Source organism: Crocodylus siamensis, chromosome 1 (genome assembly GCF_052110815.1).
Source record: "Crocodylus siamensis isolate JL-2025a chromosome 1, ASM5211081v1, whole genome shotgun sequence".
Lineage (NCBI taxonomy): Eukaryota > Metazoa > Chordata > Crocodylia > Crocodylidae > Crocodylus > Crocodylus siamensis.
The window spans coordinates 155242954-155672613 of record NC_143395.1 but is presented as its reverse complement, the minus strand read 5'-3'; the positions used below and the strand labels follow the sequence as shown (position 1 = coordinate 155672613).

The 429660-nt window shown below is 43.3% G+C and overlaps 1 protein-coding gene and 1 long non-coding RNA gene across 3 annotated transcripts; one reads left to right on the top strand and one right to left on the bottom strand.

Moving 5' to 3' along the window:
• Positions 1 to 54956: 54956 nt before the first annotated feature.
• On the top strand, positions 54957 to 106450 carry LOC149873530 (uncharacterized). Of its 2 annotated transcripts, none has more exons than XR_016442242.1 (2): positions 54957 to 55122; positions 101436 to 106450. It is a non-coding gene; the product is annotated as an uncharacterized LOC149873530 (long non-coding RNA). The 2 variants fall into 2 exon arrangements; XR_016442241.1 differs by lacking the exon at positions 54957 to 55122 and adding an exon at positions 90654 to 100810.
• Positions 106420 to 377895, bottom strand: ZFAND3 (zinc finger AN1-type containing 3). The gene is made up of 7 exons (XM_090046593.1): positions 377689 to 377895; positions 303234 to 303274; positions 300347 to 300373; positions 182612 to 182791; positions 166164 to 166229; positions 137023 to 137193; positions 106420 to 108429 (listed from the first exon to the last, which is right to left on the bottom strand). Exons 1-7 carry the CDS (start codon positions 377757 to 377759, stop codon positions 108275 to 108277), a joined length of 711 nt encoding a protein of 236 aa, XP_089902719.1. The 5' UTR covers positions 377760 to 377895; the 3' UTR covers positions 106420 to 108274.
• Positions 377896 to 429660: the final 51765 nt, after the last annotated feature.

Here is a 429660-nt window from a genome sequence, read left to right as displayed (position 1 = left end):
AACTCTGTCAAACCAACCCAAATGGAGTCCAGGCACCTGGGTGTTAGAATAGTTGTTTTCTGGCTTGGTGTTTGCTATAGGGAGTTGGCTAAATGGAGCTATGGAATTCCATGTTAAATGGATAAAAATCACTGCTTATTAGGGTCATTGATCTGCCCTCGCCAAACCTCCATAGTTAAAGGAAAACTGCATTTTGTTCCATCTTGGCAAATCAAGGAAAATCCCAGTGCATCCCTGAGGCAATGTTTTAGTTTCACCTGGCATAATGCAACCCATAACAAGTGTCAAATGTGTGATTATTAGTAGGCAGAATAGGAAGAATACCCTTCAAAAGAAAAGAGGGAAGACTCCTAGAGAAAGGTAATGCTGAGGAGAACCATAAAATCAGAGAAAGTTAGGTTGGAAGGGACCTCAGGAGGACATCTAGTCCAACCCCCTGCTCAAAGTAGGACCATCCCCAACTAAATCATCCCAGCCAAAGCTTTGTCTAGCTAGGTTTTGAAAACATCCAAGGATGGAGCTTCTACCACCTCTCTGGGTAACTTGTTCCAGTGGTTGACTACCCTTCTACTAAGAAAGTTCTTCCTAATATCTAATCCAAACTTCCCTTGCAGCAACTTGAGACCATTGCTCCTTGCTCTGTCATCTGTCACCACTGAGAACAATCTAGCTCCATCCTCTTTTGAACCCCCTTCAGGTAGGTGAAGGCTGCTATTAAATCCCCTCTCAGTCTTCTCTTCTGTAGACTAAAGTCCAGTTCCCTCAGTCTTTCCTCATAAGTCATGACTCCCACCCCTCTCACCATTTTTGTTGCCCTCTGCTGGACTCTCCAATTTGTCCAATCCTTTCTGTAATAGGAGGCCCAAAACTGAACACAGTACTCCAGATGTGGCCTCACCAGCACTGAATAGAGGAGAATAATGACTTCCCTTGACCAGCTGGCAGCACTCCTACCGATGCAGCCCAGTATGCCATTAGCCTTCTTGGCAAAAAGGACACACTGCTGGCTCATATTCAGCTTGTTGTCCACTGTAACCCCCAGGTCCTTTTCTGCAGAGCTGCTGCCCAGCCAGTCAGTCCTTAGCCTGTACTGGTGCATGGGATTGTTCCATCCCAAGTGCAGCACTTTACACTTGTCCTTGTTAAACCTCATGACACTCCTTTTGGCCCAAGCCTCCAATTTTTCTAAGTCTCTTTGAATCCTAGCCTTACCCTTCAGCATATCTACTACTCCCCCCAGCTTGATATCATCTGCAGACTTGCTGAAGGTGTACTCTATGCCATATTCCAAGTCATGGATGAAGACTTTGAACAAAACTGACCCCAGGGCTGAACCCTGGGGCACTCCACTTGATACTGGCTGCCAACTAGACATGGAGCCATTGATTACTACTCTCTGAGCCTGATGCTCCTGCCAGTTTTCTATCCACCTCACAGTCCATTCATCCACACCATACTTCCTTAGCTTGCCTGGGAGAATGCTGTGGGAGACTGTATCAAAAGGCTTGTTAAAATCAAGGTACACTACACCCACCAGTCCCCCGGCATCCTCAGAGCCAGTCACCTCATCATAGAAGGCAATCAGCTTGGTCAGGCATAACTTGCTCCTGGTGAATCCATGCTGACTGCTCCTAATCACACTCTTCTCCAAGTGCTTAGAACTGGATTCCTTGAGGGTTCCATGATTTTTCCAGGGACTGAGGTGAGGCTGACTAGTCTGTAGTTCCCTAGATCCTCCTCCTTCCCTTTGGGTACTATGTTGGCCCTTTTCCAATCATCCGGGACCTCTCCTGACTACCATAAGTTTTCAAAGACGATGGCCAATGGCTCTGCAATCACATCAGCCAACTTCCTCAGCACCCTTGGATGCATCTCATCCAGCCCCATGGACTTGTACATGTCCAGCTTTTCTAAGTAGTCCCTAACCTGTTCTTTCACCACTGTTGGCTGCTCACCTCACCAAACTGTGCTACCCAATGCGGTAGTCTGGAAGCTGACCTTGCCTGTGAAGACTGGGGCAAAAAAGGCATTGAGTACTTCAGCCTTTTGTGCATCCACTGTCACAAGGTTGCCTTCCCCATTCAGTAAGGGATCCACACCTTCTCTGATCCTCCTCTTGCTACCAACATACTTATAGAAACCCTTCTTGTTACCCTTCACATCCCACGCTAGCTGCAATTCCAGTTGTGCTTTGGCCTTCCTGACTTCATCCCTGCGTGTCCAGGCAATGCTCTTATACTCCTCCGTAGTTGTTTGTCCAAGTTTCCACTTCTTGTAAGCTTCCTTTTCTCTTGTAGCTTACGGAAAAGTTTGCTGCTAAGCCAAGCTAGTCTTCTGCCATACTTGCTAGTCTTCCTGCACATCAGGTTGGTTTGTTGCTGTGTCCTCAGTAAGATTTCTTTAAAGTACAGCCAGCTGTCCTGGACTGCTCTCCCCTTCATAGTTTCATAGTTATTAGGGTCAGAAGGGACCTGAGCAGATCATCAAGTCCAACCCCCTGCCATGGCAGGAAAGAGTACTGAGGTCAAACGACCCTGGCTAGGTGGTTGTCTAGCCTCCTTTTAAAGACCCCCAGGGTAGGAGCAAGGACCCTTAGAAGTTAGTTCCAGATCCTAGCTGCCCTGACAGTGAAGTAGCGCCTCCTGATATCCAGCCTGAATCTACTCTCAGTTGACTTGTGGCCATTATTCCTTGTTACTCCCAGTAATGCTCAGGGGAACAGAGACCCTCCGAGTGCCTGCTGGTCCCCTCTGACTAGTTTGTAACAGGCCACTAGATCCCCCCTCAGCCTTCTCTTGTGGAGGCTGAACAGGTCCAGGTCCCATAGCCTCTCCTCGTAGGGCCTGCCCTGCTGCCCCCGATCATGCGAGTGGCCCTCCTCTGGACCCTCTGCATGTTGTCCACATCCCTCCTGAAGTGCGGCGCCCAGAACTGGATGCAGTATTCCAGCTGCAGCCTGACCAATGTCACATAGAGGGGGAGGATCACCTCCTTGGACCTGCTCATGATGCAGACTGACCTCCCAGGGGATCCTGCCCATGAGTTCCCTGAGTGAGTCGAAGTCTGCTTTTCTGAAGTCCAGTGACCTTACTGTGCTGCTCTCCATCCTTCTTTTCCTCAGGATCTTGAACTCAATCATCTTGTGGTCACTGCTGCCCAAGTTGCCATCCACTACTACATTCTCAACCAATTCTTCCCTGTTTGTGAGCAACGGGTTAAGAAGAGCATGGCACTTAGTTGGCCACCCCAGCACTTGCACCAGGAAGTTGTCCCCAGTAATCTCCAAAACATATGGTTGTCTCCAGTACTCTCCAGAACATACTCATAAACTTGCCCGCTTATTCCAGTAATCTTACAAATACTTTTTTGCTTGGAAAATCATTTACTGAACAGAAAATTCAGGATGAGGTACAAATATGGACACACAGTGAAACAACAACAGACTGGAGAGGTCAGCTTTGACATTTTAGCCTATAGCAGCATTTCCCAACCTGTGGGTCGCAAGAATATATGAAAGGATCATGAACAAATTTTAAAAATGGATCAACAAACTTTAAAAATTGATTATCCTTTAAAGGAGAAACACGTGGGAAACTGTGAATTTTCCCTTGCAGGCTGGCAGATTTTCAGCCTGCAGGGAGCTGCTTGGGACCTCCCATGCTCCACACAAACAACCTCCCCACCCCACACACCCAGCCCTTGCCCCACACACTGGGGGTCAGGACAACAGGTCAGGAGTGAGGGGCACTGGGTCGGAACCGGCCATCAATATCTGCAAATGGGTCCTGATACAAAAAGGATTGAGAACTACTGGCCTAAAGCATTGTTCCCAAGTTTCCTTTTAATTCTAAAGGACAGACGCACCTATTTTAAACAGTGGCAGTTTAAGCTTGTAACAACATCAGGATAGGTCCCTTAAATCCCATTTGGAAAGGCTAAAGGGTACAGATCATGTCGGAAATATCATTTTATCTTCACAATATAAAGCAAAATTCATATAAACAGGAGGCATTTTTTGTTTCAAATTCATTTTGTAGCTCACCTAATAGCTGCCGACTAAGTACCCCTGTGGGCTATGCTAAAGAAATTAATATCTTCTGGAGAGCAATTACACAGGCTATGGCTGCATTAAAGCTCACAGCAAGAAAAAGAAACCATCCATATAAAGATCTTCGCCTGTCTCTTGTTTCTCTGTGCTTCCCCTCCCCTGCCAACACACAAGGCTCCTGGAGCAGGCAACATGTCCCTTTTCCATCCATAATTTTTTTAAAACGCAGCAATGAAGAGTCATAGAGATGGAAAGAGGCACAGTCCAAAAGGGCCACTAAATAAAAGAGAAGACAGGACTGTCCCAGGGTGCAGAGCAGTCTTTGGGAAGTTGCATGTCTAACAGATGTAGGATTGTCTCATGGCAGAGATTTTTCTTCATCTCTGCTGCTTTCTGGTTGTTTTAAGGACCAAATGCTTCAGGGAGAAACATTAAAAAAAATCATGGTCCTGGCTCCAACAACAGCAAGATGTCTGACTGCTACATAGTTTTCTTCCTAGTCTGCAGAGGCATCATCAGCTGCATATTGCAGACAGATCAATTGTTATCAAACCTTTGATGGAAATATTAACAGTACTTTTCACTTCTGTAGTGCCTTTCAATCAAGCATCTCAAAGTGTCTTCCATATGCTAGGCTTCACAACACCTGTGTGAGGTAGATAAATAATATAGTACTGCTTTACCTAACACTGAAATGCAGCCATCTCCAGCATGAAATATGGTTGTCAGGGTAAAGCAACATCAGAGAAGGTGAGTAGTGTGCATTGTGCACTGTTAAACAGCTACTGTTTCAGAGTGGGCAGTGACTCCTTTCTATGTACAGAGACAAGTCTTCAAGGTCTGGCACATGTAATTGCATGGATGTAAATCTGAGAAGCATGAACAAATCAGGTATGCACAAACACCTGGTCAATTTGCAAGTGTGGGTTGTGTATTTGTATTTGTCAATTAGGTAGGTGACTAATAGAGTGTGCATTTGAAAAATCTACCGCAAATTGTTTTGTTTTGTTAATTAATCAGTTGGTAAACTTTATTGAGGACTGCACAGTCACTAACCTGTTGCCACTCTCCAGAAATAAAGGTAATTTAATCAACAGTTAATTCCAGTCTTCCAGCTTTGGAGACTCCACATAAGACAAGGCCTAGGCTCCATCCTGAGGAAGCCTGCATCCAGTCCATCTTTGGAATGGATAAATGTCATTCTAGCTTTCTTCATTCAGTTTAATGAAGTAATGAACTGTCCATGCATCTTTGAGATGTATTATCATATTTGATGTTGGTAGCAAGATCTGGAAAATGCCTTGCTTTCTAATCATATAATAGTCTAAATATATTAGATATGCCTAGCTCAGAAATTTGAAAGTTGCACAAATAGATGTACTTTTGGCACAAAACCCCTCCCAGTTCAAGTCACGTATCACATTTGGCTATTGACTGCTGGGAGAAAAAGGGTTTTACTAATTAGAGTCCTATCAGGTCTTCTAGTCCAGTGCCGTAAGGAGCTGATATAACACTGTTTCTTATATTAAATGTCCTATGGAGTTAAGTATTTTCCTTGTGAGACAATATCACAGTCTAATATATGTCAGTATTACTAAACATTTCTTAATAGCCATCTATTAATGTGAAAGGGTTTTTCTAGATTGGATCCATGTATGGAAATAAGAGGAATCTACTGCTAATGTCAAACTATGGTCCTACTTGGATTTCCCAGCTTACTGGTATCAGTAAAGTGAATGGTTTAAAAGGAGAATGGTTTATGCTTTTGCTGCTGCTATATAGTTTTTTCCAGGTGAAATCTACTAGGAAGAAAATGGCATTGATTCATTTGGCTGTATGTAGGGAAACACTGTCTGTGCTACTGAGCCAGTTAGAAAAAATGTACTTTTCTGGAAGAACCATGAAGGATATGGCAGTATATGTAGAGGAACCCCCTATTAAATAACAGTGTCTGAAGTCTCCTTATACCACAGTTCTCCAGGGGCTGAGTCATACTTCAAATCTTTCTTGTAAGTTTAGTGGTATTGCTGAAAACTGGACAGGAAAACAAGTTTCCTTCTCTGGGTGTCATAGTAACCCTCAGCCTAAGGGCTTCCCATTACTAGAAGTTCTGCTTCCTGCTGCACAAATACAGTATGTGAAGAGGAAGAAGACATTTCTTTCCAGTAGAGAAAGGAGACATCACCACTGGGAGTTGCTTTCATCTATATTCCCATATGGGACTGGAGAAAAGGCTTCTCTGAATGCAGCAGAAGGTGCATGGTTCCCTCACACAACAAACTGCCTTCTGGAGGCCTCCAGAAGCAACAGGATGGAAAAAAGTAAGTACAGGGTTGGAAATCCCCATTTTTAATAACTAGCTAGAGAAAATCATTGTGGCTATCTATGACAATGTAGTGGTGCAGGTGCCTCAGTATCAAGCTAGTCAGTGAGCACCTCATTCCATGAACAATATGAGCTTGGGAGCAAGGGCCCAAGCTCAAATGAATGAGCCTAGACCAGGGGTGGGCAATCCCTGGCATGGGTGACAGAGCATGGCAAGCAACAGCATTTTGCTTGGCATGTGCACCTCAAGATGGATGGCAAGGAAGGGGCCAGGGCTGTGCTGCCACAACACGGATTGGGCCCTTCATGGCTCCCCCACCGTCCGCCCCTGGTATGCCAACATCTTACAAGTCAAGGTTGTGCACTCTGCGCAGAAACATTATCGAGCCCTGGCCTAGACGCTGATGTCCGAATACCATATTACATAATGGGCACGTCTACCTGAGATGCTAACTGCACAGTAGTCTGGTACTACTGAGCAATAGCATCATGCATATTAGGCTACTGTGCAGTAGCATCACTTAAAAGGCATTTGCTGCTGCTGCTGCACAGTAACTCTGGTTACTGAGCATTTACTTAGTACTTGCTTATACAAGTACTAGAGAAATGTGCAGTAACCACTGTGCAGTAGTGTCTTGTGGATATGCACCCAGTGTTACTTATCTGTTCATACCAGCATTGGCCACTGTGACCACAAGAAATCCAGGGCTTTTCAGGCAGTTGTGGGAGTCGGGCTTAACTGACTGCTCGTTTCAGAAACTTTCTCTTTCCCCTGTATCTGCAAGTAACCTGCTTTATTAATGGTGATGGGTTCCCTTTCCAGGGCTGGAGTGATTAAGCCTTCCTCTTGGAGAAAGATGTTATTGTTTCTTTCATGCCCTCATTAATGCTGGCAACCTCTGTGACATAATCACTCACTTCATGTGTACTTGTATCCTAAGGCTTCTCTTCGCTTCTCACTTATATTGGAAACAACTCCTGTCTGGCAGCTGTTTGGGATAATAAGTATATGAATAAAACACAGTCCAAGATTTACCTCTGAACTTTACCACTGGAAATCTTAGATTTTTGTCTCAGCTGTTGGAAGGTCACTTAAAAGGCCTTTGATAAAGTGGCACTGGTTTTCTCACTCTGCTACTCTAAATTAAGTGTTTGTGAAGGAGATGATGAGGGGGCTTAGTTGGACACTAGCTTATGCTGGTATGATATGTAATTAAACAATGCTCTTGTTCTAATAGCTTTGTATTAGGTCAAGGAGTCAGGGCTGAAAGGAGATATTGAGACATGATCACTCAGTTCCCTGCACTGAACTTATTTGATGGGTCAGCTAGGCTCTGTTCAGTTCAGTTCAGTATACTTTTCTTGAGTGTCTGGCTTAAACTGATGAGGGCGATCAGAGTAGACAGCCTGCAGCAGAAATGTGGCACGTGGCCCCCTTCATCTTGAATATAGATTGTAGAGACTGGATCCCAGCATTTGTTGCTCAGTTAACTGAGCTAGTGACCAGATCCTATGCTGGGCTCCGTATTCTCCACAGACCACATGCTCGCTGTGTTGAAGGTGAGGTAGCTGCTGTCCAATCTGTGTTTTACCAGCTTTCTCCAGACTTCTAATGCACAGTAAGGTCCTGTTGGGTAAAGCTGGATAAAGTTTATAGAAACCTATCATCTAAGTCAGAAGCGACCAACTTTTTCACAAGTGTGCCACAAGTTAACTTCAAAGTTTGAGATAGTGCTACTCTAATAATCAGCCACCTCCAATGCCCAGAGCCCCTGAATCCTGTGGCCAGTAGGATGCGGCAGCGCTGAATTTGGTGGCATTTACCCCTGCAGGCTCAGACTCTTAAGTCAGCACTGACCTCTGACTCCCACCCAGCCCTTGAATGCTGGCCAGACTCCTGTCCCCAGCTCCCCTTTTAACTTAGCATCTGGGGCTTGCATGCTGAACACATGGTCTGCACCACTTCTGGCTTGTGTGCCATGGGTTCATCACCACTGAAGCATTTTGTCCATCTTTTGGTGAAGGAGCTACTAATCACTGCTGACTCTTTGAAATCACTGTAGATACATTAGGCAACTCCCCCTATATGAATTCTATGTCTCAGAACACAGAACAGCAGACTTCATTATTTTCTTTCTTTGTATGCAAGACCATGTAAAACTAAGGTTTTTGAATGCTTCTCACTTCACTGTTGTCAGGTCACACAATGTTAGCTAGTTTTTCCAAGAAGAATGCTTTTCTTCACTCATTGTCCTCCCCCACCATAGTCCCCTCTCTATTTCCCTTTCTCTTTCACAGGCACGTTATCGAAGTGCACAAACACTGACAAATGAAAAGAGAGCCTTTGTGCAATGGATTTTTTTTTCATCATGAAAGCTCTAAAATTTTAGCTTTTTAGCTCACTTAATCATTTTGACAGATGACAATACTAAGTACTATCACCAGACAGATGACACTAGACAGATGACAATACTAATCCTACAGCAGCTTCTCAAGGGAGAGTCTTATTGTAAAAATTGACATATATTGTACCAAGGTGCACATAATACATTTAGGAACACTGCAATTTGTTGCTTCACACACTCCCATACATTTCTAGGTCTTCATCACTTATGTCAGGATTTCAGCTAATCCCTGCTATCTCTGACTTAGTGCTCTGGTAAACCTGGCAGGTCCTTTATGTTAGCCCCCACTCTTGGGGCAGTTGAGATGGTAATGGGTATAGAAAAGCACAGATGTTAGCTTAATGGTTATTACCCTTAAGGATTATGCCAGAGCTATTGGCAGGGGAGGAGGGGAGTTGTCTTGGAAGTTGCCAAGTCATTTTTGTGGAATGAAAGGCTGGTGCATTACAGAACAAATGGGGGCAGTTTGTAAATTTACAGAACTACCTTCAGAAAGAATAGAAGGGAGTCGCCAGCTCATAGTAGCATAGGATTTGGTCAGCCACATCAGGCCATGGGGCTGTCAAGTCTGCTCTTTTGTCTCTAGCAAGGACCAAAACCTGGTGCTTCAGAAGAAAGCGAAAGATCCCTATAATATACCTGACCGGTTGTGTTGCACTGTACATGACAGGATGGAGAGACAATGAGCAACCCCCTATAGAACAGGGGAGGCAAGCCTGAGGGGTCTGTATGTGCATTTTAAATACAATTTATACCACATTGGTCATCACTATGGTATAAAATCTTAGATGAGCAGAAGAGTCTCCTAGCTGTGTTGGGTTGATGCCTGAAATCTGAGATGAGATTAGTCTTTTCTTAGCAGTACAAGTATTAATGGGCATAAAACCAGGCTGCAGTTTGCAGAATCTGAATTGACTGTCTCCTTAGTTTTACTCAGAAGATAAGGGCATTAGCTTAGAAAGTAGTGAGCTGTTCATTTTGTTTTGTGGATTAACTGTTGTGGCCACATACTGAGTTGATTTTAACTCGTGTGCAAATGTTGATCTTCCATATATTTGGTTTTTCCTGGTATTAACATGTATTTTCTGACCTGTGTAAGAAAAGCATAGCCCTAACTGTGAGTCATCTGAGCCTTGCTGATGCCTTCCATATGTTGACTTATTTGGAGATATATTTTTTTCTTGATTTCTGTGATATATTCAACATCACAATCCCCATATGGTATTTTGTAACTGCTTCTTTGTATATTCCAGCAGGAGTTTATCTTTTGCTTTTCAAAGGTTTGTCATAGAAACTGTCCTTTGCAGAACAGTGTTGTGTGCCTGGTTCATCTAATTATCCTCCCTAGTTACAGATGCATCAGGGGTTCCGTGTTAAATTGCTGAAGGTTTTTAAAGTTGAATATCTGAGCAGTGAAAAGCTGTAGAAACACCAAAGAGTGAACAGAAGGCATCACATACTGAACAGGAGCATTCCGCACTGGAATGATCACAAAAAGGTGGCTTGGCCTCCCACTAACTGCAGCTGCTGATGCCTAGCTTTTCTCAGGAAATTTGGGGCATCCTGGGAGAGACATACCCCAGTGAGGCCAGGAAATCTTTTGTTTTTCCTCACAGAATACTTATAGTATGATGTGAGCTTAACGGTCTGTTCTCAGATATTCTAGTGATGGGTATCAGCTATCACATACCCAAGGTGGCACTTTCCTCCCACGTAAGATAAAATATGGGGATATGTGAAGTACACTGTCAAGTCTAGGTACTTAGGAGATTTTTTAATAAAGGGAACCATCATTTAAGATATATGCGCTCACGTTGTAGTAATCAAAAGCTGCCTTACAGACCTGGGTGTTTTCCCTGCAATCCCTCTGACTCAGTCCTGAAGAACACAAGGTTCTTCACCGAGTCATACTGTGAGAGCATGACCCAATGCTATTAATACTAATGGAGAAAAAAGCATGCGCAGGCCTGATTAGAGCTGACCCAGCAGTGTGCAACAGCAGCCTGTAACACCAGCAAGTCACATGGAGACTGAAAATCTTGGCAAAGCAGTCCAAGGAAATACAGACCAGTTAAATACAGCAGGGTAGCAGTGATGCATTGAGCTAGTGCAATGATTGCTTATGGGCAGAGAGCAGGGATCAAGTAAATTTAGTCCACAATACAAATGAGCTTGTTTGTTTATTCTACTCCTTATTAGACATGTCATGGCTCCATATGGTTTTGTTGTATATGCTCAGGATGGGAATTACAGGGACATGTGATTACCATTATGGAGACTAGAAGATTCTCCTATTTTTTGCCATGATATGAAAGATTATCTACATGATGCCTTATTATACTAGCATCAACAAGCAAGACTTTGAGGGGAGTCAGCATGCTGTTGTCATGTGCATCAGCAACACAAATAGAACATTGTAAAAAACACAACAGCATGAGAAACAGCTTCTTCCTCCTCCTTTTCACATTGTTTTCCAGGCACACTCAAAATAAGATGTCATTCAAGCAAACCTGAAGTCTGCTGCACAAACAAGAAAAGTTGGCGGGTACACAGATGATCAGAAAGGTGGTGCGTTTTGCATACTGTGGGGATCATCAGCTTTTGGGCCTAGACTCTATTGGCATCTTTACATGTGCTCCAGGGCAAGGGGGAGGTGTGTTTTAATTTGAGTGGCTCTGGGAGCCGCTCTAATTGAAGTGCCTGCAGTGTCACATGTATTCAGTGTCCCACACTTCAACATGGCAGCAGGGGCACCTTAGCTAAAGCTGGTTTGATGAGCTCTATTTAAAGTGCCCCCACCGACATTTTGAAGTATGGGAATGCTAAATACACGTGACACAGAGAGCATGCTGATTACCAGGCTCCAGCAGACTTGATTAATTGTCAGAGCAGATGTCTGGTGCATGTATAGATGCCTTATCAGTCCTACCTTCATCTGGAGCACCAAATATACAAATATTTTAAAAGAAGAAAATAGGAAGAGGGGGCTTGTAAAAAAAAGCCTTATTGGCAGGTTCGTTCTGGAACAGATGGTTATAGATCTTGCACTTGTAACCACTACACTACAAGTCTATGCACGTAGAACATTTCACAACCTTTTCTTGAGCGGTAATAGACTGTTGTGTGAATAAATTAATTCTTGTGAGTGTTGTATGATCCAGCTCCCCAAGTTTCATTTTCATGGACAACTGTCAAAATCTGCACCAAAGATCTAACAAAGCAGTCAAACCAGCAGAGATCAGATTTTGTCTTTACCCACAATTCCTCCCACCATATAAATCACAGAGTTTGGCAGTGCGCTTGCATGGTATGATCTACTGTAAATCCTGGAGTTTCATATTAAAGTTACACAGTAAGCTTTGCTATATTGCACACTAAATCATGGAGTTTTACCAAAGAAGTTGCCATATCAGCTGCTTGCCTTCACTGTTTGTATTTATGGGGAGCATCCATCAGTGATAGATAAGGTCAGCTTGCTGCTGCTACTGCTGCTGCTGCCCAGAAATAGAGAGCAGCAGTTGTTCAGAATTCCTCCCACATGTCGTCTTCAGTCCTAAGTCACGCAGGAAACACACCCTGGCAAAAGTGATGAGACGTGCAGAACAGCTGGAAAGAAGTCCTGGGGCATGAAAGATAAATGTTTGGTTTCACTGTGACTCTGCCGATGTTTAGTTACTCTTCCTTTTGATCCTCATGTAAATTGTTATGCAATTTTCCATCAAGGCACTCAGGTACCCTAGAGATGAGCCAAGCACAGATGCCTGGCTCAAGTAGACAGGTAAGGTAAGGGTGCAATTTAAATGCATTAACATCAGTTTCTATAGGATTGAAATAAAAGAACTAATTGAAAATAAAATCCACTATGAAAGAGGAGGAAATGCTGGCAACCCAGCCAAAGGCCTGTCTCAGGGCCATCTGAAAAGTTTAGATATAGCAGAGTATTATGAGTGGATCCAGGGTTAAGAAAAGCGGGGTGTGGCGCACTGCCCTTCACATCATGGATGGATGGGAGTGAGATGTGACTGGAGCCCTTGGCCAGGAGGGGCACCAGGTGACTTGGCAGGGAGCCAAGCACATGAAAGACAGGAAGACACACTCCTGACCCCCCACTAATATTGCTGTTGCTGTCTATGGCTGGTGGGCGATGGGGAGAGGAGGGTGCTCAGAGTCACTCCTGCCCCACTCCAACTGTGTGCTGCTATGCAGGGAGCTAGGATCAGCCTGGGACATCAGCATGCAAATTCCTCCTTCCAGTGCCTGTTCCTGGCCAGTGCAGGGACAACAGGGAGTGAGGGGGGGTGGGCAGAGAGTAAGCGCTGGAATGAAGAACTTGTGTGGCATTGTTGCTGTGCCTTGCTGAGCCAGGCACCCTGCACAGCCGCAGCCTGCCGGGTTCTCTCTGTGCCTGGACCAGCTGTGGACAGCAGTGGCAGTGGTGGAAGGGTTTGTGACCACACCACTGCATCCCCCTGGATCATAAGATCATAGCAAAGTAGTGCTGGAAGGGACCTGATCCCCATTGTAGAGCATATATGGTTTATAGAAGGTCTTATCTCCAAAAAGAATTGAATAGACTAGAGACGGTCACTTGCAAACCATAACCACCTATGTGGGGCTTTCTGTAGTAAATAAAGACCAAATAAATGCAGGAAAGAGCCCACTGGGAAAATTACTCTGTTGTTCAAATATCTATGGCAAAAACAAGCTGTTTTGCTCAATCAGCCTAGATGGGGAGAGTTGTTAGTCTTTACAGCTTGTGCGGGCAAAGTCTGGCTCACGGGCTGGATTGTGCCAGTGGCGGACTCCATTTCTCAGCATCCTCTGCCCGCATCACTGCAGCTAGTTTCCACGGAGACCCTAGTAGCAACGGGGCCCTGACAGTGCAGGGCCAGGGTTTCCATGAAGACCATCGCCAGCAGGGCTTCCAGGGTGCATGGCTGGATGGGGATCTACTCCAGAGCTGGGATCTTGCGGCAGTGATGGCGTGGTCTAGATCCAGGGCAGAACTGAGTTCTGCTGCCCGCATGCCCCAGGCAGGAGTGTGTAGGCAGCGGATCGTGGCTCTGCCCCAGCTCTAAACCACACTGTCGCCATTGCAAGATCCCAGCCCTGGTCCTGGAGCAACTCCCCATGCAGCCATGCACCCTGCCAGGGCTGGGCTCTGTGGAAATCCTGGCCCCACGTTGTTATGCACAACAGCTGCTGGGGTCTACATGGAAGCTAGCCACAGTAATGCAGGCAGGGGCCAATGGGAAATGGAGTCTGGCCATCGACCGGATCTGCCATTTTGCCCACCCCTGCTTTACAGGGTGGCTGACAGAGGTGGTGCCTGGTAGATACTGTCAGAGGTGAGGCGCTAACACAAATTCCTATTGTTCCCTGTCCCTTAAGTAAATAATACTGAAAAAATACATAGGGCCTTCTTGACTCAAACTGATTATTTGACTGAGCAGAAACCTCTAGACCCATCTTCAAAGGCTTCAGTCAGATAGCTGGAAGGGGGCAGGGTATGACTGCATATAAGCCCAGCTCCTGGCCTTGGGCAGGTATGCCTGCAGGCTGCAGGGTGAGGAGCTGTGGAGAAAGCTGGCTGTCAGAGGATGAAGGAGGTATCCTGGAGTCTGTGGGAACAAGCCATCTCCTTAGAGTAGGAGTGCAGCATAGATTTTGTAGATGTCAGGGCCGAAAGGGACCTTGAAGATCATAAAGTCCAGCCCCCTGCCCCAAGGCCAGGAAGTCAGCTAGGGTCAAAGGATCCCAGCAAGATAAACATCCAAATGTTTCTTGAATGAGTCCAGAGTAGGTGCCTGCACCACTTCTGGAGGGAGTCTATTCCAGGTCTTGGAGGCTCGAACAGTAAAGAAATTTTTTCTTATGCCCAGCCTAAAACAGTCTTGGAGGAGTTTATGACCATTGGTCCTTGTTTTTCCTTGGGGCGCTCTGGTAAACAGTTGTCCTCCCAGATCCTGATGTACACCCCTTATATACTTATAAGCAGCCACCAGGCCCCCCCTGAGCCTACACTTTTCCAAGCTGAAGAGTCCCATGGCTCTCCTCTGGACTCTCTCAAGCTTCTCCACATCCGTCTTGAATTGTGAAGCCCAGAATTGGATGCAGTACTCCAGCTGTGGCCTCACCAAGGCTGAGTACAGCAGGAGGATGGCATCCTGAGATTTACTTCAGAAGCATGTATGGATGCAAGCCAGAGTTTTGTTTGCTTTGCCAGCTGCAACATCACATTGGTGGCTCATGTTCGTCTTGTGGTCAGTCATGACTCCCCAAGTCTCTTCCAGCAGTGGTGCTAGCAAGTGTAGCACTGTCAAGCCAAAAGTATGCTGTGGAGTTTTTTCTCCCCAAGGTGGAGTACCTTACATTTATCGGTGCTGAACGTCATCAGGTTTGTATCCACCCACTTACTAAGTTTATCCAAGTCAGCCTGGATCACTAGCAGGGTCCTCAGGTGTGCACGCTATGCCCCCAAATTTAGTGTCATTGGAGAACTTAGCCAGTGGGCTTCTGACACCAATGTCCACATTGTTGATAAAGATGTTAAAGAGAACCGGTCCAAGGACAGAGCCTTGGGGGACACCACTGGTCACAGAGCGCCATAATGATTCGCTACCATCAACCACTACTCTCTGGGTCTGACCTCAGAGCCAATTTCCCAGCCCTCGGACTGTGGTGTAGCCGAGGCTACAGTTGGCCAATTTTTCCATGAAGAGATCATGGGACACCAGATCAAAGGCTTTTTTAAAGTCTAGATATATGACGTCTATCTCTTCTCCCTTGTCCAGGTGATATGTCACCTGGTCATAGAAGGAGATGAGATTGGTTAGGGAAGACCTACCCATGACAGACCTGTGCTGGCTGTCCCTCAGGATGTTGTCCTCAGCCAGCTTATCCAGATGGGTCTCCTTGATAATTTTCTCCAGAATCTTACCAGGGATTGAGGTCAAGCTGATTGGCTTGTAATTCCCGGGATCTATTTTCTGCCCTTTCCTGAAGATGCATACCACATTGGCCTTCTTCCAGTCTTCAGGTACTTCACCTGAGTGCCATGAGTTCTTGAATATTTTTGCCAGTGGTAGGGCTATGACACCTGCCAGCTCCTTAAGTGCTCTAGGGTGTAATCTGTCAGGGCCAGCTGACTTGAAGGTGTCCAGCCTCTCAAGGTGATCCTTTACTAGATCAACACCAAAGCTGGGTATAAATTTGCCCTCAGCCTGGCCGACCCATGTCTTGCTAGGCAGGGCGGTCCCATTGGACTGATGAAAGACCAATGCAAAGTACCCATTAAGCAGATTGGCCTTTTCCTGGGTGCCAGCTGTCCCATTTGGTTCAGCAGGGGTCCAATGTTACCCTTGCTTTTTTCTGACTCCCTACATATCTGAAAAAGGACTTTTTGTTATCCTTGATATGTGAAACCAGATGGAGCTTGGTTGCAGACTTGGCTTTCCTGATCCGCTCCCTGCAGGTACACACCAGTGCTGAGTACTCCTCCTTGGTGGTGATTCCAGCCTTCCATCCTTTATAAGTCTCTCTTTTGAGGTGTGAGAGGTCCTTGAGTTCCCTGCTGAGCCAATGGGGTTGCTGTGCCCTTTTGCTACCCTTCCTCCAAGATGGGATGGCCATCCCTTGTGCTGTCAGGATCTCTCCCTTGAGGAGCAACCACTCCTCTTGGACTCCTCTTCCTATCAAGCCCTGGTCCCTTAGGGCCACAACAATGAGCCTCCTGAGCTTGTCAAAGTCAGCTTTCCTGAAGTTGAGGACTTCTAGTGCTGACTGACTTGCCAGCTTCGCAATGGATAGTGAAGGTGATCAGCTCGTGGTCACTATCACCCAGCTTTTCATTGATTCTTAGGTCACTGACTAAGTCATCCCCTTTGGCCAGTACGAGGTCCATTAATGCTTTACCTCTTGTTGGTCCATAGACTTCTTGAGTCAGGCAGAGCTCATCCATGCACATAAGGAAGCTTTGCAACCAATAGGATTTGGCTGTGTGCTCTTCCCGTGAGATGTCCAGGTAGTTAAAGTCTCCCATGACAACCATGCACAGAGAGTGTGCAACCTCAGCCAGTTCCCTGGCGAATTCCTGGTCCAGCTCTTGTTTCTGGTCAGGAGGTCTGTAGTAGACTCCTACCATGGTGTCCCCTGTGCCACGTTCCCCATGTATTTTAACCCAGAGAGACTCCAGTCATCCTTCCTGGGTGCCAATGTCAATTTGCAGGGATGTGTAGCTGTCCTTAACATACAGCACCACACCCCCACCCTTTTTAGCGTCATGATCTCTCCTGTACAGGGTATAGACATCTATACCTGTGGCCCAGTCATAGGTGGAGTCCCACCAGGTCTCGGTTATCCCTATAAGGTTGTAGTCATTCTTGTTTAGCAGGAGGACCATTTCCTCCTGTTTATTTCCAAAGCTCCTGGCACTGGTATACAGGCAGGTAAGTGTCCCAGTGGGGGCCCCTGCCTTCCCTTTGGATCATTCTGGGGCTGGGGTAGGGTTGGGTTCCCTTAAGTGCCTTAGCCTGCTGGATTTACAAAGGTTGCCCAGTGGACTTGCAGTGGCAGTAATCCTCCCCCAAACCCTGGCAGGCTTAGTTTAAAACCCAGTCGAGCAGGTCAGCCAGTCTGGCTGAGAAGAGCCTCCTCCCTAATGGAGTGAGGTGGAGACCATCTCTTCACAGCAGACCACTGCCTCTCTCACCAACGAGTGGACTGTGATCATGGAAGCCGAAGTCTTCACGATGACACCAGCGCTGCAATCTTTGGTTGACTGCCTCGACCCGTCTCTCCCTTCTCAGCCCATGACCTACAACCAGGAGGAGTGAGAAAAAGATCACCTGCACTCCCAACCTCCTAAGCCCCGCTTCCAGAGCCCTGTAGTCTCTCGTGACCCATCTGGGATTTCTCTGAGCCATGTCATTTGTGACCACGTGGATAAGGAGCATAAGGTAGTGGTCGGAGGGCCAGGTAATCTTTGGGATCCTCTCTGCCATGTTCCGGATGTGGGCCCCTAGGAAGTAGCAGACCTCCTGGGCTAGGGGGTCGGGGCATCAGATTGCCCCCTCAGGAGGGAGTCTCCCACAATGACCACTCTTCATTTCATCTTAGGGAGAGTATGGGTGGGTGATCCTCCCTTGCCTGCAGGAACTGGCATCTCTGCAGGCTCAACTGGGGCTACAAGAGGTTCATACCTGTTGCAAAGCCCCGGAGGGGAGGGGACCTTGGTGCGGCGGGCCTTGGGGCCCTTGACCACCTTGGTCCAACCCTCTGGCTGGACAGTATGGGAGATCCCCAGCAGCTGTTAGAGACCAAAGATGAAGTTTCTGAGTTGCAACTGGGTGGTTTATGCTTTGTGTTATAGTTTGCTTTCCTCTGGAACTTATGCTCTGACCAGAGGACTGGGAGGTGGTTTGGAGGCCTCACAGCAGGGTGCCAGTAGTGTCTCTACATTTTGAGACCTGCTCTGAGCAGAAAGTGAGAGGCTGAGACCCAGGGGCTGAGATTTGAGACAGTGAGAGTCACAGCCAGAGGAAAAGAGCCAAAGTTGGGAAAGCTGAAGCCCAAACAAGAGTTTGAGGCCTGAGGGGCCAACTTTGTTGGTTTGAGGCCAAGGAGCCACACAGAATTGGGACCGAGTAATACCTGAGAGGCATGGGTGTAGCTATGGGGATGGCTAGAGCCTACAATTATAGCCTCTGAGGCATACTTAGGCAGGCACATTCATTATCTGTAATAGTAATAGTAAAGCCTAGAGAAGCCTAGAGGCAGGACTGAATTTGAGGCTAAGAAGCCCTGAGGACTAAGTCCAGGGGCTGAGAAACCCCAAGGATGGAGCAGGAGGGAGAGCACCAAAGAAGATACTCTAGCCAATAGAGACAGCCTCCACAGTGTATCCAGTGTATCATTGTTAATACCACAGGTGTGGCTGGTAAGAGGAGAGCAACCCCAGGGGGCACAGCAGGTGACTGACCATCAGAGTGTTGCAAAAATGTTGCGGTTCGTTTCTCAGGAGGCGAAGAACTCTCAGACACACACTATTAGCAACACAAAAGGTATATTTGCAAATAGGGTTGGAGTGGAAACAAAGGACCACTCCGCCCACCGAGGAAAACTCTCAGCTGGCTTTTATCCCTCTTCTTCTGGGCACGTGTGCAGAAACAGGAACTCTTACAACTTATTTCTGGTTCATACAAACATATATGTAAACATGTCGCTTCATACGTCCCATGTGCATTATAATTAACTACTTAAGTATGCGGGGTGGATAGGCATATATGCATTAGCTAATTACGCATGCTCAGAAAAGCCCCTAGGTCATCAAAAGTTGAAACCCTCCCCCTCTTCCAAGGAGACTGTTGAATTATAGCTCCTGTAATCTGCATGACAAAAAGCAGATGGAAACTGAAGGAATGTGAGGGTTGAGAGTGATTTAGTATAACAAAGAGATAGTAAGTTGAAGGAGAAGGAGGGAAATGTCCTTGGTGGTGTTTCTCCTTATCAGGTACGAGATACAAACTGTGTAGTTCTAACAACACTCTATTCATTATGCGTTTCTAATAATATTTCTAACAAGAGGGGCATCAGATGCCAGGTTTGGGCCCCCGAGCTGGCTACACAAGATCACACTGGGGCTGCTGAGTGCAGTCCTGATTGTGCAGACGATCAGCTAATTGTTGGCTGGCAGGGATCCCACTGGCTACACATTCAGTTTAAGGCATGAGGGAAACCAGCCCCAAAGTTATTACATGTATTTTGTGTGATAATTTTGTGGTTGGTTTCCTGTTTTGTTCTGCCATTAATCACCTGAAGGTGTGACCAGGTTACAGTTTAAGATGTGATTAAATGGTTAATGTCTACCATGGGCCTAAGTGGTATCTTTGGCCTTTACACAGATTTTAGTCTCTACTCCCCACAGTGCCAATTATCTTGCCCTTCTGAACATATTCACAAGGAATCTGTTCTGGCTATTTACACTTGGTAGCAATCCCACACTACTCAGGGTGGTGCATAACCTTGTGTCAGTCCCTGTAAGGCTGGTCTTGGATAAACTATGACTGGAAGCTGTTTCAGGAGAATTAGGGCTAATAGCCTAGCAATTAAGTTACTTTTAGCCTGAAGCCTAGTGGTGAGATCCTAGCCCAGGGGCAGGTAAAATATGGCCCATGGGACATATTCTGCTTGCCAGGGCATTCTATCTGGCCCACAAGGCACCTAAGAAGTTTTGAAAATTAATATTTATCTGTTCCCAGCTGCCTGTCAAAGATCACAGGAGGGGCAGTAGGACCCAGGGAAAGCTGGCAGGAGTCAGGAAAAAGGACAGCCCCACCCTCCACCCCCATGCAGAAGCCTCTGTCTGCAGCTGCTTTCCCTGCAGGTGGCCCCCTCCAGCACCATGTGGCCTCCAGCTGCATTGCTGGACTGCAGGAGCACAGGGCCGCGCCGGTACCCCAGGACCAGGAACATGAAGGGCACGTCCCTACAATGAGGGAGGAGAGACAGAGACAGCAATGAGGAAAGGAGAGACAGAGAGAGTGTGTGTGTAGTGAGCAAGCAAGGTTCTTTGAGTAGACGTAGTATCTTTTATTAGACCAACCGAGTAGCTGGAAAAAGGTTCTTGGCAAGCTTTCAGGCTCAATCAGCTTTCTTCAGGCTTGGGGAGTCTGAGCAAAGCACACGGGGGGGGGGGGGGGGTGTGTGTGTGTGTGTGTGTGTGTGTGTGTGTGTGTGTGTGTGTGTGTGTGTGTGTGTGTGTGTGCAATGAGGAAAGGGAGAGTGCGTGTGTGTTCATAGGGTGAGTCCCACAATGCCCCCCACCATACACATGCAGCCACACACCCCTTCCACTGCCATACATGCAGACCCCCACACCCCCTCACACACCCTATGTGTGTCTTCCTAGGAGAAGGCTCTAAAATAAGTGGCCCAAAATGTCACACACATGGCTACCAATTCAAGTAAAATACCATGTAATTTACTTGGATTGCTGAAGCTGGATTTGGAACATGGTCTACTACACCATTCCCATTGTATCAGCTTGCAGCCAAGAACACCCCAGGCTCCTTTGCATCAGAAGCAAAGAACCATAGAAGCATTCATTAATGAAGACTTTTGATGTTATGATTTATTTTAGGTTGATATAGTCTTCCCCATTTTCTCCTCCTCTCTTCTTCTTTCCTCTTCTCCCTTCTTCCCCCTCCCCTCTTTCCCTTCTTTCCTTCTTCCCCCCTCTCCCACTCTTTCTTCTTTTTTTTTCTTCCTTCTTATTTATTATTTAAATCACCCACTAAGTATCTGAAAAGTGCAAATCAAGTTAAAGGTTCCCTTTTTCAAAGAGCTTACGATCTAATTTCAGACATCCTGCAATAGAGAAGTTAAAAGATTTGGCAAGGTACAAGGAAGGAAAGATTGGGGTAAACTTACATAGGTGCCTGGCAAATTTTAATAAAAAGAAGTTAAAAAAATATATTTGATATACTATGGGCTGGGACAACAAGATGTACAAATGCAAAATGACTTGTTCAAAGATCTGTTATGTGTCAGTGGGAATCACAAGACAAAACTCTACTCTTACAGCAGACTCTGCAATATCCTATTATGGTCTCAGTTTTAAATTTAAGGAAAGTGGCTCATATACACAGTGCTGAGCTGGCCCTGCATACAGATTTGCTACACTTTGCTAACAATTTAGCTTATTTAACCCGGGCTGTTGATTTTTTTTAATTCATACCTGGAGGCAAAAGAGATCGTGACAGCTGCCTTTCAAATAATATGTCTGTGCTTCAAATTCTATTTCTTCTGAATGTTCCTTATAACAGGATTTGGAATCACTACAAGGCTATGGCTTCACTAAGGAAACAATGAAGACATTTAAGGCAAGGCAGCTGCGTGTCAAGAGTAATATTTGTCCCTCCGTTTTGGGATTGTGTGTTTCAGAAAACAGCCCTGGTCTCTCCATCTTAGGAGGTGAGAATTTAAAATCAGAAAAGCTGGGAAGGGAAAGGTATGACCCTGCTGAGCCATGGGGGGGGCGTGTTGTGTGTGTGTGTGCGTGCTGGGGGGGTGTTTCAGCTTAACTCTGGACATAGTGTATCAATATATGCCAAGTTCTACATGTTCTTGGCACCTCCCGTCCTGCTGCTACTCCCCACCCTTTCTATTGTTCTTTTGGCTGATCTTTTTATTGTATACAACCAGTACAGCTGTTCTTTTGGCAGTTCTGATACCAAAAGTTGGCTTTCCCAGGAAATGCCTGACAGACCATGTATATGAGAGAGAAGTATAGAGAAGTAGGGCTGGAAGGAACCTCCAGAAGTCATCCCTATCCAAACCAACCTTTATAAATACATTGTCTAACCTCTTACTAAAATTACAGTCAACCCTGATACAACCATAAGACATAACACTCTAACCTGCCACAGGTAAAGAAGGGGGACTATGGTGGAAAATGTCCTGCTGCTTTATGGGTTGTAAAAAATATGCTTGAGAGATCCAAGGAAGAGGACCACACCTCCTGCTACAGAGAGGAGGCAAAACTCCCCACAATCTGTACCAATTTGACCATGGGGTAAAATTCCTTCCTGATCCCAGCTATTGTGATCAGTCTGACCCTGAGTAGAGGAACAAGACCCTTCAGCCAGGAACCTCTGGGCTTAAGTCCCAGCAGAACCACTGGCACACCCCAGCCAAAATCCCCAGATCAAGTTATGCCCAACCCCTAATGCTTCGAGCAAGGCAAAAAAGTACGCCCCACCCCTTCCTCCAGCTCATGCAGCAGCAAAAAAGGGGAAAAAAGATGACAGTTGTGTCCCAAGACAGTGACAGACTGTTTTCCACCAGTGGTGTTTCTTAAAGATGTGCAATGAATGAAAGGTCTTTAGGGATAAGCTTAGCCTGCGACTTTGTAAGGATTTCCTACTTGATAAATGTGCTATTTCATGTACTGAGAGACTGGAATGGGTTCAACTTTGTAACAAATGAGATGGGAACTGCTGGTATTATTAACAGCTGGTAAAAATATGGACTTGGAACAATTGCATTGGAGCAAGCATTTATTAATGTTTCAAGGTGGAAAAGGAACATATGAGACACCCTTTTGTATTTCTTTTGTTCTGTTTTTTCTGTGAGAGAGAGGAAGAGAAGGAGAGGTCACCTAACCTACCAAGGTAATAGTCTCTGGACTTGGACAAAGCTGTAGTATGTGTAATGGTATGAACAGAGTAATGGGAACTAAGAAGCCCTGAATCCAAATCTCAATTTTGTCAGGATCTAACACTGCACAGTCACACACTTTATTTAACTTTTCTGTGCAGTACATTTTGAAAAGGGATGAGTGCAGGCCCAGGCCAATAGTGGGAAGACACATTCATTAAGAGACTGCATCATTAGGGTATTCTTTAGTATCTCTTGTTTTTGTGACATTGAAGATTGTCATGAAGGGGGTGAGGAGAACCTACTCCCACCAAAATAATTGGGACTCAGGACACAGGGAAGCCTTCAGCCCAAATACAGTGGGGTGGAGAATTCTTCATTCTGAACATGCTGTAGGGTGAGGCGGACTTACAGCTGACTGGGCTTGGCTGGGTAATTAGCAGGTAACAGGGGAAAGGATAGGAGAAATGAGGAAGGAGAAGAGGAGGAAGACAGGAAAAGGAGAATGGTAAAAAAAGAGGAGTCTTAAGGCAGAGATGAAAGACAAAATCAGGAAAGATATTTGAAAAGGAAAATGGCAGCTCAAATTTGATTGGAAAACCAGACTTAGCATCCAAAGGTGGATCCATACAAAAAGGGACCATTTAATGAGCAGGAGGAGTCAGGACCCCGGGCTTGTCAATCTGAAACCAAAACAAAAAAATAGAAGCTACTCCAAAAAAATGAATTCAGGAAAGCCAAAAAGCAAATGATCCCAATTTGGGAGAGTGAAAAGAAATAGGAGGGGGGAAAACCTTGTCCATGTAAAGATGAATTAAACAGCAAAATAAGTGTGACGAAAACTGCACCCAGTAAAAAAGCAAGGAGAGAGCAAGGACTGTGGAATGAAGATAGAAGTGGAGAAATGGAGGATTCAAAGCAAGCTGCCCCTAAAGAAAATGTTTTACAGACATTTCCCTCCAAAGGAGAATGCTTCTACTATGGGTGTGTGACCGGCAGTCCTTTCTCAGTCCTGTCCTTGGAGCAAGAGCCCAAAGTGTGCTAAACACGTTTTATAGTTAATGATGTTAGCCTCCCTCAAATGGGACTGGCCCCTTTCCTCTGTGTTGGGGAGGCCTCCTCAGTAGCTTCCTCAGACCTGGCACTTTGCTTATTAATTTCCAAGCTTCTCAGAAATGCAAAGCTGGCTCCAGTCTGGAGTGGATCGGTCTCTCTCATCTGTGTGTAAATAAGTGAAACATCAGAGATGACAAATGAGTGGAGAACAAAGCTATGTGTAATGAAGCGGTGTCTTTAAGGTTCATGCTTCTTCCTGAATGGAGGTTACAAATAATTTTTTTCATCTTTGAAGTCCCCTACTGAGAAACACATCCAATTAAGTGTGACTAACGTGTACACTGAGTCTCTGTAGTTGTACTATATGGGCAAATTCTCAGATCCAGACAGCAGATCTCTCCTCCTCCCCTATTCTGGACCTTCTTCCATGCACAGAAATTCTGTTGGGCAGAAGATGCAGAAGAGGCAGTCTATACAGCGCCATGTCCCCAACAGACCTCGGTAGAGTCATCCTTGATGCTGAGGCCTGTTGATTCCAGTTCTTCAGGGGCAGGCTCAAATATATCTGAAAGGAACTGTGGGTTGTGAAAGTTTCCTGTGAGATACCATGGAAGTGACAGACTTTGAGAGATCTCCCATAGTGAATCTTGGGATAATAAAACAGTTACCCCCATGTGGTCCCACCAAACTGTTCCCAGTCTATCAGGATTTTCAGCAGAGAGGTATGATAAGCTCCTTAAACAGTAGACTAGAATGTGTCTCCTGAAATAAAGGTTGCTACATGAAAAAAGTGAGAGGAAAACCAGGGTATTCAAATATTTAGAGAGAACCAAGGCAGGTTTCATTTGCCTCCAGGATACATTTCTCTCCTTAAGAGAGCGCAGCTAAGTACAGGGACAGCAATGCTCTAAATTGTTCCCCTCCTCCGCAAACACAAACACTAACAGGGGAACTTGATCTGCAAAAGGAAAGAAAAACCATTAAAATTAATAAGTAAGCAGCTACTACAGGCAGCTGCTTTGTCATTCTAAATATTGCCAGAGAGAGCAGTATTTTTACTCCAGCAATGCTAATAGATTATCCTTGTTCTCTAAGAGATCAGGGAGAGTTGTATAGTGTTCAGGTGGGAACTGGGAACACTGGACCCTTTGGATTCAGTTCCACCAACTCTCTCCCACCCCTAGCAGATTTGTTACACCTCTCTGTGCCTCAGTTTCCTTTTTCATGTAAACAGAGGTAACACTAAAGCTATAAAATATGTTTTAAGTAACTGAAGACCCTTGTGGAAGATTTTAGTAAAGGGCAAAAGAGTGATTAAGTATGCTTATCACCTTGAGAAATTAGCTCTTAGACAAAGCAAATCTATCCAGAATTAAATGGGTCTAGACATTAGTTAGTATCTCCAAGGGGAAACATATATAGGGAGAGGGTGGAGACCTAGCTTTTCATTGTGTGTAAGACTCATGGGGCATGCCTGCATGTCATAGTGACAGGTGTCTACACATGACCAGCAACTACTTCACCATAGTGGTGCAGTCCCGTTAAAGCGTGCCGCTACAGTGAAGTAGCTGCTAAAAATAATGGAGCATCACGTGTACAGCGTAGTATGGGCAGTACTGCACCATGCTTTAGTACTTCCAAAGGGAAGTACTAGATCACAGAGCAGTAACAACATCGCTATAGGGCAATGTGTAGATGTGCCCAATGGGGATTATTTATTTGTTTCTTCTCTTCATGGACAGAATCAAATGCTAACATTTTTTACCTTCTCTAAGATGTTCAGAATGCGATGAGTTTCTTATACCACTAGGCTTAGACTATTGAATATGTTAAACTGGAGGACCTGAGAGAGGCTCCAAAATCAGGAGTAGAATAAACAGTATTTCACCATCAATATATGGTGAAAACATTCGCAATAACAGATCTATCTTGCATGACTCTAAGTCATTTGAGCTGATAGATGGTGTAATGACTTATGGCAAATGACTTGGTAAAGCTCAGTCCTACTTTGACTGGGGCAGGTATCTGCAGCACCATCAGCACCACCTCCTTTGACACTGGGAGCATCTGCACAAGGCACTTTACTGCTACAGTAAAACATTGGAGTCTACATGTGCAGGGCAATTAGTATCCAGTAAATTAGGCTATTGAGCAGTTAGCTAGTAGCTGTAAATACAGGCACTAGATTAACTATGCAGTACCACACTTCTAGATGCTGCCTGGGAGCAGATTTGCTCGCAGTCAGCCTAAACAGTAAGGCACCACAGGGGATGAGGAACTGATCAGTGCTGGGACTGGAGAGCTCTCTGGCCCCTGTCCCAGCTCCCAGTTCCCAGAATGGGTCTGGGAGCTCTGGAGAGTGAGTGGGAGCTGGGAACTCAGCCCCTGCTTGCTCTCTGGAGTGGTGTGGGGCTGAGAACTCCAGCCCCCGCTCGCTCTTCAGAGTTCCCAGTTCTGTGCCACATACATCTGCTCTGGGAGACAGGCAGGGCCTGGGAAACCAAGCAGGGCAGTTCCCTTGGCTGCCTGCTCCCCCATCTCTGTGCTTGCCCCAACACACAGCACTTGGGTGTGATTTATGACACTTTTATTTTTCAGGGAGATTCCTACCAGGAAATCCTGGTAGCAAATTTTGCCTGCTAATTAGCAGCACCATGCATGGTTTAATGTGCAACACACATGGTTTATGGCATTGCAAGGAAGTTTATGGTGCCACAAACCACATGTGCCTGCATGTCTGGCTCTGTCAAATCTGCTCCCAGCAGGGTGCATGTGTAGATGTACTCCCAGGGAAGGCTTACTGTACAGTATTTTATGCATTAATAGCACATGTAGATGTGCCTACTGATTGGTTGTTTTCAGTGAAACCAATGCTTGAAGAAACCATGGCAGAACTGTGTAATTCATAGAGGAGGTTGACACGTGGAGGTAATGATTCATAGATGCTGGGGTCAGAAGGGACCTCAAAGGGTCATCAAGTCTGACCCCCTGCCAATGGTAGGAAAAAGCGCTGGGGTCATGTGACCCCCAGCCAGGTGCTTGTCCTCTTGAAGACCCCCAAGGTAAGGGAGAGCACCACCTCTCTTGGAAGCCTATTCCAGATTCTGGCAACCCTGACCATGAAAAAGTTCTTTCTGATGTCCAACCTAAACCTACTCTCCATCAGCTTGTGGCTCCTGTTTCTGGTTATTCCAACAGATGTTCTGGTAAACAGAGCATCTCCTATTCCCTGCTACCCTCTTCTCCCCCCCACTGAATTTATATACTGCCACAAGATCCCCCCTCAGCCTTCTCTGATGGAGACTGAAAAGGTCCACCCTCAGCCTTTCCTCATAAGGCCTTCCCTGCAGGCCTTTAACCGTACGAGTGGCCCTCTTCTGGACCCTCTCAAGGTTGTCCACATCCTTCTTGAATTGCAGCACCCTGAACTGGACACAGTACTCTAACTGCAGCCTGACCAGTGCCGCGTAGAGGGGGAGCATCACCTCCCTGGACCTGTTCATGATGCACCTACTAATGCATAACAAAGTGCAGTTAGCTCTGCTAATTACTTCATCACATTGACGACTCATATTCATCTTGGAGTCAACAATGACTCCAAGATCTCTTTCTGCCGCTGTGCTGCTGAGAAGGTCATCCCCCAGTCTATAGGTGTGCTGGTGATTCCCTCGTCCTAGGTGCAGCACCTTGCACTTGTCTTTGTTAAACTGCATCATATTGTTCTCTGCCCACTTCTCTAACCTGTCCAGGCCAGCCTGGATTCGGTTTCTTCCCATCAGTGTGTTTGCTTCGCCCTATAGTTTGGTGTCATCTGTGAACTTGAACAGAGGCTTTCCACGCCCTCATCCAGGTTGCTAATGAAGATACTGAACAGCATCGGCCCAAGGACCTAGTCTTGGGGGACCACACTGCTGACATTTTTCCAGGTCAATACCAGCCCATCCACCACCACTCTCTGGGTGCGACTCTTAAGCCAATTTGCCACCCACATGATTGTGTAATCATCTATGGCACAGCCTTTCAATTTGTTTATAAGAATAGGATGGGATACTGTGTTGAAGGCCTTCTTAAAGTCCAAGTAGATGACATCTACCTTGACACCTGCACCTAAGTTTTTAGTGGCCTGGTCATAAAAAGAAACAAGGTTAGTCAGGCAGAATCTACCTGCTATGAACACATGCTGGTTGCACCTTCAGCATTATATTACCCACTGGACTTCTAAAAATGTGATACTTGATAACTTTTTCAAGGGTTTTCCCAAGGATAGAGGTGAGACTAACCAGTCTATACTTACTTGGATTGTCCTTGCTCCCTTTCTTGAAAATAGGAACCACATTGTCCTTTTCCAGTGCTCAGGGACCTCACCTGAGCACCACGAGTGCTCAAACAGCCATGCCAGTGGCTCTGCTATGACACTGGCTAATTCCTTCAGCACCTGTGTATGGAGTTCATCCAGTCCCACTGATTTAAACACATCCAGCCCCGCCAAGTGTCTATTTACTAGGTCAGTGCTGACAGTCAGTGGGCTGGTGTTTCTCTTGCTTCTGTCAGTAATGCATTTTGGAGATTTGTCAAGCAAGATCCGAGTTCAAGAACACAGAGGCAAACAACTCATTGAAGAGATCTGCTTTGTCCCTCCTATCTGTCACCAGCTGCCCTTGTTTATCCTGTAGGGGTCCTAAGCTGCCCTGTGCCTTCTTTTTGCTCCCTATGTACCTGAAGGACTTTTTGTTGTCCTTAATTTTTTTGCCAGCCTGAGTTCATTGCTGCTTTGGCCTTTCTGACTGATTCCCTGCAAGTGCAAGTCAAGGAGGTATACTCGTCCTTGGTAGCTATCCCCTGCCTCCACAGCCTATATGCCCCTTTTTTGCCTTTAGGCTTTCCTGGATTTCCCTGCTTAGCCAGGAGGGTTTTTTTAGACCCTTTCCCCCCTTTTCTATGCAGTGGGATTGCCTTCTTGTATACCCAAAGGATTGCTTTCTTGAGGAACAACCACCCTTCCTGGACCCCCATTTTGCTAATGCTCCTGAGCATTAATGCCCCACTAACTAATCTCCTAAACCCCGTGAAGTCAGCCTTTCTGAAGTCTAGCACTTCTGTCCTGCTAGTTACTTTTCCCACCCTTTGCCGAATAGTGAATTAAATCAATTGACGGTCGCTATCCCCTAGGTTGCCTTGCACCTGCAGATCCCCCACCAGGTCGTCCCCCATAACCATCACCAAGTCCAGCAAGGTGTTCCCCCTAGTGGGATCGTATACCTCCTGTGTCAGGTGGAGGTCCTCTAGGCAGGTTAAGAACCTGCATGAGCGAGTAGTTCTGGCTGACTGCTCCTCCCAGCAGATGTCAGGGTAGTTTAGGTCACCCATGACAACCATATCTTTTGACTATATGGCTTCAGAGAACTTCCCAGAGAATTCCAGGTGTAGCTCATCCTTCTGGTGTGACGGTCTATAGTAGACCCCCACTACCAAGTCCCATTCCCCTCACCCCCCTTGTATCCTAACCCATGGTACCTCAGTTTGGCCCTTCTCTGATCTCATCTTGATTTTAGAAGATGTATATTGCTCCTTAACATAGGGAGCAACTCCCACCCTGCCTCCATTTCCCCCCCACTCTATCCTGTCTGTGCAACCTATAACCTTCAATGCCTCCCACTCAGTCATGAGGAGAGTCCCACCAGGTTTTAGTTAACCCAACCAGATCAAAGTCGTTGTTTGCAAGCAGGAGTGCAAGTTCCTTCTGCTTGTTCCCCATGCTCCTAGCATTAGTGTAGAGACATTTAAGAGATATGATGGTAGTGGTGGTATGTGGATAAGCCTTGTACTGTACTGCTTTAAAGGACTTCAGTTTCCTGAATTCTGTAGCCATCATTTTCACCAAAACAACACTAACTTAAAATAATAATAATAATAAAATCATGTTTATAATAATAATAATACCAATTTTTTATTCTCAACATCACTGGAAAGTCCTTTAGAGTGTTTTTCCCTAGGCTAGTAAAACTTTGTTACTCTTATCACTTGTCATCTTCATTGTGTCTCTAGTCCAACATTTCTATATGGTCTGTTTCCAATATTCTGCGCAGGCTACTGCTTCTGGTGTTGGTGTTGCCAGATCTTGTGGGATACATTGTGGTGTTACAGGGCATCTCAGGAGATGATCTATGATTTGCTTCTCCTGACAAACACATTGGTCCATTGCATAGAAGCCCCATGATTTCATGAGAAAGTTGCATCCTCCAAGACCTCCTCAATCTGTTCAGGCTCTGCCATGTAAGTTATTTGTAGTAGGAGCCAGGTGCTAACTGCACACTGGGGGTAATTCCTTGCCGGCTCCATTCGACAGCTTTGTTGCCTTGCTTCTCCCCTTCTTTTTGCCAGAAGGTAGTTGTGGCTGATTCTGGTGATATGATCAATGGTGCAGTAGAAGACAAAAAGCTATTTCTTGATGAGAGATGACAGTGTACTGGTTGATGTCCATATAGTGGGGGCGGTTGTCTGATTCTTGTACCTGCTGGTCAATGTCACCTGCTACTTTCCTCCTGATGTAAGGGGTGCCATGCCAGATAGTGCATATAGGCAGGGAGCAGGGGTGGGTTTTAGGCAGCCTATTATAATCCTGCGTGTATCATTTAGGGTGGTGTCAATATGTTTACTGTGACTTGAGCATCCCCAGGTGGTGCAGGCATATTCAGTCACAGAAAAACAGTGCTAAGGCAGTAGTGCATGGGGTGGATGGATGTGCTCCCCGCTTGGAATCTGTGAGCTTATGCAGAATGTTGTTTCATGTGTTGACCTTGGCTTTGGTATTTAATATGTGCTTTTTGTAACAAAGTGTACAGTCTAGTGTTACCCATAAGTAGACTGGGTGTTTCTGATGTTCAAGACTCTGGTCAACCCAAGTGACATTCAGGTGTTGTCCCACATCCTGAGTCCTCAGATGGAAAGTGCAGATTTGGGTTTTTTTAGGGTTGGGTTTGAGATAATTTTTTAGGTAATAATCTGACATCTTGTTTAGTGCCCTCTCCAGGATTTTCTCTGTGTCCTCAAAATTCTTCTGCTGTGTGGTAATGTAGAGATCATCAGTATAGATGAAATGCTGACATTTGGCAGAAAGTGGCTGATTGTTAACATAGATGTTGAATAAAAGTGGAGTGAGCACACTGCTTGTGGTAAGCCATCCTTTTGGAAGCATCATCTACCTTTCTGGCCATTTAGTTCCACTTAGAAACTCCTGTTCTTTAAGAGGCTATGAATGGTCTAGCTTAGATGCAAATCATCAGTCATAAGGTACATTTTGCAGATCATGATGCGATGTTGGACAGTATTGTATGCAACAGATAGGTCAACAAGCACTGTGCTGGTGATTAATTTCTATTGGAAACCATCTTTGATATGCTGTGTGAGGTTTAGTAGTTGGCTTGCAGAGGATTGGCCTGGTCTAAAATCTGCTTCGTCTCATGTAAGTTTGGAATGTACCAACCTTGAAATTCTTTGCAGGATAAGGTATTTGTAGAGTTTGTAGGTGATGCTGAGGAGGGAGATCGGTCTATAACTTTTTGATGGTGAAGAATCTTTCCCTGGTTTGGGCAGAGATATGATGACTCTTGCCTTCCTCCATACCGATGGTATTTGTTTACTCATCATACATGCATTGAACAGATCAAGGAGCCATTGCCTTGCAAGCGGTCTTAGGTGTTGCACCATCTTATCACTGGTGACCTAAGTGTATTAAAGAAGGTCTGCTTTGCTGATCCATGTTTGTGAATTTTTGAAACCTGGATCCTGCACAAAGCAAAACTAATCCATGGGAAGTAGAATGACCTTGTAGTGAAGACATAAAACAGGAAATCGGGGTGCGTGGGAATTTACTGTGTGATATGAGATAACAGGATAAGCTAGGGACAGATCATCTTGGCTTTTCAATAAGAAAGTGGTCTTTCCCATGGGTGTGTGAGTATGTGAGACTGGCCTCAGTCAGTTTTAAGATGTTTTAAGAATGCTTTGGAGCTATATAAATCACTGCTCATAGACTCTCAAAGTGAATAATTGCGAGGGTCCCAAGCCAGTTTGTCCAGTGAGATAAGCAATAGGCATAGGTAGGGTGCTCTACCCCAGTGCCATTCTAAGGATGGACAAATTGTGAAATCCTGCATTAATGTATGTAAAAGGCCCAACACTTCGGGGGTGGACAAAAGCCCAGCTAGCTCTGTAGCTGAGAAAGATATGATCTCTCATAATTGGGAGGACATAAACCAATCACTAACTGAAAAATAAGCATCCCACAAAGCCAGATTGTTCCATAATAGCCTATTACTGGCTTTCTTACATCATTTTCCTGATGCATCTGGTGGTGACCACAATTAGACCCAGCATATTGCATTAGAGTGCTGATCTTACACCATTAAAGTTAATAGGAACTTTGTCATTGATTTCAGGAAGAGTAGGGTCATGCCCTTTATATTCCTATAGTCTGTTCTGCTTCTGCCACTGAATGACTATGTCAGTCAGTCCCCTCCTCTGTACCTTAGTTACCTCATCTGAAAAATGGGGAGATGGCTCTGCCGTACCTCACAAGGGGTTGTGAGGCTGAGCTAATTCATGCCACATGAAACATTTATCAATCCTCCACTTAGCTGTTAGCCACAGAGCTCCTAGCTCAGGTGCCTTTGGCTGCCCTGCTTTGGAGAGATGTAAGGGAGAAAAAGCAAGTCAGATATGATGTCAGAAATGCTTCTTTACTTATTACAGATTTGGGAAAGGCACTTTTTTCTGGTGTCTTTGGCAGCTGTCTCTCAGCAGTGCCAGCTGGGGCTGAGAGGACAGGAACTTGATTGATACCTCTGTGTCAGTGGGACATACCGAACTGCCTATTGCTTTAGGTGTGTGAAACAATAAATAAAAAAGCCTTCCCTCCCCCTGACATTCACTCTAGTGAGTAAGGATTTAGCATGCATGGTAAGAAGGAGGCTGTCGTTAAATCTCACACCCCCTCCCCTGCCTTACCCCCACTTTGGCGAGTATCTATCTACTCCATTCTGTTTATGAGAAAAAGCAAAACCAAGATACAGTAGGTGAGTGTGGGTTTTCCCCACAGCTTTTATATGAATGGGATACTTGGACAGTGCAGATCACAACTTTGAGCAGGGGGATCCCTGCGGATCAGCATCTTTCTCCTTTTACGTGGAGCACGGTTGGATGGTTTCTTTCAGCTTTTGCCTGCAAATGTCATAGAGCAAGGCAGGGGGGTGGGAGTTGTTTTGTTTCATTTTTCTTATTTAATGCCAATAATCATCTCTGCTGGGTGGCTGGCAGCCTTTTCAGCAAGGATCTGAGAGCAGGGCTTGGAGTCAGGCATGCCAAGCAGGAGAAAAGCAGGCATGGGGTCTTTGAATCTGACAGGATCAGAAAATGTAGTCAGGCAAGAGGCTAATTGTGCCTCTTTCATTTGGGGGCTGTGAGATGCCCAGCCCTGTTCTGCTGTTCTTTCTTCAGCCTCCTTCAGGAGAAAGTAGGATGAAGAAAGAATTGCACCTGAGAGCTACCAATCCTGACAAACAACCCCTCAGAGAGTCAGCCTTGTCCTGGCTCCTAGAGGATATTGGAAATGTTTTAATGGTGTCCTTCATCTCCACCTGCTAGCATTTGTATACAGGTCTCCACCTCCTCTTGTTTTCTCTCTCTTTGCCCCTCCTCAGGACTAAGCAAATCAGACACAACTGACAGTGTCGTCTGAACCAGCCAGCATATCAGGCAGGCATTTTTACTTTCCAGTCTCTGATACTCACATTAATGTGCTTTTCAGTAAACATCTCCCATTCCCAAGTCACCTTGGCTTTTAATGAGTTGCATTTAAAACTACTTGCCAGCCCCCAAATCCCCTGTTATTATTTCAGCTGTGACTCTGAGATAAGGCAGGTGGTAAACAGAGGTGAATGGAAAGCGGATTTGCTTGGAAGTGTGTATGCTTGTTCTTTAGGAAATTTTAAAGAGTGCTTGGCTTGCCCTTTTGGAGGCCTTTGTTCTATCTGCGCTCCCTGTTTCCTGCCCACAGTTCCATGTCCTGGGTCTGAATCAGTTGACAAAGCACCTCATTAACATTTCCCACACAAAGGATGCTGAATGGTCTGCTCTGCTTCACGCAGGTGTCCTTACAGGTGTCTTCTGTGGGTACGCAGGAGGGTGATGACACCTGTTCCAGCCTGTCACACTAGAGCTGACCAAACTATTTACAGCAAAGGATTTATCTGCTGAGTTTGGCCCAGCTGTCTGTTTTTAAGTGCTCTGAGAACAGACCGTGCAGTCGCTCTGACCATGTCTGGTGTTTGAAATCACTTGCTGAATGCTTTCTGGAAATTGCTCCTCAACTTTTGCTCCTGGCCTTATAATATCTGCAATCTGGAATTCAAGTGACTTAGATTTGACACAGGAGTTACATAATATGTCACAATAGGTTGTGTGATTGTTGGGAGACAGCTGATATCTGATCTAATCTGTACTTGTAAACTGCATCCGCACACAACCTGGGCATAGAGATAACTATCCTCCTTTGACAGGGAGGCTCTTTGCTAGGAAGAGAAAAGACCCTTTGCAACTCAGCATCCTGTTGTGTGCCACCTGTCATGTGGTATAGTGACCTGGGTTCTCGAAGACAACTTTCCTAGCCTATTCTTTTAAACCAGCCACTTTATAACAAACAGTAAGAGACACGGACACAGCCCCTCTCCCGTAAGAGATAGCGGGCAGCACACTGAGAGTGGCTATGCTGCTTTATAGCACTTAGCAGTGTGCTGCTAAAGAAACTCGCTCTCTGCCACACGATTGCTATTGTCATGATGCTGGGAGTCACCAGGTGGCACTGTTACACATTGTTTTACAAATTCTTTTCCTTGGTCTTAAAGACAATGCTGCACGGTTAATTTTGTGATGTTGGTTCTTGTTGGGGGAGCTGTTGGAAGCAGAAGGAGAGCTTCATTTTCTGCCTTGATCGCACCAATTAGAATTAATTCTTGTTGCCGAGCTGCCTCCTGGGAACAGGACCCTTTTGGTTGAGTCTGAGGTTCCTGGTACAGTGTCCTCTGCTTGTCTGAAGCTCACTTAAGAGAACGGGCTGTTTCTTAGCATCCAGGTCTGAAACCCAAACTGTATTTGCACAAGCTTTCTTTTCCACCGGTCATTGAAATCAAGTCTGTGCACGTGCAAGTTCACTGCACAGCTTGGTTGCTATGCAACGGCTGCTGAGCATGTGTGCTCATGGTGTCCACATGGGCTTTTTACTTTGGTCTCTTTACTTTGCTGCCTCTCATTAGAATGGCTGGCATTAAATCAGAAGTACTCTGCCCCATGTGATTCTGTGAACTGGCAGGTAGTCTAAAGGGCTTGCCTGCTTGCTGCTTAGTGACTGGTGTACCTAGGGTACCTCAAAGGAATCACTCCTCTTGTTCATTTTATGTACTTTTTTTTTAACTGTTTGGGTCCCATTTCCAAGCTTTCCTGTTCGAGTTCTACTTTTAACACCATCTTATGTAAACCTTTTCCATGATATAAGGCACAGCCATGATAGTTACATAGCTGGTAGGGTTGGAAGGGACCTGAGCAGATCATCAAGTCCAACCCCCTGCCATGGCAGGAAAGAGTACTGGGGTCAAACAACCCCAGCAAGGTGGTTGTCAAGCCTTGCCTTAAAGACCCCCAGGGTAGGAGCCAGCACCACTTCGAGTGGAAGTTGGTTCCAGACCCTAGCCGCCCTGACAGTGAAGTAGCGCCTCCTGATATCTAGCCTAAATCTACCTCTGCCAGCTTGTGACCGTTATTTCTGGTCACTCCTGGTGGTGCTCGGGGGAACAGGGACTCCCCCAGTGCCTGCTGATCCCCCCTGACTAGTTTGTAACAGGCCACTAGATCCCCCCTCGGCCTTCTCTTGTGGAGGCTGAACAGGTCCAGGTCCCATAGCCTCTCCTCGCAGGGCCTGCCCTGTTGTCCCCGAATCATCCGAGTGGCCTCCTCTGGACCCTCTCCATGTTGTCCACATCCCTCTTGAAGAGCGGCACCCAGAACTGGACACAGTACTCCAACTGCGGCCTGACCAGTGCCGCATAGAGGGGGAGGATCACCTCCTTGGACCTGCTTAAGATGCATCTGTGGATGCATGACAAGGTGCGGTTGGCCTTCCTAACTGCATCCCCACACTGCCGGCCCATGTTCCACTTGGCATTGATGATGACTCCAAGATCCTTTTCTGCCTCTGCTCTGCCGAGAAGGGAGTTCCTCAGCCTGTAGGTATGGTGCCAGTTGTTCCCCCCCAGGTGCATCACCTTGCACTTGTCAATGTTGAATCCCATCCTATTCTCGTCCGCCCACCCCTGTAACCTGTCTAGGTCCGATTGCAGCCTATTCCTCTCTTCTAGCGTGCCCACTTCCCCCCACATCTTAGTGTCATCAGCAAATTTGAACAGGGTGCTTTTTACCCCCTCGTCCAAGTCACTGATGAAGATGTTGAACAGTGCGGGCCTGAGGACCGAGCCCTGTGGGACCCCACTGCCCACGTCCCTCGAGGTCGAAAATGACCTGTCCACCACTACTGTCTGGGTGCGGCTCTCCAGCCAGTTGGTGACCCATTTGACTGTGTAGGTGTCGACACCACAGTCCCCCAGTTTCTTAATGAGAACAGGGTGAGAGACTGTCCAGAAAGACTATGTGCACTGCTACCCCTGTATCTAAGGATTTGGTGACCTGGTCGTAGGAGGCCACCAGGTTGGTCTGACAGGACCTGCCTCTCATGAACCCGTGTTGGTTGCCCCAAAGCATAATCTCCCCTCCTGGCCCCTCGTGGACATGTGCCAGAATAATTTTCTCAAAAAGCTTACCCAGGATTGAGGTAAGACTAACTTGTTTATAGTTCCCCAGGTCCTCCTTCCTTCTGTTTTGAAGATGGGAACCACATTGGCCTTCTTCCAGTCCGCTGGCACCACACCAGAGCACCACGAGTGCTCATACAGCCATGCCAGGGGTCCCACAATGACCTCAGCTAATTCTCTCAGCACTCTGGGGTGGAGATCATCTGAACCAGCTGATTTAAATATGTCCAGTCCATCCAGAAGTTCCCTAACTAGATCCTCACTGACCTTGGCCTAGGTGTGCCTCCCCTGGGGCCTGAGGGGCCCAACCAAGTGCCATTGCTTAGCCAGTCAAGGCTCAGGAATCTTTTCTTGCATCACCATACAGGTTCTCTCCATGAGACCGTGATTAATGCAGAATAACCTTGAGGTTTCTTTCAACTCCATTGTTTTTATATATAAAAAAATAACTCTGCTTCTTGATCACCAGGAGGTGGCAGTGATGATGATGATGATAACTAGGTCATATATTATGTGTCTATTGCCATAACTGCAGTAGACATATGCACACGTGAAAAATCCAGCATCAATCAGTGTGGTCAATTGCTTGGGTCAGTAATATTAGGTGACCAAACAGTGTCCTATCAGTCACTGTATGGTTAAAAATACTCTGTAGTTTGAGCCCAAGATAAAGCAATGAGAACAGTACATTCATGGCCAAACTGCAGTGACAAGTGGCGAAAGCGGGTTTCACAGCAGAGGTCTTGACCCTACTTCTCAAAAAGACACATTTAGGGATAGAAACGCTTCAGCTGACTTTTGCTTTGGTGGCATTATGCAGTAGATAGGGAGAGCTGGTGTCTCGTGCACAGCCAAGTCTCAGACTTCATAGAGCTTTGGAGGCTAAAACAATTCCATGAGTTGCATTGGGAACCAATATTCAGTGTTGTTCAAGGGCAGTGCCAGGTAGACAAGGTTCTTTAGGTAAATCTGATATCTTTTCTTAGACCAACTCAAACAGTTGGAAAAATTCTTCCTAGCAAGCTTTTGGGTATAAATACCCTTTGTCAGGCTGAGGAAGCATCTGTAGGTGGTGTGTGCTCTTCCTGGATGGAATGAATAGCAAAGAAGCCAAAGGCTGTTCTGCATGCAAGAAAGACAGTCAATGAAAATGTAAATTGAGGAGTCAGTGGGTGAGAGATGGGTGGGTGGGGGAGGGAAGAGGAATGAATGTAGCTGGTAAACAGTGGAGAGGTATCTAGGGAATCAGGTTATAATGTGTCATAAATCCAATGTCTATATTTTGTCCATGATTTTAGTCCATGCTCCGGGTAGAGCACTCTACGGTCATTCAGCCTGGAGGTGACAGAACATGAATAATCATGAAGTCGACACACAAGTTTGCATGCCCTTTTCGGTTTGCAGCTGAGAGGCATTAGCCAGTACTGGCAGCTGGGAATTCAGAAATAGGCAGATTTACAAAAGAATAAGGAACGGCCTCTATAAAAGGAGTCTCATTTTGGGTGTCCTACTACTAACATGAGGACTTAAGTTAGAATCATAGCAAATTGGAGTTGGAAGGGACCTCCAGAGGTCATCTAGTCCAACCCCGTGCTCAGAGCAGGACCATCCCCAAGTAGATCATTTCAGCCAGCGTTTTCTTGAGCCAGGCCTTAAAACCCCCCAGGGATGGGGATTCCACCATCTCTCTAGGTAACCCTTTCTAGTGTTTCCACCACCCTCCTAGTGACAAAGTTCTTCCTAATATCCAACTTAAATGTCCCCTGCTGCAACTTGAGACCATTGCTCCTTATTTTGTCATCTGCCACCACTGAGAACAGTCCAGCTCCATCCTCTTTGGAACCGTCCTTCAGGTAGTTGAAGGCTGCTATCAAATCTGCTCCCCCTCAAATCTTCTCTTCTCCAGACTAAATAAGCCCAGTTCCCTCAGCCTCTCTTCAGAAGCTGTGTGTCCCAGTCCCCTCACCATTTTTGCTGCCCTCCATTGGACTCTCTCCAGCTTGTCCACATACTTTCTGGATGTGGCTTCATCTGTGCATTTTCAAGTGGTTCTCAGTCTAATCTCAGCCCTCACCATTGTGTTCTGACTGTTAGGCTTGGGCCTAAACCGTGTCCTGGGACTGAGGAAGGCTGATGTATAAGGTCTACTGGGCAGGGCTTTCACTGAATCTGTATAACCTCTGCCCTCTGTAAAAATGCAATTCCCAAGTCTGCACTTGTCTTCCCTCCCCCCGCCTAACAAAAAAATGAGTTAGTTAAAAACAAAAAAGGATGTTACCTCTTCTAGGACTCTAAGTAAATTATTTAAATATGCAACCTGTTTATATCCTCCCCATATGAAAAATTAATGCGCCACAGTCTCTTTTGTGTTTTCAGGGTAAAATTAATCTATTTATAGGCTTTTCCCTCTTGCGGAGCAGAGAAAAGGGCTTTCCACTGCCACTGTCAGAAATTTCAACTATCAATCGTCCCCCTGCACAGAAAGGGGACAGCTCTATTAATGAGCAGCCAGGTATTAACATAACAGAGCAGCCCCATTAATCTCCAGAGCACCATGTGGTGCTGACAGAGACGAGGTGAGACAAAGCACTGTTGCTTTTAGCATTAGAAAATGAATTAGGATTTTCTCCTTATACTACTTGGAACTTGTGTTGTGCCTCTGACACATTTCAAAGCACAAGCCACAACTGTCAATCTTGGCTGTCTAAATTTAAGTGTGTGTCCCTGTAATTGGGTGCGTAAGTAAAAGGACTACCATTTTCAGAAGTTCACAGAAGCAGCTGCAGCCCCTATTCACTCCAGTGGAAACTGAAACGTCTCAGCATCTCCACCAGTCCAGTCCTTTTTAGTTTAGTGCCTGACTTTAAGGCACTCCATTCAAAAACATTGCCTCAGTGCCTCTTTGAAAGCACTAGCCCATATGATGGGCTTAAGGGTGGCCAAGCTGCAGTACATATGGCACAAATGGCACAGGCGGACCAGGATGGGGGCAGGCAGAACAGTAGCAGATAGGGCAGGGAGCAGAAAGCACAGCAACAGCCTGGGCAGGGAATATGTAGCAGAAAGCAGAAATCAAAAACAGGAAATCAGGCAGGCATCACAGGGCAGGGAGGAAAAAGCAAAAGTGGCAGGGGAAGAGGATCAGAGTGGCACTTGGCAAGGGTGTGAGGTTAACGTGTGGCATGTCTGCCAAAAAGTTGTGCCTCTGCTGATCTAGGCCAGGTCGTTACTTGAAAAATATTTACTGACAAATATGCATATGACAGTGATCCCAAACACTAAGCTTGTCGTGGGGGATAGCTCTCATAATGCTGCTAAACCAACAATTGTATGGATGACCCAATGCAGAGGCAAGTTGAGATACTGTGATATTTGTTGTTTGTGCTCTGTTACTAGTTGGTATTATGATGAGCTCTTTCATTCTGCCCAGGAACTCTGGGATGACTCTTGCTCTGGCGTGGGTTAAAACTCATGGAGACTGGTGGGCATAACAGCCACCATCCCATTCAGACTACATGAGAGAGGAGTTAAATGCCCCTTTGTTTAGGAATACCAAAAAAATATAGGCCACCCCCTCCAAAACACACCTGGATGTTGAGGCTGGACAGAAATGATACCATGTAGATTGAAGGCTTTTCTGAGACCTGACAAATCAAGTGCAAGATGAGGGCAATGACTGATGATGCCATGACTGTCTCCATTATAGAGAGGCAATAAAAAATACAAGAAACTGAAGCAGAAAGCCAAAGACTTAGAAAAAGGTTCTCTGGGTAGATGTGATATCTTTTATTAGACCAACTAAATAATTGGAAAAATTGTTCTTTGCAAGATTTGGGGCACAAACACCCCTCTTGCAGGCATGAGGAGAGTCTGCTAGTGTTTTGTGGGTTCTTGGTGTTTGTGCCTGAAAGCCTGCAAAGAACTATTTAGTTGGTCTAATAACAGATATCACAGCTACTCAAAGAACCTTGTCTGCCTCTGTCCTTAGACCAACATGGCTACAACCAACAACCCTTAAGACTTAGAACTGGTAATGTGGATATGGGGGAAAATAAGGGGGAGAGCTTTTAGCTAAGCGATGCCCGGAAAGAGGGCATTTCTTACTAAAATAAAAGATGGCCAAAAATATTAATATCAATGAACACTGTAGACTACCAAAGGAGTTGATGATGGACTGGTGATCTGGATCGGAGATAAAATCTTTGTTTGGGCAGCAACTACAATGTATCTGAGCAAATTGGAAGCCAAACTATGGATCTCCTAGTCTCACCTGGCAAGATGGATCCAGGAAGTGACCTGCCGTCAGACTGGTCTGGACCAGAAGATTCTCAGAAAAGGGGGAGACCTCCAAAGCTAAGAAAGGAGCTCTGGAAGGAATTCAAATGGTGACTAGGGTGGGATAAGCAGGGCACTAGCTCCAGGTGCCAATTTAGAGGGGGTGCCAAAATGACCTTTGAGAGCACGCACGCTAGTAGCAGCAGCCAGGGAGCAGGATTCCCTCAGCATCTCCCCTGCTCTTCGGTGTTCACCCCCTCCTACACACCCTGTTCCAGTTATGGGTACCAGTCAGCACCCAGGTTGAGGAATAGGTCAGCTGGAGAACTTGTGTAAGACATGATGTGTAGAAGTTTTTCCATCCTCTTTGTAACCCAGAAGGTCCAAAGGGAGAGATGAAATTGCTCCCCTCAATTAATGCAAGGCCACTCTCTCTGAGGCGGCAACTTTCTGGGAGGCTTATTTGTCTCATTTCAGCATTATAGACCATATGATTGTCTGGGAAGGTAGACAGAAGAGTGGGTCCCTAGGGTGTAATTCAAATGAACCAGGTCTGATGTCTCTTTAGAGGTTACTCCCCCCAAAAGTGACTGAATTATCTGGACCTGGCATGTGTCCTTGTGTGGCTGTGTGCTGGGAGCTAACAGAGAGCTAGGAGGAAGAACAAAGAAACGTCACCTGGGCTGACAGATCTGCATTCCTGGCTTATCCAGATACTAGTAAGGACTTCCAGGACAAATTGTCATCAGGCCAATTTATAGATGCTCGAGTGAATTTGGAATTGCAGATCAATATCCAGCAAAGGAAGCCAGAGTCACTTGCCATAAAACTTGAATCTTCTCTTGCAGCAGTGCCCTGAAAGAAGCAGCAGACGCTGATAAGGAAGATGGGAGCCAACTGCCAGGGTGCCTTATAAGCACAGCTGTGTCGCTAATACATATGGCAGAAAAAAAGGCCTCTGGTTTGGTTCGTGACATTTTGAACAATTAGAAGTGATAAATTTGGTTCATAAAACCAGGGAGATTGGCAATAATGCAAAAATTAAGGGAAGCAGTTCAGTTAAATGTTGTACTGTAAAAAAATGGCCATAAAAATGAAGGGCTGGTATAAATTTGAGGTTGACTGAGATGGGGTGTCACAAGTGCCTATTGAAATATCCTTCACTTACTTTAGGTACTAGAGGAACACCAAGGCAAAGGGACAAAGAATAGAAGTGCAATGATTAGTCCCACATTTTTTGTTTGGTCTGGGCTGCTGAACAATAATGGGGGTCCTGGCTATTGGATGCGTAAGAAAGTCAGTGCAATGCATGATATGAGTGGACATTGGCTCAGCTGTCATGCCTAATAAATTAAATGCTGGTCCTGTGAAAATAATTCACCATTTATTAACAAGGAGGCTTGCTCGATCAAGCTAGCCTGCATCATGCTGCTACCTTTCCTCAATTTCCTGGACAGCTTCTTCTCTCTGTTCCTGCTAAATGGTGAGATGTCTTTTGGCCAGACTTGCTAAAAAGACTCAGGAGCAAAGGATACAAAATTAAATCATATGATTGGTCCTAAATGAAGGGGGAGGTATGCCCATCTGCACTTTGGGTTTGAAAACTGACTGAAATTCAAAGAGAAAATCTGCACAGCTGAGATAGTGGATGCGCTGATAATCACTTTGGATTTTATTACGGCTCACAGCCATGTAAGAAATGCCAGGAGAGGTGTCTTGCAAAATCAATCTGTGGAAATTCACCTTAAAGGTGTGATCCAGCTGAAACAAATGATCTGTATCAACTGCTTTGCAGTAAACAGGTTGTCCTGCCTCTAGGGGCAAAACTCATAGGAAGGGCTATCTGCTGTGATGGTTTTCCAGCCAAGGCATTAGAGGAAGCACTTGAAACCTCTTCTGAGGCCTAGGCTCTCAGAGTAACCTTAGCTGCTGAAGTGCTTGTGGATTTGAAGCAAGAGCAGATTCCTGTTTGTCTCCTCATAGAAAGGAGCAAACAACAACAAAGAGAGCCTCTGGGCCTTGTAATTGCTGGCATAGAGGATCACTAGAAGGAAGAAGGAAATGAATGAATGCAAGCTCCCAGTGTTGCTACAGGACTTGTTCTAGCAGACTGCTGTACACTTCAATGAGGAGCAGAAGGACGACTGAAGAAACTTTCTGGCTAGGACAGGGGTGGGCAATTATTTGGGTCTGCGGGTCATACGGGGAGTTTTGGTGAGCTGTTGCAGTCCAGGTCAGCACCCCCTTCCCCATGCAACAGCTCACCAAAGCTCCCTAACTGGCTCTGCTCTGTGCCTAGCTGGGCAGCTGGGAAGGGGCCACAGGCAGGCAGGGAGCAGCGTCTGGGAGTAGGATGGGCAGGTGGGGCTGGGATCATAGGGTGGTGACAGCGTGGGGCAGAGCCATGATCTGCTGCCCCCACACCCTTGCGATGGGCGCTGGTTCTGTGGGCAGGGGCATGCAGCGAGTGGATCGCAGCTCTGCCTTGGCCCCATGCTGACACTGGGAGCAGTAGATTGTGGCTCTGCACAGCCCCAGCTCCAGGCTGTCACCACCCCACTGTCCTGCTACATGATCCTGGCCTTGCCTACCCATCCTGCTCCCAAACACTGCTCCCCACAGACCCATCCCATCTGCCCAGCCATGTGCCCTGCCCACACTGGTACTGTCCCTCATGGTGAGTGGGGTGGATGGGCCAAGGTGCCGAGGGAGTGGGGCAGGTCTGGTGGTGGTTGCAGCCAGAAGCAGCTGCCACTGCTGAAGCTGTTAGAAAGCAAGTCTGGCCACTGCACACCCCCTGGCTCTGCTGCATGCTTAGGGAGTGGGAACATCAGCATGTGCCATGGCCTGGCCCTTGCATCTGGATGGGATGATGACACCTGCCGCTGGTGGACAAAATCCCTCGGCAGGCCGGATCCAGCCTACGGGCAATATTTTGCCCACCCTGGGCTAGGAGAACAGATCCAGCCAAAGATTCAAGTTACACCGGTGCTAGTGGAAAAGGACAGGAGAGACAATGCGTTAAACAGACATCTCACCACTTTGCAGGAGCAGAGAGAAGCTGTCCAGGCTATTGAGGACAGGTAGCAGGCACCAGGATAATGTAGGCTAGTTTCATAGTTAAAGCAAACCTTTTTGTTAATAAATGATAAATTATTTTTACAGGACCAGCATTTAATTGACCTTTCAAGCAGTCCTTGGGCCTCACCCAGAGTTCTGCTTACAGAAGATGGAAACATTAGATGCTATGTGGACTATCAAAAACTAAATAAACTGAGGACTCATATCCATTACCATAAAGAGACGATACCCTAAATGTGTATCAGGTAGAATCTGGTTTTCCACAGTAAAACTTTAAAGTGGATTTCTACAAATTAAATTGGATCCAAAGCATAGGAAGAAGACTGCTTAATGGCAGAACTAGGCCTGAGACAATTTAAATAGATGGCCTTTGGCTTGTGTCATGGCCTAGCCACATTTGAGAAGCTAATGGAGAGGGTTATGGCAAAATGTTCCCCTTTGGTCTGCATCTGTGTCCAGTATGAAAGCGCTTTTGCAGTAGCAGAAGTCGTGCTTGACTGTCCAAATGTTAAATCACACACTGCTGCTCACTAAAATGTTTTCCTTTCCTATCCAGCCTAATCAGTAGTTTTGTAATAATGCAAACCCCCAAATAAACATCCCATAAGTGGAGCCGAGTCTTACAAAATGCTGCACATCTGTGTGTATCTGGGGAATTGGCCAGTTCTGCACAGCATCAGTATTCTATTGTCTGTGGAAATGACCCCCTCACCAACCTAAATTGTCTCCTTTTGTAACAACTCACATTTCTGTGGGGGGTTTTTCAGACTGGCAGCTTTAAGCTTATTAAAGACCATTTAAGAAGACAATTCCTGTTCAGAGGTTTTAGCATGCACTGGGATACCAGCTAGGTATAGTTAATGGGTCAGATAGAGGCAGCCTTTTCCTCTTGCTTCTAAAATGTGGCTTGCGCAATACACAAATTTCTCCACCTTAGAATTTTTTATTGTGTTGGCCACCTGCTACAACTGCCTTTTGCCTCCTTTTGTGGATAAGCTTCAGGCTGTTTTGTGAAATTGTCTGTAGATATCAGCAAGTACTGCCTGCCAGGCTCAGTTTCAGCCAAAAGTCAAGTACATGAACAGGAATGTGCTCCACTGATGCCCCCTGGAGAGAGATACCTCTGCATAAGAGAGTCTCTTGGTCTCCTTTGCAGTATGAGCACCCACTTTTGCTGCAAGATTTCAGCAAGGAAACACTTGAGATTACAATTAATCTTTCATCCCAATGGAAACAGCATGCAACACCTTGAATTTGGCTAACCAGTCTGCTCAAAAGAGGTGAAAGTAACAGTTGAGACAATCGGGGTATTGGGTTTATGCTCTATATCACTCTTCTGATTGCAGTATATTATAGAGTCCCCCTACCTCCTGTGCCATTCTTCCCACAAATGCATACACCATTCTGGGCACATTATTGCCCACCCTATTATAAGTCTGCCCCCCACTCCAGCAGGCCACAGGAATGGCAGCGGGGGGAGTGCGAAATAGGGATCAACAAATGTGTCACTATGAATCTTGACTCTAATGACCAGTCTCCTAATTTTTGTAATCTACCAGTTTTCTTTGAATTGACACCAGTAATCACTGCATAACGATGCATCTTCTTTGTAAGGCTGTAATCAAAGTGTATCTAATTTATCTCTCCAGGGGAGTCTATGGTGTTCATCACTGTCAGCAAACTGATTCTCTTTCCCCTTGTGTCCTCCATTACCATCTGGTTAGCTTCATCAGCATAGGACATTAAGGTGTGTTGTCTTGCAAATAGCTGTGGTTAGACTTTGCTATTGCAACTTATTGCTTTAGTCCTGAGAAAGGGCTGATTTCTATTCCACCTGCTGGATGTTAGCCCAGGATCAAAGCTGCAGACTTTCCCTTCCTTCTTACAAGACAGCTCTCTTGGGCATAGTCCACATCTTTGGAAGCACATCTTCCAGGTCCTCTGCCTCCTCTTGTTGCTTTTAACAGTTGATTCTGCTGACTCCGCACTTTTAGCCCTCCTATACCTTGTCCCTTTCAGCATGCTTCATACATTTTAAAGACAATTTTATTAAAAAACAAAGTAGGTGAGTTAAATAATATTTTGTCCAGCCGAGAACTCAAAGGGAGATTTAAGCGAGCTACAGACTTTGCCCTGCTCCAGAAGTCGAGCTGGAAAATATTTGTTTTTCTTTCCTTAGCATAATTTATTGCAGAACATCACAAGCAAACACAGCCTCAGTGCCAAGCAAACAGTGAGGGGGGAAAAAACTGCCCATGATTTAACTACCTAGGTCTTCTGCTCTCTATACATCCAGCCAGATGAATGACAGGGTGATATATTGAGGTTGGCATTGTTAGCTTAATCCGATGACGTGCTTAAGGGTTATTATTTTGTTATATGATCCTCAGTGAAATAAGGGAAAAGAACCTGATCAGGACTCCTCGTGGCCTGGAATGAGTTTCCTATAAAATGTGCTTTGAGCAAGTCCTCTCTCTCCCCAGAGGTGCATGATGCACCAAGGCTATTTAATTTCTTTCCTCGGCACTAATAATGTCAGGCTTATATTGAGTACTGGTGTGTGAGAAATCCGTTGATATTTGTGTTAAATCTTATCCTTGGTAATCGTTTTCCCTAGTCATCAGTATGATGTGGTCTGCCCAGGCAAAATTCAAAACTAAAAACAAATCCTTGTATTAGAAGGGACAGATGTACAAATACAAAATAAGATTCTTTTAAAAAGATGGGTGATTTATCTGTCCTGGGAAAAAAGTGCCATTCTCATTAGATACCCTGGTTACTGGCACATCAGAAATATCCAAGCAGATTAGAGTTGCCTCACAAAAGTAATTGCTGGGCAAAGAAAAATAACAGCTGCCTGACAGGAGGGTGAGAGAAGAGAGGGATGGGTGCAGGCAGCCAGATCATCAGCATATTTCCTTCACCAAGTATTTTTCTTCTCAGAGCTAATAACCAGAGTTTGATCTGTGTCCTGGTTGATGGAACATCTGGAGAACACCCCATGCATGTGGGGCCCTTTCAGAAACAAACCTATAATAACAACAAAATGGTGATGATGGTACTAGTAATAATAATATTAATGCAATTAAGAGGTTTTTTTGACTTACAAGGCAAGCAAACTCTGGCCCCTTGGTAATTGCTCCACCAGGACAAGACTTTATTTTAACTCTCTCTCGGTCTGCTTGTCATGTATGTTCATACTTTATCCCATTTGGCTTTCACCCTCTGGAAGAGTTTTATAGGCTCTCAGCCAGATGAGAGCCTCAAACTCCAACCCTAGTTCACTTTCTAAGACTTTCTCCTAGCTCATGACTACTGACCTTTTTCTAATTAAGTGGTGAACCCCATCCCGCCCAGCTCTCTGCACATTCCCTGCTCTGCACTTCCATGGTTTGTCATTCCCTAACTAATCCCTCAAAGGAAGAGCCAGCCCAACCACTGACTGGACTTTGGTATCAGCATTGCTTCAGCCCTTTGGGGAAAATGACACCCTGCCCTTTGTGCACATAACATCATTGTTTGCAGGGGCAGATATAAGAGAAATCCAGTAACCTTCTCTACCCACCTCCCCTCCATCCTTGTACCTTCAGGGCTGTCCTGGTGGGTCTTGAGCTTGATCTGCGGCGGCACAGCGGTCCATGATAAACAGGTAATTGTGACTTGTTCTAGTGCCTTTTTGCCAAGGCTCTGGCCAAGGGGTTTAATAACACTGTCCCATGGCAGCTTCTGCTAGTGCCCTGCTGTGGTCCAAGTATACTGCAAGCAGTGTGAAAATGTGAAGGAAGGGGAATCAGGAAGAGAGGGGTAGCTTACTCTTCTCAGGTCATTTGTGCAAGCAAGCCAACCACTGGGATTTTCACAGAAAACGGACACAAAAGGTGCATCAGTTTGGCTGACATAAAATCATTTTTTGAGTATGAGAGGGCAGCTTTAGGAGTTGTGTTGTGTGCTTTGGTTCCTTCTGCTTGGTGAAATGGCATGTATCTACTGTATTTACCACAATCCAAGATGACTTTAAATTTAAGATGCCCCCTCAATAATTTGATTCTACATAGGAAAAATGTAGAAATTTTTTATCATTTTCCACGTATAGAATCTAATTATTAGAGTTTCATTTTAAATGTGTCCTCCCATCATTACAACAAGGATAGCAGTGGCAGGGGGGCAGGCCATGGGGGATAGCAGTGGCAGGGGGGCAGGCCATGGGGGAAATAGTGGGGACGCATGCAGTAGGGCAGGCAGTGGGGTGGCAGGCACGTGGTGGGAGGAGTAGTGGGGGACAGGCAGAAGAGACCAAATGGTGTGGAGGTGGTGGTAGGGCAGGTAGTGGGAGGGCAGGCAACTTACCCCTTGCTGCCTGTTCCCTTCCACTTCCCTCCCTTTGCCTGCTTCCCATAGCTTCTTTCCCCTGCAGCCTTGCCCCCCCCCCGCCTTTTCCCCACTTCACCCCTTTCCTCCATGCTCCTTCTGCCCTCCTGCACCCTCAGGACCACGCCTTCTTCCCACCAGCTCCCCACCACTTACTTTTGCTCTGACACAGAGCTGGCACCATTGCTATGGGGCGAGGCTCCATGCCCCAGGCTGAAGACAGAGGCTGCCAGCTTAGAGCAAAGGCAGCTTGGGGGAAAGAAGGAATAGAGGCTGCAGTGGTGGGAGACAAGGGTGATGGGGGTGTAATAGAGAAGCTGGAGGGGGGGTGAAGCAGTGTGTGTGGCGGGGGCGGGGAGACAGGGAAAGGGAGGGCGGGAAAATAGTTTCATAGTTTCTAGTGTCAGAAGGGACCTGAGCAGATCAAGTCCGACCCCCTGCCATGGCAGGAAAGAGTACTGGGGTCAAACGACTCCAGCAAGGTGATTGTCAAGCCTGGTCTTAAAGACCCCCAGGGTAGGAGCTAGCACCACTTTGCTTGGAAGCTGGTTCCAGATCCTAACCGCCCTGACCGTGAAGTAGCGCCTCCTGATATCTAGCCTAAATCTACCCTCTGCCAGCTTGTGACCGTTATTTCTAGTCACTCCTGGTAGTGCTTGGGGGAACAGGGACTTTCCCAGTGCCTGCTGATCCCCTCTGACTAGTTTGTGACAGGCCACTAGATCCCCCCTCAGCCTTCTCTTGTGGAGGCTGAACAGGTTCAGGTCCCATAGCCTCTCCTCGTAGGGCCTGCCCTGCTGCCCCCTGATCATGCGAGTGGCCCTCCTTTGGACCCTCTCCATGTTGTTCACATCCCTCTTGAAGTGTGGTGCCCAGAACTGGACACAGTACTCCAGCTGCGGCCTGACCAGTGCCGCATAGAGGGGGAGGATCACCTCCCTGGACCTGCTCATGATGCATCTGTGGATGCATGACAAGGTGCGGTTGGCCTTCCTGACTGCATCCCCACACTGCCAGCCCATGTTCATCTTGGCATCAGTGACGACTCCAAGATCTTTTTCTGCCTCTGCACTGCCAACAATGGAGTTCCCCAGCCTGTAGGTATGCTGCTGGTTCTTCCTCCCCTTGTGCATCACTTTGCATTTGTCAGTGTTGAATCCTATTCTGTTCTGATCCGCCCACCCCTGTAACCCGTCTAGGTCCAATTGTAGCCTATTCCTCCCTTCTAGCGTGCCCACATCTTAGTGTCATCAGCAAATTTGAACAGGGTGCTTTTTAGCTCCTCGTCCAAGTCACTGATGAAGAACAGTGCGGGCCCAAGGACCGAGCCCTGGAGAACCCCACTGCTCACGTCCTTCCAGGTTGAGAAGGACCCATCCACTACCACCCTCTGGGTGCGGCCCTCCAGCCAATTGGCGACCCATTTGACTGTGTGGGTGTCGAAACCACAGTCCCCCAGTTTCTTAATGAGAACGGGGTGAGAGACAGTGTCAAAGGCCTTCCGAAAGTCCAGAAAGACTACGTCCACTGCTACTCCTGCATCTCAGGATTTGGTGACCTGGTCGTAGAAAGCCACCAGGTTGGTATGACAGGACCTGCCTCTAATGAACCCGTGTTGGTTGCCCCTAAGCATAATCTCCTCTGCTGGTCCCTCGTGGACAGGTGCCAGAGTAACTCTCTCAAAAAGCTTACCCAGGATCGAGGTAAAACTAACTGGTCTATAGTTTCCTGGGTCCTCCTTCCTCCCCTTTTTGAAGATGGGAACCACATTGGCCCTCTTCCAGTCCTCTGGCATCACACCAGAGCACCATGAGTGCTTGTACAGCTGTGCCAGGGGTCCCGCAATGACCTCAGCTAATTCCCTAAACTCCAGAGTGCTAAGGTCGTCTGGACCAGCTGATTTAAAATGTTAAATTCCATGTTAAATGTGGAACAAAAACCTCATCTTGGAATCAGTAAGTATGGTATTTGTACCTGTTATGTAACAAAATGGTCAAATGTGGTGTAGAGACACAAGAAGATGTACCTATTCCTTTTAAGGATGTATTGAACTCAGTGGGACCTTGCACATGAGTACACCCAGGGCTGAGCATCAGGGACACTAGCTCAGGACCATGTCCCTGTGCCCAAAGCTATTTGGACACCATGCAGGAGACCTCTCACCTCTCAGCGGGGTGTTAAAGCAGCATGCTGGTGATGCCTACTGGGTGCTGCTCCCTGCAGTTGGCTCCTCCATTGGTGCTGAGAAAATAGTGTAACCCTGGGTGCAACACTACCTATGGACTCACCTGAATAGTGGGATCCTGGGGTACCTGGTAGGCAGTGGCCCCACCCAGCTGTTCCAGGGTACCCGGGCAGAGAACCACCTCTTACAATCAAACAACCTTGCAGACAGTTGTAAATAATGAAATCCTGTAAATAGTTTTATAAGGTAACATAGAACTAATGCACTACAACAAATGTTATACCGCATGACCTCATCATGGTAGCTTAAGGGTTAATGCTTCTTGGCTACACTTTACACTAGGTGGAGGTATGCAAATTACCCATGATAAATAAGGAACCAATACACTGATACTCCCACTAATAAACCATCAAGAACTTACTCACACAATCTATTATACAATCTATAACGGGTACAGGGTGTACTGAGCCCTGTGTGCACTTCCTCTGCGTGGCTGGGTGTCTCAGGGAGCAGGGCTGTGTTCCTGCACAGGATCTGGGTCCCTGGTGCTGGCGTCCCTCCCACGAGCTCCAGGGGTCTCGGTGCAGCATACGGTGGCTCCTCCCCTGCAAGAAAGCTTATTCCTGCCCAGCCCCCTGCCCTGGCTCAGCAGGGACCAGTGTCTGGGCAGAAGGTTGTAATGGTTTCCCCTGCCCAGCACAGTCTCACAGCACGGGACAAATGCAGCCCTTCCCCGGTGCCTTCTTACTTACAGGGGGAAAAAACAGGGAAGTCTCCAGCCTCTTTCCCTAGCTCTGTGTCCCCTGCCCCTCCTGTGCTCACCCAGCCACACAGGGGCTTGCAGGAGGGTCTTCCCAGGCTGGGAGTCTCCTCACAGGCAGCTCTTCTTTTGTCCTGCCGGTAGGCCTCGCCGGGGAAGGAAGGGAGAAGGACACACTGCAGCACGCTTCCCTGCCCTGCTCTGCTCCTTCTGCAGGGCTCTGCCAGGGGCTCTTGGAGGGGCAGCCGTGGGAACATCCTTTCCTTGGTCTCCAGCCTTTATCTCACCCCCTCGCTCTCTCTGTTGTCCCCCCCAGGAAAACTGCTCCCCTCTTCTAACCAAGCCTCTCAGCCAATCCCCGGCCAGGATTCTTCCCGGGCTTTTGCCAATGTCGCTCATTCAAACCCTGCTGGGGTTACATCACCCTTCCCACTTCCAAGAGGGCTGCCTCCGAAAGAGCTTCACTCGCCCTCGGGACAAATGGTGGCCCTGCTGGGACAAACTCTGTCTCTTCTCACTCTTCCTCCGCAGGGCACCCCTTCCTATTTCTTCAGGTGGGTCAAGTTTTAACGCTGTTACAATAGTATCAGCGTGCCGAGGTGGTGGAGGCAGAGAAAGTTAACACGCTTTTTCCCCTCATAGCCTGGCCTAGCCCAAGCCTGGGTGGGTGAGAGCAGGGAAAACCTGTTTAAAGCCCGCCATGCTCGCTCCCCTCCTTCCCTGTTGCATAGGGGAAGTGGGGAAGGAGTGGAAAGGGGAGCAAACAGGGCTCCAGAGGGAAGGGACTTATTTTGGAGAAGGTACAAGGAAAGACAAGTGGACCAGTCAGGGCAGCAGCTGGTGCTGTAGTAGACGGGCAAGGACTGGTGAGTTCTGAGGCAGAGGATCCAGGGCAAGGTGGCGGGGAGGCTTCATGGCACACGTAGCTGCAGGGATACTGTGGCAGCAACTTGACTTTGGGGAGTTTTATACCAGGTCAGTGGCTGCAGGGGGTGTTGAGCAGCCCTACGGGAATGGGGGGAATCCTTCCAGCAGGGAGATTTCCCTCATGCTGTACCCTGGTGCTGACTCTCAGGCAGCAGCGTGGGAAACCATTGCCATCCCACACCCCGTGTGGCATGTCTGGGCCTCCCTGCAGCTGTAGAAAAGGCAGGGCAGCAATTCTTCAACTAGGGGGGCCATGAGATCCTTTTAAGAGTGCTGGCCTGCCCACTGCACCACTCTTGTGAGAGATGCTGTGCAAGGCCAGACTGGGAAGCAGCTGTGATGGGAGGGGATGCCCCACTGCAGCCGGACCTGATGGGAGGGGCTGCCAAGAGGCTGCTACTGGTGGCCTGTATGAGAGCCCACACTGGCAATGTGAACCCAGTGGACAGGACAGTGTGCCACTCCTGCCCCTGCGTTTTCCTGTAGGTGAGGGGTACCTTCTGCATTGAGGCATAGGCAGGAGAAGGCATGTCCCTTTTGCACATGAAAAAGAAGGGACCTCCTCTGCCCACATTTGCAGAAAGTGCTGCTAAATTCAGAAAAGTTACAGAGGGGGATATTGGGTCTAAAAAGGTTGAGAACCACTGAGGTGGGGTGTCAGGTGGCACGGCTTGGGAGGCAGGCCAGTGTGAAGGGTGGGGCAGACATAGGGGCTGCAGGGTGGTCTCTGCCTTGGTCGGATTATGATGCATCTTTCAGATCATATCCAGTGGCAGTGTGTCTGTCCTGTCCCCTGGGAATGGCTCCATGGCTAGGAGCTAATAGCATTTTACTTTTGTGTCTGTTCTTCAACAATAGCTCTGTGTGGACATGAGGGATGTGGGCTCAGGGGGGGCTTATGGGTCCCTTGTTATGTGCACCTTAAAAGACAGCACTTAACTTTTCACACCTTAAAGGGGTTCATTCTAAAGGCGGGAGGGCGGGAGGAGCTGAAACTGCCTTAAACTTCAGACAGTTTCCTTCTTAACCTGAAATGCTTTTATAGAGACTGACATTCTGGACTTGATTGAAGTCCTGACACCCCCTCTTAGGCCCAGATAAACACAAGTTTTGTACTGGTGTAATTATGTTTTTAGGGGATTTTTTCCCCCTACCAAAACTGTTATGCAATATAGGTGATAGCGAGGTATAAAGATGCACTATATTGGTTGGTTATTCCCTTCCCGTGTGGTGAGAAGTCATAGGAGTGAGAATTTTTTAATTGCTATAACTGTTTTCATACAAGTAGGTTCTGCAGCTTTTATGTGTGGACATGAACTTAAAGTAACACCTTTTACTGCCAGCTCATGATGAGCTGTCTTTATGGCTTTCTCAGTACTCCTCTTGGCTTCTTGCTCTGGCTCTTCTTGACCGGCTGGCGACTCCCATGTGAGAGTACAGCCCATAACTATGGCTTGAGCTGGCTGCAGGAGGTTGATGAGGTGCATTTGTTTGGCGAGGAAATGCTTAGTATGCGGCAGATCGCCCTGTCTTGTTTCTCATTCTGTTTTGAGTAATCAGTCAGGCTGCTTTGGAGCTGCTGTTTACGATCTGTAATTTGTATAATTTGATTTGACAGTAATTCCATTGTCGTTACATTTATTTACTAGACATGCCCTGTGATTTGTTCATTTCTTATCTGTTGTTATCTTTGCTTTTCCAATCATGGTTTTCATAATGGTTGATCTCTCATCCCTCCTTCCTTAATTTTGAGGGATTGCACTGCTTTCTAGGCTGCTAAAATGGTGTTTAGTTGTTCTCACTAAACTCTGGGGAAGAATAGGACTCCATATGGTACTAGCTTGCCTCTGCTTATAAAATATATTACTATTCTGATCCAAGTCCCCATTTATATTCCAGTGTTGCAAATGCTTTTGGACTTTATTGCTTCTGTTTTTTTGTTGGTCTTTCCACTAGGGTTCAAAAACAAGCAAACATTGGCTTAACTGAAAGGTGCTTGTTGATTTCTTGGGGTAAGTATGTAAAATAGAATCAAAGAGTCATAGAAAATGGGGGTTGGAAGGGACCTCAGGAGGTCATCTAGTTCAACCCCCTGCTCAAAGCAGGACCGTCCCCACCTGTCTCATCCCAGCCAAGGCTTTGTCTAGCTGAGTCTTAAAAACCTCCAAGGATGGAGATTCCACCATCTCCCTGGGTGCTTTACCACCCTCCCCATAAGAAAGTTTTTCCTTTCCAACAATACTGGGCTTGCTTCCAGTATCTAGGGGCTGTATCTAGTTAAGGGCCAAGGAACCTATAAGTCATACCCTGCAATGCATGCCTATGGGTACCTAGCCCTGGGGTGGAATCTGGAACCCAGCATTAGGTACCAAGGCCTTCTCTGTGATGCATGGGAAAGGCTGGGGGGGGACAGGGAGATCTGAAACAGGCAGCTGCTGGATGGGGAGCTGCCTACAGCCAGCTAGCCAATAGGAAATGCCGAAACCAGAGCTTCATCTGAAATGTGGCCCCTTCTGCTCACTCAGGTACCTGAATCAGAGCGGCAAAAAGGCACTTCTTTCCACACAGGATCCACAGCTCAGACATGTGATAGCAGCACCTATCAACAATTCTCTGAAGGAATGGAAAGGATCACTTCATTTCTTCTTGAAAAGTGGCTGTTGGAGAAGGAAGAGCAGGTTGGTGACACCTGCTTTTTGTGACAGCCTAATTGGTTGGGGCACTTGGCCGGAAAGAGGGGTTTACTTCCCTCTGCTACTTATGAAGAGGGTTTAAACCTGCATCTCCCACCTCCCATCGCCACCAGGAAGGCAATGGATTTTCCTGTACCTCTAAAGCCGTGGGTGTTGTGTATAAAAGAATGCAAGATTCATTGGGTAAGAGAGAGGGAGTATAACCAGGCAGCCTAGAGATCTGGGCACGAATGCAGGAGAAAGCTCTGGGCTCTGGTCCCTGTGCCAGGAACTGCTTGTGTTCTATATTAATAGAATATGATGCAGGAAGAGGGACTGGAGCCTAGGATGCTTCTGTCTGGCAGGAGTACCCTATTACCATCCTACTGTATAAGAACCTGTGTGAACCACCACTCAGAGGTGACCGCTCACCCAGGGCCTCCTGGATTGCAATTTTGGATTTAGGCAAAACTTGAGTAGTCTGAGTCCTTTATTGGATCAAGTCCCCAGACTTATTCCTCCTTGTGAATTTGTTTTTTTGCTGCATGACAAACGAAGCAAGAGGAAATGTGGTGCCCTTTTCTCGCACACAATTTCCACAAGCATAAATATTTCTGTCCCACCACTTAAATGGCATGATGACTTCTCCACAATACAAGCAGCTGCCTTCTCAGTGAGTGAAGTTATGTAACTTTATGTTGGACATGTAGTGTGCACTAACACTCAAAAAACATACTGCAAGAATTTCATTTTCAAAGGAATGTATATGCGCATGTACATAGACCACCTTTCAACACCTTGCATCTTTATTTGTAAATGCCATTTACATAGATCAACTGGGTAATTGTGTGCACCAGAGGCAGTTAGGCAAACAATTAATAAAATAATAGTAATAGTGATAATGATTTACACTAGGTAATTTAAATTTATGAGTAATTCTGATGTCTTTAATAAAACTCTGAGGCTATCAAATAAATTTGATGGGTACCAAAGAAATGACTATAATAAGTAAGTTAAATTAATGTAGCATTTGTCATAAAAGGAGACCAAAATATCTTTAAAAAAGCATCTGAACATGCTTTTGTGTTCTGTGGATGGGGAGACCAAAGGCCATGTTATGCATTACTTTTAGGCGCCTTGTGGAGCTCTTACCCCTGAATTGACCACACATTAGCACTTGAAACTAGTTTTAAACACATTTTAGGTGGCTTAAAGTTACACCACTCCATGGCAGGTTAATCTCTGATCTGCGTTACCTAGCTCATGTTTCATTAATGTGTGGCAACTCCCTATAGCTGCCCAAATTGCAGTCCTCCAGCATCTCAGGATGTAGTGTCTCCTTCCCCATACTTCCTGTTCTCTGTGGACAAATTTTTTACCCCTCTGAAGGGGCAGTGCTGACACCAAGCCAACTTCCCCCTCCCGCTGCCAGGGGTGTGACTTTCCCATCTCCAGGGGTGCAACCCTGTGCTAACAGGCTGCAGAGCACATACCAGCAAGCCTGGTTGCAGGGCATGGACAGGGACAGGGTGGAGAGAACAAGGTAGGGGGGAAGATCAGGTCCCCATGAGCTGGGGCTTCCTTCTGGGGCAGCGGCAGTAGCTCCCCCAAAACTGCTTTCTCTTACAATGCCCACCTGCAAGCCACCCTTGGAAGCATGACCAGCACCCCACACACCCAATCCCAAATCCCCGTTTATTAAACCATGGGACATTCTTTAATTTACTTCCTCATTATTTCTTTTAAATCTATTTTTAAGTTCTTTTTATTTTATCCTTCAATGGCTGACTTCCTTCATTTCACCACACTCCCATTTCTTTCCATTTCACCACACTCCCATTTCATTACCTGTTCCCATCCCATTAACTCTCTGATTCCCAGCTTCATGTTCCTGCACACCCCCCGCCCCTTCCCGCTCCCACACATTTCTCTCCCCCTAGAGCAGGGATAGACACCTGTCCTGGCTCAACAGCCTTGTAGCGCCAACTCACAACTGTACCTCCTAGTCAGGCCTCTGCTTAATGGCCCTCTAGTGGCAAATCAAACTGTGCAGGTGGGGGACAATCAGAGAAGAGAACAGTCTTAATGTGCAGCTACTCAAGACTCAATCTAGCACTAACATCAATCAACATCTGAGCAGCTCAAAGTACAACATATAACAAGACTCTAAGGTAGAGAGTTAAGTTGCATGCTGCATACCTCCAAGTTAGTCAGTACAAGTTAGGTAAGGAAACCAGGAGTCCTGCATGAAAATACCATGTACCAATCAATACGTGGCTAGTATATGGCTATTTTAGGCATCCTTTTCCCCCCGTTCCATAAAAGCTTGATCTTTATTATTTACAGTTACAGTTGTAATGTAAAATGAAATAATCCTGTTTACTGCTCATTACCCTGAATTTTCCACCCTGAGCCCTTGGCAGAAACCCAAAATAGTTTCAGCATGCCATGCCAAACCACTACCACAGCAGCTCTCCACCACACCCCGGACATCCCACCCCAGCAAAGAAAAAAAAGCCCTGCTTTTTTGTCCCCCTGGACTTTTGGCAGTGTTCAGGTGAGCTCTGTAGCCCATTTTCACTTGGCATGTGTTGGCCAGCAAAAAGAAAAAAGTGATGTGCCCCTCAAAGGCTGCTCACGGGTCAGCAGCCTCCATCTCATCATTTCCTCTAAGCTGCATGGCCGTGCAGGCACACTCATGCCACGCTGCCAGGCATGCCTGCGCGGCCACGTGCGCCGCACAGCTTAGAGGGAATGATGCTCCACCTAGTCTTGAATTTACAACCTTTGGACTGTTACCTTATCATGGAGCCCTCTGAGCCTTGGAACAGAAGCTAAAAAGCTGCTATGTAATGCCTGGGTAGCCAAACTGCTGCCACACCTTTCCTGTCTGCAATTCCCTTGGGGCACCAAAAAAAAAAGAAGAACAAAAAAAAGCACCCTGTGAGTGGCTTGGTGCTCAGGAAGAAGAGACCACAGGCAGCCAAAAACTACCTTCTTTTACTGGCCACCCTCATGCTCAGCCCCAAACATACTACACAAGCCTGCAGGAGAGCTGGCTTTTGTGCTGGGGCTGCAATGGTTTTGGCTGCCCCAAAAATGCAAAAAGAAAAAAAACAGTTTTTGGTCACACCAACTCATCCATCTTCAGAGACACTGCTAGGGCTGTTTGGTGGTAATGTCGACCTCCATTCTTCATACCAGAGGGTCTCCACCTTGCGGTCCTGGTATGGCAGTTTGAACCACGGTGGATGTCATGATGGTAGACATGCAGCAGGCTGACTTAAGAGATCATTCTCCAGCAGCAGGCTTGGATTGGCATAGATCTTTTCCAGTAGGTTTCTAGTTGCAACTTCCCATTTGGTATGAGGGGGAACAATGTTGCTCAGGACTGGGAGCCGTGGTAGAGGGGTTGATTGAAGAGTTCCCAAGATAATGCACATAATTGAATGTAGCTGCACATCAACAAGTTTGGTGTTTCATAGTTTCTAGGGTCGGAAGGGACCTGAGCAGATCATCTAGTCCGACCCCCTGCCATGGCAGGAAAGAATACTGGGGTCAAATGACCCCAGCAAGATGTTCATCTAACCTCCTCTCAGACACCCCCAGGGTAGGAGCCAGCACCACTTCTCTTGGAAGCTGGTTCCAGACCCTAGTCACCCTGACTGTGAAGTAGCGCCTCCTGATATCTAACCAAACCTACCCTCTGCCAGCTTGTGACCGTTATTCCTGGTCACTCCTGGCGGTGCTCGGTGGAACAGGGACTCCCTCAATGCCTGCTGATCCCCCCTGACTAGTTTATAACAGGCCACAAGATCCCCCCTCAGCCTTCTCTTTTGGAGGCTGAACAGGTTCAGGTCCCGCAGCCTGTCCTCATAGGGCCTGCCCTGTTGTCCCCTGATCATACGAGTGGCCCGCCTCTGGACCCTCTCCATGCTATCGACATCCTTCTTGAAGTGCAGTGCCCAGAATTGGATGCAATACTCCAGCTGCAGCCTGACCAGTGCTGCATAGAGGGGGAGGATCACCTCCTTGGACCTGCTCGAGATGCATCTCTGGATGCATGCCAAGGTGCAGTTGGCCTTCCTTACTGCCTTTCCGCACTGCCAGCCCATGTTCATCTTGGAGTCAATGATGACCCCCGGATCCCTTTCCGCCTCCGTGCTGATAAGAGGGGAGTTCCACAACCTGTAGGTATGGTGCCGGTTGTTCCTCCCGAGGTGCATCACCTTGCACTTGTCTGTGTTGAAACCCATCCTATTCTCGTCCGCCCACCCTTGTAACCTGTCTAGGTCTGATTGTAGCCTGTTGCATCCTTCCAATGTACCCACGTCCCCCCACATCTTAGTATCATCAGCAAATTTGAACAGGGTGCTTTTTACCCCCTCATCCAAATTACTGATGAAGATGTTGAACAGTGCGGGCCCGAGGACCGAGGCCTGCGGAACCCCACTCCCACATCCTTCCAGGTTGAGAAGGACCCATCCACTACCACCCTCTGTGTGCGGCCCTCCAGCCAGTTGGCGACCCATTTGACTGTGTGGGTGTCTACACCACCCCCCCAGTTTCTTAATGAGAACAGGGTGAGAGACAGTGTCAAAAGCCTTCTGGAAGTCCAGGAAGACTATATCCACTGCTACCCCTGCATCTAATGATCTGGTGATGTGATCGTAAAAGGCCACCAGGTTGGTCTGACAGGACCTGCCACTGATGAACTCATGTTGGTTGCCCCTAAGCATGCAGTCCCCTGCTGGCCCCTCCTGGATGTGTGCCAGAATAATTTTCTTGAACAGCTTGCCTAGGATCGAGGTGAGACTAACTGGCCTATAGTTTCCCCGGTCTTCCTTCCTGCCTTTTTTGAAGATGGGGACCACGTTGGTCCTCTTCCAGTCCTCCGGCACCTCACCAGAGCACCACGAGTGCTCATAAATTTGTGCCAGGGGACTTGCAATGACCTTGGCCAGTTCCTTTAGAACTCTAGGGTCGAGATCATCCGGGCCGGCTGACTCGAATACATCCAACCCCTCCAGAAGCTCCCTAACTAAATCCTTGCTAACCCGTGGCCCAGGTGTGCCTCCTCCGGGGCCTGAGGGGGGCCCAGCAGGGGGGTGGCTGTTCTGGTCCCTACTTAGGAAGATGGAGGCAAAGAAATCGTTAAACATGTTAGCTTTGCCGTCTGGTGTGACGACCAAGTTACCCATGTCGTCCTGCAAGGGCCCCACGTTACCCGGGACCTTTTTACCCCTATGTATTTAAAAAAAGACTTCTTATTGTCCTTAATCTGGGAAGCTAGTCCCAGTTCCATCTCTGCCTTGGCCTTCCTAACTGCCCCCCTACATCCCCGAGCAACTACAGAATAGCCCTCCCTGGTGATGACCCCTTCTTTCCACTGGGTATAAGCCTCCTTTTTAGCAAGGAGACATTCCTGGATTCTTTTGGTGAGCCACAGAGGCTTGCGTGCTCTCCTGCTCCCTTTGATCCTCGTTGGGATTATCTTCCTTTGGGCTTGGAGGATCGTCTCCTTAAGGAGCGACCACTGTCCTTGAACACCTGGCTCCCCTCCCCCCTGGGACCTCAGCGTTTCTCCAACTATCCTCCTTAGCTCGTTGAAGTCTGCCCTCCTAAAATCTAGGGCCGCTGCCTTACTGCATGCCTTTGCCACCTTGTGCTGGATGGTGAATTCCAGCAGGCAATGATCGCTGTCGCCCAGGTGGTCAAGCACTCGCAGCCCCCTCACCAGGTCATCACCCGTCGCCAGCACTAGGTCCAACAAGGCGTCCCCCCTGGTGGGGCTGTGCACCTCCTGGGTTAGATGGAGGTCCTGTGTGATGATCAGATCCAGACTGTTGTGCAGTACTCTACCACAGAATACGAGATGGAAAGGGCTGACATCCTAAGGGCTGAGGCTCTTGCACCCCACAATCACCCAGCCAGCTTGTTAAGGAGATTGTTGCATGTCTTAACTTTCACTGCTGTCTTTTTCAAGTGTTCTTGGTACAAGTGCTCAGTGTCCAGGCTCGCATTATTCCCACGTAGACAGGTTGTGCTTCATGTCTCAGACTCTGACCATCCAGGTAGGTGTTCAGCTCCCAGGCAGCACTGGCATTATGTAGGTGGAAAATGCTTGATATTGTCTTACTGACAGTTGGCTGGAGGTGCCAAGTCTTGCAATAGTCAGTCAGCTTTATGACATCACTGTTCAGAGTATGTGCAGAGAAAGTCTGGGCTTGGAATCTGCAACAGGTGTCATCAGTGTAGATGAATTTCTGTGACTAAGTTGGTGGAAGGTCATTGGTGTAAAGGTTGTATAAGGTCGGAGCAAGCACAGATCCCCGAGGTAGTCCACTAGTCTGCCTTCTCCAAATACTTGTCTTCTTATCCATATGCACCTTGAACCATCTATTGCTTCAGGAACTCAGGGGAGATGGCTGGGGCAGTGTCAGACTTGATGCTGTCCAAAAACTTGTTAAGTTCAAGAACTGTGAAGAGTTCTGGACAGGTCCTGGTCCAGTGCATCTGGTGGAAAGTTTTCCATTCTTTTTGAAGGCGGCTTTTCACTCCCTTTTTCAGCAGTGCTCTTGCTATGTGAAGTAGGTGGCTGGCTAATTGGTTGGGTGCCATGGAAAGGTGACTCAGTGTTGGTAGCTGATGAGTTGCTCCAAGACAATGAAGTAGACTCCAACACTTCTAGGTGTAAGGGGTGAAGTCCAGCTTCTGAGTCATTTCCTCCCATTTAGCTCAGCGAGTTGCTTCCAATGTTTTGATCAAGTGATCAGTCACATCTGGGTCACCAGACGACTTGTACCATTTTAGCAGTGAGGCATATTCTGGATTGAGGCAGGGAGTATATGGGTCTTGATGATCATGGGCCAGGAGACAGCTGCTGCTGTTGAGCTTTTCCACCCTGTGCCCATGGGGACAAGCCCTGTGCCCAGCAAGTCTTCCCTGTGCAGCCTGGGGCTGTCTGAAAACTGTCCCAGTCCAGAGCAGGTCTGAGCCAGCTCTCAGCTACATAAAGAGTACTCCATGCAGCCTGGGGCTGGCTGGGAACTGTTCTGCTTCTAGGGCAGGTCCCAGCCAGTTCCAGGCTGCATAGAGAGTGCTCTGCCCATCCTGGGGCTGGCTGGAAACTGTCCCAGTCTAGTAGTAGCTCTGGTAGTCGTGGTACACAGCTCAAAGCTGGCTGGGACCTGCCCCTCCCTTGCAGCTCTTTCCCAGCCCCATGCCCCACTCAGCCAATTAGGGAAGGAGTCTGGGAAAGAGTCCTCTCCCCCACAGATGTTCAGCAGCTCTGTACCACAATTTCATTACAGGGGCAACGTGTAGGGGGTGCATGCGGCTGCATGTGCACCCCCTGAGCGTGGCGGTGCACCCCCTACAGAAAGGTGCTGCTGGCACCGCTGGCAGCGTTTGCAGCAGTCCGCAACCCCCGCTGGCCACTGCCAGTGTTTCATAGTTTCTAGGGTCAGAAGGGACCTGAGCAGATCAAGTCCGACCCCCTGCCACGGCAGGAAAGAGTACTGGGGTCAAACGACTCCAGCAAGGTGATTGTCAAGCCTTGTCTTAAAAACCCCCAGGGTAGGAGCCAGCACCACTTCGCTTGGAAGTTGGTTCCAGATCCTAGCCGCCCTGACTGTGAAGTAGCGCCTCCTGATATCTAGTTTGAATTTACTCTCTGCCAGCTTGGGTCCTGGTCACTCCTGGCAGTGCTCGGGGGAACAGGGATTCCCCCAGTGCCTGCTGGTCCCCTCTGACTAGTTTGTAACAGGCCACTAGATCCCCCCTCGGCCTTCTCTTGTGGAGGCTGAACAGGTCCAGGTCCCATAGCCTCTCCTCGTAGGGCCTGCCCTGCTGCCCCCTGATCATGCGAGTGGCCCTCCTCTGGACCTTCTCCATGTTGTCCACATCCCTCCTGAAGTGCAGCACCCAGAATTGGACACAGTACTCCAACTGCGGCCTGACCAGTGCCGCATAGAGGGGGAGGATCACCTCCTTGGACCTGCTTGAGATGCATCTGTGGATGCATGACAAGGTGCGGTTGGCCTTCCTGACTGCATCCCCACACTGCCGGCCCATGTTCATCTTGGCATCAGTGATGACTCCAAGATCTTTTTCTTCCTCTGCACTGCCAACAAGGGAGTTCCCTAACCTGTAGGTATGGTGCTGGTTGTTCCTCCCCAGGTGCATCACTTTGCACTTGTCGGTGTTGAATCCCATTCTGTTCTGATCCGCCCACCCCTGTAACCTGTCTAGGTCCAATTGTAGCCTATTTCTCCCTTCTAGCGTGCCCACATCCCCCCACATCTTAGTGTCATCGGCAGATTTGAACAGGGTGCTTTTTACCCCTTCATCCAAGTCGCTGATGAAGATGTTGAACAGTGCGGGCCCGAGGACTGAGCCCTGCAGAACCCCACTGCCTACATCCCTCCAGGTCGAAAATGACCCGTCCACCACCACTCTGGGTGCGGCCCTCCAGCCAGTTGGCGACCCATTTGACTGTGTGGATGTCTACACCACCCCCCATTTTCTTAATGAGAACAGGGTGAGAGATAGTGTCGAAAGCCTTCCGAAAGTCCAGGAAGACTACGTCCACTGCTACCCCTGCATCTAATGAGTTGGTGATCTGATCATAGAAGGCCACCAAGTTGGTCTGACAGGACCTGCCACTAATGAACCCATGTTGGTTGCCCCGAAGCATGACCTCCCCTCCTGGCCCCTCGTGGATATGTGCCAGAATAATTTTCTCAAAGAGCTTGCCCAGGATCAAGGTAAGACTAATTGGCCTATAGTTTCCCGGGTCCTCCTTCCTCCCCTTTTTGAAGATGGGAACCACATTGGCCCTCTTCCAGTCCTCTGGCACCACACCGGAGCACCATAAGTAGTCGTACAGCCGTGCCAGGGGTCCTGCAATGACCTCAACCAATTCCTTTAGTACTCTGGGGTGGAGATCGTCTGGACCGGCTGACTTGAATACATCCAGTCCCTCCAGAAGTTCCCCAACTAGTTCGTCACTAACCCTTGGCCTAGGTGCGCTTCCCCTGGGACCTGAGAGGGGGGTGGCTGTTCCGGTCCCTGCTTAGGAAAATGGAGGGAAAGAATTGTTAAATATGTTGGCTTTGTCGTCTGGTGTGACGACCAAATTTCCTAATGTGTCCTGCAGGGGCCCCGCGTTACTCGGAACCTTCTTTTTACCCCCTATGTATTTAAAGAAGGACTTCTTATTGTCCTTAGTTTGGGAAGCAGTAATGTTGCCAGTGGTGGCTGCGGGTGGTTGCCAACCCTTGGTCAGCACTCGCCACACCCCCTCCCCTGCCACCGACAGTGCCAGTGGTGTCTGCAGGAGTTTGCCACTTACCACTGCCATGCTCCTGTCACTTCTGCTGCTGTTGCCGCCCTCCCGCCGCCATGGCTGCCCCAGCTGTCAGGGGCATGAGTTGTTCATGATTGGATTGACTGGGGCATGCGGCTGGGAAAGAGCAGAGCGGGAGGGGACTCTTTCCCAGCCCCCAGTCCTGATCCACTGGTGGGGTAGCTAGCAGTGAGCCCCCAGCTGGGTGGTGAATCCCTGCCAGGCCTGGGGCTCACTGCTAGCTGCCTCACTGGTGGGACAGCTCCCAGCGAGCCCCTGGCTGAGCAGGGAGGAAAGAGCTCCCCAGGCCAATGCTGCTCAGCTCCTTACTCCTATGGGCAGCTGGGAGCTCTATAGCGCCAGGAGAGGGTGGGGAAGAGAGGGACCTGGTCCCCATGCTGATCAATTCCCAGTTCCTGGGGGGAATCCAGAGCTGAGCAGCACCAGGACCAGGCCCCCTGCTAGTGTGGCTGACTAGGAGCAAATTTGCTGCCCGTCAGTATCTACACAAGCCCTAATGTGCAGTTAGTTTAGTACCTGTATTTACAGGTACTAGCTAACTGCACAGTAGACTGATTTACTTCTCAGTAGCTTATTAGTACAGTTACTTGGTGATGCTTTACTGCACAGTAGACTTGTCTACTGTGCAGTAAAGCCTCTCATGTAGATATACCCAGTTAGCCACTATCTGTAAATACTGTAGTTACTACCTATAGATACTGTACAGTAGTGCATTTGTAGATGTTCACTTAACACTAGGGGACCATAGAAGATGGGGAACTCCCACTTCTGGGACAGCTCCTGTCTAGCCCCCAGCCCAGCTAGGCACAGGGCAGTAACAGTGCCCAGAGACCTGGTGTTGGCCTGGGGGCTGGCAGGGAGCATGGGGCCAGTCTGCAGTGACAGCTGTCTCCCAGCCCCATGCACATCAGGACCCCTCCAAATGTGTGCTGGGCAAGGAGACAGCTGCCACTGCAGCTGGCAGAGCTCTTCTGGCCCCATGTGCATCAGGACCAGCTACATGCTCACTGCCATCCCTGAGGCTGGCAATCCGTGGGAGCCTGGAGCCCCCTCTCGCTGCTGCAGGGGGCCAGAGCAGGGTAGAATCATAGAAAATTAGGGTTGCAAAGGACCTCAGGAGGTCATCTAGTCCAGTGGTTCTCAACATTTTTTGTACCAGCACCCATTTGTAAGCAATGATGCCCACTCCTGACCCTCTCTCTGCCCCCTGCCCCCAAGCCCCCAGTGTGTGGGGCAGGGAGTAGGTGTGTGGGGCAGAAAGGAGTTTTGCCAGCTTGCAAGGGAAAAACAATGGTTTCCCACATTTCTCACCTTTAAAGGAGAATCTATTTTTAAAGTTTTTTGTAAGCCTTTCATATATTCTTGTGACCCACTTTTGGGTTGTGACCCACAGGTTGAAAAATGCTGATCTAGTCCAACCTCCTGCTCAAAGCAGGACCAGCCCCAACTATATCATCCTAGTCAAGGCTTTGTCTAGCCAGGTCTTAAATACCTCCATGGATGGCGAGTCCACCACCTCTCTGGGTAACCTGTTCCAGTGTTTTACTACCCTTCTCATGAGAAAGTTCTTCCTAATATGTAACCTAAACTTCCCTTGCTGCAACTTGAAACTGTTTCTCCTTGTTCTGTCATCTGCCACCACTGAGAACAGTCCAGCTCCATCCTCTTTCAAACCCCCCTTCAGGGAGTTGAAGGCTGCTATTAAATCCTCTCTGTCTCCTCTTCTCTAGACTAAATAAGCCCAGTTCCCTCAGCCTCTCCATATAAGTCATGTCCCCCAGCCCCCTCACCATTTTTGTTGCCCTCCGCTGGACTCTCTCCAATTTGTCCACATCCTTTCTGTAGTGGGGGGGCCCAGAACTAAACACCCAGATGTGCTGAATAGAGGGGAATAATCACTTCCCTTGATTTGCTGGCAACACTCCTACCAATGCAGCCCAGTATGCCTTTAGCTTTCTTGGCAACAAGGGCACATTGTTGGCTCACACTTAGCTTATTGTCCACCATAACCCCCAGGTCCTTTTCTGCCTAGCTGCTGCTCAGCCAGTCGGCCCCCAGCCTGTACTCATGCATGGGATTGTTCTGTCCTAAGTGCAGCACTTGGCACTTGGCCTTATTAAACCTCATGAGATTTTTTTTAGTCCAGTCCTTCAATTTGTCCAGGTCTCTCTGAATCCTAGCCCTGGCAGGCAGTCCCTGCATTGAAGCACCCTCATGCCCCAGCCAGCTGGCTCAGCACCTACACGTGTGCTGCTGTGTACAAAAAAGCTACAGAGTTTATTAGTCTTGTGTGCCCTAATAGGGGTGTACACATAGATGGGGAGACATTTACTGCAGACCTAATTATGCAGCTCTGCACTAACCAACTTGTTGAGATGTGCCCAATGCCCTGCATCACTGTATAGGTTTTAAGCCTGTTGTTTCGGGGCAGGAGATTACAGGTTCCCTGTTTCCCCTTCTGTTTTTCTCAAAAGAATATTCACACTTGATCTGCTTCCAAGAAAGCCCTGCCAAGGGGAGGAATCTCACTGTAGAGTGACTTCCATTGCAGGGAGGCTTGGGGAGTGGGGAAGCAGCACAGGGAGCAGAGCTGTGAGGGAGTGTGGCTTGTGTGGGATCACCACAATGGCTGGGGGCTCCTTTTGGGCCCAAAGGCTGCTATTTGACTCCGCAAAGGGGAAGTGGGCTCAGTCCCTGTGACCGGTGCCCTTTGGATGGCAAAATGAGGCTGGACACCCACTGAGTGCAGCTGAGAGCCAAGGTTGGGGAGGTCTTACAGTGAAGGAGGGAGATCTTCCCAGAAGAAGCTGGTGTCTTTGCTTGCCTCTTTTCCCATCAGTGGCAGCCCTGCAAGGTCACTTAATGAACTGGTGCTTTGATGCTCAAGCTCCATCTGCATGGATGTTCTGGAAGAAGAAGACTGTTCTTCTCTCCTCAGAGGCAAGTCATTCCTGTGATTCCCATCCTGCTCACCTCTCCAGGGGCTGCTGTTAAGTTGTTTCCTAGTGGGTTTTTTTCTAGGCTAGTTTTGAAAGCCCTGTGTATAAAAGCCTTTTAAAAAAGGAACTGGCATGCCTCCCTGCCTCAACCATTCATCTCCCTCCAAACAGGCCCGTCCTAGAAGGAGAAACTGCACCCTAAGAAAGACAGCAAGTTCCACATACCCTTATTGTCAAACTCATTGCCTGGAATGGATCTATTGTTACAACAGGTCATTGTATAGAGACAACCCTACACTGAGAGGCTGGCATCTGGAGGTGACCGGATAAGTCCAGTGCTAGTATTGATCACAGGGGGTTCATCTAAACATGTGCTTTACTGCAAAGCTGACTAATTAGCTCCATAGTAAAGCGTCACAGTCTACATGTGCACCCATATTAGGGTGCAGTAAATTAATTACCTCCACTGTAGGACAGTACTGTCCGGGACAAGTACTATCCTAGAGCAGAGTAATCATGGGTGTCTGGTGCCTCTTGAGTTGGGGGGCATCTGCCCCCTCTGACAGTGGTCAGTGGGGGGTCCACCAGCTGCTGATCCCACTGATTGGGGGGATCCCACCACAGCCAATCTCACCATAAAAGCGTCCACACCGCGTCCGGAACTCCCATGATCACTTCTAGAAGCAGTGCAGCCGCTTTTGCTGGCGGCCCCACTCCCCGGCCAGTACTTGCAGGGGGATGCTCCAGGTTGCCCCCCTACTTGCCCGCTAAACAAGGAGCGTGGCCTGATAGGGAGTGTATCGGTGCTCTCAGGGTGTGCACGTGCATCCCCCATGCATTCCCTACACGTCGCCCCTGAGTGTAGTTGTGTATAGCAAAACACACATGTAGATGGTGGGCGGGGCTGGCTGGGGCATGAGGCTGTTACAGTGCAAGAGGTGCCTGCCAGCTAGCCCTGTACTGCAGCACCCTTCTGCCTCAGCTAGCTCCTCCACAGCACGCTGAGCTGGGGCAGAGCAGCCCCAGACTGACAGGCTGACCCCTCCAGACCTCCTGCCAGCTGGGGCTGCTCCAACCCAGGTCAACATGCTGCTATCCTGGGTGCACATGTAAACACTGCACCCAGGAGCAATAAACTCTGCCACAAACTGCATTGGAGTTTATTTCTACATGCTAATTGCATGTGTACATGCACCCAGAGGCCAGATATGGGCAAAGGCAGACTGGGGAAATTATATAAGGACTGTGGATTTGAGTTCAACGCTGTTCCAGCCATTGGCATCCAGAAACAAATCATACAAGCCTGTGGCACGGACAAAGAAAGTTGCATTGTGGAGTATCTATCCATATGAACAAACCTAAGTGCAACCTCCTCTCCATTTTAGGAAGTGTTTGGTAGTGCACTTGGCACCACTGGAAATCATTAACAATAACAAGTAAACAGTGGCTCAGCCTTCTGTCAAACTGAAGGAAGCATCGAGGCCAATGCTTGCTTTGGAGAGCAGGATTATTGCTTCTAGCTTGAAATGTAAGTAGACAGGGTACAGTGACTGTAGTGTAGCCAGGTGCAGGTTCAGGTAGCCGAATGGCGGGCTGGGGACTATAGCACACCCACTCTGTATGCGGGCAAGTGACTTCCCCCTTTCCCCATCCTCTGGGGCCCTGTCTTGTCCTGTGAATTAGCTCTCCCATTTCCAGTCTGGACTCGTCAGCCTAGCCCCACTATCCTCCTTATTCAGATGCATAGTGATTAACATAAGGTGTGAAATGGATAACAACATTGGCTCATCATTTTTCTCAGTAGCCAACACCAGAGTGAGAAGATTTCTGTTTCTAGGCACCATGAAATACAAGAGGTCTCTCCCCTATGTTTCTCCCTTCAGATCTTCCCCTTTCCCTCAAAGATCAGCCCAGCAAGCAAGAGCATTGCATTGTAAACTATCTCAGCCAGGAAATTAGGGCATGTTTATGTGGGGAACCTCATTTTCAGCTCATTTCTATGCCCCTCTCCTAAGCCTCCTCATCTCTGCCCAGTGAGGATCACTCAAACAATAAGGCAGAGAAAAGAGACACAGTGGGTGGGTAGCAAAGGTGAAGGGGAGAAGAAAGTCTTGAAGTAACAAAGAAACCTTTGCTTTGGCACAAGCAATTATGATCTCCTCCTGCCTGTTTAATTTCTTCATAAACATGCTGATCCTTGAACTGTATAGTCTCTGGACAGCATGTCACTTAATTATTTTTCACTGGATGAAAAAGCTGTAATTCCACTAAATTAAAAATAGAGCTGTGAATGGGCCTGGTTTGATCTCTGTGGTGTCTATAGCACAAGAACCAGAGTAATTCTAGCAATTAGATGTTAATTGATGTCTGAGCGCATCTATTCCTAGAAACAGCAAGACCACGTACAGCATAACTAGCATCATTAAACAGCATCATCACCCCTCTGTGCTCAGTGAGCATGGAGCTGGAGCATGTAGAAACTCACAGGGGACATGCGCCTAGGGAGGAGAACAAGGCAGGCAATGGAGTAGGAGAACAAACCTCTTCTCTATTTAGGTGAGGAGGTTACAGAGGGTTTAATGCACAAGAGGGCACAGGCTTCCTAGTGCATGTTGTGATTTTGTTGTTTTTTTAAGTATCTTTTGATGCATATATTCAGTGCTGGTCAGTGCTATGCAGAACTCACTCATAAGGGCGGAGAGAGTTTTGATGCAATGTACTATAAAGCAAGCTGAATCAAAAGGAATAGCCAGATATTTTTCTTTACCCTTTGAAGGCTAGATCCAAACAACCTTAATTAAACACAATAAGAGGTCATTGAATTTGGTATTTTACTTACTATTGGGCATGTTTACACATGCCATTAGTGTGCAGCAATAAACTGCAGAACTTATTGCTTATTGCTGCACAGTTTATTGCTATTGGGAAGTTCCTGGGTGTGTGGTTTACACATGCACCCAGACTGCAGCACACTGAGCCAGGCTGCAGCAGCGCTGGCTAGCAGGGCACCCAGGGGGGCAGCCTGCCAGCCCGGGACTGCTTCAGCCAGGCTCAAAGTGCTGTGAAGGGCCTGGATGGGACACGAGGGTGCTTCAACGTGAGGCTAGTCAGCCGCAGTTAGTCAATTGCTCAGAAAATGTCTTGTGGAGATGCGCCCTCTATAGCAATTTCAGCTTCATCTATTTCAATAATGGGATCATGTTTCCATGCTGCCTGTGTTTGAACTATAACGCCCTTTTTGCTGTATATACCTTGTTTAGTTTCTGTTTTACACTACAATTAAATCTTTTTTCAAGCAGTAAAGATTCAGGCCTTGAATTGTAAACTTAAGTACTGAACGGCATAATAAATCCTGTGCATCCCCAGCGTGGCTTTCATCTGAGGCTCTCAAAGAGCTTTATAAACATCAAGTAATTCTCCCAACATGCCTGCCACATTAGGGGAGAGTTGTTAGCTCTGTTTTGCAGTTATGGTGATTAATTTGTATCATAGCACCAAAAAACTCTAATAAGGATCAAGACCCCTTTGTATCAGGCACTGTGCACACATAATGAAAAGCTAATCCCTGCCCCAAAGAGTTTGCACTGGTATGAGAAGAAAGCTATAAAAAGCTTTGAAGTGGAAGAAACAACAGGTATGGTAAAAAATTGTGATCCATACAATAACCAGCAGGTATGACACACCCACAGATCAGTCACTGACTGTGCTGTCCTATAGATAGCATAGTAGAAAGTTTGAGCACAGTGACAATCTTGTGCCTTTTCCAGGGGATGCTCCTGTGTGGAAGAGACAGCACAGGAAAAGTACAAAAGTATGTTTTGAGAAATAGTTGGGCTGAAGAAAGTTGGTGTCACTGACACTTAGGGGTTCAGTGCCATGAGGAATTAGGAGATGTAAAGCAAATCTATGAAGTGTCTGACCTGTGCAGACAGTATTTTGTGTTCTGTGATGCGGAAAGTGCAGCTAGCATTTGGTGATAAAGAGATGGGTTTCGGGGCAGCACTTATTGTTAAGGGCAACGGGATTACTAACAAAGTGAAGAGGCCACCCAGTAAGCAGACTTGAATGGTAGGTATCGAGACAACTGAGTACGTTTATATCACCTATGAACTCCGCTATCTTTCTCTTCTGAAGTCATCGCTGCACCTGCCTGAGGGCAGCCTATGGTGATGTATTCAAGGCAGAGTCCTGTGTACAAGTGGCACGTGACAGCTTGTTGGAGAAGGGCGTCACTGGGAAACCATCAAAACAGGGATCTGGGGCCACCAACTGGCTCAGCTACCAACCACAGACTGTGTCTACATAGGGGCCTGTGCATGGGGATTGGTCAAGGAGACCAAGTTGAGCATGTAGCAGGAAAGCAAGGGTCCATTTAGCAGCCTGCTGTGTTCTGCCCAGGGGCCACCCCCTGCCGTGTGCAAGGAGGATTGGTGGGAGAAGAGAGTGCGCCTGGTGAAGCCTAAAGCCTTTATGCTTAAGTTTCCACCAGTAAAAGTTTCTCAGGTGCCTAGGGCTAGGGACAGAAATTACACATACTCTGGTAGAAGTGATCAGAAACTGGTTAAAATCTGTGACTTAACAGAAGTTCAGTGTATATAAACTGCTTTCAAAATGACTGAAACTGGTTTAAGTTTTATGAATGTAGTATCAGACTTAACTGGTTTAGGTTAAACCAATTTATAGAATTTCTGTCCCAGATCCCCTTCAGATTGAAGTTAACTCACAGTCCCCCCAGCATCCCAGGATGCTTTGCACCTCCCCCACAACAACCACCCCTACCCCCTCTCCAGGATGGACAGGCTACCCTTGGTCTAAGCTGTTCGCTCCAGCTGAGCAGGAAGGTATACTCTAGCACCCTGGGTTTCTGGCCTGGGCGACTGCAGGCATGTGGCTGCACTTCCAGAATCAAAAGTGGATGTCTGTTCACTTGCTTATTGACTCAATCTGTATGGCTTAGATTAACTTGCAAAGACTGAATCAATTAAGCCTTAGGCTTTTTGACTGACTTAGTCTAGGTGTCTGCTTCAAGGCAAGTCCAGAACTAGCCTGAACAGCCACTTAGGTCACAGCTCAGATCAGTAAGGATCAACAGATTAGGTGTTCTGCCTGCCTGGCCAACCCAATCAGTATTTTCAGAGCTTTTTTATGGAGGTGGTTGTGGTGCTCTGTCTCTGATCTAACTGTCCAGTGGTTAAAGCATTCGACCTGGATTTTGAGAGCTGGTTCAATGCTTTTGTCTCTTTGGGGGAATTTGGACCCATTTCTCATACCTCCTGGGAAAGTGCCTTAACCACCGGGCTATTAGGGGATTCTGGGTTCTGGCTGGTGCCATTTATCCTTTGTCTGAAGAGACAGGGGAGCTGGATAGTGCCGTGTTCACTTTCTTCCCCAGGCAGAGTGTGAGACTAGGGGCCAAAGCCTGGGAATGTGCCCAATAGACTCAGAGCTAGAAAAACTGACTAGACTCTACCTGGCCCTAGCTGGCCTTGGACCATGTTGGACCCAGAACTTGGTGCAGTCAGAGCCAACTTGGGCAAGCAGAGGCATAACAAGCAGTTTCTGCTCCCTGGTGGTGGCAACTGGGCAGCCACCATCCCTATACCCCGTCAAAATCAGTGCCCTGGATATCTGCTCCTAGTTACAGTGTGAGAGTGGGTTACTGGACTAGGCTTTAGCAACATCTCTGATTGGACTTTCTTTTGCAGACAGGATGGCTCAGCAGATCCTGTGGCATGTTCTGGAGTCCCATCTTGATGATAAGAAAGATGCCTCATTGTGACACAGTAAAGCTTTCAAAAGTATGACAGTCTCTCTCTCACACATCCCCCTTGCTGAGGCAGTACTTTTTCCAAGACGTTGCAGCAGCTTGTCTTGTTGGTAGATGTCATTTGAGCTCAGGATCAGGCTCAAAAGGCAGTGGAGTGTTACTAGAGAAGAGACACTCTGACTGTATGAATTAGAGTAGAAGCTTATTTGGCCTGCAGCAGATCACCATGGGCCGGGAGCTTGTCAGCTCTCATAATGCAGGCAGGATCATGCCTGGTCAGTACACAGATGGAGCTCTCCTTGTACTGCAGGACATGTTGAGACCAGACATGTTGATGGCATGTTTCTTTCAGAGTGCTGAGCCAGTGCCAGAGCATGATGCTGGGGAATGGGTGTGGGCTGTGTTTCTGGAGGTGCTTTCTTATGTACAAACTGTGAAATACACATCTTGTTGATAGACTGTCATCAATTCCCAGGTGAATGCTTCCTCTTCCCCCCCCAAATGTCTAGTTTCATCTTGAGTCACTCCCACTAGAGTAATTAGTAGAGTCTGTCTCCTCAATGCTGTCTGCCTTTCATACAGACCTGGGCTGACTCTTCGTATTTCAAACTGTTGTACAGCGTTGATTTGTGCTGTGAAACCTAATGCTTTCCACCCCAGAAATGAACACTGGGATTTCTATACCCGTCAGTGTACCCAAGGGATGAGGCTATTCCTATGTGAAAAAGATAGAAAACATCAAGCTTAGAGATGTGCTGAATAAAAAGGAAGGCAGTCCTGCTCAAAGGAGCTCATAATTGTTGCCACAGACTCTGTTGATAGTGCTGCAATCTGGAAATGATGCCATGTTTTGGCATTTGGAGAAGCAGCTCATGGTCAGAAGACTATCCTTAAAGAAACTATCCTCAGAAAAAGAGCAGGATGTCTGAGTGAAAGTAAGTCTTGAGATAACATCCTAGCAGTGGGTTCTCATTCGGGATGTACACTGTGTAGGAAAGTGAGGTATACTGATGCTAATGCTTGTTGTCAGCTTTGGCCATTTTCAAGGGGCCTAGGTCAGGCTGCAGAAGTGTGGCTAAGCAGAAGACCCCAAAGCCTATTTCAAAGTGACCATAGCATGAACCTTTGGAGATGTGACAACTAGCTTGGGCAGAGTAAAGGAAGCTATCCTCATGTCTAACTAAACCAATGATGAGATCCAATTAAACAAAACACAAGGCCTGAAAGGAGACATTATAAAATGGAAGACCATACATTTAATAATCCAAGTATACTATATCATAGTTTTATCTTAAAATATTAATAGTAGTGATTGATGTAACCAAATGTATTAGATGCTGTTTTGCTATACTACATCTGGTTTTGTTAAGATGCTTAGATTATTTGTAAAAACAAAACAGCCTTGTCATAAACTAAGGTAAAAACAGGACTGTTGAACAGCATTCTACAATGGGAAGGAAAGGAGATGAGAAACCATCCCTTTTATTTTCACAAGGATATGAATCGCAAATAATTGACACCTTCCAAGTCCACAAGAGATCTGGTTCAGTTTAGCCCCTAAAGTTTCAGTGAAACAAATTTAAATAAAACCAATCACAAAAGATTTATTAGAATATTTAGAATAAATGATTTATCAAGACAGGGTATAGGCTGGAGGGAAATTTGGAGAACTCAACAAATTCGAGAAGACTTGCTGCCAATCTGTGTGCTACCCTCTCCGTAGCCAGTAGATGTGAGAATCTATGTTGTGCCATCAAGGGGAGCAAGACAGACTTCAGGATAAATTTTTTTTGTGTATTTTGAAGTGCAGGCAAATAAAAGGTTAGTAGACCTGTATCTGCCTCTTCTGAGTAGCCAACATGCAAGGTTACCTGTAATTCTGCCACCTCAAATAATCCCACACTACACTACTCACCCGCTTCTGGGATGAGGGTAGGGATCCTGCCTTACCCCCCTCCTCACCAGGCAGAGGCACAACAACAGGAGGAGCTGAGCCACCTGCCCCAAAAACCTCCTCTGAAGTGCCTTCCAGAGGAGACTTGCCTCTAGGGGAACTTTGAGAGGCATGGAGCAAAAACTCCCCCTCCTTCCCCAGAATTTCCTTTGCTATGGCCCTCAGCTCCTCTGCTTCCAGATCCAGCTCCTCCTCTGGCACTGGAAGGCTCATGCTAGGAAGTGAAACTGGGGTGGAGGATGTCATGCTGATGCTGGTTAGTGGTGGTGGTGCAGGTGCAGGCACACCTTGCTCCTACTAGCAGCAGAAGATTCATCGCTGACAGGAAAGAGGCCCATCTATGTTTGGGGCAGGTGGGGTGGGGGTGGGACTTGCAGCTCTCCCTCTGGCCCCTCTCCTGTCAGAAGACCTGTCATCTGCCTTTCCAGCACATTTCATAATGTTTGGTATGCTGCAAAGTGTGTGTGTGTGTAATATGTTGTCCTTTCCTGCACACTGATGACACTGTCAGGGAAAACACAGATTTCTTTTTGTGGGGAGGGGAAAGAATCAAGGCAGACTAACAAGAACAAATAAGAGGATTTTGGGGAAAGAATAAGTTGAAAGGAATGGATAGGGATAACTATAGGGATTGTAGACAAGGGTAAGTAGGAAAGAATTGGATACAACTTATAAGAAGAGAAACTAGCTACCAAGAGACTAGATTGCAAACCAGAGCTTTTCAGATGCTGCTGGTCCAAGAGAAAGACAGCTCACAAAAGGCAGAAAAAACTTTACACAGCTGGATATGTTGTTTCGACATCCCTCCCCCAGAGCACTGTGATTGGAAGGGAACTCGGAGAAACTAGGCTCGTTGGGGGAAGGGGAAGTTGAGGGCGGAGGAAACATTGGACTGCCAGACCAAGCAACACCCACAACTACAGCCCAGCCTAGACCAACGAACGAAACAAAAAAACAGGTAAGCTAAGGGGCCAGGGCAACACTGGGATTAGGAGTACACACATCCACAGGAGGCCTCAAATGCCTCTACACAAATGCTCGTAGTATAGGAAACAAGCTGACACCAACCCAGACATAGTGGGGATCACTGAAACGTGGTGGGACTCAACGCATGACTGGGCGGTGAATGTCAAGGGCTATAGGCTGTACAGGAGGGACAGGGTAGGAAAGAGAGGTGGGGGTGTGGCACTCTATATTAAGGAGGAATACACATCCTCGTTAATTAGCAAGGAGTCAAGGGAGGGACACTCTGAAGTGCTTTGGGTTAAAGTACAAGGCAGTCGAGGGGAAAGGGACTTAACGGTGGGAGTCTACTACAGACCTCCCAACCAGGGGGAAGAGCTTGACCAGGAATTCTTAGGTCAGCTCACAGAGGTGGTGAAGTCTAAGGATGTGTTAGTCATGGGGGACCTGAACTTCCCGGACATCTCCTGGGAAGAGCAGTCAGCCAAGTCTGAACGCTCACGTAGGTTCTTGGCCAGAGTGCAGGACCTCCATCTAACCCAGGAGGTGCACAGCCCCACCAGGGGAGACGACCTGTTGAACCTACTGCTGGCCATGGGTGATGACCTGGTGAGGGGGCTGCAAGTGCTCGACCACCTGGGCGACAGCGATCATCGCCTGCTGGAATTCACCATCCAGCACAAGGTGGCAAAGGCCTGCAGCAAGGCAGCAGCCCTAGATTTCAGGAGGGCAAACTTCAACGAGCTGAGGATAGTTGGAGAAGCGCTGAGGTCCCGGAGGAGAGGGGAGCCAGGTGTCCAAGGAGAGTGGTCGCTTCGTAAGGAGACGATCCTCCAAGCCCAAAGGAAGGTAATCCCAACGAGGATCAAAGGGAGCAGAAGAGCACACAAGCCTCCGTGGCTCACCAAAAGAATCCAGGAATGTCTCTTTGCTAAAAGGGAGGTGTACACCAAATGGAAAGAAGGGGACATCACCAGGGATGACTACTGCAGTCGCTCGGGTATGTAGGGGGCAGTCAGGAAGGCCAAGACAGAGATGGAACTGGGATTAGCTTCCCAGATTAAGGACAATAAGAAGTCCTTTTTTAAATACATAGGAGGTAAAAAGAAGGTTCTGGGTAATGTGGGGCCCCTGCAGGACGCGTCGGGAAATTTGGTCGTCACACCAGATGACAAAGCTAACGTGTTTAACGATTTCTTTGCCTCCGTCTTCCTAAGTAGGGACCAGAACAGCCACCTCCCTGCTGGGCCCCCCTCGGGCCCCGGGGGAGGCACACCTGGGCCAAGGGTTAGTGAGGAACTAGTTAAGGAACTTCTGGAGGGACTGGACGTATTCAAGTCAGCCGGTCCAGACGATCTCTGCCCTAGAGTTCTAAAGGAATTGGCCGAGGTAATTGCAGGACCCCTGGCACAGCTTTATGAGCACTCGTGGTGCTCTGGTGTGGTGCTGGAGGACTGGAAGAGGGCCAACATGGTTCCCATCTTCAAAAAGGGGAAGAAGGAGGACCCGGGAAACTATAGGCCAGTTAGTCTTACCTCAATCCTAGGCAAGCTGTTCGAGAAAATTATGCTGGCACACATCCAGGAGGGGCCAGCAGGGGACTTCATGCTTAGGGGCAACCAGCACAGGTTCATCAGTTGCAGGTCCTGTCAGACCAACCTGGTGCCCTTTTACGATCAGATCACCAAATTCCTAGATGCAGGGGTAGCAGTGGATATAGTCTTCCTGGACTTCCGGAAGGCTTTTGACACTGTCTCTCACCCTGTTCTCATTAAGAAACTGGGGGGGGGGTGTAGACGCCCACACAGTCAAATGGGTCGCCAACTGGCTGGAGGGCCGCACCCAGAGGGTGGTAGTGGATGGGTCCTTCTCAACCTGGAAGAACGTGGGAGTGGGGTTCCGCAGGGCTCAGTCCTCGGGCCCGCACTGTTCTTCATCAGTGACTTGGACGAGGAGCTAAAAAGCACCCTGTTCAAATTTGCTGATGACACTAAAATGTGGGGGGGATGTGAGCATACTAGAAGGAAGCAACAGGCTACAATCGGACCTAGACAGGTTACAAGGGTGGGCGGATGAGAATAGGATGGGTTTCAGCACAGACAAGTGCGAAGTGATGTACCTGGGGAGGAACAACCAGCACCATACCTACAGGTTGGGGAACTCCCCTTTTGTCAGCACGGAGGTGGAAAAGGATCTTGGAGTCATAGTTTCATAGTTTCTAGGGTCGGAAGGGACCTGAGCAGATCATCTAGTCTGACCCCCCGGCATGGCAGGAAAGAATACTGGGGTCAAATGACCCCAGCAAGATGTTCATCTAACCTCCTCTTAAAGACCCCCAGGATAGGAGCCAGCACCACTTCTCTTGGAAGTTGGTTCCAGACCCTAGCTGCCCTGACTGTGAAGTAGCGCCTCCTGATATCTAGCCTAAATCTACCCTCTGCCAGCTTGTGACCGTTATTCCTGGTCACTCCTGGCGGTGCTCGGGGGAACAGTGACTCCCCCACTGTCTGCTGATCCCCCCTGACTAGTTTATAACAGGCCGCAAGATCCCCCCTCAGCCTTCTCTTGTGGAGGCTGAACAGGTTCAGGTCCCATAGCCTATCCTCATAGGGCCTGCCCTGTTGTCCCCTGATCATGCGAGTGGCCCTCCTCTGGACCCTCTCCATGCTGTCAACATCCCTCTTGAAGTGTGGCGCCGAGAACTGGATGCAATACTCCAGCTGCGGCCTGACCAGTGCCGCATAGAGGGGGAGGATCACCTCCTTGGACCTGCTCGAGATGCATCTGTGGATGCATGACAAGGTGCAGTTGGCCTTCCTGACTGCCTTTCCGCACTGCCAGCCCATGTTCATCTTGGAGTCAATGATGACCCCCGGATCCCTTTCCGTCTCCGTGCTGACAAGAGGGGAGTTCCCTAACCTGTAGGTATGGTGCCGGTTGTTCCTCCCCAGGTGCATCACCTTGCACTTGTCTGTGTTGAAACCCATCCTATTCTCGTCTGCCCACCCTTGTAACCTGTCTAGGTCTGATTGTAGCCTGTTGCATCCTTCCAGTGTGCCCACATCTTAGTGTCATCAGCAAATTTGAACAGGGTGCTTTTTACCCCCTCATCCAAATCACTGATGAAGATGTTGAACAGTGCGGGCTCGAGGACCGAGCCCTGGGGGACCCCACTCCCACGTCCTTCCAGGTTGAGAAGGACCCATCCACTACCACCCTCAGCGTGCGGCCCTCAGCGGGCTGGAGACCCATTTGACTGTGTGGGTGTCTACACCACAGCCCTGCAGTTTCTTAATGGGAAAGGGGTGAGAGACAGTGTCAAAAGCCTTCTGGAAGTCCAGGAAGACTTTATCCACTGCTACCACTGCATCTAATGATCTGGTGATGTGATCGTAAAAGGGCACCAGGTTGGTCTGACAGGACCTGCCACTGATGAACCCATGTTTGTTGCCCCTAAGCATGCAGTCCCCTGCTGGCCCCTCCTGGATGTGTGCCAGCATAATTTTCTCGAACAGCTTGCCTAGGATTGAGGTAAGACTAACTGGCCTATAGTTTCCTGGGTCTTCCTTCCTGCCTTTTTTGAAGATGGGGACCACATTGGCCCTCTTCCAGTCCTCCGGTACCTCACCAGAGCACCATGAGTGCTCGTAAAGCCGTGCCAGGGGACTTGCAATGACCTCGGCCAGTTTAGTTAGAACTCTAGGGTGGAGATCATCCGGGCCGGCTGACTTGAATACGTCCAACCACTCCAGAACCCGTGGCCCAGGTGTGCCTCCCCCGGGGCCCGAGGTGGGGGCCCAGCAGGGGGGTGGCTGTTCTGGTCCCTACTTAGGAAGACGGAGGCAAAGAAATCGTTAAACATGTTAGCTTTGCCGTCTGGTGTGACAACCAAGTTTCCCATCGCATCTTGAAAGGGACCCACATTACCCGGGACCTTCTTTTTACCCCCTATGTATTTAAAAAAGGACTTCTTATTGTCCTTAATCTGGGAAGCTAGTCCCAGTTCCATCTCTGCCTTGGCCTTCCTAACTGACCCCCTACATCCCCGAGCAACTACAGAATAGTCCTCCCTGGTGATGACCCCTTTCCATTGGGTGTAAGCCTCCTTTTTAGCAAGGAGACATTCCCGGATGCTTTTGGTGAGCCACGGAGGCTTGTGTGCTGTCCTGCTCCCTTTGATCCTCGTTGGGATTACCTTCCTTTGGGCTTGGAGGATCGTCTCTTTAAGGAGCGACCACTCTCCTTGGACACGTGGCTCCCCTCCCCTCCGGGACCTCAGCGTTTCTCCAACTATCCTCCTTAGCTTGTTGAAGTCTGCCCTCCTAAAATCTAGGGCTGCTGCCTTGCTGCAGGCCTTTGCCACCTTGCGCTGGATGGTGAATTCCAGCAGGCAATGATCGCTGTCGCCCAGGTGGTCGAGCACCCGCAACCCCCTCACCAGGTCATCACCCGTGGCCAGCAGTAGATTCAACAAGGCGTCTCCCCTGGTGGGGCTGTGCACCTCCTGGGTTAGATGGAGGTCCTGCACTCTGGCCAAGAACCTACGTGAGCGTTCAGACTTGGCTGACTGCTCTTCCCAGGAGATGTCCGGGAAGTTCAGGTCCCCCATGACTAACACATCCTTAGACTTCACTACCTCTGTGAGCTGACCCAAGAATTCCTGGTCAAGCTCTTCTCCCTGGTTGGGAGGTCTGTAGTAGACTCCCACCGTTAAGTCCCTTTCCCCTTGACTGCCTTGTACTTTAACCCAAAGCACTTCAGAGTGTCCCTCCCCTGACTCCTTGCTAATTAACGAGGATGTGTATTCCTCCTTAATATAGAGTGCCACATCCCCACCTCTCTTTCCTATCCTGTCCCTCCTGTACAGCCTATAGCCCTTGACATTCACCGCCCAGTCATGCGTTGCGTCCCACCACGTTTCCATAATCCCCACTATGTCCGGGCTGGTGTCAGCCAGCAGGTGGGTGAGTTCCTCCTGCTTGTTGCCCATACTACGAGCCTTTGTGTAGAGGCATTTGAGGCCTCCTATGGCTGGAGTTCATCATTGACTCCAAGATGAACATGGGCTGGCAGTCTGGGGATGCAGTCAGGAAGGCGCACCGCACCTTCTCATGCATCCAGAGATGCATCTCAAGCAGGTCCAAGGAGGTGATCCTCCCCCTCTATGCAGCACTGGTCAGGCCACAGCAGGAGTACTGCATCCAGTTCTGGGCACCGCACTGCAAGAGGGATGTGGAGAGGGTCCAGAGGAGGGCCATTTGCATGATCAGGGGACAGCAGGGCAGGCCCTACAAGGAGAGGCTACGGGACCTGAACCTGTTCAGCCTCCACAAGAGAAGGCTGAGGGGGGATCTAGTGGCCTGTTATAAACTAGTCGGGGGGGATCAGCAGGCATTGCGGGGAGTCCCTGTTCCCCTGAGCACTGCCAGGAGTGACCAGGAATAACGGTCACAAGCTGGCAGAGGGTAGATTTAGGCTAGACATCAGGAGGCACTACTTCACGGTCAGGGCAGCTAGGATCTGGAACCAACTTCCAAGAGAAGTGGTGCTGGCTCTCACCCTGGGGGTCTTTAAGAGGGGGCTAGATGAACACCTTGCTGGGGTCATTTGACCCCAGTACTCTTTCCTGCCATGGCAGGAGGTCGGAATTGATCTGCTCAGGTCCCTTCCGACCCTAGAAACTATGAAACTATGAAAGATCACAGTCACTGGCCAGCTACAGATGTCAATATTAGAGCAGTCTTTCCCCCACTCTCAGCTTTTTCCATATATGGAAGATCAACCCCTCCCACTCACTCGTCTCAGTTTCCGTTTCCTGCAAGCCTTCCAAATCTCTCCGAATCGATCAGAGAGATGGGTCTTTTAATGGTTCTCCTGATTCAATTCAGATTCAGAGATTTGGCTGCCAAATCAGGCCAAGTCTCCAAATTGAATCATCTACTGAGGCTTCACACAGCCCTAATAGGTACCTACAGATCTTAGGTGGCAGCAGAGAATCTCAGCAGCAGCTGCATGATGGACTTTGGCACCAACTCCCCTTGTGAATCTAGTCCCTTAGCCATTTCTATTTCCCCTTCTTACTCCTCCTTGTGTAGTCAGCACACTAGGCCTGAGAGCGTCTTGGAGCTAACCAGCTGGCTCCAGCTCAAGCATCACCCACACTATCACACCTGTTATAGTACAGTCTGTTACTCAATCACATCCACATCCTCATTATCTATAAGCAAAACTAGAGGGAAGTTTGAATTTCATGTTTCATAGAGATTCTGTTTTCCAGCTACTGATTGTCATGATGCATGATTCACAGAGGCAGTAATGTGTGAAAATCATAGTCTTATTACATGTTGTGCTGCTAGAGGCCATTCTCCCTGTGCTCAGATACACTGGGGCTTTGCTGCTGGAGCAGAACATCTTGATTTTAGTCTGCCCTGCACTTTTGAGCTGCCCTGCTACTTAGTAAAGCAGTTGTCGAAGTTCTATGTATTGCCTGGCTTAGTGTCAAATTTGAGGGTGCTTCTCATTTTCCATGAACATTTTTACGCAGGCCTAGCAGGCATGATACCTTTTTCCTAGCACTTGTAAATATGTACGGATATTTCTATAAAGTGGAATTGGTGCCACCCACATAAGTTAGTTTGATTACAAATGTCTGGACTTGGTTTGACTTGCAATATTGAGCCATGTGGGGTGACAGGGCTCAGACTGGATGCCTGTGTTGAAGTTCAGTGAGACTAGGGAGAGAAGGCTGATATTAGGTGTCTTGTCTCTGAACTCTTGAGGGGGAGACAAGCATAGATGTCAGTAGATGAGGGTTAGAAAGAGAGTCACTGAAATGTTTCCAGTTGTGAGAAAAGCAGCCTGCCAAAAAATACACAAGCACTCAACTATCCAATTAAGAAAGAAAGGGTGGAGGGGAAGAGTTTAATTGAAATTAACAAAAATCTATTCCTTCAATTGTAAATGCACTCCTTTTACTTCTGCATGCTGGGTTCAGCATCTAATATTGATCAAACAGTGCTGTTTGACTTACTCTATAGCATATTGAATCTTACCGGAAATGCATTGGAGGAGACAAAGTGGAATGAATTAGTCAAACAATCCTTAAACTCATTTGGTTTTCAAAACAAAAAAACACAAACCCGCAAGTACCATTAAAGCTGCTACACCAAACATCCTTGTCGATTCTCACAGCCTGTGGAAACTGCAGCTAGTAAAGAAAGCTGCTAAAAGACTGAGCTTTTAAAAAACATATTTATTACAAGTTCTTACAAATTGCAGTAAAAGAAGAAAGAGCAGAAGTATTGTAGACCTGGGGCTCTCCCATTCCTGCACTATTCAGTAAATGGCCACAGAGAGCCATCCGAGTGAGCAGAACCACTGCACACATTTTAAGACCATCTGGCACATGTTGTTCAGCTGTCCATCACTTGAGGCCTGAAGTTACCACCGTGTTCATGGACACCTGCTGTTATTTCAATTTCTCTATGACTGTCATTTATTGACATCAAGAAATGGAGGTTATGGAAAATGCTGTTTATGCGACTAAAACCAGTGCTACCTAACTGGTAGGTGCCTTGTCTGTAGTTTACTCTTTAGGGAGAGGAAAGTGTAATTGGGCCTTTACTGTTGCCCATGGCCTGGCTTTAAGTGAAGTCAGATCTCATCACAAAAGTCAAGCTTTTAGTCATTTTGGCGTAAGTGCTGGGATAGGCTTTTTGAGTCTTGTTAATGCTAACAGCTCCTTTTTAGTTTACCCATGATCTGTTGGAAACTTGGCATGGGTTCACTATGATAAAGGGGGCACCAGCAATGCTGGCTTAGCTGCATTAGAGATTTGCAGCAGCCATGAAGTGGCTAAATGCAACCAGAAACTCATCAAGATGAAAGGCACATTTCTCTCTCTTCCTGCACAATATGTTAATCAGATGTGCTAAAAATAAGGTAAAAGGCACGTACGGTGGTCTAGTTAGATCAAGAAAAACATCAGTTTGTCTGTTCAGCTGCAATAGGCAGGGTTAGCATAACTTGGTTGCATACTTAAGTATTTTTATAACACCACAGGTGTCCTGGGTGCTTTACAGGCTTTGCCTGTATCAAGGCTCTGGGCTACAGGCAACATGAAAGAGTTGGAGTATGCCAGTGCATCAGCTGCATTGAAACCAAAGGAGGGACCCAGGGTAGCTGGCAGGCAGGAACAGCTCAGCTGCTGCAATGGCAACAGTGCCAAACATAACAGCTCCAAGAAACTAGTGACAATCCAAAACATGCATCTGAGATTTAAATCCCAGCATAAAACCCATTCCTAGTGCCAGGCCCCTGTCCTCTAGCTGTAGCAGTACCAAGTACTCCTGAGAGGATCAGGAACTTGTCCTGGGGCAGGGGACAATCAGTGTATCATTCAGAAGTTCAGCGACTGAGTCTGCTGCAAAAACATCTTCCATTCCAACAGTGATGCATGGAAGTTATTAAATAGTAATGACTGAGTTTCAAAAATATATATTAAGCTCTTAAGAAAGTATTTTCTACATGCATATTATTCCTCATTATAAAATATATGTAAAAAAAAAAAAGCCATTGATAATTGCTTCATTATCTCTTTGTAGAAAATGCCAATCCTCTGGTCATAGACTCCTCCAGTTTAGCACTCAAAGTGTTACAAGTGCGATTATTATTAATACCATTAATTCTGTTACCCCATTGGTAAAGAATATATGACTTGGAATCTGACAGTATGAGTGCTGAGAGGACAACACCCCACAGGTTCATAGCTATCCAGAACGAGCGCGCCTGCCACTGCTCTCTAGTGGGGCTCACCATCGTCAATGATATGTACACCCTGCCTTGCAATTCCTGACTGGCAATTCTTAAATCTGCTGTATGAACAAGCTTGACTCTGAATGCACCATGTTGGGCTGGCTATGAGAACCCAGTGTAAGTCAGTTTTGGTCACTGTACACAGCTCTCACCCCTTTCTTTGTGAGTTGGAATAGAGAGCTCTGGAGAATGGCACACAACATGTTAACTTTCTATTGCCAGCTATTTCTCAATTTTTCCAGAAAGCCATCTTCCTGTGCTAGGTTTTCTTTTTGTTTTGCTTTGTTTTTTTAAATCTGAACCTCTGGTCTTCCATTTCCCAGCTTTTTTTATTGAAACCCTGGAACATTAGTGGTGCTCATCTGATCATGGTTAGAACAACGTAAATGGTTGCCTGTACAGGCCTTGCCTCTGAGCTCTTTGGAAATCATTGGCTTTGTTATATTATTTAGAATTTGGGGGGGGGGGTGCTGTTCTTGGCTGAGGTGGATATGTGGGAGCTGGAGTCTTCTTCCATGCCCTCTTTGGAGCAAATTCCTAAAGAATCTGGTCCTGCCACATCTCTTCATCTCCCTTCCTGATCCTGACCCACATGTAAATAGCCCTGGAGGGGATTATCAGAGAGCAACAGGTGCTGAGCTGGAGATCAGCCCATGCATCTGTCACCACTTTTATTTATTCCTACTAGAAACTAAGCCTCATAAAAACAGGTTTGATATGATCTGAGTTTTTAAGCTTCAACATTGGAGAGGTCCTCTGTTTTGTGGCAAGTAGTAGCACTATAGATCTGAAGGTCAGGTACATGGCTGGATTCAGGATTTTGAAAAGCAGGGTGTATATGGTGAGGTGCATCATCACATAACACCACACACATTTTTCTCCAGGTAAAAATAAACTAGAAACGTTATTAATATGCTAGGGACCCAGGGCTGCATTATTCAGTTTAAGATTGATGCAAAAACAGATATAACCTTATTGATATGAGTTAAAAACAGTCTTCAGGGGTGTGAAACAGGAGCTTTGTTACCAGAAGCAGCTAGCAGAGCAGAATTCCAGAAGAAAGGCTAGCTTGATTGGTGGAACATCAACACCATTAAAAAGGAAAAAGTCATTAACTTCTGTGGAGTGAAGAATTTAGACGGAATCAGGTATGAGCCATGAAGTCAATTGACTCCCTCAGGACTACTCGACTAGAAATGCTGGTTGGTTTTAAACTCTGGGTAGAGCAGGAATCCAAGGAATCTGCCCCCTTCTCTCCCCTCACCCTGGATCCACCCCTGGTTAGGTAGTACTCTCCAGAACAGCCATGGTTCAGTCAGTGCAACCAGGAATATGGGGCTGAGCTAGATTCAGGCTCAGTGATTCACCTTTAACTGTACAATATATTTTGTTCAAGTACTTAGCCTTAGGACTGGAAAAAAGGCTACGCACCAGGGGTGTGAGAAGCAGGCTCTATTAGATTCAGATTCAGCTCGAATAAAGGCAGTGATTCGATTAGTTCATTCAGCCGAATCTGAATTTGAAGATTTGATGCTAATTCGTAGAATCAGTGATTTGGACATAGACATAGCTTTAAAAGTTTTTTTGTGTGTGTTTGTTTGTTTTCTTTTTTTTACATACTTGAGGTAGCAGGCAGCATGATCTCTGCGATGCTGGGGTGCATGGAGCATCCCACAGGAGTGGGGTGGGGGGGCCTCCACATGCTCAGCGGTGAACCGGAAGTACTTTTGGTCCACTTCCGGGTCTGCCAGGGAGTGTGCTGGTGCACCGTCCCCCAGCACCCTCCTAGCTCGGCAGTCAGCCACAGGGGCACCCTGGGTCCCCCCCAGACCCAGGAGGCACCAGTCAACAAGTGCTCCTGGACCACTTACAATTGTGCTGGGGAGTCCTCCTGTGTTTCTGTGGGATGCTCCATGCACCCCAGCATCACAGCACTCACAAGCCACCTGCTACATAGATGTATGTAGAAAAAACATTTAAAGCTGTGTCTATGATTGAATCGCTGACTCTTTCCGAATCGATTTGGAGGGTTCCAATTTGATTCAGAGAGATTAAAGGGTCCTCTGATTCAATTCAGATTCGGAGAGTTGGCCACCAAATTGGGCCAAATCTCTGCCGAATCGAATCAGGGACCGAAGCTTTGCACAGCTCTACTATACACTTACCCAGAGTGGGCTCTTATTTACACTGAGTGTAATAATTAGCCATTAATTACACTAAGCTTTCTGCACCTCACTGGCTGCATCTACATAAGATGCTGACTGCACAGTAGCTTGTTACTACTGTGCAGTAGCGTCATGTGGCAGTCAGCATCACCTAAAAGCTGTTTGGTGACATTACTGCACAGTAACTGGTTACTGCTCAGTCATTTAGTACTTGGGTATGCTAACTTTAGTAACAGCTGCTCAGTCAGAGCCTCATGTAGACATGGCTACTGACAAATGGAAATAGTAAGCCTGGGAGTGCTTTATGCCTTTACTAGCAGCTTTCAAACTGACAGGACCTAGTCAGTTCTGGACTACTTCAGAAGCCTTGACATTGAGGGTTCTCATCTGTTTTTAATAAGTTATGCAGCTGAACGCCATACAACTACATTAAGAAGTAGACAATAGGGACAAAGGGCTCCTATACAGCTAAGTGGTTAATGCACTAAACTGACCTGCAAATGACTGGAGTCAGTTTCAATTTGTTGCCTACTGCTTACATTATGCAGGTAAGCAAATTATGCATTTATCCAATACACATGTAAGTGAAGTGCACTATGTAGTATATTTTAGGCTGGTACAGTACATTGTTTATCTTTCATTGGGTGATACTGCATGTCTTCCTTGCTATGAGATTTTTTTTCCCTTTCGCTGGGTGCATCTATACGTGCATTAATGTGTTTTTCCTAATGCGCATTTGAATGTAGTATGTCCAATGTGAGGTACTAAATTAATGTGCATTCAGCTACCCTAATGTGCAGTAGCACAAGCACACACTTCTTAGGTGATGTTCAGTAGCCTATCTTACGGTGCATTAGCATAATAGCATGTTTTTTTACATGCTGCTTTAATGAGCTATAAAATAGGCTACTGCAAAGTAAAATGTACATGTAGACATGCCCACCGAGTATTTTTCCCCCAGGTATTTAAATAGCAAGCAGGGGTGCTACTGAAGGATGGTAGCTGTGTTACACAGTGGGTGCATCGACATGACATGCCTACTGCAAGCTGCTTAATTAGTTCCGCAGTAAAGTCTCTACATCTACACATATGGCCTTATTAAGCTGCAGTAAACTCATAAACTCCACTGTAGGATAGTACTTGTATTTACAAGTACAGCTTGTATTTACAAGTACTGTCCTACAGTGGAGTTATTTACTGCATAGCACCATACATGTAGACGCTGACAGGCCTGGCTGGAGCATGAGGGTGCTTCAGTGTAGGGCTGCCTGTCAGCTAGCCCAGCGCTGGAGCACCTTCATGTCCCAAGCCAGTCCCTCTGCAGCATGCTGAGCCATGTTGGAGCAGTCCCATGCTTATGGACTGAATCCCTGGGTCCCCTGCCAGCTGGAGTGGCTCCAACCCAGCTCAACATACTGTGTTCCCAGGCACAGGTTCAAATGTGGCACCCAGGAGCAATAAAGGCTGGTGTGTGACGTACCAGAGTTTATTGCTGTGTGTTAATTGCACATGTGGATGCACCTACTTAGACATAGCTAAAAGGGAGGCGTACACCCAATGGAAAGGAGGGGACATCACCAGGGATGACTACTGCAGTCGCTCGGGGATGTAGAGGGGCAGTCAGGAAGGCCAAGGCAGAGATGGAACTGGGACTAGCTTCCCGGATTAAGGACAATAAGAAGTCCTTCTTTAAATACATAGGGGGTAAAAAGAAGGTTCTGGGTAATGTGGGGCCCCTGCAAGACACGTTAGGAAATTTGGTTGTCACACCAGACAACAAAGCCAACATATTTAATGATTTCTTTGCCTCCATCTTCCTAAGCAGGGATCGGAACAGCCACCCCCCTGCTGGGCCCCCCTCAAGCCCCAAGGGAGTCACACCTGAGCCAAGGGTCAGTGAGGAACTAGTTAGGGAACTTCTGGAGGGATTGGACGTATTCAAGTCAGCCGGTCCGGACGATGTCCACCGCAGAGTACTAAAGGAATTGGCTGAGGTCATTGCGGGACCCCTGGCACGGCTTTACGAGCACTTGTAGTGCTCCGGTGTGGTGCCAGAGGACTGGAAGAGGGCCAACGTGGTTCCCATCTTCAAAAAGGGTAAGAAGGAGGACCCAGGAAACTACAGGCCAGTTAGTCTTACTTAGATCCTAGGCAAGCTGTTCGAGAAAATTATGCTGGCACACATCCATGAGAGGCCAGCAGGGGATTTCATGCTTAGGGGCAACCAACACGGGTTCATCAGTGGCAGGTCCTGTCAGACCAACCTGGTGGCCTTCTACGACCAGGTCACCAAATCCCTAGATGCAGGGGTAGCAGTGGACATAGTCTTTCTGGACTTTTGGAAGGTCTTTGATACTGTCTCTCACCCTGTTTTCATTAAGAAACTGGGGGACCATGGTGTCGACACCCACACAGTCAAATGGGTCGCTGACTGGCTGGAGGGCTGCATCCAGAGAGGGGTGGTTGACGGGTCATTTTTGACCTGGAGGGATGTGGGCAGTGGGATCCCCCAGGGCTTGGTCCCCGGGCCCGCACTGTTCAGCATTTTCATCAGCGACTTGGTTGAGGGGGTAAAAAGCACCCTGTTCAAATTTGCTGATGACACGAAGATGTGGGGGGATGTGGGCACACTGGAAGGATGCAACAGGCTACAATCAGACCTAGACAGGTTACAGGGGTGGGCGGACGAGAACAGGATGGGATTCAACACCGACAAGTGCAAGGTGATGCACCTGGGGGGGAAGAACCAGCACCATACCTACAGGCTGGGGAACTCCCTTCTCGGCAGTGCAGAGACAGAAAAGGATCTTGAAGTCATCATTGATGCCAAGATGAACATGGGCCGGCAGTGTGGGGAGGCAGTCAGGAAGGCCAACTGCACCTTGTCATGCATCCACAGATGCATCTCGAGCAGGTCCAGGGAGGTGATCCTCCCCGTCTATGCAGCACTGGTCAGGCCACAGCAGGAGTACTGTGTCCAGTTCTGGGCACCGCACTGCAAGAGGGATGTGGACAACATGGAGAGGGTCCAGAGGAGGGCCACTCGCATGATCAGGGGGCAGCAGGGCAGCCCCTAGAAGGAGAGGCTACGGGACCTGAACCTGTTCAGCCTCCACAAGAGAAGGCTGAGGGGGGATCTAGTGGCCTGTTACAAACTAGTCGGGGGGGCTCAGCAGGCACTGGGGAAGTCCCTGTTCCCCCGAGCACCGCCAGGAGTGACTAGAAATAACGGTCACAAGCTGGCAGAGGGTAGATTTAGGCTAGATATCAGGAGGCGCTACTTCACGGTCAGGGCGGCTAGGATCTGGAACCAACTTCCAAGAGAAGTGGTGTTGGCTCTTACCCTGGGGGTCTTTAAGAGGAGGTTAGATTAACATCTTGCTGTGGTCGTTTGACCCCAGTACTCTTTCCTGCCCATGGCAGGGGGTCGGACTCGATGATCTGCTCAGGTCCCTTCCGACCCTAGAAACTATGAAACATGTGCCACTGCTGCTTTGCAGTCCTTGGTGTCATAGGAAATGAATGTTAGCAAACTGGTTTCTTTTGAAATTTTTATTTTAAAGGGACAGATATTCACAAAAGTTGTCATGCAATTTCAGCACTTATTCCCAGTCCTAAATTCACAACCTCAGTGCATTTTTTTCATTGAACACTTGGTATATATAGGAGTGAAACTGGAACACTCCCTGAATTTTGGTTCTGTAGAAGATGTACGTATACCATGGAGGAAAGGAGAAATATTTCCTTTTGTTTCAGGACCATTAGAACTTGAAGATGAAAGTCCTTTAAACCCTCATCTTCAGCTCCTGGGTTTATTTTGATTACATCCTTGTCTGAGGATGACAAATTAGTTCTTCCTATTTGTATTTGGGAGGGAAGAGAGTTAGGAGGGAAGGAGGGCAGGACTCTGCCTCCCCTCAACCAATACCTCATTTTCACAGGATGAGTTTTTTAATGCTACCCTGAGATTAACAGGGACAGAGTACCTGTTGCTTAATAGGCTGCATATAGCACTTTTTATAAACATGATTTAATGAGAGGCAGTGAGAAAGTAATGCATCCTATTTTTTTCTCAGCTAACTATTATTGAAAAAATACTAAACAGGTACAGAATATTTGTACATCATTGCTGTGTACACTATTTTTCAAACTAGTCTTCTTCATAAATGGCCTTTTCTTACTGGTGAACAGGCTCATATATCTCAACATTGTACAAGAATTGGCTAGAATGTAATGCTTCCTAAGGAAACCGTGGGAGGGAGGGTGTTCTTGACTTCTTGCCTACGGGAGGCCACAAGAAACTCATTCAAAAGGCCCAGAAGAAACAGAAATATCTTATGTATGTCAGGAATGCATTCTTTGCAGAGACAAGTTTGTGGTGCTGCTTCTACATGGCAACACGTGTCACACATCAGCTTGCACATCACAGAGGCAAGCCTTTTCTTTGGAAGGACAGTGCTGCCCTATCCTCTGTACAGCCTAGAGAATGAAGGACAGACTACAAAGGTGACAATTCTGGGATGACAGCAAAGTGATGGAGGCTGCGCAACTGTGGCTGCACAACAAAGATAAGGACTGTTGCCATGTCAGGATACACAAACTTGTTAACCACTAGAAAAAGGCCATTGACAGAGATGGAGACTGTTGAAAAACAGTTGTGTGTTCAGCAAGGATTTATAGGTCTTCCATGCAAGTTTGATATCCTTTCAATATTTAATGGAGAGAAAAAATAGGAGGCATTACTTTCTGACTGGTCCTTTTATGCTCTCTGAACTGATAACCCATCCCCAGAGCCAGCAGCCACCTGTTGTAGAATATGGCTCCCCTCTCAATATGGCCCAAGCAAAGCCACTGAGCAGTTCAGGGACAGAACCAGAATAACAATAGTCCAGTTAACAGAGGGACACTTACACACATGGAATATAATAAACCCCACTGGACCCTCATCTAGGAGATTTGGCTAATAACTTTTTTCTTTAATAAATGTTTCCTCATCTCTTGGGAAACTTAGGACCAAGTCAACCCACCAGTTTTGAGCAGAGGCAACCACAGTGCCTGTCAAATCACCACTTCCTACAGTACTGGAGCTTTTCCTCAGCATTTCTCATCCAAAGGACTAACACGGCCTGACAGCGCCTAGCTTGAGAAGAGCAGAGTTAGACAGGGACTTTCTCTTTCTATGGAGACATTACGGAAGAGATCTTGAGTCTGTGACAGGCTAAAGCACTTTTTTCCACAGTCTTGTAAGCTTCTACTTGAGAGTTTAGCGAGATAAAAAAATTTACTCAGCCATCCAACTTCTAAGACTGAGGTGGCTTTGGAAGGTGCTGCAGCCCTTTCTATGGCATTTCAGGCTGTAATTCTGCCAGTATTTTGTTTCTGAGGAACAAAATGTTTTGGCAGCTCCAGCCAGCAACCTACCTGAAACTAATATGCCTGTCAATCCATATTACAAATCTGACTTTGAAACATCCTTGTCCCTAATACGTTCTGTCGCTAAAGTTGGTTTCCTCAGTATTATTCTTCATTAACATACCCAAAATAGTACCAAAGGCAGCTGTAATTTGGTATATGAAATAAATCCCTGAGAAACAGGAGACCTAGGTTCTGTTCCCAACTCTGGCAGTAGCTTCATTTCTCTCTGAACCTCCATTATTCCACATGTACTTTTCTTTTCCAAGAGGGATAATGCTGCTTTATCCCAGTTTTGCAGAGACCTTTGCAGTTAGTGCTTGTGAAAATGCCATTATAGGTACAGACCACCAGCTCAAACCTTTGCTGGAGTTACATAGTGATGGCCAGTGGGATTTCAAATGCTTCAGAAGCAGTACATTCACACCAGTCCTGCTCGGACTCTAGTCTGGCCTGTTGATCCTGCTCTCAGGCCAAACAGTATTTGTTATGTCAGCATAATCATGACTTGAGCATTAGCAACCTCTTCCCAACCAAGGAGAAAGAGCAGGGTCAAGACTTAGAGTAACCTTGCAGCTGCCCAGAGTAACATCTCTGCAGAACAGCTCCCTGGCATTTTCTTGAGGGACAGGCTACATTTCACCTTGTCTTGGAAAATCTTATTATTCACATTGGTCTTGATTTCTGAGCTTGCTTAGTTTCAGTGGCTTTGAAGCTATTTTTGGAAGCCAGCTCTTCCCTACCCCCCCCCACCCATCACCACCCTTGCCAGTGTGTTTGAGCTAATCTTGAAATGTTAATAACCTGAGAAGAGAAGTCTCCCTCGAGACCTAACAAAGCAGCCAAGCACTCAGGGCAGCAGGACATATAGGGACAGCAGCAATTTCTGGCTGCTGCTATGCTGGTGGCATGATGGTGTGGCTGCAATGGCAGCTGATACTCTGCTCTCCCACCTCCCCCAAATTTGTGTGCAGGGAAGCTGCCCTGGTTGCCTCACCCTACTTAGACTCTTGCTCTTTTTTAATTACAGTGGTTTGAACAGGACTTATTATGCCAGCTTCTCTGCACCCCAGAGGGGGACAGGGACATTTCCTGGAAAAGCCTATGCACAAGATATAGCTAAGTACAAATGAGCAGGATGGCAGAAATAACAGCTCCTGGATCACATGGGTAAGCAGGCTGTTACATGCACAGTCATGTGTAATTGTTCATTCACAACCTCCACGCAATATTATCTAGCTGCATGGTCGTGACAGTCAGTGCACTGTACTTCAATTTAGCCTGTTATATTGGCATAAAGTAGATCCCATTTACTAGGGAGGGCTCTTCCCTAAGGAGCCTTTCTAAACTTCAAGATGTTTATATGCAGTTATAACTTGGCATGAAGAATATGCTTCTGTCTGAATTGAAATGAAGAAGCGCTCAGGCTGAGAGCTCAATGCATTTGTTTTACGCTTATGAAAAGTCCATTTGCTACTTAACTTTACAAGATTACTCCTCTCAATAAACAAATGAATTTCTAGGCTTAAAATAAATATTTTAAGGAGTTACCAATATTTCAAAGGGTAAAGGCTCCAAAAGAGCCTGTCTCAACTCCTCCTGCATGGGTTACTGCACGAAATTCACTATCATTCCACTTCAGTTACCACTTAACAAGGTCACCACATAACTTCATACTTTATTTTCACACATTTGGGACTAGAGTTGCCCACTGCTGACATTAGATTGTGTCCACAACTGCAGTTCACAACCAATTCATCTAAAACATAAAATTCACACCATAAAACCCACATTAAAGGTGTGAAGGAAAGCTGTCACAGCATTAAGGAAAGAGCCTTATGTTCAGAAGTCTCCATCGTATCACCTAGGATTGCTCTTTACAGTGATCCTGGCTGCTTTGTTTCGTCTGATCATGTGACATATCCCAAACACAACTGGGCATTAAGGTGTATTTTGCATTATGCAGGAAAATGTTTAATTTTTATTGTTTAAATAGTATTGGCTTCCATTCGACCCAGAAGAGCACACAAAACACCACCAGACTCTCCCTATGCCTGAAGAAGATCGTTTGTGCCCAAAAGCTTGCAAAGAACAAATCATCCAGCTATTTAGTTGGCCTAATAAAAGATATCACATTTACCCAAAGAACCTTGTCTGCTTAGCGTTAGTTTGGATTTTTTTTGGTCTTCAGAGCACCGTAAAAATAATCAGCTAATCTTTGCTCTTCCCCAAGTAAGGTGACTGACACTTGCTTATTTTGTGGATGGGGAAAGGGAGGCCCAAGGAAGTTATAGGATGGACTCAGGACCTTGGCCATAGCCAGCTCCATGAAAGACTGCAGTATTTTAATTCTACACTCCTTCATATGTGTACTTTGCAGAGATCCTAGTTATATTCAGATTTCATTTCATCCACTAAAATAAGCTTGTACACAATATACATGAACAGACACAATCCATTCTGATTTACTCGATTGCTATAGAATACCTGAAAGAAGGCAGCAGGCAGAGGAGAAAATTAAATAGGGATAAATTAAATTGCCATGGGAAATACTTCCCAGCATGTGGGAATCTGCTGGGCTCAGCCCCAAATTGGGGGTGTACTATCTGGCAGAGCTAATGCATTTTCTTAACCTACTTGCTACATTTAAAAAGAAAAAAAAGGGTCTGGGCATACCTACCATAGGGACTTCTTAATTGTGCATAGGGAAAAACTGCAGATGTAACATGCAACGGCTACGTTTGATTGCCTTTAGCCCCTGAAACAAACTCGCACATATGTAGAGTTGCTAGGAGCTCTGAGTATGAAGAGGTGGCATCAGACTCAGAGCTACCACCAGGCACACCAAAAAGACTTGAGACCTTTCAAAACACGCCAACATTGATCTGAAGGCTTGGATACACATCACATTCACATTGGTGTAATCCAGGCGTGGCCTGATTTGGTCTGTAGAGCCGGGTCATCCAGCTTGCGGGCTCTGCCCCACCCCTAGCTGCCATGGTGGGCATTCCCACCACCACCCCCAGCCCCCAGACAGCAGCCAGGAGCCCCAGTGCATCCTAGCAGCACCAGGAACACACTCAGCATTACAGCTTGGCTCTGGGCTTCCTCCCACAATGCTGCTGAGGCTCCAGTGCTGCTTTTCTGGTCTGCCTGGCTGCTAAGCAAATGAAAAAAAATGAAAGCAGTGGCACTGCAGCCCCAGTAGCAATGGAGGAAGCAGCCTGGTGCCATGGCTTATTGCCATGGCACCGGTGATAGCCGTGTGTCCAGGATTCTGGGTTTCTTCCTGCCGGGTCCCTGACTGGCTGGAGTGGGTACCACATCTGACACCCATCCTGGCACGCCCCACATGCACTACATGCTCCACAGTCCTGGCTGCACTGGAGCGGTTAGGGCATGCATTGGATCTGACATCCAGAGGGGATATAGGGGCAGGGGGGAAGGTCTGTGGGCCTCATCTGGCCCATGGGGCTCTACACCATTCATCTGACACATGGACTGGTTCCATGCCACTCACCCGGCCCATGCACATGAGGAGCAGACATGGTGTACAGATCTACACCACTCCAGCTATCTAGGTTGGCATCAACATGTGACAATGCCATTACTCACAATTCGCTGACCAATTAGAAGCTCCACCACCATTATTGAAATATAGGTACATAACCCTTGGGAAAGCGCTGCATAACCCCGGGATACACGTACCCCGGTTTGTAAAGCACGGCTCTAGGTAAGGTGCTCTGTTACATGCTACTCTGCAACTAAGTCGTAAGGCATTGCAGCTGCCCCTACTGCTTCAGCAACTCCTCTGCAGCTGTTGTTTTGGATCCTGGGGCAATTTACCTGGGTGTACAAAGCCAGTGTATATTAGCCCAAATCTAATGTGTGGTGCTCTCCAGGTCTTCTTCTTGGATTACTGAAGTGACTCCAATGAAACTCATAGAATTACACATCGTTTCCACTAAGGTTTGTGAAATTCATTTGACCTATGGTTTCTAAATGTATATACATCAGCCTTTATAGATCAGTAAACATACAGTGATATATCAAGATTCTCACGCAGGGATAACAGAGTAAAATGCATTATCCACATTGTGGCATTTCAGTGCCTGATAGTTTGATATTTCATTCTTAATGCTGTATTAATGATAGACGTAAATTTATTTCCAGTTTTTAAGAGGAAAATGCTAGCCTCCAGATGCCTTTGTCTAGGTGACTAGTCAGTGTTTAATGGCGTCTTCTAGCTCTATTAAATATTTAAAGGCTGACCCACTTCTAATATGAATTGCATGTCTTTTCCCCTAGTACTTCCATATGTCAAGTGTGTACTGGCAACTTGATCAAGTTCAAGTATGGACCAGACCATGCAGAGAACATTAGAAAAGAGCTGAGAAAGGTTCTTTACGGGGTGCTTTCAAGTACATGCTGAGTGGCACGTCTAACGCCTATGGTAGACATAGCTCTGGGAAGCAGCATCATTTCTTAAATGTCAGCAACCCAATAGTAACTGAGAACTTCATTTACGGATGGGCAGCTCTACTGGCAGTGAAAATCTTGCTGATGACATAAGCGAAAGTGATGGTCTCTAATCACCATGCCCTCTTGTTTATAGTATACGCAGAAAGTAATGATGCATAATAAAAGATGGACTTGGGGGCACTCAGAAGGGTTGCTAAACTTTTAAGATGACAGGTGAGGCCTTATAATGGGCAGAGGGAATAGAAAAGTTCAGCGAAATCATCTTAGCCCAGAAAAACCAGGGCTGCTTGGAACCACCAGGGTGAGCAACATGCAGAACTCCTGGGCTGCCTATGTTTCAGAAGACTTTGCTTCTTATTTCCTGCAATCTGCAGGTGAATTGGTGCCAGGGACAATGTGTGCTAGTACTGGTCTGCTGCTGACCTAGATTAGCTCTTACCTCATTGCTTATATTGGTCCAATCTGCCCTGTTATTTCAAAACAAGGCATGGCACTTTCTGGGGGGAGATGTAGTCCTGAATGACCGAGTGACTGGATACAGAGGAGGTTATATAGTGACAGCCCCAAGTAAACAGGAAATACAGGGAGCCACAGCCAAGGGTGGCTTCACATCTCCTTACATAATCTCCATCTCAGGGGAACAGTTTGTTCCCTAGCAGGTGTTGATCTTACAGGCCCTTTGAAAAACATTTTACACTATGCTGCACAGGAATTGAGACTCAATATTTAAAAACATAAAGCATTAAGGAAGTCAGGAAGGCCAGGAGAGACTGAATAATACAGGATGAAGACGGAATGTAGTACAAAGCAAGTGTTCTTTCTAGAGACTCCGAAAATAGAACCCTTCCTTTCTTAACTTTCATTATGAAGCAAGGAATTCTTAGGATTGTATCTTTTATTGGACCAACTATGTAGTTGGGATAAGGTTAAACAAGCTTTTGAATGCAAGACCAACTATATAAGTTGGTTTGATAAAAGATATCACCCTAAGAAATCCTTGCTTCTTGCGCAAATTCTGGATCATCACGGCAACACCACTCTTACACTGCCTTAACAATACAGTGGATTGCTTCTCTTCAGCACCCTTTGCGACAAGTCTGTGAGTTTAAAAAATAAAAGACGGTCAAGGACTTTGAACAGATCCCAGGCAGCTTTGGTCACCAATCCATTGTCTCAAATATGGCGCAGCCAGAGTCACTGGAATTGGAAAAGCACCGTCAGATCTGACCAGTCTACCCCGATCTCTAGCTAGGGCGGGTCATTACTGTTCCTAGATCCACTTGGGCTTCCCACACTTTTTTTGAGAGAGACTACCCACCAGAATTTCATAGGCCACAGTTTTAAGAAACTCTTCCTGGGACAGATACCTTTTCCTTCATTTAATTTAATCTCATTTCTGCATGCTGCACACTTGAACACTGTTGGCTTCATTTTACTTTGCACAAACATAGCAGAAAGAAACCCTGTGTTTGCGATTAAATCAATACCTTCAAACTCTGCTACTGTAGAAAAAAGGTCTTTCCTTCTACAGAATGCAATTACTGGTTATTTTATTTATTTTACAACACTTTCAGCAACCTTTCCCCATTGTTTGTTATGCCTGTTCTCTTTCAAATTAGGTGTGCAATTTGTATCCTTTGACAAGAAAAACTACGCATTGCTTTGTAAGACAAACTACTGCAAGCATCATGGCAAAAGAGAAAGCTCTTCAAGCAAAATTTAATACCCATTAAATAGTAAAAAAAAAAAAACAAAACAAAACCCAAAAACCAAAACCCCCCTGCATCTGTTTTAGACCAACTATGACCAAGATCCCATTTTATTTCCTTTGCATATAAATAGTGTTCCAGATGCTGAATCAGCCAGTAAGTGCACTATTCAAATGCTTTTTGGTGCCAAACAGAAAATAGGCTGCTGTATCCGATTACAACAGCAACACAGCAGAGTTACAGCATGATTTGGCATTTGGTTGAAGGCCTCTCTACCTTCATGATCTGGGCTAACTTCTGACAATAAGTGGATATGATTAAAATGCACTTGGAGAGATACATGCCCTCTGCACTTGCTTTTGTGATGCTTTTCTTGTTGTCGACTGACATATACAGTTTGGAGGAAAGAGCGTAGGTAAGGTACAGCTTGGTGCCTGGTCTATCTCTAGGGGTTTGAAAGCATGCTGTGAAAAAGCCAGAGTGCACATTCACTTTGGACATGCCTCCATGGTGGCTCTGATCTCCTTGGATGCAGAGCCCCTCAGTAAAGGCCAGCATGCCTGGGACTTCCAAGAACAAAGCCCTGATTTCACCCTGCTTTATCTTACATACCGGGGGTTGGCAAAAAGAAGAGATAAAAGCAACATTGGAACAGGACCAAAACAGAGTCAGAAAAAAAGCAATCACTATACAATGGTTTTATGCAGATCCTCAAGGATGTATGCATGGGAAAGAATCAAGAACTCATTCAGCTGCTTTAACATGAGAGCTTGTCTACCCAAGGGAATTTACTGGGAAACAAGGCAGGGTGCAAATTTAAAGCCCACATTGATGGGAGTGCTGGCTCTCCAGTTGGGTCCTTATGCTGCACTACAAGTGGCTGTGGCAGTTTAGTAGTGCAAGCCAGGAAGTTGTTTATTTGGATCCCGTCAGGTATTGTCAAGTATTCCAGCAGGTACAGAATGGCCCGATACAAGAATTTGCCCTATTTTGAATGCATCCTGATGCACCCACAGAAGTCAGTGCACTAGATTCCTCACTCCACATGCATGATCATAGTACCATGCCCCCATACACTGAAGGGCAGGAAGCCCCTCCCCTGATGCTCTCTCCTGATCATATTGCCTCCTGTCACACCCCCCACCCACCACCACCACAGTAGCGTACAGTACCTGCTGCAGGAACTGCTCTATGCTACTAGTTTTGGAGGGGTATAGGTTGTAGCCATGTTGGTCTAAGGACACAGGCAGACAAGGTTCTCTGGGTAAATCTGATACCTTTTATTTTTATCGAGTTGGTCTGATAAAAGATACCAGATTTACCCAATGAACCGTGTCCGCCATTAGTTTTGGAACGTTCTCCTGGCTAACTTCATGGATTTCTGGCAGTACCATTCAGCAGTCTAGAAAGCAAATATTCCCAAGGTGGCATAGGCTGCGTATGTCCAGGACAGCAAAGTCCCATGATGCTTGCTGCAGCAAGAAGAGGCCACATGTCCCTGTCTTCTGTGGGACTTAGGATCTGGTAAAGGTACCCAAGGGAGGTAGAAGCATGCCTGAAATCATTTTGATTGGGCAGAATCTTCTGTAACAGTACCAGTTAGAAACAGAATAGCTAGTGGCTCATAATAGCAGATATGCTTCATAATCTAGACACACCCTTCCAAGAACCACCATTTCAGCAAGACAGACATTAATACATTGTGGAGAGCCAGAGAAAGCCAAAATCATTTACACATGGTCATTTCCCCTAGAAATACAGTAAAAATGTGAAAGTTAAATTCTGATATTTTAAGTATGTGGCATAGGGTCACAGGATTGGAAGGGACCTCCAAAGCTCATCTAGTCCAGCCCCCTGACAAAAGCAGGATTATCCCCCAACCAAACCATGCCAAACAAGCATCTGTCCAACCTGCTCTTGCACATTTCCAGAGATGGAGATTTCACAGCTTCTCTGGGTAGACTGTTCCAATGCTTGACCACTCTCATAGTTGGAAAGTTCCTTCTAAACTCTAACCTAAATTTCTTCTGCTGCAGCTTGAAGCCATTGCTCGCTCCTCGTCCTGTCCCCTATGGCTACAGAAAAGTCCATCTCTATCTTCTCTAAAATTGTCCTACAGGTATTTGAAGACTTATCATATACACTCCCTCTCCCCCCACCTTCTCTTCTCCAAACTAAATAATGCTCTTTCAGCCTTTCCCCATAGGCCATGTTTTCCTGGCCTCTAATTCTTGTTTTGGTCCTCCACTGGACTCTTTCCAGTCACATCCAGTTGAAGTATGGTACCCAAAACTGGACACACAGTAATCCAGGTAAGGCCTCACACCAGTGCTGAACAGAGCAAAAGAATCACTTCTCTCGATTTGCAAGGGACGTTCCCGTCAATACACCCAGCACATGTAGGGAAGAACAGAGAAAATTGTTGAATTCTTGCACTGGGTGCCCAGCTGCTATTAAGGATAGACTTTAGCAATCAAACAGCAAGAAAGGGCAAGCTGGTTTGCACCATCACAAAGCAATCTGTTAAGGAAGATACAAGTGACAGTGAAAGTGAAGCTAAGTCCATTTATTCACCTTCTAACAAGAACGTTGTTATTCCATGTGCTTCAAGCATTTAAACACTCCTATTGCAAGGATGCCTTGGTATTAAGAGGTTTTTACTGATGAGAGAAAATGAACTTAACCATACATATGCCAGCAATACATAATTTCACAGAGCTGCAAATTCTTATGATGTTTTCTAGAACTTGAATCCGCTTTACAGAGTTCCAAGCTGGAATCATCTTGCCAGAAGTATTCTGCCTGCTGACATGAAAGACGTGAAAGGATGTGGTGCTCTCATTCAGCCTCCTGAGGTGGGTCACGTGCGATACATGGAGCAATACTCATGATGATGGTATTCATCACCAAATTCATAGTAACAATTCCAAAACTAGTGTTTACTCATTTCAATATACAGTTAACCATAGCACAGACAGTGTCAACAAGTTTAAATGTCAGCAGTAGGGACCTACCTAAATCGCAGTTTCTGAGAAACAGAAATCCAGGCTTGCTTGCAAAATAAAAAAAAACCTTAGTCATTTTTTTTTTTTTTAAATTAAGTCTTCCCCTCCCAGGCAGACCTCGCATCCTGTCTAGGAGAGGAAGGTGTTAGCTGGTGGGGCAGCATGAAGGGGGCAGCCCCCATCTTGTCTTCACTCTTTCCTCCCAGGGCCAATCCACCAATCGGTGCTGAGAGACAGAGCTGGATGAAGAGCAGCCAGCAGTCAAGACAGCAGCCACCCATCATCCCTCCTTCCCCCTGGGACAACACCCTGAGTTAAGCAGGTCCTAGTCATCAATAAATTGGGTCCACAAAAGATTTTAATTGCAACTGAAAGCACAGCTCATTTGAAAACTGTGCTTGGCTTTGTTGATTAATATTCACACTTTCTGTGCTAAGGATGGCCTACCCAGAGAGTGTAGCTCTTCCTAGGCAGTGCTGAAAATTTGACAGCTTTCTTATCGCATGTCAAAAGTGACGAGAACTGCATGTATCAGCAACTGTATTTCAGCATTATTTAGTACAGCATTCAGTTGTTGTACTCAATGGGCATCTTCTATTAAATCTCACCAGAAGGATCTTCACATCTGCAAAAAGGCATTTCAATCAGCAACCATACAAATATTTGTGAGCATTTATCTTGTGGATGCAAAATGCAACATTGATTTCACTGGTTATACCTGTAGTTTAGTCCACTCAAAATACAGAGAATGAGAGTTCTACATTGCCTGATCCCAAGAGCAAATACTGTAACATTAAAAAAAGAAATGAAAACCCTCCCGCCTAAGAACCAAGTCTACTTACAAATGCTCAAGAGAAAAAAATAAATAGACAAAAATCATGCAAGAAAAATGAAGTGATCATTATGCTGCCTACCTGCTTGATCCACAGTTAGAGCCAATACTTTTTTGTTGCTGACTTTGATTCAGCTTGTGACCCTATAGCAGTTGTACCAAATTTCAAAGGATGTAAAAAACAAACCCATTATGGCAGAAGTAATACATCTAAAAGCAAGAAGTTTCCCATCCAGTCATAACCAGGGATCCTAATTTTTTCCTGAAAATAAAAAAGACACCCCAATTTTTTGGTTAAAAAAAGTAACCCAAAATCCTCATTTTTCTGTAATTAAAATGAAACGCCGCATATATATTAGTGGTGTAATATTCTAATATTATAAAAGCCTTAGTCTGTCTGTCCATAACGCTTTATTTGCACTCTGATTGGCTGTCTTGGCAGCCAATCAGAGTGCTCTAGATGGATAGAACAGACAGTGGACAGCCACCATGACAGTGGGGACTGGAGGGCCGGGGGCAGGCATGCAGAGCCTGCCCCCCACCTTGCCCCTTGGAGGCAGAGGGGGACAGCAGGGACCAGAGCCCTGTCATAACAGAGGGGACAGAGCCAGGGGGTGAGGCTGCTTCTTGGAGCCAGCGACCAAAGCAACCCCTCTCACCCCCAACAAGAGCCGGCAGGGCAGGGAGGCAGAAAGGGGAGGAAGGGCTGGTTACTGATAGCTATGGCCACCACCCTGCAGCTGCCACCCCATGCTTGCAGCTGCCCTGCTGGGCCTGCACCTGCTGCCGTCGTGCTCCCATGCCTGGGGTGGTGGTGGCGGCACAGGCACGGCAACAGCTGCAGGGGACAGCAGGCCTGGACCCAAAGCTGTGATGGGGGTTGGAGGGAGGAGAAAAGGTCTTGACCTAGTGGCGGGCAGGGGGTGCGGACACGGGCCTGGCTCCAGAGTGGGGGAGGGTATGTGGGAGAGAAGAAGAGCTGAAACAGTGCGAGGAGGAGGAGCGGCCCTGGCCACATAGCGGCAGGGGCAAGGGAGGGGGGGAGCGGACTCAGCCACAAAGCAGAGGCAAGACTGCTGCAGTTGTGGGGGGGAGGGGCAACAGGGTCAGTCTTGTGATGGGAGGGGAACAAGAGGGAGCAGCCCTGAACAAAGACTGCTGCGGGGGGGGGGGGGGGGACAGGGTTGGGTTTGAAGTGGGCCGGGCTGGACTAGCACAGGGAGGGGGGACAGCGGGGGCACAGGGCCCAATGCTGGGCTCTTTCCCTACCACCCCCACCCCCCAATTTTTGACGGGCAATTTGCTAGTGTATATACAGTGGTGTTTCATTTTGATCATAGAAAAATGTGGATTTTGGGTTACTTTTTTTTAACCTAAAAATTGGGGATTTTTTTTTAATCAAGAGAAAACCAGGATCCCTGGTCATAACAATGGGCTGCAGTCCCAATTAGATGAATCAAGAAGAGTTAGGTACTCATCATGGTAGAAGAGGTTGTGTTTGTGCATACTAAGTATGGAGGAAAAATTTCTTTTAACACTGTCATATATTGCCTCTTTTGTCGTATCATATTGGCTGTTTTGGTTCAAATATGGTTTAAAACCCCCAGATCAAACCATTCTACTGCTAGGAAGCTGGTGCCCCATATATCACAATTTAAAGGTTAGAAAAGAAACTAAAAACTGGTAGGTGATGAGTTGGCTCAATATTCATATCAAAAGGATGGAGGAGATGCTGATGAATTTGACGGCAATGATGTAAACAGAGCGCATTGGCTTAAACCTCTCCTCTATTGTCCTACAAATAACCAACAATTTTAGCTAACAAACTGAGTGACAAAAGAAAGTTACTTGGTTGTTCTGTCTAGATATATAAATAGCATGCAGATGGGTACACACTTTGAGTGCTTTTAGAAATTTTCCTAAGGCTTCCAGAGTTCACATTTTATAAACATGGATCCAATTTTCTTCCCTTAGGGCTTCAACACTGAAGTACAGTATTGGGATAATGCATGTATCTTTGCACCTTTGAGAGCTAAGCACAAATACAGCATGCATCACAGGAGGAGCAAGATGATTATTTGTATTCTATATTAATTGGGTTCAGGTCATAAAATTAACTGAATGCAGGAAAAGAGGCCTGGAGATTACAACTGATCCAGACACATTCTTCATAAAATAATCTGCCACATTTTTCATTAAAAAAATATTTTTTTTTCTGTTGCTATATCCCTAGAACAGCTAACATTTACACAATCAGACTAAAGGTATGTTGGCATAAATGCAGAGGGATACTTGTGCAATGCCAGCCTACACAGCGCCCAGATATAACCACTGCTGGGAGTCCCTCATTTTCCTCAGCATAAAATTCATTCCCTTGGTAAAAACAACAACTATTTAAAGGCAGGAAGTGGATACTACAAGTGAGGATTTGGAGAGGTGGGTCTTGATGCTCCTTTTTGCCAGGGGAGTTAATTTCCTTGGAAATATTGACTGACTAGAGCAAAAATAAGCCTGACAGCTCTTATTCCCACACTACTGGAGTGGTGCACAAGAACCACAGAACACAATTTTGTTTGAAAGTACTGTGTTCATTCGAGGGGGGGGAAATAGGGGTACACATCCCATGGTTTTCAGGCATCATTACAATTCCAAAATGAATTTAAAGAAATTAGCCAAATTCCATCCTGACATTCCATCTATGTGCTTAAAACACACTACTGGTATTCAAATAGCCGTGTGTTTTTAGACATCTAAATGAGGGGTAAAATGCAAACTATGTAGTCTATCAGCTAATTACCAATTACGAACACATTCCATAAACAATGGAACTTCGCATTCAGAAGACAGCTACTATAGGTGAGTGGGGGGGAGGGACAGGGAGGGAGTGGAAACCTGTCCAAATTAATCAAAAATGTACTTTAGAGGACATTTTTTATCTACCTTCCTGCTGCTGTAATAGTGTAGCACTCTGTGTAGAGGACTTACGAGCAAAGAAATTCCTTTGACTGGTATAAGTAACTACCCTCAAAATGTTATTTTCCAATATTGAAGTTACAAGATTTGTTTATAAAAGAATGGCTAACCTTGAGCCCTGCATTAGTGCCAACCCCAGAGACTAGCAAAAAAACATACTGTCCATTCCCCATCAACTATAATCACTAGCCCAGTGCCTAATTTTTCCCTTATTCACATTTCATACACAAACCTTAGCAGAAACAGTGCAGATCACAATCCTTGTTGGAATAGTCAGAAAGGAATTCAAACTTTAATCTGATTGGTTTAATTTTTTTTTTTTTTTTAGCAGGAGGAAAAAGAATAAAGTTACAAGATTTTTTTTTTTAATATTTTCACAATGTTAAACTAAAACTGAGCTCTAGGCTACATGTGTAAGTAAATCTAGAACACAAAAGGGTTAAATAAGATTTTCTTTAAAGATACAAGAACTTAAGCTTTCTTTACGTTTAACAAACTTCACAGAACAGATACTGCAAAGGAACAACCCTTCCCCCCACTTTTTTTTTTTTTTTTTTAAAGTGAACATTGTCCATAACCCACATGAACTATGAGTAGTGTTCTCTCAAGAGCCACCTTGAAACCAACTATGCACCTGTAACAGGGTTAAAGAAAAGATTAAGGAAGAACAAACAGCATCTTCAGTATTAATGCGGAAAAGTCGAGTATAAATCAGAATGCCCATCAAATGCTGTGCTAGGATTTGAGAGGAAAAGAAAGTGCCTATCCCAGCAGCAGCTGAAATTCATGGTTTTTAAACTCATGGTAAATGTAAAGAATATCTTCGCATTATCCCTCTCACCAGCATGAGGTGGGACCATTTTCTGAAAATACAGCATGTCGCTGGAATTTCTACTGCCAATTTAATAGCTTGGGATAATAATAATAATAATAATAATAATAATAATAATAATAATAAAATAAAACCCAAAACAAACTCAGTTAACCTTTTCCATAGCTTGCATTTTATAATGATGGGACATTTCTGATTGCTTCAGGGTTAATTTACACTAATACAGTCAGATGCTGAGTATATATCTATTTTTAAATTGTCTCCTTGTTAAATGCTTCTAGCCGGCTACCAAAATAACAGTATAATTTGGCCTGGAAGGAATCATTTACCTTTAAAACAAAGAGAATACAGGATGATTTAGGCTCTCCCCTCCCCCCACCCTACACACACCAGTTTTCAGAGTGACAATTCATTGTCACCTCTTGAATGGATTATACCTGCCCAATATTTCAAGACAATACAAAGTCTTTCCCTATCCCAGATGTCCTACTGAATTACCTGATTGTTAATGCCTTACTAATTTGTGTTGGGAAACAAAATCCACACAGGACTAGACCAGGCTGCATCAACACAAATCCTCTGTACCTGCATAAACTTTGTCTGCAGCAGGAGACATACTGAAATATTTTTTGCTACCAACTAACGAGATCTGTGCAGTTCAGCTCAATATGACAGACCGCAATACAGAACCATAGGTCTGAACAACAGATCCAGTGCTGTCTATTCCACGTAATGCTTTTCACATTCACTTGCTACACTTGCTTTGCAATAGATGCAGGCAGATATTTTCATGAGAGCATTCAGCTGCATAGGAACAAGGCTGACATAGCCCATTTGATTATCTTGTTAACACTCTGGAAGCGAGGAGTACAAACTCAAGTTGATAATGGGTGCTTTCCTGGTTGTTCCCCAATACTGTTACTGAATTCCGTTTGCTACAAAATGTCCTTTTTTCCCCAATATATATGTCTAGCTACAGAAAGTCAGTCTGTAGAATCCAGCCATGGCTACTGTGCTGTGAATTAGCCTTATTTGATCAATTATCAGATACCTGCACTTAGCAAAAGGCAAACAAGAGCCAATCAGGTTTCACTGGTGTGAACGGCTGCACTGGTCAGTGTTTACCACCACCATGGAATCTGTTCACACAACCCTTAGAAATTCTGAAGATGCCGTGTAGAAAATGCATACAGGTTACTGCTCTGGGATGGTGTTCGCTTTAAGTGAGATTATTTAAACGGAAAAAAAAATCCAGGTTCTCCATAGCAAGTTAGATATAAAAGTTTTTCATAAGAATCTCTGTCCCCCTCTCTTTTTGGCTTCCTGGAAGAACCAGAAAGACATGCCCGCCCCATCAGAATCCCTGATGCTGGTGACACGGCCTACCCTCACAAGCCACACGCGATGAAGGCACGAGTGACCAATCAGGTCTTCTGGGCGTAGCAGCTATAGTGGCTGCTCTTAGTGGAGTTTCAACCTTGTCAGGATTAATTAGAAGGGAAGAGGTGAAACGCTGCACATTAAACACAGTTTGTCTGAAAGCTATGTGCATAGCAAACTTTTACATCAGCTTCTATTCAGCTCCTTGTTTGAACTCTGTAGCTGGAAGATTTCCAGCATAAGGCTTTGAAAGTGACTCCAGCAATAATAGAAGCCTTTGGATTGTTTGTTTTGTTTAAATCCACTAGCCATGCTCGAAAAAGTATTTCTTCATGTTTTAATTTTATTCAGTGGCTAGCAGGCACCTTAATAACCAGCCAGAAATCAATTTCAACCACCATCAACCCCTAAACTACAGTACCAGGACGGTTGGCTAAAGAAAGGAAACTGATTGGCTGTAGTCTGAAACTTGCCCAGTACAAGGTGTCTGGCTGATTTTGTCCTAAATAAGGCTAACATTAGTGAACTAAGAGAACAGCATTTGGTTGCAGAGTCTTGCACTCAGGAACACCCTTCGCCAATGCGCTGGCACGATCTCCCTACTTTCCGGTCCAGTTTCACCATTTTCATAATGGCTTCCTCACGGCCACGTCCCATATGGTCAAATGTGCAGTCATGTTGTTCGGGTAGGCGATGTAACATACAGAACACGTAACCTGCCAAGGAGAAAGAATGAACAGCGTTAAGGATGTCTGCTAATGCTGTCCTCATCCTAAAGGGCTGAAAGGCAGCTTTATATTCGGAGTTCCTGGACCTTCAAGACCCAGCACAGCTTTGCATTCCCTTTTCCTTTCACTGCATGGTCTCAAAGCCTATGAACAATGTTAATTTTGACACTGGTCTGTAGCTTTATTGTACAAACGTATTACGAGAGGTTAAGGAGGAGTTAAGGGTTTGTAGGATTATTATTTATACACAGCATTTTCTATGGAAAATATGAATACAGATATTGAAACCAAACAATACAGTAGTAATTCATTCTTGTGACTCTCCTTGGAAGGAGGGAATTTCCTGTTTTAAAAAGGTGATGCAGAGATTAAGGCCCACATTTTCAAAGAGAGATCTGGGTGTCCAACTTGCCATACTGAGGGTCTGATTGCCAAGACACTAAGAACTCTCCGCTTCCTATGGCTTCTGAAATACACGGCCAACAAGGTTTCAGTTTGGGCACCCAAATACAAGAGGCACTCAAAATCAGAAATTACTTTTGAAAAAAAGCGAGTGCTTTGTCTCCCCCTTACCATGCACCTCAGGCTACATAAAGTCTATGACTGAGCTGGGTAAAGGACTCAGCTTTCCAGGGTCAGAGCCCGGTTTTCCTCCAGGGCACCCCCTGGCTTCTTATCAAAGCTGAGAGACTTCGCCATCCTCCAGGTGCCAGGTCACATCATCATCCTTTCAGTGGATGAGGTAGATCATCTTCTCCCCCTCCTCTTTCCAACTGAGCTAGTGAGTGCCATTCAGTCCTCCAGAGCAGTGGTTCTCAACGTTTTTTTGTATCAGGATCCATTTGCAAACATTGATGGCCAGTCCCGACCCAGTGCCTCCTGCCCACAGACTCCAGCTCCCCAGTGTGTGAGGCAGAGGATGGGTGTGTGGGATTGCGGGGGAGGACCATGGAGGGCCCCAGGCAGCCCCAAGCTCTGCCAGCCTCCAAGGGAAAAGTCACGGTTTCCCCACGTTTTTCTCCTTTAAAGGAGAATCCATCCTGAAAGTCTGTCAATCCTTTTTAAGTTTATTTGCGACCCTTTCATATATTTTTGCAACCCACTTTTGGGTCATGACCCATGGATTGAGAAACACTGCTCCGGAGGATATGCCATTCCATTGCTCAAGGCACACCCTTTTGCAAAGGTGGGGAGTGCTGCTCCTTCAGCACACAGCCCTTCCTATTGTAGAAAGGGATGAACAGTCGGGGTCCTAATTTCAGATACTGGCTCAGACACTCTTATAAGGAAAAGCAGATGGCCTCACCCCTCTCCTTTAACTTCCCTGTGTGTAAAATGAGGATGACAACTACAAACACTGACACTGTGAGCAGCCTGAAACTGCTGTATAATGCTAAACAGAAATAGGACAATATGATGTGACAGAGAAGCAGCACACTACTACTGGGATGACATAATCCATTACACTGAGTGAAAAGTTGCAGTGTAGTTTCACAATCCTTCCTGCAAGATAGCCCAAAGGACACCGTTCCACATCCCAAAGAACACTTTGCTATGAGTCTCCTCAAGTTCTCAGAGCATATTAAAACCAAAAACTTGTGATACTTACTAATTTAAATAAGATAAAAGTATTTGCATTTCAGACTTCTAAAACTGTTTTACAGACCACTGCAGAGAGGAACAAGAACAAATAGATTACCTTTACATTAAGGTAAGAAAAAAACTATACAGAAAATTTTATGGATATTACTGAAAAAAATTGCTTGAAGATAAAATTGGTTTATCTTGGTTCCCAGTTTAAATGGCATCTGGTACAAAAACAAGACTTCACTATATTTTATGTTCTTATCTTATGTAGGACACCAATTCTGGTTGTACTAATAACAAAGAAGGTCTTTACTGGTACAGGTTACTTAACAGGCTGGACTAAATGATTCACAGCAAACTGAGATATAAAACCTCTCTCTTTAAAGTCATCATCCTGATCTCACTTTATTCCTAATTGCTGGTGTACAGCAGAAACAAGTGGGAGGAAAACCTTCATCCCCAAGAACTTCCAAGGTTAAATGGCTAAAATAAGAATGTCCTTAAATATCTGCTCTGATGCCTAATGGGCCTCTTGCTAGATTTTCTCAAAGACTGTGCAACAGAGAATTTTCCAGAGATGACTGGAGATTGCTTCCCTTTCTCCAGTTGCTGATACAAGAGACTTCAGGTTGCTGCATCAGAGCAGAGATCTAGTTAGCTGTTTTATGCCAACTGGGGGCATAAGAATAGGAATTGATAGACTGGTCCACCCAAAGTTCCAGTCGAGTTTCCAACAGTGACAACCATTAGAGAAAGAGGAAGAATATCCTGCTGTAGGAATCTGTGCATTGCCTGTCTACCGGAAGCCTCTCTGAAGGTTTTACAGCCTTTGCCATGGTTTGGGGGAAGGAAGGGGGGGTTTGTTAGCACTAATAAAAAATTCTGGATATTCTTATTATCTGTATAAATGCCCAATCCCTCTTGGCATCTTGCTAAGTTCTTGGCTTCATCCTCCTTGTGTGATAATAGTCTAATCATGCATTTTGCATCAAGCATTTTCCTTGACCAGTTTCAACTTGGTCAAATCTCAGCTTCATGAATATCCTTATGTTCTTGTGTTCCAAGACAGGAGAAACAGAAGCTCTCAGCCTGCTCTAGACTGGTCCTTTTATATAATTTTATTATGCTCCCTGTTATTTTCTCTTCTTTTTAAGTTAAATGAGCCCTGTCTTTCATTCTCTACATGCAAACATTCTTTCTTGCCCTGATCATTCTTAGTGCCTATTTCACATAATGCATAGTTAACTTGTGGAACTAGTTTCCACAAAATGTTGTAAATGCAGCTAATAAAGCTAGAAAGCAGAGCAGCACATTAGGCAGACAGCAAAGGGCAGGAAGTAGAAAACAGAGCAATAAATCAGGCAGAGAGTACAGGGGAAAAAGTCAAAAGCAGAGCAGCAGCTCAGGCAGAGGAAGGGGATTGGAGTGGTACTTGGGGAAGGTGCAGGGCTAATTTGTGACACGCCTGCCAAAAAGGTTCCCACTGCCCTAAAGCATCTACTACTGCCACTGGGCTTGATGAACCATTGCTATGGCCCAGAATGACATTTTTATTGTGTACTTCTAAACCCCTCTAATTGTGCAACCTCCTTTTTGAGATGCTGTGGTCAGCACTGCACACAGGATTGTAAATAAAGGGATACAATTCATATTTTCTGCACTGGTGTCCAATTTGTGTGTCCTTAAGCAGAAATGCATTAAACTGCCTGCACCACTGCTTTTTCTGAGTTAATGCTGTTTAGAATTGAGAGGCAAGTTACTCCTGTGGATCTAGGAATGATCTAACCTTTTCCTCTTCCACCACCAATTCCTTCTAGCTAAAGCTTTTGCTTGTTTAGAACTGTGAGAAATATTTAAAACCTGTATGGAAATTTTAAAAGCTGTTTCCATAGAACTGTGATTGACAGTGCCAGCAACTGAAAAATATCCCAGAATTAAGTGACATCCAACACAGGATGATTTTTTGTTAACACTCATATAAGACTAGATTGTAGATGCATTAGTTTTTTCTTTTATACATGCCTATTTCAAAATTCAATGCAAAGAATACAATTCTCAAAAAGTACTCAAGTCATTTCTCAAACTGGAAGTAGGATTTCCCCCTCTATGCAACATTGGTCAGGCTGCAGTTGGAGTACTGCATCCAGTTCTGAGTGCTGCACTTCAGGTGAGATGTGGACAGCACTGAGAGGGTCCAGAGGAGGGCCACTCGCATGGTCAGGGGGCAGCAGGGCAGGCCCTGCGAGGAGAAGCTACGGGACCTGAACCTGTTCAGCCTCCACAAGAGAAGGCTGAGGGGGGATCTGGTGGCCGTCTATAAACTGGCCAAGGGGGACCAGCAGGGTACGGGAGAGTCCCTGTTCCCTCGAGCACTACCAGGAGTAACTAGGGATAACGATCACAAGTTTAATGAGAGTAGGTTCAGGCTGGACATCAGAAGGCACTACTTCACTGTTAGGGTGGCTGGGATCTGGAACCAACTTCCAAGGGAAGTGGTGCTCGCTCCTACCCTGGGGGTCTTCAAAAGGAAGCTAGATAATCACTTAACCGAAGTTGTTTGACGCCAGCATCCTTTCCTGCCCATGGCAGGGGGTTGGACTTGATGATCTGCTCAGGTTCCTTCTGACCCTACCAACTATGAAACTATCCCACTACTCCAAAGTCACTTCTGACAGTGGAATGGATGCTTTTGGAAGTTCTGCCTGAAGATTTTGAATGACCTATGCATCACCCTACTAGAGCAAATTTTGTAGGAACACAGTTTTGAAGAATTTTTCATTAGTTCCCAATCATATTATTGCTGCTGTTTTCTCCTCGGTTCAGGGGCCTGGGAGATCAGAATGGGCGCTATGTAGCATGCATGTTCCAGTTGTAGGACCAGCTTTGACAGCAATTACATTATTAACTTGCACACACTGGGACAGAAGGCCAATATGTTTACCTCTATTCTGATCCTTAAAACCAGTCCAGATTTAGAGATGAAACTCTGTCTCTTGAGAAGCAGTGCTCCCTCTTGGTTGGAAAGCAGAGTTAGATTAATGAGCTCTTGCGGTATATTTACTGCTAAGTTCATTACTAGGAGATATTGGATACAGGTTGTCTCTCCTAAAGGATTTTGCTTCAGAAATGCCTCTCTTAGCACACTGTAACTAACCAGCAAAATAAATAACTTTTTGTTGGAGGGAAAAATTCTATCAGCTAAGGTTAATTTAGCTAAACAGAGTTATACCCAAAACAAGGCCAAATAAAAGACTCCAGCTCTAAGTGTGGCAGATTTCAGTCTACTACAAATTCATAATTAATTATAACAACTGCACTGCAAATTCCTGTCTGCTTGTGCCAGGATTAAGCTATGTACTATTCTCTATGCCTCAGTCCTCTAATGCAGCATCAGAGATGGAACTAAAGTGGAAGAAATTAAGAAGTATGCACTAAATGCAGTTACTTTCTGCAACCATCATCATCAAAACAAAGGTTTTCTGACATTAACCAAAGTGCTAGGCTAAGACCACACTCAACATAATATCCATCTCTACAGTTACTTAAACCTTTCCTGGGGAAACTGAACAAGCATGGAAGCATCACTGAGAAAACGTCTAAAGCCACCTGGAAGCAGCTGTGAAATCTGTGCCTCCCTTTATCTTTGCTGGGGAACTAGCCTCACAAAAGGATATTTCAGATGGAAAGTCACTGAAGCAACTTTCTATAGTCAAAATGGGAGAGTACAACAGGCTTTTCTTCTTATGATGGGATGATGAAATGCTGCTGAACGGTTCTTTAGCTCAGCTGCATGGAACACAGAAAAAACTCTAGTACAAATTTCCATCAAGACAGAAAAAAAACATGTTTGACTCCTGATGTTTAGTTTTACTTGTAAAAACAATAAGTTGGTGAACCAGCTGATGATCCTGATACGCTAGAAGCAAAATAAACTGCATGCTAACTTATGAGGGGAAAAGTCATAATCAAATGTTGGAGGGCTCCTAATTTCCCTAAATGGCATCAATTATCATAGAATTAGAGAATCATAGGAATTAAGGGCTGGGAGAAACCTTGAAATGTTCAAAAGAAGGAGATCACATCCAATGATATGGTCTAAAAGCTAAAGTAGTGTGGGTGTATACTGCAAGAGCTGAAGCACAAGAATCTGCCTATGCTGTTAGAAATAACAAGCAAACCCTAACCCTCTACTACTAAAGTCTACTGGAGAATTTCAGGAAGTCCTAAGATATATAAATATCTATATGAGAATTCCTTTGATCAACTAGCATATCATAAATGATTGAAAACATTTCTGGATGCCAGTTGTTAAGTTTAGGAATCCAAAACCTGCCATGACAAGGTTCGTTCTTTATGAGCACAGTTTGAAAAGATAGCAAAGAAAATTATGTTGCAGTGCAAGAGGCAAACCAAATGGTTAAACATGTATGTAGCTCATAACTTGTGGGATGTCTTAGTGGTATTTAAGCCACAATGTCCCTGCCACAAAGATTCTGGTATACATTATCAAAAAAACAACTGCTAGCTGCTCCAAATGCCCTTTAATAACTGCATGACTTCCAGCACTTCTATACTTTTGTTTTTATGGGAACGGGAAACATTTGGACTTAGACCAGACTTTTTATAGCAAATGTGACAAATGGTTAAGTCTGTAGACCTATCACACTTATGTGCAGTTTTATTTTAGTATTTCCAAAACCTTCAATTGACACAATTGCTAAAATATCATCATTAGTGTAAAAGGACATAAAGTACCTGAATGTAAAGTGCTATAAAAATTGTAACTCAGTATTTTCTGGTTCATAAATTTGAAAACATTGGTCATGTTCAGATTTGGTTCAGCAGTCAAAGCAAGTTCCTCTTGAAATATTAGCTGAAGACAGAATCCTGGGCATTTTCTAAAGTTAAGCAAAGGGATTCTGACTATATTCAACACTGTACTCAAAGTCGACCCCATAAGTATATATACCACATTGATTCACTCTGCAGCTTTTGACAAGGAAACTTCCTTAGGTAGGTGAATGGAAATAAAGCCAAAGATTCACATCTGGAGTCAGAGTGCTTGTCATTTTAAATTCAGTTCTCACTTCACACTACTGCTGTTGTTTGTTAGCTTTATTTTTGAGTGAAAAGCTACAAGTTTAAAGCTGCCAGAATTTTCAGCTCGTGCCACTTCCAAATTTTAATTAAAACATTTGTTTCCTTACAGACACTCCTTTTGGAGCCTCTGGAAAACTGGCCCTAACAAAGCCGCAGAACTTGTTCTTGCGCAGCGTTCTGCGCCAAATGCTCCGGCTTCTTCACTTCTCTTGCAAGAAATTTTACACTTTCCTACTGATTTGAAATTCTAATCGACAAAGGTTGAAGCAGAACCTAAAAATACCTAGAAGCCTTGGAGATGAAGGTACTGAAAAAAATGACTTACTGAAGTGCAGTATTATCTAAGGGTGAATGTGCCAGTGTTTATGCAGATTTCTATATAAAGTCTATGTGCGCACATAAAATAGGGGCTAAAATAACTGCAAAATGTCAATATGCTTTAGGAAGTGAAATTACATTTATATATGCAGACAGTAAATGTATGTCCAGCTCTTATGTGCATAGGAAAAATTCCCATTGATTTCTTCCAAGAAGAAATTGAAAAAAACCTTTCCCCATATTCTTCCTTTCTCTTCTCCAGAGAAGGTTTACATCTGTTTTCCTCCTCTATTTCTTCCACTTGTTCTGGAAATGATTAGCTCACGCCATCTCCTGATCTCACTCAAACCTTCTCATTCCATCCCCTTTCCCCACATCTGGTTCTTTCACCTCACCCTTTCCTCCAGGGGTAGGCAATTATTTGGGCTGGAGAGTCACTTGAGGGATTTCGGTGAGCTGGGTCAGCACCTGCCTTCCCTAACAGCTCACAAAACACCCTTAAGTGGCTCTGCTCAGCTGGGAGGACGGGCTGGGGCTGCAGGTGGGTAGAGAGCAGGATGGCCAGGTGGGGCTGGGGCGGCGAGGCTGTGACAGCACAGGGCTGGCGGCAGAGCCACGATCCACTCTCCTCATGCCCCTGCCCATGGAACTGGTGCCAGCCACAGGAACGTGCAGGCAGCAGATTGTGGCTTTGGCCCGAGTGGTGGGTACAGGGTGCCTGGGCCGGGTTGCCCAGGCAGATGGGCCGAGCCCAACAGCATCCACAGACTAGCAGTGACAGCAGGAAGGAGCTGCTGCTGGGGCTGCCAGGAAGTGAGTCTGGCTGCTGCACTGCCCCAGTGCTGGTGTGTGCCTGGCCAGCAGGACTGGCTGCATGTGCCACAGGCTGAGCTGCCCCCTGCATTTGGGCTGGATAGGATCAAGAGACCAGCTGCAGGTCAGACAAAATCCCTTGGCAGATCGGATCCAGTCTGCTGGCCGTATTTTGCCCATCCCTGCTTTAGTCTTTCCATTCTTAAACCACCCCCCAAATGAACAAACAAAAAATCCAAACATATCCTTGGCCTCTTCCACTACTGCATCTCCCTTTTCTGCCTTAATGCCTCAAGCATGCTGTGATAACTGAAGATCTTTCCGATTCCAGCTAAGACCCTTTGCAAGCCAGCTTCAGCTCCTTGTATGCCACTGAAACCACTCTCACAAAGGTCACAGCATCCTGGAGTATCAGAAGAGCCTTTAAAGGGTGTGTGGGGTGCTGCACAATATTAGTACTGTTAGGCGTGCTAGCACCTATACGTGATTCACAAGATAAACCCAGAGATTTTAAATAGGAATCCCGAGCATCAAAAACATTCTGTACTGTTGTGATCTTTCTGAGTTCTTTGCAACAGAAAACTTGCTCAATTATTTTTTTTCCATAGTCAAAAGCTAAGAGCTGACATGTTCCAAGGGGCACCTTGAGTCTAAAAAGGTTGAGAACCACTGCTCTACAGATTTCTTCCTACTCAAGAACCAGAAAACTAACTTGTTTGAGGAAAGAGAGAAGAGGAAGCCAGTGGAAGGGTTCAAAGAGAAGGGGTGATATGATTGAAACAAAGATTTGGGGAAAAAAATCACTTATGCAACAGCATTCTGAAAAGATGCGAGTAGGAAAGGGCATTTGTTAAGCCACGGAAAAGAATACTGCTGTAACTGCAGCATGAGATAAGAACCTGGACAGAAGTTTTAGCTGCAGAGATATACAGGACAAGCTACATCTTAAAGACCTGATCCAGAACAAATGAGCTGGACAAACATAGCTTAGAAGTAAGGACCTTAAGGAAGATCAAAGGTTACGTCTCGGTTTCAGAGCTGCATGACAAGCAGGATAGCAGTATTGCACACATCTGTTTTCTACATAGACTGTAAATTCTCAGGGACAGCGACTCTTTGTCCTGGTCTGTGCAGTACATACACTGTCAAGTCACTGCCCACTATTAAGGTTGCTCAGGGCAAAAGTAGTAAATTCACAAATCAACAATTTGCATTTAAAATTATTTCCATTGCAATGGAAACGCCTTTCTTAAGGCATTTAGAAAAATATTTTTGAAACTGGTCAGCACCCACAACTCATCAGAACTGAATAAAAGCAAACAAAGTTCTGTGAACTCAATTGATAAAACAATCAAATACAAATTGGGGAATTCCTAGCTAAGCTGCAGTACTGCAGAGAAAGACCTTGACGTTACAGTGGATCATAAGCTGAACTTGAGGCAACAGTAAGCTCTTGTTGCAAAAAAAGTTAACAGCATGTGTTAACAAGAATGTGGCCTGCAAGTTAAGGGAAAGATTCTTTCGTTCTGTTCAGCACTGGTGAGGCCTCACCTGAAGTACTGTGCTCCAGCTTTGGGCATCACACTGCAAGAAAGATGTGGATAAATTGGAAAGAGCACAGCGGAAAGCAGTATTAGGGGTCATGTATTTTAGACTTACAAAGAAAGGTTGGAAGAAAGTGAGTTATTTAGTCTGAAGAAAAGAAGATTGAGGAGGATTCGATAACAATCTTCAAGTATAAGAGTTGCTAGAAAGGGGACGGTGATAGACTCTTCTTGGACAAGGTAATGGTCTTGAACTGCAACAGAGGAAACTGGGTATTGGGAAGAACTTCCCTAAGTATGGGGTATTTTAGCACTGGACCAGATCACTAAGAGAGCCTATGGAATCACTGGAAGTGTTTAAGTGCAGGCTGAACAAATATTTCATTGGGATGATTGGGGAAGAGATGATCCCGCCCTGATTACAGAGTTGGACTAGATGACTAAGTGACTCTGGTTTCTTCCAGCCCTATTTTTTTATCATTCTATAGGTATCTAGAAAAGAACAGGAACATGTGGGTGCTGTGCTCTTTTGCAAGTTTGGCCATGTGTTTAGCTGCCTCCAAAGAAACTGTTCAGTTCTGAATTCTTGAAAATCTAGCACTTCAATTTTAGTCAAGCTCCTTATTTTTTCCCCCTTTAGATTTATAAATTGCAACTTTTCAGTCCTTTTACACGTCCTCAAAATAATGTAAATACGCGCTGGAAACACGCTTCATTGTTACCTAATGGTAGTAGTATTCCTTGTCAATAAAAAACCCCACCAAACCGTTACCTTCTCTTCTCCAAACTGACCACTGATTCACAATGAGGGAGTGGAGCAGAGGAGAAAGGTTTTAGAGCAACCAGATGCAGTGCAATAAGGTTAGACTGCCTGAAACATGCCAATTCAGACTCTGAAGAAGGAATCCCTGCCTACTTCTCACTGGTCTGGGAAACATGAAATAGTCTGGACAGCAGAATGAAGAAACACATATTTACTGCTAGTATATTTGCAAATTACTGCCCAGTTGCTGAGGACAGAAATATTGGAAAACTGACAGAGAAGACAGTCAAACTGTCTGTAATGCTACTCTCAAGTGCCAATAACCTAGACCCTTCCCAAACAGGAGTACGATATGAACAGCAGTTGTTACCATCAGAGATCATCTGTGAATCAAAGTTTGGCCTCATCCTACTGGAACTGTGGTATCTGATACTGTAATGCCACTATATATTCCTGTACAGTCTCCAAGAGACTGCACACATTAACAGGAATATTGTGAGACAGCTCAGCTTTCTTTTATCATAGGTTTACACTGCCATCTACCAATGCAGCCTTTGAGCATCTTCCTAATAGTGAAGAGTGTATCAGTTAATTTCCAGCTGACTGATTTCTCTGGCTGCTCTCCTTTTTGGGATACAGACATCTGCTTGGAAAAGAATCTTGTTTTATGGGAGTTTGTTTACCTTTTTGGAGGACAAGGGTGAAAGAATGATTAATAGCAGTATTATTGTGGTTATAATGAAGAGGCTTTAACTGAAGGTTCTGCAATACTTTCTAAGGGAGTGCAAATCATGGATTTATCAGAATTGTTGCACAGACGCTCTCAGCTGAGAACCTCTAACCTAACAGTCACATGCTGTGTTGTATTTTGAGAATTCTGTTATTTCAAAGGAGTGCAATTGTCATGACAGTTCCTTTGTGGAAAAGGTCTCTCTAATGTAGATGGGATCTGATCCAGTGATGCCTCTGAAGATTAGGACCCAGATATTAAATTGCCATCAGAGGTGGATAGGGGCTAGGGAAAAGACCAAGGCATGGGCTTTAAAGTGTTTGCATCAGTCAGAACTGGGCAGGAGACAGGAAACTGAATGTTGTATTGGTTAGAGCCTTTTCCCCAATATTCATGTTAAGCCTGCCTAGGTTGACCAGCTTCTACTTCATACCCAGAAGCTGATCAATCATAAGCATTGTCACTAGGGCTGCGCGAAGCTTTGGTCCGATTTGATTTGGTGGAGATTCGTCCCGATTCAGCAGCCAAATCTCCGAACAGGAATCTATCAGGAGACCCTTTAATCTCTCCAAATCAAATTGAAGCCCTCTGAATTGATTCAGAAAGATTTGACAATTTGGACAGGAGGTTTTAAATGTTTTTTCTACATACCTCAAGGTAACAAGTGGCTTGTGAATACTACAATGCTGGGGTGGATGGAGCATCCCACAGGAGTAGGGGGGAGTCCCCAGTGTGCTTGGCAGCAGACCCAGAAGTGGACCAGAAGCACTTCCAGTTCACTTCCGGGTTTGCCGGGGAGCCCACTCCCCACCCCCGAGCTCTGCAACTGGTGCCTTCTGGGTCTGGGGGGAACACCTGAGGTCCCCCCGTGACCAATCACTGGGCCATGGAAGCACGGGAGGGAATCCCCCCCACGCTCAGTGGCAGATTCCGAATTGGGCCAGAAGTATTTCTGGTTCACTTCTGGGTTTGCCGCTGAGAATGTGGGCACCCCCCTGTCCCCCATGCTCGTGGGATACTCCATCTGCCCCAGCATCGCAGTGTTCACAAGCCATGCCTGATACCTTGAGGTATGTAGAAAAAACATTTAAAGCAGTGTCTATGGCTGAATTGCTGATTGTCTGAATCAACATCGAATCACTGTCCCCGATTCTGGCCGAATCTGAATCAAATACGGCCCATTTCATACACCCCTAATTGTTTCATCTTAATAGTGGCAACAGTTGCATCAGTGAAGAAGGAAACATACAGACTATGAATTAGATATCTTATCTGAAGTGGGCTTGGCCATCTTAGACTTTGGCTTGGATCCGCATAGGTGCAGCACAGTCATTTACGCATGTCACCTTTCCAAGCTGCATTGCTGCTCCTCCAGAGAGAAGCACACAGCCTGGCTGGCTTGTCCTGGGTAAAACCACAATAATCTTCCAGATGTGCACAGCCATCACCAGGGGCTTCTAGTAAAACAGTGGACTTGATGTTGTGAGATCTTGGGACAAAAGACTTGTTCCCAGGACAATACAATGGTTATTTATAGCCACAGTTAGGTGTCCCCCTACTGTAATCAGTGAACCCATGAATTCTCACTCTCCCAAATTGGTTTTGGGTAAAGACTGAAGAGAAGGAGGGATAATAAGGAACTGTGCAGTAGCTCACATGGGGAAGAGACTTCAAAGAGCAGCTACACATGATCATTCTCTTGCTTCTGAGAGAAAAAACGTTTGGAGCCACAAGGATAAGCTAATATCTGTACCCAAAGAGTCACCACAGGCAACTCATTATTCTTTTAGTGTGAAGGTCCATGCCTGTGGTTTCCTGCAAGTTTCGGTTCTCCCCCTTATTCCATGTCTATACAGAACCCTTGCAAGGTGAAGAACTGAAATGGTAGCAACAAGCAGAAAACACCCAGCTCAGCACCACCATCTTGATCAGATGCTAGCATCAGCTGCAAGATTTCCTGAATTCTTGTCTGAAATGAGTGGCCTGGATGAAGAATAGCTGGCTGAAACTGAGCTCTAACTTGACTAAGAGGATGCTGAAAGAAAGAGGAAATTACTTTTAAGAACTCACTTTTGTCTCAGCCACCACACCTGAAAACATCTGTTAGATGGAGGCTCACTAGATACTGATTTGGCCATTGCATTCCAGCCATATGTCTGTGTCTATTCAATCTTGATTACCGTAATTCCTTTTACCTAGGAATTCAGCCCAATGCCCTGAGGAAACTATAGGTGGTCCAAAATGAAGCAGCTTGTCTGCTAAACTAATAGGTTACTAGGAATACATCACTCAGCTGCCACTCCCTAAACTGGTTCCCTGTCAAAATCTCTCTACTGATTTTTAAAACTGCAAAGAACTGGCCACAGCTGCTTATGAGTTTACCTCTTCCTCTGTAGTGACACTCTCATACAACAGGATTTCTCTGCTGGAGAAAAAGATTTCGACAGAGTGAAAATGTGTATCATAGACATCTTGTCATTCAACTGTGAAAATGTAATGGTATATAAAGATACACAGACCTCTATACCTATAATTACATCTTTTCAGCTAGTACAAAAACTCACAAAATATCAGGACTGTGAACAGGCCACAGATCTCAGCTGTAAGCACGTTTGCAACAGGAGGAGGTTTCAGTTTGCATTTTGTTTTGGGCAGAATTAGCAGTTTACACTCAACCAGCAAAATTCCCTGGATTATGTTTCGTCTGCTGTCCTAGTATCAAGGCAGAATTTGTTGCACAGATGTATATTAAAGGGCCCTAATATATGCTATTTCACAAGGCCTGTGGCTGGACAGGAAAGCTGCAGGTGAGGACTAAAACAGGTCAGATTTGCATTCTTCTGTGTCACTGGGATTTACATGGTTTAGAAATAATTAAACTTCTTTTGCAGAGCTGGAACAGCTGGACTACTGTCCTACATAGTGAAGATGGGAACAGATAACTAGTGGAGAAGATTAACTCCAGCAGAGGGTACCTGCTGCTGCCCTGTTCAGAACAGAAAGGTAACATGGGAATCCCTAAGGCAGTGTGACTCCACTTCTAAAATGAAGAGAAGACTTAAATTGTTTAAAGAATGACATTGCCTTTAAAAACTACGAATGTCAGTAGAGTCCTGAAGCAGGGACAACCAGGCCAAGGAAAATAGATACATCAGGAGTGTGAAATAGAGCAAATAGTTAGAAGATACAAAGCAAAGATCGCAGAAACATGTGAAGAGTACTTGAGACACTCTTGCTGTATGGATTCCACTGTGATCCTGCTTGTTCCCTTGGCACTTCCCCATCAGGTTGCTTGAAAAAGTGCAGCCGGCAATGGAAGGATATAAAACTGCTACAGTCCAACCTAATGAAGCTCCCAATGCAGTTTGTACACACTGCCACTTTAAAGTATAAAAATATTCTCCTCTGCTGACATCTTTTATTGTTCTCCTTCCAGACAGCTCCATCCTTGCACAAACTATAATTACCTCTTTCCTCTCTTCTGCAGGGAACGCTCTGTGCTGGCAGCTTCTCTTTTCATTGCACAACTCAAGTAACATTCTCGTTAATGACACTTTACAAAAAACAAAAACAAACCCCAACAACCCACCAAGCAATCGGCTTTTGGAAATAAATGAGCCAAACTAATCTCCCTGGTTCCCTTTGTTTTCAAAAAGGCAGGGATTCTAAACAAGTGCCAGGAACTTCAAAATACCTGTGCTGGGAATCTCACCTCCCCCTCCTGACAAGGAGCCGAGTCACATTACAGCAAAGCTTTTTATCTAAATTAATATATTTTTAAATACCAAGGGAGATGGCCCAAGGCAGTTTTTGCCACGCACAGGGATGTGTTCATGCTGTCATATCTAGAGAGAGGAGTGGAAATCCCTGAAGTGCATGACCTTAGGTTTTCCATATATTAATGCAACGTGCCTTTGGACTCGTAAGGAATTCCCAAGGCAATTCAGTTCCACTTTCCCTGACAACAAGTGCAGCCGAATAAGTTTGGGAAACACAGGACCAGATGTGCACAACTGTTCTGGTGACCTTGTTTACCCAAGTCTCCAGTGATCGCAGTAACTTGCCTTTCAGCATTTTTATCATTTTGCAGATGTTTTGTTCTACTGAATGTTTACTAGTATCTACCAAAAACCAGTCATTTCTGAACTGAAATCTGCAGGAATAAAGAGGGCATAAGATGCATCAGAACATTTCTCTGAGTCTACTCACTCATGCTTTAGGAGTGGAGCAATACTAGGCTGCAGGCAAGCAGATTTAATCCTGGATTCATATGGCAAGCACATTGCCCCATGACATCTGAGATGCAAAATAAAAGTTTAAGCCTCAGAGCTTCACGATGGTTAGGAGCTGCTGTTGATTTACATTGCAGTTCAACTACTGAATAGAAAATATGTATTTTCTGATCCCATGCAGTGTATGTATGGTAGAAGGATGAACAGCGTGGCAAAAAAGAGGGAGAGAGAGATGCAAATATTTCCTTTTGAACTTGCCCCATTTTACTTTCTCTCAAATGAGTCCTAAGCCAACATGCATAAGAGCATGTAAGAGGGGAAAAAAAGGGCCATTAGTTGTGCAAGGCTTCCATGGGGATGGCCGGGAGAATTTCCAGATAAAGGAGGGAGAATGTAATCTTAATCCTGTAGCAGCCCCTGGCAGGTAGGGTTAAAGATTCTGCAGGAATCCTTTTGACTTGGAGGCAGAGCCTTTGTATTTCCAAGTTTAGTCACGTATAGCCTGTGTTTCAAAGTGTCTTCTGTCTATTTTCTTGAAGACTGTAAGTCCGGGAAGCAGCTTTAGAGAGCACACAAGAGACACAGATTTGCACTGTGGAGATTCTGCAAACAAACTACCTTTTATCCCAATTTGTGCTAATTGCAGATTCACTTTACTATTTCTCTTACCTCTTCGCTGCCATAGAGAGCAGGCAAACTACTTTTTTGACATTGAATGTGATGCAAGTTGTGAACAGAGTTTATCATGTGAGGAGAAAACACATCCTGAATGGTGCACTTTCTATATTAACAAATGCTCAAGTGATTTCATACAAGTTTCCTAACTTCCTTCCTTCCCTGAGGCAGCCCCTGAAGAAGGCATTCCCTACTTCTTTGCACATGACTTATCTGGAGAGGAAAAAAACATTTCAGACAGTATAGGGGCACAAAATATAATGTATTTACTCACATATCAGATGACCCTGACTATAAGACAAACTTCCAAATAATTAGTTTTCATATATGAAAAATTTATAAATTTGTAATAATCTTCCAGGTATAGAATCTAATTACTAGAAGTTCACCTTGAATTTGTCCCCCTCCCCCTTGCTACAGCAAGGAAAATAAATCTGAGGGGGTCAGATGGCCCCCTTGTCCTCTGACCTCCACCCCACCCAATTTCTTCCCCCTGCAGTCCCCTTCCTCCCTCTCCCCTTACTGTTAGACCTTGCTCTCACTAAGTGCATGAAAGTGAGGAACAAATTTAAAAACACTGAATTGGTGTACTTACAGACTTAGTTCATCCAGATTGATGGATTTTATCTTTTGAAGTTGCCAAGTTTCATAGATTTCATAGACATTAGGGCTGGAAGGGACCTTGGAAGATCATCGAGTCCAGCCCCCTGCCCAAAGGGCAGGAAGTCAGCTGGGGTCATAGGATCCCAGCAAGATAAGCGTCCAATTTGCTCTTGAAGACTGTCAATGTAAGTGCTTGAAACACCCCTGATGGCAGGCTGTTCCAGACCTTGGGGGCTCGGACAGTAAAGAAATTCTTCCTTATGTCCAGCCTGAAATGGTCTTGCAGTAGTTTATGACCGTTCGACCTCGTCATCCCTTGGGGCGCTCTGGTGAACAAACGTTCCCCCAGATCCTGGTGGTCACCCCTGATAAACTCATAGGTGGCCATCAGATCGCCCCTGAGCCTGCGCTTTTCCAGGCTAAAGAGCCCCGTGGCTCTCGGCCTGTCCTCGTAAGGTCTGCTTTCCTGACCTCTGATCATGCGCATGGCTCTTCTCTGGACTCTCTCAAGCTTCTCCACATCCTTTTTGAATTGTGGAGCCCAAAACTGGACGCAGTTCTCCAGCTGCAGCCTCATCAAGGCCGAGTACAAGGGGAGAACGACATCCCACGATTTGCTTGAGAAGCGTCTATGGATGCAAGCCAGCGTTTTGGTTGCTTTACTAGCCACAGCATCACATTGCAGGCTCATGTTCAGGTACTTCATAAACAAACATAGGCATCACTTCTGTATGTACTTATACATAGTATAACCTTTATTTTTTAAAGGAAATGTTTTTATGTCTCAGGTCAAATTACCCAGATCAAGTCCAAAGCCATTTGAATCATTCAAGAACCATATGTGGTCCTCCTATGGGCAAGTATCCTCCACCCTAGCCCAGGGCTTCAGATACTTCCAAATCCTTTGGCAGGCATCCTACACACAAGCCCAAGTCTGGAGACTTAGAGTTCAAATCCCCCTGAGTTACACTTGCCCTCAGCTGCATGGCCGCAGGAGCAAGCTAGGGAGGAGTCTCCGATTTCTATAAAGTCAGCGTGTAGCCAAAATCCTCCCACTGGAAGCTAGCCAGTGGGAAGCTAACTATGAGGATCTTGTAGGGAGCCCTGTCCACAAGCAGACGAGGGTGCAACCCTCCACTACACAGTGCCATTTTAATTGCATTACTTTGGTAAGGGTATTTCTCCTGCTACCATCAAGGTCATGGTATTTCGCCTGCCAGGTATAACCTATGTATGATATTAGTCCAAAGCCAGAATATTCATGATTTACCATATAGTTCACTGAGCTGGACCTCAACAGAGCCAAAAGTATTTCGAGCCATCATGACCTCACGGCTCAGAACTGCTCAGTATGTGCATGTACTCCAGATAACCCCCACAAAGGATCCACATGCTAATTAGCCCTCCACTCATGACTGGAACTTGGTGTTCTTATCACGACTCCTGAGATCCTCCAAAAACGTATATGCAGAAGTGCAGGGGACCCTGGTCCAGCTCTACCTCATGGAGAGTGGGGCCACACTAATCACATGCACCAAGCTGAGAGAGGGAGTGAGATTTCGGGTAAACTGTTTGGGGCCTAGTTTGGTGAAGTTTGCCACACATTTAAAGCTGGTGAAGAAACAGAAATCATTGGAAATGGGAAAGAAAGGCACAGCTCACTTGTGGGAGTGAAGAAGTCAAAGTGTATTCAATGTGTATTCATTGTGACATGAAAGAGACAGTACTGAGGGAGACTGTGCTTAATGGGCACTACCATGTATCTTATTCAAATGAACTGTACTAACCTATTCTTGTGGTATGTTCTCATCAGTATGTTTGCCTAACGTGGGCCATGTGTTTTATAGGCATGCTCAGTGTTGGCTGCATTTTAAATCAACTTTATAGTTGGCTTCCATTACTGAGCACATGCTGCTTTTAGCAACAGTTTAATGATAGACAGTTATTTAATGAGGTATCCTTGTATGCAAACTGTAAGGCAAAGAGCTTTTTTCCTCATGCTGACTGGGTGGGGAAAAAGCCTGTCTTCTATTTGAATAAATATGATACCTATTATATGTAGGGGTTATGTACACTCAATTGTCATGAAGAAGTTCTGAGGCATGAGAGTTGCTGTTCTCAAAACATTTCTGATTTTAAAAGACTGCTCAACTATGGAATTAAGGTGGTAAACACAAAGCCTCAGATTTACACTACTACCACCACCTTGGAGACCTAGATGCCAAAAGATGCTTGGATGGTAATGGGTACAATTTGCTTTAAGGAAAATTTTAACAGTAAGAGTCTTTAATATTGAAATACTGCAGCGTACAAAGGCCTTGTTTGGGACCAAAGGCCCCCCCATCTTCTAGATGCAGTATAAAACATACATGGAGACAGGGACCGTCTCAAAGCCCTGAGTCTAATTTGAAAAAGGATGTATGAAGGGTGGGGGCAGGGATACAATCATACAGGCACAAATTGACACACATGCATTTAATTTTGCTAAAACATTCATTTTCACTATAATGAAGAGGTAAAATGAAAATGTTTAAACTACCTCCAGGAGACTCACCTATGGAATTGTTAAAGTAAAGAAGCTAAAACTAGTTAAAGTAAAGTTTCCTTGTTAAACATAGATGGGCACTTTGGTGCCAGCAGCTCCTGCTATCAGCAAAGAATGAGAGACAGCAGCAACAGTGGACAGTTCATCAACCTCGATGCATGACTAACTCAATGGAGAACTGTGTTTAAAATTAAAGAGCCAGAGTTCAAACATGTATGCGAGAGGGTTTTGCCTTTAAGTTAACTTGTAACAAAGCATGGCTGAGTTCAGGAGGACCCTGTCATCTTTATGTCAAAGGGATGGCTCTGCTCTTTTGTTTGCCACACTTCTCCTATACAACAGATATCTCCAATTTTATCTTTTGACTTGTCAGATCCCACAAAACTGCAGAACACAGGAAAAGTGATCCAAGTAGCTGTGCTGAGAAGGTTCACAAAAACAGTAACAGTCAACACTCTTCAACTGCAGTGAGTTACATTCTTTAATCTTTCACAGAAGCACAAGTGTAGTATGACCAACTAACAATTCTTAACACACTGAACCTCACACCAGCCCAAAATCCAACTAAAATGCGACTGTCCCAGTTAGCACCTGCCCCAGTCCTCCAAGGCATCCACCACTACACCCGAGCTGCTCCAAAACCAGTCTTGCAACTATGAACAGTTCATGGAGCAATACAGGTTACAGTGCTTACAAGAGAAGGGGAGGCATGCAGTAGCAGCCCATGGAATCCATCAAAAGGCAGGGAATTGCAATTTAGACTACCAGGCATCATGACCTGAAAGATCGGTGATGAGGAATCATGAAAATGAGATACACATATTATGGCAGATATTGCTCTTGGAATGTTTTACCTTTATTTCAGGGGTCTGTAACCCTGTATAGAGGAGCAGTCACAATATGCCCCAGCTATTCGGGGTTTGAGACTATCCTAAGTTCCTTAAACTTTCTTAGTGAAGGGTCAGGTGATGAGACAGAGCTACACTAGCAACTGTATGCAAGAATCCTTGGGTATACAATACCTGACACTTTGAGATGAGCCAGGTTAAGTGTTAATACTCCTGGAAGTCTCTATGTACTGGAGTTTACCTATGTTAATACACTCCTCCCCAAAGTTGAGAATTTAATTAAAAGCCAAAGTGTATCCAATAATTTAATTAAAACAAGTAAGCAACACTAGGCAATCTGATAATGTATGTGTATCATCTGTTCTTCTTCAGCCCAATAAAAATGCAAGTCAGATAATGCTATTAATAAAGAGCTAGAATAAATAATGACAAGATTCCAGTCTGAGGCACTCGGCAAATTCCATTAATTTTAAGGTATTCACCTGGATCCTTCATGTATTCTGACCTCAAGCCTTCATTTGCCTAGCATGACTCCAGTGCTTTAACTTTCAATATGCTTTCAAAATTAAGTGCATTTATGCCCTGGATTTAATAGCTGTCTACACATGCTGTTGCAAATTGATTCATTATCCAACAATAACCAGGGCAAGCCCTATGAAGTTTTCCTTGGTTTTAAACCTAAATAGATCAAAGCTTTACTTCCCTATACCCCACCCTATGACTTGGAAGCAGGAGGGATATTCTGAGCACTTTTTACAAGCCTTCTACCTCTGAGGAGACCAATGTTTCTCTCTCTCTCTCCTGGCTGAAGAAGGTAGTATGGAGCTTCACTCCGAGACTCCACTGGTGACTCTAAGGCTATACACTTTTGTAAGCTCACTTTCACTTCCTAGGAAAGGAGTTGCAGGGTGGGGAGGGTAAGATGCAGTTGCACTTCTTCCTTTGATCCCTGGTGCACCTAACATTTAAAACCAACTGCCTAGCAGTGGCAGCATCATTTCTATTCAGGCAGCAGTGACGGAGTCCATATTATGTTTCATTATGCTCTACCTGAATCTTTCTAAACTTTTATTCCAATACGTAGCTATGGAGTACTTTTTGTTTTTATTTTTAAATAAAATTAAAATGTGGCACTGTCATTCAGGTTTCAGGGAGAATTCTCCATGATTTGCTTCAGGTTCTATTTTTTTTTTTTAACGTAACCTGCTCTTTAACAACTTGCTCTAGCTATCTATGCAGATAACAGCATTTTCCCCACACCCCAGATTGGTGGAGGCATGGCATATGTATTAGCATACTAGGGGCTGGGCAGTTGCATGCTCCGTACAAATGGAATTTTGTTTACGAAAAGAGTTGGCACTTAAAGCACTTTTAATGCTCATGCTCAGACTGCTTCACAAAGAATTCTTCCAGTACCTTGGTAAGGTAGGTGGCTGTAAGTCTCATTTTTCTGATTAAAAAAGGGTCAGATTGAGAAAATGACTTGCCTAAAGGCACAAAAGGAGTTGAAATGAGAAGTCAGGAGGTCTCAGGTTACCTTATTTGCATTCAAGCTCACTCTATTATGCATCTATTTACCCTGTATGCATACTCTTTATTTCCTCCTTTAATCACACTGCTGGTACTTATGCAAGAGTCTTAAATTGGTTATCAGCAAGATGGTTGCTTTTCTACTACTGTAACACTCCCACAGAAGGTTTGCCCAAGGGCTTCAGGCAGGACTAACTCCAATCAACAGTGCCAGAAGTAAGCCACTGAACATTTAAGCGGCAGTATGCCTGCAATATTCTACTTTCCTGACTTTTACAACTCTATCAGTGTAAACCTCCAAGTAAGGACCAGAGAGGTTTTACAATCCACCAATGCCACATAAAAATCTGGTGGCACTTGAGTAACAAAAGCCAAGGGCCAGATCTTATCCCACTAATAAGGTGCCTAGGTTGAATTAGATGCTAATTGTGATCCTATACTGGTAACACAAAAGGTGGATGGGTCCTCCTCCTCTTCCTGGCTGCTTTTTGTAACTTAGTCTTAAAGCTAAGATAATGGCTTGTTACAGAAGTAAGTGCTTGCAGATTTTCTCAGGGTCTTGAACAAGATGGAATACAATCATAATTAGGCACCTAAGTTCTATTAAGATAGCCAGTTGGTAGCATAGGATCTGGCCCTTTGCCTTTGTCACTAGAGACAGAAGCTGGGAATCCCAGTTACATCTCCACCATGGGAGTGCAGAAAACTCACTTATTCAGATTACTTTGCACCTTGATTTTAGATATTAGAATATAATATGTGCTTTTATGTACCATGTTGAAACCAAAACATATTGTAGAAAGGTATTCCTATAGGCAGGAAACAATGGTTGTTCTGCAACATTATTTCAGAATTATTTTTAACTAGGAGGCCTTATATAGGAGGTTACGAGTATTTTCTTCTTCTCTTTGTCCCATTTTTAAGACTAGGTTCTTGCTTGGGAATCTGGTAGACTACAGGCTTTTACCCACAAAAAATATACTGTTTATTCTAGCATTTTTTGTTTTGTTATTACTGACCAGGGCTGGATTTTAAATGGCGACTGAGAGGAAATCACATTACCAACCTCCTAAGCCATCCTTGAATATCTTTTAAAAGAGACTTTTAGTACAGAAAAAAGATGCTTGGCTTACCATTTTCTGTAATTTCACACCACTCAGGAAAGCCATCATAAATCCACCACTTAACTGAGACCTCTACAGCCTTCAAGGCTTAAGTTTTAAAAAAATCAGTGATACTAGGGATTAGTTTATAGTGTCCAAGAGTGTAGCGTTGCAAACATTCATTATCTGTGGAGAAATACTAAGTCTCTATTATAAAATTCAGCAGTGTTTTTTGTGCCAAAAAAAGTATTTTATAGCTAAGAAAATACCTTTTTAAAATGTGCAAGCTTCATTTAACAGGTGTACTTGTCTTATCAAATCATTAATAGAGAATCCATAAATCCATATTCTGGCTGAAAAGTAATCAACCTGGAAGCTACACAGGAAAAAGAAAAGTCTCTATATCATTTTGCCATTTTTATAGACAAGTTCACACTCTAATTTTGAGTACATTCACTTGTGTTTGGCAAATCTGGCTCTCTATTCCCCTGAAATGACAGACTGATTTTCAAAACAAGCATGACCTAGTGCTTGATTTCTTGTTGCCTTACATGAAAGCTGGTATTAGAACATAATTTAGGAGATACACTACGATTGGTAATAACTGATCTACTTGCCCAATGAACCCAATATTAAATAAATGGTCTTTTTATGCAGTCATTATCCGGCCGAAGCAGCTAAGCCACTGACGGGTCCATATAATTCTAAAGATCATCTCTGTCCGGTACACATGCCTGGTGTAATTGGCATCAAGAAATGTTACACAGGAAACCAATGTTACTCCAGTATTGTTGATTTAAAGGTTATCCAGTCAAGAGTAGTACAGAATGAGAATTCATTTTCAAATTTCTCTTCCTCACTGAAGCTTATAAAGCGTGTTGGCAATTAACAATTCCTATCACCTCTCCCAGTTCGCTGTGTGAGAAGGCTCAGAACTCGTCTTACAAATTGCTCTTTTGAAGATCAAAGGGAAGCTGAATTTGTCTGTGTGCGCTCTAGATGAGATTGTAATTTAATGGAATTTTCAGAGGAGGCTTGGCAGCGTGTTCATTTGACAGCCTCAGGGTAGAGGATTCAGGGGAGCTCTGTGACTCTTCCCTTCTGAGCTCCTTCCTTGCCTTTAATTGGCACCTCATTAGAAATTAATGAAAATGACATCCTCTGTTCTTCCTGCTCTAGGCACAGAACGCTACAAAAAGGCCCATCACAATTCATAACACATTCAATTTATATAGCAATGGCTCTTAAGCATTATTTATGAGATGTGAATTTCTTGTCAGCAGTTAATAACCTGTACAAAATGGAAGGAGAATGAAAAAAGATTGTGAATATATATATATAAAAATATCTCTCTACAGCTGAGAAATGTTGTGTTTGAGTTTAAAGAATCTTTATTGGGACTCCCTTCTCAGTAGTAAATTGTTTTGTTCTTCCCCTCCGAAAGCCCCACAGCACTGTTAAATTTGTCTGAAATTCCATGTAGTGTCAATGAAACTGGATCCACAGAGATACCCTTTTCTGGATATATGTTACAAGAGGCAGTGGAAGCAACAGAGCAATTTGTTGATAATCTAAGATTTCTATCCTAAAGTGTAAGGACCATGCCTGGCCAAGTGCAGTGTCCTGCATGACACCCATATATCTGCTGAGGTACTTCCTTGAAGCATCATACTATTAGGGCTAGAAACGGAAACAATAGTATGAGCAATGAATATCAATTTTAGATGACCGAGATAGGGAAGGCCATATAAACAACTTTCAGTTAATGCAACTTTACATTGCATTTGTATTGTATTTTACGTGGCTTTTACAAGGATGTGTAAACTACAAGTAACTCCTGAAGGTAAAACGGCATTGTTCAATAAACACGTCTCAATGATGCTATTCTGACACTGCAGAGAGGGTGAAGGACAAGTGAAATCTGCACTGTGTAATGGGCTGCATAGGTGTTAGCAAAAAAGACAATGTATCTATATGTGCTTCTAGACAGTTTCATTTAGTAGGAGAAATATTCAGAAGTCAGACACTGCCCATTTCAGAGAAGATGGGGAAAGATCACTGAATGCACAGGTCATCTGAACACTTACTACATGTCTGATAATAACTAGAGGAAAAGCGTTAGGCCAGCCTCTGGTGGAGGCAGAATGCTCAAACTTGAGGAACTAAAGGATTGATCAAATATGACAAATACTGCCTTTGGAAATGTAGTCCCCCCCTTCCCAAAGCAACAACAAAACAGTTGCAAAAGGAAAGACACAGGTGGCTTATTTTGGAACAGCTGCCTCTTCCAGGCTCCGCTTTTGTGGCACCCTCCTACAGAAATGGCAAACATGTGAAGAATTTTCTTTAAAAAAGAATAGACAAGAAAATAAAACAAGTGCACGCAAGTTCAAAGGAGGCATACACATTTCATTACCCATTTCACTCATTCAGGGCAGTTTCTAGCATGGTAAAAGTGACTTCATGGGACAAAGAGACAACACAACTGTTGAAGAGATATTAAGCTGCCTTCAGAGCAGGCTTTCTGCTTTTTTGGCTTAATTGTTTTGACAGCTGGCACAGTATCACAAGCCAAAGCAATGAACATACATGAAGAGGCCTAAATCTGAAAATTACATCTCTGGAGCAGGGCAGATGTTTCCCAAGCCAGTCCATTTTCATCAAGTCCTCTATTTTTCTTGCAATGTCAGAGGTCTGTGCAGAGTTGCATTTTAAAACCTGCTGATATGACAGCCCAACAGTATAGAATTAAATTCAACAGAAAATCAGCAAGTAAACCAGCTCTTCATTAGATGAGACCTAGAGGGCTCCCTTGACTACTCACAGCTAATGTGACTGTGAAAGGGACTCCCTCAAAGAGAAGAAAAATATTTTATTTGAAATTGGAGTATGCTTTCCAAGCTGAAACAACGAAACTATTCTCATGGACTGGTCTGAGTTCATTAGAGAGTTATTACAAGTTATAGCTCGACTTAACACCTTATTGATAATTCCTCATCTACCTTCTAATAAAGGCAACAGCAACACAACAGCAGTCTATTTTGAAACATAATAGAAAATTCAAAACAAGGAGCTGCCTGGCATGGGTGGAGGTAAGTTTCCCAGGTATTCTACATTAGGAACAATAAGCCTCCAATTAATCCAAGATTGTCCAACATTTTATTTTCCCTGTGTGAGACATACCACAAAGTTGCATGGTATTGTAATATGGTTAACGCACAGAATTTTACATTGAAAAAAACCCCCACTTTATATACAATGCTCATTTCCAATAGCCACAATGCCCTAAATTATCCAATGATAAACTTGTTAGTACTAGCATTAGGGCTACAAAAATTACTGTCTCCTACCTAAAAGTTGAGATGGTTTCCAGTGGCTTTTAACTTGGCCAACATACAATCCCAAACAATGCATTTGCTGTTGTGTAGGAGGCACCAGTGGCCGAAAAAGCCTCTTCAGATTTTAGTCTTGCTGTATGCACACAAGTATCCAACAGATCTATGTGCAGCTGTGATAGCCTTGCAATAATTCCTTTTCTCCTGTCCCCACACTGCATTCATTTGTGCCTTTAACCCCCTTACCTGCTTTCTATGCAATACCATTATGGGAACTACTTCTAAAGGATAAACTGAGCGGCTTCCACATCCTTTTTCCTTTGCTGCAATTAAGAACGGAATCAGAAATTTAAGACCAGAGTGGTGCAATGTCCAGAACCTGCAGCATCAGCCCTGGACCAGTGTTAAGCATGAGGTTCTGCATTATGAAAAATCCTTCCTGGGTACAGACACTTGTTTCACTGGACAGTTTGACAGCACAATCTCTAGTGTGAGGTAAAACATGAAGTACCTATTGCTAATTGTAATGGCTTGCAAAGTAGCAATTGTATCACTAGAACACTCTGATTCATAGGTCTTAAGTGAATAAAACATGTTTAAATACACTTAAGTTTTCCCCTACCAATATGGCCACATAATCATGACTCAAGCAACCTGACTTCACATGCAGAAGAATAAAACAAATTAGCTTGCTTTAGAAAATGATCTAGTTAACTTGTCAACATACAGTTTTTGTCACAAGAGACATAATTTTGTCGTTAGAGAAGTAATGGTATAGATCAGTTGTGCTCAAGCTTCTTGCCCTCTGGGCTGGATTGGCAGTGCCTGGTCTCTTAGTGGGCTGGATCTGGTATGTAGGGCAGGAGTGGCAGGACCTGATTTAGTCGCATGGAAGGGGGCAAAGGGCAATTCAGCCCCATCCCAGTGTTGAACACTGAGACACTAAAATTACACAATTAATTTTTTCTCCATACTTGCAGCAGTTTTCTTACTTTAATATTAAGGATTTTTTTTTTTTCTGTGGGGCACTTGCAAGCTCCTTCATTCAGAGACAAGCAGTTTGAGAACAGCAGTTTCTGCACCCATCATCCTGGGCGAAGAGAATCTTCTAAGTTGTCACTGATAAGGCAGGGCTTCCATAGGTTGCTAAATATCTTACCACATACTTCACTGTGAAAGTCCAGATTGAATTCTTTACCATTTTAACTTTATGGCCTATCTACATTACCGCTTTTGATTTTATACCGTTTGATGGCCCGTTTGATTTTTAACAAGGGTCTCTGTATACCCCTATAATTACTAGTCAATCAGGATAACAGACCATGTTTCATAGTTTCTAGGGTTGGAAGGGACCTGAGCAGATCATCTAGTCCGACCCCCTGCCATGGCAGGAAAGAGTACTGGGGTCAAACGACCCCAGCAAGGTGTTCATCTAACCTCCTCTTAAAGACCCCCAGGGTAGGAGCCAGCACCACTTCTCCTGGACGTTGGTTCCAGACCTTAGCCGCCCTGATCGTGAAGTAGTGCCTCCTGATATCTAACCTAAACCTACCCTCTGCCAGCTTTGACCGTTATTCCTGGTCACTCCTGGCGGTGCTTGGGGGAACAGTGACTCCCCCAGTGCCTGCTGATCCCCCCTGACTAGTTTGTAACAGGCCACAAGATCCCCCCTCTTTTGGAGGCTGAACAGGTTCAGGTCCCGTAGCCTCTCCTCGTAGGGGCTGCCCTGCTGCCCCCGATCATACAAGTGGCCCTCCTCTGGACCCTCTCCAGGATTAAGCTTTAAGTAAGTTGGAGTATGGTCAGAGCAAATTTTAGTAAAGGGAAAAGTGACTTTGAGACAAAAACAGCTTCCTGTGTAGTTCTTGTTTTCATCACACATTTCATATTGAAGACAGAACCCCCAAGCTGTCTCTGTATAACTGGTCCAACCAATACTTTTTCCTCCCAGTGTGCAATACTCCACATATTGCAGGTGCCAGTTTGGGTGCAAGTCATTTGGGCATTTCATTCCCTTGTTGAGACAGGCTTTGTATGATAAACACAAACCTAGCTGATACCATTTTTGTGCATCGTTTGTGCTATATGACAAGAGTTACTACATAGATAAAACTTGTTTTCTTTTCTTTTTTTTAATCTAGCCTTATGCTGCTATTACAAACTGATTTCAAATACAGTTGTACTTGTGTGGATGAGAATTTCTCCCATGGTGTCTAGCCACATTCACTGTTCTTCCTTAAAAATCAGTTATATGCAATATTACAAGTTCCAGCTGAGTTCTCTGAATGAGAAAAGCCAGTAGTCAGTATATGCAATAGTATCTCTCCCACTCTCAACTCATATAGCTGAATGATTTAATCAATTTATGGAAGTCACCTATGGGATAAATCATGTAGAGTGATGTCTGGTGCATTATTAGGAAGTTTTTGGAAAGTTAGACGCATCTAAAGATAAGATTTTTACACAGAGGAAAAGAAGTGCCATATAGTTTAGATGCACAACAGGGATGCATTTCTGCTCTAGGCTTTGCAGCAGACTTGTGTGATTTGCAGACTCTTTCACCTGTAAAATAGGTAAAACATTCACCTACCTCACAGGGACTTCTGGGGATAAATTCATTAATTCTTGTAATATTCTTCAAAAGCCTTTGATAAAAGGCTCAAATCAGGAGAGAGTATTATAATGAAAATGAGCCTGACAACTCACGTTTGCAACCAGCAACAACTATATCCTCTCTCAAAGATTATCTTTATATGCTTTGAATGCAACTGTTCCCTTTTCCCAGCCATGCAATGGATCTTCATGTCACTGGGTATGAAAACTTCATGTTAACAATACTGATACAGAACACTTACCACAGCGACATGATCCCAGTTCCTGCTGTACTAGCTCCAGTTTTGTTTGGCACTGGAAGCACCTGCGTCTGCTCTTCTGTTTAGATCGACTGGTTTCCTCAGGCCTGTCATTACTGTCCTCCAGTAGTCGTGGCCGTTTCACAGGAGAAGCCTCACTCTCCGACTGTGAATCTGTCGTGTTCAGAACAAGCATTTGGGGAAAAATGTTAGCGTACCCTTGTTGAGGCTCCACTCTGGATAGACTGAAGGCATAGATACTGCTTTCAGCTGGGGTCACTTGCAAAACTATACTCTTCCCACTCTATGGCATAGCTACATGTTTTAATAGTCAAAACAGGCACCAAATGAGAACAATTATGTTTGTTTCTTACATGGGAACTCTCCTGGCTCACAATACTGAATATGAAATGAACTGAATAACTCCTCCCGGCAATGGTTGGGTTGCACACAGATTCACGGGAAGCACACACCATTCTAAACAATTGCAAGCTTCATTTTTCATCTCATTTAGTTTCTCCTACATGACTATTCCCTCTACACAAACTAACTGAACAAGGCTTCTGTTGAAAAACAAATGAAAGCAGGTTCAGCCTATTTTCTAGCAGGGTTGAACAGAGTTGGGTTTTTTTTTTTTTTTATTTTTATTTTTTTTAAGGCACAGCATGCTAGCTGCAGTTCAGATAACTGAAGGCAGTGCATGAAAGCGCCATACTGTGCCTCTCTCTCTCTACAAGGATAACAATCTAAATGTAAATGATTATACACCAACAATATAAACTAAACCCAACATGTACGTGCATGCTACAAATGCAAAACACTCTTGGAAACACTTTTTTAACCAGCCACAACACCACTTGCATTAATAACCTTATTTTATATAAAATTTCCTTTTTATTACTGTGAAAGGGAAAGACAGGAAAAACATACTCCTCAGAGGACACAATCAGCAGATGTTGCATTTAGCAACATACTTACCCTAAGAATGAGAAACAAATTAAGGTGCTGGACTGGGCTTGTTATTACACTTTGTTACAACTGTAATGGTGTAATAGAAAAGTGGAAGATAAATGACACCACTCTCAAAGTTGCTACCTTGAACACTCTTCATAAAACCACCTTTCAGAGTTTTATGTCAGTGAAGGCATGCATTGCAGGTGAGATGGTATTTTCCAATGGAGAAAATGCCTGTTTGGGTCTGCATTACAGAGAGAGAAAAGTGTGCTCCCAGATGATGTGTAGAAAGTAGTCCTACCCCTTTGTTAGACTCAAGGCACCCCTCCATAACTTTTGTGAACCGAATAGAATGCCATTTCAAAAGCTGATTTTTTATTACAGTGCTTACCTCCTTGCAGAGGGGCCAGGCAGTGGGCTTTGGGGTGTGTAGCTAGGCAGGGAGAGCCAAAGCCTGCTCTTACCTGTTAACTCCTCATGCCTGGAATCATTATCATCTTATCCCCTCACATTTGCTATCTCTTGCCACGCCTTTACATAATCTTACAGCACTTTGGGGTATCCTGGCATCCTGGTTGCAAATGACTGTCCTGGCACATTAACCCTATCAGAAACCTAGATGCCCACCTTCATGCTTTTGGTAGGGTTGCCCACAGGCTGCAGTTGGACACATGCAGGCTGGGAAGGGTTAACATGCAGCTCTAGGCTCTCACCCACCCACTGCTGCCCCCATTGCTCCAGCTGCAGCAGCAACCAAGTCTTGGGGCTCCCCACCCACTCCTGGCTTCTGCGTCCTGCCCCCACCACAGGGGACAGGTGGGGCAGTGTGGCACAACCGTAGTGCAGGAGCAGCCCTCAGGTTAGAGGATCCATGCCGTGTATAGTGCAGCAGGTGAGCCTAGGGCCAAGGAGCTGAAGGTGAGGTAGAGGGGAGGGAGGAGGAGGAATGGAAGGGGCCCGACCCATGCATACCCACTGGTGTAGGTACTGCTGGTGCGTCTCCTGGGTGTACAGTCCACAGCCTCTTAGAAGCTGAAGTTGGATAACACTGCTTTAGGTATTTTGGAGGCAGGGGGCTTTCAGACCAGTTTTTGCTCTGCTATCTGGCTCACCTAGGCCAGAAAAGACATGTTCTCTTTCCAGTGCTGTCAGATGCGGGAGACTGTTACTCCCAAACCCACAACAGAACCAAAATCATCTTTAGAACAGTAGCTCCTCTTCTCCTCCTTTCATTTCTGCAGCCACAGTACCCCTTTCTACTCAACCTCCATCTCCAAGGATTCCAGCACAAGAAACAAAGCACCCTTTTTCCTCAACAAGAAATATGTTATTTGAGCAATATTTTGAGGAGCAAGCAGCTCTGGCTTAACAGGCATGGACATGTTGAATGGATACATGTGCGCACACACATTTATTTGTCAGTGCTGTAAACAATGGAAGACAATTCTGATCACTTCCTGGTAGGTATTGAAAATGGTTCTCTCCTGGGTACGCTAGAAAGAACAGAAGTACCATACTAGGTCAGACCAATGGTCTAGCTAGCCCAGTATCCTATTTAAGACAGTGGTAGTAGCAAGTGCTTTAGAGGAAAAGCATATGAACAGGGTACATCTAGTGATCTATCCCGAATTATACCCCTTCCTGGTATCCACCATCATTGGTTCAGAGATGCCAGAGGATACATTCCTGACTGTTCTGTTTAATAGCTATTAATGAATCTATCATCCATGCATTTGTCTAGGAAGCTGTTTGCACTCCTATTTCAAAGAAAACCAACTGTAATATTGTTGCAATAGGCTGAAAGATGAGATGCACAAAAAGTTTGCCTTGTCTTAGTGAAACCAATTGAAACAAAAAATGCATTCAGCAAACACTCCCTGATAGGACTCTGGCCTATCAAACAGCTTTAAAGTCTATTTTAAAGATCTGCTGTGTGTTTTACTATGATCACTTTCACTCTGTGTTAACTGAATGAGTTGGAAAAGGAAGTTTCCACCCATATGAATTATACATGTGGAGGGCCAAATTCAATGCCCTCCACATAGCCCCAATATGTTTGGTTCTGTGCAAAAGCTGAGGAAGAAAATCATCTCCCAGGCAACAGAGCTACACTGTAGGCTGAGCAAATCAGCTAAAAACACCCTCATTATTTTCCTATTGATTACTATCGACTCCTCTCTATAGTCTCCTGTCTATCCAGGTCAGTCCTTTTCCTTGCCAACTTTAGATTGTTCTATTAAACCCTATCAACCTCACCTCGAAAAAGCTCCATTGACTTCTCCTTGCCCACCATATATAGTTTAAACTGACCTGCTCTTCTTGCTGTTAAACGTATATGAAACTATTTTCCCCACATGGCAGACGTGGTCTCATACTGTTCTCCTCAAAAAAAGCCATTGATGAGAAACTCATTTCTTTTTCTCACTAGTCTTTATACTTTCTCCCAAGCTGACCCCAATATAGAGGCCAAATATATCTGCCTTCTAGAAAAGGTTCTCACATCACGTTAATATCCTACATAAAGTTTTGCTATTTCTGAGAAGCTCACAACTGAAAGCATCACATCGTATCTAAAGTGGCTACTCCTGAGCATCTAAATGCACCCATTGCCAGTCTTCTGGATTGGACTTGTAGGGCACTGCACATGATGCTGGGGATGAACACATGACAAAAAAGGGATTAGGGCTTGGATAACCCTGAGCCTAGGACTTGTTCTCTCTCTGTATGCTCAGTTATGACAATGAAGCAAGCTATCTATTAATGTAGATACGGAAGAGGAAGACACAGTTGATGAATATTTGCAGTTATGGAACCACAAGTCCCAGATCATCTCAAATCAACTCCATTCAGCAGCGCAGGAGTAGTTCCATGTGACAGTCCTTTTCAGCAGGCTACTAGAAGCTCAGGCTCAAGAGCAGCAAACCTGTACCAGCTACAATGACCTTAAGTTCTCCTAAAAAAAAACAAAAAAAAACCACGCTTGGCTAATTTCTAAAAGGCAACACACTTCATATGCTAGCAGTTCACTGCACATGTGAACACAGAAGCCCAGTTAATGTTATGCTCACCAAAGTCTACTGCAGTACACTTCATTGCTAGAGATGGGGATAACAGGAACCGCACCACCTGCCATGTATTCATCACTTTGAGTGATAGCTACACTGCTGTTTTAACATGGTTGCCTCATACACTTCTGTAGAGCTCACCAGCTATTCTGGTTCTCCTCAGCAGGCAATTTGGCATTTTAGATTAAATTGATGGAATGAATACTGGTCTCTTGGTTTATTATGAAGTCTGCATGAGGAATTCAAATGTGTGCATCAACCACTGTCTAATTAGTTAATGAAGCTATGTGCCATGGAGTTAGAGAAGTTAGAGAAGCAGCCACCCAAGGTCAGGCTTGTAATCGTATAATTAACTAAATTCAAATATTTAAACATTTCCTGTCTATTAGTAAATGACTAATCAAATATTCAGATAAGGTGATTAATATGGCAGAAAAGAAAGAAAATTTAGAAATAAAGACTCTTAGATGCGCACATCTCCCTGGCATGGATTAAACAACATTTGTTTGCTTGTTGTTTGCTTAATTTTAGAGGACAGTAGTGAGTTTTTTAATTCTTTGTTTAGCATACTGAGCTAGGATTATAAAAAAACTGTACAAACACAAGCTAAGTATGACCACAAGCAATACAGCTAAACATTGATAACCTCATTTTATGAATGGGAAAACAAAGCAGGGAGCTGATACACTTACAGTCCATGCAGGAATCAAGATCAGAATGCAAACTTTCTGATTCAACTCTGTGCTCATTTCCTCCTGATCACCTTGCCTTCTAAAAGACTGAACTAAAACATACACTTAAGCGTCACAGAGGGATGGAGTGCTAACAGGGAATGGAAGCAGCTTATATATGTTTTTACTGAGGGGACAGCAAAACTTTGGAACTGAGTATGTTTGTTATCATAATGAAGAGCTTGCAGGATAAATCTGATTCAGCCACAAAAGCCAAGAGTAAATTTTCCTTGCTAGCAATTAAACAATCAGGAAGGGCTACCGAAAATGTGATGCCTTCCAGCGTGCTGAAATGCTCTCACAAAAGGAAGATGGTGTTTGACCTGCAGATAAAGGGCACGTCTTTCATGTATTTTCACATGCATTTTGGATGTCAGTGGTGCTCTTACCTCTGACTATACTCAACAGAAAAAGGCAGAAGAAAGGTTTATTTAATTGCAGGCATAAAGAACACAAAAACTGTTTTCTCATAAAGGAAGTGAGGAAAACAAACAGTATCGAAGTGAACTGTCCACAAGACCTACTAGGCACATCTCGCAGCCAGAAGAATGCATCACTCTGTCCCCCCACCTCTCCCGCTAAATACAATTCTAACGTTCACAGGTGGGAAATATGGATTTGTTAAATCTACATCCAAGGACACAGACTCTTCTAATTGTACCTTCTCTGTCAAACTCATATTTGAAAGTTGGAGAAGGCTGGTAATTTAGGAGAGCAAGCTTTAAATTGGAAGCTTGAGTGGAACCAACAAATAGAGCAATGTTCTTAGAAATTCTGTTTGGTCTCTAACAGAATCTCACATTTGTTCCTTACTGCCACTGTTCTTGTCTTCATTACTCATGTTCTCCCCCCATAATTTCCAAATAAATCGTGTCAGGACTGTCAGATCTGAATCCCAATCTCTCTTAATCTCCTGCCACGGCAGTTTGCAGGCTGCACACACATGGCTTCACTAACAATCACTATGGCTTTTGCCTGACACTTCAGGAGGACTATTAGCCCAGCAGACATGTATTGTTAGAAAACATATAGGGGACGGGAGAAAGGAAGGGAAAGGAGCGGGAGAAGGAAGCCATTTTCCCTTACTTGTTTCTTAGAATCAGATGAATCTGTTTAATTTCTGGCCTGATGACAGCTTTTGAGGCACTCAAATCAGGTTTTGGGGGTTTTTTTTAGAACCCATCACACTCTGACAGATTGACATTTATGATCGCAACTGCCTGTGCAAACATCTGTAAGAACAATAATTAATGAACTCTCACACATCACTGCCATCTCTCCTCTAACCATTTTAAAAGGAGTTTAAGCTGTTAAAACCTCTGTCCATGAAGATCCCAAAAACACAACCCATAAGACAAAGAAGTCTGAGAGATCTCATGGGTATTTTTTTTAAACTGGTCTGTTTTTTGATGAGGGGTTATACAGTGTTCTGGTGTGCTGAACAACATATTGGGAACTTCTAAAAGGGAAACAGCCTCATTACCTAATTTTTACTGTTGCATTCACTGAATTTCCCCCACCCAAAAATGTTTTTTGTTGTTGTGTTTTTTCTAAACAAAGCTAAAACAACTGAATGTTCAAAACTTATTGTCCTTGTTTGTTGCTGCTGAAGAAGCAACATTTGGAGTTGAATTAAGGGGACTGGGGCTGGCAACAACTGTGGCTATTTTCTCCCTGTCTTCTACCCACATGGTACTGTGGCAATGAGAGCTTGTTTTAAAATTCTGGCATTACATTATGGTAAGCATTCCTTTAATCTACCTAGAAAATACATATTTTAGTGTGCCAGAGTTTTCTACAATCTAAATAGTTACTTAATATTATTCAAATATATTTTTTCCTATGACTACATAAACGCGCATTCGGCTCTTGCAGAACTTCACACTCCTCTTCACATGACATATTTCAAAGAGTGTTTATTAAAACCATTTTATATATGAACTCCACCATAAATCATTCTTAATCTATGATTTGTTGTGTAACAGTAAATGCTGGAAAACATGTTAGCAAAAAAAGCCATTTTAATTTGTGAGTGAGCTTTTTATTTTCCCTTTCTTCTGACTTGCAACACAAGGTAGGTTGTGCAGAAGAAACTGCATAGTGTGTGGTTGCTCATGAAGTTAAGATACCCTAGATGCTCTTATACAAGTCTAAATCAATAAGCCAGTTGTTCTGACAACAAAAGCAGTGCAAGTAGACATTTACATAATACAATTTAAAACAGCACAGACATATTTAGTACAAGATATTGGCTTTGAGAACTAGTTTTGATTATAAAACTAAAAAGCTGCTGTGACTCATGCACAAGGGACAGAGTTAAGGTTATGTGCAAGAACCTAATTACTTGTAAGTGTTGAATTTTGAAATTAAAACATTCTCTGTTTCAAACAATGTTAACAACGAACAGAATAAATGGTAGAAAACAACAGCACAATGAAAAATAAATCATGAGGAAATATTTGGTTTAAGTAAAATACTATTTTTTTAAAGTATGAAATTTGTAAATGTTGATAATCCTTGTTACAATTATTCAACTAAAATAGGAAGGGATCTGGTTTAACATCCTGTGTCTGGCTCATCCTTAGCCTTCGTTTCCCATAACCATTTTCACTGAGGTCATGGCTGTCTTTAATTAATTTCCTAGACATCTTTACTTACAGACACAACTGATTTGATCAACGTACATGTTTAAATGCAGCCAATCACCTGTATTACATAATGCCTTTGATGGATTAATAGAGTGGATTTCAATTAGTTCAAGTATTTTACAAGGCAATAACCACTTAAACTGTTGCCAGGTGAAGAGAAACTGACCTTGCTTTTTTTATTTTAAAAAGACGGTCAGAATCACTCTGGTTCACTTTCCCCAAGACCTGAGAGTGAGGAAATTTGTAAATCTCCAGAAGCCAGAGTAACAGAGCCATTCTGAAGGTGACAGAACATGGAAAGACTTCTCAAGTATTCAGTTTAGTACCTGTTGTCTGTTACATTTCTGGGTGTGTACAGTCAAGATTACAAGGAACAGCTGCCAGCTGCAAATACTTGCATCTATCATAACCATCAGTGATTGACAGGCTCCGTGCTGAGCTTGTGATGAACCTTGATCAGCTTGGGCAATTTATCCAATGTGAAATTCCATGGTAATCCAGAGAGGAAGTTAGTGCACTTGGGAAAATGCAAGTTACAACATTTGGGAAATCTAACGCTAAGGGACTTTGCACTTAAGATTATCAACAAGCAGATGCATTTGAAGCAGCTATGCCAGTCTGTGACTTATCATCAGGCTTTGGAAAAGCAGGAGATATGTTTTTTCATACTGATCTATTTACTTTTTAACAACACATTAAATATGCTCATGAAAAATGACAAAAATAACCTTTAGACTGAAGATTAGATGTTTACATTTTTCATTAACAAAAACAAATATTACAGCTGTTTTAAAAATAAAGTTTTAAATATACCAGATCACAAAATAGTTTATAAAACATACTAAACACTCCCTTTAAGTGGAAGTTTTAGAGAAGGGGAACCACCAGAATCACAGGTGGTTCCAAATAGCTGAGACAGGACAGGCAAAATAGCAATCCATAAATACAAAAAGGGAACTATATAGTTAAAAAAAAAAAAAAAAAAAGAGATAGATAGATACAAGATCAGTCAGATAGAATGGCAGAGAGTTTTGAAAAGCTTTTGAGTGCCATCAGATGCATCATTCACATCCCAGCCATCCACTTTATTTAACAAGTACCAGGCACTGTAAGATCCAAAGGCCCTCCTCATTGGGCTATAGAATCCAGTTCCCTCTTGCTTGCTTTCTCTCTAGCCCCAATATTCTTGCATTTCTACCTGCAAAGGGGAAGATCTGCCTCTACCCTGGTGATTGGAGCACTTTCCTGTGAGGTGGATGTGGGTTTGAATCCTCTCAGGCTGAAGAGGGCCTCAAATTCAGGTCTCCTGGTCTCCCAAATATTGGGAAAAGTACTCTAATGACATTGCTCATCTTATAAGGTAGGTAGAATAAAGTAATAATGACCACTGAACTCAGTACAGTCTCTAGGTGTGCTCAAACCACCTCCATCAAATTGGATCCCTGCATAGTGTAGGTGCAGGGACACAACTTTAACTGGGTAATTGTGCAGTTACCTTAAGACCAGTTACACATGCAAAGTAGCTATCACACAATGAAAAGCTCCAACCAGCTATAAAGTCAGACCTCAAAAATGTGGACTAACTTTGTAGCGTGTTGCTATTGGGCTTTAATTTGCATATGTAGCAGGGTTTCCCCTGTGACTGGGAGCCCCGCCAGCTGGCAGGGCTCCCAGCCACAGGGGTGCACCATGCCCAGTGTGAAACCTCTGAACCTTGGTGGGGTCACAGCTGCCATGATCCCCAAGGCAGGGTGTGGGAAACCCTGGGGCTCTTTGTCCCTGCTATGCCGCACATGCAGTCGGGACTGAGAATTGTCACAAGTGATGGGGGTCCCAGTCCCGACTGCACTTCATGTGCAACTGACAACTGAAGTGAGGCACAACTGGGACCAGGAGCCCCATCAGTTGCAGGTTCTCATGGTCCTGGCTGCATGTGGCCCTGCAGCTAGAAGCCCCCTCAAAAAGAGCTCCCAACCATGGGAGCCTGCTTCTTGCCAGTACAGAGGAAGCCCAGGATCAGGCTCCCCTTACTTGGCAATAAGGTGCAACTGGATGTAACGTGCAGTCCCACAATCATGCCTCCTGCCATGCTCATGTGACATAAGGCAAGATTGAGTGGCTCATGAACTAGATCCAATTGCGCTTCTACTTGTACATGTACAGGGGATCTAAGAGGGTCTTTGGCAGGAAGCTGAGCTGAGCACATCTCAGTACCTGTCAGCATGATAGCACTTCACTAACTGCACAGTAGCTGACCTACTGGTGCCCAAGTAGATTTTCTGACAAAAAAAAATTGCTGCTTAGATGGCCTTGCAGACAGTTTTGGTGAACTGCTGTCCTGGACTTAGGGCCCTAAATTTCTCTTTGTCAATCTCACCTCGGATACATTTACTTATATGAACAAGATGGTATGTTATCATTCACTATTCACAGACGCACAAAGAACAGTCAGCATACATCTATTTCTGCTGCTATTGAAGTTAATGGGAAAACTCCAATATGTTGTGTAGTTCTCATACTGTACACGTGAGAATGGAAAAATTGGCTGCTGTATCATAATCTGTATATAAACTTGAGAACAATGTAAAGAGGCAACTCCTTTCAATCCAATATACTGAATTGTGTGTGTAACCTATCCATGTCCTCACTAATCAGCAGGTGGCCAGTATGCAGGGAGCTAATTTTTCAGACTAATAATCAAAAAGAGGTTCTATGTATATACTACATGCTCTGGTATTTTAAGGGATTTTTTATTTAATAAGTTGAGGCTAAAAACAGATGCTTTTTTTGTTGCAGCGTCAGCTGTGCTAGAACGTGTTCCAGCAAAACTGATCTACCTGATAAGCAAAAATAGATGATGTTGTTGTCCCGCACAGTCAGACCCCTGCTGCTCTTGGGGCTTCAGGGCCCTGACCCTGTGGCACAACAGCCCCAGGTGCTCTGCCTTGACCTAGGGCACAGCAGCTTGAAAACATGTCCTGGGACTCCTCCATAAGGGGATTGCCGCATTACCACTTCCTGACCCAGAGTGCAGCCCCTGCAGAGAAATGCCTGGGGGGGGGTGTTGGCAAGTGCATAAGGATGGAACTCCCATGAGGCATTCTTTGCTTCACGCCTGCAGATCATGCCCCAAGTCAGGACACAGCAGTCTGAGACATTCAGTACACACAGGATCAGGCCCTTGAAGCCCTGGGAGGGCCTGCCTAGGGTGGCTGGAGACAGCAGGTAGCTCTGGGCTGCCCATACTTTCCTGCCATAAAACAAACACATTTGCCACAAAAAAGCAAAACAAATTTATAATGCCTATCATCACAGCCACAATTTGGGGTATTCCAGTGTGACAAGGGGCATGAATGTCTGCTTGCTTGGGGTTTGTGCCACCATAAAAATGTTTATGGCAAAACAAAGGTCTGTTTCCAGACTGATTCTTCCTTCCCCACCACATTAAGATAACAAAGGATTTCCAAGTCCAAGCCACAAATGCAACAAAGCAAGAGCTGTGAAAAGCTCTTTTGATTGCTACCAAGGAAATTATGAAACACTTCAGTGGAGCCTCTTCAAAATACAGTTGTTGAAAATGTACAAAATGAGATTCTCTCTTCACGGGCTGCTGTGCCTGCTTAATGTAAAGAAAAAAATGTATGAGCTCTTAATTTTGAAAAAAATTCTATTTAATGCATTTGAGAACAGAATCTGAAATTAAATGGATGGTTTGCTTTCAAAGTGTTTGTTTCCTATTCAGTATCATCTTTCAATCAGTTTGTGTTGGGCTCATGTTCATTTTGATATTTTCCTTAGTAAGAAGTGGCCTCCTTGCTCTGATGTGCAGAGATGTTACTGTATAGCTTCTACTTACTGATGTCTTCAATAAAGCAGAAATAAAATTTCTTTTCTGAAAACCTGATACTGTTTTGGAAAGGAGAAATGTATTCTGTGGTACAGGAGAAGATGATCAGGTCAGTGAAACTACAGTTCAGATTTTATTGTCTTTCATTCCTAGCTCTTTATTAAAAAAGTGTTCCATGGTCTTGGTTGCTCCCTTTGGACTAAACTTGATATACTAGCTTGTGGATGAGGGGTAGGTGAGGGGAAACTTACACATTGTAGATGCTTTTTTGTATAGCTTGCTTATTTGAAAATGGGACAATTTTTTAAGTCAGGCTGCATAGCACAGAGAAGGAAGCATACGGAGTCAAGCTTGAGGAATTGTGCATTTTATAATCGCATTAAAGAAACTTGAAAAACATAAGGCTCATATAACAACAGCTACCTTCCAATTCTTTCCATTTGAGGGGCTAATAAGCTTAGAACTTTCATTAAACAGATCTGCAAGACTCAGATTGTACCTGAACATTTTGAAGGGTCTCAATGAAAATTAATTTTCAAGTGGAAAACGGTAAAAAGTTTACTTGAATCTCTCTGCCCCTTTTTGGAATCATTGAGGCTAGAAGCCAAGGCCTGAGCCAACAGTCAGATAAAACCTTTGGGAAGCTGTCCCTATATTGAAAATTACAGCAATAACAGATTCCTAGGATTCATTCCTATACTGTATACACTTTTAATTTAACCCGGTGCTAGAAGAAGCTAGAGATAAGTGGCAGCTTTTCTATGGTTTTAGGGTAGTTATTTAATATTGAGCTGTTAAAAATAAGCTTAGTCACACTAAAATATCTCATTAAAAATAAAAAGAGCTATATTTTGATATATTTTCTTAAGTCAATAGGCAAGAGTGTTATCTTTCAGATCTGGACAGATAATCAAGCTGCTACTTAATAACTGTGGCAGTGTGAGGTAAAAATCAACACAGTCCCTTCAGGCCGACAGAAGCAGAGTCCCTGACAGATTTTTTCAATCGGATATCGCCCGTATTCACGTTAACAATCTCACAAATTCCTTGCTGCATTCTTTATTTGCCCTGCTAAGGCAGGCAAGACAAATTAGCCCAATCCGAGGTAAAGCAACCCCTAAGCTACCCCAATCTTGTTCTAATATATATTTTTAATACGTTTTGGAAAGGGGGTATAGGTGGGAAATGCATGACATGTAACTCTAATTCCCTTGTCCCTTGAATTAATGGAGATGTGGTTTATTTAAAATTCTGAGCTGTGGGCCTGCAATTTGGGAATGGCTTTCTGCAAGTCTGTGGGTGGATACTGGTAATGAAACACAGAATTCAGAACTGTGGGGAGCATAAGGCCAAATAAAGCTTTTACAGCAGTATATTGCGTATTCTCTAAAAATAATTATATAGCTATAGTGGAAGGCTAGTTAGCTGAATCCAGAGAGATACTGATGTTCAGACATCTAATGACAAAACAATATTGCAAGGTTAAATGATTTGATTTTAACCATAAAGGTAAATTTACAGGGTAAAGCGTCCACTTCTCCTTTTAAATGGATCTAATGACCACTTTTTTTTGTCGTGGCATAGCTTTAGTATTAAGATGATGTCATATATGGAGTTTAAACTGAAAAAGAGGTTTGCAAAATATTATAAATGTAATTATTATATTAACTTGGATAGGAGTATTTTTATGTGGAGTGAAGAAGGCCTGAGGGGAATATATATAAAAATAATGGGAAAATTGTAACAGAAAATTGAGCAAGCTGTTTTGTGAGGTATTTTATATATTTATCGTCTCTTTATTAAATGACCCAGAAGGAGGAACACCTTGAAGACTGAAATATCTTTTGTTTTGGCTTTAATATATGCATATTTACTTTGCTCATACCCCTCCAGAATTCAGTTGCAAAAATCATTCTTTCAGGTTCCTACTCTGATCATGGCATCCCGCTATTTGAATCCCTCCATTGGTTTCCCCTTCCCAATTGCACACACTTGCTGTTCGCCATCTCATTCAAGGCCTCTCAGGTTATAATCCCACCCTACTTCTCTCACATTCAGTATCAAAAGGTCAACAACTCCCTCTGGTCAGCTCATGCTATCTGCAACGAACCCCTTACTGTATTTCATCATATTCCCTTTTAAAACTTAATATTGAAATGAGGCTGCTGGTACACCAACACCACTACCTATCATGCTGACCAGTACTGACACTGTTCCTTTGTCTTACACTAAGACTGTAAATACTTTGGAGGCAGGTGCCATCTTTTTATTCTGTACACCTCCTAGCCCAATGGGGTCTTGATCCCTTAGCTGTCACAGTAATACAAATAATGAATATGACATGAAAAGGAGTCTGAGCACAAAACTAGACAGAGGTACTGCAGACAAAGAAAGGGCACAGAAGAGGTAAACGTGCATAAAATCAATGAAGGATTGCTGCAGTACAGAAGGAAAACCCCATGAATCGCATGCCCACTGGTTATGACATATCACCCCTCCCTCGAACCTATACAGAAAATCCTCAAACAATTGCAACCCATACTAGAAGACAACTCAGTTCTTAAAGAGATCTTCCCAGAACCACCCATCCTAGCCTTCAAACAAGCACTGAACCTCACTAGCCTCATCACCAGAAGTAAACTTCCTATAGCCCAAAACACACTGAATGGATCCAAGACCATGCCATGACAAGAAATGCAAAACCTGCCAACACATCTCCTCCACCCTCCCCCCCACAATTACTACACCCCACCACAGAACCATCATCATTCCTTGATCCAACATCCGCACCTCCAGAAATGTAATATCACATCCAACACACAAAATGCCCTAATGGTACATATGTGGAAGAGACCAAACAACAACTGTGAGCCAGAATGAACGCACACTGAAAATCCATCAAAGACAAGAATACCCAATTACCTGTGGGGGCACATTTCTCATAAGACAACCACTCTCTCTCCAATCTTTCAGTTCTAATCCTCAAAGGGAATTTACAAACCACATTTCACAAACAAGCCTATAAACTTCACTTTACCAACCTCCTGGATACAAAAAATCATGGACTAAATATAAACATCTGACATCTGACTCCCCAGGGACTTCTTCACTATTTACCACCTATACTCATTTCAATATTTCATATTCAACCAGCATTAACAAGCATAGGAAAACAGAACTGGAAGGGATCCCTGAGGTCTTTTGAGCCTAGTCCCCCTGCTACTGCAGGCAACTTATGTTAATACCTTCTAGTACTTTGCTCCTAGGCTTTTCTAGAATCTCGCTGCTTTGATGGATAAAATCCTAATCGCCAACTAATATTTATTCATAGCCAGTGTGTACTCATTTGTGTTTGTGCCAATGCTATCTTGTAGTTTAAACAGTTATTTAGCCTCCCTGGGGTTTACTCCCTACTGATACAGTTATGGACAACAATCATATGCCATTGCAGCTTTCAGTTTGCTAGATAGACTACACAAGACAAGTTCTTTTAGTCTCTTCTTATGAGAAAGAGTCTCCATTCCCCGGATTATCCTAGGTTTTGTCTTTACAATAAAACTTACCAATTCCAGTGGGTATGGGTTTCCATAGGTAGGCTCTTTCCATGTGTGGTGCTTAGGACAGGCTAACTGGCACCGTCATTAGCAGTGATAATCAGTTCACCACAAGCACCACGTGGATGTGGTTATGTTGCTTCCAGTTTAGGAGGCAGCCCACCCACAACAAAGAAATGAACTTGAACGTACCATTACCAAGGATGGTAGGTTTATTGCACAGATATAATCCAAGCAGCTTCTCTGCACCTGCTCCAGCTTGAATTCACTTTTCATGAACATGGGTGCCCAGATGCACAGTATTCCAGATACAGTTTCATATGGGCCTTACACAAGGACATTAATACCTTCCCTTCTGATCTGAAAATACTTTACAAGATGCACTGAAGAATCACATTTGCCTTCTTAACAGCTATATCAGATGGGTGGCTCAGTTGTCCTGTGGTCCACTTTTGCACTCAGATCTTTCTCCACCACTGTAATCTACAACTGAGGAGTCTTCAGCTATAGCAGAAAAATCTTATTAATCCCTAGGTGTATGCCCTTGCATTTTGTGCTATTCAGCTGCATCTGACTTCTATGACTCCAATGCACAAGATTATTCACTTCTTCCTATACTGTATTCTGATCTTCCTCCGTACTGATGCCGCCTCAGGACTTATATCATTAGAAGAGTCTGTCAGCATATCACTTACTCTTTATGCCACTGTTATTTCTAAAAATATTTAATAAAATTGGTCCCAACACCATTCCCTGACAAACTCTATTAGTAGTCAGTTTCCTACCTAATGTATTGTCATTTCCCCTTTGGACAGTCTGCTACCCACCAAACAATTCTTTTACTAAAGCCCCACCTTCAGTAATAATTGCCTGTATGACACCAAAAGAAGTGCTTTACTGAAGTCCAACTAGGTTGAATTTAATGCACTTCCTCTGCATAAAAAAATAGTTTTTAATATGAAGAGGATAAGGATTACTCTGCCTTCAGTGAAGGCATTTTCCATTTCCCCCCTATTTGCCTCTCTTTAACTATCCTTTCCTTCATAAAATCATAAAAAAATTAAGGTTGGAGGGGACCTCAGGAAGTCATCTAGTTCAACCCCCTGGCTCAAAGCAGGACCATCCCCAACTACATCACCCCAGCCAAGGCTTTGTCTACCTGGGTCTTAAAGCCACCAAGGATGGAGATTCTACAACTTCTCTGGGTAACCTGTTCCAGTGCTTTACTACCTTTCTAGTGAGAAAGTTTCTCCTAATATCTAACCTAAACTTCCCTTGCTGTAACTTGAGACCAATGCTCCTTGTTCTGTCATCTGCCACCACTGAGAACAGGTAGTTGAAGGCTGTTATTGAATCCCCATCAGTCTTCTCTTCTCCAAACTAGAATAAGCTCAGTTCCCTCAGCCTATCCTTATAAATCATGTGCCCCAGCCCCCTCACCATTTTCACTGCCTTCTGCTGGACTCTCGCCAGTTTGTTCACATCCTTTCTGTAGTGGGGGGCCTAAAACTGGACATAGCACTTCATCAGTGCTGAATAGAGGGGAAGAATCACTTCCCTCAATCTGCTGGCAAAGCTCCTACTAATGCAGCATTAGCCTTCTTGGCAACAAGGGCACACTGTTGGCTCATATTGAGCTTATCGTCCACTGTAACTTCCAGGTGCTTTAAAAACTGCTCTAAAGCCTTGCATACTACTGAGGTCAAACTTATGAGCCTACAACAAACTTGACAGATTTAAAGATTCTTATTACTGGATGTGCAAGTTCATGTGCAGTATCTTTAACCATTCTGCAACGCTCGACTTGAGCGCCCTGAGGTTTTTGAGTTTTGCTTCCACTTCAGATGTGATGGAAAATATGTAATTTCCATTTTTATTTCCTCATTTACATTAGCCATCCTGCCTTTGTTTCTATATTCAACGTCATTACAAAGAAGTGGAGCAAAGCATTCATTTAATTTTGGGGCCATCACTACTATACATTTCATCTCAAGCCTCAAATCCTCCTACACTTCATAGTGAACTTACTTCTTTCCTTATTCTCGTCATGTTTATATAGTTAAAGAACTTTTGACTATTTGTTTTAAGATGTTTTGCAAGGTCTAACTCAACCTGACCTATGGCAATTTCTCACTTTACCCCAGCACTTCCTAACCTTTAAGACATAGCTTTCTTTACCAATCAATTCCTTCCACTCCATGTAAGTTTTGTGTTCACTCTAAAATCATTTTGAAGTACTCAAAACTAACTACAGCCAAGTCTAAAATAGCATCCCATTTTGTTGATTCAATGACTATTTGTTGAAGAAATATGTCAACTATCACATCCAGAAATATCTGGGCCATGCTGATATTAATATTTGTTCTTGAACGTTTACCTGAGAAGTCATTCAATTAAGTCTGAAAGCTCTTCCCTTAAAGACTCTTCACCTCTACCTTTCTTTAGATACATGACCCGGACAAACCTGGACAAAGAAACTGCAAGTCACCTCTAGATTCAGGTACCTACGTTACTCAGTCAAGTTGGCTTCTCCAAATAATTACATTGGTTTATTAAAGTTTGCCCTTTTGAAACTGAGAACCTTAGTTACAAACCTACTTTTGTTTACCCTTCTGCTGTCTAATTTGAACAGAATCATCTCACTATCATGCTATTCAACATTATTGTCTATGACCAGTTCTGCTATAATATCCTCACTAACCGCAGCTAAGTCTAAAATAGTATCATATCTTGTTGATTCAATGATTATTTGTTGAAGAAATATGTGAACTACCACATCCAGAAATAGATGGGCCATACCATTATTAATAGCATTTGTTCTTCTGTATCTAAGATGTTACAAGTCTCTCATAATGACATATCCTACTAGCACGTCTCTCTGAAACTTTAGAGATTTTATTTATATCCATATTCAAATCTAAACCTAGGGGGTCAATACACTCCCAGCATTCTTTTGCCATTCCTTCTCAAAGCAACTGACCCATATAGATTTGGCTTCATTCATGTTATCTTTTTGTTTCTTTATATAGGCTGTTATATAATTAATGTCCACTGCCACATTTATCTTTATTTCTATTGTTCCCCAGCACCATGTATTGTCAATATTTACATTCCAATCATGATCATGATGGTTTCACCACATTTCTGTTACCCCTATAAAACGAATTTTATGTTCAAGTTCTTCAGGTATTCATTATTTCTCATTACCACACCCAGGCTCCTAGATGAGTAAAGCACAGTCCTTCCATACATTAATATTATGAAAAAATTAATTTGAAACAGATTTTTAGTGAGAATGAACCTATAACGCAACAGAGAAAACTACCTAGGAACGAGAGCAAACAACAAAATTAGATGCGAGTCTGGTTCACAGATTTGTGCAATCATGGGATGGTGACTTGGTAGAAGGGTGGAGACAGATTTCTCCATACATCATATAAGCATTTACAATACTGTGGTCAATTCTGGGGACTGCAAAAAAAAATGGGGATCTGCAAAAATAGATTACCATATTTAACTGAATCCAAGACAAGAGTTTCTCTCCCATTCCATATAGGGGAAAAATCCCATTGTCTTAAATTTGAGTACAAGCAGGGGTGTGTGGGGGCAGGGTTGGCAACTACAGGGTCAGGATCAGAACCCCAGCCACCATCCCCTCCCACCCCTCAGCCACATTGATGGTGGCAGCAGCTCTGGAGCTAGGCCTGGGGCCCAGAGCTACCATTACAACAACTGTGGCATGGTTGGGTGGGGGCTGCAGGCAATATGTGCCTGAGGCTGGAGTAGGGCCCCAGCTGGAGCTGGATTTGGAGCTGCAATGGGAAGGTAAGAGTTAGCAGGTGGGTGGGAAGGGATAAGGTGGTGTGGTGGGACAGGCAGAAGTGGAGGCAATGAGTGGCGAGGACAGGTGCCAGATGATGCAGGCATCATGGGAAGGGCCAGCATCAGGGGGCACAGGTGCAGTGGGGTGAGGGGGCAAGTGACAGGGGTACCAAGTGGGAGATGCAGACATCAGGGAGGCAGGTGGAGGGGGCGGGAGGCAGGTACAAGGCCTGCAGGCACTGGAGCAGGCATGGGACTTGTAGGCACTGGGGTGGGGGGCATGGTAGGGGTCAGGCCACTTAACTCCTCCACTGCCTGCCCCCATTGCAGTGGTGGTGGGGGAAGAGTTAATATAAAGACAACCTTCCAAAATTTAGATTAATGGAAAATTGTAACATTTATAAATATCTTCCATGTCTAGAATCTAATTAGTGGGAGGGAGGGTCATCTTGGATTTGGGTAAATACAGTAATTGGAGGAAGCCTGATGAAGAACATCAAAAATATTACGGATGAAGGAGTGCAGAATATATTTAGTTCTTTTAATCTTCACTCATAAAATGTGTCAGTTGGCTAAGTGATAATTATGGGGGGGAGGGGGAGGGAGATAACCACCTACAATTATTTGAAGGATGCAAAGAGTAATTAGAGGTAATTGGTCATAAGGGAAAATGTAAATATCAGGAAAAAAACTGCTCTATTAGAATTTGACATCATCTCCCAAGAGAACTTTTGGAAGCAACTACTGCATCACAGGGAAAGGTGCCCCCCGAAGTGTACTGCAGGGGGCTGCAGAGGGTCAAACTACAGAATTCAAAAAGCTCCTTCTCCTCCCCATGAGCTTTAAAATTTTCTAACTTGCTGAACGCCCAACTTGATTTACAGGGTCTAAGGCTTTATCTGTATCAACAGAACCTACCAGCATACTCTAATTCAAACAATACAAATTCCTAACTAACAAATATAAACTGCTTTAAATTGCATTTATTTATTTATTTAAACAAAACAATGCATCACATTGGGGTAAAAATTGTTGTTCAATGCCCTTGCATGTCTATTGTTCGGAAAAAATATGCATTTACACTGGTGTTATTTGCAATGGTTCTATACAGCAGTGTAGATTACAACAATATCCACCAAGCAGACAGGTAGTGTGCAGTAGGCATTACCATTATTTACTCAAATCTAATGCAAGGTTTTTTCTCCCCATTCAGCATGTGGGGGGTGGGGAGGGAGGAGGGGATTTTTGTCTCAGATTCACGCAGGGGTCAGGCAAGCAGCTGATGCAATTCTGGACAGGGCCAGGTTGGCTCATATGGCAGGTAGGGGGTGCATGGAGCAGAGGGGAGAATGGGGGAAACACAGAGGTAGGGGCATGTGGTGTGGGTGGGAGCATGGGGTAAAGGGCATCAGAGGGAGAATGTGTTCAGTGAGGGGAGTGCAGGGAAGCAGTGCAGGAAAGGGGACATGCAGTGCAGAGGGGAGAGTGGGGAAAAAGGGTGCACAGTGCTGTGGGAAGCATGGGGAAGAACAGAGTGTTTGGGAAGAGTAGGAAGCAGGGGAAGTGTGGAGTGAGAAAAGCACAGGGAAAAGGCACAACAAAGGGATGTATAGAGCAGGGGGGAGTACAGGGAGGGAGTAGGTAGAGCCAAAGGAGTGTGGAGAAGGGGAGCACAGACCAGTGGGGGGAGGGGGAGGGGCTACAATGGCTTTGGTCCCAATCCTGGCATGGGCTGGAGGCTAAAGCCAGAGCTGCTGCTACTGCCTGGCCCAGCTGCATGTTTCGTACTTCCAGCAAAGACAGAGATGGAACAGTTGCAAAGATAAGCAGGGAGGAAAGTAGGGGAGGACATAACAGGCCCCAGAATGGGACAACTGCTAGAGGGAGGAAGCAGTTGAAAGGGGCCAGGCAGCAAGGGGCGTAAGTGGCGGGGAGGACGAGGAATATGGGGCAGGCTGCCTGCCCCACTCCTCCCCCCACTGCTGCTTTCCCTGTGGCTGTGGTGGGGGGAGATGAATTTAAAGGCACCCTCCAATACTTAGATTCTAGACATGGAAAATGAAAACAAACGTATACTTTTCTATGTCTAGAATCTATTAATTGGTGGGGGGGGGAGGCGGGGAGAGTTTGTCCAAAATTCAAAGTAATCTTGGATCCAGGTAAATACAGTATTATAGCACATCATGACGAGAGAAATGGTCGGGTGGGATGGGCTTCACCTATCCCCCAAAAGGTAAGCATATCTTCTCTTCAAGGCTGGCAGATCTCCTCCGGCAGCTTTAAACTAGGCTCATCGGGGAAGGGGAAGGGGAAGATGAGGGCGGAGGAAGCCTTGGACCACTAAACCAAGCGACACCCACAAGTACAGCCCAGCCTAGACTAATGACAAACAGAACAAATACCCAGGTAAGCAACAGGGGCCAGGGCAATACTGAGATTAGGGGGCCAGTGCACACACCTTCAGGAGGCCACAAATGCCCCTACACTAATGCTCGTAGTATGGGGAACAAGCAGGAGGAACTTACCCTCCTGCTAGCTGACACTAACCCAGACATAGTGTGGCTCACTGAAACGTAGTAGGACCCAACGCACGATTGGGCAGTGAATATCAAGGGCTATAGGCTGTACAGGAGGGACAGGACAGGGAGGGAAGAGGGGGGCGTGGCGCTCTACATCAAGGAGGAATACATATCCTCATCAAGTAGCACAGGGTCAGAGGAGGGGTACACGGAAGTGCTCTGGGTTAGAATACAAGGAAGTCAAGGGGAAAGGGACTTAACGGTGGGGGTCTACTACAGACTACCCAACCAAGGGGAAGAGCTACACTGGGAATTCTTAAGTCAGCTCACAGAGCTAGTCAGGTCAAAGGACATGGTCATCATGGGCAACCTGAACTTTCCAGACATCTGCTGGGAAGAACAGTCAGCCAGGTCAGACTGCTCATGTAGGTTCCTAGCTCAAATGCAGGACCTCCACCTAATCCAGGAGGTACACAGCCCCACCAGGGGAAACGCCCTGTTGGACCTGGTGCTGGCCATGTGTGACGACCTGGTGAGGGGGCTGCAGGTGCACGATCACCTGGGCGACAGCGATCATCACCTGATGGGATTCACTATCCAGGGCAAGGTGGCAAAGGCCTGCAGCAAGGCAGCAGCCCTAGACTTCAGAAGGGTGGACTTCAATGAGGTAACGAGAACAGACGGGGACACACTGAGGTCCCGAAGGGGAGGGGAGTCAGGTGATCCCAGGCCAAGGATCAGTGAGGATCTAGTTAAGGAATTTCTGGAGGGACTGGATGTATTTAAATCAGCCGGTCCGGATGATCTCCACCCCAGAGTGCTGAGGGAATTAGCTGCGGTCATTGCGGGACCCCTGGCATGTCTTTACAAGCACTCGTGGTGCTCTGGTGTGGTGCCAGAGGACTGGAAGAGAGCCAATGTGGTTCCCATCTTCAAAAAAGGGAGGAAGGAGGACCCAGGAAACTATAGGCCAGTTAGTCTTACCTTGGTCCTGCGACACAGGTTCATTAAAGGCAGGTCCTGTTAGACCAACCTGGTGGCCTTCTATGACTGAGTCACCAAATCCTTAGATGCAGGGGTAGCAGTGGACATAGTCTTTCTAGACTTTAGGAAGCCCTTCGACACTGTCTCTCACCCCATTCTCATTAAAAACTAGGGGACGGTGGCGTCGACTCCTAAACAGTCAGATGGGTCACTAACTGGCTAGAGGGCCGCACCCAGAGAGTGGCGGTGGACGAGTCATTTTCGACCTGGAGGGAAGTGGGCAGTGGGGTCCCCCAGGGCTTGGGCCTGCATTGTTCAATATCTTCATCAGTGACTTGGACAATGGGGTAAAAAGCACCATGTTCAAATTTGCTGACGACACTAAGATATGGGGGGAAGTAGGCATGCTAGAAGGGAGGAACAGGCTACAATAGGACCTAGGCAGGTTACAGGGGTGGGCGGATGAGAATAGGATGGGATTCAACACCGACAAGTGCAAGGTGATGCACCTCGGGAGGAAGAACCAGCAGCATACCTACAGGCTGGGGAACTCCCTTGTCGGCAGTGTAGAGGCAGAAAAGGATCTTGGAGTCACTATTGATGCCAAGATGAACATGGCCCCGCAGTGTGGGGATGCAGTCAGGAAAGCCAACCATACCTTGTCATGCATCCACAGATGCATCTCAAGCAGGTCCAAGGAGGTGATCCTCCCCCTCTATGCGGCACTGGTCAGGCCGCAGATGGAGTACTGCGTCCAGTTCTGGGCGCCACACTTCAAGAGGGATGTGGACAACATGGAGAGGGGTCCAGAGGAGGGCCACTCGCATGATCAGGGGGCAGCAGGGCAGGCCCTACGAGGACAGGCTACGGGACCTGAACCTGTTCAGCCTCCACAAGAGAAGGCTGAGGGGGGATCTAGTGGCCTGTTACAAACTAGTCAGGGGGGACCAGCAGGCACTGGGGGAGTCACTGTTCCCCCAGGCACTACCAGGAGTGACCAGGAATAACAGTCACAAGCTGGCAGAGGGTAGATTTAGGCTAGATATCAGGAGGCGCTACTTCACAGTCAGGGTAGCTAGGATCTGGAACCAACTTCCAAGCGAAGTGGTGCTGGCTCCTACCCTGGGGGTCTTTAAGAGGAGGCTAGACAAACACCTTGCTGGAGTCGTTTGACCCCAGTACTTTTTCCTGCCATGGCAGGGGGTCGGACTTGATCTGCTCAGGTCCCTTTCGACCCTACCAACTATGAAACTATGAATGAATAGGTGGCAGAAAAACAGGTAATGACAGCCTGTCTTTCCTGAGCTTATAGCTGCTCTGGGCAAATTATACTACATTAGCATATTTTACACTGGTGTCTGAACTGTAGATTTTTGGGGGTGGTAACTTTACACCCTCAGATTTTAGGCACTTAGACGTGTGTAAACGTGCCTGATGTCCATGCTCTGAGTTTTGTACTGGTGTCTATACTGATTTTAGTTGCACCTGTGCAAGTTTAACAAGGCTTTGGCTTCCAAGACAAATCTAAAATGCTTTATGCCCTATTACTTCCAAATCTAAGACGGCAGAATTACTAATGTTTTATTTAACACAGAATGAAAGGTAGGGAATCCTAGTTTCTGAACTTCAGTATTGGGTGTGTTATGCAAATTTAACACGAGGATAATACTTAACTGACTTAAAAGGGTGTTGTGAAAATTGATTCATATAGTCAACATGTAAAATGTTGTATAAACGTGCCAAATAACAAGGTGACATCTTTTCACAATGAACTCCTGTGTTTTGTACCTGTAACTTTTTTCCCTTACTGAGTAGCTTTGCTGATAAGTAGAAAAGTTCGGAATATCAACCCATGATCTACAAACATTATGTGTGAATATGCACATTGTAGGCACAGCTGTATGGTACAGAAAGGAAGGACAGCACCAAGAGGAAAACTGATGATCTGCAGTGACTAATGTCTGTTACACTTTTTTAATATATACCCTCTTCATGAGCGAAAACACATAAGCAGACAATCGTTTGAAACCAAGCAATGACAATTAAAAAGAAAAGAAAAGAAATAACTCATACAAATACTGATTTTGAAAAGGCAGAGTTTACATTAATATTTCAGGTAAGGCAGATAAGAGATTTAAGTCCTCATATCGTAATAGCTCTTGAGGGAACAGGATAATCTGTATGCATTTTTTTGATTTTATTGAGTAAGGGACAGAGGAAGACAGGCTGTTCCGACTTCATGCCACTGAATGCCTTTTCATTTCTAAATGTTGTATTTTTCACTGAATAAAAGAAAATGTCTGCTCAGAAGCAAACAGCATGAGTGATTAATATTTGAACTATCAGGGATCTTGCAAACGTCTTTAGAATCAAGCTGGGAAAGGTTAATTTCAAAGCCATTGTGTCCTCTCTGACTTTTCTAAAGAACCATCACAAAAGTTTATGAGATTTCAGTGGAAGTGAATAATCAAAGATCAGCAATGCCTTTTTTCCCCCTGAATATTGCCACATATGCGATATTTACAAGATTTTAAAGTGTCATCCAGGCATACCTGAAGTTTTGTTTCTATTACACAGCAGTAACTGCTTGTGATCACCATAGCTGAGAATTTTTATTTTTTTTGCTTTCAATATACAATGCTCCTCTTTGGGACTTAAAAAAACCCCAAACTACTGGATGTCAGAGTCATCATTTAGTTTAGGAAAGAATTCTGATGAACTATCAGACATGCTCAGTCACCATTCTTATTGAGGGCAGTGGTTCTGTAACGAGTTTACATGCAGGTTAAAAATAAACAGGTGTATGCTTAAGGATGCTGAAGCTAAATCCTGTAACTGTGGCATTAGGCCTTTAAAGCTGTTTACAGACAAGCCTATTACAGTACTTATAATTAGGATATTAATCTACAATCATAAAACTTTTCAAAATGCTCTTAGACATCAACCTTGCAAAACTAATGCAAAGTATGTGTGCAGCAAATACCAGACACCTTCTGGCAGGAGAGGAAACTGATCTGTCTATCCAGATAGATTTGAGAGCATAGAACGGATAATACAACTCGTCTCAGAAATAGGCAGCAAGATGAGGCAGTAAAAACCCATCAACATACATCATTTGATCATGGTACAGTGTCATCTCCCAGCCTCTATTAGCCCTTGCTGCATCAGTGCAAGTCCCAGACACTTTATCCTGTTTATAATTGCTGATGAGCGGTAATAAGGCCTCCATGCCTCAGCTCCTGTCCGTTCCACTTCAGTGCCCACCTATTAGGTAATAACTTTTATTTACAGCCTTGCTTGATGTGCTGTTCTATTAGTACAGCTGAGAACTGAGTGGGGTAAAAAAGTGTCTCTAATGGGCACTATCATTGCCAGGCCTGGGTGATTTATAATGCAACTCTGCGGCCGTTCTATCATCACATGCCTTTGTGTGAGAAGGCTCTAGGAAGGTTGGATTTCTAACACAATGTCCTCCAGCAGTCAGACACTGAAGTTCACTTAAAAATACACATTAAAAGGTCAACTGGAACAACAAAGCCCCCTCAGAGTTGTTTTTATACTAAAGAAAATCCTTCACTAACTTTTGTTACATTGTTAGCAGAAACATTTTACCACTGCAGAGCAATAGAATATCTAATTAATGGTAGACCTGAGCTTTTTGCCCTTACTAGACATATAAGGGGGGTTAAAACCTGATCATAAAAAGGACGTTTCAGTCACAGCTCAAACCAAAGAGCCATTCATTTGATTGGCACTCCACACTGTCCTTCTAGATCTCCCAAGCAGGTTGTCAGCTGAGACGATACAGGCCCAAATCCTGCAACGTGCTTGTATCAGACCAGAGCACTTAAGCACATGCCTAAATGTCAGCATCTAAGTAGTCCTATTACTTTAATGGGAACCTTCTTGTGCTTTAAGCTAAGCATGTGCTCAAATGCTTTTGTGGATCAGTGCCAGCGTGCTCTGCATCTTGGAGACTCATGCTCAAGCTTATGCCTAACACTACAGCACCCACAACTCCATGAAACATCAGTAATCTCGATTCCAATGAGCCACCTATAAGAAATGAGGTAACGTATCTCTATAAATCCATCAAACTTATAGATGAATAATGTAGACTGGCTGTATTATTACCGCACCTGATCTTTCTGTTTCTATTATAGCTTTTTTAAAAAAGCACAATTTGGAACTGGCAGCAGTGCGCTCAGAGTTCCATTAACCTTTCCAGAAATGTCCAAATTGTACAAAAATGTTTTGAAATCTAACTGTTATGATTTAAAATCATAGAAAATTAGGGTTAGAGGGGATCTCAGGAGGTCATGTAGTCCAAGCCCCAGCTCAAAAGCAGGACTACCCCCAACTAGATTTATATATTACTCCTCTGCTATACAACTCTAAGATGGTGTAATACAGTACATGATACTGTATTATCAGGGCAAGGGTGCAAGTAAAGAGAAAAGATGCCACAATTAATTGCACAGGCCTTACTGGAGTGATGCCTGACATTAATGATAGCATTAATTCTTATTCCAGAGGGGACAACCCAAGCCACACAAAAACCCATGCAGCAGGCCAGAGCCCAAAGTTCTTTGCTTTTACAAAATCCTTATCCTTTGGGCACACTTTAGAATATAAATACCTTGACAGCCAAACCATCAACTTTGGCAAAGAGGAAAAAACAATATATGGTATTATATATCTTTGTCACAAATGATTCTCTGGGACCCAAAGGGACAGACGTTCATAAGGTAAAAACTAAAAGAAACTCAGCTTCCTCTACCACCTTTTCCTTGTCTTGACAGATTTATTGTTCTGATCATCTTCAGTTACATTAAATACTAATAATATATGAAAGGTTTAGGTATTCCTTAAAATTCTCCTGATAGGAACCTGCATCTAACATATGCAGGGCAGATTTCTGTTTTTCTGGTCTCAAACACTGATACTGCAAACCTAAGGGAAAATCTATACTGGAAGTGAAAAAAAATATTCAGCTGAACTCACACCAAAACATTCTTCCTTTAAAGCTCAACAGAGCAGAAATGTAGGATTCTCACAAAAGGGAGAGTTATATATAGTGGGTAACATTGAGCAATACATTTTTTAATAATCAAATTAACCAACTTCTTAGACATAAAAAGAAGCTGAACTGCTACTATGGCAAATGTTGAATGAACATGAAATACCTATAGTAGCCCTCACAGTATTCTTCTTTATAAGGTTTACTAGTTCACTATAACCCAAACTTTAATTTTATATGTATACAGTAAAAATCCTTGCAATTCATGCCTCTTTTAAATACCGTACTTAATTGGATTCCTTACAACTGGCCAGAAAAGCACACCCCTCTCTTCATCAAGCAGCAATGAAAATATTTGAAGTTTTGAAAAAGCCCATTTTAACACAATTTTTTAAAAATGACAATTGGTACATTAAACATTATCTGTGATCTATACTCACAAAGTGTTTTTTTTCAGGTGAGACTTTCCTCACATCATGCAAAAGCATCAGAGCCTATACATTAAATTGTCTTGGAACTGTCTAAAAGTAAAACTGCCTGCTTTATTTCCATTGTCAAAACTAGGTGAAATGCTAACAGCAAGCAAAGCATTTATCCTGACAATGTATTTTATACTTAAAACACTTTCACTTTTACACAACTTATGTACTATGTTTAATAGAATGTGCGTATTTTTGTGAGTTGCATATGATTTTTACATGGAAAAACAATGTTAACTGCTGGCAGGGGGCTCAGCATGAGAGGCTGCAACCAAATCATGCAAGCCTTGATCACTGAAAAGATGACAAGGTGAAAGCAGTTTGGTAAAAACTAAGAAAACCAAAAGCAATAGAAAACCATTTTGGTTTGTTTAGTTGTACTCCAGAAGAGAAGATGGCAAGCTTTCTTTGCAGTTCTGTTAGTTTACAAGAACACTGTAAGTCTAACACACACATGAGCCTACAAGACCAAAAAAAAAAAAAATCTCTCTGGATTACTACCACAAACAGGAAGTATAAAAACTACCGGGGAAAGACACCATACCTGTTTAATGAACTATTTCCCAACATATCTAGTCATTCCCTCCTATTTAGTCTAAGGAGATACTGTTGCTCCCATATCGCACTGCAAACTGTAACCTTAGTAACCATTTTGCTAATTATGATCAGATTTTTAATATTCAGGTAATTCTTTCTCCCAGCATTTTTCAAGACTACCTATCCAGAAAGATATTTAACCATCCTTTAGTCATAATTGTAGTTAGATATTACAGCAGTTACTATTTGAAGGGAAAACAGGAATTAGGAATACAGAGGCAAACTTACTTTTTTGTTAAAGCAGAACCCCCAAGCCTACACCAGAAAGAAAAATTCTCATATTTGATGATTGTAGGAAAGAGACCCAGTGGACAAAGTGCTAAGCTGCGAAACATCTACTGAAGGACTCAATGAAGGACACCAATCCCCAAAAGAGAGATAATCCTTAATTAATAGGAAATACCTTTTTTCAGCCCTAATGTTGCTTACAGCTACATGCAGAAATCAGGACATGGAGGGTTCTGTCAGAACTGAGAAAAACTAGGCTTATCCTAGTCACAGAAGTTGTGAATATCAGTCCTTCAGACTAGGGAATCAATCAGGAAAGGTGTAGCCAACTCTGCTCAGAAATGGTTTGCTTTTTGAATTCTGTACATTACTTTTAAAGTGGGCCTCTTTTGAAGACCCTCCAGCTAACTAAATTTTAATTTTGTCCAATTGGATTACTTTTATATTTTTGCATGATTATGTCACATTAATGATAAAAGCAGTAAATTTAAGTGTTTAGACATTAGAGGAAACTTTGAGAGAATTCTCATTCTCTGCCCATTTTTTATTATAAGCAACTGCCCTGCTTCAGTTTTCACACTTAGCAGCAAATCATTACGGTTTATTTGTCATTGCTATTTTAAGGAATATTTACCACACTCAAGTTCTACCGTACAGCAACATTTTATGCTAAATCCGACACAAAGGAAAAGGTACCTGAGTCACAGGATCTTTTGGTTGGTGTGGTTAAGGAGACATGAGCTGTACCTGTGCATGGCCCACCTGGAAACAAAGAATACCAACAGTTTTAACACACAAGCTAACATTAAATATTTGCAACTTTCATGCAGATAAATAAAGTCAGGATTGCATCTGGGGTAGCGCAGCCGCTGAAATCTGAATGCATCTTGGAGTAGCTGCAGTAATAGTTGTATTTATGCAGCTCTTCATTCTCCACCCTGGCCTCTCCATTAATATCTGACCACACCTTGTGATTAGATATGAAGACAAGTTTTGTTTTGTTATATATTAGCAATATCTTTAGAGGAACACACACTGGAAACATTCCCTCTATGCTAGGAAAAGCACTGTGTTCATTCTAACCAAGCTAGGATCTCATGGAGGTAACCCACAAGTAAAATCATGGGTTAAAATGTTGGCTTCATTTGAAGTCAGTGAGAGATTGCTCAACTGGCTCCACAGGGATTTCACCTGTTGTTTCTAGTGCTTTCTATCCCAAAGGGACTTTACAGGCAGTTTAAGTTAGGCCTGGAGAGGTCAGACAATACCAATGAATCCACCTTATCCTAGGCCTGAATTTTGCCTCATTTCTAAGAATCACTTTTTGTCCTGTGGCGGAGCACAGTAGGTTTGGAACAACAGATAGCAACACTATGTAGTAGTGAAGGCAAGGGAATAAGAATGGCAAGTGCAGCTGGAACTGCTGGAAGAATTGTATAGACAGAATACTGCTGACTAAACTGTTGTGGGGTCACTGGAAGTGATCAAATCTATGGTTTTGCAAATAATCTAAGCACAAGCAAATACCTTACATTTTTTTGTAGACAAATTATTTCATGTTCTGGACTCCTGCCTACTGATTTGGCATTTGTTTGTGGTACATTGCTTTTAAGCTTCCTAGCATCTTAACATGCATCATCATGGAAGAGCTCTCTAGAGATCTTGTTAAACTAACAACCCAATTCAGGGTACTCACTATATTGCAGTAAAGGACAAATAAAACCATATACTGGAGCCAAAACAAATTGACAGCAATGTAAATGGCAGTAATAATACATCATAGTTTTGTTAATTAGATGACAACAAAGCTAAAGCCTGAAATCAGATCTGGTCTAGCAGAATTTGGCTATCAGAATATGAATAATTCAATGTAAGAATGGGTTCACCATAAGCCTAACTCCAGATGTATGATGTACTACTAACTGGGCTATTAACTAGGCATCTAGTTGTTATGTATCCTGAAAACAGCTCTACTGCTAGAGCAAATGTAGCCTTCTCTTTTCAAACAATTTCATGTCTAGATTCTTGTTTTAAAAAAAACCAAAACAAACATTTTTTCCCTTTTTACTGAATTTTCCTGTTAAGATTTTCTTTTGTTTATTTTTAAGATAAAAATGATGGGCCATGGCAATTCTGTTTATGATGGAAATCTCATGGGATTATAAGAACACTGCAAAAGAAAGACTTGAAAATATTATTTTTAATTAGCCTGTCTACAACTCTGCTCTTTTAAACATCATCTATTGAACTCAGTCCCCTGAAATGCACTTGGGAACAAAGATCTCATGAGCTTTTAAAATTTCAGACTGCCAGCTTTTCAAATGAGCGCTGATAAAGCTCCCACTACAGTTCTCTGGCCCTCCAAGGAGTCTTCAAGCAAAAGATACAATTTTATACCCTCTTTCAAGTAATCTTTTAAGTGATTGTACGATAAATCAAAATGCACGCTAAATGGAAAGTTGTCAAGCTACAATCATTAAAAAAATTAAACTTCTTTACATGGGTTAGAAAAATGTCAGAATTTAAAAAGTAAAAATTTTAGATGTCAGATTAATTCATGCTAGTAATACTATTGTCCAAGGTGTGAAAAATGCATTAGTCTACAAGGTGGTATGTGTTTGGGAAGAGAAAAAGATGAAAGGATCCTGAGACAGATTTGACACCTGTTTGAAGAACTACTGACAAGCTGACTCAAGCTCTAACACAATGCTGCAATGTTTGTGATATTAATATTGCAAAAGATTTTTAGAACAAATACAAAAAGGTTTTGTTGGAAATGCACACAAAACTAAAATATAGAACTGTTAGGTTCGTCAGTGTCCATTTTAAAGAGCAGATGCACGTTAACTGTTTACATGTAAACACTGCTCAACACCAACTAGGCCATTCCAATAAATTTATTTTATACAATAACTGTATTATGGCCACTTAAAGAGAGATTTTAATTAGATTATTTCAAGTTTAATAGAAATAAAAGCTGACAGGCCTTACCACACACGAAAATGAATGTGACCAACCAACATGATTACTGCAAATATTTACAGTATTGTAAAGATTTATCTTAATTGGGTTCCTCAGAAGACAGTCAAATATAGGGTGCTAATTTGTCATTTTCTAAAACTGAATAAGCTACCTGCATCCCTCATTGTACTGGATTCTCATAAACATAACGGAAGATTCTTTATATTGTCTTACTATGTGTTTTCAGATAGTTTTGTTTTGAACTGCACCAAACTAGGATTTCAACAACTAACAACTTGGGATTTGCATGCAAATACATTAATGCCTAATAACAAACAAAGCTGGCATGCCCTTTGCAACACTTCTACAGTTGTTTTTTGTTTCAGCATTAAAAATAATCATGCATAATGCAGTACTATGTAGCATGGGCTTGAATCGGCTATTCTGTATGGAAATCATGGTGCCAAATCCTTTGTATTGTTAACTAATGCAGAAATCTTTATACTTTTTGAAATAGGACAGAATATTTTTCACTGGGCTGAAATTAGTATTGCATAGAAAAATTAACTCAGGTAAGTGAGGATGGTGGTCCAACCTACTTGGTAAAGATAACACATCTCGCCCAAGTATCAAAACGTAAGTACCTGAAATCAGGGCTCAGGGGAATTGACCAGGATTCACAAAATGCTCATGTGCACAATACATCTGCAAATGAAAGAATCCAGGGGCCAGCTCATGGTGTAATCCAAAAGGCTGGAGACTGCTAATTGCTCTCACTGCAAAATGTTATAAGACTAAAGCTGAAGAATAATATAGCTTTTACATGTACTTCATTATCCTATCTGCAGATCCAAAATTCATGCAGTTAGCTTAGTCATGAGATTTTAAGGAGTTTGAGTTTCTTTAATAAGAGACGCAGAAGCAGACATAATGAAGGCTGATACTCTCCAACACTAGCATATGAATTCAGGAACTGGAGCTTTACAGCAGCCAAAATATGACAAATTTTATGGTGAAAATAAGTTGGGTTTGTATATTCAGCCCTGAAAGAGAAGGCCACCAAAGTGAAATACTTTGTAAATTGGAAATGTAGAAAAATATAGGTAATCTTGTTAATACGCCTGCAGCGCTTAGTTATTTTTGGCTCCTGGTATCACTAACTTGTAGCTACTGTTAACATAGTACAATAGAAGGGCATCAGTTAGGACAAACAGACTGTCAAATAGTTAGTTAAAAATGGTCTGTGGCCCAATAATCAAACTAACATTTCACTATCATATTCTCATGTAACAGTAAAATATTAATAAAACATAAAAATAGTTAACTTACCCATTTCTTTTGCAGATTTATTACTCTTCCAATATGCTCTCTTAATTAACATGACATTTACATAACAATATAATTAATTTCCATCTACAGGCACTGTAGACTAATTAGAAATGCATCATCCCTTTTTAAATACCTTGTCAATTTCATTCCACCTAATATGACGCCGATTCACCTTTTGCAGCACTAAACATACCGATACATCAAAATCCTACTCAGACAAATAATTTTGGGTCTCCAAATTTAACTAATGGAACAAAATTAGTGGAACACAAATGCAACAGTTTGAACTATCTAGCAAGAACCTTAGTCACTAGAATGCACTTTACAAGTTTTCTATGCAATACAAAAAGCAGTCAATTTTCTTATATCCAACACAAATTGAATACACATAAAACTAGCAGCATGTATAACTGCCTTCTCTCTAGAATATTTTCCTTTACAGATCCAAAAGATTCTGACAAATGTGAAACAAGTTTTAAAAAACCAGTGGGATTATTATGCATTATTTGTTAACTGCTGACAATGGAGAAAGAGACTCCTCATAGCACTTTAGCAATTGGACTGGATTGACAGGACCTATTCTTGGGAACAAGCACCTTCTTGACACTTTACACAGAATCTTGTGAAGTGGTGTCTGTCAGAGCAATGCCTGGGCTTCCTTGTGCAAATACCCAAAACAAAAGTTACTGCAAGGCAGAGACCCTGATCTATACTAGTTCTTTTCTTTTGTTAAATAAGAACTGACTAGATAGCCTAGATTTTATTACTTTAGTCTGTCAGTAAACTCAAAATAACCCAAATACTTGTAACCTTTGTTTGCCATTGAAGGGGGTAGCATTTGAAATTTGAATGCCTCACATCTGATGGCATAGTTCAGTTATCGGAGACTCCTTAGCAAACAGAAGGGGAGGTTGGGGATATGAACTGGAAAATGCCTGGAAAATGTGGTGAGGAGTCAAAGTTGCCTTGAAAGAGAACTCTCCAGCTGGGTGATGGGGAACCACTGTTTTGCCACCCCTATGCAGACATGCTGTCTGGTTGATGCATCAGCTGGAGGTGGCTGCAGGGGAAAGGTGGCTCCAGGCCTTGGGCAGGTGAAGTGGGTGGGGTGGTAGGGAGGAGAGAGGTGGAAGTTTGCAGATTTATGCTCTCTGCCCTTACCCACTCACAGGTGAGCCAGGACAGACTGTGCTATACCCCTGAAACACAACTGATCCCAAAGCAGTTTGACCCATTCCAAAGAGGAAGGGAGGGTGGAAGACTGGGATACTGGGGGTATTCCACTACTGAAAGAAGCATATAGCTTTCCAGCTGATGCAAGAGCCAGCTCTTTTCTGCAAAAATAAAACTTTGAACAGCTGCATGCTCATTTTTTGTCAGAAGAAAGGCACTTCCCCCAGCACAAATGTTACATCTATCCATACAGCCCTAGTATGGACTGAAGGCAGCTGGACTACACAATGGCACACAGATTAATATATTATTATATACACATACATACAATGTTTTTTTCCCCAAATAAAATCATGAATACTATAAAAACTAAGTACATAGTGAACAAACATGACCATGAAGCCAACAATGTAAAAGAAACTTAGATCTACAGTGGTCAAAACAAATCAGTGTACATCTGAACCTTGTTCTAACTTCAGGGGGTCTTAAAGGGAGCTAGGAGGTTCCTATACAAGGAATAAAAAGCAGTCTCTTTTGAAAGAGGAGCTAAAATGGCAGTTAAGGGAGAGGTGGTTTCTCAAGATACCTGCATAGCAATAGGGGCTCTGTGAGGTTTTAGGAGAAATACTGAGGGCATTAGCAAAACAGGAAAGACCAACACTTTGGACATTTGGCCACACCAGGAATTTAGTTTGTGCATTTGCTTAATCAGTAGAGACATACCTAATTTTTCTACATAATCAAGTTTGAAGAGTCATCGATTAGATGTACAAGTACATGAAGACCTAAAACAAGAATGTTAAACCTATGTAAGCTCAGTCTGCACAAATAGCACACTCTTCCTGTAAGAAAAAGCAAATCCCTGGAAGAAGTAATTTGCTGCAGAATGAATAAGCTGCACAACAATTTTGGTTGCTTCCACCATTAAACATAGCTCAGAAGAAAGGACATTTAAATAATTATGCATTTTTCTCAATCTAATGAGGCTGTCTTCAATCATCTTTGAGGATTTTATTTATATGCCATTTTGCAACGCAAAAATCACCATTACATTGTTGGTCTTAATTGGTGCCATTCTGTGGTGGGAATATTGGCTAAGTACAGACATTCAAAAAGCCTGAGGCAGAATCAATCTAAGTTGCATAGTTTTCTGTTAGTGGCTTAGGTTAAATCTACAGTGAACAGTATATGTCTGCCTGTTAGTGGGGACAGGTGTGAGGGGGCATGCAGGCTGCTTGCACTGATTGAGACTTGCAGGTTGGGGGTGCTGCAGGCTCCCTGGGTTGCTGGAGGCTGCTGAGCATAACCAAACACCGGGGCCATCCCTCACTGACAGCCACGCAAGCCCACACACCCCTCCCACCCTAGTACTCTGGCACCCTGTAGCTGTGGGCCAAAAAAGCCTTGCAGCATCCCAGATGCCCACGGCCTGGGTACCTCCTGGCTATGGCTGAGCCATGGGGGTCACAGGGTTGCCTCCTTGTAGGCTCAGTTTTGATGTTCTACCTTCTGCCACACCAGAGAGAAACCACCTGGCACCAGATCCCTCCTCGAAGGAGGGGTAGGGGTCCATGCTGGGGTTTGGGTGGCAGGGCACCTGTCTCTGGCCTCTGAGATGCGGTGTGTGGGAGTCAGAGTTGGGTACTGGGCATGGGGGTCCCTGGCTGGGTATGCAGGAAGCCAGCGTCAGCTCCGTGGAGCTGTGCCCAAGCACGGGGGTTCACTTAGGCTTAAGTGTCAGGTATGTGTATACATCATGGGGTACTTTGTGATGGAGTGGGGGGGGGGCACAGAGCATGGGTGTGGGTGCCCAGGCTGCAGGGCTCATGCAGGCAACATGGATGCCCCCTTTCTCTGCCTGCAGTTCACAGATGGCTACAGGCAGAAGGCAGGACTGGGGAGAGGGTGTGCTGCCTCTGCTCAGTGACAGCTCAGGGGTGGGGCCCACTAAGCACTCAGCTGGAGCAGACTAGCATGGGCTGAGTTCTAGTGTGCTTCTCCACAAGGGGAGAGTTGAAGGGGTCTGCAGAGGAGGCTGGGATGCCACAGGACAGTAATCTCAGTTTACTCAATAGGGGATCTAGTATAGAAGTTCGATTCACTGTACAAGTGAATCGATTAGATTTGAATGCATGTTGAATAAAGTCCATCTTAGACAGGGTTCTGCCATTTTTAGACTGGTCTCTGTGTGCTGAACTTCTGTAATGGTTATGGGTTTAGATTTATTTCTGATCACTTAACCAGTTTGTGTGTATTGTCTATATCTACTCTGTAACTACAGACATTCAAAAATCCCAAGGCAGAATCAATTTAAGTTATGTGGTTTTATGTAAGTGGCATAGTTCAGTGGTTCCCAACTTTTTTAGACTAAGAACCAGCAAATCATGGACTGGAATCATACAATCATAGGGCTGGAAGGGACCCCAAAGAATCACTGGGCCCAGCCAAGACATCTGGGGTCAGGTGATCCCAGCCAGGTGACTGTCCAGTCTTCTCTTGAAGACCTCTAGGGTAGGTAATTGTACCACCTCTGGGGAGAGCTTGTTCTATAGTACGGACACCCCAGTTGTGAAGAAGTTTTTCTAATGTTTAGCCTGAAACTATCTTCCAGGAGTCTGTGTCCATTGTTTCTAGTTTTCCCCCAGGGCGCCCTGGTGAACAGTTGTTCACTGAGCCCCTGATGTACACTTGTGATATAGCAGTAAGCCGCACTCAGGTCGTCTCTCAGCCTTCTTTTCTTTAGGCTGAAGAGTCCAAAATCCCTCGGCCTCTCCTCGGATGGCTTGCCATGCAAGTCTCTGATCATATGGGTGGCCCTTTTCTGGAGCCTCTTGAGCTTTAGCACGTCCTTATTGAAGTGCGGTGCTCAGAACTGGACACAGTACTCTAGCTGTGGCTGCACCGGTGTTGAGTGAAGTGGGAGAATCACTTTCTTGGGTTTTACTGAAGATGCATCGATTGATCCATGCCAGAGTTTTATTGGCCCTACTGCAGTGCGCTGTTGACTCATATTCATAGTGGGGTCTATTGTTACCCCCAGATCCCTTTCATTTGCAGTGCTGGTCAGGTTAGCAACGCCCAGCCCGTAGGTGTGCTGGGGGTTCTTCCTTCTCAGATGCAGCACTTCGCATGTCTCTATGTTGAACCTCATCTGGTTCTGTTCTGCCCAACATGCCAGCCTGTCTAGGTCTGCTTGTATCTGCAGCTTATCTGCGGGTGTGTCTGCACAACCCCATATCTTGGTGTCGTCCGCAAACTTGGCCAATGGGCTTTTTACCCCCTCATCCAGGTCGCTGATGAACAGCACTGGGCCAAGTACTGACCCTTGGGGTACGCCGCTGCCCACATCTCGCCAGAAGTGACCGTGGACCAGCATACTTCAAGACCAGAAGTGACTGGCATACTGCAGACTGGCAGCCATCCCTTTTTTTTTTTTTTTTTTTTTTTTTTATATACTCGGTACTTCTGGTCTGGCAGCCAACTCTCTTGTGGACCAGCAGTCAATCAGTATTGAGCCGTGGCCCAGACATTGGGAACCTCTGGCATAGTTTATATCAGTAGTGAACAGAACACATTCACCTTCTGTGGGGTAGGCAAGTCTTAGACCAGGTTCTGCCATTTTTAAATCAGTCCATGTGTGCCAAACTTCTGTTCTATTATGTGTATAGACCAGTTTCTGATCACTTATATCAGTAAAAGTGTAATGTCTGTACCTGGCTGTAGCAAGATACCTCAAGCCAGGATTCCAAAGTTCTGCTCCCTTTTCTGGCACTGCTCTACTCTTATTTCTGGCAAATTGCTTAGTCTCAGTTTGCTCATTGGTAAAATGGATATGGTACTTCCCTAGCTCCGAGACATACTTTAAGGCCTAAAGTACTCCTGAAATTTTCAGTTATGATACAATAGTAAATTCACTGTTATAGTAACCTAAGCTGTTGTAGAGCTTCTGTTCCTTTACCAACATTTTTGCACATGAACACATTTGTTTCTGCTTCTTAGGGCCTCCTCCTCTTTATTAAATGAGTCTACAGAATATGCTGCCAAATACATCCTGCAAGACTAGTATAAACTGGAACTGGAGAAAATAATTAACAGTGATACTATTTTGTTGGCCTTAATTAGGCTTCAGAATTACCCTTGCCATTGACATGAAAAAGGAACTCTTTTCAATCTCTCTACATGCTTAATAGAACACAGCACAGGATATGTTAGAAAGGCAGAGCAACAAACTGTCTCAAACTTCGCTTGTGAAGATGAAAGCAAAAGCCACCAAAAGGTCATAATGTCATAATGCAGCTGTTCCCCAACTGACAGATTGCACACCACCAATTTAAAACAATACAACCTTAAGTACCACCACCATATTTGTGTCATATGAAGTAATTATAATAAATCTGTTAATGCATACCACTGATAGGTTTTCTGCATACCACTGGTGCTATGTGCATCACAGACTAGGAACCAGTGCATAATGCCATCATTTACACAGACATCATCCTTGCCCAGAGATGAGCATGAAGTATATACATTATGCTTGCTTTAAATTTCTACGTCTTTACTTAAGGTGTACTGGAACTTCTTTTCTTCAGATTTATACATTAATATCCCCCCATTAAATCAGATTTAAAGTTAGGGAATTCATATGTGATTTTGTACTAAATGTAAAGAGGGAAGTATATGGGTTTGTGCTAAGAGTGTAGAAAAAAAAATCTGAGATGGCTGCTATCCAGAGGTATAAAAAATAAAGTACATTTAACTTTACATTTTCAAGGTGCATCAAAGCCTGACCACGTTTATATTATGTTTAACCAGTCAAGCCAAAGAACCATCTCCAGACTAAGAAATTCTACCTCTCTTGCAAACATCTAATTAAAAAGCCTCAAACAGATAGTTCTTACTACAATCCCTAAAGGGCAAACCACAGTAATGCTAAACATAAACCAGAGAAGCATATCATAGGATCAAAGACCTACTGATGAGAATACCCAATTCCTGTTATCAGATGTACAAACTTGGGTACCAGAAGCAAGAACATGATGAGTGCTGCTGTCAGTCAATCTTGTGTGTTCACAAGAAACTTGATATCATTTCTTAAGGTCACTGTTTGATTTGCAGCTTTTGTCAATTGTATGTGGACATGAAGTTTAATTGTAATATTAAATCCTTTGGTCATGGAACAAGCCAGTTTTGTAGCTCAACTCATTTTTAATAGTTACTGTGTTATTTTAGAGAAAAGCCAAAACATCTACTTTACAGAAAGACAAATATATGAATCTATGATTTTATATGACAAAAAACAGTAAAATTATTTCCATGACCACCTCTAAGAAATTAATCAATGCTTGATAGTTAGGTTGGGATAAGTCAATATTTCTTTACACAATTAATTCAATTACAGAAGCATATTTGAATGTAACATTTCTCTTTTCTCCCTTGTCTTATTTCATTCATCAGCTTAGAAACAGAATTCTTCAGGGTAAAGACCATAGACCAGACTAGATTTGCAAAACTGCCAACTGCATGCATACATCCAGGCTCCCTGGATGTCTCCAAGTTTTCAGACAATGATGAGTACCCGCCCTCTGAAAATCAGAATCCTTTAAAGCGTCTTCAACTGAGCATCCAAAAATGTTTGTCACTCTCACAAAGAACAGCCTTGTTTTCTCTTTTGTTTACAAAGCACCACTGTAATATAAATATTAAATATTTTCATGGTATAAAGCAGAAAACTGTCATGTCTGACTCAGTTTATTAACTTTGACTTATTCAAGCAAAAGGCAAAAACCTGGAGTAGTTACAAATTGTTGGAAACCTTGTTTTTGTCTAAGGCTGTCAGAGAAGAGACACTTGGAAAAGGATGAATATCTCTGTGTGCATTCTTCATAAGGGAATCCTGATGGAAGTGAAATGACTGGCATGCGATTTCTCATTCAGAGCATGGAACTAATGAAAATATTCATTACTTTTCTAACACTGTAGGCATGCATGGCATTTTACAAACAGTGTTTCGACAAGTCCCCACACCATGAAGCTCACAGTTTAAACATCTAACAATTGCACTGGTTGAAAACAATACCTCATGGTTCTGACAGAGCTGATTTTGACAGCCTTGTGCATCTTGGCTCTCAGCTACAGTACTTTATACCCAGACACCATTAGATGCACTGAAATACTTTCACAACCATAAAGAGGATTTCTGGTACTTCTACCACACTCAGAAATGCTTAGCATCAGAGTAACAACACTAACACTAGTTTCACATAGCATTTCAGTAAAAGCTTGCCTTAACAAGCAAGCACTCAAATGGTCAAGAATGGCTACTTAAGTGTCTGTTTTGACTCAGTGATGGCCAGATTTTAGAAGGTGTTGTGGACTTGAGCACCTACTAGAAGCTATGCATGCTTACCACATCTACAAGTCAGAAGCAGGCATGTGAGACTATTTCTTATTTTTGTCTGCCCAGTCACAGACCACTAATGACTAGGGGTCTACCTAACTCAAGGAAATTGTGGGGCCAGGCACTATTTTCACAGGAAGATCATGGTGTCCCTGCCTCTCTGCATTGGCAGAGACACCCTGGTGGGCCCACCCTAGCCACTGATAGACTGCAAGGGCTGTCCATCATATGGCCCACCTCTTGCTGTTAATTGGTTGTGAAGGCTGTCCATTATGAAGCCATGCCCCTCGCTGCTACCGGGTGGAAAGGAGCCGGGCAACGTAAGTGGAAGCTCTCAGCACCTTGGCTTCGCCTTTGTGTGGGCTGTCTCCTCCCTCTTTCTGTTAGTGGGCTGAGCAGCTAGGCCACAGAGCCATGAAGTCTGCTGGTTCCCTCTGGGGAGCCAGCATTTCATTTTTAGTAGGTTTTCTACTTTTTTTTCTGTAGATTTTGTGGACATTGCCCACTTTTGCAGGCAATGCTGGATTTTGCAATTTTTGTAAAATCGCAATTTCGGTAGCTCCCTAACCAATGACTCTTCTGGCCCATCCTTTGACACAATGCCTGTATGTACAATACCATGGAATCTTGCACATGTATGAAAAGCATTTTTGCAGACTTCCTAATTAAACAGTTTTCAGCACTGGAGAGGTGTGCTTATGACTGTTCTAGGAACACGAGCAATTATTCTCCCTATTATAGCACTTGCAAATTCAAGGAGGCCAGCAAGAAGTTAAGCACATAATTACAACAAAACCATGTAATCTAAAACCAAGAACTACTGAAATATCAAATCTGATCCAGCTGCCAGAGATGGAATTTTTCACACTGACATTTTTCCTGTCACATTACAATGCAGAGTTAGCTTTAAAGCTGCATAGTGTCAGCTTTAAGTCCACCTGTGTAGAGAAAGAAAAATGTGACAGCCCATAGAAAGAAATGAAGGGCTGACACGAGACTAAAATTATTCTGTGCTGTGACCTTTTCTTTACCAAGAGAGAGAGGACCTTATTAAATAAGTAGGTTTTTGAAGAAGCTTGGAGGGGGCTCCCTCTTCCACTTGCAAATCAATTTAACAGATAGCCACCAGCTAATAAACCCAGCAAAACATTACTGGAGCAACCATCTAATCCTAAGTTAGTGTTGGCAAAGAAACTGGTGTTTGCACATCCTGAGCAAAAAACAAACACAAACAAATGAACACACAACAAGGGACCAGCAAGGAGGAAAGAGATGGTTTACTAGTTATATGTACTTAGAAATAGATATAAATTTTGTGCAATCCTAATGTGGGCACAATCATACCACTATAATATTTACTGAAGTAGCTTTATTTCAGTAAATTTACTAATTTTTTAAACTCATATAGTTAAACTGAGGGTGTGGGACACCTGTGTATAGTCCAGACTGAAGTGCCAGTACTTCAAGGATCCTAGCCATAAATTAGTCACAAATCTGCTCTGGATATATGTCCACATGAACCACTTCAGATGTCTGTAGGAGAGGGAGGCAGCCATTTAAAATCTTTCAGTGGCACTAGCCATTTGCCAAATCCTTAAGAAGCAGCAAGTCTTTTGGGCCATATCTTTTACTGGCCCACAGATATAGTTGGGCAAGATGTTAGACAAGCTGCCCTTCTTCAGGGCTGGTGAAGAAACAACAGACTTCAACCAAAATACCTGACAAAAGCCAGCCAAGCCAATGCAAGAAGGGTTCTTTCCCAGACCTAAAGGAGGACATTTTGTACACAAAAGTCTGTTAACCTTTCTCCCAACTGTACAGTTGGGCCAATAAAATTTGTCACACAAAAAAACCCAACCTTACTTCCCATATTTCCTGGACCATCACAGCTACAACAGCACTAAAACCCTACTATAATTCATACAAAAACAAATTGTGATCAGCTTTTCTCACTTTATTAATGCTTTATTACACTGTGCCTCGGAGCCTATCAGTCTTCTGCTCAATAGTTTGCATCTCAGTTCAGGCTTCAATTGTTACTCAGAGGCAAGGCTTTCTTGTGGCGGTATCTTTTACTGAACCAACTATGTAGTTGCCTGATGAAGAAAGTCTTGCATTTGAAGGGTTGTCTAACTTTATCCCAGGTACACAGTTAATCCAATAAATGATAGCACCCTAAGAAATCCTTGCCTCATGCATAATGCTTATCTTGCTAGGATCCTATGACCCCAGCTGACTTCCTGCCCTTTGGGCGGGGTGCTGGACTCGATGATGTTCCAAGGTCCCTTCCAGCCCTGATGTCTATGAAATCTATAATTTTGGGACCATCGCAGCTACAACATCACTCTTAAACTATTATTACCCAGATCCCTTTGCCTCTAAAACAACCAATTGAAAGGACCCAGTCAGTTTCACAGCTGCTAACAGTACAGCACCAAGAGGCTGAGAAAGGCTAAACTGATCAACTGCTCACCCTATATGTGGGCAATTGGCTGACTACCAAACAAACCTCCCATATGCGGTTTAGATTGCTGCATGTTATTTGTAACACTGACACTACCTTGCAAAACAACAAGTACTGATCAGCCAAGTGGCCAAACTCCAAACAATTAGCACCCTTAGTCCCAAGTACTAAACGTGGAAGAAGATGGAAACCTATACTAATTTGACCCTAACATACAAGATGACCTGAAAAGTAAATGTGCTGTTCAGAGGAAAAGTGATCAGTTATAAAAACCACTACACCTTGCAAGACATAATCTTTAAAATTGCCAAATTGATATCCTGCAAAATCCAATCTTAGGTACTACCCTCCAATATTTTATATTTAAAGAGAAATGGTAGCCTGAGAGAGAGGGAGGGGGAAGTGGGGAGAGCATGAGTGTGAGCGAGTGCATGTGCAAGAGCACGAGCGGACTTTTGCTTCAGAGTATGAATCTTGCCACAGCAGAATTTTATGGTTATCTTTAGTTGTCATAACATGATGAAATGATTTTGTTAATTACCTAAATGGCTTGCTGCAATTTTGTTCAATCTGTTTATCCTGTGGACTCAACTACCATGGCAAATGCCTTGATGTAGGATTCATTTAGAAGGCATGAAAAAGGAGAGAGAGAGAGAGAGAGAGAGAGAGAGAGGATGCAGCTTGAGAAGTTCCTGTAAAAGAACACTTCTGAGTACTCCAATCTTTCCACACTTTGATAGGGATTAACTTAATGATCCCATACATTGATTCTTGGTGAATTACTGCAATTCTATTCAGTATAGTGTGAAGCTGTATATCATCATATTGTACTGTGAAATATCAATCTTCTAAGAACGTTGCTGTAATGAGAGCAGCATATGCTTTATAGAACTAGCTACAAAAATAAATAAATAATGTACAGAAAAGCCACTTTTAAATTAAAATTTAAAAAAAGACATTTAAAGTTTGGGCATTCTTCATTATGGAAAAGAACCTCCTACTTTGAGACCATTATCCATCAGAAAAGCTCCATCTGTTGTATAATTATCTCTGATAAATGACACTAAGCTTCATTAGAGGGGGGGGGGAGGGAAGAGAGAGATAGCTAGAACTGTAAATAAATCTCACAACTGTATTTCACTTAAAGCCATTCCAGCAGGAAGTCGTAAAGAATATTTTTATAGGTTATATTTTCAAATGCTCTGCTAGCCGTGCTGCTTAATATCCATCACCTTGGAGTGCAAATTCATGAGTGTATAGCAATCTCAATTGGAGTACATTTTATTTAATTCTCCCTTCCATGCCTCCTTGTAGCCCCTTTTTCTTCTTTTGCACCCCTTCACCCCCCACAAATTCCTTATACATGGCTTAACTCAAGACTCATTGAAACATTTTCCCCAAAAATGGCCAAGTTGCATGGAAGAAATACTCCATTATCTGCACCAAATGGTGGATCTTGGCTTATGAGTGAATAGGTGATTGACAGATCAGACCGGTGAATGCCCAGTGTATTGCTGTGTTCTCTGGAAAAGGTGTTTTAAGACCTGCTTTTACAGCACCCTATGGATTCTTCGGTGGAGAAGCAGCAGACAGGGAAGTAATGGATGGTAGCCATCAGCAACTATTTGAACGAAGGAGAGACAAGAATTATGCTGCGAGTTAACTCCGATTAGAGAAACTAATCTCAAAATGCCTTGGAGTTTGATTAATCAAAGTTCATATTACAGTTGGTACAAATAAAAAAACTGCCACTGTTCACATTCATCTGGAAAAAATTGACACAGTGTAAAAGAAAATTACTTACCTGCGTACAAATAGGTATTTCACAACACCTGAAGACCTCAGCATGCTAGTAAGTTAAACAAAACCAAAGCTAAATGTGGCAATGTATCAAAGTTCCTTCTGTCCCAGCACTTTGTTAGACTTCTTATTTATAGTAGTTACCTCAAAGTGTTTAAGAACCTTGGCATCTCCAGCAGCTTGCCTACTAAAAGGGTGCATATGTTTATCTGCCATTCATTAGTTACAAGTGTACTGAGATCAAGAGAGATTCCTTCAACAGTCCACCTTCCAGAAAAGTAAGACTTTAGTCTGAAGAAAATGAAACTAAAAATTATACATTGAACTTAAACTTCAGTATTCAAGTTTTTAAACTCAAAATATTACACACAGCATCAACGTGCATAGAAGTTTAGAACAGTTTTCAGGAAAACAGGGAAGACATTAGATCATAGTTTGCATTAGCCAAGTTTGTTCAACTTATCCCTCTCTTTAAGCAGGATGTCAGTCTGTCACAATTTCTATGCATAGAAAACCATGGAAGAGCTGGGTCACAAAGCTTAGCCAATAAATCAGGTTTGCCACAGAGACTTACTATCAGTCAAAAACAACCTTACATTACAGTCTGTACTGCCTGTAATCATTTTAAGAAGAGCCTTTAAAATGATACAGGGACAGAATTTATAAGATTCTGGCTTTCAGACTACTGCATACAATAATTTACTCACAGTAATGTAGTAAATAAATACAACTTTCTCAAAACAGTCAATTAAGAGCAGCCTGACTCAAGTTCAAATAGCTGTAAGTAAGCACACACAGATGGAGCTTAAGAAATTCTGTGACTTCTCATGTTTTCAGTTTTTGGTTAAAACCACCTGTTTCAGCTCTGAATATTTTCTATTCTCCTTCCTCCTTTCCCCACCATCCCCCAACAGACAGGTCATATCTTCTTATTATGAGTGGATGACAAATGTACTTGAGAAAAGAGCAGGTGTTTAGGCCTCCTCTACTCTCCCCTCTCCTCTGGGCTCATGTACTTACATTCCTCTTTACTCGGTGAAGTTACATTCAGTTCTGTCGAAAGTTGCTGGTTGGAGTTAACAGTCTGCGTAGTTAGAGAGGTATTGCTGTTGTCACTGTTTGTTTCTCCAGAGAACAAATCTGATTGGCTGTTGCTTGTGCTGGGAGTGGAGTCGTCATCTGGCTGCTTCTTTTGGAAATCTATCAACAACAGAATTGAAAGCGTGAGAGGTATGAAGTCTACCGTTCCAAGCATAACATGAGGTGAGAAGAACCAAGACAAACAAAACATTTTGCTCAAAATGCAATGAATACGCTAAATGGATTAAAACCATTCTGATTCTTTGGACATGCTGGAGACCATATTTTCTTGCCTACAACATGCCCCCATATATACTATGTACTTTATTTTGGAGTCAGGATGAAATAAAAAAATATTCCTGTAGAAACAGAGTAGCAGCAGCTAATGAGATGAGCCTGCTGCTAGCCCTGTGCGCTGGATGGGGCCTGAGGACTGATCTGGTGAAGTCCAACCCCCCGTGCTTGGTCTGGGTCTGACCTCACAAACCAACCCCACACATTGGATCAATTTGATGAGCCAGACCACGTCATATGGCCGAGAGGCTCCCCACAGGTCCAGAAATTTTGTATCAGGGCAGTGGTGGCAGCTTTGATTGCCCTGGTTCCCAGAGTTATGAAAATTAATGCTGCCACCACTCCCCCAGATGCATGTGGATTAATTTTTCTCACCTATAGTGTACACCCTAATTATCTCCAGTTCGTTTTGGTGAAAAAGGTGTGGGCTGTATGCAAGGAAAAAGTGGCAGTAAAAAAAAAAAAAAAATGGCTCTGGACCATATCATGTGGTGGTGGCATCTATGGACTGGAGCATACAGCAGTGGCAACAGATCCCACTGCACATCCCATGCTGGAGCTGCCACCACTACATGCCTTGTGCCACTGCAGCAGCTCCAGTTCCAGCACAGGGCAGGGCAGGGGCAGGCTACTAGGGAAGTAGGTCCATTGGCAGAGGTGACTGGCAAAGTTTCTGGAGGGCAACCAGAACTGTCAGCCCTTGTTTGTCCTCCTGCCACTGACTGCCATTCCACAGCAGACCACAATGCTCGGCCATGCCACTAGTCCCCCAGGTATCTGGCCCATGGCCTTTATATTTGGTAATCCTGTCTTAGTATATTAAGAGTATCTAAAGCTTACTTGCATGTTTGACAGTCAAACCTTTAACATATGTGAGATTTGAACAATTAAAACATAATATGGAGAAGGGCTACATGCAAGGCACAAAACTGGAAGAGATTTGCTATGTTACCCAATCCAATCACTGCACATTTCTGCAAAATATTTCCCACTAGTAAAGTTCCATCAGTAGCAATGAATGGAGAGGGAGCCTGTTGACAGGTCTCCTGGCTGCCCGTTATCTGTGTAATTGTTCTAACCCTTTCTGAGCACACCTGAGATAAGAGGAATAAAAGGAATGTATGGGAGCTGCATTTACCCTACTGCTTCAACCAGTGCTCCCCCTAATGGAACTGAACTGGTGGTCATCACTGTGGAAAGCTTCAGGGATGTTATTTTAGGATAAAGACCTATCTGAAAGAAAAAGGACTGACCTCTAACATTGCTGTCTACAAACATTTTATCCAGTCTACTGTTTATGACTCTCCTCTTGGTATCACCCAATAGTATGATTGCTCCTGTACCAAAATATTTAACGGCTCTCACTTAAAACTACAATTTTTCTTTCAAGCTGCTGTTTCTCATTGTAAGATTTGTATGTCATCCTCCCTCTGCTGTGCTACTTCAATCCTTGCAGACTGTTGTAACCAACCAAATATAACATTTGCGCCAAGTTCCCTTAAAAGAAAGAGGAAAGAAAAACCTCCTGAATTTGAATTTTCCCCAGTTAGAAATGAAGTGGAAGTAGAATTCTTTTTCCCCACATAACCTTTCCTTTATTCTCAATACATAGCAAAATGACAAAGCTGTTGACAGAAATGACTTGTTCCCACATTCCCCTCATCCTGTAGTATAGCCTGGAGTGAAGTCATAATGCTCCACATTTCAATTATGGCAACGGTACATGTTATCACAAGATTATGACTTCATTATTACAGGATCCAGCAGAAGATGAGCTCTGTGAACACAAAAGCATCCTAAAAAATGTAAAGGCAAATTCAAACACATACTGACAACCTACATGGTTTGTAGATTAACTTTTTCCCTTTGTGCTTCTGGTAAAAATTACAGTTTAACTTCTGCATGGAGATCATTTATTTAAACTCCTGTTCTACTTCACCTGTCTGTGCCTTGCCTTAACTACGCCATGCATTGCAACCTACTCTGAGAGAAATTTAGGATAGGAATATGCCTTTCTATTATAGCCCCTCAAAAGTAAACAGGGAAATATTATCATTAACAAAATTACACTGCAGGGGGTGGGGGTGCCCTGACTGGCTTCCCTAGGCAGAGAACGGAGAAGGATGTTGCTTCCCTGCAGCGACTGGGGTAGCGCCCTCTCTCTGTCCTCTTCCGCAGCCCAGGGAGTCTAAGGAGCATGCTGTGAGGTGTACAACAGTAACCCTTGCCTTCTGGCCTTGGCTAGTGCATAGAGGCTCTGAGCTCCCACCATCAAATACTGACCAGCTGTTACGGCCAATCATGCTGTAATTTTAAGCACTTTGTATAGAGTGCAAAAGTTACCGCATGATCAGAAGTGCCTTCCGATCACTTGCGCAAGCACCCCCTATGTATAGTCCCCATGAAGGCCTCCACTCTGGCAGCTCATCAGTCCTTCTTTTCCTCAAAAACTACCTTCTCCCTTTTCTGTGAACATACAAGGGCTTATCTAAAATGGGAAAATATCAGGTGTTTTTAAATGTGAGCGCCAACACATTAACACTTTTCAAATATGACTTAATACTTAATTGTAGACAAAAGGCTTTCCTGGACTAGGAAAATAAGTAGTTTTTAAAACATTAGTTAAACATGTTTTAAGTATTTTCAAACACCAGTTTAAAGTGCCATTTTCTTTCTTTAAAAACTCACTAGCTGATTGCAGTCATGACCTAGACTCTCCCTGATGGTAAGTCCCAGCTAGCTAATGTATTTAAATGAGTTAAATTGGCAGGTGCAAAATATGTAAGCAAAAAAAAAAAATCCTCACACAAACTCTCCCCCTTATCTAGACGTGGCCAAAGTGTGTGACCTAACAGAGTCATGAAGTTGAGGCTGATGAGAGTCAGCTAGGGAGTGACACTGCTTCAGTGAAACAAGGAGCATCTCAGAGGGAAAAGAAAAGGAAAGAAAGTGCAGCTACAACATGGTCCGGAGCAGTGTTTCTCAATCCGTGGGTCACAATCCAAAAGTGGGTCACAAGAAAATATGAAAGTGTTGTGAACAAACCTTAAAAATGGATTCTCCTTTAAGGAGAAAAATGTGGGAAAACAAGGCTTCTCCCTTGAAGGCTGGCAGAGCTCCACACATACCCAATCCCCTGCCCTGCCACTTGGGGGTTAGGGCCTGGAGCTGGGAGGCACTGGGTAGGGACTAGCCATTGATGTTTAAAAATGGGTCCTGGTACAAAAAAGGTTGAGAAACACTGGTCTGGAATATTGGCAGAGATACCAGGTGCTTTGAAACCCTGTGGGACTGTCCTATATCAAATTACAACCCTGGCAGCTATATTTCATGTGCATTTAAACCCCCCCCCTTCAGTTCCTGGCTTGTTACCAACACGATATTTTGTTCAGATATGTTTGGACACTTATATTACCTGTAAAAACACTTTCTACCTGTAAATGCAAGGAAGATGAAGAGGTCAGATGAAAAATGGTTTACGACAGATTTGTATGCAAGGCACTGAATGAAAGTTAAGCCGAATTGCATACATTTATCAGAAATGGAAGCATGTCCAACCTCAAGCAGTGGAGGAAAATTATGGTTACATTCTATATTAAACACCACTGGTGATCTGCAAAACCTATTTAAAAAAAGCAGTTTGCAGTCACACTACTGCAACAGATAGCAAGAAATTTAATAACAACTAGTAAATTAAAAATTTTCAGCCAATGTATTTATTTCCACGTAGATATGAACATTGTGCTTTCAGGCTGTATCATCTGCCAAGTTTTAGCCACAAAGACTATTTACATGGGAATTTTAAACCTCAAAAAAATGGACTGTATAATGGAGGCCCTGGTAGACCCTTAAGAGCAGCATAGTGAACAGTGGTGCTACACTACTGCTCCCAAAGCTCCTTGTTTAGTGTACACATTCAGCAAAGCTCTTTTGAAGGCCATTCATTTTTGTGACCTTCTGATAAACTTTCCTGCTTAAAATGGGGCACAAAAGACTGTCAAGAGCCATTATTGAGTAAAGGCATTCCCCGAAAAGCTTACTAATGAAACTGCTGGCAAGAATGGGCAGTTGCACTGCAACACAACCCTGCATAGCAGTTTTACACTATTAGCCTCTGCGTCCATGAGACCTCAAACCATCAGAGCTGTACTCTGTATTCATTAGAATCTCCTACTAGATTTGGCAAACTAACTAGCTCTCAAGAAATCTCATTCGCTCTGCTTTCTGTGGTAACTGAACTTGTCTATTTTTTAATGCTTTTCTCAAAGCAGATAAAAGAATACAAAGAGAAAGGACCTACCATTTTGAAGCACTACCATGCTGGAGGACTGGAAAGTGATTCAGGGTGCCCTTCCCCACTCCCCAAATGTACTTCTTTGAGAAGAGATGCAACAAAAATTGCTGGCAGAAGTTTTATAGGACCTACTGGTGACAGGTTGGAGCTATTACAAAAATCGCCACCAAAATCCACAAAATTCAAACTCTCCATTTGGTCATTAAAAACAAATATATGCGCAAAGCCTAGTTTTCTAAGTAGCATGATGTGTGTAATTTTAGGAGTTGATCCATCTGGATCAAGCATATTTTGTAGTTAGCTTTTTAACTGGCATTTAGTTTAGCACAGAAACAGAGACTCCGTAGGGAACTTGTTAATGTTTTACTCAAGCTGCTAGTCTGCTGCTTTTATTTAAGTGAATTTCAGGCTATAACACAGACTTATTTTTCTGAGGCACTCCTAGCTTGCCCATACTACATGAATGTTGTTACCTTAAAAGTATATCATTAAATATGTAGCAGCTGAACTCCCTAAGGACACCGGTGGTTCTAATTTGTTAGTAATTGGAGGAGTTTGACAAGAGACAATTGTAGGATACCAGACCTGAAGTCAGAAGCCAAGGAAGCTCAGTTTATAAAATCAAGTTTTCTAGTGACTTACTGTGGATGCAAAACTGCAATGTGTCAACCTGACTAGAAGGGTAGAATTTGAGGGCAACCATTTTGAAAGATTCTACTTTCTCTCCTATGCCAGGGATCAGCAACCTACAGCCTTCAGAGCCAATGGATTTGGTTGGGAGAGCAAGTGGGGGGAAAAGGATGGCTTTGGTAGCAGGGGGCTGCGCCCCCACCATGGCCAGGCAACAGCTAGGTCCCATTGTTGGCCCATTTGATCTCAGACCCAAGCTGGGTCATTCTGGTTCTCTGGCCAAAAATGTTGCTAACTGCTGTTCTAGAGAACTCTGTAAGAAAGATGAGGAATAGCACTGAAATCATCTTTGAGCACACACACTTTCAAAAAAGTGTAACATGTTATGGGACTTGTACAATTCACGTATATATAGTATGAAATGCTAAACTTTAGGGCTAGGGACAGAAGTTACACGTAAACCGCTTTAAGTGATCAGAAACTGATTTAAACCTGTAACAGAACAGAGGTTCAGTGCATATAAACCAGTTTCAAAATGGCTCAAACCAGTTTGAGATAAACCTGGTTGAATGTAGTATCAGACTTAACCAATTGAGGTCAAATGGGTTTATGGAACTTGTGTCCCAGACCCCTTCCTAGTTTAAGATAAATCAGAGCCCTCCAGTATCCCAGCATGCTCTGCAGCCCTGGGCTGGGCTAGGCTGTCTGTTCCAGCCAAGCAGGGCTGGTCCTATCCCTCTCCTCCCTAGCCAGAGCACTATCACTGCTCCAGCTGGCTGTGGCGGTGGGAAACCCTGCTCTGGAGTGTTGTGGAGTCTGCCTGGCAAGGGGGCAGCAGCCCTTTCCAGGTGTCCCCAGCCCCTCACCCCCCTCACTGCTCCAGCAGCAGGAGCAGGGGCGGGGCAGACCCCAGTAGCTTGAAGGGAAGCAGTGGTTTAATCCTCCCATTTCAGGGGAAGGGGAAGAAAATGTGGGCACTGACAGGCTCCGCACTGCACTTGCGGCTATGGCGGCCAGACAACAGTAGCCTGAGGGGAAGGGGGAGGGCGGTTTAATCCCCTCATTGCAGGCAGCAGCAGAAGGGACACTGATACCATGTCCTGGGTCAAGTCCCTCCAAGGAATGGCCAACCAGCCGTGGGGAGGCGGGGGGGGGGGGGGAATCTGACCTGGCTGCAGGGGAGGAGGCAAGCCAAGGCTAGTTTTGGAGCCCAACTCACTGCTGCTTCCTGCTGTGGCTGTGTGGCTCAGACTGGGGCCGATGCCCACCGCCTCTTGCCTCTTGGTGGCAGTGGAGCAAACTAAGCATGGTGGATAGAGGTGAAGCATCTATCACCTGCTCATGGCGGCGCCAGGCTGCTGTGGGCCAGGGGCATGGGCAGCGGCGAGGGGAGGCAATGGACCACTGCAGCCCAGTTTGTCCCGGTCCCGCAGCATAGGCAGCACCTGGTCTACAGCAGCCCACCCTCAGCACCCAGTGCTGCCAGGAGCAGGCAGCCAGTGGCAGGTGCATCGTCTTCACCAGCCGCAATAGTTTGGCAGCTGCTGCTGCTGGGAGGAGGAGAGGCAGGCTGCCATGAGTCAGTTGCTGCCACAGGACTGGGCTGCAGCAGTCCACTGCCTACCCCTGCTGCTGCCCACACCACTGGCCCACCGCACTCCACCCCAAGCACCTGGCCCCATGGCCCAGGAGTGCAACCTGGTCTGGCTCAGCCCTACAGCCCAAGGGCATAGGCAGCAACCTGTCCCTCCTTCTCCCAGGGGCAGAGCGAACTATCGCAGCAGGCAGAGGTGAGGCACCTGTTGCCATAGCCCTGGGTGCAGAGTGGAGCCTGTCAAGTGCCTTCACTGACCCCCTGAGATGGGGGGATTAAACTACTAGTCCCCTCAGGCTACTGGGTTCTGGCCCCACCCCCGCTCTTGCCACCAGCCAGCAAGTGAGCAGGGGTGGGGGCTGGGGACCACTGACAGGGTCTGCTTCTCCCTTCCCTTCCAGGCAGACCTGCAAGGTGGGGGTTTAAAACTCCCCAACTATACTCAGGCTTGCCCAGGTCTGGCCCCACCCCTTCCCTCATCTATTTCTTTCCAGCCAAGGACTCACTCCAGCACCCCCACCTCCCCCCAGCTTTTGGCCTTGGCCAGTGCAGGCACGTGCCTACATTTCCAGAGTCAAAAGTGAATAGTTATTCACTTGCAAATTGGTCCAATCTATAGAGGTTAGACTAACCTGCAAAGATTGAATCAATTCAGGCTCTGGCCTTCTGAATGTCTGTCCCTAGCCTAGTAGTTTACTATGTTAGATCCATCTTTCAAATGCAAAACAAAACAAGCTCAGCCCATTTGTTAACATTACATCCCAAAGAATCAGAGTAGGGGTAGCATCTTGGAAAAAGTTACAGATATTAGCATGGAACCAGTGCCACGAAGACATTAAGTGGCTGAGCAACTGTACTCAGAGAGGAATCAAACAATACATACAATGAATAATGGAAAACAGCTTCAGTACATGTTCTAAAGCAATTGCTGAAAATTCCACCAGTAACCTAACATTAAACTACAATGTAAGACTCATTCTCTGATACACTAGGTATTTTAACATTGATGTATATCTGTAACTCTAGATTGCTTCATACTGAGGGTGATAGGCCAGTTTGTAATTGCACAAACATGATATTAATGACATTTTAAATTAGTTTATTTTCCATCTGCATATGTATTGTATTGTGTTCCACTGCTTTTAATACAGGCTTCCATTTATACAACAAATTACAGATAACCTTGATCTCACTCAACACCCTAAAAACTGGCAGTCATTTCAGAAATGCTGCATTTAACTGGAGCCAGTTAAGCCCGAGGTGCTAGCAAAACATTTGGCAGGACTGTGCCAATTCTGAAGGAGAACTTTTGTTTTTTGGATTACCATCTCAATAAAATTCTATTGATAAGGCATTAACCTTGATTAATAGCCTCAACAAGGGACAGCTGGAACACGAATGGAAGAACCAAGACGTCTGATAGCATTTTAAACATGTCATTTAAAAGAAGATTCCAGGCACAAAAATGAGCTTTTTATTTTCCGCTCAGAGGTTTTTATGGCTGTCCTCCTGCTAAAAAGTAAAAGCTGTAAGGAATGGCCAGGAATCTAGGTAATTACCAGTACATTCATGTGTCTCCACCCTCCTCTGCCCACTGCTGAAATTTTAATTTAATAACTTCACAGAAATGCTTGATAAGCTTAAACTTGTACCTTACAAATACATCAGAAAGATTAGGTCCTTTTTTCTTAGAAGTAAGACGCTTTTTTCTTTCTAGCCCTCTCCATGTTACGTTTTTAGACCTATCTTGAAAATTGTAGATCTTTTGGCATCAGTTTCAATGTGCAGTCTTCTGCTCATCCTCCCACCCCATCCTGCCCTATCCTCAACACACTCTCTCTTTTTCTCAAGGCTGAAAGATATCTCCTGCCTGAAGCAGTAACAGATAAAATTATCTTAGCAGTACAGTGTATGATCACAGCCAGTTAAATTCTACAATACAGCATGTAGTAACCTTCTTCTAACACAAATGCTGTCAGTGGAAGCTTCCTGTTGGTATTGAAGCCACCAGCTGCTAACTCCAAAACAGACAGAACTGAAAGGCTTTGGAGAACTAAGTGTATTTGTAAAGGTTGTCTCCCTGCATGATCTTACAGTAGCACAAATAGTTAATTAAAAGGATACAGAAATTGAATGCAGCCTTATCTTGTAGATGGTATCTAATAATTGAGAATAATTAAAAGGCAGGGAAAATGTTGATAACCCACTGACATGCAACAGTATCATTACACACATATACACAATAAAACATACAGTAAATCACTATATACATCTGCATAGATGCAACCTCTAATCTCCATGTATGATTCAATCATTGAGACCAAACAAGAATCATTGAGAACAAACCCTCTTCAGCTCCCTTTGAGACGCTATTAAGCAATTTAAAATTCTGCGATATCCCACCATAGGATCCAAGTTGCTTCAATCCCAGTATTTAATTTAGTCAGGCATCATAGATACGATGTATAATTAAATCTTAGGAGCTACGGTATCTCAAGGCTTCACCTCTTTGCTAATTTGGAAGGTGACTGCAATTTGCTGCACCTTTTGTAAACTAGATAGGACTCGTGGGATCCTGATATGTTGCCCATGTAGTATTATTCAATGGACCTTTGTACACTTAAGACCAAAATTACAGTCAATACAAATATATCTGTCTTACAACAGAGGAATAATTCTGAAAACAGAACTTGTGAGAGAGTGCTTATGCTAAGCAAGGCCTAGCATTAGAAACAATGCACTAAAACTCCCAGAATGCTTCAAAGAGGTTGAGGAGTCAGCAATTGACATTCTGGTAATCACTTTCCGACCCTTAGATGAAAATACTGAACTTCTGACCTTTGAACAATGATAAAAATAGCAGACACGCCGCTTACATTGTTAAGAATAGGAAACTGCATGGCTAAACTGCAATGACGAAAAAACAACTGCATATTATGTCAGTTTTGACATTTTAACCCTGCAAAAACCAGCAAAACATATAGATGAATAATGTATTTAGGTTATAGAAAATTAGCATAAGAAATATAAAGGTCATCAAGAATTAACATAAGAAGCGTAATGATTATAATACAAAGCGTATCACCTGATGTTATAATATAGATAAGTTAACTAAATAACCAATAGAAGTAAGAATTAGAAAATGCATATGTATAAGTGTTATCATATATAACTAATAGTAAAGTTATGTTAGATGCCTCACTTCCACCATGAGGACAGTTTTGTATCTTTTGCCTAAAAAAAGATAAGGGACTCCTTTTAAATGAGCTGTTGACCAGTTCTGAGACTACTGAATCAGGCAGCCGCACCTAGCCTCCGGGTTAGAGAGCAAGGGCTTGATTTGGGAACCTCATGAACCAACAGACCTCCTTTAGTTTATGACTTTGTGAAACAATAAAAGTTTTAAATTGAACAGGTCTGAGCCTGTGCTTAATTCAGTCCTATATAATTCAGCATCGAGCTCCCACAGAACTCTTCAAAAATACTACTAGTCTATAATTTAAAGAACTTACACTATCCAGTGCTTTTTCCTACTACCATGTCATGGCAAGTTAAACAGCAGAGTTGAGACCAAAAGGCCAAAAGCAAAAGGGAGAGGTTTAATATATTCTGAGAGTCATATCTACCATTTTCCACACCTGGGCTATCACGTAAACTGATATTGTAACCAAACTGTGCATTAAAAACAGGTTAAATTGCACAATCCAAAATACTAGTGCAACCCAAAAAATCACATATAAAGTAGAAATGTTAAGAGACTAACAACAAAAAACAACCCCTTCCACACCCAACTGAAAAGTAGTTAATTTGTTTTATTGATGAAACTACACCATTCCTTGTTTTTTTATTCCTCCAGCACCTACAGATTAGTGGTGTGAATGAACAAAGAAAAAGTTATTTGGAGAATGTTTCTTATGCAGCATTTACTGTGCACAGCACAAGAGCAAGAGCATCTTGTTCTTTTACAAGGACTAAATTAATGGATTGGCATTACAAAATTATCCACTAGTATTGTAGCACAACCACCTGCAGAGAGACTTTTACCTTAGTCTATTCTAATCAGAAAATGGCTTACTGTCTAAAAAAAAGCATATTTTGAAAAGTACTGTATGGTAAATAGTGTATTGAGATATTTAAACTGCTATAGTAAAACATTTAATTTTAGTTAGACATTTAAATGACTATTTTTCAAGGGTCTGGGTACACAGTTTATGTATTCCTACCTCAAAACATATGGAGTAAGTTGTAAAAACTTCAAAATAAATTATTCCATGAACTTTTCAGGTTCATGGCATATGAAGACTCTCAAGTACAACTATCATTTGATTGTATATTGTAGAAGAAGTAAGGCTCACTCAAGGACACTGCCTGGATGGGCTTAAAAAGCAAAATTTAGATAATTACTTGTACTGTGGTTATACTCAAAAGACCCCAAATGTCATTAGGGCTAGTTATACTAATACCCAATTAAAAAGAAAACAAAAAACCTCCCAGATCCTCAATGATCCCACAAGGTGCAACAGGTAAAAAAACAAAAACAAAAACAAAGCAGAAAGGGGTTGATGAACTAACAGGAACATAAGCCTGTCTACGTGAACAAATGGCATGTACAGTACTGCTTTCCAACTTCCCAACTGAGTGAAAGCAAATCATAAAAATGAAAGATATTAAGTTAGAAAGAATTAATTGAAGAACCTTTAATAGTGCAACATACAAGTGCAAGGCTAACAAAACTTTTGGCTCTTTCTTGGATGTCCAGAAATTAGATGAACAGTGTAAAATGTTGTTCACACACTATTTATTTTTTGTGGAATTACTGGAGACACTCAACAATGAACATATTTATAACTTTCAGTGTTAAATTAGATTATACTTGTGCTTTTAGGTAACTTTGATCTTCCTACTCTAATGAGAAACCTTTGTACGAATAAAAAACAAGCGACATTTTAAAACAAATCAAGTCTTCACCCTGATGGCTATTTTACTCCCTGCATAGCCTTGGGGGATTAATATTTTCACACTGGAAATCCCTGCTTCATATCGGATGCCTTGATTTTACCATCTTCTACTCCTTAGGGAAGCAGCAACAATCCGGAAGAGTAAGAAAAACAAGAAGATAGCTAAACAGATTACAAAAGATCTTTATATCCAAGGTCTGAATCACTAATATTCTAAAGGTTAAACACAAGAGAATAAATGAATATATGTACACATGAAGTGAGCAAAAGCATATTTAGGAACTATATTAACTAGGCTTAAAAAGTAGCAACTGAAAACATGTCATTTGCACAGCACTTCATGCTCCTATTATCTCCACAGTAGTTGTGCAATGCTAAAAGTATCAAAAACTAAGTGATGGAAAAATTCAGTAGCACCTGTGCCTGAGAGCAGCTCTCTCATAAAACAGGTATTGTCAAATGATGACGTGTAACACACAGTATCATTTTGCAACTCACTAGCAACAGGTACAGTACAAATTCCTATAAATAAACTTGTTACATTCCCTGCTCTTTTATAAGGCAGTACACTTATTCCAATATGACAGCTGTTATACCAATAAAACTGCAAGCATATTAACACTCCATCATAATATTTAACATAGTGAAGGTATGAAGGGTAAATGATGACTACTATGACAACTGACATTTTTCAGGTCTCCTGTTGTGGGACACCTGGTCTTTCGTAGCAAGCATTCACATTACTGATTCCATTACACAGTACGTATGGAGAAAAAGTGCTGTACAAACACACGCCTGCACTGCAAAAATTAACAAGTCATTGCAAAACTAAACATTCAGAAGGGTCAGCTATTTAACACCTGGTTCTAATGGCAGAACTAGAAAAAAATAACTTTACTCAATAAAATTGTGGCTGTACAGATTCCTGAACCTGTGGCATAACCAAGCTGGGTCACACAACCCAAGGTGAAAGAAAGGAATTTATTTTAACCAAGTTGTGCAAAATATACAGTTAGTGCTTTCTTAATTTGGCAAGCAGCAGCATTTTGCATAAACTAACATTTTCAACTGGGGAATATTTACATACATCAAAAAGGGCCTTTCATCTACTGAACTATCCAGAATGCAATTATGCTCATAGAATAGGGTTTTGTTTTGTATTCAGAGCCATTTTAAAATACTGCTAAAAGTACAAGTTGAACAATAATAGACTGGCAAACTGAAGAAAGCAGCAAAAAAGTTATTCTAAGGCTGAGGTTATAAATAATATTAAAGAGTAAAGGAATTTGATGTTTTATTTGATTAAGCAATAATTAAAGGGACAAAACAACTACTTCCAGGTACTGGAAGTATGCATACACTACAGAGGAGTGATGTAGTGTGAACTCAAGAGAAGCAAGTATATGGCTAGGATGAAACATATGAAAGGAACCTGAGTCTGGAAGAAACAAGGAAAGTGTAAAAAAATGAAGTCTATTCCCAGTGCAAGGGATGGAAGCTGTTACATGAGCATTTTCAAGTGGACAAGACAAAACTCAAGAGAATATACTGGTAAATATATTGATAAATTGGAGCTATCAATTTTGCATTAGCCAAGGGAGGCCCAAAACCAGAAAATAAGTACAGTCGTCTTTCCTAAGTTTTTATGATTTCACCTCTAAGGTACTTAAAATAACTCATGCTGAAGAACTGCACATTGCCTATGAATTAGAATTGCAGAGTTCCAAATTAGTTTTTACAACATGAAGAGGCATACAAAACCCTGTGCATTACAGAGATATAAAGTCAGCCATTGTGATTAAACAAAGTTGATCAGCAACATACACAGGCCAAGGATTTTGAATCCTGGGAGCATGCTAGGAAATGGACTAAATGAAGTGAACTTCTAGAGGTACTTTGGTAATAACTGGGAAACCTCAAAAGTAGGATTGCTAACTGATGAATATAGAATTTAATTACCCTTCACATTTACTCTGGGCACTTCAGTCACAAGGCACATAGGAACTAATATTGTTTTAATAAAAAAAATAAACCTTTCAATTAGTTCCTCTCATACTGGTACTATCTTCATAGCCAGCACTAGCATGCCCTTTCTGATGTCTAGAGAGAATCCCAGAATTTCAAAACATATGTCTATTATTTTTTAATTAATTTCTCTAGCCTAATCTATGTAGTTTCAATTAAAGTCAGCGTTTGCCTAATTTTCTGTCAATGAAATTCACATTTAGAGTTCAAGCATTCTCAACCATTTGCCTCTAATGTAAACAACAAGAATTTTCACAAGGGATAAAAAAGGCTGTTATATTAAAAATTGAACATTTTGAAACTACCAAACAAACAAAAAACAACAAAGGCCTCTCAGTTCCCAAGCTAAGGCGCTTTAACTATAAAATGAGGTCAGTAAGCAGTACTACACATCCATCAAAACTACCCCCTTGTATCCTTATGCACCAAAGCACAAACCTTTCTGCAACAGATCGGGGAAGCAGGAAGAGACCCAGGAGCTTGACAGACAGAGACACTGTGAAGGAAGGAAGGGGCATAGGGAGCATGGCGTAGGGAAAACAAAATGACTGGTTTTCTTGGCCCTTTCCATCCGAGACAGGAAATTTTGCTCTGCCTCAGGAAAAGGTTTATGATAAAATATGGTAGTCAGCAAGGATGACTCTCAAATTTACACACAGCCCTTCACACAGTATCCCTTTCCCCACATCATTGTCTTGTTCAGACTCAGCCATCTCAACTTCTCTGGGCATGGGACAGTGTCACCCTTTATTTTTCCTCAGTCACTAAGAGGGTTAAGTCTTCTTCAAGATCATCTTCCAGGTTACCCTAAATCTTCTCAGATTTACAGATCCTGGAAGTGAAAACCTTAAGCATACTTGACCAACAGCCTTTAACCATATTATTTTGGGGTTAGCAAGGAAGGGCACATAGTAGGGCTGTGTGAAACTTGGGCAGCCGTTTAGTTTCGGAGGTGTTTCAGCCCATTTCGGCGCCTGAAATACCGAATCCAAAACAAAACGGAAGGCTCTGAAACATCTCCAGAACTAAACAAAACCATCCAAAACAGTACAGAAATGTTTTGGCGACGGGCTTGCAGGGAAACCAACCCAGAAGAGGGAGGGGAAAGGACTGCTCTGATATTGACATCTGTAGCTGGCCAATGTCTGCAATCTGTCCCTGAGGTCCCTTCCAATCCCGGTGCTGTGGGGGAGGGACGGCAGCCTGCTGTCACCCCGTGCACAGATCAGGCACCCCATGCTCCCCAGGAAGAGTTCAGCACAGCCCAGCAACCCTCCTGGGGGGGTGCTGGCCCCCAGATCTGTGCTGAGGCTGTAGCAGCAGCAATGGGGGCCTCTGAAGGCTTGTAGAAGAGCCCCCCCACACACAGCACAGGACAGCGAGGATTGCTGCCTCCCCCCCTACTTGGCACCCGCATGGCAGCTGTTGTATTGTGGGGGTGTAGTGCTGCTTGGCAGGGTGCTATGCGCTGTGTGGGAGCTGGTGCAGCTCTACCCGTCAGCTGGAGGCCAGCACCGCTCAGCCCCAGCTCCCAGACAGCATGCAGTGCCCTGTCGAGATGTGCTGCACTTGCAGCATGGGACAGCTGCCGCAAGAGTGCCAGATGGAGGTGGGGTGGGGGGAGAAATCCTCACTGCCCCCCACTGCATGGGAGGGCTCTGCCACAGAGGCCCTGATTGCCGCTGCTACAGCCAGTGAGCATGGGGGCTTCTTTTTTTCCTCAAGTGCCAGGAGGCTGGGGCTGGGTGGAGGCTGGGGCTGGGAAGGGCAGCCATGGGGGGTTCTCCCACAGCTTCCCCCACCCATGAGAGGCAGGCACAGCCAGAGGAGCTGTGGGAGAACCTGCAGCTGCCTGGCTGTGCCTGCCTCTCACTGGCCAATCCAAATCAGTGCTGAAACAAAACACAATGGTGATCTGAAACGCTGAAACGAATCACTGTTCCTCCAAAGCTGCCGAATCTAAAACAGAAACAAAGCATAACCATTTCACACTGGCCTCTCCTCCCTCCCTTGACTGTTTTAGGGTAATTCTGGCTCCCACCATTGGAAAAGTGAGTGCTTTGATACAAAATTGGTGGCAGGAGTGAAACCTGACACTCCTCCATTCTGGGGGTTCAAAATTCCACTTGGATTGGCACTTAAATATCTCACTGAATAGTGAAGCAACTACAGCCCCTTCAGGTAACCACAACTGCCTTTGCTGGTCTCCATGTACTTAGAAGAAGATTAAGAAGGCAACAGGATTAAGAAATGGAAGCTTCACACATGTAATTAAAAAGAAAATCTGTAATTTCATACTAAAACTATCAAAAGTGGCAAGTTACTGAATTTACCCTGACTAAAAAAGGAAGGTCAATAGGGGTAGGAGGGAAGGTGAAGGAACAAACTCCAAAAAAGATCCATTGATCACTCACTGAGCAAGTATTTCCTTTACCAAAATTATTAGTACTGTAGTACATACATTAAGAGTGATTCAGCTTAAAAGATTCAATTTCCTTTTCACTATTTATGCTCCATTTTCTTTTTGCATATCTCAGCTTTAATAATGTAAATCAACTAAGCAGGTTCACCTTCAAGCTTCAGTTTCATGCTGAGTTTCAGATACTGCCCATGAACATTTATTTTCATAGGATTTTTTTTATTTTTGATTTAGGGATCACTGCTGCTTGTTTCCACTTTGAACTTGAAAGAAGCTTCTATGAAAAGTTTAAGTGTAATCTACTGTATTTAACCAAATCCACGATTACTCTAAATTTAGGATAACCCCTCCAATAATTAGACTGTATACATGGAATATATATAGATATAGATATCTATATCCCATGTATACAATCTAATTATGGGGGAGTTATCCCAAATTCTAAATATCATAAATACATATACACATATACACGTTTTTCCATGTACAGAATCTAATTATTGAAGGATTGTCTTAAATTAATTTCTCCCACTGCCATAGTGGGGAGGAAGCAGCGGTAGGGAGGGCAGATAGCCAGAAACTCATCACTTGCACCCTGTGCCTGCTGCCTGTGCCCCCTGCCACTTTTCCCCTCCCGGTGCCAGATCCCTCTGCTACTTGCCACCCACTCTACCCTGATGCTTACCCTCTGACACCTGCCTCTCCATATGCCTCTGCTGTACCTGTCCCTGCCCCTATACCTCTCCTTTCCCAGCATATGCATGACCCCTTCTGCCTGTCCCCCCCCCACATGCCCATCCCCCACAAACTTGTGCCTTTCCTTTTGCCACCTCCCCCCCACCAGGCTTGCTCCATTGGTCACACAGCTTACCTTCAATGGCAGCTCTGACTCAAAGGAAGTCAGGAGTGGGAGCCCTGGCTCCAGCTCAGCCTGGTCAGGCAGAAGCAGAGGTGGCAGCTTTGGGCCCAGTCAGGTTGGGGTTGAGGGTAAGTGACAAGGGAGAGTGGAAGGTAGGGGGCAAGTTGCTGGGGGTGGAAGCAGGCAACATGGTTGCCTCTGTACTTCCACCAGGCTGCACACCTCAAGTCTTCCCTATGTGCCCCCACCTTCCACCACCACTTCAAGATCTCCCCCATGGTGCCTCTGCTGCTGGTGGGGCTCTGGCCCCTGCAGAAGCCACCTAGGCCCAGGGCAGGTGGTAGCTCAGCTCCAGCTTTGTCCCTGAGCCTAGAGCTGGGGTTGCAACAGCCACTTGCCCTGGGCACTCAAAATATAAAATGATCCCTCCCCATGTTGATTTTAGAGGGGAAAACCTCATTTTGTATTTGAATAAATACAGTAATTCAACAGTAATGCTTTAACAAGTTTCCACTGGAACCCCAAACAACAATTTGACTAAGGTGTCTTCACCATATTTTAAAATAAATGCATTTATTAAAATGGTACAGCAGTTCATATGGGACAAGAAGCAAGCACAATTTTTGAGAACATATTTATTATACACTTGAAGTGACAGAAGGATGGAAGATAAAAGTAACACTTTAACTGCATGTTTTAACCTTTAAAGTCATGCAGAAAGTTTCAAAAATCTTATCCACAGAAAAATTTTTAAAAATGTTTAAAAAATTGAAAAAAAAATGTGCCAACTGTTAAATGCTGAAGGTATATATGCAGCAACTTACTACTGAATGGCTATCAACCAACCAACATTACATCATAAAAGAAAAAGATTACAAGTAGGCCGAGTCCAATAACAATTATTTAAGCGATTTAAATCAGCCAAGTTCTTTTTTTAAAAGCCCAAACAACTAAAAAACATAAAACAGACATAAAACATAGTCTTATATATCCAAGGCTATGAGTGGTTTTCAGAAGAGAACATTTAAATTCCTGTTACTATTAAGTAGTATCCTTCAAATTCTACTGCTTATCCCGCAAGAAAAAGACCAACCTAATGCATGTACAAAATTTTCAAGCTCCATGCATCAGTGTCAAAAAAGCACCAAGAAAAGAAAAACTGACCTATATTTATGTACCCAAAAAGGTCAAGCAAAGCAAACTTTTCACTAGACTCGGTAGGTGTAAAATAACTGCGTTCCCATTAAAGTCTCACTATGGAACACTGCGAATCAGAAACACAGCATCAAACGCAGGCAGCTTTTGCTTACACTTAAATTACTTTCTGTATATTTTAAAGGCAACTTTCAAACACTTCCTTAGAAAAAGGCTTGAACAGAATTATACACACAGTAATAGATTGCACAAAAATGCTCATAGAGGAGAAAAAATCCTTAGATTTTTATGTGAGCAACGAAATATGACTTTGGTATTAGGCTATATTTGATACCTTTTTCACTTCTCATCAGCTTTGTCTATTTTATAAACTTGTTTTCTTGAAAAATGGGAATTATGGTAATCCTGGTATTGATTACAGGTGTTTTTATTATTAGCCATGCAGTCCCAGAGAACATAAATATAGCTTGCCTTAAGTGTTCAAACTACTATGAAATGAAATATAATGCCATAAAAATAAACCGTGCTGATTGGTTGACAGGGGTAAGTTAGAGGTTTATTTGGTTTCTAAACATGAAAATAACTACTCCCACCCCTCATTAAAAAAGTACAAAAAATCCTAAGGATTATGCACTGTCCCTCTGGTGGAGAAGGTAGATAACGCAATTCTTTTGGACCAACCAATTATTACAAAGTGACTTGAAGGAACCTGTTGCCCCAAAACTTAGTGAATCATGAATTACATTGGGAGAAAGAATGCATGTGTAGCTCAGGTAACTTGGGTTTATACTCCTCTTCTCCAATTGAAGGGGATTGTTAGCTGGCAGGTGTGCTTTGGCTTGGGAACTGCAGACCGCTTGGTTTCCCTCCACCCCTATAGAACCAGGCCAGGACAGTCAGGGGACTTAACTATATACAAATTTATTTACATTAACGTATGAGAAGGAAAAGAAACATATATATGTTATATTGTGTGTGTATACACACACACACACACACACACACACACACACACACACACACACACACACACACACACACACACACACACACACACACACACACACACACACACACACACACACACCATAAAACCTTTTATGGTAAATGCCATAAAACCTTATACCAGTGTTCCAGATGCAGGTAAATCACAGGTAAGTATCTGATCTGAAGCAGATAAACCCCAAAATAAACATAGATAGCTAACAGATGAACTATAGATAAGTATGGGTGAACAATAAACAAGCCACAAATAAATAAAAATAAACAACAGCTGAAATAATAGCAACAGGGGGTTCCAGCAGAACCTTAGGACTCTACTCATCTACTAATTTACAAACATGAAAGTTCACAAAATATAAGGCATGACATCACACCACTTATGAAGAACCTCAAAGATAAACTTAATCCCAAGGGGAAATCCCAATGACCCTTGGGCTTTTCCCAAGCCCTACAAGGAAGCTGGTAACTTTAGTGTGGCCCTCCCAGTGGGACCTCCACTTTCAGGAGCCCTTACCTAACCAGGGGGAAATCCCTCTCCCCTGTGGGAATCCTCTTTTTCCTGCAGCTCATAGCCTGCAGTGGGCTTTGGGGGCCTCTGGCTTGGCCCTGTCTGCTGGCTCAGTAGCCCAAGCACCATCTGGCTCCCTGGACTCAACCTTTTGCTCTGGGTTGGAGGCCTGGGCTGCTTCATGCAGCACCAGGTTCGGTCTGCTCCTGGACCCTCCATGCATCTCCTCCTGCACTGAGCTCCCAGCCTCATTCCGGGGGTTGAGGACCTGAGCCACCCAAGCACTCCAAAGGTCCTACTCTGTGCACCAGCCTGTGCACCGTGTCTCTGGGCGCACGCCAGAGGTTGCAGACCTGAACAACCTCATGCGGCTCCCAGTCTGGACACCGTGCTGCACACTGAGAGCCTAGCCGCTGGAGTGGTCCACCATTCCCAGGTGATGGAAGTCTTCAGGGGTGCTTTTGGGCTACTGCTTGGCCCTGCTGAGCAGCTCTCCTCAGCTCTTCTAAGCCCTGTTCTTCTCTGTCCCGGATGTGTTCCCCTCTTGCTGCACATGCAGCTCCTTTTATGCACTCCAGGGCTCCGCCCCTGAAGTCTTCTGGACCTGAGTGTTGCAGTCGTTAATCAGGTCAGGTGGGGGGGGGGGGAGGGACAGGGCAGGGCACAACTCCTCTCCCCCTCCCCTCAGGAAAAGGGTGAAACTTAATTCTTCTCGCTGCCTCCTGATTGGTGGATGGGCTCCACGAATCAAAACAGCAAGATTGAGAAGGGACTCAACCGAAGCTCCAAAAGGCAAGCCTGCTACACGTGTCACTGTCCATCCTGACAGTATTTTCTCCAGTATTTGTGGACTACAGGGGAAGAGTGGTCAACAGCAATTTAAAGTAAAGTAAAGTAAAGTAATCTCATACCTGGTGCTCCTACCTCTGAGTTTTGAAGCTGCACACCTGGCTTTTTGGGCAATTTCCACATACTAGTTTTGGACCATAAGTCTTAGCTGCTAAGCATGTGGGATCTGACACCCCTCAAACTAAGCCTTCCATAGCAACAAGTGATACTTTGTCGCTGTGTTAAAATCAAAACTACATCTCTCAACCCCCAAAAAACTTTCAATTAATTAAATTATAGCAATATGAACAACCACAGATTAAACAAGATGTCAATCAGTTCTTTGCACTCCCATTATTTAGGCTGTATATTTTTTTTTAGAGCCTAGCAGTCTCCTGACTGTGGCACTGAGGCCCCTAATATTTTGCAGTCCCATGGTTATTTTTGTGCTCCCTTTGCTAGTCATGCAGGAGCAATTTAACAATTGTAAAAATACATTCCCATTGTCCTATCAGTGACAGTGAAAAACAAATAAAACTGTTTGGGCCTGATAAATACATATTAAAAGGTGGGTCAAAGTAAGGAAACATTGATTTTAGCTCTATTCATAAAAAGGAGAAGAAAAAAAAAGCCAAGAATGTTTGCCAAAAAGCAAGGAACTCTGGCAGGAAAAGCTGCTATTGTTAAACTTCTCAGGTTTTTATAAATAGGAAACAAAACAAGTTAAAACTTCCATTAAAATGTACTTGACAGTATACTTCCAAACATTATTTGTTTAACTCTGCTTATTCCCTAACATCTGAGTCATTAATTGTATAGCAGCTTTAGACACAAGCTAAACATGTGATAGGAATGTCACGTGACAACCATATTCAGGAAGCTACTAGGGAAAATATTAGAAACTTACCTACTACTTAGCACTTAGCAAAATAGAATATAAATAGCTAATGGCATTTTACTTAAAGCATGGCTAAGTTTGTACTGAATACAAATAATTATAGGCACTACTGTGGGAAAGTGACTGTGGATTGGCATGTAAAATTCAGTACAAATAATGAAATGTGAGTAAATTGAACGGTGAATAATCCTCACAAATAGAGCTGAATTATTGCTTTAATCTACTGGCTGTTGCATACATGCTGTTATAATTAGCTAGTTAAAGCAACAAACATGCATGTAAATCCATCCTGCAAGCCCAACAGAAATGGCAAACTGTCAGAAAATTCCAATGGGGAACGGGACTATGAGTGAAAAAATATTGTATATAATTAATTAGGCATTGCAAATAAGCTGCTTTAAGGCACAAAAATGCAAGTCAGCCAAATCTCTTTAAAGCAGTTAGAACTGATCTGTAGGAACAAAGAATAAAAAGCTTCTCGGCATTTTCTGATTAAGGAACGACAGTAAAAAAAAGATTAAACTACTTAATCTATTCCACCAGGGGGAGCCCTTCCATTAGGATGAATTCTTAAAACACTTATCCCCCCCAAAGTGATTTCATGCACTATCTTTAGTTACTGCTTAAAATAAGGAAGATCCTTAGTTCCAATACACTTTTTGAAGATCAGTTAATCAAATCAATTTATTTCCCAGTAAATATTTTTGTACGGTTTATTATTAAACACTTCTCTAAAAATATTGTGTTCATATACACATATATTTCACAGTTTAAGAAACAATAGTAGATCAACAGAAAAATATGGAAGGGCAGTGTCATTTATACGAAAAACACTCAGCTATTAACCTGCTAATTTACATGCCCTTCCCAAAATTAGATGCCATGCTAATGGTTGAACCATCTTGCTAACTGCATAAGCAAACTGAACTTAAGAAGTTCAATATTAGTTATGTATTGTCTGTCAAAAATCTCAACAAACATAGTAAAACTGAATCTCTGATCTCACCTCTCCATGGCATTCAGTTTGAAGAGGTTTTCTGCCAGTGCTATAATTGTCTAAGGCTCTTTTTCCTGTCAAATTCAACAATGGCTAAGAACAGGCTAGCAGAAGGAACTCTACAGAAATATGCCCCATACATTTCATTTCCATCCCCTTCCTCCTGGGGTAATTAATTCATGACCTTTCCAATGCACTCAGGGATGGTTATCTATAGTTTCTTCCTGAATTTAGGAATCCCAGTTCAGAATATAAAATGTAATCTTGGCTGCATAACTGGTATGGCTTTCTACTTTCTCCTTCGACTCCAATTCCCGAAGGCTACATCAGACCCTGCCAGCTGAAGCTCGAATAAACAATGTGATTACAGAAACCCAACTTTCAATTACAAGATTTCATTCCCATAAATTTAATATTAGGATGAACACACATTTTATTTTGCTATTGGATTTATACTGACAGCTATACTGGAGCTGTTGTGGCCAGTCTGTTCTGTGTAGAACTGCGTGTTATTAATAAATCACCACTATTTCTGTAGCAAAGAGGGAAATTCAACTCCCTATGGTGATTCCTAATCATGTCTGTGTTGCTACTTGTTGAGATGCTAGGTGATTTAAACTTCGCAAGTTTAAAAGTAGTGCTGGAGAACCAGGGAGGAGGACCAGCTTTTTCCTTATCTTTGAAAGGAAAGTGTTACTTATACTTAAGTCCCACAAAATGGTTTACCAAGAATTAAGGCTCCAGTGCCCCCCCCTTAAGCGAGTAACTAATAAAGCCATATCTTTACAATTATTTTACATGCCTGACAGCAACATTTTTAAAAAATCTACATCAATTGAATTCTCTATTAATCCCTGGTGCCTAGTTATGTTTGCATAACAGTTTGTAAAACCCTATTGTGTAAACTTAGGTATAAAGAGGGACTTGCCCAAATTTGCACAGGAAATTTGTCACAAAAGCAGATCTAAAGTCATATATCCATTTCTATCATTTTTTTTTAATGTAATAAATCATCCATTAACACAAATGGAAAGGTGGAAGAAAGGAGTGTAAGAACAGCAGAGCTGAAAGTCAGGGTGTATGGCAACTAATGCAAAGGTGAAAGGTAAGAGTTCTGTGGAGAGAAGAATTTAAGAAAAAATACCACCCAACAAATGCAGTAATATACAGGCATCATCTTTCCTCCTGCTACTCATATGTTGTAAGCCCTCTTCTGTCTCTTTCAGATTGTACATTTCTCTGGGCAGAAATGGTGTTTTCTGCATTTGAAGTGTGTGCACCTTATTTTGGGTGCTACCGAAGACCTATGTAAATTATGAGCAGTCTACAGCAGGGGTGAAAGCAAGCTGAGGTGTGTGCCAGATCTGTTCTGCAGAGCTGTGCTGTCCAACCCGTGCATCTTGAAATTTGGCAACATGGGAAGCAGTGGCAGCAGAGCCCACATCAACTGATGCTGCTGCTGCTCATCCTGTGGGCCAGATACAAAGCAAAGCCACGCTGTCTGGCCCAGAAGTTTGGTGGCAGGAGGAATGGCAGCTGCTGCAGCTCCAGGGACCAGATGATGCAGCTCTGCACTCCAGATAGGGCTCTTGCTATTCATCCAGCTTGTAGATGAGTTGGGCACTGCTAGTCTAGAAAACAAGAGTGCATTTTTTTTTTATTGGATTTGAAGTGTGGTATATCTACTTCTCCTAATAAAGAATTACACATCTATATAGTACTTTACAAACAGCAAGCGAACCTGCAGGATGGTTATGCAACAGTTACATATTTCAATTCACAACTCAGATCTGGAGGGATGAAAAGACTTGTGTAATGTCACATGGAAAATTAGTGCCACGGTTCAGACAAAGCACGGTAGTTTTAGGCTTTTAGTCTTTTGCTCTTATCTAGAAAAAAAGTTAGCGCTCTGCACTTCAAGAGTTGAGTTCAAAAGAAGAGCGCACAAGAGATCTGTATTCGAGAGATGGCCATCAAGTAGCCAAGAGTACATGCAGAGAATTTTTTCTTTTTACAAAAATACAGGACAAATTTGTTGCTTCTTAGTTCTGAAATGTCATTATTTATTCCTGCCTACAAGGTCTAAAATGTACCTAAAAACAAAAATAATAATTGTACGGCAGATTTTGAACTGTGCAGTTCAGTTTCCTATGGTGGATCTCCTCCAGTGGGGCTTTAAACTAGGCTCATCAGGGGAAGGGGAAGACGAGGGCAGAGGAAGCCTTGGACCGCTAAACCAAGCAGCACTCACAACCACAGCCCAGCCTAGACCGACTAGTGGAACATACACCCAGGTAAGCAACAGGGGCCAGGGCAGTGCTGAGATTAGGGGGCCAGTGCACACATCCACAGGAGACCTCAAATACCTCTACACAAAAGCTTGTAGTATGGGAAACAAGCAGGAGGAACTCACCCTCCTGCTAGCTGACACCAACCCAGACATAGCGGGGCTCACTGAAACGTGGTGGGACCCAACGCATGACTGGGCGGTGAATATCAAGGGCTATAGGCTGTACAGGACAGGGAGGAAAGGCAGGGGTGTGGCGCTCTACATTAAGGAGGAACACACATCCTCATCAGGTAGCACAGAGTCAGAGGAGGGGCACACGGAAGTGCTCTAGGTTAGAATACAAGGCAGTCAAGGGGAAAGAGGCTTAACGGTGGCGGTCTACTACAGACTACCCAACCAAGGGGAAGAGCTACACTGAGAATTCTCATGTCAGCTCACGGAGGCAGTTAGGTCAAAGGACATGGTCATCACGGGTGACCTGAACCTTCCAGACATCTGCTGGGAAGAGGAGTCAGCCAGGTCTGACCGCTCACGTAGGTTCCTAGTGAAAATGCAGGACCTCCATCTAACCCAGGAGATGCACAGCCCCACCAGGGGAGACGCCCTGTTGGACCTGGTGCTGGCCACGGGCAACGACCTGGTGAGGGGGCTGCGGGTGCTCGACCACCTGGGCGACAGCGATCATTGCCTGCTGGAATTCACCATTCAGCACAAGGTGGCAAAGGCCTGCAGCAAGGCAGCAGCCCTAGATTTCAGGAGGGCGGACTTCAATGAGCTAAAGAGAATAGTTGGGGAAGCACTGAGGCCCCAGAGGGGAGGGGAGCTGGGTGTTCAAGAAGAGTGGTCACTCCTTAAGGAGACGATCCTCCAAGCCCAAAGGGAGATAATCCCAACAAGGATCAAAGGGAGCAGGAGGACGCAAAAGCCCCCACACCTCACCAAAAGCATCCAGGAATGTCTTCTAGCTAAAAGGGAGGCACGCACCCAACGGCAGGGAGGGGCCATCACCAGGGAGGACAATACTGCGGTTGCTCGGGGCTTCAGGGGGGCAGTCAGGAAGCCCAAGGCAGAAATGGAACTGGGAGTAGCTACCCAGATCAAGGACAACAAGAAGTCCTTTTTTAAATACATAGGGGGCAAAAAGAAGGTTCTGGGTAATGTGGGGCCCCTGCAAGACATGCTAGAAAATTTGGTCGTCACACCAGATGACAAAGCTAACCTATTTAACGACTTCTTTGCCTCCATTTTCCTGAGCAGGGACTGGATCAGCCCCTACCACTGGGCTCCTCTCAGGCCCTAGGGGAGGCGCACTTAGGGCAAGGTCAGGGAGAATCTAGTCAGGGAACTTCTGGAGGGACTGGATGTATTTAAATCAGCTGGACCAGATGATTTCCACCCCAGAGTGCTGAGGGGATTAGTTGAGGTCATTGCGGGATCCCTGGCATAGCTTTACAAGCACTCATGGTGCTCTCGCAAGATGCCAGAGGACTGGAAAAGGGCCAATGTGGTTCCCATCTTCAAAAAAAAAAAAAAAAAAAAAAGGAGGAAGGAGGACCCGGGAAACTATAGGCCAGTTAGTCTTACCCCGACCCTGGGTAAGCTTTTTGAGAGAATTATCCTGGTGCATGTCCATGAGGGGCCAGCAGGGGAGGTTATGCTTAGGGGCAACCAACACAGGTTCATTAGAGGCAGGTCCTGTCAGACCAACCTGGTAACCTTCTATGACCAGCTTACCAAATCCTTAGACGCAGGGGTAGCAGTGGACGTAGTCTTTCTGGACTTTCGGAAGGCCTTTGACACTGTCTCTCACCCCGTTCTCATTAAGAAACTGGGGGACTGTGGCGTCGACACCCACACAGTCAAATGGGTCACCAACTGGCTGGAGGGCCGCATCCAGAGAGTGGTAGTGGATGGGTCATTTTCGACCTGGAGGGATGTGGGCATTGGGTTCCCCCAGGGCTCAGTCCTCAGACCCTCACTGTTCAACATCTTCATCAGTGACTTGGATGAGGGGGTAAAAAGCACCCTGTCCAAATTTGCTGATGACACCAAGATGTGGGGGGATGTGGGCACGCTAGAAGGAAGGAATAGGCTACAATTGGACCTAGACAGATTACAGGGGTAGGTGGACAAGAATAGGATGGGATTCAACACTGACAAGTGCAAGGTGATGCACTTGGAAGGAAGAACCAGCAGCATACCTACAGGCTGGGGAACTTCCTTGTCGGCAGTGCAGAGGCAGAAAAGGATCTTGGAGTCATCATTGATGCCAAGATGAACATGGGCAGGCAGTGTGGGGATGCATCTCAAGCAGGTCCAAGGAGGTGATCCTCCCCATCTATGCGGCACTGGTCAGGCTGCAGTTGGAGTACTGCATCCAGTTCTGGGCGCTGCACTTCAGGAGGGATGTGGACAACGTGGAGAGGGTCCAGAGGAGGGCCACTCGCATGATAAGGGGGAAGCAGGGCAGGCCCTACAAGGAGAGGCTACGGGACCCGAACCTGTTCAGCCTCCACAAGAGAAGGCTGAGCGGAGATCTAGTAGCCTGTTAAAAACTAGTCAGAGGGGACCAGCAGGCACTCCTGTTCCCCCGAGCACTACCAGGAGTGACTAGAAATAACGGTCACAAGCTGGCAGAAGGTAGATTCAGATTAGACATCAGGAGGCGCTACTTCACTGTCAAGGCGGCTAGGATCTGGAACCAACTTCTAAGAGACGTGGTGCTGGCTCCCATCCTGGGGGTCTTTAAGACAAGGCTAGACAATCACCTTGCTGGGGTCATTTGATCCAAGTACTTTTTCCTGCCATGGCAGGGGGTCGGACTTGATGATCTGCTCAGGTCCCTTCCAACCCTACTAACTATGAAACTACGTCAAGCGAGAGATCACCAAATCTGTATCCCAGATTTTCCATTAAATCCACTCTGGGCCAGGAGAAAGCTTTGGTTGGGCAGTTCCTGCCCCAGCACACAGGGCAGCTCCTGGCTGCCTTCCACCCATTCTCCCTGCTGTGAAGGCTGGGAGCCAGAGCATGACACACTGGGGAAGAAGCCACCTGATGAAGCTTCCTCCTGGCCTGGAGTGGTTCAGCAGGAACAGGAGCAAGAGAAAGCGCTTCTGCTAGAGTCAAAGGGAAATAAGCAGCATCTGCAACAGAAGCAGCCCTGCTGGTAAGCTATGCATGCTGCCCAGGGCCCGGCCAGTGGGTGCGGTCTAAAATGTGGCATGGGTTGCCTGGTGTGGGGCTTGGCCCATTGAGGAGCACTTTGGGGACAGCCATGGACCACATAGCCCAGGCAAGCTATACTGTACATGCCCCCCTGCTCCCTCCATCCTTCCGTCACCCCTGGCTGGGCTCGTGGGACCTAGTGCCCAGGCAGCTGCCCACCCACCAGATATGTACACCCCCCCACCCCACTCTCACACGCATTCTACCCACCTTGTGACCCCACTCTTTGATCCTGGCCTCACCCGCCTGTCTTGCTCCTAAACACCACTCCCTGCCTGCCTGTGGTTGCATCCTACATAGGGAGTTTGGGTGAATTTTTGCATGTGGGCAAGGAGGGAGTGGGGGAAGAGATGCTTACTTAGCCCACAATAGCTTATCAAAACTCCCCGGGGTCCAAATAATTGCCCAAACCTGATCTAAACTTTGAACAATACCTTCTGGTTATTTTTCTAGGATGATATTTAGTAAGATCATTGTTGGTCTCATGCTTCTATTTTCTTTTGGGTCTTAAAAAAAAGAAGTAGTGGCTGACATGTTTATCATTTTTAATTTATCCTTTTAATTCTGCTGCATAGTACCCCAGATAGCTTGGCTAGACCAACAAGAGGTTAAGAATACAATTATTCTGCTACAAGGAACATGGCACAGCACTGCAAATAAGCATGAATCTTCACATGCAGCCTGTTCTAGTCCTAAGCAAAGAATGTCATCATAGGAAATTATACAAGACTTTATGGTAGGCAAGTTAGATGGAGAGCTATTCTTGGGACAAGCTTACCAGTCATTTTAATAATTTTTATGAAGTACAAACTAATGTGGTGCTTTTGTTGTGCAGAAATGTCTTGAATTTCTATTGTCTTCATTACATGGTCAGTAAAGGCGACTGAAAGTATTTAATAGTACCTCATCTGATACTGTGGAGAACCAACTGAATGCCACAACGTTAACCCAAGTGCTTCATGTATACTGAAATATAAAAATAATCATTTGAACTCTGTTTCAAAATCAGAGGTTGAAAACATCTGCTATTTAAATCCATCTATACCTACAAGTGTTGATCTGAACTTCAGCAAGAGAAAAGTGATTTAAACAATGTCAGGACACAGCAATGAGACAGATGTCTGTTCAGTTGATTTATAGGTTACTTCTTATTAGTGGTACAAAAGCATTATCTGTCAGGAAGAGGGGGAAAGATATGTAGTTGCAGATTAGACTGTGGACCCAGCACCAATACTTGGAGATAGCCTTTGAAGATTCCTTACAAGCTCATATCCAGCTCCTATTCATGATATCCACCATCAAGGAATGTCTTCAAATGCACTCAGCCAAGCAGAAATGAAGAAAAAGTAGAACAAAAATCCACAACTGGGAACTTTGGAAACATTTTTAATAGAAGTCATATACCCTTGTTGAGGTTCATCTTAAACCCACAAGATAATGTCTATTTGGTATGCAGCTGCAAAAATCCAATGCAAATAAGAACATTTGTACAAGAGAGACTTTTGAAAACAATGCTACTCAAACTGCAGAAATGCCTTACAATGAAAAAACACTGGAACATACACAACCCTTTGAGACATGTATCTGCATCTTGATAGTGTCCAGGGCAGATGCCAACTCTCAATGTATAAGATATGTTACTTTAATTTAGCAAGAATAAATCATAGAAGTATGGTTTCCTATTTTCTTTTCTTTCTTTTAAAAGCAAAATAGAAATAAAATTAGCAACAGATATCAAGTGTTCATTGACATCATCCTATAAATGAAAAAGAGCTGTTCAACTTTTAGCAAGATCACTCCAGTCACATGGGCCAACAAATTTATTTCTGTATCACTGGAGTTTGTGTCCAATTCATCACTTTCATGAAGCTCAAATTGATGAAATGAACACAAGAATTCTGTAAGCTTCACCTCTCACACTATTTTAAGTGTGGCCTACTTTAGTATGGCCTCTTTACTTCTTAAAATTAAGACTGCAAATGGATAGCAGTGAACAGTTAGACGGCTAAATAGAAAAGATTTATGCTTGGGCAAGGCAACTGGAGATTATTCTGAACATTAAGAATTTGCAGGAGGAGGTATAGCTGCAGCATAATCCTCCACAGGATTTGAAGGCTAGGAGCAGACATCACACATAAAGCGGTTTAAGTGAACAGAAACTGGTTTAAACCTATAACAGAACAGATGTTCATTGCACATAAATCAGTTTGAAAATGGCTGAAACTGCTTTAATATAAACCTGGTTGAATGTAGCATCAGACTTAACTGATTTGGGTCAAACCAGTTTATGCAATGTCTGTCCCAGACCCCTTGCTGGTTTAAGTTAAATCAGACTCCCCCAGTATCCTGTCATGCTCTCTGGGATGGGTGAGGCTCTCTGTTCCACAGCAGAGCTGGCCCCTCCTCTCTGCTCCCTGGCTGCAGCTCAACAGAGACTGCAGGCATCTGCTTGGTTTCCTCCTGCTCCCCACCCCCTCCCCTTTGTCTCCTCTATCATATACAGATGCCTCTCAGCATTAGCTAGCAGACCACATGCTGGCTACGGTCTGTGCTATGGCAGACAGGACAAAGGCAGAATCAACAGGTAGCTGGTAATGTCCCTCTGTTGTTTTGTTAATGGGGTGATAAACACTGCTTTCAATTCCCTGCTGGGCTGGGAGGGGGGGAAGGGGAAACCTCTCCCTAATCAGAGCATCCTGCAGGGGCCTGGCTATGCTCCCCTCATATCAGCACTAAAAAAAAGGGAAGGGAGGGCTACTCTAGTGCCCCATGGCTTTTAGCCTGAGCCACTGCAGGCATGTGCTTGCATTTTTTCAGTGCAGAGGGGATGTCTGTATGGTTATTGGTTTAGTTTAGCCAGGTTAGGATTAACCCGCAAAGATTAAATCAATTCAGTCTCAGGCATTTTGAACGTCTGTTCCTAGCCAAAAGGTTACCTTTGGTCTTCAGGACTGCTACCAACTCCCATTTTTAAAGCCGTACAAGTGAGTATGACAATGTCTTCATGCATAAATGCTCACACACTCATTCAGAACTAGACTGAAAGGATCAACAAGCTTTTAAGGTGCTGCACTTGAACAGATATTTCCCTGGTTGGTCTCAAAAACATGTATGTCCAAGGGCACAGTTTGAAAATGCAAAAATAACAATGACAGCTTCTTTATAGAGATGGTAGAGGAGCATGAGAAAACCTTTGAGCCTTGCCAAAAAAAACCCATTCTCTGAGCACTGTAGAAAATGCTACACTAATATTAATGATTCTGGGGCGGGGGGGAGGAAGAACTTTACTAGTTCCTTCATTTCTGACACATTTTACAAAAAAAAAGTCCTTTCATTTTTGAGGTTGTAGATGATCCTCTTGAGATCATTCTACATACGGATGGGCAAAATACAGTCTGTGGGCTGGTTCCAGCCAGTGGAGAGACCTTGTCCGACTTCTGGCAGGATCCCTTGGTCCCGCCTGGCCCAGTTGCAGTCTGGTCCGTGGCACATTCCACTGTCCCCAGGCATCCAGCAGGGTTGCACTGGCTCTACAGCTGAACTGCATTTCCAGGCACCCCAGGTGGCAGCAGCTCCTTCCAGCTGCCCCTGCCACTGGTCCCAGCCCTATGGTACTGGTGGGGACCCGCACCCACAGACTGGGCCTGGCCTGCCCCATGCCTTCTCTGGACCTGCCCAGCCAGAATGGACTAGCTCTGGACCAGCCAGGACCTACGTGCACAGCCCTGGCCCCAGGCAGCCCTGCACTCCTCTGGATCTGCTCACCTATGACTAGCAGCAGCAGCTGGGCAGATGCTGCTGCTGGGTGCAGGGGAAAAGCAGCTGCCTCCCTCTCACTGCTGCTAGGTCCTTCTTGCTGCAGCCACCCAAAGCCTGCACCCAGGCTACCCTGTGGCTCCTCTTTACCACCATCACCACCGCTTCCAGGCCACCAAGTGGGGTAGTGGAAATCAACTTCCTGATCATGGGTGGGTGATCCAGAGCAGGCGTGGGGTGGTCTGGGGCTGGTTCACTCCAGCTGGGGCGAGTCCTGAGTGAGTGCAGGGAACATGAACATCTCATACCTCCTAAGGCTTGAGGGGGGGCACGGCAACTGCCCATGGGTGGCAGCAGCGGTGTCAGAGGTGGCGTGTGGGGACTACCCACAGGCAGCTGCAGCAGTATCAGCGGGAGGGAGAGGGGGGAGACTGGTGAGCAGCGACTGCCCGCAGACACTGCCAGCAGTGTCCAATCTCAGGGGATGCACTGCCAATCTCAGGGGATGAACATGCACCCATGTGCATCCTCTACATGTCGTCAATGGTGAGGAGGGATGGAGCCAGGGCTGTGCGCTCAGCTGCTGCTGGGTGCTGGTGGCAGTAGTGGGGAGGAGCTGGAGGGCATGCAGGCTCTGGGCTGTTGGAAAGGGGGCAGGGGAGAAGCAGGTTGCCGACTGGCTAGTATCAGGTCCCAGAACTGCCTACGTGGCCCACGGACGCAAATAATTGCCCATCCCTGTTCTAGATAGTACAGACAAGCTTCTTTCCTGACCTGTTCCTCTTTTCAAACCTTCTTCTCAAACAAACTTAATAGCTTAGGCCAGTTTGGTCTAAGTACTGTTCCCCTACCACCTCAGCTAAGAGAAGAGCAAAACCAGAAGGTTGTAAGTTGGTAAAATTGGTTTCCGTTGAAACATATTCGACTCAGAAACTAAGCTGAAACGTGGTATGCAATAATTAATCCTTCCAATTCCTTCCAGGCTCACATTTCTTTGGCCTTTCATACCTCACCCTGTAGCACAGCTAAATCCATATCTGTGGGAATTCTCAAACAATAGCCAAAAGGTTGCCTGGACTTGGGAGGTCCTTTCAGTACTACTTCCTCTTTTTAGGTTTTTGGGCTTCCCTTGAAGACTATGGTTAAATTTTCGGTGTCTGTACTTCCAAGACCACAGGTTTGCAGGGCTTTTCATCCAATTCAGAAATGTCTTTGTTTCAGCCACAGGCTTTGCAAGCAAAATTTCTGCAAGAAAACCTACAACATCCTTCTCTTTACTGCCCTGGAGAGATTTCACAACTCACAAGACACATCTCTACATCTTAACAGTGGGCATATACTCTTTTTTTTAAAAGAAACTAAAATTGGGGGAAAGGGGGAAGATGAAACAGTTATTTCAGCCTTGCTAGTCTCCAATTTATTCATTGCAATACCTTAATTATTTGCCAGAAGCTGGTCAGAAAGCGTGTCAAACAGCATACTAAAGCAATGGACAGCATATTACTAGATATGTCCGCCATGTCCTAACATGTTATTTTATTCTTTTACCCTCTGCATCACAAGCTTACCTTCTTGCTTATTCAACTTCCAATTAAAGAAGTGATTTTTCTGTACTCACCTTGGATCCCCAAGTTTTATGCTGCCTAGCCTTCCCAGTAGATAGAATGTGGTTTGTTTGGACGAACTCTTTTTTTTACACTGTAACACTGTGGATAAAAGAAATATCAGAAAGCAGCTTCCTTAATGGTAAGGCCATTAATGGGTGATGGCTGCAGAAGCAGGTAGAAAAGAGAATTTACACTTAAGATGTGACAAAGTAGTGACCACCTATCCCATTCTCTTAGACCAGATGAAGACAGAACTTCAATCTATTCTAGGCTCTACTTAACACTTTTAGATCAATATTAAGTGAACACACACATGTGCACACATGCACACAGAACAAAACAAAAGCCACCTGAAACAATGCAAACCCTACATGCTTCCACAGGAAATGGGAGGGCTGAGCACTAAGCATCAAGGGAACTTTTACACGCACTCTGGGAGGCACAGGAGGAAGGGGAGGCTCTGTAATTAGTGAGCTGCACTAATTAAGAGTGCCCAATCAGCATGTGTATCAGTGTCCCCCTCTGCAGAAAAATGGCAGTAGGGTGCTTTGAACTAAAGCTCATCAAACAAACTTCAGTTCAAAGTGCCCCACCGCTATTTTTCAGCATGGGAACGCTGATACATGTGATGCTGGAGTCTGCTGGAGTGGTAATTTCTGTGCCTCAGCAGACTCAATTAATCTGGATTTCCAGTGCATTGGAGCCAGCTCCCTGCCCATCTATACGACCCTCTAGAACATGGAAAGGAAAAAGGGGAAAAAACCCAGAAGAGTGGTAACTGATATATTTGGCTTCAGAGGGCTAAGCTACCTTGAATTACTATTGCTGCTTCAGTGAGATCTTACTTTTGCTGATTCTGAACCTTTTTCTCAGATATCCAGATTGGTTGCCTAGCCTCCACTGAGAACAGCAGCCTTTTGTAGAAATATTAATATTTTATATTTACCAAGGCAGCCAACTGTGAAGAACAGTTTTTCTTCAAAATTTTACTTTGATTCTCTGTGACTTCTCCCCTAACCCCTCCCCTAACAGTGAAAGTTGGGTAAGTTGCATAGACACCACTGGGTTTTTCAATCCTTTGTACATCATTAATATTTTATAGATTTAATTCTAAGGAAACCAAACAATATATTTGTATTGAAAAGTGTTTTCTGTATATAAAATGTGCTTTTAGAAGAAGAGACTGATGTTTGGCACAGAACTCTACAAGGTTTTGGGATAAACCATATTTCCAAGGTTATTTTTTCATTTTTCCCCCCTCCCTCAAGGTAAGTAGCTAAAACAGTTTCTCAAAAAATGACTCTTTGTTTCTTTTGTTATTTGAGGAAGATTCCACACACGTCTATGCTACATGACTATATACTTTTGAGTGCAGAAATACATGAATGGTAAACTTCAATGCCTAACTATTCAGGCATATCTGCTGATGCATCTCCAATTAACAGCTGACAAAAAAGCAAGCACTTGGTTCCAATTTGGTAAAAATTTAAAAAAGGGAAGACAAATAGCCAAGCTGTGGGAAAACACAGAAATGTTGTGTTTACATACATAAACTCCTAGAAGCTGACAAGATATGGAATTCCTGCCTTTAACACACGAGCATATTTGGAGTTATTGCCTTGTCTTAAAATCTCACCAACCTGCTACAGAATTAAGGCACAGTAAAGAGGAGTTATGGGCATCTGAAACAGCCATATCTGTTACTTTCTAACAAGGGAAACAATGATAAATTCTTCAAACATTCATAAAGCTTCAGTTAGCATTTGCTGGGTTAAGGAAATTTCTAATTCAGAATATGGTTGAGTTTGACTTGTTACTTGAAACTCGCTATGCTACTAGTGAACTGCATTCCTTTATTAACTGTTAAGCGATATCTTAGAAGAAAAGACTATGCAACAAAAATATAAATATTATACATACAAAGTATCAAAAAGACAGCTCCTTTCTTGCTAGAGGCATGTAAGACCCAAATTCAGGGTTCTGAGATCCCACCTACAAAAATGAAGCATCTGCAACAGAACAAGGTGCTCCATTCTCTAACCTCGCAGAAGATGGCCTCCTCCAGAGACGACAACACTAGAGCAACAGATCTCCAAGTGCTGGTTGTGGCAGGTAAGAAAAAAGGAAATTACTTTTGTCTTGTTGACATGCAATGTTAAGCTCATCAGGCAGACTCATTTCTGCTCGTACAGTGTTCAGTACAATGGAGCTCAGACCCAAGTCCTGCCCTCCTCCATCAATCTCTTACCAGAGCACTTCATATATATTTGGTTATTTATTTAGTGGCTATTTAGTCTAGAAAAGAAAAGAGTAAAGGGGGATTTAATATCAATACTCAAATACAAAAAGGGCTATTATATGGAGGACGGTGATCAACTATTTCAAACTTGCCTGAGGTTGGGAAAAGAAGTCTATGGAGAAACAAAGCTGAAAAAGGATCACCCAAGCCTTGCATTAGTGCTCTAACTGGGGGACTCTTTCCTCTCCAGCTGGGGACCTTTTTATTCTATCATTATACTTCTATAGGCTCAAACTGTATCAATTTTTCTATTGATCTGTATTCTTAATTTTTAAAAAGTGTTTTGCAAATCACTGCTTAAAATGTATTCAAACTTATCTTTACATACTAAGAACACCCAAGTGACTTAAGATTCTACATCCTATTTACTTCAACATATTCTCCTTTTCTGATAATGGGTTTATTTATACTGAAACAGTTTTTTTGCATTTTATCTTTAAGAGATTCCATCAATGGGACAGCAGTAAAGTAGTAACGCCTTCTATCTTCTGTAACTGTCTAAAAGACCTCATTTCATCCTGATAGATGACGACTTGGGCTTTGATTATTCATCTCTTTCTAGTTAGACCACAGCTAGGAACAGGTGGATTCAAGGCTTTGGGAGGGGTGAATGTTGACTGCTGCACACTGGCTTTCCACAGAAATTTGAGTAAAAAAAAAAGTCAGTGTCATAGTCCTAAGGCCACCGCCGCCTTTGTGCTGCCCAGCATGCAAGCTCTGGGCGGGCAGCAGCAGCAACCACTGCCCAGCGTGGCAAGTGGGGGGCTGCTTTCCTCCACACCCAGCAGCTGCTGCCGCTGTGGTGCAGCCCAGACAGGTGAGCCTGGAGTCAGCACGGAGCAGCGCAGGCAGGTTACAAGCTGGTGCTGAGCATGGGGAAAAGTGGTCCCTCCCCTGTCCCATGGCTGGCACCCTGCTCAGGACAGCCCCATGCTGGCTGCGAGCAGCTGCAGAGCAGGGCACCAGCCACAGGGCAGGGGAGGGGCTGCTTTCCCCCTGCACTCAGCACCAGCTTGTTCCCTGCCGGTGAGCACCAGGTAGGGGCTGTGAGGTGCCCCCTGCCTGTACTGCAGGGCTGAGGGGGGCACTGGGAGTGAGCAGGCGTGGGAGCCAGCGGGAATGTGGGGCCCACACTGGTATCCTGGGGCCAGCGCCAGGGGGGCCCAGAGCAGGGTAGCAGGGATACAGGGTCACAGGTGGCAGGGGCTTTATGAAGCAAGGCCAGCTCTCCCCTCTCCCTGCTGGTGCAGCCCAGCCTGGCTCCACAGACCCCTGCCAGCCTGTGCCCCACTCTGGGCCCTGCCAGCGCTGGCCCTGGGACATTGGTCCCAAGGTGGTGACCAGGGGGTGGGGCACCTGTTAAGGGGAGGAGCTACCAATGCAGCCCTTGACAGCTTGCCAAAACTGGGTAAGTGGCCCTCTGCCCAAAATAATTGCCCACCCCTGCCCTAGTGAAACCACCAAGTGAAAGACATTAGTCACATTTGATGCAGTTCTGGAAGATGTTCTGACGCTACAGTGACGACTGAATATAACCAGATAATAGACTTGATGTCATGCAAGTACTTTGGGGTATCCAACTCCTATCAAGTGACAGAAGAAATGCATGCCCTCTCCAAAGGACATGAACACACTTGTCAGATTGGATCACAATTTAGGATGGAGGCCTAACTGCAACAACATTTATGCACCATTATAGAGAATCACAAGAAACCTGCAAAAGACGGAAAACTTTTGTAACATGGATATGAAGGTAGGAAAAGCGATTAACTTGGAACTTTTATATTTAAAAATGGAATAGTATTTTTAAATGTTGGTCCAAGAGCTCTGAGGAACAACAGTGGATGGATCTCTTGGCTTTTGAAGTCTAGGCACATAATGCACATAAAGAGGCATTTCTCACATTGGTGTGCACAGAAAATCATTTTTCTTCATTATGGCTGATGTCTCACCCATTAAACTATGGGTTTCCCAGAGGACAGCAACAAATCTCCAATCTTTTTTTAATGGGTGAAAACATCAAGAATAATTATGAAAAATTACAGGGTATCCAAGAAACAATATTAAACTTTTACAGGAAAACAAATTGCATTAGAAACCAACTGAGGTTCTTTATACTTAACATTTTAAATAAGGCAATATAATAATTCGCCTTTTAGCAAGAAGTTCATAATGAACTAAAAGAAATTAAAATACTCTTCAACTACATAAAGGTAATTGTTTCAAATTGTGAATGTCACCATAGCTTTGTAAAGAGACAACGAAGCAACAATAACTAAACACGTCAGGAAAAAAAACTCCCAAAACATGCAAAAATGTAATAAAAAATATATATATTTTATTAATCTTCACAATACCGGCAATGAATGTGTGTGTTCAGGAACTCACAGATACAACATCTTTTCAAAGTGAGCAGGAGAAGTGCTAGTCTGAACTGGAATGCTTATCAGATTGTCTAACCAGCAGTTCATTTTTTTAGTTTGTGATAAAATTTCATCCAACTTTCAAAAAAACAGGACAGAATAGTGCACACCACCACCACCACCTCTGGTCTGCTCAGATTGTTCAAATAAGCTTACTTGGTTAATGGGAGCCCCTTTTCATTGCCAAAGGCAGAATTTGGCCCATTGTATGCTCCAAGTCTTCAGGTTCAAAATGCTTTTGCATTTTGACATCATATCATCATCCTCAGAGAAAATCTTTGGTTCAGTTAAGTTCCAAATAGCGATCTCTCACCAAATTAATAAGACAAAGAAATAGACATTATATAACATACACTGTTAGTCACTTAGATTGGATACTGAACAACCAAAGAAAAGAGGTTAATAATGTATTATTCATAAATTGCTATGTTCAAAACAGTCTTCCTTCCACAGCTTGTCTGAATGCAATTCATCTTTGTTTTTGCCAAAAGTCACAATATAAGCATTGCATCCATAAAGCAAGAGAAACCTGGCCCAAAAAAAGACTCATATAAGGCAGCAATTTCAAGTTCCTTATCACTTGCGCTCCAAATCAAAAGCCAGTGACAAAGTGGATCCTATTCTTAACTCTGGGATTAGGTTTAAATATCTGTAGTTATGCAGAATGTCTCTGTAAAATGCAGAAACACACTAATAAATACATGAGTAGGCACTAAAGATCTTAAGATATTTTCTTTCTAGTTCTTTCATTGACTGCTCAGCAAATGTTGAAAGCAACTAGCTTAGACCTTGAGAGAAAAGGAAGGAAAAACAATGTCCCTGTCATTCAACCACTCTCCCCCCGGTTTTCTAAAAGCAACACTGATTATCTCCGGAAAGTCCAGCCTTATTAAATGAGGTTATTTGGATGGATGGATAGATAATGTGAGTTATGAAGATAAGACTGTACTGGGTACAAAATTCAGGGCTTTGTAGAAATATAAAAGGAACGAAAGAAAGAACTATGAAGGCAAGAAAAACAAAGAGTTAAACATTCCAAGTATAAAAATCTTTGGGACGTGGTACTGCTCAGATTAAGACATTATTAGATGGGCTCTGTTCTCAGCTCTGTAAGGCTAGGGGCAGGCATTACACATATAGCAGTTTAAGTGTCAGAAACTGGTTTAAACCTGCAATAGAACAGATGTGCAGTGCACATAAACCAGTTTGAAAATGGATGGAACTGGTTTGAGATAAACCTGGTTGAATGTAGTATCAGAATTAACTGATTTGGGTCAAACTGGCTTCTGCAATGTCTGTCCCAAACTCCTTGCTGGTTTAAGTTAAACCAGACACCCTCAGCATCCTGACATACTCTCTGGGCTGGGCAGGGCTCTCTGCTCCACAGCTGGTTGCTGGATAAACAGGGAATCCCTCCCTCCCTCCTATCTCCCACAGCACAGACCCCAACCCCATGGACCTTAATGTTGAGAGGAGAGGTGTCTGTGTGTGCTTGTTTCCAATTTCACTGGGGCAGGCAGACAGAACAGTGACTGCTTAGGGCTTTATGGAGCTAATCAACAGGTCAGCTTTAAGCTGTTTATAAGAAGAGTTTGAACTAATGGAAAGAAGCTATTGTTTTGCTGATGATGTGATAAGCACAGTTATCAGCCTCCTGCTGGCTTGCTTGCTTGTCAGTTTGCTGCAGACAGTATACGGAAGCAAGGAGAGGAACACTGAAAAGCTCCATATCACCAACAGATGTATGCACTGCACCCCTCACCCCCTTGCCTCAGAGTGCTAGCAGGGGGTTGAGGGCTGGCAACACTCTTGTCCCTTGAGCAGCCAGCGGGGAAAGGCCTGGGATGGTGCAGGCAGACCTCCCTAATGAGAGTCCTTCCAGGGCCTGGCCATGCCCCCCTCAGCTCAGCTCCCTGCAAAAGGGAAGGGAGGGCTGTTTTAGCACCCCTCAAGCTTCTAGCCTGAGCCATTGCAGGCATGTGCCTGAATTTTCTCAGTCCAGAGAGAATATTTGTCCAATTACAAACCGATTCAGCCTAGCCAGGTTAAACTAACCTGCAAAGATTAAATCAATTCAGGCTCATGCTTTTTGAATGTCTGTCCCTAGCCTAAGTGGCCAGTGACCTGACCTTGGGCACGTCAGCCTGAATCTGTTCCACCTTCATTTGCCTGTCTTGCCTCGCTATGTTGTAAGCTATTCAGTACAATGATCATTAACTCTCCAGTTTTCTTTTTTTCTTTCTTTCCTCTTTTATTTTTTTTAAACAGAAGGCCACTCAAAAAAAAAAATTAACGCACATCAAATAGGGTCTAGGAAGTCAAGAAGCACAAGATAAGATGTTAATAAATCACCCCAACACAGTGAGATGCTCTCATTCAGGAGGGAAGTAGCCTTGTATCTAAGCGCAGACCTTTAGTGGATACCTTTTAACTTTTTTGAATGACTGTGTAGTAATGACTGTGTACATTTGTACAGTGCCAAGCACAATGAACCCAACATATTTTGGCCTTCTAAGCAGCATGTTCAATTATTTTTTTATATCCCTGGATATACTTAATTACCTATCACAAAGTCAAAATGCTAATTTACTTATCACAAAGTCAAAATGCTACCATAAGTATTGAAAGAATCTTTATTAGACAAAGCTCCTTAACCTAAAACTTCCAGTTCTGCAAAACAAATCAAATGTTATTATAGCCTAATTTGAGAACCACCAAACAAGCTGCAACACCCCAAATCCACAACAATGATCTGCACCATTTCCTCTGAAAAGTTCTGTACTAGTAGCAAACCTCCTATTCAATGACTTTTCATGGACAAATTAATCTTCCCCATATTATTTATCTCAGCCAGGATAATGTTTGATCTAATTCTAACAGATTTTCATTTCAGAACCAATTGTAGAACACAGCAGGGTGCTATATACAACTTTAATGAGAGTGCCTTTTCCAAGACTGCCAATATGCACTAGCTTAGATTTTCACCATTTTTGTTTGGGTGTGGGAATTGAAGAAGAGAGGTTAGTTGAGCAAAAGAAGAATTTAAAAAGAAATGACACCTCTTCCCTGCTAATCACACTGATATGACTATATATGAAATCTGACTTAACCACTCATGGCATTTCTATTTACCTTTAGAAATGTCTAGGCAAACTTTATGTTCTTCTTTTATAGATACTTTTAACTGTATCCAGCGTCTTGCAGCAATTAATGCAGAGCAAGAGAGCAGCTCCGTAAACCTTCTGACAGCCTTTTAATGGGAGAGGTGGAAAGTGGTGGACATGTCCTGGCAGCGAGCTTAATGGATACACAAACACCCACTGTCATCAGCCTGAAGTGATACTGGCAGAAAATTAACTTAGAGCTACAAAGCTCATTTGCTGAGGAGACCCACAGCAATCTGGACAATATGAGACTCTGTAATGGGTGGAAGAGGGAAAATGGGAAGATGCATCGCTTGCATTCTCTTTCACGGAGATGGCAGCCTTTAATTTCACAAGTCACTTTATTTAGCCTTGTTGCTTCAGTGCACAAGCTAGCAGTTGCCTCTGCTTTGCAAAGCAAATGTTACTGTATGGATCTGTAAACTCCCTGGACAGACCATGTCAAAGACCTGTTTGAGTTAAAAGGAGATTTTCATGTTAATAACACTGCCACCATGCAGCATTTTCTTCAGATACTCTTGGACGTGGCTGTACTATAAATGATGTTTCCTTGTAACTTATGACCAAATTCCAAATTTAAATTTCAATCACTGACATCTAGATTGCACAATTACTGACAGAAAAGCAAACCAGTGCATTGACTTTCGACTAGCTATTTATAGAGAAAAATAGTCCAATCAATTAAAAAAAATTCTTAATGGAAACCATCAGACTTGAAGAAAAAACCCCTTACCATATGAATCCCTCTTAGATTGTTAAACAAAATATAATTTGTAATTTTAATATCAATTAATGTTTGTACTTGATTGGGATCCTACTGTATGTATATGGGCTGTCTTGTAAAAAAGGCTCTGTATTCCAAACAGGGAAAGGTAGTTAGCTACATTTATGTGAAGTTGTGCATAATAAAGATGCATTGTATAGACTAACTAAATCAGAGATGAATAAGCTTATGCATCTCTGATTTAGTCAGTCTGTAAATTGCATCTCTACCCTGTCTTCTGTCTGTATTCTGAAGACATTGTAAAAAAGGGGGAGTCAAGTACAAAAGAATCTGGAAATGTTACAGTGTGCCTCAGAAAGTGTACTTAATTCACAAAATCAAAGTTCATTGTAGCATTTTAGTGGGGATTAACCATGTGTATCGGGTTTAAATTAAAACTGTTACAGGTATACTGTTGCTGTGTAATCTGTGTGTAAAGGACAGATCTACTATCCAGGGCACTATAGATTAGGGTCACTCTTATTGCAGAGTAATAAAATCCCAAATAAATAAATTCTTAAATAAAGGAAATGAAATGAGTTATAGCTATCTCTTTTGTGGGATGAGACACTTCTTTACACACAAAACCTGTTTTCCTGAAACAATCTGGAAAGGCACTACTCTCCCCTCTCCTTTGCATCTTACTTTAAAATTCATTTGTGCCCAAAGATCTGCAAGACAGACTAGATAATGGGTTCCCAGACTGTATACTTTCTTGCTTTAAATTAAGTATAAATAAATAGTTTACATATCTGGTTACACCCTTTCCCTCTTATTTTCTGCATGTCACTTTTTAGACAAGGCCCTATATGCTATAATAATAGAACCATTAAGTAATTATAATCATGGTGATAAATCATATTGTGTGATAACACTTGAGAGACCTGGAGTGGGAAACCATGGGCAGTAACAAAGCACATACTGACACTAGACCAGTAACATGCTCCACCTGGGACGCCCTCCTTGCCGCTCCCCCTTCTCCCCTAAATCTGTGCCTGCTGACACACTAGACCCAGACAAATGGCAGGGAGGCTGTTCAGGGGCATCTCTTTGGCTGCTCTTTCATCTCAAGTGGACTTACAAACAGCCACATAGAGACTTCACCAAGTGGTTTTACTGGTTTACTTCTGAGTTGGGGATAAATATTGAGGTGGAGCACACTGCTGCTGCCTTGATGCAGACACACCAAAGCAGATTTTAAATTTGATCACGATTGAACAAGTAATTATATAAGTGAGAAAAAGGTTTTGCATGCTGTAATGATAGTAGTCACCAACAGTGATTACTTTAATGACTTACATTTTTCACCTTTTATAGAAGCACATGAAACTGGGTTTATAACTTAAAAAAAAAAAAAAAAAAAAATCACATTTGGAGTAAGGACTTACTTGTCTTTTTCTTACCATCCTTGGTCTCTCAAAGTGATTTTATGTTTTAAGTTAAAGTAATCCCATTGACTCATTACAATATGCATGAATCAAAAAAGAAATGCCTCCAAAATTTCAGCCAGTGTGAAAACATGCATGACTTTTGGAAACTATATACAGAAAGAAATTTGATACAATTTACAAACTGACATATATCCCCCCTGCCCTCCCCCTCTTCAAAAGTCTAATAAATGAAATGCGTCAGACTAGATTTTTGTTTTCTGGCTCCAACCCTACAGTCACTTCTACATGCACTGTAAGCACATAAAAATTAAGTTAAACTTGTATTACTCTTCTCATTTACTTTGTCAAATTCTTGCCTTAATGCCACTGTGCATTATCAAATAAATAACACAGAATACAGGATGTGCTGTGCAGTTGCACTTCTAAAAACAATCATTTTAACTGTTATTTTTGGGCTTGAGTTTCAGTCTTAAGTTGTTTTAATATAATGCTCATTCAAAAGGAATATTACATTTTAAATATTAACAAATGTCATCATATTTATTACTAATAAGCATAACAAACATTTAAAAATAAAAAATCCTACTCTCTCAACTAAGCCCCCCCATTTTAATTTTATCAGAACAAAGGTAAACCAAATACTTTTTTGTATACAGAATGCAAAACTAACCTGCTGAACTCTGCCACAGGATAGCACTGAGGCCAAAAGCTTACGAAGATTAAAAAGGATAAGAACACCCATAGTTTTACTATGATAAAAATATAAAATTGTAAAACAAGAAAGAACTATCCTTATATACAGGTTATTCTGTATTTTCCATTTTTCTTTTCTTCCCTGCATAGCCCCACACATTCCACCCAGGAGTACACAGCAGACTTTCCCTATGCCTGAAGAAGAGGGCTTGTGCCTGAAAGCTCATAAAGAACAATTTTTCCAACTATTTAGCTGGTCTAATAAAATATATCACATTTACCCAAAGAACCTTGGCCACCTCCATGAAGGCATTTGATACTTGCCACCACTGAAGATAAGGTACTGGATATGATGGACCACCAGTCTGATTTGGTATTGCAAACCATCTATTTCATTGTTTGCTTCACCTATTGTTCGGAATTCCCTAGGTTACAACAAACAACATTTACTGAAACCAGTTTTCCTTGTTAGTTTATAAAATCATTATCAGTTTTACCTCCGAGTTTCCAAAATACACTGCTTAGAATAAAAACGTATCACGGGCATTTCTAAACCTTATTATCTTCAGAGATTCATATATGTTAGGGTTGGAAGGGAATTCAACAGATCATCAAGACCCCCTGCCTAGCCAGGAAAGAGTGCTGGGGTCAGATGACCCAGCCAGACGCCTATCCAGCCTTCTCTTAAAGACCTCCAAGGTGGGGGAGAGCACTGCCTCCCTTGGAAGCCCATTCCAGATTTTGGCCACCTTTACCGTGAAGAAGTTTTTCCTGATATCTAGCCTAAATCTGCTCTCTGTCAGCTTGTGACCATTGTTCCTTGTTGCCCCAAAAGGCACTCTGGTAAACAAGAGCATCTCCAATCCCTTGCTATGTCCCCCTAATGAATTTGTAGGCAGTCACAAGATCATGTTTGTGTTGTAAATGCTTTAGGGCAACATTACTAGTGTTAAAACAATGCTTTTCTGGTGTGTAAAGAGTTCATAGAAACTTTTTGACTATCTCCATTTGCTTTTGGAAAGTCTAAATTTTAGGACAAATTTAGGTCAGCACTGTGTCTTTAAAATGTAATGAAGTTATTAAATTTCTTCTCACCCACAGCCACTGTCTAGGCAGGTCAAACTTAATTCAGAAAGCTGGCTTTGCATTGTACAGCATACTCCCCTTTAACGTATAAATGTTTTCCTCTATATACTCAGTTTCTTTCTTTAAAGAAAATAAGTTTCCCCATAATGTGACAGAAAAGTAGCTTAGTGTATTAATGACTGGAACAGTGAGTTGGCCGTCCAGCACTACAGCAATTAGGTCAATGCTTGTAATTGTAAGAGATGCAGGGGGGCTCCCCAGATAGAGGAGACTACAGTAAGCACTGAAGAGAGACCTCCTTGCCAACACCTCTCAATGCAGTCTCTCTCAAACTGTAGTCTGTAGAGGTGGCTAGTGACAGGGTACTAGCTCCTCCCTGGTTCCAGCTCTACTCTAGATGCTCAAGCACTGTACCAACAAAAAGCATTTGTATGTTTTTAGGAGGAGTGAGAAATAAGCCGAGAAACCTAACTACCTCCCATAAAGGTGTTCCTGTGTACGAGGAGATGGAGAGGAAACAGATCACAGCCTAGAAGAATGGAATTGCCAGATACCAGGAAAATGGGAGCTGTCAGTGGGACCATAGGAAGCTCTCTGGAGCAAGGATGCTGGATAATACTTTCAGTGGAAAGCAAGATCAGGTGCAAGAGCTGGATAGATAAGTAGGGAGACGAAATGAACAACAATTAGGAATCGAATAGCTTAACTTTTTTAAAAAGGACACTACACAACACATTTAAAACAGTTCCAATGCTCACTTTCTTAATATTGACAACCACTGCCATTGAAACATGGGATGTTGCAAGATCAAATGGGACAGACCTCCACATGACATTTTCCAATAAGAAGTGGCGAAGCATAGTGAGTGCCTGAGGGCCCTGATCTTAGAAAAAGTGCAGACTTAACTTTTTCATACATTTCCATGAATTCAAAAGCAAGCCATTAGAGCAGTGGCTCTCAACATTTTTTGACACAAGGCACCCCTCGTCAGACTTGAGGCACCCTCTTCATAACTTCTGTGAAGTGAGAGGTACCCCATTTCAAAAGCTAATTTATTTATTACAGTCTTTACCTCCTTGCAGAGGGGCTAGGCAGTGGGGAAATGGCACGCAGGGAGAGCTTGAGCATTTCCCCATATGCTTATCCTTACACCTGGAGCCTGAGCCTTCCCTTATCTGCTCATCTCCTCATACTTCATGTGGCATCCCTCAAAGGATCTCATGTAACCCCAGGGTGCTCCAACAAGTTGGAGTTGAGAATCACTGCATTAGAGGCATGTGCCTTTAGTTTAAAAGTTACACTGGAGTAAGTAGAGTCTAAGGAAGCTGAATGCACTTTGTCAAAATGTATATTTGATTTCTGTGTTTACTTTTTCATACAGACAAATCCTAAAGTGAAGAAGAATGAGAGAAACATATCCCTTTTAGTATCACCTGACCCAGCCAATTCAAAACACATTAAAGGGAAAGGCAGAATTGGCTTACCATTTTCATCAATTCAATCCTGGTGTGCTAGAATGCACTGGTAAAAAATTAAGGCTCTGTTCTTTTTCTGCATCCCTGACCACTCCTTTTTCTAGCAAAAAAAAAAACAACGTTTGCTTTCTGGGGTCAGAGAAGACCGATTTTGAAGCATCTCAAAAAGATGTTCATAGAATGAATATGCTTAAACCAGATTTAGATAAGGGGGCGGGGAGAGAGAGCAGGATAGCAATTGCTGGAAATCAGCAGGCTGATCAAATTGAACAAGAAAACTGGTCTGCTTGGTAATAGTGCGCTTCTTGGGGCTAAGCAGACGTACCAGGGTAGAATGCCAGATACAATAAATAGGATTTTTTTTGAAAAGTCATCAATTCATCCCCACTCCTGTTATCTGTACTATTAACATTACTATCTGTACCATTAACATTAATGCATTACATATGCAGCAGACACACAACATTCACAGTTGGTAAAAAGAAAATGAAAACAAAAAAATAAAAGTATGCCCTTGGCCCCAAAATTTCCTGTAAAAAGGCACAAGTAAGCAAGTATAAGTAAGAGGCATGGTTATTTGTCTGGAAGATGGTAAGAAGCAAGAGGGCTTCTGAAATGCTGTGTAGGACAAGATAATTTGGGGAACATATTATATGGTCTCTCAAAGAAATGGTTATGTTTTTAAAATAAAATCATTAACATATACAATACCGCCACTAAACTGTCAGCTGGCATCCATCCAACTCAGAGGGGATAACACTAAGGGAAATCCCTTTCTATGAACTCAGCTTCCAAGAAGGTCACGTAAATTTTCAGATCTTTCTTGCTGGTTACAAAATGAGAACTGCAAAGGCATAGGATTTTATTTTGTTCCTCTGGTTTCTATTTCTTCAAGAGGGGACACAAAAAGTCCAAAATGTTTATTTTGAATGCTTTAGCTAGAAGCCCTGTATCCACAAAGTGAAGAGACAGTCTGCTCAAGTGCTTTCAGAAAAAGGAGCACTAGTTTAGTGGAACTAAGCAGATCAAGCTTTCTGACTTTATTTTAAAAACACTAGGAATGCATGGCTCACTGGGCACACTAATGACCAGTTTCAAATACCAGCTGAAGTAGCTCTGTAATGGAAAGGCAGCCTGACTGACTGACTGAATGCCAAACAGGACACGGAGCTTATTTGTTATTTCTCATATTTGCTTGTTCACAGGACCCACAACCTAGGTGTCTACTTTTGGTCCTCTGAATAACTAATCATTCACTTCTTTGCATGGAGGTTGTAAGAGTTATGTAATGTAGAGTGCTAATCATTTAACTTATTTAGGTGCTTTTGAAAATGTTACCCCTGGGTCTTTGAAGATGAGCTCCTACCTAGTAAACTATAAATATGAAAGGAAGGCATTTCCTCTGACCTAAAAGTTAAAAATTTGCTACATTTCCCTATACTTTCTGCACCAGGTGACAGTTAACCTCCATGTCTCTGCAATTTTCATGACCTTATCTTTGAATCACGGCAACAGTTCTTTCTTCAGAGCCCATGCCAGCCGGAGTTCACTAAACGAACACTGCCAGTGACAAGGTGCTTTCTTAAATTTTGGTCTGAACATGGAATTCCCAGACAGGCATGGAACCAAACTCCTTGCAACACACCACGGTGAAGGCTAACCAAGGAGCACGGAAAAACTAGTGTAAACAGGGTATAGGATTGGGAATCAAGAAACAGAAGGTCCTTGACAGATTCCCTGCACTCAGACCTTTCAAGGCACATTGGGCAACCCAGCATCAGGGAGTAATTCCCCGATCTCAGGTTTCACCTGTACCAACATGTTCAAAAGGCATACATACAGCTGGTTTGTACTTAGGCCCAGGGAACTCAAAACTGGAGAGAACCACCCCAATCTCAGGTTCCCACACTAGTGTATTTGCATCACATGTGCAAAATTAAAGCATGATACAAACCAGCTACAAAGATAGTCCCCATATAATGTGGAACATCTTTGTAGCTGGTTTGCATTTTATTGTGTCCTGAATTGCTGGCACATGACTTATTTGACCAATGTAAAGTCTGTGAGGGGCCTTATATTATTTAAATTGCAGCACAGATCAAAATGTGTTAGTTGCTTCCCCCACAAAGGTGGCATATTCTTAGCTTGGAAGAGCATACCTTCTAAAAACCAGGGACATATAGGTTAGAGGACAGGATAAAGCATACAGAGCACCTATATGCATGCAGAGAGGCTACTCTGATGAATTATAATTACAGTGTGTCAGAACAGACTCAATTAATTGAGTCTGCTGAAGCATGGTAGTTACTGTACTCCTGCCAACTCCAGCATCATGTGTAGCAGCATCCCCAGGCTCCTTGACAGTACTATATCTTATGGCACAGTTAAGTAATTTACTATTCCTTAATATAAGCACATGTGTAGATAGCAATGCTTTACTGAGGAGCCAATTAGTTTATTCTGCACTAAAGCGCATGTGTAGATGCAACCCCTGTTTGGCATTTGTTGTTCATAATAAACTTATAATTTTAAGCGAGTAAAATACTTTGAGCTACCAAAACTATGTGGAATTTCTTGACCAGACTCCACATGGGCTTTTTACTTTCCTGCTGCCTATTAGAATCTCCTGTTACTGGACTCCAAAGTGTGCTGCCCAATGCAACTCTAATAAGCAGCAGATGCTGTACAGAGATGATAAAAGGCTCAGTTCTTACAAGTTTTTTTTTTCTTTTTTTACAGACAGCTTCAAAAACAGAATCATATTCTGTTAATTAAAATAGTAACTTGGGGAAAAACTTAAACATACTTCTAGCCTATTCTTAAGTGGTCCAATCATTCTTTTTTCTTCAAACCTATGTTTAGATCTTTCACTTGTTCTTGTCAATATTTTTGCACTGAAAGAATCTGGTAATGCAGAGACCATATTCACTAAAACATTACAGGGGCTGACCCACTTAGAAGCTCACCTTAAAAACAAACAAACAAACAAAAGTTACCCATAAGAGAATTACAACAACGTTAACCTCAATGATCTTTCATAATTAAATTTTGCTGGTAGAACTCAGCACAGAACTAAAATCCTTTAACATTTCCCTCAGGTCCTGCACCATTTTTTTGGTTATAAAACTTTTAATTGTGCAACATGTACAGAAATCGCAACCATTCTGCATTATGCCACAATGACACGGTGCCACCGTTGAATGTTGGGTTCTCTTCTGCATAGGCCCACATTGACAGTTTTTTAACTTTTGCTCCTAGAAATTTCTGTACCTTTTAGATTGGGAGAAGTCATTCCCAATGGCCTGTAGCATCTTATAAATCAGGACAAAACAATCCATATAGCCCAAGGCAATTTTGAGACTATATATACTCAAAATAATCCCTTAATCCTTTCTGTGGCCACTATCCTTGCTGTCCAGACTAATTTAGGCTCTTGGGCAGATGAATACATTCAGGAAAAAGATAGGAAATTCAAACGTGCTTCTATCTCTTCTTTTTCATGGAAGATGTATTAAATCTCAGCTAAACCAATAATTTAGTAAACTAAAACCCCAAGGGTTATTCTTGAGTGCAGGTTTTTCTGCAGCAAGGCAATGCTGACCAGTGAGCAACCAACCTGGCTGACTAATGCACTAATTCCAAGGAATGTACAATTGTTCTTATTTGGTAGCATACTGGATCTGCTCCTACAGATAGGAGATATTTGTATTACAAAGCATGGACCTGTCTGCGTATTGTGATCCAAATTTTGGGCTTTATGATTTGTGGGACAATAATACAGATTGAATTCCAAAATACTGTGCTTCGTTGGAAACCTCCATGCAAGTAGATCATACTGTTATCTTTCCAAAAAGAGATCAACTTACAAATTGCTGGGCTCTCTCTTCATGAGTTTTATTCCATTTGTATAACTTAAATTCTATTCTCAATGCAATTAAATTCCTTTAATGGAAAAAAGCAAACTTGCTAAAATTCTGCAAGGTTTTTTGGTTTTGGACTTGAGTGATCCAAGCACCATTTACCACCAGATCAGCTGTGTCAGTAAGGATAACCATAACTCTGAAATTCATAAGGACTTTCCTAGATCGTGATGCACATTAGGCTGGTTTGGTAAGTGGAAAGAGGATATTACAACCATATGGATGAGGGAGAATTCCCCCTCCCAACATCTAATAATGTTTGTTTCCACAATAGGAAACCGTTTCTGTGACTCCTCTAGTCTAGGAACCATAAAACTTAACACAGAAAAGTCCTTACAATAAATTAAACATACTAATAAACATTTCCTCACAGTTTCTTTTATTTGTCTATTTCTGATTTAGAAATCTTCTGTCACTAGGTAATTGTTACTGTTTTGTATTCCTACAGATATGCAGACTAGATATTTTTATTAGTTCTAGTTAATTTACTACAAAATCACAGACCTGTTCAACTGCCATTATCTAACTAATGAGAGCTCTCTACAGGACCCTTCTATAAACACAGCAAGCATCTGTATCATGATTTTCATATGGTTTGCTAGACCCTTCAGTAAACAACACTCCTCAAAGCCTTTTCCTTATATTCCTTCTATGCTTATCATTGTAACCGTATCTAACTTTGGCAACCAGTGATTTCATCAAGGTAGGTTACATTTTCCCCAAGATCAGCTTATTTTTCGCCACAGTGCTTTCTTGTCCTCGAAACATTCCTTCTTATTTTTCTGACCTGTTCTGCAAGCATGAAAAAAGATCTGCATTCTCAACTATTTTGATACTGAACATACATGCATTTGGTGTTGGGATCAGTGCAACTTACCTGATCTTATATATGTTGTTCTGGTCACGTCCCCTGCCCCAGGGGAACTTGTTGCAAGTTACCATGCTCCGGCACAAAAATCAAACAGCTATATTTCTTTCTTTCGTTTTTTTTTTTAAAAGGTTAAAATCAAACTGCAACAAAAATATGCTCTAAAATTACAATGCAGCCCAAGATAGGCAATATTTTTACCACTGTGCAGGAGTGTGAACATTATCTTGTAACCTTGCATACGTAATACTGAAAATTCAGTAAGACTGGAAATGAAAGATAATTTTGAGATACATAACTTATAGATCTGATGATTTCTGGAGCGTCACAGCTACAACAAAAACTCTAACCCCACTTAAATATATACACAAGACCAGTTTTTGGCTCCCCAACACTTCCTTCTCCTCTCTCTCTCCTCCCCCCCGTGCTTATTGTATTAGTTATAATTTTATTTTTTGCTTGAGCCCTTTAAAGTTGGCCTCATGATACTAAGCAAGTCTCATAGCAAGGGGAGGTATACAAGAAAACTGTTAACAAATTTATTATGTATTTAACAATCTGTTTTAGAAGTGGAAGACAGGATATGACAGAAACATGTTATCAGCACTCATTTGATATGACCTATATAAACTCCCTTGTGGCTTGCCCACTCATAAGTAACACAGTCAACCCCTTTGAGTGTAAAATATTATTAATACCAGAAACATATATGTTACTCTTGCTCTACATAGAAATATGCATTTTTATTTAAAAATTAAGGTTAAAGGACAAGTGAATAAGTACACTTCCTAAAAAGATTATATATTGTCAAAATGTACATGCCTGTGCATTACACTCTACTCTCTGTTGGCATGTGAGAAGACCTAAATTTCAAACCTAATTCAGAACAGAGGGTGTTTATACATGTGCTTGGGGATGGGGGAGGGTTGGGGGAAGGAGAAGCCGAGTGTCTTTAATCAGAGTGGCTCCAAGAGTCACTCTAATTAAAGCACCAGGAGTATCTCATGTATCGGCATCCCCATGCTGAAAAACGGCAGCAGTAGTGCTTTAACTAAAGCTTGTCGAACGAGCTTTAGTTAAAGCACTCCCGCTGCCATTTTTCAGCATAGGGATGCTAATACATGTGACATTGGAGTCTGCTGGAATGTGGTAATTAGGTTGGGACTCTCCACTGAGCACGCTCCTACTTGCTGTTATTACAGTACATCGGAGCAGCCCCTCTGCACATGTATACATGGCCCAGAGATTTTTATTCAAGATCACGCTGAATCAAGCAGAGCAGACACTTGAGCCAGGGGTTCACATGCCCGGCTACTATCCTCACCAACAAAATACAGTGGTCGTGTATTGTGTGGGGTTTTGATTTTTTCTTTTTTGAGTCACACTTTCTCATGACCTCTTGACAAAGCTTTATTGAAACCAGTACATCTCTCCATGAAACATTCTGCATTCCTCAGAACGCACAAATTCTGCTATTATTTGCCACCCTTGACTGTAGCCAGATTCAGCTTCACAAGTAGTAAGAAAAGGGAGAAACACATGTGCCAACAGAGCAATAGGGACTCTTGACACTTGAAAGCAGTGATTTCCAACCAGAGTGCTGCAGCAACCCAGAGGGCCACAAGAGCCTTTTAAGGGTTCTGCAGGATGTTGCACAATATTAGCACTGCTAGGTGTGCAAACAACATGATTCACAGGATAAGCCCAGAATGCAGACAGACATAACACTTAGGCTGTTGTGCAGTTTTAACTGCAAGCATCCAAACAGACAAGTGTTTCCTATGTTGTGCTTGGCTTGTACTGGTCAGACCTGATGAAGAATGTCTTGCATTCAAAAGTTTATCCAACTCTATCCCAGCTATGCAGTTGGTTCAATAAAAAAATCCTTGCCTCAGACATACAAGCTAACTTAGAATGGTTTAAACATCCTAGAACACTGCAAAAGCATACCTGAATAGTCAGGGACTATTTTGAACAAGTCTCCTTAAATCAGTTCAGTCTTATGTATGGATACCAAGCTTTCTGTGACTAGCATCCGCTCTGTCCTCCAGGCATTCCACGCAATATCGCTCCACCCCCACAGCCCCAACCCCTGCATGGCAACTGGCTTCTGGCTGCACCCCTGCGTACTCTACTGCTCCAACCTATACTGCCTGTACTTGACTCTGTCCACAAAATCCCAGGCTGATCTGAGCTGGAGTGTGGGGAGAATGGTCAGGTGTACAGAGGGGGCACCTCTGCTCCTGAGTTCCCAGAGTGCTGCATACTCTGGGAGCTGCCCAGTGTCTCTGCAGCTTTTAAACAAGATGTGACCCCAAACTGCTTGTTATTCCATTGGTATCAACTGATTTGGGACATCCGAGGCCAATTTGGGTTGGGGAATCATTGGAGGGGAGCAGGGGTAGAGGAAATAGCTCTGCTTTTGCATTCCTGAGAGGCAAGGTGCTCAAGGTCTCCACAGCTTTGAAACAGCACTTTTCCCCAAACCACTACTCAATTTAATTACATTCCTGGCAACTGACGTGGAGATCTTGGGTAGCTCCCCAGAGCATCCAGCACTCTGGGACCCCAGAAACAGGGGCACCCCCTCTATCCATCCAGCCACCCCTCCCCATCCCAAACCAGCTTGGGATGGCCCAAAGCCCATTCAGTTACCACCAATGGAATGCAAATCGACAAGCAGCTCAGGGGAAGAGGCTATTTAAAAATGGTGGAGACCTCAGGCAACTCCAGAACACCCAGCTCTCCAAGAACTCAGAAGCAGGGGGTCAGGCAGTCCCCACAACAGCTATGGCATCCCCAGATCACCCAGTTCTCAGGTACACAGAGGCAGGGGTCAAAGCAATGCTCTTCTCATTGAACCCTTCCCACCCACACAGACATTATACACACACCTGGGAGCCCCCATTCAGGGTACCACCACACAGATTTTGGTAAAGTGAAAGAATGATCTTTGAACTCATTTGGTCTTGGCTGAACTCAAATGTTAGTAAGAAGGAGCATCAGAAAGCTGTAACTGTGAGCAATTCTCATATTTCTCTTCCTTGGCATCCATCAATTGGGCTCTTCCCTCCCCTGCTTTGGAAATATTGGGGAAACTGGGGTATGACCACTGGAAGGCATGCTGGGTTTGGCGTCCACTACCACCCCAAGCAGCAGTCTTATAGCACTGCAATGCCTAAACAGTGACTTTTCTACTTACACCTTTTAGCAGTGTACATGAGACCATCTCTAAAGCAGGACAACTGGCAACCAGCTCACAATCAGTGAACTCCTGGAATGGTTCAGGTTTTATGGGCTGAGACATCAAATAGGAATACATAGTGTCAAAAGTATTTAGACCTGCTATGGTCTTTGAGTTCTTTGCAACAGACACGTTTCTCTTATTTTTCTGCAGTCAAGGAATTGAAAGCTGAGAGCTGGCATTTTCCAAGGGGCACTTCTTGTCGAAAACTGTCAAGAACCACTGCCTCTATGCTTTCCATGAAGAGTTAAAAAAAAACAAAACAACAACAACAAAAAAACCACCTCCAGTGGGTAACCTGAACACTGTCTACACTAGTTCTTCCACTGCTGCTGCTACAGACAAGACTAACTGAAAAAGCAGCAAGGGTGGAAATAATGTAGCACAAAATTACAAGGTAGATACAACATCTAACATTTAACTGACATTACAACAAAGGATTAATGGCTGGTAGGAAAAAGTAAGAGAATATTCAACAGAACAAATATATTTTAGATATTTTAGACTGCTAGATGCAAGGAAAACTGTACATGCATTTCCTACTACATAGTTGCTTGAAATTCGGAAATGTATTATAAATATCCTCTCTCATGTTAGCACTCGCTGTCATGGAAATGTATTTGCACTGTGCATAATATGAAATTAAAATTCAAGTGAAGGCGGCAGACACTGAACTACGGGCTATTGTTAGCCCCTCAAATATTCATTAACAGTGCAAAACATGATAATAAACTGAATGAGAGAGCAGAGAATTCCTGAAAGGTAGTAGGACAATTAAGATTAACCTGTATCATACTGCATAAGAAGTCAGATGCAAGAGTGCCTGCTCTGGTATCAGATTTCTATGTACATAAAAAAAAGAAAGAAAGAACTTAAATGAAGTCTGAAAGGTCACTGCATATTATGGGAGCATGACAAGGGCCTTCAAGCATGGAAACTTGTTTCAGCAGGTTGCTACAAAACCAAAATATGTGCAGTGGAGGTTTAAGTATGCTATATAGTCTCACCTGTTTCTACAATTTGCAGGCTATTTAAACTGCAGATGGTGGGTTGGGAGATAAACACCATTTTCATTAGATACATGACTGTTTTGGGAAGGTTACTGCACCACAGAGAGATTGTGAAAGACCACTTATAACAAATACTATTGCATACAAGATAAAGCAGTATCCCTTAAATGAGTCTCAACCATTTTGACTCAAAGCCAATCTCCAAATCCCCCTGCATAGCCACCTCCTTCCACCCCATGCATGGTCCTCTTACCAGACATGTAGCAGACATGAAACTAGCTCTGTGCGCTCTAGCTCCATGACAGAAGATGCATAACTATGTCTGTACAGCACTGAACCTGTACCAGTTAGTTCTGCAATTAGCTCACTTGCAACACCGCACAAAAGAAGCTCTGCTGCTTTCTGTTCAACAGGTAGCACATACAGAGCAGCCTGGTATTACTGCATGACACTGCCAGAAACTTAGGACCATTTGGGGGTCAGGCGCTGGTCAAGCCCTCCACCCCAGTATTCATCTGTACAGCACACTTCTGTTTCACTGACTGAAACCCACTGTCCTATACAATCTCTGCCATTTTAAATGGTTTGTACTTCAGCAAATATTTGCCTCGTGGCACTGTATTACCAAGTCAAATCATTCGGCCCAGCAGAGCAGTAAGAATGATCAGAGGAGAAGGATATTTGCTGGATACTCTGCTTTGGAGAGTACAGATAGAGCTATACCCTAATACCAAACACATAACTGCAGCACATCATTACTGTCATAATGACATAATGAACAAGTAATAGAAACACTGAATTGTAATAGTTGTCTGAAGCAATCAATAGTGGTCTACTTCAAACAGCTGATCACCTTTCTGCTAACAACAAATGGAGCAGTTAAGATAAATGGCATTAATAGTGTAGTCTTCTATAAAACTTCAACGGTATGCTTTGCAGCATTTAAAAGGCAAGTATTCCCATTTTACAGAACTCTGGGCAACCAGCGCTTCATTATCTTGCCCAAGGCCAGAGTACTGCAAGGGCACATGTGGAACACAACCCAGATCTCCTGATTGCCTACCTGGTGTCCCACCCACTGGGCCAGAGTTCCTCCAGTGAGACACACCAGAAGAATCAAACTAGTTAGCCTGTGGAATCTAAATGGCCCACAAAGCCTTGAATATAGAAAGACAAGAGAATGTGTGCTTGTCCACCCACCTAGTTGTAAAAGCATTCAAAACACTACACTGATTGGCATGGCACATATTTCTGAAAAAATTATAGATATGCATACTTGAACTGCATTCAATCTAATCACTCAGTGTTGTTCTGCATTTAAAATATGCTGCCCAATCCAAAACATTACAAAGCAAATGGTATGGGCAGTCCCACAGGTGAGGACAAAATGGGAATAGCAGTGTGAATTGCTTTCAACTTGCTGTGCAGACCAGCAGGCCTTCTCTCAATTACAAAGATACCTGCTCTCCTTGTAAAGGGGGGAGGGGGAAAGGGAAGGCTATTTCTTCCAGTCAATTTAATCATTAACTTTTCCAAAGATATGGCAAAGCAGCAGCACAGCAGGCAAACATAGTGGGCACAGCTCTTAACTGACAGTTACTTGGTGACCCTGCCATTCATGGCTGCAAAACGAGCCTTCTGATCATATCAGACAAACACCAGAAGATCCACAAGGATATGTGCATACTAACTGAAGGCAGGCAGACAAGCCCAGTAGTAAAAGGAGGTACCCTGGGACTCTAGAAACTCTTGAGTTCTGCTACTACCATCCTCTGCAACCTTGAGCAAATCGCTTAGTCTATCTTTTAGGAACTCAGGTAGGAAGAAGGCTTTATCACCAGTTTCACCAAATTGTTTGTAATCTGCAATTCCTTGAACACCCTCCACACCAAAAGTTATCTTATGCTGGTCTGATGGACAGGAAACAAATTAAATGAACATGGCTTCTGCCAAAAATAATTTTTAGATGCTCTGACGTGGATGAACAGAGTTCAAACCGCAGTCTTATCGTAGCTGCACTCTTTAGAAGAGAATCCGACTATTCGGTCAGCCAAAACACTGAACATGGCAAGAAACGTGGATGCATGCATGCTCACGCACATGTTTAGGACAGGGGTGGGCAAAATATGGCCCTGCAGGGCCCCTAAAAAATTTAGAAAATGCATATTTATCTGCTCCTGGCTGCCTGTTAAAGATGACAGGAGCCAGAGGCAATAGGACCCAGGGGAAGCAGACAGGACTCACCAGCAAGGCCAGCCCTGCCCCCAGCCTCTTCCCACCCCACCCCTCCCCCCAAAACCAGAAATCTCTGCCTGCTGCAGCTTTCACTGCTTCCCTGCACACTGCTGGCTGCTCCAGTACTACATGGCCCCTGGCTGCATCACTAGACAACAGGACCATGGGGCTGCTGCCAGTGACAAAAATGTTTGGCTAGTTTCACAATACATTAAACAGTTTTACAAAATTGCATTTAATAATTTAATTGAGGGTATTTTTTCATATGGTTGATCAAATGTTCAAGAGCTAATGAAAATATAGGTATTGTTGGTGGTACCTGTGCAGCATGTATTAAGAGAAGAATATCTTACTAGCAAGCTAGCTAAAATCCCACAGCTGGTTCAAACAATGTAGCTATTTTATTGAAAATAAAAGTTCACTTTTATGCTGAGACTTGCATCTGGGCACTTAAATGCCAAACACAAAAAATATAACTTGTATACTTTAGAAAAAATGAATGGCTCATGTTCAACACAACATAGTTGTGCCCAAAGCAATTCAAGAATCAAGATTTTATATGGCAAGCTTCCATTTAATTTCAGGTGTGTCATGGAAGTGGTCAATGCTTTGGCAATTCAGCTTTTTTTTTTTTTTTTTTTTGAGTTTTGCAACCAAACCACTGACTTCTTTTCTAATATCCTGTGACTTAAAGGCACATTTCAAGCTCATGACTTGATCCTTGAAGTTACTTAGAATGGGTGTAATGCTCTTCTACTACAGTTAGCTACTACATTCTTAAAAATGATTTGACTCATGGTGTATGACTGAAGTCTGGAAACTTATTAAATTCTGTGACATTTAGACACGCTTTGATTTTTCCTCCTGAAAGGATGCTATTTACTTTGTAGACATACTAGTACAATATGTTCAACTTCTCACCCGTTTTAAACAAAATTACTAGAATTGCCAGGGAAGGGTAGCCTCTTGTGATTCTGTACCTCTCTCCCCTCAGAAATTAACAAAAACAATTCCTCAACTGCTACATTCTGCTATTATAAATACATTTATTCAGAACCCATCTCCAAAGTCAGCTCTCTGACCTCACAAACTGTAGCAGACATTTCAAGGTCAAAAGATTAGCCCTTGGGAGAAATGAAATGCCCCAGTTGTACTGCTTCATGCAACTGTCCTAAGCAGCCCACACAGAGAAAGAGAAACAAAAACCATACTATGAACTGAAGAATCTTGAAATTCAATGTTTTTTTAAATCTTTTCCATGTGATATCACCCAATAGATAACATGGATGCACCTTGTTTGGGTGAAGAAAAGCAAAGCATTGGTTGAGATCATCGAAGTATGCTATTTGCCATAAAGATCTATGTCAAAGAGCTGTATGTAGTAATTTCAAAACACATAACTGGAGACGGAACATACTGATCAGTGAAAATGAATAAACCCCTGGATTTACATTTAATTTAGAGAGGACGTTCTCTTAATTATAAAAGCTTTTTTCATGCTTTGCATGAAAAAGAAACAATTAGAATAATCTGAAACAAAATGAGTGTGAAATTTCTCACAATCTCACATGCCATTACAGCAAGTGCAGAGACATGTAACAGCTGGTCAATTTAACTTACATTCTCAGTTATTAAACATTACCTGCAGGTCCATTAAACTGCTTTTCTACTGGAAACACTATATAAATTACTACTCACAATACAGAGGATTAAGTTGACCTTTCTCTAGGGCATGATATATTCCCACTCAAAGGCACTGAAGTATGAAGCTAAAATGGTATTAGCTGTTCTTTTCATGTCAGCTTTCATAGCACCACCTTTAGTGGGGAAGTTGGGAAGTATAAGCCTACCCTCATATCACTTCCTTGCTGTAACTATAATGGTGTTAATGGCCATTTATAAAAAGAGGCAGAGATTAAAGAGATGTAAAACCAAACGTATAAATCCAGGAGCTGAACTCCTGGTCAGATCAGTTTAAACTAAACTGCCTTGCTTAATTTTCATATTGTTCCTGTAATTAACTGCCAAGTATAACTTGCATATCTCTTACGTACATTTCCTAACTGTACAGCATAACAAGTCAATTTATGACAAATGATGGGCATATACCACTGGGCCAATGTTTTTAATCTTTCATCTGGAAGAATTAAAAACATTGAGAACTTGATCAAATAGAGATTTTGCCAGTAGTAAACACTTGCCTTTGGCAAGTTAACTATGCAAATCACAACAATTGTATGTTAATTAAAATGACTTCTCAAATACATCATTACAGCCAGACTAATAATTTGATGCAATATGCTCAGATCCTTGTGAAATGCAGAGGATGAAAAAACTGTTTATTGTGATTAAAACTATACCTGTCTTAGATGCATTTGGAAGGGACAGACAAAGCCAGTCCTCCCATCCTTAATCTCACATAGTTTTTAATACCTGAAGACTCAGGAAAAGGCATTAACCTTTTTTTTAAAATTGAAACCAGAACTTTTGGATATGCTGACTCCACCCCTGCCAGACCAACCATGGCTATTCTGATAGAAAATATAACAAGTGTGCAACTCCATCTGAATCTTGCCCCTCCCTCACACGAGTTGCAAAAGTTATGATAGCACTAGGGAAATACTAAAGCAGCTTAGAGCAGCATAATGATTTCACAGAGACCACAGGGGAAAGATACTTCCATGCAATATTGAGGATAAAGACAAAACCTAAAAATTGTTTCAAAGCAAGCAGCCAGAAGATTCATTCAGGCTGCTTGAACACCCTCCACTCCTGTCAAACGGCTGAGGACAGCACCCACACTGTCTTGCACACACAGGGATGAAGGAAAATCATTCCTGTCTGCCAAAACCTGGGATGCAATTTCATACCTTTGATGTAAGTCACTACGAAGTGCAGAATATTTACTACAGAAGCCCACAGAAAAACCTCTAATTGTAGGGACTAGTCAACCTCCACATAGCTGCACTATCAAGTCTTTTGAGTTATCAGGACCAGGATCCAGAGCTTACTCACTATAAAAATTGAGTCAATTAAAATATTTCATTTTCTGTTGTCCAATTTTTAAATGTCAAGACATATGGCAAACAGAATCCTTTGCTACTGGTAGCAACATACAAACATTATCCAATCACACATATACCACTGGTAGCCATCAAACATTTTTTAAAGCTTTTTGCTCTGTACATTAACAAAGGTATATATATTCTAATGGAATTTATGACAAAGGGAGAAGTGAAATTACTGATATTTTTGGAGTATATTCAATCCTTCCAAGCACAAGGAACCCATGGCCACCCTACTGGATAGAATAAAGATTATACTAGGAAGTCAACCATGAATTTGGTGCAAGTGAACAAAAGCAATATGATATAGGAAACGCACACACACTTTACTCAAATTCCATTGAGTTTTGTGGCAAAATTCAGTGCATATTCTTCCAGGAATTTAGATACTGAAAAATGTAATAATTAAAATATTTCAAACACCTTTGAGATATCTAAAAGGGTCAGTTGTACACACACACACACACACACACACACACACACACACAGAGCCACAGCCACAGCCACAGCAGAGAAGCTAAATAAGTTCTTCACACTGTTTTTCACTCTGGAAGACTTTAAGGAGTTCCCCATGCTGAAGCCACTCTTTTCAGGGGAGAAATTGGAAGAACTGACTTAAACTGAGGTGTCAGTAGAGAGGAAACAGGAAACTAAAATATAGTGGCAAATCACCAGGACCAGAAAGTACTCACCAGATAGAACTCCAACTTTGAACTGCAGATGTACTGATGTTGGTCTGAAAATGATTTTTTTTTCTTTTTTTTTTAACAACTACTGTACTTGAGGACTGGAGTATAGCTAACATAATGCCAATTTTTAGAAAGGACTCCAGAGGGGTCCAGGAAACTACAGATCTGAGAAGCCTAACTCTTATTCCTGAAAAACTGGTAGAAACCATAACATAGATAGGAGTGTCTATCAGATGGATGAACAGAACTTGCTGATACTTTGTGGGGGGGGGGGGGGGAGGAGGAGGGGCACATGCCTCAATCTGCTCAAGTTACAAGGACATGGATTCAACAAGCACACGGATCCAGAGGCATAATAGGGCAACTCTGTACCCTGAGCAGTGATGGTACATTGGTCACACTGGCAGCATTACAGCCAGTATTGCCCCATGTCTCTCTCCCCCGTATTGTGCAGATCAGGGTAAATCTGATTGATATATTGTATCTGGATTTAAAAAAATAAAAACCAAAAAACCTTGCATCAAAGTCCTGCACCAAAGTCTCTTTCTGAAATTAGGTTGGCATGGTATTAGATGCAAGGTCCGCTCATGGATCAGCAACTGGCTAAAACAAAGGTATAAATTATTATTTCTCACAGTAGAAGGAGCTAGCAGTGGGGTTTGTGCCATTTAACTTAGTCATAGATAATCTGGAAACAGGAATAGCTTGTCAGGTTGCCAAGCTCACAGATAACGCCAAATTATTCTGGGTGGTAAAAAAGAAAGCTGATTTTGAAGAACTACAAAAGAATTTCATAAAACTGAGTGAATAGGCAACAAGAGCTCAATGTTCATAAGCACACATGCATATGGGAAAGAACAATCCAAAATGCACACATACTATGACAGGTTCTACATTAGTTGTTACAACTCAAGAAACAGACCTTGGAATTACTGTGGGTTGTTCTCTGAAAACATTAGCCTAGTGTTCAGCAACAGTCAAAAAGGTGAGCAGGATGTTAGGAATTAAGAAGTTTGAAAACAAAATAGAAAACATCATTATGCCATAGTATAAATCTGTGGTACAGCCAAGCACTTTGAACACTGTGTACAATTCTGGTCCCCACCGTCAAAAGGAGGTAGCAGAACTAGAGAATGGCAACAAGAATAATCAGGGAAATACAAGATAAGTTCATCAATGGATTCATCAAACATTATACTATGGCTGTGACTTTCAGATTAGGAGGTCCCAAGGCCTCTAAATGAGGGAAGCCATAAAGGAAGAGGGGTGGGAGACAAACCAATTTCAACAGAGTCTGTATAAGTATTTCAATAAGTACTTTAATAAATGCCCAAAGTATAACACTGAAATTGTACTCCATGCTGTAAAAAATTATGAACTGAATCCGAAGACTAAGATCTCACTTCCAAATTATAATTAGAAAAGATGTTTTACTTCAAAGGTCAAGATTATATGAAAATTATACACTGATTTATATAAAATGCAACCAATGAGAATAATTTCCTGTTTAATTTAGCAGCCAATGCCCAAGTAAGGGGCAGCTCCCAGGCTGATCAATATAGGACAACAATTGGTCACCTTGCTTCATTGTACTAGATCAAGGGTGGTAACTTGCAGCATAGGTGCCTCAACTGTGACAGGCAGCCTCTGTGTGTAGAGCACATGGCAGATTATGAAGGAGAGGGGCAGCACAACAGTAAGATAGGGCAGGAAGCAGAAAACTGAGCAGGAGATCTGGCAGAGGAAAGGGAACAAGAGTGGCATGTGGTGAGCGCATGGGCTAATTTGTGGTACACAAAAAGTTTGGCCCCCACTGGACTAGACAAATGGATTCATAAAAAGGGCACACAGAAGTATGCACTGTGGTCCTACAACAGTACTGCTGGGAAAAAAACCTTCATCACTGTTTAGCTATTCAATAAGAATAAGCACAAAACAAATTTGAAATCTTTCACTTTGTTTAGCTATTTGTTTGATATACTTTGAATACTGTGAAAGCTTTCAAGTCACAAAATCAAATTCTTATCAATATAAGGCAAGGAGTTTCCAAATACTAACATTGTTCAGACCTTTAAAAAATAGTGACTTAAAAAAAAGGCATGCTTCCTTAAGAAAGCAATGGCTAGTCCCCATTAGCTCAAACTCAATGTTTTCACCATCCTTCTCGTTCTCAGACTGCATCTCAGGCCACACAACAGTCCATCTCCTTAGTGCATACATGACCCATACACCATGTTTTATACTAACTCAAACATGGGGATATAACATGGTCTTAGGCCTCATATTGATGGAACTCAATTATTTGAGTCTATGGCACCTAGAATCCCATTTAGAACTTGGTGAGAAGCAACACAGTCAATAACTCAATAGGGAGACTCCCTGTGCCTGAAGAAGGGTGACTGCATGTAAAACCTTGCTGAGAACTTTTCCAACTACTCGGTTGGTCTAATAACCAATTTCACATCTACCCAAAGAACCTTGCTTGCCTATGTCCTTAGACCAAAACTACTACAACCAAAAACCCAGTCAATAACTCAGGCATTCTACAACTACCTCCAGAAGTTCATTTGCACTTCAGAGCTTTCTTAGAGGCCAGTCTACAAATGTTGAATAAATTCCCATGGGAACCAAGAACTACCACAGCCTTATACAATTTTCCCTTGGAGAAAGGAAGAATGAGCCACCCAGGAGAGATGCTAATCACACTGCGTCATTCATTTCTGCTCAGTTATAAGGATGATTTGTGTTTTAAAATAGTTTGGAGGTAACAGAATGGGAATCACTGGAAACAATGCTCCAAGATGCTTCAATTTGTAATTCTAGGGTGGTCTTTCTGGACCCAGCACTTCAGGCTTATGGGCAGTTGTGGGTAGCTAGTACTACTGATGATCAGGCAATACTTGAAATGATGCTATGAGCAGTAGGGGGCCTTAGCAGTTAGAGTAAACATTTCTAAAAGTTATATATAAGTAAGCCTTAGGGATATTATTTTGCATATACTTAAGTGCCTTTACTACTTCCAGCAAAACTATATTTCTAATTTTAAAAGCCTGAATAAAGATGAACCCATGTGCTCTACTGCTGAGGAACACAGTTCATTTATATGGCTCTTTCCATAAGGCTGCAATAACATTATTTTTAACCTTTCTTATGACAAAATTTAAACCACTTCTGTCTTGGACTGTAGCTGCTGTCTTGTGCAAACAGAAAATTGTATGCACCATTTTTTAGTTAATTGTTTTATTTTTGAACTACAATGATTAGAATGAGGTCTTAAAATTGAATATACAAATTAAGAAGCTTTTACCACAACAGGGATATGGCAATTGATAGCAGCTGAATTTAAAAGTTCCTATACTTACAGCCAGATGAGTCTTTATGGGGGAAAAAACACATACTGATTTTCTTGGGCTTTTCCTTCCCCTTACTTTATTGTACATTTTATATATGAATAATCATCATATACAGACTCATCAAGAACTTTGACAGAACTTTTAGATTTTTTTTTTAAATGAAAAGATACAGCATTCTTGCTCTTTATATGTTACTGATCTATCTATGCCCTTTCTGGGGATTTGGGCACAAGGGAAGATTTATACAACAGAATTTCTTAACCTGAAGGTATCAGTAGATTGAGTTGATTGGTATAATATGTAACTGGTATAAAGGAGCTCCTTCTCAATCCCTGGAGAGAGGATTGCATGTTACTAGGTCTTTGGAAGGGTGAGATTTAAAAATCTGAATAACTCAAATGAAAAATCCACAGCCAGTCATCTCTCAGCTCAAACTCTGCTATCCTCAGGAAGCAGTGACAGAGGGAGACAGACAATTATATCAATTCTCAAAATGCTGCGCTCTGAATTTTCATAGCTTGACTGAAGCCCCCTAGAAACCGGAGGAAAGGAATTTAAATTAAGTTCTTTAGGACTTTGGATGGAGAGGGCCAAGTTTCCACCCCCCAACAATATTTTTAAAAGATCTATATTTAAAGACAGTGTAAAGGGGCCCCAGGCCCATTACTGAGAAGGGGGAGGGAGCCCAGGGCCTGCTGGCCAGCTCGACTCCTTTGAACAGACTTAAGGGTAAAAAGGGACCTAAATAAGATGGCCACCTACCACAGGAATAGGCAGTGATTGGCAGGCCTGGGGCAAAAGCAGAGGGCGATCCAGGGAAAGGCTCAAAAGCCCAGGGGCTTAGCCCAGAAGAGGCAGTCTGGCTATAGAAGCCACTGGAAGCAGAGCCTCTGGACGGCCTGGAAGAAGTGTGCCCTGCCCGTATGGGTCCCAGGCTGGTCTTTATGGAGACCGGGATTGCTGGACACTGACAGCACAAGGACAGGGCCTGTGATCCACTCCCTGCATGCCCCTGTTCACAGAACTGGCACCCATTGCAGGGATTTTTGGGCAGCAGATTGTGGCCCTGCCCCAGACCTCAGCCCCATGCTGTCACTGCCCTAAGATCCCAGCCGTGGTCACCCATCCCACTCCTGGATGCCTCTCCCCACCAGCCCGTGGCCCCAGCCCAGCCCAGCCGTTGCCAGGGCTGCTGCAAAGTGAGTCTGGCTCCTGTGCCACCCCAGCCTTGCTGTATGCCTGTGGGCAGCAGGACCAGCTGCATGCACCATGATCCAAGCTGCTCCCTGTGCCTGGGTTGGGCAGAGCTGAGCAATCCGTTGCTGAGCAGAGCAGCAAAACTCTCTAGCCAGGAACCTCTGGCTTTGGTCCCAGCAGGAACACATCCCAGTCAAAGTCTCCACTTTTGGCTACAACACCCAATGCCTCAAGAAGGCTTTAAAACACCCTGATGCACATAACAGAAAGACGGGGCAGGGGTAAGCAGCAAAGCCCAGAAACATGGGGAAATACCCATAGTAGAACATAGTAGAAATAGCTGCCAACCTTTTATGGCCCACCTAGAAGACGACTTCCTCAGGAACTGTGCCATCAAACCCTAACTATAACTGAGATATACAGATGACATCATCATCATTTGGACAGAAACCCTGCAGGCTCTGATGGACATCCACCAAAAATTGAACAAGCACCACCCCTCCATTAGACTATCACTTGAATACTCTAACACCAACATTTCCTTTTGGACACCATGATCAACATCCAAAATGGTAAAATTCAAACCACCATATACAAGAAACCCATGGACTAGCATACATATCTACACAGAACTAGCAATCACTCTAGACACACCAAGAAAGCTGTAATTTACAACTAAGCTTTCCGAAAGCACCAAATTTGCAGTGAGGATGATACCCATGATCACCACCTCACAAATCTCAAAAGGGCCTTCAGCCAACAAAGACACTCCTCTAGAGAGATAGATCACTCTTCTGAAAGAGCCACCCAGACACCACGTGAAGATTTGCTGCAGTACAAAAAGAAAATCCTCACAAATTGCATACCATTAGTTATGACATATTACCCTTCCCTGGGAACCTACACAGAAAATCCTCAAACAGTTGCAACGCATACTAGACGAAGACCCCATTCTTAAAGGGATCTTCCCAGAGCCACCCATCCTAGCCTTTAAACAAGCATTGAACCTTGCTAACTTCATCACTAGAAGAGAACGCCCTATGACCCAAACCACACCCAATGGATTCAGACCATACCAGGACAAAAAATGCAAAACCTGGCAACATATCTCCACCACCCCCACTATAACTACACCTTACAACAGAACCATCACCATTTCTGGATCCTACACCTGCACCGCCAGCAATGTAATACATCTCATCCAGTGCACCAAATGCCCTCATAGAAAATATGTAGGAGAAACCAAACAACAGCTGCGCACCAGAATGAGTGCACACTGGAAATCTATCAAAGACAAGAATACCCAACTACCTGTGGGGGCACATTTCTCACAGGACAATCGCTCCCTCTCGGATTTCTGAGCTCTAATCCTCAAAGGGAACTTACAACACACTTTTCGTAGACGAGTCTACAAACTCCACTTCATCAGTCTATGGGATACTGAAAAAAACTCATAGACTCAATATAGACTTATGATTTATGACACATTACAACCTGCCTGACCTGACCTCTTACACTCCTTCCCCGTCCCCACCTCCCACACCTTTTTTCTCCTCCCCTCCCACACTTCTCTGCCCTTTTTCTTCCCGGTTCCCTACCATTTCTTTTTTATTGCTAGCCTCTTTTTTACTTTGCATTATTACCTCTGTAGCGTTTTCTCTTTGGCCTTTTTTGTCTCATTTTCTCCCCCCCCACTTTACCTTTTGTTTTCCTACTTCTACCCTTTTATATTTTCCCTGACATCCTGTCACACTTTTAGCTTCTCCCATTCCTGCTTTCCTGACCTCCAACTATTTCCTTTTTCATAGACTGCTTCTTTCTCACCCTGCATTTTACCTGTTGTTTCCCTCTGACTTTTTCTTCCCCCTGCTCTCTTCCCACACCCTTCCCTGCTTTTCCTTTTATCTTGCTTATTTCTACCTATTTACATTTTCACTGACACCCCTCCACACCATTAGCTTCTCTCATTCCTTAGAGTCTCAGAACAGCAGAGACTCCCTATGCCCGATGAAGGGTGACTGCACCCAAAAGCTTGCTAAGAACTTTTCTGCAAGTTGAACATGCCTACCTCCTTCCACCTGTCCTCATACGACTTGCCTTCCAAGTTCCTGATCACTGTAGCCTACTGTTGAACCCCCTAACTTCTGCATGTCCTTTTTAAAATGTGGAGCCCAGAACTGCAACCAGCACTGAGTTGAAATGCACTATCACTTCCCATGTCTTGCACTTAATGCTTCTACTGATGCAGGTCCAAACCACATTGGCCTCTTGTCTACCAAGACTTCTGAGTCCTTTTCTACAGAGCTGCCATCCAGCCAGGTGTTACTCATATATGCTTATTCCTCCCGTGGTGTAGCACCTTGCATTGGTCTGCGCTGAACTTCATCCTATTAGCTCTAGCCCAACTTTCCAATTTGTTGAGATGCTTCCGAATTGTATTTGTATCCTCCTACATGTTTGCAGTCCTTCCCAGTTTTGTGTTATTGATCACTGGTTTCCAAAATACTTCTGGACAAAATTCAGAATGCTGATAAACAGCAATCTGCCCTTTCTGGTACAGGGCTTGCTTGTTTAGACTTGCCTCTGTTTAACTGCGCCTATTAGGAATAGGCAGAATGCTTGAGTTATCAGTTTGTACCTTTGTACATCTTGGGCTGCGGGTGGGGCATTCTCAACGGAAGATCCTCTTCTATATTTTTCCTTTGCTTGTCCCAAATCTCAAATTTATTGATGTTCTGTGTACATTAAAAGACCATTCTACCTTCCCATACTTTTTCTGAGGTGGCTCAGGGAGCTGTTTTATATCATTAAATTTTGTTATTTTGTTATTAAATTTTATACAGTACTACTTGAGAGAGATACAGGTGTCATATTTTACTCTCTCCCACCCCTCCATACATACACTTACAATTATACATAAAGTATCACAGCTGCTTCAAATGAGAAATTCACAACAGAAGGGGAAAAGAAAATAATCAGATAAATAGCATCAGTTTAAGATAACATTGAAAGAATTAATTACATTTGAAATGTGTGTGTCTGTCTGGTTTCAGCAATAACAGTTCTGAACTAATATAATTTTTACATTAAAAAAGATAACTTCTGTTACTGTATCATTGTCAAAGTAGCTTTGAAGTACATATATTTCAAAATCTATGCCAGGAATATGTTGGGTAAAGGAGTTTAACTTTAGAGTCCTTAAGTTTAAGGAATTTAAGACTGTGTTTGCCAACCTTTTCCTTTTTCTTTTTGCCTTTACACTAAGGAAGTCTGACTGATACCTATGCAGTGTTCCTCCCTCCAAGAGCTTCTCAAGAGAGGATGTCTGTCAAAATCTAGGAGTGATATTAATATTGGAGGAGGACAAAGTTGTGGAGAGCAAGTGCTAAACAGAATTCACTGCACTAATATAGAGTTTGGGCTGCCCAAGGCAACTCTACTTAAGATTGATTTCTAAGGCCTAAATTAAAAACCCTGAATAAGACATCCAATACAAATTTATTTCCTTGCACCAACTCAACAGACAGGAAAAGGCCTGTGTCAGGTTAACAAATTAAATTTCTCCTGAGAAGTTTCCCAAATTGAGCAAAAGCACTGGTTAATGGGATCTGTGCAAGAGTCAATAGCTTCCTCTGTGCCCACAATACAGCATAGTGCGTCAATAGACCTAATATTCTCTCACAAATGTCTCCAGCATTATGATGTTGTCACCTTCCCTTTCCTACTCTCACCTTTCACTCTCCCATTCATTCACTGTCACATTCAATACAGCTGATCAACTGTTACTCCACTGGCGGCAGCAAAGGGAGACTTCCACTTAGAGCTGTCAAATCAGTTGGGGACATACATTTCAGGCCATGCTGAACAAGCTTTTCCCCTCCCTTTTTAAATGACTGCATGACCTGCGGGTAAACAGCCTTTGGAATGGTCGGAAAAGGGCTATAAAGGAAAAAGTACAGAACATACAAAAATTCATCTATGTTTCTGGAAAGTCTTCGTTGCCTACTATTAATGCACAGAGCAACAAGACAGAGCTAACTGAACTGCTTAATGTATGCTGACTTAAGTGTCTGTTTTGATGGAAGTGATAGTACTGCAAATTACTGGTAAATTTAAAATTTCAGGAAAAGTTCTACATCTGTAGATGATACAATTTTGGTTTCATGTATAGTTATGTATTTGCAAAATAATCTGGCTGGAACCTGCAACCCGTTCTAGCACAATGTCAGAACAAATCTTTTGCTGGAAAGCTGGAGAAAAGGCTTATTTTGTTTATGCCTCAATTTAGACCCCGTCACTGCCTAGGACAATGACAGCAGTTAAGAAAGAAAGAAAAAAGGAAAGTTAATGCCTGAATTTATAAAGGATAACTTTAATTAATAAATTACTGTGCTGTTGATACTGAGTGGCCATTCCTGCTCCTACCAAAAACGAAAATTGTCATCCATTCCAATGAGAACAGAATTATGAGCAAAAGGAAGGGAGCTTGCAACACCCCAAGCTTGTACTTACAAAGTTTAAATGCAAATAGTTCACCCTCTATTCTGTCTTTACACACAATATAACATGTTCTTGTCTCAGCCCACCTTACTTTCATCTAAATTAAAAACCCAAAACACAGAGGACATGCATCACATGTCATATCTAATTAAGCGCCTTGTTACATGTTACACTGAGCCACACATGCTGATTGGTGTCAGTGCTAGCTTGTGTTTGGAGCAGTCACATGTTCGGGCCAGCAGGGGCCTGGAAGCCTGAAAGGTAAGAATCCCTCTCCTCCCAATCCAGGCTCTTCCTCACCACCTACTTTCAGCTGCCTGAGGGTTAACCTGCCAGCCCAGTCTCCATTGCTGCTGCTGCTGGTGTCTGGCTGACCCCACCCCAGAGAACAGCAGCAGGGCCAGGTAGGCATGTCAACCCTTCTTTGCCTGCTCCCCCAGGACAGACAATGCAGGCAGCCACAAGTGTGGGGAGGGCGGGGGTGGAGAGGAAGAAGGGAAACAGTGAACAGGGATCTGGGGTGCTGGGGAGGGCAGGTGGAGGTATTCACACTTAAGACATAGTCTAGAGTGGCTACACTTGGGTGTAATATGAGCTGAGTAACATGGATCAGAGATAAACCTGCCCTAGAGTGGTAAAAAACTTTGAACTACCTAATGAGGGCTTAAACTAGTTTCAGGTATTAATATGCAGACAATCCAGGGGTCAAAAGCTCTAGAAGCCATCCAAAATTACCATGTAACAAGGCCCTAAGACTAAGTCTCATGGAAAAAGTTTGCTTGTACAGAGATAAGGTCGGCAAATGTTATCGATATAGAGTTAGGAGGAACAGCTTCAATGTTTTACTCGCATAATTCTGTTCTTCATCTCAATCCAACTATAGCTAGTTGGGCTTGTTCCCAATGGAACATTTTTCCCATCAAAAATATCAATTCATCAAAGCAAACTGTTTTGTTGAAATGTGTACTTGATAAAATATAAAGGGGTAAAATTAAAAAGGGCATTCTGATAAGGTTGAAATATTCTAGTTTGATATTTTCAGATTGTAATATTTAAAAATCAAAATATTCCAGTATTGTAATACGTTAGAATTGGAACAAGTTTCCGTCAATCCAAAACTACATTCCTAAAATCTCTTTTACAGTAAAGGTTTTATTTCTCATTTCAAAAAGCCATGGCATGTCCCACTAAAAGAGAAATAGAGTTGGGTAGGAACACTACTTTTAGCCTTCTCTGTCATGTTGCAGCCACCAGCTGTCTCTTCCTACACTTAGGCTTTGAGTACTTCAGGGCAGGGAATACCATTTTTGTTGCGTTTGTACAGTGAGTATTGCAATAGGGCCGTGATCCCCGATTGAGCCTTGTAGGAGCCACTACAATACAAATGATTAAACAAAAGGCCACTATTTAGCTCATTTCAAAAGTTAGAATTGGTATTCACTAGCTATCAATTATACAACTATCCAGATGACAGTTTATTAAAAGGAAGTTTATTACAAGAAAACCTGAAAAAGTATACTGCAAACTGATTTGCAATTTTCATCACAGCTGATGACACTCAAAGCCAATAAGCTGATCCAAAACCAACTGTTTTGTTTCATTAGTTACTGAATGGTTTCAGGGTGCATGAAAAAAGTACACTAACTTTGCCAGCATGGCCTAAAACTGTACAGACGTGAAAGCTGTGTTATTGTTTAGTATTCTTGTGAAAGTGTGGCAGTATTCCCATGGTACATTGATGGTTTATTAACAAACAATTTACATTTTTTTGTTAAAAGATGCAACATGTTAAGATTGTGAGTGCATTCAGGAGACCATTTTTTCTTTGAGTTTCCATAACTTATCTTCAATTTACACATCTCTCATCATTTCTGTTCTGGTAAGGAAGCTCTCAGCTGTCCATCTTACTCAAACTTTCACATATAAAGAAATGAGAGAGAAATGAGGGCTGCAGTAACATAACCTCCCTACAAACGAAACAACTAAACAAGAAAAAAAATTCACATGCTATTTTCCCTGAACACTCCCTTTAGAGATAGTTGCCACACCTCCTTTCTATCAACACCTAATAATCCAGCCTCCTGCCCTCCTCAAGTCTTTTAAATTAGAAATAAAATCAAATATAAAAAGTTTGGAATTGTCAACTCAGTTAAGACTTATTTTCTTTTTCTCTGAGCAAGTAATAAGCATAGCAAGAGAGAAATATTTATTCTAGACATAGCCCAAAACACTTCAAAGGTGAACAAATTTAAAAAGCTACACCAGGACACAAAACAGTTCTGAAACTCCATTACAAGAGTTAAAAGAAAAGACCCAATCAATTTAAATACAGACAGTCTGGATAGACTAAGTGTTGCTTGAAAATGCAGATCACGTTTACTATTTATAAATATGTGGGGGACTTGGGCAGAGAAAAGGGAGAAGTATTATCAAAAATGATTTAACAGTTTAGCCAAGAATAAAATAACATTTTACTTATTTGTTCTCAAACGGTGAAAAGACTAAGAGAATGCTGTTCAATATTTTAACATCCCTCTGCTTCTCAGTGAAGTTTCATTATATGGTTTTACAATACCTAAACAATGAAGGTTTGAGTTAGAATTTATAGAAATGAGTCTGCCACAGTACTTTCGATTTGAAAAAAACTCCTAGCACTGATAAGACAAGCAACAGATCACACCTTAAGAATCAAACTGCTATTTAAGAAGCTATTACAGATACCGAGATTTCACCCTAATGCATATTGTAATGTTCAGACAGATTTCTATGCATCACTCACTTTCTGAATGGTGATCTAAAAGAAGGGATATAATAATTGCTGGAGTAGAAATAGTTATTTCAGAAGGGAACCGTGGACTAGCTAGGTGGCAGTACAATTCACTGCCAGGTGGAGACCAAACATCACATCCTGAACTCTGTCCTTCATTGTATGAAATAGCACGATTCAGGTTATTTAGGCTGTTGAAGGGAGAGAATGGATCAAATTGCACAACAATCCCTGCTGGTTCACTGAAAGCAAGATTTATTTATACTGTATGAATAAAACATACCAAAAGTCCCACTGGCTTTTGGTCAGATGATCCACAGAAACGCACATAAAGGCTAGGGACAGACGTTACACATAAACCAGTTTAAGTGATCAGAAACTTGTTTAAACCTGTAACAGAACAGATATTCAGTGCATATAAATAAGTTTCAAAATAGCTAAAACCGGTTTAAAATAATCCTGGTTGAAGTAGTATCAGACTCAACTGATTTTGCTCAAACCGGTTTATGCATCGTCTATCTCAGACCCCTTTCTGTTTTAAGTTAAACCAGACACCCCCAGCATCCTGGGATGCTCTCTGGGCTGGGCTCTCTGCTCCCACCCAGCCAGGATGGCCCCAGCCCTCCACTCCCCACCACAGAGCAACCCCAGTCCCACTGTGTGCCCAGGGAGGGCACCTCAGTCCCACAGGACTGAGGGACCCACCAGGGGGCAGACAAAGCCCCTCCACAGGGCAGATCTGCCCAGCCCACGCCTGGCCACTGCAGTGACAAGGGGGAAGCAACCATGATGGGGCAGCAGCCCCTTCCCAGTGCGGGGGAGGGTGCTGCGGGGCAAGGAAAGTGGCCATGGTGGCAGCACTGGGGGGGGTGGCGGGGGGACACGGGACTCTGGCCCCCTCTGGGCCTGCCACAGCTCTGCCCACCCTGCAGCAGGCCCCCCTCAACAGGAAGGGGTTCACACTGCTGGACATAATGACGGGTTACTGCCCCCCACCTGCTGCAGTAGCCCAGCGGGGGCATAGCTAGCTGGCAGGGCCCCTTGGGGGGGGCAGAGATGGGGTTACTCCCCCTCCTTCCATTGTCCCATGGAAGGGACAGCAGGGGCCTATATTCTGCAGCAGAGAGCAAGCGCAGCAGTGACTGGAGGAGGGCGGACTCAGCTGCCAGTAGGGGTAGAGGAGAAAACCAACCCTCCCCCACCCCCTCTGCCTCAGGGGCCATGATGCCCACTACAGGAGGAAGGGGGGCAACTGACAGATCTGGCTTGGGTCCCTGATAGTGGGATAGAAAGGGGGGGGCCCCTCTCTGCCCAGTTCAGCCTAGACTGGCCACATCCCCCCTAGCAAAGCTTCCCTGCAGCCGAGGCATGCTCTAGCACCCCTGGCTCCTAGCCTGAGCAACTGCAAGCACGTGCCTACATGTCTGTTCCATTACAAACCAGCTCACTCTCTGCAGGCTAGACTAGCCTGCAAAGGCTGAATCAATTTGGGCTCCAGCTTTTTGAATGTCTGTCCCAAACCTTGGACATCACAAACAAGAGCAGCACAGCAAAGATCGTCACACTTAGTTCATGTTTGCGCCACATATAAAAGGGTTGCTTTTTCTAAAGCCTTATTTAAATAAAACTTGTACCAATTAACAAATAATGTTTCACACAAATTAAAGACAGAAGGGATCCCTAGGTTATTTAGTCTGACCAACTGTATATTTAAGGCCTTTGGACATCACTCAAATATCCTAAACAAGCCCAAGACTTCTGTGACACTAGGTAGTTCAATACTCAAAATCATAAAAGCTATCATATTCCCCAGCGTGAGTATGACACAGCAGCCAGTCAGGCATCTCTTCATACCTTCTCAAAAGCTGACCCAACCCCTTTCAGCTCCAGTCCAGGCTCATCTCTTGTATTTCAGTGGAAAGCAAAATAATATAATAAAAATCCAAAACCTAAATTGTACATTAGAGGGAAAAAAATCATCCTTGATCCCTACAGGTGACCAACTGAGGCTCTGAAAAATGAGATTAATTCACAGCAGTCATTTTAATAGAGAACTGAAAATTTCACAGTATTTTCAGAGCCCACAAAAAAGGAGATGGAGATGGGACTCAGACAATGGGCTGTAAGGCTGAAAGACCACTACAATCATATGGCCTCAATCACAACTTCCACTGGTATCTTTAAGAAATTGCATCTCATTTGAAGGTTGAAATAAATCTAGTTATGTTAGCTTAAAAATTGATTTAGTTAGATTGGTACTGTTTGTGCACTGAAATCAGATCAACTTGTCTGCACACAAGGTCTCAATTTAAAGTAAGCATAACTGGCTTGTATGCACTGTACTTTGAGACTTAATTCAGAGAAAAACGTCAAACAGCAAAGCATGCTAACTTCATTTAAAGCTACATGTGTACTGAATGGGATATTAAAACTTTATAAATAAGCAAAGAGCAAGAAAAACAAGCTTAAAAGAAACTTCCTTGAGAAATGCTTCCAATTTCCTTCTATGTATTGATATAGTATCAAATTATATCCTGAAACAAAAAATATCCATTTCAGGATAAGACCACACAGAACTGAACCTATGAGGTTGAGTTAGAGAAAACTAAGGTTTTGATTGACAGTGGTATATGGAAGCATTATAACAGTCATTTCTGAAGCAAGATGGGATCTGATGAGCTTCTGTCTGTCCAGCAAAAGGTAAGCTAAATGGCATCTGAGACATTGGGAAGGTCTCAGGATTCAAAAAGTAGGAAAAAAAGAACAAGCAAACCAGGAATAATCAGCAGACTTATCCCCCTTAGCTATCCTATTCCTAGGAAGCTTCCTAGGATGTTAAGTGCTGCAAACCACATACGGTGCATATTCACCTATTTGCTGTGCTGCAGATTTGTAGCATAGTGCCAAGATTTGACACCAGGAGATTAACCCCCTCCCCTCCCCCAAACATCCAAAAAAATTGCCACAGAAAGCAGCATGGCACGTATGGTTAGCAGCATGTGGCACCAGAAATGCAGCACAGCTGGCCAGAGCTACATTCTGGCTGCTGACCAGGCTCCGAGCAGCCAGATCAGCACCACTGCTGCCCTGGGAGGCCTCCAGGATCCCATGCAAGGCTGCTGGAGTCCGTGCAGGTGCTGGCCCCAGCCTTCCCCACCCTACCTGGGACAAATCTGTGCTGCTGGTATTTTTGCCAGAGGAACAGCACACCCCTGCCTGTGCCTTGCATCTGGAACACACTTAGCATTTAAACCCACATGCGCCTGTTAGAAATATTATTAAAAATGCATTATCAATAAGTCTTGTTAAAACAGCGCAGCTGTCAGCCCTCCCTGGTGAGAGAACTGGGAGAGCTACTGAGAGCTCTTTGTATTAAGGTATCACTCTCTCTTTGTTTTGCAAAGTTACTATCTCTTTGTTACAGTAAAGCATATACTCCTCAGCTTTTCTCATGCAGATAAGAGTAAATTGCAATTCTAGCCTTGAAGCAAGGAAAATTCAAACTCTTGTAACCTCAGATACTTTCTACCCATGCGCAATGAATTAATACATATAAGCCTATCCGCCCCGCATACTTAAGTAGTTAATTATAATACACATGCGACGTATGATTTGACGTATTCACATACATGTTTGTATGAATCGGAAATGAGTTGTAAAAGTTCCTCCTTCTGCACACGTGGTCAGGAGAGAGGGGATAAAGCCAGCTGGGCAGTTTCCCTCGGGGGCAGCAGAGTGTTTGATCTTTTGTCTCTCTCTCTGACCCTATTTGCAAATATATACCTTTTGTGTTGCTAATAGAGTGTGTCTGTGACTGAGAGTTTTTTTCGCCTCCCGAGAAACGAACCGCGATTTTTACATCAATAATTGGCGCCCAACGTGGGGCTTCTCGAGGACTACCCCGGAATTCAGCGACAGAGCGCCTCCGGTACCAGGGGAAGTACGCACCGAGCCGACTTTGGACTCGCCCCTGGAATTTGAGGTGTAAGTCAGAATATCCGGGAAGTTAAAGGAAGTATCCCATGTAAATTCTGAGTTTCTGGAGAGGCAGACACACTTTGGGATTTGGATCGAGATCTCTGGGGTATCTGAGTGAGTATACGAATTCCCTTTGCCCAATCTGGTGTATGGATCTAAACAAAGGATGTGTAAGTTTGCTGAGAAATTCTAGGCTCGGCTCTCGTTGTAAATCATCTGTTGTTGAGATCTTTTTGGTATTTGGTGTGCCTTGGGTGCATTTTTGTGGGCAAATGGGTACGAGTCGCTCTCGTGTAGAAAACAATATTGATACCCCTCTAAAAGTCTTATTACGTCATTTTAATAAATTTGCAAAGCCGGCCGATTATGGAATAAAAATGAAAAAAGGTGATTTAACTAAGTTTTGTCAACTCGAGTGGCCAACATTTGGGGTCCACTGGACCCCGAAAGGATCCTTTGTGCTAAAAGAAGTGATAGCTATCCATGAAATTGTTATGCAGAATGGGTATTGGAATCAGTTTCCTTATATTGATTGTTGGTTGTGGGTGGTTCAAAATCAGCCACCTTGGATTAAGAATTACTTAGTAAAGTCTCATGTGATGCTTGTTAAGAAAAAAAGACTCGGGGGGGGGGGGGCGCCTGTACTTCCTGAGTCTAATGAGGGGGGGGATTCTGAATTGGCTGAGTACCGGACCCGCGCTCCGGTTGCCCTGTCGGGTAGCGAAGATGAGTCAGATGCCTCCTCGGGGTCCAGTCCTTCTGCACCACCGCCCCCTCCCTTAGAGAGACCACCACCGACGTACCAAGGCATACCTAATGAGTTAGAGCGTGAGCCTCAGCCAAGTGCCTCATCTGAATCAGGAAATAAGGGTTATTATTTGCGCAAGCCTGTAGAGTCACAGCCGGTGTTGAACTGTCCGATGCGAGAGGTTATTGGGGAAGGAGGCACTGCAACTTTTGTCTACACCCCATTCAGCACTTCAGATTTATTTAACTGGAAGAATCAGAGCCCCTCTTTTCGTGAAGACCCTGAAAAGATGAGGGACCTGTTCCGATCTATTGGGCAGACTCATCGACCCACTTGGGCTGATGTCCAGATGATGCTCCAGACCCTCCTAACCCCGGAGGAGAGGAGATTAGTGTTGGGGACAGCGGAACGTATTGCGGTGGCTAGAGTTGAGTCAGAAGGTGCTGCTAGTCGTACTCTGCATGATACCTGCCCTGTAGAGGAGCCAAGATGGGATAATCATACTGCAGAGGGCAGAGAGCCGAGTGCACGGTATCTGGGAATTACAGTGGAAGCAATGGGAAAGGCAGTGCCTCGGGTTACCAATCTGTCTAAATTGTATGAGGTGAGACAGGGAAGAGAGGAGGATCCCTCAGCTTTCCTTGGGAGGCTGTATGAGGTGTTTCGCAGGTTTTCGGATCTGGATCCAGAAGCCCCAGATAACCAGCGTATGGTAAATCTTATGTTTATTGGTCAATCTGCTGCTGATATCCGTAAGAAGTTACAGAAAACTGAGGGAGGTGCTGGGAAACCGATTTCAGAGCTGGTGGAAATTGCACATAAGGTGTATGGGAATCGTGAGCAAGTGCAGGAGCGCAAGGAGGATAAAAAGGCTCAGCGACAGATGGCAGCACTAGCAGCTGCTATAACTGGAGGGAACCCTGGAAAGGCTGGGATACAGAAGAGGAAGGGAGAAAGAGTGGGAGCAGATGTTTGTGCTTATTGCAAAGAGAAAGGACACTGGAAGAGGGAATGCCCGAAGTTGAAGGAGAAGAGAGAGGGGGAACCGAGAGGTCACCTCATGCGGGCAGAAGACAAGGGTGAGGATTCAGAATGAAGGGGACAGGGATCTAAGACCACTACCCTTCGGGTTGGAGCCCGAGAAGATCCCATGGTAACCATTAGGGTTGGTGGCAAAAACTTTGAAGCCTTGGTGGATACTGGGGCTACATTTTCAATGATTCCAGAAAAACCCCCCTGTGCAGGAACTAGTGAACAGCATGTACTTGTGGAAGGGATTGAGGGAATGCAAACCCGACTCCCTGTTTGTAAACCACTCCTCACCAAGGTGGGGGACCATTTGCTCGAGCACTCCTTTGTGTATTCTCCAAGTTGCCTGGTTGCACTCCTTGGGCGGGACTTACTCACAAAATTGCAAGCTGAGATCTTTTTCAGAGACGATCAGATGGTGGTCCAGCTACCTGTCAAGCAGAGCTCGAACTATCAGATGGCTCTCCTGGAGGACCGATGCCCTGCAGTAAGTCCAGAAGATCACATGATTGGAGTAGACCCCTCGGTATGGGCTGATGGAACCCCTGCGCGAGCTAAGTTCGTCTCCCCGGTAAGGATTGTACTCAAGGATGGGGAGGGGCCCGTTCGGGTAAAGCAGTACCCACTCAGCCGAGCGGCCAGAGCTGGACTCAAGCCGTTAATAGAGAAATACAAGAGGTACGGATGGCTAGTGGAAGGGTCCTCACCCTATAACACCCCCATCCTTGGAGTGCCAAAGGCAAATGGGGTCTCATACAGACTGGTCCAAGACCTACGAGCTGTAAATAAGAAGGTCCTTTCAGATCATCCTGTAGTCCCGAACCCTCACACGATCTTGACACAAGTACCGGGGGAAGCTAAAATATTTTCAGTGCTAGATTTGAAAGATGCTTTCTTCTCTATTCCCCTTCACCGAGAGAGTCAAAAATTGTTTGCTTTTGAATGGGAGGATCCAGATACTTTCCATAAAGCCCAACTCATGTGGACAGTTCTTCCACAAGGATTTATAGCAGCCCCCCATATTTTCGGACTTGCCCTTCAGAAGGACTTGGGGGAATGGAAGGGATCACACCCCGCAGTGACTCTCCTCCAGTATGTGGATGACCTGCTAGTTGCAAGCCCAAACTTGCAGCTCTGCGAGGAAGCCACCAGGTCACTCCTAAACACTCTGGGGAAAAAAGGATATAAAGTCTCTAGAGAGAAAGCCCAAATATGTCAACCTGAAGTCACATTTTTGGGATATAAGCTCTCAAAAGGAGTCAGAGCCCTGAGTGCAGATCGCATACAGGCGATTCAAGGTCTAACCCCACCTAAGTCACCCAAGGAGCTGCGGGCATTCCTAGGGCTAACTGGGTTCTGTCGACTATGGATACCAGATTACGGTGGGAAGGCTAGACCACTGTACGAATCCCTGACTAAGGAGAGTCTCACTAAATGGAAATGGAATAAAGAAATGCAGCATGCTTTTGATCTGCTGAAGGCAGCATTAACCCAGCCCCCTGCCTTAGCCATCCCAAACAGTAAAAAGCCATATCGACTGTATGTTCATGAGAATCGAGGGGTTGCATCAGGGGTGCTGACACAGCCATCGGGCCCGACCTGGAGACCCGTGGGATATTATTCAAAGGTTCTAGATCCAGTTGCACTCGGGTGGCCAGCCTGTCTTCGGGCTGTGGCAGCCACAGCAGTGGTTGTTGAAGAAGCCCAGAAGATAGTCATGGGTGCGGATATGGAAATACTCACTCCTCATGGAGTTCCCCAGATCCTAGGGACTGAGGGAGGGAAATTTCTTAACCCCTCCAGACAATCACGGTATGAGATATTTTTGCTCTCTAATCCAGGACTTACTTTCAAACATACTACAGCCTTAAACCCTGCAACCTTGCTGCCAGAGCCAGGGCAACCGACGCATGACTGCCTTGAGGTCCTGAATCAAACCACACAGGTGCGGCCTGATCTTGCTAAGGACCCAATTGAAGACCCAGATGCTGAATACTTTGTGGACGGCTCCAGCTCTGTCATCGATGGGAAAAGACGAACAGGATGTGCAGTGGTAACCTTGGATAAGGTAGTATGGAGGGAGTCATTGCCGAGCTCATGGTCGACACAGGCCGCGGAACTCACTGCGCTCACCCGAGCATTACAGCTGGGGACAGACCAGCGGGTTAATATATACACTGACTCTCGCTATGCTTTTTCTACAGTCCATGCGCACGGACTATTGTGGAAAGAAAGGGGTTTCATTACTGCCTCTGGGAATAAGATTGCTAATGGCCCCCAGATTATCAAACTACTAGAGGCACTCCACCAGCCTAAAGAGGTAGCAGTCATTCATGTGTGGGCCCATGGGAAGGCTGCTGAGAAAAAGCATAAGCTTGGAAATGCAAAGGCTGATGCAGCAGCAAAGGAAGCTGCATTTATTGGGGGAGAAGCGGAAGAGGTATCCAAGCAGGCCATGTCTCATGCCATATGGCCATACGTTCAGGATTTAGTCCCACAGTATTCCCCTGAAGAAGATAAATTTGCACAGAAAGCCTGTGCAGAAAAGAACTCCTAGGGGTGGTGGATAGTACCAGGAGGGAAAGTCATGATACCCAGGCCATTGCTTCGGGAGGTGCTGCAACAGCTCCATGCAAGAACCCATATGGGAGGTTTGGCCATGGGTGATCTAGTGATCCGCCAAGCAGTAGCCCCAGGGCTATATGTAGAAGCTCAGCGCATTGCTACCAAGTGCATCACATGCCAGAAAGTAAACCCTCGAAGGAAACCCCCTGTGCCAATGGGAGGTAGACCCTGGGCAGCGTACCCTGGACAGGCATGGCAGATTGATTTTGCCGAGCTCCCACGGTCCGGACATCACGGGTTTTTACTTGTCATGGTAGACCAGCTCTCTGGTTGGGTCGAGGCTTGGCCCACCAGGACTGCCACTGCAGCTACAGTAGTGAAGTATTTGTTACAGGAGATCATTCCCCGGTATTCCCTGCCTGAGCCCATCGAGTCGGATCAAGGACAACACTTTGTGGGAAAAGTGGTTCAAGAAGTCGCACAAGCTCTCAAGGTTACTTGGAAACTACACACACCATGGAGACCACAGAGTTCAGGACAAGTGGAACGCATGAATAGGACTTTAAAGACTTTGCTCACCAAAATCTGTATTGAAACACGCCTTAAGTGGCCTCAAGCATTGCCGCTAGCTCTTACTTGCATTCGAAACACTCCCCGACGGGGCCTCAAATTGACCCCATATGAAATTATGTTTGGCAAGCCGCCTCGAGTCTTACCTCCTGGGATGCGAGAGAATGTAACTTTTGAATTAGGTAATAGTGAGCTTCATATGTATGTTATTGCCTTGCAGTCTGTCTTGTTTTCTCTTCACAGGTATGCAGCCTCCTTTCAGCATCTGCCTTTAGATGTACCGGTACATGACTTCTCCCCGGGAGACTGGGTCTTGGTGCAGCGGTGGAAAAAGGAGCCTTTGACTGAGAGGTGGAGTGGCCCTTTCCAGGTACTTCTAACAACCCACACCGCTGTAAAGATTACTGGCCATGATCGTTGGATACACCATACCCGTGTGAAGCGACATCCATGAGCATTAGAGGACATCAACTCCCGAGACGAACTCACTCCGGAAGCTGAGTCGTCTTCGGAACAAGAAGCCAGCAAGTGGAGTTGTGAACCTACTGGTGATCTCCAAGTGCGCCTGAGACGGCTTAATCAAAGCTCAGAAAATTAGACAAGAAAGTAAAAGGAAAAATATGGTGGAAATCTTAATGTGCCTTGTTGTTATCTGCATAATGAAAGGAGCAGAATTGAGCAGCCTTAACCGCTGGCTCACACCCTTGCTTTCCCAAATTGCTCCCCCAGGGACAAATTTGTATGTTGATATGATGGAAAGAATTGCAGGTACTTTCAATCTTACCAACTGCTGGGCCTGTGGGGGGCTCCAAGAGGCCAGAGAACAGTGGCCTTGGAGGGCTTTTCCTTTGGCCCCAAAATGGTTGGTCAGTGACAAGGCAGATGTTAAGAGTACTGGTCAAGAATGGGATGAAAACCGCAGCTGGGATCTTTCCCAAGTGGCATTAGGAGAGTACTGTATTAGCAGTAATGGTACGGGGAGAAGTTTGGGACATAGTCAGTGTACATGGACATTGAAATGGGCCCAAATATGCACCAAGTATGCTGATCAATGGAATTCTGCTGTTAGCATCCCAATCTCCCTGCAGATGCAACAGACCAAAAAGACAAGAATAGTACCTTTCGATCCTAACCCTACCAGATGTCAGGCATATGAAAAGGCCCGAGGTAAACGATTTACCTATGTCTGTAGTTGGAAATGGGTACACCCGAATGGCACGGTGGCAAAGTTTAATACATATTGGAGTGCCTTAAATGACACAAATGAAATAACCAAGTGCAAGTATAGGGATAAAGATGGAGTATGGAAATGTCAGTTTAAACGGAGTAACTATTACACTGACCCTTTAGGGCAGACGGGCAACAAATACTATCCCCTTCTTTTCCACAGCCGTGACCCCCTAGCCTTGGGAGGGGAAAACAGGGCCCTGAAAGGACATTATTGGATTTGTGGAAGGAAAGCCTATACGGTACTACCACGAGGGTGGACAGGAACCTGCTATGTTGGAGTAATTGTACCATCTTTCTTTTTGTTACCATCTGAGGTCGGAAATAAGCTGGGAGTCTCTTTGTATGATGATTGGAAAAGAGCCAAGAGAAGTATTGATGTAAGTTTGACACAGGGTGGCTCCCAAAAGTGGAAGGAGGATGAGTGGCCTCCTCAGAGGATTATTGAGTATTATGGACCAGCTACATGGGCTAATGATGGAAGTTGGGGTTACCGGACACCAATTTATATGCTAAATAGAATCATCCGGTTGCAGGCCGTCTTGGAAGTAATTACTAACCAGACTGCCACTGCTCTCGAGTTGCTGGCTCGACAAAGTTCCCAGATGAGGGAAGCCATATACCAAAATCGAATGGCTCTAGACTATTTACTCGCAGAGGATGGCGGAGTCTGTGGAAAGTTCAACCTTTCTAATTGTTGCCTCCAAATAGACGACAACGGAAAAGCGGTCTTAGAGATTGCCAAAGAAATTAGGAAAATAGCCCATGTACCGATACAAACGTGGGAACCCACATGGAGTAAAGACTGGTGGTTTCAATTATTTGGAGGACCCTGGTGGAAAAAAGTAGGATTTGTGCTTTTGTGTGCTCTGACTGGTTTGATTTTTATCCCTTGCCTTATTCCTTGTCTCACTAGATTGATAACCACTACAGTAGAAGGAATGCAGGTCGCAGCAGTTCCTTTGAAAGCACAGACTGTAGCAAAAGTCATGGTCCTCAGAAAAATTCCTCGTAATTATCTTGATATGCCCAAATGAAGTAAAGATCAGAAAGCATCTTGAGGGGGGATATTGTTAGAAATATTATTAAAAATGCATTATCAATACGTCTTGTTAAAACAGCGCAGCTGTCAGCCCTCCCTGGTGAGAGAACTGGGAGAGCTACTGAGAGCTCTTTGTATTAAGGTATCACTCTCTCTTTGTTTTGCAAAGTTACTATCTCTTTGTTACAGTAAAGCATATACTCCTCAGCTTTTCTCATGCAGATAAGAGTAAATTGCAATTCTAGCCTTGAAGCAAGGAAAATTCAAACTCTTGTAACCTCAGATACTTTCTACCCATGCGCAATGAATTAATACATATAAGCCTATCCGCCCCGCATACTTAAGTAGTTAATTATAATACACATGCGACGTATGATTTGACGTATTCACATACATGTTTGTATGAATCGGAAATGAGTTGTAAAAGTTCCTCCTTCTGCACACGTGGTCAGGAGAGAGGGGATAAAGCCAGCTGGGCAGTTTCCCTCGGGGGCAGCAGAGTGTTTGATCTTTTGTCTCTCTCTCTGACCCTATTTGCAAATATACACCTTTTGTGTTGCTAATAGAGTGTGTCTGTGACTGAGAGTTTTTTTCGCCTCCCAAGAAACGAACCGCGATTTTTACATCACGCCCAAGGATTTTCACTTAGTTTTAACTGAATCCTTTTTTAATTAAACTTTTTAAAGGGCCAGCAAAATGGGGTAAGCCATTTGGCTCAAACAGAAAAGTACTGCAACACAGTAAAACCAGTTAAGAAGCAGGATTAAATCATCTCTTTGCTAAACAAATGATATTTAGGCTCTAAATGTACCAAGTTCCAAGTCTCTGGCATCCCTCCCAGTGGCCATATGGAAAGCAGCATCTTTTTGTTGGTCATCCTTGGTAGGCCAGCCTTGTGAGACTTCTCAACCTACTCAGGAACTGCCCGCTCAGGCACCTGCCCTCTGGGCACAGCAGAATTCTTATATACTTGGGCATGTGCAACAAGTAGATTAGTATTTCTGCACAGTATGCCAGCTATACCAGGTGACTAAAATAGGACTTTTTCCTTTTTTTTTTTTCTTTTTTTGTTTCCTTTTACCATTTTTATAGTTTCAGAATGTTGGAACTTTCAGGGAAGGAAACCCCTTTTTAGCAAGGATCATACCTGCCTGGGGAGGTGGAAAGTCCACCATTTCACAAGAAGCATTTCCAAACATCCCACTCTCAACTTCTAATTGCCTTCACCAAAAAAAGCAGCTCTCTTTGTCAGACCACATCTTTCTTTGCAAGTCAGCAGAAGCCACCATGAAAGAGAAGCAAACCAATCACTATTCTTTAGCTACCATTCCAGTAAGTTTTTGGCTTTTTTTTTTTAAACCTCCCATGAGACAGAAATCCAATTGTACATTTCTATAGAAGAATGAGGTTTTTGGATACTGTCATTTAAAATAGATAGTTTCAGCCTATCTAGGTCATCGCCAAACTGAACACCTGCACTCCAGATTCTGTTATCTGGTAAAGCACAACAGGTTGCAATAAAAAGACTTTTGTCTATAAAGAAATAACCCGTCACTCAAAGGTAGCTGCAACTGCTTCACTTTATCAATAATTTTACAATAGGCATTTGAAAATTATCATAACATTTCAGTAACTGTTCAAAAGTAAAGACAGCACAGTGCAGCTCATTAACTATTCAAGGAAGAGAAATCTGGCCTGCAGAGGACAGAAACCTTGAACTTTAGTGTCCTGATAGAACATACAACAGTCACACAATTCACAGCTAAATTGAACACCATATCATGCTGACTTTGTCTCAAGGTCTCCGGTATCATATCTGCTAGTTTTTCCCCCTTTACAGGAGGCAATAGGGCTAAAAGTTACACTCAGTCTCTCTGATCCCATTCAGCATGGTTTTTCCCCACACTTATTCTTATATTAAATGTACTCAAGTCTGAAGAGGACACAAACATTACTCAGAAGAGAGAGGCTTTTTCTGCACACAAGTTATTCAGGTTTAATAGGTGGGTGTATCTGTATCTGTTGCAAGCTCACCTGAATTGGTTTAGTTTACAGATGTATATAAGATTTCTGGTATCTACTGACCCAAGTTAAACAGAAATACCAACCTGAAGCAAAGGGGGACTATGTTACCACCTCCAAACCCTGCACATTGTTTTTAACTTATCCATTTTACCCACATTACAACATTCAATAAAACACAAATCTGGATCAAAATAAAATGCTGGCACTAACACAGGTGTGGGCAGAGTCTGGCCTGCAGGCTGTATCAGACCCATGGCCAACTCCATTTCCCAGAAGTCCCTGTGGCAGCAGCTCCTTCTGGCTACTGCTGCTGGACCCAGCTCCGCTGCCCTGGCACCCCAGCCCATCTACCCCATGGGTCCCACTGGGGGTGGGACCCATGCAAGGCATGCAGCTGGGTGACTGGGATGGAGCCATGGCCAGAAGTGAGATGGGTGGGCAGGGCCAGGGAAAACCTGGGATCTTGGGGGGCCTAGGACAGGGTCAGAGCCACGATCCACTGCCCACATGCCCTTGTGACGAGCATGGGCTTCATAGGCAGGGATGTGCAGGGAGTGGATCATGGCTCTGCCTTCATGCTGGTCACCACCACAAGATCTCAGCCCTGTCCTTGGCCCTGGAGCAGCTCAGCTGCATATCCTGCCCATGCCACTCCCTGAAGCCCCAGGAGTACAGGGCTATGACAGTGCAGGACCAGGCCTGGGAGACTGCCTGGGAGCTATACAGGCAGGGACTGCTGAGAAACGGAGTCCAGCTACCGGCCAGATCCGCCACTGTGCCGGCCCCTGCTCTAATGGCTCTCAAGAGTTGTAAAACTGAAGAGGAAAGACCACAAGCAGATTGCTGCTAACTCCTGTCCTTTCTCCTGAGTAGTTTTCACTTGCCCTCTGCCTCTTGTTCTTGTTGCCCTTGATGGTGTGCTCTGGCAGCACTTTTTCATATATGGAGGCAAGCAGGAAAAGAAACAAATTCACATTATAATCCTTCTAGGAGGGTTCTACTTCAAGTAAGGTGCTGCTTACCCTACAATTAATTTTAATATTCTAGCAGGGAAGATTTTTTTCCTTTATGTTTTAATCTGGGGACAAGAACAAATCCAGTAATGGAACGTCAACATTAATTTGAGGGGAGATGAAAAATGACTTAATAACACTGCAGCAGGATTAATATTGTACGATAGATCATGGAGCCATAAAATTCTTGACAAATTCATTTCTGTGTCACTGTATATTCTTGCTAATAGGGCAGGGCACATCTGAAAGGCTGTTAATACTTTACTGAACAAACCTATACTAACTTACACAGCAAAAAAATCCTGTTCACCAAGTCTGTTTCCGCTCAGCACTAAAATTGGGAAGGGACACCAGGCTGAGAGTGGTTTCAAGCAGAAAACTTTCCTTTTGTTTCACATTGAGAGTTACAATTGAGAAAATGAGATCTGAATTATGAGGAAATTCACCTCCACTTTCAGCCTCTGAAGTCAAGAAATCCAAATGAATTACAAGTGGTACTCTGTAGATATATATATATATATATATATATTTTTTTTTTTTACCAAAGCTATCTCTGAAGACAGAGCCACAATAGCACATTCCAGGAGCCTAACCAGAGAAAGCCTAGGTCACATTACCAAGGGAAGCGAGGACTGTAGATCTCCAGCCACTGAACAACTTCACAGCTAAACGCTGCAACGGACAAATCTAGGGGATTCTTCCCTGTGCTGTCTAAACCAGCTGTGGGCATTGAGGTAAAGAGCCTGTCTACAATACAGCCGCCTGCTGCAGAAGCTACTAGCAAGGGAGATGCACATTGGGAAGGCACCTTTGATGAATATAGCCCTTAATCCAGAAACTACAGCAGCAGCCCCATCATTTTGTACTTAAACCCAAAAAGACAAGACAAGACAGTCTTACCAAACAAAAAGTAACATGGGGTCTCATATTCTACTGTGTTTCTCTCTTTTTATATACTGTCCCCCACAAGGATTGATTTAAAATCACAGTTTTTGTTCACCAGAACAAACTGGATTGATTCATATTTATTTAAGGAAGTATATAGTTTAAGGTACATTCAGATTTTTAATTTTTACATATTAAGCTAGAAAATGGTGAATGATACTTCTTATTTATTAATTTTTAGTGGAAGTGTCAAGCTGCATTTGAATATAAATTGGGATTCAATTAAAATGCATACAACTGGATTTTAAATGTTTAAATATTTAACCTACATGGATACCTAACAGAAAACGATTAGTGAAACATGCATTGCTTTTAATGCTGGTTTTAAACAAAAGCAAGTATTATGTATGGTTATGTGATATGAACTTTAGCTGTTTCTGGTAACCATGTCCTCCAAGATTTTAAAACTGGTAGAGGTCATCCCCCCTCACATATCTCTTCATCTGATAGCTTAGAGAAGGAAAACAAACTCCCCTGCTTCATCAACTGCCATTCAGTTTCTCAACATTAAAATGAACTAGACAGTGAACTGAATTAGCTGAATAACCTGAAATATTTTCTGCACCAAAGAAGAGGCGATTCCTCCCAAAAGCTGCTGTAGTATTTCAGTTAATCATTTGGAGCCAGAATTTATTAATCGCTTCCACCAAATTCAACAGCATGACCTTCTTCAACCTTCAGCAGCAAACATATACTACTTAAATTGTTTTTATTTAAATTACTTTAAATCGATTATAAGAAACTTAGGACTTAATACAGGTTATTGATTTCAAAATTTAATTTCAAACAGATATAGAAAATATTAAAGTCTTGTTTTTAATTGAATTTGTATCCACCTTTTTTAGCCCAGAGAGACCTTGTGAGCATTACTTGTAAAAGTCTTTAAAAGGTTAGATCACTATTTTTAATCCCTCTTCCGCATGTGCTAAAAACAAGCTCTCCTTTTCATGCCACTGATTTTTACCACATCCTGCACAATGAAGGCCTACTTCAGACAGACCTGGGATATTCCACTCTATGCAATATTAATAAAGCAAAAGCTTGACAACAGAAGTGGTCCTTTCTTCAAGCCAGGCCTGCACATTAGTGAATTCTGACAGAACTTTACTGATGTGGTCCATGGGACAAGATCTCTGACTTGTCAAAACCCAGAGGAGGTTAACAGATTCACAGATTGCAAGGGCAGAAGGGACCTCTGGGAAGATCATCGGGTCCAGCCCTGTGCACCAAGCAGAAAAGACAACCGGGGGTCTGGTGACCCCAGCAAGATAACCGTTCAGTCTCCGCTTGGCTATTTCCAGGGCAGGTAAGTCTTATTTCAGTCTGGACACCCTGACTGTGAAGTTTTTCCTAATGTTGAGCCTGAATCGATCTTCCAGGAGTTTGTGGCCATTACTCCTGGTTTTCCCCTCGGATGCCCTGGTGAACAGCTGCTCACCGAGCCCGTGATGTACTCCCCTAGTGTAGCAGTAAGCTGCTACCAGGTCCCCTCTCAGCCTTCTTTTCCTCAGGCTGAAGAGTCCCAGATCCCTCCGCCTTTCCTTGTATGGCTTGCCGTGTAAGACTCTGATCATATGGGTGGCTCTTCTTTGGACTCTCTCAAGCTTGTCCACGTCCTTGTTAAAGTGTGGTGCCCAGAACTGGATGCAGTGCTCCAGCTGCGGTTTCACCAGTGCTGAGTAGAGCAGAAGAATCACCTCCTTGGCTTTGCTGGAGATTCATCGATTGATGCATGCCAGAGTATTATTTGCCCTACTGGCTACAGCATCACACTGCCGGCTCATATTCATACTGCGGTCTGTTATTACCCCCAGGTCTCTTTCATTCGTGGTGCTAGTTAGTTTGGTACTGCCAAGCCTGTAGGTGTGTTTGGGGGTTGCTCGTCTCAAAATGGAGCACTTTACTTTTCTCAGTGTTGAACTTCATCAGGTTCCAATCCACCCAACTTGCTAGCCTGTCTAGGTCCGCCTGTAACTGTAGCCTATCTTCAAGTATGACTACGCTTCCCCATATCTTGGTGTCGTCCACAAACTTGGCCGATAAGCTTTTCACCCCCACATCCAAATCATTATAAAAGATATTAAAAAGCACTGGACCAAGCACCAAATCCTGTGGGACATTGCTACCCACTTCGCCAGGATGACACAAATCCATTCACTACGATTCTCTGGATCCTGTCCTACAGCCAGTTATTCATCCACCTGACTGTCTCAGAGGTCAGCCCACAATCCTCCAATTTTCTCGCAAGGACGTTGTGGGATACTAGATCAAAGTCCTTTTGGAAGTCTAGGTATACAATGTCAACCTGTTTTCTCCTGTCCAGGTGGCGAGTTACCTGGTCACAGAAGGAGATGAAGTCGGTATGGCAAGACCTGCCCACAATGAAGCCATGCTGGCTGTCATTCAGAATATTACCTTCTGCAAGCTTATTGCAGATAGACTCCTTGATGAACTTTTCTAGGAGCCTGGCATAGCTGTTTGCAGCCTGCCCGCTGCTTGCTGCAGCTGCCCAGAGCCCAGGCTGGCTACAAACAGGTGCATGGGGCTCCAGAGCCCTGCCATCACCTCTGTGCCAGGAGTGGGGGAGAGACCAGGGTTGCACTGCCTCAGACCGCTCCCACTGCCTGCTCCAAGGCACATGCACTGGTACAGAGCTGATGCCAGAACCCAGCACAGCTGGTTGCAGCCTGCCTGCTGCAGTGGCCCAGAGCCCAGGCTGGCTAGAAGCAGCTGCTCCAGGCTCCGGAGTCCAGTCATCAGCTCTGTGCCAACAACAGGGAAGAGGTCAGGGTTGTGCTGCCTCAGGTCCCTGTCAGCTCTGAGGTCTCACTGTCTGCTCTGAGGCATGCATGCAGCTGTTTGCAGACTCCCAGCTGCAGCCAGCTCCAGCTACAGAGCCTGGGTTGCTTGCAGCAGGGCTTGCAACTGAGCTAGCCCGATTCCCACCCGCCCCAAGCCCAGCACCCCTACTGGGATGAGGCTGGCGTTGCCTCTTGCCAGGAGCACTGCACCTTTGCAGGCTTAGCTGTGTGGAGTGGGTAGGTGGTTGGGCTGATGGGCAGGCTCTGGGCCAGGGCCTCAGCTGGCTCTGCCGCAGCCCGGGCGCCATCTCCCCAGGGAAGCACAGGGCCTCCGGCAGGCCCAGGACACTGTTGGGTCAGGCTTTATCCAGTAGCCAAGCAGCCCGGCTCTGTGTACACATGCATCTGGTTCTGTACGTTTGCCTCTGGTTCTGTGCGTCTGTGCACACGTGTCTGGTTCTGGGTGTGTGTGTGCATGAGTCTGTTCTGGTTCTTTGTGTTTGTACACATGTGGTTCTGTGCTTGTGTGCATGCACATGGTTCTCTGTGTGCATGTGCCTAGTTCTCTCTGCTCTCCTTTCTCTCTCTCTGTTTCCTTTCTCTTTCTCTCTCTCTCCTCTTTCTCTTAGAAAAAAAGAGAAATATCTCTCTCACTGCAACATGCTTAACAAAAAAAGTACACAACAAAGGCAACATTTATGATTATTGAATACACCAATATGCAGTGTGTTCCGCCATGTACTGCCCCCCCCCTTTTGTTTTTCTGGCAGGCTAGCACTCCAACACCTTCCAAGGTAGACATTGTGGGGGTTTTGGCACTCTGGCCAAAAACGGTTGCCTGCTCCTGATGTGTAAGAACAGATCAATACAAATACAACCCAGTTTGTTATACATAATGGATCACAATGTGTTTTTTTAAATCATGTATGAGGTAGACCAGAGGTGAACAGTTAAAGTCAGGTACAGTGACTCACACTGGCAGAAAGGAAAAAGAGCATGCTGAAATGGAAGACAAATAGAAAGTTGATTAGGAGTAAAAATCCCATCACTGAAGACCAAATAGAGTGCTTAATGGAAACAGACTGCTGTGGATGGTAAAGATTTGAGAGGCGCAGTCAATCAGAGTAAAAGGTAGCAATGTGTTTTAAAACAAGATTTATAGACAGGAAGTGATTCAGTAGTTTGGAATCAGCACCTTCCAGACACGCAGTTAGGCTAGGATTTTTTTCCTTTTTCTTTTTTTCAGCCCTTTCAAATTTGATGATTGCCTTTTCCATAGCATTTAAATAGCCAAACATTTAGAAGAAGCCATGATTAGGGTTTGGACAGAAGGTGGAGTAGATGAACAAAGGCAAACACTTGGTTGATACCATGGAAAGCTTTCAAGGTCAGAAAGAATACTGAAATGGATTGATCAAGGCTGAAAGACAATAATAAGAGAAGAAAGAATATATGTCCTCCTATTCCTGCAATTAGAGACAGTTTTTATAGAGTTTTACTCCAAGCTTTTAGGGAAAACACCACAAAGAAGATCATATTACCTCCTCAGTTTATTTAAGCTATAATGTTGCCGTATCTCCGAAGTGTATCATTATTAGTCTTACAATATTTGCTATTTTTCCTAAAGCATCAACCCCTAGAACCATTAGAATCTCAGCTTTCATTTTTTAAAGGATTTTTCAAACCCTCAGTGCTTGTGAACTGTGACCCAAATACACCCTGGAGGCTGACAAAAGATCTAATATTTATTTTAAAAATTAAGTTGGTCAGTTTTAATTTCTGATGGCTAGGGTTGGCTGTACTGCATATAGAAAAGGAACAGCAAGTGGGGACAAAGTCTTGCAGCCTCAGAGAAGATGCAACAATATATAATGATACCCAAAGGCTCCCTAGGACACTGAGCCAGATGGTCTGTAAGCCATAACACCTTAAAAGGCAGAAGGGCAGTTCAATGTCATCTTCTATTCAATTTTTAGGCTCTGCCAACAGCAGCATCACATCTGTGATTGTGTCTTTGTTGGTACGGACATTGGTACAGCAAAAACTATTGTTTCCAGCAATGTATTTCTCACTGGCCACTCAAAAGAAATTATTCATTATAAACCTGGATAAGATTAAAAGTAACAGTGGAACAAAGAAAAGGCTTCACATTTCTTGAATCGCTCCAAGAGTTAACATCTGTTTATTCTAGAAAGGAGGAACAGGGAAAACGGAAGCAATGTCAAAGCAGGGGTGTCAAACATACTGCTCATGAGCTGCCTGCAACCTGCAAAGCCATTATATCTGGCCTGACAAGCTATCAGAAGTTGGAAGTATGGCTAGGGGGAAGAATCTCCTGCAGAATTTGGGGCCCTCTGAGCCTGCTAGACATGGCTGCTGTTAACACCACTGCCAGACCCCTACAGCTACAGATCCAGGGCAAATTTGACACCCCTATCATAGCACATAAAAAATAAGGCTGGAAGGGCCATCAGAAGGTCATATAGTCCATTCCCTGGCTAAAGGCAGATAATTTATATCAACCATCCCAGCCAAGTAGTCTAACCTGCTCATAAAAAACTCACAATAATGGAGTTTCCACAAACTCTTTAGGTAATCTGTTCCAGTTCTTAAAGCACCCTTACACTTAAAAGGCTTTTCCAATATTCATACTGCTGACTCATTCAGCTTGTAGCGCACTACAACCTCCAGGTCATTTTTGGCAGTACTGTAGCCTAGCCAGGCATTCCCCAATTTCTGTTGATCATTTGCTTGTTCTGCTTTAAGTGCAGTACTTTGTACTTGTCTTTACTGAATTTAGCCAATTAATTTTAGATCATTACCTTCATTTATCAAGGTCATTTTGAATCCTAAATCCATGTTCCAATGTGTATGTTACTCTACCCAGCTTGGTGTCATATACAGAAAGTGTGCACTCAATCCCATTCTCCAAGTTACTAACAAAGATATTAAATGGGACCTGATGCAGGACAGAATGCTTGGGAACCCCACTGGATAGCTCCTCTTGGTTAAACATTGACCCATTGATAACTGCTCTTTTAGCATGATGATCCAACCAGTTTAGTAGAATGTACTGTTAGGCACATGCATAACTGCATTTGCGTAGCTTACTAATGATAATTTTATGGGAGACAGTGTTGAAAGTTTTGCTAAGTTCAAGGTATAGCACCATATACTGCTGACCTCCCCCACTTACAAAGCCTGCCACCATATCTGGGCTCTCTGCCTGTGGGTTGCTGTGTTACCTTCTTAACATTTATCACAGTAACTAAAGTCTCCATGAGCACCAGGACCTACTGTTTGGATGTTCTGGTTAGCTGAGTTTTTTGTTTATTTGTATATTTGTTTGTTTTTTAAAATGCTTGTTTACTTTTCCTCCTGGTTTGATAGTCTATGGTATACAACCATCATAATTTCCCCTACTAATGTCCTCTTTTATTTTCAGCCAGAGACCTTCAACAGGTCTATAGCTACAGCCAACTTCATACTGCACCTCATAACAAGTATATTTTTAATATATCAAGGAACATTGATATATTTTAACATTGTCAATCTGCATTAGGATGGAAGTTGTAATGAAATAAAAATCCATGAACAGCATTTTATAAATTATTAATAACTGGTTACAAATATTTAAATGGGACTGGATATAACACAAAAATAAGCTCATCAAAACAGTTTTAATGTTCAAAATTGATTTATTAAATATATTTTTGTCAGCAAGTAAAGCTGATTGTTCCTGATAACTAGGCCCTTAAAAGTTTTAAAACTAAAAGATCTTATTCTCTCATACCTCATATTTGTTCATGCAAGAGAGGAAGACAGGCCTTCTTGATTTTTCCATTTCTGATTGGTTTCTCAAGTTTAATAAAACTAGACGGTACTGAATTAATTGAATAAACTGAGATCAAGAACGTTCTCTGCACCTGCAGAAAAGGTTACCAATGTCGAAAAAATGGTTTAATACTCCAGCAAATCTGGCGCCAAGTGCTTAGGCAGTGATTTCTACCAGTTAAGTACTTTAACTTTCTTTACATCTATAGCAAAAACATACCCTGTTATAACTTTTTAAATTTAAGCAGATGTTAGACTTTTACTAAATTTAGGCCCTTATATAAAGGCTATAATTTTCAAATTTAAAAAATGAAAAGGACTAATACTGGAAAATGCATCTAATTTAAACCAAGAGACATTTTAGAGAAGATATGACTTGCATAATAACTTGATTTTTAAGCCATTGATTTTTGTCCCCTCTCTCCTGTTTATACTTAACAGCCATAGAGCCATCACTTATTTATTTGCCACTTTGATTGGCAGGAGAACACAATTCTTAGAGGCGGACAATATTGAAGCTTTTTCTTTAGTGGTACCTTCATTACCAATAACTGAAAACAAAACTATTAGCTTTCAGTTAAACTATAGAATGCTGCTGTTAGGACTGTAGCAGCTACAGAAATATTCGAGATGTCAAAATAGTACATAATTAGGAAAGGATACATTTAAGAGCTAAATCAAAACCTTCTATTAGAACAGTTTTCTGTTTAAATGCATTGGATTAAACTGAAATAGTCTATATATATTCAGTCAGCTTTGACACGTTAATGTGGAAAATCAAAATTAATTGTTCCAATTTATTTATGTAGCCCTTCACATTCAATAGATAGTTACAGCATAATAAAAAAAACAGCTATTTAAATGATCCCATAATATTTCTATTTGGCATTTAAATTCCACATGAATTTTAAAGTTCTGGTGGGCTGGGTTTTTTTTGTTTTGTTTTGTTTTGTTTTCTTTAGGAGGTACACCATACATTGATCCCATATCATACCGCCAGCAATAAAAGGAAAATTAAGATTATTGGCAATTGCGACCGATAATGTTGCCGGTAAGTGCCATGTGCATGTGCGCAGCTGCAGCATGCACACGGCCAGGAATGTAGCCTTGCAGTGTGGAGAGCAGTGTCCACTGGTAAATCTGTTGCGGGCAAAGGAGTGTGAGGCGGGGAAAGGGTCACTGGGGGGCAGGGTGCAGACTGAGGCCAGTGGTGAGAGGGAGTGTGGCTGGTGCTGAGACAGGGCAGGGCACAGGATGAAGCTGAGTGGGAGGGGAGAGGGGTGGCTTCTGCTGCTGCATGCACCCTGGGAAGGCATGAGGGAGGGTGTGCTCCCTGGGATCTGTGAGCAAGGCAAAAGTGGGCTGCCGCTGCAGGCTGGGGCCAGCACCAGGCTTCTCCTGGAGGGAGGGCTGGGCAGGCGGTGGTGGTGCTGGGAGGGGGGGGGAGGCTACATAAGACCCCCTCCCCACAGTCTTCCCCCTCCCAGTGCCACCACCAGATGCCCTGAGTGCAGTCCGGCCCAGCCCCACCCGCTGGGAAGAGCTCAGCACCAGCCCCAGCTCCAGCCCAGTGGCAGCCTACCCTCACCCCATGCCCTCCTGGGGTGTGGGCAGCAACAGGAGCCACCCCCCCCAGATGATCCACAGCTCCATCCCACACCTTGCCCCAACACCAGCCCCACTCCCTCCCTCACAGCAGGGGACTCATTCTGGCCCCCCACACCCCTTCCCCCACAACAGAATTACTAGCTGGATGCTGCTCTCCATGCTGCCAGGCCACATATCAGCAATCAGATTGGTATTGGCCAATATGACTTGTTAAAAATTAGCCACTGGTATTGCCTGAAAAAATTTATATCAGTGCACCCCCCATTTTTTCTTCCAGTGTGAGACAAAAATATTTAAGTGTGATAAAAATCTATGGAATTGAAATTCCAGTTTCTGACCAGCACCTAAAGTTGAATTCTTCTAGTTGTACATTATAAAAACAAAAGAATTACTTAGTCTCATGTTAAAAAAAAAAAAAAAAAAAAAAAAAAAAATCAGGCTGCATCAACAATTAAAAATCCTTTTGCAGAAAGCAATTCTAGATAGGCAAGTGAATAATCCAACATTTTTTCCCCAAAATCTCACATATTTATAGATGTTACTAGCAGCACCAACCAAGTGACAGAATTGAGATCACGCTTCTTGCATTGCAAAATTGAAATGAAAAATTAGTTTGGAGTCTATATCAATTAGCAATGTCCACTGGAAAGAAATCATAACAATAAAGAGAATAGTATCACACAAATTTAAGCAGGAATCAGCTCTTATCTCTCAGTACTTGTACATCTCTATTTACTTCAGACTGAATGACTAAACCATTACGAGTAAAAAAAACTTCAGCCTTTATTCAACAAATATGCCTCTGTAGTCTATACCATATTTATATAACCACCCATGTTTGCTTTTGAAGATATTAATACATTCTTGTCAGAAGAAATAAAAGTAAGTGTGTGCGCATGTGTGCACATACATATTAGGGGTCTACCAATAAAGATTTTTTGAGTTGATACCAATGGCCAGTTATTGACGAGGCAATTTGGCTGATACCGATCCAACTGCCAATATGCAGCCCGACAGCTTGGAAAGCAGTGTCTGGCTGGTAAATCTGTTTGGGCGAAGGGGCATGGGGGATGGGCAAATCAACGCCCCCATGGTGAGGGAGGGAGTGGGGCTGGGGCAGGCACTGCCCAACTGGGATGAGGTGCAAACCAGAGCTGACAACTTATTTGGGAGGCACAGGGGCAGCTCCTGCCGCTGCGTGCACACCCAGGCAAGGAATGGGGAGGCATTGGGTCCCTGTTCACAGAAGAAAAACAAGACAGATACCGTGAGGAGAATTCTTAGAGGACCTACCAACACTACTTTGGATGGCAAGATTTTGGTGGACACTATATGAAACAATGCCAGACTTTGTTTTACTAGTATTATAAATAAGGACCTACCTAATTTGCAGGGGCTACCTCCTGGATTTCATGGTCTGAGTGAGGCACCGGTCACCATTTCTGCAGCAGAGTGCGGTGCCCCCTGCCCCCCATGCCTCTGGCTGAGAAGCTCCTCCCTGGAGACTGACAGATAGCCATCTGTCAATCTCCAGGGTGGTGTGGGCATTCCAGGGCACCTTGGCCAGAGGCATGGGGGCCTGCTACACTCCACTGTGAAAATTTCCCTCTCCCTGTGCTTCAGGATACCAGGGCTTCCCACCTCTGTTTTCAGTTCCCTTCCCCCTCTCCCCCATTGCTCGATGGCTGAATTCCAGCTTTTTTGTGGTCCCCACACTTTTCCACAGGGACTGGGCTTTGTCATGGGGGACCTATCAAATTTGCAGTTTTTGTGAAAATCATGAAATCAATAGGTCCCCAACTATATACTTAACATTTTCTGTTGAAGTATACTCACATAAAAGTAACAGCCATTTAAAAGTACTGTATTATATCATATTACACTGCATCATGTTGACTATAACTGAAGTGCTGAAATAAAAAGTTTTGTATGAGAACTTTGCAAGTATAAAGAATGCCATTTAATAGTCACACAACTGTGCTGCAACTATACAAAAACTTGATAGCATAAAAAGTCAAATTAACATTGTGCAATTTAAACAAGCATTGATAACTGGTGTTGCTTACGATTAGGGGTCTACTTAACTTGCAGCAAGACAATGCAATTTGCATGGTTTGGTGAAGGCATGAAGAGCCAAATTCGTAGGCTGGCAGTCCTGCCCCTCATCACTGATAGGTGGAGAAGCATATACCATATAGTGTAATAGAAAATTCCACAGAAAGTAGAGTATATCATATAAATCCAAATATTAAATATAAATCTAATTTAAACATATTATATAAATGTATATACAATATGAATTGTAACTTGTATCGTAATTTATTATTGTATGTAGTGTTCTAAAAAAGTTTAGAAATACTAATTAATGCTAATCTTAGAAACATTTTGACTTCACTGACTGATGCCTTCACTTAGTCTACATCACTAGCAAACTAACTCAATCACATGATGTATGGTTGCAGTGACTGTCACATCATTTTTGTATTGCAGTAAGCATTCAGATATTTAAAGCAGCATACTATATGAATAATACATGGCGGGGGAGTTAGGTTGTTTTTGCAGGAAACTGTGGCCAATGGAATATTTCCTGATGACTGCCGATAACACTTTTTTGTGGTTTCCACAAAAACTGTAAAACTACAAATTAATTAGACCCCTACTTATGATTGTATCGAAGTATCTACTTGAGAATCTGACAAAATTACCTCCATTACAAAGTGGGCTGTAATATGGTACAAGGATGGGGAGGGAAGATTGGTCAGCAAAGCAAGTTAGAAAAATGCATCTTGCTGTTTGCACATGCTCCCTATTTAATTGACTTAGTAGTGATCACTGGCGGACAGAATGTGAACAACTTGCATTATGCTGATGACACAGTCTTAATAGCCGATTCAGAACAGAAGCTGAAAGGAATTGTAGAAAAAATTATTACTTAAAGTGAGAAGAGGGGTCTAAGTATTAACTGTAGAAAAACAGAATGCATGGAAATTACAAAGAAGATCATTCTGGTACGCAATGAAGTGGAAAAGGAAAATAGGGATGACCGAAGACACATTTCTGAAAATGAAAAAGTTGTTGACAAATAGTAGAATTTCTATGGGGACAAAGTTAAGAGTTTTGGATTCCTATGTTATACCAGTCCTCATGCGTGCATCAGATTGCTGGACAATATCACCAAGCATGGGAAAGAGAATTGAAGCAACTGAGATGTGGCTCTTCAGGCACATCTTGAAGATAGGTTGGTCTAGTCACACTTCAAATGAAGATATTTTGTTAAGAGCAGGCTGCAGGAGGAAGCTGCTAATTAAACATCAGAAAGAGACAGTTGGAATTTCTTCGACACATTATGAGGAAAGAGGAAATTAAAAACTCGCTCGTAACTCAAAAGACTGTAGGAAGGAGAGATTGTGGAAGACAAAGGTTGACTTATATCAAGAGTCTATCTTAATCAACGGTTCCCAACCTAGGGTCACAACCCAAATTCTGCATGCCTCAAAGAGAAAAGATCTTTGGAAGACCATGGTCACCAACGTCCTGTTTGTGTATGGTACCTAGAGAGAGAGTAATAAAGCAAAACAGCTATAATTGCAGAGATAACAAGCTGAAGCAAAACAGGCTGTGTTCTATTCTGCATCATGCATGAACTAAATTTCCAGCAAAATTCTAGTTTGAGAATCTTTATCATTGGTGATATGGCATGAGCCAGAAAGAACATTGCTTGATTTTTAAAAGACAGAGAATCAGGCTGAACCTTTAGTTAGAAAATCCTGTTTTGGACTGGCCAAACTGAACGTATATAGACAACCAAAACATAAATCTTCCACAGTTTTATTTTTGTCCATAGACGCACATGAAATGAAGTCTGAGAAGCTCACTTATTTTTGCATAATCTTCTTGATCTAGTCTGGTCTATCTGTGCTAGGATTTATATACAAGGTTTTTTGCATTAAAATCAGTTAAAAAACCACAGATGACTTAATGTTGCATATATTATGTATACAGCATACTGTGTTACCCATGCAAAGACATATGTATGAATTGCTCTTTTGGAAACATTTATTTAGAATGAGGCTTTGCTCTTTATTTAGCAGAGGCTGCATCCTTGTGATATGTACATATCACAATGATAGATAGGAAGACTCTACAACTGGCTGATGAAAGCATGGACAAATTCCCTTTGATAAATGTTATTTTATACTACTGTATTTGATAAGAAAATGCAGAAATTAATCATTTGATAGTACTTACTACATTTTAATTATTTCTGTTCTGTGAATAGGTATTTCAACTGGGAATGCAAAACATTCATTCTTTAGAATTGTACATCAAATTAAAAGTTTATGATATAGCAAGAATAAGGTGTAGAGTCAGTTCACAATTGCATACAAAATGATATTATTTTTATATATATATATATATTTATTTATATATATATATAAAAATACAGGAGTCAAACTACATTTTTTTCATCATTACATAACAACAGAGGTGAAGGCACAGGACAATCAAGAAATCATCATATGTTTTTAGAAATCCTGGCAGGGAAAAAACAGGCACAATTTTAAGATCCACATTAGAGGACAGTTAATCTAGTTTTAATCAGGCAAGCTTTTAAACTATGGCAAACACTATTACAGATGCACCTGATGCTGTAAATCCCAAAGTGAAACACATGCAGTAACTTTAATAAATCAGTCTGTTATGAACATGGGCAGACCCAGGATTTTTAAAAGAGGGAAGCAGGAGCAGTAAGCATCACTGCCATGGTGGCTGCAACTCCCCTCCCAGCCTCCCACGCCACTGGGGCAGGCAGACTGTGTTGCAAGAGCTCTCAACTTTAAGTCCCTGAAGCAGGATCGAATCTCCCCAACAGATACTTTCAGACACCTCCTCCCTTCCCCTTGCCTTCTCTGCATACACCTATGGGCCCAGGGAAACTTGCCTGGAGCTGCCACTGACCTGGCTACTCCTGCCCTGCTCCACCTGGGGCTGTGAGGAATCAGACTCGGCTGGGGACAGTGGCAGTGGCGGCAGCAGCAGGTGGGTTCTCCTGTACCTGTGCCCAATCCCGGACTGGCAGGGAACACCTGGGGGGACTGGACAGAGGAGTAACCCACCTGCTGCTGCTGCAGCTGCCGTCCCTGGCTGAGCTCAGCTCCCTGCACAGCCCAGACAGAGCAGGGCAGGAGTGGCTCAGACGCTCCTCTGCTTCTGGGACAGCCAAAGAGAGCAGGGACAGAGGCAGCAACAGTTGGAGGAGGTGGGGAATGGGAGGGGAGGGAAAGGGATGCTGAGAAGAATGGAATTCCTACTTTAAACAATCCCCAGCTGCTGCTCCTTCAGCATGATCCAAAATGGTACAACCACATCATTACACCCTCTCTAGATGTGCTTATGAAGCTAAACATATTGGATGCTTCTATTTGGGTTAACACATACATATTATATATGAATGACTATTGGGTTGATCTAATAACATCCATTAGCAAATAAACTTGCTTGGTTATGTTGGGTGCAAAGGTAAACATGCAGTACACTGTCTTGGAGTTTGGAAGGGTTGACAGTTCTAGCTGTAAGGTTGGATTGGTAGCTTTTAAATTCAAAGAAAAGTTTTGTCTGCCTATTTCCACTAAAAAAAGGACATCTTAAGAGTAATTTGTGTGACCATAGTGATGTTTCTCTTAATAGTAATTTGTGTGACCATAGTGATGTTTTGTAAGGGGTCCATAAAAGAAACTTCTGAACTTTCTTAGCTTTTTAATCCTACCATGTAAGGAATTAAACATGTTTTAGATAGCTCCATTTCTTCACGATGCCCATACTCCATTTGCCTTCCACATAGCATGTGTCTACATCTTGTGGTTAATTTCTCACCAGGCACACACAGTAGCATTACAGACAAAGAACTAGTAAATGCTGATATTATTCCTTGATTGACAGAGTCTCTGTCAAGTCACTGTCAAGACACCAGAACTTGATTAGGTCTACATATAAATGGGCTTTCCTAATCTTCTGCAGGAAAGCTTGCTTCCTTATTTTCTTCAGGGCTGAAGTACTCTGCTGCCACCTTTCTTGTGGAAAAATACTCTTTGGGTGGAGACAGGTCCAGTGAACGGCCAGTTACCAGTACTGCACAAAAAAAATATCATACATAGGATACAGATTCAAAACACAAAGTGGGAAAAAGGGTTGTACAACTCCCTTATAATCCCATCTCCATCATAACAGGAATAAGATGTCATAATTCTATATACAAGTTTAACATTGTAAGCATCTTTTCCTGAAATTCCTTAAAAGGGGATAAGGTATCAAGTGCTGGTAACATCATTTTCACAAATCATAACTGAGTGAGCCATGAGCTTTCCATCCCTGTAGAACAAAGGTATAATTTAATTTCTACCTCAGGCTCAGGTGCGTATAGGGAGGGGGTTACAACTTACTACTCATTCTCTCTCTGCAGGGAGTTACTTATTGGTGCTCACTGCGTAAAAGAAAAAGTAGTTCCATGTTAAAAACAAAACAATTACTTCTGTTCACTTGTAAATGGACCATTCGTGCTTTGCTGTAGGATCTAAAGAAAAACCCAGATAAATAAAATGTCTATTCCATCCTCCCACTATTTAAAGGATGCGGCCAGTGGAAGACAGAAGTGCTCACAATGTCAGGTGTTTATGCAGTACTAACTCACAGTAAATATCTTATAAATCAAGAGCAAAATGGCTTTCATTTTGTCAGAGAGAGCTCAAGTAGGAACAAATACATGAAATTTGACCTTTACATCAAAAAAAAGCTCCCTTGCTCACCACCAAGAAAAACAGGTTCTGTGACAAAAAGCTTCCAACAATTCTGCATTTCTAAATCTATTCAGTGAAAAAAAATTGTGTCCATCTGTCTGTCTCTGTTCAGTGCAATATATTTTTTCCAGTCTGAAACACAGAGACCCTTTTCAGCACAAGGGTTTAATGGACTGAAATGCACTAGAAACCTACTGCTATCCAGAAGTAACAAGTATACTGATTTTGAGATGCTGATAGCTATTCTGACTTTGGATTTAGAAACATGCCGTTTGCTTCGGTTCAGTGGTTCACTGATTCAGGTTTCCAATTAAAAAAAAAAGTAAATGGCACCGTTATGGGTGCCCAGCCAGTTATATCTGACTAGCAGTCATGCATCAGGTGTGCAATTCATGTGCTCAGAATATCAAAACTTCTGACTACTACTTATAACTAGAACTAAACCTTTCTAGTTTAATGAATTCTCCATGTAAGTACAGTTTTGCAAACATGAAATATGCAAAAACATTGCACATGCAAAAATAATTACGTATGTGGGCTACAAGAAAAATAAATAAGTATGTATTTAAGGAATTTCTAAACATTAGCCTGCCTTTGGCAACTAGATGGATGTAAGCTTCCATTAAGGGTGTCCAGGTTTCCAGGATTATTATCTATCACGGTCTTCTCTGGATGCTAGCAAGTCAATAAACAAGGAGCTAACCCTGTCAAAATGTAGTTTTTAAATTGCTGCTGAAGGCTCTTCAGCACAAGTCTTAAGTGGAACTGCCTTCAAGTGATACACAGGCTTTGCTGATGCATACAGAGAGTGTCAAAGTGAAAGAGTGCTCTCATCTATATTGGGATCAACCTTCTACTTCTTCATACACTACCAGGCAGCACATGTCAACATAGGTGAATGAGAGGTTGTTTATTAAGGGTAGAAAAACTATACTAAGCATAGCTGGAATACAATGGTAGGTAGACAGCAACAGGTAAAAATGAGTACCATTTTTCAGCCTGGAAATAACTAAGAATGTGGCTGGAGATAACCAAGAGTGTAGCCTTCAAGTATACCATCTGTACCTTCTAAAGCAAAAAAAAGAAGAAAAAGATAAAATATCACCTTTAGGGAAAAGGTCTATGACCTCTATCCTCACTGATGAAGAAGAGAAATGGATCTCAAACTGTTGGCTTATTTTACGGAAAACAACTTTGGCTTGGGGTAAGCAGAGTTTAGAGAGAAATAAGTGCCATCTATTCCACTCTTTATAACCGTATGTATTTTTTTTTTTTTTTTTAAAGATATGCACTCTAAAGGTAAATTCACTTTGGGTGAATTATAGCACTGAGGCACTCGTTGCTGTTTCCAAGATTACACTTCACATGGACCGATGCTGTTCTTCTCCATCACCAGCTGTCAATCACGCATGGTATTCGAGGACTGTGTATAACAACTACCATTGGGTGTAGACACAGAAATGTCAATTTTCACCTGATCTGGCCACCAAAAGCAGTTTATATTTGTGACTATACACAAGCATGTGGCTGCTAATAGCTTCAAAAATGGTGAATTGGGTTAAAATCTGACCCCTCATTGTATAAGGTATCAGATAAAAGATGTTATAAAATGTAGCGTCTTTTGTAACTTGTGTCTGCAGAGTTTCCACCCTGTCACTATTTTCAGAATGGGAGGGCAGGAGGGAAAGGATCAGAGGAAGTTCAGTTTTGGGGGTTTTCAGCCCTTCCTGGAGGGTGGAGTGGCTGTATTGCAGCTCCCCTCCCCACAAAGGTGGGGAGCTCCAATTCTCTCACCCCACCCTTCAGCACCAGCTAGGAAGCCCCAAGAACAAGCTCCCTTGGCTGCCTTTTCCCCCTCCCATTCTGAAAACAGCAAGCACTGGCAGAGTGCTACGGACACCTCGCTGCAGGCACCCAGCCAGCTAGATTCCCCTCCCCCTGGAACCAACAGTAAGGTCTGGAGTAACACTGCAACTCTGAACACTTTGCAAAAAGGGTTCTGAGCTACAGCTGGGAGCTGCACTTCTGTTTGCACCCATTCTTGCTGTATTGTTCATGTAATACTTTGCATTTCTATGCCACTTCATTTATAAAAATCTAAGAGCTTAAGAAGAAAGTAAGTTTCGTTAACTCAATTCAGCATGGAATTTATGCATTTACTTTGATTTAATTCCCACCACAAGAGCACCCTTTATGTTCTCGGTGCCAATAAGGGTTAAAATACTTACAAAAGCACACTCTCCCAATTTCTCCCATGGCTTGTACTCCCTTATGGCAAGGAAGAAATGAAATTAAACTTTAACATGTCTCACAAGTCAGCACACTGGCTATTTTACATTTGGAAGATGCAAGTTTCAATAGGTGAGGAACCACCAGAAGACTTATCACCAGTTCCCCCATTTATGAAAACAGATTTCAGCTCAAACACCTCTGGTCACACAGTTCAGTGAAGCAAGTAAAGAAAAAAGTTTTTTTTCCCTAGGTATCAGTACATTAGAGGCTTAATTACAACATCAACATCTTAAAAAAGAATCCATTCCAAAAATCAGCAGGCAACTAGTACAGACCTCAGAGCTGCTTTAACATGTTCAGAGAAAGCTCTACAGTTTAACAAGCTGAATTCTATGGCAGGACCAGTTTTTGAATAGTTTTAAAGATGAAATCCCTGGTGCACGCTAGTCATTCAGTCATCAGATGACAAAGGCATAATTCATGGTAATTGTATTTAACACAATGAGGAACTAAGGCACCAATGTTAAATAACTTGCATAACATACATATTTAAAAACAAGTAAAGATGCCACTCATTTTTATATATAAGAAAATCAGAACAGCACCTGAATTGGGAGCACAGAAATCCAGAAGTTTATTCAGTACTCCAAGCCAGGGATGTCCAGAAATTTGGAGAGACAGGAGCAGTGGCAGCATTGTGTCATTTTCCTACTGCCAAATTTCCAGTCCCGTGCTCACCAAGGGCCTGGATGCAGACAAAAGGCACTATGGAGCTGGATTGGGACAGTGCAGGGAATTGGGCCTACAGACCAACCCTGCACTGCTCATCCAGCCTGCAGGTCAAATATGGGCAAAACAATGTACTGATAATATCAGCCTACTGTGGACATGGTTAGCTCCAACTTAAAGCATCCCTTTGAAAATGATTTTAGTGGCATTTTAGTTCCTGCGAAACGCAGTTCTCTAAACCATATATATTTGATAGAATTGAGCTTAAGACAGATCAGCTAAATAAGACGTACACAAACATATCAAATGCTACCAGAGTGACTAATCTTCACAAGTCACAAGTATAATTTTGCAAATGAAAATGTACCAGAAACATTATTGTTGCTTTACAAATATCAAGTGTCAGTTCCTTTTCCTGATAACATTCAAGTGAAAGACCTTATTTTGCAGTTTGCAGTACTTAATTATTTATAAAGTGGAGCTACCAGTGAAGTCTATAGTAAGTTGCCTGATATTTTCCATTTTAGGACAATTGTCAGAAGCAGAGATATTGCTAAACTTTAAAAATTCAAGTCGAAGTTTTCCACGATGAATATTTCTGCAAGAATGCTCTCAAAAATGACTGAAACAAAATGAATGCAAGATATAAGTTTCTAGTATTAAATTATTGCAGCCCTTTGGTTAAGCTGTAACTTTTTAAGTGCCCACTGCTGGAACCAGTGATGCAGAGGAGTGAGAAGTCAAGAGGTGTAAAGATGGAAAGGGGGAGGAGGGATTAGGAGGTGGGGTGTTCAGCAACTTCAAAGGAACAGACAGAAAAGTTTTTATAACATTAGAAATATTCTACTCCAGGACACTGAGCCCAGAATTACCATGTCTCAGTATCCCATTGCTTTTAGCACTTTGCTATGAGGCCCACTAGCAAAATGTCTGCCTCATTCCTCTCTAGTGGCTCATTCACATAGATCCATGGTTGGCAAGGTGCTCTAGCAGGGGGCCAGAACAGCACAGCTTAGGTCCAAGACAAGCTGGCACTAAGGTCCAGCCACCACCCTTGCTTCCTCCCACTGCCTGTCTGTAACGTGGCACAGGCAAAGCTCCCTGCTGCCCAGCTATGTTGCAGGCAAGTACCTGCCACCAAGTGCCACAAAAGCCCCAGCTCCACAGGCCAGATCCAGTCTGCAGGCCTCAGGTTAACAACCCAACACATATGATGACCAGTGACCAGTTATTCTGTTAGCTCACATAGCCAAGATTTATGGTTTAGATTAAAGGATCTAACCCTTTCTGATAACCCATGTGGAAGTGAACATAGTTCAATGTTAGATGACTTCATCATGTCTTGTGATATTTGATGTTTTTTCTTAAAGTCCCAAACTCTGGCAATCAAGTGATCAGAAGAGAATCTCAAACTTTATTGAACAAGTTATAAAAAAAGGTTAAAAGCTGACTCAAGTTCATCCTAATGCCACAGGAACCAGAATACCACTAACTTCCTATAGCATTTCCTCAGGTAGTTACTGTTTGCATGTTCCTCATTTTCTAGGTGCTCAGCTTGAGATACCAGAGTTCTGATTTGTAGAAGTGCTCAGCACAATAGCTAAAAGGGAGTTGTGCTTTGAACATTTAAAAGGTGCTATAAAACATAAAGTACACTAAAAAATTAGGCTGTAGGCATCCAAGATTGGTGGAGACCTAATAATTTCTTTCTTTCTATGCTTCTAGGTCTTCATCTCTGTACAGAGGAGATAAAACTACCATTCTAGCTCACTGCAAGAGCGTTGAGATGGTGAAGTCATTTATTTTTGTGAAGCAGTCAGATGCTGTGGTAATGAGCACCATAAAAAAAGCCCATAATTCTTTATTCAGAGCAAGTTTTTGCCTGGTGCAGTAAATAAGGCATGGAACTACAAACTGAATGGAGGATAATTAAACTGATTATTGAATAGCTACCTATTCAGTGAGCACCATCCATCCAGTGCACTGAATGGGGTACGGGTCTTATGGGGAACAGATATAGAACCACAGCAATTTATCATTTACATTAGAAATAAGACACAAGAGCAGGTGATTAACCAATGGTGGGGGAGAGGGGGGAAGCATCCCAAAACAATTCTCACTCCCTTGATGTTTTCAAATCTAAATGGAGTGCCTTTCCAACAGTTAAACTTTAGGCACATAGAAGTCACCTGAGCTTAATGCAAGGGTAACTGGGTAATATTTAATGGCTTGTGATCAATAGGAGGTCAAAGTAGTTGTTCTTCTACTGTTATAACCTATGAATTTATTCATTTAATTAAAGACAGTAGCAATGCACATGCACAGAGGGGGTGAATTACAGTTGCAAAGGTAGACTTCACTCTAACATTTCCTAAATTTTAACTTTGGAACTTTCATTTCCTTTTAATGCAACTTCATACTGATCAGTATTATCTCACTGTTTCTATCCACCCCATCTGCTTGCCTCAAATTTGACTGCAAGCTCTTTGATGCAGGGAGAGTCATTTTGTTCTATGTTCACACAGAACCTATTTTTTACTATTAGTATTACTGCAGAGTCCTGGTCCATGACTAGGGCAACCGGGCACAATGGCAATACAAATTATAATCTCTCAAAGCCTACTCAGAGCAGAGCATTTGCTTGTTGAAATAATGCAGCATAAAAATAATCTGCCTGGCTATCTCATGTTACAGAGTCATTCAATATAAAGGAAGCTTTTGGTATATTCAAGAATTAATGTAGAAGCTCATTTATCCAGCTGTTTTAAGCTCACCACAGAGAAAAAAAGATACCCAATATTTTATCTGCAATAGCTTGAACTCCAGCTTCATTCCCTTTATATTGCTTCAAACAAAGCCTTCTCACAATCCTGGAGGCTGGGAACTGTAACATCACGTAGCCCAAGCTTTCCATTACAGAGACTACAGAGAAAACTGTTGCTGGATTGTATTATGAAATTATTTTAGGCCCAGTGTTGTTCTGCCTCCTTAGTAAACTTTGCTTGTAATACTGTCAAGTTTACTCTAAATTTTAAGAGGATTTTTTTTCCTGCAAAATGTGAGAACTGGTCAAACAGCGTGAAGTACAGATGATTTAAAAATTAACCCATTTAAGTGCTGACTCGTGCCCCTGTAAGATCAGACACAGCTAGTTAATATTCTTTCCACTTTCCACTTAATTAATTCTCCTTGTAAACACATCCATAGACCATATTTGAAGAAACAGGTTGCAATTAAGCAAAATTATAGCTATAGCTCATTATGATGGCTCATGTGTATGAGCAGTTTGCCCTCTGGTGACTAGTTCTGTGAGAATATAAGGGTTTCCTATATTTCATTACTAACTGTATCCTATAGCGGAATGGTAAAGCTGTTTGTTTGTAGCACTAAACAATCTAGATCTATTTTTAGGTTTGTGTAGTTTATATTTTGAAGAGTCATCCCTCCAGACCTGACTAATTTTTAAAGGTGGTGCATATTAGACTGAATTGTGAATTTGACCAACAGCATAGCATACCGGCTTCACTGGCTCTTTTCCTACCTAAAATGGCTTCTTTTATCTCAGGATTTATTACATGGATGTACTATAGATTTTTTTTTACAAGGATATTATCTCTGTGATATTCACTGTATTTAAACACCTTGCAATCTTAGATGCCAGATTCCCTTGCAAGGTAAGGAAATGCTATTAACTATATTACAGTCAAGGAACTAAGCTACAGAAAGATTTAGAGGTTGTTTAGGACTTAGTTCTTAAGGTACGTTTACTCAGGTGTCACAACAACTAAAATTTAGGAACCTTCCCTAATAGTTAGGCTGGGCATCTAGACTTCCTATACAGCGAGTGAGGGGACATAAATGCCTTCCAAGCTTGTCAGACCAGATCCAGCCTTTGTATGTTTCCAATTCCTTGCCAAAAAACCCACCTGATGAGGGTTTTAGAAGTTTAGACTGCCAGAATAAATCTGGATGAACAGAGAGAGCCTGAACAAGAGAAAAGTGCTTAGGTGGTTGATCCAGGCCTCTTCTGAGGATGTACGCTAGACTACGTTTATGCCCCTAGTAAGCTTTTCAAGCTAAAATGCTGGTCCTAATAAATCAAAGTGCCCAGGTGGTTTTGTGCCTGCTGAGTAGAGTCATGTACGATCACTCTGACTTTGGTGCCTAAACTCCACTCATGTCCTGTTTAGGTACCTTAGAAGTCAATTTTGATTAGCCCCACATGGACATGCTTAAGGACACACAGGAAGTTGTGGTGGAACAAGAACTTGAACCTGGATCATCCAAGCTGCAGGTTAGCGCTTTAGCCAGCAGACCATACTTTTTTCTGATAAACACAGGCAGTTATGGGATAACTTCAAACCAATTATCTAAGGTTCTTCAATTCAGATCACATTTCCCTAGTTATCCTATCCTTTTGGCTGCCTTGCCATGATTCAGTCCCCTTAACCAACATCTTTCAACACATTCTTTACTGCTAAGCTAAAAGGTTTCCCTGAGGAAAGTTTTGCTCTTTGCTCCTGGTTTTTCTATGTAATGATTCCTGAAACGTCCAATTTGATCACGATGACTATTCACCCAATTTCTTACTGCCTGTAGTTAGAGGCTGTTGGCAGACAATAATTTTCTTCTTTAATGAAGGTGCAAATGTGGATGTGGCTGGTGGATGCTGGCAAAGCTAACCCTGAAATTCTGGAATTTTGATTCAATTCAGCAGGAGTGCAGTCACAAAAGTAAGTTCAAGTAAAATGGCTTTTTTTCTTCCAGCAGCAGCAGGTATAAATAACAATGAAGGTAGCAAAACTGGTCTTTCTGGTGTACCCATAAATGATGCAATGGCAATGAATTTCCCTGTTGTCTGGACAATGCAGACCTTCTGTCCTAAGAAAGAGAGAAACCTGCACTTTATTAGAACATAAGCCCAACTTCCAAAAGAGAAGTGACTCCCTATGGATGAACTAAATGATAGTTCAAGAACTTTAATAAGTTTCCAGAACAAGGACAATAGGCTCATCTAGCATGTAAAATTAGGAAAAAATACCCTTATCTAGCACTGTGTGCTTAACTTTCTGAACAGACTTGCACAATATTCTTCAGCTAGCCCTTTAACCACTTGGCACTGATCTTGCCTTAAACTAGCCTCTGGGGTAGAGTGTTTGGGGAAAGAGTGTTTAGCTGCTTGCCCTGTATAATTTTCAGATGGCACTGGTGACTAGAATCCCAGAAAACGTGCAGTAAGCTGGATATATCCTGGTGTATTTCTAAATACTCAGTACACTGCTCTGAATAACAGATGTCTCCAATGACAAACTAAATTTTATTGTTGAAACAAAGCATGAATTTGGATCATCTCTCGCAAAGGAATGAACTGAATGTTTAAAAAAATGTGCTCACAGATGCTGACCTTCTCAGAGAAAAAGGAGTTAAACAGTTTCTTTTATCCCCTGAAGGCTGCTGGTCCCCACTAAGAGGTGCCATGTTTTATTTAAAACACACTCTCTCTCAGTAACCACTTGTTCTAATTGGCAAGGCAAGGCTGGGTCCCCAAAGCACACAGCTCGTTACATTCAGTTTGGATTACAAAAACACGATGAAACAAACTGCATTGAAATGTACAAATTAACAGCTCAGGAGTGCACGACACAGACGTGGAATTAGATTGTAATATGGAACAAACTCCATAGGGAGACTGGGGAACAAATCACTAGTGTCTCCATAAACTATACAAGGTTTCCAAATGAGCAAATACACAAAACAGAGTACAGGCTTTTCCATAACTCAACCAAATTGCTACACATGGATAGAAGAGAAGACTCCTTCCCTCACCACATGCACACATGTAAGAAAATGGAGTTACAAACAAGACGGTTTAATGAATTAAACCTGCGGGTTGCACAGTCTAAATATGCAACTCATCCTTGCTTTCATGCTGACAATGCACAAACACCACTGCAATTAAGTCATACTTCTAAACATTTTTTAAATCATCTGAGAACCTAAACACAAGGGACTAAATTAGAGCTGGGATATCAGCAGGCAGCATGGAGAGGTTAATAAGCCAGAAGTTAGCTGAACAAGATATTCACAGAATAGGAAGAAATGGAGCCTTTACAACAAAGAGATGACAAAATAGAAGAGGAGCTTTCTTAAAAAACAAAACCTAACAAAAACACAAGAAAAAAAAGCATAAGGTTGCAGAGCTGTTTCACTGTTCAGCATCTCAGCAGTCAAGTTTAGCGAAATAAGCTAACCTTTGAGATAGACACGGAAAATACCAGACAATGGAATGCCTCTGAGATACAGAAACTTATTAAAATTAAAAACATTTTGCAGTCTTTTCAGGTAGCCAACATGTAGCAGAGGTCATACCTCTTATATAATCAAAAGTATAGTTTGCTAATGGTTTGAAGAATGAGCCCTAAACTACAAGGCTGTGAGATCCACAACAGCCAGAAATCTTGTCACTATTTTCTACAAATTAAAACAAATCTTATCTTCTTAAACAGGAATTATAAAAATACTAAAACAATACTAGTTCTTAGGTGTAACAGGACTCTCCACAACCCCTTAAACTGTTATCTTTGTCACTTCACATGAAAAGGTTCATACACCTTGCATAAAAACAACTCTCCCTCCCCACACACACACTTCAGTATCTAGATTCCTGCTATTTAGGTTTTAGTACCTTCTTGGGAGGACAACATACATTCTATTAAAGTTTTCTCAAATCTATTGATATGCTCACCTGTGGGCAGTAGGAAACTCTGCTAAGTCTCATGACCCACTTACTATAAAATTTAAGCTTATATTTTTTTCAAGCCTTTATGAGAGGTGCAGCAATATATTGGGCGCATATTGGATGGGCAACAATAACAGAAAAAAATAACATCAGCAACTGGCTTTCTTTTTTTGGCCCGTGTAGCCAATAATGTCACCAATAAATGCTGCATGCATGCACACAGCCGCAGCCTACACACAGCCACAGCCTGCACATGGCCAGAAACACAGCTGAGCAGCTTGAAAAGAAACCTCCTGTTGGTAAGTCGGTGGGGGGTCAGATCAAGGCCCCCACAGTGAAGGAGGGAGTGGGGCAGGAGCAGCTCCCTGCTACTGCACACATTCACGGGGAGGCATAAGCACCCCTCCCGGATTTGCATGCGAGGTGAGGGCAGGCTGCCCTCTGTGGGATTGGGGCAGGGGCTGCACTAGCCTCTTCCTGGTGGTGGGACTGGGCTTGGGGCAGGTGGTGGCCAAGCTGGGAGGGGGACTATGTGGTGGACTTTAACCTCCCCAAAATTCACCGTAGCCACCTCTCTCAGCACCACTACCACCCCTACCCACCCTGAGCACAGCCCTGGCCCAGCACTCCGTTCCGGGAAGAGGCCAACACAGCCCCTAGCCCCAAGCCCACAGCCCACCTCACCCTGTGCACAAATCTGGGGCAGGGAGACACATGCCATGCATGCCTCCCCCAGGGGTGCACACAGCTGTGAGAAGCCACCCCCTTCCCACTCACCATCCCCCTCACACCCCTGGACAAGTCGCACACCGTTCCATCCCACTCCCAGCTGGACAGCGCCTGCCTCACCTGGATTTGCACCCCCTACCAACGCCCCTTCTTTCCCACTGCCTTACTGGCCGGACACTGCTCTCCAAGCTGCCAGGCTGTATTCCTGTAAATAGGCTATTGGATTGGTATCGGCCAATGTGTCTGCTTAATAATCAGCCACGAAAATCTTTATCGGTGCACCCCTAGCCTTTACATTTGTGAAGAAATATTTTACATGCAACTAGGTGCAATGCTGTCTTCCTGAGCCAGGGAGAGTCAGAAACAGAAATTGATTGTTCCCGATATGCTGTTTGGGACCCAAGCTGCATAAGGAAAATCTCTTCCCTCTATCAGTTACAACTGAGCAATGCAATGGAACCATTCTGCTCTCATAAGAAGATAGCTGGTGGATTAGCCTTGTGGCTGAAGCAAAACCTTTAAACCCAAACCTTTTTAGCCCATCCATATGCAAAGAACCTTCATACAGCTGGGTTCTTAGCATGAAGGAGGTATGCAGCTTCTATGTGGCTTTCCATTCCCACCCTACACTATATATACCAGAACCACACCAGTTTTGCAACAAGGCCGTAGATCCTTGCATTTCACTTCTACTCTATGGTTGAAGATAAGAGTCTACAATCCATCTTTGTGAGGTAGGAACTACAGTTACTCAAGTAACTCAAAAGGTTGTTCATGCCCTAAACCAGCAGTATGTCTGGGGAATATTCAGAAAATTTCAGGCATATCTTGCACTTGAATTAACAGAATGTCATCGACTTTAAAAGGAAAATCTTGCGGTCAGTTCATCAAGGTTTTCATAGTCAAGCAGAGATAACTTAATTAGTAATATAATTAGATTTAGACAAACCAATATCCTTATCTTTCTTTTGTATCTATTTCAAATTTTTTGTTTTTTTTCAATTTACCTCTCTTGCTTACAATTTACTACTGTAGTTTGAAATACATTTAGAAAAGAGCAAATGCTGCCCAGGCAATTAAAAAAATATATTACCCTGCTTTAACAAATCAGACAAACCAGCACATGCTCACTCTCACTGGCTATTAATATGGCCCAGCTAAGTGTCAAAGGAAAAGCTGGTAAAAAAATACAGATTAAGTGTACAAAGTCTTACCAAATTCTACAGTTAGTTTCCACATAATTCTGTTTCATAATCATAATTTTTCTGCTTAATAAAGTTTGATGCATGGTTGGCTTCTGAGATGACTAGTTCTGTGGCATTCTTTTCCCTTCTCCCAATTAGAAATATAGTAGTTTTAACTTGTGGTTGCAAATGGCTGAATAAGAGATCAAGTAATAACATGAATGCTATGCAACTATTATGATGCTACAGTTCCCTGCTGATAGGCACTCTAGAAACACCCAACCAATTTAGGGTTACCATTACAAAAATATTTCAAAATTGTGTTTATCAGTTTGAAATAATAATAAAAAAATGAGCTGGAAGACCAAATGCATCCCCCGTCTCAAATGTTAGCTAGTGAATACTGCTTGTTTCAGCAAACATATTCCACATGCTACAAATACAAAGCCAGATGTGAATACAGTAGGGACACACCAAAAACATATCTGGCCTAACAGAGGAACCCAGACTGAGGTGCCAACTTCTATGAAATGCTTAAAAAAAAGGTAACACTATATACCCTTCTGAAAACAGGATTCTGTGTATGGGAAAGCTTGTCATTTACTTTTAAACCACAGGAATTTCTCACTGCTGTTCAGACAAAGCAAATAAAACATGAGGTTTCACATCAGTAGAGGGGATCATACAACAACACAGAGAATGCACGTACACAGGTTTGTGAGAGAATTCTTGTTTTTAAGAAACTATGGGTCACAATTTATTGTGCCACACTTCAAACCACAGATTAAAAGGATACAAAATAATTAGTTTACAAAATGTACATTTTGCTGGAACTGTTTTCTGGTGTTATAAGCTATATGCCTGACAAAGCCAAATCTGCATTTTACTGATCCCAAAATCCACTTAGAATTGCAAATGTTTGTTTTGGGAAATTCATGTTTGCTGGGCCATACAGGAATTCTACTTTGATTCCAGTGTCTTGTACCAAAATCACAGGGTAAAGCTAGTACTGTAAAACCTGGAAGTAATTTAGAGAGATGGAAGAAATGGAAAATTATTTGCATCACCCGCAAAGTGACTCTTCAAGCAATTTAGTGAGCCAATTTCATGATCTCCCAAAGAAAAAAAAAAAGTCCAGTCCTTATATACGATGCAAAAGAGGAACTCTTCACTGGAAGTGGATTGACCTCAGATGCAGATGAATTCCAGCAGTATCAATATTAACCACTGAAGTGAAATACATTTAATTTTAAATGCTTAATCCTTTCTTGCTATGCATTCCCACTCAAACTCAAGGAAAAAATAACCCCAGGATTAAGGAGACAAAAAAATGTATGGTCTAGCATATAGCCATTATACATGTGTTGAAATTGCCAGTTTGGTAATCAAAAATACTGTTTTTTCTTTACTATGAGCTGTAGACACTGGAACAGAGATATCTTACTATAAAACCTGGAGTCTAGTATACTGTAAAACATTCTACTAACTCAGTATTAAAATAAAATACTTTCCCAAAGGTTCTTGAACATTTCAGTGTTTATGCTATTCTTCCTGATGCTTAAACAGGTTCAATTTTCTTTTCTTTTTTTTAAATTTTCTTTGAAAACATCCTTCTAGTGTTTCCCAATTACTGGTAAGGTGTACGAAATAAGCACCAAACAAGAAACAAGAAACCTGTGGTAATACAGAACAATCTTGTGAACTTTCACATCTTACGAGCTCTTAAGACTTAAGGTTCTTCCAAGCATAGCATATTTTCTCTTGCCTTTAAAGTGCCTAGCGTACTACCACTAACTAAAAAAGAGCTACACAAATTGACCCTTAGAAAACTTATGAAAGTTAGGGAAATATTAGCCCCATGTTGAATATGAGATTTAAAAGAATCACAAATTCCTGGTCTTAAAATGTTTCCTAATGGATGACAGGTTAAATCAACAGGTTGCCAGAACAGCAATTGCCATTTAGCAATCATCAGCATTTAGTCAGGCCAGATTTCCAAAACAAGTTTCTGGGCATTGCCCTTTGCTCTGACTATCTGCACTAGTTTAATCTTATCCCACCAAAAGACATGATCTTAGAGCAGCCATGAACATTCATAGGAAAAACAGGTCGTATCATAATCATGATAATTATTCAAGAACTTGCATGTTATTCAGAAAAGTAGAGAGAAAGGCTCAGGTTCATTAATTTATACTGCAATACAAACCTAGCAAATATGTTTTAGTCCCTCAAAGTTTTGTTGCCTTCCTTACCTAGCAGATTTAAGAACCTAATGTCTACTACCCATGCATAAGGGTTTCCCACCACAGTGAACAGTAAAGAGATTGCCTTCTATGCTTCTTAAAAAAAAAAAAAAAAAAAAAGCTTGTGCGTTCAAAGCAATTTAATATAGTACTAACCTTTTTCGTTGTGTGGATTTCTTTTTTCTAAAATGAGAGAAAGGAAATGAGGATCAAAAGAGGTAATAAAACTTCCAGTTCTTCCCCTATTAGAAATCAATTCCAATATGCTTGTATAAAAAGCTTGCTACTTTAACAAAAAGGAGACTCTTCACCTTTTTAACTATATCTTAGATGCCCAAAATTGTGAAAAAATGTATGACTTTGATCTTTATCTGAACCGTTACCACCTATTGTATTCCAATCTACAGAGTAAAAGGGTAAAACACATTTACTCTAGAAAAAGTCAACTTTACTCTTTAGGAAAAGCACAACAGATGCAATGTTCTACCTTTCTATATAGTACCATATACAGCACACCATTATAGATAATATGCACCTGTTTTCAAGTTTTTCAAAGGCAGCTTACCAAAAAAAAATCTTCCTTGTATTAACAGTAGCAGCAGCACAGGAGCCAGGCCTACAACTAGTCCCAGCTGCCAGACTGGGTCAGTACACAGGCCCTGTGTGCTGGGTCAAGGGCCACGCACTGGATAGATCTCATGTGCCAGCCTGGTACATGGGGCCTTGTCATCCAGCCAGGGAGACTCCCACCAATCCAAAAATCTGGTGGCAGAGGAGCAGCGGCAATTAATGCCACCACTGCTTCTGTTGCCAAATAACTGGATCACACCAGGTATAGAATTGTTGCATACAATATGCAGCCCAATTTTCACCAGTTGGTTTGGTGGTAGTAGTACAGGTTATGCATGAGAAAATATGGTAATTCACTAGATTTTGAGGTAAAGTTACCCAGGGTCAAGTTATGCTGGTGTATGTGCAACCTGCCCACAGCTCCATCATACCAGGGTGACTATCTACCCAATATAAACAGACTACTACCAACTCTCCCTACTTCAGAAGAGTTGCTCATAATGCCCACTTGGTATACTGGTGGAATTTTTACTCTGTAGTAAAATCTGAGATGAATTATCCAGGGCTAATGTGGTGTACACTGGCATCCTAGGTCTTGAAATCCAAATATACATATTATATTTAAAAAAAAAAAAACACACACCAAGTTATGAAGGAAGGATGTAAGGGAAAGGGGGATGGGAATAGGAAGGAGAGATTACAGAGACATAGTGCCAATCCTTGAATACTAGAAAGTTGCCTCCACCAAGACTGCTGACAAGAGGCCATAAGAAATCAGGACTGCAAAACCAATTTGCCACTCTAGAAATATCAGTTCTTGTCCTGATTGGCAATAATGACTGTGGCAATCTGATCACTGACCCGCAGACTGTTATGGTCTACTGGACATGGAGACTTCTGAAGCTCATAGAATACTTGCTGTTTTAGAGAGACCAAAATGGTTCAAATGAGATTCTTGATACTTTATACTTCTTGCATATAAGTATGGACAACATCACCCATAAATGTCTAAATGAACCTTTGCACAACAGATTTTTTCTGGAATGGAGGGAAACTAAAAGGGAAAAGATTTTCAAACAAAATGGCAGAATGAGAAAACTAAGAAAGTGACTTTAAAAATGTTTTCTTTGGAGGGGGAGGAAGGGGGGGAAATCAATACAAGCCAACATTTGAAGAGGCTCTACTCCATGCTTGCATGCTGGTTGTACAGCCTTGAGGATTCTATTAACTGCAGCACATGCAAGACTGATACTTAACTAGAAATTGAAAAATACACAAGTGTTTGGTACTTGGAAACAAATCTACATACTTGTGGGGTAACTGAGTGCATCCAATGTTTGTAGCATTTTATTTCTTTACAGTATTAATATGGTGATTCTGTAAGCAAGACTGATGAACCACAAAGCCATTCTCCCTAAATACATTTAAACAAATTCAACATAACCTACTTGCGTTCTATTCATTTTTGTACTACATTCTCAAGAGCAAGTGGATTTTTCTATTTGAAACCAACAATCTAAAAAAAATCTTCATGGTCACAGTATTTGAGTTCTAGAATTCAATACTTCAATAGATGAAGCAATAAACTAAGCCAGTGGTGTTCAAACTGCAGGTCACGGGGCTCCCCAAGTGGCACAGAAATTTGGCAGCATAGCCCCATGTCAGTCACCTGGCCCACAGGACAAGAAATTTCAGCACCACTGTATGCTTTGAGATTTTCTACATGAGCTTTTACTATTTATTTCTGTTCTCCTAAAAGAGATTTTAGCATCATGGGGAAACTGAGACGTTTTAATGATGACAAAAATGGCACCAAAATAATTAGTGGCAAATCGTAAGTTTCAAGATGTGAATAAACTGTTCTAAGAGGGCCAAGTTAGGAAAAACTGGCACAAAAAGGTCAACACAGGTTCTTCTCAAGCAAAAGAAAACTTTGCAAAAATTAAAACAGGATGCAGTTTAAGCATTGCCTGTTGGTCAGCTACTGATCATTTAATTTTTCACCACTTAAGTCTTAAAAATGAGACAAGACAGACTTCCATACCCACTCTTTCCCTTTCAGTTTTCACCCACACCAAATTCCAGTGTTTATTTTTAGAGTAAAAATGTGCCTTGCTAAATTCAAAATTCCAAACCAGACAGAGCTGGCTAAAAACTAGGAAGGCTTCAAAAGCTATGTCATCTTTACAGAAGTTGTGCCAAGAATGGAATTCGGTAGTTCAAGGGCATTCCAGACTACAGTAAACTTCACTGAGCAAAGGCTCCATCAGTACATTTACACAAGAGGCTGTTGCTTTACACACACACTAGAGATTGTTTCAACAAATCTGAGCTAATAATGAAGCACCAAAGTGAAGAGAATCTGATTTCACACACAGACACTGAATAAACAGAACTCCATGCATAAACCCTGAAGGAGATACCAACAATGATTTAGACAGTCTAACAAAAATAAAACCTTTACTGCACTTACCAGCAAAGCATTTGGAACAAAGATTCATAGTCTTGCTGGACCTGGGGCAAGAAAAAAAAAAAAGGTAGAGCTAAAAATTCATTATAATTGTAATCAATACAGTAGAAGTTTTCAGGAGTAAAACACAGGTGAGCTCTTAACTGGCAGGGTATCTATACAAATCACCAGTAGCAAGGAGCTAGCTGAACTAAGAGATGGGAGAAGCAGCATTTGGCACACACACTCTGATTTGGTACAGAGCTTTTGAACCCCAAGTTCTACACATGTACCTCTGCATTCTTAAATAAGTATCAAGATAACAACTATGATAGACAGGAGCAGCAAATTTAACCCTCTTTAATATACAGCAGCCCTCAGCAACATCTGGCAGAACACTAAGACAGCCTGAAGGACTATATCTGTAAGTTTTGTTCACCTTGGTTTAGAAAGCCACTAAATTTATATAAGACAAAATTGGGCTGCAGTTCCATATAATCACAGTACCCCACCCACAAATTTTGGGAGTCCTCACTGCTGTCCTGGGCATGAGCTTCTTCTAGTTTACAAATTAAATAACTGTTCTTAACTGAGTCTATACTCAAACTTGGCAAAGATTGTCTGGGCATTAACGCTCCTGAAACAGGACCGAAGCGTAGATCAACAACAAGGCTGTTTAAGTTGCATGAGGTAAATCTTTTCTGGAAACAGAAATGCATTTTTCAGTACAGTTCATCTGAAACCTCTTATTAACATTAATATTAACCGTGTCTAAAAGATAAAGATGTAGATAGCAACAAAAACAACTAAGCCTACCAAAAACACTTACATTCTCAAAGTGGTTTAAAACCAAATGAGGCTGGAATTTAAAAACCAAGAAAACCCTATAACACTTTTTAAATATTTTTCTGACACATTACATTTTTGTGGTATATGCAGACAGGGCCCTTTAACCAATTTCTGGTGACAGAAAAAAAAATTAAAATATTAGCAAGAAGATTGGGTGTTGATTTCAGCACATTGCAATTGCAATTGCTTCTGAATTGATTTCCAGTGGATTCAAAGTTTCCTGAAAAACATGGGTCACTGCAGACACATGAGGTATAGAAACATTTGTCAGCTACAGCAGGAACCACATACAAAAGCTAGCTTAAATACAAGCAGTATGTGCAAAGGAGAAATGTTAATGTGAGGAAAAGAAAAGCAGAGCAGCCCTTTGTAGCCATACAAATAAATAATTTTATTGGTTTAGGCCCACAGACTCCCTAACACTGCTTACAATCTGCAGAGATTATCTATGTTCTGAAGAACTGCAATTAAAAACAGCATGGTGAGTCAAAACCCACAGCATTACTAGGCTGCAGTTCAGTACTCACTGCTTATGAGTTAGACTTTCTGGAGCAGCTCAATATGCCAGACAGGAACTTTTCTGCAAAGCCATTAAACCCCAGGGGCAGCAAAGGAAGAGAAAGGCAGAGTTCAGATGGTTCATACTGATAACACCAGAACTGGCAATGACAAATATTTCCATTGGTATAGCCAACTTGCTCTTGCTCTTATTTATCAATCCAAAGTCTTTATATGAACTTGTTTCCTTTTTTAAATCCACCAAGAGAAGACATACAGAACACACAGCTATGTTAAAAAAAAAAGTAGGAAAAGACAGGCATGCACTCATAGCACGTTCAAGTAGATGTTACAAGTGGGCCATGCTATCAGACAAGAGTCCTTAACAAGCTCATCTTACTGCCTGAACAACTTCAGTCCCTGTCCAGTTTCCAGATGAATGTCACCTTTAATCCCTGGGGATTTCTTTCACGGTATTCCACTTGGGCTCAGACCCCTTGACAAGATCATTCTTGGGGCAGAAGCCTGTATTTTCTCCCCGTACGCTGAATTTTTCAGACAGCAATCCCTTTATAGTTCACCCAAATTATCCCAGCAGGTCTTGAGTTTGGGTCAGAACCTTCTTATCTGCAATCCCTCCGGAAGTGACAGTTAACCAGTGACCTTCGTAACACAATACTACTTGTTAGGGCAAAAGCATTATTATTTTTTAGTCCATTTTCTCAGTGAACAGCTTCTACATGTCAGACTTACCAGGTATTATCCATCATCTGCCTGGCAGGGACCACAAGTAAGTTTGCCAATTCTTTGTTCCAGTGCTAGCCTGTTCCCACCCCAGGTCAAGGCCTTTTCTTTATGTAATTTGAGCCAGAACAAACTAGCATATTATTTTCCTTGGGAGTGAGACATGTTACCTGAATTAACAATTTGCAGTTAATCCCCAGCAATGATAGTTCCCACAAGACTGTTACTAGGAACACACAAATATGCAACACTTATTTCCTTGACATAACTGTCTTTCCAAATATGCGCTGGATGTATAGCATCTGTTACACCAATAAAATGGTCTTTCAGAATTTCCATACCTCTAAAACAGAGCTGTCAGTTACTATACAAAATGTGTTCAGCTTGTTTCACATAAGAAGGGAGAGATCACCGGGGTCAGACTAACCAAAAGAGGAGATGTTCCAAATAAGAAGTAGCACATTACTTTTTTACCCCACACTTAACCAAAAAGATGTTGAAAAGGCTGTACATTCCAGATCCAGTCTCTATCACTTAGGAATTTCAGTGCCATGTTTTTCAGCAACTGAAAAAGGAGAACTAAAAATCAGCCAGATAGACATGAGACTTTGAATCAAAGAAAATGAGAAGTAGTGAAATTTGTATTCAAGCAAACAGCCGGAGCTACAAAACAGGCACCAAGGGGAAATTAAAAGACAAATCAAAATCCTGAAGCTACTCATTTGTTTGGGACCAATCCCAAGAACTGATAGAATCGTAGGTTTCTCTTCCCACCATTCTGCATCTTGAATAGCACTGCTACAGGACAGATCAGTCTGCCAAAATGGATTCCAATATTTCAACCAATCCATTCCATTTCCCTTAAAGAAAGAGAGGGCAATCTTAAAAGTCAACTTCCCAATATGGAGGGTTACAGCAATTTAGGACCCAATTCAACAAAGGACACACAATTTCCGCTGAACTTGCATGCCTACGCTTTGGAACTCAGGGATTTAAGCAAGTGCTTAATTATATCAGGATCTTATCTAGCACTATGTTCTCCTACATCAACTTGGAGACAGATGCAAAGTAGTGGAGAAATGCAGAATGTAGGGTCAGATCCTCCTGTCCCTAAAGTCGATTAAAATGTTGCCATAGATTCCCCTGGATGAAGTACTGAATACATATAGAAAGTAGTATGGTCTCCTGGTAAGAGCACTGGAATGGAAGACAGAAGAACAAACTAGTAAAACTTCGCTGTGACAACAATCTATTTAAAGCTATTTGGTTAAGAGCCAAAGAATCGATATTTTGAAAATAAGGTGAAAAACTTCCGTTTTAGCAGTGTCTATTAAATTCTATTAGATGCTGGACATCAATGTCTGGATACTCCAGTACTGCACATGCATAAACATGGCACCCACACATAGTTGAACCTACTCACAACTAAAAATAAAGTGCCACAAAACCCTCATACTGTTTCTGCAGTGCAGTAAGAAGCTGTAATTCTTAACTTTCTCTGTAAGTCCTACTAAAAGGTTTCCATTACATACTAAACTGTAAATGATTAACAGCTAATCTCTCCCCCAAAAGACATCAGAAGATAAAGCTGAAACTGAAAATTTCTCAATATATTTGGAGTAAGCCAGCCATTCAGATATTCATAGTTTAGTTGAGTCATTTTTGCAAAAGGCAGAGAAGGTCTCATGATTCTAGAACTCCAAAGTCAATATGTAAATAGGGAATCTCCTGTGGTTTAAGGGTACCTTAATACTTACCTTTTCAGTCTCAAAGCACCTATCAGAAAAGTGTGAGCTTTTAGTTTTTGCTTTTTTGACTACAGAAAAATAAATTAGAGCAATTCTGCTGCCAACTCGAGGACTGTAACAGGTCACAATGTTTTGGAAGTATGGATTTGTTTGAAATCTCTGGGTTTGTCTTGTGAATCACATACAGATGTCTGCATGCCGAACAGTGCTAATATTGTGCAACACCCTTAAAAGGAGCTCATGGCAACCCAGAAAGTTGCCACACCCTGATGTAGACAAATGGACAAATTATACCAAGTTAAAGAGGGTGGGGGGCACGATTTGTGCATTAGACACAAAACTATCACTCTCAAACAACTACTCTATTTTGCAATATATATAAACTAGCCCACAGTAATTTAACAGTTGTTTAATTCAGGGGCAAACTACTAAATTATTGCCGTTTAACTTCTACTTACTAGCCTGTGGGATAGTGCAGACATGCAAAAACAGCTATGGTGGAGCTGTTGATGTGGTAATCACATCTCAAGTGTTAATAGGTTTCCATTGAGAAAGTCAATTTCATGCATAGAGACAGGTAATGGAGAATTGCATATTGTATCTATTTTACAAACATTTCCCATGTCTTTGTTAAACTCTGGATTACTTACAATCTTCCCCCTGCACATAGTTTTAGTCAGTATTCAGAAAGACAGCCCATATTTATGGATAAATCAAATCATTGATATTAGCTCAATGAGAAAACCTAAAGCTAGATGGCATTTGAAGATGCTTCTCCCTGTTAAAAAGAAGTCATATAACCAAAGGCTGATACAAAATTACAGTGTGGATCTGGGAACTACAAGGTGAAACAAGCTACCAAGGTCAAATGGCATGACTGAGAAAATTCAAGACAGGATACTTCAAGGCAGCTGAAAACTCCCATGAGAGAGAGAGAATAATTGAATGTAACATTTCTATAGACCTCACTGACTAAAGCACAGTGCAGGTAGTAAAGGAGGTTCCACAGTCAAAGAGAACACAATAATTCCATTAAACAGACAGGAGAAAATATTAGCAACAACACTGAGATTTTAAAAAGAAGGAAGCTTAAAAGCTGATGCTCAAACAAAACTAGATCCCAATAGCTAATGCACTATTTTCACATGAGCACAATTTTTTGAAACTTTATTATAACAAAAGAAAATCCTAGTTATTTAAACACACTCATTTGTCATGTTATGCCTAAAAATGTCCATAGTATATAAAGTTATTTTGAAACTTTGGAAGAATGTGCATGTACACAGAGTGAGGGAGAGTGAGAGCACCTTCAAGATCTTAAGTCACAGGCCAACATTTATAATGTCAGGTTAAAAGAACATAATGGAAATCGACAGAGGTACAGAAAGATGCTAATAGTATAAGTTAACAGATTCAAAATCTCAAATATATACTGATATTATAGATTTTTTAGCAATGTGAGTGACTGCATAATTCACAGAACTTTGACTTCTGTTAGCATTAATTCTAATTACACTCAGTAAACTTGTAATAAGTGTGACCTCCTCTGCACTAATAAGACCACTGTAAAAATATTTACCTAATTCTGTTCTCTATTCAACCAAGGATTCCATTTTTACTTGCAGCTTAGCTATATGTTACTCTAAGGTCCAGTATAACCCAAGGCATAACCTCCTATCCTTCAATCCCATTTTGTTGTTTTGCAATGAGTTATATAGATTTCATCTATAAAATTCCACCTGCTTAAAATCAGACAGCCTGGCTAAAATGCTGGTTACAGAATTTCAGAGCTTGTTACAAAGACAGAATTTTAGATGCATTATTCTGCTTGAACACAATAATTAGAATCTAAAACATAGAAGTTTTATGCTAGAGCTTCTAGAATAAGCAAATGGGCAATTTGAGCATGACTGGAGAACTGAAGCTGTATTCAGAAATCTACTTGATACCCAGCATCCTCAGCTTTCCCAATGAAATCCATTTTTTGGAAAGTAGAATAGATAAATGCAGCAGAGAAACAGAATTTTTTTAAATTAATTTCCAGCCTTGCTTAGCCTTCTTTCCCTACTCCTTCCCCTCCTACACTTTTTTTTTACTCTTTTGAACACACATACTTCAAATTAATACCAGATTACTCCTCCCCAGTGCTAACAAACAATGTAGACAGCTCAGCTCCCCAAGGAAATTAAGAAATTTCTTTCCATTTTCTAGTAACAGCTGAACTGCTGTTACTAAGATGGCTGCTTACACCAGCCAGAGATGTAACTGGGGCAGGTGCATCACTGTCAAAGAAGAAAAGACTATTTCTAACATTGTTACACCACCTCAGTCTTCTCCATGCCCAAACACAGTCAAATTTCCTAAAGCATTTGCTCAACCGAAAATCTGAGGAAGGAGAGCTGGAGGGGAGGAAGAAAAAGGAAGAGAAAGGACACAAAAAAGGGGATGAAGCCAGGGTATATATGGGTGTTATAGTTAACTTGATGCGCATTTGAACACTAAATACTATTTCAGGGCAACTGGAAGATCCCAGAATCTGCATTTTTATTGGGACTGAGACCTTCCAATATTCCTAGTAATGATTCTTTTATGACTTAGAAGTTCCAATGAATTGGTAGTAAGAAAAACACTGATCTGCTTCAGTGGCACTGTAATTGGAATAGTGATTAAATGTATCGTGTTAAATGTTTCCTGGGCCTTTTCCAGTACAGCAATTATACATCAGGATCTCAGCATCACTGCAGCCTAAATATCTCACAGCCCACTGAACGATACTCATTAACCATGTCAGAGGTTGTACGTCTGAGCTATACTATTATGAACTATGACATTTCTTAGTTAAGACTATGCACATGTCTCCTCTACTCCACATATGTTGAGAGTATTGTTCCATGTATTCAGCAACATGGGACAACTATACATATGTTAAAGCAATGCATCTGCACCACTTTAGTTAATGGTCTATCAAAGTTTTCATTATAAAGCAATTTTCAAAGGTTTAAAATTCTGCTGAAGAATCTGATCCGAATTGAATCTTGGCACACAGTAAAGTAAACCGGTAGCCCATATGTGTTTACTTTCATCCAAGTAAGCCAAGAAATTAGTTAGCATTAAAAGAGAATTGATCTCACCCTGTATTTTCAATGTTTTCCCTTACATTGTTTTTCATCCATGTCATCCACAGTGCATAACATTTCACCTTCTTTAAAGAGGAGATTAATCAGATTGTATTAATTAGACTCTTAATCATGGTTATTTGTTTTTAACTTATAAACTCCCAACATGACTGTTTTTTCTTAGTTCCTCTATAGACTTATCTACATTAGAGACCTTGTTGAAAAAAATATGATGGTATTAACTTTAGATCAACAAGATATCTAGAACACTGCTTATGCTACTTTGGCCAACAAGTGCCCCGATGTCAATTTTCTTTTCAGAAGCTTTTCAGTTTGTATCAACTAGCTGTGAGGACTACCTGTTCTCACACACCCAATACTGCAGACCATAGGGGTCAAATATTTTTTCCCTGTTGGGGGGGGTCGGGTGTGGGGGGAGTGCACCCCTATCTTACTGGACCAGTCCATGAGGGGGGAAGAGAGCACTGGGGCAAAGTCCCTAACCTGCTCGTCAGACCAGGCCTCACTGTTCCCTCCATCCACAGGCAGCATTTAAAGCTTGCAGGGCTAAGAACCATGGTGGAGAGAGACTTTCTAACTCCAGTTCCCAGCCCCTTGGGCTTTGAAAGCACTGCCCATACCTGCCAGCTGTCACAGCCAGTTCTGCCCTATGAGCTGGAGCTGCCCTATTACTCTGTTGGTCAGTGGTGATACAAGCACAGAACCATTTGGAAGCTTTAACCCTTTCTCATTCAGAGACAAAAGGTACAGGGGTTTAACAAACTCCTGTTGCTACTGTAGCATGCAAGTATAACAGCTCACATACTCCCCAAAAGCAACTCTCCTTTCCCTTATAAAGAGGTTAAAAAAGTCACGTGTCTATAGCCTGTATGCATGCTCCTACAGTCATTAAAGCCACCTAAACCACTGTACCTTTGGCACATGGAGCTACTGTCACAAGAGCTTTGGTACATTTATATCACTAGGGGAGCAGGAGACAGTTACAAAGTAACAGGTTATATGGATATCACCAGATAGGGATACACGGGTACATCTATAGATGTACATCTATCTATACTCCAAAGCCATCCTCCTCTAGGCAACTTAAAGTGCTCCATATTGTAATTCTGTATATCTTTTATATCTTTTTATTTTTATTTTTTAACAGTTTCTCTACAGATAAGCTAAGTATAGACAGTCAAAAAGCCCCAGGCTTGCATCAATTCAATCTAAGTTTCTCTAAACTGCGTAGACTGAACCGATAAGCAAGTGAACTCACATTCACTTCTGAAACTGGAAAGGCAGTCAGGCCCATACCAGACCCATAACCATGCAGTGGCCCAAACCAGAAGCTGGGGAGCAAAAGACCATGCCTCCCAGGCTGCTGTTGAAGACACACAAAGGCAGCCAAGTAGGGTTCATCCTTGATTACCTACCCAGCACACCCCACAAAGCCCTGGTGGTCCCCTGCTTGCCCCCTCCCCCAGAAGGCGAACAGTCCCTCCAGCTAGGGGCTGGCTGGATTCCCCAGCCTCACAGGAGGTTTCCCACCCCCATCCTGGCAGGGCTCCCTGACACCTGCCCCGGTACACAGAAGGGATTTCCTCCTCCCCATTACCAGACTTAATATTACAGTTTGGGTAGGAGACAGGGGGGACTGCCAGCCCAGTGCTATCCAACACGAGGGGGAAAGCCTGCAGGCATAACTCCCTCCCCTCATCTGGAGCCAAGTGATTCCTTTAGCCACACCCCCTTCTCAGCCACAGGGGTGGCCAAGGAGAGGGTGTGGGGGGAAAAACACCCCCCCAGCCCTGTGTCAGACCCCTAGCTGGGATCTCCCTGGTGGAGAGCCACGGGGGTGGCTTTCCTCCCTTCCCCCACCCAGAGTCCAAATCACCCAGTAGCAACCCTCCTCAGCATTAGGACCATCTGGGGAGGGGATGTGGGGACCCCCCCCCGCAATCAAATCAAACACCACACTGCCAGCTGGGGTCTGCCTGGCACAGAGAAGGGGATGAGACTGGGGGAAATCATCTAGCTCCTGGCTCTGGGTCAGGGGGGGAAGAGGGAGAAAAGCCCCACATCATGCTTCCCTCCCCTCCCCTCCCCCTGTGCTGGGCAGCATCCAGCTGGGGGGGGCCTGGTGCCAAGCCAGGTGGGGTGAATTTACCGCCCACCCACCTCCCTCAGCCAGACAGAGTGATACTGCTCCAACTGGGGAGTAGAGAGGTGGGGCAAACTGGGGGACTGCGAGTTAACTAGAACCAGGAAGGGATCTGGAACAGAAGTTCCATAAACTAGTCTGACCTAAATCAGTTAAGTTTGATACTACATCCAACCATGTTTATCTTAAACCAGTTTTGGCCATTTTGAAAGTGGCTTAAAGTGCACTAAACTTCTGCCCTCTTACACGTTTAAACCAGTTTCTCATCACTTAAACCAGTTTGTGTGCATAGCCATAATACTGAAGCCAAATATGCCTCCTCCAAGCCCATGTAATCATATCTGCACCCTTCTCTGTAGGACAGTGAGGAAGTGTATAAATCAAAATCAAACTATGAAGAACCAGCTTCTGCCTATTTCACTAGAGCATTATGCGAATTGCTGTTGTCCCTTAACAAGGCCTCCATCAAGAAAGAATCCCCTAGCTCATCTTTATAGTATCCAATTACCTTCAAAACTTGCCTCTCCCCTAAATCAGGTGCTTAAATAATAGTGTGATAAGTGCAACACAAGCATCTACCCCATCCGAAGTACTCTTCCCAAATAGTCTAATTTGTATTTAGACAGTAAACTAGGTGTGAAGTTAACTAGTTAGGTTACCAGTGAATTGCACAGGCAAGACTTCTAACAACATAATATTAAACTCATTATAAATTAAGAAGTAATATTAATAAAGTAATTAACATAAAGTAATATTAATCAATAATATTATAGAATTATAAAATATGGGGAAATCTCTTATCTAAGCAAAAGTCAGTTACTGAACACATCTCAAAAAGTTTGGGGGGAAAATTAATTCCTAGGCCAATGTCAAGCACAGGATTTTTTAAAAAGGGAACAAGAAAGCCATAAGCAACTGAAACAAGGAGGACAAAAAGAATGACACCAAGCTTGAATTCTTCAACTACTGCAATTTGTTACTATTTCTAGTCCAGAAAAGATGCGGAATTCCCAGAGCACCAAGGCAGGACCAAGATTCTTCTAGTGTAGACTGCAACTTGCAACATAACTGTACAACTAATAGAAGTGAAGACATGAGGTCACGAAAATTAGGGAAGAACATGAGAAAAGCAGCAATTCTATACAAAATTCTTAATTTCCAGAAAGGTCACAGCTGTTGAATGAGAAATATATGCATGGAAAGTTGTATTTTAATAATTTACTCTGTTTAATATACAAAGTTAACCCACTTAAAAAGGAGCTTGTTGGTCTTTAAGTACATGTCTCATACACTTTCTAAAAAGAGACCCCCACAAACAAATGCATTCTGTTATAATACAGAAGAACATTTTAAAGACCAGTGAAAGGGTGGTCTCAAACAAAGGGCTAGTCAAGGATGATGCCCGAGTTCACTCCTGTGTTAGCACAACACATACACACCAAACATTGGTCCCCGATCAACATCCCTGTCCAGGCATATCCAGCCCCAGTTTTTAGATTTTTTTCTTCTTGCTTAGTGAAATACTGTTTTTTTTTTATTTAAATGATTCCATCTTCGCATACTATGCTTGAAACTAAAGTTGTTGGAAAAGCAATTGCAACATCTTGATCAGGTGTTTCTATTCTTTACATATTCATTTGAGAGAGATGAAACTAAGGTATATACAATACCTTTCAGCCTAAAATTAACATGCACCTTTTGCTCCTTTCTTTAAGTTAAACCATAAGGACAAACAGCATATGGTATAAATTAAATGTTATAGCTAATGTAAACATTTGGAGAAGTCAACTTTTCATTTTCTGCATCCAGTCTTGGAATACTTCCCCTATTAGAAGAGAAACGGACCACTCCAACTTTTCAGAAGTTTAAAATGAATACAAAAGGTTTTGTCTACACTAGAAGCAGGATAGCACATAATAGCAAAACCCTCCTAAATGAGAAGTTAGTACGCTACTAAAGCAGTGGAGTACTAAAACAAGCTCTACTGACAAACAAGTGCAGTGTGCTCATTCTAGCTGGTGTCTTCAAAGGTCTTCTGCTGGCTTAGTTACTTTGGCTAGGAAGTTCTGCCTGACAGCTATGCTGGCAGAAGTCTTCAGCATAAACACAGTTTAAATGGTAAATCTGTTATCCAGAATTTCTGGTAACACTCTAGAAGCTATTGTCCATTAAGCTCTTAGAACAGTTTTGCAGTAGAATATTAAGAAGTGTAGCAATTTTCCCTGCTTGTTGAAACAAACTTTAAAAGTGCCACAATCTGGCAAAAGACAGTTTACAAAAAAAATGTGCAAGAGTGTAAAAAGACCGAAAGTGAACAGAACGCTGGTGAGATGCAGACCCGTTCCACACAACAGAAGAAATGGCTTCTTAAAGGTTTTTGTCTGTTTTGTTTTTTGCTAGGGAGAGGACTTGAGACAATCCATAGAATACCAGGCATAGACCATGAAGGGATGGAGTGCTGTTATAGCCATGACTGCCTGGAACATGTAGAAAAGGCAAGGTGTTTTGTGATATCTTTTATTAGACCACTCTCTCATAACTATACAGTTGGTCCAATAAAAGGTATCACAAAAAACCCACGGAAACAACGCCCCCCAACCCTTGCCTGGATATACAGTTAGAAGTAAACTTTAGAAGACACCACCAACAAATTAATGCTATATACACCAACAGCTGTGGGGCGGGGGGATGTCTACATGTGTTAAATGCTGCTGCATGTGTTAAAATGCTCTGCTACATTTTTTACTTTGTCTCAGCTACAGATAAACTAAATTTGTTCTCAGCACACTATTCACTTTAATAGGCATGCAATTAAGATTAAAATTTGTTCTTCTGTATCAAAGTTAGTAAAAATATTTCCAACTGCAGGAACCACTCAAAAAAGTTCTACTTGTGCAGTATATTACAGTAGCATAAAAAGTCATCTTTAGACTTAGCGCTGTGCATGAGATCTCACTCCCAAAGGAGGACTATGTAAGATTTTTACATCTGATGAACAGGGAACCCAGCGAACGCCTCCTTCAACCATAACTGCAGAGTCACTACTGTGAAACTGTAATTAAGCATCAACTATTTTACTTGACAACTCTTAAGAACACAGTATCTTCTGAAACAGAATAAGACTTTTGGTCCCCAAGGTTGTTAAATAAACATTCAAATCTGCAAGTTTTGACAGGGATAAAATAATCCAAGTGAAATTTAGGACACACTTCATGAAGAATTCAAGTAACAAACAACACAGACCCAAATCTTTCACAATCCCACTAAGAAAAAGGAACAGGAGTTTAAAAAATAAGTCCAGAGATGCATCAATGAGTATGAAATGTTTCTATAAAACAAGAAATTAGATCTGAGCAGCAAGTCGGACAGATTTTTCCATTAAAGAAATTCAGAAAATGCATACGTCTACAACTGTGAACTAAAAACACTAAGACTCATTAGTTCAGTCAAATGAAAGATGACAAGATACAGATAATTTCTAGCTTAGTCTTTTACAGACTTGCACAAAGCAGCACTTACAATTGCTCTTAAGAGAAGTAGTCTGTGCAAATCATGTTCTCCAGTAATTTATTTTCGAAGTCAGCTCCCTGTGGGTTTCTCCAATAAGAAGAAAAAAGTCAATTTATAATACATAAAAAGAGCTCAAATGTATCCCATTGGTTAAGAGTAAAAAATAAAAACCTCCTAATAGAGTGAAGGAGGCCACAAAAAAAAAGTTGTATTGTTATTGCAAATTATTCTTCAAACAGGATACTATAATGAGAGCTAGTCAAGCACACTTATTATAGACATCTCAGATGTTAATTTATTATGAACAATATAAACAGAAATTCTTTGGTTTTCCAAAAAATGCCAAAGAACAATAAATTCTACATATTTAACTCCATTTTGCTAATTTGGAGTCCAGAATGAAATGGGGAAAGAGAAGAGGGAAATTGGGGGAGAATATCATAGAACCATCAGTTCTTTGTAGTCTGTGATAGATGTATTTACTCACAATTACTAGAAGTCACTGAATACAAAATTCACCATCAACTAAGCAGCTCTAACTTCCAGCCACTTTCACAAGGCCAAAAAAGAAAAAGTTCTAAGGGCTCATAGGTTCATAGATGTAGGGTCGGAAGGGACCTAAGCAGATCATCAAGTCCGACCCCCTACCCTAGGCGGGAATTAATACTGGGGTCATATGACTCCTGGTAAATTTAAGCTCATATGACCCTAGCTAAGTACTTATCACCTGTACTACAGGCTCACCCGTACTACAAAACGGAGCCACACTAAACACGCAGTCCCTGGTTAAAGCTCATACCATTGTTTTCTTCTGGACAAAGTTAAAGAACGGGGGGGTTTTAGATCCCAAATTATATATTTATAACCAAGATTAAAAGATTGTTACAGTCATCACTCTAGTAATCATAACACCATGGTTTTCTCTGTACAGAGACCAGCTGGGAAGAAGTCACGGCTGGAAGGTTGGAACACAAGATCTGAGTTCTAGTTTTGACCGTTTGAAGACCAAAATCGCCATGGCTGCTGACAAATATGGAAAAAAGCAAACATACCCCCTAGTGTTTTACTGGAAGAGGCATCATGTCAGTTTGGCCTGGCTCCCCAGCATCTGGATAGCTCATGCACTTCAGCAGGGCTTTCTGGCACTCTTATCTAATCAGCTATTAGATAAAAGCACCAAAAAGCCCCGTTGAAGTGTATGATCTATACAGAGGCTGGGCAAGACAGGTCAAACTGATGCGATGCCTCTTGCAGGCATGCACTGTGCTTGGCGTGGGGACATGCCAAGCTGAAAGCAAAGTGCTGTTTGGGGTTTTTTTCACATCTGTAAGTAGCTCACGTGCTCAGAACCTCGGATCCTGACCTGAAAAACGGTTTCCTAGCTCATAGTATCAATACACCAGTCTGTTTGAAGCTCCAGTCCAACAGTGATTTAGTGCTATAGGAAAAGCTACAAGTACGAACTCCACAGTCAATGCCTTTTTCAGACAAGACAACCACAAAGCACTTCCACTGGACCCCAGTAAGTGCCATTCCTTAAATCACCCAGATACATCATTCCCCAGTTAGAGAGGCAATGGCTTGCAGCATTCCCATATCTTAATACCCCAGGAAACACCAGCCCAGGAAAAGGAACTGTCTTCAGAATCTCAGAACAGATGGTTCTGGCTGGCTGACTGAACTGGTGATGAGTCCTTAAAAAGTATTATAGGTATGCAAGTACAGGGAGCAAAACTTGGCCTATTATCTCCATTTATGGGACGGATTCAAATAGATAGATGCACATTACAATACAGACATAGAAAAAAAAAAGTTGTCCCAGTCTTCTCAGTACATATCACCTCCTTAACTTATCGTTCACCTCAGTGAAATCACTTCTTCTTTCCCTTACTCCTTTCTAAGGATCCTCTGTGGCTGCAGCAGCCATCCATTTAGGAAGCCCTCCATCTTCCAGCTCCTCCAGACCCTCTGCTCTATAAAAGGGAATTAAGCATGTCCTGTCCAATGCACTTGCTTTTCTCCCTACCCTTTTCAAGGGGAGAAACACTGGCTGGGCTATCCCATTCAACCCCCTTTACACAGATAATTAATAATTTAATTCAACCTGGCTGAAAAGGTATTGTGAGCAATGATTACAGTTAAGTTTGGAACAGATATTTTAGTAGCTGAAGAGCCCAGTGCACCTTCAGTCTGAGGGCTCATATCTGAGCTTCACACTAAATTATCCTGGTTGATTCCATTTCATTTCAGACCACAGTACGCTGCAGAGTTAATGACTCAAATGTGGTGGAGTTCAGTAACCAAACTGCAAGCAAATCACTATGTTCCCATTTGTTGCCTCCCTCTAACTCCACGTCATCAGCAGCCACATGTCCATGAGGAACAGCTGCCTCAGCTTCTCATTTCATCTAGCTGGCTGTCTGTTTCAGAACAGTTTCAGTTTGGCTTCCAATGGAAAAATGTTTAGTCTCGTTAAATAGATCTAGAACAATTAAATGCTATAGCATAGAAACCTTCTGTAAGAACTGGGTCCTGTACATCTCAGCCTATGTGTCACCCTTCATTTCCAGAGTTTACATAGGAGAGGATACAGTTATCTCCAACAGGAAACACCACTTAATGATTTAACACCCCATACTGTCCACATTTTGTTGTTTTTCAGCTACTTCGATCAGGAAAACTTAATGTGTGAGAAAGTGCTTGAAAGGAAAGCAAGTATCCAGGCAGGCAAATTCAGTCCTTTCTCACTGCTTTATGCCTCAGGAACCCTCCCCACTCCTACCCTCCTCTAAAAAAACAAAACAACTCCCCAAAAAGTGGCATTGGCAAGAATAGACATATGGAATGTGCACATCTCTCAAGTAAAAAATAATTCATTAAGCCAGGAGTTTTCAACCTTTTTGGATCAGCATACCCCTGACGGCTGGACACGGAGCAAGGGGGGCAGGCAATACATAGCTGAACGCAGAGCTGTGGCAGCCACTGCATGCAACCTTCCCCCGCTTCCCATGTCCAGCCAGGTGGGCAGCATCGGCACAGCACTATGGGATGGTGCATGGCAGTGCTCCATCCCTGCCTGCCCATGCGTAACCCCTAGGGCCTTCTCAAGTACTCCCTGGGGTATGAGTACCCCTGATTGACAACCCCTGCATTAAGCCATTACTAAGTTTTCTAACTGGCTGTTGTGAATGCATTCACTTCCTCTCCCTCAAAAAGATTTAAGAGCTGATAGATCTTAACAAGAAAAGCAAAAAAAATTCAATATTTATTTGTATTTCATTAACTTCAGCACAGGATTGCATGTTTTCCCTTTAGCCCAACAACATTCCTTGGAAGTTCAGTATAAAATAGCTAATTAGTACAGTGAACCCACTTCAAAGAGCAAGAATGAACACAATAAAGAGCACCCTGTACAAACTCCTGATAGACTCGATCCTGACAGAAAAGGAACTGGTGAAGACTAACATCCTATGCACTAGTCAAAAATAATGATTAGCTAATACAGTACAAGTCTGGTATTTTATTTATTTAGCAATTTATTTATTTGTTGTAATCTTTGCCACTAAAAACTAAAACTCACCCCCCACTCCCAAAAAGACCCCACTCAATAAAAGGAATCCCCTTCACTTGACGGATAAATCTAGTGTACGTATGACTGCGTACTTAAGCTTCCAAAGAAAACAGAACAATTAAAGATTTAAACTTAAACAAAAAGCATAGTTTTCCAAGCCAGATCATGTCAACTACACTGTTAATAGCAACCCTCACCCCCGCTCAAAAAAACAAAAACCTATTCTCTCCTAATTTCTGTACAACAAAATATTTCCTTGTCTACATTTATGCAAAAAAATATTTTTCTATAGTTATTTTGGAGGAAAACAAATCCTAAAGAGCTATAAAAGTATCCAGTAAAGAAAAATAAGTCAAGGATTTTGGTCAGCCACTGTTCCCATTAGTTTAAACTCTTCTTCCTAGTCTAGGAAGAAATCTCAAAGCTATAAACTCAAGGAATGAAATTTCCAAATGATCAATTAATGGTTCATACTGCTAACTGGACAGCTATTAATTATCTCCATGCCTGTGACACACGCCCCTCCAGTACTTCATCAAAACCTCAACAATCAGCTTCTTCACCATACCAAAACCTATCTGCACTACAGTGCCCCAGAAATTAGTTACTACTACTACCCGCAAATGAAGATGCATTCAATTGGAAAAACTCTAAACAAACACATCTCAGACACCTATTTAGTGGCCCAGATTGCTGTGAAAAACTTCACCCCAGGGCTCAGGCTAGCTCTCCCTCACAGAGAATTCAAAATCAATGACTCACAGTCCTCATATTTGAAGGCTTCTTTAGGCTTGACACTAGCAATGCAAGACACTGGATCTCCATTTGCAATGCCAGCCATGTTACACTGATGATGAATCTCTTGACCATAAGAGCAAGACTCTGGAGTGCAAGACTTTTCTAGAGGATCAGACCTTGATGATGGAACTCTCACTAGAGACTTCTTCCACAGCTCACACCAACAATACTCATTTCCTCATTTCTTCAATTTAGCTAGTTCTATATTCCCTCTCATATACCCAGTTTAAATTAATCAAGCTGGGAAAAGAAGAGCGTTTCTGTTATTTCCGTTTTTTAGATATTGGGGAAGTATGGGATATCATCATGATGGACTTCATATGTACCTGACCAAGCAGGAGAATCTCAGCTAATATGCACATGGTGCAGTGATTTGTTAGGTATCAGGTGTTTTCTTTCCACCTGAGAGCAAGAGGTCTTCTGGCTCACTGTTCAAATGTGGCAGGATTTAAATTAGTCCTTTGCAGTTCTAATAAGGAGCTGAGGAAAGGAAGAAAAGGGCCCAAACTTCTTTCCCCCCCATTTCCTAATTTTTGCACAACAGGAGTCAAGAGAATTTTCCTCCTGTGGCTATTTATTTATTTATTCCTCCCTTATTATGTGTAAAATGAGGAAGAAAGGGAAAAGAGCAAAATGGACAGAAAAACTTAAATGAACAGCATCTACCCTGGTAGTCTGAATGGTAAATCAACCATGTTTGAGCAATTTCTAAATTAAATAAAATGGAGGAGGAGAAAACATATTTTAGAAATCAAATCAACACACAAAGCATCATGAAGGAGCATTGAGATTCTGCTTTTAACACCCCATCAGGAACTACTGGATAGATTTTACCTTGAGGCAACACTTGACCCACTTACAAGCCTTGCAAAATAACTGGTCTGACACAGGAAACCATCTGAAAAATTACTCTTACCTATACAACTTTCTCCTTGCATAACAGGAAAGTGCAGATACAGAAAGAGCAAATTGCTGTACTGACTGAATACAGAGGCAGGAATAACTGAACTCAAGAATGCCCTGGGACCCTAAGCATGCCAGCTCATACAGTTATCCCAAGTAACTGGCTAATAAATAAGGATTACAGAGACTAAAACATGTGCTAGCTCAGGGGTGGCCAACCTGTGGCAAGCATGCCACAAGTGGCACAGGCAGTCTCTTTGTGGCACAGCAGAGCAGGGAGGGAACAGGCAACAGTGGCAGACAGAGCAGCAGAATGGGGAGAGAGCACGGGGAGGGAGCAGAAAGTAGAACAGCCATTTGGGCAGGGGAAAGGGACTGGAGTGGCACTTGGGGAAGGTGTGGGGGGTTATACATGGCACATCTGCCAAAAAGGGTGGCCCCAACAGTGTTAACTCATGACCTCCAAGCCACAACCACCCAGTCATGTGGGTAGATTTAATTTTCCCATGGTAAACTGTATGTAGCATTTTCCATACACAAGTAACTGAAATTGAAATTACAAAAGAACACAAATTTTTGAGAGACCTAAAATCTTGTGCGTTAGCCTTTTATGTATAGATGCAGAGGCAGCGAGGTATTCCACAAGATATGACAGAACTTTTTTCCAACTACTCATTAGGTCTAATAAAAGATATCACATCTACCCAAAGAACCTTGCCTGACGAGATATTATAAGTATCCCATTTAAGCCTACCAGACTCCATTTTTTTTTAAATGAACTGACTGACTACCTTCACGCAGACTCCATATGTGACTGCTGTTATATCCTTGTACAGCTTTCTTATTGCAACTCCCTACATTTCCCCCCTAGTGCTGCTCCAACTTTACTATAAAAAACATACAGATCACTCCAAGTCCTCACCCAGCCAAAACTAGCTTCATGAGCGACAGACAGTACAGGCTTGCATACCCACCCTTATCACTCACTCAGGTTAGTCACCAAGGCTAAAATGCTACCCCAGGGTCAGCAACATTTTTAGGCCAAGTGCCAAAAAACCCAGCAACCTGGACTTCAAAGATGTTGGTGCATCAGGGGTAGACAGCATGGGAGCCACAAGGAGCCTGATCCATATCATGGCAGTGCTACCCCAGCACCTTCCTTGGGCTGCTCCCCAAGATGCGCACAGCAATGAACCAGGCTGGGACTCCAGACCTCAGTGCAGTTGTTTGCAGGCTCTCAGCTACCTGCTGCATCTGGCCTGGGCTCTGAGCAACTGCTGCCTGCCATAGAGCCTGGGCTGCTCACAGCAGGGCTTGCAGTCTCCCCGCCACCTCCTGTGAGAGGCTTAGGCTTCATTGCCAGCAGCAGCTGTTCAGAGCCTGGACTGGAGCCAGTATGCCAAGCAAAATGGCTTGGGCTACCCAGATATCTGTTGATATTCTCAAACTGTAATCCAGCCTTTACTAGATTATTAGTTTTATAAGGGACTCCAAGCAAGAGGGAGAAAACCAGTGCATAAACATGCATTACCTACATGTGACAACAAGTCATTTTAATTTCCCCTTTTAATAAACAATACAAATATAAAAGTCGTCAATACACAAGAGATTTGAAGTAGTGTGAAGTCAGAGTTGTGTTTCCCATCAAAGGAAGAGGGGGCTAGAAAAGCCCTCATGGATCTTAAAGCCTACTCCCTGCATAGTGGAGATTTGTCCTTTACATTAGAAGTTTTGCTTTGTCTCCCTTTGAACATGTCCAGTAAAGAAACCTCAGTAACCTTCCTTGACAAACTTCCACCATCTAATTGGCCTTACCCAGAGAAGATGTTCTACTCCCTATGTTTCCAGTGTTTCTGTTTCTAGTTTCAGGACAAAATTCATAAAACAAAGAGAATTATAGACAATGTAATACAGATTTACAGCTAAAATACTGCTAACATAGAATAAAGAAAATTAATTACTCAATCCATAGGCAAACAAATTTAAACATGGGTGGGGGGAGGAACCACCACCACCAGAGACATCTTTAAAAAAAAAAAAAATCAAGTTTCCTAATGACAGTTTTGTCCATACCATTTCCTCTTCAGTTGATACTAGTAATAAGGAAGTTTGGATGAATAGACAGAAAAGCTCTAAAAAGTATATTGGCTATTCCATTCTCAGGGCAATAACAGCGAATCCACAAGCCTATGCTTGCTTACAGAAGAAAGACATTTTTTGCTTTTAACCCTAATGCACTATTATTTATTTAGCTTTTTATGTGTATTATTTATTTTCAACAAATTGTCTTAAAATTGATCTGGCCCAGTTTACACAACCTTAATGGAAGCACAGACACTGGAACTTATCAAGATAATATCTGCAGTTTATTGCTAACAGTTACTAAAATTAGGGCAATGATATATGAGGGGGTATATGTGGAAATGTATCAGCAAACTTCAGGGCACTAGCCAACTGCACGCAGGAGGAATGGGGAAAAGATTGCTTTTCCACTCTTACAGCATTACACAACTGGTTATGCATTTCTGGCAGTACTTGCCTTACACTGGGCTCTTACAAACTGGATAGCCCTGAAGATACCAAATCAAATAGATTAGCTGATCAATTCAATAAGTCCTATGGTCCTATGCAGGGCTATCCAAATGGTGGCCTATGGACTGCATGCAGTCTGGGCACTGCTCCCCATATTTTTCTCCTGCTATTGCCACTGGAACCTCCAGCCTTCCCCTCCTTCCCTCCAGCTTCTGCTGCATGTTTCTGCCCCTGGAGACAGGTTGGCACAGCCCAGAGGGCTGACCCCTACAGTTGGGGGTCTTGGAGGGACCCAGAGACTGAGTTAGTGCAGAGAAGGGGCCCCCCATACATTGCAAACATGCTATGTTGCATTGCATTGCAGTGCAACTGGGGGTGGGGGAGGGGGAGTACACAGCTGTTGTAGGGGCATTGGGCCAGTGCAGCATAGAACAGGGTCCACAACAGTGCATCCATGCAGCATACCATGTGGCCCAAGGACACTCAAAAGTTAAACAGCCATGGCCCTGTGCATTCAAAACAAACCACTGAAGAATTTCCAAGACAGATCATTAAGATGCTCAGATACTACAGCAATAGGAATAGTAAAATAAAAAATAATAATTTTAAGCTGCAGGTCTTTGATCATTCATAATTCAAAACAACATAACATCTGTGAAGCACTGTATAACTGAAGCTATGGCTGCATAAGTTCCTGTTGGCAATAACGCTGGATCAGCAGAAGCAGCAGTAATATTGGTGGGAATTTATGGTGTGAAAGAAACAGATTACAGAGTCAGGTTACCATACTTCAGTGTCATACAGATGAGTTAGTTAGCCTTATACCTGGATTTCTGTGTTAAAAAAAATAGTCACCCTGTAGTACTACAAAATCTACAGTTAAATCATGTTTGGGTGGCATCTACACTGCAAACTTGAACTTATTTTTACTTGTATTGGATACTACAATACTGTTACAGGGCTGGGTGTCATCTACATAAGGAGTCTATGGAGAACAAATTATTCATTCTGAATTCCACTGTCGTAAACATCTTATCAGGAGGCATACCCAACCAAACATATGTGCTGAAATATTTGTTTTGTGTAATAACACTAGAGAAATGGTCAATACCCTCTTTCATAACTAAAGATTTGTGTTACCATAGGACTATACCAGGGGTTACCAATTATTTTGGCTGAAGGGCTGCCTAATGAGTTTTGGTGAACTGTAGAGGGCCCCAAGGCTAGCTCCACCCACTGGTTGCCATCTTGGGACTGGAAGTCCCACCTCCTAACCCCTGACCTTTGCCACCAGAAGTCTCTCCCCATGCCCTCTGGAAGTACTCCTTATGGGAAGGGGGTTTGCCATCTTAGAACTGGAGAAGCAACTAATTGTATACTAAAAATCAAAAATCAACAGTAAGATATTTTAAATTGTATTTCAAAAAATATTTTTGACCTAATTTGAGTGTGTTTACATCTTGTATATACAGGTGATTAGATAATGGCTCAAAATGAAGTCTTGCTTTTGTATATTGAGCATGGGAGAATGGAGGGGTTTGTGGGGGTAAGGGGGGGTGGATATGGGTTTGTGGAGGATGTATAGGCATGTGTGTGGGTGGGTATGGAGTTTGTGTGTGTGCATGCACATGCATGTGCCCTTCCCCCAAGAAACATGCCCCCCCATTCAGCCCAGCCCCTGTTGCCAGTGGCAGCAGCAGGCAGTTCCCCCCCTTTGCCCCCCAAGTGGCACATAGTCCCAGCAAGCCCCAGGACTGTACATGGCTGAGTAGCCAGCTCCATGGCACAGCACTAGGGTAAGCCCCAAACTGATGAATGAAGATGTGATGAAGCCGGTGATACAGGTCATGGGGTTTGGCCAGGGCAGCAGGAAGATAGGTGGAACTGGCCCAGCTCCATAGCATGGAGTTCCCTGCCATTCCCCATGACTTGTGTGTAGCAGTGAGTGGGGCTGGGCCACTAGCTTCATCACATGAGGCTCAGGAAAACTGCATGTAAACCTCGCGCAATGGCGCCAGGCAGACCCTGCACCCACAATGGCCCAAGGTCTGAGTTACGCTCCCTCGCCCTGGGTTCATACAGCCCTGGCTCAGGCCCCAGGCTCAGGGCACTGGCATGGGCCCTGTGGTCCTGCCCAACTGCTGCTTTGCTCCTGCCCACTTTTGCTGGCATTCCCCGTGCCCGCACCACCGCTCCACTCACCCACCTACCACACCACCACTGCCACCCCCCACCACAACTTTCTCTGCTGTTTCTCTACCTTCCACTCCCCTCCTTTCCCTCCCCCCCACTCCCATCACTTCCCCCAGCCTCCACCCTTCCCCCACCTGTGGGGCTGGGTCAGGGCTGTCCTCCAGGCAAAAGGTGGGAGCACAGCGTGTGCTGCCCCTGCAGGAGTGAGTGAGGCTCAGTCCCATGTGAGCACAGTGAATTGGTAGGCACCTGCCTATGGGGCTGGATGAAAAATATAGCCTAGCAGGTCAAATTCAGCCCACGAGTCATATTTTGCTTGCCCCTGGACTACACAGTAGGTATACCAAACAAAAAATCTCAAAATCAGTACATTTCCCCCAGCAGGCACTGAAAAGGGACCAGTAATTCATTAAAGAAAAATAACTAAATGTTTTCTCCCTGTTCCTTTCTTTTTTAAAACCTCAAAGTAATAAAGAAAACTTGGTGTTTTTTTCATGCTCTTTTTAGACTAAAAACTACCACATATCAAAAAGCCATTTTTTGCTAACCTTCTTTATACCTTGGAATTTATTTTAATAAAAAATCTGAGCTGAAATAAACATACTAAAAACGTAAACATTAAAGCAAAACAAATCTTGTGTGGGGCTTTATTCTTTTACAAAAGACGGACAGAAGAGTAGTACTGGCAGCACTAAAGGTTTATAGATCTATGGTAGAGTCCATAGTATTGTATGGAGCAAAACTATTAGGCACTGACCCTGTGGTTCATTAAAAGAAAAAAAAGAGAGAGAGAGAAAAAAAATTGTAATTACTTTTTCAGGCAGCTTGTATCTCTAACAAATTTTATGACAGAGGGGGCTTTTGCTTAAAAAGTAAGCATTTTAGCTCAATTAAGAACTCTAAATTAGTTAAAAATTAGAGCTTGTACCCCTATCAGATACCTTAAGTGTGCATTTTAGAAGCCTTTACTCTTTCAAATAAGCCCTTATTTATATATACACATATATATTCTCCTCTAGACAACTGGCCTGGAAAATGCACTGACAGTTACTGACCCAATATTTCTCCAATTTTTAAAACAAGATATAAATTTAAGAATTAAAGATGCTAGCATGCAGACAAATATACAAGCAGTAAGGTTCTCTTGAACTTTGTCTTTTCTGAGATTAATAAAGCACTCTTTTGGCCTAGAAACCTATGCAGCTGAAATATAACACTATAAACAATGAGATACCATTACTAGACTGTGATTCATTTTAATGAGATTTCCAGTCACCATGGGCAGGTGGTATCAAATCCCATATACTGACAGGGTGTGTTCTTATGGGGAAAAATGAAAAGTAACTGAAATCACTATTTGTGGTCTCTTGAATAAGAAAAAAATGGATAAAGTTTCCATTAGCGGAAAAATTTAAATACTGGGCTAACAAAAAGAAACCAGTCTGGCTCTTCTCTAACAACTTGCAGACTGTCCCATACTCCCTAGGTGTATTCACATTACTTGGATAAAGAATAAGGGCCAAAATCAAAACTTTTTACTCTATGGTCATATATTGCTTCATTTAATCTGTTTTTATATGATCATACACTAATGATCATATAACAACATGATCACTAATACTTTAAGGTGGCAGAATGTGTAATCTTACGTTATGCTTTTACCAATAATGATCAATTATAATATTTTATTATAGAATTTTATTGTCAATTTTATTGGATTGTTTTAACAAAAGACATAAATAAACTACCACTACTAAGACTACTACTGCTAACCTTCCTGAAGGAATAAAGGACCAAGAAATAATAGCACAAACAAAAGTGAAACCCAAGAAACATGGTTTAAAGAATATCTGGTCAGCTTGTTAAATTTTAAGTTAAACAGGGGTTAACAAAAATGCTTGACCAGCACCTTAAGAGAACTATTTATTTTTCAAAACACCGCTACCCTGCAATAAAAGATCTGAAAAGTTCTCAATTCAGTTCTCTAGACCCCTTTTGAACCCAGTAAGAATAGGCAAGACCAGGCTTGATATTCCTGGTATTTCTAAAGATAAAAACTATTTTCAAAAGGCTTCAGGCCACCTTTAGATGGCTTTCAACAGCAAAAAAGACTTTCCTTTACAAGTCACCTTTTAAAATACTGTCAAGACTTTACACTTTCTAGTCAGTTGAAATAAGCCTTGAAACAATTAACCTTTCCTATAATTAGTTCCCAACATGTAACATGATCTGTGATTCAGGTAACCTGAAGTGTCAAAACAGCTAAATTCAGATTAAAGTTTCTAATTTTCTATGCAAACCACTTGAAATTACTGACTCCTGCCTCTTTCTATTCTAGAACTTTAGTGATGAAGCCGAGTTCCCTAAATTCAGGGAAGGAGAAAAAATCCACAACACTTGCAGATCAAAGCAAATCTATGGCTGAAATCACAAAGTGCTCAAATGCTCTTGAGCTTCTCTGTAGCTGTGAGAATAGAAGCTACTGTTATTACCACCAATTCATGAATTTTGAATTATGTTGTTTGGAAATCTGAAGTGCACCAGGAACTGTGCAAGAGATAACATCTTCCCAACTGACAAGCTCACATAGTCAGGTCTTGGATTTAAATATACCACAAAAGAATATTAAAAAACAAGGGAAGGACAGGGACTACTTAACAGTTACTTTCTTCTCCCCTGACTAGTCACTAGGCACACTTAAGAATCAGAAGGTTCTAACTCTTTTGGGTTTTTTTGTAAAGAAAAGAGCATAATTTCATTAAATATTTTTAAAGAGCTTCTCTATCCCAGCACTCAGGACTGCACTCAGGACTCTTTTTCTGTTGCCTTTTTGGTGTAGAAAGGGAAGAGCACATACTACTGTCACTATGAAAACTAAGTAATCCAAAAGATTCAATTATTTAGGCTCAGTCTCTTTCCATCTCACTAATAGAGGTCTGAAAGCTAAATGACAGGCAGGTAATTCTAGGTCTTATTTGGACTTGTATCTTTCTAATTCACTGTCTGCCAAAGATTTAATTGTTCACCTGCCTGCTGGAGCACTGGAACCACTGCAATGCCAGCACCTTCATCAGGGAAATCAAAAGGGCTATATCCCCCCTTTGCATTTTCTGTTGCGATTCAAGTGAATTGTGCACAACGAGCATGTTAGGGCAGCATTCATCTTTCTGTCTGTATAACACCCACAGTAAACCAATCACACAATGAGGGAAAGGATTTGTTTCTGTAACACACCATGAGTATTTCATCCTAAAGTACACAGGCAAGCCCAGCACCTTTTTCAAACAATGGTATCAACAGAATGATCTGCAGGGAATAGAAGAGTTTTCAAACCACCTTTCTCCTTTCAGCGGCCTGCACCACATGGTTATATCTATCCTTCCCCCCTTTGCTGTATTTTGTCCCCTGAAGGTGAACATTTTGTTTTGAGTCATCTGTCACTTTTTAGTTTGTACAAAGGCATTACAGTTTAAAAAAAAAAAAAGAAGAAATTCTGTGAATGGGACTGACTACCTGCGTGAACATTCTGGTCTTCAGTGAAGAGTCCCTGATGTACAATGCAATGCCCTTTATATACCTGACCCAATGTTTTGGAAAAATTCATATCTGACCCCTCGACTGGAGAAGGTCAGTGCCTTGAACAATTGAAAGGTCAGGAAAAAGTGGAACACCTGTATCAAAAGAATGGCATTCCCCAGGCAAATTATGTTATATAAGAGAAATGGTGACATTAAGCCAGCCTACACTACAAGTATGCCAGCACAGAGTACTGCAGAAGGAACATTCATATGTGTTAGGGTCAGAAGGGACCTCAGCAGGTCATTGAGTCTGACCCCCTGCTCTAGGCAGGAAAGAATGCTGGGGTCAGACAACTCCAGTTAGGTGCTTGTCCAGTCTCCTCTTGAAGACCCTCAGGGTAGGGGACAGCACCACCTCCCTTGGAAGCCTGTTCCAGAGTCTGACAACCCTTACCATAAAGAAGTTTCTTCTAATGTCCAACCTAAATCTGATCTCCATCAGTTTGTGGCCATTGTTCCTAATTACTCCAGGGGATGCCCTAATAAATAGAGCACCTCGTATTCCCTGCTCTCCTCCCTTGGTGAATTTATAGGCAGCCACAAGACCACCTCTCAGCCTTTTCTTGCAAAAGCTAAAGATCTAGGTCCCTCAGTTTCTCCTTGTAGGGCCTTGCCTGCATGCCTCTGACCATACAAGTGGCCCTCCTCTGAACCCGCTCAAGATTCTCCACATCCATCTTGAATTGCAGTGCCTAAAACTGGACGTACTCCAGCTGCAGCCTGACCAGTGCCACATAGAGGGGAAGCATCACCTTCTTGGACCTGTTTGTCCAAGATGCATGATAAAGCGCAGTTAGCCTTGTTGATGACTCATATTCATCTTGGAGTCTACTATGACTCTGAGATACCTTTCCACTACAGTGCTGCTGAGAAGGCCCTCCCCCAGCCTGTAAGTGTGTTGGTGGTTCTTTTTGCCCAGGTGCTGCACTTTCCACTTGTCTTCGTTGACCTGCATCCTATTTTGTTCTGCCCATTTCTTCAACCCGTCCAGCTCTGCCTGGATCCGTTCCCTACCCTCTGGTGTGTTAACTTTGCTCCATAATTTGGTATCATCTGCAAACTTGGACAGGGTGCTCTCCACACCCTCATCCAAGTAACTGATAAAGACACTTAAATAGCACTGGTCCAAGGACCGAGCCTTGCAGGACTCCACTGCCCACATTTTTCCAGGTCAAATCACCAACCAGTCTACCACCACTCTCTGGGTGTGACCCCGCAAGCCAATTTGCCACCCACCTGACCATGTAATCATCTACATCACAGCATGTCAGTTTATTTATGAGAACAGAATGAGATACCGTATTGAAGGCCTTCTTAAAGTTGAGGTAGATGACATCTACCTCAACTCCTGTGTCTAAGCATTTTGTGACCTGGTCATAAAAAGAAACAGGTTAGTCAGGCAGGATATACCTGCAGTGGATCCGTGCTGATTTCCTTTCAGCATTATTTCCCCTGCTGGGCTCCCACAAATGTGATCCTTAATGATTTTTTCCAGAGTTTTCCCAAGAACCGAGGTGAAACCAACTGGCTTATAGTTTCCCAATTCCTTCCTCCTCCCCTTCTTGAAAATAGGGACCACATTGGCCCTTTTCCAGTCCTCTAGTGCTCATATTGTTTACTTAGTAGTTTTAAATACAACTCCAGAACACTGAGGGCTCCTGAAACCTCAGTGAACCAAACAGCATGTCCCGGAGCTTTGACAAGATCTTATTCAGTTTGCATAAGTGGACTCAGAGCCCTAAAGATGATGCTATTCCACCTGATCAAGTCCCTTAACAGCCATTAACACAAAAAATAGCACTTTTGATAGCAAACAAATGCACTAATGAATTTTCAGAAACAAATTTAGACTCCTAGTAGGTGGAACAAGATCTGGCCCTTAAATTGTAGGCCTGGTAGGGCCTTAAAGGCATGTTCTGTGCTTAAAATATGCAGTCTAAACCTCACAAGTGTTAAGAAGAGTTTCAATTCACTTATCCAGTATTTACCATACTAACCAGTTTCCTGATTGTACAAATGCAAACACTCAAATTACCTTGAGTTCACAGAATGATAGTTTAATATCCAGGACTAGCTACAGCCACAGCTATTGACTTCTTCCCCTCTGCTCTCCCTTCATCCTCATAGTATAACAGGCATGAATAAGCATTTGTAAAATTACCTTTTAATTTAGGAAACAAATCATGTTATACACAAGTCCACACCACCACCAGCACTTTCAGTTATTCTTCGAATCTTGCTTCAAAATTTTATTTTAAATTCTCCATACACATAGTTTAATAGGCCTATTCTATTTACAGCTTAATAATGCAAGTGGGTCAGGAACAATCCTTTTGCTGCCAAGACTCCCGACACTCAGTTGCAGTGCATACAAGGCCCTAGGCATTATCAATTTGGATGGGTAAGTTAAAAAGCACCTATTCCAAGCTGGATGCACCTTCCACATGAAAGTGCATTGACAGAAGAAAAACAGCAACTTCCCTCATTCCCGAACCAGAAAGAAATTAAACCTGTGTGCATAGGGAGGGGCTCCCACAGCAACATGTACCAGCTGTTAAGTTTCTCCCTCTCTAAAAGCCAAGATGCTGGCTATTTCAGACCAATATGCAGAAAATAAGTTTCAGAAGTCGGGGGGGGGGGAGGGGGAGAACGGGACTTAATGAGAACATATTCCAGGCAGTACTTTCTTCAGGATAATTATGAACTCCTCCAGCACCTTTGCTGACCTGCAACTGTACTGGTTCTAAATAGGAGAGAGGCAGGCAGCTCTTCAAACAGTTAGGCCCCACAAAAATGGTGCTTCACAGATACTGAAGTTCAACAGACAGATCTAACCTAAATCACTTAAGTCTGATACCACACTGATCCAGGTCTATTTTAGGCTAGGTTCCACCATGTTTAAACCAGTCTGTGTGCGCTGAACTTCTGTTATGTTACAAATATAGACCAGTTTCTGATTGCTTATACCAGTATAAGCATAACGTCTGTACCAACCCATAATGTTAAGGTGCAGAGGAGTTAATTGGCACTTGGGTGCTTACTTTGGACTGGGGAGACACTAATGCATAGCAATTAAACTTGGCCTTAGGAAACCAAGAGAGTGCCTAGAAGAACAACTTATTTATTAGTGAAGTAAGGGCTTCATCGCTCCCTGAAAAAAAGGGTTGAGGATGGGGGAAGCGGGGAGGAAGAGAGCAGGTACATCTATGAAGGTAGCATGGATGGGAGTACAAGGTATCCCACTGGGGCTTACAACCAAACTGTCCTTATGAAGAGAACACTTACTCTGTGAACTGAAACAGAGATACTAGAAACAAAAGATAATATTGGGAAGAAGGAAAGGAGTATAGAACAACCGTAGACCTCATGGAAGACTCTGAAGACGTTCTGAAGGCATGAGGAAACAGGCAGGACCATGTTCTAAGAATAAAGTATATGCCTGGATAAAGTCAGAATAACTTGCTTAAACAGTCAGGTAGTCCCTCTGGACAGAAACAGTAAACCAGACTGTCCACAATTTTAATGGAATATACAATGGCAACTGAAGAGGGCCTGCCAAGTTGGCACTTGTATCAATACCTATGCAGTCTGACTGGAGTCTACACTCCCAAAAGGTGTCTTCAGACATGGGTTCTGCACCTATTGTGCTCATATTAGCCCAGACCTAAAGATAGTGCGCCTAAGTCACACAAAACCAAGGACCAATTCAAGTAGAGCAGTAAAGGTACAACCATGACAATAGTGAATATCCAATAGGGGGTTACTTGACCCCAGCAGTCTTTCCTGCACAGAGCAGGGGGGCTGGATCTGATGATCTCATGTGGTCCCTTCCAGCCCTAAACTTCTGTGAATGTGTGAAAGATTTCTTTTGGACTGTAAAAGATCACAGCTAATACCTTACATTTCAGAGATAAGAAAATAGTTAATGCAGACCCTGGACCACTGTTTTAAGTAAGATGCAATCTGCTTATAATGCCAGCTCCTGCATTCTGCATGTGCCTCAGTTTTAAGGCACCACCTAGCCTAACCTGGAAATGACAATTGAGAGGATTATGATAGCAAACTTAGCATCAGAAAGTAAATGTCATAACTGTCAGGTTAGGTATGATGAAAAAGTCTTCATAAACATGGTTGAAACATGAGCATCAAAAAGCAGGTTTAGATTAATCAAGAGGAAGAGTTTGAGAATTCAGAGATTAATTTTGGACAAACAGAGGTTCACATTAAAAAATTAGTGCTCATTTTTGAGCTATACTTTGCAGAGGCTAGAGAAAACACCTGTTGTACCCTCTAATGTAGAACTAAGAAAATCAGCAGCACTTTAGAATCTGGCATATGAAGAGAATTAACTTCGAAAATGAAAGAGAAAAAAAGAAGTACATTAAGTGAAGCCTGCTCTGCTGTGACATCATAATTGCACGTCCTCCTCAGGAACAGGGAGTGTTGTATGAAGAGTTTCAATGAAACTTAAAGCACAATCATCCTCTACACCTTTCTGCTGATATCTTTAAACAGCAGGAACAGAAAAGGGTAGGGGGAATGAAATGTAGCACAGGTACACACACACAGCCAAACTGGATCCAGAAGACAGAGCTGGTGGTGGGGATGGAGGGGGGGTGGAGATCCTTCTTCCAGGCTCTAAAACTTTAAAAATGTAAAAGTTGCCTAGGTACACAAACCAAATATAAAGTAGAAAATAATCTTTAAAGGTTTTTCCTAGCTTCTGGGTCAATTCTTTCATATACACAATGAAGAAAAATAAGGCTTGTGCTCTTGTTTTTTCCTGTACAGGTCACCTTTACAATCAGAGGTAAAACAAAAAAAAATTAAGTTAGCATCGCTGTAACAACATTAACTTTTGCATTTACTGGTTTTTAAAGTACAAAAACAGAGTACTGTACTGATGGGGTGGGGGGAGGTGTTACATTTGAGCTTCTAAATAACGTTACATACAAGCCTGATCAGCTGCAAAGAAAAATGTCTGTAAACCAAAGCGAAGTTGTAGAACAATATAGAACCATTCATAGTAAAACAGGAAAACCTTATTTACCATGATTATAAAGGAACAAATAGCACATATATCCTCCAATCTAACACTGTTACAGGCTTCAGATACACACAGCAAGGAAAGCAACTTTAAAATAACCTGATGGTCTGACATAAAAGCCTCTGAGGCTTTTCAAGCCACCCTTAACACCTCATCGCACTAAAGTGTTGAGGAAGTCTAAGAACATTGTTCTGTGATAGAAGAAAGGACGCAAAGCTTAGCTTCTTAGTTTGGATCAAATAAATCAACCTCTCTGAATTCCCCAGTGTGTCATTTAACCCCAGATCTTGGCTAAAATTTAGTGCAAAAAAAACAAAACAAAAACAAAAACCACACATCATAAAAGACTGTGATACCGAATTCCCCATCAAGTTTCGAATGGACATGAGATTCTTGCATCTGCTCCTGAAAAGTGTTGCAAAATGTTTGTGTGCTGCTCTTAAACGGCTTTCAATCTGGGGGTGGCTGCATGTCACTGCCTAGGGTGAAGCAATCATCTCTTTCATTATAACAAGAGCATCAAAACTAGCATGCGGAAGACTTCTAAATTGTTTCCATTTATATAGCCCTCTTTTCACACTTAAAACCTGGTGAAACATCTAGTCTTTATGCTTGAAATGTCATAGGCCTGTTTTTTTGTTCAAAGTGAGCCTTATTTTCAAATTAGAAGTGAACTAGCCATTTTATAAAACCTAGGAAATGGGAAAAAAATTAAGTTTGCAGTTAAGCACGACGAAGCCAGCTATTACAATGTTAAGGTTACACAGGGAACCTTCACTTTGGCCCTTTGTGGTAAGGATTACAAAAAAGTCTAACTGACTAAATTTATTATTTCTCAAAATATACTGTTGCCTTTGTGTCTAAAATAGTTAACACCTTGTTGTACTGTGTATAGCAAGCAACTCATCTATAAATCAGTCATTAATAAATCTTGCTGTATATACATAGGTAGTCAGTTTATGGGAAAATCCAGCTTTTATAATTTCAGGGAGTTTAAGACTAGCAGGGACCACTGGATCATCTACTTGACCTCTTGTATAGCACTGGCCACTAAATGTCATCCAGGTATCCTATATCAAGCCAGAACACTTGAACTGGACCAGAGAATTTTGGCCCTCAAGAGACTGAACAGTGTACCAGATAACTTGGTACCATCAATGTCAGAGGCCCTTGGAACAGCAATGAATTAATTAGTTGAGATAGTCCAAGAAGATCTGAGTCAAGGATCCACAACCTCTGGGCTAAAGTCAAAGTCAAAATACTCTTGACATCCTTCCACTAGTGGGCGGGGGGGGGGGAGAAGGGGTGAATTCCTACCTAACCACAGATCTACCTATCAATATGACCTTAAAACATGCCAGCAACAGGTCAGTTACACAATTAAGAAAAAGGACTTGTGGTAACATTTCAAAATCACTGTCCCAAACCCATCTAGAATTCTGCTCCCTCCCCCTGCCCTGCCAGCCCTTCACCTACAGCCAGCCTCTGATCCTACAACAAAAAAAAAAGCTCAAAAAAAGTTGCCCGTCTAGATGGAGAGTTTCCAAACTGTTATATAAGGGTATGTTAATTTTCACTCGTTAAAGAACGTTTCACGACAGATTTTAAAAATACATCCAATATTTAGAAAAAAACCTATCTTCCACCTAAATAAGTCAGATGGTACAAACTAATCAGATACACCATAATGTAAGAGAGACCATCAAAGAAAGTCATTAATGTACTGTTAATGAGAACACTGGATACATGTTTCTCCAAGAAGCAACTTGTGAACATCTACACTAATAATTACACTTCAGTGATGCAGCAATCTCCAAAGAGGAGAAAATATTGTTTTAAATATATAATAGATGGATGATGACAAAGTTATTAACACAATATACCTGAGGGAGAAGAGAACTTAAAAGAAAGCAGTCAAAGGTGAACCAAACTATTCTGAAAATTACATTACCATGGACCCACAATGAAAATAATTACAAAGGTACTACACACTCAGATATCCAAAGCTGTAGGGAACAAAAAAAAGTTTCATATGGGTTTATTTAAGAGTATGCAATCATGTAATTAAAACCTAATCTCCATTTTCTGTACACATAAAAAAAGATATCATTTTGGAACCAAGAGTTCTGGATTTTTGCATTTCTTGAAGACTAGCTAGGCATTTAGTATTTTCTTTGGTGTCTTTTTCATTTGAATGCTTAGACCATGAAACAACACTATGAAAAAAAATCATCAAGAGATTTGATTAAATATCGCCCCCCCCACCCCAAAAAAAAAAAAGAAGTGTTTTCGGATTCTGCAGAATTAATGCCAAATTACTGCAAGGTCAGTTACATTTCAAAATTAGATCCAAATGCAAAGCTGTTAAAATTATGGCACAGGAATAAAAAAAGTAAAAATTACATTTATCAAGGCAATGAGAAGTCAATTTGTATGAGATTAACATCAGAACAGATACTTTGAAAAGTCTATCGCAATGTTGCCCAAAGCCCTACTCTCAGTCCAGTTTTAGTGTCCAGCCCAATCAACCACTTCACCAGGATTAGTCATACATGAGTAACGTCACATTAGGGATAAAGTTTCCAGAGGCACCTGACTTTCAAGAGGATTTAGATACCTAAATAACTTTAGCTTTTTAAAGTACATCAGCTAAAATCTTTCACTGGTAATGCTGATGGGAAACAGCCTGTCCACTACACAATACCATGACCTGGAGCCTGGGACTGACCCCACTCCCCCCCAGACTCCCTGCCAGCCTGGGGCTGCTCCACTCCAACTTGAATTGCTGCAGTCCCAGGCAGAGCAGACCCTACAGAGGTGCAGGGCCCTGGGCAAATCAGGCTGTGCGTGCCCATGGCACCCTCTCAAAATGGGGGGCACCCTCCATTCTTCTGTGGCGCAGGCCTGAGCTGCCAGCTCCAGGCAGGCCCTAAAGGAGGGGGCACAGCCACTCCACCCAGCTTCGCAGGGCCCCCTCCAAAGCTTGGGGCAATCGCCTCAATTTGTCATACCCTAAGGACAGTTCTGGTCCAGGCACACATGAAGACACTGCGCCCAGGAATCAGCTGACTGGCACAAAGTGCGCCAGAGTTTATTCAGGCACTTTAATAGCACTTGTAGATGTGCCCAGGGAGAAGGTGTCCTGACTTTTAGGTAACTTCTTGTGTTGAGAAGGGAGAGAGCAGAGTAGCTAACAGGGTGTGCAACAGGAAGGACCAAACCTGGTCTCAAGATAGTATAAAGAAAAGGAACAACTTTCTGTGGAACCTAAACTAGTCTTGATTTCAACACCAGAAACTTGAGAAAACCTTCTGTGGCTGCCAGTCACAAAAAGGACACTATTAGGGAATAAATTTTCAAGAAATTCCTACGCCACTGAGAAAGAGGAACACATTTCACATGTAAACAGTGCGACAGAGATGGAAGGCCTGGCCATACAAATAAAGCAACATTATGACAAATTCTTCTCAGAAGGCAATGAACTTGATAATGGTCATCTAGCCAGGTCTGAGCCATCTGCATCAATTGGTTAGTAAATTTACTATTTGTGAACCATTCTTATGGATTGCCTGCTAGCAAATATATTTACAACAATAATGATTTTAGTTATTTTGCATTACATATGAACTTCGCAATATTTGTGTTCAAAACTTAATGCATGTGCTAGTTCATGGAAGTATTTGTCAAATTATACATTCTTAATATTACCCCTGAACTTTTGAAATTAGTTTTATTGCTCAGTGTAAGCAAATATACAAACCCCAGGATAATCTTGTGCAGAATAAAATTTTAGTAGGAATTTATGAATTTTAACATAGAAATTTAAATGTTCTTTCCTAAACTGTTTTATATTAATAAAGAAAAGGGTTTAAATAGAAGATATCCTTTATGATTTAGTGAATATTTTCCCCATAAATCTGGTTTGGAAAAATGATACTATTTAAACACTGGCTTGAAAAAAGCCTGCTGTAGGAGAGTTCTTTCATTTACAATCTCATTTTAAGTAATACTCAGGGTAAGTGACTCTCTAACCATTTTGTTTCAAGGTCCAGCTTAGATATATGACATTATGAACATCGATCATCTGGAATGTCTGCAACTTAGGAATCACCAGTTGGTACCACCATCAGACTTGCAATTAAACATACCTCAGACAGTTAATTGCTTGTATCCAAAAGGAGACTTTCTTCATTATCAAAGTAAAATGTTGGATGAATTCATAATCAAAACCAGCAAAGTCCAGCAAGACAACACAGATGAAAAGATTACTCAGTCTATTTATGCAACAAATTATTTCTTTCGTCTTGTTCAGAACAAGCATTTCACTGACATGGATCAGGTTACATTTCACCCAACAGAAAAGAAATTGCTGGAGGGCTTCTGGATACAGCGTATAAAAAGGAAATAGAAATGTGCAAAAACATTGAAGGGAAAACGTGTTCATCTGAGTCTTGATGGATGGAGCAATGTACACAATGGTCCAGTAATATGTGCTTGGTGACAACAGAAGACAGGATTGTTTATCTCACAAAAACAATCAATATGCCCATAATGCAAAATATTTAAAAGTAGTAACAGTAAAAGCTATAACAAACTGTAAACAAAAATTCAAGTGTCATGTGCATGGCCTGGTCACAGATAATGCTTCAAATATAACAAAGATAAGACAAAACCCAGAGAAGACAATGAAACAAACCTAAAACTTATCACTTAGAGATGCAGTGCTCATTTGATTAATCTTTTAGCCAAAGATTTAAGTACTCCAGAAATAAAGAAAAATGTTGTTGAAACTACAAAATACTTCTGTAACAACCAGTTTGCTTCATTTGGCTTCACTGAAGAGAGCTGGGGGATCCAAGCTAATTCTCCCAAGATGTGTAATGGAATTCAGTGGTTGACTGCTTTGATGATTTACTGTTATGTCATTTAAACTGACTCCCAAATGACAGCTGCACCAGAAGCAATGCCAAACCAATCAAGCAAGACCTCTTCCACTAGTGCCTGAACAGAAAACTGCTGAATTCCAATCAATGACAGGGAGAGAATGTCAGCAGCACTTGGGGTGCCTTCAAGTCCACCATCATCGGTGCCTGCACAGGCATTTGGATTCTGTACCAGGAAACATCACAACTGGTTTGACGACTGGGAGATCTAAGAGTTGATCAACTGCATGTTCAGAGACTTGTGTGCTTGGCAGAACAACCTCAACTCGAAGCAAAAGAACTGAATCTCCAACAAGCCAAAGGCAGAAGTTCAAAGGAGGACCATGACGTAAAGAATAGATGGTGGAAAGACAAAGCAAAAGGAAATTCAACATCTCACCGACACCCATAATTTGCAAAGTTTTTTCCAATGCCATCAAAGCAGCCTACAGTCCGAGCTCTCAGGCACCAACCTCCCTGAGACTGAAGAATGGAGGAGATCTGATGACAGACAGAGGAGCCATCAACACACTTTGGAAGGAGTACTTTGAAGAACTTCTCAACTGAGATACCATTGTTGATGAGAGTGCTCTCAATTCCATCCTGCAACACCCAGTCAGAGATGCTCTCAGAATCTCTCCTACCACCAATGAGGTGAGGAAACCCATGAAGCAGATGAAGAACAACAACATATCTGGAGCTGATGGAATCCCCACAAAAATCTTCAAGCAGGAGGAAAGAGCACTCATACTACAGGTCTGTGGCCTCAACTTAAGGATTTGGAATGATGACCTCAAGGATGCCATGATTGTGACAATCTTCAAAAAAGGAGATAACAAGTCAGACTGGAAATTAGAGGGATCACCTTGCTGTCCACCACAGGAAAGATCACTGCAAGAACCCTCCTGAACCACTTTCCTTCCACTTGCTGAACAGCTGCTCCCAGAATCTCAGTGTGGGTTTAGGGCATCAAGAGGCACAACTGACATGATCTTCACAGCTTGCCAGGAAAAACACTGAGAACAACATAAACCTCCCTACACAGCCCTCTTTGACCTCACAAAAGTCTTCAACACTGTCAACTGAGAAGCACTGTGGAGGATCCTTCTGAACTACAGACGACCACCAAAATTCATCACCATTTTTTGCCTGCCTCATGACAGTATTCGAGCAGTGGTTCTCAGTAATGGATCTATAACAGATCCCTGAGGTTAAGACAAAGGCTGTACCATCACTCCAACACACTCATCAATATTCTTTACCACAGTGCTACATCTGATCACCAAACTTCCAGCTGGAGTGGAGCTAAATTATCAAATGGATGGTAAGCTGTTTGAATCTGAGCAAACTCTGAGCCAAAACCCAGACCACCCTGACTTAAATCATTGGTTCAAGTATGCTGCTGATGCTACAGTGTGCACTCACTAGGAAGGAAACGTTCAGGCAATCGCAATCATCAACATCTTTACTGAGGCATACAAGAAAATGGGACCAAAGCTTAACATTCAGAAGACCAAGGTCCTCCATCAACAAGCTGTAAATGAGCAGTAATTCAAGTTCATGGTGAGTCTCTGCTGAACACTAAGTATTTTTCATACCTCAGAAGCCATTCCTTGCAGAAAGCTGACATTGGCAAAGTCCAACATTGTCTCAAATGTGCAAGTGCAGCCTTTGGACACCTGAGGAAACAGTAGTATGAAGATCACAACATTAGATCCAAAACCAAGCTCATGGTTTACCAAGCAGTTGTGATCTCCACCTTACTGTATGGACCCGAGACTTGGACAATGTACAGAAGACATCTCAAGTTGCTGGAGAAGTACCATCAAGGCTGTCTGTGGAAGATCCTTCAAAACCAGTGGGAAGATAAGCACACCACTATTATGCCCCCTCACAAGCAAGGAACATGAGCACTGAGACAACGATCATCCAACATCAACTTTGGGCAGGCCCTGTCATCCAGATGTCCGACCCCATGCTCCTGAAGCAAGTTTTATTCTCCCAGCTCAGTCAAAGCGTACACTCAAGAGGAGGGCACAGAAAGTGCTTCAAGAAAGTCCTCAAGACCAAGTTGAAAAAAGCCAACAAAAATGCAACACTGACATTAAGTCATGGAAAACTATTGCCCAGGATCACCCCAAATGGAGGAAGAATCTGCTGCAAGGATCTCAGAACTCTGAAACCCTATGTTGACAACAGGAGATGGAAAAGGAGCAGTAGAAACAGCATGTTGCAGACAGAATGAAGAATCTGAAGCCACACAGCTCACACAGAAACATACGACCAAGTTGCAACAAGAGTCTGTTGATCCTGGATTGGCCTCATCAGCCATCTTTGGAACCACAGATAAAACATTCATGGAAGATGATAATCCTCAACTACAAGGGATTGCTGAAGAAAGAGAAAGACGCTTTGAGCTATTTATTAAGAAATGGCCTTTTCTGATGGTAATCATGACAAAGAAAATCATGAAGTTGATGGAAGCACGAGCGTGAGCTAGTATGAGCAGTCAACATCGGACTAAAGAGAAATGTAGATGATGTGCTGAATACACTAAAACCCATTTCCATTGCCTTGGACAAACTACAGAAAGATCACTGCTATATTGCAGATACTGTTGAAATTTACAAAGAAATTTCAAGAAACATTACAAGCAAAAAATACCCAACAACAAAGTTAAACTGCAAGCAGCAAAGAAGTGGATGGATCCACTTACTCCACCTCATTTTCTTGCCATTATTCCTAACACAAAGTACCAGGGGTAGATGACTAACTGCCAAAAGAAAAAAATGCTGTCATGACATAAACAAGTACTAATCACTAGGAACCTACCAAATTCAAGGAGGCTGCCCTCTAATTTCATGGTCCAGCAGCCATTTCATAGGCATAACATGGCTCACCCACACTTCTGATTGGCTGAGGAGCCCTGATGGTCCTGCCCCTTGCAGCCGATTGGCTGCGAGGGCTGTCGTGCAGCCCCACCCTTCAATGCTGATTGGTGGAGAGGGGCAGGGCCACATGACAGGCAGCCCTAGTAGCCAATCAGTGGCACGGGGCGGGAGCAGCAGCCATCTTAACAGCAGCCCTTCAAGTGGGCAGCCCCCCTGCCCTTCCACTGCTTCACCCCAACAGGCTGGCACAGTACCCTGAGGATTGCTGGCTCTGTCTGGGGAGCCAGCATTTTATTTATAGTAAGTTTTCTTTTTCCTCTTTTCCATGGATTTTGGTAGGACCCTACCAGGTACAGGTGCAGAAAGAGCATTTTCTTTATTTGGATTGTTTTATTCAAAGCTGAGAAAGTGGGAGTTGAAAAAACCGGAAAGCTTTTTTTCCCTTCCAGTCTACGAATAATAAGCAGGAAAAGGATGAGATTTATGAACTCTAAAAACTTGAAAGAGGGTAGACATTTTCAAGACAGCCTAGGTAAAAAAAAAAAAAAATTAAAAAAAAAAAAATCTTAAATTACCTCATTTTAAAGAGAGTAAGGCAAGTAGGAACTCAAGCTTAAATGACTTTGCATTTTAGAAAAGTTTACCCTGAATGACCTGAAATAAATTGGTTTAATTCACTAAGCACAGTTCAAACTCCTAATACTATCACAGTTAACATCGGGGTTCATTAGTTATTTGTAAATGTGCAGCATGTTTTGATGAAAAAAGGTTTGGGTATCCAAAACTTTAAGTTTTATTTAATAAATTAGAAAAGCTGGTTTTGGGCTTAATTAAATTCAAGTTGCCATCTTCATGGAGACTGATATAAATTTGAGCAAAAAGTTGATAACCTAGCAAATAAAAAACATGTATTTCACCATTTTAAAGCATACTAAAATGTAGGCTTCCTAGCAATCCAAACAGTTGTCTATCTAAGTTTGCATACCTAGGAAACATATGTACCAAACTTACTGTAAAAACTATATTTAATTATAAACCAATGTATTTTAATAATCTCTGTCAATGAAAATATAACTTTCTTGTTTTAAAAAAAACATATACAAAATAGGAAGATTGATAATAATATCAATTATTTAAATCAGTGATTTAACTGACTCAATTTAAATGTCAATTGACCCTGATTACTGCCTTTTAAATTCACACCTTTAGTTAATTCAGATTAACGTTCTTGGGAGTCCACTGGTAAACAGCATAGTTAATGACCTATACATACACCTTTGGACAGGAAAACTTAAGATTTCAAAAGTCATTTTGGACTCTTATCCTGATAGCTTGTTTTTCATTTTTACTACCTAGAGAGCCTGTACTTCAATTAATACTTAGCATAACAGGGATTAACAGATATCAGAACACCAACAGATGTTATATGTTTAGAAGGGTTTTTAACAAGTAGGCATATTCCAAATTAAATGCCAGCAACCAGACCATTAATAAATACATGAAATGCAAATTCTAGTTGAGCACTAAGCAAAAGCCATTAGATACTAGCATTTTCCTTGTTCAATATTGATCTGAAACTGCCAAATTATGCCATTTTCTTCCCATGAACTAAGAGCTACTTCCTTTATTGCCCTTTTAATAACACTGCTGGTTCTGTTCTCAAATCATTCTCTCTCTCAATTTATTAATCATCAATAAAATCATATCAGTTTTAACAGCTTCAGATGTATATCTATTTTCCACTTCTATTCTTCAAATACCTCCATGCTGGAAAAAAAAAAAAAACACTTCAGTGTTTTGCTCCCCACAGTTAATGTACTCTATTGCTTATTTTAAACTAAGGTATCCATGGTCCCTACACATGCCTTTCCCAAAATGTGATACACCTGATCCAATGGACCAACTGCCCTCATGGCAACTATGTGGGTGAAACTAAACAGCAACTATGCACCACAGCTAACTCCCACCAAAAAAATAAAAACACAGGGACATATATATTCCTAATTGGGTGGGTGGGTGTATTTCATACAGAACAACCACTCCCTCTCTGATCTCACTAGCTTCATGCTCAAAAGGAGGTACCTAGATTTCACTTGAAAGGCAAATTTGGGAACAAACATTTAAGTAGAGAACTACTTAATTCACTGTTTTGCAGATTTTGCAGAAAACAGTGGGATTGCTGGGGAAAAAACAAAAAACAAAAAACAAAAAACCCCAACACTTAAAAATAAAATACTGGCTCCCCAGTGGGAGCCACTGGTCCTTGCTGCCACAAGGGAAAGGTGCCAGCTGGTGGGGCAGCAGACAAGATGGTGGTTGCCCCTTTGTCCTTCCTCTTACTGCCAGGGCCTCCAGCCAATCAGTGACAAGGGGCAGGGTGGCATGAAGGGCAGACAACAATCCAGGCAGTAGCTACCCTCAGGGCCTCTCTGCCAATCGGAAGGGAAGGGCAGGGCCTGCAGAATGGGCTCTACATACCACATAAAAATCCTTTGTCTCGCCACAATTTAAGTAGGTCCCTATTCATTAAATAGCTGGAAATTAGGACGAAGTACAGACAGCCAAAAAGCCTGAGACTGAATCGATTCAATCTTGGCAGGTTAGTCTAAGTCGCATAAATTGAACAAATAAGCAAGTGAGCAGATATTCCCTTTTGATTCCAGAAATGCAGCCACATGCCTGCAGTGGCTCAGACCATAAGCCATGGGGCACTACAGCACGCATCCCTACTTGGCTCAGACAGCTTGGGCCAAGGCTAGCCCACCCATCCTGTGAAGGGGAGGGGCTTGCAAGGGAAATGCAAAGCACCCTGGGATGCTGGGGGACAGAGTTCACTTGAATCTGGAGGGGAACTGGTATAGATGTTCAATAAACTGATTTAACTTAAATCAGTTAAGTCTGATACTAAATCCATCCAGGTTTTTTCTGGTTTCAGCCATTTTGAAAGCAGTTTATGTGCACTGAAATTCTGTTGCATTAAAGTTTTAACTGTATTCTGAGCATTTATACTGATTTGTGTGTAACTTCTGTCCCTAGCCTAAGAATCAAGGAGTAAACTGATACCATTTTAAAGGCACATTATATTTTACCCAACTCCTGATTTCTTTCCACCAGGAAAGGTGAGAATGATCCTCCTCCCTTTTGATAGGCCTTGATCTCCCAGTAATCAGGTTCTTTTCTTCAGCTGATTGTGTGTCTGCCACACCTGGGAATCTCTCTCACCCCCCTGCCCCCTTCTGCCCTTTCTCACTATACTGTGCCTAGCTCACTGGGTGCCTATACATGCACTGTAATTCCAGTGTGTTGGAGCAAACTCAATTAATTGAGTCTGCTGGACTGTGGCAAATACTGTGCTCCAGCAGCCTCCCATATCTTATGTATCAGTGTCCCTGCACTTCAAAATGGTGGTTGGGGGTGCTTTATCTAAACCTTGTTCAATGAACTTTACCATAAAGTGCCCCCACTGCCTTTTTGAAGCGCAGGGATGCTGATACACAAGACTCTCTGGGGGCTTTATAGTGGCTCTTGGAGCCACTCTAATTAAAGTCCTCCCTCCCCACCACTTCTGGAGCACATGTATAAATGCTCCTGTGATTACAGACCAGAGGAAGAATTGTCTAACTTTATCCCAAATACCTAGTTGGTGAAATAAAAAGATATCACCTTAAGAAATTCTTGCTTCTCTCTCAATCTCTGCACCATCACAGCTACAACATCATTCTTGCACTACTTTAAACTGCTTGTCATCCACTCATTGATTTTAGAATGATTGTTTTTAAGGTTCCCATTTGAGAAAATTACATTATTTCTAAAAATCTGGCTTATTTTCCTCTCTATTTTCTACTTCAATTCCTGTCCACCAGCAGAATAGCAATGATGGGGGTGAACAAAGTTTTGCCAAGTCATATCACTTCTACGACTGATTGCTATTAAGCATTTTCTTAAATCGGGCTCCTATGGTCTTATATTTACTGTTAGACCACCGCTCCTTGCTTGGCTCAATGGTTGATCAGTATATCATAATCCATCTGCAACGCTGCTCTACACTGTCCAGTATCTTGCTCCAATACCTTGGCCAACAATGTTTTGCTGGCTCAGCTATGGAAGGTTTTGCATACCCAGAGGGTCAGACATCCCTTCTTGCTAACACTTTACCACCACACACTCCCCATGCTAGGTTTAGCATGCTAGCCAAGGCAAGATCCCAGGACTGTAGCACCACAGCATACACTCTCTGGAGCCAAAAGCAACCTCAATTTGCTCCTCTCATTTTTACATCTCATCTAGCACAGGCAACAATTTTGAAGATGCTGCTTTAGAACTCTTTTTTATAAGCACACTTCCAATTTCTCAAATTTGTCTTTGAGAAGCTCTTTAATGTTTCTTGAGTTGCTGTTTCCAAGGCAGACCCAATTTCCAAACAATTGAGCAATCAAGATCTTTCACATCCTTACCAAGAACAAGCCTAAACTTTGATGGCTTAACTTACAAAATTAGCTACCCACTTCACTAAAGACCATCAGAACTACTATCTGCGAGAAGACTGATAAATATAATTTTAAGAGTGAAGTGGGTTTTTTCAACATTGTCAGCACTTTATGCATTATCTAGCAGGTGTCAAACTTCTAGCCTCAGGATAGATTCTAGACTCAAACCTTTCACTGCAGCATGGTTACGTTCTGGTCTTTATGACACAGAGGGTTGTATAACTCATCCACATAATCTTAAACAAATATCCTCTGGCACTTTTCAAAGTGAGTTTGAAAATACTTGCCTGACCTCACAACTGATTTCTGGACACAGTTCTCCATCATTCTCATTTTTCTTCAGGGTAACACACTGAGAGGAAAGTTGGGTTAGATCCTTTTCCCCACTATTTACTTTTTCCCCCCAGTTAGGTCTAATGGCCTTGCAGTCTTATGCTTCCTGTGCAACTACGTGCATCTCAAAGCTGCAGTCCTCAAAAGTGCAAAGCACGGCATCATCACAGCTTCCCTGCTTGCTCCCTCAGAACCTAGAATTCGCTCCTTCACGTGACAAGAAACATCCATGTGAGGGATTCTTATGACAAATACTGCCTGAATCTTGGGGCCTGATGTCATGCTTAAATACAGCAGTGCAAAAAAAAATCCAAGGTCTCCCCCTTCAGAATTCTCTCTAGATTTGTAAGAAGGTAACCAGTTAAATTATTCTGTTTTCAGTTTCATACCATTCTCCCTAAACTTATCACTGATGCTCAGTGGCCAAATTCATATGCACATTCACAAAACTCATACTTCCTGTGCTATTAGCACATTACTCCGCCCCTATCCAATTACTTTCAGAAGCCGCTTCATTTTAGCATTTTGAGCTATTCCAGCACAGAACACTTTGAATTATTAACACACTCACCAATTTTACATAACTTGTACAAGACAAATGATTTTTCCAGTTTTAGAAAACAGATGCTCCTTCTAAAGTACAAAGTAGAATGATTTATACCATCATTGTCAGGTCAAACTTTACACCAGGTTTGGGATCAGCAAAGCTGAGTTTTGTTTTGTTTTGTTTTCTTGGGGGGGCGGGGGGGGGGAAGAGGGAGAAGGAGAAGAGAGAGGAAGCTTTTAGTTTAATTTTCAACCTCTGTAGGACAAGGGCTGCATCTTTACATGATCTATACTACATAGCATATCACTAGCATGTAAATAGCAGCAGGTAATGTAAATAAATTTCTGTTAGCTTTAATTCCAGTAAAAACTAGTCTTTTAAAACAAACATTCCCCCAGTAGATTTCTACAGTATCTGAATTGCACATTCTGGTAAGGCAAGAAAATCTGCATGTATCTGGTTAAACATAAGTAAAATTGCCTAGTACATTTCACCATACGAGACATACAAAGAGCGTTAAGTGGTAAAAAAGTTAAGATCCTTTGGTCAAGTTTCAGAAATATAATAGTAAAATATTCCATTAACAGCAATTGATAAAAGTTCATTTAACAAGCTACAACATAAGCAGCACTCCTTTGACTGGAGTCATAAGCATGACTGGGCGGTGAGTGTCAAGGGCTATAGGCTATACAGGAGGGACAGGATAGGAAGGAAAGGTGGAGGAGTAGCACTCTACATCAAGGAGGAATATACTTCCTCGTTAATTAGCAAGGGGGTAGAGGGGGGGCACTCTGAGGTGCTCTGGGTTAGAGTAAAAGGCAGTCCAGGGGAGAGAGACTTAACGGTGGGAGTTTACTATAGACCTCCCAACCAGGGAGAAGAGCTCGACCAGGAATTCTTAGGTCAGCTCACAGAGGCAGTGAGGGCTAAGGATGTGGTCATCATGGGGGACCTGAACTTCCCAGACGTCTGCTGGGAGGAGCAGTCAGCCAAGTCTGATCGCTCACGTCGGTTCTTAGCCAGAGTGCAGGACCTCCATCTAACCCAGGAGGTGCACAGCCCCACCAGGGGAGACGCCTTGTTGGACCTGGTGCTGGCCACGGGTGATGACCTGGTGAGGGGGCTGCGGGTGATGGGCCACCTGGGAGACAGTGATCATCGCTTGCTGGAATTCACCATCCAGCGTAAGGTGGCAAAGGGCTGCAGCAAGGCAACAGCCCTAGACTTTAGGAGGGCTGACTTCAACAAGCTAAGGAGGATCGTTGGGGAAGCGCTGAGGACCCAGAGGGGAAGGGAATCAGATGTCGAAGGTGAGTGGTTGCTTCTTAAGGAGACGATCCTCCATGCCCAAAGGGAGGTAATCCCAACAAGGGTCAAAGGGAGCAGGAGGGCACATAAACCCCCATGGCTCACTAGGAGCATCCGGGAATGTCTCCTTGCTAAAAGGGAGGCATACACCCAATGGAGGGATGGGGTCATCACCAAGAAGGACTATGTTACAGTCGCCCGAGGATGTAGGGGGGCAGTCAGGAAGGCCAAGGCAGAGATGGAGATAGGACTAGCTTCCCGGATTAAGGACAATAAGAAGTCCTTCTTCAAATACGTAGGGGGTAAAAAGAGGGTCCCGGGTAATGTGGGGCCCCTGCAGAACACGATGGGCAACTTAGTCATCACGCCAGATGACAAAGCTAACATATTTAACGATTTCTTTGCCTCTGTCTTCCTAAGTAGGGACCAGTTCAGCCACCTCCCTGCTGGGCCCCCCTCGGGCCCCGGGAGACATGCCTGGGCCAGGGGTTAGCGAGGAGTTAGTTAGGGTACTTCTGGAGAGGCTGGACGTGTTCAAGTCCGCTGGTCCGGACGATCTTCACCCTAGGGTTCTACAGAAACTGGCCGAGGTCATTGCGGAACCCCTGGCGCAGCTCTATGAGCACTCATGGTGCTCTGGTGAGGTGCCGGAGGACTGGAAGAGGGCCAATGTGGTCCCTATCTTCAAAAAGGGAAAAAAAGAGGACCCGGGAAATTACAGGCCAGTTAGTCTGACCTCAATCCCGGGTAAGCTCTTTGAAAAAATTATCCTGGCACACATCCAGGAGGGCCTTGCGGGGGAATGCATGCTCAGGGGCAACCAACATGGGTTCATCAGTGGCAGGTCTTGTCAGACCAACCTGGTGGCCTTTTACGATCAGGTCACCAAATCATTAGACGCAGGGGTTGCTGTGGATGTAGTCTTTCTGGACTTCCGGAAGGCTTTCGACACTGTCTCTCACCCTGTCCTCATCAAAAAGCTGGGAGACTGTGGTGTCGATGCCCACACAGTCAAATGGGTCGCTAACTGGCTGGAGGGCCGCACCCAGAGGCTGGTAGTGGATGGGTTCTTCTCGACCTGGAAGGACGTGGGCAGTGGGGTTCCGCAGGGCTCGGTCCTCGGGCCCGCACTGTTCAACATCTTCATTAGTGACTTGGATGAGGGGGTAGAAAGCACCCTGTTCAAGTTTGCTGATGACACTAAGATGTGGGGGAATGTGGGTGCACTAGAAGGGTGCAATAGGCTACAAGCTGACCTTGACAGGTTGCAATGGTGGGTGGATGAGAATAGGATGGGGTTTAACACTGATAAGTGCAAGGTGTTGCACATGGGGAGGAAGAACCGGCACCACACTTACAGGTTGGGGAACTCCCCTCTTGCCAGCACAGAGACGGAAAAGGATCTTGGAGTCGTCATTGACTCCACGATGAACATGGGCCGGCAGTGTGGGGAGGCAGTCAAGAAGGCCAACCGTACCCTGTCATGCATCCACAGATGCATCTCAAGCAGGTCCAGGGAGGTGATCCTCCCCCTCTATGCGGCACTGGTCAGGCCGCAGCTGGAGTACTGCGTCCAGTTCTGGGCGCCACACTGCAAGAGGGACGTGGACGATATGGAAAGAGTTCAGAGGAGGGCCACTCGTATGATCAGGGGTCAGCAGGGCAGGCCTTATGAGGAGAGGCTACGGGACCTGAACCTGTTTAGCCTCCACAAGAGAAGGTTAAGGGGGGACCTTGTGGCCTGCTACAAACTGGTCAGGGGGGATCAGCAGGTATTGGGGGAGTCCCTGTTCCCCCGTGCGCTGCCAGGAGTGACCAGGAATAACGGTCACAAGCTGGCGGAGGGTAAGTTTAGATTAGATATTAGGAGGCGCTACTTCACAGTCAGGGCGGCTAGGGCCTGGAACTGGCTTCCAGGGGAAGTGGTGCAGGCTCCTAGCCTGGGGATTTTTAAAAGGAAGTTAGATGAGCACCTTGCCGGGGTCATCTGACCCCGGTGCTCTTTCCTGCCAAGGCAGGGGGTCGGACTAGATGATCTACCTAGGTCCCTTCCGACTCTAGCTACTATGAAACTATGAAACTATGAACTATTTACATTAAAGGCCCACGGCAGAAACCCAACATTCAATTTGCTTTTTCTTCAGATCCATGTGCAACATATCACAATTTTTGCATTTTAAACATTTGTTAAAAATGCTGTTAAATCTATCAAACAAATACAACCTTATTCCTTTGAGCTATGAAACATCCCTTAGACACTTCCTTAGGAACACCAACTACACCAGGATTCTTCCTATCACTAAGAATAGGGGCCAGCAACTTTTTACAAGCTGCAAGCAGGAACAACCCAGCTTCTATCCAACATGGGTCGGGTGGCTTCAACAGTGACTCGGAGGCAGAGGAGCTTTCCGATTCCATTCCAGAGACAGACAGCTGGCAGCTGCACCCAAGCTAAGGCTGCTTCTCCCAGCCCTTGTGCTCCTTCCCATTCCCCCTGCCCTGGTTGCAGCACAGGCGCAACTGGAAGGAGCCCAGCCCAATGCAGCTCCCCACAGGCTGGAAGCTGCCCCCATGCCTCAGCCAGGGAGCAGGGGCTGGGGGGAGCAGGCACAAAGACAGCTAAAATCACCTAGCTCATACTGGAGCAGAGCGGCAAGGCCAGGGAGAAGTGAGCTGGGAGGCCAGGTGCAGCTTGAAGCTTTTCGACCCCAGCACAGCTCCTCATTGCCCAGGCTTGGCAAGGGGACAAGGACAAGCATACACAGAACCCTCCAGCTCTGCAAGCTGGACCTACTGGCTCCATGTGGCTGACCTCCGCTCTCAACAGAGTAACCATGGAACGCTGAAAGTGAACTCAACTGCAAAAGACTCCCCATTTTCTATACTGCACGCGTGCCTTGGCTGTCTTAGTGCAGCTGCTCATGTGGTTCAAGTTTTGATTTTTAAAAGTTAGCAAATGGATACACTTGCAGTGCCTGGATAATTAATAAAATAGATCAGATTTTGTGCCTAGCAATTTGACATTACTCCTTGAAATTTATATCTAAAGCTTTATCTCTAAAACATGATGGTTAGAAGAGAGACCACAAAATGAACACGGTCAACTGAATATACAAGTTCTATCCTTTGATACAAGTAAGAGGACTTAGTAATTTCTCAGCTGAAGGAAATGACATTGGAGGAAAAAGTAATAAAAAAGGTAAATTAAGGTCTATCAAGGCATACATGCACCTTGCTACCTACATAAGTTTATTATATCTTTTCCCAGCCACCTTTTTGCAAGAACCTTAAATCAACCCCATAATGCACACAAAACTCTGATACCCTTAAATCACCAAGGGTTCTTATACATGTGCATGGAGCAGACACAATTAATCTAGTCTGCTGAAGCGGCCTCCAGCGTCATGTGCATCAGCTTCCCTACACTGAAAAATGGCGGCAGGGCACTTTAAATTAAAGCTTGTTCAATGAGCTTTAGTTCAAAGCGCCCCAACACCATTTTTCAGTGTGGGGACACTAAAACACATGATGCGCCAGGTGCTTTTAATTAGCACAGCTCTTGGAGCTGCACTAATCAAAGAGCCCACACAAAATGCCCCAAGACTTCAATGTAGCAAATGTTGTTCTGTTCAGTATTTCTACAAAACATCTTCAACAGCCTCTAGAAACTAAGCTGACAACTTAGTAGGGACCACTTTTCCCTTCAGGTCAGTATTAATCACTTGGTATTCAGTACCAGCGCACTTCCAATGGCAGTTTGGTTGTAGGATGTGGTACCCTCCAAACAACAGACAGGACAGATCTTGCACAATACTTCCTAAAACCTGCAGCATGCTTATAGGCTCGGCAGTGTTATGCTGGCTAGCACTATGGATGAAAAGGACTTGGGGGTCATGGTTAACCACAAGATGAACACAAGCCACCAATGTGATCCTGCAGCTAGTAAAGTAAGCAAAACTCTGGCTTGCATCCATAGACGCTTCTCAAGCAAATCCCAGGACGTCACTCACCTGTTGGACTTGGCACTTGGTGAGGCCGCAGCTGGAGTACTGCATCTAGTTTTGGGCTCCACAATTCGAAAAGGAAGTGGAGAAGCTTGAAGGAGTGCAGAGGAGAGCCATGTGCATGATCAGAGGTCAGGAAAATAGACCTTATGATGAGAGGCCATTGGACTCTTCAGCTTGGAAAAGCACAGGCTCAGGGGTGATCTGGTGGCCACCTATAAGTTTATCAGGTGTGCTCACCAGGATCTGGGGGAATGTCTGTTCACCAGAGCATCCCAAGGGATGACAAGGTTGAACGGTCACAAACTCCTCCATGACCGTTTCAGGCTGGACATAAGGAAGAACTTCTTTACTGTCCGAGCCCCCAAGGTTTGGAATAGACTGCTGCCAGAGGTGGTTCAAGCACCTACTTTGAACGCCTTCAAGAGACATTTGGATGCTTATCTTGCTGGGATCCTATGATCCCTGCTGACTTCCTGCCCCTGGGGAAGGGGCTGGACTCAATCTTCCGAGGTCCCTTCCAGCCCTAATGTCTATGAATCTATGAATCAAAAAAGGATTTTACAAGCACTCATGGTGCTCTGGTGTGATGCCAGAGGACCGGAAGAGGGCCAACATGGTTCCCATCTTCAAAAAAGGGAGGAAGGAGGACCCAGGGAACTATAGGCCAGTTAGTCTTACCTTGACCCTGGGTAAGCTTTTTGAGAAAATTATTCTGGCACATGTCCACGAGGGGCCAGCAAGGGAGATTATGCTTAGGGGCAACCAACATGGGTTCATTAGACGCAGGTCCTGTCAGACCAACCTGGTGGCCTTCTATGACCGGGTCACCAAATCCCTAGATGCAGGGGTAGCAGTGGACATAGTCTTTCCAGACTTTCTCGACTGTCTCTCGCCCCATTCTCATTAAAAAACTGAAGGACTGTGGTGTTGACACCACACAGTCAAATGGGTCACCAACTGGCAGGAGGGCCGCACCCAGAGAGTGGTGGTGGACGGGTCATTTACGACCTGGAGGGATATGGGCAGTGGGGTCCCCCAGGGCTCGGTCCTTGGGCCCACACTGCTCAACATCTTCATCAGTAACTTGGACGAGGGGGTGAAAAGCACCCTGTTCAAATCTGCTGATGACACTAAGATGTGGGGGGATGTGGGCACGCTAGAAGGAAGGAATAGGCTACAATCAGACCTAGACAGGTTACAAGGGTGGGCGGATGAGAATAGAATGGGATTCAACACTGACAAGTGCAAGGTGATGCACCTGGGGAAGAAATACGTACAGGCTGGGGAACTCCCTTCTTGTCAGTGCAGAGGCAGAAAAGGATCTTGGAGTCATCACTGATGCCAAGATGAACATGGGCCAGCAGTGTGGAGATGCATTTCAAGCAGGTCCAAGGAGGTGATACTCCCCCTCTATGAGGCACTGGTCAGGCCGCAACTGGAGTACTGCATCCAGTTCTGGGTGCTGCACTTCAGGAGGGATGTGGACAACATGGAGAGGGTCCAGAGGAGGGCCACTTGCATGATCAGGGGGTAGCAGGGCAGGCCCTACGGGGAGAGGCTATGGGACCTGGACCTGTTCAGCCTCCACAAGAGAAGGCTGAGGGAGGATCTAGTGGCCTGTTACAAACTAGTCAGAGGGGATCAGCAGGCATTGGGGGAATCCCTGTTCCCCCGAGCACTGCCAGGAGTGACCAGGAATAATGGTCCCAAGCTGGCAGAGGGTAAATTCAAACTAGATATCAGGAGGCGCTACTTCACGGTCAGGGTGGCTAGGATCTGGAACCAACTTCCAAGAGAAGTGGTGCTGGCTCCTACCCTGGGGGTCTTGAAGACAAGGCTTGACAATCACCTTGCTGGGGTCATTTGACCCCAGTACTCGTTCCTGCCATGGCAGGGGGTCAGACTTGATGATCTGCTCAAGTCCCTTCCAACCCTACTAACTGTGAAACTATGATGCATTCCAATCTATCCATTTAGCCTTTCCCAGTAATTTCAATAAGATCTCACATTCCCATAAGTGGCTGCATTTAACTAATGCAGTAAGTCCTCAAGCACACTGAAAAATTTAAAATTTGACTAACAATTCAACTTGTATGTTTTGTTTAAAACATGCCTAATAATTCAGCATGTGCATTTTGCTTTAAAGATAATTTCTTGAGGTGTCTAAAGAAGCCATCATCCACATCCTTCACCCTGTGGTAAGAAAAATAGCTTTATCCTGGCTGGTATTGTTTTCTCTAATTTCTGTGCTCCAGAATAAAGCACTGAGCACCAGCTGCAATCTTCATGGTTGTTACTGTATTAGAAAGACTATCTCCATGATTTAACTCATGGTATTTTAAAGCAGCAAGATGTTACACTGTTTACCTTAATTAAAGCAAAGGCACCATAGCAGCTTCTACATAGCATTTTCCTATTTCATCCCTGTATTTGTTTTTGAGAGACCATGGAGAAACTGTAGGGGCAGGCATGAATATTAACTTCCCTGCCTTTTAATTATCTTGTTAATTGAAGGTGAGGGGTAAGGTGCAATCACTATGCCCATTACATCTACTCAGGCACTGGGCAATCAAGGGCAGAGTAGGATACCACAACTATTTTCATGCAGATTGAACAGCAAGGATCTTATCTTAGATCAGCTTTTTCCTGCAATCCTAGTGAAAGACACTGTAACCACAGAGTAATCATAAAATTCATGCAACAAAAAATGAGCCCTGTTCCCTTAGCTTGAATAAAAGGCACTCAGTGTAAGGTAAGTAAGTGGAACTTCATTGACAGAGGGAAGATGACAGAGTGATCCAACTACTTGCTCTACTGCAATATGCTGGAATCTATGAACTATGGCATTTCTTTTCTCCACTAAAGGAATATTTTGTAATGTTGTTCAGTTTTTAAAATGATGTAATGAATTCAGTATAAACAAACAAGAACTTGTATTCACCCATGACTTAGAAAAATCATTTCTCCATTCTGTTACATGGAGGGAGTATTCACACTCAACTGGATTCCCTTGGCTTAATATTTTACAACTTTTCAGCATGTAGCATCTTGCAGGTTCAAAGCAAAATAATGAAAACATCAATCAGAGCTTTGATACCCCAACAGCTTTATGACTGCAAGTTCCCCAATCTAAACAAATACAGCAGTATCAAATTTCTAATCTTCTTAACCTTGGTCTTTTCCAGTTCTCATCTCAAAACTGCTACATTGCTCCCTGCTTGCACTATTCCAGTTTTGATCCTTCCTTTGTTGTGCCCGTCACAAATTTTTCACAACTGTAGAACAGGGCTGGAATGGGAATAATATTCTTGCACTGAAGCAGACCCACTTCTGGAATTGTGAGGATATGAACCAACAAACATGTTACAGCAAGTTGAAAGGGGCTAGGGACCTACTATGGAGCAGATGATGCACAATAACTGTCCAGTTACACCTTATATCATGGCTAAGGGTTCCTACCTGAGAGTAAGGTTATCCATCCACAAAACTGTGTTGAACTACCAGTTTATTTTATATGTACTGTGGTGTAAGAACAGATGTGCAGACAGCTGCTAAGCTTCATGTCGCTCTGCAGTACGTTCCTGCTCCTTTTTTAACTCACCCTAACTTGCTCATCCATACCAAGTTGCCTTAAAAATCTTATTAAGTCAGAAATTAGTCTCCGTAAAACTTTATGATGCTTAATAGATTCTATATAAAAATCTTATTGTTTCCTAAATAATAGAACAAAATTAGATACAATTTCTTTAACTATTAAGACCATGATGAAACTAGATGGGGGAAGGGGAGAAGAGAAGAAAACCAGTCCCTACCCAATTTAACATGACTCCTAACTTCTCCTGGCTACATCTTCATTGACCATGTTAAGGTTTTAAGTCAAAACTGAACTCTTGGGTCCTTGCTCTGAAAACTGCTTTGATCCCCACAGTTTTCTATTCCTATTAGTAGTTGCACCATTCTTTCTCTGTCATTAAGTTCTGCAATGCTGGAGTCATTTTCAGTCCCATCCTTCCCTCCTATGCAGGTTCTTCCTAAATCCTGTCACTTTGACCTCTACAGTGGTGGTTTTGAACCAAATTTTTGGTCACATACCCCTTTGCTTTCAAAATATTACTGCTCATGTCCCCACCATGTCTCTGCAAGATTAATCATGCAATTTATTTTTAAATGCACATCAATAGAAAGACTGCTAAACTGTTTAATTTATCAAAACTTTTTCAGTCATAGAAACTTCTTACCAAATGGCTACTTGCTTCCTGAAAAATATTCATTCCTGAGGCAGAATGTTGACATTGACATCAGTGTGTAACCATGCCATTACTCACTGAGCATTGACCAAGCAGAGCTCCACCCTCATTATTAAAGTGTAGGCACATAGGGCGTTTATACACATGCTCCAGAATGCATAGGGGAGGCACTTTAATTAGTGCAGCTATAAAAGCAGTGCTAATTAAAAGCACCTGGAGTGTCACATGTACCAGCCTCCCCGAGCTGAAAAAGTGGCAGCGGGGCACTTGAACTAAAGTTTGTCAAACGAGCTTCAGTTTTAAGCACCCCACCGCCAGTTTTCAGCATGGGTATGCTGATACACATGACACTGGAGGCTGCTGGAACGCATTAATTTCCACGCTCCAGCAGACTCAATTAATTGAGTCTGCTTTGATGCTCTGGAATTACAGGGCATTGGAGAAGGCTCCCTGCACATGTATAGGAGTCCATAGTCACTGGCAAAGTGCTGTACATTCCAGTTTGAAAGCCACTGCTCTACAGACCTTTTAAAACTCTCACCCACTTCTGTTCCCCTCCCTATTTACCTGCTCATTTCATTATACCACACACATGCCTGCAAGAATACCTACATTTTTCCTCAAACATTTCATTCATTTGAATGCCTTCCTTGAACCAAATCATATGACTATGTCCTTCCAATCCCTTCTCATCCAAAAGAAAAGCTTACACCAGTAGTTCTGAACCTCTTTAAACAGGATGTGAAACTGCCCCATAAATGCATCTAGATCTGGGTGAGACAGAGAGGTCACTCACTCCCTACCATTAAAGGCTATCCCCAACAGAGTGTTACAGCCCCAACTTCTATGGCAGGATCTGTCTCCTGTGTGCCCCACCCCTAAATTCCTGGCCCCTCTGGAAGCTCTGTAGGCTAGATACATCCTGCAGATTGTATACTTGCGACCTATGGTATAAAATATGCAAGAGACAGAAGAGTCCAGCAAGAGGAAGTAAATATTATTAATTAGCCAGCTAATAACAAGCATGTGTTGCTCAGCCCCACTACCATTTACCACACTCCTGAAACACAACCCTGCATTACTGCACTCTTGGGAGGGTACTACTGTGATAGAGGCAAGACACAGGACCAGTGTATCTGGATGATTCATATATTCGTCTATTAAAGTCTTATTGGTTAATTAAAATGGCATAAGCCTTACTTAAAACAAATACAAGTTAAGACTGATCATGCAATTTATTTTTAGATGGCATGCACATCAGCAGAAAGGCTGCTAGACTGCTTTATCAAAACTATTTAAGTCATAGAAGCATCTTACCAAACAGCCACTTGCTTCCTGAAAACTGATAATTGTACATGATCATTTTCCCATTACAATAATGGCCTTCATTTGCACATGAATGCCACCTTTAATAGAGGCCATTTCATTTTTGCAACTACAATCCCTTTATCAGTAATTATTAAAAAGATTATTAATCTATGTAATGTACACATTTTCAAATCACTTCCAGGTGTAAAATAAGGGCTCAACTTTACTTGTGTATTCTTAATTAAACTTTGAAACAATGATTTTTTAAGCAAAGTCAGAAAAGGGTTAGCAAATGAGCAAAGTAAGGTGATGTGGACACAAAGCAGTCCTCAGTTCAAGGTGGCAACCAAATAGATTTCCAATGTTAACAGCATCAAGAATTTAATGTTTCACCTTCTTGAGTTGAAAATGTAGAAATGTAAAGAAGAGAATTACAACCAGCACCAGTGTCTTGTCAGAAAGCAGTAGGTTTAAAAGTCTCCAGGGACAGCACGAGCCAGGCTGGGAGCTTGGGAGGGCTACAGCCACCCCAAAATTCATCTTAGTCCCACCCCACCCCCGTAGCCAACCCTCCCAGCACCGTCAGCTGCCTGCCCCACACAACTAAGCCTGCCCCACTCCGGCCCACTCTGAGCCCAGCCCCGGGACTGCCACACCTTTGCAGGCTCACCTGTGTGGGGTGGTGCTGGGAGTGGGGGCTACAGGGGACCTAGGGTGAATTTTGGGGTGGCTAAAACCTCCCTCAACCCTCCCCCTAATGCTGTCCCTGAAAATCACCCATTGTAGACACTTAATACATTTATCTGGCCTAATTCTGTCCAGTTTGGCTTTCCAATTGCTGCAACTATTCAAAAGCAAGTTTTTCTATAAGTGATATAGTATTCAGCACACAGACCATCAGGCTCAACTCCTAACGTAATTACAATGCCAAGGTTACCACTTGAGCTTCTGGATATTCAGTCACATCTCAGGTCAAGTTGCCAAAATCAGAAAAGCATGCAGGAATTGTATGTGCTCTTGACCATCAAACATGAAAAAAACAGTGAGAAAGGACTGAGTCAATGTAGCAAAACACTGGTTCAATTTCATTCATACCTTGCTAAGTCTACCACATGGCACATCATTAATGCAGGGGAGGGCAAAAAAAAAAAAAACTATTAGAGAAACATTGAGGTTGAAAAAAATGAAGATCTTTAAACTACTTGGGAAATTCAGAAGTTAAATCTTTTTACACCAACATTAACTCACACACCAGTGTATATACACAGGCTCTTTAACTGTTGTTTCTGCTGTGTTGCTGTGAAGGCAGACAGGCAGGATAAGTCTCAAGAAGATAAATACCATTACTAAGGATGGCTGTTAAAAATGCAAGACTTACAAGTTACTAAATAGAATGTCATTGATTTTCTTTATTTAAATAATATTCAGTGGTTTTTCATGAAAAATGAAAACAGTAAAAATAAATGAATTGTTTAAAGCTATGTAAGAACCTGTATTCCACTATTAGATAGACCCAAATCACTAAAAACAAATAAACAAACAATACAAGATTAAAACTGACTTTTTAATAAAAAAAAAAAAAAAACAACATAGTTACTAAGTCAAAGCTATAACAGTCATAGAGTCCAGTCCTGCAAACACTTATGCATGTTTGTAGCTGAGCAGTCCCAATAATTTAAGTAGCATAGGTAATGTATAGTGGGCCAGTTAATAAAACTGAAATAATTATATTTCACTATGCTGCTTGCTTTTTGTATGCCTCAGCTTGGATAATGAAAAGGAACTTGAGAGTTTCCCTTTCAGGTTCTTCTATGGTAGCACAGTTGCACACAGATAATTTCTAATGGAATTTTAGAAGTCACAGAAACATTTTTATTAGTTTCAAGTTAAGAATGACCTCGAATAAAACCCAAGGTCTTCATTAACTAACATGTGTTTAAAGTCTCTGCATCATTAACAGACCTTCCGCTTTAAGAGGAAGGAAAAAAATAATCACTGCAGCACCAGAAAAGCAATTCATGCCAAAGTCAAAGTGCTGTCCAGAGACAAAATGAACAGCACCCTTGCTTTTTCCAGGTCCATACAGGTATAGAACTAACATCCATCTTGTCACCTGAATTACTAGGTTACAAACATGCTGGGTAGGCATGCAAAAGAGCAGTACAAATTTGAAACAGATACTCATGTAAGACATGGAGATGGAAGCAAGACCTCATCATCACTCTTTTCCTCTATTTTTCAAAGGACTCTGAAAAGCCAGTCAAGCCTGTTTATGCCATCTTCAAACACCTCTGAATTTATTTCAAATACTGCACTCTCAAGGCTGCAAAGTCTAATAGCAAGCAAGATTTGAGCTGAAGGTAAGCAACGACAGCACGTTCAGAAAAATGACAGACAAGGACTGCTGATGAAGTTTAAGAACAGCTGGATCATGACTGACCTATTGGGAAAAGCCCAACTGATTCATTTTTAGGTCTCACACTTCTACAGAAATACATATGTAGAATGCAAGCTTGACTAAAAGGGTAAAATTTTAAGAATGAACATGGATTTTGACCGCTTATCTTAAGACAACTGGATTGAATTTTCAAAAGTGTGAATTTTCATAGTTCTAGCTGAGGTTCCCGAGAGCTGTAAGCAGTTAACACTATGGGCCCGATTTTGAATGTGCTAAAAGTGGGTTCCCAAAATGAATGTTCACTTTTGAAAACCTCTCAGTCTGCAAATCTGGAAGTAACTAAGGGTACGTGTAGGACTGAAAGCCACAGACAGAGATTTTTTTTTAAATAAGAGACTGTTCAATTTGGCAGAATACAAAAGACTGAACATATTTCTAGAATGGTAAGTATTTTCTGTATTTACATAATTTTGTTCCAAAACATTTTTTTAATTTATATTAGCCAGGATAATTTTCAGTTCATAAAAGAAAATACAGAGAAATCATAGGCCACTGAAAAGAAAGTTCTGCATTGGCAGGATCAGCTCCCCATTACTGAGCTGCCAGCATACATGAGCAGGCACACACAAACCACAATCCACAACACATTGCTCCTGTGCCCCATTGTGTAGATTCAGCCTAAGTGGTAGTATGAACACTAAGAATTATTCATCTCTACCCCCCACTACCATTCAGAAGACTTATTTTTGAAATGGTGGTTACACTTCCTTTCCATAACAATGTCTTTCAATTATGAAATGCAACCATAGATTAGAGAGGTAGCTCTGCCTGAAATGTAGATACCCTAAAACAGAAGAAAGATTCCATAGAAGTAAAGCAGATAAGACCACTCAATCAGCTGAGGTTTCAGAGGCAGTTGTAGAAGATGTAGAAGAACTCAGGCAACTGAACTTCTAACTCATAATCCTAGAGTTATAGTCAGGACAAATAAGTGGAGCTCACTAAAATCTGAACTGGCTGCGGTACAAGACTGATCTACTGCCATGTCCTGAAAAATCTCTCTCAGAGAAAGCACGGAGTGGTTTACTATAAAATGGCATGCTGCTTTGTTTCTTCCTTTACTATTTGAATCTGCCCTTGCAAGTCATTTGAGCAGATGAGGAAGCGCTCATTATTCACTTGGTAGATTCTCTGTTTTTTCCTGAATTACTCACATGAGAACAGTAATAGTAAAAGGAGATACTGCAGCACTAGATAATGGATAATAATGGTATCCTAAATTCATCATGGGAGTGCTAAAAAACCTCTTGAGACCTGCAGATGTGTCAATGTGGGCAGTTCTTACACTTCTAATTGCACAGCAACTGTTACGACTGAGAAAGACTTCCTCAACAGTGCATGCTTCCTTCCACACAAGCACTCTTACAGGAACAGAAATCCAGGACATGTCGGTAGATCAATGCTGTACCACAGGCAGTTCCGATTTCAGAGATATTCAGATTCCCCAAATGAAAGAGCTTACCTCTTCACAACTTTACCTTCCATCCAAAGACCTCAAAACACTGTATTGTCAAAGAATGAAGCCTTGTTATACAACAGGCAGGCACAAGTCTTCATTTTACAGATGGGGAAAAATGAGGCCGAGATTAAATAACTTGCACAGTAAAACAGTGGTAGAGTTGGAAACATACCCAGGTTTCTGTTCTAACCACTAACTTACCCTCCTTCTAGCACCTGTAAGTTTCCATGGACTTTTCAGATGTTTCAGTCAAAGTAGAAGATATTACAAAAAGAGAGAGCAGGATCATGGGAGATTTGAGCTGATGTAATTAGATCTCTTACTGCTCCAGCTTTTCAATAGTATGTGATATTTTGACAACGAAGAGCAAAGAATTTAGTCTGATCCACAGAAATTAATGTTTGTTGCATTCAATCAGTGCCAGAGACCAGCATCAGGTGGAAACAAGAACTTCAGACTACAGCTGATTATGCTTCATCCCAAAGGGAATTCTTTGATGATCCATATGTTCTATCACTGTATTTTAACTAGTCTAGAGCAGGGGTGGGCAATTATTTTGGGCAGAGGGCTGCTTACCAAGTTTTGGCAAGCCATTGGGGGCTGCACAACAGGCAGCCCAGGGCAGATTAATATTAATTTTCTAAATTTTTTTAGAGGCCCCAAGGGCCAGATAGAATGGCCTGGCAGGCCACATCTGGCCCCTGGGCCACAGTCTGCCCACCCCTGTTCTAGAGCCATGAATCTCTTGGTTAAGTAGAGAAGTGAACAATAATAGTAGTGTCCAACTCTTTTTTTTTTTTTAAATAAAATCTAGTATATATTTGAGGATGTGGCATACAGGAAGAAATAATGAAAGCAGAGATGGATCCAGCATCCAAAAGAGAAGCAGCTACTCTACTCACAGAAGATACCAACAAAAGAGAATTGGATAACAAGAGCTAAAACATTATACTTCCAATATCTATAATCCAACTAAATAAGCAGAGGAGAAATAAAATAATTAAAAAATCCTAAGAAAATTTACAAGTGCTATAAATATTCCATTTGACTGCTGCAGGCAGTTATGAGACTAGGAAACCTATTTTGCAGCAAATAGACTCTTTCTAGTATGCAGACTGAGTGAATTACTATTTCTAAATTTAATTTCAAATACTTTGTTTTCAAGTACTAAATAAAGAGCCTCAATATCCAAAAATACTTGAGAATGTTCAGATGTGATTGTTAACTGCTTCTGTTTTGAACCTTTAAAAACAAGTTAGTATCCAAGGAAGCTACTGGCATATTTCTGGGTAATCCTAAACCCTGCTTAATTATACCATGGCAATCTATCCATCCACATTTCTGAAAAATGATGCAAGACCTCAAGGACCCCCAGCAAAGACCATATTTTCAGCTTTCAGAAGTGGAGGTTGACTGGGTTTCAAAAGCACCACAATTTACTACAACATTCTTTCCCCTATAAAATGGATATCAAAGATTTGACACAGGATCCTCAAGACTAATAACTGCAGCAATCTTATTTCAGAAATAATAGGGATGAAAAGCTTGTCACTTTCAGAGTAGTATGGACTCAAGGCCAGCTCTAAAAAGGAAACCACTGGCTATAAAACCTAATAAATGCTATAGTAAAACATCAAATAAAATTAAAAATGGATTGTTTGGTACTGGCCATTGTTAAAATATTATATCTGCTCTAAATTTAAAGCCACTAACAAATGCCAAAACTGTTAACATTACCTAACTCTACAAACTATTATTGTACACTTGTAATTCTTGTACCAAGGGAATTCATTTCTATAAGCTACTTCATACTCCAGCTGTGAAAATTGGGTGCAGCACACAGAAACTGATCAAGTCTGAAATTATTTTTTCTAGGTTAAAAGAAAAAGTCAAAAGGCTAATTTTGTCATTGTTAGTTTTTAAAGAATGAAAGAAGAACTATATACACTAAAAAGTAACAGTGGCACATTTTAAAAATAAAAGGCATTACTGCGTCTAATACTAAAATCAACGCTTGCTTCTGAAAGCTGTTATTAGCAATACTGAACCTAAGATTTAACTCCCTTCTGCAGCTAAAAATGCATTTCATCGACCTGCAATTGATTTTTGTTAAAGAGACAAAGTTTCAAAGACATACAATTGATTCCCCAACAAGCCAGACGGCATATTGATGACATGAACCAAAATAGCATCTAATCAACAGCTAGAATAACAATACAATTTCAAATGCTATGGGATTCCTCACTAAGTGACACCACTTTACATACCTTAAAAATACAAATGCAACTTCCTCTAAGACATCTTTAGCAACTATAATTAGAGATCAAAACACTGCTGTTGTGATGACAAGACCAAAGTTAAGATGCTCATATTGTGAAAACTCATCTTGTTTTAGCGATTAAGCCAATGAAATAGAATTTTAGATTCTGTGTTTCCAGCTCCATGATTAAGAGCTCTCCTTCACTTCTCTGTACTCTTCCTGTTACATTATTGCCTTTAATTTTTGTAAAAGATATTTTATAGTTTTGTAGCAGTTTTCATTCAATGATCTCAACACACTTTACAAACGTTAGGAAAGTAGAGGTTTTTAAATGGGTACGTTTAAAAGAGAAGCACAAAAGTTAGTCTGTAACTTTGCACAAGTAGCCTAAATCAACTGAAGAGCTGGGAACAGAATGGCAGAGTTCTGACTACCAGCTTTCTATAGGACTTGTTAGGCCACACACTTCTCTTTTCACCAGTTTTCTGGCTACTCTTAAAACTGCTTCAGAGAAAGCTACAAAGAGCCCCTATTGGACAGGTCTGTATCTCCCATCTACTTACTAAAGTATCCCAAAGAAGCTTTAAAAAAAAAACAAAAACCAACACACACACAGAGAAAACACAATCATTTTCAAAATTATCCGATGCCAATGAAAGGTCACTTTTAAATTCTCCTGATGTATTTACAGTCCAAACACTGAACACCAAACTTTCCTTGCCTTCACTGATTTTCACTGTTCAAGAGGAAAGGATGCAAAAGGTGACAGATTAGGCAGAATTATAAGCAGTTACTTCACTATTTAATAACCAAAGCCAGTGGATCCCAAACCTCTATACATCTAAAGGGTTTGCTAAAAGTAAAAGTGCGTTAAATACATTTCAAATGATATTTTTCCAAGTAGGCAAGCACTGTAATAGCCAGATAACTACTAAATTACCAATGACAAGAGGAAGCAGCGTGAAGGGCAGGGAAAGGCTGTTTGGGTCAGCTCTCCAGTAAAAGTGGCCCATGCCATGCAAGTCTAAGATCTCTTCGTTTAAGGCATTATATGCAATACAGGCAAAAACTTGTTTAAATACATGGGAACATTCCAACACTCCTTTTGCACCCGAGATTGCCACCAACTATAATGCATGTGAAATCTACTGCATGGTGCTTAAGTTAATTGTATCACATTAAAAAGCTAGCAGCTGGTTGTTTTCCTATAAACCCCACTTCTACTGAATATCTGTATCAGTTCTTGCGTGTCAGAAAGCTTAACCTAAAGCCATAAATGCCAGTAACACACACTGAGTCTTCATTTTCAGAGTGAAAAGCATTTTTCAGAAGTGTTTAGTGTTTGTCACCTGTGCTGCCTCTTCCTGTATATTCCCACATATTCCTGTTAGGTCCCTGCAAGGACCTTTTTTTTCTTTCTATAAAGTAAAAAACATAACAACAAATAATCAGATCCAGGACTCATCATGTTTAGTGTTTACAGAAGAAACTCATCCACTACTATGTTCTATTTTTCTCTTCTAGGAACCATAGCAGGGCTGTTTTCCAGTAAGCCCCACCCGTTCTGAATGGACAGGAGAAAGACTATAATCTCAACATGGCGCCGGAGTATGGCAAGTTGGAGTGGCTTAGTTTTATTTAAAAGGAAAAAAGTCTGGCTAGGTCACCTTTCCACAAATTAACTAAATACAAGGATTCTCTACGAGGCCCAAATAAGGATCTTTAAGGAATCCACCTGCCAGACTGACCTGTTGGTTTGGGAAGTCGGCTGCCTACCAGAAGCCTGAATCTGAGGCATTGCCAGCTTGTGACTACCACCTCATACTGCCCACTCATGTAAGCACAAATAATATTGCCAGGTGTGACCCTGAGCAGACCAAAACTGACTACACAACTTTGGTGCAAGAGTGAAGGGGATGGAGGCCCAGGTGGTGCTCTCATAAATCCTTCCAGTCAAGGGTAAAGGCCCAGGTTACAGGGAGACATCCTGGAGATCAATACATGGCTGCATAGATGGTATCACTAGCAGAACTCTGGCTTCTTCAATGATCGGGTGGTGTTCCAAGAAGATGGACTGCTGGGAAGAGATGGGGGCTACCTGACAAAGAGGTTGAAGAGCATCTTCACATATAAGCTTCCTAACCTAGCGAAGGAGGCTTTAAACTAGGTTCAACAGGGGATGGAAACAAAAGCCCAGAGGCAAGTAAAGAGTTAGGGAACCTAGATAAAAACTTACTAAGGGGAAGCAATAGCAATTACTAATGGCAAAATAGATTAGGGGATTACTTAGACAAGCTAGATTGGGAGGGGGGATAGGAAATTATTTGGGCAGGAGGGCCACTTAAGGAGTTTTGGTGAACTGTTGCAGGTGGCGGGGGTGCTGACACAGCCCGGGAAAGTGTGCATGGGGGAAGAGGGCTGGCAAACTGATCCCATCTATATGGCCCCAGGCCTGTCTGCCCTATACCTACTACCAGAGGTGGTGGGCAAGGTTTCCGTGCAGACCAATCTGAGGCAGGGTGAGCACAGCCAGGTGGATGGGACAGTGCTACAGGCAAACAGACAGCAGCATCCAAAAGCAGGATGGGCAAGCGGGGCTGGGGCTAGAATCGCAGAACAACGACAAAGCGGGGCTGGGGCCCAGGACAGAGCTGCAATCTGCTCCCCACACATCTCTGTGACAAGTGCCACTTCCCTGTCAGGCAGGGACATACGAGGGAGTGGATTGCAACTCTGCCCTATGCCTCGGCCCTGCACTGTCACCACCCTGCAATCCCAGCCCTGGCTATCTTGTTCCTGGACACCACACCCTGCCCATAAGTAGCCCCATAGCACAGCTGAATGTGCCCTGCCTACAGGGGTCTTGGGACAGTCTCCATGGATACACCATTTGCCCACCCACTCACTCCATCTGGCACCCCTGGCAGTGGATGTGGAACAGATGCGCCAGGGTGCCCGAGCAGCAGGGACGCTAGCAAGCAGCAACCAAGCAGAGTGAGCCACTACCATGAAGGCTGTTGGGAAGCAGAGTCCAGCTGTCACACTGCACCCACACCCTTCTGCACATATAGGGGTGGTGGGATCAACCACATACGCCATGGCCCAAGCTGCCCCCCCCCCCGCATGCTGGGTGGGGTCAAGGAACTCGCCATCGGCCAGAGAAAATCCCTTGGTGAACAAGATCTGGCCCATAGGCTGTATTTTGCCCACCCCTAAGCCAGATGCTTTCAAGCCAGCAGGCCAGATGGGATGCACCTCAGGGTACTGAAGGAATTGCCTCAGCCAAATTCAGAGCCACTGGCTATCCTCTTTGAGAACTCAGAGGTTTTGTGAACTCCTGCATGATTGAAATATGGCAAATATAGATCCCATCTTAAAAAAAAAAAAAAAAAAAGGGAAAAAGGAAGATCCAGGGAATTACAGACCAGTCAGTCTGATCTCCATACCTAGAAAGATCATGGAGCAGGTCCTTAAAGAATCTATTGTGAAGCACCTTGAGGAGAACAAGGTGATCAGGAACACCCAAAACAGACTCACCAAGAGCAAGTTATGCCTGACCAACCCAATTTCCTTCCCTGATAAGGTGACAGGCTCTGTGGATGGGAGGGGGTAGGGGGAAAAAGAGAGCAGCAAATATAATATTTTGACTTTTGACACCATCTTTTATGACATTCTCATTAACAAGCTAAGGAAAGACAGACTAAATGAAAGCACTGTAATGTACATACATACTGGTTGGGTCATCATGCCCAAGGAGGAGTTATCAATGGCTCAATGTCTAGTTGGGAGACAGGATCAAGTGGGGTTCCCCCCAGGGGTCTGTCCTGGGACTGTTATCGATTCATATCTTCATTAATGATTTTGAAGATGGGATTAAGTGCATGCTTGGCAAATCTGCAGATGATACCAAGTTAGATGGGGTTGCAGACACCCCGGAGGGCAGGCTTAGGATCCAGAATGACCTGTGGAGATTGCTTGCAGAGCACTTTTTCCAATCAGATGAGATTCAACAAGGACAAGTGCAAAGTCTTGCAGTTGGGGCAGAATAAATGTATGCACAAATACAGGCTGGGATGATTGGCTAGACTACAGTACTACAGAGAAGGACCTGGGGGGTTACAGTGGACCGACCATAAGGTGAGTATGAGCCAACAGTGTGCCCTCATTTGAAAAAAGCCACCAACATACTGGGTTGTATCAATTAGTGTTGCTTACAATTCAAAGGGAAAGATTCTTCCAATCTACTGAGCACTGAGGAGGCCTCACCTAGAGTACCGTGTTCAGTTTTGGGACCCATACTTCAAGAAGAATGTAGACAGATTGGAAAGAATCCAGTGGAAAGTGGAATGACTGGGTGCCTGGGAGGCAAAACCTATGAGGAAAGGCTGAAAGAACTAGGTTTATTTAGCCTGGAGAAGAGAAGACGGAGGGAAGTTGAAAAGAGTCTTTAAATATCTGAAGGACAATTGCAGAGGGGATGGAGATGGGCTTTTCTCTGTGTTCATAGGCGATAAATCTAGGCACAATGGCCTCAAGCTGCAGCAGAGGACATTTAGGTTAGAAAGTTCTTCTAGTTTCCATGAGGGTGGTCAAGTTTTGGGATAGGCTACATAGAGAAGCTGTAGAATCTCCATCCTTGGAAATTTTCAAGAGCAGGTTGGACAGATTTGATGATCCTGCCTTGAGCAGGGGGCTGGACTAGATGATCTTGTGAGATTGCTTCCATCCCTACTTTCCCCCGATCCCAGTTTCATCATTATCAGTGCTGAAGACTTGTTTTCACTGACCAGTGTCTCTTAACATATCTACATACTTGGGCCAATGTACCTAGGTTAGGGAATTAAACAACTGAGAGGAAGCCTGTTGCATATTTGATGGGACATGGGACAGTCACAGTGAAGCTGTAGACGCAGAAGACAAACAGAGCAAATAAACTGTTTTGCTATGGTATCCAGAAGCTACCAGAAGAAACCTGTAGAAGAGATTTGTAAGCATAAGTATTCTAATTTCATCCAAGTTACTCATTGCAATTTTTATGGCACATCAGTCAAAATACGCAAGTCAAACCCAAAACCTACTTTTAAGTCAAACACCAAAAGTATTTAAAGTCGAGCACAATTTCTCATCAACATCAGAAAATGAGAGCTCTTCCATGGACGCATTCCTTCCCTCACCCAAAAGAACTATGATTAAGAACAGAGATTAAAATTAAGTCTACTTTTCATTACTTCAAGGCTTTAGCATCTCAAACCTATGAGCCCTTCGTTCAGCAGAACATCTTATATAAATACTTGTCTGTATATGTCATGGCAGCAATATTTGCAACTGAAAAATTATTTGATACTTGCATAAACCTGAAGCGGGCATTTACAGCCCTTAGTCTCATGGACCACATTCACTATCAGCCATTAGAATAAATATAAAATAAAGTGAAAAGCTGCCAGTTCAATAAGCTGAGCCAATATGCAGAGGATGACATCTACAGAATGCAACTAGAGTCAAGTTGTTTCATGACTAAATATACAGTAGTACAGTCAATTTTATTAACCAGCATAAAACTAAAGGCACATTTTGTAATACTGACCGTTGAATGATTGCTGGTATTAGTCAAATCATAATACTTACAGTCTGTCAGAATGAGGGAAAAATTACCACTCAACTACTTACTTTTCAGGAGCTAATAATAAAGACTGTAGGTGACCTGGGCACAGCAACTTTTGTGCCCATCGATTTCCCCAAGCAGCAAAGTTAAACCTACCTCACTCTTGACCACTCCACTTTTGGAAAAGATTTTAAGTAGCAACTATGAAACGGCCAAACATATATACAGACAATTTCAATCTGCTGCTTCTGAGAAAGTTTTGGACAGCAGCAAAGGCACTGCAACCACCCGTCTATAGTTAACACTGCATCAGTTTGCATTAAAACAAGATATTTAGCTAAATGTAAGTTTAAACCCTGGAAAAACTCACTGTTTTGGTATCTGATTTTTTAAACCCTACCTTAGAGAGAGCTAAAAAGATCTGTCTTGCATTTGCAAGCTTGTCTAACTCTATCGAAGCTGTGTGATTGGACCAATTAAAAAATAATTTTAAAAGGGCGTAGTCTATCTGTTTGTAATGCTCTTGGAGCGCTCTGGTTACTGAAACAGAGTGCTCCAAGAGCATTATGGACTGGGCAGTGGGCTGCCATGATGGCGGAGATGGAGTGGTGGGGGGGAAGGGAAAGAGGCCAGTGCCTCTGACCTTGCCCACCCCCCGGCCCTGCTCCTTGGAGGTGGCAGCATCACAGGAGTGCTGGTGGAGGCGGGCAGAGCAGACAGCAGGGCAGACTTCCCCCGCACCTGCTCCTGGGAGGTGGCAGTGATGCAAGGGTAGGGTTAGGGTTAGCAAGCTCCCTGCCCCCATCATTCTTGATGGGCAGTGTGCAAGTGTGAGTGAAATCCTTCCCTCTTGGAAAAAGATCTTACTAATTCATCAGGCCCACTACTTTTTGCTTAAGCAAGATATCTTTATATGTCAATTGTTATTATTCATTCCTTGAATTAGAAAAACTAGTTTTCTTACTCCAGCTTATTATTCTTTTTTTTTCAATTTTGAACTACTCAACGTAAGGACACTTATCTATTATGTATGTGAGGAATAGGCTATTGTAAATAAAGCTAATTCAACACAACAAAACCTGTCTCTATATGGCTGGCCAGCAATTTCTGCTTCATTTGTTCAGCTTCAGCCAAAACTTCTGAAAGTGTCATTGCAAACCTAGTTATCTCAGAACAATTTGTTTCATAGATTAATTATGTATTAGGCACAAAAATGTTTTCCCCCCACTTTCTTCTTACATGGAAGTCTTCCAATGTCTATGATCATTTTCAATGTCATTTATACTGAAAACTAAACCAGAACATTTTAGTTCTCTAAAATATCTTTTTCATTCTTCTTTTATTTCCTGGTAGACCTATAGATCAATCCATTCTTACAGGCTTCCTGCTTCTAATACAGTTACATTATATGTCTTAGTAGTACTACACCTACCTCACAATTGCTGTGAAATTCTTGAGTGAAGAAGCTGAACTCACTATTAACAGAATCATGTCCAGTAAACTAGAAATATGACATTCAGGTATTTTTAGCTTCAACACAAAAAAGGATCAAACTGTAATCAGTAAGACAAGCCAAATTAAACCTTGTAAATGCCCCCTGACAGACTGCCTACAAAAATTGTAATAAATAAGTTAGACAGACAGACAGACAGACAGACAGACAGACAGACAGACAGACAGACAGACAGACAGACAGACAGACAGACAGACAGACAGACAGACAGACAGACAGACAGACAGACAGACAGACAGACAGACAGACGCCTTTTCTACAAGAGGGGAAGAAAGAGCTTTTGTTTTATTTACTTGAAATAGAAAATTCAGCTTTACTTTTTCTACAGTAAAAAGATGCAGTGCTTAAAGTCACTGATTTTAATCTTTCATATTTTACTACTGGTTTAACTTAAACCACTTCTTCAGTGGGAACTAACATTTCTTGGTTAGCACTAGATCTACACTTTCCACAACCCTGTCAATACCCCTGCATCCTGACCCACACCAGCACCACATATCCACAATTATACCAGCGCACCTCACTCCTGACCTGGAACACTCACTACTATTCAGATTTTGAAAAAAAAATGGGCCCCAGTATCAATGTAGTAATTTTGGCACCGGTTAAAATAAAATGAAGCTTATCAAAGACCTTTAGTTAAGTAAAAATGGGGATCTACATGGACTTCAAGGATGAGATTAGGAGCCGATTTTTTAAAAAGAGGTACACTAAATGCCCTTTAAGGAAAAAAAAAAAGGAATTGCTTCAATCCCAAACAAAGTTAAACACTGGACAGAATCTTGTTAAAAAGAAAGGTATTTGTAGGAAAGAAAATATTAACTGTAAAACTTCAGTGCTATAACAGTCAAAAATTAGTCATACTACTCAAATTATTATTTTGATCAACTGATGAATCATTGTATTAAACAATCATCAAGACAGCCAGCTTAACACAGCAGCAGTACAGTGATATAGTAACAACTGGGAGATACTAGCACATAAGTAAACTTTAGCTTCTCCTGGGACATAAGTATGCTTGGGGTGGAGTGTCTTATCGCATATATGATGCATACGGCATCAGGGAAATGCAGGATTAGTGGTAACATCCTACAGAACTCCTGCTAGTTTGTTCTCAAAACAGTATCACCATCAGCTTTAGCCAACTACAATACCTTTATATTTGCCAGAAATAAGATGGGATGAAAACTAATCATACTGTATTTTCAATCAACTTCCTGCTGGCTGCCACCATTTCAGGAATGGAATTAATTTGTTTTATAGTTTCATAGTTAGTAGGGTCGGAAGGGACCTAAGCAGATCATCAAGTTCGACCCTCTGCCATGGCAGGAAAGAGTACTGGGGTCATATGACCCCAGCAAGGTGATTGTCCAGCCTTCTCTTAAAGACCCCCAGGGTAGGAGCCAGCACCACTTCGCTTGGAAGGTGGTTCCAGATCCTAGCCGCCCTGACAGTGAAGTAGCACCTCCTGAGGTCTAGTCTGAATCTACCCTCTGCCAGCTTGTGACCGTTATTTCTAGTCACTCCTGGTAGTGCTCAGGGGAACAGGGACTCCCCCAGTGCCTGCTGGTTCCCTCTGACTAGTTTGTAACAGGCCACTAGATCCCCCCTCACCCTTCTCTTCTGGAGGCTGAACAGGTTCAGGTCCTGTAGCCTGTCCTTGTAGGGCCTGCCCTGCTGCCCCCTGACCATGCAAGTGGCCCTCCTCTGGACCCTCTCCATGTTGTCCACATCCCTCTTGAAGTGCGGCGCCCAGAACTGGACACAGTACTCCAGCTGCAGCCTAACCAGTGCCTCACAGAGGGGGAGTATCACCTCCCTGGACCTGCCTGAGATACATCTGTGGATTCATGACAAGGTGCAGTTGACCTTCCTGACTGCATTCCCACACTGCCTGCCCATATTCATCTTGGCATCAGTGATGACTCCAAGATCCTTTGCTGCCTCTGCACTGCCGACAAGGGAGTTTCCCAGCCTGTAGGTATACTGCTGGTTCTTCCCCCCCAGGTGCATCACCTTGCACTTGTCAGGGTTGAATCCCATCCTATTTTTGTCCGCCCACCCCTGTAACCTGTCTAGGTCCGATTGCAGCCTATTCCTTCCTTCTAGCGTGCCCATATCCCCCCACATCTTAGATTTGAACAGCAAATTTGAACAGGGTGCTTTTTACCCCCTCATCCAAGTCACTGATGAAGATGTTGAACAGTGCGGGCCCAAGGACCAAGCCCTGGAGGACCCCACTGCCCACATACCTCTGGGTCAAAAACGACTCATCCACCACCACTCTCTGGGTGCAGCCCTCCAGCCAATTAGCAACCCATCTGACTGTTTAGGAGTTGACACCACAGTCCCCCAGTTTCTTAATGAGAATGGGGTGAGAGACCGTGTCGAAGGGCTTCCAAAAGTCCAGAAAGACTATGTCCACTGCTAGATCCTTGCATCTAAGGATTTGGTGACCTGGTCGTAGAAGGCCACCAGGCTGGTCTGACAGGACCTGCCGCTAATGAACCCGTGTTGGTTGCCCCTAATAAACACATTTTAGTTGCTGATACTAACAACCTTTTTATTTTTAAATGCTCTTTTTTTGCATTTTCCTTAATATGCCAAATGTTCAGATTACTGTAGAGAATATTCACCTGTACCAAATACCAGTGTTAAGCATTACACAGGACTTCTGTGTATCGCCATGTGGAAATAATCACAGCCTTCATATTTAGCCAAGGCCAACTTCCTGAAATCCAGATTGACCCATTGGCTTGATACACATAACTGTATTGTTCTGATAACAAGTTACCTTTTTGTTTTCCTTCCAAATCCCCCAGGTTGTATCACACAATTTACACACAGAATTACATATAATCTGGACCTCTACAATTTTGACTTAGTATTTTTGTTCATGCAATAAAAATATCAAGTTTTTTTTTCAGTGCAGTTTTTCTGCTAGTACTTTTAACTGTCTGGGTCCACTTGGCTATTTGATTCTCCTGTGAGAGCAATTCAAGGCCTTGTCTGTAATCATGGATTTGTATTCAGGAAAAAAATCCATTTTTCCTAAACTAAACCTGAATATACAGGGTTGACTTCTATGCAGGGTCAATTTATAATCAGAACAATATAGTATATTGCTATACCAAAAATGCAGTTCAGACTCAAGAGCAGCCATGGAACAAATCTCGACTGTTGGGCTAGTGGGGAAATAGGAAACCTTGAAGAGTCGGTCTAAAAGAAAAGTGTGCAGAATGCCCCATTTCCTGGCTGCCTATGCAGAAATGAAGTTTGAAGGGGCACTGTTTGGAACACAGCTTCTTTTATAGTTCTTTGCTATTGGAGAGGAGGATAGAGAGAGAGAGAGCCTTTTCAGGAGAAACAGGCTGATGAGAGAACAATGCAGATATATAAAAGCCAAAGGATGACTGATCAAATCTTTCTCCATCTCAAGCATTTTTAGGAACTTGAACAATGAGCTGCTCCCAGCACACAGGCAAGCCTGGTTTGGGGAAAGTAGAAAAAACACGATAAGTCTAAGCAAACTCTTCAAGACATCTTATTAAGCCTTCCAGAGGAAGACAATACATTGTTAAAGTCCCAGATTTACAAGTTTGTGCATGTGACAGAAGCCTAAAATACTAGAAAAAAAACAAGCAAGCCTGGTTTAAGAGTAGCATCATGATTTGTGTAACTGTCAGTCGGTGACATAATTAAAAATGACAGTTCAACCTGATCTGTGAAAACAGTAAAGCATCTCTGCTCAAGTTCACTTCCTTTTGTGTAATTAAAAAGCATTCAGAGCTTCTGCTTGAAAACTCATTATACCTTGGCGCAATTACAAGACTAAAGTTTTTGGCTGCTTTGGATGAACTTCAAGAGAGAAACATTAGCTATGTAGGACAATCTGGCCTACCCTGACAATTTACTTGACCTGACAGTGGGTATGAAATTAGCAATAAGGCACTTAAAAGTGTTGCTGGCTTATCAATCTCAGTTAGTTCTATGGGGAAAAAAAATGCACAACTGAAACAACATAACTATGCCATCAAAAATCCTGCAATAGATGTAATGAGAATCCATTCACCAATATAACTTATTTATGTTCAGGGAATGAAGCTATCTTGGCAAAAGCACTATTGCTCTCACAAAGCTGCATCCCCATTAAGAGAAAAACTAGCTATACTAGCAAACTCCTTTCCACACAGATAAGGCCTATGTAAACAAGGACAAGCCAGACATATCTATGTCTTCAAAACTCAGAACTACATGTTCCCAATCCAACCACCTTAGGGTGAGCTTAACCTTTTCAGCTGCTGGTAACTCACTGAAGAAAGATTTCTTTCCTCACTAAACAGAATCTTTTCAATTTTTTTTAGTGAGGTCTACTTGTGTTCTTCAAAGATGCGAGGTACACAGTGCTAGAAATGAAACCCTGTGAAGGTAGAGCCAAAACGCTCCACTACAGACCTAAACTGGAGGAACCACTGCTGGGATTATACCAAATAAAAAGGAAAGAAACAAGTAAATGCCAATCAACTGTTCATGCAATACACGTGTCTCAACCAAGAACTCATAGGCAGCATCCTTAAAGAAAGGCCATATTCTACACAGTCTCCTATCACTGTTAAAGTGAAATTCCGAGTACAAAACACCCCCTCTTTTCACAAAAATAAGACAGTCACATTTTTTCCATCATATTAGAAAAAGCAGGAGGCAGGGATAGACAAGCTTGCAAAAACAAAAATGAGAAGTGGTGATTTACTGTATATTTACAATCTTCCCAACTAGACGGAGCCAGCTGTCAAAAGTTCAGACTGGGGTCATAATTCACACAGGGGATTGCATTAGCAATCCTGCCATTCTGATGAAAACCATCAGATGAAGCCTGTTGTACTGTGACACCTTTAATTCACTTCTAACAAACCTCTGTTCTCTTCCTTTCAACTCCTGTAAAATAACCCAACATAGCAATACCTAGATCCTATAGGCAGGTATAAATTTCAGGGGACCAGGAGGCAGAGGCTCTCACACTACCATCAAATTGTGAGATCTCTGAAGACGCCATAAATAAGGGACCAACGTGCCCAGCCACCCACATTAACACCACTCGAGGTTCAGCTGTCCCCTGCACTGGTTCTCTATATGCCACACAAGAGCTGGTAAAGGAAGAAGAACAGACATCTTTGACAGACATGGCCTTGAGATGAACAGAGCCTAATAGGAGCACACCTGTTCTTTCCTCCCTGGACACCATTCGTCCAAGGAAGGACTTAACACCCTTGGTCCCACAACACCTCTCTTCCAAAGAGGATCAGCTATCATCAGCAGGCACCGGCTGCCCCTGCAACTATAACCATGGGGCCCCGGCAGACGAAGGAAGGCCAACAAAGACAAAAACCTACATCCGCTCTTCTTCGTCAGCCACCTTGGTCAACAAGGAGTGAGGCCAGGGCTGTGCTCCTCCTAGCCCATCCCACCCCCTGAAAACGAGGGGCTGTGAAGGCACTGAGACTCCCACATGTTAGGCCTGCAGGCAGGGCTGAAACGGGCCCAGGGAGGCCTTGGGGCTACCTTGCTTGCCACTTGGCCCAGATCACATGCCCTCCACCATGCCGGGGGGGCACTGGGGCGAGGTGCCCCTTGGGCCAAGAAGCCTGAGAATGGAAGGGAAGTAGAGCCGTCGACTGCTCCCCTGCAGTCCCCTCCCCTGTACTCCCCCAGCTCACCCTCACCCCCCCCCAGCTCACCCCCAGGCCCCGGGGGGTCCCCCCCTACAGGGTGGAGGCACCTGCGGCGGGAGGGTGGGGGCAGGGCGGGAGGGGTCCCCCGCGGCCACGACCCGCCCCCCGCACAGAGGAGGGGCGGCCCCCCCCCGGCCGAGCCCCGCCCCGCACTCACCCCCAGAAGCCGCAGGGGCAACGGGGCGGCAGGCTGGGCGCCTTGCTGCGCTCGCTGCCGGCGTCTCCCATGGCGGCGGCGAGCGGGGCCGAGGGCCGGGGGCCGGGGCGGCAGGCCGGGCGGGCGGGGGCGCGGCAGGGCCGGGCTGCGGCCGGGATTCCAGGCCGGTCAGCTGGAGCCGGGCGCGACCAACGGCGGCGGTGGCGGCGGGGGGGAGCGGAGGGAGTGGAGCGGCCGCGCCCGGCCAGGCCCGAGTGACACTGGGGAGGGCAACGGGCGGCCGCGCCCCTCCCCCCGCGGCGCCTGTGACGCAGCTGCGGTGGCCGCGCGCCACCCCCTGACCCAACAATGCCCCCTCCCTCGCTGTTCCCAGCTCCACTCCCCCTCCCCCCCAGCAGCGGGATGGATGGTGTCGCCCGGCCGCAGGATCAGCTGGGAGCGGGGCGTGCCAACTGCAGCCGGGAGGGGGGAGTTGGAGCGGACTAAAGCGGGGGTGTGGAGAGCCAGGAGCGGGGGTGGGTAAGGGAACCCAGTAGACTTGAGCAAGCAGCAGTGCTTGACTTCAGCAGGTTCACAGGCAATGAGGCCGATAGAGGAACAAAGAGGAGCCGTTTGCTTTATTCCCCCCCTCCACTACAGACACCGAGTGGTACAGTCCGAAGAGACAGGGCTTCGGAAGCAAGGGACGATTTGGCGCATGTGCAAAGAGACGGAACCCGGAAGTGAGAAGGTCAGCGAGGGCTCCCCCTACCTGGAATCCCCGCTCTGGCGGCGGGAGCCGCCCCCCGCCCCCTCCTCCCCTGACGTAACGCTGGGCGGGGCAGCATGTACTGCTTGAGTCAGAACTCTCGAGTCTGGCAGCGGTGTCAGGGTGCGGGGTCTGGGCGCTGCGCGCGCCTGGCAGCTTTCTCTTTCGAACTGTCGTTTTGTTATTTATTCTTTATTATTTATTCCATCATAAGTATAACGAGCTCAGACCACAAGCACCTCACTGCTTGTGACAGTTTTCTCATGTAAATGCAGTAGGAAAAGTGTCTTTTATCCTAATGATTTATTATTATGAATGATTATTCTCCACCATTCTTGTTAACTAATTCATTATTATTTTGTCATAATTATGATGAGTAGGGATTACAAGCACCCCATTTCTCTTGATAATTTTCTCATTTACAAGAACAGGAGGAAAAGTATCATTTATTCTTGTGTTGATTATGGTTATTATTGTTTGTTGTAAAAGTGTTTAATAATAATGATGATAAAGGCAAGCATTGGCTTTGCTTTTTGCTATGCACACGTGGCAAGAGTAGCGAGCAGGCCAGGATAATAGTGACACAGGAGACTGGTTAAGATGGCTCTGTGGTCTGTCCCAGTAAATGGCAGGTCTTATGTTCTTAAGGATGTGCAAATGGTTATTTGGTTTTCCCTACCTGTTGTATCCTGAGAGTGAAATCCAACAGGCAACAGGAATCATGCAAAGCAATACCAGCTTTTGTTTTCTCTTTCCTGGGCATGTGGTAATTGTTCTTTCTTCCCTGATTTCCACTGATGTTAAATAGAAGTCATTCAAGATATAAATGTGTATTTTCCCTCTGGGGGAACAAACATTATGCTTAATCAAGCACCTTAAAGGATAAACCTTACCAGAAACTGACACTGAATACAAGTGAAACTGATTTGTTCTGTCATTTCTGTTGTGCATGTGCTGAAGAGATGAGTCAAATGCAGGAGAGGGCCAGCATAAACAGAGAACAGTAACACAAAACTACATCAGGAAGCTGTGGGTTTAACAGGACAGGTTCTAAAATCCAGAGTGAGAGTCCTCAAATGTGGATTGTGTTCCTGATACAATGTGTCAAGTGTCCCCCCCCTATGTAAGTCACATTTTTGGATTCCCTGTGCTTTGATTTCTGTTAATTAAAAATAATGAAATTGATTCACTATCATAAAGCTTTTTTGATCTCTGGAAGCGATGTATAAGTGAGCTGTATTGGTATTGTGAGTAACAACCTAAAGTGTACTTCTAAGAATTTATTAAGGAGGCTCTGATACCAGCTCCATAGTTAATGTTGATTTATATTTTGCACTTGAAGTACAAACTCAACCTTTTGTTTGATATGAAAAATAAGGCTCACCCAGCTTGTAGCACTTGTTTGTTGAGTACAAGAAGTCTGTGAGTTAAATACTGGGTCCTGTAAGTAATTTAGCAGCCTTCATCAGTCTTTTCTTTGTCCTGAATTATTGGAATAATGGAGATGCTTTAAACTTTTTCATGTAGTTTAACATTAATTTCTTTAATCCTCCGCATAAGCTATATTGGGAGAAACTTAGTGTAGGTATGCTTTTGTTAATGGTTATTGTATCTTATTGTTACATAAGCTATTGATAAGCTCAGGTAACATAACTGGGGTCCTTATGACATCAGTGCTAATTCAACCAATTAACAACTTTCCTCTACAGCTGTTTGAATGTAACAATTTCATCTGTTGTAAAGGTCAGGTTCCAAAAAAAAAAAAAAGGCTTGGTTACAACGGGATTAGATGGACTTTAGTTGCTTAAATCAAAAACTGTGATCCAAAAAAAATCTCTGAGCATTGTCTAACCTTGGAGGTGCCTCAACTCAGGAGACACCTGCCTTCTTGAGCTGAAGAATCCTCAGATGCCTGCATTTCTGCACATGTCCAGAAGTGGTAGTGTAATCAGGGCAGTGTGAGTGGAGCACTAGCCCTGGGTGCCAACTGGGTGGGGAAGCAAGAATCACTATGCCCTGGGAGACCTGCTATGTGCTGCCCATGCCCAGCCATAGGAGCCAGGCAGGGCAGCACTGACCCCACCAAGGACTTTATCTGAGGGGGACAAATGGAGTGAGTGGAATGGAGATCCCTCCACCCCTCCCAGGGAACATTTGCAAGAGCAGGCAAAGCCCTGAATCCCATATGTATGTATAGGGTGGGGGACAGAGTGAACAGGGTACTAGTCACATACCAGGGAACCCAGCTATGGGGCTACTGCTGCCAGAGTGGAGTTGAAGCTGCTACAGCAGTGGAAGCAGAAGCTAGTAGCCTTCCCTTCCACTTACCTACACACCCTCCCAGTCTACAGTGGCTGGTATTCCCCCACACCTGCCCCTTAACCTGGGGCCCCAATGAGCTCACTATGCCTTCTCCCAGATATATCCTATACTGAGCAGCTGAACCCTAAAGACTTCCAGAAATACTTATAGGCAAAGCAAAACCGGAGTCCCTTGAGGATTTTGAACCCAGCAGTCATGCTCACAATATACCTACACGAGCCTATAGGCTCAGGCCTGTCATAAAATGTGATCTTCACTTCTTTGTTTTTAAAACGCAGCTGCTGGAGCAAGAGGAGGTGCTGCAGCCAGCACTGCCCATGTTTTATTAGAATGCTTCCCCAGGAAGTGGGAGACTGGATTTAATGCCCTTCTCAGCCTTACGGGGTTTGAACTAACATCTACCTCCCAGGAGAGTGCCCTAAAAAGCTTCCTATACACTAGACTAATTGAGGTCTCGGTGTGGGGTGCGAGAGGTGAATGTACAGTTAAATTTCCACTCTTTCTGTTGAACTTGTGCTGATGTGTAGTAAAGAAATCAAGTTTCATGGGGCCAAAAAAATGGGGCAGACTATATAGCTTAATAGTTAGGACACTAGCAGGGAGGGTGGGAGTCCTGGGTTCTGGTCCCTGCTCCCAAGATGCTTTGTGCATTTTACATGGAACAGTCAATAAATAAATTTAAAAAAAAATCTTGGGAGCAGGGACTGGACCCAAAGACTTGTCCCTCCCATTTGAGAGCCTTCACTTCTGTTCTACAGACTCGGTCTCCTTGTGCTCTCTTCTTGCCTGATTTATTTTTCTGCACAGAGACAGGTTCAGCAGGAGTGAAGGCTGCTGCCCCAATCAGAATGTGCTATGGCCTGGTGGTGAGGACACTGCTGGGTGGTGGGAGATAAGGTTTTGGAACCTTCTGGACTGGCCTGGAACTTAAGTCTCCAACTTCTGGGAAAGTACAATAGCCACTAGGTTACCATGGAAAAGGCAGGTGGTGTTAGCACCACCATTTCTGCTTTGGATGCCTTGTTATAGAAGGAAATAGTCCCCTGTGGTAGGTCGTTGTTAGCACCTACTCTTAGTGGAGGATCCAGACTCTTCAGACAGTGTAGATAGAGGTACTGTACTGCAACCCTGAAACCAGGTTCCTAAGCTCCACTGAAGTTTGGATAACTTCTGCCTGAAGTATTTCCTACCAGCAGGTTCTAGGCAACTGCCTGCTTAGCATGTGGTGAACATAGGGATCCATCTTATGAAGGGCTTCCCTCTCTCCATGTGCAACATAAGTAGGGACCTACTCAAGTCACAATTGCACAGATTTTGCAGAAATTGCAAAATTGAGCGATCTCCACAAAATCTGCGAAAACAAAACAAAAAAAAAATGACTAAAAATGAAATGCTGACTCCCCAGTGGGAGCCAGCAGTCCTTCTGGCCCCACAGCCTGGCATGAAGGGGGCTGCCGGCATGAAAGCAAGCAGCCAAGATGGCTGCTGCTACCCCCACACACACACTGCTGATTGGCTGAGAGGGCTGCCTTTCATGTGACCCTCCCCCTCTCCACCAATCAGTGGTGTGGGTGGCCCCACATGACTGACAGCCCAAGGAGCAAGGCTGTCTGATGGACAACCTTCCACCAATCAGCGGTGATTTTCAGGGCCCCCTTGGCCAATCAGAAATCTGGGGGGAGTGAGGGTACACCATGATAAGCTAATAAAAATGGTGGCCAGCCTTGCCATCTGCCAATAAGATTGCCTAGCCTCCTCTTTGAGTTGGGTAGACACCTAAGCATAAGGAGTCTAGGTGCCTTATGCAGAGTTCTAGATTTCACTTGGAGGGCCTGGTGCCAGAAGGTCAGGCATTGAAGCATGTGGCTTGTAGGCTTCTAAGTCTTTCCTTCATTGCCATTGGCCCTGGGTGCTGTGAGGCAGAAAGGACATATAGGAAAGAATCTCTTTTTCAGGACAGATTAAAGGGTTCACTGACCGTGCACTCATTTGGGCAGCAGCACTCAAAAAGTGCCCCACAATGTGGTTGCGTGGGCTCCATGGCACTTGGACTTGATGCTGCTAAGATAACTGGGGGAAGAGCACTCTGAAAGAAAATCCATGCTGAGTTCTCCGTGGTTTTTATGAAGACGCTGTGGCAGTGCACCTTTGGGTGTCTGGCACTTTTAGGGAAGGAAATGGGCCAGGAGGACCTAAGAGGTAAGGGCAAGAGCTTATGGGAATGGCTAAGAGGCTCTTGGTCCTCAGCATGACCTAAAACTATACCCTGCTGGGGATGGGTGGCTTGGTGGGGTTCCTGGTGGCACGGGAGCCCCCAGGAAATGCCAGGCCAGTTACCACCCCAGTAAAAGGCAGGTTGGGGTGCCTTAATAACCTCAGCCCCCACAACTGGATGGGTAATCCCATAGTTGGGCCCGAGAAGATAGACCCATGTAGACGAGTGTGGGCTAGTTGCTCAGAAGCCTGACTTGAGGCACCCTCAACTGGTCAATGCTAGGGCCAGGACCAGAAGGGTCAAAAGGACTGGGGGCTTACTGTGAGGGATCCCCAGAGCTGGGGGTCTGGGGTTCTGACTGGCCTTGGAGGTGAGGCCAGGGGCTCTGTGGCCAAAGGTCCCAGAGGAGCCACACCCAAGGGAGGGAAAAGTGCAGGGAGCTTGGCAGCCCAGAATGATAGTAGAGTAGGCCACCTAAGGAGAAGGGGTCTAGTTGGGGTCCAGACAAGAGTGTTATGGGGCCCACTGTGGGGCTGGAGACATTTAGAACTTAGATGCCATCTGTGAGGCATGAACTTCAGTGTAGGGAAGGTTTCAGAGCCGCAGATAAAGCCCCTGGCATTGGGGTACAAAAATATGCAGCCTCCTGCCTAATTAACAGCATAATTATGTATCATAAAGGCATGGCAGGAAAGAGAGGTGGGCGGTTAGCCCAGAAACAGGTGGGCAGGACAATTTCTAACTGGCCCCAGGAAGGCCCCATTACAGACCCCTTCCTCCTAATGCAGTTCTTTACACTAAAGTCAGTTGAAAAGCCAGATACATCACACTGCTTAATTTGTTTGCTTTGCCCTGTTGCTGCAAGGCCAATGCTAACTCATCATAATCATCTGGTAGAGTCTGGCTGCCTTGATACACTAGTGAATCTGCCCTTAAAATTACTTATTAAAACAATTCAGTTTTGATATCAATTTTTTAAATCATTAGAAATATTACATAGTAGCATTTTTCCATTCAGGCTAGGGACTGAAGTTAAACATAAACCAGTTTAAGTGATCAGAAACTGGCTTAGATCTGTGACAGAACAGAGGTTCAGTGTACTTAAACTGCTTTCAAAATGCCTGAAACTTGTTTAAGATAAACCTGGATGAATGTAGTGTCAGACTTAAGTGATTTAGGTCAAACTGGTTTATGGAGCTTGTATCCCAGACCCCTTCCAGGTTCAAGTTACCTCTCAGTCCCCCAGGATGCTTTGCAACCCTGGGCTGAGCTGTCTGTTCCACCAATCAGGGTTGGTCCCAAACCTCTGCTCCCTAGCTGGAGCACTATCACTCCTCTGGGTGTGTGAGGAGGGGATAGGAGGGAAAAATTCACTTCTGTGGACCAGCACCAGATCCCTAGCTAGGTACTGCCAGCAGGAGGGTGGCAGGAAGGAGAGAACCAGATCCCCAGCTGGGTGCTGCTGGCCTGGGGAGGGGAGCAGGCATCTGCAGCAGGGGCTTAACTCAGCCCCCCAGAGGGGGGAGCTGGAAGCCATGCCCCCTTTTCAGTCTCAGGGGGGAGAAGGGGAGAGGAGAAGCCTGCCCCAGGGCTTGGCTCTGACCTCTGAGTGGGGAGCCAGGACCCATGCCCCCTTCTCTGCCTCCCTGCTGGGTGGGAGGAGGGAGAAGCCTGCACTGGGGTTTGGCACTGCCTCCAGAGCAGGAGGGGGCTGGAGTCCCTTTGCCACACGCCTTCTAAGCTGGCTGAGGGGGGCATGGCTCCAAGCTCTGGGGTGGAGCCAAGGCCCCACTTTCGCCTTCTCCATCCCCCTCCCTTCAGCTGGCCTGGAGGCTGAGGAGAGGGTGTGGCTCCTGGCTCTTCACCCTTCTCCCCTTAGTCCACCTGGAGGCTGAGAAGGAGGTGTGACTAGGGGACTGTAGCCCTGCTCCCAGCTCTGGGTGGGGAGATGCCAGGCTGTGGGCTTCCCCCATCTAGCCTGGAGGCTGAGTCCAGACGGCTCCTGGTTTCCAGCTTTGGGGGCAAAGCCAAGTCACTTCTGCAGGCTTCCCTTTCCCCCTCCCCTCGGCAGACCCCAGGCTGAGGAGGTTGTATGACTCCTAGCTGTGGGGGCATACCCAAGCCAAGATGCAGACTTCCCTCCCCCATTGCCTGAGCCAGCTGGGAAGCTGAGAAGGAGCCTGGCTAGGAGATTACAGCTGTGATCCCAGCTGGGGGGAGGAATGGGGGGGCAGAGTAAAGCCCCCAGTTCCAGCTTCCCCTCCCCTGTCCTAGGCTGTTCCCAACTGGAGGTTCAGTACCAGGCGGGAAGTACTGAACCATGTGTCCTCCCCCTTTCCCACCCCCCATCACCTTGTTCAGCCGGTGGGGAGGCTGAGGAAGGGCCATGGCTTGGGGAATCAGAAGGCTTCAGCTCTGTGCAGTACAGTGGCTGCCAGGCTGGGAGGCTTGTTGTACCCCCCCAGGCTATTAGTGTGGGCCACTGCAGGGATCTGGCTGCCTGTCTTGTTTGAAAAGTGAATGTCAGTTCACTTGCTTATTGGTTCAATCTATGCAGTTTTTAAAAACCTGCAAAGATTGAATTGATTCAGCCTTAGGCTTTTTGACTGTCTGTACTTAGCCTTAGTGTTTGTGTATGGAATTTTTAATAATTTTACAAAACCAAGAATATTTCCAGATCAAATAATAATAAAAACATACCCTACAGTAAAATGGAATTAAGACTGAAGGTATGCATTGGTAATATTTTAAGGGTAAACACAGTTCAGCAGCATTACCCAAGCTTTGTTGGCCTATGGGCAGCAGTATGGCGTGAGAAGTGTACTGCAGATAACATCATACTTTGCACTTCTATCAACTTTTCAGTCTCTTGTAGTGATAAGCAGTGCCCTGCATCTGTGCAGGGACTTGGATGAAGGGACCCTTGAAGCCCTTACAGTCCTATGATTACATGACTATAGGTCTTCAGCTATGGGTTGGAGACCAGTGCACTATAGGAATGAGGTGATTAACATATTACAAACCCAGGAAATTCAGACTTAGACTTAAAAGGAATCTAATCATGTTAAGATATATACAGGCAGAATGCAGAGTAGATTTGCACTTTGTAGACTAAGTAAATCAGGGAAGTATATCATACATTTTTTGTAGCAGGAGCTTATTTCATCAGATGCTGAAAAATGTAGAGTCAGGGCACCCAAACAACCTAAAGTTTGCTCTGCAGTGATGCCTTAAGGAGAAGTAATGTGAAAAAAACTCTTTATAATTCTGTTTAAGCTAATCTGGGATGCATACTCTCTCCTACCTCAATTCTTATAACATGACTATTATGTTAGAGCATTGCAGTGCAGAGGTAGGACAGTTTGAGTGCTTAGGCTATATATTATCATAACTTAATGTGTTGGAGTTTTGGTTTTGATTTTATATAAAAACATAATTTTGTAAGGCTTGATTTTGAAATAATTACAACACTCCCCAAAAGATATAAATTACTGATATGCACCATCAAGTCCATATAGTTTTTGTCTGTGAAAGCAATCCATAATAATTTTAACCTACTTATGTTCTGTTCTGCCAAATAACAAATTCATGATGAATCTGGTCATATGTATCCATTTGCAACACTCGGGAATGTGCAGCCTTCAGTGTATCATTGTGGAATGGGATCATACTAGTTTCAAAAATATCCCTGGAGCAGAGAGGAATGGAAGAATTCAAGCAAGGTAGGTGGTTGGGCTGAGCTGGAAAAAAAAAAAAGTTAGTAATACTGCATCACAGGTTAATGTTCTTCTGTATACATGTGCTTTCACCAGCAGGGCTCTTCTTGTGCCACATCACTTACTCTGTGTGGAATATATTTAATAATTACCTTTTTTTTAAAGCTCCTTTCATCCAAAGATTCTTGAGCATGCAACAAGTTTTATAATCTAATACACAAAGCATACGCAAAGGGATCACTTCATTCAGTGCTAAATGTAACCATCTCTGGGGTACTATAAAGAAGTTATTTAACAGACCACAGCAACTGGACACAGGAGTTTAGTACGGGGAAATAGAATACACCGTTTGGAGGAGAAAGCAAGGAGAGTTTTATTTGTATAAGGCTATGGTTCCCAATCTTTTCCTTCAGACTACTTCTTCTGTAATGGATTCACAGCTGCCAGTTAACAGCTACCCTAACTTGAAAGGGAGAAGTAAAACAAAGAATTTCAGCAAACTTAGAAAAACAAAACAAAAAGCAAAACAAAAATGGAAGACTGTTTTTCATACAGTTTCTTTGACTGTTTAACTCTGATAGTGCGTGCAAATTTGTTTGGCTATAGGCTTTGTCATATAGACTGTAACTTGCCCAAAAGCTTGAAAAGGGTATAATGACAAGGCATCAGGTTGAAGGAAAGTATGTTAAATCAGGTGTTAAATCAGTTCTTGTTTAATGTCAGTAATGGCCTGGGAAACGGGAAAATAACACATTAATTAAATTCATGCATGATATTAATTGGGAGGGTTGTGAACACCAGTATGAATACAGAAAAAAAAGCAAGGAAGATAACAAGAAAGGGAAAAAAAAAAAAGGACCAACATAGGGTCAACATATGGCCAGGAAATAACAAAATGTGATTCATCCTTGACAGATGCAAGCAAATACATCTGGGGGAAAGAAACTAGAAAAACAGTTGTTCAGTGGTAGGAAGATAACTTGGAAAGCAGTGATGCTGAAGGAGATCTAGTGGGCAGCAGTAACAGTTGAAGTCATGTTAGTGCTGCATATCTGAAATGCATCATGAAATAGACAAACATAATCCCTCTTTTGAGACTGATGCTGGTGCTGCTAAAAATGATGGTCATTTCTGGATACTTTCCTGCAGGGAGCGGAAAATAAATTGAAGGAAGTAACAGAGGACAGTAACCAAGAGTTGGAGAAACAGAACTATGGAAGATGGATGAGTCTATGTAAAGGTTGGGTAAGCCATAGTTTGGGGGAGAAGGTGTGGGATAATAACCATATACCTGTACTAAAAGTATAATCAAGAAGGAAGGGGATTTTTTTAAGCTATTAGAAGATTTAGTTAAGAAAAAGGACATCTAGGTCAAATATTGAAAAAAAGTCCCAACCTTGAAGTCTGTGTTAGACCATGGAAAAGTCTCCCAAAGAAGTAATGGTAACTCCCCCCCCTTGAAGTCAGGGGAACTTTACCTTTGCAGTCATAGTAGAGGTGGGGTCTCATGCTGCAGGTAGTTACGTTAGTGTCTTCTGTTCCCTTTGTAATCACCAGGAAGTGAGGAAGCTCAGCATTTCACGGATCAGATGAGGGGACAAGCGTCCTACGATCAGGATCAGACTGAGGAAAAGAAAGCTGTTCTTGATCTGGAAATGGTAATTGACATGACTGGTTTTTCAAAACTTCCCTCCCCGCAACGTATTAGACAAGATTGTGCCTGTATGTCATCAGACCATCTTTGTGTTGTTTATTTTGGTACAAACATGACTGCCCATTTGAGGTATGCATGCACAACCCTGAAGCAGATCAGGTGGAGTATGCCAGAATCACAGTACATCTTCCTTCCCATCTTAAGATCTAATTATCATAAAATGAGAAAGGAGATTTGTGTGGTGCCAATCTGTTAGAGAGACTCTTCAACTGATTGAAATGATCGCTACTTTTTATCCCACTCCAGTCAGCTGGTATCCTTTTCAGTGAAATCTTGTCTTTTGGAAGATCGCTTTTAAATTCAGAACTAACGATCACAAATAAAATGAGCGTGGCAAGGGGCAGTTAAAAGGACGCATTAAAACTGTAGTTCAGTGACAAATTTGTAAAGAGTTTTTGTGAAAGACGTAACAATCTAAAAAGCAAATCAAGCTCTGGTTTTCAGAAATGGCTGTGTGTCTAAGCCATGAGAGCAGTCCAGGTGTGAATTACTGAGCTATGAGTCATGGAAATTTGTATTTGGCTCAAACCTTTCCTGGTCACAGTATCATAACAGATAGGTGTGAGTTATTTGAACAATAAAGGGAAGGAATATGGTTAGAGCATGGAATTCAGGGTCATAACTCCTGCGTTTTTTTCCTAGCAGTGACACTGCTTTGCTTGCTTAATTCATTGCTTTGGATCTTTTTTCCATTCTGTAAAATGGGAATGAGAAAACTGATGCTAAATGGGTGAGCTTAAGGCTTAATTAATATTTTTTAAATACTTGATCTTTGTTGGGGAGTTCCTAGAAATTTGAAATGATGATGACTGTGGGACTTAGTTTTCTTGGCAGCTGAAGGTTAGTTGGAGGAACTGAAGGTCCAGGGTGAAAACGAGAACTCAGTATAGCTAATCATTTACTGCTAAGAAAAAAATAACTCGAAGGCAATCAGAAATATTATTAATTATACTTTTATTGATTACACCTTCCTATTCCCCATCTACAACATTTTGACTGTTGTGCAAACAGTTTGTGATACAGTTAAAACATTATAGCATAAACAATTTAAGAATGTCATATAAAATATTCAGCAATAAGAAAAGGCTTACTTGCAGCCAAGGTAGTTCATGCTACCTACACGAGGCAAGTTTTTGTTTGTTTGTTTGTTTTTTTGGTAATATCTTTTATTGGATCAACTGTATAATTGGCAGAGATTTTGTCATATATATTTTCCATTGTAAATGGCAAATTTCATTATGCTCCATACTGTAGTAGGATTAGCATAATTTATGAAAGGGGGGGTGGAGAAGCAGGAGGTGAATAATAACCCTACGTAGGAGAGGCTGATACTGAAACCATCTGCAGAAAGATAAACCTGCAGACATAGTATATGAACAGAGATTTTTATTACTGTATCTTCACACGTAAAGCTTGACCTTCAAGTAACCTACACTCCTTCATAAGTATTTTTCCTTGAAAGTATTCAGATGACCTGAAACCTTGAATACTTCCCATAAAATTGATTATAATTATAATCACTTGTAAAATAAGTACAATTGAATACAATTTTTAAAAAATGATCAATGACCCAAAATTTCACTCAGATACATTAAATGTAGAGTCTTCACTGTCACTGCAAATGTATACAACATGCAAGCATCAAGAACCATGTTGCTTTTGTCAGCTGTTTCCAATATGCGGTTGGCATTTGGATATGGATTTAGCTCTTTTTATCAGTTTCTGAGCTGAGTTTGTGGTGCATACTGAAATAGAAATTTGTTTTAAGACAATTTTCAGTGACACCCTTCCAGGCACTGTGAACCCAAGTGCATATTTCTGTAAAAGCATGATTCATTTTGTCATTCTTTTGTGAAGGAAAGCTACATGTCCCTGCAAGCTGATGTTGGTGACCAGCATGGACAGCTAGAGACCCTCTGGGTAAAAATTCGTGGGGAATATGGCACAGGGGACACACCGGTGGGAGTCTACTACAGACCTCCCACTCAAAGTCTTGAGCTTGACCAGGAGTTCGCCCGGGAACTGACTGAGGCCGCTTGCTCCAGGACCTTGGTTGTCATGGGTGACTTCAATTACCCGGACATCTCGTGGGAAGATCACTCAACAAAATCCGAGCGGTTGCAAAGCTTTCTCTCGTGCGTGGATGACCTCTACCTGACTCAAGAAGTCTATGGGCCAACAAGAGGCAAAGCGCTGCTCAACCTGGTACTGGCTACGGGGGACGACCTAATCGGCGACCTAGTGATCGATGGGAAGCTGGGTGACGGCGACCATGAGCTGATCACCTTCACCATCCGCCGTAAAGCTGGCAAGTCAGTCAGCAACACAGAAGTCCTTGACTTCAGAAAAGTCGACTTTGACAAGCTGAAGAGGCTTGTCAGTCAGGCCCTCAGGGACCATTACCCCAGGGAGATGGGAGTTCAGGAACAGTGGTTGCTTCTCAAGGAAGCGATCCTCAGTGCACAAGCTAAATCTATTCCAACACGGAGGAAAGGCAGCAAGAAGGCACAGCAGCCCTCCTAGCTCTTCAGGGACATAGCGGACCTCCTGCAGCTAAAAAGGAAAGCCTACAAAGGATGGAGGATGGGATTCACCTCCAAGGAGAATTATTCTGCACTGGTCCGGTCCTGCAGGGAGCAAACCAGGAAAGCCAAGGCTGCAACTGAACTCCAACTAGCTTCAAGCATCAAGGACAACAAAAAGTCCTTTTTCGGATATGTAGGGAGCCAGAGGAAAACCAAGGGCAACGTTGGACCCCTGCTAAACCAGATGGGGCAACTGACAACTGATGCCCAGGAAAAAGCCAACCTATTAAATAGGTACTTTGCGTCAGTCTTTCATCAGTCCCATGGGACGCCCATGCCTGCTATGGGACAGGGAGATCCGGGTGATGGGGATCCCTTACCCTCCATAAATGCTGACCTCGTGAAGGAACATCTTGAGAAGCTGGATACCTTCAAGTCAGCCGGCCCTGACAATCTGCACCCCAGGGTACTCAAGAAGCTGGCAAGTGTCATAGCCCAGCCCCTGGCACAGATCTTTGAAAACTCCTGGTGCTCTGGTGTAGTGCCCAAAGACTGGAAGAAGGCCAATGTGGTGCCGATCTTCAAGAAAGGGAGGAGAGTGGATCCGGCTAACTACAGGCCCATTAGCCTGACTTCTATCCTGGGGAAGATCTTAGAAAAGTTTATTAAGGAGGCCATCCTTGATGGACTGGCCCAGGCTAACATCCTAAGGGATAGCCAGCACGGGTTTGTTGCAGGTAGGTCTTGTTTGACCAATCTCATTTCCTTCTATGACCGGGTGAACTATCACCTGGACGAGGGAGAAGAGATTGATGTCATATATCTTGACTTCAAAAAAGCTTTTGATCTGGTATCCCATGATCACCTCTTGGCCAAACTGGCCAGTTGCAGCCTTGGCTCCACCACGATCCGCTGGCTGGGAAATTGGCTTCGTGGTCGGACCCAGAGGGTTGTAATTGATGGCAGTCACTCATCATGGTGCCCTGTGACCAGTGGGGTCCCTCAAGGCTCTGTCCTTGGACCCATACTGTTTAACATCTTCATTAATGATGTGGACATTGGAGTTGGGAGTGGACTGACCAAGTTCGCCGATGACAGCAAACTTTGGGGCAAAGCATCCACGCCAGAAGATAGGCGGGTGATCCAGGTTGACCTGGACAAGCTCAGCAAATGGGCGGACAAGAACCTGATGGTGTTTAACACCGAAAAATGCAAGGTTCTCCACCTTGGGAGAAAAAACCTGCAGCATCCTTATAGGCTCGGCAGTGCTACGTTGGATAGCACTACAGAAGAAAGAGACTTGGGGGTCATCATTGACCACAAGATGAACATGAGCCTGCAATGTGATGCTGTGGCTAATAAAGCGACCAAAACGCTGGCTTGCATCCATAGATGCTTCTCGAGCAAATCCCGGGACGTCATTCTCCCCTTGTACTTGGCCTTGGTGAGGCCGCAGCTGGAGTACTGCATCCAGTTTTGGGCTCCACAATTCAAAAAGGATGTGGAGAAGCTTGAGAGAGTCCAGAGGAGAGCCACGTGCATGATCAGAGGTCAGGAAAACAGATCTTACGATGACAGGCTGAGAGCCATGGGACTCTTTAGCCTGGAAAAGCGCAGGCTCAGGGGTGATCTGATGGCCACCTATAAGTTTATCAGGGGTGACCACCAGGATCTGGGGGAACGTTTGTTCACCAGAGCACCCCAAGGGATGACTAGGTCGAATGGTCACAAACTCCTGCAAGACCGTTTCAGGCTGGACATAAGGAAGAATTTCTTTACTGTCCGAGCCCCCAAGGTCTGGAACAGTCTGCCAGCGGAGGTGGTTCAAGCACCTACATTGAACATCTTCAAGAGTAAATTGGATGTTTATCTTGCTGGGATCCTATGACCCCAGCTGATTTCCTGCCCTTTGGGCAGGGGGCTGGACTCGATGATCTCCTGAGGTCCCTTCCAGCCCTGATGCCTATGAAATCTATTCTTCCTATATTTATGCAGAACTACCTGAATCCATGCCTTCCATTTACAGTGCATAACGTTTATAAAATTGCAATTAACAGCCACATCAAGGGCCTGTAGTAATTTGGTCAAGCTTCTTAGAATGTCAGGTAATTTAAATTCAACTCTTAAGAACTTTTTCTTAACGCCATCTTGGATGTGAACATGCATAGAATCCAACATGAGACAGTTTTGTAGATTAAAAAGTCATCCTGCCAACAATTTTCAATCTGTTTTGTCATCATTTCATCGCTCATCCATTCTCTTTCATAACTGATACACAAATATCTTTTGGCAAAGTTTCACAAGACATCATTTTGTGTTTGAAAATGAGCACTGGCTTAGCCATTTTTCCATTAAGAGCATAGCACAACCCAACTGTAAAATGAGTTTTCTCATGGCCTGTAGTAGAAATGGTAATGCTTATTGCATCTGTATCATCCACTGTTCTTTTCACTGGGGTAACAAAGCTCAGAAAAACTTTGTACAAATCAATTCCTAGAAGATTTAACATGTTTGTGACAAATGAGTAAAAGTTTACCACCTTTTTAAACAGCTGTCAGGCAACTGCTGAACTAAGCTTGCACGAATGGTCATGGATAATGACTTCTGCTTCATAAATATATTGCACCAGCTTCGGTCATTTTTTAAATAATGTATATACATTTCTTTAGCCATTTCCCAGGCCTTCATCTGAATAATTCCTTGATCCTGCCCAGCTGACTTGTCTTTGTACATCCACCCACCTTTTTAGTGCCCTCTAAGACTCCTGTTTCAGCAAACGTGCTGCTAGTATGGTAGTTTATGCAAATGATTTTTCATCTTTCCCTAGATATCAGCATAGCTTTCATCTACACCTAATTCTCATCCTGCAGCATCTCATCATAACCTTCAGCTTAAATTCAGCTGGAAAACTTGGACTTGTGTTTTTTGTTAGAACCATTTATATCATGCTGACACATGGTTAAGTGCAGATGACTTTCTTCCCTCTCCCCACCTCCCTTTTCAGGTTTTCCCAGACTGCTTAGTCATCAGTTATTCTGTTTTGAGGGTGGCTTTTTTTACACCCCTCGCTTTATAGTGAAAAGAGAAAAACTCTGCTCCATAAACTTCCTCTCATATGACTCGTGCACATGTATGACCCACACCACTGTTGAATAATAGTTTTTTTTGGAAAGATAAACCACAGTCTTTGCACATGAAAATGCTGTATTTGTTTATGAGTGCATAAATATGACCATTGTGTTGGGCATTTCCTGACAACAAATGACTAGAGGTGCACCAATATATCAGTTGCACATTGGACTGGCACCGAAAAAAGGAAAATTAACATTATCGTCAGTTGGCTTTTTTTGGCCAGTGTAGCCGATAATGTCACCGACAAATGCCACGTGTATGCACATAGCTGCAGCATGCATGTGGCCAGGATTGTAGCCCAGCAGCTTGAAGAGCAGCATCCAGCCAGTAGGTCTGTGGGGGAACAGGATGTGGGAGGGGGGTATGTTGAGGCCCCCATGGTGAGGGAGAGAGTGGGGCAGGAGCAGGTGCTGCCCAGCCAGGCTGGTGAATGAGACCCCTCCGGGAGTGGGACGGAGCCACGGGCAGGTTGTCTAGGGTGCGGGGGTGCACGTAGGGGGGTAGTTCCCCACCAATGCGTGGATCCCTGGGGAGGCATGGGGGCATATGACCCCTGGATTTGTGTGTGGGGTGAGGGCAGTCTGCCCACTGTGAGCTTGGGACCAGAAGCTGTGCTGGCCTCTTCCTGGGAGCGGGGCTGGGCCAGGACTGCACTCCAGACAGGAAGTGGTGGTCCTGGGAAAGGTGGCTATGGGGTGGGCTATAGCCACCCCAAAATTCCCTGTAGCCACCCCTCCCAGCACCTCTGCTGCGACCCATTCCACACAGCTGAACCCACCCTGTCCCACCCCTGCCTACCCCAAGCATAGCCTTAGCCCAGGCCCCCTTCCAGGAAGAGACAAGTGCAGCCCCTGGCCCCGAGCTTGCAGTGGGCAGCCCACCCTCACCCTGTGCACAAATCTGGGGAAGCACATGCCCCCCCTGCCTCCCCAGGGATGCATTCAGTAGTGGGGAGCCACCCCCCTTCCCATGCCCTCCAGATGAGCCGCCCATTGCTCTGCCCTGCTCCCAGCAGGGTTGTATTCACCACCCTGGCTGGGCAGTCCCTGCCCCACTCCCTCCCTCACCATGGGGACCTCAATCTGCACCCCATGCCCCTTCCTTCCCACAGATTTACCAGCGGATACTGCTCTCTAAGCTGCTGGGCTACGTTCCTGTAAATCGGCTATTGTATCAGTATCAGCTGATATGGCTGGTTAATAATCAGCCATCAGTATCGGACAAGAAAATCTTTATCGGTGCAGTCCTACAAATGACGGCTTGGGTGACGATAATGCTTTGCTTTTAAGCAGTTCTTTTTATCAGAAGCTTTCAAAGTACTTCTCGGAGGTAATTAAATAATATTTATTCCTATTTTACAGATTGAGAAACAGGTACATCAAGTGAAGTGAGCTGCCTGACATCATAGAGCAAAGTCATGGGAATAGAATCCACTTTGGCTAACTCCCAAACTAGTGCCCTATGCAGAAGTCAATGCTTCTCACAGTCCTTGCCTTCCTTTTGGGTGCTCAACTCTTCCAATCAGTTAGGGTCGGGGGAAGTTGGCAGGATACTATCTGTCACTATTCTTTAATAAAAAAAATAGGTCACAAATCATCTCTATTGCAATTGTTTTTTCTTTACAAATTAAAAAAATTTTTTATTACATATTTTACATTTCCTTTAGCTTGGAAAAGTAGTGTATGCGAGAAAGACGTGATAAATAATGCAGAAGAAATCCTTTAGAATTGTTTCCTCTAACTCTTTTATATTTTCTTTTATTCTGTGTTTGTTCAGTGACCCAAACAATAGGGTCCTAGTCCATGACTGAGGCTCTTAGGACAGGTGATACTGCCATACAAATAATAGGCAGAGGTGACCCTAGGGGGGTATGGGGCCTGGGACAAATCACCCCGTGTGAGGCTCCCCTAACACTGTGTGGGGCCATGGTACCCCTGCAAAGGTGGGGGAGGTCGGGTCTCTGTGCTTCTTCTGTGGCAAAGGGGTGAGCCTCCAGCTCCCTGTGGAAGGGGCTGTGGCTGGTCTGCCCATCTCTGCGGGGCCCCCCCAAAGCGCGGGGCCCAGGGCAGTTGCCTTGATTCACCATACCCTAGGGATGGCTCTGATAATAGGTGATCATAACAAATCTTAAATACTTTGATTTTGACTTTGATGGTGTCATTCATGCCTTCAAAGATGTGCATGTGCCCTTTGGTACACCCAATGAATGAGTTGCTTTTGCAATGTTCAGCTTTTATGAAGATAAATCAGGGAATCTGTTGCCAAACCTGTTTCCAGCCTCCTCAATGGGTTTATCAGTTCTCTGACTTTTGACCTGATATTTCTGAGCATAATTCAGCTGAGCCATAATTCCCCCAGCAAAACTGCAGAGTCAGTGGTGTCTAATTGCTTAGTTGCATGAGAAAATGTTCTTTTTGTCAAGTGACATCATGTCTTGAGGAGATGTGAAATATGAGCTTAAGTTTCTTTCCTCATAATTTATTAAAGGTTTTTACTTTTCCAGTATTAGGACATTGACATCAGCTGAGAGAAACCCTACCTTGCCATTTGTAGTATCCCTGTGACTGAAATAAGATCAAAAGTAGCATTTCACAAGCTGTTAACTGCAGCCTGACTAATTTCCTAAACAATAGCAGCATCAAGTTATTTTATAGGAAGCTCAAACTTTAAAAAGTAGAGAGATCACTGTTGGAAATTGCTATCATATAGAGCAGCTGTTTCATATTTGTCTGAGGCTGTTATAAAACCAGTTTAGAGTGTTAACAATCTCACCCATGGCAAAGTTTCTCCTACTGCTTCCACACTTATGGTTTTACTTTATGCTATGAGACAGAGTAGCAATATTTGTGTGCTAACTGCTGTCTTTTAGAACAATTTATTAGTGAAGAATTTATTCAGTTAGTGATTAAAAGGTATGCTTATAAATACTACTATAGTAATATAGGGTTGGCATGGGTTATAGGAGTGGAGTGTTGTCATTGCCTGAGGACCTGAGAAAGAGCACTTTGTTCCCAAAACTTGTCTAAAATCTCTCCCACCTATACAAATGGCCCAATGAAAGATATCACCATATGGAATGCCCCCTCCATTAATATAATTTATTGTGTCCTGACATTGTGCTTGGTTTGGAAAACATTTGGAGGATGATATAGTTCCTGCCTTAAAGTGTTTACAAGGTAAGCAAAACGGACAATACAGTACAGCCACAAAATGGACCAGTGGATCATTATGCAGGAAGCTTGGGAAAAATATACAGAGCAAAGGACTGAAAAACAAGAGCAGCCAGGGAAGCAGAAGAAGCTCAGTTATTCTGGGCTCTGAAGGTTAGGACTGGGAGTCTAGAAATGGCACAGAACATGAGAAGAAGCAAATGAAAGGGTTCAGAAAGGAATAAAAAGGATTTGCACAGCAGTATTCAAGTGGGACTGGAGGGGAGTGAGCTGGAAAACCAGAGGTCAGAGGAGGGGGTTGCAGTGGCCAAGGTGGGTGACGAAAGTATGGACTAGGGCAGAGATGCTGAAGCTGAAGAATGTAAATCCAACTCCTGTGATACCAAGACCATTAGCAAAGGAAACCAAAATGATAAGGATAGACTGTATACTTGAAGGGATTGGAAGCAATGGAGGAACAGCTTCATTAGAAGGGAGATGAAGGCTGAGTGATCAAATGATCTTCTCTCACTCTGTGACAGAGGGAGGAGATTACTTTGTTCAGCAAGTTGCTTGAGGGAGTGGCATTATTTTAAAAAAAAAAATGAAAAAAAAGGAGAGAACATCAGGAGGTAGCTGAAAGCCAAAGGGAAGCCAGATGACAGAAAAAAGCTGGGTGCTTGAGCACAGGTCAATGGATTCAAAGTGAATCCATAGCTCAGAATCTGAAGCCAAGGTGAGATGTGGGAGCAGGGGGAAGAAGAAGGAAAGGATAAAGTGGACATGGAAGATCTTGACAGGCCTCTCTCCTGGAAGAAACTGCGGAGCTTCCGAGCAGAGATTCTTAAGCCCATATTCTAGTAATCAGTCTCCTGATACATGTGAGGAGCATTTTCCAAGAGAGTCATTGAGATGGCCTGTTGAGTTTGTTTCCACTTTTATTTGCATTTAGAACATTTGTTTTTGATCACACTGACATGTAATGCAGGAGCTTGTATTTCAGTACTCATAATCAGGGCCAAATTCAGGCACATTCACTGTAGGTCTGTGATCATGGAGTCATGGAATGACATTAAAATCTCAGTTTCCATTTAAAAATTAGTTTGTTGCCTTCATGTTTACAAGGAAGCGCTTCAAAATGTATTGTCTTGTGCAGGCAGCCTGAAATAATAGCTCTGACATGTGAATGCTCTAAGCCAGTGGTCACCAACCAGTGGATCTCAATCCACCAGTAGATCTTGGAGCTTCTTAGAGTTGATCCAAGGTTGGGGTGGGGGTCTGAGTGCCCGTGTGCATGCATGCATACACCCCAGCCCAGCAGGTCAGTCCATGGGGGAGGAAAGGGGCTAGATCGAGGCCCCTGCAGTGAGGGATGGTGCCGCAGGAGTAGGGGTAAATTAAGTGGAGCTCTGGCTGGGTGGGTTTTACCTTCTGGGGAGGTGCACTCCCAAATAATTTTTCTCCCATTGCCTCTATCTGTGCCCCACCCTTTCCTCTCCACAGACTTACTTTCGGGGGGGGGGGGGCGGGGGGGTGGCAGCGGCGTATTATAGATCTTGGGTTGCTTTTAAATGCCAAAGGTGATCTCCTACTTAAAAAGGTTGGAGGCCACTGGTCTAGGCATATCAATGCAGTGTTTGTTAACTACCTCTACAAGCAATGAGAGAGGACTGCCAACATCACCCCAGAAAAAGGGACTCCACAGGTGTGTCTTCAATAGCTTACCTGGGTCTGGACATCTGGGTACATTGAACCCACAGCCAAAATCTGTACTACTCAGATATCCTTGACTCATCCATTAAACCACTTCTACACTGATTAGGTGCTTCTGTCCACTCTGACTATGCTCATGCTAAAGCATGGAACTAGCAGCGATGGGTCTGCTTTACCTCTCGGTGCAGTAACAGTGTAGACAAAGAGCACAATGAAGACCATTTCAGTAGTGGTCTGTGATCTTCAGCAGGCAGCAGCAAATCTTGGTTAGGAGGCCTTGTAGTCTGGATGCTGCTGGCAGAATGGAAATAGCTAATGCTTGCTGTAATTGATCTGGATTGGCACCCCTGGGTGCTGGAGTGTGTATTTGGCAGGCTGAGGGCATGATGGCAATGCTTACAAATCCTTCAGAATGTCCATCTGCCCAATGCCATTCATATTGTTGTGGCAGGCTGAGCCCTGGGACACATCTCTGAGAATAAGAATAGATGTTTCCTCCAGGAGGGGGCTGCAAAAATTGTTGGTCTGCAGGCAATCATAACATGTAATTTTTCCCTAGGGACAGGTTCACATGACCAAGAGAAGTGAAACGTGCTTTGTGACCTGGCATCCTTGAGCTGTAGAATAATGCATATGAAGACGTGTGATGTAGTGCTGTAGGAATGAGATGCTATGTGCTGTGGTACAAAGCATCAGGTTATTTGCTCTTGGTTTTATGTAGTTATAACTGAGTTTTACACTTTATTAAAAGCTCTGTGTACATCTTCTTGACCTTTTCTTTTTTCCTAAGCACCCACGCACTAATGTATTCCACAACACAATCAGTTTATTAAGAAATAAAAAGGCATTAAAATAACACATGCTGTATGGAAAACCATTACAGGCATCTCAGCTGCTAGTGAGTAAAGTGTGCAAACAGCAATAAAAACAGAATATTGTATGAAGGGGCATAAATGGAGTATCCAGTGCATCCAGTAACATTCAGAGCAATCTCATTGGTAATTGGTCTTGCTTGAGCTCTGCAGCCTGCCATTTCTCCTCACCCTGTCACTGCATGGGGTGTAGAATGTCGAGAGAGCATCTTGCCACTCCAGGGGTTCGTGGATTGGTTCATAGCCCACCCAACCCCCAAACTTTCCAATGGGGACATAGGCTACAAAATATGGTACTGTGGAAGTGGGGCATTGTACCCACATCCATGGGATGGTGTGGTAGCAGGTTCAGAAGATGGTGCTGGAACTGTGGTTTTCAGGTTTTGGTAACCAGCCACACAAACAGCTCTCTCTGATGTTCTGGGTCTTGCTCCTTCATCTTCCCTCAAAGAACTGGCACTGCGAGACTCTTTGTCCTCCCCTTCCCTGTTCTGCTTCCTTTTCTTCTCATTCCCTACCCCTTTCCTCCTTTTCCTGGTATGTAGACAGGCTTAACCTGAACGTAAGTTATTGTGCGTTTCTTGCAGCAAGTCATCCCCAAACCATTTCATTTTTGCCCTACTGGTTCATTGTCCTCTTACTCACATGCTGGGGTCTAGGTCTCAGCTCATCTGAGCTGGAAAGCCCAGCCAAAATAATGAAAACATACTTTTGTCTATTATAAGCAATAAGATATACATTAGTGGCCTTTTCATAGTGCAGAATATAGAAGGGGATAGTTTTATCTTCTTGGTTTGCCTTTATTTCTTCTCTGTCCATGGATGTGTTCAGAAGCTCCTGAAACTTTGGTTCTTCACCACAGACATACTGTAGCACTTTTTTCAGATTTAATTAATTAAAAAAAAAAAAAGGTTGGGGTCTCATTGGAGTGGGAGGGGAGGAGAGGGGAGAGGGGCTAGGGCAATCAAATGTTGTATTTGTTAAGTGTTATTGGTTTTAACCCTAAGTTAGGCCTAGAAAACCTCAGATATTTTACTGGAGATCTTTGAATGGAAGATAGGATAGATTTCCAGGAACTGGGATAAGATCATCTATCTATTCAAAGGAGGTATTTCAGCACCTGTAGACTGAGGAGGGTATAAATGAATGGAAAGGCTTAGAGAGGTATAGGGAAACCCACTGGAAACTGTATCTTACTTAGGAATCTCAGCCAGAGACTATCTTGAGTTTCTCTTCTGTCAAAAATTCTCAGCCATTCCTCACCCAGGAGCATGGAAAATCTGGGTGCAAATTAAGATAATGAACTACAGTGAGGAATTTTACTAACAAAGGAAATGCCTGTCTCCCTGGCTGCCTCTCCTGTACTTAGCTAATTGTGAATCAAGGGCACTGGGAAGCCAAATACTGCTGCCACCAAAAGACTTTTTCCACTTAATACAGACTGCATTTTAAGTCCCAGGGGCTGTCTAAGACAATGGTATATCTTTGTAACTGTCTGACAGGATACTGTCATGACATAGTTATAAAAAAACTAGTTTATGCAGAAATAGGCACATACACTTGCTAAACCAGTACTCTCAGTTCTGATGCTTTTTCTCCCTCCAGAAATCCATTCTAAAATAGCTCGAATAAATCAACAGGTGCATGTTTAAAAACATTTCCCATTCCTTGACATAAATCTTGGATCACAAAGGGTAAGAGTATGGGAAGGAAAGGAAGCAAGTGAAATGATATGGCTTCTGCTCATCACTGAAGCTTCAACAACCCCATAGGACAGCATAGTATCTTTTCCAGTGCCATCCCTTCTCCTTGGCTCCCGTCAACAAATCAGACCATTCTGCCACAAAAGCCTGTCATGCTTGATGACAATCAAGGCTGTTCCCAGTCAATCTCCTTATATTAGTTGCAGGTAGTTGAGGGATTACTAGTCTTTCTGCTGTCATTCTTTGCCTTGTGGTAGATGCTTGTGAGGTTTTTAATTAATTTCTGATGCTAGACAGCTCTCTGCATGACCCCCTCCTTTTGTTCATGTTTTGAAGATGCTCTTGTGTTGATGCTGATTTCAGGTGCTTCTCTCCAAATCATATTCTCTGGTGTACTCACAGAGTAACAGAACACTATGACCAACTGGTAGCATGCTGAGATGGCATATTTTGGGGCTATTCAAGTCAGATGAATTGAACAATACAAAAATGGAGAAGAATATACGAGACACTAAACACTGTGACTAGGTATACAGAAAGTAGCATGTAGCTTCTAGTACACTGGAAACATAATGGAAATGAGTAGACATAACAGCCAGAAAATGTTAACCCAGGAATTATGGGATGGCACTGGAGGACTCTCAGAACCTGAGTGCATTATCCAGGCATCATCTGCTTCCCCTGCAAAGGGACCCACCTCACAGTTCAATACAGTGTGTAGCTTGTACCCCAGCAAGATTTAGTGAATGATTGAGCTCTTTGGGCTAAAATCCCCAACAGCCCCAGCGATAGGGGGAAAATAGGAGAATTATTCAATAAGTGTTACCAAATGGATGCTATGGATACTTAACTTTTAATGAGAGTATAATCATTATGTTCCCCAGTATGTATACAACTACTAAAATATGAGGGCAAAGCAAGAAAGCATCTCCTTCTCTAAACATCCTTTATCCTCGCTTCATGTAGCACCCTGGGGCAAATAATCTTGAAAATGTTTCATATTGTCCCTGCAGAATCTGTGAGAGAATATTCCCTCCTTCAGCTCCTAAGGTACAGGCTGCTTCCCAGCTCATAGGCCAAACTTATCTGCACAAACAGACAGCTGGCACCGTCTCTCAAGTACAGCCAGCCTGCAAGATGTGTCAACCCTACTGGGTACCTCTGAGTCCACTTCATTCCTTCTGTTGTCTGATCCTTCTGTAAGGGAGCCCATTGCCAGTGCTGAAGATCTACAATAGGCTGATTTCCCTTGATATGGCCTGTACTCATCAGCTGTTCTCTCTGGCTGTTTGCACCTGCCTTGGAAGTGGTGATGGGGTGGTGTGAAGCTTGCTTAACCTTCATCGTTGCCCTTTCTTGTTCCTTCTTCTGCCCCTGCAGGATGGCATACAAACCAAGGTTTGCCACTAAGGGAGCCCCATCATCTGTGCTGGGTCTTAGTACTGCTTGAATACTTATAACACCACATCCCTTCATTACTTTTATATCAAAATGCTGAGGGGAACCAAAGTTGCAAGTGAGCTAATAATTCCTATCCGGGGTATGATTCTGAAACCTTTATTTGTGCTGACACAAATACCTGATACAAAGAAAAGTCCCGCCGACTTCATTCCTACATCCTCATAAAGTGAGTATGGCAGAATTGGATCTGTAGTAAATACTATCCGATTCCCCCAGGGACATTCTTCTGAAACCCCATAACTTTTGTAAAATATGAGGGCATCAGCAATCTGAATTCCTCGGAATCAGATAGTATGTCTGTAGGTGAAACCAAGTCACAGCAGCGTGATACACTGAAAACAAATCTGGAGGGAGAGCACTGCCAAGTCTCCAGCCAATAAGCACTTTATCTGAACTCTGCCTCCTTTTTCCCCTCACATAGGTGCTCAAAGAAAGGGCTGTAAGAGGGCTGTAGGGAGACTGAGTGCCTGGACACAACTTGTTTACACTGGCATAAAAAAGAAATGGCCACATGATATGAACTTCTATACCCATGTAACTTACTATAACCTGGTGTAGAGTTACTCCTGGAAAACACAGCAGCACAACTGCTGTGGTCTAAGTGTCATGCATTTGCGATTATCCCAGGATAGCAGTTTGCTCAATGCTACCACATGTTCCTCTGCTACCTAGCATTAAGGGCTGCAATAGCACCTGTTGCAACTGATAATCTGGTCATTGGCCCTGTCTGGATCCTGATGTAATTTACAGGGTGTATAAAGCTGACATAGATTTTACCATTATTAACATGTTATTAACCCTGAGAGAGTGAATGTCTCCTGGAAAGAGTGCTTCCTCAGCCTGATGAAGGGTTTTTAAACCCAAAAGCTTGCTAATTTTTTCCCTCAACTATTTAGGTTGGTCTAGTAAAAGATATCAGATTCACCCAAGGAACCTTGTCTGCCTGTGTCCTTAGCCCACCATGGTTACAACCTACATTCCTGGAAAGAGTAGGCTCCGTAAGTGGAACATAGAACTGATTTGAGCCCCAAAAAGGGTTTTGTTTCATCTCATAGTAACCCATTTGATCCTCGTTATAAATATCCTCTTTTGGAGCAGCCTTTGTCGACTTTGCCTGTGTGTTGTTTCATTCCATCACCCCACTGGCTTCCAACAACTTTATTTCCTACATTGTCTTTCAACACAAGATATCCCAAAATACTTCACACACAGTAAAATAATTACTTGCCCTAAAAGGAGAAAGAGAAAAAGTAAGAGGGACAGGCAGGTGAGGAAAAGAGTATCCTCAGCTGAGATGTGAAAGTACCTGGACAATCAAAAGAGGTGAAGGAGCTAGATGGTAATAGCTGCAGAAGAGATTAAATTAGGGTTGTCCAAGCTCAAATTGGCCAGGGACCACATACTCCATAGGCTGCATCAGTGGGGGATGCATTTTTCAGGGACAGCACTAGCAGGAGCCATGAGCTTCCCAGGTTGCACGCTTCGCACTGGGTGTTCCCTCCCCTGCTGCGCTGTTCACACAGATGGTGCTCTGCCACCCCACTGCACACCACATGCACATAGGTGGATGCTCCCCCACACAGTGCCCTGCCTCACCTTTTGCTCCCTACAGGCTCCCCTGTGGCACCCCACTGCACAGGTGCTCCATCCTGCCAGCTCCACCAAGGTGGAGACATGCAGTGGAAGTCAGGGGAGCAAGAAGGAGCGCTGAGCCCCTGGCAGCTGCTGCTGCAACCAGGGTAACAGGGGCAGTGGTGGCCAGGTGGGAGCCCAGGGGCTGCAAGTTGGACAGCTCTGGATTAAGTGAAGGGATAGCAAAGAGAACGGTGCCACAGAAGCAAAGTGAGTACAGGAGGTAGTAGTAGAAGATAAAGGCTCTGAGACAGAATACCCAGAAAGGCTTTTAAAATTAAAGATGGTAAGTTAAAGAGGGTAGCTGTGAAGATACAGGAAGGGCTATAGGGAGGGCAGGGTGGATGGTTGCCCCAGCTTCCTATTGCTCAGAGGCTGCGTGTCCCTATGGCAAGATCCCCACCTCACCAGGCACACAATCATATCTCAGGGGAGTCCTCTGCCATAGAGAGCTAGCTTCTCAAGGTGTTGCCCAGTCTCCACACTGCTGAAGTAGGAAAGAAAAGTACCTTAATTGTAACTCAGTTTTTCACCCTATCTGTAGTTTGCAGGTACTAATGCATCTGAATCTGAATAATGAGGTCAGATAAAAAAATGGAAATCTGAATGATTCATGTGGGAACTGTAGCTTGATGCACTGATTGGGCCTGCTGGCTTATTACACCTGTAAAAAGTCACTTTGGTCTGACAAGATACCGGTGGTCATTTGGACAATCAATTTAACCTTCAAAGATACTGACCCTAAGGCTATGTACAAACTGCATAGCTCAAAAATTGCAGGCCATATTTCCAGCACCCCCAGACAGAGGAGAATGGGAGATACTTTGCATGCTGCAGCCATATCCAGCAGCAGCTTCCCATAGCAAAAACAAAATCATTTGTCTTTGTCTCTTACTTTGTCAGATGTAAATTCTCTTTGTCAAAGGTAACATTTCTTACTAAAATCTCTTACTAGGGACTCTTATGATCAATGGTAAAATCTCTTACTAGGGACTGTTGTTCAATGTGTCTACAAAGACTTGGAAATGTCAGCATCTGCTGATGTCCTCAGTTCAAATGGCATTATCATCTTTCAGATTTGTTTTATTAACTGTTGTAAGATCAGACAATTTAGGAAGCGTGAGACCTGATTCTTCTTCTGAGGGTTTTAAAATGGTAGGATCCCATTAATTTAAAATTAGTTTTTCTTGATGTGCATTAGTATAAGGCTGAAGGCAGGGCAGGTGAAGCATTAGGGCACCTATACACATCCCAGACATCTGCTCCAACGTGTGCTAATTAGCTTAACTAATTGAGTTGGCTGGAGCATGCTAACTAGCTCTGCATCACATGTATTCAGCATGCCCCTACTTCAAAATGTCCATGGGGCGCTTTAACTAAAGTTTGTCAAATAAGTTTTAGTTAAAGTGTCCCTGTTGCCATTTAGAAGTACAGGATGCTGAATACACATGACACTGGATGCTTTAATTAAAATGGCTCTTGGAGCCATTCTAATTAAAGTGTACCCCTCTCCATCCCTGAGCATGTGCAAAGACACTCTAGAGACTAACTCAGTCAGAGTTAGGCTTCATAGGTCTAGGTTTCATAGGCGACAGCCTACTTTGCCAAATGCTATGACTTCAGGCTAGCTTCAGACTTTTTCCTAATTTCAAACTAATATGGCTAACTACCTTACTTTGTGATCCTGCAGAAACTATGCATGTGCTTAATGGGACTATTCACTGTAACATATTAAGCATAAGTGTTTGCAGGATTGAGGCATAAGTGAGATGAAAATCAGATGCATGATATATTGACTCTCAGCATTTAGGAAGGCTTTGTTGTCTGATGGTTAGAAACTGAGAACCAGAACACCTATTCCACTGACTGTAAAAGCCACTTAATCTTTTTATCTCTCAGTTTTGCACTATGTGGAATGGGTATAATAATAATACTTTTTCTTTGGAGGGGAAAGGGAAAAGAGAGGCTTAACTCATTAATCTCGGTATAATGCTTGCATGAAAATGCTGGGTGAAAGTCCAAAGTGTCCTTATAGCCCTAGTGGCTGTCTCTTCCCTGAGTGACTTGTTTTAATTGTATCAGGTTAAGCTGTTTGTAAACATGCAGCAGCTGAATGTAGGTGGTTTGTCATTGGGGTTTGAACAGTTCCAATCAGGGAGTGTGGTTACAAGTTGATTCAGTGCTTTCTCTGTTAATCCTCCCCCAGTTTCTCCTCTACAATCCTCTCCAGCAGTGATGAATTCCCCTTTTGAAATTAATAATGCCAAGCCTGTCAATGTTTTAAAACCCAAACTTAATTTTGTCCTCTTGAGCTTTGCCTTTGGCTCGTGAAAGCAGAAGCTTTAAACTCTATTATTTGGAAAATCTGCTGGGATGCCTTGGTGTGGCAGGTGCTATATAAGTTTAGTGCTGCATTGCTATTAAAGTCCATTAAGAGGGATCTTTCTGAGGTTGTCAGCACACTGCAGATTAAAACCATAGAAATAAAGACACGTGCAACAAATGCCTCTGTAATGGTTTGGAGAGCTGCAGAGGGGGCTCATCTTTGGCTTGTGATCAGCTTATGACTTGGTTCAATGAAAAGGTTGTTTGGCTTCTTGAACAAGCCCTGAAAAAAATCAATATTATGAAGTTTGTGTGGGAGCCAAAGGAAAGTTTGTATTGAAGCCAGCCCTTCCAGAGTTCTATATTCTGCACCGTTCTGGTTCTCTACTTTGAGGTAAGGACTAGACTTTAATATTATGACTTTCAGAAAGGTAGCACAGGAAGAAAGCTGGTGGTAGAGGGATGAGAGCAATGTCAAAAGTAATCTGGATTTTTGAAAAAACATGATAGAATCCCCCAGCAAGAAGCTGTTATAGAAACTAAGTAGCTATGGAGAGAGAAGCAAAGTGAGGCTAGATATTAGAAATTGGCTAGGAGATGGGAACAGAGAGTAAACAGTATGATACAAGTTTATCAGTGCATTGCCTCAACATACCATACTATGGCCACTGTTTAATGATTTAGAAAAGGAAAAGGAGAGTAAGGAGGCAACACTTCTTTCTGACACAAATGTAGAAGTTAGTCAAATCTAGAGAAGGAGGTGAGGGACCTAACAAACCCATGTGAATGGGCAACATGATGGAAGAAGACATCTAAGTCTGTCACTTTACTCACCTAAAGGCTGTTTTTCTAGCCATGTAAGTAGCATTTTTTGACACTCGTGTATAGCGTATGATTCTATTACTGGTACCTATGCAGTGTAGATGCAGAAGCATCCACATGGATACCGAGCGCACATGTTGGGCTATGCAGGAATGTGATTATGTACACACATACCTGCTCTTAAGTCCTGAAAAAACAAGGAGGAAGTCCCCCCAGTATTTTAGATCTAGCAGTGGAGTGGTTAGAGCAGTCTCCCAGGAAACACGAGATATAGGTTCTAGGTTCCCTTCATAGTAGGGTGCCTAGAACCTGGGTCTTCTGCTTCTTGAGAGAGTGCCCCAGTGACTAAATTACTGGGGCTAAAATATGGAAAGGGAACCCTCCTTGTCATCCTCTTGCATCTAACATCTGCTAGTTGTGGAATTTTCCCAGGTAAAATTTTGCAATTTACACACTCCCAGCATATGTGCGCACATAGCCACACACCTGCCCAGCCAGTGTATAACCTGCTGCAGATGCTCAGTAGCCATCTGACTGCATAAACATCCACATAGCATACATCAGAGAGTCACAAACCCTGTGTAAATGCTCAAAATGCCACTTGCATGGCTGAAAGGTTGCCCTGTGGGTGTATAAAGTGTAGCAGAATTTGGCTTCTACTATTGGCAGACCAAAGACAATGTATATTAGTAGTTTAAATTTCTTCTCAGTTACAAATAAGTTCTAATTTAACTATAAACCACTCAGGAAGGAGACCAGGGCATCATTATAGATTGTTCAACAAAGACCTCTACCCAATATAGTCAAAAAAAGCACATAATGTTAGTAGACATAAAGAATGGGACAGAAACTGCTGAAACTGTGATAATGCCAGCATATAGATGTATGGCACAGAGTCACCTGGAATAATGAGTTCACTTCTGGTCATTCTGATTCATAAAGGATTCAGCACAAATAGAGGGCTTTCAGATTCAGGTGGTAAAAGTTATTAGAGTTACAAAAAAGACACGTGTGTGAGAAAAGGCAGAAAAAATGGAACAGCTTACTTGAAAGAGGAAATGAATAAGTAGGGTCATGATAGAAGCATATGAAGGACTGAATAGGAGAGAAAAGGAAGATTTGAGGTTCCTATTTACCATCCCATAATATAAGGACAAAGGGACATTCAGCGAGAATGAAAAGCCACAAATTTAACATTGGTGAAAAGAAAATTTGTGTGTATACAAAGGGTGCATCTACACAAGATGCTTAATGCCCACTGGACTAATTCTACTGCACATTAGTGTAGCTGGCAAAAACCGTGCTAATGTACAGTAGATTAGTCCAATGGGCATTAAGTGTCACACAAAAAATGTTCATCTACACTAATGTGCAGTAGGGCTGATTACAGCACATTAAGTTAGTACCTGTTCTTACAGGTACTAAACTTATTGCATCATAATTACAGCACATTAATGAACATGTAGATGTGCCCAATGTTTAATTAACTCATTCCCATAAGAAAAAATTGAAAATGAAGAGATTCAAAGAAAAAAATAAGATTAGACAGACATATGTTAATGTCATTGTGGTTGCTTTCACTGAACAGAATATAACACTTTGTTATAAAAGTATATAAGCCCATCAGGCTTTAGGACCTAATCCAGTCACTTGCCCAAATAGCAAGTTTTTCCCTAATTGTCCATTACTGGTTTTTTGCATTTTATCTGCAGGATTTTACTGGTAGGGAGATTATTAGATTCCATAGATTATTGTTCTGATAACAAGTAGCTGTTCCTGCTCTTCATAATCAGGCTTTAACTGGGACAGAGCAGAGGGAACCCTAATAACACAAAAAAGACCTTCTTCTGGTAGCCCCCCCTCCACAACTCCTTTCTGTGCTAGGTCTAGAAATGAGCAATCCTAACTTACAATGAGACTACCTATTGACTGATTGCTCCAATCAACAAGCCCTACAGACAGCAGTACCCTTACCTGGAAACTGTCAGGTCCTACAGCAATCCCTCTGGTTCCCTTCTTGTTTAATATTTAAATAAGACCAATTGAAGAAGTGATGAGATGCCACTGAGCTCCACTGCCAATGACATGCAACAGTATCCAGAAGTTTATGCCATTCTCCACAGACTCCAGTATTTGCACATCAATGCCTACAGGAAATTAGCTGACAGATGAAAAGCAGCTGGATCCAAACAAATCCAGGCCAGAGAGGAGGAAAACACTTCATAGACTTACTTGACTGGGATATTGGTTTCCATTCCCATCAAAAAGAGGATGGCTGATTGTAATATGGCAGGCTACTCATTTAAAGGCCAGAGAGCCTTGGGAAGGCAGCCCTGTATACTTACCAGACTTAGCTAGAAAATGGTCAGGTATTTTCTACAAATTGCTGAGAAGCTGCAGAAGGGAGATAGTTCCTTGCCATAGATTGAAAACCAAGATGTGGCAGCCTAGGGGAGGAGGGGAACTGTTTGTTTCATTTTTTGCCTAAGTTCCTATGTTGGAAGAATACAACAGTTGATTGGCGAGTGCTTAACAAAGAGACCTTGCAGGGCTTGGGTAGCAGGCCAGCAACTCTCTATGATCCTATGGTTAAGGTGCTAGACTGAGAGTAAAGAGACTTGGGTTCAAATTCCCAGCCCTGCCACCTTGGACAAGCCTCTGGTTGTCTCTGTGCTTTGGTTCCCTATGTGTACATGGAGATTATAGATTTGTCTATCACAAAGGCAGCTGTGCAGATAAATTCAGGTATGTGCCCAAGAGGTGCTTTGATATTGCTGAAACAAGGATTGTGTAAGTATCTAGGGAGGTAGAACAGCATCCATCTCTCTTTATGGGATATTTGCTGTTGCCATGTCAGTGTAGAGCAGGGGCAAGCAATTATTTTGGGCAAAGGGCCACTTACTGAGTTTTGGCAAGCCATCGTGGGCTGCATGACTGGTAGCCCAGGGCAGATAAATATTAATTTTCTAAATTTTTTAAGGGCCCTGCGGGCCAGAAAGAATATCCTGGTGGGCCTTATCTGGCCCCTGGGCCACATTTTGCCCACCCCTGGTGTAGAAGCATAGGCAGACAAACTCTTGGGGTTGAGATGATATCTTTTACTAGACCAACTAGATAGTTGCAAATTTTATTTTTTTTATTTGCATGCTTTTGGGCCCAAACACCCTTCATCAGGCAAAGGAGAATTCAAAGATTTTAAAATTTCTCCCACGTAGAAATGAAACTTCATATTGCACAGGAGAATTTAAAGCTGGTAAGGTTCTCCTGAGTAGGAAGAACCCAAGGGAACCTTACTAGCTTTTAGTTTTCCTGTGCAATAGAAAAAAATGACACTGATTAGTCCAGTGATATGCTTAAGACTCCCAAGTTATCTTAGGTAACATGAGCTCGGTGTTTCCTTGTCCTTCTCGTTCCATCTGTATATGTCTGTTTTCTTTTGTATTCTGCATAGATTGTAAATTTGTTGATGCAGGAATTATCTTTTTGTTCTATACTGTGTCTAGCACAGTTGTGCAGGTCTGTGGTTCCTAGATGCTAGTACTATGTAAATAATAGTTATGTTCCTTCATTCCTTTTATACTGGGGCTGTCTTGAGTAGTTTACCAGAATCTTAATGTCACTGTGCTAAGAAAACACCTATGTTGGTATAAACCACAGCAACAACCATATATATAAGAGGCAGAACTGTAGATGGAGGGTCAACACTTCTGAAGCAAGGCCTCTGCTAAACAGGCCTGCAGCTGAAAGTGGTCTCGAGGGCAAAAGAGTTCAGCATGGCTCTATTCTTGACAATGCTTATTCTCCCTCATCTGCTAATGACTCCTGCAAATCCTTCAGTCCAAGTGAGTGTCTTTTGTGTACTAAATGCTGCCATTATTTATAATGCACTTTCTGTCTGAATGTGCTTAAAGTCAGTCCTGCAGGACAGTTTCAATCAACTTCGGTTCAATTTATTCCATCTAAATGACTCTGAAATGTAAATAAAATTAAATTAATGGTACTGTATTTGTCTCCTGTTACAAATGTAATAGGCTTGAAATAATGCTGACTGTAAAATCAGATGAAAACTGTACTGTGGAAATCGGCCTCTAGGAAATTGCAGAGTCTGGCATCTGGCTTGAAAGAGCAGTAGGAGCTACATTTAATGCAAGATTTTTTTTTAAAGAATGTTGTCTGCTCATAATGGTTGTCTGTCTGCTTCCTGATAATCAGAAATAAGAGTAGCCCTGTTGCCTTGACTGTGAATGTCTGCTGAGTAGTATACATGTGGAATTTGACAGGTATGCAAGCTGCATGGTATCATTGCTAAATGTACTTTCATTCCTGTAAAGTTTTCAAATACACACCGATATGATTAGTAACAATCTTACATTTATGACACTTTCATCTGACTTTGTAAATTATAGCCAAATCTTGGCCTCCTCGTTTAGTGGAAGTCCCATTCAAGTAAATGTGAATTTTGCTTGACTGCTCAGTAAGAACCTCCAGATATGAACTCATACAATGCATGTATAGATACTTTCCTATTATAGCATCTTTTGAATTTTTTTCATCTACCCCTGAAATTGAGCCCCTTCCAGAGCACATGATCACAGCTAATTAGACATTTGGGTCATAGAGAAAATGTTGTCCAAGGACACTGAGGAAATTACAACTTTTAACAAAAAGGATATAAGATCGATTACATTTATGTAATTCACATCGGATCATTACCTGAGAAACTCACTTAAAATAAGGGCACATCCAGATGAGCATGTACATGCAGGGGCACACGTTTCCCACAGGACAAATTGCAGTGGCACATAATTGTGCTGCTGCTTTTTGTCCCAGGGCACACTCTAGCATATAGCAAATTGACCTGGGTGGGGTAGGGGAAGCTGAGGCCAGCCCAGTAGCCTCACCTGGAGGCCTCCTGGGGCAGCAGTAGCATCAAGCCACACACTAGGAACCTGGGTGTGGCAGCCAGAGTGTGGCTCTGGCCATCCAGGCTCTGTTTCTGGTGGTGATCTGCTGCTGCATATACTGCGCCGTACTGCTTTTTTTAGCAGCAGGTTTTTTTTGACAGTGGGATCTCTGGGTGGCAAAAAACCCCACTTGTACTATGTGCAGTTTGCTGCACCTCAGATGTGTTTACAGTGCTGCAAACTGTGCATGTGCAGTCATCAGGATGCACCTTAGGAAGCATGGAGTGGGAATGAGGGACTAAGTTGGCTTTGCTTGGATTCAAATCTTGGGCTCCAGGGCGTCTAAGTATTTTGAATGCAGTCACTTGTTTTAGCATGGGCTGGAGTGTTTTGGAGTGGAGGCGAGTGAACAGCAGACATTCTAAGAAACATTTATATAGGCCAGATCAAAGCTTGGGTGTAAAAAAACAAGTTCAGCAGGGGAGCAGTGCAAGCCCCTAATAAAAATGGCCACCACCTCCTCATCTCTCTCAGAAGAACTGCAGGGGGGTTAAAAGACTGCCATTTCCTAAACAACCTTGGCACGTCTACACAAAACTGTGTTGCTGGAGAGACGAGCTACGGTGACATAGCATCAGCGGGCACTATCCTGGACACCACTAGCAATACTTTGCAGTAGCTCTTTGCTAGCGCTCAGTATCTTCGGAAACAACCTGTGCACCACGGGGACAGCACTGTACTGGCTGGTACTGCAGTCATTTGGTACTTTCTAAAGTAAGTACTGAATGATTGTGCACTACAGTACCAACTGAGCAGTGGGGTGGGTGCATGTGAAGATGTGCCCCTGGCTACATGTTGATCAAAGCAGCATAAGCTGAAATCATACTGCATTTGCTATTAGCCCCTTAACAATTAAAACACAAAAAACTCCTCTAAGAACGACAGGATAGGGTGGTAGTACACTTCTGCCCTATGATGAACGTTCTGAGAGTAGCCAGCAAGGCTCAACTGGAAAGGCCCAAACCAGCATTGCTGTGAAGAGGCACAATTCCATAGAAGTCAGTAGAATTAGTCAGAATTCAACCATAAGTCTGCAGTGCTCAAGTGCTTGGTAAGGCAGCTTGTCTCCTTTGTACTATGAGTACCTAGTCCAGGTTCACAGAGTACTTCACTTACATTTGTGTTTTGACTGAAATATATAAGCAGTCAGTTGGATGCCCCTGGATGCTCTGTTTAAACAAGTTCACAAAAGAACAACAGCTCCATCATTTTTTTTAGATCTCATTTCTCCCAGCTCTCCAGCTCTCTTGCTCTCAGCTACGTGCTGTTTGCATGCTCTTCTCAATTAGTTTTAGATATACACAAACATTAGCTAAGGGCTTTTCTACACAGGATCTTTTTTTTCCTCTTTTTTCCAATTAAAATGTTCTGCATCTACACACTGCAATTTTTCTTCTGAATTAAGTGACCAGTTTTTGCAAATTGGATAATCCACTTGGAAAGTTCCTTTCAGGATGAATTAAGAGGAATATAGTTAGTGTGCGGACATCTGTATTTTGGCCATTCTTGGCACTCCTCCTAGTGCTCTCCCACACTAAATTGTTTCATATTAGAACCAACCTGCATGTCTTTTACTGTTTGGGGATTAAAGTGACCAGAGGTCACATGGCTGTTAAAATACTGGTATGTAGCCAAAAATGCCCTGCTTATGATAATGCATTCCTGAAATCCTCTCCTCTCCTCTTTGTGATAGTAGCCATGCCTTATGCATATAACAGAGGTTCTCAACCTTTTTAGATTCAAAGCATCCCTTGATAGACTCAAGTCACCCCTTGGAAAATCTTAGGTTTTAGCTTTCACTCAATTTTTGAGTACAAAAAAATAATAAAGCAATTTTTTTGGTGAAAAAACTTCAGAGTGATCACAACAGGTTTTTAACATTGGGAATTCCTATTTGAAATCTCTAGGTTTCTCTTGTGAATCTTGTTTGCACACCTAACAGCACCAACACTGCATGGCATCCTGTGGTACCCTTGACAAGATTTCAAGGCTACCCACAGTGCTGTAGCACCCTGGCTGAGAATCACTGTCATATAGTGACCTCAAGTAAAGGTCATAGGTTTCCTTGGAATCTTGGGAAGGAGACTCTTCATTCCAGTTTTAAGAGCAGCCGCTTAAGTGAAAAAATATACAAGCACATATGAAAGCAAATGAAGGATTACTCCAGGGATGCTTGGCAATGCTCCAAGGAAAGCATGTTACTCCAAGAAAATGATAAAAAAGCAAAGGCTAGAAGCAGTACCTCCAGCAGTATGCCAAATGCCTGTCCCTATTTTGAGGAACCAGATCAGATACTTGACAGGGAGGAGGGCACAATAAAACCCTACTATGTTATGGACAGCAACAAGAGAAATGTAGATCTGGTTTCTCTAACCCCCCCAGCCCTGCTGGTGCCTCTCATTCACCCCCCAAAGCCATCCCAACCCTGCTGGTGCCCCTCATTGCCTCCACAACAGTTCAGCTAGAGGCGGAGCTGGCTTCTGGCCCTGCCAGTGCCCCTCAGCCATGACCTGCAATCCCCCAGCCCTGCCGGCCTCCAGCCCCCTTCAAGCCCCACTTATCTCAGGCTCCAGGAGCAAAGAGTGAAGCTGAGCTGAGCGGAGCCGTGGCTGGCTGGCAGGCTTGGGCCCCGCCCTTCCCCCTTCCCCTCCAGCCAGGGCTGGGGGTTTCCTGCCCTGTTTGCAAACAGCTCTTGCAGGCTGGAGCTCAACCAGCCTGAAGAGCTGTTTGCAAAAGCAGGGACTCTGGGGGTTTCTCTGTTAAATGGAGAAGTCCGAGTTTTCTCTGATAAAAAGGGGAAATCCATGGTTTTCTCTGTTTTTCCATAGGAAATGGAAAACCAGGATCCCTAATTATAATACAATGTTATAGTGACTTTAACAAACCCTTGATCTGGATGTCTGGCTGCTGCCATTTTGGGTGGATGTGAGCTTTTTTGAGCCTGCTTGGCTTCTAGCTCTTTTGCCCATATGTGCTCAAAATAGTGTCTGCTTGGCAGCTGAAAATTCATGCTACCGTCCTTAGCCACACTAACACCTATCCTCAACTTTGCTTTCCCATTCTCTTTCACACTTCCATCTCCTTCTGACTGATGGCTGTGGCTTTTGCTCCTTCCCTTCCAGGAAGATTTTATCAGTATCATAGTTGTTTTAAAATAATAATAATAATAGTGATGCAAGCAGGTTTATTGAAACATAAGATACAGGAAAAATTTAGCAATATGAAAAGTATTTTGTTTCCCAGTTTGAACAATGCCCTGAACTTTCAGCTACCGTAGCATTTCATAGCATGTGTTTTGCCAAATGAGACATGCAAAAATGCAGAGATTATAAGGCATTCACCTAGCTGTAATCAAATTCTCAGCATTGTTAAACCTATTGGTTTAGCACAGTTACTGTTGAGTTCTGTTTATTTTGCTGGTAATTAGTACCTAACTTCAAGTGATATATATAAATATATAAAGACAAAGATAAGAGTCTCTTTTGGCACAAACATTGCAAAGCAAAGCTGCCTTTTTGGGGTGCCTCTTTGAGTGGATTTGCCTTCAGTCCTGCAATAGAATCATAGACAACTGCGGTAGGAAGGGACATCAGGATGTCATCTAGTGAGTCTAACCCCCTCCCCTGTTCAAAGGAGGGCCATCAGTAACTATATCATCCCAGTCAAGACTTTGTCTACCTGGGTCTTATAAACCTCTAAAGATAGAGATTCCAGTACCTCTGGACTGGCATTCTGGTGATTAACATTAGGCTAAAACCAGATGTTGGATTTTTTGTGGGGACAAACTCTTTTATCCTGTGATCCTACAAAGGGATAACCCCATTGTCCCATGTGAAGTACCTGTGAAGTATCCTAATTAAACTGATAATGCAGCTCATTTGATTTAACTGCCACTCAAGAAGCACATGTAAAGAACTATTTTCACTTCCCTCTCTACCCACCACCTCTGTTTTGATGTAAATCCCAGCTCGGTAGAATCAACCCCAAGATAAACCCAAAGACACTGCATATCTTGATGATCTGGCCATTATCTTTTTGAACAAACCCCTTCTCTGCTTCTTGGTGTCTTGTATGAGGATAACATCCTTCAACATAACGACTGCCTGCAGAGGTATACATGCTATTACTGACTTACCCCTGTAAACTGTCTCCACATCCCAGCTCCCCAGTCCATGCACATCTTGAACAAAACCTCCAACCCTTGCTGCAACCCTCAGTCACTTACCACTCCAGGTTTTTAATATTACAACAAAATATCTTAGCAAATGGGAAGTAGGGTGGAAAACATCTTACAATTTACAAGCCCACATTCCCTTTACAGTCGCAAATGATGGCTTTTCCCCTTGCCATTCCACACCCTAAGACAATGACAATAGGCAAAAACCCCACACCTGCACACATTTGTGACAGGTACACCACAAGCATGTTTTCACATAGCACTTCTAGGCATATGTTGCACATGTGCACTGCAATGTTGTATCAAATTTATGCTGTTTTATATTACATAGGTAACATTTTGCACAGGTTTGTTCAGTGAATGCTTTTATTATCCGTACTATTTGATTTTCAGTAAAGGTTATTTTTTACAAAAGCTCTAAAGTTTCATAAATTTACACATGTCCCATAAACATAATAAAAATGCCCTTTCAGCAAACCTAATAAACATAATAAAATGCCCTTTCAATAAAAGCACTGAAACCCTGCCAGACTACATAATAATTTTTCATCTCCAGCATGTTTGGCTTCTAAGCCTTAAAGTAAGTGCACAAGGAGTCCATGACCCTGAGGTCTTGGTGATGGGCTGTAGTTTGCAGAGGCAGACTGTCTGGGTATTTACATTCTGAAACTCTCAGTCCCTCTACACCCACACCTGTCAGTGAGGATTTTGCCATTGGTGTCAGAGTATAGTGAAGTGTCCTTGTACTTCAAAATATAGCAAGGCATTATTACACATAGCAGGTATTGCTCAGTGTCCTCCAGCCCTGGCATAAGGCTAGGCCAACTTCCTGTCCATATGCATGCTCTACTGTTATTCTGTACCATTTATTCAAGGTATAGTTGAACTGGTCCTTATTCTTACCTAAGTATCTAGGAAAAGGCTTCAAAAGCCAGAGAAGATGATGAAAGGACTGGTTTCTTAAATGACAAGGGGAATCACAACACCACTGATGTCCCTGGCAGCTCTTGGAGTACAAGGTCTATATTTCATTAAAGAAAACAAGCTCGAGTTTCAAAAACCTGTGGCATCATGGACCTTCTCAGACCACCCACATTTATACCGCAGAATTTATTGCAGTGATATTCCATAACTGGAGCAATATGGAAGAATGCACCTATCTTTTAATGAACTTGGAGCCTAGTATGAGGAAACAATGAACAGGCTCCTGGGTTCCATAAAAACTCTAACATCAAACATGTACAGCCATCAGTAACCCCCTATGCCTTGTCCAGCTTCATGGGCTGGAGCATCACCACTGTCTTCATAACAACACCCCGCCTCCAGATCAACTATTTTGGCTATTGCTAACACCCAGGTGGATAAATATTGACTAGCTATGCACTGAGGTAGTAAAGTTCCAGATGGTAGTTGCCACATACTTTTTTCATGACGAAGGGAGATCTTCTGCGGCTTTGCTGTTGCTACAGCTGAGGACTGAGTTCCAGGCTGGTTTCTAGGAAGGTGACCTTTGTCATTGTGAGATTCTGCTGCCATTGCTGGTTATCTCCAGTCTTCAAAGACTCTCTTTACATACTAGAGCAGGTTTCTGAGCCAAAAAACAGTGTTCCACCGAATAAAGTTGCTTCAGGAAAGGTTGATCCACAAATAGCTGCTCAGTTTTCTTCTCCTGTGCCCCAATCATCTTGTCAGATGCATGTGATCTTGGAGTGGGTTCCAGACAGGAGCTATATTGGCTTGAAGTGTCACCTGTGAGAGCTTGTGAAAAGGCAGCCCCAATGATTGGAAATGCAGCTGAAGATAATGCTGGAATTCATTCAGAGTATGATGATGTGATGAAAGAGAGGAGAGATAAGGCTGCACATGTAACTAAGAATTTGCAGAGACTGGCTGAACAAGATGACATAGATGGGACAACCATAGAGACATAGGAGGGTCATCCATGGAAGCACTGGCTATGAAGAAAAGGCAAAGGAAGAGATCTGGAGGAGGAAGAGAGCTGCAGTATTGGTTTGCTGCATTAGAAGAGGAGCAACATACACAAACAGGTAGGGAATGGCAGGGAGGACAACAGGAGCTAGCCTGCTGAAAAAAGATAAAGACAATGGAGATGGTTAGGGATTGCAGGCCATGAGGGAACTGGAATGATATACAGAACAGCATGCAAGAACACACAAGGCAGTATCTTCAGACGGGACAGAATGGGAGGGAGAGGATTAGAGTTTCACATCAACACCAGGAAGAAGTAGGCAGGTCCATCTAATTGAGACCCTTCGTTAAAATGATGTGACAGGCCTGTCACCTAGCATGGATGCAGAAAACAAAATAGTTTGCTGTCTGCCAGGAGGATGGATATAAGATGTGGATGTAAAGTTGGAAAGGAGCATGCCCTTAGTGTGGTACATATACCTAGCACCTCACTAACATGGCTATTCTGCTTCTAGTTAAGGATCTGGCATGCCTGGAACAGGTTCAGAGTATCAGCAGCGTAACTAGGGGTGGGCAAGAGGGGCACCAGCTCAGGGTGATGACTTAAGAGGGAAGCTAAAATCATCCCCCTTCCCCATGGAGTTTGTGCTCTGGCAGCAAGAACAGTTCCACAGCATTACTCTTGAAGCAGCAGCCAGTGCACAGACACCATGCAGCTGCTGCTGGCTTAAGGGCAAGAGCTGGCAGATCACGTGGTAGTAGCAGCTGCAGCTGGAGACTTTTGGGTAAGACACTTGTACCCCTCTCCCCCCTTCCCCATTCTTGGAACCCATACCTCTTTCCCACTCTTGGAAATTTGCTCCCCTTCCCCTCCCCCATGTTCCCCTGCACAGTTTGCCTGGGGGCAAACCCTGCTTGTTATGCTGGTGCAGTATATCTCAGACAGACCCTGGCAGAGCTTGGCTTACTTCTTTTAGCAAAACAAAGGCTGAGAAGCAATGAGCTTGCTCTTTGTAAATACATCAGGGGAGTAAATACCCAGGAAAAAGAAGATCTATTTAAGGTAAAGGATGATGTTGGCAAAAAAAACAAATGCATATAAACTGGCCATGAATAAATTTAGGCTGGAAATTAAAAGGTTCCTAACCATTAGGCCCATCAGACTCTGAAACAACCTTCTGTGGGGTGTAGCAAGCACAACAACCCCAGCTGTTTTTAAGATACATGAAAACAATCCCGTGACATTGTGCCTGCACTAGCAAGGGGCTGAACTTGATGACCCAGGTGATTCACTCCCATACTTCATTTCTGTGCCAGGATGCCCATACCACCTCCCATTTTTGCCTTCCAGCTTGTCCCCAATTTCTCTCTTCCTCTCTTTCCTTTACCTATGTCTTGACTAAGCTGTGGGGAGGGAGTAGAACCAAGAATTGAGATGGAGGGTAGGGGGGCAAATACCCATAGAAAGATATGTTCTCCCAAAGACTTCCTAGTTTAGCCTACAATAACACGATCCAAGGAAACTGGGACATGCAAGTCTCTTCTTTGTCTGTATTGCCCATCACAGAGAAATATCATTATCTCCATTTTATAGTTACTTAACCACTGGCTTGAAGGTCACACAGCAAGCCTGTCCGGAGGATTGGGGCTTACTTTCATGCTTTACTCACTGACCTGGACTCCCTCCCATTACTGCAAATGAGCTCTCCATAATTCACATTTTTGCAGTCGTTTTAACCTGCCTATTTTCATTCATTCTAACAGAAGGGTTGCGAAATCATTTAAAGTTATTTGCTGCTCTGAGATGTGAAACTGCTGTGTGTGAAATGTCTCTCTGCTGGTGGCATCTACCAGGATCCTCCTGAAAATGACATGCATCTTCCACTGAGCTCAGGGATGGCAGCCTAGAGCAGAACCTAAATGAGAGAACCTACATGCAAAGAGAAAATAAACAGTAGGAAACAACTAACAATGTGTTTGTCCCCAGATTGAAGTGTCATCCTCCAACATTCTCTTCTGATCTTTGCATTTTCATGGAACGTGCTTAATTACTGCTTATGCATCATTTGTGTTACTCTATAAAGGGCATATCTACACATGTAATTTATGCGGAGCAATAAACTCCAGTGCTTATTGCACTGGAACATATTGCTCCTGGGTGTGCCTTTTGCATGTGTGCCTGGGACCGCAGCACATTGAGCTGGGTTGGAGCAACCCTGGCTGGAAGAAGGCTTGGGGTTCAGCCTGCCAGCCTGGGGCTGCCTCCCCCAGCTCAACGTGGTGCAAGGGGCTGGCTGGGGCATGAAAGTGCTTCATTGTGGGGCTAGCCGGCAGGCAGCCCCTGTACTGAAGCACCCTCATGCCCCAGCCAACCCCTCCAAAGTCTATACACATACAGTGCTGAGGAGTAAAAAAATTCTGCTGCAGTATAGTATTTGTACTTACAAGTACTACCCTGCTGTGAAGTTTATAAGTTTATTCCAGCCTAATAGCCTTGCATGTGTAGACACCAAGACATTTACTGTGAGGCTAATTAGTCAACTGCACAGTAAACATCTTGTGTAGTTGCATCCAAGGTGTCTCTTTACCCCCCCTTTTGCCTGATTTCAGACTAATGTGGCTAACTACCTCTCTTTAATTATTTTCTATTACAGGTGAAACTTAAATTAGACAAATGTGCTCCGGGAATATAGGCTTCCTGTTGGTGTGTGATTGTAGCAAGTTTATGATGTCACAAGCATCAGAATAAAACATTTCTATTACTTGTGCTATTGGCTGAATTTATCACTGGTTGTAAATCCATTGAAATCAATTAGATTACACCAGATATGAATTTGGCCCTTTTTTTGTCTATGTTCTCTCACACTGAGGTGAAGAGATTTACAAGCCACTCTGATTCCATTACTCTCTGTCGGAGTTATAAATCTAATTCCTTTGGATGACATTCTGGCTGCCGTGGCCACAATAATTGACTAAAATGGGGGCAGCAGAGAGCCAGCTACCATTATAATGGAATACTTTTTCTTCTAGGTCAGCTGTGTACAGAATAATCTGAAAATGACCCAGAGAGAAAAGCTCCAGCTTTTGTCCACCCTCATCCCCATCCAGGCCATCACAGGAAAGTTTCCCGGGTACCTGAATACTTCTGATTTAATTGCCTGGGCTGAGCCATTTATCCAGTGGTTGGAGCTTTGCTCCTCCCCTTGGGAATTACATGATAAATCCCATTCTGCAAAATTATATTCTTTCCACTTAAAATTCCTTCACTGTTTCAGCTGGCTATGGTGTCCTTCTGTTCCCCTGCTTAACAGCTGTTTAGTGGTGCTGTGCACTCATCACTGCCATATTTCTCCACAAAGCAGTGGATGAATTCATTTCCATGTATGCAGGGCTGTTTATAAATTGCCTTGAGTCCCCTCCAGTGGCAATCCTACAGCTGGAGGAAATGAAGGTGCTGGTCAACTCAAAGCATAAGTGAAAATATTGGAAGGAAATGAATGTACCCTCATCCTAGGTCTGTGCACCTCTCACATTTAGCAAAATGGCTTTTTCACGGTGTTGAAGGATCCTTGCTTTGGCAGCAATTCTAATGCACCAGCCTGAGGTATGTACACGTGTACATTCCAGTAGAGGGCTCCAAAGAAGTAGCAGGTACAGTAGCATGCCAGGAGCTGCTTTCAGAAGTTCACTTAATTAACAAGCAGAGGTGAATCAGCGAGGAGTCAAAGTGCCCAACCTAAAATTCTGAACTGGAACTCCTCTGGGAGGAAGGTGCCGTAGCAATGTAACATACAACTACATCAAAATAACTCAGTCCCATGAGGAGAAGAATGTTACATTTTATTTAGCATGATAATGCAGAAGGCAATTTTTGCTTAGCCTTCACTGTTAAAGTCATGCTTGCTCTGTCTGCATGTCTGAGGAAGAGATGAATAATGCTGACTTTCTCTTTCCAAATGAAATTAACACAACATATACGCTGATACGAATATAAATCTCCAGCAACTCTATTGAATCTGTGGCAACAATTACAGCGTTATAAATCTACAGTAATTTTGTTGCATTCAGTGGATTTATTCCAGATTTATTCTAGCATAATTGAGATCAGAGTCTGTCCTAATTGCTTTTCATTGACTGCTTGGGTTAAATTTATCTTTGTGGGCGTGTATGTGTATGTGTATATATGTGTATGTATCTCTCTCTCACCCTCTTATTTTATGTATACACACGCACACTGCTATATAAATATCTATCTGTCTGTCTGTCTGTCCATCTGTCTGTCTATGCCATTGAATTAATTATAGAGATGTCAGCCTAATACTACAAGATGGGGCTAATTAGGGGCGGGGAGTGTCAGTAGAGACACTGCTCCAATGTACTGATTTTGGAAGCTGTAATTCTCTCCTTGTGCCCTAGAAAACAGTTGTCTGGTTGACTGAGACCTTCTGGATCCAGAATACCAGTCCTTCTGACTTCAGCTTTGATCCACCCCAAACCACCCCAGCCATGTCATCACTCAATTGTTTCCTGTGCCCAGCAGGATGCAGACCAGATTAAAGTAATGCATCAGTGGGCTTGTCCCCCCTTCCCACAAAGATTTCATTTCTGGTGCTTGTAGTCTCCATCAATTTTACTTTGTCTAGCATGGAACATTTCTGTATCCACTTTTTCTGGTGTTTGTATATATCTGGAAGTTAATGGACAGAGAATGAGTCAGGTTTTAAAAGGAACACATTATGCTCCATTTAGCTCTAATGTGAAGTTTCCTAATTGCTGAAAAGAATTCACATTGGGTGCTTCTTGCTCAGCTATGACACACATCTTCCTCTTCATCCAGTAGGAGTTTGCCTGGGGAAAGACTGAGTCAAAACTGAGATAGTAGCTTGTAAAGCTAATGTTTCCTTTGCTCATGTAGGGTTAGCAGCTACACCAAGGAAGCAAGTTAGTCAGAGGCTCAGGTGAAGTTTCAAGCACTGAACCAACAAGGCCACCTGGTGACATACAGAAATGTTAGGGAATCAAAACTTAGCCCAACAAGTGCAGAAGTGCCCACTATTGGTTCTAGATACCTGCTTCTCCCTGGACTCATATAGGGACCCATCATATGCTGCTGGTGACATTACTGGGTCTGACAGGAAAAAAATGAAGGAAAGCCAAAGGCATCTGTGTCCATAGTGAGACTTGCAGGATTCAGATATGGAGGGCAAAGGGATGGAAAAGAGTGCATATGTTTCTGCCCTACCACCTGTTTCCCCCACCTGGGAGATTAGACTTCTCTTCCGCAGGCCTCCATTCTGAACTGTGCCATTTCTGCCCTCCTTCAGGTCTGCCAGTTCTAGGATTTTTTTCTACTTAAGAGAGTAGTTTCTGGGCCTGAGAACTGAGTTCCTGAAAGGAAGCTGTTGTGGGGGAGGCTTTTTGCAAGACCAAAAAGTACAAATAGACCCTAAAATAATGAAAATAAAATAAAATAAAATAAAATAAAATTTGGAAACTTTGAAGCGGTCTGAAAACTCTCAGTCACTTCCTCACCAGGTGACATGCTGTCAGGGAGTCTCTATCACTCCCACAGATACTCTGTCCTCTCTGTCTGAAGCAGAAACCTACAGGAAACATCGCCCGTCTGTTAGCTTGTTGGATTGCTAACTAGTTTGGTCTGTGTATTTTTATCTTGGAATAGCTGCTCTTTGGTGCTGCTGCTGGTTTTTTCCCTTGCTCATAGGGCGGATGTCAAAAATGTCATCCTTTATGAAAGGAGAAGGAAAGGACAATGTCATTGTGTGATGTGTAGAGACTGTGACAGGGAGAGGAGCCACAGATAAAGGTCTAATGTCACTAATAATGCATGAGGCAACATAATGGGAAGCCTTTGGAGAGAAAGGCAGCACTTACGGGATTCTGGACAAATGGAATTCAGTTTTCCTTAGGGGGTTAATTGGCCCAATTTATCCCAATGTTTCACTTACTTTGATATACTGGATCATTTCAGGCATTTAACCTTGAAGAGATGGAGTTGCTGTAAGCTATCCATGTAGTGATCCTGCCAAATAAACTGATACTAGGGTGTGTCAGATTGGAGTGTCACACACTGTCTCAAGTTGAAGGGATGCAGATATAATCAGCTGAGGAGTTTTTCAGATCAAGGCACATTCTGGACAGTATTAATAATGGCTTCTTTTATTTTTTACATTATATATTTTTTAATCATAGTTTGATTCCTGACTCAGGACTGTCTTAAGGGCCTCATTCTGCCAGGTACAGAGCACCCTAAATGTCTACTGGTGTTAGTGGAAGTAGTGTTAATCTGTGCCATACAAAAGGTACTCAGGACCCTACACAGTTGGGTCACTAGTGTGCATTTCACAGAATCATAGGCTGTGTCCAGATGAGTGCAGACGTTTGGTTCCCTGGGTCCAAGTAGCAGTGGCATACCTTGCACTGCAGCTGCTTGTCCACAGGGAACACCAATGCCACGTGTGCTTTGGTGCATGGCAGGTTACCCCAGGGGAAGTAGGGGAGGCTGGGACCAGCACTGTCCTGGCCCCAGCAGCCTTACCTGGGGTCCTAGGAGCCTCCTGGGGCTGCAGCAGCAGTGATCCTGCCAGGCAGAGCCTGGCTGGCAGCCACAGCACAGCTCTGGGCAGCCTGGCTCCACTTTTCAGCGATACACGCTGCCCATGCATGTGCTGCTCCAGTTATTTTTTTCTGTGGGTTTTTTTGACCCTTGGATATCTGAGGGTCAAAAAGCCCATGGAAAAAAAAACTGGAGCAGTGCATGCATGGGCAATATGCCCTTGTAATACAGAGAACACTTGACTGTGCAGTATGTGGTGCTGCGGACATGTTTGCGGTGCCACATACCACATGGCCATGCTTGTCTGGATGTGGCCATAGAATCACAGAAAACGAGGGTCGGAAGGAACCTCAGGAGGACATCTAGTCCAACCCCCCGCTCAAAGCACGACCATCCCCAGCTAGATCACCCCATATAAGGCTTTGTTGAGCTGGGCCTTAAAAACCTCCAAGACTGGAGAGTCCACCACCTCTCTAGGTAATCCATTCCAGTGCTTCACCACCCTCCTAGCAAGACATTTTTTTCTAAAATCTAGCCTAAACTTCCTTGCTGGAACTTTTTTGGTCTTGGTGTTAAGTCTTGGGGGGAGAAGAAATTCCTTTTGGGTTTACCACACAAGTGGGAGTTTCTTCCAATCAGTTTTGGCCAGTCTCCACAAGGTCACGTGCAGTCACTTTTGTCTTCCACTTCTTGGGTATAATATCAAACCAAGCTCACCTTTATCTGAGAACTGGACTATTCTTTTTGTCTAAGTCTTACATAAACTAATGAGTATGGGTTTGTCTTCTAAAAATATCAAGCAAATATATACCTCTATTTAGAGTGAGTAGGCCATTTCCCCTCCATTAATATAAATTAATGTAAAGCTGGTTACATTTTGGACTGGTTACATTTTGCATAATAATTTTAGTTTTTTAATCTATTTAAATTAGATTAAAATTAAAACTATTGTGCTCAATTCTTTATTGTAACTGTGTGGATGTCAATGGGCTCATATCAGGGATGAAATGGGCCTATTTTTATTCCTTTCATGGTTTACAAACACTACAATGAAAAAGTCTTTTCCCAGGAAGCTGCAGAAGTGAATTCCTGGCATAGGCTAAGTAAGCAGCCACGTAGGTTGACAAGGGATCATTGCTGGGATGGTATTGGGACCATGGTGGGATGTCAACAACAATCCATAATTTTACAGTCTGTCACACAAGAAGCCAGTCCTGAGCTTCTGTACTCCAGCTACAGGTTTGTGCTTACCTGATCATCTTGTCTGCCCTATAAGAATATATGTACAGCAGATACCTTTGGGTCTCAGCTATGCCCTAGAATCCTTGGTGTTTGTGCCATAACACCTTCCCAGAACTACTGTTGTAGCTGCTGCAAATGACATGGGTACAGATTTGGGAATGACAGCTACCCACTGCATGGGGTAGAGCAGAAAGGGAAACAAGTCATTTTATTATGGATTTGGAAATGGCCACAGGGTGTGGGAACAAGTGAGCAGGGAGCAATTTTGGGCAGGGTGGAGATGGTGTCAGATTCCATAGGGACTTAAGCATCACCTTGATTTAAAAAATAGCTGCCAATTAGAGAAACAAAGAACAGGGAAATTCTCATAACTAGGTCCAGCTAGGCTGGGAATGTAGCTACTCAAATTTAATTGACCAAAGCCTGACTCACTGCATTATGCATGGATTAACTGTGTAAGATGCTGAAGCAGACTCATTCTTACTCTGACTAAACAGAAGTCAATGAAGTTATACCAGAGATGAATTTGGTCTCATTCTTTTTTTTTTCTGTTCAGTACAAGCAAAGCTCCAGCAAAGGCATGCCACTGAAGGCAATGTCAGGCACCTCAAAGGTCATTCATTCTAAAGTGCAACATCTGAGCCTACTTTCTCAGTTTTATGTGGGAATGGCACCTGGTAGGTCCAGCAGGCATCAGCCTCGGTGCTCTGGCTGCCACACAACATACAAAGATAGGCATATTTAGCTAGTAGCATCCTTGAAGCTAGCTGTTTATCACCAGATGCAGCTCCCTTTATGTAGCACTAGCCCCGCAAAAGCCTTGTAACCAACTATGAAGCATTGGCCTCTGAGGATATTGCTGACTATACCTCTCTTTTCCTCTCTGTCTCTCTGTGCTAGGTTCCAAACCATGTGAGAAATGTCACCCACTTGGAAAGAGTTCTGTGTGGGTTTTCTCTTTAGATACAAAAAGCAGCTCTGAAAGGCAAACCAGATCATCTGCATGCACTTGGGGCTGGCCTGTGCCTCTCTGGGTGCATCCAGGGAAAGGTAAGAGTTAAGTGTGGCACAATAGTGGTTTTCTTCAGTTCTTCACCCTGTATAAACCTTTTGCCACAGTGGTGCAGATACCAGATGGTGGTGACATAGCCATAAATGTTATATACTGTCATGACCTTAACATGGCTTCCACATCTTTTGCAGGATATGCAAAATATAGCCATTTGCTCACTTGCTTGCTGATCTGAACAGTGTTGATCATATTTCACCTATCCTGCATTTTGTACAATGGCTGTCTACATACTGGCAGATTGACTGTAACATAAGCTGGCACTACTGGGATTTGAAAGCCCTTAATGGCACAGGACATTGCTTTATTCAAGGCTTTCTCCAGAGAGATGAGTTTTATTGGTACCTGCAGCTCTTGTTTTAGGTAGCCAACAGTCATGTCTCTGGCTGGCCAACAACTGAACTTTTGCTATAGCTGGACCTAGTACATAGCCCTTCCTGTCTATCACTCACTTGTAACATCCTTACTCTTAAAATTACCTTAAAACTTATTTTTTTCACAGAGGGCCCACAGCTCTTCACCCATTCATTTTGAATCGTAAGATAAGATTTCTTATTACTATGCTTCTATTGTGTTTTTAATTGCTTACTGTTCTACAGTGCCCCAAGTGTCTTGCTTGGGAAGTGCTTAAAACATCAAAGAATTATTACTCTGTGCATGTAAAATCTGAGAAATGATTTTATTTGTGGAAGATTTGTCCTGAATATATATATGTGCATACACACAAACCACCCCTTATAGGCACACTCACAACCTGCCAGCGTGCTTATGCGCATGTGTGTAAGGAGACACACATGTGCACACACACACCTGCACCCACATATTGCCTCTTAGGCAGAACTGCAAATCCACATACAAAACCTACCCCTGAGGTGAATCCTGACTGGTTCAAATGCCTCTGTCTCACCTTTCTTCTAAGTTATCCTTCCCAAAAAGCCAGGAAGGGCAGATGAGGTGAAAGGCACTATGGCTTATGTATGTTCAACATAGCAAAGGAAATCAAAAGGATATTCTCTTTGTATTGGATAGTTAAGAGGACTCAAAAGCAGAGGACACTGAAGTCTCAGTGCTTTATGATTCTGCTTATCAATTTTGCTTATGATATTTCTACAGGGTAGGAACATTGATAGATTCATGATGGGTTGCTGTTAGGTCTGGAGGCTCTACTCTGTTGTGTAATGCCACATTCAGATGACCTTCAGACAAACTCACTTCCATGGAATGAAGCTACCAAATTTTAGATGTAAAATCCTATGCTATCACTCCTGGCCATGCCTCTTCAAGTATGTGTCCCAGAGCCAGCATTAGCCCTATTTTCTTCAAGTACCTTTAAACTGCTGCTGTCTCCATCAGTTTGATCAGTTTTGGCTGAGAATAAAAACACCAAGGTGAAGTGATCAGTAGCAACAGGAGTGCAGTTTATCTTATGTTACTGGCCCGTGTTCCTGGCTTTTCTTTCTTTTTCTTTTGCTTTATCTTTTTCTCTTTTCCTTTGCCATGTCTTGATTATTGTTATGTATAGCCATGCCTGCAAAAATTCAATAGGAATTAAAGTTACACAGCAAGAAGCAGAAAACTGTCTTTTCTGGGTTTTCTTAGGTGAATGGGGCCTGGGCAGAAGAAACAGAGAGGAGTGAAAAGCTTTTGCTATCCCATTGCTCATTACTTAAAGCGTGAAATACCAACCTGGCTCAGCAGAGCCCATGGTGATTTCGGCACCAGTATATTTTGTTTAAAGCTTTCCACCAGCATCTCTTAAACCACCACTGTTCTCAACACTGTGCTACCTAATCCTGTTCAGGGCTGGGGCATACAAAATGTTTACACTGGTATAATCAGCTTTAATACAGTGGTGTAGAAAAGGAGTGGGAAAATGATCTACAGCTTTTCATCTGTGTATCTAACTTAATATGACCATAGGGTTACCCTGGGAAAAACACATGGGTAAAACTACACCTAAGTTACCGC

What these genes read in the sequence shown, in the direction of transcription:
- ZFAND3 (XM_090046593.1), bottom strand. Translation starts at nt 377,759, where the DNA reads ATGGGAGACGCCGGCAGCGAGCGCAGCAAGGCGCCCAGCCTGCCGCCC. An exon ending in AAATCCACACAACGAAAAAG is followed by an intron (nt 182,792 to 300,346) that starts GTTAGTACTATA and finishes TGTTGTTGATAG; the next exon opens with ATTTCCAAAAGAAGCAGCCA. An exon ending in CAAAAGATCCTGTGACTCAG is followed by an intron (nt 137,194 to 166,163) that starts GTACCTTTTCCT and finishes TGAACACGACAG; the next exon opens with ATTCACAGTCGGAGAGTGAG.